The sequence below is a fragment of the Myodes glareolus genome, chromosome 4 (assembly GCF_982192425.1).
Source record: "Myodes glareolus chromosome 4, mMyoGla1.1, whole genome shotgun sequence".
Taxonomy (NCBI): domain Eukaryota; kingdom Metazoa; phylum Chordata; class Mammalia; order Rodentia; family Cricetidae; genus Myodes; species Myodes glareolus.
Genome location: NC_142029.1, coordinates 71,223,252 through 71,670,696, shown reverse-complemented (window position 1 = coordinate 71,670,696; position 447,445 = coordinate 71,223,252). Strand labels below are relative to the sequence as shown.

General features: G+C 48.1%; 2 protein-coding genes across 4 annotated transcripts; one reads left to right on the top strand and one right to left on the bottom strand.

The window, feature by feature from the left end:
- The first annotated feature begins 20,056 nt into the window (after positions 1-20,056).
- Grik4 (glutamate ionotropic receptor kainate type subunit 4) lies at positions 20,057-444,393 on the top strand. Of its 3 annotated transcripts, none has more exons than XM_087905543.1 (21): positions 20,061-20,244; positions 148,298-148,402; positions 159,675-159,806; positions 277,874-278,038; positions 290,227-290,324; positions 294,180-294,345; positions 304,329-304,507; positions 308,793-308,846; positions 338,387-338,548; positions 346,310-346,462; positions 347,210-347,314; positions 370,501-370,608; positions 376,692-376,895; positions 402,130-402,243; positions 417,193-417,302; positions 420,001-420,174; positions 423,411-423,576; positions 425,272-425,497; positions 429,366-429,494; positions 441,266-441,384; positions 443,619-444,393. In XM_087905543.1, exons 3-21 carry the CDS (start codon positions 159,725-159,727, stop codon positions 443,973-443,975), a joined length of 2,871 nt encoding a protein of 956 aa, XP_087761669.1. In that variant the 5' UTR covers positions 20,061-20,244; positions 148,298-148,402; positions 159,675-159,724; the 3' UTR covers positions 443,976-444,393. The 3 variants fall into 3 exon arrangements, with proteins under 3 accessions (XP_087761670.1, XP_087761669.1, XP_048273208.3); XM_048417251.3 differs by lacking the exon at positions 20,061-20,244 and adding an exon at positions 114,533-114,720; XM_087905544.1 differs by lacking the exon at positions 376,692-376,895 and having other exon boundaries at positions 20,057-20,244.
- LOC148122330 (uncharacterized) lies at positions 195,320-196,282 on the bottom strand (the record flags this gene model as incomplete). Its single annotated transcript, XM_087905106.1, has 1 exon — positions 195,320-196,282. A coding segment is annotated over one exon (963 nt), but the record flags the coding sequence as incomplete, so codon positions are not given.
- Positions 444,394-447,445: the final 3,052 nt, after the last annotated feature.

Below are 447,445 nucleotides of genomic sequence, written 5' to 3'. Positions count from 1 at the left end.
AAGTGCGAACCTCTGCAGCAGTGCAGGCAGCTGACATCCCCCTGGTAACGAGGCCTTGTCTATGGATTTTAAGCAGTGGTGGATTGGGCATGGCAACACATACTTTTGATACCACTTGGCACTTGGGAGGCAGAGGCAAGTACAACTATTGAGTTGAAAGGCAGCCTAGTCCGCATAGTGAGTTCTGGTCAGCCTGGGCTACACGGTGAGACCCTGTCTTTTTAAAAAAAACAAAAAAACCAAAAAAAACTCTTGGTATATTCCATTATTACTTTTTAAACAAACTTGGTATTGTACATATGAATTTTGCTGTTTTCATCATTTTTTGTTTGTTTTTTTGAGGCAGGATTTCTCTAGGTAGTCCTGGCTGTCCTGGAACTCATTCTGTAGTACAGGCTGGCCTCAAACTCACAGAGAACTACCTGCCTCTACCTTCCAAGTGCTGAGATTAAAGGTGTGTGCAGTTTTTTGCCTGGCAAAAACTGGCAGGTTTTTTTTTTTTTTTGCCATTTTTGAGTGATAAGGTTCTTGCGCCAGCTTTTTACTTAGAAAAGGTGACTTACTGTTGTCCTGTGTGAAAAGATATCTTCTGTCTCTCATGCCCAGTGCTGACTTCCTTAGGGGCAGCAGTTTTGATTGTTCAGAGGTGCCAACTGGCTTTTGCTGTTTTCTGTATTTTGAAGCATAGGTGTAATTTCACTTATTCATGGGAGAGTAGTTTCAAATATTCTAGGGTACAGCAGCTGAAAAGCCTATTAAGATGCTTAACAAAATATGATTAGTATTTTGAAGTATTTTTGGCTAAACCTTTTAGAAATTAGATCCTCCAAAGTGCACTATACTCTAAGCCCTGTTTGAAGTCGACGGCTGCAGAGATAGCTCAGTTTAAGATCATGTACTGCTTTTCCAGAGGCCTGGAGTTCAGTTCCTGGGAACTGTTCCCGCTCCAGGGATCTGACTCCCTCTTCTGGCCTTTGTGGGCACTAAACATGTGTTCATGTCAGAGCCTCCCACACACAGTAAAAATATTTAAAAAAAAAAAAAAAAGAAAAGAAATCCGTGCTCCTGTCTCCAGTGCAAACATGCATGCATCAGGACGTAACTTGCAAACATGCATGCATCAGGACGTAACTTGCAAACATGCATGCATCAGGACGTAACTTGCAAACATGCATGCATCAGGATGTAACTTGAACACCATTCCCACTTGCTCCCAAACAGCTTTTTCAAAATACAGAAAGTGAAGCAATTTTCATATAAACACTTAGGTGTGCTTTTTACATTTCTCTTCCATACCCTATGATTATTTCAGCAAATATTTAATATTGATATAAAAGGTAAGAGGTCTAGACTGGGGTGTTACTCGAGGCTCTGGGTTCAGTCCCTGTCATCACCTGCGTATGTGTAGGTGTGTGGGTGGTGATGCGTCAAGGATTGAGGCTTCATAAAGTGACAGGTTTTCAGCTGGTCATCCTGGGCATTCTTCAGGGAATCTAGCCTGCGCTGCAGGTGAGCAGCGGTGAGGAGCCACTGACTGTGGTTAGGTGCCCTTCCTTCCCTCACCAAGACTACCACTTGCCACTGCTTCTTGTCATCAGTGCAGATGTCAGCAGGGTGGAACAGGAAACGGTGTCCTAGTCGATATAGGAAAGTAATTGTTGACTCCTTGACATAATCAAGAGGTACACAGACCACACAGGATCAGGATCCAGTTCCACCCCATCTTCATCTTTGTCACATGGTCTTGACTGAGTAACCCTCAGGTTTCCTCTTTTCTCACATGGAACAACTGCCTATGTAATATTGAGTCAAAAAGCCAATTTATTATACATTCAAAGAAGATTGCCCTTACCAGATAAGGCAATACAAACTGTAAAAGTATTAAAATTTTCATACAGCTCTCTCCATATGAAAAATTAAAATCTACAATATTCCATTTCTGTGACCTCATGCAGGTTTTAAACTCAAGTCCAATAAACAATCAAAAAAACCTTAAAAGACAATAAACTAAGTATGCACAGTCAGTACACACACACAGTAAGATGGCTGGGGAGATGGTTTGGATTGAACAGTTGCTAGCCAAGTATGAAGGTCAAAGTTTGGCTTTTGAGGACCCACATAAGTGCCAGGTGGGCTAGCAGTCTGCTTGTGATTTCAGCCTTAGGCAGAGACAGTGTTCCTGAGCAAGCTGACTAGCAAGACCAGCCACGTCACAGCTCTGGGCTTGATTGAGAGCCCTTGCTGCAGTGAACAAGGTAGAGAAATGATTGGCAGTAATTCCACCGTCAGGCTCCATATGCATGCGCACATACTTGATCTATCAAGAAATTGGAAAAGGGAAACTACAGTGGCTTTCCAATCAACACATCTTGTGGCCTGCATACGTACGTATGTGATCATATGTGTGATGCATATGTATGTGGATGCCAGAGGACAGCTTTGGGTGTCATAAACTCTGGTCGTCTCCTTTGAGACATGTTCTACTGGAAAAGGTAGTTAGAGTTAAATACAAACCTACAGGGTAATTTTATTTTTAAAAATCTAGTTTATATCAGGTGTAGTGGCACACACCTTTAATCCCAGCATTAGGAGGGAGAGGTAGAGAGATAGATCTCTATAGGTTCAAGTCAGTCTGCTCTACGTAGTGAGCTGTAGGGCCTACATAGAGCTTGTTTCAAAATAACAAAAATAAAATCCAGTTTATTAGGATTGGCATGATAGCTCAGTAAATGACAATCTTACCAACATGAGGACCCAGGTGAATTCAGACTTGTGTGAAAGGCTGGCAGGTTAGCGGAGGAAGAGCTGACTGCTGGTTCCTGGGAGGATTGTCAAGCATTGTCTGAGGTGGGACAGTGAAGTCCTGTCTCCCTCTCAGCTCTGTCCTCAGCAGTGGCCTTTTTTGGAATGCAGAGGTTAAACTCTGAGTTCTCAGAATATGAGCTAGCTGGATTGATGAGTTGACCAGCTGATGCGCCACCATAATGATGGTTCTGGCCTGCAGAATAAGCCCCAGGGAACTCAGAAGACCACCATAGATTTACAAACTAATAGCTCGGGCAAAGAGAAAAGAGGAGGGATGACTTTTTTTTTTTTTTTTTTTTTTTTTATGTCCTGCTCCTGAAAGCAAAAGACTCAAGTCTTATGTTCCCAAGCCACCTTTTTAGAAACTTCTTTTGTGGATATGTTCTAACTCAGGCAGTCAGTGACATTCATTCAACTGTAATACATATGGAGTCTAATGTTTGCTCCCTGTGGGGGTATTTACTTTCTAATGGGATTATGTGGGGAAGGTTCAGGATCTTTAAACATGAGTTACGATTAACTTAATGCTCAACTTTTTTCCTTCATCTCTCTTCAAAAAGATACATTGAGCAATCAAGGCCCGGCAGACCTAGGAAATGGAAATAGGAATCTTGTTATCTGGAGCCAGAATAGCTGGGCAGCAGTGACTAAAGGGGCCATTGATTAATTGCCTGACTTATTCCTAGCTTTGTTCTTGAAAACAAGGGCTTGCTGAGTGTTTGATGATAGCTTGAAGAAGGTAAAAAAGAAAAGGAAAAAGAAACATGGGCTTCGGGATCCTTGTAGTGTTTGTTACCAGGCCCTATGATCTCTTTTTAACTGCCTGATGTTCCCGTTGCTATATTTCCAGTGTAGCCAGGTCATTTTGCCACACAGCTCCACATTAACATCTGCATAAATTGCTTCCCCCGCTCTCTAGTCTGCCACACATGCGACCATTTGACTGTCCCAAAGGCACAGCCTTTACCATGCCGCTTGCCTGCCCAGGAAACTACACAGACGCTGGTTACCACTCTAGTGAGACTGAATTCTGAATTACTCAGTCCCTGACAGGTTTCTAATTTACCGAGCCAGCTTTATTTTCTTCCACATCTCACTGTGACCTCTCCCGAGGAAATTTAGCCGCCTCCTGTCTCCCTGGCCTGACTTTTCAGGTCCTGCCTGCCTCCACTCCACACGTCCCAAAGTCTGAATGCACCACTTCCTTCCAGCTGTCAAGGTCCTGCTCACACCTTTGCTGTCACCACCAGTTACTGCCCTCTGTGCGTGAGTCTTCCTCGTGACCCTCCTGACCCCCTCTTCTAGTCAAAGTTAGTATTTTTGAGTGCTTATTCTGTGAAAGGTAACTAATCACATTTTCATAGAGGACTCAGACGCGAGAATGAAAAATGTCAGTTCTAACTTACTGAGTATAAAATGTTTCAGGTACTGTACATTTGACAGACACTACCTGTCATCTTTGTTGGGACCTGGAGGCAAGTGCCTGTCGCCTTTTTCATAGATAATGCCCCGGAAGCTAGTAGCGATTTTGATGCACACCCTAATGGAAGCAGGGTTCAGGACTTTGTCTTTATTACTGGCTGTGGAAATAGTTTCTTCCCTAAAAGAATGCACAGCCAGATAAACATTAGTGCACTAAGCCTATAATCTCAACTCTCCAAAGACTGAGACAGGAGAACCATGAGTGCGAGGCTAGCCTGAGCCAAACAGTGTCACCCAGCCTTTAAAAACAACTGAAGCGTTTGCAAATCGAATGTCCTGCAAGGCTGGGCAAGTGGCTGGGTGAGTGAAGTGCTTGTTTCTCAAGCATAAGGACCTGAATTCGGATTCCCCAACACCCATGTAGAAGCTAGACCTGGTAGCATGTGTAATCCTAGTGCTGGGGGTTATGGGGCAGGCAGACCCTAAAGTCTTGCTGGCTAGCCAGTTTAGCTAAAATGACAAGCCCCGGATTCACTGAGTCAACTTGTCTCCAAAAAAACAAAGTGAAGAGGCTTGGCTCAGCAGATAAATGTAGTCAGCCTGCTAAGTCTGGTGACCTCAGTTCAGTCCTTTACTGCACAGGGTGGTTTTCTGACTTTCACCAGTATTAGCACAACAAACACACAACAGTGAGAGTAAGAAACAGAAAAAAAAGAATGGAGATCAATAGAGGAGGATGCCATGTGCACAGAGGTACGTACACTAGCATACACAGGCATGTATGTCACACACACAGACTTGTATGCATGCATACACGCACATGCACACACACTTGCCATGTTCCATAAAGTTCACTACTTAGAAGTAGAAAATTCAATGCTCTTTGTATACTCTCATATTTCCAACTATAATTGCAATTCTAGGTCATTTCCTCACCACATCCCACTAGGCTCTTCTCTTCTCTCAGCCTCTAGCAACTGCTTTCTGCCCATGGACTTATCTATTTATATTTCACTCAGATGGGTCATATACTATGTGGCCTTTCATGACTAGCTTCCCAGCATGAAGTTATCAAGGTTCATATTTCATGTTATCAGTATGTCGCTCTCTTCAGCTAACTAATATCCCGTTGTATGGATACACCACATTTTGTTCCCCCTCATCTGCTGAGAGATTCTATACAGCTCTTGGAGCTGTGGGTTTCTGTGAATTCCAAGGCTCCTGGCGTAAGTCCAGCTAGACTGTGTGGACCAGAGTGCCACGTGGTTCTCTACCTGCTGCTATATTCTCAACTTCGTGATGGACATGCCTGAATTAATTCAGCACTGCTAACGGGACCTCAAGTTGACCATAGATGAACTGTATTTACCTTCAAGGCCTCCCCCCACCACTCTTCCCTCCTTAATGGCAAGCTCATCCTCTTGGGTTTTGAGTTAGTTTTAGCCCCTTCCTCTCCACTCTGCTATATCAGCCTCTGTGCCTATGTCCGGGAATTACCTGTTACTTTTCCTCACTCTGCCAAATTTAAAGTTCTGGTTTAGAGGCTACCATAACCATCCATGCATCTCCTCTTCACTCTCCTTTTCCGTTCTGCCCTACTCAGCAGGATCCAGCTGCTCAGTCAATCTTCCTAAAGTCTAGCTGTGCCCGTCCCAAGATCAGATGCTTGGGATGAAGTGGAAACTTCAGGATTTCTAATCAATTTCTGGTTAGATAGCAGTAAAAGAAGGAGGGAGGATGGCAGGGAAGTAATGTGGGTACTTGTAAGATTCGTGTGTGTGTATGTGTGTGTGTGTGCATGTGAATTAAGCTGGAGCTGGGTTCAGTGGAGTATGTCTGCAGGCTCAGCTACTCAGGAGGCTGAGACATAATTACCTGAGTAGAGTCTGGAAGTTTGAGACCAGCCTGGGCAGAATAAGGAGTTCAGCATAAGAAAACCAGCAGGAGAATAAACAACACGTTCTGAGGGACATTACTCAGTGGTAGAGGACCTGCTAATCGTGTACGAGAGCCCATGCTTAACTCCAGTATGAAGGGGAAAATCTGGAGGAAAAGAAAGTATTTTTCTGACCCAACCCAAGTGACGACTCAGTGTTCCACCCTTTATCTGTGACACTGGGGTTGCTGAACTATGCAAGGGCACTCACACGGCAAGCAATTCCGTTGTCTCAAGGCCTCCAGTTGTATAAAGATTCTAGGTTTTGGACACCAGACAGTCTTGACTTTGACACTTCTAACTTGTGTGACATGGGGTAGGGCAGTAACTTCACTGAGATGTAATTGTGTCATCTGCTCGGCAGGGAGATGGAACGGCAGCCACCTTGCCGGCTGTGTTCTGAAGCATCAGCGATGCACTGGAAGTGCGCGGAGCCGTGCACAGAGCACCTGCTTGACGAATGGCAGCAATTAGCATTCTATTATTTCTTACCTACTCCTCCCAGCACAAAATACCTTTTGAGAGCTCAATTATGCCCATTTTCTTAATTGCCAGAGAGCCTCAAAAGTCTATTGCACCAAGGTGAGGAGCACAGGTAACAATAAAATTGGAGTAAGCTATGAAAATGTGTGGCTTGTTTTGCTTTTTAAGGATCTCATTAAGATCTGCGGATGCAGTTACTTTCGGTCAGTTTGCCAGAGACTTTGTTTTTCCCTGTAAAAGGAAGGTGCACCTTGTGGCAAGAGATCCAAGGTACTCTTGGATGTGGACAGACTCATGCTAGCCAGCCAGGAGCCCTGGGAGCTTCCTATAGCCCCCACCCCCAACCAAGATCCAATGCTACTTAGGGAGTCAAGGGTAGTTTTGCTCAGCCTCAGGTAGCTGGGGTGAGCCTTCCAACCCGTCCCCACGGCCATTAGTAACTGGAAAGTACAACTAGAACCCAGTCTGTAAAGTGCGAAAATAGCAAGGGTCTGTTTCCGCCGACTGTCATCCTAGCCTCTAACATCTTTTCCTTGCTTGGACTACGACTAGACAAACACTATGAAATGATATGATAACAGAAGCCCAGACAGGAGACAATTTATTTAGGTTCAGTCATCTAGAAGATTCCATAACCTTTTATAAGCCATTTGTTATATTATGTGTCTATTGCAATCCTGGTGTTGACTGAAGATGTCTCTTGTATTGCTTCATAAAGCACTGTGATAAACCCATGGAAACCGCCCTCAGTAGCTTTGCACCAAGGGCCGCCCCTCCCTCCTTGAATTCCTGACTTCCCACTCCCCACCAGGCCTCACTCCCTGTGGGGCTGCCACAAATCAGCAGTGAAACTTCCATAGAAATCAGGCTCCATCTCCCAGCCTGCTCTGTCTTGCTCGTCTGTTTGCTTCCAGATGTCAGCTCGGTGAATTATTTCTCCTAATCAATGTTTTAACCTTCTCGTTGGTATTTATTCAACTCTGTTGAATATATTGTATTACACTGAGCTGCATGGAAGGGAGAGTAAATCTGAATTTTCCCTCTGTTCTCTGGAGACATCACAATATTTCCTATTAGCTGAGGTTATTGCTTTGCTAAGGTATTAATGAGTGGTTTCTCTACTGTAAACTACATTGCTTCCTTCGTTCTCCAGCCCCCAAACAAACAGTTCTGAATTAGCATGGAAACGGGGCTTAATTTCTGGACACATCTCTCATGTCCTGGAGTCTCTTGCTCATGTGCTGGTAATTTGGGGCTTTCATCTGTCTGTCCCTCTGATCCTGCCTCTGATAATGTGATTAGCACCCCCATCCTATGGCTTTTCATTTACTCTAAATTATTTCAGATCCCATGTGCTGTATTTTCGTTATTTAGATTCAAGCTGTAATTGAGGAAGAGGCTGAACAAAAGAGCTCTCTTCCCTGTTTCTCTCACCATGGTGCTGGTGAGACTCGCTATTTGGTGTCTCCATATCCGGTTAGAAATGGGAGCCATGTTTTTAATGACAGCCCAGAGGAAAGAACCTTCAGGTGGAGTGCAGAAGGGTGATGGCAGCTTGTTTACCCTACTTTGTGCTTAGTGAGACTTTAGTGAGACAGATACTGTGAGTTTGAAGCACTTCATCTCTTTTTATTATCTAGCATTTATTAAATGCCAACCATGTGCTCTATTAAACACAGCGTGGTTCCGTCTGGACTGAGTTTGAGTCCGTGAACAACTAGAAACAACATGGGTGGTGTGCATCACCCTGGAGATGATTTTCCAAATATTTTCTCTCAATTTATTAAGATGAGACCCTGCCCATAGGGCAGATGATTCTGAAACTAGGCACAAACATAAAATAAAGCGTCCATGATGAAAGATATAGCAGAATGTCCCCTGAACTTCTTACATAACGTTGATTTGACCTGTAGTTTTACCTCCAGTGTGGGGTTAGATTTTCCAGTTGTTTGGGTTTCACTATACTTTTCATGCCTCTAAGATGGTCTTGATCTTTTCATTTGGCACCAAGTGAGGCTGGAGACATGGCTCCATCTCCAGAAAGGGACCAGGAAACTTAAGAGCCAGAGCTGGGGTTTTAGGTCACTAAAAGCAGCGGTGCAGCTCGGTTCCACGTGGCACACTGCATTCTGGAGCTCGTGCATGCACCGGGTTGGCAACTCGCTGGTGGAATGAAACTGCGTTTCAAGCAGACCATTCTCATCTAAAGGCAGAAGATGCCGCTCCAAGACTCTCAATTGACTAAGTGAGGTACTTCCTACTGTGGCGATAGATGGGGACACATTTGGTGGTGAAAGGCCTTCGTAAACCGTGCAGTGCTATGGAGGTTAGATGTTAGAGTGTCCCAGTCAGGCAACGATGGCTGTGGGGAAACACCATGACCAAAAGCAAGCTGGGGAAGAAGGGGTTTACATGCCTTATGCTTCTACGCTGTAGTCTGACTGAGGGAAGTTAGGACAGGAACCCAAACAGGGCAGGCACCTGGAGGCAGGAGCTGATGCAGAGGCCACGGAGGGTGCTGCTTACTGACTTGCTCCTCATGGCCCAGTATTGATTGCTCAACCTGCTTTCTTACAGAACCCAGGACTGCCAGCCCAGGGATGGCACCACCTACAGTGGGCTGGGTCCTCCCCCATCAATCACTAATTAAGAGGATGCCCTACAGGCATGCCTACAGCCCAGTTTTATGAAGGCGTTTTCTTAATTGAGGTCCCCTCCTCTCAGATGACTTTAACATGTGTTAAGCTGACATAAAACCATCCATCACAGTGATGGAGCTGGGATGACACAAAGATAGCCAAAAAGTCCTTACCTGAGAACTCTTGCTGCTCCATCTGAACACTTGCCTGTGGGAGCCATATGGACTCAGTGCTGGGCATTGGATTTAGGGCCTGTCCCATGGTAAGGATATGCTCCCACTGGGTGACTCTGTCTTCTAGTCTGCTTTTATTAATGTTCTTATATTTTACGCCCTCATTACCCTCACTTGTTCCCTTCTCCCTGACCCATTTAGATCATTTCTTCTCTTCTCAGAGGTCTCTTCATGTGTGAAGGTATGTTTGCATATGTGTGAGACTGTGCACATGTGTATGAAGGGCAAAGGTTGATGTAGGGTGTCTTCTTTCATTTCTCTTCTCTCTTATTGGTAGGGTCTCTCCCTGAACCTGGAGATCAGCAATTTGTCTAGTCTAGACAGCTTGCTCCAGGGATCTTCCCTCCCTCTCCCCCCCCCCTCATGGAGTCTGGAATTATAGGAGGTCCACCACTGTATGAAGCAGCATCTACATGGGTGCTCAGGATCCCAACTCCAGTCCTAAAACTTGCACAACAAGCATTTCATTGTTGATTGTGTCTCCTGTCTCCTCAGTCTATTTTCACACATGCACACACACGCATACATGTACGCATGCACACACACACCACATACACACACGGATGCATGCACACATGTGCACAGCTAGGTTGTGCACCTGAGAGAAAATAGGCACTATTTGTCTTTTGAAGTTCTAGCCCTGCTCTTACTGAGTGAGACACAGGGCAGCGGCTGAGGATGGTAATTAGTGAGTTCCACTAAGGCAGTGCTCCTGCTTTTTATGCCACGTCAGGGTTCCTCAGGTGAGCCAACTTAGGTTATGGGGATAGCCTTGCAGGGGTAACCCCAGGATCAAGTATAGTGCTAGTCGCCTAGAAGCCCCTAATTGCCCACTGAGTTCAATTGCAGGATGACCTCCTTATGCAATAAATTCCCCTCTGTCCAGTCATTTCTTCCTCCAACTACACTATAAAACAAGGCTCGCCTCTCCCCTGGATAATAATTTTGTCTCTATGGCTTGGGAGAGCAGAAACTTCCTGTTTGGACTATTAAGTTTGTGTAGGTATTTCTGCCTTGGGTAGCTATTTTTGCTCTTATTTTGTAGGTCGCTTTCCACATCTAGTTTATAGAAAAGATTCATTTTATTTTAAATTATGTGTGAGTGTATCTATATGTGAGTATGTACACATGAGTGCAGGTGCCTGCACAAACCAGAAGAGGGCAGCAGATCTTCCTGGACCTGGCATCACCATGGTTGTGCACTGCTTGATGGGAGTCTGAGAATTGAACCTGGTCCTCTGCAAGAGCAGGGAGTGCTCTTAAGCTCTTAACAGCTGAACTATCTTCCTAGTCCCTAAGCCAAATATTTAAGACAATCACACAACGGATTTAGTCAGCATTTGAAAAGCAGTGTGTGCTATCAGAACTTGGAGGACAACTGGGATTCATGTTTTAAAGGAACAAGATATTATTGTGTGCACTGAGCTCCACTCAGTGCTTAACGCTCAAGGACTGGAGACCACTGTCCTTTTAGTGGGAGGCTTAGTCTGACTCGGGACCAAAGCAGTAGATAAAACATGTTGAGAGATCATGCTCATTTTTATCCCATCTGCTGTGTTCATTCCTCACTGTGTATTCATGAGTGTTTTGTAAGGGATCCTTTTATTCTGCATTCCTTCCTTCCTTCCTTCCTTCCTTCCTTCCTTCCTTCCTTGTGTGTATGTACATGTTTGTGTATGTGTGCATGTGTGTGCATATGTGCATGTGTATATGCATGCCTGCAAAGGTCAGAGCTCAGCCCTGGGTATCTGCCTCCATCACTGTCTACCTTATTTTTCTGAAACAGGTTCTCTCACTGAGTCTGGAGCTTGCTGATTTGGCTAGACCAGCTGACCAAAAAGCCCACGGACCTGACCACCTCCACCTTTCCGATGCCAATCACAACCCAAAATTTTATTTTTGGCATGGGTTCCAGGGATTTAACTCAGGCTCTCATTCTTACAGGACAAACACTTTACTGTGTGAACTATCTCCCCAGTCCTGTAAAGTGTCACTTTAAAAATGAACACTGGTCTTATTTTAGAACTGTCATCTCTTGTGGATATGTGATCTTTCTCAACAAGGCCATTAATGCTATTTTCCCGGTAACACTTGAGTTTGTCAATACTATTGCTTTGGTCAATAGAGCACTTAGGTAATTATTGTGTGCTCTAGTATTGAGCATCTTCACTGTACTTAAGGAAAAGTACCTATGTATCTCAAAACAAGGTCCAAACACACAAGTGAGTGGCTGCTGGTGGTGTTTTGGAGAGAGGGATGTTGGGAATATAAGCCAGGGCCATGTATGAGTTTTTTGTTGTTGTTTTTTGGATTTTTTTGTTTGCTTTTGACTTTCCACAAGAAGTGTCATATTCCTGAAAGATTCATATGCTTTTTAGTCTTGGGCTAAGGAGAAACTGGGAATCCAAGAGTTCAAGATGGAAGATGCTTCATGCAACTTCCTACTTCTCTGGAATGCCCTGTTCCTCAGACAGTCCTGGCAGATGGCCATCCATCTGCTTGTATACTCCCAGTGCTGGGGAGCTCATTATCTTCCTAGGCAACTCATAAATTCTTTCTTATTTGAGCTGAAATGAGTTCCTCTATGGCTTTGATTTATTGGTCCTGGTTTGGAGCACGGTAGGGAAGATCTTAAATATTCGAATGTGACTTTTGTCTTTCCAAATTTAGGTAATTAAATTCTTTGAAAATTGAGATTGTGTGTGTGTGTGTGTGTGTGTGTTTGTGTGTGTGTGTGTGTGTGTGTGTGTGTGTGTGTGTAGCTGGAATCTAAAAGAACAAGTGAAGGAATGATTGCATGTTAGACTCTATAACACTCAACATGAAGCTTTTGCTGCCAGGTCCAGCTGGTTGGTGAAGTATCTCTTAGCATGTCAAAGCTGGGCACTGCCCACTACTTAACAGCTCAGTGGTCCTCCCTTCAGCTGGGATGAACGGGTCTAGCCAGGGTAAAGAGAAGCCCTACTGTCCTTTCTCTTCTGCTGTTCTCAGTTCTCCGGGGTGTCGCACCCCATTACGTTTTCTGGAAGTAGAAAGCATGAGGCACACTTTTGCCTTCTGTCTTCTGTAGGTGCCTAACACCTTACCCAGCTCTCAGTGCAGCTGACAGAAAGGACTGGCTAGCATTCTGTTGACATATACAAACATGTAGGAAAATGTCCATGTGAAATGTAAGGAGATACATATATCCAATGCATACACATACACATATAAAAATACACATACAGACACTTTTTTATAAAAGCGATAAAGCCCCATGGCCTTGAACTCTGATCCTCCCTCATCTAGCAGCAAAGTGTTGAGGTTATAGCGAGAACCAGCATCCCTGATTTATGCAGTGATGGGGATCAAGTCCAGGCTTTGGTGCGTGTTAGACAGGCATTCCACCAAGTGAATCATATTCTCTAGCCCGGTATGCACACTTAAGCACTACAAACCTTCAAATAACTTCCTAACAGCCCCATGTCACTTCCAGGAAGACTTAATGCTACCACTCAGACAGAACTGTACCCTGCATAAATTCAAGATGCCAACTCCCTAGGGTAATAAAGGAACTGCCATCTTATTTTTGATATCCTGGGACAGGTCATTGAATAGGGATGACAGACCCTGGCCTCTGCTCGAGTGACAAGCTTTGCTGCTGCGTAGAACAAGCTGCCCAGCTCTTCACTGTCTTACCTCCTGGTCCTGGTCAAGTGTGTAGCCTCTCTTCTCACTCTGGAGGATGGAGAAAGAAGACAGCAGAGGCCAGGGAGATGGAGCTTCTTTAACCCTTGCTCACATTTTACTCCATCAGATCTAAGATCACCCACTTTTTCATTGTGACTATTGCCCAGCTCACTTCAGGCAGTGGTCTTTCTTCCTGGGCCAAAAATCACACAGTCCGAGTCTTAGACCAGTTCCGTCACTTCCTTTTTGGGTGGTTTATTTCTTTAACGGGGCAGAATCACTAGCCTAGTGGAACCAAATGAGGAGGGACATGGCATCAGGAGAGGTTGCTGTGACAGAGGCCCTTTGACGGTGATACTAGATGGACTAGCATCCCTTTCCCAGGCCAGCACAGTTGTACAGTAGACCTCCAGCCCCAGGGCAGAAGGGAATTCTGAGTTTTTAACCCCAGCGCCATATGCTAAGACCCCTCAGCCACAATGTTGAATTCCATAAATAGCATTCCCCTTCCCGGCTCTTGCCCAGCCTCCCAGCCTGGAGGCCCTGTGTCGTGTGACTTTTCTTCGGTAAATGTGAAAAAGTACCCACTCCAGATAGACTGAAGAAATGAGTCTCCCAAATCTAGTGAGTTTGTGAGGGTTACTTATGTGGTAGCACCCCATGAGTGTCACCCTGACTCACAAAACAGCATCCCTGGAGCGAGGTGAACAACGTGTAGCCCTTCAGAATCTCCTCCCCTCAGCAATTGCTACCCAATCCTGAGCAGAGAGGATGAAACGTGTGTATTTTGGGAACTTCCTTTTAAGGGTTGTGCGTTTCCTGAGCCTTTTAGATTCTGTTTGTTTTCTGAGTCTTTGCAAGGAAGTAGCCACCTGACATCATGCACCCAAGTTAGCTGTGCATGGGACACAGCACAGCAAACATCTGAAGCCAGAAAGGAGTGACGCTCCATCTACAGTACCCATGACCAACTTCATACTCCATAGGGCAATTTAGGGCTCTACCTTGGTTCTGCTTTACTTCCAATCCTGGCAAAAGATTAACTTTTTTGTTTGTTTGTTTTTGTTGTTTTATTTTGTTTTATGAGACCTGGTTGTCCTGGAACTCAATTTGTAGACCAGGCTGACCTTAGACTCAGAGATCCACCTGCCTCTACCTCCCAAGTGCTGTGATTAAAGGTGTCCACCACCACTGTCTGGCTAATTTAAAAAACTCTTTAAAATTACTGTTTTAAAAATGTTTGAATTATGTGTATATGTGTGCAAGTGCAGGTGCCTAAGGAGGCCAGAGGGGTCAGATTCCCCCGGAACTGTGGTTACCGGCAGTGTGAACTGCTCAATGTGAGCACTGGGAATCAAGCTGAGGTCCTCTGGAAGAGCAGGATGCCCTCTGAACTGCCAAGCAGCCCAAGGGCTTTCTTGAAGGGCTAATGGCCATGACAGTACCTCTCTTTGGCTGAGTAGAAGTAAAAAGTGAGACCTGTAATGGGGGTAAGTCAGGGCTTCATACTGGCGGCCAGAGCAGGGCCACGGAGCTGAGACACTTGGGCATCTCTGGAGGGCAATTTGGGTTTTCATTTTTATTTTAGTGTGAGCAGCAATCTTTATGCCCAGGCTAATGAAATGGAGATAAGAGGTGCTGGGGGAAGCGAGCTGCATTCTAATACAGCTGTCAAGTGTGGGGAGAATCTCTCTAGCACTCCATGGAGCCTCTGCAGCCAGCTGGGCTGAGCCAAGCGGTGGCATGAGGCGTGGGAACTACACGTCTCCACCTTACATGCCACATGCATTTGTTCTTGGCCAGTACTTGTCTTTAAAGCTTGAGCAAAAGTTAAAGAATATTTTTTTCTAACAGCAGTTCTGTTTACAAACTAGTTTTGTTAGACAGTATCTTTTACCAGTGAGCCATGCCCCCTTCCAACAGGTAGCAAGGCCACAGAACTTCTTTCGATCAGGGATTTGGGAGATAGGCTCTGATAGGGTCGATAGACTACACCACAATATGGGTGTGTAGCTGGGCTCTTGCTTGCTTCAACCTCGAGGTTCTTCAATGTGAACAACTTCAAACCTAGATTTTTGCAAAGACATCAAATATAGCAAGTGCCCATTACGCCATGGTTGCCGGGTAGATAGTTTTCATCTGACTCAGGGCCAGTCTAATATGCCAGAATTATGATCCCCCCCCCCCACTAACTCCTAGCCTATATAGCTTGTTCTCTTTTTGTGAACTTGTGACAAACCTCCACAGGAACCTTGGGGAAAGAAACTGCAGGTACATTTGATAGGTGGAGGAGCAGCTCCCAGCAAGGTTAGAAGCTTCACTGGGGCAGCTGGCAGCTCAAGCCTAAGGAACAAGGAGCAGAGAACAGTTGTGCTGAGCAACTCTCCAGAGATGGCTGACAATCAGAACCAGCAACAGACAGTGGCATCCATCCCTGGATGACCCCAGGCAAAGGTGGCAGCTGTCAGGTACACATGTGAAGATCCTCAGTAGCAAGGATCAGAATCAAGAGACCAGGTGCAAACTGTTCTGTTGTGAGCATCTGCCAGCCTAGACACAGTTTCCCGAAAGCCTGTGTGGAGAGAAAGGGGTCAGAGCCCCTGACTCAATTGGAAACTCTTCAGGTTTGGCTTTTACTCTGTCCTGTCCACCAGATCTGGCAGCTTCCTCCCCCCAATTGGTCCTTATTTTATGCCCCATTTGCATAGACACAACCAACCAATCAGAACCCACCTTAGTCGCTATAACTCAGGTTCATGAGCTGTCTATTGTCAAACTTCAGAAGGGAGAGAAAAGAGGAAACTGCTTTTGCCCTTAAGATCCACAGGAGACAGTCTACTTCAAGACTCCAGCTTTAGGGACTGATCTACTGTCTCCAAGACCCGTCACACCTGACACCTGCTTTCCACAGACTTGGCCTTCAGGGGACTGCTCTCGGCTGGCATCCAAGGCTTGCTGGAGCCTGGATCTGTAACTCCTCCTGGCAACCTCTTGGTTGGTACTTGGCTATCATCAAGAAGTCTGGACCTTGAATTCTGCTGTCACTCCTGTGTGGTAACCCTCTATCCTATTCCGACGGTTACCCCTATGTAAATAAATCCCCCCCGTGTTTGTTCACCCTTCACTGTCTACCAATGCCATTTTTGGACGGGGGCAAGACAAGAACCCAGTCAGAGGCAGGAGAAACCAATATCTCCCACTGAAGATAAAACATTCTGCTTCCTTCATGGGTATAGCTGAGGCAAGACACCAAGAGGGGAGAGAGGCGAGAATGTAAGTATGGGAGGACACGTTTACAGGCTGTTAGAGCAGACATGAAACAAAGAAGTGAGCACAAATTCTAATGAGTACAAGAGAAGACCAGATGAAACATTAGTTCTGCTGGGAAGGGATCAGACAGTGAGGTCGGAGGAGCCCCTGGCAGGACGATTCCTAGAAGATTTGAATGGTAAAAATGCACTTGTGGGGTGGGAAGATGGCAACTGCTTGCATGCGTACACACACACACACACACACACACACACACTCACCCCGTGTACTTGTGTGTCTATGGGGAATTCCAGGCAGATTTCAGGGTGCTAAGGCTAGGTGGCATAAAATAAGGTGTTGAACAGAGGGATCAGAACACTGTTGTCTTGTTTTGGGACAGGAATTCATGTAGCACAGAACTTGGACTCAAACTTAGCTGTGCCACCAAGAATAACTTTGGGACTGCTTCTCTCTCCTCTACTTACTTACTTTTCTCTACTTGTGGAATTACAGGCATGAGTCATCATACCCCATTTATGGGGTACTGGGGATTGAGGCAAGCCCTCTACCAATTGAGCAGTATCCCCAGCTTCAAATTACGTTTGAAGCATGCAGTGGGAAGATGTGGTAGCAGGGACCTTTGACCCATGCTAAGGCAGTTTGAACTCAATTTTACCTTATGGGTCATAAGGGGTCAGTGGCAGGAAAGGTGACCCATGTTAACACCATCCCTCTGGCGACTGATTGAGAAAACACTGAAGGGAGCCAGTCCCTCAGACCTGGAGCCAGTAGGAATGAGTGGCAGGTGATGTATGCACAAGTCACTTGGTGGCTGGGCATCTTGGTTGGCCCCAGTTTTGCAAGCAGGTTATCACCAACTTGCGCTGAATCTTCCCAGGTGATTTTGGAATAGATGCGGTGGGTGATGCAAAGCAAGCACTTCTTTTTGTGGCTGTACCTGCGGCCAATACAAAGCGAGGTGAGCTAAAAATAAACACAGGAGAGCAAACTTGTGCAGGCTCCAGCAACCAGAGAACTTGGATCCACCAGCTAATCATGATGGCCGGGCACACAGAGTCCTGCCTGTCTAGTCCAGCATGGGAGCTGGCTGCGAGAGATGCTTCAGGCAAGAGGGCCCCATTTCCAGTCTCCTCTGCGCTACCCTTTAAGATGGGAGGCTTGCTCTTGTCTTCTGATCTCTCCCAACTTCTAGAAGTTACCTTGTGTGGGGCTGAGTCTGCACAAGCGGCACTGGCGATGAGGGATATAGATGGAGTAGGAATATTGAGTATCTCACCTCCTCAGCTAACCCCGGGGGGTGGTGATGTCAGGAGGGTAGCCAAGGTAAAGGTAAGGGCAGGATTCTCCACACCAGTTTGCAGGGCTCCTTCCTTCTAGGGGAAGACTTAAAGAAGACAACCCACATTTGCAGGAAGTGAAGAGATCGGGGTTTTCACAAGGCAATAGCTACGGTTACGTCTAGCCACCAATAGCTGTGGAACTGTGCCAAAGATGCCCCCCCCCCCCATCACACCTTCCTTGGCTCATAAAATGAGCTTCCAAGGCCAAAGAATCTGAAGCAACATTTCTCATACCTAGTACTTTCCTTTCCTCATTCACAGTGTCTACTGTGCTGGTCTTGAGTTCTTCCAGTAGACCATGCATGTCACTCTGAAGTCACAGATGTCACCCAGTCAGCTTCTGGAAACCATGGGCTTGTCCTGGTCACAGGGATGCCCTTCACTATTGTCATCCCAGGGCAGGTACTGCACAGGTTACTGTCCTGTCACTCACGCAAACCAGTTCTAGCATTCCAAGGCAGGGAAAAGCGCTGGAGTTAAAGCTCAGGCCTTTGGAATCCATTCACCTCAGGATGGGAATGTCCCACAAGCCATTCATAAGATGGTGTTAGGGTCTGCTGGACAGCGGTGGTGTACACCTTTAATCCCAGCTCTTGGGAGGCAGAGGCAGATGGATCTCTATGAATTTAAGGTTAGCCTGGTTTACAGAGCAAGTTCCAGGACAGCCAAGGAAGCACAGAGAAACCTGTCTCGAAATTCTCTCCCTGAAAAAAAAAAAAGGAAAGAAAAGAAAAGAAAAAGAAAAAGAAAAAGAAAAAGAAAAAGAAAAAAAAAGAGATGGGGTTAGGTTCACCTTGACATCTACCTAACAAAGCTTATGTAAAAGCTTTTGGTTTTGGAAATGATACTTGAGTGGTGTAGTCTTGACATACAGTAAGTTTACTGGACTGGAGAAATAGAAGCCTATCCAACGTGGAAACTCTTGTCCAATATGGCGACTCTCAAGCCAAAAGAGCACACCTAAAGTCTGGTCTGGCAGTGGAGGAGGGAGAAACGGGATCTTGTAACCACATTTCTCTCAGCTAGCGGGTATCTCGGCGCGGATTCAGCCTTGCTGCTCTCCTAGCATAGGCAGTGTGTGTGTTGTGTGTTGCCCTAGAAGTCCCAAGAACCAGCCAAGTAGGTCGGTCACAGTGGTTCTCAACCTGTGGGTCTGCAACCCTTCGGGGAGTGGAGCAAGGGTCTTCCAAGACTTGGGAAAACACATATTTTTACATTGCAATCTATAACAGCAGCAAAATTACAGTTATGAAGTAGCAATGAAAATAATTTTAGGGTTGGGAGTCACCACAACATAAGGAAATCTTTTAAAGGGTCGCAGCATTAGCAAGGTTGAGAATCACTGCTCTAGAACGACCCCTTCACAAAGACTTTGGGGTATGCTAGTGGTTGGGTGTAAGAGCTGAGGGTAGAAGATGGGAAGACTGGCATGGATTAATTCTGGGTTTATCCAAGCTGAGACATCAGGTTTGAGGAAGTCACGTGATCCTAGGCCTTCTAGTCTCCTGTCCAAACCTTTTCTAGCCTCCTTTTGCAAGCAGCTGTGATGTAGTCAAATGGTCCCTGAACCTCTTGCCAAGATGCTTGGTTACCTCTTGGTCCTGCCCCCTGCTCCAGGTGAAGGTTGGGCCCTTCGCTTTTCCTAGTCGGGATTTCCTTATGTGAAGCATGAAGTGCCAACTCCTCCCAGGAGGTGTGTGTGCCTAAACCGGCGGTTTCAGGAGCTGTTGCCTCCTGAAATGCTGTGGTTTATTTGGTCTTTCTAAAGCAAAGCCTCCCTGGTCCGCGCCACCACCAAGGCCACCTTCTCCACACTTCGTCCCTCGTTCTGGTCCCTAAAACGCCACCAGGAGTCGCCCTTTGCCCGCGGAAGTAGGCCAGGCTAATAACTCCTCCGGGCCGGGGAGGGCTGCCCCTTGGCGCAGGGCTATGGAGTGTGTTCCAGTTCCCTTCTTGGGGTCTGTCCTCTGCAACGCCCACCCGGAGCCCCCCATCCTCGGCCGTCCGTCTCCTGCTCGACCCGACCAGGGCAGCTACAAGTTTGGCCCAGGCTGCTCGGGCTCCAGCGGCTCCGCTGCCCAGGTACCTAGGCCCCGGTCGCCAGCGAAAGCCCCCGCCAGCGAGCAGAAACACTGGCGACCGCAGCCCCGAAGGGACGCCCCCTCCCCGGCCCGTCGCTTGCGGGGCTGCAGCAGTTCCCTCGTTGCCCGCCGGGCGGCGCCCCAGTGCCTCTCCGCGCGCCTCCCGCGCTGCCCGCTCCCGGCTCGCTCGCAGCCGGACACAGACTCTGCCTTCGGCTGCTGGCGGATCGAGCTGGAGCCACCGCCGCTGCTGCGGAAGAAGGAAAAAAAAAAAAAAAAAAAAAAAAAAAAGGAAAACAACAGCCCGGCCGCGGGCCGAGCAGCGTCGGGTCCCCGGCTTGGCGCCCGGAGTGCGGAGCCGCCCAGGTAAGGGCAGCGGCCCCCCCGCCGCCCCCGGCCCGCGCCTTGCGCCGTCCCCAGCGCCCCCCGGGGCTGCGCCGCACCCCGACTTCTGACGTCTCCGCCGCTCGCTCCCTCCGGGCCGCGGCCCGCACCCTGCCTGGCCCCGCTCCCGCCTCCAGCTGCCCAGTCCCCTGCACTCCGATGCCTGCGTCCCCCCGATTCTCCACCTAGACCCCGCCACCCTGCCCCGTACTTCCTCTAGTCTGGCCGCTTCCCACCTGCTTCCCCCTGCGCAACCTCTCCTCCGTTCCGACCCTCCCGCTGTGATCCTCCCTCTTCCCAGTCCAACTACCAGCCCAGCCTCTGCCCCCTGCAGGGATGACGGCCCCTTCCCGACACTGGCGATTCTCCCCTGCCTCGTCACCCTCGGCTTCTCCTGCGGGCCGCTCTTCCCTGCCACAGTTCCCTCTCTGTGGACCAACCAGCTCGACTCTCGAGCCCCCTTTCCTCTTCCCCGTTTGCTATCTGTCTTGACCTCCCCTGCCGGGGCCCTGGACTCGGGCCACCACCACACCCCCAACCCTGAACGCCGTCTTGCTTTGGGCCAAGCCAACGTCCTATCAGAAATGACCCTCTTTCCTGCGACTAATGGGCCTCTTAGCCATCCCACCCTAGTTCACCCGAGTGGGAAGTGAGGGAGAAACTCTGGAGACCTGCATTGGGCGCTGGAGGGGGAAGGGGCTAGGTGGAGGGGGAGGGGAGCTCAGGAGATGTTCTTCAGTGAGGACCCGGCAGTGCCTGAGTGGCTCCGACCTGGCTGGGGGTGGAGGGCGCTCTGGTGACGGCTGGGACAGGGGGTTCGTCCAAGGCGCCAAGAGCACCTGTGCCTCCCTCCCCCGGTTCCCTGGAGCTGAGGAAAGTGAGGGAGGAGGTGGAGCCTGGGGAGAGTTGGCCCAGGGCTTTGGGGTGGAGGGAAGGCGCGACCAAGGGGATTTTAGAAAAGGCCCTCTAGCCAGGCTGCCTGGCAGTAGCCGGGCCATGCAGGCTGAGCTGGTCCCCGCCTGGACTTTGGGCTGTATGGTTCTTGGCATCTGTACTTGATGCTGCCATCTTCCTCCTGGTGCTGTTGTCTGGTGATGCCACGCGGTGCCACCTCCCTGCCTCCCTCCAGTGGCTCTTCTGGGCATGTCTCCCAGGGGCCTGGGTTGTCTGGAAACAGGAGGGGAACTCTGGCTGGGCCTGGTCACTGTTTCTGGCAAGTAGGCATCTCTTAAAGACCAGAATAGGAGGGCTAAGGATTGGCCAAGAGGGTTGAGTCCTGCCAGGGACAAAGAGAACTACCTTCTCTTTGGCTCCCACCAAGCCATCTGGTAGTAGTGACCCTTCCTGGAGCACCTGGCTAGCCTTGCATCCCCTGGGATGGAGCTGCAGGGGTGTGGCTTGGAAGGGAGCAACCCTGCCCTGCCTTAGTCCTGGAATGGCCTAGTGGTGGCAAGGGGCTGAAGAGGTCGGCTCTGTTCCAGCTCTGCCAGGGAAGGAAGCCCCTGGAATTCCACGGGGCATCCTCAGGCTGGCTTTATTTGCAGAAGCAGCGGCTCATGCCTCATCGTTAATCAGGTTTATTATTTTCCTCACTGGCTGGATGTGTTCCTCAAGGTCGTGACCCTTTAGAGAGTTAATCTAATACGCACACGTTACAGTGACTGGCTTTGTTTAATTTTCCAGATTATACTCATTTCTTGTGGCCTGGGCTTGCCCACCAGTTTTGCGCTTGTCTCTCCAGCTCCATCCCCCGTGTTTTCCTGAACCTGTCACTTGAGACCTAGAGGCAGGGCTAGTTCTGGGAGTGGAGAGAAAGCAGCAGATCTGATGGGGGGGGGGTGAGTTGTGTTTTTCCCACCCTCTCTATAGACATCTCAATCATTAACTGAAGCCTTTCTGGCTCTGAAAGTTTGTTCTAAAGCTCTTGCTTTGCAGTCTGGCTTCCTTTAGAATGCAGAGGGAACTTTTATATGCTACAGAGAAGTGGATTCTTCTCTCCAAGATGCAGGAGATCTTGGGGAGCTCAGCTGCTCCCTGGGGACCTGGGTGAAATGGAAAGCCCAGAAGGAGGCTAGAGTGGTTGGTGAGGAGGGTGGCTGTGTGCTGTGCCTGGGAAGAGAGCACTCTTGTGCTGCCTCAGAGAACTCATGCCTTCTGAGTGGCAGACTTCTGCAGGCCTCTGAGCGCGGTACACGGGGCCCACTTCAGCTTCAGCAGCGTTTGCGATCTCTGCCAACAGCCCCCGGAAAAGGCCTATGGATTGACCCACAGGAACAGAGGTGCGGAGATTTACATGTTTCCCAGACTCTGGTTTGCAGCACTGTGCTCTTGGGCAAGTTCCTGTTGCCTTGTTCTTAGCTACTCTGAAAGCCCCAGCATAAGCCCTTTCTGCTCACCCTTTTGTTAATACTCTCTCCGGCATCAGCATAGCTGACCACTTGGGCTTCCCACAGTGGGGTTCTTACAGATTGCTCCATCTCCAGAGCCCTTAGCACCCCAGAACTTTGCTTCAAACTGAAGGTCCTCTGTATATGGGTCCCAGCGTCTTGTCATGCCATGGCCTCTGGACTGAACTGCCTGCCTTTCACCACCTCATGTTCTCATTCATGTCCTTCCTCCTTTCTGCTTTGCACAACCTCCTGAGCAGCCTTCATGGAGCAGCTAGAACCTTCCATAGCAGGGAAGGGCAGATGCTCCGGCTGCTAGCCGGGAAACACCTGAGTTCCCATCCCCACATCATTTCCTGCGTGACCTTGGCTGAACCACCTCACCTCTCTAAGCCTGACTTTCCTCCCCTGTAAAAGCAGGATAGTCTCTGCTTCAGAGGCCTGACACCATGGGACATGAGGGCACGGCGGGGGGGGGGGGCGGGGAGGGGCGACTGTGATTTGTCATGAGCAAATGGCAGTTCAGGTGGGACTCTAGGGTGTATTCCCTGCACGGCCCGTCCTTCACTTTCTCTTGGTGGGTTGGGTCAGCTCCTGGCCCTGCCTGTATTGAAAGTGATCTGCCCTGTATGTGACCCCACCCAGACAGTGACTCCCTTGAGGGGCAAAGCCTTTGCCTGTTCCCGTTCTCCATCCTCCAGCAGAGCGGCCCTGCCTTGCCCTTCAGCCCCCGTTACCTGGCTCTGTTCATAGTGTGGACATAAGAATTGGATGTTACTTGATTATACTATTTTTCTATGTAAAACAGAGGACACCTAATGTTGAACAAATCCAACACGAAAAACAGGATTATACCACAGAACCAGGCTGGCTCAATTCTGGGAAGGAAGGAAGAAATCAATTTAATATTGTATTAGCTGAGAACTTGCTTGTTTCGCTCAATCACCCAGTTGCCCGGTGAGTTAGATCTGAGCGTTTTGGGTCTTTACAAATGAGGGCTGAGGTCCCAGGGGGCTTTACGATGTTCCATCCTCTGTCCTGTGACATGAACCAGTGACAGCTTCAGATGCCAGCTTCCTCCCTACACTTGAGCAACATTTGCTTCCCAAAGCAGGAGTAGCTGAACACTCCATTGACTTCCCTGCAGCCCCGGGTCCTAGAAGAGCCCCTCCATGCGGGGAGGGGCTCCATCCACCCTTCTTTCCACCCATATAGGATCTGGGCAGAAAGCATTCCAGGTACCGGTTCTGGCTGAAAATGACAGCTTGATTGTAAGTGTGTAGAAATGTGCGAAGCTGTGTGCAGATGAGGGCCTGCTGGAACCGACAGGGGGCTCAGGGATTGGAGGGCTTCACTGTGAGGGACTGAGCAGGAACCCTGCAGGCGGGCAAGGGGAGAGAGAACAGAGCCTGTGGACAGAGCTGGTGGAGAAGGTGTGGCTGCTCCAAAGGTTCTGTTGGAGGAGCTGTGGAGACTTTAACTGAATCCATGAAGTCCTTGAACGCTGGAGGGAAAAAGACTCAGGTGATTGCAGCAGGCCTGGGGGAGTTGTTGAAGATTCTTGGGCAGAGAGTGTTATGCCGAAAAGGGGGTTGAGGGCTAAGCGGGGGTGATGGCAACAGGAAAGGGGAACTTGAATGACATTTCCAAGGCGCAGCAGTACGTGCGGACAGATTGGTAACAGCAGATGAAGGAGCAGGAAGTGTTGGGATAACTTTGAGATTTCTAGCCCGGGAGCCCGGAGAGAAGGGTGATGCAGCTTTTAGAAATAAGAAAGCCAGAAGGGGACTGGCTTTGCCCAGACTGTGTGGAGCATTTGGGGACTGGGTTGGGTGCCCATGGAGTTCCTGGAGAGCTAGCATCTGAGCAGTCCAAGCCCTGAGCCTGTGTTGTCGGGGACTGTCAGTCACATAGCAGGGGACTGTCACATAGCAGGGGACTGTCACATAGCAGGGGACGACTGTCACATAGCAGGTTCGGTGCCGGGATCTCACCCTCCATCCTCCTGACAACTCTGCTGCTTCCCTTCATGACCCACGGACCCCGTGTCCTGCGCTAGCTCATCTCAGTATCTGTCACTTCCTGGAACCAAGTGGAGTTTCTGTCTGTGCAGGCGGGAGCCACTATATCTTTGCTCATTGAGATGTCCCTAAGTGTGACAGACCAGGTACAAGTAAATATTTGTCCTACTTAAGGGGCTTCAGCTCAGGCTGATTCAGTGTTTGCCACGAGAAAAAAGGTGCTGAGGCTTGAGGGGGCAGTCCTAGCTTCAATACTTGGGCCACACTTCCTGATTTTTGTGACTGCTCTTCGTATTTGTCACCAGTCAGAGGGTCTTGGTTTGTGCAGACAACAGCCCCAAGGACTGCCAGACCCCCAAGCTGGCAGCCCTCAGGTTCTTACTCCTGAGTTTGGGGCTGTATCTAATGGCTGGACTAGAAAGCCTGTGACAAGTCCACCCTGTCACTGTGAGCCCCGTAAGCCCTCCTCCTCTCTAGCTGGTCCCCTCCTCATCTGTCTCAGGAAGCAGTGTTCTCAGTGGGAGAAGGAAGACCAGACAGCCATGGTATTGTCCTCCAGGCTGTGTTTAGAATCCTGTGTGGTGTTTTGGCTATGGAGAGACTGATAAGGAAGTTAGGGTACCCCTAGGGTCAGCCAGAGCATCTAGGGGAAGGAGGATTGCTAGGGACTGGTAGAGGACCTCTCACAGCCCCACCCCAGCCCTTCATGTGGAGGAAGTAATGAGAAGCCCACCTCTCAGGACTGGGGAGCCTAGTGCTGGCCTGAGACTCGGTGGCTAGCAGTAAATACATGTTTAGAATAGGAGTTTAGGGGCTGGAGTTAAAGAGGAGGATTTAATAGAATGAGAAATCAATAGCCCAGAGGAGGTTAAGATGTGTAAGTGAGAGGCCGGCTGCAGGGCACACTTAATAAAAAAGAAAAGTTTCAGATGATGGGAAGATGGAGGAACAGCGGGGTGGAGAACTAGACTGAATGCCTACTCTTTCCTGGTGCCGAGGCATGGAGGCTCCAGTCCCGAGGTGAGGGGCAGCCCTCGGCTGGCTCTCTGGAGGTTAGGGACTCTGGAGGCCTCCCTTGCCCCATCAAGGCTTGGCAGTACAGTGGTTAGCAATGCAGCTGACAGTGTCTCACTGTCTTCCAGGTTCAGCAATGGGGTGCAGGGGACAGGGTCCGAATCAGCTCTGAAGTGGCCCCTGGAGCCTCAGCAGGTGAGGGAGGTGCCCAGCAGCGGCTGTGTTTGTCCCCATTAGCAGGGTGATCATATTTCCGTTTCAGAGCTTGCCACTCAAGACTGTAGGTACAGTGTCCCTAGCAAGGTTAACCGGAGGGTGGCCTGCGATGCTCTTTGGGAAGGTGATGGAGCTTGTCCATTTGTCCTTCCTTCCTCCCTTCCTTAATTTTTTAAACCGATAGAGTCTACATTGGATTTAGACTAGGAAAGACACTGAGAATGGAGGGCCCTGGGGTCCAAGGAGCCACCTGTTTAAGGTACACGCAAGACCCTGTCGACTGATCCAGAAGGAATCATGGGCTTAGATGGCAGCCATTACCCGGTGAGCATACCGTCATCTGAGCATAAGCTGGGTCAGGGTCAGGACTGCTGCCCTGGGTCTAGTCTCTGTCTGAGGATCAAGACGAAAGGCCACCTAACGTCTGCCCCAAGGGTGAGACAGTGGTCCTCAGGAGCACCTGCTCCTCGCAAAGCTGAGGATCTTGTGCAGAACAAAGCAGCATCTGCTTGTTTGATGGCCTGGAAACCCGAAAGTCAGGAGCTTAAACAAATCCCAGGATCTGGTTCCTGGAATGTCTTGAGGTTGTGCTCCTGTGGGTGACTATCCAGCCTCTGCCCGCTCCTCATTTTATGAGAACCGCCATCATCGAGTCCCCGCGCGTGTCTAGGGTGGTGCTGTGCGTGCACAGTGTGTCCTGAGCTGGCCTCCAGCTCCTGGGAAGTCGGTGCTGCTGTGCTCTTCCCTATGAGCAGACCCATAGGTACATCGCTTGCCCCAGATGGCACCCAGCAGTGATTCCAGCCAGAATATAAATTCGATGAAGCTTGGTCCATGCTCTTGGTCTTCCTGAGGCCAAAGTACCTTGCTGGGTGGTTGCAAATGTGGAAGATGTGACGGGTCCCTTCTCCAACTGCCTAGCATAAGGTGCGTGCTCAGTTAGTGCAAATGACTTCTAAATTTACTAGGTTTTACCTTATGCTCAACCAAGTCTTTGTGCTTTGGGTCCTTATTCCACCTCCCTCCATGGGAACCCACTGGGATGTGAAGATTCCCAATATGCAAGAAATGAAACCAACATTCTGTTTCATTCCACTTGGAATTCCAAGGCTTTTCCCCTTACACCCTGGCCAGGAAGGTGACAGCGGTTGTGGGGAACAGGAGGACTGAGACATACTGAAGGCGTATACTTATGTGATGGAGGCCATAGTTGCTTGATCCTTGCTCCCTCGGGGCTATGCCAAGGATGCCATGCGTCCATTTACAACCATAAGTTTATGGACACGCAGGAAGGTACATTCCAAGGCTGGGTCCTACAATTTGCTAGATCTTCAAGGTTCTTTATCGGGCCTAAAGTCCTGGGCAGAAGGACCGCCGCTCTGTGAGCTTCTTGTACTTAGGGGATGCTGCACACACCCCATCCAAGGGCCCCAGATTCAGATGACCCAAATCTAAGAGCACAGAATGGGACAACTAGGGCAGAAAGACCACCAGTCTATTCGAGCTAAAACAGCACCACCCATTTTTAGAAAAAGAAGAGACTGCCAGTGTCCAAGCATGTTGGCTGGGACACCTCTGCAGGTGGGGTGCATGGACAGAAACAAAACAATTGGGCCACCTGCAGGGCAGATCAACCAGTATGGTGATGGGCGTTCATCTCCCATCAGCTGTCCAGAGCTTGACCTCAGACATGAGGGATGGGTGTGGAGCTGACCTTTGACCTGTATACCAGGTCAGTGTTTTTCTTGTTCCCTACTTCTGTCCTGAAATGTTACCGTGAGCTCCCCACAACAGCTGCCCCACACTGTCACTGTTAGCCCTCCTTTGGGCCCTTGTACAAGGTCACGTAGCTGAACTGCACTGCCGCCCTATTTGCTCTACCTCTGTGTCACCACCCTGACCAGGCCCTCTCTGGAGAGCTGGGGGTGTGTATATTGGAGATGACAACCTCCCAGGAGGGCAAAGACTGAATTTCTGGATGTAGCCAGGAGGATGGTGGCAGGGGGATGCCAGGCAATGCTTGGATGCTTTGGGGGGGGGGTTCCTCAGATTATCTCTCAGCCCTGTAGATGTGGGGTGTACTCAGTGTCCTGCCACCTACAGTGAGGCCAGTGCCAGCAGGGGACAGGCGCTTAGTGTATGGTACTGTGAGTGAGCAGCTTCCTTGGGAGGCGCTTGTTGGTAGAAGCCATATCCTAGGACCCTTGACGGTCGGTGAGCCGGGGGGTCGCTCAGGTGACCTTCAGCACACAGGCGTGTGGGGTTGAAAATCCACTATGTAGATCTCCAAATGCCTTTCTCGTCTTGCATGGTGCTATCATTCTCAGGTTAGTTCAGCCCTAAGTGAGATAAACCAGTACGGGGGTGATCCTAGGTCTGCCTGGATCTTGACCCAACTGGTCCTGGCACCAGGGACTCAAGCGAGGTTAGGGAGGACAGAGGTGGCATCTGGGGTGTCAGCTGTGGTTATAGATCAAGATGAGGTCCACAGCTTCCAGGAGTCATGAGTCGGCTCTGGGGACAGAACCACATCTAGGGGTCTTAGTACAAGTGACTGGTGTAACACGGGCCTATGTGTACTCCTGTTAGTTAGGTAGAGCCTAGTTGGTTATATGAAGGTCATTGGCAGCATGGGGGCTGGGCATCAGAGGAGCAGAGTCCTAGGAGAAAGGCCCATCAGTACAGGAACACGAGGCACAGGGATCTAGGAAGTCTGGTGTCACCTTTTATGGTCTAGTTCTGAGCCCAGTGGGCCTGCACAGTGACTCTCCTTGTGGACAATGCCAATGCTCCTGGCACTACTCAAGGCTACAATTGGTTCCCCTCCTTTACCCATTTAGGCTGGTTGGCGTGGATGCCTGCAGGGCGGGGTTGAAGGAAGCCTGGGATCTAGTGTAGGCACCGTGGGTGAGCAAAGGTCACCTTCTGCTATCTGACCTGAGCCCAGAGTGCCATTCTTTGTTTCTCCTCTGAATGGGGAAACTGAGGCTCAGAGTGGGGAAGTAACTTGCCTTTTGGAGAATCAGGATTCCAACATTTCACCAGACTTATTCCCATATAACCTTTCATGAAAAAAGACAGGGCCTGAGACCCGCTACCCTGTTCCTGCCTGCCTGACTGCATTGTTTTCTCCCCACCAGAACCCAACTGCTAGCCAGCCTCTGAGAGGCATATGGAGAAGAGAGACTATAGGACATGTATAAATCCACCTAGACAACAGAAACACTCATCAGATCCGAGCCCAGCTTGGCTGTGCCGTCTGGGTTGGAATGGGCAGAGCAGGACTAGCTGATGTTCTCTTCTAGCCAATCCAAAGAAACTTCCAAAATCAAGCAGACCTATGGAAAGAGAGGACTTAGCTTCCTAAGGAGGGGCTGGCTTGATTTGTAGGAAGCTGTTTGGTACAAGCATAAGGAGACAGGAGAGGCCTGGACAGCCCACATGAGAGCCCTCTTTGCTTGCGTTGCAGCCTAGGATAAGCCGGTGGGCACATCCAAAGGGAGGGACAAAGACGACAAGGCTCCTTAAATCATAAAGTTCATTCAGAACATCAGGTATGATTTTATTCATATAAATGTCAAAGTATGGTAACAGAAGCCAGGGTAGCTGATACTCGTAGAGGGGCCCTCGGGATCTGCTGGAATGCTAGCCATGTTCGTTTTGTGATCTGAATATGACTAACACGGGCACTCATTAGCTGGCTTGACACTTAGGTGGGCTTTTCTGCCCCTGCCTTCTACTTCAGTTTCAAAAATTGAGACTTAAGTGCTTATAATTAATATAATGGCCAGGGCCTTATTGCTGAAGTATGGTCACTTGACAGAATACTCAAGAGGAGACATGATAATAAACTAATAAAGACACTAATAAAGACACTAGGTGGTATTTTTTGAGCACTTTATGCAGTGGGTCACATGCATTTTCTTATTCCATCCTGCAGCAACCCACATTGACAAGTGGGGAAACTGTGACTCAGGGAGTTTGCTGATAGTCACCTACCCAGCCGCTGGCAGAGATGTGGCTCAGGCTAGACCTGCCCTAGAGAGCTGGCATTCTCACCCCAGTGGAGTCTGCAGGCGGTCTGTCATATAGCATCGACTTGACCCCTTGCTTGGGTAACTGGGTGTTTGCCCCCACATCTGCGCCATCTTTGCAGTTCTGGCTCCAGGTCCTGTGCAGTTGCAGCTTTCCTGGAAAGTATGGGGTATCCTGAGTTCCTGCACTGTTCCCAATCCGGAGATACTTCTAGAATGGAATTATTGAGAAGCAGGAGCCAGGAGGGAGTGTGCACACTAAACCAGGTGTGGGGGTCTCTGGAGCTGGAAGAGGCTATAGGTGCCTAAGGATGCTCAACTGTAACCCTCAAGCCAGATCCTACCAGGCCAGGGAGGAAGACTTGTAGTTTTATCCCATGGGGGAGGGAAGGAAGATAAACTTGTAGTTTTATCCCAGGGAGGAAGCTGCTGCCTCCCTCTGGGTGTTCCCTCATAGTCTTTCAGAGCTTTGCTGGGGATTTACAGTTTACAGACACCTAGTGGTTCACCTGGAGAAGGTGGGGGCAGGGCTGGGGTTGGGAGGAGTATGCCACCTATCTTTCTCCTGCTCACACGGAAGGCACATTTGATGTGTGTCCTTGTCTGGCGAGAGGTGGTGGCAACGTTTCTTGTGTTCGTCTGCTACAGAGCAGGCAAGTGACGCTGCATTGTTATTCAAAATTCCTGGGCAGGTGGGAAAAGGTGTGTGTGTGTGGGGGGGGTGCTGGAGAAAAGTATCCCCTCCCCCACTAAGGCAGCATCACTTCACCTAGACTGAGAAGCCTGCCTCTCTTCACTCCTTCACTCTGGGAGTCTTGAACCCCAGCCCTCAGCAGGAACAGACAATGCTGTGTGATTAGCAATCTTGCTTGTGTATGGTGGTCTACGTTTTAGGCTTAAATTCAGTTTATTACTCTGGTCACTCCTGCTTGGCTGGAGGCTGGCTGACTACAGGCACTCCACACACTCTAAGGACCTCTCTTGTGACGGGGGCTCATCCATTGGGCAAGAACCCATAGCCGGGTGGTGGTGGTGGTGCACGCCTTTAATCCCAGCACTCTGGAGGCAGAGGCAGGTGGATCTCTGTGAGTTCGAGGCCAGTCTAGTCTACAGAGTGAGTTCCAGAACATTCAAGGCTGTTACACAGAGAAACTCTGTCTGGAGAAAACAAAAAACCAAAAAACATAAGAACCTATCTTCAGCGCTGACTCTGGCTCCCAATGTGGCTTTGGATTTCTGACTCAGAGTCCTTTTGACAGCTGGGAATCCCTCCTTCCATCTCCCCTCCTCCTCCATTCCAGTGACTTTACTTTCCTACGGCTCCTCCCCCATCCTTCTCTAATCCCTTTCCAGAAACATCCCTGGCCCTTTCCTCCTCGGACTGCTTGCCACATTGCTCTCCAGCTCCCTGCTCCCTATTGGGCATAAGCTTAGAGGCCAAGGCTATCCTTCCCGGCAGCTCAATGGCCTTCTTAGGAATCAGGGGACCCTAAGTGTGAGTCTCTAGAGCCTTCCATGCCTTATCCTTGCTAAGGCCCTAAGAGTCTGACCTTGAAGGAGCCGGTAGGCGCAGGTGGGGTGGGATGTCTGCCTTTGACAAATAGCTCTGTGGTCCCAGGACGAGCAGGCTAATTCAAGTGCAAACAGTGTATTAGTATTTATTACTCGTGCTCCACTGCGAATACAATTTGAGTTTTGAAAATAATGGCGAGTCAATGAATCGGTGGATAGCCTGTGGGGAGAGGAACCAGGGGAAGGAGGTTTCATGAACAGAGTGGCAGGGGACCTGGCTGTTGCAGAGTCTGCCATGGCTTCTTTGGGGGAGCAGCTCCCCTAAATGTCTAGAATGGGGAGTAGTTCATTGGCAGGGCAGAATTTGCTGGAAAGCATATTTGCCAATGGCGGCGGCGTATCTGCAGGCTGAGGAGGTGGCTGTTGTCTGGGTGAATAGCTCCCGAATATCTATTTCAGACATCTGTGCTTAAAATCCTTAATTCGGGAAGCCGTTTCCTCCGAAGTCTGTCCCTGCGCACCAGAAAGCTCCTTTGCTTTGCCATGACTGGCTTCTAGGGCAGACTGGGCTTTGCCACATAAGGTAGAGAATGCCATTCGGAGCCCTAGTAAGGGTCACAGAAAATCAAGAATGCTCTGTGGGTTCCATGATACAGGAAGATTGGAAGAACTGAGCCCATGCTGGAAGTGCAGGGGGCTGCAGGGTATGGGACTGAGGGGCACTGCTACACGCTTTTGCCTATAGCAGACAGCACTTTACCAGTTGGAGCATCGTGAACTGGGATGGATATCCATGTATATGGGACGAGGGTTGCTGGTGGGCACTTAGGTGGCACAGCCCTGGGTTCAGCCCCAGCATCCTGATCCTCAGTCATCAGGTATGGTGGTGCCTTGCCTGTAATCCTAGTACTTGAGAGGTGGAGGCAGGAGAATTAGAAATCTAAGGTCACCCTTATCTATATAGGAAGTTTGAGGCCAGCCTAGGATACATGAGACTCTGATTCAACAAACAAGAGAAGAGACCTGCTGCTGGGTAGCTGGGGGTGTCAATTCAGACCTTGGTGACTTGTAAACCGATGATGGTGAGAAAATGCCTGGTGCATTTCTAGATGAAGAGGTTGCACTGTCTGGCTTGATATCCTTCCAGATACCGGAAGACAGTGCCCATGCTACCCTCCAGCTTTAGCTTTGCTTAGCGCTTGGTGTTCAGATGGCACTGAGAGGAGGATTCTGTGGTGAAGGGACCTGCAGCATCCTTGAACATGTTCTGTTGTCAGGGCTGAACCGCCAAGCTATGGCTCCTGTGTGGTTTGTCTGTGGAAGGAAAAGGGAAGAAGGCAAGGCGTTCTCTCCTCTCCCTTGCACCTGCGCAGACCTCAGTCCTCCTGTGTGAGCACCAGGCTCTCTCTGAATGCCGGTGCCATCACATCTTACAGGAGCAAGGAGCAGGTCCATCCAAAGTCACTGTTAGAACCGAGTTCAGCTTAGCTTCTCGGGGTCCCTGCTAGCTGGTAGTTTTGGTCCCTGGATGCCACAGGAGGTTGGTTAGTCAGTAATTTTTGGGTGTCACTACTGATCAAGTGTCATGCCATCCTTCCCCTTTACTCCCAAGTGGAGACCATTCCCCATCTCCATCTCTGGATGCTTTCATGGATAATCTCAGACCACCCAGAAGGCACTTTACCTTCTATGAGCTGTTGAATGAAGGGAACAACACCTCCAAAACGTATGCTAGGGCATCAATGGCCACTGGAACCCCTGGGCTACTCATGCCAGAATGAGCGACTGTTCCTGATTGCGGCTTCTTTGAGTCCTCGGTGGCCCTCCCTGGTGACTCAGTCTGGTTGCCCTGGCCTTCCTTCCCATGCCCTGACTGAGCTTTTGTTAGGCACCCAGGTCTGTCCGGTGCCTGGCTCTGTACCTTCTGACTGCCTGAGTCCCTGGACCTCCCCTGGATCAGGGCACAGTTCCAATAGCTTTTCAGCATTAGCAAGGAGGGACTGTCCCAAAAGCTGGGAGGCATTGAATCAAGGTCTCCTCCAAGGAAGAAAGAGTATTGTTTAGACATTTTGTGTAAATTAGTAATATTGTGACTGTTAATTGGATGTCCATTGATCGTCTGTCAGAGGTTTGATTTACTCTGTCCTTCCCCTGGAGCCCAAGACACTGTGAAAAGCTTGCTGGCTTTGCCCTGTTTCTCTTCCAATGTGGACTCTGGCTTTGCACCTGTGAACCTCTGTTTCATTCCACCGGCTTTGTAATTAACGTCTTTTGTTTCCCTGCTCCAGCCTTGGCTTCCCTGCAGCCGCGGTCCCAAGTAGAGTCCCATGAGTTCTTCTTTAAACAGAGTTTTCTGAGGTCTTGGGGTACAAGGACAAAACCAGAGGTGGCCGCTGCCTTTCTTTGGGGGATGTTAGTGTTCTGAGTGTTTCTTGGAAGGGCATGGGAAGGGCAGTGGCCCAGAATGCATCAGGCTGTGCTCCCGATTTCATTAATTCATCTAGTCTGTGGATTTTTTTTTTTTTTGCCGGGGGGGGGGGGTAGGGTGGAGGGGAGGGCGAGCATTTCCCTGCCAGACTCTCTGTTCAGCATCAAGGAAAAATTCCTGAATTTAACCAAGAAGTAGATAGATGAAGCTGTGTGGCACAGTGCGAGGGACATGGGGACACGGAAGAGGGCATTCACCTCAGCACAGGCAACAGTACAGGCGGCATGGTGCCCTGGGAAGGCTTGGGTTAAGTCTGAGAGGAAAAGATGGAGCTGCCCCAGTAGAGGCACCTCCCTAGCAGAGATGAGGCTGCAGTTATGTGACCGACTCACCTCTGGAATGGGATGTGGTAGAGAATGCAATTCAACTAGCAGTGTTTATCAGAAGGACTGGATACTGCATGCTCACCCTTGCCAAACACAGGACTTTACACTAGGGGCTTTTCTTGTGTGGTCTGGTGTGCTCCTTGTCACATGTACGCTCTCTTGACAGAGCTCAGGAAGTCTCTTTGATGGAGGACTAGAGGTATGATCTCAGGCTATCGAGTTCACAGGTGCTGGCTCCCCCAGTCTCCCTTTCCACCACCATAGTTCTTGTGTGTCCCAAAGAAGTGAGGCCAAAGGTTATGTCCCATGTGTGTGCCAAATGTTTCAGCTTCATCCCGAAAGCAGCCACTGGGAGGCTTTAAGCAGAGCTAGCTTGACTGGATGTGTTGTGTGGAAGATGGACAAGACTAATGCAGGCTGGAGGCAGGGGCCGGGGCTCTGGTATGATCCTGCAGGGGAGGGGGTAAGCCTGGGTCGGGGCACAGCAGGAGTGTAGCTCTGGGAGTCAGGAAGGAGGGAGAATCTTCAAGACAGGGGCTCTATTAGGTGCTGCTGAGAGTGGTGGGTGTTAGGACAGCCTTAAATGATCCTCAGATTCTTCCTGTGAGCAACTGACGCCCGGTACCTGAGACAGGACAGCTGGGGGACCTAGGTAACAGCGGAGGGTGACAGATTTGGTGTTGATTAAGATTGGTTGAGTTTGATGCACCTGAGGAACATCCACCTGGAACTGAATTTATGCCACAGCCCAAGAAGCATACTCAGTGAGAAGGTGAATTCTAGAATAAGGGTAGATGGAGCTGGGATGCGGTGGAGTGAAGCTGGCTGTCAGAATTGGATGCTCACAGCGCTCTCCTATCCTCACACTCAGGGTCTGAGTTCGCTAGGGGCTGGACGAGCCATGCGTAGTGGCACATACCCATAACTCTAGCATTCAGGACGCTAAGGCTGAGGCAGGAGGATGGCAAGTTGGAGACCAGCCTGGGCTACATAGTGAGCCTGTCACGAAACCAAACAAAATCCAAAGATACCAGAAGTGGTAACTGGAGTAGGACAGCCAGGGGATGAAGGTACCACAGGAGCCCAGGGAAGAGGAGGATGGGGGAGGATGCGGGAGTTAAATCAGAGGGTGAGATGCTATGACAGGGCCTGGTAGATAGACTGAGACAGCATACTGTCTGTGAATTTGTTTACTAAGAGGCAATGGTTGTCTCTTACTCTTGAGTACAGGGATGTGTGGCTCTGTCAGCAATCAGTTGGTTCAAGGGTTCTTTTTGTTTTCCTGGATGTAAGTGGTAGACAGGCAAGAAAGCTATTCTCCGTGCTTCATTTCCCCCCAGGTTTGGCAGCAGCAAGCTGTCAGAGGCAGTGGACAGGCAGAAACAGAGGCAAGCGGTACTACCCAGTGTATCAGTCCTGTTCAGACCCTGAGTCCTTTGCGGTGGCCCTCAGTTTGGAATCTCAGACCTTTGGGTCCATGGACTTGACATGTCTTTGACTTCTAGGCTTTAAGGGTTCTTGTTTCTGTGTCTTTGAGGTCTTTCCCCTTCTTGAGTGAGTGTCCTGTCTTCCCTCCTGTGCTGCCCTGGCTGCTTTGGAATTGTTCAGCTGCTCTTTCTGGCTGTAACTGGCCTAAACAGAAGACCTTGTTTGATCCAAATCCTACCCTTTCTCAGGCTCCAACAGTCGGGTGCTCAGGCTCTTGCAGTGAGAATAGGCAGGAAGACACTCATCTGCACCACCAGCTCAGTGGATGCTAGGGACATGACTTGGTGGTGTCTGCCTCTCCTGGGGCTGAGTTTGGGAGCCTGGGTGGCCAGTGCCACTCAGGACACAATAGACCCTTTAGGAGCAAGGGCACCAGGCGTAGGTGGAAATCACACAGATGGGGCACCCAACAACAGGTGGGCAGCCTCACCTTCCACCACTGCATGGATTTAAGTCTACAGCTGCCTCTAGGAATGCTGGGAAGGCATGGGCCATGGGGGCTGCCAGGGGGCTTTTGCCACTGCCTCTTCAGCTGTCAGACTGTCATTCCCAGTAGACTGGGTCCCAAAGTCTTGGTTGAGATGTGAAAACTAGACACCAGGTGCCAGCCTGGTGTTAGGTATTAGATGCCAGGTGAGAGCCATTGGGACCTCTTCAAAGGCCCCTGGGACTTCTTCAGCAGTCAAGCCTCCACCACTGTTTTCTTTGTTGTGATGGCAGCCAATGCAGCTACTGAATTCTGAGCTTCCACTAAATCTGCTGCTGCGTTGTTATCAGGGTAGCCCGTGCAACTGAAGGTAGGCAAAGAAGAGCACCTGGGCTTTATCCCAGCTAATGCTGCAAGCCCAAGAGAGGTCCACAGGAGAGTGTCCCTGAACCTGAGTGAGAGATCAGCAGCTTGCTTAGATAGCTGGAGGAGGGATACCTGGGCCAATCACAGGCTTGCCTCTTAGCACCAAGCACTCCGAGCTTTGTGGTTTGGACCAATACTGCCTTGCCTTTTAGTTCCACCAATCCTACCACCAGGGGAAGCAATCCCCTTTGATCAAGATAGAAATGGTTGTAGAATTGTCTAGAGTTCATGGAAGCTTGTGACAGCCAGAGGCCTGGTGCAGAGTGTTTGAAATCACTCTGGCTGGAGCTGTGTGCTCAGGAGCCAGGGTGCTCAGCTTTGTCTTGTGTAGAGTTGTTTCAAGGTGTCAATGGAATGTTCAGTACTGCTGGTGCTGGCTTAAGGATAGCGGTTGGCTGTTTGACTGACAGTTTTTCTGCTTCAAGATGGCCTCAGCAGCGAGAGTAGGTCCAGCAGCCACTGACAAGTTAGATTGTCCCAGTCACAACACTTTGTTTAGTTGTAGGAAAATGTGAGGAGTGTTCACAAAGAAACACTTTAAAAAAAACATATTGTTAGCGCAGACAGAGTTTTTAAACAGATTTTAATAATGTTTGACACCAGCCTGGTGACCAGGGAAAGAAGACTGCCTCTTGTTTGTCTAACTGCAGCAGTAAGCGTGACAATGGCGGGAAGGCCTGAAGGGCACTTCAGGCAGATGGATGGGCTGGGTAGAGACTAGGAGAAGCCTGGGGGAGGGACATGCAGGTTCTGGGGGGTTATCTTGGCAGTGAGGGGGGAAGGAAAACAGTTTATAGAACAAGGGAATACTCAGAAGGGGTGAAGGGTGGGGTGAGTCCTCTTCCCGTTTGTCTGGGGCTGAGAGGCTTCAGATACAGGACTCTTGCTTGTTCTTGTGCTGAGCCAGGCTGACCCAAGGAAGAGCTGAGGCTAATCAGCCTAGGAGTGCAACCACGCTGTGTACAGTGTGGGTCTCACATAGGGTCTAGGTGTTTTCACTACAGTCGGCCTTCAGCCAACAATGTACCTCACTAAATGCAGAGCTAGAACGAGATTCGCCACCTGCTCTGAGCCCTGAGCCAGCTTGGCCAAGCCCTGCTGGACAGTTTGCGGTCAGAGCAGAGGGCTCACGTTAGGTGTACTGGAGGCAGGAGGGTTCCCTATGTGGAGAGCAGAGGGACAAGTGCATGGTGGACCAATGCAGACCATGCTGGGTGATAGGTGACATTGAGGACATGGTCATCCCATGGCGTTGATGATAAAAGGGATGGTGACTTGGGGGCTTATAGGGACGGTAAGGGAAGGGAGCAGGCTAGAACCTATTTCCAACCTTCAGGGATTATGGTCCCCATACTCTAAGGGTAGAGGTAGCCCTTGGCCTATGCAGGACTTTTTTTTTTTTTTTTTTTTTTTTTGCTTTGCAGGACAGCTCAGCCATTGGCTGTATACTTAAGACCTATGGGGAGGGAGCTGGATGCTCTCCTCAGTAGAGAGAGTAGAGTGGGTGGGACAGGAACTGAAGAGGAGGTAGGTACCAGGACCAGCAGGAGAGGCATGAGTCAGCTCTGGGAGGGAAGGACCAGGCTGGATCAGGTGCCAGGTTTGGAGCCTGAGCCCTCAGCTAAGTCTCCTGTGTTCTGAGCTCCGTTCTTGCTGAGAAAGCTAAGATGAGGACTTTCCCAGTTTCACTACAGGCTCCTGAGCTGCCCGGTGGAGCTAGTAGGCTTCCTCCAGGCTGCCTTGCTTTTCCACGCAGTGTTCTAAGTTCCTGGTGGATTAGGGCGGACTCAGACAAGACTCTTCACTAAGGAACCAGTTACAGGGGCTTAATGGAGGTCCACCTGTGGGTCCAGTGTCAAGCAGACTTAGCTGAGTCCTGGGCTCGCGATTAAAGCTCTGCAGGCTCCTGGTCAAGATGCAGAGCCTCGTCAAGCCGTAGGATTTTCATCCACAAAGTGGGAGAGTTAGATTAGATATAGATGGACAGCCTGTGGGAAGGGATGGGCACCATGCCATGTGCCCAGATGTGACCCAGTGACAGATGCTCATGAGTGCACTCTGGCTGTGGTCAGCCCGGTTGTGTCTACCTGTCCTCACGGCAGTGATGGACCTCACTCATTGCCACCATGGGGCAGCAGAATGACCCTGTGTGTTCTCTGAAGTCCTGGAAGTTCCTGGGGTGATAGGAGGATCCGGGCCATCATGGTTGGTACCTCATTGGGAACTGAGCCTAAGACTCAGAGTTCAGGATCTAATGTCAAAGCAAGTCTGGCCCTCTCCTCGGCTCTTGGCCTCTTTTGTTCCTTCCTAGAGCACGGATCACTTTCTGGTGCATCCTATTTTTCTTACGTGTTGCTTTTTCTCTATCTCCCCCGACAGGACATAGGCTCTGTGAGATTGTGTTCATTGACTCCTTTGTCCCCAGTGTCTAGGATGGTACCTGGTATAGAGTAGGCTTCAAATATTTTCATGATGAAATGAAAGGCTCTGCATACTTTTTTCTTGCTACTTTATGCCAGTTTCCTGGTCTCTTGATCCTTGTTCCAGAAACTTTTATTGTTTACAAAACTGATTCTAACCTAACAGTACAATTTGCTATAGGACCCAGAAGGGAGGGAACAGAGCGTTCTCCTTGACATAGGCATGGGTGTGCTTCATGAGGAAGGTAGCATTGACTAAGTTTTGAAATATGAGTAGGGAGTTTTCTGTGTGGACAAGAGGAAAAAGAATGTTCTAGGCAGAGCCAGTATCATGAACAGAGAGGTGCAGTGGTGTGAAAGTCCCTGGAACTTTTCAGAGAATATGGAGAAGGACAGGGCTGTGAAGAGAATGTAGGGTATGCTGGAGGGCTAGAAGGAGGGAGGGGGAAAGCTTGGGATGAAGTCCCGCTGTTGTGGGTAGGCACACCAGCGAAGACTCACTGTGACTTAGGGCATTTTTCTGTTGGTTGCAAACTAGGAGAATGGCAGTCCCTGCCACAAAGGACTCTAGTGAGGATTAGATAGGTTAAATATATGAAGCACTTACACCCGAGCGTGGCAGGTGACATAAACTCTATTATGATTACAGCCGCCACTTGCCGCCCACTGAACTTTTTATACCTCTGTGCATACACATTTGCACATTTACATAGCCACACACATTTCCGCCCAGCATCCACAGCAGAGCAGTCCTTACAGAAGGAAGGAGGGGGAGGAGAGGCAGGACCCTGCCTTCCGTTGATGGGCACGGTTTGAACTGAGTGTACTCAGATACTATGGCACGCTTGGCTGGCCCCTCCTGGCTACAGAGCTGTGTTCGGATCACAGTGGGCCAAAGCCAGGCCCACAGACCAAGACCAGGACAAACAAAGGTAAGTATGCAGGCATCCCCCCCGAGCAGCAGCAGCAGGTTATGAATGCAATTCTTCATGCATTGTGTGGACTGTTGAGAAGCCGTGGAGAAGGTGAGGCACACCAGAAAGCCGGAGGCAGGCAGATGTTGTTGCAATGAAGAAAAAGGTAGATTAAAAAATACTCTAAAGCGGCAAGTATGAGGCTGTTTTCTCCCAACGCCTCGCAAGAGAATTGGAAGCAGATGAGTTTGCATCACCTGCAAAACACAGCAGGGTACAGTAGGGCAGACAGCAGTTCCTAGAGGCCAGGTTGGGTCAACTCACTGACTCCTTTGTCCTTTGAAAGCCTGCTGTATCTAAGCATCTTCAAATCTGGCACCTCAGTTTTAGAGTCCCATATGAGCCATGCCATCTGTGAGGAAAGGAAGAAGAGCTATGACCACCCTGAGGTGGACAAACATCTGATCTAGGAGGACATAGAAAGGCAGAATTTCCTGCGGATCCACTCATCATTTGCATCTCCTTGTGGCAGACACTAACTAGATTCTTCCTGTAGGTCTTGGGAGCCACAAGGAGTCATCCTTGGGCACGTGATGTTTGACACATTTGTTGATGTCTTGGATGAGCTGACTATCCACTTCGCATGATGCCAGGCTGGCAAGACTGAAGGATGACATCATCAATATGTAGAGTAGACAGGCAGAATGAAGGGTCCCAACATACAAGATGGAATTAACTTCTAGCACGTAGAAAGCTTTGTATTTGAGTTTCAAAAATCAGCTGCAGGGGCCGATGGAGATTGTTTGCCGTACAATCAGGAAAACCAGGGTGGTGTTGTGCACTTGTATCCCAGTGCTGAAAAGATGAAGATGGTGGAGAATTCCTAGAACTTACTGGCCAACCAGTGTAGTTGAACTGGCAGGCTCCATTTAAGATAGAAGTGATTGAAGAAGACACACGATGCTAACCACTGTCATGCACGCACGCCAACACACCAACTGTATAAGCCCAGGATGGGAGGCCCTCACTCAGCTTCACTAAGGCAAGTGACTTGGAGGTTGGTGCTAGCTGAAAGAGACCCGAGGGTTTGTGCCACCGCATTTTGAGCATCTCATGCTTGAATATGTACTGTGTCCAGGGCTCAAGGTTCCATGCTGAGATCCGTGACAAAACCCACAGTTCTTGAGAGGAGAGCATTGGCAAGATGGTAGGGGAGCCTTGGTGACCTTCTCTACAGAAAAAGGGCTCTGGAGAACAGATCCGTACTTTTGAGGGCCAGGCGGCAGAGTAGTCTGTCCTGAATGACTGTCCTGCTTCTGCCCCATCAGTGCATATGCAGAACCCCTTTCTCTTCTCATTAGCCTTTTCTGGCTTGGTTCCCAAGTGAATAGTGGGCGACAGCAGGGGAAGCAGGGAAGTATGTGGGTGGTGGCTGAGACAGCTGGGCTAGAGATGTTTTGGTTCGGTGAAGTGCTGCAGCCATCCAGGAGGGTTAGAAGGGTGGGAATGTCTGGCTGCTTTTTTGCTGGATGTGAGGGGAAGGCAGGTGGATTTGACTGGGGTCTCTCCAGGTTGCATTGCCTAGGGAAGCCCTACAAAAAGCCATTCACCGTACACACTTCTTGGAAGCTCTCCCCAGGCCAGAGACAGAAGTAATCTTGTGTTTCTTTCCTCTCTAGTCACTTAGTCCCTGTCTCTATTAGCTCGCTCACCCATGTGCATTATAGATGGGCATTTTCAAAGTGTGCGCCTTCATCCCTGCTGTACCGGGGAGCTCCAGGGAGCTGTTCACAGTCTCAGCTTTGGCTCCGTACCACACACAAAATAGATGCTCAATAATGAATGAGTGCATCTGTTGTAGGATAAATACATACTCTTCCATGTTTGCTGGAACACACACTCACTTGTTCTTAAAAAAAAAATCACAAAGCAAGAAAGCTTCAAGTGAGTTTTCCCTGTTTGGATGGCAAACTCAGGGTAGAGAGCAAAGGTGTGTATCTGTGAACTGTGCAGCTGGAGGAAAGAGTGAGCCTGCGGTTGACAGTCAAGGCCAATGTTTAAATAAAGCGGCTACATTAACTAGCTTTAGTAAGCAAATGTGGGCTTTGGTGTCACAAACAAACTTCCATATAGAACACTAAAAACCCATCTACAGAGTCAGAAAGACACTGGACCCATGCTGCACCTTCTCATAAGAAGCAAGAAGCTGCCTCTTCCAACTGGAGAGGCCCATTCCCAGGGCAATGACGAAGGGTGGGTTTCTGAGCTAGCAGCTAAGGCGGTGCTTGCTTAGGAGAGTTGAAAATGTCCAGGCAGCTCTCACTCTTTTTCCAGGTGAGTGTTTGATACCCTGCCTGTAACTTCCTGGTAAAGAGCACAGCGTGGGATTCAACCATCCCATCTCCTCAGGACGGAGCATTCCAGCCAAATCTCCCTTTTCTTTTTCTGTGAGTTAGAATCAGTTTTCACATCAGTAATGAAATTGTGTGTATTGCATTAGCCATTCCTTCCTTGTGGCTTCGGGCTGCCTGGGCAGACTGCCTCTAACCCCTTCTCAGTCTCAAGTGCAGAGATGGGCCAGGGACTCAAATTCATTGCTTGTGTGAGACTTTGAAACAGGCAGTCCTTCTGATTAACTCTGCTCCTGTACCTAGAGAACGGGGAGGTCAGGAGGGAAAAAAGTTAGTTTTCTCGACTGGCCAAGTCAATGTTAAACATCATTGACCTGCAAATCGCGGACTATTTGAAATGCTGACACAACAACACAGGCTGGAAATTCTGCCCTGGATCATTGATGTGATGTAGCCAAACGCACATGATTATTAGAAATATTATATAAAATTCCCTGCCTGTGGGCTGTGTATGTAAGCTGTATACAAACTGTAACTAAATTTCACATGTAGACTTGGGTCATCTACCTCAAATATCTCATTGTGACAAGACAAATATAAAATCTGGAAAATCCAAAATCAGTCAGGTATTTTAGAGACAGGTTCTTTGGGATCATACATTAACAAGAAAGTTTGCAGGATAGTGTAGTATGAGTCAGCTTGGTAGTTCCTGGCTGCTCAGCCCCGAAATAACCACGCAGAAACTGTATTAATTAAATCACTGCTTGGCCAATCACTTAAATGTATTGCTAGCTAGCTCTTATATCTAGAATTAGCCCATTTCCAGTATTTTATATTTTACTACGAGGCTCATAGCCTACCAGCAAGGTTCCGGTGTGTCTATCTCTGGCAGTGGCTCCATGGCTTCTCTCTGACTCCACCTCCTTTCTCCCAGCATTCAGTTTAGTTTTCCCAGCCTAGCTCTACCCTGCCATATCAACAGGCCAAGGCAGTTTCTTTATCCACCAGTGGTATTCACAGCATACAGAGGGGAATCTCACATCACCTTGCCTTTTCTGTTTAAATAAAAAGGAAAATTTTAACTTTAACATAGTAAAATTACATATAACAAAACAGTTATCAAGAAAGAATTATAGTTACAATATTTATATCTATTTTGTCTTTTATCATAACTAAGGAAAAACTGTAACTATAAATTCTTCAACTCCATCAACGACTCCAGAAGGATATAATATTATCTAAGTAAACAAGAAGTACATTGTAAGCAACTTCCAAAACTCTAGATTTGGCAGAGATATTTTGCTGCCTGTATAGTCACCCAAAGTTCTTCTGTAATGTTGGAGCACTCATTTTCAGCCTATGGGCCCATAATATCCAGCAAACTTTTCCATGAATCAGGAAATTTCAAAAACAGTTCCACCTATATTAGCAATTTGTCAGTCACTTTCTCGTGTATCCTGCAGAATGTCTGGCAGTCTCTTTCATGAAGCAGGAACTCCGGAGAACCATCTCACCTTTAGGCAAGTTCAGCAGTCATTTCTCTGTGGGTCCTGCGTATCTGTGTGATTAGTTCGGGCGTCTGGGCAGCTGGGAAAACAAATAGGTGGCCTCCTACGACAGGATAGTTCTGCCATTGTCATCTGGAGGGGTGCAGATTCCTGCATGGATGGCCGTGATAGGATGGCCTCTCCCTAGGACCAATGTCCTCTCTGGGCCAGGGCATCTCTCCTCCATCTCTACATGGGGCAGTTTGACGCAAGGGAAGGTTGGGGCCCTGATGCCTGACATGGAAGCTCCTGAGTGAACCGTAGACCTTTCTCTTTCCAGAGCAGGTGAGGAACAGTTGTCAGGGAGACTCCAGAAGGCAGCCATGAAGGTTATAGAGGCAGTCTGAGGATTACTCCTGGTGATGGGAGCTCCTGGAGGACCAGCTCCCTCACACGCTGAAGCTGGGGGACCCTTTGGGGCTTGTGGTGTTCTTGTGGGCCTGCCATCTCATTTGGTCCCCTTTGTCCTGAACTACCTCTGAGTCAGAAGTATGTCAAAATCTAGGGCATCCTGAAGGCCAGCTGCAGCCAGTTTTCCTTGTCGAGGTTACGGTCCCTCACACTTGTGGCTACTCCGTAACAGGTCACAGAAAGGTGTGCTGTGTGTGGCAATGTGGCCTCACTCTGTGCTTCTAGCAACAGGGCAAGTGTTCTTTACTGTTCCTCTTTCCAGATGGACTCCCAGTCCTGTGGTCTTCCCAGGAACCCCAGCTGCCCCTTGTGGCCATCTGTTGCTAAGGAAACTGGCCAGGGAGTTAATTAGAAGTGTTTCAGGTTCAACGAGTCTCATTTGATCTGGACCTTAATTTGAGCTGCTATCAGCAAAGTTATCTTTACCATGGTATTTAAAATGATTAAATAGTTAAAACCACGTCAGCGTTTCTCAGCTGCACCGGGTTACCAAACACGTAAGCAAAATGCCCCTGCAGGAGCTGGATGGTGGACTTCTGTACAGGGGACGTGAACCTCATGTCCTGATGGGGCTCCTGAAGGAGAGAGGGAGGTCAGTTAAAGGGGATCCAGCAACTCTATCGGCTTGGTCCTCGGAGCCCTTCTCAGGTTGCGCACCAGCGGTACTTTCGAAGTGGCACTGGGGTAAAGGTTTGTCACAGGTAGAGGAGCTGTCTGGTGACAAGGGGGCCAAGTGGAAGATGAATGGGACAAGACTGACGAGGAAGATACTGACGAGGAAGATACCCATAGTGCCACCTGCAGGCCTTCAGGAGAGTTCCAGTACTCTAGAGAAGGGATCCCACACAGTGAGGGTTCACAGCACCGGAAAATGACTGACGTAGGGCCGGGTTGCTTAGATTTGAGAAAACATGTCGTAATATGTAGTGTGTAAGGGATTCAGAATCAAGGCCCCTGAGGACAGGGTCTGAGCCATCTGAAGAGTCTGGGAGAAGGAAGGAGTGGCGTTCCAGCTTTTTCCCTGAGGATGCTCAAGAAAATTTAGACCCGGGGTTAGTGATGGTGAGCGTAGAGGATGGAGCTCTGCATGGAATCATGATTATCTGTGTTCCGAGTACAAGGTCAACAGCGTTCTTCAGACTCTCCGAGAGGTCTGTGCTTTCACAGAGTTCACAGGACCTGGTTTGTGCCTGCTGTCTCACCCGTCTCTGCCGCATATTTCATGCCTCCCTCTCCACTGCCAGCCAGGGGCCTGCTTAACCTGTGTGAAGGAGATGCTGTGGGACCAGTTTTGGTGGCTGTGCTGCTTTTGTATTTGCCTTGCTTACTTCCTCCCGGTCCTCCATGACAGAGCGAGCTCCTCCAAGCTGCCCTCCCTTTTGCCAGCATCAAGCCTTGCACAGCCTTAACATGCATTTACCATGCCATGGTGAGGTTTTTCTCTGCGTCTGTCTGACCCACAGGAGCTGGTGCTTCTTGAAGGCAGGAAGTCCAGCTCATTTGCAAGCCAGCCCTCTGAGGAAAGCCTCAGGGGCGTTTGCTAAATTGACCTGAATAAACCGTTTTTCCCCAGGAGAGCCACAGCATGTGGGTACCAGGGAAAATGGTCTTTGGTTGGAAAATATATGGGACGGATGGATGTCTTGTGTTCGGAGAGTAGAAGAATTAGTGTTGTCCTAAAATTCGCAGACAGCCATAAAAGACTTCAGATGTAATCTTGAGTAGCAAGAACAAAGCTGGGGCGTCATCCTTCCTCGCTTTGAATCACATTACAAAGCTGTAGTGAGGAAAGCAGAATACCATTGACACTAAAAGCAGACATGCAAATGAATGGAACAGAACAGCGTCCAGAAATAAGAGCGAGCACACATGTGATGAATTAGTGATAACAAAGGTACTGAGGATAGACAGTGGGGAAAGGACCATCTCTTCAGGAGATGGTGTTGGGAAGATGTGAGTCAGCATACAGACAGCCAGGTGTGGCGGCTGACACCTGTAATCCCGGCACGCTGCAGCGTCTACACTGGCAGAGCTGGAAGCATGAGGTCAGCTTGGGCTACATAGAGAGTTCCAGGGTAACCTGGGCTACAGAGCGAGACCTTCTCTCAAACACCCAAGTCCTGTGAATGTAGCTTGGGGGTAGAGTGCTTGTCTATGTCATACAAGGCTGCAGACTGGATACCCAGCACCAGAAAGTGAAACAAAATGCATGCATGCAAAAGAAAAAGATGGAACAAGACCTGCATTTTATACCACACACAAAACCAAATGAAAATGCATTAAACAGAAAGACCCGAGACCATAACATTTCTATAAAAAAAAGCAAAAGAAATGCTCCTTGACATTGGGCCTGGCAGTGGTTTCAGGGTTATGCTGTTCAAAGCCTTGACAGCAAAGCAGAAGTGAACGAGGGGAATTCTGTCCAACTGGGTGGGCGAGGGTGCATCTGTGGGAGCGGGCGGGCCAGGAGACAATATGAGGAAGCCTTGATCCAGAATACATAAGGGACTCCCACAGTGCCATAGCAAAAACCAAATAATCAGATGGAGAGTAGGCAGCAGGGCTGAGGGGGCAGTTCTCCAGTGAAGACGTACAAATGGCTGACTAGTGTGTAAAGATGCCCAGAGACACTAATTAATTAATGCTCAGGAAATGCAAGTAAAACCACAGCGAGATACCGTTTCCTACCAGTAGGCATGCCAGAATAAAAAGGACAAAAGATGGCAAGTGTTGGCAAGGATGGGACCCTGGCACACAGAAGGTGGAGTTGTAAGCTGGTTCCTCTGACAGTTAGCATGGAATACCATGTGACCCCGGATCTCCTGAAGGAAAACGCATCCCAGATAGTCACTGAGGTGTTTGCACTCCCGTGTTCATGGCAGCATTGCTTGTAGTGGCCAAGATACTGCTTATTAGTGGATGAACAAGGTCAAAAGAATGTCACCTATACATGCAATGGCTACTACTCAGCCTTAAAGAACAACACCCTGAATCTGTGGTGACATGAGTGACTCTGGAGGCCGCTATGCTAGTGGAGTCTAACATAGCTCCCAAGAGCCAAGAGCAGAATGTTGGGTGGCATGGGTGGGGGAGGAGGAAGCAGCAAAGGGTCGGTCAGAGGGTGCAGAGTTTGAGCTATGTGTGTTCTGTTGAGCGATTGCGCTTCCTGCCCACACTGCTGGTGTTGGGCAGGGTTCTCTAGAGGAACAAACCCCAAACGATGGAACATTAAAACACTGATGAGGCAGAGAACACAGAAGTTACTCAGTCTGTGAGCTGGATGCTTCAGCAGTCCCAGACTGGCGCCAAAGACGGAGCTCATGGAAGTCACTTGCATTGAGTCTAGTTGGAAGGCTGACGAAACAGAGGCTAGATGGTGGCAAAGGGTGACAGCAACCAAGCCCTGCTTGCTCCGGAAGGGAGGAAAGGCAGGTAGGCAGGCAGGCAACTCCGCTCTTTTCCTGAGACATTTTGGAAAGGGCTGTACGCACTGAGGGCAGGTTTTTCCCACTCAAGTTAAAGCCTTTGAAATGCCCTTATAGACGTGGCCAGAGGTGTGTCTCTTAACTGATTCTAAATCACATCCATTGATAATCAAGACCAACCCCCCTCCAGAAATGTAAAGGAAGTCGCTCTTGCACTGCATGCTTACCTTCTAGATGATGAGGGGAGGTATTAAATGTGTCTACAGGCAGGTGCTGATTGAACCGTGTGTGTGAATCACAAGGCTTATAGTTTCATCCAACCACATGAACTAAATAAGCCCCTTGTTTTGAGTCAGAGTCTTGCCACGCGCAGTCCAGACTAGTTTTGAGTTTGTAATTCTCCTTTCTCAGCTTTGGAGTTCTAGGATTGCAGGCATGCGCCAAAGATGCACAGCTTTTTCTATGGCAATCAGACCTTGATAACATGGTTAGAAATACTCGTTTTAAACTTGGGGATTTCAGCACAACAGGAAGTAGGAGATCTGTCCTTACACATCTCCCATCTTGGGGGTATTTCTGTGGGGTTGGAGCAGGCTAAGTTCAGCTTAAACAAGAGAGTTGCCCTGTGGGGCATAAAAGCTTTGGTCCTGTCTTGGGAGTGAATGACCAGATAGGGAAACAAAAGACTGGAAGGAATCAATGGAGGTGTAGCCACCAAAGCAGTCCCTTTTTGCCAAGGGACTTATCAGAGGGGACTGGGGAGCCGGGGCAGAGAGGGACAAAGATTTATGAGCACAAATACAGTGTCTAGAATGGTGTTGGTCGGGGGCACTGCCACAACAGCCCTGTGCTGGTGGATTTTTGCTTCCTCTGGTTGGGGAATGGTGAAACGGAGGCAGACAAGATCTCAGATGGCTCCAGGTTCCTCAATTATTCAGAGTAAGACCGAGACCATGTGGCATGGTCTGCACTTGAAGTTGAGTTGTCATTATCTCAGTTACCCTTCCTGTGGCTCCTGGGCGTTTTCACAGAGCCTGAGAGCTGTAAACAAAGCCTGAGATGGTTCCGACCAATGGACCAGCTAGCTGCCTTTTGGTTCTCAGTAGGAGTTTAATGTTTAATTTTTGTTCTCTCTCTCTCTCTCTTTCTCTCTCTTCTCTTCTCTTCTTTTCTCTTCTCTTCTCTTTTCTCTCTCTCTCTCTCTCTCTCTCTCTCTCTCTCTCTCTCTCTCTCTCTGTGACATAGACTCATGTAGCCTAAATGGGTCTTGAAATCTGTGTAGCAGAGGGTAGTCTTGAACTTTGGGTCCTCTTATGTCTACCTCCTGAGTTCTGGGATCACAGCTGTGGGCCACAATGTCTGGGGATGAACAAGCATGCTAGGCAAGCACTTTACCGACTGCGCTGCAGGCCCCATCTTCTGAGCCACTGTCTCCAGCAGTTCTCTGTGTGTCTTCAAGAAGACTTTGCAGCAGAACCAGAAATGAAGGTCTGCTCATTCCGCACTACCTACTTTTTTGTCTTCTGAAGTTTCTTTGGCCTAAAGCTACATTAGATTAACTTATTCAAGGTTATTTTCTTAAGATAAAATTTTTCACTATTATACAATAATGTCATATGCCCTAAAATCCAGCAGGGCAAATGTAAGAGGATTAGAAATTGCTTACTCCCTAACACATAGAAAATTATCAATAATAACAGTAAGTACATGCACTGAGCAGTCGCCATGTAGCATGGTTCTAAGTGCTTTGAAATACTGTGGGTTGACTATGCCTTATCCATAGTTTTTATTTTTAAGACTTATTTCTTTATTTAACACATGTATGTGTGTCCCAGGATGTATGCAAGATGCCCTCAGATGCCAGAAGTGTCGGCTCCCTGGCACTCAAGTTGCAGATATCTGTGAGCTGCCATGGGGGTGCTGGGAGCTGAATCTAGGTCTTCCGCAAGAACATCAAGGGCTCTTAAAAACAGAACCATCTCTCTAGACAGGATTTTTTGATTTGTAAATTTTCACATATGTGTAATAAAGTATCTTGGGTATCAGACCTAAGCCTGAATATGAAATGTGTGTTGCATATACAACTCCTAGGCTTAAAATAACTTCATACCATTTTTTTAATACCCCCGTGTTCTCCTTGTTACCTGTCATGTGATCACGTGTGAAATTTTTTTGCTGGTAGCATCATATTGACACTCAAAACCTTTGGATTTTGGAACATTTTGGGTGTTCGGTTTAGAGATGCCGAACCTCAAACCGCTCTTCATGTGTGAGGAAAGCGGAGAAGCTGAGAGAATTGCAGCCGTACAAGACGGGATAGGATGAGATTTTAATGAGCTCTTTGACTCCAGGGCCCAGGCTCTTGGCCTCATTCATGTGTGAATTCTGACAGGGAGGAGTGGAGCCTGTTTCCTGAGTCTTATTTATTGTGAGCTCCGGGAATCTTGGTTGTAATTGTGAGTTACTGTCCACAACTTTCAAGAACTCCTGGATCACAGGTGGTCCCCTGAAGGCCTTGAACTCACGATTTGTGAAGGCTGAGAAAGATACTGAGACTCAAGGTGGGAGTTGAGGGTCTTCCTCAGTGTTACTTCAAGGCTGTGTCTCCTTGGGTGTCCCTGCTGCCAGGGACCAAGAGTTCTTGGACTCTGTGGTTGTCTCTCAGGCATAGTGGCTCCACTTCCTAGTAGGTGCCCTTTGGCCTGCATCCTATAGGGGACCCTTGTGTAGGGGAGTCGGGTCTCTTATCAGATCTTATAGTTTAGTCAGCCTTGGTCTGGCTTGAGCGATCTCAATCCCAGTCCTGTTTGTAGCTCTCAGCACACAGGAAAGGTGGGCTAAAACTAGATATGGTCACAGAAGTAAGGGGAGTATCGCTTAGTTTGGATGGCTCTTTCTGGAATGGAGCGTGCTGAGGGGACATACTTGACTTCACCTGTTAGGCTGGGGATGCAGATTCTGAGCCTGTGTTCCTGTCTCGTGGAGATTCACCCAGCATCTTAGTAAGAACTTTCTGAGTCACAGAACTTCTCGTGCACTGCCTCACTATGTCACCTCTCCACTATGTATCCTCTAGGATTAAGGACAGATTTAGTGGTAGTGATGGGACCTCAGGCTTCCAGGGACTACATTGGACACTTGAGAAGAGAAGGGCTAATTTTGTTAGAGGAACTGAGTATGGTTTTTGTTTGTTTGTTTGTTTTTGTTTTTTGGGACAGGGTTTCTCTGTAGCTTTGGAGCCTGTCCTGAAACTAGCTTTTATAGACCAGGCTGGCCTCAAACTCACAGAGATCCGCCTGCCTCTACCTCCCGAGTGCTGGGATTAAAGGCGTGCACCGCCACCGCCTAACCCAACTATGGTTTGATCCCTTTAATCCTGCCCACTTCTGGGCCTTGTGATTTAGAGCACAGAGATGTTGGGGTGGGTTGGGTTAGGTGCCACTAACTGTCCAGCTCAGTCTCTCACACGCAGGACCCTGGCACCTGCCCTGACACTCAGCGTTGACTGTGACCGAATTCCCTCTGTATGCTTGTCTGTACACGCCTCAGCCCCTTTGCACAGGCTGCCCCATCTACCTGAGTCACTTTCCTTCTCCCCTCCACCAATCTAGGGACCTAATCCTGTGCCCCACCTCACCTCCTCCACTTCCTCCTCGTTCTTCATATTCTTCTTCCTCTTTCTCTTCTTCCTCCTTCTTTTTTCGAGATGGGGTTTTTCTCTGTGACAACCCTGGCTGTCTGGAACTCACTCTGTAGACCAGGCTGGCTTTGAATTCACAGTGATCTGCCTGTTTTTCTCTTCAGTGTGCTGGGTTTAAAGGCATGCACCACCACGCCTGGCTCTATGCTCATCTTCTTAATAAAGTTTGGTTTAGAAAAAGTTTCTCTGCGAGACTCCAGCATGCTCCTCGTTCCTCTCTGTCTCCAGGATGTCCTGGGTTGCCTCTCTGTGGTCCTTAACATCTTCCTCGCCAGATCGTCCAGTCCCCAAGTACTTAGCCCTCACTCCAGGCCTTTGTATGTCTAGCTCCTGGCACATGGGCACTGTGACAAGTACCTGTTCAGGTGAGAGACTGCTGGGTGGACAAACAATACAGAGATATGCGTTGGAACTCAGTTAGAAGCTGGCTTGAGGGGATCGGGTGCCTATGTGGGCAAGAATTCTCAAACATGTTTGGGGAACTGATCAGACGAGAAACCAGAGTCCTTGCTGGGAGGCTGCAGTGGGTGGGCTAGACAAGGTAGGTCTCTTCTTGTTTGCAGCCATTCAGAAGTAGCTTTTGTCCTGACAAGAACTTATCTTTTTCCACAGCAGCATCTGACATGGGAAATCAGGAAAGAAAAAAAAAATTCTTTCTTAATGAGAGACCAGAAATTACAGGAGCTCCTCATTATTATTTTTTAATTAAATGACAGCAACTGCCTGGTGTTTGGTAAACCCAGGCCCCTCCCCATGGGTCTACTAATGTGCTAAAATCTGGCTTTAATGGACTGAATTTATGCTTTATACGAATCTGTTGCTGAACCTGCTTGGTGGAAAGGGCCTTGTTAGGGCTTTAAGAAATTTCTCATTAGTGGGATAAATGTACCCAGGGCTGCTGGGTGCCTGCCAGAGTAGGCGAGGCTCTGACTGAGTGATGATACACATAGGGGAAAGATTCTAGGGAAGCTCAAGCGTGGGACCTGGGTTCATGGTCACACAGGACTGGTTTTGGGAGGTAACTCAGCCTGAATCACAGAGCAGGCCTTCTGGACACTGAGGCCCATACTGCCTTGCTGAGCTCCCACTGTCTGAAGGCATTCACTGTGCCATGCCATGAGGGCTGGCTAGGGTAGGAGTGGAGGGGACCTGCACACTGTGAATGCCTACTGAAGGGCTTTCATTCTGAGTTGGGGTAGGTGTAGGGAGGATTCAGGGGCCATCTGAGCAGAGCTTTGATTGGTAAGCAGATTTTCCTAGATGGAGACACAAGCAGAAGGTGAGGATTTCTAAGACCAGCCACAGCTGCAGTGAAGGCACGCTGGCTTAAGAACAGAAAGGCAGAAGGTATAGGCTGGCATTCCCAGAGATGTCAGCCTTGCAGAGGGTTTTAGGAGAAAGAATGGCATAACCTTTTGATGTTTTTAACTGGGAAGGCGCGAAGAGAGAGCCTTACCATAGATATGAAAACTCCAGAATGAAACATCCCAGAGCAGAGGCTGGACATTGGAACCACCAGTACAAACAAGAGCCTTCATGGATCCCCTAGGCTAAGAGATTTATCAGAAGGCCCTGGAAGAGGTGGCCAGACATACAGGGGGAAGAGAGGGCCCTTGCATCAGAAGTAGCTTTGCTAGGGGCACATCTGTCTCAGAAACTGAAAGACCATATACTCCTCTTTGGGCACACGGGGCAGAGAGTGGGTAGTTCTCAGATTTGGCCCATGACACCTAGCCCAGGGTTTCCCTCTTTGCCCCTTCATCATCTCAGCCAACTATGGGACCTAGAGATATACTCCTGCATGTTTCTTATCAAAAGAAATATATTCCCTCTCCACTCAAACCACTGTGGGAGTTCTAAAAGTCACCGTGGATTGACCTCAATTGTAAAACCCACAGAGGGTCTGGAGCAACACCTGCTAGAGGTCACTGTCCTTGAAGAGAGCATGGGACAGCATTCGGGTGGCTTAGTCAGCGCGCCCACCCGAAGCACAGCTGCTTAGCTCCCAGGAGGAGCAAGGATAAGACTAGGAAGACTGAGGAGTCTGGCTTGCCAGCAGCTGGCAGATATCGGGTTGGAGGAGGCACTGGGAGAGGCAGCAGCTGCTGTAGTGAAGAGGGAATGAGGGACCCTGCTGAGCAGACAGAGATCCTGGAGGCTGAGCACTGTGAGCTGAGTACCAGGACTGCTGCTCGCTTAGTGACCTCTCAGAAAAAGGCCGGCTGGATGCTGAGGTGTGAAGATGTGATGTCGACCCCCTAGCCATTTCACTCTCGGAAAATTAGTTCTGATTGTCTAATGATATGCAGAAGCACCGAGACTTCCGGGGAAGAGGCAGAGCCTCAGCTCTGGATGCTAGGAGGAGCATGGGCCTGTAGACAAGATGGTTGAAGAACAGGCCCGAGAGAATACATGAATCAAAGGACAAGAGTTCCCTACTGGACAGGTGCTGATTCGAGGACTCAGTAGAAAGACAGAGGCAGCATTGGCTGTCAGTCTTTCTCAGACAGAAGTTCAAGGTGGGAGACAGAACCTGGGAGTCATCACTGACTAAGAGAAGGCAAGGATTGAAAAGAAGAGGACTGGGTATGGGGTCCTGACCTTTGCCAGGCATAGTGGGAGAGAGGCGGAGAGCCCAGCAATGGACGTGGGGGAAGGGTAGTTAAGTCCAGAGGTCTGTGCCCTGTGGGAGAAAGGAGAAGCCCATGGGGTTCTGGGTATGGAGGGGAGCACACAAAAGAAAAATGGTGAGCTCTGTCTCTGGGGTTTGACATCGTGGCAGGCATTCATGATCGCTGGTGGGGCTCGGGTGACTAGGGAGTGAGTGGGGAGAAGAGCGGGAGCTCAGCGGAGAGATCCTGAGGTGTGCGGCAATCAAGAATGGGTGGATGAAAAGCTGGCTACAGGGGATGTGAGGCCAGGCACCTGCTACTTGCTTATATACTATTACTTACTTAGTTCTTTTTGTGGTAGTAGGGTTGGACTCAAGCCTTTCATATTCTATGCAAGTGTTCTATTGCTGAGCTATGCCTCTCCCCATCCCCCCACCCCGCCAGCTCTTCATTAGTCTTTTGAGTCAGAGCCTTGTTAAATTGCTTAGGTTAGCCTTGAACTTGTGGCCCAGAATTATCGTGTCTCAACTTTCTGAGCAGCTGAGGTTACAGGCCTGTACCACCAGGCCTGACCAGAGCCTCCTGCAGAGGTAGCACAGCTAGAGTGTACGGGGATGTCAGAATCCAGCAGAGTGGGGAGAAATTTCTAGTTCAGTAGAGAGGAGGTGTGGGGGTGTAAGAAAATGAGGTGTTGGCTTCCAAGAACAGGAGGGTAGCCTTACATGGGAGCAACCCCGCTATGGATGGAGCAAGGCAGAGACTCCAAGGTCAATAGGAAGGAAGTCTGTGGAGGTGGCAGAAGTTCCTGTCTGCTTGTTTCCCTAACAGATTAAGAGCTGAGACACTGAGTTGAGTGTTGGGGAGACTGAAGGAAGGAGGCACAGCTAACATAGTTGTCGGAGGGACCTGGGTGATAGCTTTGCTGGGATCAGTGTGTGGGGTGTCACAGCATTATTGAGAGACCTATGGGGATGGCAGCTGTGTTAGAAGAGTAAGAAGCCAGCTTGGCTTTGTAATTTTCTGGAAACCTTCCATTGTTGGTGAAGGCGTGGCAGGTGGTGTCAGGTTGAGTTGGGGGTGTAGCCAAGGGATGCAAAGCAGGCAGGAAGAAGGGGCAGAGCGCTAGAGTTTATCTATAAAGTTTATCTATGGCACACCATCCTGGTGCACACCCAAGTCCCTCCCAGGAAGAAATGGCACTGGAAATAGTGTCTTGGCATCTGCCACAGAGAGGAAGGGGTGGGGAGTGTGAGTTACCCAGAGAAAGTGTACGCAGTAAGAACAACCACGGCCCATGGTCAAACTCCGAGGCTCAGTGTTTCCAGGACAGGAGTCTCCTGAACAGCCTGGGTGATACAGGATAGGTGATGTCATGGAGACGTGGAGGGGTGGCTACCGGCGAGGGGGGCTGCCCGTTGAAGGCTTCCAAGAAATCCTGAGAGGCTGCATTGGATAATTAGAGGCCCCTGGAGAGCTAGGTAAGAACACCATTGGAGAGCTGGTGCGGAGAGGCTGGAGATCGGAAGAGAGACCGCGGCCACAGTGAGGGAGTCAGGAGGGGGAGGTGTGAGGCCGCGATGAACCTGACCTGCTGGGAGAATGAGAAACTGGCTAATTTTCTAAGAGGCTGTAGGGAAGAGGAGGCCTGACCCCCACTCTGGGGTTATGTCCTGAACCGGTAAACAGCACACGGCTTCCCCCGAGCCTGGAGCACAAGTGAGGGAATGTGTGAGTCTGGAGAGGGAGGAAGTTAAAAGGGGTCAGCCAGGGAACAGGCTGGGAGTGAGGCCCGAGATGCGGCTGAGCCTCGCTCAGGCTGAGTAGCTGTAATTGCCTGCCTCGTGAGACTTCCCACCGCCCCGGAAAGTGGACTGTGTGCTCTGCATGCAGACGGAGTGCAGGAGGGGCAGGGCGGGCAGGGACCTAAAGGTCCAAGGCGCAAAGTCAAGCCTTGAAACATAAATGGATTTAGAGGTTGGCAGTTCCCATCATAGTAAAGGTTACACACACACACACACACACACACACACACACACACACACACACACGCACAGAGAGAGAGAGAGAGAGAGAGAGAGAGAGAGAGAGAGAGACATACAGACACACACAGAGAATATCTAGAATGTCCTTTGCTGTAGGCATCCATAAAGCTCTAAGAATGTAAAAAAAAAAAAAAAGGAGATGAATATAAACATACACGTTTAGAGAACTCGGGTCAGGGCCAAATGGGTCCACAGAAATATCATCTGACATCCTGTGCCCAGGATACCATTGGTAGGGCCTATTTACATTCTGAAATGGCCCTGGATGGTTGGTGGTGGCAGTGAATTATTCTTCCCAACCTCTCCCAGTATTAGAATTCTGCCATCTGAGCATCCTCAGGTCCATTCTCTGTGGCTGCAGTGTCACAGCCTCTGCCTGGGCTCCAACCTCCTTCTCTGGGTTCCTAGCCACACTCTCAGAACTGGTGCAGTGGAATGAGTTGGCCTCCCCTTCTGTCCAGTCTCAGGCTCCGTTGGTAAGCCCTTATGATCTTCCTTTCAAACCAGGAGTGTCTGTTCAGCGTGTGTGTGTGTGTGTGTGTGTGTGTGTGTGTGTGTGTGTGTGTGTGGTAGGCATGCTCACCTCGTGACTGTGCTGGAGGAAGTACAGGCAGTAAGAAAAACCAAGGCCAGTGGACAAACTCTGAAACTCCACACGCTGCTGCATGGACATCCCAGGCATGGACCTATGGGTCCACAGGCTCATAGACTGAAGGCAGTGAGGGAGATATGAGGAGGCTCCCCGAGCCACAGATGCTCTTCTCGTATCCTGCAGATGTGCAGGCTGCACTGTCTGCCTGTTTGCTCCACGACCTCATGCTATCTCCAACAAAGGGGACACGAAGCCCAGAAGGCCTGGTGTTCTGCTGTTGGGGCTCTAAGACAAAACTTCAGCAGGTGGCTTCTTGTTTATGCAATAGGCATGGGAGCTCTCATTATTGGTTGGTGACCCAGAAGTCATGGTGAGGCCACCAGGGCTGGATGAAAAGTGCAAAAAAAAAAAAGAAAAGAAAAAAGAAAAAACCCTGAGCGCTGATGCAGCAAGCGCAGGGCTATGCTACTCTTGGCGTCTCCAAGTCTGCTTTGCATCAACCTTGCCTGCTCTGGATTCACTGGGCCGATGCGCACGCTTCCCTCTCATCTCTTAGGAAAATCCATGCTGGGCCAGCACTGTTAGCAGATATACAGTTTGGAGCCTCTCCTCTCTGGCCCACCTGCCTTTCCTGACACACCACTTCTGGGGACTTTGGTATTTACTCACAGAGTTGATAAGCACCCAAGACCTGGGAAGCAAGATGGAAGGAGGGGGCCGGGTCTGCCTGCCCTTCCCCTGCTACCTGCCCCCGCTCCCTGCTCTCAGGGCAACTGTGCTTGACACACAGTGTGCAAAAGTTACCTTTACCTGTCACTGGGCGTGGCTTTGGGATGCTTCCCTTTGCCATATTTATCGATGCCACTGCTCGCTGGGGAATCAGGCCGTGTTGGACTATTTGTCTTGGAGACAATAAAAAAGTTGCTTTGCGTGGACTTGACTTAGGTAACAGTGACTGGCGTTGACTTCGCAGTTTCCAACTACGTAAAGGTCATATTTCTGTTTTTTTTAGGCCTTGGCTGTTTGAGACCAGTTCCCAGAGACAAACATTTTCAGGTCTTGTTGGGATTTCACACTAGCACAGAGAGCTGTTTCTCTTGAAGCTAGTGACTACAGAGTTAGAAGGGGAAGGGTCTAGGTCAAGGCCCAGTCATATTTAACCCATGGCCTAAGATGTCTATGACTACTGCATAACACAAATGACAAATGTAATTTAAACACTATGAAATAAATTATCTATCTATCTATCTATCTATCTATCTATCTATCTATCTATCTATCTATCTATCTATCAAGGCAGGGTCTCACTATGTAGTCCTGGCTGGCCTGGAACACATGGAAATCTGCCTGCTCTGCCTCCCGAGTGCTGGGATTAAAGAATTGTGCCGCTATTGTTCCCCTGATTTTCCTTTGTAACTCGATTGTGTGTTTCTCGAGCATTAATTTAAAAAGCACATTAATTTTTTTTATTTTCTGCTATGTTTATGGGTTTGTGCATGTGAATGCAGTGCCCTCAGAGGCCTGAAGAGGGAGCTGGAGTTACAGGCAGCTGCTAGTCTCCAGAAATGGGTGCTGAGAACCAAAGTCAGGTCCAGTGGAGGAGCAGCACCAGCTCTTAACCACCGAGCCATTTCTCTAGTGCCTTGCACATAGATTTTGTAGATGACCGCCTCATGGCACAGTGTCAAAGGTTTGGACTCGTTTGGAAGTAAGGAGAAGGTGGGTATGCCTGGAAACCTCCTTACCACCAGATCTTCAGAGTAACAACCCAGTCATGGGTACTAATGTCCCAGTTCACAATGCTCCCGCTGTAGCTCCCACTCACGTTCAGTTCCCCCAACAGCCGTGTTTGTTCTACCTTCAAAATACACCCGTTCTCTAATCACTCTTCCCCATCTGCTGGCATCCTTCCTGATCCAAGCCATCATGTTCTCTCTGTTTCCCTTCACTCATTACAAGACAGCCAGAGTGAACTCAGAACGCAAGCTGTATGAAGTCCTTTTGTGAGGGTAACACCAAGTACGTGTGAAGACTCAGGCTCCTTCACTCCAGCCAATTCCACTTAGCCCCATCAGTTCCCTAAAGAGCCTGAGACGATTTCCTGGGCATACTGGCTTGCTTTTTGATCCACTTGTTTATTCTTTGGCTCATCCTAATCTCTCTAAGTCTCTAGGCTTCTTGACATCCATTAGGGACACCTAATTTGTAAATGGGCATTACCTTACCTTTGCTTTAGGACTGGCTTGGTAAGATTTGCTGACTGGTGTAAGAGTAACACGAACCAACCACTTTCTGAGTTGATTCGAAGCCTGATCTTTCTGATGTGATTCAAAGCCTGATCCCTAAGCTGGAACACATATCGGGTACCATTTTCTGGTTTCCAAAAACACATGGCTGGTAGGTCATAGGCAGAACCAGTACTATTTACTATTCTGCTAAATGGACGTAGTAATAAACTACCTCCTAAGTTGTTATCTTTATGCCCAAGGCACACTGTCTGTGACTGTGTGCTCAAGACCTACACAATATCAAGCCATCTAGAATCCTGACACGGGTAGGGGAGGGGCTCATGGAGTCTGACCCTAAACTGAGGAGCTGTTGGTAATTGATGGCTGCTGGGGGAGGGAGAATCAGTTTTGTTTAGGGATGTAGGTCCTGAGAGGCTACCCTGGCTCCTGAGAGGTTACCCTGGTCCCAGTAGATGGTCCTATATCCACATACACACAAGCAGCATAAAAAAAAGTTGATAAGGAAAAGACAAAGTGGTTGGGGGATAGGAGAGAGGTTGGAAGGGAAGAGAAGGGGTGGGTGGGTTTGGTCAAAGTGTATTAGTTGCATGTATAAAATTTTTAAGCAAAATGTTCTTTTTAACATTTTTAATATAAAGTATTATATTCTCTCCTGTGGATACACAAGAGGAACACTTTTGTTTTAAACCACACTCCATGGGTTTGTAATTACAGTAATTCATTTCCTCTCCCTTCTTCGTTAATCGTGAATGGCAGTCGTGCCCCCACCTCCTGTGGCAGTTTAGTCAAGTCTGAGTGCTGGGCTGATTTTCCCCCTCAGCTACTCTTCCCATGTTCTATCTTATCCCTTACCCAGGCCCCGGCCTCCTGGCATTGGGCAGGGATTCACTGACCTAGCTGTTATTAGTGGACATTCCCCATGAGCTGATTGCCCAGCTCCTCATGCCCACAGGAGACACTAACTTGTAACTCGTCTGGAAAGCAGGCCTGGCTGAGGCTCACATTTCCCTGACTGGGATGGGCGGCTTCTCTCTGAGCATCCTCGATGACCAATCTGGGGACTTGCCTACTCTCTGAGCATCCTCGGTGACTGATCTGGGGACTTGGCTCCTCTCTGAGCATCCTCGATGACCAATCTGGGAACTCGGCTGCTGCTCTCTGAGCATCCTCGGTGACCAATCTGGGCACTCGGCTGCTCTCTGAACATCCTTGGTGACTGATCTGGGGATGGGCAGCTGATCTCCAAACATCCTCAATGACCAGTCTAGGGACTCAGCTGCTCTCTGAGCATCCTCGGTGACCAATCTGGGGACTTGGCTCCTCTCTCAGCATCCTCGATGACCAATCTGGGAACTCGGCTGCTGCTCTCTGAGCATCCTCGGTGACTAGTCTGGGGACTCAGCTGCTCTCTGAGCATCCTCGGTGACCGATCTGGGCATGGGTGACTGCCTTACATCTCTTTCATTGCATTCCATAGAATCAGGGGACTGCGAAGGCCCTGTGAGCTCCTCTTACCCCATTCTCCCATTTATTATCCCTTCCCTGTTGTGTATTCTTACATTCAGACTGGCGTCTTCTTCTTACAGGCTATGTTTCTGGCACGTCAGAGGCAAGAAAAAACAATGCTTGCTGATATCTCAGCATCCCATAGGGCTGTGCCTGTTTCTAGTGCCCGAGTCCTGCCCCTCGAAGTGCCTTTTTCTGACTCCTTGTGTATACTTTCCAGCTTGTGTGCTGTCTAGGTGACGGCAGTACCCAGCCAAGACAATCTGAATTAATTTTGCAAGTAAAATTTCATCAGGCGACCTATCAAGCGCTTCACTAAATCAAGATGTATTACATTTCACATGTGCCCTTAGCACATTCATCATGGGAGCCAGCCCTTGAAATAGCAGCTCGCATGAGGCCACGGTGAGGAACCTTCTCTTCTAGAGGCAGAAGGGTCTTCCTCCTCCTCCCCAGATCTGCCATCTGAGAGGCCTGGCTCACTTTCTCTGCTCTTTTGCTGGTGATGACTTCAAGAACGGCTGTGGTCCTTCGCATCAGAGCCAACAGGCCTCAAACAGAATCTGTTTCGACATTTACCAGCTGGGCAACTTTGAACAAGTTCCTTAGGCCTCTCTGAGCTTCAGTGTCCTTTATGTGTCTGAAGGAAATGACTTCCTTTAAGGGCTACTGGGAGGTTAAGCAAGGTAACCCTGTATGAGTATTCTGGTTCATTCTCCCCCGCCTCCCGCCATGTGAAGGGCACTAAGAACTCCACAGATATGTGCTACTCAGACAGCCATGCTGATGGAATGCCATTTGCACTGAACAGAAGTGCTAGAAGGTGAACAAGTGGGGTATGTGTATACGGTGCTGTGTTGTTCAACCACACAGAAGAAGTCATTTGCAGAAAAATGGATGGATCTGGAGAGCATCATATAATAAACCAGACTCAGAAAGACAAGTACCACCTTTCCCCTCATAGGTAGAATTGAGATAAACAACAGCAACATGAAAGTAGAAGTCTGGGGGCATCTGCAGCCAAGCCTGAGGATCTGAGTTCAATCTAGAGAACTCAACTCTTGCAAGGTGTCCTTGACCTCCTCCTTTTGTTGTGACATGTGCCTGTGTGTGCATGCGTGTGTGCATATACAATACACACTGTAAAAAATAATTTAAAAAGAAGAGGGATCTATTTGCAAAGAGGAAAAGGCCAGCAGGAGGTGAGAGAGGGGTAAGAGGGGATGATTTGGGGAGGGGCTATGATTAAAGTACATTGTATTTGTGTGTGAAAATGTCAAAACGAAACCAGTTGTATTACACAATTAATATCTGCTAACAAAGTTGAAGACTAATGTAGGCAGAAGGCTTCTAATTGATTCCCAGTCACCCAGACCCGAAATAATCACACAGAAGCTGTATTAATTAAAACACTGCTTGGCCAATCACTGAGGCATATTTTTAGCTAGCTCTTATATCTTAAATTAACCTATCTCTATTAATCTGTGCACTGCCATGTGGTCGTAGCCTACTGGTAAGATTCCATCCAGTGTCCTGCATCTGTCTCCTGCTATCTCCCTGACTCTGCCTTCTTTCCTCCTCTATCTTCTTTGAATTCCCACCTTGCCCTATTTTGTGCTGCAATAGTCCCAAAGCACCTTCTTTATTAACCAGTTGTATTCACAGCATACAGAGAGGAGTCTCACATCACCTTCCCTTTTCTGTCTAAATAAAAAGGAAGGTTTTAACTTTAACATAGCAAGATTACATACAACAAAACAGTTATCAAGCAAGAATTATAGTTACAATATTTATATCTATTTAATCTTTTATAATAACTAAGGAAAACTATAATTATAACTATTCTTCAACTCCATTAAAGACCCCAGAAGGATAAATATTACCTAAGTTAACATTGCATTATAAGCAACTTCCAAAACTCTAGAATTGACAGAGATATCTTGCTGTCTGGACAGTCACCCAAAGTTCTTCTGTAAAATTGGGGCATCCATCTTCAGTCTATAGGCCCAAAGTATCTGGCAGCCTTTTCCATGAAGCAGGAAATTTCAAAGACAGTTCTGCCTATATTGGCAGTTTGTCAGTCACTTTCTTGTGTGTCTGGTAGAAAGTCTGGAAGACTCTTTCATGAAGCAGGAACCCTGAAGAACCAAAGGCAATTTCACAGGCATTTTTTCTGTGGCTCTTGCATGTCTAGTTCATACACATAATATCAAGTAGTCCAGCCAAGAGCAGTTTCTTGCACAAATGGTTAAACTCCATGAGGAGTTTCTTTGATGCCCGTCATCCGCTTGAAATAGGTTTGTGCTACCAGGAGAAGATGTGTCTCATTGTCATGAAAAGTACTAAGTTTTTAAAACATTTTAAGTGCCATATTCTGTTAGTTAAAGAAGTTTAACTTCTTGGTTAAACTAAGAAGTTAGTTTAACTTCTTAAAGAAGAAGTTAAGTTTCTTCTTAAGGTTTGAAGAAGAACTATCCATCTGAAATATATCTCTGTACGTCTAGAAAACCTAACTAACATGATTACAAGCTTGACTATTATAGATGACTATCTATCAACCTGTATTTCTTAATTATATGTTACATTTTTAAATGATCTGCCACAAAAAATACCCTAATAAAGAACAGAAATAAATATAACAAAATTGACCTTAAATTTGTATTAATAAACCAAGATTCATACCAATGCAAAGTATCCATCTCTTTAGCATATCTCCCTTTAAATGTAAACAAACATTTATAAACAATATTTGGGAGTTTGGGCATAGTTCTCTCCAAACTGCTTTCTGCTTTTTGTTGGGCAAAATAATTTTGGGATTCTTGGAGATCTTTCAGGGGCTCTTGATCCATCAAACCACATTAGTCTGGAATGAATCCATAGGTTCTCATCTTCTGTAAAAACAAAAGTAGAACCTCTTTTCCAAAACAACATATCCTTAGACCCAAATTTTGAAGTCAAGATACTTTTAAAAACATATGAAACATATGTTGGTTTAGCTTAGCAGCCCGTACAATGAAATGTCTCTGTAGTTAGCTCATTCACAGTCAAAAATTTCAAAGAAAACACAATAATATACATAATCCAGACTCTGTGTATATTCCATTTTTATATGGCTTATTTTTCTTTACTCTTTTAATCTATGACTGTCTGTACTCTATCTCGTTAAAGACTTTTTTAAAAAAACAATTTACTTCTTTTTATAACTGTTTATACTCTTCTCTCTCCCAAGCCTATGTACATTTTTGAAACACTGTTTTGTTTAGAGGTCTTTTCTGTCTAAATTTGTCTTTTGTCTTTATTGCAGATTTATAATATTTTTCTGACCAGGCGTGGTTTTTTTTTTTAAATGCTAAATGTCAGTGGCTAGGACCAACTCTGTGGTCCTGCCTGTTGGCTCCACCCATTCCAACATGATGGAGGCTTGTTTGCTGCCTCTGAGAGCCATGCATGCTGCCCCAGCTTCAGGGTTGCAGCAGGTCTATGTCACCCTTAAGCGACTAGTAGCATGCTGCTCACAAACCCCATTTAAGTGCTTGGCCTCCTGAGAGAGCCAGAGATCATGCTGCCAGCACAAACCAGGAAGCCGCCATTTCTTATGCTGAGTCAGTAAACCTTCTATTAAAGGAGCTGTGGCACCCCTGCTCACCACCAGCAAACAACCTATCTGAAAAAAATGTGAGGGAATTGTGCTTGGCTCCCGTTTTTGTGGGTCTAGAAGCCCTCTTTATAAAAAAGGTCTTATGTGGATTCATGCCCCAGACAGTGGATGCTATTCTGTAGGTGGAGGCTGCTCGTTTATTCCTGGCCACCCATACCCAATATAATCACACAGAAACTGTATTAATTAAAACACTGCTTGGCCAATCACTTAGGTGTATTGCTGCTAGCTAGCTCTTCTATCTTAAATTAACCCATCTCTATTAATATGTGCTTTGCCATGTGCTCTTTGACGACGAGTAAGGTTCTGTCCAGTGTCCTGCATCTGTTCGCTGCGGTGGCTACATGGTGTCTCCCCACCGCTGCCATCTTCTTCCTCTATCTGCTTGGAATTCCCACCTTGCCCTATTCTGTGCTGCAATTGGCCCAAAGTAGCTTCTTTATTAACCAATGGTATTCACAGCATACAGAGGGGAGTCCCATATCAGACTAACATGATTTTACACACAGGTAGCATTGTATGTTTGTATTTAGTTGACACGGCTCAGGGGACCTTTGGAATGCACACAGGAACTGGGCAGAGATTCATCTTCTGGACACTGTGTGACTTTCCCAGGCCCTGTCTTCTTTGATGCTTCCCATCTTGCTCTTGTCCGTTCTCTGTGAGAGCTTGGCTTTGGAAACTAAAGTGAGGCTTTCCCTCTGGGATGCTAAGGGATCCTCATTTTTCTGCTGTTTTTTACTTTCCTGTCATTGTCCTAGACAGAAGCTAGCTAGAGCTATTTAGGACCAGGCAAGAGGACATGAGATACTTTGGATCTTATTAGCTGGGGCTGGCGGCTGTGTCTCCGGTGAGAATGCTTTCTGGACAAGTAGGGATGGGACCTGCTAATGGCATAGCCAAAGCTTCTTGGCTTGGTGATGGCAATTATCCCTACATTTGCCCTACTTGGAGCTGGAGAGATGAAGTTCTTATTACTAGAACTAGCCTTGGGGGCACCCAGATTCCCTAGCTCCCCTGCCTTCTTGACTGTGGATAAATGAGATATGAGGATGCTACAATATTCCATGTTGACCCAGTGATGGGTCCTCATATTGGGTATCTGTATTGACCCCAAACAATCTGTCCCTGTACTCCGACAACACCAGTAGGTGCTGACCAGCTAGGCTGCTTAATTGCATTTTAACTCATCTTTTATCTGCATTCCAAAAGCGTACGAAACACTAGAAATTAAAACAGATGTTTTGTCTACCTTAATGAATTGTGTTCGTTTAGATGGACAGGAGAAGCAAGCGACCACTAGGCACTCTTTAAACAGTAGACAGGAGCTCTTGATCATTTTTTCATCACTCAGGGCCACTAACCAGCATCCACTGCTCTCCTGTGCTCTAATCGGGGAGCTTCCCCAGGGCTAGGACGGGATTCTGTTTCTCCTGTACCAGATGCCTTAGGCTGCCGAGCCTTTTGAGTTCTTCATCCACTTTCCTCCATTTCCTCTTCCCTTCTCCTTAACAGTTGCCTCTTATCTCTACCAGAAAGCTTGCTCTGCCCTCTCCCGTGCTGAGAGCTGACCGTGTGTAAACAGAACCAGCTTTACACCAGTACAAGACTGAGATAGAGGCCCAAGAAGGTCTCCCTTGTTTGTTCAGAACTCTTGTTTCCTGTTTTTCTGGAGGCAGGGGAGCCCTTCAGTGACTGGTATAGCCTCTCTGCCTCCTCCATCGGCCCCACTCTTGCATATAAACCTCCATTTTCAAACAGGTTTGAAAATCTCTGGGCAGACAAGGGGCCTTTCATTTGCTATGCCAGGCACACAGCCATGCTACCTGTGTGGTAGGGTCACTTCGCAAGTGAATGTGTCAGTGAATCTGCTTAACAATGAAGTGTGGAATTAAACAGAGTTCCGCACAGTGGTTAGGAAGAGTGTTAGCATGGTGCAGGGGAAACTCCATGACAGCTGAAGAGTTAAAGTTGTCATGCTGGGGGTCTAATGTCAGCTCCAGCAGCCAGGTGATCTTTGCTGTCTCTGTGTCTTCGCTCCCTCACCCGCCTACACAATGGGATAGTTATAATGGTTATTTTCACGGGCTGTGAGGATTAAATTAAACCATGCCTATTAAAATTACTTACCACAAGCCTAGAGAGATGGCTCAGTCAGTCAGATCAGAATGCGGGGGCATCTGAATGTTGTAATCCCCCTGCTGGGGAGGCAGTAACTGGAGGGCCCCTGGGGTTTGCTGGGCACCTGGCTTAGCCAACTTTACTAGTTTCAAGCTAGTGAGGAACGTTGTTTCAAAAAATAAGGTGATGGTGGCCTAAGGAATGATACCACATACACAAAAACCTGTGTACACACACACACACACACACAAACACACACACACACAAATTGCTTAGTACAGCATATAATATATTAGGTACTTTTCTCCTGCTGTGGCAAAATCCTTAACAAAAGCGATGTATGGAGGGCAGGGCCTATTTTGGCTCATGGCTTAGGAAGGGGCGTGGCTCACTGTGGTGGTAATAGCATGAGGTGGCTGGACACCACGTTCTCCATCAGGAAAGCAGAGAGATGGAACAATGGTGCTCAGCTCACTTTCTCTGTTTTCTATAGTTCAGGGCCTCCCATGTCCACGGAACAGCTCTACCACGTCCACGGTGGATCTTGTCTCCTCAGTGAAAGCTTTCTGGAAACTCTCCACAGACACATCCAGAAGTGTAATTCCATGGTGATTCTTAATCCAGTCATGTTGTGCGTGAAGATGAATCACCACACGCAGCAAGCCGTTAGTTCTGTTAATGATGATAATAAGAGCATTCTTGTTTGATTTGAGGAAGAGGGCTGGGAATGGCCTGAATGCGGTGAGGATATTTCTATGGGCCTCTCCTCTGTCCACACCTTCGATCTCTCCCTTCCCCTTCCATGCTGCTGGGAAGAGCTTTACTGGGGCCGAGCCTGAGGTGATATTTAATATGGGAATGTTGGAGCTGGAGAGTTCCACGGCCTTTGAATAATAGACATTTGGAAAATTAAATATTTCTGTCGAGTGGGCCATAAATCTTGTCTGCTTAGAGGAATTAGACCTAAAGCTGCAAAATATCTGAGAGGGAGTGAGTCAGCCTGGCAGCCCCCTGCCGTGGTCCCCAGGTGGGGTGGGAGGTGGAGAGTGAGGGCCCCTGCCTGTGGTCCCCAGGTGGGATGGGAGGTGAAGGTCCTTGCCTGTGGTCCCAGGTGGGGTGGGAGGTGAGGGTCCCTGCCTGTGGTCCCCAAGTGGCGTGGGAGGTAGCTGGGTCCTAACTGTCCTCATGTTGGTCTCATGGAGTAGTTAAACATGGCAGGAGGATATTCCTTCTTGCCAGAACAGGCTGCTGTAAGAAGAGGGGACCTGGCTCTTCAACCCCCCCCCCCCCAGCTCCTTTGCTCTGCACCCAGGGTTCTGTGTGCTCATGTGTGCTCCTAACATACCATGCCACTGCTTCATTGAGAAGTAGCCAGAAGGATCTCATCGGAGACCAAGTGGTCCCTTTAGTCTTGCAACCAACACCTCCAATAATCACAGGACCAAACAAATCTTTTCCTTACACATTCATTGTTCCAGGTGAACAATGTAAAACGGATTAAGGCAAAGGGCAGACTCAGCCAAGGATGAGCAGCAAGGAAGCGGGAAGGGCTTCCTAGAGGAGGCAGCATACAAACTGAAAGGGTGTGCTAGAACAGGGGAAAGAGAGGGCTAGAGTATTGTGGAACTGGAGGAGATCTTCTTGAAAAGCCTGGAAGTGAAGGATGACTTGTGTTTAGGTCAGGCAAGGAGGCTAAATGAAGCCAGGGTGCAGGGGTGTGTGAGCAGGGAATAGCAACCAGTCACCAAGCATCCTGTGTATTAGGTTTCTGCAAGAGGGGACTGGCTAAGACCTGGTGGAGGTGGTAGGCTGGCCTAAGTTGACAGGAAGTAGAAGCTGCAGGTTTGCTGCCAACATCAATGAGCAATGTGTGTGGGTGCAGCTGTGGACTGAGCTGAGCGAGTTAGAAAGTCAATCCATAGGAGTGTGGGATGACTGGACATGGAGGGGATCGTGTGGGATGACTGGACATGGAGGGGATCGTGTGGGGAGAAGGGAAGACTCCCGGCTTGAGGTGGGGCAGAATGGGTAGCCAGCTGGTGAGTGTCAGTAGGTACTCTGTGTGCGTGCACTCTGACCAAGCAGGTGGGCACGAGGGAGACCCCTGAGATGTCGGGCAGGCACTCGGAGCTGGGTTGGTGGTGGCTTCTTCACGGCTTCCTCTCTAGGAAAGGGCCTCCTTTAGTCAGCTGTGAAGAGAATAAAGTCCTTCTGTTCTAGATGTACGAGCAATGCCGGTGTGGTCTAGGGTCTGCTGACTGGTGAATACTTCTGAGCACAGCTTCTCCAAGGTTAATAGATAAGGCCCTTCAGGAGGCAGACACCAGGAAGCCTTCAGCCTAGCTCCAGGCTAGCTTTAAGACAGGCACTCTGGGATTCTGGGTATATGCCTTTGTGTGTGTATGTATGTATGTGTGTGTGTGTGTGTGTGTGTGTGCGTGTGTGTGTGTGCGTGTGTGTTTGCAGACTCCTCCATAGTCCAGGTTCCCCGGATCCTAAAATACAACTTCTGGGATTTGGATACACTCCAATGCCCAACAGTGAACTTGTAAAAGGAGTTAAGAGGTCTCTGTATTTTGGTATCCCTGAGAGGAAATCAATGTGGAATGTAATTTTAATTTTTTGAGGGGGCGTGGAATATGAACTTGAAGTTTTTTTTTTTAATTACATTAGTTTATTTATGTGTGGGGGAGGGGAACACAATTTTCACAGTGAATGTGTGGAGGTCAGAGACAACTTACAGGAGTCTGTTCTCTCCTTCCACCATGTGGGGGTCCTGGTAACTGAACTCAGGCTATTGGGCTTGGCAACAGATGCTCTTATCTCTCCAGCTGTGTAATGTGAGGTCTGAACACTGAATCTTGGACCAAGCTAGGCTAAGGCTAGGGACAAAGCAGCTACTAGGGCATTGAAGTAACCGGCATGGTGAGTGTGCTTTGTTGACTATCCAGTGGGACCTGAGTTTCCCACTTCCCTTCCGGAAGACAGACTCGCCTCTTGTTCAAGTAGAGAATTGAACTCTACTGATTTTCCTTTTTCCTTTTTACCTTCCTGGGGTCACTTATAACCCCCCTGAATACAGTATGCAATCTGCTCCCTAGCTGGCCTGCAGGGACCTGGCACAAGATCTACCAGGGGTGTTCTGGGGATGTGTCTCATGCTTTGCATACAAGCCTATTTAAAGCTTGAGGTTGGTTCCGGGGATTGGGGGACAGCCTCTGGCTTAGGAAGACTGGGCTGGGAGAGAGATGCCTAAAAGGAATGACCCAGAAGGGCAGTGCAGGATCTGGGTGTGCTAGCACTAGGGGAGTTCTTGGAGCCTGGAGCCAGCTCTGTCTCCAGACCTTTGGTGTGCGGTAGGCCTTGGTTACTCTGGCAACCCGTCCTGCCCAGACAGCACCAGGCAGCTGAATCCAGCCCCTTGTTAAGGGGGAAAATGCTCCCATTGAAGCACCAGAGAGGAGCTTCTGCCTTTTATTGCAAGAGGCGCCAGCAGCTTCCATTTGTAAACTTATTAGTGTTCATGCACGGGGATTTGGCCCAGGAATCCCCGCGGCCAATCTGATTGTGGAGGGGGCCCCAGCTACCGCAAGATTACCAGGGGATCACTAGGCTTCTCCTTCCCCAGCACCAGGGGTTTGACCTTGTCCCTGCCTGCCCCAGTAGCTCAAGCGTCGCCCAGGAATGAGGCTCCGAGTACACAGTTGGGTACACAGAGGACATAGATGCCACCAATGAAGAAACTCTTTCCTCGTCCTAATGTTGGAGCTTCCCCTAGTCCTGGCATCCCAGTTGGCAGGGTGACGATGGCTCCGGATCGACCCAGATCGCCCAGGGAGCAGCTGCTGGGAATGCTAATGAATCAGCCCTGGTCCCTCTAAAGGGCAGTGGCCAGGGCTGTAGTGAGGCAATTAGTTGGGGCAGATGTACTCAACGCAGACGCGCCGCCCCCGCGCCTTGGGGCGCCTCGAGGCCCCCGAGTGGGTTGGAGAGTGGCGCGTGGGCCTTCCGGGAGCGGGCTGATTGGACCTGGCTCAGGACTTCGCACAAGGGCGGCTCTGTGCACAGCTTCGCTAGCCTCCCCTCCCCGCTTCCTTGGTACCCACTGCCTCCTCTTTCCGGTTATCCTTTCTGCCCGGGGGGCGGGGGTCCCGCCTCACTGCCCACCTCCCAGCTCCCGCCGCTTGCTCTTGCATTGGGAGACCCTTTGCCGGTGAGTCTGTCGCAAGCAAGTCAGGGCCGGCTGGGGCAGCGTGGGAGGACAGGCTGCGGAGTCCGCGTCATCCTGCCCCTAGGGACTGCTTGCGTCTGCCATCCCACCAGCGCGCCACGCGGGGCATGTCTGCCATGTCGCCACCAGCTGCCGACCTCATTAGGGCTCCAATCATGGAGGAGCGGGTGACTAAAGGACCATAGGACCCAGAGCTAAGTGACTGCGAAGATATTGACAGGTTCCCTGGAAACCCACTTTCCAATGAGCTGCGGCATGGCCTCCTCCTTTAATTAGCAGGAGGGGAGCCGGACAAGTTGTTACAACAGCAGGGAAACGATAAAAGATGACTTTGTGTTAGTGTGGCAAATTTTATTAAACCAAGAGAAAGGGTAACTGAAACATGACAGCCGTGTGTGTGTAGTGCCTCCTGAATTTGTAATAACCCAATCTTGTTCTGAATCATTCCTGCGTTGGCAAACGGAATATAAAGCATTTCACAGATCCAGGATAGTAAGAAGTACAATAGAGAGCCGCCAGTGGGGAGGGATGGTCGGGCGAGGCCTCCCAGGCAGGGCAGAGCAGCAGCAGTTAATGAGACCCAGCAGAAATGCAGGGGCTGGTTTAAGGCTCATCTCATTAATTACATCTGCCACCCTGGCTCCTTTCAACATCTCACTCTTTCCGCTTACAATTCAGAGGTAATATCTGGCCACATGAGAAAACTTAACTAATAGCGCATTAGTTGGTAGGGAGTGGACACAGCCGTCTTTTCCTAAAGGGATAGAAAAGCAAGACAAGAAACAGAGGAGTAAATTGAGACACCAAGGCTGGTCTTGCCTCCTTGCTTAAGCCGGATGGGGAAATGGCTGTGTTTACTTTGCCTCAGCTGTGTTGTTGCAAGGACATGTCATTTTGGTGATAAAGATCAGAGCCAGGGCACAGAGGTTAAATTTCCCATCAAGGTCTGGTCAATGGCTGCCTGGATTTGCAGCTCACTCCTTCAGACCCAGCTATTCTTTTCTCAGTACCCTAGGCCTCAGATTTTACTGCACAAATGAAAATGCCCAAGCCTCCTTCATTTGAGAGGCCATTTAGTGAGCAATTCTTGTTCTTAAGCTGCAGGGATTTCAAGAGATTCCCTGGTGGAGGTCAGCTTTTCTTGGGTTGGAGTGATAGCTCAGTTGGCAAATACTTGCTTTGCAAGCACAAGGAGACAAATTTGATCTCTCAGAGCCCTTGTTTGTTTGTTTTAAAGCCAGATGTAGTTGGGTACCCTTCTAATGAGATAGACGGGCAGATCCCCAAGGCTCCCAGGCCAGCTCACCTAGGCTGCTTGGTGAGTTCTAGACCATTGAGAAACCCTATGTAAAAGGAACAAACTAAGGTGGATGGTACTGGACAGAAGAATGGACAGCTGAAGTTGTCTTTGGGCATGCTCACATGTGCACACGCGAACACACACACACACACACACACACACCCTTTTCAGAAATTACTGGGGCCCAGCTACATCAAGCAGCTTGCCCAGGGGAGTCCGGATAGGAAGCAATTGTACCTGAGTAAGGAGTTTTGACCTTAAATTCCTTCCCACCTAGGAAAACCTAAAACCTTGCCTGAGTCCACAATGGTATTAAAGTGGGGGAGGGGCTCAATAAGTTTCCAAGGTCGCTTTATGACTAAGTTCCGTCAGTGTGTGCTGTTTGGACTCTGCAGAGTGGGAGGAGGACGGCACAGCGCATGCACCCTTAACTCTTCCTAGAGGCTAAGCTCCCTCGGACAGCAGACTCGCTTTTCTGAATGGGAGGTAGGATGATAGTTAATTGCTAATTGTTGATGTCAATGGAGAGGGTTTTCTAGGGACTCATCTGCATCCTTTTTTTTTTTTTAAAATATTTTACATCCCAGCTGCAGTTTCCCCTCTCTCCTCTCCTCCCAGCTCCCCTTTCTGTAGTTCATCATCTTGATCCTTACCTTGAAGGTTTTGAAGAGCTCACTGTTGGAACCAGGGCTCAGAAAGCTCCATTGTTGGACCTGCAGAGTATGGGGCTTTCTCTGTTAGAGTCAGCAGAGCCAAGGGTTCAGAACAGACAGGTCGACGGTTCTGAATGCCAGGACTAAAAGGGAGGCAGCCGGAAGGAATGGCTAGTACTTCCTGAACAGGGAAGAAAATGGGGAGATGGTGGCCTCCAGGGAAGAGAAAGGTGGCCCTGGCCACACTAGAGAGTCCATTTGTCCTACCAAGACTCTTGATTATGGACCCATATTGCAAGTGGGTTTCTGGAGGGATGTGACTCCTGGTCTTGGCTGTCTAGCAGGCATACTGTTGGACTTTTCACAGGGCTGCTGCCCCAGTTGTCCGCCTCAAGAACAGGGGTAGATGGGAAGCATCTCAAAAGGTAGGTATCTGGCCACTGGAAATTTCCAGCTAAGATGTATACTCTCTTTAGAGAGGCAGTCCTGTTGTCTTGTGGTGAGCCAATTTTGCCCGCTTGCCTGCCTCAGTTCTGTATCCTCACTGTCGGTCTTCAGGGAAGGTTGAGACAATTGTTTGTCTCCTTCCGGTCACCTTTTCTGGACCTGAAACCTGGGGGTGTGGGGTCTGTCTGCTCTCACCTAGTCCTTCCCAGGCTAGATGCCCCAAAGGGTTTCCCTCCCAACCCAGGAGAGAGTCACCAGTCTCCTTTCCCAGCACGAAGAGGAAGTAAGCAAAATATACTTCAGTTAAAAAAAGAGACAAAAATCTGGAACACAACCCCAGGCTCCAGTTTGGGTTTGCAAAGTAGAAAACAAAACAGAACCATTTTCCAGGTTACTTTTATGTTATTGCCTCTATAATGTGCCCCAAAATATTTTTCAAGTGATTCATCTACAATCCAATAAGAACAACGGCTGTTACCATTCGGATGAAGGGAGCTGAGGAGCATTAGCGAGCGATTTGGTTTTATGAAGGGAAGTGGCACAGGTGCTCAGAGCCATTTGCCTGAGGCATTGAGTGCGGTCTGTGCCCCGGGCGTCTGCTGTTCTGGGCGGGGCAGCTGGCACGGCTGCAGGTTGGATAATAGACCAACCTGCTGGAACCCAGTGGTTCACAGGGGCCACAAGGGTGACCGAGGTGCCAGCTTTTAATTTCAGCCCATGGGTCGCCAACTAGTCGGGAGATTCTCCTGTCACCTGCTCTCTTCCAAAGTGATTACGGCTGAGGTTGGGGAGACAGACAGCTAAGTGGATAAAGTACCAGCTGTGTAAGGATGGGGACCCGAGTTCAGATCCCCAGCACCCAAATGGAAAGAGGGGTGCAGTGGTAAATGCCTGTTACATCAGTATGGGCAGAGATGTAGCAGCAGGAGGATGCTGGGAGTTTGTTTGTCATTCAGTCTAGTCAAAACACCAGACTCCAGGTTTATTGAGAGACATTGCCTGTCTCAAAACATAGATAGAACGTGGCTGAGGGAGACCCCTGATCTTTTGGCCTCCACATTCACATGCAAGGGCAAGTGCATTTCACACACACACACATACACACACACACACACACACACACACACACACACACACCCTACACAGCTAATAATAATAGTAATGGTAGTAATACTACTTCATGTTTGAAGGGCTCTCCAGGTTATATAGCTGACTTGTTTTGAGAGCCCTTTGTGATTGGAACAGATGTGAATGTCCCATTTTACAGGTGAGAAAACTAAGACTTTGATAAGTTTAATACTTTACCCAAGGGTCAAGGTTTCCGTTCTCTCATTCTCTCAATTGTTCTGATTTTGTTTGGATGATATGGGGCATAGAACTCAGGCCTCAAACATGCTAGGTGTCTTAGTTACTGTTGTATTGCTCTGAAGAGACACCATGACCAAGGCAATGTATCAGAAGAAAGAAGAAGGTCTCTTGGGGCTTACAGTTTCAGAGGGGTCTATGACCATCATGGTGCAGTGCATAGCAGCAGGGAAGCAGGCATGGCCCTGGAGCAGTGGCTGCGAGCTTACATGTTGGATGCCACCAAGAGGCAGGGAAAGAGCCTAACCAAGAATACTGTGAGCTTGTTAAACTTTAAACTCAGTGACACACCTCCTCTAGCAACACCTCCTGGTCCTTCCCAAACAGTTCCACCTACTGTCCCAGCATTCAAACATATGAGCCAGTGGGGGCCATTCCTCATTCAAACTATCACATTGGGCAAATGCTGTGTGTGCTGAACCATACCACAGTCCTCATCCCCCTCCCCCTCCCCTGCTGCCTTTCAATGTTTGTAGCACAAATAATAGGAAAATCCAGAGACAGAAGTTGGAGTTCAACTCAAAAACCAGAAAAACAAAGCAGCCAAGCCACTAGAGAAGTCCTACTTCTACCAAGTCTGGGCGCTGATAAACTAAGTGGCCTAAGCATCTCTCTCCTCTCATTTTATATTCCTTCTAGTGCTGGGATTAAAGGTGTGACTCCCTAGTACTGGGATTAAACGTGTGAGCCACCGCCAACTAGATTTGTTTCTGCATTGATCTTGTGTAGCCCAGGTAGTTTTAAACTCACAGAGGTCCATCTGCCTCTGTCTCCCAAATCCTGGGATTAAAAGTGTGTGTCACCATTACCTGACTTTCACTTTGCTTCTGGTCTTCAGGAAAGATTTATTTATTAAAATACAAACAATATACCACTATAATTTTTTTCATTCTATAGCCCAGGCTGGCCTCAAACTCATGGCAATCCCCTTGCCTCAGCTTCAGCCTCTCTAGCTCTTGAATTGTAGTAGTTACCATGTCTTGTTTCATCTTCCTGTTTCTCTTGATGGGTATGCCCTAGGTAAAAAATAGCGATTTTTCATTGACTTCTGAGTTGGGGATAGTGAAGGGTAACTTCTCTTAAAGGCATGGTGTCAGTCATGGGGAAAAAGAAAAGCCATTAATGGGAAACAGGAGTGGCAAGGGGGATCCCAAGATGGCCAGGAAGAGGCTGTAGACCCTACTATTATACATTCAGACTTGAGGGAGGCTGGGTATAAACCACAGTGAAAACCCTAAATGGTGCACAGGAGCTGGGCAGCATGTACTGGGAAGGGAGGCATGGAGGGTCTAACACACCAGCAGAGTGAGGAGCTAGCTGAGGGAGTGTCCTCCTGTTCCTTCCTCACTGGTGTTCAGAGGAGGACGAAGACATCCCTTTCACAGTGTCTGCTCTCATTAGACACACTTCTTAGGACCCATTTCCATTGCAAAGCCTCATATGAAAGCAGAGTTGGCTGCTGGGGGGCCACCCTCTTGGTGGCAACAGTAATGAATGAGAGACCCTAGGGCAAGATGAAGTGCAGGTGAGCAGGGTCAAGGCAGAATTGCTGCTGCCCAGCTCATCATTTCACTGCCAACCACAGAGGGTCAGGCTTGGGGAATGTAAGAAAAATAATGGTCATTGCTTTTAGATTAGGAGAGAAATGTTTGAAAGGCTCCTAAGCGTGCTGTGGCGTGTCTCTGTTCCTGAGTCCCAGTCTCTCTTCTTAGAAACAATGGCCCACAACAGGTCTTAGAGCTTTCATTTCAGGCTTACGTGTCTCTTATTGTATGTGTGTGCTGCTCTATTTTAATGCATCGATTACATGAATTATTGAACTTTCTATTTATGGTGGTGAGGATTGAGTGTCTTAAACTACCGTCCCCCACCCCCGATTCTTGCCTTTAAACATTCATTAAGTCAATATTCAGAATTTACATTGTTATGTCGACTTGAATATTATTCACAACTGATTAATGCTTCGCAGTTGTTTCATGTGTGTTGTGTGTGTTATATGGCTGTGCGCATGCACAGGTGTGTGCAGGTGCACCTGCCCTTTAGTGTGTGTGAGGAGGTCAGAGGTTGACTTTGGGTATCCACGTCTACCAGTCTCCACTTTGTTTTTTGAGATCGTCTTTGGCTGAACGCGGGACTCACTATTTCAGCTGCCTTAGTTTCTTTTCTGTTGCTGTGATGAGACGCCATGGCCAAGGCGACTCACAGAGAAAGAGGTATGGGGGCTTACAATTTCAGAGCTAGCATCCATGATCATCATGGTAGACAGCATGGCAGCAGGAAGGCAGGCGTGGTGCTGAGACAGAAGCTGAGAGTTTATAACTTAAGACATAACCCACAAGACAGAGCACTAACTAGGAATGGTGTGGGCTTTTTAAACCTCAAAGCCTAGCCCCAGTGATACACCTCCTACCTATGGCCAGACCTTCTAATCCTTCACAAAGAGTTCCACCAACCGGAGACCAAATATTCAAATATACAAACCTATAGGGGCCTGTCTTAGTAACTTTTCTATTGCTTTGGAGAGCTACCATGACCAAATCAACTTATAGAAGAAAGAGTTTACTGGGGGCTGGCTTATAGTCCCAGAGGGTTGAAGTCTGTGACCATTGTGACTGGGAATCTGGTAGTAGATAGGCAGGCACGACACTGGCACAGTAGCTGAGAGGCCACATCTGACACAAACTCACGAAGCAGAGGAAGAATTGGGAATAGTATGGGTTTTTGAAACCCTCCAAGCCTGCCCTCAATGTCACACTTCCTCCAGCAAGACCATACCTCCTAATCCTCCCACAGAAGTTCCACCAACTAGGGACCAAATATTCAAATAGATGAGCCTATGGGGACCATTCTCATTTAAGCCACCACCTGCTGAACAGTAATCCTCAAGGTCCGAATGTCTCCAGCTTTTCTGTGGGTGTGGAGTCTTCCAGTTCAGGTTCTCATGCTTTTGCAGCAACATTTCACTGGTGAGCCAGCCTCCCCAGCCTTCTTTCTCTTCTCATCTCTGGTGTTGCCCTGAAGTTGGTGATGGCTTTGTTTATTCATGTTTGTTTTCTTTGTACTTATCTTTGGGAGTGATTTTCCTCCAGGTTGGTTTCTTTGGGTGATCATTCAATTCCAGCACAACTTTTGGAGACTTCACTTGAGATCTCTGTGCCCCTTGCTCCCCAGATATGTCCCATTGGTGCTTTCTAGGGATTGCCTTCTGTGCTCTGCCTTGAAACTGCCTCAGCCTTTCTGTGGTTTGCAGTCTCAGAGACAGAGATCTTATACCATCTTCTTTGTTGCTTTGCTACGTTGTTCTGCTGGGGCTATTCTCTAGGAGTTTCCTCAGGCTGAAGGCGTAAGCTGCTGACAACTTGGTCATGAGCATCGTCCTTGTGCCTGTGGTCTGCTTCGCTGTCTCAGACTCTGGTTGGCTATTTTTCTGTGCTTGGTGCAGAATGGGCCCTTCCCCACACTGGCTTTTCTATTTTCCATCTTGGTTTAGGATGCTTCCTCATCCTGTTGTTGGGTCTTGATATTAGGAAGGCTGATTGGAAAGGCCTTCATATGTGTCACACTTGTAAGTGGCAGAATTGCCCGGGCCCAGAACAGGTGGTTTTCCTCAGAACAGTGATCTGGACTCCTGATCCTACTGGCTGGACAGGGACAGCTCCTGCCCTGACCCTCGCCATAGACCACACACCTGGCCTCATGCACATGTTCTCATCTGCTGTCCCTTCCTCCCTGGCAGGCCTCTCTGTTGAAGCCTGTCTCCCCGACATCCTGCCCCTTTGCCTGGACCCTGTTTAGGATATGAGCTGCCAGAAAGGAACTCCAGGATCCAGTAGTGACCTGGCTGCTGTATACTCTTCTGGGTGACCGGGCCACTCGATGGTAGGATATGTGGTTTTATAGGAACCCTGACCATCACTGTGTTCTTCTTTGGGTGTCACATGACCCTGCTTATACTACTTTGAGGGCTTTATACTTTAGTCTGTAGGAGCTTTTGTAGCAAACTGCCGGTGGCTGGATAGCTTCAGCATCAAGCAGTCATCTCTCACCATACCAGAGCCCGAGAATTTCAAACACAAGGTACCGTCAGGTCTAGTTCCCTTTGCGGTTTGCAGACAGATATCCTTCTGTCTTGGTGGGGACCCGAGAGAGCAAGAGTAAACTCTGCTATCTCTTTCTAAGGGCACTGATCCTATTTGCAAGGGCCCCACACTCCTATCACCTCTCAAAGTTTCCACACTTAGCCTAGGGGTTCAGATTTCAAAACACGAATTTAGAGGGAACACAAACTTTTAGTGTCTTATCCCTTCAGTATAGTGCCTTGCAGCCCCGACCAGGGAAGTATAGATGTGGACCAGGCCCCTGAGGGAGGAGGACAGGTGGCATCCCCTGACCGCCATTGCAGTCGCGTTTGTGTGCCTGCATGCTGTGGTGGGGGGCAGGAAGGAGCCCTCCTTGGCAGGCTGCTGGGGGTTGGGGGTGATGGATGAATGGATGGACAGATGGACAGACAGACACCTAACCTGCCGAGCTTTGCGCCTCCCCCACCTCCTGCAGTCACTTCCTAAGCTTCATCTTTCTTGGGAAGTTTTCCAGGCAGAGTGGATGCCAGAAGTCATGCATAAATAAACCCACAAATAATTCCCAGACCCAGTGTTAGCCATTAGTCTCTATCGTTCCCATCCACTGAAGTCTCTCCCAGAGCCATTAAAGGGAACAACGCTGATTGATTTACAACATGCCCCTTCTCATTCTCTCGGCTCCCCCCCTCTTCTGATTGAGGTACAAATTAGCAATGAAATGACCCAAGTAAGGCCTTTAAATGTTCTGCAAGAAGAGGGAAAAGCAAGAGGCCTCAGCCATCCATAAATTCTATAATCAGGCCTGAAGCCATGGAGAAGATGTCCATGTTCCATGCCTTTTTCTTCTTCACTCACTCACTCAGTCTGACTGATCTGATAAAGCTTCAGGCATTGGCATTATAAAATCTGCGTCTTTCAGTTTGAAGCATTTACAGGGCATTGAAAGCTAATGACCTCTAGTGGCCCATAATGAAAGCCATGAAACCAGGCTGATTCTGTGCGTTCTGTAAGGCGTCCCGTGTGTTCTACTTCCTGGGTTGAAGGAAGAGCCGTTGTGGTGTGTGAGCAAGAGCCCTATGTTGTTGATGCTGCTGCTGCTTGATCAATAAAACTAATCCTTCCATTGTCGTCAGGATATGAATCTTCAGTTGTGCGTGAGAATTTCCCCTTGAACGTGATGCTAAGGACTCTAAATCAGACTCAGTAGTATTGCTAAGAGCCAGGGTGTGATGAAAAAGTCCTCTGTGGATTGATGCTGACAAGAAGCCAAATAGATAGCCAGGAGTTTCTTTGTTTTCTATGTCTGCCCACTATACCCAGGACCACCCATAACACCTAGGCGTCAGCTCAGTATTGGTTTGTGGGTCCTGGGAGGTCCAGCTCGAATCTTGCCTCCCTGTGTGGAGGAGGATATGGACACACAATGGAAAGTCAAGGTTGGAAGACTCAGGACTCGGACAGGTCCCTGATTACGTTGTTACCGTCAGAGGAGGATTTGAGGCTAGGAGTTGCGGTCCGGACTGGGATCAAGACTGCTGTAGACATTGTGTGGATGGAGCTACAGCTGGGCGGTGGTGGCTTGCACCTTTACTCCCGGCATTCAGGAGGCAGAGGCAGGTGGATCTTTGAATTTGAGGCCAGCCTGGTCTAGAGAGCGAGTTCCAGGACAGTTAGGACTGTTACACAGAGAGACCCTGTTTCAAAAATCAAACAAACAAACAAAAAACCCCAAAACCACCAACCAAACCAAACCAAACCAAACAAGCAAACAAACAAGCAAAAAAGAACCAGGAGGTCACAGAGGTCCAGAATTGGGGCTCAGGCGGCTTTCTTCTTTAGCATATGGAGGTGGTCCAGATGGACTCTAAGCCAGTAGTCTCCAGGGTTCTCCGCAGCCTTGAAGCCTGGCCAGAGCCGGCTGCAGTAAGCCAGTAGAAACAGTTGGCTTCTGTGAACTCGTCTCACAGACTTCCCTGCTTCTCTGCTAGGGCTTCAGAACCCTGAGACCACCCCTGAAAACTGTTGTCACCTGGTGTGGTGGTGGTGGGGCAGCCACAGTCCCTCAGACAGTATGGTAACTGGCGAACAAAAGGAAACCGTAGGAAGGCGGAGGGAAGTAGGCCCCGAGTCCCTCATTAGTTGCCTCCCAGGGCCAGTGTTACAAGGTGAGGCTTCAACAAGAAGGCTAGTCTTTGATCCGGTCCTGGGTAGTGGCCGCAGAGGCCTGGGAACCCAGACTCACGAGAATCACACAGCCCTCGTGAGAATACACTCAGTTTTAAAGAGTCTTTGCGGGGGTGTGGGGCTGGAGAGATGTTTCAGAGGGTAAGAAGAGCATTGATTGCTCTTCCAGAGGTCCTGAGTTCAAGTCCCAGCACACAATCATCTATAATGAGATTTGATGCCCTCTTCTGGTAGGTCGGCAAAACATGTAGACAGAACACTGTATATATGATTAAATAAATCTTTTTTGAAAAAAAAAAGTCTTTGTACATCTTTAACCTAGTCACCTCTTGGGCCCTGCCTTGAGGCGCTAGTCAGGGTGGCTGTCCATGGCCCTAGAGCTTTAAGTAAAGTTCCCCTTCATTGATCCCGAATTAACCCTTCATTGACCCTTTCACATTCTTGCCCGATCCCTTCCTTTCTGTCTTTATTCTCTCTTAATCCCTTTTGTTCTCCACCTTATGTGTTCTCTCCAGCCTCACATAAGCATCCGAAGAACGAGTAAGGCTCCCCTGCCCTGGTCAAGACATAAGGAAGCTCTCCACAGGGAGGATAGGAATGGTAGAGAACGTTAGTGAGTTGAGCAGTGGCTATGGCAGTATGGGCAGGAAACAGCACTGGGAGTGACTGGGCCAGGTCCACCCTCCTGTGAGGCCTTATCAGAAAGAGGGCCGTGTTGGAGAGGTGGTAATGACAGCAGGAACCCAAACAGCAGATCCTTCAACAACACTTGCCACTGAGCAGTGACCGGCCGTGTAGTGTCTCATCAATGTTTGTGAGGATACTTGGATTGCTCCCATTTTTACAGACGAGGAAGTAGAGGCTGTGGCTGACTCTGGGTTGTTGTTCAGGTCCCCATTGAAGATTTCTTTCTTTGGAAGGCTGTCACCCCCCCGCAACGCCATTTCCCATGATTGCTTTTCTCTTTCTTCCTGACCACTGTTGGCTAACTAACCCCCTGCTGAGCTAAGGCGCTCACGCATAGATGCTATGGACTTGGTGTTCAGTCAAGTACTTTTGAGTATGTAAACGCACATCCTGTTGTAGTTTGGATGGGGACCGGCCCCCAGAGGGGTCTGTGTTCCAATACTTGGTCCTAGCTAGTGACACTGTCTTAGAAGGTTATGGAGTCACTAGAAGGTAATCTTGCTTGAGGAAGTGGGGTTCCTGTGAGGTGGATCTTTAGAGTCTGACCCCACTTCTTATCTGTGCTTGTAAGTTTCTTTAATATTTATTTTTATTATTTATGTGTGTGTGCATGTGCACATGCGGTGTGCACTTGCACTGACTTGTCTGTATGTGCACCACATGTATACACATCCCCTCTGTATGTGCACCACATGTATACACATCCCCAAGGAGACCAGAAAAGAGAATCAGCTCTGGAGTTACAAGAGGTTGTGAGCTGCCAATGTGGATGTTGGGAAACAAAGCCTGGTCCTCTGGAAGAGCAACAGGTGCACTTAACTGCCAAGTCATGTTCTGTCGCTGTGCCCTTGACAGTACCCATTCTAGCTGTAAGCTAAATAGCTAAAACTTTGCTAAGTTATTTTCAGCAGGTGTTTGTTTGTTTGTTTGTCACAGCACTAAGAAAATTAACTAAGATACCTTCTCACACCAGTTAACCTCCCTGGAAGCATTCCTGGGATTCATCCACAGGAAGGAGGCTCTTGGCTCTGAGATTCCCAGCAGGGTATGCTGGGGAGAGAGGTGACCCAAAACTAAGCATCTCTGTTTAACTGCTATGTGCCCACATCTCCACTGAGTGACAAAGCAAGACACCTCTAGCCTTAGGGAACTTCTAACATCAACAGTATAGTGTCGGTGGATCACACGTTTACTTCACTGTCGTAAAGCTATGACATGCTTTAATCTCTGAAAACTAACTCCCAATTAGCTCTCAAGGTTTGAGAGGGATCAAGTGGGTGCCATTCTCCATAGCCTTCAAGTCTGAGGCGCCCACAAGGTCCCTGTTGCTCAGGAGGACTATCCGCACCCCACACGGTCCCCGTTGCTCAGGAGGACTATCCACACCCCACACGGTCCCGGTTGCTCAGGAGGACTATCCGCACCCCACACGGTCCCCGTTGCTCAGGAGGACTATCCGCACCCCACATGGTCCCCGTTGCTCAGGAGGACTCTCCGCACCCTACACGGTCCCCGTTGCTCAGGAGGACTCTCCGCACCCTACATGGTCCCCGTTGCTCAGGAGGACTCTCCACACCCTACATGGTCCCCGTTGCTCAGGAGGACTATCCGCACCCCACACGGTCCCCGTTGCTCAGGAGGATTATCCGCACCCCACACGGTCCCCGTTGCTCAGGAGGACTATCCGCACCCCACACGGTCCCTGTTGCTCAGGAGGACTATCCGCACCCTACACGGTCCCTGTTGCTCAGGAGGACTATCGGCAGTGGGTTCCTGACACAGCCTTTGGAGGACACGAGCATCTTGGCACTTTCTGCCGAGCGCACGCTTTCCGCTCAGCCTGTGGTGGCTGACAGCGACTGAGAGTGACTATCTTTCCATTTATCATCTGTCCCATGCCTCTCCTCCCTCTCTCTGCCCAGCCGCTGCCTCGTACCTGATTTAATTTTCACAGTGATTCAGTGCCTTCTCATGGACCTTGTCTGCTTCACTTTGCTTCTCTTTCCTTGGGCGTGAGGGCTCCACTGTTGTCAAAGCCCTCCTCCCCACTTGAAGCATGTTTTATAGGACACGCAAAGGGTTTTCTATCTGTTGCACATCTGGCTAGATGCATTACACCTGAGCATGAAGGTGTGCGAGTGAGGGCTTGGATAGGGGTCTTACACTCCTATCATGGTGCAAGTGGAGACAGAACTCTCGTCTCTTCCTCCACAGTTCTCTCTGAGACCACACGGAATCCACGATTACTGCTGGGTGTGGACTTGGGCAGGACTGAAGCTGGGTCAGCAGCCCCCTCTTTTGTCTTGCTTCTGAACCACACAGCAAACAGAGCCCTTGACTCAGAAGGGACTCTGAGGAGTGGCTTACAGACAATCCAGACAGCGCCCTGCTGCAGCTGGGCGATGCCACCCCTTTCATTTTCTGGGAGGCGACCAGAGGAAAACAAAGTATGAATGGCCATAATTTACTGGGCTTCTGGGTGAATTTGTATTTCATTCTGATTATTGAATGTGTCGCCTAATTGCAGCTATAAAAAGGAATAGTCCATCTTCCCCATGAAAGCCCAGTGCTGGCTGATTGTTGTTTAATTAGTTGATTCCAGTGGTCGAGGGGTGAGTTTGGAATTACAATTACAGCTCCTATTATTTCATGGAGACTGCTGAATTAATTAGCGGGACAATAGAATTCCTCATTGTTGACATCTTAAGACTCTGCAGCAGTAACTTTCAAATTGGTCGCAGTGATGGAAGTTGGTAATAGATTGATCTTCTCTGTTGGGTACGGCTGGACTTCTGAACACCTAGGACTTCCCTGCCTAGGGAGGGGTGGTGTGTGTGCAGAGGCAGCCGCCCTTGACTGGTGAGGCCTTTGATTGACAGGGAATCTGGCTGGGATTCAAATACCCCTGCTTTCTCTGAACCAAAGAAAGTGAGGTGGAAACCAAAGGTAATTGAGACGAGAGAATAAAGACAGGAATGAGGAGCCCAGCTGAGATCGTGTAAAGTTTAATTAGAGGTCAGGAAAGAGGAGCCCTGGTTAAACTCTGGTGGTCATGAACAGTAACCCTGGCATGGTGTGCCTCTAGGGAGGTCCCAAGGAGGCTGAAGGCATGCAAAGTCCCCTGGGAACCATGTAGGTTCTTGCGAATCCGTCCTCAGCGTCCCTCTGTGACCTCAGGACTGCGCAGGTCAGGGACTGGCTTTCTGGTTGCCATCTCCCCTGAGGGCTGGAGTCAGGTGGGGAGCTGCAGGAATTCTGGCTTCTATGCTTCGCCGCTCCTTCCCTTCTTTCATTTTTCCCCTCTCCCCAGGAGTCACCGGAATCCGTGCCTCCTCTGGATCTAAAAGAGAAATACTTCATAGTAGCGCTTGCCAGGGAGGTGATAATGAGGACTGAGGAGAAACTATTTATCCAGGTGGTTAATATTTGACTAATCCTGAAGGTCATGTGACAACTCTCTTCTCAAGGAAAATTTCTCCTCTGGTCTCTTTACACAGGTGAAATGGGACCTCCTGGTTCACTGTCATCCCAAGCTGTGCCTGTGGACTGAAGCCGGTGGCTGGGGCAGTCTAGAGACACCCACACCGAATAGCTAGAAGGAGTGAGAGAAGGGGAACAGACTGTGGCAAAGGGCAGAGTATCAAGAATGGGGTTCTTTGGGAAGAATAGACCAGGATGATAAGGACCTCTTGGTTTGGCTTCTGGTTCTGAAGGCATTTGTCCACTGAAAGATGGGTGACACTCCATCGCAGGACTGTACCTGTTCCCTCTTTCCCCCCTAACCCCTTGCTTTGATATTCCAGGGGTAAGTGTCATCCAAGGGATGAAGGGGCAGGGGCACTTCTCAGAAGGAAGATCATTAAGATTTAATGGAACATTTTTTTTTTTTTTTTTTTTTTTTTTTGCCAGACAAGGGAATTGTAAAACACAGCTAATTTAGAGAGCTAGGGGATCACAGAGTCATTTTGCTTGTCGACTTGGAAAGGCCAGACATGAAATTATGCCAGTCCATACTCCCCTGTCTCCTGCCTTCCCAGCCGCAAGTCTGGGCTGCCAAAGCATACAAGCCACTGTGCAGTCCACCCCCCCCCCCCCCCCGCCCCGCATCCCTTCAGCTTGGCCAGGGCTGCAGCCACAGCCCAGACCACCTTGGCATATTTGGATCCTTTGCAACTGGTTGCCAGAGTCATAATCCAGCAGGGACCCCTTGCTACAATGAGTTTAATAGTCAGAGGAAATGAATTGGTAAAGGGGTAGTGGCAGTGTGTGGGCACATGTGAGTGTGTGCATGTGTGAAACAGATGTAGAGTTAGCTAGAGGCAGCGGGAGGCAGAGATGGAGGTAGGGAGACATGGGGGTAGGGACAAGAGAAACAGGTCTAGAGAGGAGCAGGAGGACATGGTTGTCCTTACTTGTGGGGTTGGGCTAGTTGGGGGACGCTGATCTTAGCTGCATGTCTGCACCGCTGGTGCAGCAAGTAGGGCGATGGAGAGATAGAAGTGGGTACAGCCCAGAGATGTTAAAGGGAGGTGGAATGTGGGGCTCTGTTAGATGAAGGGAAGGTGTGACTCAGTTATGCCATAGACATAACCATGGATGTGTGTTCGGTAAAGTTTTACCACCTGAAGACGTGTTTGATCTCTGGATCACATAAAATGAGGACATTATTGCTGACTCTACGGGGTTAAATGGAGTAATGCAGCTAGAGCTTGGAACATTGTACATCCAACGAGTTGGTACCCTGCCTCCGCTTCCTTCAGAAATGGGAAATACGGTTGCTTGTCACAGTGCCAGACACATGCTAGCCATGCAGTACCACTTGGCAGAATTGGATCTCAAATCCTAACAGCCATTCAGCAATGTCCTTAGGCCTTTGAGAGTTGGGCAAGTCTGTGGACAAGCTGGGCAAGGGCTGAGGTCTTGACTGAGAGAGCCAGCTAATACGATTTACAGGCCTGCCTTGTCTGTCTGCCTTGTCCAGGCACCAGGTGAAGCTGAATTTGAGGGCAACTCTACTGCCACGCAAACTCGCCTGCTAATGCCAGTTCCAGGTTCACTGCCCAGCCACAGTGGGGCCAGGAAGGAGGGAGATTCCAGGAACAGCACCTTGAGTCCCTCTGTCTAAAAGGCAACGTCCTCAGAGAATTCTTGGGAAGGCTAGGTGACAGACTCTTACCTGAAGGTCCCAGCTGAGTTCAAGTGCCTGTTGAACGGCTACTATGTGCAGGCTTGGGCACCTGATGACTTAGCTAGGAACAAGGCTGATGATGGGCCAGGGCAAATCAGGAAGTGACAAGTGCCAGGACATCATGGAACCCCCAGGGCTCATGAGCTGTGGATGCTGGAGGGGGAAGTGTGTGAAGAATTGTGGGGTCCATTCTAGAGACGCAAATATCAGATCTATATGGAGGTCAGGGCAAAAGGAATGCAGTCCTTCCTTTGGGGACATGCTTGGTGTGTTTAAGAGAATGGGTGGGCGCCCGGCTGGTGGTCACAATGGGAGGCTGGGTGAAGATGGGAAGTCTGAGGTTTGAGGTCTGAGAAGCAGGCTCCGCTCTGCACACCGTGGAAGGATTTAGGCTTTTATTCTAAAATGCAGTAAGACATCGGAGGGATTAGGCGGAGAAGTGACAGTGTGTGATTTAGATTTGAAAAGAGTAATTTTGACAGCTTTTTAAGAATAAACTAGAGGGGAGGAGAAGTTAAGAAGTGCTGAGTTGCTGTAGGCTGGGTGAGAACTGGAAGCACTTTTGGGATGGGGTGGCCCTACAGGCGCTGAACCTAAGGAGGCAGCCTGGGCCTTGGACTTGCATATTGTTATGAAGTGTGTACCACACGCGCTGTGAGGCCCGCTCTGCCTGGGGTTTCCTGACTTCTGAGGGCCCCAAAGTTGTACAGCCAACACTGCAATCAAGATAAGGTACACTACCTCCTGGAGTCAGTCGCTTTCCCCGCCTCCGCCCTTGGCAGCTCCTGATGGCTTTCTTTTTCCTTCCTGTCCCCGGAGGCATACCTCTTTCAGAGTGTCATATAAATGGAATCAAGCAGGAGGTAGCTTTCTGGGTCTGGCTTCTTTCACTCAACATAATGCATCAGGGATTCATCTACAGGAGCATAGATGAATTTTCTCCTCCCTTTTACTGCTGGGCAGTACTCCATTGTATAGAAATCGCAGTTTCTCCCTTCGCCAGTGGAGGGGAGCGGGGCTGTTTTCAGTTCTCCAGTAGTTTTAAATTGGGCTGCTGTATGCACTGGAGTGCAGCTTTAGATGCAAACACAATCTGAGGAGCCTGGCTGTTCTCTGTCCTCAGTGCCGTATGCTGTACCCTGTAAATAAAAACCCAGACAATTCGGCTCCCCCTTCTGATAGGCGTAGACTGGTATATCACTGCAGGTTCAATTTGCATTTTCCTATGTGCTTATTTGTAAACTCTGTGTTCTTCGGTGAACGATCTGCCTGAGTCTTTTGAATGTCCCCCCCCCCATCCATTGTTACTTGCCTTATTGTTGAATCTTGAGACTTTAAAAAATATATCTGGGATATGAATCTTGTATACAATATGTGACTTGCAAAGACTTTCTGCTAGGCTGAGGCTTGTCCTCTTTTCTTCCCTCCCTCCCTCCTTCCCTCTCTCCTCCCCTCCCTCCCTCTCTCCCTTCCTCATTCTATCCTCCCCTCCCTCCCTTTCTTTCTTTTCTTTAAAGAAAAAGAGCAATTATAGTTATAAAAATGGAAAGGAGATTAAAATATGTAATTCTTTCTTCCCCCACAGACCTCCCTTTATTGTCGTCTAAGAAATGGCAGGAGAAAGAGATGCTCTCTGATAACCTTACCTGGGTGGCCCAGAGTTGGCAGTGTCTCCCTCCTTTGTCTTTTAATAGTATCAGGGTACATTTACCATAAAACTTACTGTAGTAACTGTTTTTAACTTTAGCTCCCCAGCACTGAATACGTGTACAAAGTCGCACAGTTAGTTTCCAGAACTCTTTATATCTTGCAGAATAAAAAAACGCCCTGTACCTAAGTGGCCACACCTCATTCTCTGCCGCTCCACTCTACTCCCTGTTTCAGTGGATTTGGCTATTTCTAGGTATTCCAAACAGCGGAATCATATCGTGCCAGTGCTTTTGGCTCAGCTTATTTCACCGGGAATAATGTCCTCAAGGCTTGCTAAAGCTTTTATCAGAATTCGCTTCATTCTAACGGTGAATAGTATTCCCTTGTAGAGGGAATGCTCTATTGTATTTATGCGATTCTGTCAGCACATGCAGGCTTGCCTCACTGCCTGGAGGCTCTGGTTATAATGCTTAGCGTGGTATAGGACACACTCTGTGGGCCCTGCGGGACTGTCATTCAGCCCTTTTGGTCTCTTTCCATTCTCTTAACAGGACCTTTTGGGAGCAGAGTTCTTAATTTCTATAAAGTTTAAGTCAGCAATTTTTCTTTATGAACTGCGCTTCTGGTGTTGTTTCTGAGAACTGATGGCCTTATCCAAGGTCACACGTGTCATTCCTAGATGTTTCATACTTTGTTTTTTTTTTATACTATGATTCATTTTCATATATAGTGAGAGGTAGAGACCAAGGCTCACTGTATTTTCTCCTTTTGAAAATCCATATCCAACAGTTTTAGCCCGACTTATTGAAGAGTCTGCACTCCCTCTGTCTCCTGGGTTTGAGATAGGACAGATGACCTTGGTTTGGGACTTGAATGTGAGGAGAAGGAAGAGTTGTTTTGGTTTGAGCAAACAGTTCAAAATGCTGTACTGAGTGGGAAAGTTTGGGGGTCGGAAGTTCAGAGCCATGTTTTGACTGGGCCCTCGTGTCATATACGTACTTGTTGGGGGCACAACTGACATAGGAGTCTGGAGTTTGGGACACAGATATGAACTTGCAATACCTATTTTTCAAGCTGCCGACATACACAAAGAAATAGGTGGGCATGGGAGCCCACATAAAGACCAGCATGCATTGCAAGCGGCGACAGGGTTGTGTACAAGGTGAGTGAGGTCTCTGGACTATGGGTGCAGGCAGGGGAAAGTTTTAGGGGAGGTCACCTGTGCAGGTCTTCAAGGACGTATGGAGATTTTCCCCAAGAGGGTCTGGGGAGTCCATCCAAGGCCCAGGTTCCGAGGTGTGCCGTGCAGAATGCCGAGGAGCAGCCAGTGTGGGGGTGTGGGGCTGTGAAGACAGGAGCTGAGGCTGGGAGAGAAGCAGGACTGGGTCACGTGGGGCCTTTACTTCAGGAAGGAATCTTAGAAGGCCCAAAGATAAACTTTCTGTCAAAGAGTGACCATAGCTTCCTTCCTCTCTATGCTGAGTGTTCCCAACAATCCACCTTGGCCTCATAGTGAGGCAGAGTCTTGAGACAGAGAGCAGGGGAGGCTCCTATCCAAGACCACGTGCCTCGTTTGTAGGTGCGGAAGTAGGGGCCACAGTAGTGTGTTCAGGATGAGAGCTAACCGGTCTAGTCACCCTGTCCCCACGCCTTAGTGTTTGGAGACAGGGCCTTCCTGTGTAGCCCAGGCTGGTTTGGAACTTGTAAACCCCCTGCGTCAGCCTCCTGGGCTTGGAGATTACAGGCATGCATCAGCAAGGAGTAGTTTCTCCCTACCCTCTGACCCCACGGCACGGGTCCTTCCTCCCGTGGAGAGGGTGTATCTATCCACATCCTCTCTGAGCTCCGACCTCTCGTGCCAATGGCCTGGTTGGAGAGCTACTTCTCCATCCTCTGCCCCAGAAGCAGCCAGGGGGTCCAGACCAAGTCATCAGTGGCCTGGCGTGGATCTGATCGTTCATTCATCAGCTTAATCAGACCCTGTCTGCCCTGACAGGAATACAGATTCGATGCTTCTTTCTCGGTCTGTCCGAAATTGCTTTGTAATAACAGTAGGAGTTAGAGAGGCATTTTTATTGATTAAACAATCGAGGCTATTTGTCTTTACAAAACCAAAAATATAGAGGTGTCTCTTTCTCTCACGATACACATTACACATGCTTATGCATTAGAAGCAATAGTCTCTGCTTGTAATCAAACTGCTGGTTTTGATGGGCTGTTTTATAATGCCAGGCTGTGATGGCGTAACGGGAATCAGACTGAAAAGAGGCTAATGTAATGGCACTGACAATCAGTGCTAAGAGGCCTCCTGGGCCATGACTGCAGGTGAGGCGTGCTTGCTGGGGGTTTTGGATACATACTGATTTGGAAAAGGTCTTGTGGAGAGACACATGAGCTTTGGATCGGAAGGCTTGGGGTTCGAATCCAGCTCTGTTCCTACTTGCAGAGAAGTTACTTAAGCCTTTGACATCCCACATAGGGATAACGACACCTAATAAGAAGGCAGGTGCGCAGTGGCCAGTGTCATGAGATTATTACGTCGTGATCCCTCCGAGTGGATGGGGTTTCAAGGAGCTATAGGTGCATTCAGGTGCTTGGACCAGTAACGTGACGTGCATAAGTCAGGAGCTCTTGGGAGTTGACTTTCAGGCCCATGTCATCCAGGTGAGACACCAGATGGGATGCATGTTTAATAGCGTGACATGAGGTCTGCTGGATGACCTTTGTAGGCACTTCTCAGATGCTGCTGGGGATTCTGTGGGGTAGCCCAGGTGCCAGGGAGCTGCCTTTTCAATCGTGTGGGTGGAGCAGAGCCTTCTCGGACAAGGGTGCTGCTGCTGGAGAAAGCGGCTGCATCATAAAGAGATCTTTCTAATTCTGTTCTGATCAGGGTAATTGTTCCCACCCAGCAGGGTTCAGTATGAAAACCGCTGTCAGTCACTTGGGTGCCGGGATTTGCCAAACTGTATTCATGAATTCCATTTGTCACCCAGACAGCAGGCTGCAGCGCAGACGCGGCTGGGAGGTGTGGGTGTGCATATTCAGGAGGATGGGCCTCCGTGGCAGGAGGCACGTGAGCTGCGGGCACCCAGCGCCTTCACCACTGCTGATGAACAGGCTTGGAAAGCTCTGGGGGACATCTGGAATCTAGGAGCGGGTGAAATAGCTCCCAGCCTTCAGGTTTTCAGGGTTTGAGGCCAGAGTCTGTTGGGGAAAGCCTTCCTAGAGTGTGATGTTCTTGGGGTTGGGGTGCTTAGAGAGGAGGTCAGCCTGACAGTCAGCCCCTGGCAGCCCACCACCAGAGTAGATCTGGTACCTAAGAACCACTATAAAGGAAGGTCACACAGGAAGTCCTGTAGGGACTTCTCGGGACAAAGTGAGTGCAAGCCTAGCCCAAGGTCTTGATCAGCTAGTGGCTAGCATATGACTTTCCAGGGGAATCTATTTCTCTCCATCCCAGGTAGACATGATTTCATGACATCTAGTTAGGTGAACCAGCGAGTTTATTGGGCATGGGTGAAGAGTTACTTATAGGAAGGGGTGTGGGTGACTCCGGCAGTGTCGCATTCCAACATGGCCGAACAACTCCCAAAAGTTACGCCATTAGAACCCTCTGCCCCTTCCATCTCTCATATGATTTAGTTGCTGCCTCCTCCCAAGTCCTTGTGCAACCAGGACAAGATTATAAACAGTTCAGGGCAGAACATGAGGGAGTGTCTGGAGCCTCAGGAGAGAATCCGATGAAGCAGATGTTGCAAGGGATTCCTTTGGGTACTCAGATTGCCTTGATTTTAAGAGGACAGCAGCCATGATGACAGAATTTCATGATGTCTGGTTGTCTTGAGGCACGTATCAGAGGACTGGCAGCTGCCTTGGTTGGGACTGCCTGGCCTTATGGGAGAGGGAGGATTCCATCAGGAGCCAGGCCTGCCAGGAAGTCAAGAGCATAAGTCAAGGATCAAGGTGTTGAGATGCTGGGTGGGAGAACCTGGCAGCGGAGGAGAGTGCAGGGCAGGGTTATTGATGTTTGGGCCAGACGATTCTTCTTGGGGGACTTGTTCATGTAGGGTGTTTGGCACTAGTTGGATCGCTTAAGCCCCTGACTGGAATAAAATAAATAATTTCTAGGCTTACCAGTTGCATCATAGATGGCAGGGGTCTTCCCAGTTGAGAGCTGGCAAAGGGATAGGAATAAAGTATTGGCTAGGTCAAGTCTGAGGGAGCCTTGAGCTCCAGTTAAGAGACCTGGAATCTCATTCTGGAAATGACGGGGACCGTTTATGAGCAAGCAGATGGGACAGAGTGGTAACGTCGGGGGAGCCTTCAGAAGGAAGGGATCAGATAGGTCAGATGCCCTCAGGTGTGGGAATCCACTGGAGGGCTTGTGGAAACACAGTATCCGGCCTCCAGACCTTCAGTTTCTAGGGGCTACGTTAGTCCTTCTCTCATTTGTATCACAAAATACTTAGCAGAGCAGCTTATGGGAAGGAAGGGAGTCATATGTGGCCCATAGTTTCAGTCCATCATGCTGGGGAAGACACGATAGTGGGAACAGCTCCATTCGTGGTGGCTGGAGTATGAGGCAGTGGCTTGCTCACGTGGCAGCCGTAGAAGGTTATTTCGAGCCCAGGGGGCAGGTACTACCCCCAAATGCCTTTCCTTAGTAACCTACTTCTGTCTGCTAGTCTTCATCTTAAAGGCCCCATACCCTTTGTACTGGCTACTCTTATGTCAACTTGACACAAGCTGAAGTCTTCTGCACGGTGTAGGGAATCTCTACTGAGAAAATGCCTCCCCATAAGAGCAGGCTGCAAGCAAAGCCTGAGAGACATTTTCTTAATGAGGGATTGATGGGAGAGGGCCACCAGCCTGTGGTGGGTGGTGCCATCCCTGGACTGGTTGATTGCCCTGGGTTTTATACAAAAACAAGCTCAGAAGGTCGTGGGGAAGCAAGCCAGTAAGCAGCTCCCCTCCATGTCCTCTGCATCAGCTCCTGCCTCCAGGACCCTGCCCTGTTCGAGTTCCTGTCTTGACTTCTTTCAATAAAGAACAGTGGTACGGAAGTGTAAGCCAAATAAACCCTTTCCTCCCCAACTTGCTTTTTGGTTATGGTGTCTCACCACACCTAAGACCTGCTTCAAAATGGTGCTTGAAGTTGGGGAACAAACATTCTAAATACAAACCTAAGAGGGATATTTCAGATTTGAGCCATAACAGGGTCCCCAACCTGGCGTCTTCACAGGTTCTCAGCTGATATTGATGCTGCCATCACTATCCTAGACACCACACTTTGAGAATCTTTGAACTGCTTGGTTTTAAGTCATTTCCAAAGCCAGATGAAATCCAGTTGGTAATCAGCAGCCTTTACATAGCAGAAGTCAGAGTCCTGCTTTGGCCTTCACCTAAATGGCAAAGCTTGCTTCAATAAGGGCACGGGAGATGGGAGACATATGCTCCTGGCTCAAGATCAAGGTCAGGGACTCTTGGCATCTCAGCCTCTGGGACCTTTGTGGTGTTTGCTACCTGTGTTTCACACAAGCACTGGAATTTCCTGTATTAGAAGCAAGTCCAGGAGCAGGCCAGGGCTCAGGAAACTAGGCAGAGGCACAGACATATTGAACCAGTGGCTCGGGAAGCGTTCCTTGTTTGCACTTCCAGCCCACCAGGGAGGAGTGTATAATTCAAACTGGAACCTTCCCCTGGGCCCTCTTGCCTGTGTAGCTACTGAACAATAGCTCTGTCCTGGGCAGGGAGCAGGCACCTTTTAATATATATTTAAAAGGTATTGATGGTCTGAAAGGCCAGAGGGACACAGAGGGTCCTGCTCGGGCTTGTGACATTTTCACATGTAAAGGCTCTTTGTGATTTCACTGTAAGAAGTCCAGAACAAAAGTCGGGTGACCACTCCCCTGAGCCCAAAGGTTAGAGTTTTGGGGTGATGCAATCAAAGAGGAGCAGGCAGGATTGGCAACCTGTGGTGCTTTAGTGACTGCATCCTGATAACTCCTGGATGCAGCTGTGACCAAGGTGAAGGTGAGCCGGGGGAGGGGCCTCTCAGTGCCGGTGTCATCTGTGAGGAGTGACAGAGCGTCTCCCCTCTGTTCTCATTCCGTGCTGCTGCTGGGGCTGGAGTCGGAGCCAGGGTCTCAGCAGCCCTAACAAGCCAGGCTTGATCACCCGTCCTCAATAGGACGTATGAGTGGAAGAAAGAAAGATTCATGCAGTCAGTGGGACAACACTGGGAAGAGGAACCAAGAGGGTCAGTGACTGCCTTCTCCCTCCCTCCCAGAGTTCATCTTTAGGGTCCTGACTTGATATTCCAGTTTAGGTTTAAATAGAGGGCGAGAAATACCATGATGAAGCAGTCCTGGTCCCGACGTGGACCTGCCAGTTCTCGTAATTTAGACTCTGGTTTCTCCTGTAAGGTGTTCTGACAAGTTGTCAGAAGAGTGTGGAATCTCTTGACAGGAGGCGAGCTTCCCCTCTGGCTGGCACAAGCTCCATTCAGCCTTTTCTTTTTCCCAGCATAAGATTCATGGGGAATTGCAAATTTCTTGGGAGGCCATTATTTCAATATTCTGATGGCCAAACAGAGGGGCATCAATGTCTCTTATGGTGTCTTTACTCTAGGCAGAATGGTTGTCTAAAAGATTTCTGTAACCCCCAAAAAGGTGTGGAGATTTCTCCAATAAGTTTGCGGTTGTTTCTCAGAGAACACAGCGAGGTGCAGCTTGGGATCCAAGTCAGTCTACTTGGCCACAGCTCGGCTCCCTGAAGGTAGGAAATGGGATCTCTTGGAAGTGGAAAGGACGTCTACAGAGAAGTGCCATTCCATGTGAGGTCTTAGAAGGCCACTGAAGTGGGTTTTCCACTTCAGAACACAGTACTGAGTGGAGCAGGGATCAATTAGGATGCTGGCACAGAACGAAACTTTGCTTCTGTTTCCGGAAGAAAAAAAGATCCATTTATGTAGGGGTCCCTGGCCTCCTAGGAGAGTAATCAGCTCTAAGAAGCATGTGCACGCGTGTTTGGGCATCCCCGCTGTGAACTCCCTGTGGACCTGCATGCAGTTTCCAGGATGTGACATCTTCATTTCTGAAGGGTCCATAATTGATGCCGAGTCTTAATGTGCTAGCATAAAAGTTTCCCAGTCCCTAAAGCCTCTCAGACAAGTACTTAATGACCTGTAAAATATTTAAATAAGATAAAAGGGTCCCAGCCTCGAGGAAGCAGGCAGCACGCCCTTCTGTCGGAGAAGGCTTTGCAGGCGAACAACATCCCCTAAGTTGGGCTGTTTCTAAAGAGATTCACCTGCATCCCTGGTGCTATGTGACCTGAGCAGGCACAGGTGGTTTGTCCTGACATTTTTTATTTCCTAGGACACTGATACACATCTGCTCAAATTAATTACTCTTCCTGGGTCTCTCTCCTGATGCATTTGGAGAGAACAGGAGCCCCTGGGCCGATGGGACTACCCCAAGAGGGGAAAGCGTGGTCATGCATTTGCATCTGTTTGTTCACTGAGATGGAAGCATCAGCCATATGTCTGGGAGCATCAATCTATGCAAGCACACGCCAGAACTGCATGGGACAAAGACAGGGAGAGGAGAAGGTGGGGCTCATCTATACTGATCGAGGAGACTCTCCAAAAGAGGTGGCAGCCATGGACGGTAGCTGGGGAACGCAGGGATGAATGCTCCACCATCCCACACACATTTAACTTAGATCCTGGCATGACTAATCGTGATTGCCACGGTGAGAATACACCAAGAGCAACAGTGGATGTGAGACTGAACTGCAGCCAGGCTTGGGAAGTAGGGTCAGAGGTCAATGTAAGAGCTGCAGGGGGAGATGAGTAAGGGGAACAGAGACTATAAATGTAGGCATTACTATACTTTTCTTCCATTTGTAGCAGTATTGCCTACAATGGTGATTTGCCTCAGTTTCTCCCTTCCGTCCAAGAAGAAGCAAGGTTGCCTGTGACTTAATCACTGAATATACTACCTCTTGGCCACGACCTTCACCAACTATTTCTCAAGTTCAAGGTCAATGAACTAAAGGAGGGAGGTAGCCAGGTTAGCTCACCCAAATAAGTCCTTTAAACTCTTAGCATCCTAGCCTATCCGTGATGCAGAGGATCGGCCATACATGGAAGGCCTTCGTGTAGTGTCAGGTATTTAGTAAGTATTTAGTAAAGGAAAGGTCAGATGGGGACCCTGTAATAGATGCAGCCTCCAAAGGACTGGAGGGCCTGATGACACAGGCCACTGAATCGAGCATGAGTCGTCATAGGTAAGCCTTAGATTCCCAAATCAGTAGAATGAGCAAAGTAGATAGGTTCAATTGATTACTCGCTCAGCAACTGAATTGAGCATCAGATACATTCCAAGGACCGTGCTCAGCCAGTAAATGCAGCAACGAGCAAGATGACATGCCAATGGCAGGTGGCACCTGCACGTCAAGGGTTACAGACCCAGATCACCAGGCAGAGTGCCCTTTGGAGACAGGTACCTTAGCAGAGCTACCTGGGAGAAATTCTACACTAGTTCCTTTGAAAGACAGAGCCTGAAGCTACGAGAACCCGTCAGGCCCAGGTTGAGACCTGCAGGAAGCTCTCCTCACCCTGGGACAAGCAGACAGGAAGCAGAGACAGGGATAAGTGAACCTCTGGGGTAGAGTTAGAATGCATAGAGTAGAGAAAGAAGCCAAAAAGAATTCCTTGTGGTATTACAAAATGTATCCTTGGACTGCCTCTCTATTTCCTGGCTTATATCACCTAAAATCTCAACTTCCACTATTAAGTGTTTTTCATATTGGTAATGAGTTACCTGATGGAGGCAACCCTTGCGTAGCCTCAGGGTGGGGGATTGTCATTTGAAATACCAGGGTAGATCTAGAGGGCATCTAACACTACCTCCACCCTCAGGAGGTTGCTATGATTTGAGTGTCTGCTGCCCATGCCCAGAGCTCATATTGAAATGTTGGCATTAAGAGGTAAGATATTTGCCACAAGGACATTGTCCTCATGAATAGATTAAGATCTATTATCATGGAGTCATTAGTGGTAAGCGACCTTTCTTTCCTTATTTCATATCTGTGCCCTCACAGTTTGTCACCTTCTGCTGCTGTGTTATGGTGCAGTAAGAAGTGTCATTCAGCAGATGTGGCCCTTTGGTCATGGACTCCCTGGAACACATTGTCCAACAAGCATCTATTGTTTCTAACTTACCTAGCCTCTGCTATCCTGTTCCAGCAGGAGAGAGTTGACCAGAACAGTGGCTTGAGGATGGTGCTTGCACTATGAAGGAGGCACTGTTTGCATTCTGATGATGGGCACTGGAAGGAACCGGTCCCTAAAGACTTGCCCCAGTTCCAAGCTCAACCACAGGATTCACAGCCTCCTCCACATGTGATAACCATGTCTTTATAGTTCCAGGCACTTTCTGGAAGGCTGTCTGCTGTTTGGAGCCAAAGACATTCATGCTGACGTCCTGCCTCTTGCCCATGGTGTCACTCTCTCTGGCTTCCCAACCTGTGGCTTGCCAGGATTTTCCTGTCTGGGTTGGGTTGGGTATTTGTGCACAGCACCGCCTGCTCAGATTTCCTACCCTGCTTTCCACTCTGCCTGTGCCCATCCATCCTTGAAGTCTCCGGCTATTCTCACACAAAGATTTTCCCGCCCCTTCATATCTTTATCTCTGCTGCTCCCGAGGTTCAGTCATGGCCTCAGTGCATTATGAAATTACTTTTTGTGTTTCCTTCTCTTTACCCCTCTGGACAGAAAGTTCTATAAAGGTTGAGCTCCTGCGTCTTGTTCAACAACTCCCTCCAGTCACGGGTAGAGGTGCACAGCATTGAGAGGCTCCCTACCACTGCCGGCTGCACTGCACAGAAAGAGGGGTAATCTGACCTGTGCTCACTCCACACTCTCTTCTCTGCCACTGAAGGGTCTCTTGTGCTTGATATCCCAGCCATACTGACCTAGGGTATTGTAACTTCTAGAACATTCCTTGGTCTTTCTCACTTCTGTTGTATATGCAGCTCAGTCTGCTCGAACAGTTCTTTACTCTCCCTAGAAACTCCCGACCCTGTCCATGAGTGTTCGTGGCCCTGTTCTTGTCCTCTGAGGCTCTTAGCAGGCGGTGCTGCAACCCTTCCCAGACTCAGAGCTCCTTGAGGTGTGCTCCCCTTATCATAGGATCAGGGAGTTTTGTCTTGGGCCCTACAAGTCTTTGCTACACCGGTTTCTTCACCTGATATTTTCAGATGCCTACTGCGTGTCAAACACTGTGTTAACCAGTGATTTGCAACCTTCCTCGTGCTACTATGATCCTTTAATACAGTTCCTCACGTCATGGTCACCCCAACCATAAAGTTATTTCGTTGCTACTTCATATCTGTAATTTTGCTGCTGCTATGAATTGTAATGTAAATATCTAATACACAACTCCCATAAGGGTCGCAACTTACAGGTTGAGAACTGCTGTAATGTTGGGGGTTGAAAGATAAGACATTGTCTCTAGTCCTCTGTTCTGGGCAGACAGGCTTGTTAACCAGAACATGCAAGAGAGTGGTGGCAGGGGTGGAGAAAAGGAAGCTGTGGGAACACAATGAACTCTGCTTGAGATGCAGACGGTGGGTGGAGGTACTACAGCAGCTTGAGGGGGGGAGGTTGTGGTCAGAGGAAAAGCAGCGTAGGCTCCAGCCAGTGAGGCCATTTCAGAGAGAAGAAGGAGTTGACCGGGGAGATGAGGCAGCGTGGGGGATGGGAGGGGAGGAGTGAGAAGGGGGCCCAGCAATTTGCTGCACATTCCAGCCTTCTCTTACTTTGAGGGGGTGTGGCTCAAGCCTACCTGATTTAGCAGCTCTCAGAGCTGGGGACTTTGCAGCCTCATGCCAGTCCAGCCCAGGTAGTTTTGCTGCCAGCCATGTCCCTTCAGGTTGACCTTCCATTCCTGGGTTCACATCTGGCTGTGCTCCTTCCCTGCCTGGTAAAGACGCTTCCCGTGGTCATGCTTCTGCCTTGGAGCTCCAGGGACCAGTGAGTGAGTGAGTGAGTGTTGTCTACCAGGTGCCCTGCACAGGCAGGGCTCCACGCTTGCCCATCCTCCGTCTTTTCCTGTCTTGGCTGCTCTCCCTAACAGGTGCCGTCCGCCCTGCGCTGTCCCTGGTTCTCTTTCCTTTCACTGAGCTCAGAGCAGGAGACAGCTGAGTCTCAGTATAATGTGAGGCAGTGTCTTTACTGCTTCCTTTCAAAAAGCAAAAATCAAATTGCTTCCCAGTCTTCCTTGGCGGCTGATGCGAGCATGTTTACATTAAGGCATCTGCGGGGGTCCCCCAGATTGTGGCTGCGTGTGTTTTCTGCTTATTTGTTGCGCTTCTCACTTTGTCTAATTTCCCAACACAGTGAAGTTTTGGAGTTCTTTTCCTTTTTTTTTCTCGAAAGGTGCGAGGGGGAAAGGGAGCCAGTGCCTGGATGAGCCCCTTAGCTAGGCTGTAGCCCAATTAGAACGCTGCTCAGCTTTGAGGAGCTGGAATGCCTGCCAGTGGAGGCTCCTGTTCGAGCCCTAATTACCACTTGATGGAATGAATAAAGACTGTTTTTTTTCCCTACATTTTACTTACAGAGTTGCTGATGCAGTGAACGCAGGAAAGAAATGTCTCTTTCCTTTGAGAGATTAAAAGCTAAGGGCCTCAGTGACCTAACCAAGCTGCTGTCTCAGAGGTGCTTTCTATCCTGCACTGGTCTAGCCGTTTGAGCTGGTCTAGAGACAGAAAGAAGGCTCCCGGGACCCCTTCTGTACTTCCTGCTTTCTCCGAGTCAGGGTAGGAAACCCCTTAACATCTTGACCACCTAGTCTGGCTGGTTAAGAAAGACACGAGCATTACTGAGCACTTGCTGTTATCGGATCTTCCTGTCTCCACACTGACATCCTCATAGCAATGTGGACATCGCTTGCCCAATAGTGCAGTGTGTCTGAGTGTGTGTGAGCAGTTTGAGCCCAGCCTTCTGCCGATCTTTTCACGGCAACCCCCGGGGACACCTTAGAGACCTGCTTGGTCTACCCAAGCTTGGAGGATGCAACCAGTTATTTGCCTTAGCAATTAATGGCAAGGAGAATATAGTCATTAGTGTCTGCTGCATAACAAGCCACCCAGGAACTTTGTAGTGTAAAAACACACTTGATGGTTTTTCATGATCCTGAGTTAGATGAATGGCTCTTGTTGTCTAGACAGAATTGGTTGGGGATGGCTACTTCAGGATGACCTCGTGTGCTTTCAGCTGGGCCTGTTATCCTCCAGGAGGCTGGCTGGTGCTTGGGCCTTATCTTCCACAAATCTCATATTGCGTACAGTTGTCTCTGTTCTTCACGAATGTGCCTCTGCTGGTTAAACTCTGCCTTGTTCTTCTGTCGTAAGAAATCCTCATCACTCGAAAGGAAGGCCAGCATCCTTTTATTGTATTAATGTTCTCATGCGTGTATATACATATTTTGGTCAAGCCTCCCCTTACCCTCCCCTTTTCTCCTTCTGCTTCCACTGATCTTCTCCTCCTGGCTAGTTCCTTTCTAGTTTTATGTCTTTTTGTTTGTTCATTTGGTTTTTTTTTTTTTTAAGACAGGGTTTCTCTGTGTAGCCTTGACTGTCTTGGAACTCACTCTGTAGACCCCGCTGGTCTCAAACTCACAGAAATCCTCCTGTCTCTGCCTCCCGAGTACTGGGATTAAAGGTGCATGCTACCACCACCTGGTGTTTTATGATTTTTTTTTAAAAAAATTGTGATCTCACGATTTTTTTAAAGAGATTTATTTATTTATGTTTTACATGTATGGTATTTTGTCTGTTTGTATAGATATGTGTACCTTGTCCATGCCTGGTACCTATGAGGAGAGAAGAGAATGTCAAATACTCTGGAATTAGGGTTGCAGAGAGTAGTGAACTGCCTGTGGAGCCTGGGTACTCAAGCCAGTGATCCAAATTAGGGTTACTTACAGGAGCATGGTGGGGGTTATCTCAGGAGCATGGTGGGGGTTATCTCAGGAGCATGGTGGGGGTTATCTCAGGAGCATGGTGGGGGTTATCTCAGGAGCATGGTGGGGGTTATCTCAGGAGCATGGTGGGGGTTATCTCAGGAGCATGGTGGGGGTTATCTCAGGAGCATGGTGGGGGTTATCTCAGGAGCATGGTGAGTGTTCTCTCAGGAGCATGATGAGTGTTCTCTCAGGAGCTTGGGGATACTATTAATCTTCCCATCTTTGAAAAACTATTACCCCAATGCAGAATTATATCTTTCCTCTTTTTCATGTCTGTGAATGTCTGAGAGGGAGCATCAAAGGAAGTGCCATTTCCAGATCCAAGGACGGGATGATAGACCTCTGCAGTTGGGGAAACAACTCCAAAGCTCCATAGCGCAGGCAGAAGCATACCTGTGTTGAAAGACTATTCCAGAGGGGAGGGCCTTCTCAGAAGTTCATTCATGACTTCTCGGTTTGTTGACTCAGGGCTGGCATATCTTCTGTCTGCACAGGAAGTAACTAAGCCTGGTCCAGATAGATGTCTCAAGTGATTTGAGTTTTTTACTGTTTGTTTGTTTTATAACACAGAGAGAATGAAAAAAATTCAAGTCTTCCTTTGACAATCTCTCCAAGTTCTCATGGACAGCCATTAGCCTTCATGAGTCTTCTTTCCCAGGACTGGCTGCTTTGGGTGCCTGGCAGAAGCTGTGTGGAGTTGGCGGTAGGGAAGGGCTCCGCTTCATTGAGAGGCTCAGGGGATAAGAAGGTGAAACTTGGACCGGTGACCCTGTATCCAGGACTCCAGTGCTCTAGAGTCTCTGCTTACACCTACTATGGTTCCCTCACAACCTAGGGAATATTTACCAAAGTTCTTCAGAATATTTACAGTTCTTCAGAAGCCCAGGCTAGTGATGGAGGCTGACCAGCTTGCCGGCTCCTGCTCAGCCTTCACCCTCCTCTTGTGTGACTGAAGCCCCAAGTAATAGATCTTTAAAGCAGTTAGTTACTCTTGGAATCAGGGTTTTGTGTCAGCCTGACCCAGGAAGCCTGCTGGAGGTTTTCTTAGGTTGTGGACCCTCAGGCCTCGAATCTAGGTGGCCCTGGATCCTCCCTCCTCCAAGAAGAGAAAATAGTAATAGGTGACTTAGATATCTGGGACCTCTGAGCCCCCTCACTCGCCTTGGACCCCTTAAGTGACGTTGGCAGATGGATGGGTGGTACCGGCAACTCTGGTTCAGATGTGAGTGGGAGACATGAGCCCCTCACTCTGAAGGCCCTAGAGCCTCTGTCGCTTGCCCCTTAGATAAATTAAGCTCTGCACTTTGCTCCTGCTCCCCAGTGGGAGCTGTGGTTCCTGCCCCCCTCCCCCGCTCCAAGTCAGTCTCTCAGCCTGGTGGACTCTGGCTACACTGCCCGTCTTTATAGGTCCCCTTACATCAAGAGGTAAAAAGAGCAAAAGGGCTTTATGAGGATTTTTCTTTCCTATTCTGTCTTAAACAATAAAGCGTTTCTTTTCCCCCCCGAAATTAAACAAATGTTACCCTCAGCTTTGTTGCCTGTGTGGCAGCCTTCTAGAAGGAGTGCCTCAGGCGAACCCAAGGCAACTGGGGTTTCCCAGTCCCAGGGCCACCTGGAGAGGCCACCTGCTTCACTCTGCTCCTTGATGAGAGGTGCTGGCCCTGGCTTTGCTCCTGGGTTCAGAGCTGCAGAATACAGATTCTCTTCAGGAGCGTGGAGCCAAGGTTTCGGGGCTGCCCCCACCCCAGAGACTCCAGGGACTCTGGACACTCAGATGGTTCCAAGTGGCAGGCAGAGTGTCGTCTAGACAGTGAAATGAAGGAGGCCGTGCCTTGTTTCTGAGCTTCAAAGACATCAGTGACCCTTACAAATCTAAGAGCCCTTGAGACCCAATCCAGCCCCCTCAATGTAGACAAAAGGCAAGTGAGCCCAGATGGGGGGAGTGACTTGAATCAAATCACACAATGTATTAGTGACTTATTGTTTAATGATAAAACCTCCATGTTCCAAGGGAGGGGCCAATAACAAGGAGGCCAATATTCTTCTGTTTACCAGTCGTTTGCCAGCAGCTTGACTCTTGACTGTAGCTGTATTTGTTCGTGTGTGTGTGTGTGTGTGTGTGTGTGTGTGTGTGTGTGTACGTGTATTTAGAGCTGGACTCACTCCCAGAAATGAAGGGACTGAGATGATGAGCAAAATAAACAAGGAATAGGCAGACTCAGTCTTGGGGTGTGGGGGGAGAGGGAGCTAGAAAGTAAAACCCTGCTGAGTTGGGGCTCAGAACCACCGGCTAGTGCAGTGAAGCCCTGACTCTATGTGTTCCGTGTCTGGTTTAATGAGCTAGGAGAAGTACAGCATTCACGCTAAAATGCTAGCCGGAGCAGACTGGTTTTGTTACCGGGTATCATGTGGCTTGGGGTTTGCCCTTCTCTTTGAACAGAGCGCTCGGGGGTTTGAAATGGAACCTTCATGGCTGGGCTGCTGAGTTTCCCCTCCATTTAGTTACTCACTTATTCATCCTTTCGTTTCTTCTGCAATGCTGGCTGGTGTGTTAACTACTTTTCTTATTGTTGTGACCAAATACATGACAAGAGGTGACCTAAGGAAAGAAGGAAGGAAGGGTTTATTTTGGGTTTTAGTTCAAGAGGATATTGTCTTCACGGGAAGGGCAGGAACATGGGGTGGCTGGTCACGTGGTCTCTCCAGTCAGGAAGTATGGTCAGGACTAGAAGTGAAGGCTAAGAAGCCATAGATTTTAGTGCCTGGGCTGGTGTCTGTTAGTCAATAAGCAGAAACTACAGTGGGATCTCACAGGCCAGTATCCGGTTCAGGATGTGCTGGGGCCTGTACGGAAATGGATGGCAATATGAGGACCCACTTGGAGAGGAAGATGCTGGCTTAGCATCTCATAGGTTTTCCCATAGGCCAGTCTCATTGTGGCCCTTTTGGATTGGGTGTTGGTTTGCACATCCATCTTTGCAGATCTGTGAACCAGCTCAGAGAAGTAAAAGAGCATGGGCAAGAGTGTTTGCTCAAGCATGAGAATCTAAGTTCAAATCCCTGGCATCTTCATGAAAAGCCAGGCAGGGCTGTGTGTGTGCAACCCCAGCCTTGTATGGTAAAAACAGGCAGATCCTGAGAGCTCAGAATCCAGTCAGTCTCGCCAAACAGTGGGCTCCTGGTTCAGTAAGAGACTCTGCCCTGAGGCAGTGAAGCAACGAGACAGAGACAGACAGCAATAGAGGAGACATGTTTGTATGTGTGTGTGTGTGTGTGTGTGTGTGTGTGTGTGTGTTTGCTTTTGTTTTTGTTTGTTTGTTTGTTTTTGAGACAGGGTTTCTCTGTAGCTTTGGAGCCTGTCCTGGAATTAGCTCTTGTAGACCAGGTTGGCCTCAAACTCACAGAGATTCGCCTGCCTCTGCCTCCCAAGTGCTGGGATTAAGGGCGTGCGCCACCACCACCCGGCTTTTTTGGTTTGTTTGTTTGTTTTTTTGTTTTTATTTTTTTGGTGGGGAGAGACATGTGATATCCTCCTCTGGCCTCCACATGGGTGGCATGGTGCCTGCAGTTGAATACTCAAATGCATGTAATGCATGTGCGCACATGCACACACACATGGGAGAGAGAATGAACAAGCTTTACGGTTGACAGAGAAGGTGGCGAACCAAGACTATCCAACTCAGAGCCCCCAGTCCTGCTTGAAGGCATGGTGACGTAGCAGTGTCATTGCCTTTCATAACCAACCACCTCACCGTTGGTATCTTAGACACTAAAATATATACACCCACTGTGTTTAACGCTGCCTCCTGCAAGTGAGGCCTGAAAATAGACAGGAGGGGCTTGAAGGCTGAGTCTAGCTTTTCCCATGGGGCGTCTGCAGGACTGAGATCACTGTCAGATAGGCTGAGGTCCACTGGCAGATGTGCCCCCTGCAGAAATGCTTTTTGTTTTTGCTCGGAAATGACTGAATGCCTGAAGACAGGGCAGGCGTTTCCAGCCATGCCAGAGATCCACTCTCCCCACCATCACAAACCGGTAGGTCCTGTTTATTCTCTAGCTCTCCGAGAGCATGATTCTGCCCATCCCTCCTCAATGCTGTGCACAGTGACATCACGTTGCTTGCTTGTAATTGACCATTTCGGTGTCTTCCCACCATGGAAATCAGTAGCTACTGCACATCCTGGCTCTTTATTTAATTTAGTTGGCTTATTTTTCGAGGTCTAGTTTACCTGCATACAGCTGCCTTTGGGCTTCCTTTCGGCTCTCCTAAAGGCCTCTTCAATTTGTCTGAGCCCTGTTCACTGAGACTGCTTTATTTAATTCAATTTCATTTACGTCTCATGACATTGACCTTGTCACGAAGATAAAGAAACTCGTGCTGATGGGTGGAACACAGAGTGTGGCTTCAGAGATGTGTCCTTTGCCTCGGAGCCCATTGCCTTTTGACGGATCAGCTCCTCGGTTTTCAGTTGGGCAAGAGTCACCCTTCAGGGCATATTAGCAAGATCTGAAGTTGTTTTTGTTTTTTTGCGTTTGTTTCTGTGTGTGTGTGTGTGTGTGTGTGTGTGTGTGTGTGTGTGTGTGTGTGTGTGTCAGGTGTTGTCACCATTTTTTGAGGGAGCCTCTCTGGCCTGGAACAAGCTGGGAGGTCAGGGACCCACTTGGTTCTACCTCCCAAGCAAGAGATTCCAAAACCTTGCTAACAGGCCTGGCTTTTGTTTTGTTTTGTTTTGTTTTTTAAATTAATTAACAGGAGTTCTAGAGATCAAACTCAAAAGTCTGTATGGCCAGGACTTTACTGCCGGAGGCATCTCCCCAGCCCCAGAAGACATTTCTTTGTCACAGTTGGCACTAAAGCAAAGGTCAGCCATGCTGCTGAGCTCTCTGCCTGCTCAGGACAGTCCTATAGAATCAGGCCCGAGGGGCAACAGTGTGGAAGCTGAGGGGCCCTGGCCTGCTACTGCTGCCCCAGAACACACAAGGGATGAAACTCAGGTGGCACCATTCGCCTGGAGTACGAAAGGCAAGTTGGTTGCTGAGGGGTTACACAGGTGAGTGGAATGGGCAACTTTCAGCACACACTAGACGTACACACAGTGCTAGAGACTATATTAAGACAGGGGTGTGACAGTCACCTCAAGCAGAGAGAACTGTGCTCTAAAGACAGAGGATTTAGGATGATTAATTTTTTTCTCTCCTCCTTCTCTCTATCCCTCCCTCCCCCCTTTTCCTCTTCCCTTCCCCCTTCTGCTCTCCTTTTCTCCTTCATTTCCTTCCTCCCTCTCTTCCTCCCTCCTTCCTTCCCTCTCTTCCTCCCCTCCTTCCTCCCTTCCTTCCTGCCCTCTATCCCTCCCTTTCTCCATCCCACCCTCTCTCTCTCTCTTTTCCTTCCTACTCTCCTTTCCTTCCTCCCTCCCTCCCTTCCTTCTTTCCTCCCTTCCTTCCATCCTTTACGGAAGGGTCTCGTATAGCCCAGATTGACCTCAAACTCAGTATATAGCTAGCCAGGGATAATCTTGAGCTTCCGATCCTCTGCCTCCATCTCCTGGGTTCTGTGATTACAGGACTGCACCACTCCGCCCGATGAAGAGCGTTTTGTAAGAAAAAGGAAGATATGGGGAGGTGATTAGCAGAAAGAGCCCCTCCCCCAGAGAGGGACCATGGGTGTCCACTATCTGCAAACCACAGCTAGAGAAAATACAGTCAGGATCTAGATCGAGTCAGCGTGGCGGTGCGTGCCTATAATCCCAGCACTTAGGAGGTGGAGGCTGGAGGTTTGGGAGTTTAGAGACAGCCTGAGCTGCATAGCCAGACCCCATTTCAAATAACCAACTAGCCTAGGTGAGGAGAGTGCAGCATCCGGGGGTGGAGTCTAGGTTTGTGTTATCATCAGAGTGACTGGGGGTGTTAACAATGAGAAACAGGTCTGTGAGCAAGTTCTGGGATAGCCAGGGCTACACAGAGAGACAGATATCAAACACACTAAACAGAAGTCAACATATGTGTGGTCAGACCTCTCCCCAAACTCAATTACAGTGTCTAGGACCCTGAAGGTGGAATTAGAATACATTTCCATCCAGGTGGTGGTGGCACAGGCCTTTAATCCCAGCCCTCAGGAGGAGGATCTCTGTGAGTTTAATGCCAACCTGGTCTACAGAGTGAGTTCCAGTATAGCCAAGGCTACATAGAGAAACCCTGTCTTGAAAAACCAAACTAAATAAAATAAAATAAGATAAACCATTTCTTAGTGATGCTGATGACCAGCCGAGTTTGGGGACCCCAGGAGTAGAGAAATATTCTTTTTGCTAGTGAGGGCTGCTGCTGACCTTGTATTGAGTACTGAAAAAGAGTTTGGGACTCAACACTCATTCATGGCACACAGTGGGAAGATCACATGCCTGTACAAGACTGGGCTCACAGCTGGGCTGGGGACAAGTGTCCTGCTCCCAGGCCACACAGAACAGAATTAGCTCCAGTGACAAAATCTCTCTGAGCCTCACTTCCTTCAGGCATTCAATAAGAGAAATGTTTGGGGTACAGAGTATTTTTGAGGGTTCCTGGGAGAGCAACATGCAAACCACAAAGTCCCTAACTTTGTATGGAACACCAGGGTTTACTGGGTATGAAATGGCCTGGAGCAACTGGATGCCTGCTCTCTGTGGACCTTGGTGAGGGAGGGCATGGTCCTAGGTAGGGAGAATGCCTACAGCCGTAATAGTTTGAACCCTTTGGGGTTCAAACAACCCTTTCACAAGGGTTGTGTATTAGATATCCTGTCTACCAGATATCTACATTGCGATTTATAACTGTAGCAAGATTGCAGTTATGAAGTACCAACGAAAATAATGTTATGGTTGGGGGTCATTACATTTAACTGTATTAAAGGGTTACAGCATTAGGAAGGTTGAGAACCACTGGCCTACAGTGTGTGCCAAGGGAGGCAGCAGGATTTCACAGGTTGAATGAAGCTCCCCAGGCGGGAAAGGCAGTAATGACTCCAGGAGGAAATGTATGAAGCATGGCGAGGGGATTGTGGGTTGGTAAAGTATGTATTTGGGGGTTACTATGTCCCCCTGGAGTCTCCAGGGCTGGATTCCTGTCAGAGCTCCTCCTCTTTCTTCCCCTTCCGGGGAAAGGCACACAGCAGGGCAGATGCTTGAAGGTTCATCTGCTTGGTGCTTGATTTATCCTTCAAACCTTCGGTAACTGATTTCCAGTCTCATAAAATATTAAATCCATCCATATATTGAATATCACATTTTGATACGTTTTCACGCCTCATTTGCTGCTGAAGTCAAGGACAGATTCACATTTTTCATGGCATGGGGCCCAGATTTGTCTGCGCACAATGTTTTATGGTATACCCTCACCCATCCCTCCACGCAGACCACATTCCTCAGTGTCTCACTTGAGCAGCCACGCTGACAGCACACTTGGCATGGACCATGGCAGGCTCAGGGCAGAAAGGCCACATACATCATCCTGGGCAAGTTATTTACATATCTCTGTAAACATTTGTGAAAGGACAAGGTCTCTGCCAGACAGTGACCGAGAAGGTAGCTGAGTTTGAAGGGAAAGGCTTGGTTTCCTGGAGGCCAGGGCGTCTCTTTCAACTCTTTCTGCTCCCATACCCTCGTGGTTTAATGAGCACCTATTAAAGGTCAGGTACCAAGCTAGGTACTGGGGACTTTAGGAGGAAGACTCATTGCCTCATCTGCCCCCCCCCCACACACACAAAGAGAAAGTAGGCCAAACCCCCAAATGTAGGGGTGAAGACTGACGGGTAGCTGAGAAGAGTCCACAGAAAGACCAGCTCTTCACGGAGCCAGGTGCTGTCTAGGTGTTCATGGGCAGAAGGTGTGGGGAAGCAGGGCAGCCACAGTGTGTGCTGCTGAGGGATGGCATGGGTGATTGGAGATGAGGATCTGTTTCTAGGCTGGAGATGGGTGGCATCCATCTAAGGGCTCAGGGAGGGTCCTGGAAAGAATCAGGCCAGGGCAGTAGGGAAGGGTCCGGCATGCTGTGTCCTAGAAGACACAGGATAAAGGAATTTTCTCTGTACCTCATAGATGTTGAGACAACATTGTACAGTGTGGCTGTGAGCACACAAGACAGAGGCAGGGGGCTATACGGCTGGCTCAGCAGCAGGATTTCAGTGGGAAATGGTAATCGATGGGATCTAGAATCCAGGAGAAGAGTGTGGGTGTGAGATGGGAGACTCACTTGGGTAGAGAAGCAGCCAAGACTGTGGGCTCAGATGACGACAATCACAGTCTCGTCAGAAGGGCGGAAAGCACGTGACAGGAAAAGAGATGGGAAACATAGGCATTTGTGGACCAAGCTAGGGAAGGAACCGGGAAGCCAACTGATGAATAAGTGAAGCGCTAGAGATAAAACAGCCAAGTACACGCACGGTCAGGGGCAGTCACGGGGAAGGAAGAGGTGGCGACAGATTCCAGGTGCTGAGAGGGGTGACAGAATGTCAGTGAGGACAGAGGTGTCTGCTTCACAGAGAGGTGGCCATAGAGGCTTTGAGGGGGCACATTCTCCTCCAATTGTTGGAGAAGGGGGTGGGGCTGAGACTCAGAGGCAGCTGTTGGAGATTTTGGAACATGGAGGGTCAAGGACAAAGTGTCATTGTAGGAGCTTCATCTGGAATGGATGTGCAAGGTCAGAGGAAGGAAGAAGTGAAGGATGGGGGAGCCGGAGAAGAAACCACTACAGCGTGCTGCCAGTCCGTAATGAGGTAGTGGGCTTAGCAAAGGAGACAGCTGGGGGGCAGGTTAAGGGAAGGCTAGTTACTGCTCAAAGCCACCAGGCTAAAGGGGCATATGACAGACCATTAAGGCCAGCTCTTCTGGCATACTTCAGGGAGCCTATAGACTGTGTGTATTCTGTGTATATGTGTTTGTGTGTGTCTCTCTCTGTGTTTGTATGTGTCTCTGTGTGTCTGTGTATGTGTGTTTTCCAGGATAAATGCTGTCCTAAGTCACACACTAACCTCTGCCCTTTCTATTGAGAGGTGACCTTGGTCATGACCCTCACTAAGACTCGAAGACTTCTTCCTTGTGGGGAAAGAAGGAAAAAGGAAGGAGCTACTTCATAAGGGATGGGAGTGCCAGGAAGTCCTGCACCAATGGTGATATACCTGGTGGGCTTTTGCCTGTGTACCTGATAGCCATCAAGGCCTATGCCTTCCAAGACCCAGGAGATGTTCACAGAAGCTGACCCTGCTGCCACTAGTCCTACCCTGAGTCTCTTGCCTTAGCCCCTTGAAAGCCACAATCTGTGCTGACCTTGAATGCTCCCATGCAAGGTTGGAGGGCCTGGCTGGAGGGCAGCCCATGGACAGGGAAGTGACCTGCCAGCAGGAGCCTCCTATTCTCTTTCCTCTTCCATTCCGGCCACTCTGCAACCCCCTGGCAGGGAGATGATTGGATCTGATTTGTTGAAGTACAATAGCAGATTGATTTTGTAGCCACAAGCGTCTGTGACAAATTCCTCGTGAAGTTTGGATGGCACAATTGTGAGGTAATGACATTTTAATTATGTGTCATATTTAGTCTGGCTGCATTTAGAGGCCTGGGGTGGAGGGCCAACCCTTGAGTGCTCTCTGCTTCTCCTGCTCCCTTCAGCCGGTCCTGTTTATCCCCTGTCTAGACTTGAGCAGTTCGGGGGACGTTCAAGGTAGCTCAGAGCTTACACAGGATCCAGATCTTTCTATCTTTCTGTCCCATCGTGTACCTGCCCTTGCCCCGTCCCCCTCTCCAGGTTCGCATTTTCTTGCTTGTACTTTAGCATTCTACTGCCCTCTGTTTAGTTTTCCTCTCTTTGCCACCTCCTCTGAACAGCTGTGTGATTGGGAGCAAGTCACCCTCCCTGAGCCACGGTCTCTTCCCAGTGAAGGAGGTAGACTCATTGGTTAGCATGAATGCTATACCGCCTTAAATCTGCTCCCTTTTCTTCCCACCAGCCTCTTCTCTCTCTCACCCTTGCCCTCCAGTTGTATTTTGACAACCAACCCTCGCTGGAGTCAGGTGTCAGCACTGAGTGCCCTAGCAGGTATTTCCCCTTGTATAGCAGTGGTGGTGGGCCAGGTTGCCTTTTATGATTCTGGAGTCTTCCAAAGGAGATGGGTATAGTGAGGAACCAACCTGCTCCCCTCCCCCAGAACAGCCAAGTAATTGAAGAAAACATGAATGTTAATGATGCATTTAGCATTTGGAAGTTAGAGCGGTGATTAATATGTTGTAAGTTGTATATTAACACCTTCACAGTGGCATAATGAAGACAAAATACACTCGCTTGGAGATGAGATTGTTTGTTCTTGTGTGCGGGTGCCTGTTTGCCACCCTCTTAAGCCAAGGAACAGGTGGTGGGGCTGTGTGTGTGTGGCAGGTAGAAGACAGTGGAGGAACAGTTTGCTGGCATTGTGGTCCCTGCTTGAGGAACATGCTGGTCCTCACCTCTCTATGTTAGATAGATGGAGAACTCAGTGGGGGCATATGTGATGTGCAGAAAAATCAGGAGTTGTGGGGCAGGGAGGGGGTAGAACATGGTCATCCAGGACCAGCATCATAGAGGATACTGTGGTATCCTCTCTGTGGTCTGTGGTTATGAGTCTCCATCTGTGACTGGGGTAGGAGAGTGTAAAGGGATGGAAGGACGGTGAGACAGGCGTACTGCAGGACTGTGGGCTTTGGGAGACTCTGGAGAGAGGCTCAGGATTTGCCTGTGGGCACTCGTCAGGTCTTCTCTCTGCCCTGGGTTTCCTTGAGATAAGCTGTGCTTTGATGTCCTAGGCCTGGGCCAAGCCAAGTACACTGATGCCAAGACACGTGCCCAGCTGGTTCCAGTTTCGTGTCCGTGTTCACTTAGGTCATTTAGGCTAGAACCTCAAGGTCACAGCCTGTCGCAGCAGGAAGAATCTGAAGAGAGCATCAGGTCCAAAACTCGTCGTTCTCTGTTGAAACTGAGGCCAGGAATGGAACAGACTGATTTGCTGACAGCCTGAAGTAAAGCCAGGAGTGGCTCACTCACATCTGTTGCTTCTCAGTACTCAGATTGGGGTGCTGGGACTTGGGGATCATGACTACTTGCTACTTTGTGACTTTCTGGGCTAAGGTGTCCAGGTTGCTGCAAAGGACTTTACCCCAAGAGTTTCAAAATGTGGAAGACCAGACAGGGTGTGGTCAGATTTCAATCCCAGTTATGACTCTTTAGGCTTTCCCAACTGCATGCACCATGCAGGACTAGAATCCGGTGTGTCACGTCATGCAGGCATAGCATCCGGTGTGTCACGTCATGTAGGCATAGCATCCGGTGTGTCACGTCATGTAGGCATAGCATCCGGTGTGTCACGTCATGTAGGCATAGCATCCGGTGTGTCACGTCATGCAGGAACAACATCCGGTGTATCATGTCATACAGGCATAGCATCCGGTGTGTCACGTCATGCAGGACTAGCATCTTGTGTGTCACGCCATGCAAGCATAGCATCCGTGTGTCACATCATGCAGGAATATCATCTGGTGTGTCACATCATTGTTTGGGCCACTTGCACCCTGACTGTACACACTAGATGTGTTTAGAAACAATGTGTGTGTAGACACCAAGTACAAGTCCCAGCACAGACCATGAGAGGCACTCAGAAGGTGGTGGTTCTAGCCTGGGCAGATGGCTCAGTGAAGAAGAGAGCTTGCTACCCAAACATGAGGACCTGAGTTAGGACCCCCAGCATCTATGCGCATGTCTATGAATACCTATAGCCCCAGAACTAGGAGAGGGTAGAGACAAGCAGATACTGCAAGCTACCTGGGCAGCCAGGCAGCCGAGCTGCCAAGGCGAGCTTCCAGTTTAGTGAGAGACCCTGTCTCAAGGCAATAAGGTAGAGAGGGAGAAAAGATGCCTGACATTTTCCTTTGGTCTCTGCATGCGCATAGATGCACACAACAATGTAATCATGTGCATAGACCACACCACATACAGCCACTCATACAACACACACGAGCACACATGCACACATATACATACATGCACATGCATGTACACATGCATACATGCATGCACAACAGATGATGGAATTAGGTGAATCTTGGATTGTTTAGGGAGCAGAGGGGTCTCCCAGTGATGTGCAGTGAACCAACTCATCTCCTTGAGGAATTGAAACTTGGGCTCTGTTGTTTAAGGAAAATTTCTGGTAACCCCTGTTGCTGCCCCGCTTCCATGGAACTAGAATCGTTCTTCTCCTAACTTGCTTGTCATATTGTATCTTGTCCTTTATCACTTGCTACTGTAACCTACTTCTTATAGGCTCTTGGATAGTATGTTTATATTGATCCTTAATGCATGGGTTGGCTAGTTTTATGTCAACTGAACATAAGCTATATCTTCAGAGAGGAGGGGACTTGATTGGGAAAATGTCTCTATAGGATCGGGTTATAGGCTTCCTGTAAAGCATTTTCTTAATGAGCAATTGATGGCAGAGGGCCTAGCCCACTGTGGACTGGTGGTCCTTGACTCTATAGCACACAGGCTGAGCAAGCCATAAGGAGCAAGCCAGTAAGCAGCTCTCCTCCATGGCCTCTGCATCACCTCCTGCCTCCCGGTTCCTGCTGTGTTTGGGTTCCTGTTCTGACTTCCTTCAGTGATGGACTACAGTGTGGAAGTGCAATCCAAATAAACCCTTTCCTCCCCAAGTTGTTTTTGGTCATGGTGTTTCCTCACAGCAATCGTAAACCTAACTAGGACACTGCACATCTTGTCTAACTGAATAACGTATAATGCTCTGTGTGCTTTCATAGAGCCCAAGTGGCTTTTTGTTGAATGGATTAATGGCTTATTATTATATTTTTACTATATTTGTAGTATAGAAATCTACTGGACTGGTTAGTGTTAGGCTGATTTTTTTTATTATTATGTTAGGTTCTACGAAAGCAAGGATTTTTATCAAGTATTTCTGGGTCCTCATGGTATTGGGAAAATAATATTTAATGGTTAATTAATTCCTGATTGAGCATCTAGGGTTTATTTTTTTTTAATCTTATTAAGACTTCTGAAAGAAAGAGCCCCAACTTATTAGTCTTATCAAGAGATGGCGATATTTGAAAGAGTTAACTGAGCCTGCTTCCCTGTGAAGAAATGCAGAGCATGTGGGGTTCCACAAGTGGATATCTTGTTTTTCTGAGCATTTCCTGACAGGCACTGATTACTTTAATGAAGGCAAAAGATCTCAGTTAAAGGGAATTATTAGACTTGACAATTGAAATTGTAAATGTAGCCCTCATTAACGACTTGATTAATTTTGAACTGCCTTATGGTGGACAGTAGATGGCTTTGGGGCTTTGTCTGTGACAGAAAGAGAGGGAGGTTTTTGCTTATTCTAGGACAGAATGAGGCACAGAGGAGCTCCAAGCTGTGAGGGTGTGGAGTCAGTCTTGTGCGGGGCAGGGAACACAACGAGAGAGAGAAGGGGATTGGGGGAAAGAGATGAGGCACGTGATGTGGACTGAAGTGTTCACATGAGAAAAACCATTTCTAGCCAACCGCCTTTCTGGTGAGAGACGATCCGTGTGTGAGTGGTGGGAGATGGGGGCCACTGGGGCTGGTCCCTGTTGTGGGATCACAGACTGGAAACACTGAAGTGCTGTCAGTGTGTGCATGGCACGGGATTGAGAGAGCTCAGTTCTGGAGTTAGAGGGACTTCAGGGTATCCCTGAACTCGCTCGCATGCTTGCTGACAGACTGACCGTGGGTAAGTAGCATTCACTCTGTGTCTTTTTCTTTCCTGTGGGATGTCACAGCCCTCACCTCTCTCTGTTCACGTCCAGGAAGACATGACTCTCAGATGGAACTAGAACACAGGTGTTGTGAATTCCACACCCTGCTGCTGCTGAGGGAAAGGGTACCATCCATGTAGTTTGCTGGTGTTGGTGAACTTATGGGGACACAAAGTTCCACATTGTGAAGCCCATTAATCCACGTAGGGCTGATGGGTGAATGTAATGTGCAAACCAAATAGGGTGGAGAAAACTTACCAGGAGTGTGGGTCAGCATGTACATGGTGTGTGTGCATACACGTGAGGTTTATGCTTACCTCAATGTGCAGGAATGCTTAGTACAATCTCTGAATCAGACAGCACATGGAGGAGATACCCTATAGGTTTCCACCCCAGAAATTACTGGATCCCTGTGTGAAGGTGCTTAGGTGCTGGGGCAGGAAGTTCCTGTGCTCCAAGGGGAGGGCTTTGCAGCCCTCGATCAGATGAGGTACCCTCTGCACTCTAACCTGCTCCTTGTCTCAGGGTGTCTGGAACACTGAAACTGGTCCTGATAATCTTTTCAGTCAGATTGCCAGCTGGCCACAGTTTTGGATGGGCGTGGGGGGGGGCTCTGTGAACCTGGAGACATTATGTTCTGTGCCATTCTATGGCATGTAGTCAGTCTGTTTTCTCCTTGGAGTTTGGCTGGAATCTTAAGCTGTCAATCACTTTCTCTTCCTGTCCCTGGCCCCTGTCAATGAACAGGCTCTTGTTTCTGTACCCCTAGGCTCTTGGTTATGCTTGGGAAAGGGCCCTGGTGTATCTGTTCTGCATCCTGTGTTAGTCATGAGCCCCTAATAGCACACCTGAGGTGAGGATGCTAGTGTATGCGATAAGTGATTGTCTGGGAGGCAGCCCTGGCGCCTAGCCTGGCAGGGCAGCCAAGAAGCGAAGGAGGTCAGGAAATAAAGGCAGAAGACAGTAATCAAAGCCACATGCAACCAGGGCCAATTCCACTAGGGTACGGTGGAGAGGCTGGAAGGCAGCTGAGATCAGGATAGCCCACTGGTCAGAGTTGCTTTGTGTGAGGTTGTCCTGTGTGTGAGTGCTGTGTGGAGGCCAGAGACCAGGAAGTTCCCAGGTGAGCCTTGGGGGTCCCCATCAGGACACCATCCATCACTGAGCTTGGGGGAGCACAGGAGAGCCTCGTCCTCTCTTGCCCACTCTGAGTCTACTTAGTCTACTTCCAGACCAGACCTGCTTGAGTTCCGAGTCCAGGTGTGGGCGCGTGTTTACAGTGATACGTTTTGCTTTTCTGGGGCAGAATCTGCAGTCTTCAATAAGACTCCAAATGGTCTTTTGGCCTCTTAAAAGGTTAAGATTAAGAGCCCCAGTTAGCACCGAGAACAGCTTGTGCCTTGTTCTTTTCTTGTGTTTCCAGTGCCCTGCTCAGTCCCTGGCGCTGAGTAGGTACTTCATAATGACTGTCAGTGAAAGGTGATTAAGACACTAACGATTCGTGGATGGGGCAGGTTCTTAATGAAGATGTGCATAGCCCTGCAGAAAACTTCTGGTTTAATTTCTTTGATAAATATCTATTGAATCCTCACTGCGTGCCAGAGAGCATGGTATCGTTATAGCATTTGCCACCTCTGCCGCTACCAGCTGCCGTTTATTGAATACACGTGACACATCAGACGTTGTTCAAGGCCTTTCACCATGAGATCTGGTTCAATCCCCACAATGATGTGCTGAAGATAACCTCAAGGCTTCTCCCCCCCCCCCCTGCAAGGCTCAGAGGGTTGCCATTTGCCCCACGATGAGGCAGCCAGAGTGGAGATACTTTCTTTCCACCCCACATCCTGCACCCTCAACGGTAGTTCATCTCCGGGGTTGGGTGGATCAGTACTGTGAGCGAGGCTTTACCTATGTCCTGCTCCCATAGGCAGGCTGTGTTCTCTGGCTGGGATGCAAACCTCACACCCGAAGCCCCTGTAGGATGGCAAAGGAACATGATCCAGGTCACTCTGGGTCATGCTGAGGATAGGAAGGTTCTGGAGGAAGACCTGGATCTGGAAGGTTGGGGGTCATCCCAACGGCCTTCCCTCAGGCTAAGTCTTTTCTGTGCTTCATCTTCTTGCCTGTGATCAGCCGAGTTCGTGGTGTTCTGCAGGGGATTGGGCATTTAGAGCTGTCAGGAAGAAATATTGGAATCATTTGAACAGGTAATCATAGAGTATGGTGAGACTGTTCATTGCGCAGAGTGCACACCCGCACAGAATACCCCTCCCTGGTAATCAGTGGGCTTGGTATTTAGGGATTTCCTAGGGGGCACACATAAGACACTTCCTGGTGGTGGGGTAAGGGTTAGGCTGTCAGGAGGCCGGTGGAATAGTGATCACAACCTCCACAGAGCAGGTGAGAGGCTGTGGGGAGTTGGAATTCCCTCTCCTTTGCCTTAGATCCAGAGCTTCACGACTGGGATCTAGTCCGATGTCGATGTCAGACATTTGTGATGCAAGCTTGCTGCAGTTTAGTTTTCTGCCGTTGTAACAATGTATCTAAGCTGACTGATTTATAAAAGCAGTAGAACTTTATCTCTGCAAGGTCGCTTGGTCTTTTGGCTGGGACTTGTTGAAGAGGAAGGAAAAGTGGCCAGGATCTCAAGATCCCCTTCAAAGGCATACTTCTGTGACTGAGAGACAGTCCCCTGGGACCCACCTCTTCAAGGTTTTAGCACCTCCCAATGGAGCCTTGGGCTGGGACTATGTCGTCAACACAGGGACCTTTGGGGAGCATTATCCAAACACAGCTCTTGGACAAGTCCTTAAGCATTGTTTCCTTTTTATAACAGGGACACATGATTGTGTGGTTTTAGTTGGTTCTGACATATGATAAGCGTCATGAGCGTGCTCAGTCAGACACAGAAGTGAACATGCTCTTGTCTTTCCACAATGTCGGAATTTATTGAATAACAATAAATTCGCAAGCTACGTGAGTTTTGATAGCAGCAATTTGCCAAGTCGCCCCGATTTCCTTGATAGCTGGCTGAGGCGGAACGGGCTCTTTTATTCCCGTTTTAACCACCAATGTCAACTCTCAGATCCCGCGTTACACATCACACAGTAAATCCATCTATCTGTACCTCCGTAGCTCACAGAATGGCAACGGAGCCTTAAAGAGGCTTCCGTGGGTCTGCCTCCTGGGTGGTGTGAACAGATGGTGGTGTCTATATGCTCAGTGAGGTACAGGCTCACCCTTCCACTGTGTTTACAGAGCAAATGGAGGCAAAGGATGCTTGTGAGGGCAAGGCATAGCCTGGAAATTCACCGTTTTATACAATATGGCATGACTCAGGGCAGAGCACAGCCTGGTATCTGCAGTCTATACAGGTTTTGCAGCAGGAGCGGTAAGACAAAGGGACACTGTAATTATTTACAGCGGTAGGGATGTAGCTGGGGCTGGTCTCTGCGTGTGTTTATGTCCCTCCTAATGATGCTCCCAGAGCTGCTGATGGCCACCGAGGCTACAGGATGCCAGCCAGTGTGGCAAGTGGATGACTTCATCCATCCCTCCCAGCAGCCCAGGGAGTCTGCGGCTATCATCACTCACACTGGTCATCGAAGTCAAGTGACAGAGAGGTGACCCGCTTCAGGTCACCATCTGTCATGGGGCAAATGAGATGATGCCTGTCTATGCAGGTTAACTCCAAGCTCCACGCCCTGAACTGCTGAGCCCACCCTTACATCGTTGTTGACCACGATTCAGCAGTGAATACAGTTCCAAGCTCATCCCAGGTTGCCCAGATAGTCTCCGCCTTGCAGATGGAATGCCACGTGTTCTGTGCTCTGAGCACATCTATTTTCCTCATTTTTGACTTTTCTTTCTCGTCATTATTCTATTAGCTTCATGTGGCTGCTGTAACAAATGACCACAGACTGAGTGGCTTAAAATAGCAGAAATTAATTCTCCCAGCATTCTGTGCATGAAAGTCTGAAATCAAGGCTCCTGCAGGGCCACGCTCTCAGTGAAGGCCCCAGTGAGAAGCAGTCTTGCACCTGCACCAGCTTCTTGTGGCTTTAGGCCATCTCTGGCTTGTGGCCTCGTCTCCAACTTTGGCATTTGTGGTCACACCGTCCCCTCTTCCTACCATAAGGACAAATGTAACTGCATTTGGGGCCCACCTGGTGGTCTAGGAAGAGCCCCCTCCTCCCAAGGTCCTTGACATAACCACATCTATGCTCACAGTTCTGAGGCTGAGGTTGCGGACCTGCCATTTAGAAGCTGCAACCATTTAGCGTTCTATAGTTACAGACTCACAAACCCCATAAGTCAGCTGTGTACTTAGTTCTGCCCATGATTCTTTCTGCAGCCCAAGTGGCCACATCACTGACCATCAGAAGCTTCCCGGAGCCAGTTCTTGTGATCCCAGGACAAGATCCCAGAGCCTGAGAGCAAATCTTCCAGACACAAAATAGCATTGGCCAGCTTTGTGGGTTCTTGCCTCTGATGTGGAGGAGATTCTTGCAGTCATCCTCATTTCTTTGGTGGTGGTGGCAGGGGTGGTGGGGGTGGGGAGGAGAGGCCGTTCTCTTATTTTTCATTCTTTCCTATTTCACTGAGAAAGAATGCTGATTATAATTGCAGTGGTTTATCTTTATTGTTAACTTTTTAGACCCCGAGTTACCTAGGAGATTTGTAAAGCACACTTGTGGGTGTGTCTGTGAGGGAGTTCCCATAGATGATTAGATCATGAGGGCGGTGACCGAATCAGTGATTTAATCTGCTGATGGATTAAGAGTGTGCATAGACTTCTAGGAGATGGTAGAACCATGGAGAAAAAGGCTGGCAGAAGTGAAGTACTAGAAGCAGGCATTGGAAGGGTACATCCTGACCCTGGTTGCTTCTTGTTACTCCTCTCTGGTTCTGTCCTCTATGAAGTGGCCAGCTCTCTGCCCACTCTCTTCTTCATGATATGTCTGCTTTGCTATGCTCCTCAGAACCGTAGTGTCGGGGAGCCATGGGCTGAACACTGCACCCGTGAGCCACAATAAATCCTTCTTCCTGTCAGCTGCTCTGTCCTGTGCTTGTCATAACAGAGAAAAAGCGGCTCAGACAATCATCTGCTGATTTGGTTTCGGTGACCCACAGTTGCAGAAGCATGGGACTGGAATATTTTGCTTTTCTTTGTCTTCTTCACAAGTTAGGAATCTCCTTTGCTCTAGAAAGCGTAGCTTCCCAAAGAGAAGACCAGCACCCATCTGCCGGCTAGCCCCTCGCCCAGGATGGAGTGTTCACATACTTTCACTCTTTCTGCTCCGCTGGTCATCCTTCCAGTACAAGCCCCCTCTCTCAGCCCCGGCTTCTCCTCCCTACCCCCTCCTTCCGCTCCTTGTCCTGCTTCGCTCCATCACAGCCTGGCTTCTGCTTTGCCATTCTAAGAGGCTAATGTGGAAATTGCTCGCAGATGGCACCAACAATATGGAAAAGAGCCTCTCTCTTCATTAGAACAACGGAAGACAGTGTTTTAAATGATTAAATTGTTATCACAATGATTACACTGAAATCTAAACATCTTCTCAAGGCTTTGCCTCAGCCTCTTGTCAAGGGCTTCTGTGGCTGGAGATGGAAGGGGCCAGCACCATCAGAGAGTCATGCACTTGTGGCCCTAGTCTTCCTATGACCTTCAATGTGGAGCGTGTGGGGTAGCCATTCAGGGGCAGGGTTTGCCTTCATTGCAGTTCCTCACCCACCACCAGATGCCAAGGTCCTGGTCCTGGCCACAGGCTGTAGTTGTTTATCTGTGGGACCTCCCCATGTGTTTTGGTCTCTTTCTTTGTCCATAAGTAGCCCACAGGTACTCCTCGAGGCTGGTCCTGCTCCAGATCAGTTTTCATAAGCCTTTGTTCTTTCAGCACCTCTGGCGTCAGCTGGCTCTGAGGGAGGAAGGCCACCTGGGTAAAGTTCTTTGTAGGACATTATGACAAGTAGATGCTTCCATCTTTTCCTCCCCGAACCTCATTTGCATTTTCCAGGGCACCTTGGGGACTGCTCTCTGTGTCTTTCTTTCTTTGAACCTGCTAGTCCTTTCCTACCGGGTGAGGAAACAGCTCCCAAGCGTGGCCAGCCTCCCTCCCCACCGGATGCCTCAGGAAAGAAATCACAGAAAGTTCACACAGTGTAGATAGGGTGTGTGTGGAGGGGTGAGGGAGTTATACAGCTAGGCTTATGTCTCTGGTCACATGAGGGCCCCATAGTGATGGGGACCAAAGAGAGAGCTAACATAGATGAAATGTGCCCATTATTAAAAGGTTAGCAATGCAAGATCTCATTGGAGATAAACAGAGTATGAATATAAAAATTTGTGTGGGTTTTCTGTTGTAATTAGCCAAGGCAACTGGGAGAGGGGAATTCTTTGGGTAGTGCTCGTGTTGGGTATGCAACCGAGCTACCTACTGACTGATCCTAGAAGGATAGAGAGGAAAGAAGACGGGTGGGGTGGGGTGGGCTGTGCTTGAGAAAGGACTGCCGGTTGTTGTAGGTGTGAATCCCATGTAACCAAGGGTGGCCATGAATTCCCTGGGTAGACAAAGCTAACTTTGAACTCCTGATTGTCCTTTGTGGGAATCGCAGACATGCACCACACCATGCCTGACTTAACCTGCGCTAACAAGGGTCATTGCTCTTATCACTGACATCCAAGTGGTAATTTGTCGGCACGTCTGCTGCACTTTCTCTCTGTAGATCTCTCTGTCCCTTTTTAATAGGGACAGCTCCATCTGCCCAGCACAGAGAACATTTTGATCTGGGTTTCGGTGGACAGAAGTCAGAGCTGGCTTGTGGATTTCTATCTTCTCCCCATTCCAAGAGGAGGGCCGGAGACATGGTAGAAGCTTCTCGTCTGGTGGGCTGGTGGGCAGCAGGATGGGTGAATCAGTCTTTCCAGGTGGAAGTGACATGTTGCCAAGTAGATTTGTGCTTTGGGTATGGAGACTGCCCGTGGGTGTGGGGAGGAATCCAGGATGGCGGTCCCGCCCGGGTTTGTCCCCCGTCCCCTTCTGCTCTGCTTCTTCTGCTGATGAAGGGTCCTGACACAATATTTGAAGAAATAGAAAAGGCCCAGTTCATCTGCTGGAATGGAATTACATTAAGGAGAATGAAATTAAAGGCTTTTCATGGAAAGAGATCTTCAGGATAATTTGATGGAAGACTTTAATTATTTCAAAGTGAACACACCCCCACCCCCAAAGATGTTTTAAAAAGATTTCATTTGGGTGACCACATAAAATTATATATGTGTATCTCTCTGAGTTCTTACAGCTGTTACGGATCCAGAGGGCCATCAGCAGCCCAGGAAAGGGGGGCTTCAACTCCCTGCCCACTCTCCCGTGTACTGGTGACAGATGAGGGAAAGCTGTGCCAGCCTGAGGAATCAGACTTTGGGAAGGAGGAAGCAAGCTTATGTTACTTAGATTAGACACCAGTGAGACCCTGAATTGTAACCTGCTCCCTCTTCCTTTCCTTGTGTGTGTGTGTGTGTGTGTGTGTGTGTGTGTGTGTGTGTGTGATGTACTAGTATGTGTGTGGAGGCTAGAGAGGATGTCAAATATCCTATACTATCATTGCTTGCCTTATTGTCTTGAAACAAGATTTTTCTGAAACAGAAACGAGTCTGGCAACTAACAGGCTGCAGCAATCCTTGTCTCCAACTCCCACAGGGTAGGGTTACAGGAGTGGATGGCCACACTTTTTTTTTTTCATGTGGGTGCTGGGGACTTGAACTCAGGTGCCTATGCCTGCACAGACAGGAAGTGCTCTTACTCAGTGAGCCATTCCTCTGGCTCTGTTACCTGTCTTAGTTGATGTAGTCCTGACACTTTCTTGGAAGGAAAAGGCTTTTCCTCACTCTTACAGGTGAAGGGGTATAAGACCACTGAGGACGTTGTGCTGCCCTAGGGCCACACTGTGGGTGACTGTAGGCTTTGTGGGTGTAATGTTGTTTTTCCTCCGACACAGTCCTTGCCACTAGGCCCCTCAGTTCTGCCCTTTTTCTTCCAGACTCTTCCCAGGGATCACTAGGACAGAGTTCTTTCTATCCATCTACTCATCGGGACCTTTTTGCTTCCTTCTATGAGACTGTTCATTCTTTGCTGTGAACACACATCATCCAGAAGTTCTCTTGCTAAACCTTCACACACACACACACACACACACACACACACACACACACACACACACATCCTCCTTTGAGGCTTTTCAAGAGAAGGATGGGAAGTTACATAGTCAGGACTTTTCTTGGCCAAATTGCGAAAAGTAGTAGTTATATGGTTTTCCTCGAAGAAACGTGGCTTGATGTGACCTGCAGTCAGCTAGCCCTAGTTGGGCAACACTAGACACTGGGCAGTGGTGCTTAAGGGACAGTAGGCAGCCAGTGAAGAGGACTGGCTTTGTCAGGGAAGCTCCTGGGCCATGCTTCTAAGCTTGCCCAGTTCTCCATCCCCCTGAGTCAGTAGTCTGCTGCATTTACTGCAAGTACCCAGGGCTTTGCACACAATAGGTATTACATTATACTGGCTGGGAAATCAATACTGTAATATTGAGAGTCCATGTTAACCTAGTCTTTGCTTCATCAGTGGGAACAACAGGCTTTGCCATCTCCCCAGACTGGTATGATATGGAAGCCCCTACCTGCTTGCTCTTTTCCAAAGAAGCTGCACAGGTAGGTGATGCAGGGAGAGTGAGACCAGAGCCCTAACCCAGGGTGTGGTTCCTGCTTTGTTGTGCTTGCTTCCCCAGGGTCCTCCTGTACTTCTCTAGAAGTGGGACCTGGGTGGTGTTCTGCTTCTCTGAATTTGCTTCCTGCTCTCCCTCTTCTCTCTAGTTCTCTACCTCTTGGTGGAAGTTGGGTGGGAGATGGAATGGGCTTCTCAAGACTCACACCTTCCAGGAATAGGGCCACCCGTCCAAGAGGCAGGTGGAGCTGAAAGGAAGGCCCCACACAGCTATTGCCATCGTGGCCTCAGGATTACATGTCCCCAGAGGCTGTCATGCAGGAGCTGTGCCCTCAGACACTCCTTCTCACCGGGAGTGGCTGAACTACAAGCAGAGACATTCTCCCCATTGGAGGACAGGATGCTCCTCTCTTCCAACATGAAATTATTTGTTGGTTTTTATTCATGAAATTAAAAAAGTATTTGTGCATATGAATGTTTTGCTTGCATATATGTCTTAAGCAGGATATGGTGATGCATACCTGTAATCCCAGAACTTGAGCAAGGTAGAAGAATCAGAAGTTCAAGGACCCCTCAGCCACACAGCAAACTAAAGACTAGCCTGGTGTACTGGCTAGTTTTATGTCGATTTTACAGGAGCTTGATAGTCATCTGCCCTGGAAATAAATTTGCAGTCCGTTGTACCAGGAGTACCCGAGCATCTTGGTTAGGGCTACTGTTGCTGTGATAAATACCATGACCAAGCAACTTGGAGAGGAAGGTTTATTTGACTTTCACTTCCACATCATAGCCCATCATTGCAGTAAGTCACAACAGGAACTCAAACAGGTCAGGGACCTGGAGGCAGGACTGATGCAGAGACTATGGAGGAGTGCTGCTTATTGGCTTGCTCCTCATGGTTTACTAAGCCTGCTTTCTTATAGAACCCAGGGCCACCAGCCCAAGGATGGGCTGGACCTTCCTCTATCAATCACTACTTAAGAAAATATCACCCTATGGGCTTGCCTATTACAGCTCGATCTTATGGAGGCATTTCTTGATTGAGGTTCTCTCCTCTCTGGTGACTATAGCTTACGTCAGTTGACATAAAATTAGCTGGCACCCCAGGAACCCCTCACCACTCATTGTCTCAAAAATCACCTTACTCTTATCTGAAATGAGAGATGCAGCTCGTGGCCTGCTCCGCTACCCTGGGTGAATAGAATACTGTGATTGGAGGTTGGAGGTCTTCTAAGGTCAGGGCCAGTCTCCCACGATTCATCCTGACATCAATGTCATAGGCAGAGAAGGGCTTGTAAAGTACAGGAATTACCATGACAACCACAGTTTGCTGTCTATATGTGGGGTGGAGGGAGTGGGGGTCATGCCCTGCTGTACTTCTCTGATGGGTTGAAGAAGCAGGGGACATCCGCTCCAAAGGGCCCAAGGAGGGCAAGTTCCTTGGCATCCTTGTTCCTGCAGGTTCAGCCCTGATGTGAGCTCTGAGTCAGATGGACCTCTCAAGCAATGGGAGAAACCCATCCGCAGTTCTTGCTGTTTTCCCCTGCACCATGAAAAATATATGGGAAGTAAAGAGCGTTCCAGGAAAGAACACCCTTCGTTCCTCCTGCTCTTCCTTTCTAAAATATTTATTGAGCAAGCAGGCTATGCCTTACGTTAGAGTGCCGAGAGTGGAGAGCGGTCACATTTCCTGCCCTCTGAGGGCCTGGCTGTCTAGTTGGGAAGGGGAAGTGCACAGCCCTGAGGCAGGAGTTGCAGCTCAGGTTTGGGTGAGCGTGATGAAGTCAGCCCGGCCCCCGAGGGCCTTCTGGAGGAAGTGGCTGGGAGTTGGGGGTCATTGGAGGGTGAGTAGTTGGCGAGGTAATGAAAGGAAGGGAAGCAATGTACCGAGAGACTGCTGACCTGGCCTTGAGTTCTCTCTGGACCACTGAAGACCCAGGTAGCTCTGGACAGATTGCCTTCCTATTTGTACTTCAAAAGATAGGGACAGGGACAGGATCCACTCCATAAAGTTGGTTGGTTGAGGGTTTAAATGAAATCAGTAAGAACCATGGGGGTGGGGCGGGCATGTGATTTGGAACATTGGCACACTCATGATATGGCACTGTGGTCCCACCTGCAGCTGGAGCTGTGATTCTGTCCCCCTGCTGCTGAGCCCTATGCCCTCTGTCCCTGTGCACCTGGCTATAGGCTCAAGCTTCTAGCCAATCCTTAGTTCCCAAGCTGAGCCAGCCTCAGCCCCTCGGGCAGGTGTGAATTAAACCCAGCTTCCCTCTGCTCCCTTCTGATTGTCTTCTGAGGCAGAAAGTGCCCCTGCCAGGCCTGCTGCTGTTTGTATTGACAGCTTCTGCCACCTTTTTCTTGAGGCTTTTCCCATGCTGGGAGGCCAGGGAGCTGGCCTTTTGCTAGGAGGAGTACCTTGGCCTCTGATGCACTGTCTGCCCACCCCCTCAGGAGCCTGACATTTTGTCTGCACCAGGGTGGAGGCCTTGGTGCTAATTGGGCTTGTCCTGACTGTCCCAACACTAATCCGATATTGAGCCTGCAGTTGGACCAGCAAAGCCAAAGTGCACAGGCCTCAGACCAGAGATGAGCATCACCTGGCCAGGGAGCCCCCAGTGAAGGTGGAGGCTGGATGTGGTTCCTGTGCTTTCCACCAGGCTGTGAGTTGCAGGGTCATAGCCGACCTGTACTTCGCAGGGCCTCAGCTTCCACTCGGAGTAAGGCAGGTGGTGCCCAAATCAGTGCTGGAACTAAAGCTCTTGGGAATAAAAGAACCAGACCTCCAGGGGCCCGCTCTATGGCTCTGACAGACCGCCTGTGTGGCCCCTTTGTGGGGGTGTTTCTGAGACAGGTTGAAACACTCCCACAGATTGGTTGAGCATCTCTCTGGGGATGAGGAGGTCTCCTGGTGGCCTTCTGGGAAGAAGAGGCATATGGGCAGGTGGAGCATGATCAGCGTTCTGCAGACAGTTTGGAGCAGGCAGCCCGCTCCAGTGACTTGCCCAGCCAAGAGGCGAAGTCTTAGGAAGCAGCCCCCATTCTTCTTCTCAGCACGCCAGGCTGTGCTCTGGGAATCTGCATCAGGAGCTATTAGGTAAGGAGAAACATGGTAGCACACAGATTCATATTGCTTGGAACAAGAACTGGGGAGGGGAGGGAGCTCCTGAGCCCCCACTCCTAGCTGAGGAGCTGTTGGCAGCTAATGGCCTTTGGGGCAAGCAGAGTCAGTTTTTGTTTTTGTTTGTTTTTTAAGGGTCTAGCACTTGGTAGGCCAACCACTCTCCAGTGGATAGCTCCACACCCTTGTCTATAAACGTAGTGCAAATTGAAGTCAGTGGGTTGTTTTTTTTAAAGTTAGGAGGGAGCTGGGAATCAATCCTAGAGGAGTTAGGAGGTAGAGTAGGGAGCGAATATGACCAAAACATATTGAATACATGTATAAAATTCTCAAAAATTAATAAAGTTTCTATATCAAAATGGGAAGACGTTTTAAAATCGTTTCCTTTGTTCCTTTGGGGTAAAGTTATTGGGCACTGGTGAAAGGCAACTTACTATACGGGGAAGTATGTGGACCCAGGTTTGGGGAGCCTGGCCTGGAGGTCTTGGGAAAGGTGTATTTCTTCATCTGCACTGTGAGATGTGTCTCAGACTCCTCTGTGCTCCTGGTGAAGCATTCCATCTGCCAGGGTAAGGCATGTGTGGACTGTGGCTCTGACAGCTCTGGTGCTGGGTTCCATCTCTGTCACTCACAGGCTAGGTAAAGCCTCTCCACCTCGGTTCTCAGACGCAGAATGAAACTGACCCTTGCCACTTGCCTGGGGCAACTGAGAGGTTTTATAGCAATGCTTCTAAAGCACGCGCCAGTCCAGTGGCCTCCTCAGAGACACACGGAAGGGCATGTTTGCCTCTGCTGGTTTTCTCGTTGCTGTTATTCCATTGTCCAGCCTGTTTCTGGCCTTGCTGGAGATTGCCTCCAGCTCTGATCTGTGTGTCCCAGTCCCTTAAGGATTCTCACTCTGCAGGGATTGGGGAGGGGCCTGAGGCTCCCAGTTTCTTTCTCGCAGCTATCTAGCCATGCGAGTGATATTTTCTTTAGGCTGCTTGTTGTTGACCAAGCTGTGGATTTGACTGTCAGGTGTTGGTCAATGCCCAGCTAGGTGGAGTGTCCTTTGGGGCCACTCCTCCAGGGTGGCGTGGGTATGGTATATATGTGGTAGGCTTGCTAAGTTCGGCAGCCCCCAGGAAGATGACACAAATGCTCACCTAAGGGAAGATAGGGCAGAGATGAGGGGCCTCTCAGAAGCGTCTTCCTGGCTGTGAGTCTGTCCTTGACTGGCATTATGATTGCTTCCTCAGTATGGCGTTTGTCTGTCAGATGTTACTGGAAACTCTTTGAGGCAAGGACCGCGTCGTATGCTGCATTTCACTGTGGAACTCCTCAGATAATGCTGGGCATGTCGCTAGTGCCCATTGGGTCCATGTGCCCAGATGATCCCCAGTCTTGGAGCTTGGTGGCATATGGGATGAGACCACGGACTTTGGGATCAAGTGGTCCTAGGCATGAAGTCCAGCACCGCCACGTCTTATTGTCAAGTCCCTAAAGTCTCTATGTGTCTCACCTAGAGAGATGAGAATGGCAGTGCCTGCTGCTGGGGACTGATGGGTGTGTCCCTTCAAAATCCACGTTCATATCCTGATTTCTAAGTGGAGGTGTTGGGAGGTGGGGACTTTGGGGGATGTGGCTATGGCACAAGTATATAGTCTGGTCACTCAAGTATGAGTCCTTAAGAAAAAGACCTAGAAGGTTTGCTTTCTCCCTTTCCTGTGTGGAGATGTGAGGAGACGGAGCCACCTGCAAGGGGAAGAGGCTCTTGGCTGAGCTCTTGGGTACGTGCTGCCCGTCTGTGGCACGTCGCTACGGCAGATGCCAGGAAGATACCCAATAGCATGAGTGTATAGGGCCTAATGGAGATCATGGAGTGAGGAGCCTGTCCAAAGCATGTACCTGAATGCTTCCTCCTCCCTCCATCCCTCTTTGCCTCCCACATTCGAACGAGAGCAGGCCATGTTGGAATGTAGACTCACTCAGAAGTCCGCCTTCATCTCTTAGGGCCTTGCTCTGCTGCTTGGTCCTGTATATCCTGGTTAGCTCAAGCTGTGGAAGGTGTTGACATTGTTCCAATCGTCCTCCGACACCCCCAACCCCTTTCGCCTTTTTTTTTTTTCTCCAAGTGTAGCACTCCGGTTGTAAGACCCAGTGTGTCCTGGGGTGGAAGAGCACCCCCTGAACTGAGAGATTAGAGTTTTGAGAATGCCTTGAGGCCTCCTGTCCCAGGTCCTCACCCAAGAGCTCACTGTGTTTGCATGAATCAACCTTCTCGGGGGCACCTGGCACACCTTTCCTGTTTGTGACCCAGGGAGTCAGAGTATGCCTGTCAGCTGCAGGGACACCTAGGTGCCACTCATTAATCCTGTTGGTGACGGTGCCTGTCTTTGTTGCTGCACCCAGTTTCCCTTGCACTGTCAGCAATGCCGTAAACTGGTGGCCACCCTCCCTATCATTGCTTTTCTACAGTCACAATCACATGTGGTACCCTGGGCATCAGACCCTAAATTCATTCTTTTGTGGGGGGAGGTAGCTTGTTCCCAAGGCCAGCGGCATAATGGGGGAAGATCAGAGTCAACCGAAAGTGCAGTGCGTGCAGAGCCAATGATGTCAGCATCTCCTTGGCTCCGAGTTTCATTTAAAATGAAGTGCCATCAGCCAGGTAATTATCATGATCACATATTTAAAGTACTTAAATATTTGAAGCCATGTCAAGCGGTTTGCAGCTCTCTAAATCAGAGACACAGCTAGACTGGGACTAGGCCTCATGAGAATGCTAGCCTTTGGGGACCCAAGCCTTTCTGCATGGGGAGTAGCAAGCTGGGCTCCTGCCTGGGGGAGGCTCCTTGTGGGCACTGTCTTCTTCCAGGTGTGCAGAGCCTTGCTGGTCATGCGAACTTGCACAGGCTCCATTGCATGCCCTTAGCTCTCTGGCTTAGATGTCTCCGGCTTGCAACTGTTTTCTGCAAGACTGCTGCACCTGTCACCAGTGCTGTTAGCGATCCCAGAAGCTCTTGACTATTACTGCTTATTAATAAAGATAAATCCTGACATTAAAGCTGCGCTGATTGGTCCCTTTAAAGTAAAGAAGGAAATGAGGTGACATATGGCCTCGGTGAAGAAGGCCCTGGTGCTGGCACGAGCAGGGAGGGGCTGAATGGCTGTTCTCTCCTCATTGACACCATGGCCGTTGGCTGGGGAGAAGTGGTTGTAGGCAGAAGGAAGGCATGTCTGGGCATGGAGGGGCGTTAAGAGAACGTGTGCCAGTGGGGCATCTAAAAGGCCACAGTGCCAACCTCTTTTGCTTTTGCTAATGGGAGAGCTGTGGGCATGGTGGGGCACCAGGGCGGGGATAGTTCATTGATCAGCTGTGCAGAACCTGGATGTGGCTGTGCCGTCAACTTTCTGTCTCTGTAAGAAAACTCTCAAGAAAAGCAACTTGAAGGTGCTGCTTTGATTCAGGGTCATGGCGTCGTGGGTGTGAACTTTTGTTCTGGGGCCTGTGAGGAGGCAGAACGGAGTAAAGAAAGCTGCTGTCCTCCTGGCAGTGGGGAAGGAGAGCAGCTAGTGTCCCAGGGTCCCCTTCCTGAGCACTGCTGTGCACCTTTCTCTGGAGAGACACAAACACGGGTCTATTTAACCCAGATCAGGCAGTGAGGATGGAAGGGAAACAATCCAACCCCAGCTTGGCCTCATGAAGTAGCAAGTTTGCTGGTATTGCTTCCCACACTGAAAAGCCTTCCTCGGCATGGGTGACAGCTCACGAAAGCTGCACCCCGGAACCCCCTGCTCAATCTGCAGACAGCCAGTCCTCTTTCCAGCAGTTGTTACTGTGAGGCTCTGTGAACCATGGACATTTCCAGAGCTTGCTGACCCCTGTGAGTTGCCGTAGCTTCCTGAGTCTGAGGGGGTTTCCTCCTCCCTCTAGGAGGGAATGTTTGGGCTTGGAGGGCGTGGCTATAGAACAGGAAGGTAGTCAATGACTTAACTTCTTCCCACTAGACTTCACCCCCCACCTCCCAGGTGGTCTACCACTTCACAAGAACACTACAGGATGGTGGGCAAGCCTGTAGTATGAGGACCTTTGAGGGGGGCATTCAAGATCTAAGTCATAATAGTGACCTAATGAACCTTGGTGTTTCCTTAAGCTGTGTAATGTTATGTAGTGGCTGCACCTCTCTGAACTTCATCTCACTGCTCTGCTCTGTGTGTGTGTGTGTGTGTGTGTATGTGTGTGTGTGTATGTGTGTGTCTGTGCGTGTGTATGTGTGTGAGAGAGAGACAGACAGAGACAGAGACACACACAGGGAGAGACTGGTGGAGAGCCAGAGGCATGGAGACACAGAGAGAGACAGACAGAGAGAGGAGTTTGGCATTGCCTGACATGTTGTAAGTCACTTAATAAATGACAGGAGGGGACACTGGTGTCTTGCATTTCGTAGCACTTTCTCTGTCTCCCTCGGCCATTGCTGGGATATTAGTCATCAGAGGTGGCAGCTAGTATATTTACTATCATGTGCCAGGCTTGACCCAAGGCTCCCCAACTGGTAGCAGATAAAGCTGGGGGCTCCATTCCGGGTCTTTCTACCCCACAGCCTTTCCTTCCCACTATGTTTTGTGCTGCTCAGTGAGTGTAGACAGAAACATCAAACGGCCTCCTCTCCCCTTAGCTCCCATCTTGGGGAGATCCTGCAAGCTCTGTCTGCAAGGCCTGACCTTGGCCTTTCTCGAAAGAGCACCCATAATCCTTTCTGTCAGATTCTCTATCCAGGAATGTTCCTGAGAGAGACCCTGCCTCTCTGGAGGCATACTTGAACTCGGGGACTCTTGGTGCTATGACTGGAAGCCAGCTATCTGCAGATGGGGATTTGGGGGACTGAAGGGACATGAATGAATTGGGCTACAAACACTGACAATATTTGTTTGGATGAGGCCCTGGCAGACTGGTGGGAGCTCCTCAACTTATCTCTTTATTCTATCTATTGATCTCTGTGCCCAGCACAAGCTACTAAACCAAGAGGGTGATCTTCCTGCTTAGGGAGGTGGCCAGCTTGAACAACCTTCCATGTCCTGCTGTTACGGAAGCAGGATTCCATTACCCACTCCTTAGTCCAGAAAGCTCTGCTTTGATGGTTGGGAGCAAGGGGAATGGTGACCAGGCAAGCCAGGGACCTGAGCATCCATGGATTGTTTTCCTGCCTCTTTATGACCTTCCAAGACAAGGGAGATGAGTGGGCACCAGAGAGGGAGCCGGCTGTGACTCAGGAGTCTCTACAAAGTTTTCCCGGTTCAGCCCCACCCACATGTTCTTCCTTGTTCTACCTTGATGGGTTCTAACGGGTGACCTGGCTGTGGTGTCTGCACTCAACCTCTGACAGTTGCTCAGAAGGGAAGGTTCATAGGGCTCTCGCTTTGAACGTAACAAGCTAGCGAGGATGCACTAAGTCATCTGGGTCAATTGATAGGCAGAGGTCAAAGGTCGCTTCCCTGGTGATGTAACCGGAGATATCTCGCCAAGCGTCCATACACAGCTCCCTTCTTCACTAGAACAGTTTCACGTTTATATTGTCACTTGAGGTCCACCCCAAGGCCTGCCTTCTGCCCCCAGAAACCAAACCCTCAGTGGCGCCAGCTGAGATGCCACTGTCCATACTCTTGGGAGGGAGTTAGCGGGTGGTGACAAATGTGACCTCCACAGCCTCAGGTGAATTGTGTGGTCTTACAGTTCTGTCTCACCTCTCTCCTACCTGCTTCTGTAGCCTCATAGTTATGAATTTTAAGTCATTAATTCTGCTTTATTAAAACAGAAACTACCTCGGGAGAGGGAAATCTTATTGAATTAGTCATGGACAGTTTAGTGTAAATGAATAAAGCTGATGTTTTCCTGTTATAGAGTGAGAGATGGTGGTGGGAAATTGGTGATGAGAGACTGAAAAGGGCATGAGGTATGTGGGTGTGATGGAGAGATGGTAAAGGGCTGGTACAAAGGGAACTCGGGACAAGTGTGACCCCCTGCTTTGCCAGGTTATCTCTGGTCTTCAAAATTGCTTTGTTGTAAGATTTTCCATAAAAGATTCCAGGAATATTATGCACGCGCGTGTGCGCGCGTGCACACACACACACACACACACACACACACATATAGGTGATAATGTACAACTTTTAATTTTTACCAGGTAAACATAGCCCGTATCTAGCACCCAGGTTGATAAACAGCCCCTAATCGCCCTGCTGAAATTTCCAATCAGTCACTATGAATCCCACGGGACTCACTGCTCTGATTTCTAATGCTGTAGACAGTGTGCCCTCGGGGCCTTCCTCTGCACATGCCCTTTGTGTCTGCCTTTCTTTTGTTTAACAGTTCTATTTGTGAGAACCATCATGGCAAGGCTTGCTCGTTTTCATAGCTGTGGAGTGTCCCACCATATGACTGCTACAGGTTACCTCTTCTGTGACTTACGGACATTTGGATGTGTAGGTATTGACTCTCAGGAGTAATGCTTTAAGTGTTTTGAACCATCTGATCCTCTTGTCTCAGGAGATGTTTTTCTCCTGAGAGCCCTCTCCTCTGCCTTCACCTTCAGGGTAGCATGAGTGTCCTGCTTGCCCCCCCCTTGGTGTCTGTCACCTACTAGATTGTAGCTCCAGGGTCAGTGTCTGGTGGGCGAGATGTCCCCAAGGGCTGGTTAGCTTAGTGACCATGCCATTGAATATAGAATACAACCTACTTTTTTAAAAATATATATTTTGCCCAGAGCTCATTTCATCATCTAAAAAAATGTAGTTATTGGGGACCTAGGAAGATGGCTCAGTGGGTATATTAGTTTGCTTTCTATTGCTGTGGTAGAACATGGTGACCCAAAGCAACTGGGGAGGAAAGGGTTTATTTGGCTTAGACATCCTAACATAGTTCATCAGCAGAGCAGGGGAAGTTAGGGCAGGAACCTGGAGGTAGAAGCTGAAGTAGATGCTGTGGAGGAACACTGCATACTGGCTTGCTGTCCATGGTTTGCTCAGCCTGCTTTCCTGCACAACTCAATCCATCTGCCTGGGGTGGTGGTGGTAGTAGCGCTAGTGGTGGTGGTAGCAGTGGTGGTGGCGTCCCCCACAGTGGGCTGGGCCCTCCCACGTCAATCAGCAATCAAGGCCAATCTGATGGGAGCTTTTTCTCAGTTGCAGCTGCCTCTTTCCAGATAACTCTAGTTTGTGTCAGGTTGACCAAAATCCAACCACCCCAGCAGGGAAAGTGTTTGCTGTGCAAGGACGAGGACTTGAGTTGGATCCTAAAAACCTGTTTCAAAAAGAAACCAAATGCATGCATGTAATCCTGGTTCTGTGGGGGTGTGGAGACAGGAGGATCCCTGAAGTCTGCTGATCAGCCAGTCTAGTGAATCAGTGAGCTCCAGGTTCAGTGAGAGACCTTGTCTCAGAAGGTAAGGTAGGGAGTGACTGAGGAAGACATTGAGCATTGACTTCTGGCTTTTACATGTATGTGCACACTCACCTGGTTGCATGCATGCATGCACATGGACACACACACACACACACACACACACACACACACACACACGATAGGGGAAGTAAAGGAAGCAGGCATTGGGAGCCTGAAGCATCAGTTAGAATCCATCCCTAAAGAGCTGTTTCTCTTTAGGCTCAAGGTTTACCCTGGTTCTGGGTCCTGAGAACAGGACTGGAGTGAGAGACTGCCTGTGGTTTGGTCTATTGGGACAGTCTTTCCTGGTTTGCTCCAGGATAGACCGATGATGCGCTGTCATTGCCCTGGATCTCTCCGGGCACACACATGGCAGTCAGTAGTGGGGGAAAATGGTGATGAATAAAGAAGGTGCAGGAGGGAAGGAAGAGGAGGCAGAAAAAGAAGGAACCTGTCTGCCAGCCATACCTGTATGTTCTGCTCTTCAGAAGCCAGTCACAGGCCAGGTAGGAAGCACAGCTCTCTCCAGAGATGCACAGGTCCTCTTGTCCCTGGTGGAGGCTGGATTGGTTCCATCAGTCAGGGACAGAGTGGAGAAGGAGCACAAACTGTTGAACATGGCATCAGGGTGTCCTTCAAGAGTAGGTGCTTTTTCCTGGTCCCTGGTAAACCCCATTCATTGGCAAAGCACGCACTTGCTGCTTTCCTGGCTGTGCTGTGAGTGCTGCTGTTTGCTCAGGCTAGACCATACTCACACCCCCTTTGCTGAGCTGCAGAGCAAGGACACCATGGATCCCCTGTGTAGAGAAAGCTTGACATATCAAGCAGGCCCACCTGCCCTCATTCAGAAGGTCTGGTTGCATACTGTGACATGAGTATGCTGATGTCAATGGCCTTGCTGTTCCAGAAACAAACGTGTCATTTAAGGGAAGTTGTGTTCCTGGGATTATTCTGTCCTGGATGATCTATGGCTACACTTGATTTCATCTGGTCCCTTGCCTCAGACCTGTGTTTTACCTTTGAGGTTATTTCAGAGCCTGCGAAACACTTGATTCTCTACGGTTTCTAGGCCTCAGAACAGTGACTCCTCAGCCCCCACTCCCACCAAAGATGGCACCTAACTCCTGCTTCATTAGCATTTGCTAATCTGTCAACTCTGGGGCAATTACAATGTACCAGGTGCTCTCCCCTATTCCAACAAATCCTGACTCATTTAACCTCCTCCAGCTTATAAAGGTGACCATTTAATATCCTTACTTCCCCGAACTGCTAACCAAGGCTCAGAGAGGTGAGGTAACTTAGGTGGGTCGCACAGCTAGTAGGCGGGTGCTGGAATTTGTCCTCAGAGTGTGACATTCTTCACGGAAAGGTCTGCGCTCTGCTGTTTCTCTGTCCGTGATGGCCTCTAAAGTGGTCTGGTAAGTCAGAGGCAATATTTGGGAGGGAGCAATTAAATTTTTTTGTGTGCCTTTCTTAACCTAATTTCTATCCAAAATGATCTGGAACCTCGGAAGAGCAGGGGACCAACTCCTGGGAGAATGGTCCTAGTGTGTTAAGCTCACAGAGGCTCCGGAGCTTGGGAAGCACCATGGACAGAGGATGATTGGGGCCCAGGGGGCTGGCTTGGACCAGCCTGGGCTGCTAATGGGAGCATTTAAGGCCCTGCTCTGTCTTTTGTCTCGCTTCCTGGCATCTCTCGGGTATTGTCCCTTCCTCTTGCTTTTATTTTCTTCTGTCCTCCTGGGCAGCCATTCCTTCCTCTACAGTCTGCCCTAGTGCTGCCTTAGGACAGGATCTGGGCACATGCCAGAAGCCTGGCTCCCACCTTTGTTTCCCATTTCTGCATCCAATCTCTAGCCCTCATCCATCCTAACTTCTGAAAATGCTTCAGACACTCCCTCTCCACCTCTGCTCCCTTACTCAGGCAAGCCCCATGTTTCTCCAGGATGTCAACACCCATCCAGCATAGACATGGTCTCTCGAAAATGATCCTCAGATTGCAACCAGAGTGGTCTTTCTGTAAGAAATCCTCACTGTGCCAACCCCCGTGTTTACACCTTTCCCTTGAAATACAGCTCAGACCTCTAGCTTGCTAAGGCTGATGCAGGCTCTGCTCTCTCAGGGCACTGACTGACTCACAGCCTTCAGATCGCAAAAGGTCGCTGCTTCCCTATCATTTGGGCCAGCTGTGGACTGGTCCCTCCTCTCACTCCTCCCCCTTTCCCTTTGGGTAAATACAAATCACCATGCAGGTCTCTGTTTAAATGTTCTTTCTTCTGAGGAGTCATTCCTGACCCCTCAAGCCTGACTTGAATACCCGCCCCCGGCGCCAGACTCACTGCTGCCATGGCAACCAGTGATAACACTATTCACTTTGGGTTTGATGGCTACCTGTCTGTTTTTCCCCAGCCCACGTTATCTCCCTTGCACACAGCTGTGTCCCCAACCTAGTTCAGGCCGGCTTGTAGAAGATAATTCTGAAGGTCTTAATGAGTGAGTGTTGTCATGAAAAGGCCTTGGTGGGGCAGTGTGGAGCCGGGGGCTTTAGAATCCATTCTGAAGCAAGATCTTGAGTTTGCTCAAGTCACTGTTCCTCTGAGTGTCACTTGGGTATCTGTGAAGAGAGTAGCTGGTGTGGGGCAGTCTTCAGGCAGCTTTGAAATACAAATTTATGGATCTGGTTCTTAAAGAAGGGTTCGCATTTGTGTTTGCTGATGTTCGCGTCTTAGTGACCGAATACCCAGGAAAACAGCTGAAAGGGAGCTGATAGTTGGGCCTTCCTCAGTCCCAACTTTGAAGAGCTTTTCTTACCAAGTTAGGAAGTTTTCAGATCTTGCTGTTCTGCTCCTTAGCTTGTAAGTCTCACTTGAAACATGAATGAAGGTAGCCGGTAAAATGCATGCTACATACCGCATGCTGGAGGGTTCTGAAACGTCCGCTGGGTTAACTAGGCCATTGGCTGAAGATTCAACTTCCCATCACGTCTCAGGGCACAGACAAACTGTAGACAGGTTCTCTGCAGAAAGTAACATGAACAGACTCTAGTCAAGCTCCGGGTAGAAGCCGATTTCCACCTGAGCCTCCTGAGCAGTCTTCACCCTCCACTTGTCCACCTGCCTCTGGTGTTCTAGACTCCCACAAGAAGTAGCCATCTAGCTTAGCATTCAGGGGCTTCTCCAGCTCAAGTTTCCAAATTCCCAATTCTTCCCAGAAATCAGTTCCAAGGGCATAAAAAACACATGGATAGGGAATCTCAGCAATGACGTGTGTGTGTGTGTGTGTGTGTGTGTGTGTGTGTGTTGGGACAATGTGCTTGAGAAAGCAACTTAAAGGTAGAAATGTTTATTCTGGCTCGCAGTTTTGGTAGTGGCATGATACTTTTGGGCTTCGGTGAGGTAGAGCTGAAGTGCACGGCGGTGCAAAATCTCCCACCTGATGGTGGCCAGGTAAGGGAGGAAAAAGAGGGACAGGAAGAGGTCCGGGAAAGGAACACCTGCATTGACTTACTTCTAGCCAGGCCCCACCTCCCGGAAATGCCAATCAACTTATGAATCCATTGCTGATGCACTGATGAAGTCTGAGAGCCCCTCCCCCCACCCCGCCCATGATCTGATCACTTCTCAGTGTTTGGAATCCCCTGCTAGGGATAAAGCCATCAACATGTGAGCTTTTAAGGGAATGCTTTATATACAGACTCTATCAGTTCCCCTAGGCTTTCTCAAGGGTCCACCTGCTCCCTCTCTCAGTCCCTTCCTTCCAGGATGTGCTGGCAGGCAGAACCTGGCATCCTGCCTCAGTTTCTCCTGAATCTAGGACAAAACCTTGAAACTCTGATCCTCACCTCATCTTGTTTGCTGTCAGAAACATTGCAACTAGGAAGTTTCCGATGTTGCCTTCTGCCCTGACCTGTCATCCTGATCAACAGGAAGGTGTTAATGCTAGGGGCTGCTGGGCCTGCCCCCTTTCCAGACAGAAGCAGTAAGCTCCAGGTAGCCCTGGGCTCTCCAGCACACAGGCCTTCGTTCTGCTCTGTGGATGCTCCCGTTGTATGCCGTTTCCACATGAGCCTCCAGGTCCAATCACGGGATACCTACTGCATGGTGGGCATTGTTCTAGGTGCTTTAGAGACATATGAAATAAAATAGACAAAACCTCTGCTCTGGAGGACCTTCCGTTGTGCCAAATGTGTATGGGAGAAACCCATATAAATAAGAATCGTAAGGAGGCTGATGGCATTAATGTTCTAGGTGAGATATGCAGGAGGTGGTAGGGTTTTGGTAGGAGAAGAAGGATGCTGTCCCGGTAGTCAGGGGAGAGTGTGCCGTTTGAGTCCAAGAGAAGCCCCTGAGGTGGAAGTATTGGCTGTGTTGTGGGAACCTCGAAGCCCCATGGTTGTGCTAGACTCTACACATCAGGCTCTCTCGAGGAACAACATCAAGGTGATGTTAAACCTCCACAGTGTTGCTAATGATTGAACTGAATGTTCTACAATTTGTCCACAAAGCCAGTTCAGTCTTGTGACAAGAGCTGCTAGGTCTACTCATTGCCTATGTAGGCCATTCTTTGAAGATCACTTACCTGCCTTGGGTTTTTGTCTTTCGGTCTTTGAAAAATAATTGAATAGATTAGATTTCTTTCCAAAAATGCATGGTGAGTGTGTAAGTGAACAAATGGGTAGATTCCATGCCCTTACTGTCTACTCCACCTGGCCTTCGGGAGCCATCATTACCTTCTGAGCACCCATGTTGTGTAGCTTAATGGAGGAGGCTGCTGCTAAGGCAGGAAGCTCCTAGCTGAGACTTAGAGCTTGGATATCCTTGGTGCCTGTGGTGTTTTGAATGAGAATGGCCCCAAAGGCTCATATATTTGAATGCTTGGTCCCTAGTTGGTGAGACTGTTTGGAAAGGATTAGGAGGTGTGGCCTTGTTAGGTGAAGTGTGTCATTGGGGTTAAGTTTCAAAAGCTCAAGCACCATTCCCAGTTCTCTCTCTCTCTCTCTCTCTGACTCATGCTTTTGGGGGAGCTCTTAGCCACTTTCCCATTACCATGTTGTCTGCTGCTATGCTCCAAACTCTGATGACCCTGGACTCTAACCCTCTGCAACCATGAACCCACCTTCAGTGCTTTCTTTCGCAAGTTGCTTTGGTCGTGGTACTTTGTTATGGCAATAGAAAAGTAACTCAGACAATGCCCAAGTTGACATTGGGACCACCGGCCTATATGCAGCTGGCCTGGGTCTTTGGCTGGACTGTAAGGCCAGCTGTGGTGGTCTAGAAGCTTCTTTCTTCTGTGATTCTGGAGAGTTCCCATCTGGTGCCTGCATTCTCTTGCCTGCTGGCTTCTCCTCAGGTCTCATAGAAAAAGGAAAGTGTTGGGAAGTTGTCCTTCCTGTGGTTAATGTGTTTCGTGCCCGCTGTGTCCCCCTGTGCTCTAGTTCCGGGCAATTACCCTCCTGCCGGGTTTTGTTGCTGAGCACAGCAGGTGGGCCTTGTTTGTAATTCACTTGCCCCATTAATGCTGGGTAGGCACCATAAGGGCGACTGATCCATTCAGTGCCCCTAACCCCAGATGTCATTTGATAACGGGGACATGAAGATGGCTTTGGGGGTCTGGCTGCTTCTGCAGTTTAAAGCGACGAGAAGCCTCATCCAATGCTCCTCACAATCATCTGCTCTGATGGAAAATTTGTATCCAAATATTTCCCCCTGACTGCGGTGCTCTGGCCCTGGGCAGTCCCAGCACCAATAACAGCAACAGCTGTCAAGTTCTGAGTGCTTGTTGCTCTCAGGCGCTACAAGACCACACAAGACTCCGAAAGCAACTTTTGGATGTCTGAGGTTTCCCCTAGCTATGGATGGGGAAACTGAGGTCTGTAGGGTTACTCACCCACATCAGGTCACATGTGTGAGCAGTTGAGTCTGGACTGATAACTATTGTCCTGCCCCGCCTCCTGCTGAGACAAATGGAGGCTGCTCAGTGAACAGGAGAGGGGGTGGGAGAATCTCCAGCTCAGCGTCCATGTTGTTATTATTATCCTCATCATTATTATTATTTACTAACATTACTATTGAGATGAGCCACCGAGTAGGGGGGAAGATGAATAGAATTGAGACATCTTTTTAAAAACATCTTTGTATGTGTGTACGTATGTATGATAGATGTATGTATATGATGTATGCATGCATACATGCATGGATGATGTGTGCATGTATGCATGTTCATGTGTCTGAGTGTGTTGGTGGTGGGTAGACATGGTGCATGTGTAGAGGTCAACCTTGAGTGTCAACCCTTGATTGCCACGTTGTTTAAGACAGTGACTCTTGTTGCTCACTGTCATTGAATATGGCGGGCTAGTTGACCCTTAAACTGCTGGGGGTTCTTCTGTCTCTGCCTTCCATTTCACCGTAGGCACACTGGGGTTACAGCCATGTACCACCACATCCAGCTTTACCTGTTTCCTAGGGATTTGAACTCAGGGCCTCATGTTTGGAAGAGAAGTTCTTTACCCACTGAGCAGTCTCCCCAGACTCCTAAATCTTGTTATGGGTTTACTTTTAATCAGCCATCCAGTCAATCAATCAATCAATCAATCAATCAATATCACTCAACCAATCAAGCAATCATACATTTACAGAGCTCCAACGAGGTGGAAAACATTATCCTAGGTGTCTTATAGAAAATAAAAAAAAACCAATTCATCCATGCAATGAATCTAAGAGAGGTAGGGAGCCAGAGGTAGGGAGTCTAGGACATGAGCTAGGGAGTGAAGTATTGGGCTGTCTGGAGGAGGAGGCTAAGAACTAACTGACCACAGAGATCACATTTAGGAAAAGCCTTCCTCAACTTGATCGCAAGCTGCTGCCATATTTCTCCCATGTGGCACCTTCTTCGGTCTTTGAATGAGTGATGCTGTGGTGTGGACCAGCCTGGAGTAGATCTGGATCACAGGAAAATGCTGAGAACTTTATTCACACGGGGAACAAGTGCAGAGCCAGTTTTGAGCTCTGCTTTCTGACTCCAAGGTCAGAGCCCTTTCCCTCAAAATCATGCAGCAGTCAAAGCTTCAGGTTTGGGGCTGGGCCCCATCCAGACCCAGCAGTGTGTCTGACATCCCATGTCTTGCGGAGTTGGCTCCAGAGTTGCCTGGGGCTCTGCCCCCCTCCCCCCGAGATCCACAGAGTATCTGCTCTTCCTCAATGCCTGGCTGCTCAGAAACCTTCTTTCCTAGTTTGAAAAAAAATCCCTGTACCCTGATTTTGAGTTGGATCACATCAGTTCCTTTCAGTTCCCATTCCTCTCTCACATTGCTGTTTGCCCATGGCTTCCCCAGCCCCCTCTCCTCCATGCACCCCACCCCCTGTGCACCCTGTCCTTGCTTGTTTCCTTGGTACTGCTCACTTTCTGCCTCTACCCACCACACTCACACACAGTGGCTCTTTATTGCCTAGGTGAGCAAGTTCAGCTTTCTACACCTCAGCCTTTGAGACCTTATAGCATCATGGCTCTTTCAGAAGCTCAGGCACACATTTCTGGCAGCACCTCATATACAATGAGTGTCTGTCAGTGCCAGTAATTTGCTCTCTGGATTAGTACTTTCCCTGTCACTGTGAGCAACTACTCAACTAGAAAAAAGTTAATGAAGGAAGTAGTTTATTTTGGCTCATGGCTGGAAGTGCATGGTGATGCATAAGGTTCACGGCTGTGGCGGTGGGAGCACGGGGTTGCTGGTTCACATGAAGGTAGGTCAGGAAGCAGGGAAAGCAGAATGCAGGCCCTCAGTTCACTTTCTCCTTTTCCCTTTTTTTTAATTCAGTATGGCTGCCCATGCCATGAACTGGTTCTGCTCACATTCAGGGAGGATCTTTACCCCTCAGTTACTCCTCTCTGGCAAAACTGTCACTGCCATAACTAAACCAAAGGTGCACCTTGTTGATATACTAGGTATTTCCAAATCCAATCAAATTGTAGTTCAAATTAACCATTACAGTCACTGTTTTGTGGTCGTCCCTTAATTTCCTTAGTGTGTCAACAGAAGGCTTGGCCCAAAGCTTCCATCTTTCAAGATTCTCACTCAGCAGCAATGGTCCAGGGATGCCTTTCTGTCTCTACTGTCTAGTCCTGTTTCCTGCTTAGTGGCAAAGTCTACACTAATAAATGAGAAAGTTGCATCTTCCATATGCTGTTTCCTGAATTCCGTGGGTCTTTATCTTTAAACAATGTCACTGGGCTTTTCCAGCAACTCCCTGAGGAAGGCAGTGCATCCCACCATCCTAACACCTGCTAGCATGAAGCAGGGCAGGGCAGGCATGCATAATTACCGGAGATTGGCTGTGGAGCTGCTCAGTCATGCATTTCCAACATGGCAGTCCCTTTTGGGTGTGAAACAGCATTTTTGGCCTTTCTTCCTGGTTCTGGCAGTCAGGGATAGGTTTTTAGGGGGTGTGTGTTTCTTCACCAGTGTTCTTGTGATGATGCCTGTGTTGGGGAGGATACTGGGCGCTTAGCTAAGGCCACTGTGACTAGGGAAGGGGTGGGTCAGAATTATTAGCTCCTGGACTCTTAGCCTGTAGAGAAGTTTGCTGTCTCAGACCAACAGTAAGCAAAAGAGACAGGACCCTGATGTGACTTCTTCTGTGTCCGGTGGCCTAGAGTTTCTTCCTGGAGTAGCTTCTGAAGAGGATGCCCTCTTCCCCCTGGAAACACAGCTGAATACAGTGACCCAAGGCTTCTTCTTCAACAGACTGCTCTCCTCTCATGGAGAGCCTGGGATGTAGCTAGTGAGAACAGAAGCTGCGGTCCCAGGAGTATCTGCTGGGACCATAGGTTGACTGAGGTGGGTGACAGCCATAGTGAGGGAAGGATGACCGGAAGGTTAGGAGGAGGAGACTCTGCTCCATTTCCCTAGGGGTAGCAAGAGCACCTATGCCAGGGATGAATGTTCCAGAAAGGTAGGCAGGCCCAGCATCCCTGAGTACTTGATCCTATTGACACAGGTGTGACCAGCCTCACTCTCCTGAACGGGGAACTCGGGCTCAGAGGTACAGAGTGCTTGCTGGTCTTGGAGCAAGCCAAGGAGAGAATCACAACACTTGGCTTTGAGACAGGGTTTCTCTGTGTAGTCCTGGCTGCCCTGGAGCTCACTCTGTAGACCAGGCTGGCCTTGAACTCAAGGAGATCCATCTGCCTCTGCCTCCCAAGTGTTGGGATTAAAGGTGTGTGCCACCACCACTGGGTGACACTTTTGCTTTTTAAATTGTTGACCAAGCTTTTAATTGAAAGAGGAAATCACCCTCTCTCTGTTAAAATGCAAACCGAGAACATTGAAGGATGAATCAGAAGGTACCCTCCTTCCTACCACTAACCTGGGTCCTCAAGCCTCCTCCAGAGGTAGCTGGCCAGAGCGACTTTGTACCCTCAGCCCCTCAGGGAGCCTGTGCTAGACTCTGCCCTAAGTGGATAATAATTAGTGCTGATTGAACTGCATAGAGGAAAGGGATAGGTTGGGCCATCCTTGTGTTTCTAGACAATTCCTAGTGGTTGGCCTGCAGAATAAGTAAGTCACCCTGAATTTTGAAAGGAATGCCAATTACTTTGTGTGAACTTTTATTATAGAAAATTTTGTTGTTATTGATATAGGTTTTCATGTAGCTCAGGCTGGCCTTATATTCACTATGTCCCCCAAAGATGGCTTTGGACTTCTGGTTCTTCTGCTTCTGCTTTCAACGAACTGGGATTACAGGTATAAGTCACTGCTTCCTTTTAAGCAGTGCTTGGGGTGGAACTCAGGGCTTTGTGCATGCTGGGAAAGTTCTCTACCAATGGAAGCACACTCCTAGCCTCTGGACCTGCATTTAGTTTAGCGTCTCTACTGCTGGGAGTGCAGAGGGGCCTGTCTAGAGTGGCTCTAAGGAGTGCTTGCCCAGACGACTGCTCTCTTTCCTGTGCTGCCTAGGATTTAAGATGAAGCAGGTAGGGCCCTGCTTTCTGAAATGGTGTCTAAGACATCAGAATTGCTTATGCTTGTGGCTACGGACAGGATGGATGTACCGAGGTGAGGTGTCCACTGGGTGATGTAACCAGGCCAAGGGTGCCCCAGCAGCTCCAGACCTTGGGACTTCTTCTTTATCACATTAGATTTCCATCCTTTTTTGACCTTGACCCTGGGCAGCAGCATCTGTGAGTCTAGAATAAACCTTCTCTTGCTTCTTGGGGTAACTAACACTTCACCGTGACTCAGGATATTGCCCCATTCCACTTCGTTCTAGGTTGAGTATCTCAGCTCCTCTCAGGCTATCCAACGGCCCAAGGTAAGAGTCTACAGAACACTTCTCAAAATATCAAGAAGTTTCCAAAAGAGAGAGGACATAGTTTTCTAGAGGTGATTAGGCCCTAAAACTGTTCTCCCTGCACCCCCAACCCCATCCTCTGTAGATATTCCTCAGCAAGGGCTCTTGCCTCTGAATGTGTTACAAAAACTCCAGCACTGAACTGGTTTCTTTCAAAACCGTGACACACATATTCTCTCCAAGGAACTCGCCTCCCAGAGCCCAACCCTCAGATAAATGCCAGGAACACTGCTACACTCTGAGCCAGTCCCACCCCTCCTGTCCAACTCTGGTCCTCTCTACAGCTACAGCTGCCAATCGTCTCTCCATCTTCTTATCTCCAGCCACTTGGTCAGAGACAGAGGATGTGGCAGCTGTACCCTGCAACGCTTATCTGAAGGGTGGTAGGTCCAGTGTGAGACCCATTGGGGGACATAGGCTTTAGGTGGCATGGCTTATCCTAGCCTCAGGAAAGCAAGGGGATGGGTAGAAGATTAGCTTTACACCGCAGAGCATCTCTGGGCTTTTCTGTAGCAGTGGGCACAGCCATTTCTAAAAGCATACTTAGGTCTTACCAGGGGCCATATGTACTCTTCTCTGAATTGCTCTCCCTCTGCCCATTGGTTCCTGTCTGTAACTCAATCCTAATAGGCCGTGCTATAATATTATCACCAGTGAGTTGTTCCTCCTTGTCACCCTTTAGAGCAGTGGTTCTCAACCTTTTTGGGGATTGAACAACCCCTTCACAGGGGTCACCTAAGACCATTGGAAAATACAGATATTTACATTACAATTCATAACAGTATAAAATTATAGTTATGAAGTAGCAATGAAAATAATTCTATGCTTGGGGCTCACCACAACATGAAGGACTGTTTTAAAGGGTCACAGCATTAGGAAGGCGGAGAACCACTGCGTTAGTAGCCACACTATAATCCACAAAAGTTCACAGTCAGGAACCTTACAATCAAATTACAAATGATAACAATAATCAAAAAAATCTCCTAATGACTTGAGTTTATAATTTTATATTGGATTACATTCATAGCGATCCTTAGTCACGTGTAGTCTGTGATCCTATGTTTTCCCTTCACTGTCTGTAATGGTGGCATCTGCTTCCTGAATGTCAGATTCATGTCACTTAACATCCCCATGCTTAGGTCCATGAAGGCAGAGATTCTCATCCAGGACTCGGAGAATTGTCTGCAGGTAGTAGGTTTGTGATGAAAGTTTTCACAGGATGGACAAAGTACAAGGGGGACTGACTGCTGCAGAGAGGGCTTCATGGAAGGCTTGCAGCCTTGCAGGGAGAGATTCTCTGACTGAAGGAAGAGTTTCTGGGGGCAAGATTGACTTGAAGCTTGCAGGTGTAAAGGCTCTGGGGTTATTTCAGTAAGCAAGCCTTAGAGATAGCCTTGTCAGGAGGTGTAACTACAGTCTAGGGCATCTTGTGCCCAGGAGCTGGAGGGAAAGGCTGGATGGGGCTGGAGAGATGAAAGGATGACCATGCTTATTGACTTCTGTATGTCTAAGATCCAGGCAACTGTCTTTCCAGCAAGGGCTGCAGTCTGCCTTAGTCTTCTTGTTCTGAAAACAAAGTCCAGAGACATTAAGCAAGCAGCTTAAGGACACACCGTGATAACTGGGATGGGGAGGCAGGTGTGTGCTCTGTCTTCTGGTGAGGGACTCTTGTTTATAGGTCCAGTAGGGGCTTCAGTCTGAAATCTATTTGAGAATGGTTCAGGTGTGTGTGTGTGTGTGTGTGTGTGTGTGTGTGTGTGTGTGTCAGGGATCGCAATATTTATGTTTAATAGTACTGGAGAATGCTGAGTGGTTGTATCTTACCCTGTGGTCCGGATACCAGGCACCTGCAGTTACAGTGAGCATGGGACACTCCACAGTCAGACTTGGGTTGGGCCATCTGTCCAGCCACCATTCTTCATTTTATTCTAATGAGCCAGTCCAGGATCAGCCCCTGCTGCCGATGTTCAGTGCCCCCTGTCGACTCTACTATCTTGTAACTCATTACAAACACCCAGGAGCAGCTCTTTATGGGAAACCCTAATGGTCAAGAATACAGAACTGTAGTTTTCCCAGAAGGCACTCCCAGACTCATTTCTCCTGACTCAGTAATATGTGCAGACGGCTGGAGGTCTACACCATGCCTGTTCTCCAGCATCCGTGTATAACGTTTTCATGTTTCCACCTGTCCTCACATACCTACTGCATGCTAAGTTCCCAGACACAGGGAGAAGGTGGGTAGAAAGAATGAGAGTAAGGACAGGGTCCTGGATATCATGGCTCTACTTCTGCCTTTGCTAGTCATGTGATCTTGACAAGCCACTCAACCCCTCTGTCCCTGGGCTCCTTATCTGCAGGTGAGGAGAACAAGTGGGTGTTTCTACTTCCCAAGACTCTTATGAAGACCAAATGAGTTGAAAATAGTGGGTTTTTTTGCACAGAGTAAACATCTATAAATATTCAATAAATGCTCTGTTATCATGGAATTCCATCCTTAGAAGTGCAGGGTTTCAGAGCTTGAAAGAGCCTTAGAGAACATGTTGCCTGTTTCCTTCATTTTGCAGCATCAGAAACCGATGCTCAAAGAGTTGGCTCGCAGAGCTGGTGTGCCCAGGCCCCTGACTCCCCAGGCAGTCTTGCATCCTGGTGCCACCGAACTCATTGCCAAGGACATGCCAAGCATTTACAGAGTGTTCCGTAACTGTGTCAGGGATCACGTTAAATTCTCCCTCAAGTGGCCAGAGAGTCTACAGGTGATGGCTTTTTGCTCTGTGGTGGCCTGCCACCAGCCCAGACCCTCTCTCTATCTGAGCAGCTTCCTTCCTGCTGGGGTGGGTGGAGGTGGAGTGAAAGAACCACAGGGAAGCAAACACCCATTTGTCTCCAGGAGCCTGGAGCGTCAGGAGAAGTAATCAAGATCTTGTTGCCCATGGCTGAGAGGAAACCTGTAATTAATCTGACTGCCCCTCTGATTTTCTCTGTCCCTTTCACCACCAAACACTGCCTGCTGGCTGTCAGCCTCTTCTCTGTCCCATCTGGGAAAAAAAATCACGATTAATGATGTGGCGGTCCCACGAGGACAGCAGAGGATAGTGCAGGGACTGCTGTGAGTGAGGAGAGTTGTCATTCAGTGCAGGTGGGCTGGGGGTCCAGACGGCCTGCCCAGCAGCACAGCACTGCCGTGGACTGTCCTGAGGATATGCCTGTCCACTGCATCAGTCGGCCACGAGCGTGGATCAGTGATAGTTTATTGAGCTTCTATGCAGAACAGGTCCAGTTGCATATGTGTTAGGTAGATGCATGCCTGGAAGAGATGTTCCCTGCCCTCCCTGGCGGTGTAAGTGTCAAGGGAAACATCTCCTTATCCATGCAGTTGTGGTTATTTCTGGGCGCTGCTTGTGAGCACTGTCCAAGGTGCTGGAGGTCCTGCTGCGCGTGAGAGGGAGAAAGCCCTTGCAAGGTGGGTCAGTCTTCAGCTCAAAGCAGAGACATAGAACAGGGGGTGAGGTGGAGGGGGTGGAGGGGTGTCAGAGATGATTAAGTCTGAGGCATGTTCAAGGAACACCTCTTCTGGCTTGGAGAAGCTGAATTACCTGACCATTGCGACAGAGTGCAGATTAGGTTCCCCTTCTGGAAAAAGTAAGGCTGGCAAAGTTTTAGTGTTAGGAGGATGTATTTGGAGCAGGTGCATGGGAAAGCATAGGCAGAGAGGCAAGAAGTGCCAGCTCCCACCACAGTGCCCCACAGTCTTGGGAGTGAGAGGCTGTCATAGGGCAGTGTGATAAATGTCACCTTTGAGCTAGGTCACAGAGGATGAAGGACCACAGACGGGGAGCTTGGGTTGGGGCAAAATTTATACTTAGGTTGTGAATTTGTATCCAGCATGTTAAATACCTGGCAGCGTGCACCATTTCTGAGCTTGTTCTCTGTATTCTTTCCTTATTTCAACAGGTACCGTGTGAGTACCTACTATGTGCCAGCCTGTGCCAGGCACTGGGGACACAGGTGGAAAAGTCCAAGTTGTTCCCTGCCTTTCTGATTCTCATCATCCCGGAGGTAGGCACTGATTTTCTTGGGTTTTCAGGGGATGAAAGCATAGAGTCTGATGGCTCTGGGTTGCACAGTGCCCATTTCTGAAGACCAGGGCCAGCTCCTGCCTCCTTTGAATGTGGCCCTCCCGCTGTACTTACGGTTGACACAACCAACCAGGATGTTCAGAAGAGGGCTCCCAATGACATTGAACAGGTCTGCTTCTGATCCCTTGGCCTTTCAAATTAGACTGTATCTCAAGTTCTAGAACAATGCTTGGCATATATTACAGCCTCCATAAATATTGTTGAATGGATAAATGAACTGTCAAAAAGGAAGGAACTGTAAAAATCCCGTTATACTGTATCAAAGCAATACTAAATACAGTCATTTACATCAAATGCCTTCCATTTATGCCTAATCAGCACCTGGCATGGTAATTATCATGTAGTCGGCTAAGTAGGTGTCAGATTAACCCTGTACATTTTATTTGATGACAGAATTACACTGAGTTCATGCAGGTGTGACTTTCGTTATGCCTAACTCCAAAGCCTGGCTGAAACCAGAGACTACCTTTCAGAACAGTGATTTCTGAGGTCCTGGGAGCCTTTAGCCCTGGACCCAATGGGGAGAGATCATCTCCCAGGCCTTACAGGAGTGAAAAGGGTCAAGGTCACACAGAGCAGGGCTGGCAGGCCTCTAACTCCTCCCGCTTCTCCATTTTAACAGTTGGCTTGGAGGAGCAGAAAAAGCTGGGACTTTCAGTTTCTCTGTAAACGCCACAAAAGATTGAGGTGTTGGCCTTACATTGGCGTGCAGATGGACCTAGACTTAAGAAGCTAGCAGCTAAATTAAAATATTTGAATATTTTAGGGACAGAGAATCTGGTATCCTAGCATTTATAATACGACCCCCCCTCCAAGAAATCAGGAACCTCCTCTCCTGCTAAGATTAAATGGGGCTCCTCAAAGCAGGCTGAGCATCCCCATCTCGAGTCCTAGGTGCACAGATACAGCTCTGCCTTAGGTGTGCTTGCACTTCAATGTGGAGAGAGTCAGTCAGTCACACACACACACACACACACACACACACACACACACAAAAACACACACACACACACAAAGGTCAGCATTGTCATAATTAGTAAGAGTGCCAGCCCAGGAAAGCCCCTCTGGGCAGCCCAGGACTCTGCCCCCCGCCTAGGCAGCAGAGTAGATCTGGCCCTGTTGGCAGAGGTGCAGGTGGCATAGCACTAAGAATGTGAGAGTGGAACAGCTGGCCACAGCCCCTCATCTGCCATGTGGTGGTGAGGGTGAGGGAAAGATGCCCTTCCTGCCCCTTTGACCTTGCCACCTGTTGGGGGAGGGAGCTGAGTCTCCCCTGCTTACCAGCTGCAGTACTAGGGAAAGAGCACTCTGCATCTTACCTGGGCAGCACAGTAGAGCTGACCCTGCTGGCTGAGGGGTGAGTGAGACAGCCCCCATGGTGTGAGCATGGGGGAGCTGTCCCATTACTCATCCACGCCTGAGGAAGAGCTGACCCTAAGGTCATAAGAGCAGGAGAGTTGCAGCAGCCCCTCCTCAGCTGCAGGACTCCTGAGAGTGGTCCCTACATCTCACCTGGGCAACACAGGAGAGCTGACCCTGAAGTTCTTGGTGTGGGAGAGCTGACCCTGTAGATGTGAAAGCTGGGTGGAGAACTGGACCCATCCCTTGCTCATCTCTGCTAGGGGTGAACTAGCCAGGGTGATGCTGGAGAGCTCACCCTGGTGGCGAGGAAAGGGGAGAGCTGGTGGACTGACCAACCCTGCAACTATCCAGGCCCAGAACCAGGGTTTTGTGTTGGCCTGCCCAACATTCACCCCCTCTGTGATCTGTTGGAGTTCAGGGTGGGAGTGGGAGGTCCTGTTCTGCAGACCCAAGGCTGCAGGATCTCCATAGCACAGGTCAGCAACAGGATGTCCAGGAAGAGTCCTGATCAGGTCCAAGCATCAGTGTTGTAGCAGAGATCAGGGCCCTTGAATCAGACTAATGATTCTTGTGATGAATACCTGCATGTAAAAATGTGTGGATTAAGGGTTTACTACATGACTCATTGAGTCACACTGCAACTTCCATGATGAGATTTTCCCTCCCCCAGTTTTCTCCTTTTCTCTTAAATTGGGGGGTGGGGGTGGGGGTGGGAGATGAGTGGGACTGGGAGACATAATGTGAAAGACACAAAGAACAAATAAAAAGAAAGTTTTAAAAAAAGAAAAAAGAGTGCCAGGCTTCCCTTGAGACCAGCTTGGCTTTAATCTGTCTCTGCATCAACCCCCAGTGCTGTGATCTGAATGCCAAATGTTTCCCACTGACTTGTGTGTTTGAGCATTTGGTACCTGGGTGGTGGTGCTGTTGAGGGAGGTTGTAGAACCTTCAGGAGGCGGAGCTTAGCTGGAGGAAGTGGGTCACTGGGGAGTGCAGCCCTGCTTTTAGCCTGAGTTCTCTGCTTCATCTCTGCTGGGACATGGGGCGTCCCAGCCACACACGCTCCTACATGAACTCTGCCAAGACTTCCCCTCTCAAAACAAATCATCCTTTGAAGTTACTTCTAGCAAGTATTTTGTCACAGCAGGGAGGAAAATCAAGAATGAAAGGACAGATTCTGTGCCTGGTTTGTTATCATCGAAGTTTCCTTTGCTCCTCTATTTCCTCCTGTATCTTTCTCCGCCTCCCTGTGGCATCATTCTCTGCCTCCCTGCAGCAGGGGGCTGTTTGAGGCCTGATGCTCAGTGAGCAAATAGGTACCATGCATCCACTGTTTATAAGGAGACTCTGGGGATACCGCTGAAAGCTGGGGACAGTCCTTGCTCTTAAGAGGCTCCCAGGGATCCCAGCTGGAGACTTACAATAGCATGAGCCAGAGAGGAAAGTGCTACCTCTGAGTCACTACAGGCTGCAGTGCCGGCTCATAGAGGAGGACATAATTCTGGGGATGTGCAGAGGGACACACACACACACACACACACACACACACACACACACCCCTCAGGAACGTGTGCAGGGGAAGCTGTAAGGTATGATGGGAAGAATAAGTGTGTGTTCAAATATAGCGTATCAAGAAACACGGAACTTCTAAAGCTTCATACATCTCAGGAAAAGTACACTAGGCCCTGACCTGTGTAACTAGCATCCACAGGAAGAAACAGATTGTCTGCTCTGCAGAAGTCCCTGGGTCAGTGTCTAACCTGAGCAGAGTTCTAAGTGGTTATTAATTTTATAAATGATGGGTTTCATACCTGTGCATAACCTTCTTGGAGCATAGTCCCCTCCTGTTATCCTTTCTTAATATCTCTCTCTTTCTCCTTTCCCTGATTCCATTTCTCTTTCCTCATAGTTCCCCCCCCCTCCCGACTTCCACATCGCCTTTTACTTCTCGATCATACATGTGACAGAAATCATGTTACTTGTGTGTCTCAGTCTGGCTTGTTTCTGTTAACACCATGCTCTTCAGCTTCATCCATTCTTTTTCAGATGACATGTTCTTTTTCTTTATTGATGACTAATACTATATTGCATGTATGTATGCCACATTTCCTTTATCTATTCATCTGCTGGGCTGGCAGGCACCTAGGCCAATTACCTAACTTGACTTCATTAGTCAGGGTTCTCTAGTGTCACAGAACATATGGAATGTATCTCTCCCTGTACATATAAAGGGGTTTTATTGGAATAACTTAAGAGCAGTCCAATTAATCCAACAATGGCTATCTGTGAATGGAAAGTCCGAGAATCCAGTCATTGCTCAGTCCTACCAGGCTGGTGTCTCATCTGGTCTTCTGTATATTCTGGGATCGCGAAGAAGTAGGCTACAATGTCAGCAGAGGAATATACTAGCAAAGCAAGGACAAGCAGGCAAAGAGCAAAGTCTTCCTTCTTGTCCTTAAAAAGACTTCTAGCAGAAGGTATGGCCCGTATAGAAGGTATGTCTTCCCACTTCAGGATCTGAATTAAAGACACATGTCTTCCGTCTTAATCTCCAGAACAAAGGCCCAATCTAGAAGTGCATTCACCCACTTCAAACCGAATAGAAAATCTCTCCACAGGTGTGTCCTCTATTTCTGAATTGTAGCTCATTTCAGATACAGTCAAGTTGACAACCAAAAATAGCCATCACATTGGTCATTGTCAATAGCGTAGCAATTATCCCAAATATGCAGTATCTCCTGTGTGTGCTAGCTCCATTTCCCTCAGGCATATACCCAGACGTCATATTGCTAGATGATATAATAAGGTTTTTTGGTTGTATATTTTTTAAGGTCCTCCATACTGATTTCCACACTCTATGTACTTACTAATTTACATTTACACCAACAGTACATAATGACTTCTCTTTCCCCTACATCTTTGCCATTATTTGTTGCTTTTTTTTCTTCTTGTTGACAACTATTCTGACTGGTGTAGATGGAATCTCAGTGTAGTTTTGAACTACATTTAATGGCTAAAAATGTTGAGCCTTTTCCCATGTATTTATTGACCATTTATACCTTTTAAGAAGTGGCTCCTCAGTTCAATTGCCCATTTATCGACTGCATTATGTGTTCTTTGAGCATTCATTCTTTTGGAGTTCTTTGTATACTCATTCTCTGTTGGGTGAATAAGTGGCAGAGATTTTTCTCCCATTTTGTTGGTTGTGCCTTTACTCTAGATTGTTTCTCTGCTGGATCCTCTTAGTTTGATGCAGTTCTGCTTATCAATTCTTGCTATAATTTCTTAAGCCATTGAAATTCTACTCAGAAAGCCCATCCTTACATTTTGAAGTGCTTTCTCTCTGTTCTCTAGTTCTTTGAGAGGTTCAGGTCTTCTGTTTAGGTTAATTTTGAGTTGATTTTGATTCAGGGTGAGAGATAGAGATCTAGTTTTTGGTGACTCTGAAGTTTTCTGAGGATCCTGTGTTAAGGAGGCTGTCTTTCTTCCAGCATTAGCCTTTGTCAACTTGGTCAAAGATCAATGACTATAGCTGCTTGTATTTATTTCTGGGTCTTCTATTCAATTATTTTATGTATCTTACAGACTTTAACAGTGAATTGTATGGTACTAGATTTTTCTTTGTCAGGATATCTTTTTATTAATGTATCAAACTCATTTCTTGTTATTATTGTACATAGGATTTTTATATCCTTTTGATTCAATTTTGGTAGGTCTTTTGTATCTGAAAATATACACGTATAGATTTTTCTAGATTTCTTGATTTATTGGGATATAACTTTTCAAATTAATTCCTAATTAACATTCAAGATTTCAGTGGTATATTTTGTTACTCATCCTTCATTATCTCTGAATCTATTAATTAATTAATCCATTAATCTTTCTCTTTCTTTTGCCATTTTCTCAACTTCAATATGTTTATAGTGCTTCTTTAGTTTCTCTTGCTGTGTGATATGATTTCATTTCATTATTATAAGAAAAAAACCACAAGATTTTTTTTTTCCTCTTTGGTGTTTGTCAAGACTTATTCTGCAACCTAAAATTTGATCTCTGTTGGAGAGAGTTGCATGAGATGCTGAAAGGAATGCATATTCTGCAGTTTGGGATATAACATTCTGTAGGAGTCTGTTAAGTTTATTTGGTTTTATAGTATAACTTAACTCTGAAGTTTTCTCAATGATTTTTTTGGGGGGGATTTCATGACATAGCTATTGATGAACATAGAGGTACTGAGGTCATTCACTATTATTATATTGGAGCTTTCCTGTCTGCTTGTGTTTGTCTTATAAAACAGGGGGTACTGATTCCTAGTGCACATATTTTTATAGTTATTACATCCTCTTGATATATTTATTCTTTCTATCAGTACGTAGCCTTTTGTTTTTGTTTGTTTTGATTTTGGTTTCCTTGAGTTTTAGAGGTAAGTATGTTTTGTTGTGTTTAAATATAACTTCGTCTGTTTGCTTCTGGATTCCATTTGCCTGGAATATCATTTGCCATCCTTTTGCTTTCAGTTTGTGTGTCTTTGCCAGTGAGGTGTGTTTCTTGCAGGCAGCAGGCAGTCGGGTCTTTAATTCTTACCTAATTAGCCAGTCCATGCCATTTAATGGGAGAGGTAAGACCATTTACATTGAAATCCAATAGAAGGGTATCAGTTAATTACCATCACTTTATTGTTTTTTTCTAATGTGGTATTCTTTTCTAATTCTCACTTGCTTATTTACTGTTCTGGAGATATATTCTTTCCTGTGCTTTTGGGGTTGTGTTTGTCTTTCTCTACTGTGTGAAGGATCCTCCTGGAATAGCCTCTGCAGTCCTGGTTTTGTGCCATGGTTTCCTTTAGATTTTGTTTCTCTTAGAGGGTCTTTATATTTCCTTTATTTCTGAATGTCAACTGTGGTAGATATCGTAGTCTAGACTGGTGGGATTTTCTTCCATGGTTGAAAGAAATCGTTCTATTCCCCCCCCCACACCCCGTCTTTAATGTTTCTGTTGAGAAATCCAAGTTATTCTAATAGGTTTACCTTTTGAATAAGTTAGCATTTCTATCTGATAAACTTTCAATATTATTTCTTTCTTCTGTACTCTTGGCTTTTTAACTGTAATATGTGGAGGTTCTCTCCTGATCTTGACTGTTTTGGCTTCTAAATGCTTCCTGTTCCTGTATGTCTGCATCTTCCCCCAAATTTTGGAAATATCTTGCTATCATTTCACTGAATAGGTTTTATGCTCTTAGTCTATACCTCAGCACCAACTTTTATATCAAGATTATATAAATTTGGTCTCTTAATTATGTCTCAAGAGTCTTGTATGTTCTGTTCATAATTTCTTACATCTTAAAAATTGTTGTTTCCTTAGTATTCTAATTTACCAATCTTGTCTCCAGCCCCTGAAAGTCTTACTTTTAATTGGAATAGTCTATTGTTCTGGCTTTCCACTGGGTTTTAAAATTTATCTTAATGGGATTTTCATATTCATGATTTCTGCTAATTCTTTTTAAAAAATCTTTGTCTTTTGAACTTCTGATTCATATTGTTTATTGCCTTTCTTAATTGGTCCAATTATTTTTTATGCATTTTCTTGGAAGTCATTGGTATTTAAAAAGTCTTTTTTGTAAAATTCTTCATTCTAGTATTTTATCTTATTCATTATCTTTGGAGTCATTTGCTATAAAATTATGAGCTTTGGTGGTAGTTTTGCTGTCTTAGTTTTATATATCTTTTATTTCTATGTTAAGATCTGAGTATATTTGGAAGGGATAGCTCTTACACATTTTATCTGAGACAGGGTTTCTCTGTATTACAGTCATAACTGTCCTGGAATTCACTCTATAGACAAGACTGGCCTCAAACTCACAGATATCCTTCAGCCTCTGCTTCTGTAGTGCTAGGATTAAGGGGATACACCACCACGCCTGACTAGCTATTATACTTTTATGCGAGAATCTCTTTAAGGAAAAATGATCTCTTGATGGTGTATCCCTTGGTATATTGTGAAATGGGTTTGAATTATAGCTAACCTGTTAGTTTTTTTGAGGGGGGAGGTTAGTCTGTTTTGACACAGTTCATATGCTGTCAAAGCCTTTAGGTTGAACTTTCTCTGGAGGTCTCACAAGAGTGGGGTACTTCTAGTCTATTATGGAGATGTATTGTAGACAGCAGAATATATGAGGTGTGTCCTCTGTCATTAGTCCTCTAATTGTGTCTTCATGTGCAGCCTGAAGGGATTCAGAATGACGTATACTGTCATCCTGCATAGATACACTATCCACACTTTGTTGTGTTGTTTATCTCTGATATTTTTATCTACTGCATCTGTGCCTACATGGATCCTGATCTTCAGAAGGACATTTTTATATCCCCTGTTTGTTGTATTGAAGTATCCACTGAAGTTAGACCAGGGTTGGGTTGACTTTAGAGCAAGGTTCCCGGACTCTTTAGCAGGGATGATTGTGTAGCTCGGCAGCAGAACATCTACTCCTATGCTTGACTCCCAACCTGTGAAGGAGGGGGAAGAAAAATAGCAGCAAGTAGCAATGAATTTACAAAAAAATGTAAAACTCAATACCCGCAACTCTCAACCTTGACAACAGCGACAGGAATAGTGGTGGTAAAAATAATACAAACAGAAAAGATTGAAGATGTGATACGAAAGGTATAATTAGGAGAAAAGCTGAAGGAAAGTGGAAGCAAAAAAGTTCAAGTATTCAAAGAGTGAAAGGAGAAAACATGTAAAAGGTGGAAAGTGAGAGTGAGTGAACTTGACTACTGGAAGGAGAGGAAGGGAATGAGCAGTGAATCCCTGTTCCAAATGATTGAAAATTCAAAGAGAAAGAGGAAAAGCAAGAGAAATGCATGTATATGAACAAGTCAGAAAAAAAAGAGTCCCAACACAAACACTGAAATGTATTGTCTCCGCTGGGACATTGATGTGGGCAAGGGTGGGTGAGAACCCATTGCTCAGCCAGTTTGCTCCTCATCCTGTGTCTATCCAGCTGTGCTTTCCTTGCAGAGAGCAGAGGCTGGGCTTAGCTACCCTCCCTTTTCCAGGGTGTTCCTCACTCTACGGGAGTGGTTTGGGACCAAGCTGGTGAGAAGAGTTTTGTTTCTTTGCTTGGTAGGACAAAGTAACATGGAAGCAAATTTCTTTCAGGTGAAGTTTCTCCTGAATAAATCATTGCAAAGTATTTCCAAGGACAGGTTGATGCCGTGCTCCATTTGGGGCCTGGGTCTCGGGCATCCTCATGAAGCCTCTGAGGAGGTCAGGACAACAAGCTGTATTGTGCTGAGGGGGTACAGTGGACCTCCCATTCTCCAAAGTCTGTGTTTTCTCAAGGCCCAGTGTCTACTTGCAATTGTGTGTACCTGCTTAGTTTTCCCGACTCTTAGGCTGCCTGCTGGGAGTCCCCAGAATTAAGGAAAAAGAAACTCTGTTAATTTTTGTGTTTCTGACCCCAGTCCTACTGTTTTTCAGTGAACTTGCTTCAGTAGCTTTCTACTTGGAACCACTCTGGGCTGCAGGGTAGATACTGGCTGGGAAGTATGGTAATAATTGCTATGAGAGAAAAGAATAATGTAGAAGTTTGGCTTCTCCAGGCAGGGACTTGCTTGGCTACAACATTTTCAATATGGCTTTCCATTTACTGCACCAGCCTTCTGTGTTGAAACAGACAGAGCATTGCTGAAGATCCAGCACACATGGCAACCACAAAAACAACTAAATCCAGACGGCCTTTCTTCCCCATCTATGTCTTCGTTGTGGTTCTCCTGTAATTTCTCTCTGGTGCAATGATCTCTGGGCTCAGTCTTCTCTTTCTGTCTCTTCTGTGTGCACGAGTGTTCATGAGTGTGAAGGTGCATGGAGGCAGGGCACAAGCTTAGATATTATTCCTTAGGTGTTGTCCACTTTGCATTTTGAGCCAGAGTCTCACTGTCCTGGTGCTTGCTGAGTAGACTAGACACACTAGCCAGCTGGCCTCAACGAACTGCCCATCTCTGCTTTCTCCATACTAGGATTACAAGTACACGCCTGTCTTTTATGTGTGGTTTCTGGTTATCAAATTCAGGTCCTCACAACAAACACTCAGTTGTCTGTCCAACCCATGACGTCTGCTTTTTCTTGCCCCAGCTTTGATAGCTATAGATTCTGGATCTCTCCCAGTTTCTGTCTGTCCAGCATTGAGCTCTAACGCGTCCCTTCATTACTCACCTCACTGAGAAGCTGTTTTCTGTCAGTGTTAATTTCAAACCTCAGATAAGCTTAAGAGTGTGCTTGCTTCTAACCCATTATTTTGGTGACATTTTTTCCACTGACTAACTTCTGAATGCAGAACACTTTTGTTTGTTTTTGCACTATAGAGTCATGCTGTATACAGTTTCCGGTCTGACATCTTTTTCTCAGTATTGCATTAATGGCAGTTCTTGTGCCGTGGCATGCAGTAGTTGGTTATTCATGTCCATGCCTTTGTCACACTGTGTCGTGTGATCATACAGTATATTCCTCCGTTCTGCTGCTGCACACTCGGGCAGCTTCCAGTTTGGAAAAATACAAAGGACGCCGCTGTGAACTTCTAGGACATGTTTTTGGTGAGCATCCATGCACTTCTGTTGGAGAAATATCAAGGAGTGGGGTCACTGGTTTGTGAGTATTTTTGGAAAGCTCTGGTAGACCAGTTCTCCGAAGCATTTGCATGATTTATGTCCTGTCGTGGTGTGTGAGAGACCGAGTTGCTTCATGTTCTTGCCAACACTTTGTAAATGCTCTGCCTTAAAATGTGCTTTCTTGATACCGGTGGATGTGAGCATCTTTTCAAAAGTGAATAGGCCACTAATTTTATTAGTTAGTGAAGTATCTGTCCAAGGCTTTTGACTAGTTTTCTGTTGACTTTCTATGGTGATGGAGGGGGAAACATTTTAATATTTTTTTCTTTTCTCGAGCACCCAGGATTAAATACGCAGGTGCTCAGGGCCCCCACTTTCATCTCAGTTGTGAGGCAGAACTGGCTTGGCATAGATGCCGAGTCTTAGAGTAATTGAGAGGTCATGGGAGGGTTAGTGGCTCTGCTGCCTTGAGGAGGAGCAGCCTCCTTGACAGTTCTGACTTTGATATGAGGTAGGTGAGGAGGTGGAGGGAGCATGTGAGAAGGGCTTAGCATCTGTAGATGAAGCAGGTGCCAAAACTGTATGTTGGGCTGGGGTGTGTACCTCTGCCATCTCTTTGCTGGGAGGAAATGTCTCCCAACCCAGCCATGGAGGAACTGGCATGCATGTACTCCTTCATCTAGGGCAAGCTTTACATAAGGTAGCTTTCCCTGTGTTATCTTGGTCCTCAGACCAGCTCCACCAAGAGGGAATTAACACCACTTATACAACCAAGGAAGCCACATTGAGACAAAGAGCAGCTTTGTGAAGACCACACAGGTGGCAGGTGGGAGAGCTGTACTTGGACCCATCCCGCGTGCTTCAGAATAACCCTCCTCATGCCTCCTCTTCTGCATATCCACGGCTTCTATACCTTAAGACAAAATGAAGGTCTTGATTCTCAACTAGAGATTTTGAAAGGAAAGAGAGGTACCATGGATCCTGCAGCCTGTTAGAGCAGCCTGCCTTATGTTCATCAGGGGCCTTCTTTGACCCCTGGTGAGTGTGGGAGAGTCAAAGGCCCCAGTTCCAGGGCTTTGCCTGCAGTTCCCTCATGGATGCTGCCAGAAGTTCTCCTGGGGGGACTGTCAGCTCTGAGGCCCTCGGGTGCTCTCCAGAGCCTCTGTCACTGGGATGGACCAGGTGGCTACCTAGCTTGTGTAGGACTGACAGGCTTCCTCTACTCCCCCACAGCGTTATGTCATGCCCAGACCAGCAGAGGGCTCCATGAGGAGTTATAGAAGATGCCCCGTGTCTCCGCGCCTTTGGTGCTGCTTCCCGCGTGGCTCGTGATGGTTGCCTGTAGCCCACACTCCCTGAGGATCGGTAAGTACAGTCTGGCTCTGGGTGACAGTCTCATTGATGCCCTAAGTGGACATAGAGGAAATATCTTTATACTTCACAGTATACTTCACAGGCCCTGTGGGGCGTTTCCCTCACCTCCTGAAGCGTGACTGTGACGGACGTGGAGGTGGTGGAGGCAGAGGTGGACACAGATGTGGATGTGGTAAGAACAGACTGGTGACTCCCATCTGTTCTTCCTGCCAGGCTCCATCAGTGTCTAGAATAAAATGCTGCTTACTCCCTGGTATAAATTATGACAGATTCAGTCTGTGTGTGAAGGGGCAGCTGTTAGTGATGAAGGAGATTGAAAATGACTCCAAGGATTCTAAATCCAGGGCTGGAGAGAGCAGTTGCCCCTTTCTTCTGATTGGTCAAAGAAGAATCTAGAAGATGGTGCTAAAATTGTCTTTGGCAGTTTGAATGAAGTCCAGTGTTTGCTTGGTGTTTTCTGCCCAGCCTGCTGGGATGGGTCTTGAGTTGTTATCTGTTGACCATAGCCTGGCTCTGAGAGGGATGACAGGGCCGCTTCAATCTCTTCTTTGTCCTTGGTGCTGTGGACAAGCAGGGTTGTGACTTACACCACTGGTACCTCTACTCTTGGCAGACAGGTCCTGGGAAACCTGATACCTCCTCCCCAGCAACAAGCAAGTAAACCTAGTCCAGTGGAAGCCAAGGCACCGTAGATCTTGGGACCTGGAGACACAGCCCTGCTGCGGGGGATGAGTGCACCATCTACTCCAGCAAGAAGCAGCACCACCATGAGACGGTCCCATGCAGGGGACCTGTGTAGTAGGAGGGAGGGTGGACGTCAGAGGTTAGGGATGTCCACAAGAGAATATGGGACATGGGTCAGTATGGAATGAGACATCCAAATTCTTGTGGCCTGAGGAAGACCCTCCTGAGAGCAAGTCCTCCATTTTTAGGTTAGATGATCATTTCCCAGGGCAGGTTATGCAGCCAGATAATCATGAATCCTTCATCCCAGACTGGAGGTGGGTGGAGCAGAGTGGTTGTTTTGCTCACAAAGGGGTCTTTTCTTTTTCTTTTCTTTTCTTTTCTTTTCTTTTCTTTTCTTTTCTTTTCTTTTCTTTTCTTTTCTTTTGAGACAATGTCTCACTATATAACCCTGTCAGGTCTGGAATTCACTAAGTGGACCAGGCTGGCCTTGAGCTTTCAGAGATCTGCCTGGTTCTGCCTCCCAAGTACTAAGATTAAAGGGGTGCACCACCATGCCCAACAGAACCTGGATCTTCAACGTGAAACTGAAAGGCTGGAGGCTGATATAGAATACAGGTGGCTTGATGCTTGGCAGGAGAGCCTTTCCCATCACAACAAGGACTGACCTTAAGCACACCCGAGTGAAGCTGGCTCTCTGGTGATGGTCAAGATGCCCAGGCATGGACAGAGGCAGGCCGATAGCTCAGACCACAGTCAGGTCAGGCTGAGCCTGTCAGAGGCTGAGCCTGCAGGTGCTCCAGCTGCTCTGTGCCACCTCATGGGCACACTTCTCCAAGCTAATGCAGCGGCTGCTGGGTGAGGTCTCAGATGTAGACAGGTGATCTAATTCTTTCCTCACCCTGCGCACAACTCCTTGTTCTGCTTGCTTTAAAAAAGACGTTAAAAGCAAGACCTTCCCCCCCTTCCTCATTCATTTCTATAGAAACTACAAAAGCTAATTTAATTCCGCTTAGTGACAATGCAAAAACGGTTCATATCCTTAAGATGCTTAATTTATAAGATGCCTACAGTTATCTAGTGTTTGCTGCAAGGTCCCCACCGCCACCATCACCAAATGAGCAGATAAAGCCGGAGCCCATCAATTTCCGTTTGTCACTAATGGGAAGCAGAAAGGAACTGAGCCAGAATTACGGCCCCCACCCCCACCTTGCCTCTCTGGGCATGGGTTCTTGGGGGAAGGAAGCAGACACCGGAGTCCACAGGTCTCTGTCTTGGTTGCTAGGTTAGTAAGAGGGCTTTGAGGGGTCCCTACAGGCTCCTCACCCACACTGAACAATGCTGGTCTGACTCTGTCGAGCCCCCAGTTTTGATTCATGGAAGTGTTCTTCTAGCTGATGTCTAGCCACAGATCCTACCATCCGTCAAGGTCAAAGTGGGCTTGCTCACAGAGAGAAATCAGGAAATACGAGAGAGAGAGAGAGAGAGAGAGAGAGAGAGAGAGAGAGAGAGAGAGAGAGAGAGAGAGAGACTGAGAGAGAATAGTGCCAGGGCAGGTTTTCTTGTCTCCTTGGTTATCTTGGAGCTAGAAGCCTTGTTAACGTCCCTGATGGTTTCCGGTGGCGAGGTGCTAATTACGCAGACCCGGAGGGGCAGCAGAAGGAGTAGGGCAGGACTGGGAGGAGAAGTAGGTCAAGAAAATATGAGTAGCTGTGCTTCATGCCAGGCAGCCTGGCACATGGCTGGGTTGGGGCAGTGCTGAGGTTACCAGGTCTCTGACGGGTTCACAGAAAGGGGAGGGGCCACTGTTCCCCTCACCTTCTCAGGGGTCACTGCTACCACCCAGTGAGCTTCTCTGGGTCTTTCCCCAGGGCCTTCCCCATCTCCTGTATCTTCAGAATAGATAGCTGTCAGAGCCGGACTGAATACAGGGACAGGGAATAAATTGTCCAGTCAGTTCCATCCTTAGCCCCACTTGTCGCTGGTGACAATATGGATGTTTGTAAAGAGGCGACCGAACCCATTACCCTGCCTCGTGATGGCTGTTTTTCATTCAAGTGAGGCACAGGGCGGAAGATACAGCCAAACTGTCTTTTAGGGTGTCTGCTGTTCGCCCCACCCCCACCTCCAAATGAAGTTCTGGGTAAGAGAAAGGGATTTTATTTATGGCTGTAAGGCTATCCGCATAAATTTCCCAAACTCTCACCTGTGTCTCAGACCCCTTCAGTCATCCATCTTCCGAAAATGTTTTTGATTTTACTTCTGTCCCTCTGGGTCCCCTGAGTGATGACTAGGGAATCACAAGTAAATAAATGCCCCCAAACTGCTCCTGTCCCTGCAGCTTAAGGGATCATGGCTGCTGGATCTTGCTATAAAGGATGATGAGGACCCATTATCCAACCTGCTCATTTTTGCCGATGAAGTGATGTGGCCAAGGTCACATGGTTGTATGTGGTTATTGGCCTGGCCTGAGAGTCTAGTGGTTTTGACTCTTTGTGTGTGTGTGTGTGTGTGTGTGTGTGTGTGTCTGTCTGTCTGTCTGTCTTTCTCTCTCTCTCTCTCTCTCTCTCTCTCTGTGTGTGTGTGTGTGTGTGTGTGAGACCTTTAGCCATGGACAGCATAGTCAACTTCAGTACCACGTGACATTTTCTCTTCATTTTCCCTGATGCTAGTTAATGTCCTTATCTCTGCTGTACCGGGTGCTAAGTTCTTGTTAACTGGTTAGTGCTAGCCTATCTTGGCTATTCCTTCCATGCTGCACTGTAGGCACACTGGGTGACCCACTACTGTCCAAGTGTGGGGGGAGACTTTCCATGTTCCACCTGTGCCCAGACCCTGTGGCTTGGAAAGCTTCTCCTCCTCTCCTGCTGCCTCCTCCTTTTGCTCCTCCTCCTGCTCCTTTGCCTCTTCCTTCGGTTGTTTCTCCTTCTCTTCCTCTTCTTCCTCGCCCTCCTCTATCATCTTTGACTGAAATATCACTTTATGTACAAATCCTTTCCTCGGGGATCATGCCATCTCCTGTACTCAGAGTGGTCCCAGCCAATGTATCGTGGTATTTCTGGTTTAAAAATATTGAAAGATGAGTAATTACGACTTGCATAGCCTCTTGCTTTGCATGGGCATTTTTACCCCCAGTGAGTTATCAAAGGCTGTCTGGCAGATGAGGAAACCAGTAGGGACTTCAGAGGTTCGGTCCTGATGCTGATGCAAGTCTCGCTCAGCATGGGTGGCATCGGATGCAGCACAGGTTAAGGCAGCAACCGAACCTCTATTTGTTTAAGGCTTCCCTACTCAGCAAAGCAGTGGAGCTCAGATTTATTTGACACGCAGCCTCACTAGGACCCCCAAGCACTTTACACCTACAATTTTTTACTTAGTTGATTTCCTCCAATGAGCTCCAATCCTTTGCAAAGAATGTCCAACCTAGAGCATTCAAATGCTATAAAGATGAAGCTAATAGGAGAATTGGGAGAGACAAGTGGGAAGAATAAAACTCCTGGTTTCTGATCTCAATGGCTGTGTATTAAATCCTTTGGATGCACTGAGACTCAAATCTACCGTTGATTTCTTAACCATGTAGAAGATTCACCATGGGGGTTTTTGAGTAGTGGGCTCCCCTTGTAATGTTATCACAGGATTTGATTTATGAAATTTTGATCAGTGTGCAGCATTCATCTTTATTCCAAATTGAATTAACTAGATAGATAATCAATTGCTCTTTCACAAGGGTGGCAGATAGAAATTGATGACCTTCCCCTCCACGTGTCACCTAGAGAAGGCATACAGGAACATCTCTGGGACACAATCTCTTCTCTGGCGAGCATCTCTGCGGGGTCTGCAACTATCTTACTCATACTTTTTCTCTCAAGGTCTAGCACGGTGCCTGGCCTACGGGACAAGATTCACCTTCCACCTGCTAAAGAATTATCTATGGCAAACTTTGAATTGTGAGCCAACCTTTCAGTTTTCCAAAGGTCCTCTTCCCAGGATGAGTCAGCGCTCAAGCATGACATCCATTTTGCTGGTCGCCTATATGACATGTAATTCAGAAAGTGTTGTAGTTTGAATGTGAAATGTCCCAAGAGTATTTTAACATTTGCTCCCCAACTGGTGATGCTGTTTGGGAAGGTTATGGCACCTTTAGGAAGTAGAGCCTCACTGGAGAATGGGGGAGGACCACTGAGTGAGGGCCTAGAGCTCTTTAAGCCAAGCCCCACTTCCTGTCCACTCTCGTTTCCTGACTGTGGATGCAGTGTGATCCACTCACTGCTTTATACTCTTGCTGCCGTGATGGACTGCATCCTCTTCAACTGGGAGCCAAAAGAAACCCTTTGTTCCTTAAGTTGCTTCCTACCATTTATGTGGTCACAGTAACAAGGCAAGTAGCTAATACAGAAAATGAATATTTTTGCCTCCAAAGTGCATATGTGTGTCCATAAATGCCTGTGCATTCAGCTGACTGACTCCCTGTGCTCCACTCTGGACCCATACATATTGGGGAGGATACGGGAGGCTGGCAGGAGTTGGAAAACTATTTAGGCCAGCATGGCCTGTGTGCTCAAAGATGACACAACTCCCAAACTCTTGGTGACATCAGTGCTGTGATGTGCAATGAATAGAATGTTCTGATGTGTTATCTTAGTTTCTATGAGACAGACAGAACGGAGTAATAGTATGAGGAAGAGCCCAGGGTTCTCAGGACTTGTGACTTGCCCAGGATTTTATTGAGGTAAGTAGTTAAAGCCAGCGGATGTGAACTGAGCAGAATCCGAGAGTGTCACGGTCTGGGATGGCCTGTTGGCAGCACATTCCCTGTGTTCGAGAACTGAAGCTTCCAGAGGCCAAGATGCTGTCATCTGGACCTCACCAAGGAGTAGGCGGCTCATGGAAGTGACTGTCAGTAGGTCTTCTCTGTTTGTTTTCAGCATCTGTGATGAGCCTTTGGTGGGGGTGGGTGTTGGCAAAGGTCACATTGCAAGGGCCCCAGAGGTGAGACAATAGGGCCCTGATTCTGTAACTGTGAGTTCTAGACGATGTGTGGCTGCCTGTGCACTAGAATGGCCTGGCTTCCTTGGGGTTCTTTTATTTCCCCCTCGGTGATGATATTCGCTCCTCAGTTGGATGTAGCAAGCAAGGTCCAGGCCTGCCTGATGAGGTGACCAGTGGGTTGAGCAGCGAGCGGCATGGCACTGAAAGAACGTCGTCAGAATTTCAAAGACCTGTCTCCAGTTCTATGGAATGAATGTCTAACCGAGTCCCAGGACGTGGAGTGAGTCGTTTGCACATTGTATTTGTGGGCAAGGGGGCCAGGTTGTCAAAACTATAGAGGGAATTTTGTTTCCGTATTTTGAGAAAATGTCTATCTGGCAGGTGGAATGACTTACCAGGTGACCATAGAGGGGCATGGCAGGGGTTTCAGCATCAAGCTGGGGATTGCACCTGTTACCTCTAGGACCTCTAGCCATGCAGGGTGTGACGGTTTAGTTAGCCTTTGGTTTCATATTCACATGGGAAGACACTTCTGTTTCATTAATAACCATTAACAAGAGCTTAAATTGAGACAGCCACCTGCCTAATTAAAGCCACGACCCTATTTGGCTCCAGTTGCTTGGGAAGGCATGACAGTCAGCAGATCTTTTGGTTTTGTGATATAGTCCGGCCTCTCTGGGCATGTCCAGTGTGGTGGGTGGTAGAAGCGGCTGCTGGACCTCAGCTGAGTGCTTGTGTGTGAGTCTGAGTGGGTGGGATGCACTGGTATACATCGGCAGAACCCGAGCATCCCACTCACAGCCTTGCGGCTCAGCTACAGGTAAGAGCACGGTCGCACTTAGCTCTCATTAGTCTGACTAAGCAGGCACGCATTCCCTGCAGGGCTTATGGGAGGTTCTGGAGAGCATGGGTCATCAGGATGCTGCAGACAAGCTAACAGGCTACCCAGCAGCCCCTCTTGTAGGTGTATGTTTCCTTCCACGTAGTGGCTCATCAGCTCCTAGTGGACTGAGCCAATGGCACCCTTTTAGCCCACCCTGATAATGAGGATTGCAGAGAGAACCCAGGCTAACCCAGGTTTGCCTTTGCAGGCACTGGTATGCACAGTTCTCTAGTCTGCAGACAGCAGTCCTCTGCTGGTTTCCGGAGGTGTCACGGAAGAGTCTAGTGTTCAGCCATGCTTGGAAAGGTCTGTCTGTATGACTGCTTCAAATGAGAGGTGCTTTGCCCTGGATAGCTATCTCAGGGTGGCAGGCATTGCCATAGCCTGTTACGTTCCTTTTCTCCTGTGTTTCAGGTGGTGACATCTTATCAGTCCTGGTCAGTTCTTTGGGGCAGTCACCCAAGGTCCCTCAGGTGCTTCCCTTTTCTCCGTCCCTTCCACCTGGATTTACTCAGGTGCCTTATATGGCAGTTCCACTGTGGTTGGTGCCTGGAGAACAAAGAGAAAAATGAAGTCAGTTGTGTTAGTGGTTAACTCTAAGATTGGCTTCTAGAGCTATCTGGCAGTGCAGAGCTTAGCTCAGAGCATGGGCTCTGGAACCAAGCTGCCTAGTTGTGACTCTGAGCCCTTTGCTTTTAGAGTTGTCTGATCTTGGACAAGCATGGAACCTCTTGGTGCCTCCCTATCTCCCTCCACAACATGGAATCCGAGACCCAGTTTCATGTGTTTGTGAGAATCTGGCAAGCTTCTCCTCAGCAAGCTCGTAGGACAACATCAGGGGCTTCAGGGGCTTGCAAGCGCTAAGAAAGTGGTTTCTCCTATTAATACCACCACTGGGGAGCTGGGCCCTGTCTCTTAGCCTTTCCCTGCCTGGAACACCCTTCTCCATTCCTCTCTCTTATCTCGTTCCAGCTTTTCATGCACTCTGTTCAGGGAGGTGAGACCCTCGCCCGGTTTGGGGAGCTCTCGCTTCTGGAATTCTCAGGGTGCCTTGAGCACGTGTTCACCTGCTCACACAGCATGTCACTGTCTTTCTTGGTACTTACCCACCTGCTTTATACGAATGTTTCCCACAATCTTATTTGAATTCTATCCACAGGAGGAGCCCAGGAGCATCCCGTGGAGATGGTCTCTGTCTTTTGCGCCCTCAAGTATCATTCACACCAGATGGCAAATCTTCCCTTGACTCCTGTCCCTCCTTAGCTATCCATGTCCCCTTGAGTTTTCCCCTTCCCTTCACAGGAGCACAGTGAAAAACTGCTTCTTCAAGCCCTTTCTGCTTTCTCTCCCCTCTTCCTACCGATAGTACTCACAATCAAACTCGGTTGTCAGACTTGATGACAAGCACCCTTACCTACTGAGTTATCTCAATGGCTCCCTCTCCCTTTTCTCTTGTCTTCTCCGAATATGGCTCTGTTCTCAGAGTTTTGACCTTGGGTGTCCTCTGTATCCACCGCACGGCCGTGATGATCTTATGTACTCCTATGTAGATAATCATCTAGCCTGGTCTCCAGCCCTGAGTGCATTCTGTAACTTATTTATGCAGCTATATGCTTGTTGTCTTCATATGGGTGACAACACAAACTCAGAAGAGGCATGTCTGCAGTTTAAATCTCGATTGTCACCTTCCGGCCTTCTGTTGCTATGGCGTCTCCACCCGTAAATGGTAATGTTAGGGATGACAAGGTGACTCTGAGTGCGTGCTGTGTACGCATGGGGCCTTGTTGAGCTCAGATTCTCAACATCCAGGTAAAAAGTCTGGCATGGTTACATGCCCCCAACTCCAGCCTTGTAGGACAGGTGGATCTTGGGAGATTGCCAAGCCAAAAAGCTGAGTTTCCGGTTCAGTGAGGGACCCTGTCTTAGGGCATAGGGTTGAGCAGTGATGGAAGAAGACCTCCAGTGTCCTCCTCTGATCTCCACAAAGTGTACTTGGATGCATGCACCTGAACGCCCATGCGTATATCACACACATAAAAAATATGTATACAAACCTCAGTCCCTTACTCTGTCGTATCTATTTGAACTTGGACTCCAAACCTTGGAGCCATCCTTCATCCCATCGGCCTCCAGCTCCATCACCTTGTCATCAAGTCCTGTTGGTTCTGCTTCCCAAGTTCAGCTCTTACACACTGATAACTCCTGTCAGCTCAGATGTCCCTTCCCTGTTCTGAGCCACACCGTCTCCTCCCCACGCTGCTGCAGAACCATCTCCCTTGCTTGCTGATTGTCCTTTAAGTAAACTATTGGCCTGAAAGACATGGCAGCAAGAGCAACTGTTTTAAAACAGAAGTTGGGTCCCTGCCCTTGCCCTCCACTGGCTTCTTGTCAGAGCAAATGACTAGTCCTCCCGATGACCACCTGAGGCTCTCCGGGGATTGCCGCTCTTCTGTTTATTTACATTTTCATTTCTGACAGCCTGCCTGCTGCTCACAGCACCCCAGCCCTGCCCCCCGAGCATCTTTCCTTTCCATACCCAACATGTTTCCACCTTACGATCTTTGTACTTGCTCTTCCCTCTGTGGAGGGCACTCTGGATAGCAGCCTACTTCATTCTTGCAGGGACAGCCACACCTGTCCATTCTCTAAGCCCTTTCCTGCCCCCAACATTTTCTATTCTTCTTTGCTTAACTTTTTCTAGAGCACATCTCATATCTGTTATTTTTTCTTCTTGTCTGAATCTTCCTGTGAAGGAAACTTCTTTGTTTTATTCTCTGATGCTTTCCTACCACTGAAGACAATAAATATATAGAGTATAGTAGATGCTCACAAAATATCTTCTGAATGAATAATGTAGATATAAGGGATACTCCAAAGGAGCTTCAGCATTGAGAGCCTTTGGGAGGTACAGACTTGAGGCCCCACTTAACAAGACCTCCTCCATCATCTAGAACAGTACACTGACACCATTGACTGACTCAATATCCCTGTTTCTTGTGCTCTGTAATCAACCACCAGGCCTTGGGGCTATGCTTGATCCTACTCTGAAGGAGCCTGAACCAGCATGTAAGTGACCTAGCATCAGTGTGAGCCTTTCCTTTGTCCCTCATATTCAAACACTAGGCTCTTAGTGTATAACCTACCCCGTCCAGTGTGGTCCCTGGAGTTCACACATCTCCATTGTGGCTGAGTTCCAGTGCTTGCCTTGGTATCCTGGCTATGCCAGACTCCTCAAGACTGCAACCAGGCCTTACTTATCTCAGTCTTTCAAGAACCTAGAGCCTGAACCCAGCTCTGGTGTCCCAGCTGTGACTATGTCACAGGCTTCCAGCCTTCTGCTGACACTGCTGCTGTTGGCCAGGTGCCTGCCTCCTGTTGGCCAGGAGCCCACACCAGTCATGGCTGCCTGCCTGTGCTTACGTTTACAAAATCTAAATGGTGGCAGGCACCCCAGTATAACCCACGAAGGCACTGATTAGTGATGACTGTTGGGTTTTCTTCCTGCTTCTCTGTGTCCACTCTTCTAGTCCTAATCCTTAGGGCTTTGCAGGACATCCTCCTCTTGGGGCTGGCACCTGTGAGAGCTGAGCTGATGTCACTGTCTCCAGCATCTCTTCTGCCCCTCAAAGTCATTCATCTCTAGGGCCTTTCTCACCACTGCTTGGACTCCACTCATCGTCCTGAGCACCCTCCGCCCAAAAGGTATTGTCTTCTCTTTCCTCCTTCCAGATTAGGATGTGACACCCCAAACCAGAGCTCTCTTCTTGTCTTCTTCTAATCTACCAGTTCCTTTTCCTGGTGTTTGGCTTAGTCCCACTCAGCCCTAGCTGCATAGTCTTGGGGTTAAGAAAGCCAAGTCAGAGCCGGGTGGTGGTGGCGCACGCCTTTCATCCCAGCACTCGGGAGGTAGAGGCAGGCGGATCTCTGTGAGTTTGAGTCCAGCCTGGTCTACAAGCGCTAGTTCCAGGACAGGCTCCAAAGCTACAGAGAAACCCCGTCTTGAAAAACCAAAACCAAAAGAAAATAAAAAAGAAAAGGAAGAAAGCAAGTTGAGTCAGAACTGTACCTGTACAGTGAACCTTGGCCTCTTTGGCTCCTGCCCAGCTGACTTTGCTCACAGCCACAGGCAGAGGCTGCTCTTTGACAGCAGGTTGCTCCTGGGTCTTGAGACATCATGGTTAGGGATCCAGATGTTGTAGGGTGGGGCATTCCTTATAGGAAGTCTGTGGCTACATCTCAGCTGTGAATTTCCATGTCTGGAACACGGGCTTTTGAGCACACAGTGACACAGAAAAGGGAGGGAGGGCCACTTTGCTTGCAGTGTTCATAAATTTCCCTCAGGGGCAGGGATCTAACTTCATGAGACTTTGAGCTTTCAGCTCAGATGAAATAACAGGGATTTTCCCAGAGATGACAGAAAAGGGACGTACACAGCCCCAGGGGCCTCTGTAAGAAGCCGCCGGTAGGGGCTGCTCCCAGGAGACGCCAGCCATCAGCTTGTGTTGCAGGAGGCTTGCAGTGGGTGTGCCCAGATCTCTGACGCAGCCACCCCAGAATCTAAGGCCCATAGCCCAGAGAAAAGGAAACTCGGAGGTAAGGCATTCTCTGTACTTCTTCACTTCGTGGAGGGGCTGGAAAGTGTAAAGGCCCCATCGTGTGGCAAGGGCAGGTGAATGCTAATTGGAACAGATGGGGAAGCTTAAGAGTTCTAAAGGAATTGAGGTTAAGTGGCAATCAGTGCCATTGGTGGAGATGAAGTAGGGTTTTGAAATGATCTCTGTGTTGCCACCTTCAGAGCATTCCTTTTATTTAATCAACCTCTCTCTTGTCTGTCACGGGGATGACCTTCCTGAAAACGAGGAGGCACCTGTGAGAGACCCGAGCAGAGTGAGGAGCCGGGGCCCACCTGCTCCTGGGGATTTAGTGTTCATGCTTGCTTCCTGCTGGGTTCCGAATCGGCATTCTTCTTGGCATGAAGCCACAAAGATGGTCCTGGGGGACAGCGTGGAGTTTACATTCAAGTTTTATGTTCCAGATATGGAACAAGTCTGACCTTAGAGTTTTGACTTCATGTTCCCGAATTCCATTCATATGTGCATTGAGGAAAAAGACGCCAACCTTTCTCACACTCAATTTCCCATCCTTAAGCTGGGAATAATAGTACTTATCACTAATTAATTAATTGGTATTAGCTCAGAGGAGCATTGTAATGTACCATGAGCAGCATATGGCATATCGTAATATTTAGTAAATATTAGTTCTGGCTCTTATGTTTCTTTCAAGGAATGACTTTTAGCTCTATAATTCTGGCAAGCAATTGCATGGCCCCTATAAGTCAGTCCCTTGACTGACACAGGGACCTGGAATTAAATTATAGTTTTGCATGTGACCTTGTGCAAATTGAATTATTTGGCCTCCGTTTGACTGCTATAAAAAGGGGATAATAAACTCACCTTGTGTGATTATTGTGCTTTACGTGAGAGATAACGTATGGAAAACAGCTCGCAGGATGCTTGACAATCGGTAGGAAGTCAATAAATAATAGCTGTTATCAGTAGTGCTTGCATTATTGCTATTACTATAGTTTCTCTATTGCTGCCATAACAAATTACCATGAATTTAGCAGCCTAAACAAGACAAATTTATTATCTCAGTCTGGAGTTCAGAAGTCTTACTGAGCTGAAGATAAGATGTTCCTTCCTGGGGGCTCTCGGAAACATCTGTTTCCTGCTCGTTTGGGTCACTGGTGGAATTCACTTCCTTGTGGATAGAGGACGGAGATCTCCCATTTTCTCCCTGGCCATCAGCTAAGAACCCTTTCTTGTTTGTAGTGTGCTGAGCACTTGGCTTTCTCGCTCCATGTCCAAAGCCAGCAACGGTGGGGTGAGCCATTCTCACCTCCAGGTCCACAGCTGCAGCTGGAAGTGTTGCCCAGGGTGATGGAGTTCTGAGATTCTCCTGAACTGGGGGTGTGACCCCAAGTCATCTCTCCACCTCAGGCTCAGTCCGCAAAGTCAACCTCCGTGGAATCTGAGGCCCCATTTTCTATGGAAAGAAACAGTCTTAGGAAGTCAGGGTATGGGCGTCTTCAGGGCCTCTATTCTGTCTACTGGCTATGTTAGCCTCTGAGGAAGAGGATTGGGTCAGAGAAAATTCTTCTTGTGAACAGTGTCCAATGCAGAAGACTCCTGGAAACTGTGTACAGCTCAGACTTTAGCCCGCTTTGTGGACTCCCAGTGACATTGTTCATTTTGCTTGAGAAGCAGGTATCCCAGCCCACCGGAGCCAAACTCTTTCCTCCATGATAGGAGTCAGCACATAAGTTGGTGGCATTACAGACACTGAGCCCATGCCAGCAGTCGAAAGACAGCCAGGAAGGTGCTGTGTAACAGGAAGTGCTTTATCACCGTGATTTAATCATCTCACCGCTTCTCACATGTCGGGGCACCGGCAGCGTAGTCTACAAGCTGAATGTTATCTGAGGCTGTCACGTGAACTTTGCCAGGCTCGGCACGGAGTGATGTGTTTATTTCCTGCTTCAGGGCCTGGAGAAAATAATATTCCCCAGAGTCCTGGCAGACACTTATTCCGCCTGTCATCCTTCCAGTGGGGGGACAGGGCCACTTGTGCTTTAGGAAGCAACTGCTGGGAGGGAGGCAGTAGGAGGCCTGGTGTCTGTGCCTGATCCAGCCTGTCTCTCTGTCCCCTGGAACTTTGTAAAACGACTGTGTCATGTTTGGGGCCAGGCGTTTCGGGAGATACAGGGAAACAGGGTATTATTTTGTGTTGGGTCATGTTCTAATTGTTAAAAGGGAAGGTTTTCAGACACACAGGACAGCAGGGTCATGAAAAACAAGGAAGAGAGCTAAGCGCTTAGACTGTGATGGCCACCGCAGTGGTCCAGGGATAGTGGGCCTGCTGGCACTGAGATTTTCTTGTCCTTCCCAGACCATTGCTACCCAGAGTGGATTGAATGATGAGCTGTGGGCGTGGCTTGGAAAGACGGTATTCAGGAGTTGGAGTTGGAGGTGTTCACAGTAGTTGAACACCTACTGTGCGCATCACTTCCTATAAATTCCATGACTCAGTGATTACGGCCTCTGTGAGTGGATTTGATAAGACCCGGTATTTGGGTATAGAAACTCTCCTATGGGGAGACCAAGAGCACCCACATAGAGGTAGGACTTGGAGGATTTAAACCAGATTTCTTGAGCCACAGCCCCGTGTTCTGTTCCCTACACTAAACTTCTCTCTGGTGTGTTCCTACATGGAGCCCTGAGGCTACCGACTGTGCCTCATGGACCAGGAGCTGGGGTGAAGGTAGACTGGACCATAGCGTGTCCCAGACCAGGGTGAAACTTTACGACAGAAACCGTATTGTCTCTGGGAGGGGGAAGGAAGGAGGGAGAGAGAGAAAGAGCGAGTGAGCGAGGCTTGGGAATTAACTCAACACTGAACTGTAGGAACGGCACGGAAGACACCTTATGCTAAAAATAAGAGCTGAGACCGCTGTGCTTGGAGGGGCCAAGTCTGCATGCTGACTTTATTTATAGTCGCTTATTTATTAGATTCCAAATGATGTTTAAGCAGGAATCATATGGCAGTGATCTTTGATTACTTATGTGGCTAATGGCTGAACGTATATTATTATTGCTGTTTATTTAGTACTGCTAAATGTACTGAGTACTTCTCTTTCATGAAGGAAAGGGCCAGGAGAATGGAGCAAGCAGGAGCTTGGTGGATGGTGCAGGAGGCCAAGCCAGGGAGACACTGTTACAAAGCTCCAGCCCTTGGCGATTGAGGGAGTGGGGTTAGGGTAGAGGGAATGCCCTTTAAAAAACAAAAAAAAAAATGTTTGAGGCCAGACTTTCAGCTCGTAGAACCAGAGCTGACTACACATTAATAGCAACATTTGTGGAATATTTGTTTTGTGCCTAGTGTGTTCAAGATTATTTAACCCCGCTACTTCTTCCATCGTTTTACAGAGGGCAAAGCTGAGGCCCAGAGATCTTGAGTAAGCTACTCAAGGATACACAGCGGGTAGGAGGTGGAGATCAGCCTTCCTCTCTGCCTGCTACCTCTGCTTAAGTCTAACGTTTTGAGTAAACATCTCAAGAACAGAGTGGAAGGAGAGCTTGTTGTTCTGGACCATGGAGTGGGTGTGAAGAGTGGAGCTGGTTCCCACTGTTCCGTCCTGCAGTGTTTACAACTCATTCGGACCCAGCTGTCCTCAGTCTCCCAGGCTTTCAGAGCCATCTGAAGTAAGCCCGGGAGGATCCCTGGGGTGGGACCAGGGATACCAGGCTTAGATGACAGTGGAAATTCCTCAGCCAACTGGAACTTGCTCTCCAGGTCCACGGAGCAGAAAAGGATGGGAGGTGGGGTTGTCTCGGGCACTGCTGGTTTAAGACATGTAGGTGCAAAGTGTCATGTCTCTACCCTCTGGGAGTCTGAGACGAATCCGGCTCTCCTCCCAGAGACAGCGTGACGTGCTAGACTTTCAGGCCAACGCCTGACACTGTCCTGGGCTCCCCCTCATTGATGCCCTCCTTGCTTTCCCAGCTCTGTCCTAACTCAGGCCTCTCTGGAATGAAGGTACTAAGAGAGGAAGGAACGGAAAGGCTGTTCTGTGTTTTAAGGTTTTCTTTGGGCCAGGGAATGTAGTTGCTATGGCTCACTCTGGAGAAGAGGGAAATCTTAGCTTCTATGGCCTACTTTGAGAGGTGGGATGGAATTCAGAAGGACCCGAGGAGGTGGAGAATCCTCCATCTGAACTTTTGAGTGTTCAGCTTGCCTAGGCGTCATGCTTGGTGTACCAGATTCTGAGTCATGACAGCAGTTACTAAGCATTGCTAAGTAATTCAGAGGACTCTCAGTCAAGCTGGGCTACTCTGGGATCTACATACCCACTGGCTTTGAAACTGGGGACACTGGGGGAACGGACAAGGCTGAAACAGGTTGTTACATAGTCGGCAATAGATCTGCAGAACGCCTGAATCATGCTGGCTGGGGGAGGAGGGAAACTTAACTGTGTGTCTGGCGCCTGAAGGAGGAAGAAAAGACCTGTCAGGGGACATGGGAAGGATGGGGGGGGTGGTCTCAGGGTTCCCTTCCTCCCTGCAACACTGATGTCTAGTGCTTGACCTTTCAGCTATGTGCAGCTTCATGCTGGGAGGCCTTTGACATTTAGAAGGAGGCCTCTGTGCACTTGGCCCAGCCTCATGAGCCCCCTGTCTGCTGGGCTTGCTTGTGAGCAGGGCCACCCTGTGGTGGGGTGACTTGGCCTTGGGCCTCTGTATGCTTTCAATGCTGTCCCCCTCAGAGCCACTGCCTTCATCTGAGACCCAGCCAGTGGCTGCCTGGGGCTTGGCTACATGAAAGGGGACTTGAAAAGAGGATCCTTGGATAGTAGAATAAAATCACTGAAAGGAAGCTGGGGAGAAGAAGAGGAGAGTGGGGGTGGAGGAAGGAGCCAGGGAGGGAACTGTGTGAGTGGAGCTCAGGGTACAGGCAAGAGTGCAGCAGGGAGAAAACTCAGATGTGTGAGCGGACGGGGGCAGGGGAGATGGACATGGATGGACGGATGGGACAGGTGGATGGGGACTTGACGGGCACAGCCCCCCTCAAGGCCTCAGTGTTTTCTGGCTGTGGTCTGCCAGATCGCTGTTGGGTCTCCTGTTCCCGTCTTCAGGCCTCAGCGGGTCTCCTGTCATCTGCCTCCCCGCCATCTCCTGTCCTGGGCTGCTGTGTTCCGTCCTCTCTCATTTCCCATGGCCCCTCTGTGTATTTACTGCCCACCTGGGTCTGAGCGATCCCCTGATGAAATGCTTTGTCGCTGTTGGCTTGTGCACTCAGTTTTATAGGCACATCCAGAGAGCTCAGAGGCCCCTGGTTTGTGCAAAGGAAAGTAATGAGGACAGAGAGCCGTGGCGGCCCACTTAGATTGGGTTTTAATCAAGTTTCCAGCTAACCTAAATCATCCTAGTCATTGGCAGCCCATAGCCTCTGAGAGTGGGGGTCAGCTCCAGGCTGTCTCCTCAGGTTGGGCATATGCAGACCTGGGTATGGAGGCTGCTGAGTAGAGAGGAGAGGAGCATCGGGTCCTCCTTGATGCTGAGGGTAGGACGACCAGAGCCTTGCTGGAGATGAAGGCTCTCAGAGGGGAAGCCCAATGCCTGCTCTGGCAGCAGCTGTTAATTAGTTGCAGATGATGAGATAATTCATAAAAATTAGCAATGATTTCCTTCATTGTGTTAATATCACCGGGCAATAAAACTGCTGTTAAGGATGACTTTTCTCTGCATCAAGGAGCAGGGTGTCAAGGAAGAAACAGCCCCTCCACAGGGCTGCGGGGAGGGAAGAAGGAAAACAGCGCTGGTGAGGGCAAGAGCAGGGAGTCATTTCAAAGCGTTGGCTGGAGCCATCTGAAAGAAGTCAAATTGGAATGCAAATCGTGGTGTCTCAGAGCCCTGGCAGGGGAGAAATGGTGTCACCTTGGTAGCCATAGACTGGGTGGAGGACGGATGGGTGGCCGGGAGGGCTTTCCTTGTTGCTCCTCAGACAGAAGATGGTGGCAACCAGAGGCCAAGGCTAATCTCTAGGGAGCAGGGAGCTGAGGGAGCCCATAGGAGACTCCCTGGAGAGCTGGCACGCTGGTGTGTTTAGCGTGTGGTTGCGCCTGGCCTTGACCTCTTCCATCTGCAGCTCTTGACGCCTTTTCTCTCCTCTCATCAAGTTCTGTCCTTGCTGACCTAATGTGAGTTTCTCAATATGCCGAGAGCCTTTCTGATTTAGGGGCTTAACCACACTGTCCTGTCTGTCTAGTCTGGACCATCATTTGCAACCTCCTTAAAACAAACCAAACCAAACCAAAACAAAACAAAACAAAAAACCAAATCTGACCAAAGCCAAGTGTGGTGGCCCATGCTTTTGGTCCCACATTTTTAATCTCTGTGAGTTCAAGGCCAGCCTAGTCTACCTAGTGAGTTTCAGGACGGCCAGGGCTACATAGAAACCCTATCTGAAACAAACAAACAAACAAACAAACAAATAAAACAAAATACAAAATCTGACCGACTTCTATTTTATCCCTTAGATAAACTGTCACTACTTACAGATAATCATGTTCCTTGAACCACGCTGGGTTGGATCCCCACACTGGACACTTGGCGTAAAGAGTAGGTAGTCTTTGCCACGCTGAAACCCTTTCTCGGGCCCACATCCCCTGCAGGGGTGTGTGGAGAGTGTTCTGCACAGTGCTGCCTCCAGTTCTCTAAACGTGCTGCATTAGCATATCACAGTCTTCATACTCAGAAGGTTGCATCCTGAGTGTCTGCCTGGTGGATCCCTGCAAGTTCTCTACCAACCCCTTTAATGTCAAGCACCCTGTGAGGTGTTCCCGGACAGGATTCACCAACTCTCGGCGCTCACAGCCTCTGCTTTATCAGCCCTGTGCATCTGTTTCTGGTAGCCGCTTTGCTTTGGTGTCTGAATCCACGGGGCTCATTCACAGCGCTCATTTGAGAGTATTGACTAAGGCAGAGTAGAAGCTCCCTAGGTTGCTGAATGGACCAATAAAAGAAAGCTCAACTATGATGTTAGAACTGTGTATTCATGGACTTGAGGGGTTTTTTTTTTTGTGAGTTATCATCATTGAGGTATATGCATGATACAGAGAGACTCCACACTGGAGGTCAGTTTTCTCCTTCTACCTGTACGTGTGTTCCACAGCAAACAGCTTTATCCACTGAGCCATTTTGCACAGTCCCTGCCCACTAGAACACCATTTAAAACCCAAGATAGAGATAACATTGGCTTAGCGGAGGGATAATGGAAAGCGAGAAGTAAGCAGATCTGGCTGGAGTCGAGCTGACTGGTCTTGGGAGTGAGACCACGTATGAAGGATGAAGAATTTAAGAAGGAGCAGCCAGGTAGCCACAGAGATTGTTTGTTGAGATGCAAAAAGGGGGTTGAGGGACAAGCTTACAGTTAAGGCAGAGAGATAAGAATTCCACTTGTAGAGTGTTGAATTAGAGTTGCTTGATAGATATCCAGTTAGAGATATCAGTCTCAAATGGAGATAGGAGTGGGGGAGTGTTGTTTATGCAAATGGCATTCAGAACCACAGGAATAGACAGCCTCCAAAGGGAAAGATGGGTGGAAATTAGAGCAGAGGACCTAGCACCAGGCAGCCTAAAAAAGAAAGTGATCTAAGGTTCTAGGGTCATTATTCAAAACAGATATAGTCTAGTGAATATGTAATAAAGTTCAGGGCCAAATTACATACCAAACACTATGAGACAAGACATCTTTTTTTTTTTAAAAAAAATTGGTTTTTATTGAGCTCTACATTTTTCTCCACTCCCCTCCCTGCCTCTCCCCTCCCCTTCAACCCTCTCCTAAGGTCTCCATGCTCCCAATTTACTCAGGAGAGCTTGTCTTTTTTTTTTTTTTTTTAACCGTGTATGTCTCTCTTAGGGTCCTCATTATTGTCTAGGTTCTCTGGGATTGTGATTTGTAGGCTGGCTTTTTTTTTTGCTTTATGTTTAAAAACTACTTATGAGTGAGTACATATAATTGTCTTTCTGGGTCTGGGTTACCTCACTCAAAATGATATTTTCTAGCTCCATCCATTTGCCTGCAAAATTCAAGCTGTCGTTATCTTTTTCTGCTGTGTAGTACTCCATTGCATAAATGTACCACATTTTCCTTATCCATTCTTCCGTTGGGGGGCATTTAGGTTGTTTCCAGGTTCTGGCTATGACAAACAATGCTGCTATGAACATAGTTGAGCACATGTCCTTGTGGCACGATTGAGCATCCTTTGGATATATACTCAAAAGTGGTATTGCTGGGTCTTGAGGAAGGTTGTTTCCTAATTTTCTGAGAAATTGTCACACTGATATCCAAAGGGGCTGTACCAGCTTGTACCAGCTTGCAATGTAGGAGTGTTCCCTTTGCTCCACAACCTCTCCAGCATAAGTTGTCATCAGTGTTTTTGATCTTGGTCATTCTTACAGGTGTAAGATGGAATCTCAAAGTTGTTTTGATTTACATTTCTCTGATGACTAAAGATGTTGAGCACTTCCTTAAGTGTCTTTCAACCATTTTAGATTTCTCTGTTTGGAGTTCTCTGTTTAGGTCTGTACTCCATTTTTTATTGGATTATTTGTTCTTTTGATGACCAATTTCTTGAGTTCTTTGTATATTTTGGAGATCATCTCTCTGTCTGATGTGAGGTTGGTGAAGATCTTTTCGCATTCTGTAGGCTGTTGTTTTATCTCATTGACCGTGTCTTTCGCTTTACAGAAGGTTTTCAGTTTCAGGAGGTCCCATTTATTAATTATTTCTCTCAGTGAGACAAGACATCTTAACCAGCAGAGAAAAGCAGAAAGCTGTGAATTTTGTGTCTGGGGGTCATATGGATCAACAATGACCAGATAGCCAAGAGAGCAGGCATGGTCTTAAGAGACAAGCTGTCTGCCATATCAGTGGGGCCTCTTACCATATTCTAGGTAAAGCAGACATGGGGTGTTCATCTATAAAGCTAGGCAGTTATCCCCTGTGTAGAGATGGAAGAGCCTCAAAGGAGAAGACAGGAACACGGACTTGTAAATTAGCACAGAACTTTTCCAGTCCATTAACACTTTCTGGCAAGCCTCCTTTGTTTCCCCCTTGGGAAGAAATCAAAGCGAAGCAAATGCAATACACATTTGATTTAATAATGGTTGATTGGTCCTCTTGCTTTCTCATATGCAATACCGCTATGCTAAATCACTGTCAGTTACGGTTAGGAAAAAATAATTAGGAAGTATAGCATTTGATCACCGATCTCTAAAAGTCCAAGGAGACATTATTAGTGCATATGAAAAGTTGAGTGACCATGCGGACAATCTAATAATTAGAGCGAGTGAAAATGGACTTAAAGACTCAAGGAATGGTGTTGACAGTGTAAGAGACAAGGGATGGATGGCAACTCTTCCTCTCTGCACCGCAGTGGTCAGGGAAGCTCTTCTGTGCCTGCCTGATGTGGTTTATCTCAGAGGAGTAAATAGAGTTCCAGTGAAGGGGAATGGCATCAGGTGGAATGGAGCTGATTCAGACTACACTTTGCTGGCAGACGACATTTAGATCTGCTGCCATCTGTCGGTGAGTTTGATAAGGAGCCCGAAGCACGGTCATAATGAACCAATAATGCCAAGAAGGACCAGGTTCCTTTTTCTTTTTTTCATCTTCCTCCGCTCCTTCCTCATGTCTCTTTATGATGACTCTCAATTGAAGGCAGGACCCAAGTTCTTCGCCCGTGCATCAGTGGAAGGATCTTGGCTACGTTAATTCTGTTTTGAGTCTCATTTTACCGTTGTAGTGAGAATTTTTGCATCTGCTTTGGAAGACTATTGGGGGACCACTGGGGACAATCTATATGAAGCACATGAAGCAAACGTATGTTAACTTTTTCAAAAAATTCTGTTTCTATGGCACCCATGTCAGAACCAACTCAATTCTTGTACCCATCCTGCAATTTTAGTTTTGTGTCTCTGCTCATATTCTTCCCTTTGTATGGGATCTGTAATTCTGTTCTCTCAAGACCAAACTCTGTTGCTACCTAAGCCCAGAAGGCTCTGATGAGCTCAGCTCTTATACAACTCCCCACATTGCTTTAACCACGTGTCTTGGATCACTTGCATCACTTTCTACCTTTCCTTATCATTATTTAAGCATTAATGACATCTTTCCTACAAGGCTGAGAACTTTGTGCCCGCTGGCTCATGACCTTGTTTCCCTTCCAGGCTAGGGCACTTCAGCTGAGAGGCTCTGCAGTGCCATCTTTGTAGGCACAAGCTAGTCTGTCACTCTCCGTCACAGGTGCTGATAGACGGAAGCAGTGGTGTGGAACAGCTCCAGCATTGCTGCTGTCGGCTTTGGAAGGCATTTTGGCATTCCTGCTTCAGAGTTACCTTGCCCATGACATCTTACCAGGCACATCTTCGTAAGAGTTTGTATCTCGTGGGTGTACACCGTCTGGGAAAGGAAGGGGTTGATCCAAATGTTTGCTAATCACTGGGAACATCTAGCTCGGGGGTTTTCAGCTGTCTAGGGATAACTCATAAAGCGAATTACCCAGCCCCAAATAGCAGAACTGACTGTCTTGTTATCAGTTCGTCTCTAAGCGGTCTATGGTGGGAAGCCTTTGTAACGATTCGTCAAGGACGCGCGACTACCTGTCTAGTGACGTGACGTGCTTCTGGTGATGGAGCCAGCATGCCGTGTTCTGAATTGTTGCCAGGCTATTACAGTAATGATACCTTACATTTGTGTAATGATTAGTAATTTGTAAAAAGCCTTTATATGTGTTATTAGTTTTATCTGCACGACGAAACTAAACAGAGTGTGTCTCATTGTTCTGTTTGAGAAATGGAGAAATCCAAGTTCAGGAAACCGAAATGAGCTCTCCAGGCTCTCTGTGCTACAGAGAGGCAGAGCTAGGGACGGCAACCGTGGCGCTATGCTCCTGAGTTCTAGGGGTTCCCACTTTGCCATACTTCTTTAATGAGCCTCTCGTTCTTTAAGATTTTATCCAGACTGACAGGAGAGCTCAGGGGGTAAGGTGTTTGCCTCCCATACATGAGAACCTGAGTTTCATCTTTAGAAGTCATGTAAAAACATGAAGCATGGTGTGAACTCTTGTAACCCCAGTGCTGGGGAGGCAGAGACATAAAGATCCCTGGAACTCACTGGCCACCCACCCTAGCCTAATTGGTGAACTCTAGGCCTATGAGAGACCTCAGGATGACACCTGAAGTTGTCCTATGGCCTTCACATGCATATACGTACATATGAATGTGTGTATAAGTACACACACCCACATAGACACATACATCTGAACATATGTGGATGCACACACTCATATTCTTTCTCACATTCACACTAAAATGAAGCGTGTTTGCTATGCACTTGTAGAATTTCCAGCAGATTCTTTCTTGTTCTCAACTGGCTGGTGAAATTTGTCATTTTCATCTAGTTTGCCTATGTTCTTGGATTTTTTTTTTTGAACAGAATGAACACATTAAAGCCTCTTCCTTCTATCACCGCTGCTCCCTGGATGACCCGGGGGCCTGTTTCTACTGTCTCAAGCTTCTGCTGCTCTGGAGTTGCTCATTGGGTTCTGTCTTTAGATATGCCTGGTGTTTCTGAAGAGCTGAATGCTGAGCATTGTACAAACTGTAGATGCTGCAGTCTTTCTCAGGAGAGACCAACTCTTTTGCCAGCTCTGTAGGAAAAAAAAATCTTAATCCAATTAAAGACTGAACCGTGTCCAACTTAGGTTTCATCTTGATAAAGCATTAGTTTAGGTTCTCCTCTTTCTAGCCAATACTCATTGAGAGCCCGGGAAGATTGCTGTATTCCTTCTATAGAAGACCCTGAATTCTAGTCCTCCCCCCCCCCATGAAAGACTACTTCAAAATCAGCAGCAGCAACAACAAAACCAGATAACTCACCCTCTCTGCTTTCCACTCTAAAAACCTTGTTTAATGTATTCATGTTTTTTTTTCTTTCTATAGACTTTCTGCTTGCGGTTATTTATTTTCACCTTCTGTGGCATTTAGCTCCACAGCTCTCTAAGTGACCTGAAGGAATAAGAGGGCCATAATTAGTGGACTTTCCAAGTCCACAGTTTTAACTCTGTCTGGTGTAAAGTCTACCAGGAACCCTATGACTTCCTTGTTGCCTTGCACCAATCCAGTGAGCAAAGTCCAAGTTCTTGGCCTCTCACCCTGTAGCTGGAGGTGACTGGCCCCAGATAAAAGGCCATTCTAGAACATCTGCACCTCTGCAGTGCATCTTTCCCGATTCTTTCTGCTTCGTCAGGTCCCCATACCTCGTAAAGTCGATTGTTGTTTTATCCGGTATTTCAATTGTTCTCAGTGGAAGTATTGATCCAGTATGAACTCTCCCATCCTACCTGGTCATCAGGCATTTATTGTTAACACAGAAGAGTCACAGGGTTACAAGGGCAGTTCTTAGCTGGGGGTCTTGGTGGGTGATGCGGCCAAGGAGCCAAACTGCTTAAGATTTTACTTAGTCTCTGGTCTGCCCAGCCAGGAAGGAAGCTGGGAAATGGATGGGAGTGGAACAAGAAGCTGGGAGGAAGGCATTCATTAGGCTGAGGAATGAGTGCTCCGCAAGCTCAGGAGGCCTCGCTATTCCATCAGGTTTCTAATGATTTTGTCAGAGTGTTAATCCCCTGGGTGAGCAGCAGCATTTTGATATCAGCAAACAGATTGTGTTTCAGCCCAGATCACCCAATATGGAGTCCTGCATGCGAGTCAAAAATAATTCATCACAATTAATGGGATGGAGAGGCCAGTCAAGGATGATTTACGTTGGAGATAAGGGGATAGGGCTCAGAGCAGGAGTGTGACATGGGGGACAGGCACCTATCTGTGCCCAAAAGGAGCGTGTTTATGTATGTGGATGTGAAAGGAAGACACTGTGTGCACAGTGTTCCAGGGACACGCTATGTCACCATGTCCCTCCTGCATGGCCAGTTTGGGCCAGGTTCTGGGAGTATTGAGATGGACAAAGAAGATGACAGTCCTCCCTTTCGGAAGCTCCCCTTTTGCTGGCGGAGCTGACAAGTTGGTCATATGATGAAGAACAGCGGTGTTGGGTGAAGGGAGGCTCCTGCTATAGTGGTGGCCGGAGGCAGAGACCAGGAAAGCTGGAACCCATCTCATCCGGATGGATGGGGCAGAGGGCTTCCCATGAAAAGGAATGGGTTAAGGAAATGAACTGCTGTGACATGCATATATGCACATCACACACACACACACACACACACACACACACACACACGCACGCACGCACGCGCATGCACATCACACACACACACACACACACACACACACACACACACACACGTCTGCAGAATACCAGTAGTTTGCACGGCCTGGTCTCTGCCTTCCTTTTGCCTCTCCAATAGCGAATCTATTCTACAGATGAGCTATGGCTTGAACATGGTTTGTTCCCTTTGAATTTCATGCGGGGGTTTAAGGCATTAGGCGAGGGACACAGTCTGGTGTTTAGGTAGGGATGGAGCCTTAGGGAGGTGGTTAGGGTAAGATAAAGGTAGTGTTCCCATGACTGACTCTGTGGCTTTGTCGGAAGAGTGAAGGAGGAAACACACGCTGGTTCCCTGTGTCACTCCAGGAGATGTCCACCTTAGGGACAGTATGAAGGCTGTCACCAGGTGAGACTCAACCTTGGATAGAACAGGGAGCACATATACCTCCTGTCTTTTTACAAAGTGCGCGGACTGACAGATCACTTTTCCCCTCATGTAGAATTTAGATTTAAATTTATGTGTGTAGATGTGTGCATGTGTGTATATGTATGTATGTATGTATATAAGTGTGTATAAGTGTGTATGTGTGGCATAAAACAGGAAGGGAACCATGAAAGAGAAAGACATTTTAAGCAGAGGAAGGGAGGAAAAGAGAGAAAAGGAATATACTGACAAGAAATCTGGAGTATTTTAAGGGGAAGAAGAGCAGCAAGGGAGGGGAGGGGGAGGAACATGGAGGAGGGGAATGAGTAACAGTAAGGTATAATGAGGTACATGTATGAAAATGCTGTAATGGAACTCATTACTTTTTATGCTAACTTAAAAAGTTAATAAAAACAAAATAAAACAAATGACCTGGACCACAGCATTATTAGCAACAGACTAAGAGCATATGGAACCCAGGTTTTCTCCCTGAGATTCAGACTCCATTGCTCACAGCCCAGGGAACTTAGAGTTTCTGCAGTTGGTGAGATGCCATGTAGACGGCTTAGTGTGCACAGTCAGACCACATCTGCTCTCCTTCCTCCCTCGTCTTCCTCTGCACCTCCTCAACCACATTTTGTACCTTGATTCCCTGACCTTATGCAGCTACTCACTGTTTCTGAGGACAGTCAGCGTTTTTCCTGCCTCATATTTTTGTTACTGGGGTCCCTTATACCCCACATGGCCTTCCGCTAGCCAGTCTGTCCTTTGCTCAAGATCCAGCTCATAATGAGACCTCCCTTCTAGAAACTTCTGTTGATGGAGGAGGGTTATCTGTCTATTGTGTTATTTTCATTGGTCAATAAAGAGACTGCCTTGGCCCTTTGATAGGACAGAAAATTAGGTAGGCGGAGTAAACAGAATAGAATGCTGGGAAGAGGGCAATGAGGCAGACACGATGGAGCCAGCCACCAGGTCAGACATGCTGAATCTTTTCCGGTAAACCACCACCTTGTGGTGCTACACAGATTATTAGAAATGGGTTAATATCAAGATATGAGAGTTAGTCAGTAACTAACTCTCTAGAGATAATGGGCCAGGCAGTGCTTAAATGAATACAATTTGTGTGTTGTTATTTCTGGGACTAAGCTAGCCGTGCGGGAGCCGGGTGAGGCGAAAAGCAGGCCTGCCCACAGCTCACTACATTCTGTGATGCCCCCAGACAGGGAGAATTATTTCCCCTCTGAAGTTCCTAATAACCCGCCCCTTGGTTAACGTGTGTCACGTGTCTACAGCAGTTTTCTGTGTCTGCAGGTGGTTGCCCTCCATGCACGCCAGAGCAGGCTCCTTCAAGGCAAGGGGGCATGTTCATGTCTCCATTGCAGCTCACAGGAAATTTGGTCATTTCTTTTACTCACTATGTATTTATTGATTAGATGAATAAATGAGTATCAAATCAGCTTTCCCAAAGTGACTTATGGAAGCGCGTAGGAGATCCGGGCAGACGGAGAACGGCCCGTGCAGTTTCTGCTGCTCTACCTAGATGCAGGTAGAGGTAGAGCTGCCCTCAGCAGCCCCGGTGCTCAGGCGGAGTTCTCCTGCCAGCACGTGAGTGGTGGCTGGTGTTCAAGGTCAGTCTTGGTATCCCTGCCGGATTGGCTTCTTCCCCGCCTAAGACAGCAGAATTCCTAGATGTTCAAGGAGTCTGTAGAAAATGATATGTATTTGCATATGACCTACACATGTCTTCTTGTGTACTTCAAGCCACCTCTAGATAATTTATAACTCTAATGTGATATGTGATGTAATGTAAATACCATGAAAATGCTATGTAGATAGATGTTACACCTCATTGTTTAGGGAATGATGATAAGAAAAAAGCTTGCACAGTTGAGTTTAGATGTAACTGTGCTCCATGGTTGGTCACGATTGTGGGGGGGGGCAGAACTTGCAGATACAGAGAGCAGATGCTAGATAAGAATGAGCCTGCCTGCGGCAGGAGAGGAGGCTCGGCAGTTAGAAACAGTGCTTTACAGGGAGCTAGAGTTTAGTTCCCAGAACCCATGCTGGGTAGCTCACAAATGCCTGAAACTCCAGCTCCAGGGGGATCTGATCCTTCTGGCCCCGTGGGCACTTACACATTCTCTCGCTCTCTCTCTCTCTCTCTCTCTCTCTCTCTCTCTCTCTCTCTCTCTCTCTCTCTCGCACACGCACACACGTTAGTTGGTGCTATCTACCTATAATGTTCTGCATCTCATATCTGAAAGCATCTTTTCGTTTGCACTTGCACCCAGTGGGGTTAGCTTTTCCATGGTCCGCCCACCCACATACTCTTGCTGCATGCCTCAGCCATGCCACACAAGGCTCAACCCTGCTACCCTGGCCCTCTGGTTTCAGGCTTCCATCACTAGAGTCGCCTGGATGTAACAGGAACGATCTACATCCATCTCACTGTTTCCAGAGTGAGGCTGAGCGTGAGCAGCATGGCAGTCAGAGCCCCTACTAATCATAAATTGAAGATTTGGAAGCAGCGGCTCCATGCGGAGAGTAAGGTGGGACCTGAGGGGAGCCGTAGCTCTCAAACAGGGACAGCAGCACGGAGAACCGTGGCTTTACTTTCGGGTGGCTTTGCACTGTCAGCTGTGTGCCTTGCCCCCTAACTACCTCACTGGTATAGTGTTCCCAAGGCCCAGATTTAACCTTCTCTTATTTTAGTTTCAGGCCATTTCTTTTTGTTATGGTGTCCCAAGCTGCCTGAAATAATTCTCGCCCTTCTTTTATGTGGCGCTGTCTCACATATTTATGGGAAGTTATCACATCCTCGCAGGTCCTGGTTCTCTAGTTTCTACATATTATGTTCCGTTAGCCCCCACTTATAGGTCAAGCCTTCTAATTCCTTTAATCATTTTTATTACATTTCTTCGTATTCAGTCTCTTTCTTTGGCTTCTTTTAGGATCAATAAGCCCCAAACTTCACAAGATTGACCCAACTTTGGGGCGATCAGGGACCGCCGCTATGGGAACTCTACCCATTGCTTTCCCTCTGATGACGTTCTTGTGAGATTTCCGTGTTACCCTGACCTCTGTTGTTCCTGGGTCAGCACCCTGAGCCTCCTCTTTGCATGGGTGGACTTTTTCTCTCCAATGGAGAAAGGCTTAGGAGACACTAAGGGCTCAAGAATAAAGACTTAGATGGCTCTGGGTGGAAGGAGGCACCAACATCTAGGATGTGTCAGACACCATCTGAGCCACTCAGGTCAGTGAATTATCTTCTCTCCTTTCAGTTAAGGAGGCCAGGCTTCAAAGGGTTAAATAACTTCCCCCAGCTCAGATAGCTAATAAGTGGCACGTGAGAGATTCAAACACATGCTCCAAGATGACCCCCAAACATCTTTTCTTTCCACTCTCTGTAGCCTCCTTTGAGGTGGGGAGGAGAATCCTTGGCAGGAGCAACCGAGCTCCACACAGTGGACAGGTGAGAGTTTTCATACTTCCTCCATCCCATTGAAGCCAGCACCAGGGAACTGACAGTTTTCTTCTTACATGGCCTGATCTAAAAGACAATTTCCCATGGCTTTGGTCTAAGCACTTTTCCCTTTAACCTGACTGAATCCAGCTTCTTTCCTGCCTTGTGAGTTGTGGGGCTTGTGTGTCTGCAAAGCCCATCAGTGGCCTGAAGGGCTATATTTCGGCTCCTGCTTCAATATCTGCTATTCCTGAGCAGGAGAGAACTTCTACTGTAGGCATTTCCCACCTGTTAGAGTGCCCCGACCCTTTCTTCCTCACTCTTCATGAGGGATAAAGTAAGGGGTACTTTCCTATGACACATGGTTGGCTTCAGGGGACAACACCTCCCATCTGGTCTCTTCCTGTGCAGGTGATGCAGTGTGGCACGGGGCCAGGATTTGATGGCTGACCCATCAAATCAATCAGAGTGGCTAGGTTTCAGTGGTAATGACTTGACAGCTGTCCTTTTTTGCTTCTCAGTGGGTTGGGAGGCACCTACCACTGTCCTGTTGTCTACTGTCCTACCCTGGCATACACCAAGGAATCCCCATCAGAAAATGCCAGGGGAGGACTTGGCTTGCCCACAAGCCAGGTGGCAGCATCTGATGTTCTGCAGGTGGACAGAGAATAGCTGGCCCGCCAGCTCTGGGAAGGGACTCCCGGCTTTGCTTCTCAGAATCGCCCTCCTTCCCTCCCAACTGTTGTCACTGAACTGGTCTTCATGCTGGGGACAAGAGCTATGTTTAAAGTGATTCCTGGGTAATCGTGATGGGACTTGCAGCATGGAACCCAGGGTACAGGCACCCAACAGCTGTACTGGAGATGGGAATGGTTTTTGAGAGAGATATAGTTGGTGCTGAGTTTAAGAACTGGCCACATGAACCAGGAGGCTGTTCCTTTTGGTTCTGAGGAAGGACATGCATCTAGAGGGGAAGACAGCCATAGTTCCTGTGTGCTGCAGTAGGAAACCTGAACTTCATTTTGAAACAACAGGGAGCTAGTTACTGAAGAGGGCCTTCAAGGAAAGAGCGTGTCTCAGCAATTTGTATTTTAGATGAATTAGTCAATGGTAGAATGGAGGGTCACATGTGAGGGGGAGGGTCACATGTGAGGGGGAGGGTCACATGTGAGGGGGATACGACTTTAAACAGAGATTAGTTAAGAAGCTTTTGGGATAACCCATCAGTCCACCTACCTACCCATTGATACATTCAATAAATATTTGTGGAGCTGAGCAGTAATGTGTATTGGGTACTTATACCTGGTCACAGAAATACACAGGAAAGCCTGTGACCTCCAACACTGACATAGGAGAGGTGAAGAAGTCCCATGGAGCAGGCAGAGGAAGGGAAATGAGCTGGAAGGTCTTTTGGCTCTCACAATAGCAGAATTTGGTCACTGTACTGACAGGAAGGTATTAGGCACAAAGGAAAAGGTGCTTAGAGGTCTCATTTTCCTGTTGGATGGTCCAGAGTCTTCGTCAGAAGGAGCTCCATCAGCATCTTTAGTATCACTATTGGATGTGCAAACTAAGGGCAAACGGTGTGCATTTGAGGCAGACAAATTAGCCAGTATCTTCCCCCATCTCTGCCCCAGTGCTTTCTCTGCCCTGCTGTAAAATCTCTGTCGCTGCCTCTCGCTGATGGAATAACTCTCCACCGAGGTGGTCGTTCAGCAGGTACCGATGTCACTGTGACGGCTGCTACAGCATCCCGTGGGCATCTCAGCAAGATAGCAGCAGGCGGCTGATGGAGAGGTCTGGAGCAGGAGGCAGGTTTGGGGCTGGAGGAGAGTTGGACATCATCAGCGACAGAAAACCTGAGCACGGACTAAATGAGTGGGGAACGAACAGGGGCTGGATGTCAAGCCACATGCTCCTTCCACTCTTCACACACTGCGACCTCCTGGGTTCCGTCTCCCCACTCTGAGCCTCAGTAGCCCTCATCTGTAAGTGAGAACAGACCCGATCAGTAGTAGTTAAGTGTTTTGTTAAATTAAAATCACGGGAAGAATTCTCAGTTTTAAAAAGCTGAGCATCTCTGGGGGAAGCAGAGCATCTCTGGTGATGTGGTGATTGATTGGGCTCTGTTCTTTACCTTACCTCTCTGCTCCCAGCTGTGGCGAGGTTTCGGGTACCAAAGGTGGAGATGGTACCTCAGGCTGCATGCAACTGAGGACAAGGGAGCCAGCACCGCCTTTAGACTGTTCCACTAAACCAAAGCCGTGCAACACTTTCATCTTTCAGGAGTCTAATTAAAATCCCAGCCCTTTAATTTGTTTTGCTTTCAAAAAGAAAAGACAGGACTAGCAGCATGGACCATAAAACATTGCAGCCCGTGGCTTGTCTCCATTAGCTCCTGCAGCCCTGGATCCTTCCAGGTTTTCATCCTCTGGCTTCATCATGGGAGCTCCATTATTGCCTTTATCCCCTTCAGAGCATTTAAGAAGATATTAAAAAAAAAAAAATCAGAGCCTTAACTGAAGCCGGGCTTGACGCTTTCTTACTCATTCTGAAGGTCGATGCGTCTGATGATCACACTCCAAAGGAAAGAACTGCAAGGTACTCCAGGCCTCAGTCCGGGAGCTCTGGGGCTGGAGAATGCGAGCCAAGTTAACACTCGTGAGCCAGGCTAGTTCCTATCTGTATCTGTAGCTTCTGGCTTCCCCGCATCCAGCCCTAGGCAGGGTGGTGTAAGTGGGCCAAGGGCTGTCAGCAGCTCCTAGCAGGTGTGCACATCCCGTTGACATTGCCATCTACAGAGTCTGCATTCCAGAGCTGAGTGATAGAGGTATGGGGAAAAAGTCTCATAGTATTTTAAGTAAGTGTTTAGCTTTGTTTAAGGCTACATTTGTAGCTATCCTTAGATGCATGTGGTCATGGCCCTCGGTGGCCTTACCTGTGAGAGCCAAACCGCCCCTGATTGTGACTCCTCGTGGAGTCATTCTGCCATCTTCATTCCGACCTTCTGTGCTGCCCATCTGTCTCCCACCCAGTTCCGACCCAGCCTCTGCCCCGTGTCACCTGATTCACTGCTTGAAGGGCTTTAGTGACTTGCTGGAGGGATTGTTTTGAAGACATACATCTGACCAGGTTCTGGGGGAGAGACTAGCTCTGGAATCCCTGAGGAGTCTGGGAGAAGCCTCTTTGCATACCTAGACATCTGCTTTCCAGCAGCAAGGGCACTTGCGGACGGCCATGCTTGTTAGAACTTTCATTTATGCAAAGGAAAGAGACGGGTCAATCTGTGGGGTCTGACCTCCCCACCGTCTCCCAGGCTGGAAAGCCGTCAAGGCAGGAGGCAGGGATGGCTCGGCTGTCTCAGCCTTGTTAGCCTGGCGGAAGGCCTGAGTTAAGCTGAAGCAAGCTGTAGGAGGCTGACACCCGTGTGACCGAGGTGAGCTGCGGTGTCTTTAGCGGGGTGACCTGGCTGGATTTTGATCAGCTTTGCAGAAGCCTGGCAGGTCAGTAAATGGAGCCACCACATGGATTCTATTTGGAGGTAATAGGATGAGTATGGGTTCCAGGAATCTCAAGGAACTCACAGAAATCTTTTTTGTGGACCAAAGGAAGCAGAGCGCAGGGCTTTCACAAGCCTCTCCTAAGGCCACGAGGCCTTTTCTCTTATGATGCTCTCCTTTCCTGGTAGAGGGATCCAGGCTGTCTGTCTTGGCAAAATGGGGCAGGGGCCTGGAAGTGCCCTGAGACTTGTCCTAGAAGTGACAATAGAGCTAACAAGCACTAATTGACTATTGATGCTGCAGGCTAATGAACCCTGGGAGCACAGAGAGAATGGAAAGATCTCTGCAGGGGCTGAGTCTGAACACATCTGTGCCAAGCATGTCTGCCCCCGTGGCAGCCAGAGTCTCTGCATCACGCACTCGCAGTCCTGCAGAATGGTGGGAACCCCGGAGTGTCAGGCTGTAGTGAAGCCCCAGCCTAGAGCTCCAGTCCGCTCACTTTACAGGGGGAAACTGAGGCCCAGGGAGGAAGGCAATGGGCTTGCTTAACTCCGCAAAGGTGGCTGATGTTTGAGTCAAGGTCAGACGTGTAGTTCAAGAAATCCAGTCCCTGGCTGGTGTGTGGTACCCTATGTGAAGGTGCATCCTGGTTTGGCATTCTTAGAACTTAGTGACAGGTAGCTTCAGAGTGTTGGAGTAAAAGTGACCAAAGAGGGACTTCTGTCCTGTGCCTGGACTCTCAGGGACAGCTGCTCAGGAGAGGTGGAGTCTGGTGACCTTCTGAGGAAGATTGTTCTAGAGAGAAGGGCCAGGGGAGATTCTGTGGTGGCGGAAGAAGCCTCAAAACTGAGCTTGCATGAGGCCCAAGGTCAGAAAGTGGAGGTTGGAGAGGTGACTTGGAGCCTGTGTCTGCCATGCAGCCCAGGCACAGTCTGGGGGAACGGTGGGAGTCATTGCAGAGGGAGACAGTGACTTCCTGACGTGTTCTTTGGAGAGAACAGAGGTGGCCCCGTGGCTGGAAAAGGCCTGGAGGAAGGCCTAGGGGATATCAGGGACCTCATCACTGTAGGGGTGACTGGTAAGGGCTGGCAGGAGAAAGCAGGGGCTGAGGACAGTCGCATTCCACAGTGCCAATACGGACTCTGCTTTTCAGACTGTCTTGCCATTCGCTTTCTCCACTCCTGCTTCTCAGAAGCATCTAGATACCTTGAGGTCTGGCTCCCATACTTTAAAGACCAAGGAAGGAAGTAGGGTTATGGTGAGATGGCCTCACATCAAGCACCCTGAGGCCAGATCCTCATCCAGGGTCCTCACCGCCATACCCCATCAATGTCCTCTTATCCTCCAAACTACTTTCCTTTCCCTCCCTGATTGGATAACGTTGCCGGACCCAGGGCCATCCACCTTGTGATCTAACATAGATCAAGAAATCAGTCTGCTCTTGAAGAAATGACTGTTTGAGCCCTGAAGTAGCTGTGTTGACTTTGGGGGTACAGCCTGAGTTGGTAGCTCATTCCTGATATTAATGCCCATAGCTGCTGTGTCTGAGCTAGGGAAGGGGATTCTTCCTTTTCAACCTCTGCACAGCAGGACCACAGAGCACTCAGCATCCTGGCTGGTGGGAAGGTGACAGTGGTACAGTCCCCAAATGTTGGTCTCTGCTCACTCTCTGGGTATGGTTTATATTGATCCTGTGTGTGGGTTTGAGGCTCTCCATCCTTTCTGAGAAGGGTAGGAATAGTTCAAAATGGTCTCTGCGGAGCGTCTCAGCCCCTCCCTGCCCCTTCTCATATCTGCCTGTGCTCCTCCCCCACCTCCCTCTTGTCTGAAGCCACAGTCTCTCCCTTTCATGTTCTGGGAACAAGGGTTGGAGTGGTTTGGTTCTGCCTGGTCTCCAGTGAAATCTAGTATCAGTCCGTAATGATCACCCTCCCAGCCACACAAAATGAGGAGCAGTCCTAGCCAGTTCCAGAAAGACTGCTTGACTGTGGGGCAACCCCAGACCCCTGCTGGGTCTCATACCTTAGATTTCCCGTTGCCATGGCATGAGCATGAAGCCAGCTGCTTCAGTCTGTTAGAGTTGCGTGTGACTCTCTGACCAGGTCCCTAGGCATGGCCAGCGTACTGTTCAGCAGTCAGGTACTGTGGGTGTGGGAAGAAAAAGTGGAAGGTCCCAGCACACAAACTCATCATCTTTTTTATCCCTTTAAGTCCTATCAGGGAAGTGTTTATAGAGCTGAGAAAATGGGGTATGAAGAGGCAGCATTGCTAGGGGGATAGAAATCAATGTTGGCCAGTAGGACTTTCTGTCATGGTGAAAATGCCTGCTTCAGGGCCACACACAGTCATCCAGCAATGAATGCAGGGGGCACAACCTGGCGGACCTCTCAACCATATTTTGACTTGACTTCAAAAGTCAGCTGTGCCCAGTGGCCATCTCCATGGACAGTGCAGTTGATTCTAAGTAGTCAGATCTGTATGTCAAGCCATGTCTGCCGAGTTGGAACCCGGATCTTCTAGCCATCCCTCTGCTCCTCAGGAAGGTTGTGGAATGTTCCAAAGGGAGCTGGGTTGACTGGAGATCATGAATCTTTGAAGATTAGAGTCAAAGGTGATGCTGTGTAGAACTCAGCGTCCCATCTCACATTCTGGTCCTTATTAGTTAATTTGCAAGCTCTCTGACAGGTTTGGTGCCTTCTCCCTCTACTGTCAGCCCAGTTCAGGCTGTGTGTTGGGTGGGGGGAGGCTGGGGAGGGTACCTAGAATATGTTTGTAGCAGCAGGCCGCTTGTTCGTCCTGACCACTTAGCTCCAAAATAATCACACAGAAACTGTATTAATTAAATCACTGCTTGGCCCATTCGCTCTAGTTTCTTATTGGCTAGCTCTTACATATTAATTTAACTAATTTCTATTAATCTGCATATCGCCACGTGGCTGTGACTTACTGGCTAAAGTTCCTGCGCCTGTCTCCAGCGGGGCTACATGGCGTCTCTCTGCCTTCACCTTCTTTCTCCCAGCATTCAGCCGAATTTTTCCCACCTAGTTCTGTTCTTCCTGGCTATAGGCTCAAAACAGTTCTTTATTAATCAGTGGTAATCACAGCATACAGAGGGAAATCCCACATCATATGTAACCATCTATAAATCCCACTACTTGTCTGTTTCCTTTGGGATGCTTTCCCTATACACTTCAAACCCTCTGAAATACTGTTGTTATAAACTTCCCATAGACTTGGAACATATCTTGTGTTATTGTCAGTATTTCAGTGATGCCCGTGTCCTGTCTCTTTCCTGCAGGTGAATGATGACACGTTCTATTTCTTATTCCTGGTGGGGATGGGAAGAGATGGCATGAAAGATTGTTCTTGTAACACCAGAGTCTGGAGTGATGCTCAGAAAACCGTGGGACTTCGATAAAAGGCTGTTTAATAACTGAATGGTGAAGTTAGAATCACATAGTCTTTGTTCAGGTTTCAGAGTTTCTGACCATACTAAGCCTATAATCAAGGGCCAAATGCGAAGCTGTTTGAAACCCAATTTGTTCATCTATCAAGTGTGATGACACTGGCTTTGTGTTCCCATGAGAACGGAACGAGATAATAGCTGTAAATGTCTTTGCACAGCCATGGACGCTCATCTCCTGATAGTGTTCCTTGTATTCCTTCTGTAGTAGTGCAGTGTACTCGGGACTGTGCTCCTGCCCTCCACGGTGCTTACTCCATGTCCTGACTATACCAGATTCTTGGGACTGTATTAGATTTATTGCTTGCTGGATACCTCTGGCCCCTGCTCAGGAGATGTGATGGAGTGAAGGCCAACAGGAAGCACTTGTGGGAGCCCAGGCTTAGAGGAGTCGTGGCCTCTAGCTCAGGTAGGAAGGCTGCTGGTAATTTGCAGAAAATCTCATTGCTCTTCCCAGGGGGCATCCACGTTCTTGAGATTGCAGAGCTGTCCTGTATCATCTTCCAGCTGGAAGAGAAGCCCTTTGCCTGTTTATTCACTGGTGTATCAGGGCAATTCCTTGTCTGGGGCAATGTGTGATATGGGGCAGGTGTGTGATATGGAGCAGGTGTGTGATACGGGGCAGGTGTGTGGTACGGGGCAGGTGTGTGATGTGGAGCAGGTGTGTGGTATGGAGCAGGTGTGTGATACGGGGCAGGTGTGTGGTACAGGGCAGGTGTGTGATGTGGAGCAGGTGTGTGGTATGAAGCAGGTGTGTGATACGGGGCAGGTGTGTGGTACGGGGCAGGTGTGTGATGTGGAGCAGGTGTGTGGTATGGGGCAGGTGTGCAATGTGGAGCAGGTGTGTGATGTGGAGCAGGTGTGTGGTATGGGGCAGGTGTGTGATGTGGAGCAGGTGTGTGGCATGGGGCAGGTGTGTGATGTGGAGCAGGTGTGTGGTACGGGGCAAGTGTGTGATGTGGAGCAGGTGTGTGGTACGGAGCAGGTGTGTGATATGGGGCAGGTGTGTGGTACGGGGCAGGTGTGTGATGTGGAGCAGGTGTGTGGCATGGGGCAGGTGTGCAATGTGGCACAGGTGTGTGATGTGGAGCAGGTGTGTGGTATGGGGCAGGTGTGTGGTATGGGGCAGGTGTGTGATGTGGAGCAGGTGTGTGGTATGGGGCAGGCACATGGTGTGGGGCAGATGTATGATATGGGGCAGGGGTGTGGTATTGAGTAGAATTTTTTGGATAGAAGAATGTTCACATATGAGCGTGTGAAGCAAGATTTTAGAACAGGAATCTGCAGCCTTGTTTTGGTAAATGACCCAAGAGTTGGTAGTTTCGCTCTGTGGGCCTCACTATCTCCATGGTGCCTACTCACCCTAGCCATGGCAGCTCAGAAAGAGCTATAGGTAACACACAAACTTCCCAGCAGAACTGTGTTCCAGCAAAGTGTAAGCACACCTTTCTTAGCTGCCCTGACACCACTGCTGAAGAGATCGTCCTTGTCACATTATTTTCAGTATCCCGGCATTCTCGTGAAATCACCTGACTATAGATCCTGGACTCTGAATTCTATACTGTTGATCTGCTCGTCAGCCTGTTGTCAGTGCCATACAGTTTTGTTAATGTAGCTTTGTGACTATTTTTTTAACAAAAAGATGTGTTGGCCAATTTTATTTTTTCTTTTTTACCTATTCAGGATCTCTTTCAATTCTATATGAACTGGAAAATCATATTTATTATTTCCTTTTAAAAATGGCAAGTTTTGTATGTGTGTGTGTGTGTGTGTGTGTGTGTGTGTGTGTGTGCATGTCTTTGTGAGGTGAGAGGTTCCTCGCTCAGTGTCTTCCTCAGTTGCTACCCATCATATTTTTTGAGACAGTTTCTCACTGAAGCTGGAGCCCACTGATTGTGTTAGACTATCTGGCTGGCAAGCCCCAGAGATCTTTTTGTCCCTCCATCCCCTGCTCTGGGGTTATAGGTGCATGCTGCTGTCATTTGGGTTTTTAAATGGGATCTAAACCCAGGTCCTCAAGCTTTTATGCCACCCACTTTAGTGACTGAGTCATCTTCTCAGCCCCACTATTGGACTTTAGTAGGGCCTGTGTTGAATCGCTTTGGAGAATATTGTCGTTAACAATATTAATTCTTCCAAGTGAAGAACCCGAGATTTCTCTGCATTTAATCAGATTTTATTTGTTTGTTTGCGACTGAATCTCATTCTGTAGCCCAGGACCACCTTTGCCTCATGATAATCTTACCTTGACCTCCCAAGTGCCAGGATTATAGATTTAAACCTCCACTCACAGCTTTTAACCATGTCTTTAATTCCTTTCAGCACTGTTTTCTGGTTTAATATGTGTTTTGCCTTTTTGGTTTAATTTTTTACCTAGATATTTTATTCTTTTTAAGATGACATGCTTTTATATAATATGCTATTACAAGTAGACATGCTTTCTTAATTTTCTTCTCAGATCATTCGCTGTCAGCATTAAATAAATCTAGAAAGCCAGCATTTGTGTATGTACATGTGTGTTTGCGTGTGTATGTGTGTGTATCTGTCATCAGCAACATAAGAAGGTTGGGCTTGTACCTCATGTTATTCTATATATAAAAATCAACTCAAAGTGGATTAGACAAATCCAACATAACATTTAAAACAGCTATGAGTAGAGATCATGGGTCATTTCCTCATGAAGATGGCTGTTGTGTTAGTCGATGTGTTCATGACTTTTCTTCTTGTGTGACAAAAACACCTGACAGATGCAGCTAAGAGGAGGAAGGGCCTCCTTGGGCTCAGGGTTTGCAGGGTTAGTCAGTTACAGAGGGTAAGGTGTGGCAGCCACAGGAGTCAGGCATGTATTGTGATCTCCAGTGGCTACATTGTGTCTCCAATGGTCATGTTGTATCTTCAGTGGTTACATTGTGATCTCAAGTGGTCACATTGTGTCTCCAGTGATCACATTGTGTCTCTATACAGTCACTTTGTGTCTCCAGCAGTCACATTGTGTCTCCAGTGGTTACATTGTGTCTCCAGCAGTCACATTGTGTCTCCAGCGGTTACATTGTGTCTCTAGCAGTCACATTGTGTCTCCAGTGGTTACATTGTGTCTCCAGCAGTCACATTGTGTCTCCAGTGGTTACATTGTGTCTCCAGTCACAAAGCAGTGACATGAAAGCTGATGCTCAACCGGCTCCCCTCTGTCCTTTTTATTCACCTTAGGATCCCAGTTCATGGCATGGTGCCATCTATATTCAGGGCGGGTCTTCCTTCTCTCTGGAAGCTCCGTCACAGACTTGCCCAGAGGTGTGTCTCCTAAGTGGTTCTGAACCTAGTCAAGTTCAGTGAAGGTGAACAGTGACTGTCAGCTTCTAGTAACTGTAATAAATACCTAAACTGTCACCTTATGAAGACAGGAGATTCACCTTGGTCCATAATATGAGGGGTTTCAACCCACATATCTGGAAGACCCATTGTTTTTAGATAACATCCTTTTGCAGGCACATGCTTGGTGACCTGAAGCCTACCCAGCCGGTACCAGTTCGTCAAATTCCTTTTACCTCTCAATAGCACCAAACAGGGATTATCCATTTAGCACACTGCAGATCAAACACACTAGTGAATTCTTAGATTTTTTTGGCCTAAAGCAAGGTCACCAAAGCAAAAGTCCAGAGATTGCCTGTTAACTTAAAACCTCTGTGTAGCAAAAGCCATTATCCAGGACGTGTGAAAAAAAAAACCCTACAGAATGGAAGGAAATACTTGCAACCATATATTTGATAGGGCTTTGAGAATCAGAATGTATAAAGAACCCATGCAACTCAACTACAGGAAGTTAAACACTCTGATTATAACAGAATGCAGATCTGAATAGACATTTTTCTAAAGAATATAGCCAAATGGCCAAGGAGCACCTGAGAAAATGTTCAGTTCCATTGATCCTTAAGGAAATGCAAATCAAACCTGTAATGAGATAACCACTTTATGCTCACCAGGATGATCACCTATGAAGAGTAAAGACTAAAATTAAAACTACCCAGAAAAATAGCAGGTGTTAGGAAGGGTGTGTGGAAGCGGGATTTTATTCTTTCACTGGTGGGAAGGTAAAATGATGCAGCCACTGGGAAAAGTGGCTTGCAACTCCTCCAAAAGCTAAACATGTAATTACCATATGGACCAGTGACTGCGTTCCTTATTCTCTAAGAGAAGCAAACCCAGCTGTCCACACAGACACTTATACAAGCATTTAAAGTAGCACTATCCAGAACAGCCAAAGCGGGGGGACATCCCAAATATCAGTCAACAGCTGAATGCATAAGCAATTGCAGTCAGTCCATAGAATAGAATATTATTTCAGTATAAAAAGGAATAAAAGCACTGATCGAAACTAGAGCCTGAGTGAACATTACACAAAGGAAATCACAGAGATAAGTCTAGATAAATCTAGATAAACCCGAGAGAGAGAGAGAGAGAGAGAGAGAGAGAGAGAGAGAGAGAGAGAGAGAACAGAACAGTGGTTGCCAGAGATAGAGGGTGGAGGGGATGGGGAACGATCTCTTAAAGGACATGGGCATGCCTCTGAGGTGCTGAAAAAGTTTGGAAGCTGCACAGAGATGGTGGTCATATAACATGGCATATACACAGCACTGCTGAATTCTGCACGAAAATGTAAACATGCACTACGGCCCTGCAAAATAATGTTTCAATTCAAACTAAGTCAGGTTTGACACAGCCATCATGAGATGACTCAGCAGGCAAAGGCGGCCAAACCCGACGACCAGAATTCCATCCTGGGACTCACATGGCAGTGGAGAACTGACAGCTGCAAGTTGTCCTCAGGCCTTGCCATGCTTGCCATGTTGTGATACTCCCCTCCTCTATGCATGTACACGCAGAAATCCATCAACCAACCAAGTAACCTATCAGACTCAGGCCAGGTAGATGATGCTTGTTATGAAAGCGTGAGGACCCGAGTACAGCACCCACATAGAAGGTGGGGGTAGTGATGTCCTCCTATTATCCCTACTCTGAGAAGGTGGAGAAGGATTGATCCTGGGAGCTTACTGACCAGCCAGTCTAGCTGAATCCATGACCTCCGTGTTCAGTGAAAGACTAAGGTCGAGAGTGATTGAGGACAATACCTGGTATCAACTTCTGGCCTCTACACGCATGCACACATACATATATGTACACACATGTGCACATACCCACATGGACACACCACACCTACAATACCCTTCCTCATCCATGTTGTGTCCCTCCTTCCTTCCCTCCCCCCACCCCCATCATCAAACAGACGACATGATTTGGCCTGTGGCCTGTAGTGCTTTGATTCTTTCTACTATATTGTTTTCAACCTGCAAGCCAAGACCCATTAGTGTTGTGGAAATCAGTTTAGGGTCACAACCAGCAATTTTAGGAAAGTGGGGGGAAGCAGAATTGAGCACGAGTGGAGTCTAAGTCAGGAAGGTGTTACCACTCGCAAAATGTTTGTTGGGATTATATATATATATATATATATATATATATATATATATATATATATATATACAGGAATGGGCGTCCTGTTTGATGATGTGACACATATGGCCATGTTTGGGCCATGGCCCTTGCAAACTTAGATACTTTAATAGTTCTGTGGCCTATTTTTTTCAGGGTTGAGGATGTTAAACTCAGTGCCAAAGCCTAAAGACAAGCTACATCTCCCACTCAGTTTTTACTGGAGCAGCCCAGACTTCTGCTTGCCTTCCATCTTTGCCGCAGTGACACCTGCAGGACATCCTCCTCTGGCAATCCCAGAGGACTTCTTCCCAATGTCCAGCCTGTCCTTAGCTTTCCGTTGGACACTCAGGAGCCACCCTAACAAGTTCACTTGGCATCTGCTCAGGGTAGACAGAAGAGCTTCTTCCACTGTCTGTAGGAGTCTTGTGGTCTGTTCTATAATCCAGAAAGCACCAAGCACTCTAGGCCAAGGTGTCCCATACATGGCCCATGGCTTACATGTGGCCCATGATTAGAATGACTGCAGCCCAACTTGAGATATTTTTTTCCGCTATTTTTAATAACTTGATTGTGTGATTGGTTCTAGAGACAAGGTCATGTTATAATGCCACACAAAATAAACATATATGTATGCATACATATATGCTCTTGCAACCTGCAGGACACCCCTGTTCTAGACTGACCTTGATTTCTACAGAGGCTTCTTAGTAACATGTTTTTACTACCAGTTATACTCCTGGCTGCCCTGTGTCCAGGCCATGTCCTCTCATGCCAGCATTTGTTCCTGGTTCTTATCTCCTGGCCAAATGGACCTCAGCATTGTGTCCGTCACTCTCACCACTTGCTCCCACTCTGCTTTCATAATGATGGATTAGTCGGCTTGCATGGGCTCGAGTGGGAATACATACCTGGGTGTAGACGTACAGGGTGGGAAACACTTCTCAGGCCTGCCCTTGGTCCATCCCTTTCTTCTGACCTGGAAGACTCACATGGAGCTTGTGGAGAAGCCGTGGGGCGGGGGAGTATACCGGACAGCTACACTGTTGATGTGTGTGTGGTATGCTCTGAGGCTTCCAACTGTACGACATCCCCAAAAGGTGCGTGGTCCGTTGACATCCCACAGAACACCCAAGCTACTATGGCCTTTGTCACATAGGACATATAGGCTACCTGTTCCATGCAGTGCCAGAGACCATGGGGAGTTGTGTCTAGGGGTGGCCAGTAGCCCCCACTTCCCTGTTCCCCACCCGCCCTGCCAGTGTCCCGATTTCAGGTCTCTGTTCTGTGGGCACATGCTCCTGGGTGGCCCCGTCTCCTCTCAGTAGTGTTCTTTGTTGTCATTATCATGTTGTACCAGGTGTTGACATCTGCGTCACAATGCTGTCATCTGACAGTGACAGGCCTCATGAAAGGAACCTGCGTCTACAGATCTGCTCTGACTCTGGCAAAGATCCTAGAGCACCGAAGTGCTCCTGGGATAACCCTGCGGGGCCTTCTGTCTCCATCAGCTCTGAGCCACCAGCTTGCGGTGAGAGAGCTCCCTTCCAGGAGAGGGCTCTCCGAAGGGGCCTGCAGAGTGAAGTCCACTTGCAGAGACCTAGAGACATGGGAGTGGACGGGGAAGAGACAAGATCCTAGGGAATGATGAGAAGGAAGGCTCTTGGTACGTGAGTTAGACTTCATGCCCTGGGAGGCAGAGTCACAGGGGAAATCTGAATCTGTCGCCGTCTGAGACCCACTGCTCTGGACAGCAGCCTGCAAGCCCAGCCATTCTGCTGGAGGGAAAGCTAGAGGAAGTACCTGCCACTGGGGCTGATTCCACGGGGATCTTTGTCCCCAGGGCAACCCACACCTTTTCCTTTCGCCATGGGACCATGTGACTCTGGCAGACTGATAAATGTAAGTGAGGGCGGCCCAGAGGCTTGGCTTCCAATGCATAACCAACTCAGTTGTCTATGACAGTGAATCAGTGCATCCCAAACCTTCAAGGCTTGGCACAGCAGCTGCTGGTGCTTTAGTTCACACATCTTCAGTTTGCCGAGGTTCAGTGGGGGAAGGTTCTAGGCACATCCGTGCTGCCTCCATTGAACCACCTGTTGGGATGTCTGGGGGAGCTCCTCCAAGACAGCTCACAGGTAGAGTTGGCAGAAGTGCTAACTGTGGGCTGGAATCTCTGCTGGAACCAGAGCCTGAGACCCTCTCCTTGTGGCTCTCTGGCAATTTCCAGGCTGAGCTGGAGAAACTCAAATGACCCATCAAGATGTGGCCTTGTCTCTTAGGACTGAGCTAGGAGAAGTCATTTAAGATCATCTAGAACAAAGATGGCCAATCTTATTTTTTATGTAATTAAATGATTTTATTATTTATATCTATGTGTACGTGTGTGTGTATGTTAGTGTGGGCAGGTACATGTGTGTCGCATGTATATGGAAGTCAGAGGACAGCCTCAAGCGTCATCCCCAAGGAAACCATTCATCTCCTTCCAGGCAGGGTCTCTCATGGGCCTGGAGCTCACCAATTAGGCTAGGCTGCCTGATTAGTGAGCCCCAGAGATCTCCGTCTCTACCTCCCTGCTGTTGAGATTATTAGCATATGGTGCATGTCCAACATTTTTATATGGCTTCTGGGAATTCAAAGTCAGGACCCTTTATTGGTTGAATTATCTCCCTGGCCCAATATATCCAACCTTTTGACAGGTTGGATACCACACTGCCGTCTACAAAGTTCATGGTTGAGTATTACTCAACCAGGCTACAAAATAAATCACATAATACTTTAAGTTAGTTCAAGACTGAATTTGGCAACATTTGTAGCGTCATCCTAGATTTAAAGGGAGCGGCAGACTCAGTCTGTTAATGACTGGTGCAGACTAGAGGCACACCATATGAAGACCACAAGGCTGAGAGATGGCACTGAGAGATGGACATTTGGAGAAAATATAGCTAATGCAGAAAAATGGCCATATTTGGATGTCACCAGGCACTGACCCCTAAGGGGATTTTTTTTTTTGAGTGGACACAGATACACTGATGAAGAAAGGATTTTCCTGCAGGCACAGGGAAGGCTCCAACCTGGGTTTCTTCACTTGCTCTGTGTACGGGAAGTAGGCCAAGCTTTTTACTTGCGACTTTGACGTATGCAAGGGAGTCTTTATGAGAGAAGTTCTGGATGGAGTTCTGTTTGCTGCATCTCCTCTTCCCACCCTTAGGTCAGTCCTGACACACATCCCAATGACAGAGAAGCCTCATGCAGGTGGGGAACAGAAAGACCTGCGCTGGGCAGCCTGGCAGAGACAGGATATGCACAGGGTCTTTGAAATGTTGGCATGGCAGCAGGTAGACTGGCTGGCGTGGATTTTTTTTTTCAATTTGAATCTCCAGGGCCACATCAGGAAGATGCCCTCAGCCCAGTGCTCCTGAAGGGAACACAAGCAGGCTCTGGAGGCAGCTGCTTGTTGTGGTAATGAAGCTGCCCTGCTAAAGGTTAATTGTCCTCAGCTGTGTGGGCTGAAAGCGGTTGCTGAGATCCAGCTCCACTGTCCTCATATTCCGTGGCAGCCTTTCTGCCGCTGAGACCTGCTGCTGGGGGTAGGGCTAAGACTGCCGTCCACAGATGGTTCTCTCCCAGCTGCCGTCCCACTGTGCATCTGTGGTACTCCTGCGAGCCAGCTGGCTCCTCGCTAATGGCCGAGAATCGGAGAAAACTCTAGGTTGTCACCTTTACCTTTTCTGGCCTGTGGAGATTTATAAAAACCACGAGATTGGGGATAGTCTCGGTGGGCAGGAGGTACAGAAATAGTCGTCTGGAGAGCCCGGCAGCTCAGGAATTCAATCTCTCCTAAGCCACCGTTTTCAAAGGGAGGCTCAAGGATCACCTATTCAGCATCTTACTCAGCCAGCTTATTAAACATATAGACTTCAGGCACCAATGTCCGAGTCAGTTCTCTGCATTTTAACAAGCACCCTGGAGTTGGAAGCTCAGGTCTCATCCCATGGTCCACGCTTCCTTTTGTCTCTCTGGAGCACCTCCTTTGTGATACTGATGGTATTTGATACCAGAGATGTGAGGATAAATAAGACAAGGTATCAGCCAGGGAGGAGATAATTGTTTCAGAAATTCTTGCACTAAACTGCATTTTCTGGACCAAAAGAAAAGAAAAGAAGGAAAAAGAAAAGAAAAGAAAAGTGTATGTGGGGGTGGAGGTGGGGGGATGAATCACTTCCACTAACTCTTCCTATCTTCCAGGATTCTCTGCAAATGCTGTCTAGCTTATAGAAAATGAAAGGTCATTTGGACAGGAGCCCTGGGGATGTGATGCCATCTGGATTGGCAGTGTGAGATTTTAATAACAACTACACTTTAGTTTCCTACGACCCCTCTGACTAGCCCTGCAAATAGACAGATCTAGGAGTATTTGCCGCCTGCACGGGATGCTTTGGACAGCTGTTCACCTATTTCCCGAAGCCCCTTCCTTTGCAGTTTTTTGATTATGCAAAGCAAGCCTCAGTTTTTCTTTACAAAGTAGAATACAGGCTGGGGAGACCACTCTGTTGCCAAAGCACTAGCTGTGCTAACGTGAAAGCCCCAAGTTCCACCCTGAGCTCGTGTGGAAAAGCTGGGCATGCCGTGCACACCCGTAATCCCAGAGCAGGGAGGTGGAGACCAGAGGATCCCTTGGGGTCCCTGACCAACATACCCTAATTGGTGAGCTGCAGGCCAGTGAGAGAGCCTGTCTCAAAAAATAAGGTAGACTGTGCCTGAGGAACCCAGCAGTGTAGAAGAAAGCATGTGATGTCAGAGTTCCGTCTCAGCTGTCTTTAAGACTCCATGTGTGTCCCTCTGACTCTCTCTTCCCGTCTGTCACATTAGCCGTCCCGCCATGTGCCTTATGAAATCTGACACCTAAGGCAGCTGAGGGTCCTCGGGAAGGGAGCTGCAACCCCAGGCATGCAAAGCATTATGGTTAATCACCAGAACTTGATACCCTGGCTTCTGAAGTGCTTCTGTGTCTCAGATGGAAGGAGAACAGGGAGAAGCTCAATGGAGTGATTGACCTCATGTCACATCTTTGGAGTCTCCAAATACAGATTTCCTGTATTCCAATTAGGCCTTATAAAAAGTTAGAGAAATAGGTAAGACAGATGTTATCACTTCAGTGAGGAGATTGGACTAGATAGTTTCTGGGGCCTCTTCCAGCTCTCAAATTGAATGATTCTGCTGTTTGCCAGATGAGAAAACGGAATTGGACTGAACGGAAGCCCTGGGAGGTAGGAGGAGGTGGCTGAGACCACAGGATCTCTAGGGACAAGAGTTGAGTGTATGTGGGTCCCCTGGCCTCACTGCATCCTCATCTGCTTTGCTTGTCATAAGGGCCGTCACCCCCCTCTGCGTCTTCTCTAGCTGTCTGACCTGTGTGGACAGATCGGTCCTTTTCTCCTCGGCGCTGTCACTCACAATAGAGTCTGGCTGCATAGATTTGGATATTTGGGGCAGTTGCTGTATACAAGGGCAAAGAGCTGGAGCTCTTTCTCCATGGAGGACAGGTCACCACCAGATTGTCCTCAGTGGCATGGAGGCTTAGCCATGGAGACTTGCCCACTCACGCCTGGCTCCTTCCTCTGCTTTCTTTACCAGTGGGGAAGGCAGAATGGGCGGTCGGTTCTGCTTTGCTACTTTAGGCATTAATGGTTTGCATTATTTAAAGTTGGTTTGTGTGCCGGGAGGCACAGAGTAAGGAAGTGGGTAAATATATAAGCCAGGAGCTGTGTGAGCACACCAGGACTGGTGTGCCCTGGAGGCCAGGGCAGAACGCAGGCACTCAGCATCCCTGCCTTCCTTAGCCTGCCTCTTCCAGGTGGGGAGGGAACATGAAGGGCCTTGCTCTCCATTCTGGGTCACACTGAGCTGCAGGAGGGCACCAAGCGTCGAGGCAGGCTCTGATTAATACTGCACCAGGACTTGGTGTGTCGGGAAAGCATGCCTTCCTCGAGAGACATTAAATATTAATAGCAGCAATACAGGCAGAGGGTAAACAAAGCGAGTTGTCAAATGTTCATTTTTAAGGGCAGCGGTGTTCCCTCTGTGACTGGGAGTAGAATGAGTCCTTCAAGAGAGGATCAGAGGCTATGAGCTCCTAGGGTCCTATTCCACTGGCTCAACGAGTCAGGGCCAGACTTCACGGTCACAGGAGGAGAAGCATCCGGGCCTGCGCCTGACTGCACGGCTGTGGGTCTTTTTGGAAGCAGTGCTGCGTCCTCGTCTGGCTGTCCTTTCTAGGGATGTCTGTCAGGATAGCCCCAGTTCAGGAGGACAGAGATTCCTGGGTGAGAAAGAGCCCCACAGAGTCATCTCTTCTGATCTCTTACCACCTGGCAAAATCGTATCAGACACTTAGATCCTCCAAGGTTTTCAGAAAGAACTTCGTCACTTGTGCATCGCAGGACCAGTCACTGGGGAGGCCTTTGTGGGGGAGGGGCTAGCCCCCCAGGATCCCGAGGGCAGGGCAGATAAACTTCAGCACTGGTCTGCAGGCCAGAGGCAGTAGTTGTGGTCTATAAGGGGTGGCGGGCTTGGTAGTTCCCCAGTGCTGGTGTCTGAGCCGCACATTTAGAAACCAACTCGTCCACAACTGAGCTCTACGTGTCTCCTTTCCATGTCACGGGTTGCACTGTGCTGTGCACTTTGCAAGTTCTTCAGGAGGCGAGCATGGGCGTAGCAGACAAAGTCTGCTGTCTCTACCCAGCCCAGGCTCAGCAGGGAAACCTAACAGATGGATCGTGAGCAGTAACTGTAAAGCGGGGGTAAGCACTCCATATTGAAAAGGTAAGGCGTTGAGGAAGACTGTTTTGTAGGGGTGGTAGAAGGGTGCTTCTCAGAAGAAACAATGGGGATGGCAGAGTGCCGGTGTCTAGCCATGTGGGATGCTTAGTAGAGGATGGGCAGCAAATGGGCAAAAAGGCAGGGAATGAGAGCAGAGGCAGGATTTAAGAGAGACAAGGGACCAGGCTTGCTGGCCCTACAAAGTGGAGTTTCTGAGCCAGGCAGCATGTGTCTGAGCCAAATGCAGCCAGGCAGTAGACCCTCCTCTGAATGCAGTGCTCTGGGCTGTGTGGGTGCCGAATCATGGAGACCAACGACCACCATTTTCATTCCTAACTTCACCCTCTGCTCATACCTTGCCAGAGTCAGAAAACTCACAGCAGCCTGGCTGTCCATCAGTTTTCCTTCTGTTGGCCTGGCTTGGCCAGCTTCTTGAGTCTGCAAAGTGATCTCTTACTCTTTCAGACACTCCCGCTATGCACTGAAAGTCAGCAGCCATGGGATGTGTGTTTCTCTTCCTAGGGTTGGGCATCTCCCACTTCTTCCTTCACTTCTCATATGGTTTGATTTCTCTGTGTCACCAGCTCAGATCTCTTGTGGATTTGTTTGTTTTGTTTGACTTTTTATTTTTTAAAGCTTGTCACAGTCTTTCTGCAAGGGTTAACTATCTAGTCATAGTGCTCTATGTTAGTCGGACTGGGGCTTTGTGTGTCCGTTTATGGTTTCTGTGTGTCTGGTGTATGTGTGTGTGTGTATGGTGTATGTATGTATATGGTATATGTGTGTATGGTATGTGTGTATGGTATGTGTATGTATATGGTGTGTGTGTATGTGTGTATATGCCACGTGTGTATGGTATATGTATGTTGTTTAGGTATAGTATGTGTGTGTGCTATGTGTGTGTTGTATATGTATGGTGTGCATGAGTGTGTGTGTGTGTGTACAGTATATGTATGGTGTGTATATGGTGTGTGTTTGCTATGTGTGTGTATGGTGTGTATGTATGGTGTGCATGAGTGTATGTGTATAGTGTATGTATGATTTGTGTGTACTGTGCAAGTGTGTGTGATATATTATGGTGTGTGTGTGTGTGCGCGTGTATGCATGCTTCATGACTAGAGGGCACATACAGATGTCAGAAGACAATCTGAAGTGTCCATCTTCCTCTGTGTTTTAGGCAGAAGTCTCTTGCTGGTACTGCTGTGTATACCTGGCTAGCTGACCTGTGAGCTCCTGGGGATTCTTCTGTCTCCACCTCCATCACACCGTGTCACACCACTGGGGTTAAAGGCACGCTGTCCGTGTCCAGCTTTATATGGGTTCTGAGGATCAGAACTTTGCTCCTCACACTTGGGCTACACGTGCTTTACCCACTGACATTCCCCACCTCATCACTTAACAAATGACAGTTTGCCACTTGACTCATATTAAGCTTATGGTCCCAAAAACACATGAATAAACACAGTCCGCTCATACATGTTCTTTCTCTGTTAATAACCATGTGCCCTCTGATTATAGGTCTGCTAGTGGTCTCTTGAATCCAAATGCAAGTCTTTACACTTTCCACATAATATTTCACTTGGATGCTCTGCCTAGAGAGAAGAAAAGTCTCTCGTCTGTGTCTCTTGCTCCCTGGAGGAAAGACGAGGGGACCTCAGACAGAAAGGACTGTATCTGTTTAGTATTCTGTTCAATCATTTATACTTTGCTAAGTGTTGTTGTGGCCCCTGCAGATCTGATCAGCGTGCTCTGGGTGGTGACACTGCTGATCTTGGCCCCAGACCCTGGCTGGTGAACTCCATCTGGGAGCAGGAGGAAGAAGGAAACCCTGGATGCATCCAAGCACAGGGCTATTCAATCATTGTCAGGTTGTAATTGGCAAATGCGAAAGCACAGGAGTGTTTTCCTGTTTTGTGATTAGAGCTCCTTACCAGCCTGGGTTTAATTGCAGCGGGATTTATGATCACTGTCCATAGGAGGGAATAGATATATCAGTGTCTCTTTCATCCTCTCCGGTCACAGAGGGGTCTTAAGGGAGGTAGAGAGACAAGAGTGACAGTGTCTAGAAATTGCAAGGTGGAGAAGTGGCTGAATGAGCTGCCTCCAGTCACTGAGGTTGCCCTAAGAGCTCCCAGCATGAGTATTCATAGCTTCCATGGCTTAGGTAGCTGCCTTCTGAACCTTATTTCTTTGCAGCAATCTAAGAAGATAGGGAAGCGAGGTCTCCATTCTCCATTTTACAGAAAGGGAAACTGAGTCAACAATGGATATGCTGGTCAGTCAGGGTCTCTGGGGGAAAGTCATGAACAGAACTGGGACAGAGTGGGCACATAGGTTCTGATGTCCCTGCAGAACAAATGCTGCTATGGTGTTAGTCATGGTGGTCCCATCTCTGCTGGTCCCATTCTCTCTCACATCATTATTAATGAGATAGTGTGTGAGAGACACATAGTGTACCCTGAAGCCTGAAATTCTCCTCACAGTTCCTGCCGTGCTGATCGAGGACACGCTGTGTGAATGATGCCATGCGAGGCACTAAGCAATGCAGGAGTGCACCTGGCTCTTTCCAACAGGAGCAGCGGTGACAGTGTGAGGAATCACGCTGCCTGGAGGCTCATCTTGATCACAGTCCTAGAAACAAGAAAACGCCGGAACATGGATCTGTTGTATTGTGGAGCCAAGGCAAGGGCCTTGTGAAAGGGCCTGTGAGTTACTTCCCTATCACAGTGACAAAACGCCTTACAGAAATCAGCTCTCAAGAGAGAGAAGTTTCAGCTCCTTGTAGCAGGAAGGCATGGTGCTGGGAGCTGGGCCAATGATGGTGGTGGTGGGGGGTGAGAGAGTATTTGCATAGTCCCATGGCACAGAGCAAGAAACAGAAGTCCCTTCCAGAACTGCACTTCAAAATAACATCCCAACCTGGGGGCTGGAGTGTTCAGAACATGGGCCTGTGGGGGTCATTTCAAATCCAGATCATGATAAGAACTAACCCTAATCTCCTACCATCTTTTAAAAAAAATTTCTTTCTTTCTTTCTTTCTTTCTTTCTTTCTTTCTTTCTTTCTTTCTTTCTTTCTTTCTTTCTTTCTTTCTGAATGGGCTTCCACTGTGTTGCATTGGCTGGCCTGTAACTCTCTGTAACTGTCTCTCAGGGTGTCTCCTCCTCTGCTTCTCCAGTGCTGGGATTGAAGGTGCACACCATGCCTGGTGTCCAGTCTTTCCTTCCTCCTCTCTCCTTCTAGTCTTCATATTTTCCGCTGGATCCATTATCAAGTGATAAATTTCTCTGTTTCTATGCAGAGTCCATGGGTTTGAAGGTCAGAGGTCAACCTTAGGTGTAATTCCTCAGAAACCATCCACTTTGCTTTTTGGCAAAACCTGAGGCTCACAGAGTAGGCTACATTGACTGACCAGTAAACCCCAATGAGCCAATTGTCTCCCCCTCCCCAGCACTGGGGTAAAAGTGTGCACCAGCATGCTTTGCCTCTCTCAGAAAGTAAAATGGCACAAGAAGAAGCTAGGAGCCCCTCCCAGTCTGATAGGTGAGCTCGGGGGGCGGTAAGTCCTCCCCACTTATATCCCTCCCTCTTCGCTCGTTGCTGGGTTTCCCTTTGCTAGACATCCATTTTCCCCACCAGTGCCTTCTGGTCAGGTCGGGAGAATGACATTTGCAAAGGGCTCAGCGATTTTCAAATCCCAGTGGTCCCAGGGAAAGAAAAGGTCACATGCTGATGGCTTTATTGCATAGCAGGGTGTGCATAGCAGGTACCTCCTCATCCCCCCTTATTGCATAGCAGGGTGTGCATAGCAGGTACCTCCTCATCCCCCCTGTGGAGGCCTGTAGACTCGGGGCGGAGGTCCTGATTTTGAGATAAAGCTAGGATAGAGAACAGAAAGTAAGGTGCGGATTCCTCTGGGTTCCTGCTTGAGCTTAATGTAGGTGATGAAACCATCTTTTCCCATCTCTTCTCTGCACAACACACCCAGGTCCAGGGTTCTGGGTGGCTCTGTTCCCCAAGCACAGGCACAGAGAAAGGAACATCCCATGTTCAGAAGGTACTTGGGTGTCACTAAATTGAGTGTGTGTGGAGTTGCCGTGATGGTAGGAGGCTGCATGGCAGGGCTGGAGTCTAGGATGGATGGCCCAAAATATTAAGAGGGTAAGGAAGATTGTTCTGTAGGCTGGAGGGCCAGGTCAAAGCTTTCGATTTATTTATTTGCTTTTGTTTTGTTTTGTTTTGTTGAGACGAGGTTTCTTTATGTAGCCCAGGATGACCTTGAACTCTTAATCCTCTTGCCCCAACCTCCAGAGTGCTGAGATTACAGGTGTACCAACCACACCTGACTGGCTGAAGTTTTTGAAATGGCAGTGACCATAGCTATGTGGCATGGAGGAAGTAGAGGCTGATTTGCCAATGCCCAAATTTCAATTCTGCATGGTGAAGCCCACGCGTTCATTCATTGCGAGCCGACTGACATCTATGTGCAGTGTCTGAGCTCTGATGCCAAGAGATGCAGAGATAACTACGACGTGTTCCCCATTTCAGAGAGCAGACAGCCTGGCCGAGGAAACAGGCTGTAATAAGATCAGACCCTCAGCACTCCCATCCGCCATTCACCCCTTCTTCACTGAGCCTTTTCCAGAGAAAGAACAACTTCCAGAAATTTTCTAGATCAGCAGTCAACCTTAGTTACTGGATCTCTAACCAGAGCTGGGCAGTAAGGCTGCTTCTGGGCAGGATCGTTCTCTGAACTTCATTTTGAGAATCTAGGTCCTATTGGAAAGCCTGCTTGCGCAGCCCTGGCATGAGATTTTAGCTCAGAACATTGGAGAGGGCATGGGCTGGGATTAGAAGGCAAATCCTCTAAATATTTGCTGCAAAGATCTCCTCACTCCCAAGAGGGGCAAAGATGCTGAAACAGGAACTTCTTGTCACTTTGACAGGCAGCTGGAGGTCTGGCTGGAAGATTTCTCTCACTGACCAAATAAATGATCTTGAAATGGGTCCATCTGCCCTGTGCTCATCACAGACCTGGCACCTTAGTGTAAGTGATAGCTAGAGCTCACCTAGCAGGTGGTGCAGAGTGAGAGACAGGAAGGATGGAGCATCCATAACAGCTGGGTGGTGGGTAATCCAGCTGACAGAGTCGGGTGGACCATAGGTGCCAGCGTGAATGCTTGCACTTCACTGTTGCAGCCAGCTCTCAGCCCTTGGTGCTTCTTCTGCAGACTGAGCTTGCTCTTAGGGGTAGTGAGCATGCTTAGGACTGAAGCTAATATACAAAGGGAGTGCTTTCCACTCTGACTTCCTGTTACTTCCCAATTTGCTTAGAAAAAGGATACAGACTCAGGAAATCCAAACCCTAAAACTTAAAAAAAGAGAAAGAGACACACCTCAGTTCTAGAAGTTGATTTGTGATGTTAGCTGTTTAGGCCCTTTGATCCCCATTTCCTGCTTCCCGTCTTACCAGATGATGTACAAAGCTCTCAAGAGTAAGCCAGGGAGAGAGAGAGAGAGAGAGAGAGAGAGAGAGAGAGAGAGAGAGAGAGAGAATGTGTGTGTGTGTGTGTGTGTGTGTGTGTGTGTGTGTGTTAGTGGATGAGGGTAGGGGAGCTAGCAAATCAGGAGAGTCTAGCCACTGACTGTGACCTGGTGTGCTAGTACTTGGCTTAGTGACTTGCTGGCCAAGCTGCTGGGGTTGATGCAGGCTTTACACTGCCTGACAGAGCCTTGCAGGGCGCACTTCTCAGTGGGCTTCTCCAGCATACCTCCCTAACTCTGCCGGGACTACAGCAATGGGGCTCTAGGAAGTGTCGGATGAATTAAACCAATGAGGCTTTTCTTCCTCATGTCTGTCTAGACACAACAGCTGACTCCAGGCAAGGAAGATCATAAGTTTAGGGTGCTGGAAGCCGACTTCTCCCTCCTGCCATCACTTAAGGCCTCCCTCCCTCCGTCCCTCCATCCCTCCATCCCTCCGTCCCTCCCTTTCTCACACAAAGGTACAACTCAGCCCTGAAGCATCAAGATGGCAGGTAGTGTGCTTGTCACTGGATTCCTCAGGAAGTCAGCTCAGTCCAGATGTGGATTTGTTCCCCGAGCTCCACCTCCTGACTACTTCTTCCTCCATCCCATTTTCACCTAGTCACTGTGCAAGAAGTAGAAAACCCCTTTCCCTTCTGGTAGACTGGAGAGTGCTGTGGTCCCCAGTCTAAGGACTAGAGCATCCATAGTTTGAAGAGGATGCTAAGGACAAGTCTAATGGCTAGAGCGCCAATAGTCAGAGGGGAATGCCAGCCAGCTTCCATTTTTCTCTGAGAACAGAGGAGAAATAAACTCAGATAGTAGCCAGCCATGTTTCAGCTGGGGTTAAAGAAAAGTTCTAAGACTGGGAAGAGTGATTTTCTTAATTCTTTCTCTTTGCCTTCTGTGTGGTCTAGCCTGGGACACTCTACCCACTGTCTCTGAGTATCCCTCACCAGGTGTGGTGTGACTTGTCTCTGAGATGAATGTGAACAGGGAGGTCCTTACATATATTGTTTGCATGCTGACGTCAGAGAGACCTTAGCATCTAGTGTCTGCCTTATCTCAGGTGGACAGGTGGTTGCCCTAGACAGGGGTCAACCTGGTCATTGTCCACTCTGCCCCATCCCAGGGTCTGCAGTATGGTTCAGGTCTTGCTTTCACATCCCTTCTTGGTAGGCCCTTCCGTAAGGCTGCTTGACGCTTTCCCCCTCTTCTTCATTCTGCCTGGCATCTAACCTAATACTTTGAACCATTTCACTTCTGATCAAGCTAGGGTTTGGACAATCATAGTTGCAGACCATGAGATTAATTTAGTAAGAAAGGTGGCTCCTTCTAGTCCTTTGGAGAAGTGAGACAAAAAGTTTGAGGGTTTTTTGTTTTGTATTGTATTATTTTGTGTTTTTTTTGTTTGTTTGATATACAGCGACTCTTTACTTTGGTAAGTTGCATGAAAGAGTTCATTTTTAAAGGGTAAAAATGAATATTGAAAATTTTGAGTACGTTAGAATTTAAAGAAATGGGCGCTCTCACATTCCTCTACAGGCATCTTTGAAATTGACTCACATTTGATGCATGATTGGATGAATCCTTAATTAAGAGCAGGTTTTTAAAATAACAGAGCAGCTAGGACAGTGCCAACAGGCACACAGGAACCCTGTCTTCCATCTGTTCCAGGTAGAGGCGGAGGTGTGGGTGAATAGCGGTTGACCAGATGGCTTCCTTCCGAAGACCCTGATAAAAGATGAAGGTTTTAAAGTAGGAAAGATATGAGTTGAAATCCCAGCTTGGACACTCACTGCCGCTGTGACTTTGGGCTGCCTGCCATCCCTCGTGGGTCTTGTGTGCTGTCATTTCTGGTAAATTCGGATGTGTGAGACTCCCTCTCTCCTGGTTGCTGTGAAGATATGCAGCAGGGCCCGAGTGAAGTCCATCTCCCAGAGGTGCCACCGCCGCTCCCCCATCCACTTCCCCTTTCCAGGTTGCAGGGTTGCTTGTATACATTCCTTCCCATACTAAAATAAATTTTCTACTTTAAAGGGTATTTAATCTGAAACAAAAGAATTGGATCAACTTTTCTCCCACCTGATATTTAAAACTAGAATTTTCAAAATAGGAGATTAGGCAACAGCTCGGATGTTGCAGAAGGCCTATCCTGTGCATGTGTACAGCTGCACTGTGTGTGCATGTGTGTACACATACATGTGGAGGCCAGAGGCCTTGGCTACTGTACCTCAGAAAGCTGTCTACTTAATTTGCACGTGCCTGTGTGTGTGTGTGTGTGTGTGTGTGTGTGTGTGTGTGTAAGTCTGTCACTAGTCTGGGGCTCCCAGAGTGAACTAGGCTGGTCAGGGAGCCTTGGGGAGATCCTGTCTCTACCTCACTAGTGCTAAGACTACAAACACATGCTACCATGCCCAGCTTATTTTATGTGGGTTCTGGGGATTGAACTCATGTCCTTGTGCTTGCAAGGCAAACACTTTACTGACTGAGCTATCTCTTCATCCTTGAGAAAATTATTCTTTTTGCCTAAAGATGTTTGCTAGGGCATTTCTACTCCAGAGCATTTTTTTCTCTATGTGAGATGCTGGTACCTTCAGTGACAGAGAGAGACCAGAAGCTGAAGGAGGGGCTTCAGGAACACGCTTCCCCTGAAGGTCGCCTGAGGAGGGCTTCTTCTTGCCTGTGGCTCTATTTTCTGCAGCCTCAGTTACTAGACTAGGCATAGAACAGAGCAGGGAGGCATGAGCAGTCACCCGTCCTTTATTACAGAATATCATTCCATTTGTCCCCTTGGCTACTGTCGCTTCCTGTGCCCGGTTTACACATGAAATTTTATTGTAAGTCTTTCTGTGCAAAATAACACAGTAGACCTTGGTCCAAGCTGCAGTTTTAAGAATCTACTGTGGGTCTTAGATGGATCCACTGCAGATCCTGGGGAGTTCCTGTTGTAAGGTTTTCTTTCTTTCTTTCTTTCTTTCTTTCTTTCTTTCTTTCTTTCTTCCTTCCTTCCTTCCTTCCTTCCTTCCTTCCTTCCTTCCTTTCTTTCTTTCTTTCTTTCTTTCTTTCTTTCTTTTTTAAGTGATGTGAAAAGTAAGATTTGAAAAACCCGAGAATCAGCTAGTAGAATTTCAGGTTGTTTCAGCAAGCAGTTTTTATATAAAGTGTATCTGGAAATAATGAGCCCTGCTCTTGTACCTAGAATATGCAGTGTAGTGTATACACACACACTCATACACACACATGCATGGGCACACACTCATACATACATCTATGCATACATACACTCATACACACATGCATGCACACACATACACACATGTGCACATACATGCAATTGCACTTACACAGGGGCAAACAGAGATGGGAGAAGCAGAGAGAAGGCAGGGAGGGGCGAGAGTGACAAGCGAAGGCTCATTGGCATGAGCAGTGTAACTATTTCTGGTCACAGTCACAGCACATTAAGGTCTTCTGAGGCAGAATTGGTCATGAAATCGATCAACACTGCATTTTGTGTTTGACTCTGGTTTATTGTAGACTGTTTTTTTTTTCCAGACATCCTGTGATGTGGCTTTGGCCATGAACTGACTGCTACAGTTTTTCCTGCACAATGCAGGTCTAAGATTGACTCCCTTACAGTCTGGTTTCTTGGAACCAGGGAGGCGTACTCTGGAGTGGTACCTTCCTCCACCCCCTGCCATCCCAGGACTAGATAATGTGGGAGGCCGAAGCTGAGGATGGGAAATGTGTCCTGCCTTGGTCAGAGTTAGCTCAGGACTGGGAAGGACACGGCTTTCAAGTTGGGGAGGTAGTGGGTCCTGATCACCTGGAGAAGAGACCGGTGGGAAAGGGGAGGTGGTAGGTTCAGCATAGGCACCCTTGAATTTTATTCTGAGAAGGCTGGGCTGAGGGGAGGGACAAGAAGTAGGACAGTTGAGAGATTTAGCTGCCTTTGAAGGAGTCAGGGTGCAGCGTAAGTTGGAGGAGAGACTGGAGTTAAAGAAATACATAAGAGGATGTGAAGATGTTGGTAGGTGGGGGGCAGTGACTGTGGGTAGTAGCCGGGGTGGGGAGTGCCTGGGGGCAGTGGCTCAGGCAGTGAAGTGCTTGCTACACAAACCTGAGGACTTGAATTCAGATCTTTAGCACCAGCCTAAGAAACTGGGAGCAGTATCATGCACCCACAGTCTCAGCACTGGGTAAGCAGAGGCAGGAGGATCTCAGGGGCTTGGCGACCCTAATTCAGTCTTGCTGAATTAGTAAACTTCAAGTTAAACAAGAGCTTCCATCCCTCAAATGACGTAGAGAGATAGCTCAGTGGCTAAGAGCACGTACTGTTTATGAAGAGGACCTGACTCCTAGAACCCACATAGAGTGGCTAACAACCATCTGTAACTCCAGCTCAGTGGGACTCTGATGCCCTCTTCTGGCTTCTTTGGTAACTCACAATTGCAAGCACATACACGGTCCCCACCTATAGACAAATTCATATAATTAAAAGAAATAAAAGTAAGTCTTTCAAATAGTGATCAAGGAGGGCACCCATTGCCAACCTTTTGCTTCCGTATGCATGTGCATGCGTGTGTACACTCCCTCACTCCCAGTGTGTGCATTTGTGCACATGTACACAAACACACACATGTCAGGTCATTGTTTTGGGCGATCATGTCTCGGTAAGGTTAGAGGGGGTAAACAGTATGGGAAGAAGGGAATGGAAAGAGAAAACGGGCAGAGGAGGGGGTTAGCGGTCGCCCCAGAATAAAAGCTCTGGACAAGTTTATTCTCCCACGGGCTGTGCATTCATTCTTTCAGTTAATGGTACCCAAGCAGCAGGGCAGGGCCAGGGCTCTGCAATCTGCAGGGAAAGGAATACATCCTGGGCAGAGTCTCTAAGGGAGGCTTAGGCCATTAGGGCCAGCAGAAGGGAAAGAAGGCCAGGACCTTGTGGAGCATGTCCTTTGGGGATCAGGTGGCCAGTCAGCAAAGTCAAATAGTGTAGTCAGGCCAAGGGAGTGAATAGCTGTGAATGATGCCATCTGGTTGGCAGCTAAGATATCACCAGTGTCCTTCACCAAGGCTCTTTCAGGAAAACCAAACTAGGGCATCAGTTAAAACAGTGCATCCAGAGCACATGCAGTCGCAGTGATGCCAGTCGAGCAGGGGCATGGCTGCCAGTGCCAAGAACTGGGCATTCACAGTCCCTCAGAGCAGAGGGCATGCCACCCCATAGAGCCACATGGAGTACCTTGGGGTGAGGGGGCAGGAGCAGAAAGAGGCATGGGGGAGCCTTTGTTCTGAATGTCGTGGGGGAAGTGCAGGCTTTTCCTGGCTGTTTAAATGACTTCAGTGGGTTCTGGGCCACGGGGCTCTGTCTAGCTGTCTTGACTCTGATACTGGGGTGGTTGGGGCCGGTGGCTAGTAGCCTCAAGAGCAAACTCTCCACAAAGAAAGCAGAGTTGGTGGAATTTGGATTGCAAAGCACCTTTGGAGGCCAGTTGCTTGCTTTTAGGGAACGGAAAACCTGGGGAAGGATGGTCTCTCCAGGGTCAGGGGACTCCAAGGCACCAAAGCATCAGAGTATAGGAAAGGAAGACATGGTGGGCACAGCAGTTACAGGAAGAACCTGGGAGAACTATGTGTCAGGTGCTCTTGATAATATATACATTTCCAGTGGCTTAATTGTCACAGGATCTTAGGAGCTCAGGAGCTGCTTGCATGTCGAGGAACTAAAGTTCAGAGAGACTCAGTTACCCCAGATCGATCCCACAGCAAACAGATAGCTTCCAGGTTAGCAGTTGTGTTACCCACTCTTCTGTGCTGCACCCAACATAGCAGAGAGCGGAGGTCGCTCACAACTGGCCAAGTATTTTAATTCAAGTGCAAGTTTCTTTATATTTCCAGGTGTGGTTTTCCTCTTTAAAACCTACAACCTTCGCCCTGATGGAGATGATGGCGTTTTGTGGTGGATTAGTTGAAGAGAGGGGGGTTTTTGAAGGCTTTTCTAAAGAGTCATCTTGACCAGCCTGCTCTGAACAGGACCCCAGGAGCTGGCATTTCTCGCTAGCCAATACCAGCATGCTCCCCCACCCTCCCAGACACGCTGGTCCTTCAGCTGCACGCACAGGAGCATCTCCAGGGTTCAAGGACCCTGCTGCAACTCCATGTGCCATTCCTTCTATAAAGAAGGGGAAGCAACTGTTTACGCTGGGTCCTGTGGAGCATGAGCAAGCCCAAATGAGATTTCCTCGGCAATTATGTTTTCCTTAACTCGGTTTAAAGGAGGTGGTAACTAACAGACTTTTCCTCAGACACTAGCCATTCTTCATAAGTAAACAGAGCTTCATGGCAGAACAAGATAGAGGCTGCTGAGGGGCCCTATTTGCCAAGGCAACAGAGGGGAGAGGGAGATTTGGGGTGCTGAGGTTTGGAGATTCTGACTGGCTTCCTATAGCTGTAGTGACTAAGGCTTCAGGGCATGTCACCAGCTTCATGTTCCTTTGACTTTTCTCAGAGGTACCGCTGGGGGTTCCTGGAGCCTGGGCTCATCTCCAACCTCCAGAAGTCTGCAGTAGGAAGCAGTATTTCACCCCTACAGGGTGACACAGTGTCTGCTATGCTCCTTGCTTTTCTAACGTATATTGGAAGTAGAATCACACAGCACACAGCATGCGTAGTCTTGTGTCTGAGTTCTTACACAGCACAGTGCATTGAGAATGGTGCTGTTGCCCTTATGAGATTTGCTCCTTTTCTCTACTGTCAAGTAGTTGTGAAAAAGAACTATGGTGTATAGGACCACTCGCCAAGGGAGGGACAGCGGGACTGTTTCCAATTGTTGCTGCTGGTGAATAAGTGTGGCATCTCATAATAATACAAGTGAAAAGGACATCTTGAAACTTCATTTATATCAGTGTTTGGTTTTTCAGTTCTTACAAGGCGTGTTTCTGGCATTTGAAGGGACAAGCCTCAGGCCATTGTTACCTTTCAGTGTCTGTAGGTACAATGAAAAATTTTCTGCTTCTTGAAGGCTTTATGTGTCCTGCCACACATTCATACAGGGCAATTCTGTTTACCAGTGTGGGAACCTAGAAGAATCTATATCTATTAGCACGTTTTGTTGTTGTTTTTCAAGACAGAGCTTCTCTGTGTAGCCCTGGCTGGCAGTTCAGGAACTCACTTTGTAGACCAGGCTGGTCTCCAACTCGCAGAGATCCACCCGCCTCTGCTTCCTGAGCACTGAGTTTAAAGGCATGTCCCCCCGCATCTGGCTATCTATTAGTACTTTTTAAAATATATTTTTATTAGGACATTTTATTTGTATGAATGTTTTACCTGCAGAACATCTGTGTACCTCATGTATGCAGTTCCTGAAAAGGGCGTAAGAATTTGTAGGACTGGAGTTATCAGTGGGCATGAGATTCCATGTTTTTTGCTGGGTTAGAATCTGGGTCCTCTTGGGAGCAACCAGTGCTCTTAACCTCTGACCCATCTCTCCAGCCTTCATAGTACTTTTTTTTCAAGACCTTGTATGTATTGAATTCTCCATTAATGCAATGACTAACTTAAGAGGACCACAATTTGCTTTGCTTCACGTTTTATCAACTGTTGCCTAGCATTTGGAGGGATCACATGAGTATTTATCATGCTTGCTGAGTTGGCTTATGGTGTTGGAGTTCCTAAGACAACCTGCTTTATCCTGAGTCCCCCATTACTGTGTTCATGGGATCCCACGGGACAGTGCAAACATCTGCCTGTTCCATTGTGCCTTCCAGGTTAGTCCTACATAAGCATTTGCATAATGAAATGCTTATTATTTTGTTATATATTTCTGCCTTTTTATTACTCCTTTTTATTATAGTTAGGAAATTATGTTAGGGTTTTCGGAAGTGATTAGGTATGCAGTTATATATAAATTTCATTCTCAAACCAAAAAAGAAGCATCACAGAATATGCGCCCTGGGAAGAGAGGGCTGAGAACTGCTGCTCTCTTCATGAGGTAGGTAACTGAGACTGCTCAGTGCCTTAGGCTGGGTTCTCATCCTGGGAAAAAGGTTGAGATTACAGATGATGATTTTGGGTAACCATCTGTGCTCCAAAGCTTGCTGTGGAGGAGGTCTTGGCTCTCTTGGTCATCAGAGGCACATGGAGGTATTGTTAGCTGGCACATACCTACAGAACACCTTTTATGTACCTCTAGTTCTCTGTCTGCAAGGAGAATTCTAGTGTGGATGGTCATGCTGGGATAAAATAAAACTACAAATAAGATTAAAAGCTATTTCCCAGGTTCTGATGAGTTCTGAGACAAAGATAAAATGGGCCACAAGTATAGTTGGCTTCTCTGAGTCTAACCAAATGGCAAAAAGGGGGCAGAGCTAGCTGCAAGAATCTAGGAGCAAAACATTTCCCCCACATGGACAGATACCCAGAGATGGGGGACTACTGGGGCATCTTTAGAGACAAGAAAGGAATGATTTGGTGTTGGTGATGTACTGAATGAAAACAGGGGGGTGGAGAGAGATTGAATCAGAGGGCACAGCGTGGTGCGAATTCTACAGGGGCTCGAGGCCATGGCTGGGGGTTCAAGGCCATGGCTAGGGACTAGGCTGTTGTTTGTGGTGAGAGCTTTCGGGACATGAGGAGCATGCTTCGAGAGATCAGCCTGGCTGAACTGTTTTGGAGCAGAGCATGAGAGACCAGCCAGACAGCTAGCTAGTCCTGAAGTCATCAGAGAAATGGAGCATACGGGAGACTTCAGCCCCGTGGAGCATGTAGTCTGGCTGGCATCTGCGCAGGATTGGTTTGGAAGATGTGGAGGAGGCTTGCTTCACATTTTTTGGCCTGCGCACCTGGGAGCATGTGCTGGGGAGATTAATGGAGATGATGTAAGTGGGATTTTTTTTCCTGCTTCAGGTTGAGATACCAGCTGGATACCCACAAGAAGATAGCAGCTTGTAGTTGGTGCTCCACCATCAGGTGAGAGGCGCAGCCACAGATAGAGGTTGGCAAGTATCAGTGGGGGAGATTTCCTACGATAGTGGTCATGGCGGCAGTGTAATTTTAGACCTTCTGTAAAGTCTACCTAAAGTGGAACAAAAAGATAGCAAAAGCCAACACACGATGTCTAACATAGGTAAAGGCAGAGATTCGGTATCCAGAATCATAAAATAAAAATAAAGCGAAAAATTCCCCCTAACCTTAAACCCACAGGCAATATTTACCATAAAATTAAATAGCAAGGTCTTCTCATGAGCTCCAAAATACAGTGATGGAGCGAGGGGCCATTGCACATCTGAGACTTGTCTGGTTTAGGTGTCCATGCGTAGAAAAGCAGAGGGAAGACAGACCCAGGACTGAGGGGCCTCAAGAGTTCTTCACTGATAAACATGAGCAGGTCAGATGGCTCCGGGGAGATGTGTGTTTGCGGCAGGAGCAGCTGAGTGCAGAGCCAGCCCAGCAGATGGACTTGTAGGCTCCCAAGAGCCAGGCCCTGCATCTTGTCAAGAGTGGCCATCAGGGCTTTCTTCCAGGGACCGTTGAGGACAAGCTGCAAGAAAAAGGATGAGATTAAACAGGGGTTGTATAAGAAAGGCAGTCTGGATAAGGCCAGGTGAGGGGATGGAGCCCCAAAACCCTAGAAAGCAAGCGGCCTTTTTTCTTTTTTTACCCCCTCCCCCCAACCACCATGAAACAATAGCAGGGTCAGCTCTGTGGAGTCTGAGCAAAGACTTTGTTTTACAGTGTAGGAAATGAACCTCAGACTGGGCATGGTGCTACATGTCCGTAATCCCAGCCCTTAGGACGCAGAAGCAGGAAGCCAACTAGAAGTGTGTCAGACTTTGTCTCAAAAAAAGAAAAATCCAAAAACCAAACCAAAACAAAATGTAAAAGCCAACTTATTTCACATAAAATGAAATGGCTGGATGCAAAATCTACAAAAATCACTGTAAAGAAGAGAGAGGGAGAGAGAGAGAAGAGAGGAGAGTAATGTCCGTTGAGACAATGAAAACACACCAGAAAGATATGTACCCCCCCTTTCCACACACACACAAAAAAAACAAAGGCGTGGAAACAAAGGAACTTGTGTTAGATTGTCTTGCTATGACAAGCTTCCTGAGACGACATCTCCAGCGGAGGAAAGGTTTATTTGGGCTCACGCTTTATGTTTCCACAGATGTCATGTCATTGTTGGGTGACTTCATTGTTTTGAGCTTGTGGTGAGACGAAGTATCACAGCCAGCACCTCCATAGCGTAAAGCTATTCCATAGTGGCCAGGGGGAAAGGAGAGAGATGAGAGCCTGGGGTTTCAGTACCCCCTTTCGAGGCTCACCATAAGCGCCTAATGTCCCTCCCCTAAGCTCCATAGGAAAGCTATATTACCTTCTAATAGTGCTGTGGGGTGGTGACCAGGCTTGGGAGAACACTCAAGACCCAAACTATGGACTGGGGAGATGGCTCAGTGAGGACCTGAATTCATATCTCCAGCACCCACATCAAAAGCTGGGAGTGGCCACACAAACGCCTGTCACCCCACTGCGGTGGAGGCCAGAGACAGGCCTTGCTGAGGCTTGCAGGTCAGATGGTCCAGCTGAAACTATGAGAGTATCAAGGAATAAGGCTGACAGGGGTGGAGCAGGACCCTTGACGCCATCCTCCGCACATGGCGCAGGCTTGAATACCTTCACACACAAATGTGCATACCCCACACACAAAATAGAAGAGGAAAAAGAATTTGAACTATAACTGAGCCCTGGAATAAAGCTCCTTAGATGGGCTATGACCCAGAATGGGTTGTGTAACTGAATGTGGGAGTCATAAAAAATTTGGCAATAGTGAAATGTTTGTGTGACTGAGCAGTGGTGGTGCACACCTTTAATCCCAGCACTCTGGAGGCAGAGGCAGGCAGATCTCTGTGAGTTCGAGGCCAACCTGGTCTACAGAGTGAGTTCCAGGACAGTCTCCAAAGCTATGAGAAACCATCTCTAAATAAACAAACAAAATGTTTGTGTGTGTGTTGGGGGGGGACGGACGTGTGTATGTGGCTATGTGTGTGTGTGCTCTTGTGTGCACTTACATGGCACACATTTGGATATATATTAGTAGGGCTCAAGGTTGACATTGCATATCTTCCTCGATGGCTATCTACCGGGTATACTGAGACAGGGTCCCTCATTTGGATCCCGAGCTCACTGACTTGTTAGCCAGCTTGCTCCAGGGATCCCCTTGCCTCCTACATGCTAGGATTGCAGGCAGGCCTCTATACTCACCTGGTGATTATGTGGGGGCTGGGAAGATAAGCTCCAGTTCTTACTCTGACTCAGCAGGCACATTTCCTGCAGCATAAGGTTTTGGAATACTCAGTGACCAAACATTCATGGCAGTATTTTCAGAGTTCTGCTCTTGTGGGAATATTATGGTATAATTATAGAAGATAAAGCCTTCATTACCTCAGGACGTAGATATCAGTTAACATATTTTTGAATTGTATTGTATTAGAATGTAGATCTTACTTTTATTTTTTCTCTTTATTTTATTTTTTATTTTTACTTATTTTATTTATTTTTTCTTTTATCAAAATCGCCTTTTCCTCATATAACATATCCCGACTATAGCTCCGCTCCCTCTACCCCTCCCAGTTCCTCTCCACCTCCCATGCCGTCTGAATCCACCCTGTTTCTGTTTCTCATTAGAAAACAAACAGGCTAAATGTTTGATTTTTAAAAATGCTGTTTGAATTGCTGACTTAGGTTTTATAAAACATCATTAAATGAATTTTGGCTTGAGATTGGGAGAGACTTTGCAGCCATTTCTGAAATGGCCCCAAACATACTTCTGCCACTTTGTACTAAGTATTTATACAAAATGCTGTTCTCAGCATTGATGATTATAAAATCAAAATATTGATCATCTCTGAAAAAGGTCTACATCTGCAGTATCGAATATTCAGCCAAGACTTAATGCTTTCTATAAAATAAACAAGTACATCCATCTTATTAGCATGTAAATTTGCTCTTTCTTTAATAAATGATAAAATTATGTGTACATGAAAGAATTATTTTAAGATAAATTTCTTTATGATTTATTATCAGTAATGTTTGATTTGCATATCTATTTTACATATATGAGGTCATGTTAATGTTTTTTGGGATGAGGCAGAAATACGCACTGGAAACATGCTGGAAAGTACTTAAGAATGACATAAAGCATAGGGGATTCCGTAAGTCAGGAGTAAAGCTGTAGAACAGGTGTGACAATAGCCAGGACTAGTGAAAAGTGGAAGACATTCACAATTTCATGAATGCAAACTAAGATGCAAGGAATAGAAGAAAAAGTAAACATTGTAAATATTTTTGAGAATTTTAGAAATCCAGGAGATGAAAATTCCTAGGGAGAAATTGGCAGTAGGCCCCTGTGGGGAGGCGACAGAAATGACAACTAGAAAACAGAGCAGCAACAGTTTCTAAGACCCCAGGAAATCACAGGTATACGGGCCGGAGATGTGGCTCATCTAGTGGAGTGTGTGCCTAACACGCATGAAACCCTGGGTTTCGTCCCAAGCACTGTAGAAAAATAAGCATGGGGGTGTAAACCTGTAATCCCGGCACTGGGCAGGTGAAAGCAGAAGGATCAATTCAAGGCTGTCCTTGGCTATACAGGAAGTTCAAGATTGACCTGGGATACGTGAGACCCGGTCTCAAAAAACAAACAAACGAAACAACCTCAAAAAACCAAAAAAGAAAAAAAAACCTGCTTAGAGCAGTATGTTGAAAATGCAAGCAGTATACTTGAGAATATTGATCTAGAAGGACCCAAATCCATTCTGTCAAAATCAGGTCTTAAAGAAACAGGAGGAGAAGCCATTGGGCAGCTAAGAAAAGAGAATAGGTGACTTATATGAGAAGGCAAATGGTGTTGCCATCAGAGTGTTCTGCAGCCATATGTTATGACAGAAGAAAATGAAATAACATATTAAAGGTACTCAAAAAAGAAAATGTGAACACGAGCCAAGGGTTTTTATGTTCAGCAAGATTGACCTTCGAGCATAAAGAGCACAAACTGTTAATAACGTGGCATGGAAGAGTGGAGACGCCACTGTTCCCACGAGCTCTTCTCCAGGAATCTGCGGAAGAGTGTGCTTCAGATAAGCAAGTGAGATGTCCAAGGCACAGACACCAAATCAGTGCTCAGCGCTGAACACCTGGTGACACGTGGGACCAATGCCAGGAGGGGACTGGGAGGACTGTGTTCTATTGCTGGGGGCAGGGTGATCTGAGGATGGAGATGAGGCATGGCACTGGAATGTTGGGGACTGAGTTCTGTGTGGAAGCCATTTTCAATGTTTTTATAATCGCAGTTTGCTTGTAGGGATGTTAGTATTGTTTTGTCATTCTGAGCTGCTGTGTGGGTAATGTGGGATGAAGTGAGGAAATGTCACAACGATGCTGTCATTTTTGTGTCCTTGAGAACCACGGTTCTCAGTTCACAGGAGTTAGCACAGAGTCGGGCACAAGAGGCAATGCCATGGAGCTGCTTTTTAAACACATGCCAATACACATACATACACACATGAATACAAAAACATATACACTCACAGACACACATGCACACATACATGTACACACATACACACACACTCATACATGTACATACCCACTCATATACACACATATACTCAAACACATAAATACATATTCATATACATACAAACATATACATTTACACACATAGATATACATAGACATACACACATGCATGCATGAATGCACACACACACACATGCATACTTTCAGCTAGGCCTGTTGTCCAAAGCCTGGAAACCATGCAGTAAATACAATGAACATCTTTTAGGCTTGATTATAGTTATGACACCATTTCTTTCCCATGGAAGAAAGCAGGGTTCCTGTGAGAAATGGCCAACCCCAGGCCCGGGTGATGACTATACAAGACGATGACCCCAGGACAGGTCATGTCAAAAGGATGTTGCAGCCAACTTAACAAGACTTAACAAGACAGCCATCAACCAAGGGTGACAATTCTGGTTCTAATACAAGTAGACATGCCATGAGTTGAAACCCATGTTTAAATGTGAGCTTTATATACTTTCACATTGGTGAGTTCATAGCGGCATATTAAAAATTAACTAATTGGTCATCTTCTGAGGATGACAAGGAACCGATTTATCTTGAAAGCTGTGTGAATAAAAAGGAAACAAGCCTTCGTCCTGTCAGTCCTATCTGAACTGTAGCCCTGGATAAGCAAATCATAGCCGAAGGGCATCCTCTGTGTGGCGGTCCTCAGCTGATTTGTGAAAACCAAAATGAGTTGTGAATTTGAGTTGATATTTTAGACAAGGCAGCACCAATGGCTGCTAATATCCCAAAGCACATCACCTTTAGAGTCATGTGACCGAGGTAGCAATAGAATCCAGGTGGAGGGAGGCTCCATAGGGCAGACGAACAGAGGGAAGAGGCGGGAGAGGACTGTAAATTTGAAGAGACATAGAAGAGAGTCTTAAAAGCCAAGCAAGACGTACTACCATGTCTAGTAGTGTACTTTGGTGATAAAATAAAAAAAGGATCATGCACAGGGAAGCGATTGCACTAAATGGGAAGTGGTTACTTTGCTGGTAGGAAGGGTTGTGGGTAATGGGACAGGGAGGGCCTTCTGGGTTCCCAGGACAGTTGTCTATCGTAACCGTGGGCTTCGTTGCTAAGCCACCATTTGTTTGGTGTGGTACTTTATCCTTGTGTTTCAGTTAACAATGAGCTGGTTAGAAAGGAAAACAAAGTAGAAGTAGAAAGTAAAGCTGTGCAGATTAGATGAGTTTATTTGGAAAGGGGAGGGATAGCTAGGTAGGGAAGATAGTCCAGGACTGAGCCTTGGGGACTCCCCAACATTTGAAAGCCTGGAAAGAAGGAAAGATTGAGGAGGGGCTGCCATTGCGGCGTACACGAGGCAGGCTAATTGCATAAAGAAAAGGTTTCTACAACGCACATGGTGGGACTGAAATTCTATGATCTGTTAGTCCTGCAGGTTTGGCCTTCAGTGAAGGCTCAGGGCAGATGACTTCAGAGTGACAAGATTGTGTGTGAGCAAGAGACCACACCTCCATCTAGGAAGGGAGACTGCTGGGTGGGGCTCTCTGGCTGACTCTTTTTTATAGTAATTCTTCTTCTTCTTCTTCTTCTTCTTCTTCTTCTTCTTCTTCTTCTTCTTCTTCTTCTTCTTCTTCTTCTTCTTCTTCTTCTTCTTCTTCTTCTTCTTCTCCTCCTCCTCCTCCTCCTCCTCCTCCTCCTTCTCCTTCTCCTCCTTCTCCTTCCTCTTCCTCCTCCTTCCTCATTTCTCCTCCTCCTCCTCCTCCTTCTTCTTCCTCCTCCTTCCTCCTCCCTTCTCCTCCTCCTCCTCCTCCTCCTTCTCTCAAAATTCCATGAGAGGAACTTTACTTAATCCTTTCTAGGGGAAGATGCCCAGTGATGCACAGACTTCCCAAGAGGCCCCACCACCACTCCCATTGTCAAACTAAAGACTGGCCCTCCAATGTGTAAACTTTTGGGACAAACAACGTCCAAGTCACGCAAGGCAGAACAACCCAGTACCACGCTGGATCAATAGATGAACTGACTGTTAGGGAAATGTAGAGAAAGAGCAAGCTGTTTACGGCATTGTCCTTCGGTGAGGGTAAGCTGTGAAATGGAGAACAGGAACATGAGCAGTCAGCCATTCTTGGAGAACTGTTCCCATCCCAGTACTAATGAGGTGGGCCCTACTTATCTTCTGAATCAGATGAGCTCAGTCCAATGACATGGAGGGAGGGTTACAGAATCTGCTCTGACGTCCTTCAGCCTCATCCTACCCGCTGCCTCAGCCAGTTGTGGGGTGCTGAAGCTGGGCCTGCAGCAAGGCAACCTGCCCACAGCAGGGCCTGAAGGATGGAAGGCTTCGTGCTTATGGATGGCAGCAACCAACTGTGGAGGGAGGGTGCCCGTCAGATTGGAGTTGTCACCTGGGGTGTCTGAGATCCTATGCTGGCTGCCTGTGCAATGCTGGAGGATCAGTTCTCCCTGCATCTTACCTTTGCCTTCCCTTAAGGACCAGCCAGGCACAGCTACTTGTCACCCTGGTGATGCAAGAGCGCCTTGCCCTGGAGATAAAGGCAGACCAGGGCTATTGGACCCAGCCAGTGGGATCTGATGGCCGCCACTCAGCGTGAAGGAGCATGGGTAGCCAGTGTTCACTGAAGGGTTAGAGTCAAGAAGCCGTGGCTGAGCCGGTTTTAGCAGGTCAACACAGCTTCAGAGCAGTCTGGCAGTTTCTAGGAGCATTTCCAGTCCTGGGTCTACATATCCGGAGTTCTCTTCTTTGGAGGTGTGTTTCCTCAGGTTCAGGACCACAACCTCCAGCTACCCATCCTGCCCAGGGTCAGAAGTCGTGTAGCAAGATGGCCCGGTGGTAAATAGTCAGGCTTGGGTTGGCTCACCTCTGGTTCCTGCCTCTTACAGTTTCAGTGGGAAATGACTCATTCTGCTTCAAAGCTCAGAACAGCACTAGCCACACAGTGGTGGGGCGTGGGCCGGGGGGCGGGGCAATCTTAGCCGGCCTGGTGATAAGCATCCTGGACGCTTTTCCTGCCTCACTGCCCTGTGCCAGGAACATAATGGTATTCCCCATTCTCTACCAGGCATGCTCCCTATATGCAGCTCCCACGGAGGTATAAGGGACCCCAGAGGCGATTTTCTGGGTGAGAAAACTGAAACCCGTGGGGACTAAGTCTTTCTATTACTAGACTTTTTTCTCTTGTTCTGTAGTCCTTTGCCTCAAAGTCGAAGTGTTACAGAGCTTTTATGTTGGTCTACACATATTAAAGATGCACCCTGGAAGGTTGGAGGCCTCAGAGGGTCTGGATGTGTGAGTGTCTGTCTTGTGGTCTTGGGAGGTGATGCTTGACATCTGTTATACCTGTGCAGTTGTTTCCTAGCGCATGCGATGAACTTTCGGGGAACGGCCCATGCTGCCTGACAGCTGGGGGTTGCCTAGGGAACAGGGGAGTTTCGAATCAACCCACAGATTCTATCGAACAAGGTCACAGACGGATTAAACCTGTTATACTGTCGAGGGACTATGCTCCAGCCAATTGACCTCAAATGCGTTCTAACCTTGTCCACCAGCACAGCCCATCTGGTAGCCAAAGCTTGCATCTGGGACACGCAGGTGGCTGGTTTGCATGACACAGAACAGCTTGGGAAACTGGACGGCATGGACAGTTGGCCGAACTTCTGCAGCAGTTCATGGGATGCCTGGCATCACATAGGGCCAGACCGTCCCATCTCCCCTTCTGAGCTCACTCCTAGCCTCCAGGGACCAGGGGAGGAGGCTTGAGCCTTACTTGGCTCCATAGCCCATCGCTGTTAGGCTGAAGCATTGAGTTGTAGCTAGGCAGCTGGAAAAATCGTATGCTTTCTAGGCATTAGTTTTTGGTTTGAAAAACAAAGAGACCCAGGACCATAGCGGCCAGCCTTTCATGGTAGCAGTAGATCTTAGACCTCACCTCCCCATCCCCAATATGAGGGGCAGAGTCTGTAGCTAGAGCAAGGATGGGGTGGAGCAGGAATCCTCGTGAAAAAGATACTGTCACCCATAGCATCCCTTGGCTCTGCCTTGCGGGGGTTCTGAGTAACTTGTCCCAAAATGCCCTTCACCCATTTAGAGGCCAATTTGGGAGAGGACAGTGAGCTTCCAGCTTCCTGGTGCCCTGGACCGGAATCTGAACACACTGACACCTCTACCCTCAGCTGTGCCAACTAGTTGGCAGTTTCTATTGTTCAGACATGCTACTTCAGGGTCTTAATTCATACCAAACAGACAGGACTAAAAGCGCCAGAGGGCTTTTTCTCTGGCTGGCAGAAGGCGCGTGGGTTGTAGGCAACACAACGGCAAGGATAAAGCCAGTCACCATCTTCTCTGTGCAGGGCACGGTCACTGATGGCCCCACTAGCGAACAGAGAGTCCACGTTCCTGGGAGGAGATGAGGAGGACGCAGGAGGAGGAGAGGGCGGAAGGGACGGGCCAGCAGAGCGGGAGCAGTGGCATTTGTATAAAAAGACTCCCGAAGAGATTTATGTGGAAGTTAGCGCTGGAGAAAGCCACGCTCTAAGTGGAATATTAATGGCCTCCATTTTCCTGCCGTCTCCTGCAGGAACACTTTGGAAGTGCAAGGGGGAAAAATGGCCTTGCAGTAATAACTGTTATTTATATAAGAGAGAAGCATTGGATCTATCAAAATGTGAGGTTTCAAGGTAATAACTGGACCCTCAGAATCATCATTATCTATTTAAAAGGCAATTTCTAGACTTGGAAGTTGATAGGAAAAGCATGGCCCAGTCCTACCATGGTGGTAAATAAATTTGCCTTTTTATTTTTATGATTTGATTTTGCTCTGACTCCAATGAGAACTGATGGATAAAGGGAACCTCAGAGGGCGTGACTGGCGGATGACCTTCCTAGCAGGCCTGCACAGAGGCTGGACCACGACTGTTGGGCACACCGCATTTCCTGCCTCTCCCTGGTCACAGCTGGAGAGGACACAGTAGGCACAGAGGAGGAGACTTCTGCCTGAGCCTGTGAAGCATTTTCACAGAGGCTTGCTCCCGGCCGCTGCATTCTTTCTCTCTCTCTCTCTCTCTCTCTCTCTCTCTCTCTCTCTCTCTCTCACCCGCTGAGTTAACAGCCAGCGAACACATTCCTGGAAATTTTTTTCTATTTATGTTACAACTCTACATTTTTTTTTCCTTTCAGAAAAAATCGGCACCATTTTATGCACACCGTATTGTGATCAACCTTTCCACTACCTTGTGAACAGCCTTCCATATTTGTTCATATAAATCTCTATTTTCTGGCTCTTAAATATCCTCCAAAGACCTGTGTGCTATTAAGAAATGATGAAGCATTCGTGGGTGCATGTATGCGTGTATGTGTGTGTGTGTACCATTGGGAATTGAACCTAGGGCCTCATTCATGTTAGACAAGTGCTTTACCACTGAACTACACTACCAGTCTGAGAAATGGTGGAATCTTTAGACTAAGGGGAGGCCACTGGGACCTCGCTGTTAAAGTGGGTAGTGGAAGTCACCTTTCTCTCTCTCCTTTCCCTGTGGAAACAATGCTGCTTCTACCACCATGCCTTGCCTTGCTGCAGGCCCAAAGGCAACAGAGTCATCCAGTCAGGAATTGAAGTCAAAACCGGGAACCAATATAAGCCAATATAAGCCTCTTCTCTCCATTAGAGGATTGACTCAGGTGAGGGAGAACTGACTGTGGCTGGCCAGATGGCTCAATGGGCAGAAGTGCTTGCTGTGGAGAGTTGATGATCTGAGTTCTCCTGGAACCTCTAATGGAAGAAGGACCTGACTCCCCGGAGTTGTCCTCTGACCTCCACATACAGGCATATGTATGCTCCCACTTAAACACACACACACACACACACACACACACACACACACCATCGTGATAATGAAGTGTGTTTTAAAAAGAAAATTGACCAGTGCACCTGCTTCTTTTCTTTCTTTTTTTTTGTTTTTTTTTTTTTGTTTTTTCGAAACAGGGTTTCTGTGTAGCATTGGAGCCTGTCCTGGAGCTAGCTCTTGTAGACTAAGCTGGCCTCGAACTCACAGAGATCTGCCTGCCTCTGCCTCCCGAGTGCTGGGATTAAATGCCTGCACCACCACCGCCCAGCTAGCACCTGCTTTCTTTTAAAGCCACATGCTCTTCAGGGTGAGACTGTCCCAGCACACAGTGCTTCCTCTCTGTCTGCGGGTTCTCGCCATCCTGTCCCTGACTCTGTTTCTGGAGTATTAGCTCCAAGTAAGAGAAGTGGGTGAAAGGGCGTGAACATTTTCAGTCAGAATCAGTTGAACATTTTTGACCTTGAGATGTGAAATCTGACACCCTCTGTCCTGTGGGTCAGTTGGAGTCTTGTGGCGTCAGACCATTGGTCACACAATAGAGCTACAAGGGATCCAAGTTTGTGGTCATTTCAGGGCCAGGATGGAGGTTGAGAAAGAGATGGGGATGCCTGAGGAATGTGAGGTGCTTAGCCTCACTCCATGGAAGATGGGGGTGTTAGGTAACCGTTGCTCCCTTGGCTGGTGACGGTGACGGTTGCCATCAAGCACTGAGACTGTAGAGACACTTGGAATATGCTTCGGACTCAGTGGAGCTCCTTGCTCTGCGAATGAGCTCAGGGTTCAGGTGCACATGTGCATTTAAGCTCCTTCCTGTGTGAAAGAGGGGCCATCATGGATACCTCACCGAGTGGCTGCCTGTGGGGGCTAAATGAGATAACCTTGTAATCCTGCTGTGTGAACTACGGAGCGCTACTTAAATGCTGGTTAAAAATTAATAACGGACATGAGGTTTATTTAGAGAACCTGTGTGTTTCTTCCTGCCTCACTACAGGACTTAGAGCCGTGTGGCCTAAAGGACAGATGTTTTGTATTGTCCTCTTTGCCCTTTGACCCTGGGAAAGGTATGTAATTTTCACAAGTCGGTTTCCATTTGAGAGAGGGTCAAGGATATGGGAGATCAGCAGCCTCCTTAGCCTTGCAGCCTGGCACACCTGAGCAGAGGAGCGTTACCACGGGCAAGAAGAGTGTGGGGTAGGTAGGCAGGTGGATGGAGGGGACAACAGACAGACAGACAGATAGACAGGCGGGTGGTACTTCACCTAGATAGGTCCTAGGAGCAGGACATGAAGAACACACTCTCCTTTCTCTAACCCCCTCTCCTGTCCCAGCCTAGTCAGCGCGCCCTGAGTTCACAGATCTCAGTGCTGACAAGGAGCGGACCCAGGAACTGTCCTGGAGAGCAGAAGGGGAGGAGCTTATACTCACCCAACAGTGGACTGAGGCTTCATTTCCATTCGATTCCACTCTAGAAGTCAGGAAATATCCATGAGTGGAGTCTACGGGATGGCAGGTCTCTCTGTGACTGTCAGGAGCTCCGGATCCTGCAACAGAGAGGCGGGCAGGGCACACCTTTTTCTTGCCTTCTCTTAGCATATTACACCTGGAATTTCAAACAGGCAATTGCTGTATTAATGAAGTTGTTCCTTTTAGAGACAGGAGTGGAAGATGGGGGCAGAGTCAATGTGGTTTAGGAGCTGAAGCTCATGGTAGAGCAGTTACTTAGCATACATAAGGTTGTAGGTTCAAATTTTAGCAACACACACATGCACACACACACACACACACACACACACACACACACAGAGAGAGAGAGAGAGAGAGAGAGAGAGAGAGAGAGAGAGAGAGAGAAGGGTGGGAAGAAAGCTTAAGGCCATGGAGTTGGAACCCTGACCCCACCACTGGCAAGCCGTATGACATTATAAGAGTCACTTAATCTTTCTGAGCCAGAGTTTCTCTATCACTGTAATGAGGACAATAGCGCCTTTCTTGGAGGCTGGCTATGAACATGAAATGAAACGAAGACACTGAGCACCGGAAGCACTTAGTGAAGTCTGTGAAGTAACAGCTGTATGTCGTTACCGAACTCTAACAAGTAATTAAAGGTCCAAGGCACTGGGCCTTCCCGGTATCAGCAGACGCTGCGTTGATGTGTTAACAGCCCCTAATGAGTGCCATGATCACCAGTTAAGTACAAGCATTAGGGATGAGTAGAAGGCTCTTTCCCAGTGCCTCCCATTCATCTGCTGGCCATTAGTTCACTTTAGTTACAAGCCGATTAGTGGCACATCCCAAGTCACTGTGCGCTTTCGGTTCTGGGGCAAACCTGCATGGCGCCCATCCCATCCCAACGTGCTGCATCCCCTCCACACACCCCCATTTCCCCCCACACTTCTCCTGGGGTTGTGATGAGCCAAGTCTGTGTTAAGAGCAGTGAAGATGACTGGACAAAAGCCAGAAAGTGATGGAGGAAGTCCAAAACGCCATAAATGGATTGCCCTAGATGTAAAGCCAGGAGGGTTGAGGTGTTTTGAGGCCAATGAAAAACTTAGACAAATAGCTAAGGCTCGGGGAATTTCATTAGAGGTCTTTGGAACAGCCTGAGAGGCAAGAGACCGAGGAGAGACGTGCAGGTTGCCGGCTTCCTGGTTTGGTTCAGCCTTCCTATTTGTGGTGGCTTTGTTTCCTGTTTATTTTGAATGCAAACCCTTCTTATTAATAGTTTTCGCATTGCACTCGATAGCATGGGTTTTATTTTTAGCTTTTCCCTATCTCCCTCCTTCCTTCCAACTTTTCTTTTCTGACAGGGCTTTATGTTGCTCAGGCTGGCCTCCAACTCTCTAGACTACGTCAGAGATAATAGGTGTTGCTACCATGCCTAGTTTCCGGGGTGCAGGGGTTCAAACAGAGAGCTTTGCGAATGTCAAGAAAGCACACTACCAATTGAGCGACACCCCAGGCCAGCCTGGTAAACATGGTTACCAGATAATTCTATCAGAATGTTATCTAGGTGTCTGGGAGTGGGCTCAGTGGCCTGGTGTAAAATCTGAGGGTGTGTGTGTGTGTGTGTGTGTGTGTGTGTGTACGCATGTGCACACGTGCCTGTACACCCTCCCTGTCAGGCTTTCACCTTCGTTCTCTCTAGATTTTCTTTCTAAGCAAGACCTAGGGTGAGGGCCACGAGAGTTGAAATCCTTAACAGGATGAGCAAACTTGAGCGTGTGTAACCCAAGCCTATGATCCAGTAACTAAGTGGTGTAATTATGCTTATCACTGCTACCCTGAGCCAGGCGCCTCTGTGGATTAATGCGGCTAATTCAATATCCTCTGTAAGCAGTGCTGTCAGCCAATGTGGCTGCTAAGGAGCAGCCCTGGATCTGTCCTCTCTGCCTCAAGGCCAACCAGGGCATTCATCCTGCCTTTGGAAGAGGGCTCTGGGAAGCTCACCGGCAGACTAATCCCACTGTCTCCTCATCAGCCTCCCTCCACCGCGCTTGCTTGCCTCTACTGTCCATCGGAAGCCTTTGGAGCCTCCCTTTCCTCCTCCCAGCTTCCTCCACCCCCTGCTGAACATTTTTAATTTGCTTTGAATAATTGATTCTGTCTTCTTCACACACCTCATTTTGCCTCACTTTTATTTATCTCCCTTGAATACTTCCTTGGCATTGGCAGCTGTGGAAAGAGCCGGGCAGCACCAGTTTCTCTTGTGCGGTGGGCATACAACCCTAGCACCACTGGCTCGGGAATCCTTATCGACCTTCACACATGAGTGACCTCATGGTTGCATCCTCAAGTCTAGAAGGTGCATGCCACGCAGGAGACTGACGGACAACTGTGGGTAGAGTGACAGCTGAGTCACGTTTTGTGTTTTCCTGCCCATGGGGTTGACTCTTCACCTATGACAAATGCCTCCCTTATACCTCACTCCCACTCACTGTTCCCAAGAGGTCATAAAACCCAAATCTCTGTCAGCATCATTAGCTCTTTGCATGAGAAAGATAAGGTTTCTGTTGAAACCCTAGAAAGTGAACTATCCCATGTCCTTTGGGAGTTGGGAGGAAGCAGAGAATGATATAGCCTTCTGCCTACTTGAGATTGCTATAGGAACCTGTTTTTCTTCCCTGGTAGTTCTTATACAAATTCATCTTTCTCAGAAAAGTGCTGGCACCCTTTTAACAAACTGAGTCTGTGCCACTGGTACCCGTGTTGGGAACAGAACAGGAAACCGAGAGGAAAAAGGCCTGACTAGCAACTCAGCCTTGGACATGTCTAAGCAACCCGCCATGCTGCACTCTGCCTTGAGTCTGTTGTTAAGGTATCTAAGCCCCTCTTCTTCCTTAGGATCTGTAAGAATTAGAAAATGACCAGGCAGTGGTGGTACATGCCTTTCATTCCAGCACTCAGGTGGCGGACTTAGATGGATCTTTGTGAGTTCAAGGCTATCCTGGTGTACAGAGCAGGTTCCAGGGTATTTAGGGCTACAGAGAAATCCTGTCTTGAAAAACAAACAAACAAACAAACAAACAAGGAAGGAAGAAAGAAAGAAAGAAAGAAAGAAAGAAGGAAAGGAAGGAAGGAAGAAAAAGAAAGAAAGGAAGGAAGGAAGGAAGAAAAAGAAAGGAAGGAAGGAAGGAAGGAAGGAAGGAAGGAAGGAAGGAAGGAAGGAAGGAAGGAAGGAAGAAAGTGGCCATGTTGGGAATGTGTAAGCATTGGTTTAGGGTTTCTTAGGCAGGACTGGATTTCTTCTTGGCTCTTTTGTTCTCTTCCAGCTTTTTCCTTCCTCTAAGGAAGTGTGGCTAGTACTCACCTTTCCCTCCACATCATCCCAGGGTTCTGCTGCTCTAAGACATAGAATGTTCCAGAACTCTTGGGTGGATGGCTTCTGGGCATTGGCAGGTCTGGTTATTGCTGGACCTGTGACATCCATTGTGAAAGTCACATGGCTGCTGGGGTCAGAGCAGTCTGCAGAGATCACCAAACAAAAAGGAAGGCACAAAGGACAGAGGGGAGCTCTCTAGGAGTCATTGAGACCCATGATTCCCGAGGAGAAGGCAGAGAGAACAGGACAGGTAGCAGTGAGGTGTCAAGAGCCATCAGACTTCACAGCAGGATGCTCACACCTAGGGAAGCTGTGGCAAGCCTAGGGACTGGCTTGATGGGGTGATGGGCATTTAGGATCATCATAAAATGTACTTTTATTCCATTATTATTGATGTTGTTCTCTGTAAGATTAGAGAGAAAATTCAGCCTGGTAATGGGTCCCCCATTTAGAGCCATTGTAGTTCTGTTCCAGAGCCATGTGTCAATAGGCTTTCTTAGCCATGCTCAGGGGAGGGAAACAGCAAGACCAGCACTGGAAAAGAGCCTTAGACAAATTGGTGCAATTGTGCAGAAACCACCACTGACCTTTGGGCCATAACAGTCTGTTTTGTAGCAGAATGGAGACCAGGACCCAGGATCTTGCTCCCAGGCTAATCATTCTATGAGAAGATGGGGGTAGGGAGTGGGAAGGTGGGGGGGGATGTAGCTCCTTTGATTAAGTGCTTGCCTCTAAAGCAGGATTATTGTCTTTGATCCCTAGAAACCAAGTTTGTAATTCAAGGGCTAGTGAAATGGATCCAGAAAGATCTCAGGGCATCATTGGCCAGCTAGTCTAGCCTAATTGATAAACTCCAGGCCAATTACAACCCCTGTCTAAAAAGGGATGGGTGACATTGCAGAGGATGACAATCACAAACACATGAACACACACACACACACACATACACACACACACACACACACACACACACACACACATTATAAAAGAGGAGAAAGGGCTGGGGAGACAGACCAGCAGTTATAAGCATTGACTACTCTCTACTTTCCAGAGGACCTGGGTTAGATTCCCAGAACCCACATGGCAGTTCACAATAGTCTGAAACTCCAGTTCCAGGGGATGCACACCCTCTTCTAGCTCCTGAGAGTGCCAGACACACACATGTGGCACATAGACATACATGCAGGTAAAACACCCATGCACATAAAACAAATCTTAAAAAAATTAAAAAAAAACAACAATAAGAAAAGAGACACAGGCTATGTGAATATCTCCCTTGAGCCTCTGTTTCTTACATGCTGGTTCACATACAGTATTCCTAAAGAAAATGCACTGGCCTGAGAAAAATGGTTATGACATGGTCTTGGCACAGCCCTGCCCCAGCCCTGGTGACAAACAGATCTTGGAACAATCTCTTCTCATTTTCTTTACACCCCACATCTAGACTGCACACTCCTTGAAGTGAGGCGCTCTCTTTCCTTTTGCTACAATAACAATAGTTCATGGATTAAGTCTTCTTCCATGGGCACTGTACCAAGTACTTTAGATAAATGATTTCTTGTCATCTTTTGAGTTGAGACGTAGATACTATTGTCCTTCCCACAGATGATGTCATCCTGGCATTATCATGGAAGCTCTGGAAGATTTCAGTCATTTCTTCAAATGACACAGCTGGACAGCAGTTGTGTTAGGATTTGAGCCCAGGTCTCTAGGCTTCCCCAAAGGACCCCTATTTCCTCGCAGCCGCAACCCTGTGCCAAACAGATCTGTGTGCAGAGGGCACAGGGTGAGAGGACTCCAATGTGAACCTCTTGGTGGAGAGGAAACAGTTCCTTCTACATTGGCAGCCCCCCCCCCCCCCAGGCTCATTCAGCACCCGAGCTCGCTCCTTCGAGTGCAATTAAGCATCTCTTCTCAGTAAACTCAAATCCCATGCCTGGCAGGATCCAGCAGAGCCCTGCCGGTGGCTGCCAGCAGGAAGCACGCAGCAAAGAAGCTTCTGAGCAGAGGGCAGAGGGGCAGGAGGAGGTGTCACAGCGCCCTTACAGTTCTCAAAAGGATGCAGCCAGAAAAAGCCACATAGGTTCTTGGCAGCTTCAAGCCCCAATTTGCATCTCATCTGGGAGTCATTTGCATGGGAAGTCCTATCTGTAGCTTTATGAAATAAAATAAATAAATTGAATGGGCGGGTGGAGTTGCTAAGCATGTCCTCATAAACTTGTGCTCCCTAAGAAGTTACTGCTTTGCTGGGAGTCTCCTGGAGTCCCCAAGAGCTGCTCACCGCAATGCTCTAGGTAGGTGGGGCAGAGTGGGGGAGGGGCAAGCTTCAGGATATCGGGTTCAGGTTCACTGTCTGAGGCTGCCTCCCGAACAAAGCCTAGGAAGCCCCGTAGTGCTACTAGGATGCAGTTTCTTCAATTCTTTGGTGCTCTAAGGTCTTTCTCCCTCCTCAGCCCTGCTGCGCTTCAGAGCTAGCCCTGTGCTAACATCCCCTCTCAATGTTGAGTGAGTGGGATAGTCCTGAGTATCATGCCCAGTGAAGGATCTTGGGTCCCACCAGAGAGATTACTGTAGGATATCAGAGGTTGAAACTCAAACATCTCTAGCCAGCAGCAGGGGTATTGGGGATCTACCCTCTGAGGAGCGTGCTCCCAGATGTGGGCAGCCAGAACTAGGAAGATGCCAAGGGTCTCCTGCAGGGTGACAGTTACATATTCATCCCAAACTGGGACCCTCGCCTGAGGTCACAGCATAGCCTCCCCCACAGTTTATGGCTGATGAGAGTCAACCGGCTCCCTAAGAGATTGAGGACTTGTGGGCCTGCAAGGATCTCCCCTAGGTCACTTAGCCAGTAAGTAGGAGAGTTGAATTTATAATCTAGTTCTTCACACTCTTGCTACATTTTTCCAGGAAGCAGGGAGATCGTCCCTGAGCCCAGCAGGTTGGTTCACTCACAGATGGTTTAATGGTGTTGGCCCAGCCACCCTTAAAGGACATCCAACTTAAGCTTTCTCTTTCTCGTAAGGGTCTCTTGCTCCCAATAATTGGTTTTCTCTTCTGTCTTCCAGGAACAGTCAGGAGCAAGAAAGCATGCATCCAGAGGGGCAGGGCGAGAGCCAGGGCTCCTGTCCCAAGTCTAGGGCTCTCTTTATGGGTCTTGGTTGTCACTGCTGCACAGCCAAGCTGCAAAGGACAGAGGCTATCGGGGAGCCACGTGGCCTTATGTCAGCTTACCCTCCTCCACAGTGAGGTCAGTGGTGTTCCCCTCTTCCCCCACCATAGTGAAATCAAGGAAGGTCCCCTCCACCCCTCTTCAATGAGGTCAGTATGGTCCCTTCCCCCAACCTCCACAATGAAGTCAGAGTGGTCCCCTCCAGACTCATCAGGGGCAGTCGCCTCCGTCTGGAGATGAAAGCAGGAAGCTGTGAGCCACTTCCTCTGCACTTTTTTCCCTCCACACTGAGGTGTCCTCTCCTCATTTCACTGTGCCTTTGTCAGGATGGCAGCTGTACACATGATGGGGAAGCCTGGAGAAGACAAGAGAGAAAGTGATGGGGTTTTGCCTAGGTTTCCCAAAGCAGAACCTAAGGACGCTATCTGACTTGAACCTCCTTGATGGGTCCAGGGAATGTCCTGGGGGTGGGAGAGACCTGGGAGAACTCCAAGACTTTGGCTTAATTGAGTCTGGATAGCAGTTATGTTACCAGACTATAATGGGTAGTGGGGAAGTGGGGAGGAAGAGATGCAGTAGACTAGGGTAGTTTTGCTCAAGAAAGAGAAAAACAAATAGGTCGGAAGGCACCCAGATATAATGCCATCACTGTTATCCACACCCGTGTGACCGCGGAAGAGTGACCTGATCTCATTGGTCTTCAGTTTCCTTTTCTATAAAATTCCAGTTGATCACAGTTAGGCAAGAGTGAGACAGATGGTCAGGTGTGGTGGCACATAACTGTAGCCCTAGAATTTGGGAGGCTGAGGCAGGAAGATGGAAAGTTCTAGGTCATCTCATGCTGCATAGCAAGGTCTAGATCAGCCCAAGATACATAGCAGGACTCGATCTCCATCCTCCTTCCCTGTTAAAGATCACAGTGCGGACCAAAATCCCGTCTAGGTATCAGGAGACAGTTTCTCTGATTGTACTGAATTTGTATGAGAGTCTATACACCCCGATTTTGTTTTGGGTCAAAATATTTATGATTTTCAATTCAAGAAATTGATTCTGGTTACCTGCTATCCAGCGCTGTTGGCGGCGCTGTGGGAAATACAATAGGCCTGTATGACTCAAGGTTTTGTGGGCTAAAATTAGAGGCCCAAGAAAATTGAAGAAATCAGAAACTGGTTTTCCTTCACTTCTCCTTTTAAAAATGTATTTATTATTTATATGTGTGTGTATGTGTATACACGCGTGCGTGCTCCCCAGTTCACATGTGGGGGTCAGAGGCCAACGTGGTAAGAAATCAGTTTTCTCCTTCTACCATCAGGTAAGTTCCAGGAATGGAACTTGGGTTCCCAGGCCTGTCCTGCAAGTGCCCTCGCCTGCTGGCACCTCATCTGTCATTTCAACTCATTTTTAGCACAGTTTTATCCAAATAAACTTATGTATCATACAAATCATGATGCAATTCAGTGGGTTTCAGCATATTTGTGCAACTGTGCAGACGTCACCCCCAACCAACCTCAGAATGTGACTGTCACTCTGAAAAAGCCCCGTCCCCCTTTGCCATCACGCCTTAGTTCCTGGACCTCTCACAGGCCCTGGACCGCCAGGTGTGCACTTGCTGTGTCTGCAAGCGTACCAACTTGGGGTCATTTCTTGGTTACTTTCACTGCCTCTGTGATTAAAAAATTCTCTGCCAAAACAAGTTGCTGAAGGAAAAAAAATGTTTAGTTATTTTCTTTCAAATCTTTTTTTTTTTTTTGAGAATTTTATGTACGAGTGCTTTGTTTACGTGGATGGAGGATGAAGGGTTGTTTTTACTCACAGTTAGCACAGCCCATTATCAAAGGGGATCAAGGGGGCAAGAGTGTAGCATGAGGGCGGGCTTCTTGGGGTTTCTGTCCCGCCTGGTACCCACAGCTGGCAAATCCCAAAGAGAAATCACACACAGGACTCCATAAGGTTATAAACTGATTGGCCCATTAGGTCAGGCTTCTTATTGGTTCTTATGACTTATCTTAACCCATTATTCTCATCTATGTTAGCCATATGGCTTGGTACCTTTTTCAGCTGTCAGCTTACATGTTGTCTCTTCAGTTGTCTGCGCAGGAATGACAGAGGAACCTCTCTGCTTCCCAGAATTTTCCTGTTCTCATTGCATTGCCTCTACTTCCTGCCTGATTTTCCTGCCTATACTGCCTGCCTGGCCAATCAGCGTATTATTAAAATATGATTGACAGAATACAGACAATTCTCCCGCATCACAAGAGCTTGAAACTCTCTTGAAAGCATCCATATTCAGGAGGAAGAGAGTAATGAGTGCTACTACTTAGCTCTCTCTCTCCTTCTTATCAGCCTCAGACCCAAGCCGGAGATTGGTGCCACCTCCGGTGATGGTGAGGCAACCGACCTTACCTAATCATGATGGTCTCTCACTGGCATGGATAGAGATTAACTTAGGGTAGATAATCTGGCTGCTTCCACCTGTGTGATATTTTCAGAGTTCATCCATGTTGAGCACTCCATCCCCTTCTATGGTAGAAGTATGTTCTAGTGTGTGGACATCCATATTTTATCCATCTATCAGTTCACAAGTATTTGGGTTTCTCTCCATCTTGAGCTATAATGAATGATCTTCGTGTAAAACCCTACATAAAGACGGGTTTTTAGGCAGACACCCCTTCCACATCCTCTTGGGCATAAGCCTAGGAGTCGAATTGCCCCATCCTGAGCTAAGTCTGTGTATGATTTGGAAAACTTCAGGTTGTTTGCCTGATACGGGAGAATTGTCTGTATTGCCAAAGTGGCTGTCCCGTTTTCTTTTCTTGTTCACATGTGAGCCTTCTAACTCTGCAATGGTCTTCTGTGGTTTTGATTAGTGTTCCCCTAGGCGTTAATGACAAGCACCCTTATGTGTGCTTATGGGCCATTTGTGGTCTTCTTTGAGGATAGTCTATTCAGATCTTCTGCCCATTTTTAATTGAGTTATCTCTCTCTCTCTTTATTAAGTTGTTAGAGCTCTTTATGTATTCTAGATAGTTCCTTGTTGGATACATAGTCAGCCTGTCTATTTTTTTTTGAGTTGTCCGTTGACTCACTTTCTTGATGGTGTCCTTTGAAGTGAGACATCTGAATGTGGATGGTAAAAAAAATTGTCAGTTTTAATTACACTGAAACCTCATTAATTTGGGCTCTAGCAAGTTTTGAATTGGTTAGGGCAGAGGGTCAAAGTCCTTTTTCTCAACAAATAGTTATTGAGACTGTATGTGGTCAGAGATTGTGACAGGCCCTGGGGACAGAGAGGTGACTAGGGCAGAGCCTGCACCGTTTACAGTCTGTAGTACGGAGCACACTGTCACCCCATCTCATATAATGGGCAGATCCCCATCTCATATAATGGGCAGATCCCCATCCCAGACAATGGGCAGATCCTCATCCCAGACAATGGGCAGATCTTCATTTCAGACAATGGGCAGTTCCCTATCCCAGACAATGGGCAGATTCCTATCCATACCAGAGCCTGCACTGTTTATAGTCTGTAGTACGGAGCACACTGTCACCCCATCTCATATAATGGGCAGGTCCCCATCCCAGACAATGGGCAGATCCCTATCCATACCAGATAATGGGCAGATCCCCCATCCCAGACAATGGGCAGATCTCTAGCAGTGCAGTACAGGGCTTGGGAGCTCTGAGGGAGGTCACCCAGCCTCATTAAAACAGGGTTTACATAACAAGTGAGAAGCAGAAATCATTTAGAAAAATAAGCTGCTTTTGAGGCCCTGGAGCCTCTCAGTTGGTGTTCCTGTCTGTGCTGCCAGAGGTGGGATTGTCTTTGTCCTTTGACCTTCCATGCAGAGCATGGATACCCCTTCCTGCCCCTTCATTTCCATCAGAAAACTGTAGCTTGGGGAAGTGAAGTGACTCCCTCAAGGCAACACAATTAATTGTTGCAACTGGCTTTAAGAGAGAGTGTCCATTGGCAGCATCATGCAACTCTCCAGCGATGTACACTTACTGTCTTCCCTAAGAGAGGAGGACCTACATTACCTGCCCTGGGGTGAGAGGTAGCCATATATGCTTACCCGTGCCGCTTAAGGTTAGTAGACAGTGTCCATTGGGGGCTTCTCCATGGCTCATGTTTGAATGGTAATCTCTCTCTCTCTCTCTCTCTCTCTCTCTCTCTCTCTCTCTCTATTTCTCTCTCTCTCTCTTTCTCTCTCCCCCTGTTTTTATGCATTTTGTTGAGATGGATCCAGGCTGGCCATGGACTTGTGACAATCCTTCTGCCTCAACCTCTCAAATGCTTCGATTATAGACACAAGCCACCACATTTTACATGAAGATGTATTTCCTTTCAAACCTCAGATGCCTTCTCTACACACTATGCCATCATCATCCAACACAATTGCCAAGCCTCTGTGCCCCTGCCTGTTCTCAACTCTCTGTCACTACTCACCCCTAAGGCCTCTGGGCTGTCCTGATGTGTACACGGCATCCCTGGCTCTCCGTGACAAAGCCTATAGGACATTGTTGAATATTTCATAGGCCTTAACTGAGAGGACAGTGAGGTCTTTGGGCCGTGCAAGACTTGGAATCATTTCTCTCGCTGCCAGTTCTTAAACCAAGCTTTTCATCACCGCTTCTTCTCTCGGGGACTTTCTTCTCAGGTCCCTCAGGCGTAGTTCTCAATCGTCCCTCCTGAACTCATTCCCAGGTTTACATTGGCAGCTCACATTCTGCTGTGGAGACTGCTTGTTGCTTTTCTTATTTACGAAGCAGGGAGTCTACATGTGACAGGTGCCCAGCCCCAAGGCTGAGACTGGCCTGGGAGCTTTTTTTTTGCAAGCTTTTTACAGCTTGGAAAACTCAACTTGCTTTGCACCTTCCCTTCTCATGGCGCCAGACTCCTGAAGGCAACAGCCAGACCTTCTCATCTTACCTCTTTCTGGAGGACTCGGTTTAGTAGAGATGAGTTTGCTGTTCTTAAAGCATTGCTGGGGCTGCCTCTACCTCAGGTAGAGTAAGAGATCCCCAGACTGCCCTCAAAAGACACTGGAAGCACATCTTTGCCTAGTGAACCACTGCTAGTCTTTCTCTCTCTTGAGACTCTGTCCACCCCCATAACTATAAATGGGAGCTGAGCTCTCAGGGTCAGATAGGAAGCAGTGAAATCTCAACCCACTAGACCTCACATTCTATTTTTTACCTTCCAAAATAGGGCCTGGGTTCTAGAAAAGAGAAGAGCTACATTTAAATGCTGGTTTCTTTCCTGGGCGTGTAGCCACCAGCCTTCCTGAATGATAGGAGGGCTGTTGGCAGGCCTCGTTGCCTGGGAGGAGGAGCTGGATCAGAGAATGTGGCTGCCGTGAGGTTCTTTCCCTCTGGACATCTTGGGCAGGTCCCTCCACCCCGCTTTGCAAAGATGGAGACGATGTGAAGCGAACAGGAAGCTCTTGCTCTCCCGTGGACACTCCTGGCAGGGTCTCTAAAGATTTTGCAAATTCCTTACAGGTTGTGGAATGACCACGTGGAGACTTGACATCAGTGACAACAGAGGGGAACTGTGCAGAGTAAGTGGCAGCCCGATGGCACATACCTCCCTGGAGGGACCAGCTCCATAGTTTAGGTACTGGCTTTAGCCAGGGAGTAGGCATGTGACCTGGGATGCCAGTGGAGGCTCCCTTGGCCTGTAGGTCCCTTTGTCATCCATTTTCTAGAGTATCCCGTACTGCTCAACTCCATCCCCTCTGTACCCCTCTTTGCCCCCAGCACATTAGGAGCAGGGGTAGCACATGGCTCGTGCAGTAGACAGGGTTCTGAGCCTCCTATCCACCCACCTCTTTGGATGTTTGCCTTGATTCTTCATCCTGAGAATCCAGGGCCCTGTGCCTAACATATGATTCCCAAGCTCATTAGTAAACTGGATGCTTGCTGTTGGATACTTTGGAAGACCTCTTAATGCATTGTGCCTGTGTTTGTCTTTTCCCAAAGGCCCTAAGCCAGGAAGTTTCACAGAAAAAATATTTATCTCTAGAGTCTAGTGAGACTTGGCTTAGAGAAAAAGGTGCCATCAGCAAATAAGTTTGAGGAGCACTGCACATCATGCCTCTTGTCTTCCGGGCTCCCAATCAGAGCCCTGGCACTGCCTACCTCCCCTCTCACCACTGCAGCGCGGTGTCAAGATCTCTGAGAAATCCCATAGTAGAAAGAGCAGCTTAGATTTGTTTCTCAAAAACAGCGTAAGTCTGAGACCTGGCATGCTTGGTAACCAGGGAGTGGTCCCTAGCGCACAGTCTGTCTTAGAGAGAAAGCACGTGGAGAGGGAAGAGAGTAAGATCCAAAGCTACCTACCTTTTCTTTATTGATCTAATAGACATAAGCAAGAGGGGAGATCTTGATGCCTGACCTAATGCTAGGTTGCGGGAACCAGCCTTCCAGGAAGTCTGGATGCTCTTTGGGAGACATTGTACTCAGTGGGTGGGCACTTCCTTTGACTCTTGGAAGTCAGGGCAGACTATGCCAAACATGGTGACACATAAGGACACTAGCAAGGGAGGCATGGGCAGGTGTAGAAGAGATAAATGATATGTGTGGCAAAAGGAAGAGAACTGTGGGTGGGGTGGTGTATAAAGCCTGGTCTAGGAGGTCACATGTGGCCTCTATGACACTGCAATTTCCATGTTACTTGGCAAGGGTTGGGAATGGGGAGCTTTCTGTGCAGAAGGAACAGGGCATGCAAACGACCTGAGTCAGGAAGTGCTCCTGGCTCCAAGCACGGACATTCAGGTGAAGGCAGCTTAAACAACAAGGAAGTGGACTGGGCTCCACAACCAGAGGCCTAGCTGTAAGTGCTGGCATTGCTAATTGTAGTGCGCAGTGGAAACAGGGACTCTGGTTCACCCTTGTGGCTTCAGCTCCATTGCCCAGAACATCAACTTCATCTTAAAGGTGACCTGCCCTTGAATCTCGGGCTGCTAGCAGTGAATTTTTCTCCAAGCCTAGCTGGGAAGTGAGAACCAGACAGTTTCCTCTTCCCTCAAGTCTTAATCAGCCAATTTGGATCACTAACCACCCTGAACCAATCATTGCCATTAGGGAGTGTCTAGCTCTGACTGACTTAGTCTGAGTTCTTAAGAAAACATCTAAAACCACTGGTGAGGCGAGTGAGACCTATGCTTGACTTAGACCATGACTTGGCCAACTTTTTCATAAAGGGTCAGGTCATAAATATTTTAGGCTTTCTGGGCCTAAAATATGGCCTCTGTTCTAACCTCCTAAGTGCTACTGTAGCACCAAAGCAGCCACAGAGCATACATAAATGAATGAGTGTGGCTATGTTCCAGCTGGTTTTTAGTAATAGATATTAATATTTTAATTTGATAAATTTTTTTGCAGCAAAATAATCTTCTTTTGATTTTTTTTTTTTTTTTGCAGCCATTAAGAAATGTAAGAAAAACGCAGCTAGGGTGATAGCCTAGTTGTTGAAGTGCTAACTGTGTAAGCTTTAAGAGTTGAATTTGGAGTTGAATTTGGGGGGCTGGAGAGATGGCTCAGTGGTTAAGAGCATTGACTGCTCTTCCAGAGGATCTGAATTCAATTTCCAGCACCCACGTGACAGCTCACAACTGTCTGTAACTCCAGTTTCAGGCGATCTGGCGTCCTCACACAGGCACACACACAGCCAAAACGTTAATGCACATAAAAATAAATAAATCCTAAAGAAAAAAAAGTTGAGTTTGGATCCGTGTAAAAAAACAGACTGAAGGGCTGGAGAGATGGCTCAGAGGTTAAGAGCACTGACTGCTCTTCCAGAGGTCCTGAGTTCAATTCCTAGCAACCACATGGTGGCTCACAGCCATCTATAATGAAATCTGATTCCTTCTTCTGGCATGCAAGCATACATGGAAGGAATATTGTACACATAATATGTAAACAAATCTAAAAAAAAACCCAGACTGAATACTGCATATGTCCAACCCAGTGTGGTTGGAGGTAGCTCTCTCAACTCATTGACTGGCCAGCCTTGTTGAACTGATGGAACTCCAGGTTCAGTGAGATACCCTACCTTAAAATTTTAAGTGGAAGAGTAATCAAAGAAGACATCCAATGTCAACCTCTGGCTTTCACATGCAGATATGCATACACACACACACACACACACGCACATGGGGGGGGAGATACATTACACAGATAAACATGTATAAACATGTACACTTGCATGCAACATAAACATAAATAAAGAAAATTGAAAAGCAAACTATAAAGTAAACATGGTGAACATTTTAAAAGAGAGACATAAGAAGCCTGTCTCAGCTCCTAGACAACACCCTCCTAGCTCACCCTCACACACTGACCAGGCTTGACTTGGCCCATGGACCATAGTTTGCTGACTCGCTGACTAGAATGGAATAGGTGGGAAGTCAAGCTCAGAGTTTTCCTTTGGGGGTCTGGTGCTAGCCGGGGTCTACAGAGGATTTCGTAGCAGGCAGCACAGCAGGCATCTGCTTATTGTCCGTGGACAGGGGCCACCAACCGTTCATAGACAGTGTTCTTCCTGGCTGAACAGGGCTGTGGCTCCCATCCAACTTGACCAGCATACCATCCAAGGCATGCATTCTTGAAAATGGTGGCAATGGTTGGGGGGATTTCCTTCTCTCGTCTAGGTTAACGTTAAGTCCTTGCATTTAAGCAGGGGCTTCCTGGTAAGGCAGCTCCCACTTTTCTTGCTAGACCCAAAGGAGTTCCTGCAATTAGTCAGCTAGTCAGTAAGTAGTCATTGAAACACCAATCAGGTTTGCAGCCCCCCTGGGTGCCATAGGGAACAGAAGGAGTAGAGCCAGCCCCCTTTAGAGGGAAGGCATGACATGCAAAACAAACACCTACAAATCTTCCCAAATCCTGCGGCGCTTCCAGGAGCTTCCCTGGGTGGCAGTGGCGTGATGGGAGGACCTTAGCTCCCAACGTCTGTCTATGCCACGTCGTCAAAGTTAACGAAGGCTGACCCCTCAGCAAAACTGGGAAGGCAACCAAAGTTCAGCCTCCGGCTACAGCCATCCCTTCAGAAGACACGTTCCATCTCTGAGTAGCAGACTATTTCTCAGGGTCGCTGTCAAGTCAATTTCTGTCTCCTGATCCACCTTGCTCTATCTATGACAAGGGTCTGCCATTGGCCTGAGCCACTAAGACTGGTTGACAGAGTTTACTTTCTTTGGAACGGATCTCAGCTGTAGTTTTTCGCATCCTCTGTGTGTGTTCCGCTGCCCTCCGTCTCCTTGCATCATTTCTACATTGAAAGGCTTTGTCTTCAGAGAATGGCTATCTATGATCTAAGTACCCGTCTCTTCAAAATGTGTATGCTGGAATCTAATCACCAGTGTGATGGCAGGAAGAAGTAGGGCCCTTGGAGAGCGACTAGCTCATGAGTTTGCCACATGGCGTAAGAAACCTTGTTAAAGAGGTGCAGAGAATGCCTTGACCCTTAGAGCATGTGAGGCCACAGCAAGAAGGAACCATTTAGGAACCTGAAAACAAAAGCCCCCCCCCCCAAATGCTAAGTCTGCTGTGCCTTCATCTAGGACTTCCAAACCTTATCTGTTCTTTGATACTTAGCTAATATGTAGTATTTTAAAGGGGGAAATATACTACACTGAAAGTTGATCTCTTACAAGATTATTTTTACATTGTGTGTACAGGTGTTTACCTACACTTATAGACACTCTGTATATGCCTGCAGAGGCCAGAAGAGGGCACTAGATCCCCTGGAACTGGAGTTCCAGGTGGCTGTGAGCTGCCATGTGGGTGCTGGGAATCGAATCTGGGTACATTACAAGAGGAAGAACTGCCCTTAGCTGCTGAGCCAATCAAAGCCCTGGAAATTCATTTTTAAAAAGGGAGACATTGCTCTTTAATAAATCCCCCCCCCCCCCGCTCCATACAGACGTAGTTTAGGGATTAAGTAATGAGAAAAAGCTAGAAGAGTTTTGAGGTGTGCGCTAGATAAAGCTTGAACTCCTGTGAAGAGGCCAGCAGTGCTGATCCTGGGGAGGGAAAAAACCGGAGGAGAACTACATAGAGAAGCTTCAGTCTTCTTAGCAGATAGCTCAGTGGTCCTGAGCAGAGGTCATAGAAATAGGGATAGTTGCGTCTGTCCTGCACTCGCGGGAGGGGGAAGGAAGATGCTATTGCCGGAAAGGCCATCCTTACTGGGAAGTGGCAGAGAACTTTGCTGAGTCAGGCTCACTTCCTTGTGCTATTTGGAAGCGAGAAGTAGTGAGCTGAGTAGTGGGTATTTGACCGAGGACATTTCTAAGCCAAGTGCTGAAATACAGCTTGGCTCTGTGTGTGTGTGTGTGTGTGTGTGTGTGTGTGTGCGCGCACGCTAATATGTGTGTATGTGTGAGTGTGTGTTGTGAGTATCTGTGTGTATGAGTGTCTCTGTGTATATATGTGTGAATGTGTGTGCATGTCTGTGTCTGTGAGTGTGCATATGTGAGTGTGTGAGTGTGTGTGTGTGTTTAGAAGATGTGAGAAAAGATAAGTGGCTTGCAGTTCTGCTTGTTAAAAATGGGAAGGAGAACTTGGATTTGGAAAGCTCAGCCTATGACATGGTGACGAATGTGAGCGCACATTGGAAATGAATGAAGGTGTAGATAGGTGCCATTGCCTAAGGAGACTGGGTGCTTCAGAAGTCTCAGGGACTCTGGCCCCATTGTTCAAGACAATCGAAGCATTCTTCTGGCTTCCTGGAGCTGTTCAGAGCTGTTCATCCTACACTGGCCCAGATTTCCAGGGCCTGAGGGACAGAATGATCCCAAAGAGGGAGGCGAGCACCTGTGTGAACTCGGTTCTCGGGATCTGGCGGCACCTCAAAGGTTTCTGCATGTTCATTGCTCCCCAACCACGGCTCTGATGAGCCATTCCACGGGGCCACAGACTGTTGGAGCCACTACTGTGCAACTCCAGACTAGCCTGTTCCTTCTGCGGCTTCTCTGCTGGCCAGCGGGGAGGCCTTGCTTCCAGAACCTGCTGTAAGGTGGAGAACCTGGACAGGAACTGTTGCCAGGCATTCAGGTTTCTGCCTTAGTTTCTCCGTATTCCAAAAACAATTAAGAGACAGTAATTGGGGGAAAAAGTGATTTTTCTTTACAGTTTGACCAAACAGGGGAGAGAAAGAATCAATTTCCTCTCTGCCGGGCCCATGACACCTTTTCAGTGTGGAGAAAATGGAGAGAGCGTCTGTGCTTTCCACCCTGAGCAAGCAGATCTCAGGCTTGGAAGCTAAGCAGGACCAGACCTGGTTAATACTCAGGTGGGAGAAGATCCTGAAACAGAGGCCAGAAGACATGCAAATTTGCCTAGGACACGGGGACTGGGGAAAGGTCACCTCAGTGGTCCATACTCTTATAGTTCTTATTCATATCCAGGGGTAAGGAAGATGGGGTTGACATTCTGTCTCAAAGATCCTCCAGTTTTGAAAGAGTGTCAAGGGTTTTACTGAATGGTGGGTGTAAGATGTCCCTTTGTGGCTGGCAGTGGTCTTGGAGCCTAAGTCCATCCTCTTGAGAGGTGCCCCTGGGGAGCTTTTGTATCTTTCCTTTGGAGACCAGCTTCAAGCCGGGACTCACACAGGCCTCTTAAACATACCCATTTTGTAGGTGAGGAAAGAAGATAGTCTGCTAAAGGAAGGAGGGACTGGGTCTCACCTTAGAGTTTAGAATAACCCCTCTGTCCCTCCTGGGCTCTGGGCCTTCCCAGCATGTGACCACAGCCCCAAATAATGACATAGGCCATCCAAGAGGGCCCTCCAAGCTGAGGGAAGGTGACAGACCTAACGGGGTCAAATCTACCCGAGAGGCTGGCTGAGGTCAGGGAGCATGAGTACTGAGGCTTGGCCAAGCTCGAGTCCTGAGTCTTCTCTTTCTCAACCCATGTGACATGGGTAAACTGAGGCCTGCTGTCCCCATCCTTCAGAGCTCCCAAGGCTCACACTTGCATCTAGTGACATGGTGACTTTGGAGGTGCTGTGTGGAGCATGAAACATAGCTGTCTTGACAGGTGCTGTCTGAGGTGCCTCCTACATACGTGGAACAGAGAGAAAGGGACGTCAAAGTGTCCTGGTAGGGAGGGTGGGGTTAATTCCTTCACACAGCATCCTGGCAGCACCGAGTGCCTGCGACATTCCCAAGCCATGCGGCCTCTTATTTACACCTGAAGACAATGTTGGTAAGAACTGTTTGTTCAGAGAAATGAAGCAACTTGCCCAGGGGCAAAACTAAATGATAGAGCTGGCATTGGAATTCAGCAATTTCTGGCTCCCAAGCCTGCTCCCCGACTCCCCACCCACCGTGCTGTTTCTCAGGGCATTTGCAAGGTACTTTTATTATCACTTGCTCAGCCTCTGCCCTCCTTTACCGCTGGTTTTCCTCAGAGACACTCCTGGCTGTGATGGCATGCGTGTTCAGGAGACATTCCGATGAAGGCGTCTCTCATTCTGACTGAGAACCTGGGTACCCAAGGCCCTCTTAAGAGTGTTAATAACATTTACTAAACGTGACAGAGAAAGGTCAGTCTCCGAGTACTGTGCCAGCAGGAGAGATAAACCTTTCCCAGAACATCTGCTCTCTGTTATTGTTGGTTGAGCAGACTCAGCAGCGTCTAAGTAGCCCATGGGTTCAGTTGGGCAGGAGGCAGTAAAACAGCTCAGGACATCAGCTCTACTGTACCTCTGGGACCGGGGCCACAGCAGGTGTGTGGGCGGAGCTGGAGGGACAGAGAACTGTGTCTTTCTCTCAGGCAGAAGTTGGACTCCAGATATTCTTCCTTTGAAGTGAAGAAGTTGGAGGACCCTATCTTTTCTCTCCCTCCCTCCCTCCCTCCCTCCCTCCCTCCCTCCCTCCCTCCCTCCCTCCCTCCCTCCCTCCCTCCCTCCCTTCGTCCCTCCCTTTCTTCCTTTCTGGCCAAACCTCACCAGGTTCGTCCGAGGAGTAGCCTTCAGGGTTGCTATAGTCCCTGTCTCTGCTCCCATCTGCTCCTCAGGCAGAAGTCACTACAGGCTCTTGTGGAAGGAGGAGGCTGACTTAGTGTTCTCTCACTGTGTAACAAAATTTCCCCAGACTGAACAGTCTAAAGTGACAACTGCATATTGTCTCCTTTAGTTTCTGATGGGTAGAATCTGGAGTTGTTTCTTGAACTCTTCCTGGCTCAGGGTGGATCTCAAGGCTACCGTTGAAGGTGGACAGAGGCTGTAGCCAATACAGACCCCACACCTAAGCTCTCTCTTGGTGATTTTGAACCCTGTTATCTCATTGGCTGTCTGCTGGAGGCCTCGGTGCCTGTCCTTGTGAGTCTTTCCATAGTGCACTCCTGGGTGAACTTGTTTTCCCCAGAGTCAGGTGCAGGACACCCTAAGACGGAAGCAGCAGTTTTAGAGGCTACATTACCCCCACTTCTGCTGCATGCCTTATCAGGGCAGCCCTTCCCAGATCAGAGTAAATGCAAAAGGGATGTGGGATCTAGGAGAAATAATCCCTGGGACCCTCTTGGGGACGGACTAGTTGGTACACAGGTCTATGAAGACCCTGTACTGAGAGCTGTGTGGGGAACTGGGATGTTCACTCGGAGGCCTTCTGTCCAGTCCCAGCCACGATGCTGTGTTTTTTCTCACCCAGGACCACGGCCATAGAGTCCAAATTCCCTTAAATACCTGCAGCCCCATTCCCTGCCCTTTTATCCAGTCACCTCACATTTCAGCTCCAAAGACCTCTGTGCCGTACACCTGCTGATTTCTGTCTCCAGCCAGTAGGTTTCTGTGTCACAGCCCAGTTTAGCGATCTCCTTTGTGAGTCTCTCTCAGCACCCCAGAGCACCGTAACTCTCGGCAGCCCCACTTCACGCCCCGCTCAGGCGGGATTCTCGAGCATGTCCTGGCTGTCATGCTCTGTGCTGGGCTGCAGGGACAGCAGTGGACAAAGGGCCCACATAGATGGACAGAAAAACAAACCCGAAAAGTGGGGTCTGGCTGCCGGTGGGAGCTGCTGACGAGGCTGAAGAGAGGCGGGATGAGGAGAGTGTCCCAACAGAGGGGAGGACCCTCCCTTACTAGACTTGTGGAGGCCTTGCTCCTGCAGAACATGGAACAGAGAACACAGAGATCGTGGAACAGAACTGGGGAGATCGTTTGAGTTCAGCAATGGTGTAATTACAGACATGTGTTACTTCATTCTGGAACATGCAAGGCTGGGTGATCATGTACTAACATCATAGAACACACACACACACACACACACACACACACACACACACACACACACACCTCCCTAGATTATTTCTTTACTCAGTTTTATATTGTCAGTGATCAGACCTAGGACCCTAGGCAGTTTTAGGTTGGTGCTCTAAAATTTGGCTGTACTCTAGCTACCCTTTTAAAATTTGTTATTGTTATCATTTTGTTTAAATTTGAGGCAGAATCTTATTATTTTCCTGGCACTCAGACTGGCACTGAACTTGCTGCCTTCCTGTCACAACCTCTCCAGTACTGGGCTTATTGGTGGGTATCAGCACACACAACTTATGCCATGTAGGTTATATATAAGTATGTGCAAACATACATATCCATTTGTAGACCATATGGTGTGTGCATATTACTAAGTAGTCTGTTGCTCCTAGGGCCATGATGAACAAAACAACATATGATTGAGTCAACCACAAAAGAAAATACTGCAGTCAGGAGACATGGTAAACTCCAAACGTATGGGTTGCTTCCAGTGCCACTTGGCACACTGCTTTACAGTAAACAAGTCTTTCCAGCGTGAGTAGATGCAAGCCCTGTAGAATAATTATACAACGTACAGTGAAGTAATTATATAAGCTAGCAACCCAGACATTCATTAGCACATCCTCTGCTGCACACATTGTATAGTTGTATGTGCTGTGCTTTCCCGTCTCTGGCAGGACACTAGGTCTGCCGGCACCAGCATCACCACACTCACGTATGGTGTGCCATGATGTCACAAGGGTAATGATGTCACTGGACAATGCCAATTTTTCTCTGCTTTCATAATATTATGCACTTCCCTTGGGTGGTGGTTTGTTGTGAATGTGAGGTCTTAACATGGTGCATGGCCCAAATCACTATCATTTCCATTTAAATCTGACAGCCCCCTGAGGGCAGGGACCATGAACAATCCTGCTGCCTAGAACAGCTTTGGCACGTGGCCGTGAAGGGTGAGTGTGCTTTTGACGTGCCGGAGTTGAGCTGTGTCTGGGCCCAGGCAGGTTTGAACACCCAGTGAACTTCCAGAGGCACTGAGACAGCTAAGGGGAAAAGAAATAAGGTTGGAGAAATTTGTTTTGAGGACTAAAGACTCACTCTGTATATATCCCTACATTTTATAGGCAGGGATGAAATGAAAGTGAATTTAAATAAAGACTTTATTCTGTATTTAATGGTGTCGTTATTAGGCTGCATTTGGCAATGCATCCCCTGACATAAAGTTCTAACATGGGTCTTTCTGAACACTAAATTACCTTTTGGATCTGCCAACTCTAATGATAAATAAAGAGAAAGTCGACCTCATTACCGTCAGATTCATGGAGTGGGTTAACATCTGGTAGACTTAACCATTTCCGGATGCTGAGAAATGACGGCCACTAAGTGACAGATTTCGATGGAGAATCGGGGGCTGGAGTCACATGTGCAGCCAAGTTCATTACACAGGGGTCGATGAGCCTCTGCTTTAAATCAGTGGGACCTCAGTTCCCTCTACATTCTTAAAGCAGAGGAGGCTGCAGATGCCTGTGTTGACTCAGGCAGCCACACTCACCAGACTCTGAGGATGCAGGGATGGAGAAATAAGTGATTGAGAAGAGGTGATTTAAGATGCCATATGACCAAAGAGTCACAAAGAAATGGGCTCCTTATAGACTCTGGAGTGTGTGCTACAATTCCAGTACCTTCTTGGGGGTGCCCTGGGGATCCTAGACAGTAGTCCTTTTGGAGGGGTCTGCCTTGAACTACGTGTGGCTCACCTTTACTCATGGGTAAGGCCAGGGAACGGGAAGTGCTGGGTTGGTGGAAGACATCCATCATGCCCTTAGTTGTGAGTTCTGAGATGAAGGAAGGGGAGGGTCTTGAGAAAGGAGTAATTGCCCTGATGGAGTTCTTTCCTGTCCCCATGAGACATCCCATGATGGTAAGGGCAGAGACCGAAAAGAGGGACAAAGTGGTGGTGTACAGGTCTCATGAGTCAGGGTACACAGGCCTCGTGAGTCAGGAGGTAGGGTAAAGGGAAAGGAAATCTACAGGCCACACCCCTCTCGCCCCAAAACCTCAGCCTGAGCCAGCTGGCCAGGCTTAGGCCAACCTGTAGCTGGGGTCTGAGTCCCTGGAGAGGAGAGCTTTGCAGCACAGCGCCCCCTTTCAGTTGCGTGTGTCCTGACAGGGACGATGGGAGTTAAGGGAGACAATGACCTGGGTGAGCAACCAATTGACTGGTAGCGTAGGCCAGGAGACTCAAAGGCCACGTGTTGACATTCATACCATTCCAGAGAAAAGGCTTGACGGCATCTCCCACCAGAAACCACACAGGTGGGGAGGGTTTTCTGTTTTTCGTTTTTGAAGGTAAAATTGGTTAGGTGACTGAAGGGGTCTATCCCCACCTGTAAAATAATGACACTCACCTTGAAAGGCAGACGTCATGAGGCGGGAATCCTCCAGTCATGTCATCACTGTCCCCGTCCCTTTTCTCTTCTGTCCTTTCTCCAGGCGGGCCAGGGAGCATCTTCCCTCGCACACGAAAGTGTCTGCTCTATAACCTCGTGATGTGATGGCCTGGGCTGAGTGTTGGTGCAGCGAGAGACCAGGCCTTTCTGTTTAGTCTGACCCTCGTCACTGTGTGTCTGTGAGTTCATTTAGTCCTTCTGGGTGTCTGAAAACTCCCCTGCAAACATTGTAATGATTCCATTTTACACTGTATTCCAGATTATGAAAAGATACAGGTGAGTGAAGACCTGTGAAAGTACTTTATAAACTATAAAGCAAGATCCCTTTTGCATCCAAAATTATGTTAAATTGTGATAAAAGATGTATAATATAAAATGTACTACTTTAATCATTTAATCATTTTTTGATGTTTTCATTTGTTTCTTGAAATTTTCATTCATTTAATTTTTTTGTGAATGAACTGTGCTTGAATGCATGTTCCTGTGTGTGTGTGTGTGTGTGTGTGTGTGTGTGTGTGTGTGTGTGTTTGTACAGGCCTGAGGATAGCCTCAGGTGCTATATTCAGGAACGCAATCCATCCTCTTTAGAGATAAGGTCTGTCATTAAACTGTAGCTCACCAAGTAAGCTAGGCTTCCTAGTCAGTGAACCCAGAGATCTGCCTGCTCTCTACCTCCCCATCATGGGGATTACAAATGTGAGCCACTATACCCGCTTTTTCTAACCCTGGATTTTAGGGGATTGAGTGCTGGTCCTCATGTTTGCAAAGCAAACATTTTACCACCTAAGCCATCCCCGTGGCCCTCCTCTCAATTATTTTGAAGTGTCCAGTTCAGCGGGGTCAGACACCTTCAGGCTTCTGTGCTGCCATCACCACTGCATGTTTCCTGAACCTATTTTATCTTGAAAAACTGAAAATATTTATGATTGCAGAGTAACTTCTCTGTGCCCCAGCCCCACGCCGCCACCGCCGAGCTTTCTACCTCCGGAATCTAACTGCTCTCCGCACTGCACCTAGAGGAACACACTGTACAGGTCATGTTGAGACTGGCTTGTTTTGCATAGCATCGTGATCTCAAGGGTCACCATTTTCTCAGCATATATCAGACTTTTCTTTGTTTGTAAGGCAGAGTAACATTTCCTTGTTTGATTATATTTTTATCCCTTCGGCTATGATGGATATGAGGGTTGATTCTTTCTCTGGCAGAGAGGGATGGCTAAACATGGGTGTACAAATACCAGTGTGAGACTCTGCTTTCCATCATTTTGGAAATAGACTCTAAAATATGCTGGGACACATGGTGCCTTAGTTTTATCTCATGTGGTTATGGTAAAATAACTCTGACAAAAGCAACTTACAGGAGAAAAGATTTATTCAGATTTTGGTTCAAGGGCACAGTCCTATAGTCTGTATGCCAGGGAATTCAGGGTGGCAGAAGATTAAATGGCTGGTCACAGCTGGGTGGTGGTGGTGCACGCCATTAATCCCAGTACTTGGGAGGTAGAGGCAGGCGGATCTCTGTGAGTGCGAACTACGGAGTGAGTTCCAGGTCAGCCACAGCTACCCAGGGAAACCTGGCCTCAAAAACAAACAAAACCATCAGTCACCCAACCAACAATAACAAGAAAAACTGCTGGTCACATCACACCCACAATCAGGAACCGAGAACAATGGTTAAATAATGCTGTTCAGCTCCCCTTTCCCAGTTTAGACAGCCCAGGATGTACAGGCTAGGGCATGGTGCCGCCCACAGTAGGCAGTCCTTCCCATCTTAATTTATGCAAACAAGCTAACCCCCTGCAAGCTTACCCAAAGGCCTACTGTCTCCCAGGAGATTCTCTCAAGTTGACAATGAACCCTAACCCTCAGATATGGCAATCGCATCTTGAATTATTTTGAGGCCATTAGATGTGTCTTACAGTACCTGCACCACTGCATGTTCTCCCAGCAGGGCACATGTGTTCTAATTTCTTCACCTCCTTGCTAACACTTCTTATTTTTCTAGTTAAAAAAGTGTGTGTATGTATGTATAGAGGAGATGCGTGTCTGCATCTGTGTGCATGTATGTAGTTCGGAGTTACTGTTGGCTGCTTTTCCCCCCAGTAACTTCACACCTTGTTTTTGGAGATGTTGGGGGTGGGGCCGTTACTGAACCTGGAGCTTGCTGATTCAACTAAATGGCTGACTAGCAGGCATCAGCGGTCTGCCTGTCAGGCGTGTGCTTTCATGCTTGACAATTTTTTTATACATGGCTTCTAGAGACTGAATGCAGGTTCGCATGTGCAGCGAACACTTTATTAACAAGTCATCTCCTCAGCCCTTTTCTGGCTTTTATTTGTTGGTTTTGATTAGTTCGTTTGGAGGGGGTTTTGTAGTCTATATCTGCGTGGGGATAAGACAGAGGTAGGATGTGCATCCTTCACTACAGGCAGATCATCATATTCAAAACAGAAAGGAGGTGTTCTAGGCAGATCTGTTAAGTGAGGGTAGGGTCCTAGATGTGTTGGTTTAGAGTCGCATTTGAGGCTCTCACCCAGGCACACATACAACAGGTCGGGAGATGGCCATGCCTTAGCGGTGCTAACTGATGTGATGTTCAAAGGGGAATGGGCCATGTACCTGAGGCATTGCTGGAGGGATGTGTTAGTCAGCTTTTGAGGCAGGACCGTGACAGGTGACTGGTATCTCAAAACTCAGGAGTGCAGAGGACAGGTGACTGGCATGGTGGCACTAGCATGATCGAGGACACAGCCAGTACTTAATCAGAGGGCTACTTCAGACATGTTCTGTGGATCAGCAGTGTCAGCGGTTCCTGAGAACTTGTGACAAATGGGTGCTGTTGGGTTCCACTCCCAGCCCTCCACTCAGTCAGCACATGGAGGTATGGACCGGGCCACCTGCGTCTTAACAGGTCTTCCGGGGACTTCTGGAACATTCCTAGAGAGGAGTACAAGCTGACTAAAATGAGCTAGTGAAGGACTAACGTGGATTCTACAATCAGGCCGGGGACTGGGGTTATATTTGGGATCCATAGTGGGCAAGTTGGCGCTCATGCCTTTAGTCCCAGCACTCAGGAGGGGAGACAGGCAGCTCTCTGTGAGTACAAGGTCAGCCTGGTCTAAACAGTGAATAGACTCTGTTTCGAAAACAAAATAAAACAAAACAAAAACAAAAAAACAAAAACAAATTCCAAACCCCTCAAAATCAATCGAACAAAAAGAACAGAAGCTCCGGCGGCCGATCATTGGATAATGTTAAGTGTCTTGCCACGCCATAAAACCATCAGCCCCGCCCGCCCCCCCCCCTACCCCCGCCCCCGTGTCTCACTGCTCACTCACTCTACAGTCTACTTCTCGGTCACTATACTCTAGATGCTGACCCCAGGCCCTCCCACAAAGCTCTTTCTTACTGTCTTCCTTCAGCGTCGCCGGTGTGTTTTGTCCCTATCCCTGGCTTCTTCATCTGTGTTATTCTTGTCCTGGCTCAGATGGAGCCTAGGTAGAGGCAATTTTCCCTGCCACTCCTCATAATTTGCTCAGACTTGCCCATTTCCTCCCTTTTCTAGTTCTCACTGCTGTCTGAAACCAGCCTGTGTCTTTTGCTTGTGCCTTTCGTGTCCTCCTCTCCTTGCATCTGGGTCTCTGTCCCATTTCTCGCTCTATTTCCAGTGCTCAGAACAAAGAGCGGTGCACAGTAGGTCGTTGGGATTATTATTTCTTTTCTCATTCTCTGGACACTGGAATTTTTTGAAGTCGTTCTGAAGAGTGGAGTGCCGCTATCAAAGATATGCCTTGCGGGGAAAGTCCTCCTGCGGGGTTGAATACGGGGTAGAGGGACAGCTGCTGAAGGCAAGAGGTAAGTTGTAAAACGGTAATGGTCCAAACCATTGCTTCTCCACTGGGGGAAGTGGCTGTCCCTTATCCAACCCAGGGGAACATTGGGCAATATCTGGAGATGTTTTCAGTTGTCATAGCAAGGGAGGCCACCGCGGCATCTAGTGGACAGGGACCAGCAGGGTTGTTAACCCTTCCAGGATGCTCAGAACAGCCCCCTACAGTGGAGGATTGATGGGACCCAAAACATTGGTGGTGCTGATGTCAATAAAGCAGGCTCTAAAGCATCATGTTGAATGGAATAACAGAAAGGAGCAAATTGAATGCTTTCTGGTCATTGGAAAAACCTTTGCCACAATCTGTGTCTACAGAGGTGGTCTTAAGTCCCTTTGACAGCAGAATCAGGGACCCCCCAAGTGGGCAGTTCCTCTGAGAACATCTGTTCTTTGTGGCGTTTCTCTGTCTTCCTCCCATTCTCTCTCTGGCTCCACTCTCAATCTCTGTATTGCTGCTCCTAGATTGTGTTGTCTCTCTTCCCCCTTCTTTCTCTTCCCTGTCTCTGTTGTCTCCCCCTTTCTTCTCTTCCTTATACTTTCTCTGTCTTTCCCACTTAACTTCCTATTATGAGCATTTGAAGTTTAGGGGGTTTATGGTCTCAGTCCTTAATTTTTAAGGTGGGTGATTGTGTGGTTTATACTAGATTAGATTTACTAGCTTTCTGCGTCAGTGGCATATGGCGTCTGTACGGAACTATCTTTTATCCCCTGCAGTTGGTGATCTTTCTTCCTTTATGCGTCTGTGCGTTTGGACTGTTCCGACAGCAGTCAGGTGAGCATCTCTTTCAGTCACAGCTCCTGCGGAAGCTTGCCTGGTCAGGTCAGGCAGCAAGTCTGTTTGCCCGCAGAAGTGTGATCCGTACCCTTCCTGTTCCCAGCCCACCTTTTCTCATCTTGAACTGACATCCTAGGCTCTCCCAGGAAAAAGGGGAGGCCGTTGCTCTTGGAGCTGGTCTCCTAGCTCCTCCTTACAGACGTGGTTCTTAACCAGGATAGCCCAAAGGTACCCATGGATACCAGCTTAACAGTGACTTAGTTTCAAGGAAAAATAGCATGCATAGTGAGGGATCTGGGGAAAGGACAGCCACAAAGGATGTGTGAGTGTCTGTAGTCCCCTAGGGAGGCATTGTGGTCCTGAAGCTTATCCTCACAGGGTCTGGAAGCAAAGAGACAAGCTTCCAACCTGCATGCTACATGTGGCCTCCAAGTCTATTCTGCCTGCCCCCTGGGAACATGGCAGTGACTATCACTCCGACCAGAAATCATAATTACAGTGTGAGCCACAAGTCTGACACATTTTGTTGATACAAATCTCTTCCCTTCCACTTTAGGAAAAGGGCAAGAGAGAGAAAAATGACAGATTATCTGTATATTTTTCGAATGAGTGAGCACATGAATATTCCATTCTTCTCCCACTGGGAGTACCTAGCTTAGACTCTAAACACCAGTGTCCTCCTTGATAAATAGCCCTTGCCCTGTTCTGGTTCTTTCCTTGGGGGATGTCAGCAATGAATAATAATAATAAAAAAGTTCATTACTGGTGCTTTGCTCTCCCAGGGAAGAGGCCAATCACACTGAGGTGGAAACAGCCAAAGGGATAGCTCTTCAGATTGTGTCCTCTACATTCCGCCAAGAACTTGGGAAGGCCCAAATCTGTTCCTTCTCTTGCTTATGCTCAATACCTTGGGAGATGGTATTGAGGGAGATGAACATCAACCCGACACATCAATCACCCAGTTTTCATTTCTGATCAGAGCTGACAGGGTCCTGTGTTGTCAACTCTAGTAGGCTTGACCCCCATTTGCTCAAAGCTCAGGGTAAAATGGGTGCTCTTGCATCTCTCTACCTGTTGAACGGGATACAATCTGATGGAGACTGCATTGGTGACTCATCTCACTGGTGTGACAAATTATCTGCTCGCAGCTTAAGGAAGAAAGGGCTTGGTTTTGGCTTACAGTTCAGGGAGGACACAGTCCATCGTGGTGGGGAAGGCGTGGTGGCAGGAACGGGGCTGCTGGTCACACCGCATTGGCAGTCAAGAAGCAGAGAGAGTGAACGGAGGTGAATCCAGGCTATAAAACTTCAAGGCCCGCTCTCCAGCTTCACTTCTAAAGGTTCTACAACATTCCACAGGGACTTCCAAACACGAGATGATGGGGGGCACTGCATACTCAAACCATGACAGACTCATGTGTGGGTCAAAATGACCTGAAGGGTGGTGCTCACTCAGAGGTGCATGGACTCATGGGAAAGCATCTCACAGCTGGCCATGTAGGCTCACCTTCCGAATCGGCTGATGCACGCTTTGTGGTCTCCTCTCATGTATCCTCCATCTCCATCTTCCCCACAATCCTGTGGTGAGTCTTGGAGAGCAGCAAACGGGGCTGATTCACATCTTCACATTTTGTGTTCTCAGCTGCATCCTCCCTGCCTGGTGCCTGGTGTAAGACTGGTGGCCCATAGCTGATCTCTAGATTGAATAACCAGTCTAGGAGGCCGGCCTTGGCTTACTTTCCTCTGCTGTTAAAAGGCCAACTTCATCTGGTCTCCTGGACACTCAAACCCTCCAAAGCTCCCAGCAGCCTCCACTGTTCCACATCCCTTCTGCCTTTCTTCCCACTCTGTGCCACAATTTGGCCAGAAGGTTGTCACCAGCAGTCATTAAATAATATGAATGGCAGCTCCAGCTCAGTATTCCTCTCCAGCCTGACTCTGTGTGCAGTGAGCCGAGAGTGTGGCCTCTCTGGCTCTGTGCTGCCACAAACTGAATTAGAGTTAGCCACAAGCTGCCCATGGCATTGCCCAGGCAGGGTGGGGAGGGGGCTTCCTCTGTGACAGTGACTAAGAAGAGCATGTTGGGGTGATGATAGTCCCCAGAAGAAAACTAGGAGGAAAGTGGCAAAAGCTAGGCAAGATAGGAGACCAGGTTAAGAAGATTAACTGGGAATATTAATCGGATATATACATAGACTGTGCAAAGTGACTATATTAATAAAGCACTAAGTGCAGATATAATTGTTGGATATGCCAGGGAATTCATTCATAAATTTTTTTCCGGGGGTCATGTCCTTTATTTAGCTATGGGTGTGTGGAAGATTAAAGGGAACCATGCTGTGAAGTCCGGCCATGCACTTGCATCAGAAAATCTGAAAGGCATCCATGCCTAACCTTTGTCCAGCTCAGTGCTGAGTTGACTGGGGCCAGAGACACGGGGAGGTGCTGGCTTCCCACACTCATTGTTTCCTGTTTAGATAGCAGACCATACATTAGGAAGCCAGGGTGCTAGTTTCATTCCCTAAGTGCTTCCTGCCTGCAGACTCAACTCCACTCCATTCCTGGGCTCTTGTCTAACTGAGTTGTTCTTGCGCCCTGACATCAGGCACATAGAGCCCCCATTGAGGTGTCTCATCCATCACACTCATTCCCTGCACCGCTCTTCCCATCTCCAGGGGCAGCTGCTGCCCGAGAGTGGCAGCTGCATGTTCCAACCTCCCCAATGTAATGCACCAGCCATCCTCCCTGTTGTTTTTGATAGAACTCCCCACTTAACTTGTGCCTGCCCTGCCATGTAGAGCTGGATCTCTGGATTTGCCATTCTCCTCTCATCTACCGTGCTCCATCCTCATCATCCTTAGCGACTGTGTACTCATCCATCGCTCTGGTGCCATTGCCTAAGAGATCACTGTGTTTTTCCCTTTCGCTGACTTCCTTCCCATTCCACACCACCATCACCGCTTCACTGAGGGCCGGGATGGATCCCGGCCCTCGGGTTTTCTTGAAAAGACTAGGGGACGTAGTGCATGCCAGATAATTTCTCTACCACTAGGCCACACCTCTAGATTCTTTCTCTGAAAACAGCCTCCTGCCATCTCCTTCGGCCCCCTCACTCCCACAATGTCTGAGTCTCTGCATGTCTGGGTATCCATCACACGAGCCACATATCCCCCACTCTCATAACTGCTGGGTCCAACCCTTGGGGATACACTCCTCTCTATTCTGTGGGAAGACCCCAAGCCATCACCTCTTCGTTGCTATGATACCCTCAGCCTCCTTAACGATGTGTTGCTCCTCTTGAGAGCTCTGACTTCCACCTGCCTTGCTCTGCACTCTGAGCCGCATCAGCATCTCCCCATTTCAAGGGCACTCGGAAAAGCATTTACAGAGCAGCTGCTCTCCGTTCTCACCTGTGGCCACCTACCCTGTCATTGCCATTCTGGTTTGCAGAAGATGAAGATGTTGCTTCTCCTCCAAGAAAATGGAAACTCCCCCCCCGCCCCACACGGTCTCTCGCAGCTTCCCCTCCCTCTAAATACTTAAGGTGCTGCAGTGTTTATTAGTCCTGGGTCTGAGCTATCTGCTTCTGCACTTGAAGTGGAGCCGGCCTGATTGGAGATGGGTAACACACACACTAGATATGAAAACAAGAATATAAAACATCTCAATGATTTTTGTATTGATTGGATGTTGGCATTATACTACTTGTGATTTAATTTCATAATCTCATACATTTCTTTTGACCTTTTACAAAGTGCCCACTAGAACATTAACAGAGAAGCGTGGCCTTTCTTGTTTTTTTTTTTTCTTTCTTTCTCCCTGTTGAATAGCACTGGGCTGGGATAGAGCCTGAGACACAGAAGGACTGAAATCCAAAGATGCAGTCACTCAAGTGTAGGTAGGGAGTATATGGTGGCTAAAGGATGTAGGTAGTGTGCAGTGTTGCTGTTATCAACCTTGCGGTTTGTGTATGATCCTCTGTCACCATAGCCTTCCATGCAAAAAAGAGAGAGATGAGGAGAGCAAGGGGTGATCTGTATGTCCTGCTCAATCATCTATCTCTGTGATCTCTAAATCAGCTCAGCTCTAACTAAGCTTGGGGCAGGCTGCATTGTATCGTCTGAACTGGGTAGCCATGCATCCAGCTGAAACTTGGAGTGGTGGGTTAGTAACAGGGAGAAGAGAAAGGCCCCGAGTTGGCACCATGCATTGCCATCTTGGAGGGGGAGCTGTCCCTTCTGCCATCCCAGGTGGGTCCCTTGTCTCTCTCCAGGATCTATCCGTCTGCCTTTTCACAGGGTTTATTTAGAAAAAGGCCCCTTTCTTCTGCTGTGACCAGCTTTTCTCCCAGTCACCTCCTCTTGTCACCTTGGCTTAAAAATCTCTTCCTTGTAAAGTATGTGTGCACAGCCCCCAAATGCCCTGCGACAGACGCTTTATTTTCTAGTCTCCCCTCTCTTTCTGTCCCACCTGCTACCGTGTAAGCATGACTCCTGTCACTCCACTAAAGTCCCCAGAGACCTCTAGGCTGCCAAGTCTCGTGGGAAATCATTGGTCCTTATTTCTTCTGACTCCTGGCCCCCTCAGGTCCTCGGGTCTGAACTTTGCTCTTCAATTTCCTTCAAACTCTCCCCAAGCATTTTCTTCTCTGAGGTCTCAAGCCTTGTTTCTCCTCCCATCATTCTCCATCCATGCTGAACCCAAATGGTCCTTGTAATCCTGTCCCTGGGGATGCCCTCGTCTAACTAGAAGAGAAGCCTAGACCTTGCTTCATTTCCTGTCACCTCTACAGACTCTTTCTGATTCCAGCTCATCCATGTCAGTTGAATCTGTCCCAACATTTCCAAGCCCAAAGTCAGTCCTCGCTCTCCTGAACTCGGGAGGCTAACCAATGTTTTTGTCTCTCCTAGCCTGACCCTCACTACTGGCCTCATTTCTCTCTGCCAGATTTTAAAATAGCACCCTGCCTGATCTTTTCAGATCATATTTCCACCCTCTCCAGTATACCTATAAGAGCAACTGCCCTGAAATCCAAACTTTGCCATGTCATGACCTGTTTAAAGTCCTTGGGCTGTTTCTCAGCATCGTGGGCACCATTTCCAGCCTCCTAGTGAGTCTCTATAACGGTTTGCATGCTGTGACATTCTTCATGTGCCCTCCTCCCAAACCTCTCTGACCAGGCACCCCAAACTTCCTTAAGCTTTGGAGAGTTCCATAGCTGGCACATTGCTTCTCTGCCTGTCTGAAACTCACTAGCCTCTTTCACAGCTGTCCGTTCTGGGAAGCCTGAGAGTAAGTAGCCACTTAAGTCGTCTTAGCCACAAGGATAGTCAGTAGCCACTTAGGTAGTCAGTAGCCACTTAGATTTTCTGGTACATGAATACCTGCTTCCTAGTTGGAGCCGGATATGTTTTTTTTTTCCTCACTTGTCTTGTTAGCTTGTGGCCATTTGCTTATGTAACTTTGTCTTCCTCTGGACACGTAGGAATGAGAAGCATCCCGTCCTCTGTATACATCACCCTGACTAAGAAAGTCGACGAACAGATTTTTGATGCAGGACTGAATGAATGCTTAACTTTCAGTATCACAAAGTTCATGGTGAAGTACTGAACGGACAATTCAGATCACAAATGCTTTGGGGGATCTGAGAAGTAGGGACTCCATTCAGCTGGAGCTCTTCATGACTCGCCGGGGTAAGGTGGGAAGCTGTGAGAGAGTAAGGTGCAGTTCTGTTGAGATGTGGATGCAGTCACAGAAAGGTCAAGGGCTTTCCAAAGGGAAGAGGGAGGTAACCTGGACCAAAACACACACACAAACAAACAGACAATAACAATAAAACTGCAAACACAAGACAAAATCACATGACCTGTTTCATGTTCAGTAAGGATGATCTAGAAGCAGCTAAGGGACCATAGAATTAAGAACATGACCCTGGAAAGGTACACTAGAACCAGACTACACAGGGCTTTAAGGCTTGGGGATCTGTGCTGGTATGAGGGAGACTGAGGCAGATTAGGAGAATTTGGAGGACAGAAAGAGGATTGACAGCAGGAACTGACAGCAGTGGGAAGCGGGTTCCCTCCTGACCTCAGTCATTGAACAGATGGTGAGGCCAAAGGGTGGGGAGAGTGCAGGCATCTCTGCCAAACATGTGCGTGTGAGCAACTGTGCTACTATTAATTGAGTCTGAGGAGCAAGAGTGCACCCCCAATTGTATATAAAGATAATGGGTACCATTTGGGGCACAGAATTTGCAATAAGCCCCAAGGGAATATTTGGTAATAGCAGCCAGAAACAAATGCCTACTGTGTGGTTGAGAACTTAAGTCTACATGGCAACCCAGGGGCTGAAAGTTGAGAACCGATTTGAGAATTAGTAAGCTATCTCTCCCTGTATGTATGCATGTCTGTGTGCACTCAGGGGTGTGCATGGACATGTGTGCCTGTGGAGGCCAGGCAACAACTTTGGATTTTTGTTCCTCAGGCCCCATCCACCTTGCTACTGAGACAGAATCTCTCACTGGTCTGAAATTCATTGAGTAAGGTAGGTAGGCTAGCTGAGCAGGGAGCCCCAGGGATGTGCCTGTCTCTACTTTCCTGGCATTGGGATTGCAAGCATGGACCACTATGTCCTGCTTCTTTACGTGTGTTCTGGGGATGTTCTTGGACCCCTGACTTGTAAGGCAAACATGTTCCCAACTGAGCTGTCTCCCCAATCCAGTAGGTTCTGTAGGGGAAATATATAGTGAAGAACAGGAAAACTGAAGATTGTACCCAGTCTTGGGTAACACAGCTAAGCTCATGGTGGGAGCTAGGGGAGATGGGCGAATGGAAATTTCAGTTTCTCTGTATCCTTACCAACACTTAGTATGGTCAAGCCTTTTAATTTCAGGCATTCAAAAACGTTTTCATTAGTAGCTCATTATGGTTTTAATTTGCATTTCCCTGGTCACTGTTAGCGCTGAGTATATGTTATACTCACCCATACCACTTCTCTGTGAAGGGTCTCTCAAATTCTTTTTATTTGGCTTAAAATTTGCGTAGCTTTATTATTACTGGAGTCTTGAAAGCCCTCATGTTTTCTGGATGCAAGTCCTCTGCCTAGGGTAGGTTCCGCACACCTTTTCTTCCAGGCCGCGGCTTGCCTCGTCTTTGTGTTCATGGCATCTTTGGAGCAACAGGCATGTACAACTTCAATGAAACCTAACTTACCGAGGTTTTACTTCATGGATTGTATCTAAGTCTTTATCTGACTTGGGATCATGTAGATTTTCTTAGAGACATTCACAGTCTCGGGGTTTACCTTTATGTCTACATCTCAGTTTGTGTTCATTTTGGCACATGGCAGTTTGAAGCTCTTATCTCCTTTTATTGTGTGAAGATCCCACTATTTTGACTCAACACAGTGTGGTACTATTCTTCACTGGGCCTTTGTCAAAAAACCATTTTTTCCCACAGATGTATGGAGCAGAGTGATGATCTTAATAAAAGCTGGCTTGGAATCTCCCCAGAGTCAAGGTTAATTTGGCTCAAATATTTATGAAGGGTATACCTTTGCCAGGCGAGGTACTACGTGCTGGGTTAGAGTGAGCTGATGAGTAGAAGTGAATGACGGAGGCCTTGGCTGAAATGCACTGCAAGAGGCATGGGTTTCTTGGGAAATACAGGGCTATGGTGCTTGGTTCATCTTGGCGTTCAGGGTAAGGCTTCCTGGAGGCGTTGTCCTAAGTGTACAGAACCAGCAAGCAAAGATAAGAGAACAGAGCAGGTGGGGGGAGGGCAAAGGAGTGCAGGCACATAGCAGCACCAAGTGTGTTTGCATGTTCATATTTGTGTTCATATATGCATGGGTAGTCACATGTATGCCTCTGGGTATGTGTGCATGTGCACATGCACCCATGATATGTTGTCAGCATTTCACTATATGCGCTAGAGTGGGATGGGTAGGGAAGCAGAGTCTAAGGGGCAGGTCTCATCTGCTGTGTCACGGAGCCCCACAGATGGAACCCAAGGTGGCGCATATGCCCGGCAAGTGTCATTTCACTAAAGTACACTCCAAGTCAGTTTTTACTTTTGTTTTCATCTTTATTTTGAGACTGGGTCTGGATAAGTGGCTCAGTCTGGCCTTGAACTTCTAATCCTCCTGTCTCGGCTTCCTGACTAGCTAGGATTGTAGGCACATAGCCCCAAGACCCAGTTGATCCAAAGCTCCACCCTCCCGGGTAGTTGAGAAGAAGCAGACAGTATCATTAGGAGAACCAACAAGAGAATGCTGAGGAGGCAGAAGCAGACGTGGTTGGGGTGGTTGTTTGGAGGGGAGGAAATGCAAGGGTGTGATATCTTGGAAGCTAATGTTGTCCTTTGCTAATCTCAAAGGGAGGAAATGGCTCAACTTAGTATCAGTGTGTGTGTGTGCGTGCGTGTGTGTGTATGTGTGTGTGTGTGTGTGTGTGTGTGTGTGTGTGTGTAGGTCAGAGGACACCTTTTTGGCATTGATTCTCACCTCCTACCTTTATGAGGTGTGGGGGTTTGAACAAGAATGGCCCTATACACTCATATGTTTGAAGATTTGGTGGTCAGTCAGTAGAACTGTTTGGGAAGGATTAGGAGGCATGGCCTTGATGGAGGAGGTGTGTCACTGGGAGTAGGTTTTGAGGTTTCAAAAGACCAGTGCCATTCCCAGTGTGTTCTCTGCCTTCTGCCTACGGATGAAGATGTAAGCTTTCAGCTGTCCCTCAAATCTTCCCGCTACCCTCACAAGCTCTAACCCCCTGGAACCATAAACCAATTAAACTCTTTTATAAATTGCCTTGGCCACGTGTCTTATCGCAGAAATAGGAACCTAACTAAGAAATGCGGGTTTGCTTATCAACCTCGGGTGATCAGGTCTGTGTGACAGGAGCTCTACCCACTGAGCCATCTTGCCAGACTCTTAGTTTGGGTCTTGATAAGTGTGAGATGTCCTTTAGACATTTGTCTGGAGGTGACAACTGACTGTTGTGCGTACATGTTGCGTCCCCAGGGAGGTGGCTGGAAACAAAAACCATCACTTCTGAAGCTCCTGTAAATAAGGCAGAAAAAGGGCTTTGCAGAGACCCTGGGGATCCATCCATATTAAAGGATGACAGGAACAGAGGCCACCTCCTGTAGCAATGGCCCGAGAATTAGTAGCATCCTTGGAGAGTCTCTTCCTAGGAACCAGTGAAGTTGAAGACCTCAATTGAGGAAAAATAGCAGCAGGGTTTGGCTGCCAAGAACCCTAGCTCAGGAGCAACCTGCAGCAAGGGTGCTGCCGCAAATGGACCCAGGGGCTGCGAGAAGCCATGCAATCTTGGGCAAGCTGCTTAACCTACCCCTTCTCACTTAACTTGCCTCTAAAACCAAATAATAAGCTGCGGGTTGCATGGGGACTAAATGAGATCGTACATTTGATGTTCTCAGAGTAGCACCTGGTGATCATCAACAATGACGCTGACTAGTGACGTAATTAGACAAGGAATCAGAAGTAACCACTAATTTTGCAGTGATGCTTGCTGGCCTTGGTGTTGGGTGCTTTCTGAGTGAGGCAGAGGACAGAAGGTGACTTGCAATGGGTGGGTGGGGGGACTTAGGGCTGAAGTCAACAGACTCTGAAGAATCACCCAATAAGCCAGGCTTACACTGCAGGTGGGTTCTCCCCTTTCTCAGGGGAGCTGTCAGTATTGTAGAAGTATTGGGGGGGGGGAGGGCTACACTCTCCTCTCTGCAGGCATTAGAAGTCCCCCTTCACTCCTTTGCATGTTGGCTGTGAGTTTTGGCTTTCCACTCACCAAACCGGGAGCCCATTGTGCTTGTTTACAGGGCCGGCGTGGCACAGGGCCCATCTGGTCTCAGGAAGTTCCATCTGTTTGGATGTTGTTACTGTCTGAGCACAGAGAGGCAGCCTGGTCTTCAAGACACTGAAGACAAGAGCAAAAGGGGTGTACAGGGCAGGCAGAGCGGGGTGTGGGGAGACCGGTCTGGGGATGAATTCTCTCCTGGAAGCGGCAATCTAGGTGAGGATAAAGGTCTGACAGCTCCCGTGGAGGGAGGGAGATTCTTTCAGTGGAGGAGATGAGTGGGCACAAGCGAATGGAAGGCACTATAAAGACAGACCTGATGAGAGATGAATGACGGGCTGTAGCCTTATCTGGGAAACGAGAACTGCAGGCCAGCAGCTGGGAAGCCAAGGTAACCAGTTCCCCAGGGCTCAGCCCATCTCTTTTTCTTGTTAGCACAGGGTCATAACAGGTTGGGCCAAAAGCCATTGGCAGTGTTATAGATATGGCCTATAAAGGTTCACCAGTAAAACTTCTTTATTCCCCCCTTAAAGAAAGGAGCTATTGGTGCCTAGAATCTTCTGTAGCAGGCCTTTGGTGGAGTTTTAGAGATTAAGGTAGCTGACATCCATACTTAAGGGGTCACTCCTGAGCTTCCAATAATGCATGAAGGGAAGGCAAGTCCTGCTCCAGTTCCCACAGGTGAACAGAGAGCAGGATGCTGCCATCCCTGGGCTGATGCTGCCATCCTTGGATGGATGCTGCTGAGTAGATGTAGCACTGGGTTCTCCACCATGCATCCCGATGCGCAGGAGTTGTCTTCAATCCTGGCGTCATCTGGTGTTGCCACATCACCAATATTTGCTGTAGTTGCTGCTGAGAATAAAGAGCCAGGTGGTCCTGCACTGCTTAGACACCGAATAGCCATTTGTTCCTGACCACTGTGTGTCCAGATTCACTCATTTACTAAGATGAATCAGGTCCAGCCAGCCGATACCCTCAAAGAGCTGACTGCCTAAGAGAAAAAGGAGAGGCCACAGATAGACAACAGGACAAATTCATAGAGCTCAAAGGAAGGGAGTAAGCTGGGGAAATCAGGCAGGCAGGAACAAGAATTATCTGGGTATTTAATGCACCAGCATCTGAGGGTACACACAGATACAGGAGGGTAAGCAAGTCTCTGCCAATGGGGTGGGGCTGGTGGGGTTCTCAGGAAATCTATGGAAGAGGATACTAGGACCTGGGAGTTGGAGGGACTTTCTGAAAGAGGTGAGCCTGGAGGGAGGAGATCCCAGATGTGGAAAGAGGGGTAAGGAACAGTGTCAACAAAGGCAGAGGTGACAACAGGTGGGTGATCATGCTCCAGTAGCAAGAGGATGCCTGACAATGATGGCCAAAGGCAATTCGCAATGCTTTGGGAGACCATTCATCCTTCAGGCTGTAATAAAAAACAAATCAGTAGCTGTACATCTACTTCTGCATAGGCCTGGTCACACTAGAGCTGAGCTAGCCAGTGCTTTAATGGGCTGGGCCACACCCATCAACCCAAAGAAATCCATCCTGTCCAAAGCAGTCACTCACTGGAGCGAGAGTGGGGAGGAGAACTTGGGATCAGGACACACACTGTCAACAGGCTGTCTTCCCATCGTCAGGGACCTCAGACCCAGATGGGGAGAGAGCTCAGCAGAGAACAGAATGCTTGGTATTTGAGGGAGAGGCTTTATGTGAATGCAAAGCGTTTCTTGACAAAAAGAAGGTTGGTGAATCCTGCTGGGCCAGAAGAAGCTAGGCATTGGATCGTCAAGGCTAGAGAAAGGTGAAGACCTTTAGCCCCTACGCATGCCTCTCCATTGCAACCCTGCCCTCACTGCAGCCCAGACATCTTAGCCTTACTGTGGCTACTAGTTGACTTCTGTGCAGAGCGGTCCCCAGGGCCACAGGATGTGCTGGCTCATACTGTTCCTCATTTGGCAGCAGCTGGGAACTCTAAACATTCTGGCCTAGCCTAGTAGCTGGGCCAGAGGGACCCAGTGTGGTCCAGGAGCATCCGCTGAACATTAAGTCTCGAGCACACTGCTCTCTTCCGCCCATCTGGCCCCTCTCCTGGGGCTTCTGAAGAACAAGTGTGCTGTTTGGTAACTGCCCTTCGGTGACATGTTCCTTCAGCATTCTGGGAGAGCCCGAGTCGCCACCTTGTCTTTGGCATCCATAACCCTAGAATTCGATTCCTATTTTCAAGCTAATTATCCTGGTTCCAATGTGTTTGATACAAACCAACCAACCACATCTTTAAGCCTCTTCCCTGTCAGAAATTAATCACCATCAAGAACCAAGATCTCAGTGACATGTGGTGCTCAGGATGGCGTGGGAGTGGGCATGGGGAACAGGATTTGACAAGTTCTTGTCCAATACCTCTGAGTGCCTCACAGGGAAGGAAAGAAGAGGGCCCAGCGTCAGATTCCGTATTCCTTCCTATTGTCTGCTATTCCTCTGACTCGGCACGTTAGATGATGCTCTGGATGTTGGATGGACAGCATGTGACGCAGTTGGGTAGGGGCTCGTACATCTGCATTTGTATTAACATACTGCCTTAATCAGTTTAGGATGCTATACAGTGAGGTTGCAAGCTAAGTGGCTTAAACAGATCTTTTATTTCTCAGTGTTCTCTGCAATGTCCAAGGCCATTCCTAGCAAGGCCTCCCTTCCTGGCCATCTTCTCACTGTGTCTTCTCATAGGAGAGAACAAGTGAGTGAACTCCCTGTTCTTTCTTCCGAGAGGGGCACTAACCGTGAGTTCAGGGCCCCATCCTGGCAACCTCATTTAACTTCAGTTAGCTTCCGAAGGCCCTCCTTCCAAATATTGTCACATCGGGAGTCTGTACTTTAAAAATATACTGGGAAGGGGGGCAGCAAAAGAGACGTAATGAAACCCACGGCACACACATTAGGGGTGTCTTTTTCGAAAAGACGTAGAGAGGAGAGGGGAGGGGAGGGGAAGGGAGGGGAGGGGAGAGGAGAGGAGAGGAGAGGAGAGGAGAGGAGAGGAGAGGAGAGGAGAGGAGAGGAGAGGAGAGGAGAGGAGAGGAGAGGATGAAAGCAGTCGGATCTGGAACAGACCCTTGGGTGTGTGTTGCCTCTTATAATACACTGCATTTGTGCCGTTTGCACACCGATGCAGCCATGGCAAAGCCAGGGAGGCTGTAACATAAGCACCCGTGGCAGATGGCCCTAAGTTCCCATGTTCACGAAGAATACAGATTTCGTGTTAGCTTTCTTCACTGTGACAAAATCCCTGAGGTCAATCAGCTTAAAGGAGGAAAGGTTTCTCGGGCTCGTGGCATCAGAGGTTTCAGAGCTTGATTACTTGGCTCTTTTGCTTTAGGGACCATGGTGAGGCTCTAGATCCTGGTAGAAGTATGTGACAAGAGAAAGCCACTCTGTTCAGGTGACCAGGAAGTGTGTGTGGTGGGGAGGCAGAATCATTACCATTCAGTGGTCTGACTTCCTTCACTATGGCCCACCCTTTGAAGTTCCAATAGCTCCTAGTTGACCCAGCCTCTAGGATATACTTCAGATCTAAACCCTACAGCATTTCCTAGGAGATTATTTTAGTGATTAATTTATTGCAAGTAATTTATAAAATATCTAGTCGAGTTAACAGTGAGACTCAAGAAACTAAGGATGGCTGCCTCTAGTTGGAAAATCTCATCAGGGTGTGAGTAGGTGATAGGTTCAGGAAAGCGTAAAGGTTACGTGGGTGGTTTTCAGAGGTCGAGAATCCAGTCTGTCACTCTTAGTATCTCAGCATTGATTTGCCTTGGTGACACTGCCTTTAAAGTGACCATAAGATGCAGGATCCTTCCCTGATACACCCTCTCTTGAGCCCAAGTCCTGAGAGGTCAGATTTGGTGTCTGAGGTCAGGTCAACCTAAGACCTTGTCCTCCTCTATCACTAGCCAGCTCTGAAAATGTGGGCGAGTCACTGGGCTCATCAGAAACCCCCTTCTCATCTCTGTGAAGTGACGACACTAATCCTACGGAGCTGAGAATGAGATGCTGCCATGTCTGCTAAACACACCATTGTTGCTGAGTACACAAACACAGACCTCTCTCGGATCCAGGGTCTCCTGCCGTGACCCTGCTGGACGGACTGCCAGTTCTGCTCTTCTAGATGTCATCCCTGTGCTCTAGGGCCAGCATAACGGCTGCCGCGTATTTTCAGCATAAAACATTTTACAGCATCAAATCTTACACAGGGCCTGATATCCGTAACCAACACATGTGAAGTTGTGGTGGTCACCACTGGCATGGGTCTGCTTTTAGAGGGCACATCATGTGTCCATCAAGGGACATCACTTGTGGATCCTTCCTCTCTATACCTGCATCCTTACGGTCTCAAGTTGTCATCCCAGTGTGACACAGTGTGACTCTCTCCATCTCTGCTTCCTGTAGAGCTGTTTCATTCTGAGTCTTGCTTCCTGAACCTGTGCAATGGGACCGTAACATGAACACTGACTGAAGCCAGAACATTCCCGAGTTGCCCCATTCACGAGGAATGTGGACATGTGTCACAGGTTACCTTGGCAGGGCTTTTAAGCCTTCTCAGTTACAGTTCTGCAGGTGACTGGGAATGTGTGCATTTCTAGTTAATGTGTCTACTTCATCGCCCAGGCGTTGGGACTTCACCTTCACAGGCCCCATGCTTGAGCCTACATTGTGAATGTGAAATTGAGTTTACATTGCTCACGGAGAGCATGCATATAAATAAATCCACCGTCAGGAAAAAATGCTTTATCGCATCCTGTGCTGTGTCTGGTATTTCCTTTGTGCGATGTTGATTGTATGTATATCAGTGAAGGAGGAAACGACAGCATGGAGCCTGGGCCATGAAGGCCTAGGGAGATTACCTCGGGGATCTTATCCCAGCAGAAAGCTAGCAGATACCAAGTCCATATTCATTTGTGGCAGAAGAATCTGTTGTGATAGGCCTTGTGTTTCCTTCAGCCTCTGAAAGATAAGCTTGATATTCTTTCCTTTTTTTTATAATTGCTTTAGTGAGGTAAAATTCATATCCTGCATAACTCACCCGCCTAGAATATACAGTTCTGTGACTTTTACTATAGTCGCTGTTGTTTCCTAACCCAAGGCAGCTGCTACTCTGAGCTCTGTCCCCACCGATTCACTTTGTCTAGACTTTCTTGTATTAATGGACCCATCCGAGAGGTTGTGTTTTGTGTCTGGCTTCTTTCACTTGGTGTAATGTTCTTAAGGCTCGTCCATGTTGTCACATGCGGAAATAACTTTATTCCTCTTATTTCCCAGCAACAATCCACTGCAATAGGAAAGCATCCTTCTCCTTGTCCCTCGGTTGATGGGCATATGGATTGTTTCCACCTTTTAGCCTTTGTGGATTATTACTCATAAATAACTGCCGTAAATGTTTACGACAAAATCTCTGTGTTGTGTGTCAGCATTTCGGTTCCCCTGGGAAGAGAACTCAGAATCTCAGCAGCCAGCACTGAGTGCCTGCTAGGTGTAAGGCTGCATCGAGTATGCCCCATCTCGTGTATTGAGCACAGTAGCCCAAAGAATAGCTTTCCTCCACTTCTTTCAAGTAAGAAAACAGATCCTTTAGTTCATATGGGTGGACCTGGCACTACAACCCAATTCCCTGTGTGTTCCTTCATATTACATCCAGAGGCAGGGCAGCTACTCATACCGTACCTTTCTCCAGGTCACCCACGCCAACTGTCACACTGGTTAAACCCAGAGGGTGGGTCACCGACCTCCGCTACCTCAGCTGAATCCCTATACCAACCAGTGGGTTTTCTTGACGATGCCAGTGTTGAGTAAAGAAAAGACTTCAGAGAAGTTGCATAGCTCGCCTTGGGGGACCTAGCTCATGGCACCAGAGACTGGCGTGCCAGCATTCTGCAGTACTGGCATCTGCTTCCCTGCCCCCACAGCTGCCCTACACAAATGCAGAGCCTTCTTTCCTGGGGGAGTCCCCCTGTGTACTTAGAATTCCATTTTCAAAAGGGTAGCACGCATATGCCTTTCTGTGTGTACTTGGATAAGTCTCTCAGGGTATTTTTGCACTGGGGCCCAGGGACCTCAGACAGGTAGGACCCCTGGTGGCTGGCTGTGGTATTGCATTGTCCCTCAGGCGCATCGCCCATTAGAATTCACTGCTATGCCATGACTGGGGACTAAAGCAAGCAGTGAACTTACTCTGGAGGGTTCTGCGGATGTCGAGGTAGAGAGGGATTTGGGAAGATGGCAGTTTGGGGAGGATGGAGATGGAAGAGGGGTAATGGTGGTGGGTGATGTACCAACTGTCTCCGTGTGGTTACCTACCCACAGCTGCTATCTTGGATGACCCCATGGAGTGCAGCAGAGGGGAACGGCTCTCCATCACCCTGGCCAAGAACCGCATCAACCGCGCACCAGAGAGACTGGGCAAGGCCAAGGTCGAAGTGGACATCTTTGAGCTTCTCAGAGACAGCGAGTACGAAACTGCAGAAACCAGTACGTGGAATGAACAGGCTGGCAGAGGCCGATGGTGGTGGGTGTGTGCCTAGTGCCAGGCCTCTTGACACAGATGTTTCCAGGGGAGGGAAAGAGTTATCTATGAGGAAGGTCTGTGGGAACCTCAGCCCAGATGATATTCCCAAGTTTTGTTGTGAATGAGTTAGCTAGGATATTAATTCACTAAGTAATTCATCCATCCATCCATCCATCCATCCACTCATTCATTCATTCACATGTTGATTCATTCATCTCCTGAACATTTTCTTTACAAATACTTGAAGAAAGTTTTGTGGATATTGCGAAAGAATGGTAGCTTATCCATTACCCTTCGGATTGCCTTCTTCCTTCCTTCCCCCCTCCTTCTCTCCTCCTTTCCTCCCTTCTCCTTCCCCCTACTTTCCCTAGTAGTGTTTCCTTCCCTAGTAGTGCTTCACTTTGAGATAGGCTCTCACTCTGCATCCCAGGCTGGTCTAGAACTCAGTAAGTAGTCCAGGCTAGCTTCAAACTCACAGCGATTCTCTTGCTTCGGTCTCCTGAGTACTGGCTCTGCCGTTGTAAGTCACTCCACCTGGCTCTGTCCTGTGTTCTTGTGCTGAGACAGAAATGCAGGAAGCTGCTGTGACTTGGAATGGAGCATGGACACTTTCTTCCACTAAGATATTTAGCCTACCTGTACCTCAGTTTCTTCATCAGTAAAATGGGGGTGCTAGGCTCTGCTTGGCAAGTCTCGCACATTGTTATGAGTCTCACATTAGTTAAAATTTAGGAGAATCCTCCGTGAATTGTAAGGTGACACTCAGCTTACTCCTAGCGCACGGGGTGGGTCCCGGGTGCTGGATGCTGCTAGTGTGAGATTTGCACACTATTTCTTCTCTTTCAGAACAGAAGGTGGTGCTCAGGGTGTGGGATAATTTCCCTGAGCACAGAGCTACCTGTGCAAATCCACTGCACCTCTCTTACGATCCTCTGTCTGGTGTTGCTCCCCTGAGTGAGCCCCTGTCTTGTAGCTAAGCTGGAAATGAACAGCTCCAGTATAGAAGGAAAGCAAAGAGCTGTTAGTCAACTCTCTGCTCTGTGAGAAAGTACTTGAGACACCAACTTAAAAAGAGAAAAACTGTTTGGCTGCACAGTTTCTGAGGTCTGAGTCCATGACTGGCCTGCCCCATTGTTGTGGGGTTTTGGACATACAGAGCGTCATGGTGGAGTCCTGTGTTAGAGTTACCCACTTCACAGTAGGCAGGAAGCAAGAGAAGATAGGAAGAGAGGGGATAAGGGTCCCAATACCCCTTTAAGGACTCATTCCCATTGACCTCACTCCCTTCCACTAGGCCCCACCTCCTAAAGTTTCCACTACATCCCAATAGCACCACCATGTGACAACCAGGCCTTCATCCTGAGTCCTTTGAATCCAAACTGTAGCAAGGGATGCTCATCTCAAACAGACGATTGACATTAGTTCCACAAGACTTTGGAGAGTCCCCTTTTCTTCTTTTCCCAAACCCAAACCCAAACCCAAACCCAAATAAATGAAAGAGAAGAACAAGTCGTGCAACTATTCATGTCTGTCAGAGGGTCTTTCCAATGAGGATGCAGTGACACTCTATTGCTCTAGCCTGGGATGTTAGGACTACAGAAAGGAAATAGTTTCTCATTAAAGTTAATGGGGGAGGCAGGCTGTGGCCCCCAAAACCACCAACATCTATCTCTCTCTCTCTCTCTCTCTCTCTCTCTCTCTCTCTCTCGCTCTCTCGCTCTCTCGCTCTCTCGCTCTCGCTCTCGCTTCCATTCTCTGTCTTTCCTCTCTCTCCCCCATCTTGTGTGTGTGTGTGTTTCTTTGTCTCTCTTCTGCTCTCATTACGTCTTTAACATCTTTGTACGGCTGGGCCCAGGCTCTTCCCTAGCTGGCTGGTTTTCCTAGATCATCCATCATGGACCTGTCTCATAATGGCTGTCCAGGATGATGCCCTCTGATTCTTCACTCTGGAGATTTTATCGAGTGTTTCCTCCTATGATTCAGGATGCTTTGCTTTGGAAGTAGTGTTGGAAACAAGATTGATGGGACCTCTGGAGTCATGGGACCTACAGTCCCTTCAGAGCACACAGTGTCAGCCTCCCCAATACTGTTTTTTAAATCTATTTATTATTTTTTTTTTGAGAATTTCACACAGACATACATTGTACTTTGATCATGCTCATCCCTGTAACCTTCTCCCTAAGTCTTTCTGTATCCATGGCACCCCACCTCTCCCAATTTCATGTCTTTTGCTCATAAATAACATACTGAATCCAGTATGTGCTGCTCCTATAGCAAGGATGTAAGGCTATTATCTGGAGCATGGCCAACCTATCAGGGACCACACTTCTGAAGAAAACTGACACTCCTTCCCTGAGCACTGTCAACTGCTGAAAGCACCCCCTCCCTCCATGCTGTTATGTTGGGTGACTTGTTCTTACACAAGTCTTATACAGTCGCTCACAGCAGTTGTGCATTCGTGGCTGCAGCTGTCTTGCCGTGTCCAAAGGATGCAGTTTTGCTCTGGTCCTTCCTGACTTCCGACGCTCATAGTCTTTCTGCTCCTTCTTTGATCGTGTCTCTGATTCTTGAGGGGAGGAATGTGAAATAGACATCCTACTTAGTATTTGTTTCTCTGGATTCCCAAAGTGGAAGATCTGATTAGGTCTGTTCCTCTTGCTTTGTGGCCAGTCTCACATGCTGCGGATATTTGCCAGACTACAAACAGATATTGACTACCCTTGGGGACAGTGTCCTCTCCTGGTCCACTAGATGTGAATGAGAGTTGTTTATACTCTACAGATAGAGCCATTGAGGCTAAAAGGAGCTACTGACACACGTTCCTCTAGAACAGGGTGTGGTAGATCCAGTATGAAAACATTCATTTATTCATTCAATTAGTAAATAAACATCTAACAAGAGCCTATTGCACCTGATTCTACCCAACAAGAATTTATCAGGGAGCAGAAAAAATGTCCAAGAAGACGTCAAGATTAATTTCTTGCATAATAAAAATCAGATAGATTGTTCAAGATCTTCCAAATAAAATAGAAATACCCAGAACAAATTCTTATAAGTTTTTTAATCTTATGAGTTTCTTCTCCCAGGACTCAGAAAAGGGTCTGGATTTCTTTATAGCTCTGCAGTCCGTTCTTTGAAAACCAACTCACCCCTCCTTCCCGTCAGTTCTTCGGGGCCTCCCCAGCAGGACTGAGTGCATATCTGCCCATTGTGGATGGCGTCATTGGCGGGAAGAAATTTCCTCTCCCAATGACCCACGCAGCTTGCCTTGGAAAAGTCAGTGCATCTAAAATATTAAGCCAGATGAATCAGGGAAGAAAGGAAATTGATATCTTTATTCTTCATTGCAGGGCTTTCAGCATCTTTTTAATGCCCCCTTTTTAGGCACCAAGTATTTTATTAGCAAGTGGCCTTCGGTTCAGCTTTTATATCTCAGTGTGTTTGAGGCATGCTTCAGATGCCTTCTGGATCTTTCTACCCCAAGTGTCTTTCATCTGAAGTCAGAGTATACCACCAGAGTAGGGTTTAAATGTCACCAGACAGTTCTTTGAAAGGCCCCAGCCTAATTTTTTCTATCCTCAGGTAAGGGAATAGGTGAATGGTGGGCTTGTGTGGTGGACTAAAGCAAAGTGAACAGGCTCACTGGTGGGTATCAGTGGCAGTGCTGGCAAAAGATAGGTAGAAGGAACACGATCCCTGGATGGGGAGGACTAGCCACACTGATCCCTACTTGGGAAGAGGTCTAAGTGATGTGGCAGTTGGATCGTGAATCTGAAAATTAGATTGTGGTGTGGAAAGGCTGTATAGCCATCCTTATGCCTCGGGTTTGCTTATTTGTCAAGTGCTAGTCATGTTGTCTCATCCAAGTGTTCCATGTCACAGCAGTGTAGGTGACACACGCCCCTTGGTGGGTGCGCACACTGCTCTTCCGCAAGTGACAGCTGTAGCTTTTGCTGTTGGGCTATTTTCCCTCCTGTCTTAGCGGAGCAGTTTTCCTCCAGCCTTCCCCATCGTCTCTTCTATCCTGCATTTCAAACCTCAGCTATCCCTGAGGGCTACATTCTTTCCCAGACTCTTCTCAAGTGACTGCTTAATGTCAGCATCCCTCATAATTGGGCATTCCCATTCTCCTTCCAGTTTTCTGCACTTGATGCTTCTGACAGCTTTGAGCCTTTGCAAGGGGCGACGGGTCACCTTATGCCAGCTGCTGCTCCATGCCACAGTCCGGGTTTTCCCTGGGCTACTGGTCTAGGTCTGATTTTCCTTGCTAATTTAAGACATTTGCATGGATCCAAGGCCTTGGGCAACTCTCCCTACCCCTCACCTATCACCCTGTGGCCAGGGACCGTGCTTCGAGGAGATTAAAGAGATTGCTGGTGATGTTTTTGGTTGTGCAAAGTCAAGGCTGTGATTGAAGTTGGGACTTCAGTGATCCAACAGGGCTGTTTCGTCTTACTGCGGTAATAGGAGCTTTTCAAAAAAGCACTGTACACACCACACTTAATGAATCACATTCAGGGTGGGTCAGCCAGTCCAGGGAAGCAGAGGTTATTTTGAGAATCAAAGATGAGGAAGTGTAACGGAGGTGAAGATGCTGGAATCTAGAGGTCGCCCCCTCATCTGTTCGCTGCACATGAGGCTTAGAGATGGAAACTATCACACAGAGCACTAATTAACAGCCAACCTGGAAACGGAGAGGATACGAGGAGAAAAATCAACCCCCATTCGGTCTGGTTCAAACAGGCAGATTTTCATACAGTGGGTTGAGTTAGAGTGAGGGTCACTTCCAAAGCTTCCTTCGGCACTCACGGGACTCCCCCCACCGCTGCCCTTTTACCACCCTCGCCTCAGGCTTCTAGATGTTTGATTTGCTAACTCCCCCTGCATGGTTCACAGATCTGAAGTGAGAGAAATGGACACGACCCATTAGGCCATTTCCCTCCCACTCTGCCCTTCCTCCTCTCTGCTCTGTCTTATCTCCATCACAGCCTTCCTTTTGCAAGGAGATTCTAAAACGTGTCAGGCGTCCATGTCCTCCGCTCCATAGATCACCCTGTCTCCTGTGGCGCATGCATTAGAGCTGAGCTAAGCACCACCCTTTACCACCCAAATACCCGTAGGCACCGTTCCTGCCGCTGCCAGAGCCAGTTTGAGGCTTAATTTACTGTAGAGCTCGAAGCAGGGGCCTCCCTGTCAACCCTTCACCTCTGCTTGTCTCTGTGAGGCCAAGCGTACCATCCGCCGTCCATACTGTCTCTTCTTTGAAACCCAGAAGGCACACCAGGGAACCAGGACCTCGGAAGGCTCCAGAGTACCTGGCATGGGGTTCTTTCTGTCCACTCTTTCTAGGCTTCTTGAAGGCTCTGGTGGTTATGATTTCCAGTGATTCAGGGAGGCTTCTGATAATTGAGGGCCAGCGTGCCCCAAGATCAGTTCAAAGAGCCTGAGGAGATGGTCCAGGAGGTAAAGCTCGCTATCCCTGTAAATCTCAGTGCTTTGGAGGTGAGAGAAGTAGATACCCTAGGCTCACTGGCCAGCTTAGACTACTTACTGAATTCTAGCCCAGTACGAGACATTGTCTCCAAACAAAGCAGAACAGGATGGATGGTGCCTGAGAAACAAGACCCAAGGTTGATGTCTGGCCTCCATAAGCATGTGTGGGCGCATGCATGCACGTGCGCGTGCGCACACACACACACACACACACACACACACACACACACACACACACCAGGGTAGGAAGAAGCTAGAAGAGAAAGGTATGATGCAAATGTGATGAGTCAGTCCTCAAACACACCTTGCTCTGCTGTCAGAGTTCACCACTTCGGGGTGCACAGCATGGACTCGGAAACACACCTAGTGTCAGTGCTCAGAAATGATCTGGTCCGGCCCTCTCGCTTCACAGATGAAGAAACTGAGGCTCCCGGTGTTCTCGGCGAAGAAGTGAAGGAACACACATTCTTTAAAAGTGACTTAAGTCTTGGGTTGTCCTGAAAGGTGTGTCAGAGAGTGAGTGGCTCAGACAGGGGTCATGTCGGGGTCGTATCAGGGTCAAGTGAAAGTCCAGGGAAAGCCTTAGACTGTCCTATAGGTGAACAGAGACTGAGATCCAGGTAGATGGCGCAATAGTCCAAGCACAGGCTTGCGCCTGACCATTGGGGGACAGTGGGGTGAAGCAGCTACTCAACATGTGTCTTTGAAAGAATTTACAGCAGGCATAGCTGATGGTCAGATATGAAGGTCACTAGACACCAGCACTCACACTCAGGGCCACCTGAATGCCCCGGGCTTCTAACCCTGGTTCTGCCACGTTTTGGGCTCATGCCCTATTCCTTCAAGTCTTCACGGGAGAATAATCAAAATTCTATGTAAATGGGTGTGCCTCGCAGTCTCCCTCCCGAAGGTTGGTGGGGAGTGTGTGAGAACGGGGGAGTTTAGCACACTCGGAGCAGCACATGACCTGGTGTGAACTCCCAGCAACTTTTCCCCGTTCTTGTGATCGTAGATTCACGCCTTGCTCTCAGTGGCAGTGTGCTCACCAGCTGGATGCCTAGCTCACGGGAGGCCCCGGGGAACAGTGTTGCTCCTTTCGAAGTGCTTTGTGACTATTAGGGAAGGGAGGGGTTCTGGAAGCAGGCTGTGGAGCACGATAGTGCCTAGAGCTGTACTCCTCATCCCTCAGAGACTTCCTTCCTGGGCTCACCTAGCAAGTCCTATTCATCCAGCCCGCCAAATCACCATGGAGACCTGAATGAGGGTATCCCTGAAAGTTTTGGTGCTGAAGGAGACTGTTTCAGAGTAAACAGAGGCAGCTGCTGTCTGATTGCAGGACAGGTGGGGCCTCTTGATGTGTTCCCAGAGTGGTGTGTGTATAGGAACAAGGAGACACCTCTGCTCTCCGGATTCACCTTGAAGCGAGCTTGTGCCAAGAATTGAGTCATCCCCGGATTTTTCTGCACAGTGGCTCCCCAGCCCTGTGAAACTGGGATGCTAGCACCTGAGTGGCTCATCTAGAGCTACCTGGCCAGGGACAAGGACCTGCGTTCAGTAGCACCTGGATTGACCCCTATGAACTACATGCCTCACAGCCAACCCTTCCCATCCTGCGCTGCTCCTGTCTGCTATGGACCCAGCTTCCCAGATGGGCTTGGGAGCCACAGAGAAGTTCTTCCATGGGCTTGTGACACCGCATCATGGTCTTTTATTCTCTTAGCTGCTCTAACAATTCCATCCTGAGTCCTCTGCTGGCTGCAAAACTGAATGCAATTGTCATAGCAGGATTACTTCTGTTTGTCTGTGTGTCTGTCTCCTTAGTCTTTTATTCCCCCGGAGGCAGAGTTAGGGCCGTCTGTTTCTCTTCATTGATGTTCCTCCTACCTGTTTCTCGGTGACTTCACTCTGGTGACTTTGGCCTGTGGATCAGGACCCAGAAGTTCTAGAGGTGAGGCCTTTTGTGGATGTTTCCCATTAATACTGAGCTGGGCATCCTTCATAAGGAATAAGAGCTCTGTCTGTCTCAGAAACTCCCCAGGCCGTACTGCTTGAGTGGAGGACCATTCCATTTCTCTGAACTCATCTTGGATCATCTCAGTTCAGTTGAGCAAGTGTGTGGTAAGCAATTCCTCTTTTGTCGGGGCTGAACAGATGCCCCTTTCCCATCCTCAAAAGTATAGGAGCCAGTGAGCCAATGGACAAATGGATGTGGGTGTGGGGAACTCAGAAAGTCATGCCCAGGACCCCAAGCTCCTGGGGCCCAATAGGTTTGGAAGTCAGAACTTTTGAGACTGCAAGAAGTACACATGGTACACAGGCCAGACACTAGAGAATGTGTCCAGTCATAACCCACGTGCAGACAAATGTATTTTTACAGTCATATATTGCACAGGTTGAATATCCCTTAAGTGAAATGCTTGGTACCTGATGTGTTTCCTGGCGGGGGTGGAGGTGGGGATTTGAACTGTTTGCGCAGACATTAGTAGTTGAGAATTCTTATTAATCAAAAGGCAGAAACCCCATATCTTAAGTGTTTTGAGCATCATGCCAGTGCTCAAAAAGTTTCTGATTTAGGATTTAGGATTTTTGGATTAGGGCTGCTTAGCTGGTAAATAGCCACACATCTGTCTACTTAGAGGAGATTTTACCTTCTATTTCGACAAAACGCATCCAAATTTGGGATTGTGACCTTCTATAAGAATTTATCTTTAGAAAAACATCCCTCTGCTGAGAACCATCATGAGTATGCTTGGGGCATAAGCTGGCTAGGCATTTAGAGAACAAGGGAATTGCCCTGTTTGTACAGGCAGCTGGGTCAGATGCAGGACCCAATGGTGCTTTCTTGCCTGGGGGCATGATCTGAACTGGGTGCCACAGGATCAATATGAGTTTCCTGGCCAGAAGAACAAGGGAGAGTCTAGACCATGGCAGGCAGAGAATGCTAAGGAACCCTGCCTTGGAGAAGTGTTTTAAATTGGATAAAATAGCTGACCATGGAAACCAATTATATAGAAAAGCAGCTAAAATATTTTAATAGTGACGTATTAATATCTGTGATTTATTAACGTATTCACAACCAAGCCCAGTATTGGGTCTAACCACTAGAACAAGGCTGAAGTAGTCATGAATATAAATGACACGCGTAATGTGATATGAAAACATCGGTGATTTCTCTTGGTGACAAAGGCATATGTACCACAAATATACTGTGCTTTGTTATATGCATTGAAAGCAAAGGAAATGTTACATTTCAACTAGGTTTACAGAGAAAAATGAACAACACACACACACACACACATGCTCCTTCTCACTCCTGACTCCCACAGAACACAGGCAGCTGGTCAGGTTGGAAACACCTGGTTTAGGTAGAACCAACTGCTCAGGAGCCTGGAGAAGGAAGACAGAGACAGGCTCAGTGTGGGAGGAGATGTGGGGGGGAATGGGAGGAGGCAGGGGTGGAGGGCGGGGCTGCGAATGCAGGGTGACAGTCAGATCAGACCTCTTAAGTTTTACTTGTCATCGGGAGATTTTTTTTTTATCACATTCCTTACAACATATTATAAAAAGAATACATGCTCATTACAGAGAGCGAAGAAATCAAAAAGGAAGAAAACCACAGAACATTCCCACGGCCAGGCAGTGTCATCGAACATTCCAGTTAATTGCCATTCTCTGTGGAAGGCTGTGGTTTAGGAGATGGTGCTGGGGCTAGGGGTCGAGCTGTCCAATCTGTATTCTGTTCCTTCATTTTCTGCTCTTGTTTTTGTGTCTGTAAAGAGAAGACGCAGTCGTTGTACCTGTTTCAGCAGGTTGCTTCAGAATTACATAAATCCGTTCCTAAGACGTGCTCTGAACAGGCCATAATTATCTCCCGGTAAATGTTGGCACTAATCATGTCTTCCTTGGATCATTCCTCAGTGCATAACTAGCCCCAGTATTCGCTTAGCTTGGGCTTTGTGTAGATGCACATATAATTTTATATTCTACTTAATTCTCCTAATATTATTGCATAAATAATTTTAATACTATTGTTAGCTGTTCGTATACATTTTAAATGCCTAAATAATTTGGGCATATGACCCACTCCTTATAACTGGACCCTGATGGTTATTTCTAGTTACCCATGAGAAGAGACAAGAAGGCTGTGGTATGGCTAGGATATGATGCCTTGGTGTGTTACTATAAGGGCTGGAGGGTGCCAGGATTACATAAGACAGACCAGAGCAACAGATTAATGTTTTATGATTATAATTGACACTACAGTGTGGAGAAAAGATTGGAAATGGGGTTTCCTGGAGACAGACCCCTTAGGAAGTCAGGTCCAATAGGCAGAGCCTAATCCCAGTGAGTGCGTACAGTTAAGAGGAATGGTATGGAAGAATCAAGAGTAACTGTGACCTTTGACCTTCAGGAGTCAAAGGAAGTGAACCATGGTGGTTAAGAACATGAGCTTTGGTGTCCATGGACCTCTAAGGTCAAGATCAGGTCAGCCATGTGTTACTTACGTGACACTGAATACGTTATGTACACACTACCCTCCATTTCCTCGCCTGTAAAGTGGGAATAAAATGAATCTTCCTCTGGGGAGGAAGGAGATCAGCAGGAGATGCTAGAGGAGGGTGGAGGAGCACAGTGTGAGAAGAGGGATGTGCAGGAACAAAGCACAACGATGTGTGTGTCTGACAACGGCATAACACCGGGTTCATCACTTGGCAGCTAACTTTAAAAATAAATGCATTTTGGGGTCTGGGTGATGACTCAGCAGGTCAGAGCCCTTGCTGCTCTTGCAGAGGATCTGAGTTTGATTCTTGACATGCATGCTAGATGGCTTACAACCATCTGTAATTCCAACTACAGGGAATCTGACAGCCTCTCAGGCGTAGGCAGTTTGGCAACAGAGTCCACGCTCATACTCGCAGACTCTGTCATGTTGAACAGGAGGTTCCAAAGGGTGGACACCATGGCTAAAGTGAGTCAGTGATTAGAACTTGATTTTGTACTCGACTTAAGCAATTGATAGGTTCATCTGGGCAAAGGCAGCAAGGATAAGTTTGTTCAGACAGAGGAAGACATAGGTAAAACCTGGATTAAGCAGATAAGGAAGCAGGAGTCATTAGCCAAGGGGGGGGGGGACTCTCAGAACGAGATGAGACGCAGCAGCAGTGTTAGGAAATATTTAAAAACAGCATGATCAAATGTTGGGAAAGAGAGTTGGGTGAGGACCATTGACAGGTAGGGGTGACCTTGGCCAAAAGTAGATGCGTTCGAACAAGGTGGGTTCAGAGAGAGCCCTCGAAAAGCACGGGGGCACTATAGTTGTGGGGGAGAGAACTAGGGGAGGGTCTGGTTGTAGAGAACCTTATTGTACACTGAATGGGTCCGGGCGCTTGAAGGCCAAAGCTGACTCTGACCTTGACTGGCCATGTAACCTAATGTGTGTCACAACATTAAGAGGGCGGACGCCTTCCAAAGACCATCTTGCTGGGATGACATGGGAAGCATCCAGCACCCAGGGGATCTCCACAGTCAGGCATGGAAAGGCTTGCATTCTGCTTGCTCTGCTCTTCCTAGGTCAGGCCTGGCCGTCAGGCTGTATGCCCTGGGGAATGGGTGCTTTCAGTACTGTTGGGTCTTCTGCAGCTCTGGGGTTCTGGAGGCCACAGATAAAGAGAGGATCTAGCAGATCTAAAGTACATACAGCACACCCACAACTCAGTGATTTGAACCTTGGGGACCTCTTCTGCTACCTGCGCCCGGTGCAGTTGATCCCATGGCTGTTTCGGCTTCTGGCTAGAAGTCTTTCCACAGGAAGGAGTGTCAGGCTTTAGGTGTGGCTTGGTGGCTTCCTTCACAGACCAGCAAGCATTCTTCCCTCATGTGCAGTTTCTGGGACGTGAGTTCATCATGAAAAAAAGGGAAATGTGTGTGACCCTGGGTTTTCAGTTAGGGGAACAGTGTCAAATTATGCAGTGGAGACCTCTGCATGCAGCCTGAGGATGATGTCTGGGCTCCGACGTCATTGGTGTGTGTAGTGGAAGCCTCTGTATGCAGCCTGAGGATGGGGCCCTGGAAAGCGACACCCCCCCACCTCCTTCTCTCTCGTCTCGCTCTCACCTGCCTCCTTTGACTTCACTGTCTGCCTTTACCTCTCTACTGGCATCTCTTGGCCACCTCTGTCCCCTCCCTGTCTGCTTTTCTTCCTCCTCCACTGTCTTTGCATCTGAGGTGTTAAGAGATTGAAGGCCGGACGCCACTCTGGTACCACCTGGATCTTGATTTGCAGCAGCTGCTTCCCCCAGCCCTGAGCAGACCAGACAGGGAGTGTGGGGGGCACCTTGGGTTCTCCATTACCTCTGTCCTTTGGTGATGGCCCAGACAATTTATACCCCCTTTTGGCTGGGGCCGTATGTTGTCATAACCTGGGTCATTTCCTCATTTAATACTATCCATAAACACCAATAAAACTGTCCGAGGCCTCCCAGGCCAGGGAGAGAAGGAGAGACTCGGGTATGGAAGGGGTGGAAAGGGGCCCTGGCGGAGCATGGGCAGATGGTGAGGGGATTGGATAATGACCTAAGGACTTAGTCAGGACAGAGTTTAGCTGCATCATCTGAATTCCATGTTTTCTTTCCCAATCCTGTTCCTACCCTGGCTGCAGTGTGTCAGATCCTCCCCAAGGGAGTGGTGGCTGTCCTGGGACCATCCTCGAGCCCAGCCTCCAGCTCTATCATCAGCAACATCTGTGGAGAGAAGGAGGTGAGTGTGGGGCTGGTCCAGCCTGTTGGCTGGAAGGACCCAAGGAGGCCATGCTATTAACACATCGATGCAAATGTGACATAGAGTGGCCACCGGTGGAACGTTTTCTTTTCCCAAGTGATGGAGAGATGAAAGGATATTTGCCTACAGGTTGTCCCAGCGAAGTTCAGTGTCTTAGGGTCCCATGGCAGGATAGTGCCTTCAGTGGCCTTTCTGTTATGCAGAGAGATGGGCGCCGGAGGTTTGGCATGAGGTGAAGGGGGCAGAGGTCTGAGCTCTACACTCTCGTAGGTACAGGCAGCTTATTGACGGTCTGTTCGCTGGGATTCTGGGGAAGAATGCCTTGGGGGAAGAAGCCACTGCTCCATTTTATCGTGAGAATAAAATGTAAAAGCCTCTGCTTGCTGAGTGCATGAGAAAAGAGATTTTATTTTGTTTTCCCTATTCACTAGTTCCTGCATTTGCTCTTCCAAGTGTGATGTTGGTCCACAGGTGTGACCTCTGGCTGGAGTCTTTGGGCCCAAAGTGTGGAGGCCATTCCCTCCGGCTCCAGTTCATAGGAGAAAAACATGCTGGAAGACAGGTTTCCTAGCAACTTGGACTTTAGAAACTCTGCCTATTGTAGGCATCTTTGTGGGCCTTTCTCTTGAAAAAACATCCCCAGAAGACAGTGAGCAAGAGAACCCCCACCACCACCACTACTCCTGATCCCCAGCCTTTCTGTGGCCCAAAGGCTTTCTGGATCTGTTTGTAGGAATTAGATGAAGTTCGGTCTCACGGAGGAGCATAGGGAGGCAGCACCATCTCCCACCTATGTTAGAGACCTGAGGCTTGACTCTGCAGCCCATTTTATAGTAGAAGCATCTGGCTCTGGGAAAGAGTTGGGTGCCCTTTCAGAGAAAGCCTAGCATCCCCACAGCCTCCCCACAGCAACCATCCTGACAAAGTGGGGAGTCACAGACAGGCTTCTACCTACCCATGCTTCCTAGAACTGACCTCTTGATCCTGCCATCAGGACTTTGTGGGTAGGCCCTGGTTCTCCGGCCCCTCTCAGAATTGTTACATTCAAGTATCTTATGGCCATAGCCTTACCTGTCCGAGGCTGAATTTGCTCCTCCCAGACCCCCAGAACCTCCTTCCCCCCTCTCAGCTATCCTGGAAGATGCATCTTAGGCCAGCTCAGACCACAAAGCCACTTCTGTCCTGCCACAATCCCTGCAGCATTTCACAGGCTCAGCCAGGAGCTGACGTTTAATCTAAATCCTCCTCGCCGTGCTTCAGGTAATAGTCAAGTGTGTTACGTGGCAGGTTATAACTCAAGCCTTGGCTCTGATCTTCACCCAGCGAGGCTGCCAACATTTGACTCCCAGGTTCTTTCTCGGACAGACTCCTTTTCCTTTCTTTTCTCTTCCTCATTCCCCACCACACTCTATCCACCGCCCTTGGCTATCTTTCCCCAGTCCCCACTTCAGAATGGCCCTGCCTTGGAGCTGGAGCTGTATCACATTGGTTTGCAAGTCCCTCCACACTGTGTGGCCTTTCAGGACAGAGATCATGGGAGCCACTGGTTTGCAGCAACCACCCCTCCATCCAACCAGAGAGCAGCCAGGCAGTTACCCCTCCTTCGTCTGGCCATATTCCTTCCAGAGCGACCTTGCCTGCCACTCAGATTATGCATTTTGGTTAATATTTTATGAAGCCCGGCTCCCTGGGAAAAGCCCTGGAGTCCTTGCTGTGGGTTCCAGCCCTCTAAATACAACTAATATTTCTGAGACCCCCATGGCTGGCTGCTTTCTGCCTCCTGCTCTCCCCTCAGCCCCACTGTGCTGACTTCTTGGGATAAATTTGCAATCACGAATCAATCATGGGTTGATTTTTCTCCAGGAGAGAGAAGAAACCAGCAGGGTGAGGCCTAGCTGCCCCTGCCCAGGCCACAGAGCCTGCCTTTCTAGCAGCCTCCCAGTTGGCTCCTGCTAGTGATTCACTACTTGCACCATTTTTGGGAAGACTCTTCCACCCTCTCCTTTGTGCGGCTAAAGGGGCTTCTGGAAACTTCTGCAATTGGAGTAGAGAGAAGCAGGGGGCCCGGGCATGGTCCAGGCACTGATTGGGGATGGGGGTTTGTGGTTGTTTTGTTCTTTGGACATAGAAGCCCATTCTCTCTTCCTGAATTCTCATAAGCAACTGAGGTCAGCTCTGTTTGGATGAAACTTAGCCAGGTTTAATGGTTTGCCCCCAAACCACACTGTAGAGCCCAAACACAAGCCAGTCTGTAGAATTCAAAAACCATGTGCCTTTCTCCTTCTTGAAGGATGCTGCCCCCTACTCCCAATTCAGAGCTGGAAGTTGTGACTTTATTGCAGCCTACAATCTCCAAGGGCTCCTCACCATGGGGAAACTAATGGGCGGAGCTTTTTTGGCTAGCTGCTGGTAGAACCCAGCAGGCTGACTGTCACCCAGGGAGGAGTCAAGTCACAGACCCCAGTGTCTGTATCTGAATCAGCCAGGCCACCTGAAGGGCTTTGCCCTTCATCCAGCTCATCTGTCACCTCTCTTGCCTTCAAGGTGTACATGGTACTCGTTTTAGATCGATTGTGCGGGGTACGAAATGCAAGCAGGAGGAAAGATCCTCGTGAAACGCACCGGGTCAGCTTTGATCTCCAGAGCCACCCTTCAAAGGCACTACCAGGCATTTGTCAATTCTGCATCAGGCAATCCCTGGTGGAAAAACAAAAAAACAAAACCAAAACTATGGTTGTGCCCTGTCCATGGTTCAGGGGCTAAGCTGAATTCAGTAATTTTCTCTTCGGGTTTTCCTAGCTCTTTGCTCTCCTCCCGTCTCAATTTCCCAAGAGCTCTGGTTTCCGGCAGGTTTCTCCCTAAATCATAAAAGGATAAGAAGGCGGAATCCCACAGAGACTATTCCAGCATTCTCCCAGACCCGTGGAGCACAGCCTCTGAGCAAAAGCCAGGCAGAGGAAACGTCTGTAATCGTGTCTGACTAATCCATTCTAGGAGCCAAGCCCCTCATCATCAGGAAAGTCTTCCTCCTGTCTACTTTCAATCTCACTTGCTTTTGCATCGGTACAAACTCACGCTTGGCTTCAGCTCTTGCAGCTCTGAGTACCAGGGATAAGAGTGTCTGAATAAAATCAAGGTGGATGGCAGCTTATTACGATTTAACTTTCCTATTACCTACCAAATAGCCTAAGCTGTCAATAAAGCCGCCACTGATGCCTCTTAATATCTCTTTCCCAGCAAAGAGAGGGAAGGCAGCACCTTCCAGAAACATCGCTGGTGCGTGCGGTAGGAAGCCAGCATTGCTCTGATGAATCCAGGACAGGCATTTGTCCGTCTGGCTCCATCCAGAGGCTCTGAATGCTCCTCAGGTTCTTTCCTATCGGCCTTCTACCCCTGGAATTTACCCAGAAAGCTTATTAGGAACCAGTGTACACCAGCTATGTAGGGTTGGACTGAAGGCCTCTTCTCTAACCTATAGGGAATGGTTTGCCTCTTCTTCCTATCTCTGCTCCAATTTATTAACCACAGATAATAAACTTTAAGGACCGTGCCTTCAGACAGCAATTGGACTCAGAAACTACAGAGGTCTCTAGCCAAAGGGTGGCCAGTAATGGGTCTTTCCAAAGGTGTTACCACACCACACTCCCATGGATTTGGAACCGGGTGGGGTCCTGCATACTTCTTTTCCTATGGTATGTGTCAAAGTTGTTAAGTGAAAGAAGGCATGGTGAACCACAGCCTGGGTCACCACCCATCCTGCTTGTCCTCTCCCACCTCCTCTGGATCCTCCTTGCTGTCATTTTTTTCTTTCTCTTTTTTCGTTCCTCCTGCCAGGTCCCCCATTTCAAAGTGGCCCCAGAGGAGTTTGTCAGGTTCCAGCTGCAGAGATTCACCACCCTGAACCTTCACCCCAGCAACACGGACATCAGCGTGGCTGTGGCTGGGATCCTGAACTTCTTCAACTGCACCACCGCCTGCCTCATCTGTGCCAAAGCAGAATGTACGTATTCCCAGGCTAGCAGCATGCCCAGACACACTGGTTTCATTCTTTTCTACTAGGCCGTGGGCTCCTGGGCTTTCAACAAGCAAGGAAGTGTTGGGGGAGTCCCTAGGATTCTGATCTGACAAAAAACAGGTACAATTCTCCTCTCTCTCTCTCTCTCTCTCTCTCTCTCTCTCTCTCTCTCTATATATATATATATATATATATATATATATATCTTCTATATATATATACATATATATATATATATATGTGTATGTATGTAAGAGAAACAGTGCCCATAAGCACCCTTCCCTGTACTACCTGGGCATGGAATTAGGTTGCAGGGAGATTGGCTAACTGCCAAGTCTTTTTGTACCTGCAAACTCAATTCCCACATTTTTAGCCTCATTGTTAAGAAGATACAAAGAGGCCTGGGGAGGGGTGGGGGAATACAAAATTGAATGTGTTTGTACTTGATGAGCTGAAGAGTATCTTCCTCCGGAGAGCAGGTTTTGCTGATGGAACAAGGTCCAAGGTCAATTCCTGATAAAGCATTTTCTTTTTTCTTTCTGCAAACACAGGTTTGGAGATACATATTTTCGTGTCTCTCCACATTGTGAGACATAAATTCAGTGTTTATGAGAGCTAGCTAATTCGAGCCAGCAACATATGCGCCCACGTATTCCAGGTGGCATCTGTGTCCCCGCTCATTGTCAGTCAGATGCCGGCCACTGCTGTGTCCTGGTGGCCAGTGCTTGACGCTAGCATGTCACCAGCACGGGGGAGCTGTACAGCTTGTTCTGAGCCTGCAGGTCACCATAGCTGTACTCATGGATGTGTGTTCTCTTCTGCCAGAAGCTCCGTCTTCGGCTTCTCAGAACTGCTCTGAGCAAGGCTCCCTCCGTCCTAGAATCCAAGTAATATCTAAAAGCAAAACCGCATGACAGGTCAGAGCCACCCCCGGCAGCAGACCTCCACACTTGACTGTCTCCAAGTGTGTTCTTCTGTATTATTCTCCAGCTTTCCTGCAGGTTTACTTGGAGCTACCCAGGAAGCATAGTCACTGAGCTTTGGACTTCTATGCTTTACCTAATTATATTTTTAATCTAACCCTAATTATTACAACCAGCCAGGGGTATGGAAGGCATGGCAACCCCCATTCCCAAGAGAGATAAAGACCGAGGGAGGAGAATGGAAAGCACAGGGACTGGTTCTGTGTCTGGAGAGGGGCTGGCTCCGTTAACAATGAATGTTGGTAGACGATGGAAAGAGACCTGTGGCTGACAGGTAAGGGAGTGCAGACTTGGGTCCTATGTTTATTGAGGGACCTTGAAGGTCAGACTCCTTCGGTACAGAAGAGGAAACAGCTCCAGAGGATATCTCCCCTTGCCTAGAGTCCCACAGCTATTAAGTGGTAGAGTTGAGACTTATATCCAGGTTCCCTGGAAAGTAGCTCCAGAAGGCACTGTCAGCAATACCCCTGTATTTGTCAAACTGGGTTCATCTGGATCTAAGCTGACCCATGCAATAGTCCCAGGTTGCTTATGAGTATTTAAATTTAAAATCTGAATTAAACAAAACTAAAATCTCAGTGCTGGGTGTGATGGTGCACATGTGTAACATGAGCGCCTGAGAAGCTGAGGCAGGAGGATTGTTGATTGAAGCCTTCGTAGGCTACAGAGAGAGACTGTTTTTTTTTTAAAAAAAAAACAATAAAATAAGGTTACATTAAAAATAAGCATTTACTCCCTCAGCCTCACTAGGCTCATTTCAGGTGTTCAATAGCCCTGTGTAGCCAGTTGTCATCGACTAACGAGTGCCGGGACCAAACATCGTAGCACCCCAGAAAGCTCTCTTGAGCAGCGTGGCTTTGATGCGAGTGTTGATGGACAAAGAGTTCTGTGGCAAAAAGCAAATAGGTGAACAGAGGCTAAACCTTCATCTTCTTTCCCCTTGTGGCAACTCAGAGTGTACCTTATAGCACAGACCTTCCGCCATGTCTGTGGTTCTCCATATGAGCCTCACAGAGAGGCCAGTTCATCAGTCCACAGGATGCTGCTGTTTGATGGAGTGTGCTGTATTTCTGCCCTCTGTATGTGGTACCCAGCATCAGTGAGTGATGTAACAGAATCAAGTTCCTCCCCGTCCCTGCCTCATTCTGGGAATTGATTGCCACCAGGCCACTCTAACAAGACTTACATGGCAGGGATTTTTAAATGAAGCAGCAGAAAGCTGCCCAGAATATCTGGAGGCAAAAGTTTCCTTGAAGTCTACCTCAGTGTTAGCTAACAATGTCTCACCCGCCCTTCAGGAAGTTCTTTCTTGTGTCTAAGCCATAATCCTTCTTGCTTATAAACTGAGCCCCATTTCTCTACTCCAGCTATTATAGGGTCTGGGGAAATCTGTGGCTCAGGTCTACTCAGCACTGGGTACTTGGCTGGGTACTGCTGCTTCCCAGCTCAGTACTCTTTCCATTAGAATCACAGCATTCCCTCCTCTCCTCAGTCACGCAGGAGTAGAGAAAACAGTGCTGGGGTTTTTAAGGTTCTTCAGGTCATGCTGCTAGGACTCTTCTTCAAGTCCTCTGACTCAGGCTGGGGCTTTCCTCTCTGTTCTGCACCCTCCCCAGATCTGTACTACAACCTCAGCTTTCGTGTGGGCTCTGCCTGTAGGAATAGAGACCTCTGGAGCGGAGGTCCCTACGTCCTTGAGCAGAGGGGCAGGGCAGTGACTCAATGCCATCCAGGCCCTAGAAGACACGAGAATGTCTGGCCACAGGCGCAGAGGCTCTTCAGCTACAGCGTGATGTTCTGCTCAGAGAAGTCACTAGATTGCTGCGACTTTTGTCCCCACCCTCCAGGCCAGGGGAGGAAGGTGGGGCAGTCAGGAGAAGTTCAAGGGCAGAGAAGATTAAAAATCTAATCAAAGGCTGAGGAAATGAGGGGCTGCAGGGAGATGTGGCTCAGAGCTCTGGATGAGACTGTCTTCCATCTTCCTTATTAACGCAGGGCCAAGAGACACTGAGGGTAGAATTAGGAACGGGAAGCTAATTCTATTTTCCAGCCTTCAGAATCACATAGCAGGGATCATTCCACGGGGAATCTACCACTTACGCTCCTGCTTCCCAGAAGGAGATTTTTTTAATAAGCCGGTTTGGGACTAAGCAGAGATACATAGTAGATCACAATATTTTTCTTTAATGAAAAAAAAAGTTGGAGCATCTGTAAGTCTTTTTCTGAAAAGGCCAAGAGTAGAGATGGGGTGAGTGGCCCTGCTCTGGCCCTTCTAGTCCTCCCACAGAACCCAAAGGAGTTGGATCCTTGAGGGCTCCCAAGGAGAGCTGTGGGTCCCCACGACAGCTGTGGGAACACACTTGGGGTGATCAGAGGAGGAAATGGTGTCTAAGACAGAGGCAGGACCCCTGTCTTAAGATGAAAGAGAACCATCCTGGGGATGAAGAAATGGCTGCTAAGAAGGTGTTTGCCATGCAAGCTGGAGGACTCAAGTCTGAATCCCCGCAGAGCCCTCCTAAAAAACCCGGCCTTCCGTGAACATCTGCAATTTCAATTCTAGAGGAGCAGAAATAGGGTACCCCCACCCCCGGACAACCAGGGTAGCCAAACTGTTGAGCTCTAGAGAGGCCCTGTATCAAAAAGTAAGGAGAGTGATTGAGGAGGGCATCCAAAATCAATCTACACACACACACACACACACACACACACACACACACACACACAGAGAGAGAGAGAGAGAGAGAGAGAGAGAGAGAGAGAGAGAGAGAGAGAGAGAACCATCGCACCATCTTTGGCTGTGGTAATCCAGAGGAGCCATTCATTGGCTGCTCAGCAGATCACCCCACCTTTCTGAGCCCTTCTTTCCTGTTGTTAGAGACACGAAAGCCCACTGAGGTAACTGGGCAGGAAAGCGCCTGTGCCCGGAGCACGGTGCCCACAGCACGGTGCCCACTTGGTTACTGTTGTCTCACCCTGCAACACTGGATGAAGCAGTGGGAACCGAGCAGGGACATTATGATTAATACCCAGGACCCTTTCGAAGACTAGCTGGGGCAGTCATGGGCCTTCTCTATGCCACTGCCTCGATCCTCTGTGAGAAGCCTCTTGCTTAAAACAAACTTACCCATGCGCCTGCAGGCTGATCTTGGGACCTCAGTGACACTCAGTGTGTGCTGAGAGTTTTTATATTATTCCATTTCAACTTTAAGTTCTTGGGTCCTGGCTTTGATCCCTGACATTACCCAAAAAGTTTAAATCCTCGCATTTAAACCAGAAAGCCGACTATAGCAGGGTCTATTATTGGTCTCATTATATGCATGAAGAAAGCAGAGGTGGCATCCAGTTTCAAGGTCGCATAGTTCCCACCTCCCTTGGCTTTGTTCACTCTTCTGATCCATGTGGGAGTGAGGACCCCATTTGTCTACATGTGGGGAGCACAGAGGCCTCCCATGAGAGTGGTGCAGTTGGAGGCCAGCCCTGGAGTTGAACAGTTGTGCTGGCTCCCCACCCTCTCAAACCTCTGGCTTTGTGGCCTTCTCCACCTTCCCTGCTCCTGGGAACAGCCTCAGGTGGGAGACAGGATCCGACAGGCAGGTGAAAGGCACTGTTCCCCCGCTTGAATCTGAAGCGTGTCCCCAACCATTATGTGACCAGTCACTCTGGACTCCCACCTTCTCAGCTAGGTAGGGCAGTGCTCAGGAAGTTGAAGGAGGAAGATATTGAGGTTGAAGCCTTCCTGGACTACAAAAATAGAAGACCTAGCATCTTACCTAACTGACCCCCTCCCTCTACAGAGAAAGAAAAGAGTTGGTGCCACAAAGGAAATTTGACAGCCATTCAACCATGAGTTTGACACTTGGCAAGGGAGGAAAACCGAGCATGTGGCAGATCAAGGGCACCAGGCACACATCACACTCGTTTAACTTACTCCATGCTCCCCAAGGTTCTTTGCTCGGCCAGTCCATCAGCATTAGCTGCCTCCCCCAGGACTTCACAGTGCTCCCCCCAACTGGGTACAGAACTTTTCCCACAGCCAAGTGCGGTAAGGAGGGAGACAGCTAGTGGAAAGAGACGGGAAGCGAGGCTGAGGGAACAGCTGAACTAGATATTGCTTTGTATTGTCTTCTTTGAGATGGGTTGCGTGTGTCGCAGGGTGGCCTCCAACTCACCATGTAGCCAACGATCACCTTGAACTCCTGATCCTCCTGTTGCTAACAACTAATTGCTTTGTGTGCGATCCCTTGCTCCATTTATATGGTGCTGGAGGGTGAAGCCAGGGCTTCCTGAATGCTGGGCAAGTGTTCTACTAACTGAGCTACTCCCCAGCATGCTGACATAGATATTTTCTTTATTGTATGTGTGTGTGTAGGTGGGGGGCGGGGGGTGGTAAGTATATGTGGGTGTGCTCTGGCGTGTGGAAGCCAGATGTTGATGTTAAGATGTCCTCCTCAGTCACTCTGCTTTATCTTTTCTTTGAATCTATTTATCCATTTATTTCTCTGTGTGTGTATATGTGTCTCTGTGTGAGACAGAGAGGGAGGGAGGGAGAGAGAGAGAGAGAGAGAGAGAGAGAGAGAGAGAGAGAGAGAGAGAATGTCAGAGAAGAACTTGTAGGAGCTGTTGTGGGTCCTAGGGATCAAGCTCAGTGCATAACTGGGCAACCAGCATCCTCACCTGATGAGTCATCTTGCCAGTCATCCATTTGATTTGATTATCTATCTATCTGTCTGTCTGTCTATCTGTCTGTCTGTCTGTCTGTCTGAGACTGAAACTGGCTGGCCATCAAGATGCCAGAATCCACCTTTCTGAGTACACTTCTATCTATCTATCTATCTATCTATCTATCTATCTATCTATCTATCTATCTATCTATCATCTGTCTGTCTGTCTGTCTGTCTGTCTGTCTGTCTGTCTAATTCAGACTGAAACTGGCTGGCCATCAAGACTCCAGAATCCCCCTGTCTCTCTGAGTACACCCTTCACCCAGCACTGAGTCACAAGCACTTGCCCCCACTCCTGGCTTTCCAGAGTACTGAAGATCAGAACTGGGTCTCTATGCCACAGCACTTTAACCCTGAGCCATCTCCCTAGCCGGTTTTGGATTTTGATATTGGATTCTCTTTGTCCCCTGCAGAGACATCACTCAAGCATCTCTCTCTATCCTTGTCCTGTGGCTGTAACCAATGCTGGCTGCACTTTCACAGCCTTGATATCCTCCCCCTGGCCCTGGGGCCTCTGCCTTCCGGTTCTGGAAACCAGCCTATGCCCTTCCTCCCAGAGCAGTTGCCTACTGGGCTCCACATTGATCCACTTTGATCCTGACCAAGACTAATGGGTTCCCCAGGCTCCTCAGCTCCGCTTTGGCAGACACGCCTGCCGCTGGGGTGGAGGTGGTGGAGGCCTGGAGACAGAGCAGAATTTAACCTCTGTGAAGGCAGCTGCGCTTGGTAAAGCCTTAGTTCTAGTACCTAGATGTGGAGAGAATGGCAGTGTGCACACAGCCAGCGGCACTGAGTGGAGCACCCTTTCTCTTCTGCAAGTACTGCCCAGAACCAAAAGTACCCACATAGGTTAAAGTGTTGCCACATAGCATGAAGACCCGTGTTTGGATTCCCAGTACCCACAAAAAAAACTTGGGAGTAGTGGTATGTGCTTTGCAATCTCAGTACTAGGGAGGTAAAAGCAGGAGAATCCCTGGGCTTGTCCGGCAGCAGCCTAGCTGAACCGGTAAGCTTCTGGCCCAGGGAAAGGCTCTGTCTCAACAACTAAGGCAGAAAGTGATTGAGAAAGACAGTGGCCATCAACACACACCCCACCTTACATACTTACTATACTTGAAATTTGTTTTGGATCCCTTCCCTGGCTAATGGTATTAGGTCCTATACTTTCTTGGGATGCTGGGCAGTGACAGTAAGTCATGTGATCACAAGGGGGAAACCCACCCCACTAGAATGTGCAGCGTGTGGTGTTGCTAAGCCACGGTGTTCCAGGGGCAATGTCTGCAGTGGGTTTTCCGATTACGGTAGTTCCCGCTGACAATGGCTTTATCAGGACAGAATTCCTTGGAACTTCAGGGGACTGTGTATGCTGACAGATATTTTATGTGATTGACTTTAGGGACTGGGTGGTTGTCCCTGGAAGTGTTGGGGAAGGGAGAAGATGGGTGAAGATAGAGGAAGGAGAGGTGTTCAGGAGGAGAGGCAGGAAATCACGGTGAGAGGCTAACAAGCTTTGCAGAGTCCTTCTGGGTGACTGACGCCTTGGTTTCCGGGCATGGTGGCGTAGTGAGCTGGGGACGTTGTCTCACTGACTCCCTTGTGACGTTTCCGCAAGCCTCAATCTTGTGCTCATTCTTACCGCTCCAGGCACCATCTAAGTGGGGGAAGGGATGACTTTCTGATGGGTGGTTGGGGGGCTCACTTTTTAGGGGTGCCCACTGCCTTCCTCTTTAGTCCCTCCTCTCAGCACACAGAATGTGGGGTGAGGTAGAGGAAATGTCCTGTTCTTGTGTGAAGGACAGCAGAGCAGCCTGTGAGTCAGTGGCCACGGACTGATTGTAGCCCAGTGTTCCTGCCAGGATGAAGGGATTGAAGGCCCCCTCAGCTGCCTTTGTCAGGCCTCACCATTCTGCCCACAGTCCTGCTGTCTCCTCTTGGATTTCCTGGCCTCACCCCATTGAATGGCGTTGCCCGTTTGATACATTCCGGGCTCAGGGGACAGTTAGCCTCTTTGTAGCCAGGTACCAGAGGTTAACAGACCAGGTCTGTGGGGTTCATTCAACTTCTGAGTTTTAATCCCTCTGGCATCAGTGATCAGCCCATGCCCGGGATCTGGCCAGGATTCTGGAGAGCTGTCCTGTGCTCTTTACCATGACTGCCTGGTGAAAATGGTGCCTTTGGGTCAGAAGTTCAAGTATTCGTCTGGTGGGGGTTTGCCTCTGACGTCACCTCAGAGGAAGACACAGTACCTTCTCTCTCCATCCTGCAGTCGGACCAAAGGAGGCTGTTCCCATAGAAATCCAAACCCATTCAGGCCACTAAGCAAAACAGGAATGTAACTCAATTCCACTCTCCACTTGACTTACTTAAGCCCCCGAGAGCAGGATCCAGCCTGCTGTTTGTGTACATAGATTCCCTTAGTAACACACCTCCTCCAATAAGGCCACACCTCTCAATCTTTCCAAAGCTGTTCCACTAACCAGGGAACAAGGATTCAAACGTATGAGCCTACATGGGTGACCCTTATTTGTGAAGCAAGTTATTCCAGCTCTCCCCATCTTTCACCAGGCAGTCCCCAGCTCCCAGAAGGACTTTATCCAGACGGGAACAGGAAAATGGGTGGCCTATGCCTTCCCAGGTTCCCTCCTCCGTCATCGAGACCCTCAAGCCCCCACTCTGGTTGGTTGCTTGTTTCAAAACAAAATGAAACAAAACAAAATCACTCTTTCTGGTTGTAAACAAACAAACAAACAAACACAAACACACTGAGTTCTGGCTTCACTCAAGGCCTGTCTCTGGTGTGCTGCGTGGACATAGTCCCTGCTGCCACTTGCTTTGTCCCAAGAGAAAACATGGTCTCGTTTGTAAAGGGTTGGGTAGAGATCAGAAACTGAGAAATCTAGTCCCAGCTGTGTCTCACCCATGAGTGACCAGGCAAATCACAGTATCTGCTTATGACAGGGAAAGTAGGTGGATGCCCTTCAGTGCCACCTCTGAATTCTGCCGATTGTCTTTGAACCTCAGGAGGGTACAGGAAAGACTCTGCACGGGTAGCAGTGAAGGCATCTCTGAACTGAGTGCTCTGTTAGCCAGCGCTGAGGCCGGCAGCACAGGCAACCTAGAGTGGTAGAAAACCTGCCTTCTCTTGCGGCCCCCAGCATGAGGTGTGTTCCTTACCTCCCTGCCTCCCATCCTCCTCGGAACTTGGGGATTTTTTAATACTTTATAGAATTGTTATGAAGACTTACATAAGATAAGCCATGTAAAAATTTTAGTACATTAACCGCAGCATAATAAGGTTTGATAAATGCTACGCCTGTCCTTTCTTTGTGAGCAAATGCCTGCAGGTATCTTTCCGACAGACTCAAGACTACTGGCTCGGGGAGATGGTTCTCCCGCCACACATCTGCCCTCCCCGTGGCCTGTCTTGGCAGGGGTAGACAGAATTAAACCCCTCTAATCTTAGTGATGTTGTTCTGGATTGTTTCTTCCCACCAAGACCTGTGGCATCAGCCATCTGGGCGTGGTGGAGAAAAGAATCCTTAGCTTGGAGTCCCTGTTTTCCATTTGTTTCTGAGCCCAGGTTTGCTGTTTTGTTTTGTTTTTTTTTTCTTTTATGATCATGATAATACCTTGTCCTAGAGCAGCCACAGGGTTCTGAGGAGTTAAAAGAGGTTTGCTTGGATTTTTTCCTGGGCCTCGGGGTCTTGAGGAAACTGTTTCTCCACTGTCACAAGGGAAACAAGGGCTTTTCTTGGTGGATTTGATGTATCTACACTTCTAGGTACTCCTGAGCACCTAAGAGTTTTAGGTGCATCATTTGACACTGCCCAGCCTGGGAGCTGCCTGCTCTTAGGATTTGTCCTTCTTAGAGAAGGACTGAGGTCTAGACAGCTGGCTACATGGGAAAATTCTGGAAGTTGGGGGAAAAGGCTCAGGACTGATGCTGTCTGATCAAGTTCTCAGCTAGTTGGTACAGTGTTTTGAGGGACGCACTGGGGGCTGTCTTACCTCACGCTGCATTCCTGAAAGGGCCACATGTCCTGAAAGTAGGGGACTCCTGGGAGCTGATGGGAGCTTCCGAGTGCTCCCTATAGTAGACGGCATGACCGAAGCCAACGAGGCAGAGAAACCTGCTTGGGATTTAAAGACCTCCCTAGCACTGGCTCTGAGCTGCCTCCAGCCTGTGTCACCTGTGCCTCTTTTTTTCCTGGAGCATCTGGGAGGTGGCTCTGCAGACTCTCAAGGGCTTCTTCCTCCTCCCCAGGCCTTTTAAACCTGGAGAAGCTGCTCCGGCAGTTCCTTATCTCCAAGGACACACTCTCAGTCCGGATGCTGGATGACACGCGGGACCCCACTCCGCTCCTCAAGGAGATCCGGGATGACAAGACAGCTACCATCATCATCCACGCCAACGCCTCCATGTCCCACACCATCCTCCTGAAGGTGGGAGCCTGGCTGGGTTGGGTGCTGGGAAGCATAGTGTATCCTTCCTCCCCTGTCTTTTCTGACTTGAGCTATGACAGTCCCTTGGTCCTGGGCTGGATCTGAATGCTGATCCCCTCTGTCTACTTCTGTTTCCATGGACACCAGTCGCTCCAAAGAGAAAGCAGGATGATGATGCCACTCAGAAACACTTAGCACCAGGTGGGGCTGAGAGACCAGTTGGACCTAGAGTCAGACTTAAGAGGCCCCGATGAAGGCCACTTGTCAGACAGTGTATACACAGCACCACTCACGTGTGGTGCCGAGTATCAGCCTGTCCTCAGTCCTGACAATGTTTCAACAGTTTGCAAAGTGTCTCTCTGTCATTTCACACCATAGTCCTCTCCAAGGTGATGCCAGATAGGTATGTCGTTGTCTCCACTGGGCAGGTGAAGAAGCTGAGGCCCTGGGAGGTTAGCAGCTGTCAGAGGCCAGCCTTGTGGACACCCGAGCTGAACACACCTAGCTTGCTCTCTCCCACAGGGCAGACATTTTCTATTAGGGCTCATGATGATGTAGAGTGATGGCTAAGCAGACATACGCATATGGACATGGAACTTTGTCAGAGGCAGATCCTAGAGAGAGAAGTCAGGTAACTAGGCTCACATGGACAGCTGGAAACAGCTGGGCAGCTGAGGTGCCACCTTGCCCCAGTTCCTGGGCTAAGCATGTGTTTCAGAGAGCAAGTCTTCCTCTAGGCTCTTCCTTAGCGCCCCAGCCGTCCCCATAACTGCTCAGGCACACTGACTTCTCTTAATGCTATTTTAATTGCACATTTAAGCACACCCTGCCATCTTCCACTGGGGTAGCCAGACTCCTCGTTAACCTCTGTCTGGCCGTGCTGAGCCTGAAAACACTCAATGTCTGTCTTTTCCTCCCTTTCTTTTCTGCCTCTTGCCTCCCTTCCTCCCCTGCCCAGCTTCCCCCCGCCCCCAAATCTGAGAGTTAATAAGAGATTTGAATGAGTTCTCCCAGTACCCAGGGCTGTCCCTTCAGCCTGTTGCTATAGTAATTTTCCACAGCACAAAATCACATCTGTCTATGAGCACTCAACTTACGAAAGAGCACTCAAACACACACACACACACACACACACACACACAAATGCACACAGACATACACACAGAGAAAAATATACAGAGTCACAAACATAGACACACATAGAGATACACACAGTCACACTCACATAGACACAGTCACACACAAGAAAGACGCAAACACACACACACACAAACATATAAACACTCACACATACACATTGTCACACACAGAGAGACATGAATACACACAGATACACAAATAGATGTACACACACACAGAGTCACACACATATGCACACACAAAGACACAGTTATACACACCTCTTTTTGTCCTTTTCTTCTTCCTTCTCACATCTAAGTTGTTATCAGTGAGGTCATTAAGAATGAAAAGGCTCCTGTAGGTTTTGGGGATGAGAGAAGCAGGCTGAGGGGTCATCTTTAGGGGTAAGAGCTTCAGTTGAGTAAACAGATGTCCCCCAGCATTCCATCAGAGAGCAGAGGCCGGGGATGGGGGATGGTTCTTTCCAAGAGTGTTCCATGACTCCTGACAGAGCAAATTGATTGTTTCCCAGCCCCCCACCCTACCGCCCTCCACTAACATTCTGAGTTCGTTGCTGAAATTTTCTGAAAAGTACAGGGAAGAAAATAAATGTCACTCACAACCCATCGCCGAGCCTTAACCTTTCCTAAAGTTTTAGTGCCTATTCTTCTTGCTTCAGACATCCCCCCAATTACCCACACACTGCTTAGAACTTTCTGTGAGCAGCTAGTCTCTTTGCTCAACTATGTTTCATGCATTTTTCCACGTCATTAAATAGTTCTCTACAAATATTTCAGTGGCTGTATCATTTCCTATCATGCCGATGTCCCATAATTTATTTAACCATCCCTTCATCCTTGTAAAAACAGGTTGTTTCCAGTCTTTTGCTATGATAAATAATGTGAGGGCACACATCCTCATACATAAATCTTTCTGCACGTGCATTCATGCATATTTCTTGAGCATATGCTTCTCAGAGTGGAATGCCAAGTTCAAGCAACACACGCTCTGAAGGAGAGGACTCGCCACTCTTAACCGTTTACACGCTCAGACGTGGCATACGGTGCACCTTTGCCAATGCTGGGAAGTTCCTTTAAACACACCTTGTGTTTTCCCATTTCCTAGGGCTTTTTTTTTTTTTTTGCAGGAGGAGGAAGCTCTGAGATGTGTGTGTGTATTTACTTATTGCATCATGCTTCTGAAGGCGACTGCCTATACTGGTCCTCATTAGCCGACAGCTGTTCTGGCTGCCCCGTGGCCATCCTTTCTAACCACCCCTTTCTACCTACGCTCCTGCATTTTCACTGCCAAACTGATCGATGAACAGGGTGCTTTGGGGAAACCTGTTTCCTTGCTTCCCTCCTGACATCCTGGTAGCCACAGGCAGGCAGTCTCTCCAGCAAGCCTGGCCTTTATCCTTGGGCTTCTGTAGGGCTCCATATTTCTCTCTCTGGGGGCTCCCCGGGGCTTTCTGGAGCCCCGCTGTGCACATGGGAGTCAGGCTCTGGTTGGCAGCTCTCGGCAGCTTCCTGATTTCAGGAGGCTTTGCACAGTAATCCCCTACTTTATTGAGTGGCTGTTCCAGCAACGAACTCCATGTTTACCCAGAATTCATCTCTTAAAAACCTAGGATCTCTTGTCTTTTATCTCTAGGACACAGGTTTCACAAAATGGATTTTAACTACGGACTATGCCCCTTAGCCTGCCCCTGGCTGAATGCCTGTCAACAGTAGCTTTTGTTGTGGGTCTAGGCAGTGTCTGAGGCAGTGGTCCTCTTACAGTAAAGACTGAGTGTGGGTGGTGGGGTGTGGATGAAGGGTGGCATCCTGCCTGTCTTGGGAGTGGGGAAGAAAGTGTTAAAGAGAGAAGGAGCCCTGCGGAAACCTTGTGCTCCACTGTAACCCCACAGGAGCTTAATCCTGACACCAAGTCCTGCTGCACTTCAGGCGTCCATTGGGACCAGGGTGATGTCAGTGTATCCTGAACCTCCAGCAGCTGGGGAGACACAAAGTGAAGAATGCTCGCAAAGTTATTTGAGTTCTAGGGAGAGAAAGAGGAAAATGCAATTATCCTGGTCTTGTTTCTCCCCTCCTCCGCCACAATAGTCATGACAAGAGCCATCTCCCAGTGGCCCGGGGCTGCAGGATATATTATGAAAATCTAACGGACTGTCAGGAGGGCTGAGGACCCTGGAGAGAGCCAGGCTCATTACTTACCTGATCTCCTTGTCGGCTCCTATAGCACCTGTCACACTCAAAGCCAGACACCCTGACAGGCAAGGTTGGTTAGGGGTGTTTATGATGGCGGCAGAGATCAGGCCAAAGGGAGGCTGTGTCAAAACCACGGTTCTCAGCTGTGGGATGACACCACACTCCTGTACGGAGATCAAGGGCGAGGCATGTCACCAGCAACTTGTTCCTTAGCAGGAATAAAGGAATATCAAGTTTGCAAATGATTCACTTGATCTCCACATGGCTGCAGACGCAGCCTGCTCAGGTCTCAGCTGCATTCCGATGAGGCAGGGTTCATCTGGGCACGCTCCATCATCCTACTCACAGTCCCGAAGAGTGCTGTGTGTGCACTTCCATCAAGTGTGTGGCCCTTGAGGAGCGTACAGTTTGATTAAAAGCTTTGGAATTCTGATATATGCCATCTCATACAAGTGACTTAGTTACTGTTGTGCCAGCTTCCTCTTCCAGAGGAAAGTGGAAGTCGAGGAAGGAAAATAGTGCTTGTCCCCTTCGGTGAGCCCATGTTGAAGGCTTTAGAGTACCTGACACAGACTGAACAGTAGGTAAACCTTAGCCATGTTGTTAGGAGTCACGGAGATTATGCTAGGATGTTTCCTTATTTGCATCATTTCCCTTAAATCCATTCTGGTTCCTGAAATGCTCAGTCTTATTTGTGGGAGTGTGTTGTACATTAGAACAGTAATCAGATATGGGCGAGTCACTCGGGGTGGAACGTGAGGTGAGGTGGAGAGAACATGCTCTAGAGGCTAATGATTCTGTCCTTCATCCTATAAGATCCGGAGTCACTTGAGAACCAGTCAAGACCCTCTGCACTGCCTGTGCTTAGTGGGCCAGATAAATAGTAGACTTGGTATCCTACTGCTCCTGCATTTGCAGGAGTGTCTCTCTCTAATTGTCTTCTCTTTGCATTGCAGGCAGCTGAGCTGGGGATGGTGTCAGCCTATTATACATACATCTTCACCAATCTGGTAAGACCCAGCCCTCCTCCTTAGCATAGTGTTGGCCAGGGTTAGTGAATATGATGGAACAATGTGGAAGAAGATGGTTTGTGAGGAAAGGGAGGCAAAAAGAGCCAAAACCAACCATCATGTCTGAGCATTGTGAAGAAACAGGATCCAGAAGCCCAGTGGGATCCTCACGCCAGCACCTTTAGCCCTTTGAGAACTGGAATCTGGAGGCTCTGATGCCCCCTCCAGTGTCGCTGGTTTTATAGCACAGATTCCTCAGGGCAGCTCTGTGATGGATAAGCTTCCTCAGTGGGTACAGTTTCTAGCCTGCAGTAGAATTCCCCCCAACCACCGTGATAACTCAGAAAGAGGAAAGTTAGGGCACAAGATGTTTGCATGTCTAATAGTGGTATAACTGCATGTCCCCCCAGGTCATCTTGGCTAAAGCCCTTATTTTACAGATGAGAAAACTGGAATTTTATTGAGTTTATTGATAAGTACTTAAGTACTAACTTTGCCAAGATAGTAGCCATGTGCTCTTCAAGAAGGCACTGAGCGGTATGTGGTGTGCTTATCTGTCGAATAGGGACCTGAATAGCTACATCACGGGGTTGTTATCAAGTTGTATGGCAATGTATGGGGAAGCATTATGAAATTGTAAGGCATTAAGAAATGTGAAAATTGTTGTGGTATATAGATAATATATGCATACGTGTATACACACACACGCAGGCAATTCAAGAGTAGTCAGAAAAAAATAAGAAGACAAGCATTAAAAAAATAGCTGGATTTGGAGAGATGGCTCAGAAGTTACAAACACATATTGGTTTTGCAGAGGTACAGGTTTGGTTTCCTGAACTCACATGGGCGGCTCACAACCACCTATGACTCCAGATCCGATCCAGGAGCTCTGACGCCCTCTTGCAGCCTCTGCAGGCATCTGTACCCACATGTCTACACTAACACACAAGCACATGTAATTAAAACATAAGTTCTTTGAAAATGTATAGCTTTTAACTTAGGGATAATGATGTGGTTTCTAAGAAGTTGCAAAGATAGCACATACATTTGCTTGCTGAGCAAGGCTTTCCTTAGGTCATTCCTCTATAGTCGCCTGCCATACCCCTCCCTACCATCTCTAATTCCCACAGCCAGGGACCCACGCTCTGTTTGTCTAACTTTATAGTTTGACGAAAGTGATACAGTGTGTGACCTTCTGTGACTGACATGTTCACTTGGTGGAGAGCCCTGGGGACCTACCCGGGTTGTTGCATCTTTCCTGTTGTGTAGGTTTCAGGGTTCAGTTGTACCACAGTTTGCTCAGTTAACTGTTCCCAGGCTGGGAGATGTTTTGGTTATCTTCAGTATGCTATTATAGATCATTCTTCGGAGAAGAAGTTTATTTTATGCATTGCTTGACTAGGGGTAGTCATGGTTTTTCTCACTGCTGTGATGGAGAAGCAGCAGCTTGACAGAGGAGGGGTTTATTGTGGTTCGCTGTTGGAGGGGACAAACCATGATGGTGGGTGGAGGAGGCGTGGTGTCTGGAACTCAGGCTGGAGAGGTAGAGCTTGCAACATAGCCTGTTTTCCCAAAGATCAATGAGCAGAGTGGGATCGTGCTGGAAGTGGGGTCAGTCTGTAATCCAAAGGGCCCACCCCTTAGTGAGACACTTCATCCAGCTAGATTCCCCATCTTCCAAGATCTGCACAACCTCCCCAGGCAGTACTGGCTGGGGACCAAGTGTTCAAACAGAAGAGCCTGTGAGGGATTGCTTATATACCAACAATGCCACTAGATACCTCTTCGTCCAGACGTGACCCCTTTTGAGTAGTTCTTGTAAACCATGTACTGGTCAGGCATGAGGGTTTGAAACTGGAATAAGAACCCAAGCCTGGGCCTGGAAGATGACTCAGTTGGTAAGGGCTCTTACTGCCAAGCCCTGTGACCTGAGGTTGATCATGTGGTAGAAGGAGAGAATTAACTCTACAAGGTGTGTGTGTGTGTGTGTGTGTGTGTGCATACACATGAGTCCTATAGTATGTGTGTGGAGGCTACACACCACGCAGACACACACACACACACACACACACACACACGCATACATGCGCACTAAGTAGAATGTTTTTTTTTTTTTAAAAAAAAGGAAAGACGAGCCTGCCTTGTAAAAAACCCTAAGTACCAGTTGCTCTGATAGTAGCAAGTGGAAAATTCTATTCCTAGATACGTTATAAACTGTACCAGCTCCCTAAGCAGGTACTGCTTGTTCAACCTGGGGCAATAGGGAACAGCTTCACTGAAGAAAGTTCTGGAAGAATAATAGAGTCCTTGTGTACATATAAGAAAAGGAAGAGTGCTCCCTGATAAGGAACTAACTGCACCTCAGGAACTTGGCTGTGAGGTGGCTCATAGCATGTCCAGGAAACAGCGAGGGCCCTAAACTCGCACATTTCCAAGGATATGAATGGACTTGCTTCTTATTCGCCATCTGTTGGTGTCCTTCTCTGAAAATGACCAGTGAGTCGACAAAGCCTTGCTAAGTTAAGGAACAGAATCCAGCCTCACAGCTTGGACTCTTCAGCCTTACTGAGAGGATAGTTGCTTGTTAGTAAGGACCTTCTTGCTGATAGAGTGTGCACAGGATGGTTTAGAAGGCCATGCAGTCTCTCTCCTGGAACCTAGGGGCCAGGCCATATTTAAGAGATGCTTGCCGACAGAGACAGGCCTGGATTCATGCAGGTACCATGGAGAGCCCTCTCTTGGGGCTTCTGGGAAGTCGTTAACCCTGATACATTGGTGGCCTGAGTTCCCAGAGTTGAAAGCCTATAAAGGAACGAAGCAATTCCTTCCTTCTGGCACAGGGTCTCCCTCCACTAGGGTTTGCCAGGAAGTTATTCCTCATGGCTTGAACTTGAGAGTACATGGCTGGCTCATTAAACCATCTGACTTACAGTTAACATTGGGGTTTGCTGTATCTCTTGTTACTTTCGTAGCACAAGCTGGCCTCAGAGCTCATAGTAATCCTCCTGTCGCAGCCTCCCGAGTGCTGGGATTACAGGTGTGTGCCACAACACTTAGCCCATGGGATTGCTTATCGAAGTGTGGGGTGCTTACAGAACACCATGAATATTCTATATGCACAGAGCAAAGAGCTGTCTCAAAGTGAGAACACCTGTGTAAGCAGCCTCTACACCCAGAAATAGAATATTTCCAACACCCCAGAAGCCCCCTCACTCCCCTCAAAATGTAAAATAGAACGAAATGAATTCCTTTGTTTGCCATGTTTTTTTTTCCCTTTTCTATCTAACACTGCAGCTGTAAATCAGAGAATTAACATGTAAAACGGAAGAGGAGGATTAGGTTATTCCCACAGCAATGCAAATGGGTTTGCTTAAGGTGAGGAGGCGTCTGGGGCAGCCTGGGCAAGTTGGCAGGAGAGGAAAGAGACTAAAGTACCCTTGTGCTTCTTTCTGAGAGCGGGGTGGGGGTGGGAGCAGAGAGGGGAGGGAAGAAAGGCAGGTGGATGGGGCTGAGGTTGCTTGCACTGTGCCAGCCTGCCAGGGAGGCACCTTGTACCAGGCAGAAACAGCAGCTAAGGATGGAGTTGGGCATCTCCATGTCTGGAACCACTCAGCAGACGGAATGAAGGAGTTCCCCCTGCAGTAGTCTGAAATAGATGGAGCTGATGACTTGGGTGCTTAGGGAGACAGCATTCGCATACTGTGTGTCATCCTTCGCTCTTCTTGAAGGGTGACAATGTTCTCCAGTGGGGAAAAATGCATTGTCAAGTCAGGAGCCACAGGCACCAAGTCCCCATTCTTTCTTGTCCTCTCAGGGTGACTTTAGGTGAGTCGCACGGACTCTCAGGCCCACATTTTCTCGTTTTGGAGATAACCAAACTTTCTGCTGTTGCTGTGAAGATACAACGAATTGTATGTGCAAAGCCTTCTGTGTCCCCAAGGAGCTGTATTGTTTTACACAGCAGGAAGTGCTTTTGCTGTTGGGAGCTTTCCTCCTTGTTGGTGGGCATGGGTCAAGAATAGGTCTGCACCTGGAATTAACAGGACTCACGCCTGACTCTGGGTTTTCAACGGGTAAGCAAAGATCTCACCGTTTGAGAAACAGTCAGGGAAACAAAAGCAGGAACACTTTTGTTCCTGCAGAAATCAATCAGTGAGGGAAGGTTCTGGAAGCTTCTCTTAGTGCCTTGGCTTTCCAACAGGAGTAGGAGCAAAACATTGTTATAGGCCAGCTATGCTGCCTGGAGCTTTCAGCGTTTGGAAGCGGAGCAGACGGACTTCGCAGCAGTGAAGCCATCTTCTGCATCCTCCAGCTCCATCCTCCAGCTCCATCCTCCACACCGATGCACCTGGCTTTCTTTCTTCCTCACCCCATCTCTCAGGCCCCCAGGGAATCCCATCTTCTCCCCGCACTCTGGTTTCTGCTGTAGCGATGTGAATTCTCAGCGCTTCCTCTTGCAAACCAGCGTGGAGAGCTGGAAAAGACCTAGACCTGGGCATTTGATAGACAGGCCTTTAACCTTCTAGTTGGAGTCGCTACCAGCTGTGCAGACTACTTAACCTCTCTGAGCTCTGGTGACCTCTTCTGTCAGTGGGTCCTGTACCTAGCTCAGGAGAGCAATTGGCTCACCATATGAGTTTAATAAAGGGAAGCTATTATGGTAGAGAGGCTTGGCTTTGCTTCTGGTAGGTTAAAAGGAACGGGAAACACATGTTTTGCTCCCCAAAGAATGATTCTTAAAATACCATTTTATTTATTTCCAGAGAATAAACGCAACCCAGTAGCTCAGCTGTTATGTGTGAGCATACTTGCCATCGCAGGATGTTTGTACGTGTGTCGGTAATTACTGAGCGTCGCTGTCCCTGCGCCTCAGTCCCATCCAGGTGTTAAGAACACTGATTGACGTAGGGCGTCTGTAATAGATGAGTTAAACTTACAGCTCTGGTTTCGATCTGTTGATTACCTATAGCAAGAGCTGGGACAAAATGACCACTCATAAATGAAACACTGGGCTGGAGAAATGGCTCAGCTGTTAAAGGCTGGGCTCACAACCAAAAATATAGCATACATCCATTCACAAAACTCTGTTCATGTTGCACAATGCATAGCTTCTTTCTCAGTTGAGGCCCGGCCATTGGGAGAGTGTGCGTACCAACCTTAAACTTTAAGTGACACAGGGAACTGATGTAAGAAGTGTTGCTGAGCCAGGGGGCAAAAAAGGAGGCTTCTCTCGGGTCCATCAGAGCAAGTCTGTAGTTTAGAAGCTGGGCTGGTGGGTCCAGGGGAAGCCTAGCTCAGTGACAGAAGGTGAAAGGTAATGAGACAGACGCTTCAGCAGGAGGAGATGCACCTGTGTTCGGGACAGTGCCCCTGCTCTGGCCAGAATAATAGCTTCATGACTGGAAGTATTCGGATGCTGTAGTGCTTGGCCACAGCACACAGCAAGGGGGCTTTCATTCTCTCATCTATTTCAAGATGGGTTTGGGGGTGCTTGGATTGATCGTTTGATTGATCAGTGAAGCAACTTCTTCACCCCGTTCATGGTTCTAATGGGCCAAGGATCAATTTCAGTGGTCTTTTGTTTGGTTGGTTTTGATTTTTTGAGACAGGGTTTCTCTGTAGCTTTGGAGCCTGTCCTGGAACTGGCTCTTGTAGACCAGGCTGACCTCAAACTCACAGAGATCTGTCTGCCTCTGCCTCCAGAGTGCTGGGATTCAAGGTGTGCGCCACCACCACCTGGCTTGAGTTGGTCTTTATTCAATAGGGACTGGCATGCGTATGATGGGGATCCCTGGGGCAGAGGGTTGGCTTATGTGACTCAAACCACAAAGTATGAGAAATCACAGAAGGCCAGGGGTGCACATGGTCAGTGATCAGGACCGTGGAAGGTGATGGGAGGAGCGAGGCTTGACCAGCAGGACAGGTTGGGGTAGGTTGAAGTGAGCATTCATGGACCAAGGAAGGGACAAAGCAGAGCAAACGAAATCACTGTGCAGAGTCATGAGACAACACAGGCACAGCCCAGAGAACTGGTGCCTGCCTGGGTTTAGAGGTCGCTCAGCCAACCTTCCTTCTCTCTCTTCTATGCCTCCTCCATACTTTCTACTTTTGACCTTTTTCCTTGTGGGAAAGTATATAACATCCAATTTCCCATTTTAAACATTCTTTTAAGTTTGAAATTAAGTGATATTGACATACTCGCCTATATAAATCATCACCACCATTTTTAAAACCCAAGGAAATCCAAAACTAATAGCTCCTGTTCCTTCTCCCGCGGTCCTGGAAACCTCTGTTTTTCTCTGCTCTCTGTGACTTCACTTCTCTTCAGTGACTCTCTTCAGAGAGTTTATCCCATGTTACTCAGTTCCTTCCTGACTTATGTCACTCAGTCTAATATTTTCTAGGCACATCCACATTGTGCCATGTATCGGAATTTCATTTATTTTGTTTTAACAAAGAAATCTTTTTATTGTGGTTAAAAAAAAAACCCATCCACAATTCAATTCACCGTTTTAGCTGTCTTCAGTGTATCTTTCAGCGGCAGGAGACATTTTTGCATTGTTGTGCCACCATAAGCATCCATTCTACACTGCTTTCCATCTTCCCAAACCAAAGCGCCACACTTAGTACACAGGTGCTCTGGTCCCTGCTTCCTCCCAGCCCGGCCCTGCCCCGAACCACACCTCTACAGCCTTTCTGTGAGCTCGACTATATGCTGCATGAAAATGAAATCATACAATATTTATCCTTTTCTGTTTGGCTTATTTTATGTAGATTAATATCTTTAAGCTTCACCCTTCTTCAAGCTAAATAATATACCATGGTGCATGTACAACCACATTTTGCATATTCATGAACCCATCAATGAGTACTTGAGTTGTTTGGCGTTGAGGCTCATAGCCCCATGAACATGGGTGTGCAGATATCTGTCCCAGTTTCTGTTTCTCCTCCTCCTGGGTATGTTTCTAAGGAGGGAACTCACCGAACTAGGCAGTCATCACATTTTAATTTATTGGGAAACTGCCAAACTGTTTTCCAGAATGACGGCACCATGTTTCATTCCCACCAGCCGTGTACAAGGGTTTGACTTTTCGCTACAACCTTGCCAATGCTTCTTATTTTTCATTTTTTAATAAGAGCCATTCTGGTGGGTGGGGAGCGTTACAAGCCTCTTCTCTCCAGTTAGAGTTTGCTGATTGGCAGAGTCAAGACCCCACAGGTGTAGTCGAGGGCCCTTCTAATGAAGAAGCTTAGTAGTAAGAGAAGGTAGCTGGTATTTAAGAGCCCAGCCCTGATGCACAGGTGAGAGACCCTTTTCAGGAGTTTCCAGTGACTTCTGTGGACCCAAAGGCTCTTGAGAGTTTGGTTTCTTCATCAGTTAAGATGTGAATAGTGGTAACGCCCGTCTTTAAAGACTCTTAGTAGGAATTTAAGAATAGCTGGCAGCGGCATGGTAGCCAGTAAGCTGTGCCAACTGCTCCAGCTAATTAACCCGCAAACCCCACAGCTTCACACAGTGGCAGGCACACAAGTCCCTTAGTACGGGGAGGGATGGGTTCTAGGACCCTTTGTGAATTAAAAAAAAGTGATGCAGATGCTCAAATCTCTCTTTTAAATGGTGTAGCATTTCTCCCCCACACTTTAAACCGTCTCTAGATGAATACTCACCGTAATGTAAATGCTAATAGTTATTATGTGGCATCATTTAGGGAACGGTGACAAGGAAAGTATCTGTGCCTGCTCAGCACAGACCTAATTGTCCCCTGACTATTTCCAGCCAGCTGTTGGATGGATCCATGGTGTTGAACCTGCAGATGTAGAAGGCAGATTGTACATTTCTTACTAAAGTTCCACAAGGGTGTCCCTGGTAGTAATGGCCTCAAATAAAGGATGCTTAGGGTTCCAGGCATCTTCTAGCTTATAAATGTGCTTCGTGGAGGCTGAGGATGGGGAAAAACATGGAGGCTCACCCACAGAGTAATTTATGGGTCAAGTCTTAAGGCAGTGCAGATTATTTCTTACAATTCTGTTAGCTAGGTCTCGCCATATGGCTGCTCATTCCTGCAGAGGAGTCTGGGAAATGTAGTTTAGCTGTGTGCCAAGGAAAAGGAGATATAGGTTTTGTCATTAGCAAGGAATCTCTGTCACATTACTGATTGCCGCTGCACATCTCTTTTGTGTATTCTGCAAGATCAATTGTTTTGTCTGTTTGACTCTCTAGCTACCAAAGTTTCTGGGGGCTTAGAGTGTGCCTGCCTGGATGGGGTGCACACAGACCAGTTGTGGATATAGCTTCATTTGGCTGCTGAGTGGAGTAGAATAGTCTCTGTCCTCCAACCTGCCTTTGGCTGTGGTTGGAGGAGCCTTTGTTTCACAAGACACTTGCAAGTTAGATACAGGACATGAAGAATTAAGACTCTGGGCAGAGTCCTGTCTGCTATTGTGGTGGATGTGTCTGAAAAGAAGAGGTGACGGAGGAAGCTAGATTTGACCTAATAAATCTGGAGGGGTTCTCTGGCTGCTAATGACCCCAGCAAGAGCTACGATCACTCCCTAATAGGAAAGATAAGATCACCCTAATCTACTGTCAGAGAGCTCAGACGGGCGAAGTGCCATGGGAGGGAGCTGCAGCCTCGGTGGGGAGAAGTGTGGAGATTTAGGGGTGAAGCCAAAAGTCTTGTGGGATTTTAATGAAAAGCAGGAAATCACGGATACCAGGACTACCTCCAGCCTCGCAGGCAGCCTGGGTCTCCGCTGCCGCCATTGTGAAGGGCACAGAATAGGCAATAGCACCCCAGACTTGTTCCCTGGGGAGAAATCTAGAGATACACTACAGAGGAATAGTTATGCCTGCAGAAGGGCTGAGGCTCTGGATTGGCAGTGAAGCCATGGGGCACCAGGCTAGTCCTGCCACTGATGCCAGGTAACAGTGATAGCTAGCGGTACTTGCTGTTTATTGAATGACTTCTCTGCGCCCGCTCTGTAAACACAACACCATGGTTATTTTCTAACGTAAGGCTCACATCAACTCCAGCACAAACAGCTATTTTGTTCCCATTTACAAGAGCCGAGGCTGGTAATGCCTTGGTCTCTGGCTTGTAGTGAAGCCAGATCATAAAGCCAGCCAGTTAGCTCTTAACCGCCTCCCTCAGTCATTCCTTTGTCTCCACAAGCCATTCCTTCTTGCCTAGCTCCCATTCTCCATCTGTACGTTAAGGGCTTGCATGAGGCGTGCTCTCGGAGGGTCTGGCTAAGCCTTGGACTTGTTCCTCTGTACATTGTTTGGGAGCAATCCCATTCACGATGTCCTCTGGATGGGCCTGTTTCCTATAAAGAGGGGAGAGCAACACATTGGACGGAGGCCCCACGTGACCCACAGAAGCAGCTTCTGTTTAGGTCTTTTCTGTTAGGAACTGTAGCCAGGTCCCAGCAAGTCTTGCAGTAATCACCCTCCTACGTCCCAGGCTCTACCTGTTTGAGCAGGGTAGATAGCTGGCCTTCCTCCTCTCAGCTTGTTTTATTGCCGAGCAGACCTGAGTTTGTATTTATTTTTCAAAGCTTTATCAGTGAGATTAGCCATAAGTAATTGCAATTGCTAAAATTATTACAGGAAGGGGAGCCAGGGCAGACACCCAGAGGGAGAAGGCAATTAATTTCAGGAGAAAGGGTGAATGCCATTATTCCAATCTTCTGCTCCTTTCTATGGCAAGTCAGACTGGCTCATCTTCCAGGTGTTATTTAAATGTCATTCTTTCACTGTGACATCTTGGCATATCACTAGCCTGCATGTGTTGTCACTTTCACAGTTGTGTGTGAGTGTGTGTGTGTGGTATGCACATGTGTACACGCAAGCACACACATATATTACATATATACGTACACATGTATGTATGTATGTGTGTGTGTATGTATGTGTGTATTCATGCACTCCTGTTCACATATGGAGGCCTGAAAAGGACATCAAATATCTTAGTCTATTGCTCTTCTTCTTATTCTCTCAAGGCAGGGTCTCCCTCATTGAACCTGGAGCTTGCAATTTCAGCTAGGCTGGCCGGCCAGCCAGCTCCCAGGATCTGTCTATCTCAACATCTGAACCCTGAGGTTCAGGCATATGTGACCTTGTTCAACGTATGCATGAATGCTAAATATTCAAACCCAGGTCCTCACACCCATTGAGCCATCTCCCCAGCCCAATTCACAGTTCTTTATCCCTCCTCTAGGTTCTAAACTTCATGAAGTTCAGACCAAGTCTGTCTTACCAGGACTATAACCCTAAAAGCTGACTGCTCAACCAGTGTCTATTGAGTGTATGAATGGGTTATTTCTTCACATTGTAGAGTTTTGGGCCTGAGAGTACTGGCTGGAGGGGAATAGCTCATTTCCATACACCCCAAATAAATTCAGTGCATCCCACAAAAGCCCTCTAGTTGAACCTAGGGGTTGGCTGCAGTCCAGCCTGGCAGTGCTGGGCTGTCTCCCTATCTCTAAGATGCCTCTGTGAATCTGTGGCCCACACAGTCACAGGTAACTGCTGAGTCTTGCTTGCCCTTCCTCTCATCCTTGCCTGGACAGATTTGGATTTAAGGGTATGAAGACCTGGCAGGGGTTGGAACTCTGTTGAGGGTGGGAGATGTCAGAACCTGAGGCTTGGGTTGGCCCCGAGAATGACCATGGCAGAAGGAAAATGCAATTAGAAGCTAGCCATGATCGATTGTGCTGAGTGGCTTCCATGCCATCAAGAGGTACTGATGGCCACATGGTGCCCTGGTTGATCTTGGGTCCTGTGGCTTCTTGAGGCCTATGCCTAGCTCCTGACTCATGGAGTGAGAACCCAAAGGTCTTCAGAACAAATCCTCTTCTTCAGATCTGAAGGGTCATCTTTCAGGAAACTCATTTCCCTTTTCCCATGCTGGCACAAGAGGCTGGAGCACCTCCTCTCTATGTCACGTGACACCAAGGATAGAAGGCCAGTTTCCTGGAAGCAGGCAGGGCCTGAGATCAGAGGGAACAGGAGTTTTTAACCTGTGCTCTGTTTTGCATAAGATGCTCATGTGGCTGCTACTTTACCTATCAGATTCTGCTTTAGTTACTAGTCTTATCACTATGACGAAACGCCTGAGGAATGTAACTTAGGAAGGAAGGGTTTATTTTGGTGATGTGTGACAAGATAGAGTCCACCATGGCAGGAAGACGTGGGGTCAGGAGCATAAAGGGCATTGTATTTATGACGAGGAAGCAGAGAGAGATGAACACTTGGACATCCGTGCCCCACTCCCGGTCTCCCTTTCGTGCAGCCCAGGGCCTGGTCCTGGGGATGCTGCTGTCCCCATTCAGAGTGGGTTGTCTCACCTCAGTTCAGGTTTCCCTGGAGTGCCCTCCCAGGCATGCCCCAGGGCTTGTCTCCTACATGATTCTCATTCCATCAAACTGACAGTCAAAATTAATCAGTGCAGACCCTTCGGCAAAGTGGGCTAATAATGCTTTGTGAGGTGCAGTGGAGGTTTCTAATCCTCACTTGTTGGCTGGTTATGTTCCTTCCCCCTATCCCCAACCCCTTCTTCCCAGCTGAATATCTCCACCCTGAGACCTTATTTTCCTGATGACTGCGTCTGGGTCTCCTCAACTCTGAAACTCTCATCAAAAAACAAAACAAAACAAAACAAAAAAACCTCAAAACTGACCTCACCTAGTTAGAGCAATAGTTTCTGGGATGTCTGATTTTTTTTTCCAGATTGTTCATTGAAAGAGTACCACACACACACACACACACACACACACACACACACACACACACACACAGAGCCAGCCAGCACCACAATCCATCAGTCGGGCAACTTTCTTGGTGACAGAGCAATTGATTCTAAAGTGTAGTTTATTGTAAAATTATTAAGAGTCCCCACATATTTCAGCTTTATTGAGCCCTTTAGGAGAGCCATTCTGCATATTCCAGTATGCTTTGGTGAATAAATAAGTATTTATTTCAACTCAGGGTAGAATAATGAAGCAAAAGCTCCCTGTGAGTCTGTCTGAGCTGTGAACATCTCCCCCCACCCCCACTCACCCTGCCAAATGCAAGCCTGAGAGGTGGCAGGTGCCTTGGTGACAGATGTCTGCTGGGCCCACACAGCCTCTTAAGGAGGGGCGCTGACTCCAGCATGGGGCACGGTGCTCTGCAAAGGACCTAATCTGTGTCTGAGTCACTGCTTGGAAAATGTGGGTGCGTCGTAAAGAGCAGGGCGAGTCAGAGGGGCTTCCAAAGGCATTAGCTAAGATTCTGTGTTTTGGTTTATTTTTGTGCTTTAATTTTTTTTTCTTGAGAATTGGAGTTTTGGATTTAGTTCAGTGGTAGAGTATTTGCCTAGCAAGTACAAGGCCCTGGGTTCAGCCCTCAGCTCCAGGAAAAACAAAACAAAACAACACCAGACAAAATTACAAAGAAAAAAAAAAAAAAACCTCCTCTCCAAGGTAATTGGCTCACACAGTCTTTGCTGGGCATTGTGTCGCACACCTTTAATCCCAGTGCTTGGGAGGCAGGGGCAGGCAGATCTCTTAGAGTTCAAGGCCTGCCTGGTCTGCATAGTGAGTTCCAGGACAGCCAGAACTAGGTAGAGAGATCCTGTCTCATAATGGTTAATAGAATATAGTTCTTGTGCTTGTTAGTTTTAACTGATACCTTAACACAACCTAAAATAACCTGGGAAGAAGGTCTTAATGAGGAATTATTGATCACATTGGCCTGTGGGGATTGTCTTCATTATTCATTGGTGTAGGATGACCCAGCCCATTGTGGATGGCACCATTCCCCAGGCAGGGGTTCCTGAACAGCGTAAGAAAGGAGAAACCTAACTAAGAGCAAACAAGCAAAGACATGTGCGTTCGTGTCTTCCTGCTTTTGACAATGGGCCTGCTTCTACTTCCTGCCTTGACTTCCCCCCAATGATAGACTGTAACCTTCCTTCCCCAAGTTGCTCATTGTCAGGGCATTTGATCACAGCGACAGAAATGAAACTAGAACACAGCTATGCTTATTCAGCTGATGTCTACTCTGTGCCCCCTGTCTGGTCAGAAACACAAGGGCCAGTTTGGTGTGGCCCAGTGAGCTGTGTCTCACCAAGATCTTAGTCTAGTAATGTAAGGTATGGGCATCCAGAAGTCCAGAGAAGGGACTCCCCCTACTCCCTCTCGTCCTCCCTCTCCATCCCTAAGAGCAGTCAGGGTTTCCTGCCCTGTGGGAAGTTCAAGTTCCTCCCCCCTCCCTCCAATAGGTTTTCTCTGTGTAGCCTTGGCTGTCCTGGAACTCACTCTGTAGACCAGGCTGGCCTTGAAGTAGGAGATCTACTTACTTCTGCCTCCCAAGTTCTGGAATGAAGGGCCTGTGTCACCACTGCCTGGCTGACCTCTCACTTCTTCAGTGTCATTGACTTTATGAATTTGGATGTCGATACCACATGGGTCTGGATTAATTTCCCCAGCCAGCCCATTTTTCACCAAAGCAAGTGACTTTCCTGACCAGGGTCTCCCACTGTCCTCGTCTGGTTTGCTTGACCTTCAACTGACCAGACTCCCCAGGTTGGGAAACACTGTCTTGATCTCTCCCATTGCGTTGCTCAGAAATTCCTGTCCTGTGTTTCTCAGAGTCCTTCAAATCCATCTCAGGCAGACGTGACGATGGTTATGACAGCACTGAGTTTCTTTGGTCACCAAGAGCATCTAACTAAGCCTCGTCATTGTGAAGTTAAGTAAACAATTAGAGAGCCAAAGTGACTTGCCTAAGGTCTCACAGAGATCTAGAGTCGCAAGAGGCTTTCTTCCTGGTGGGTCACGTTTGTCTAGGTCAACTTTAACAGAGCACTGACTGCCCTGTTGATGTTTGACAAACAGGGTGACAGCAAAGGGGGCATGACCATGAATAAAGGCTTGATCCCTGAGGAGGCCACACTGGAGAGGGAGAGGAATCCAGGTAGATGATTGTAAATCAGTGGGGCTTCGTAAATGATAAATACAGCCCAGGGTGGTGTGGGGCGATTAGAGAAGAGCCCCGGGCTCTTTGCAGAATGTTTGGCATATTTACAGAATGCTTTATCTGGGGAGATGTCACCCTGTGGGCCTTGAAGAATCATCAGGAGTGAGCCAGGCAGAAGAGAAGGCGAGCCATGTTCTAGCTGGAATGTACCTGTAGTTAACGTCTCGCTTGTTCAGACAGCTTTGCATTTTGAACAAAGTCATAAGAGTATAGGACACCGCACTCATGAAGATGGTGCTTGGGAGTGGGAAGGACCTTTCCAAGCCTTTGCACACTTTCACAAGGCGGGACAATGGAAAAAGCATGAGTCCCCAGTGGACCTAAGTCAGCACCTAAGTCACAAGTATCTGTCCCAGGCCACAAGCACAGGCCTGAAGATTATCAATTGAATAATGGTTGAACAATTTTCCTCATTCAAAGAGATGAGTATCACTGCCTAAAAAGAGACCAAAATCTTGAGGGCACAAGCAGGGGGAATTTGACTCATCTCAAAGCTGGTGCGGTCTGCTCAGAATGCTGCTCAGAAATATCCCATAGGAGAACTCTGGTCCAGGGGTCTGCCCTCGTCCCCAACCATGGGAGCTTCTAACTCTGAAACATGAAGAAGAAGGAAGCACACTGTTAAGGAGTTGTGGCAGCCTTTGGGAGCAGAAGAGGCCAGTGGGCACATGTATGACCTGTCTCTACGATGCCGCGTGTGGTGGACTTACTTCATTTGAAATCCTGCTGGGGGGATCCAGAGCTACAGCTGCCTACTTTTCATACCCCTAGCTTTCTAGATGGCGGCTGCCTCCTCACGGCATCTAGGCTTTGCAGTGTAGAACCTGATGCACACCCTGGACTGGGGGACATTGGAATAAAGAAACTGCTTCACCTGGCTGGCAGGAATGTGGCTGCTCACAGGTCTTTCTCAGGAGAGATGAAGACCTCAGAGATGGGACCCTTGCCTTGAAGGGCACAGGTAGCAGTTGCCTCAAGTTGCATGGAAGGTTAAGAATTGTTGTCTTTGAGACAGTCTGCTTAGTCCCTTTGATTGCTTTCTCCCCATGGTGAGAGTTGGGGTCCTCGAGGACCAATCCATCAGAATGTCAGGTGAATAGGGGGATGAGGGATGGGTGAATTACCCCTCCCCCCAAAAAATCTGCCCCCAACCCAGGACTACAGAATTATTTATTTAAAATGGATAAGAGTGAGTTAGGCCTTTATTGTTCTCAGAGTTGGAGTGTAAGGGGAGCCTGCCTTGGGGCCTCTCAGTGTCCCCACCACACATCTGAGCATCACCGTGCCATCTGGTTACCAGAGTGAGGCAGGAGTGTCTGCAGGAGTCAGGGGGTTCCTAAGCAGGTGAGGCAGGGATGTGTGTGTCTGGGGTTGCAACTGGCATAGCTTCTCAGAGGTGCTCTGACTCTGGGTGACAGCCGTGGTGGTTCAGAGCAGCCAATTGTCAAACACCTTTGTCGATGTTTGACACACAGGGTGACAGCGAAGATCAGTCTCTCCGGGATCCCAGATTCCAGTTAGAGATGCTTGTGTTTCATCCATTTAATAAAAGTTGGGACTCATGCCTTGTCTTTGCTTTCAACTCCAAGGCACACACTTTTGAGTGTTTCCTGAGCCCAGGTGAGCTTATTCCTGGGTGCATCCGGCCGCTCATAGGAGATAAATCACATTGAAATAAGAACCAGGCTCTGGGGACGTCTCTGACTTAGCATCTCAGAAACATAATAGAAACACCCCCTCGGAGTGCCCAAGCCTTCTGTCTGATAGGACTTTGGGGAAAAGACAGGGGTTTTGACCCCTGTCACACAGTTCTTAAACAATCAGAATTCCCATTAATTCAGGGAGAGACACATAACCATCTCTGCTGTCTGTTATAGCAATCTCGAGGTGTCCACTCTCAAGAAGATCTACAAATAAAAATCTACCCATTCTCACAAGCTGGAGTAGTAGCAATAATTGTCACTGGTTCTGAGTGTAGCAGAGTATTATATGTCACTCCAAGCACTTTGTATGAAGATCTTTGTATGTAAGGGGGTGAAAGTATGTATGTAAGGGGTAAACATATGTATGTGTGTGGAGACCCAAGGTCATCCTTTGGTGTTGTTCCCAGGCATCATATTGTTTTCTGAGATGATCTTCCTGACCTGGAGCTTACCAAGTAGGCACTGCTAGCTACCATCAATCTCCAGAGATCCACTCATCTCCCCTTTCCTAGTGCCATGATGATGAGGGCATGCCACCATGCCCAGGTGTTTTGTGTAGGTCCTAGAGATCGAACTCGGATCTTCACGATGGTATGGCAAGCACTTTACTGACTGAACTATCTCCCCAGACCCTATATTTAAGTTCTTTAAACAGTGACTCTGCAAGGTAGAGGTTGTGGTTCTTTATAATAGGAAAGTGAGACTCAGAGAAGGTTGAATCTTATCTAAGTTTCTCCAACCACATGGTATGTGGAAGAATTTCCCATTTCCCTCCCAGTCAACCTCTTGCCTTTGTCACTCTGGTTATAGCACTGATTCCCTGCATTAGTTTTCTATCACGGTGTAACAGATTACCACAAAGTTAGCCACCTATGTAGGTCATCACTTTGGCTTACCATGATGGGGCTCTGCTCAGCAGGCTGGCTGGAGCCCAAACCCTCATACCAATTCATACCAATTCCACTGGTGGAATTCCCCCTCATTGAGGCTAGAGGACTGACATTTCTATTTCTAGCTGACTCTTGGTTCGGGTGAGCACTGGGCATCTGAAGCAGGTCTTCAGCCTTCGTCTAGGACCCGCTCCATCTCATCAGAGGAGACTTCACTCAAGCCCCGCCCCTTACCCTTTAGATCTTTTTGACTTTCTGTCCCACAACCAGCCTGGGCAAACTCTGCTTTTAAAGCACCTGTGGGTGAGTTGGATGAAGTTTATAAATTGGTGTATACTAGTCACAGAAATCAAGCTCACCATAGGCCCAGCTGCAAGGATGGTGTGTGTGCGCGCGTGCATACACATGTGCCAGGAGGTGGGGAGTCCTAAGTGTCACTTAGGATTGTACCTACAGTGTACACTGACCGTGTAAATTAGCTAATTCCTTCTACTTTCCCCATTACCACTAGTGAGGGTCAGACAAGGCAGAAGGAAGGAGCCAGGGAACAAGGAAGTCATTGGGAACAGTTGTGGCGGGAAATCAGTCCACTGCCTGACCCTGTGGCGAGTAACACCTGGCTCCGGGCAGAGCACATATCGGGGCCTCAGACGATGCTATGTAAAGAGGGATGACAGAGAGCAGAGCAAACGGGGAAACTGAGGCCCTCTGAGACTTCTGACGCTTTCAGGAGTGCTTTCTACCCTGAGGAATTCTGGTCCTGCTGAGAGGAGCGTTTGGGATTAATCACTGTTTGGGCAGCACAAGGAGAATGAGATGAAAACACACCATGGCAAATCATATTATTATTATTATTACATTCTAAGTGCTATTGTATTACAAGCACCATTAGGAGTAGCGAGTGCTGTTATTATTAAGCAATCCAGCTTCTCCATCCTCCACTCAGTGTCAAAGGCATCCACAGCTCAATTAATCACCATTGGAGGCATCCTGCATGCTGGTTCTGTGGCGCTGGCGCCTTTTCCTCACAGCCCAAGGGTAACAGGGCACCTGTCATCTTGTCAGAAACATCACCTTGTGACACCTCTTGTAAATTCCAAAGACCTGCTTTTTATCTTAGCTGGAAAGCTGAAGTCTTCCTCAACCCTTCCTGATCTTCTTGCTCTTTGGGGGCTTTCCATTACCCTAGAGTAAAGCTCAAACTCCTGAGGCCACTTACAAACTTGCCCCTTGTCTTGCTCCTCACCGCTCCCCACCTCTGGGTCATCTGCTGCGGATGCTTCTGGCTGTTGTTAAAACCCCTCAGAGAACCTCATGGCCTGGAACACATCACAGCCAGCAAGCTGACGCCTCTCGTGGAACCTGGTGCAGAGGTGGAACCACTGGAGTCAGTACAGAGGCAGCAACCACTGATTGGCAGCATCACTCATCTTCCCAGACAACTGTTGCCATGGTGAGAAGGGAGGCGTCTGAGGTGTATGTATGTCTATGTACCCGAAGGCAATGCACTGGGACCTAGGAAAGGTGACACTGACCTTCTGCTATGAAGAGGAGAGGTCTCACTAGGGCTCCTGGATGTAGAGGACCTCAGATGCAAGGACTTGGTGCCTGATAAAGGAAGCAAACTTACATAAAAGCGGCAGCTCTCCTTAGCCAATTGGCAGGAACACAAGGTGGCCACCATTTCTCATGTCAGCTTCACTCTTGGAAGTTTAAGCTGCCCAGCTCACGACGTAGTTAACAACTGCCAATTTAGCACCCAGAGACAGAACCGTCTTCTCAGGACGTCCCAAAACCGTCCCAGCTGCTGCAGCGGAGGAAGGAGGACTTAGCACCTGGCCTCTGTCTCCTTCTTTGTGGGAGCAAATGATGGACGTCTTTGTAAAGGTGGTTACACTCCAAGAGTGTGTTTCCAGGAGAACATTAATTCATTTAATGAATACCTTGAACACTCGCTGAGCACAGGCACGGGATGCAGGGCGGGGGACAGAGCAATGAGTAAGACAGACTGTGCTCTGCCTGTGAAGTCCTGTTTGCAGGCTCGCCCTGGGAAGGCAAAGCAGAAAAGGGACACGGTTCCTGGGAAGAATAGATAGGTATGTTCGGGTCATGGGAGCAAATGACTAGGAAACATGCAGGGAGAAGAATTCAGGGGAGCTGGGAGCTGGGAGGTTTGGGGCCAAATCTTCCATTAAACAGGACTCACTGACAGGTATGAATTAGCCTCCCAGCTGCCACCGCCTTCAAAGACCTATTACACAGAAAGCAATCTTCCAGCTTGCAGCGGGCACAGGCTTTGATGCAGATAAATGGACTGGCAGGTACCACAGTTAGGTGGCCTCTGGAAGGAGGAGGGAAGGAGGGAGAGGAGAGGATGCCAAGGTGCCCTGGAGATCCCGAACTTCCGCTACTTGTAGGGCCTTGCTAAGAAAGGCTAAGGTGGGGTTTGTGAGACAGAGGTCAGGGGCCTGGCCTCCGCCGTGCGTCAGGTCCTGAGGAGAAGTGAAGAAATTATGGGTATAGAGAAGAGTTTCGGGAAGTCTCGAGACCCCGACTGCCCAAGTGAGACAGCAGGTGTGTGCTGACTGCTTTCAGTGTGGGATCCACCCGAGTGGATGTAGTGCAAAAGTGCTTCAAGCAGCAGCCAGGCCTGGGGGTGGTGGCTTTTTACAGACTTTTGTGATAAGAAGCTCTCATACGACCCTAGGGGTGCTGTGGTGCACACTGCATGTCATGGAGAAGGTCAAAGTGAAGACTGTGGAAAAGGCGGGCAGGAATCATCCAAGGACTTGTGTGTCTAACTGCGTCTTGCGTGCCGCTGGGGACAGTGGGAGTGTTATTCACAGTCCAATGTATGTTCCAGAAACCTCCCTCCAGCAAGAGCATGGCTAAGGAAGTTGGTGAATTGTAAGACCAGAGGAAGGGGAGGCCCAGGCTGGTGAGGCCCAGAAGCAAGGCAGAAATGGTGGGGGATGGGAGCGGGGCAGAATCAAGAGGTAGAAAAGAAGTCAAAATGGTCTCAAGCAGAAGCCAGGGAATGCACACAGACTTGCAGAGGCAGGTGTGGCTGGCGGGAGAATGAGGGAAGTGCAGGGTGACTTCCAAACTCTAGCTTGAAAGATTGGTGGGTAATGGCGACATTCACAGAGAGGGCACCAAGGGAGAGGAGCCAAGTGGGGTGGGAAGACACAGAGTTCAAGTTGAGGGGGTGACATGATCTCAGGACTCCTTCCATCATCTCCGCTTCGTAATAGCAGGTTGGGAAATTGGAGTCTTTGGTGTTCGTGGGACTCCCAGGGTGACAGCATTTTAAGTTGTCAGTCATTAACAGCCTCAGCAAGGAGGCGTGCGTGACTGCATCTCCTAGTGGCCTTGCCCGATGCTGAGTGTGCAGTAAGAATAAAAGAGGCTCTGAGCTTGTATGCAGCAGGATTCTCTCCCATTTCTGTCTTTTGGGGAAAAAATATTCACCTCCGGGCACTTGGCTTCTTTGTTCTCTAAGTGGGAATGTGTAGAAACCCCATCCTGTGTTAGTGTATGGAGCGAACCCAAAGTTACACCAGCCCTGTAGAGCCACAGCAGCGGAAGCAGGTACGAGCATATTGCAAACACATGGATGTTTAGTAAACCCCTTGTGGTTGAGTTGACACAGGCTGCAGCATGCTCCCCCAGGCAGTTTAGGGGCCGAGGCTGAATGTGGAACAGTGGGGGCCAAAGGAAGGATTTTCTGGAAGCAGCAGAAAATCCTACCGAGAAGGGGGTTGACTCTTTAAGAAATGTGACATGTTCTGGAATGAAGAAACCATAAGGAGAGTCACGACCCGGTCGGGTCCAGGTGGCTAAACTGAGAAGGGCCCCAGAGGCTATAGTGGTGCTAAGATCATTCCCTTTATAGGGTCTGGGGCCCTGGCAAGAAGAGAGACACACAGGGGATGAGTTGACTCAGCAGATAGATGGAGACTCTTGCTGTCAAGCCTGGCATGAGTTTGATCCCCAAAACCCACACTGTAGAAGGAGTGAACTGACTCCTGCAAGTTGTCTTCCAACTTCCACACACATACTGTGACACATATGTAACACACACACACACACACACACACACACACAATAAATAGATAAATGTTGAAAAAGGAGCCAAGTGTGGCACTGCACATTCCACTACTCAAGAGGCAGAAGCGGATGAATTGCTTTAAGTTCAAGGTCATCCTGTTCCACATAGCAAATTCTAGGTCTGCCAGAGCTACATAGTGGGACCCTATCTCAATTAAAATAAGATTAAAAAGAGCCAGTAAGGTTCAAGAGCCAAAGGGAAGCCTCCTGCCTTATGCAAATGGCCACCTTTGCAGCAGGCACAGGATACGCTTCAGGAAGGCTCCCTGGCCTCCCTGTCTTCCTTGATGCCTACTAATAACACTTGAAAGCACATGATAGACAGACATGCCAATAATTCAAGGAGCCTGCATCCTATTCTCAGAGCACACATAACTTTCCTATACACTGACTCTCCTGAACCTCAACAACAGCTCTGAACTATCATAGCTATGATCTCAGAGTGAGGAAGCATGTCTAGTTAAAAGGAAAAAAGATTTTTAAAAAAGGAAAGAAGAGGAAAAAAGAATTTAAAAAATAATTGAATTCTGGTGTTGGGTTTCAGAGAGGAAAATCTAGGACCCAGTAGTAATGGAGAACACCAGGTTTCAAAGTTCTTACTCCAGAACCATGCCTCCTCTCCTGTGCAAGCTTTGTATTATTGCTCACCAGGCCAAAGTGACAGTGTATGTTTATGTGCATATGCTTGTATGTGCACATCTGTGTATGTGTGTATGTTGAGGCCAGAGGTCAACTTCAGCTGTTTTCCCTCAGGAGCCTTCTACCTTGTCTTTGAGATGAACCCCCTCCTTGGGCAGAAGCTCACAGATTAGGCTTAGGAGGGCTGGCCAGTGAGCCCTGGGATCCTCCAGTCTTTGCTCCACTCCATACCCCCAATCCTGGGATTATAAGTGTACACCTGATTTTTTTAAAGAAGTGACTTCTAGACATTGATTTCAGGTCCTTCTGCTGTGTGGTAAATACTTTACTGACTGTGGGATATCTCCACAGTTCACCCCGCACTCCATCACCCAAAGGAGGTAGTTTTTATTTTCAACAGTCTCCTTGTGGTGCCAGGGATACAGAAGAGAACATGCCAACCCTAAGCAACAGGAGCTCATGGGCCAGGAGGGCTCATGGTTGCCAGAAAATGGCCCCTCAATAGTGTGCCAGTGAAGGCCTACTAGTGCCTTATGCAAAAACAGAGAGGTCGCCTTTGCAGCAGGCTGACCCCGTAAGCTTCAGGAAATTTCCTTGTCCAAACCGCCTTCCTCATTGCTACTCAATGACACGTGAAAACACATGACAAATGGCTTCCAAATAGTGGCCCCCAGAGGGGCTTTACTGGGTGGCTCCTGCCCAGCTCTCTGCAGAAGCTGGAAAGTTCACGTAGCCCAGCCAAACACATCCTGTGCTGTACCATCCTAGCCACACGTGTCTCCAATTTCCTGGCATCCTTTCCAAATGCTGAGCATAAGATGAAGAACAGCCACAGCTTTCCCAAGTCCCTACGATCCATTGCCATCCAGGTGCTCAGTCTGGAGCCAAGACAGAGCTCCAGGCCCCTTTGTAAGAAAACTCCCTCTCAGGAAGAAACTTAGCCAATGCTTCATGGTCCCTTCCTCACTCGCACCATTTGGTTTGTAGTTGCCATCTGTGTGGGACGAGATTAACTTTGACTTGGTTTCCTTGGTTATCTTATAACCTGGCCACAGTGAAATCATAATACTTCTGTCTTTATGATGCATCATGCCCTGGCACAGTGCTGGTTCTAAGGTCAGCAGGACCTGGGTTTGAATTCACAACTGCCTTTCACCAGCCGCGTGGCCTTGGGAAAGGCACTTTGGTGCTCAGGGTTTCAGAAGCCATGAGATGCCATGATTAACTCCCACAGCACAAGGCTTGCTCTAAGGATAAATAGAGATCACGGGTGAAATCTACTTAGTTCTGACTGGCACACAGTTGGTGGCCAGTAGATTGTAGCGATACTACAATCGTTACTTTATTAATGCTATTTAGGGTTGAAAAAGTCCAGAACTCGAACTCCAGCCTTCCTCTTTGGACACAAATATCCTCACCAAGCAATTAACACCTTATGACAACCTGGCTAAGTGTTCTCATTTGACAAGGAGCTAAGAATAGCTTCTTGCAGAGGGATGTAGAAGAGGGGGTGTGGAGAAAACCTCAGACCGGATATTTCCTCTGGGGCAGGGCCCAGATGCAGCTCAGGGTAGCCAGACAGTGGAAAGAAGAAGACTGTTCAGACCCTCTTTGTTTAAAGTCACAGTGCAGAGAAGAGAACTCACACGTCTGGGGTTCCTATGTGCTGGGTGCTGTTCTACAGGGGGCTTCTGTTTCCATCTACTGTAGGTAAAGGAATCAACACTGCAGAGACCACCGTGGACTGTCTGGCTAGGATCTGTGCAAATGAGCATCAAACCCCAAACCTGCCCCTTCTAACACACATTTTTTTCAATGAGATTGTTACATTGCACAATGACAGCAGGCCCCATTTGTACTGTCATCAGAAAAAAAATATAGTGTTGTACAGTAGAGTGGTCTTGTCCCCCCAGATCAGTTGTATGATCTTCATTAAATACGCTGCCGTCACAAAAGAGAGGTGATGAGGGCCTACACTGATGGGCTTGGGAAGGAAGGGATAAATTCGAGGGAGATTTAGGGGGCAGGCTTGACAGAATCATCAATGAACTGGGCATGGAGTTTCTAAAAGAGGGAACTGAGGCTACCACCTCTAGCGTAGGTACCAGAGACTAGGATGTGCCTATGGCCGAAGACTGTGGAGGAGAAGGCATGCTTGGGCTCTGAGATGGTCTTGACGTGGCTTCTTGCTTTTCTCCTTAAAGCCAGACACAGGCAAACTCAGTCATTAGGAGCTCTTATTCTTGCAGCTGCGTTTGACAAAACTTGGCCTGTCCCTGGGTTGACTAATGGACTTGGCTGGTTAATGTAGGCACAGGGTCCTCCGAGAGGACACCTTCCCCTCCCATGGCTCTATCCACAAGCACAGATCTGTTTTCCACCCACTGTCCTAAACCCCTGGCACCCAAGTTGTTTCTTGATATTTGGACCCTGAATAGGACGAAGCATGTGGCTAGCAAATCTTTTCTCATTAGAAAAATAGCCCAGAATGATTTCTTGCAGTGGGAGGGAAAAAAGGAGGGCAGAGCAGTAGTAATCTCAATCCTCCTGCCCTTCTCCCCCCTCTTCTCCCTTGAACTTCTCCCCTTCCCTTGGCTCTGTCCCCCAATCTGTGCTCTCCTCATAGCCTGCCCTTGCTCCCTGGCCTAGGTGATTCCTGCAGTCCAGGGGGCTTCGTGCCATCAATCCACGAATGGATGACTATATGTAAACCAAGACCTGGGGAATGTCATATCTTCTAGGGAAGTGTGGAGACTCCGTTGAGCTCTACCATCTATGGTGACCATTCCACACAGCCCTCACCCATGGGGCATTCACCTTCAACTCTAGTTACTTGGATTTTACATACCATAGCATACACAAACATGTACACACACTTGGAGGGAGGGGGAACATACAAACATTTTATAGTTTATTTTAATTTTAAAGTTTATTTTAATGACAAAACCCAATGACAAGAAAGCAAACAGTAAGGGGCTGGCACAATCTGTGTGCATGTTCTTATGTCTTCCATGGGAATAAGATTGTGCTTGGTGGCAGAGAGGCAACAATGAGGGCCTCAAGGTCTTGAGATGCCTTCAATCACCATTCCTTCCACCAACATTAGCCAATCAGATTCTAGGAACTAGACATTCTTCTAGGTGCAGGGAGTGAGGGTCACAACGAGGGTTGCTTATCTTTGCTCTGTGGGGGCATACATCCCTTTAGAGAGGGTCAATGTGACTGTGTGACATTGTGCAAAGGGCTGTCACACAGTCACGCCCGTGACGAGGCATGGACAGCTGTGTTTTGATCTCTGTTTCCTGATGTGGTCTTACCACTGGGCATTTGCCCTTACTGGGAGTTTCACATATCCCAGTTCTGCCTGGATCTGACATGAAAACCGATCCACTCCCAGGACCACCCCTAGCCCTGTCTGTCATTTTATAAAAGTGTGCATCAGCCGGGAAGGGTAGATGAGTGAAGACAGGAAGGGTACAGAAACCTGAATGGACCATGTTTGCAGTCACAGTTAAAGCTGGAGATGGTGGGCACGGGGAGGGGTGAGGGGTCAGATGCGCCTTTCTCATTTACAAGCTCAGCATCTCTTCCACCTGATTTGGAGTTTATAATGTTTCTCTGAATGTATTTAAGGTAGCAGTACCCAAATTGTGTTCTGCAGAACACTACTGTGAAGCACAGATTTGAAGGGGGAAATATATATTCCGTAGTTAATGTGTTTGAAAAATTCGAGATTAAACAAAATTAAGCCAGCCGCTTCACTGCAGGACTGCTTTCAACCTTCAGCATGCAGGGTGTGCCGTGAATCTTAAAGAGGCAGATAGAATAAGTGGCCATTTCTAATATTATCTGAACATAGAACCTTGTTTTTAGTGGAATTTCTGTCTGCTTCTTCTGGGAAGCTAAAGTCCACAGGAACAGACTTAGGGAAATACTGCCTTAGAAGGTTTTTTATTGTATGCAAATGGGTAGCTGTCAGCGGTTTCCCGAACTCTCAGAAAGTTTGCTTCAGAAACACACACACACACACACACACACACACACACACACACACACACACACACGTGTTCAGATACTGGCAGAGTAAAATCCTGGCGTGTCCCGGGAAATTGCTGTAAAAGGACCTGCCATCTCTCTCTGGTCCTTCGGCAAGCTCTCCAATGAGTTGTCATAAATAGCACGAATCACCAAGGAAGCCTCTGAAATCGTTTCATCTTAAGAGGCCTTTGAAACTAGGAAATAGAATAGAGTCAAGGGACAAGGAGGTAGGGATTGAAAGGCAGGAAGACAGACTGGCTGACTTTTGGGGAGACTGTCTCTGAGTGTCTGCAATTAACCCATTCATTCTGACTCTGCCAAGAGCATGCTGAAGGAGGTTCTTCCTCCCTCCGGCTTCCAAGTGGGACTAAGGATGGAGAGGGCCAGATGCTACTCAGATCTCGCGGGAGTACTTCGGTAACCCTTATCCACTGAGTACTTCTCCCTTGCCAGATGACAATGATAAGCCTGCCTTACACGTGACTTGTTTCTTCTTTTCTTCACTCATTTATTTGACAGTGTGCAGGGGAATGAATGGGTGGGTAGGGGAGTGTGCCTCATATTGTGAATATGCCACAGTGTTTCTATAGAGGGATCAGAGAACAACCTGACTCGAGTTGGTTTTCTCCTGCCACATGTGGGGGTCCAGGGGGTTGAACTCTAATCCTCGGGCTTTGTGGCAAGCACCTTTTACCCATTGGTGGGCCATTTCTCAGGAACCTTGATTGTTTCTTGGAACAACATAGGAGGTTTCTTTCTTATTATTGCTTATTTGTGACTGGAGACTGCATTTTCATTTCCCGGTTGCTCAGACCCGAATAATCACACAAAAGCTATATTAATTAAACAGTGTTTGACCAATGGCTCAGGTGTATTTCTAGCTAGTTCTTACATCTTAAATGAACCCATTTCTGTTGATCTGTGTATCACCACAGGCTGTGGCCTACCAGTATCCTTCGGCAACTACAGGGTGTCTGCCTGACTCTGCTTTCTTTCAGCCTGTGTTAAGTTTAGTTTAGTTTTCCTACCTACCTGTATTCTGCCAATGCCATAGGCCAAAGCAGCTTTTTTATTAACCAATGTAATAAAACATATTCACAGCACATAGAGGGCAACCCCACATTAATCACTTTTATTGAAAATGAATTCTTCTCTCACACAATAATCCTGAACAAAACTTCCACTCCCTCCACTCCCCCAGTTCCCCACCTCTGTTCTCCCCCTGATTCACACCCAATCTGTTACCTCTTCAGAAAAAAAGGAGGCCACTAAGAGAGGACAGCCAAACAGGACAAAACAAGATACAGCAAGACAAGACAGAAGCCCTAATATTGAGGCTGGACAAGGCAACCAATAGGAGGAAAAGAGTCTCAAGAGAAGGCAAAAGATACACCAGTTCCCGCTCTTAGGAGTCATGCAAAAGCACCAAGCTTCCAGCCATAGCATGTGCACAGAGAGGATTGGTGCAGACCCATGCAGGCCTGTGCATGCTGTGCCAGTCTCTGCGAGCCCCTGTGGGCCCTGCATTGTTGATTTGGTGGGCCATGTTCTCATAGGAGGTTCCCAGTAGCATCCATTCTACTTTACAAAGTGTGGCTGCAAAGACCAGAAAAGTCGAAGTCCTTGTTCAAGGTCAGACATCCAGTGTGGTGAGGAAGCAGGGTTTGACCCGGAAGCCATTGCCTACTCTGCACTGCCTGGTGCCATTGTGAATATGGGCATCCGTGATATCAGGACTTCCTTGAAATGGGCCTCCGTTTATCAGGTTACATATGGATAGGCACAGAGGTGTGGTAGGCTGTCTGCCCACATTGATGAGGAAGCCAGAACGATAGGATAGCCCTTAGCTTCTCCATCCACGGTCAGCAAAGCCCCTCGGCTTCCCAACAGCAGCCTGGCTCTGTTCCTTAGTCACCTCACTCTTGCCAAATACATCTTTTCTCATTAGCCATCTGCCCTCTCCTGCCTGCTGATAGCCCACAGTGGCTGGGCAGCTGCCCTGGTAGAGAGACAGGACATAATACCAGCTTATGAATCAGTACATTCTCTGGCACGTCTGTGGTCCCCTAATGGGAGGGTGGCAGAGTCCAAAACACACTTCATCCTCATCCAAGTCCACTCTGCTGGGGTTGGTGGCTGCAAAGGAGTCTTTGTAACTCCAGTATGTAAGCCAAAGCAGACAAGGTTGGAATCTGGGCAGGTAAGCTCAGAGCTTAAGGTCTTAGCAGCTGCTGTAGGTGGGGGCAAGATAAGAGTGGGAGTTACCAGGGGCTAAGAGAGCAAAGTCATCAAAACAGGAGACCACCTAAAAGAAAGCAGTTTTTCCACCTGGCCAGGAAGCAAGCCTCAGGCCCCTGCCATCTGCCACATCACACTGAGTGACTGATGGGTCATTTCTAGTGTCTGTAAATACTATGTGCCCATGGATCAGGGAGCTGTGTGTGAGGCACTCAGGATGAGCATGCGATGGATACAGCTTCAGTGTGAGAGGATGGCCTGCCCCGCATCTGAAGGCACTTTTACAGGAACAGATCGGTGAGCAGAATATGCTACATACTTTCCCCTGGTTTTTTGTTTGGGGCCAAAGGAGGTCCAGGGAAAAGACTGGGTGATGGGGTAAAGGCCATTTGTCTTAGTTACCTAGCACATTGTTGGGATAAAATACCAGGCCGAATCAAATAAAAGGAGACAGAGTTCATCTGGGCTCATAGTTGAAAGTCACAATCCATCCGAACTGGGAAGTGAGTAATGGACACAGGAGTTTAAAATGGCTGCTCACGTCGTATCAGCAATCAAGAAGCTAAGAGCCATGAATGTTTGCGCTCAGCCATCCCTCGCTTCTTGGTGCAGTCCAGAGCCACCTACTTTTAGTGTGTGTCTTCCTGCACGGATTCGGCTAATCAAGATATCCTTCCCAGGTGTGTCCAGAGCCTGCTATAATTCCTCACAGATGCACCTAGAGACTTATCTCTTAGGTGATCTGAGATCCTGTCAAACTGACAGCCGTTGCTGACTATCACAGCATGGATGATTGGGTGAAAACCCTTGAACTTCTAGATGTCACTTCCCCCCGATACCCCAGTTCTCTGACTGCAGCAGCCCCTGCTCCCACATTCATAACTGTCTGAAGTGATAATGCATTCAGCTCCTTGCTCTCTGTCTCTTCGACTCCTGTAAGGCCCTTGAGTACAGCAAGGATGTTCCCCTATGCATGTCCTCTCTGCCTAGAACAGTGTCTAGCATGCGAGAATTGCTTGCATATATATGAAATGAACGAAAACCATAATGACACATGGAGATCCAACCTTGTCTGCACACCTTCAGGTTGACATTTTTAGAAAGCAAGCATGACTTTGACACTCCACTAACACTCCCCCCACCACATACACACACTCACTCACAGGACTGACTAGTCTGGGATGCTCCCTAGCATTTAGGCCTGTGAACTCTGACCCCAGTAGACCTCTCCATCCTCCCCAGGATGTGTGTGTGTGTGTGTGTGTGTGTGTGTGTGTGTGTGTGTGTGTGTGTGCTGTATGTTCATCCAGTGCTTCTGGAACTTTGGTGTGCATGACACTTAGGGACCTAGTGACTCAGCTCCAGACGTACAGACTCAGTTAGCATGGTGGTGGTCTATTTTGAGAAAGACCGCTGGGGTGATTCTGATGGTAGAACCGTCCTTCAAGGAGGAGCTCATGTCTTCATTGAAGTGCTGTGGGCAACACAGTGGAGGGCCATATCCTTACTCCCTCAGAGCCTGTGTATGATGACTTCTGGAGAGAATAACCTTTGTCTACCCACATTCTCGGCATTCTCTGTGTAGAAATTGCCTTCAGGCCTGGCCCCAGCGATGACCAGCCGAGGATGTGAACTTCCTTCCACCAGCCACACATATTCTTTGTGTCTCTCTTCACCTGTCACATCTTGTATTTCCCTGGCTTAGGGGCTAATCTACTGATTTCTCTTTTCCTCCCTGAACCCCAGAAGAACCACTCTTCGTTATTCTGTATGCTGAGCACTCAGGGAGCACCTCGTGTGTCCTGAGCTGGCCACAGCCCCAGCGTGCTCCCTCGTGTTCCTTCTTCTTCTCCCCCATTCTAACCGTGCTCTCTCTTTCTGATTGCCCCATCTTCCCAGGAATTCTCCCTCCAGAGAATGGACAGTCTTGTGGACGACAGAGTCAATATCTTAGGATTTTCCATTTTCAACCAATCCCATGCTTTCTTCCAAGAGTTCTCCCAGAGCCTCAACCAGTCCTGGCAGGAGAACTGTGACCATGTGCCCTTCACTGGCCCTGCGGTAAGTGTCCTCCAGATGCCCTTGAGCTCTAACACTCTGTGGTCTACCGCATGTTCCATACAATGAGGCAGGGCCAAAGTTATTGATCTCCACGATGCACCAAGAACATGAACCACACTGCATCTGGAAGAATGGCTTCTGGAGGCCCAGTGATGCTGCCGAAGAACAGAGAGGAGGGCTGCAGAGGTCAGAGAAGGCCTCCTAGAAGGTGGGAGGCAAGCCCAGTCAGGAACTGAACCACAATGATGTGGTCAACTGAGGACCGCAAGCAAGCGGTGATTCCCTGTGAACGTTTCTCCTGGGACTTCATGGTCATTGTAGTTTGTGTAACTGTATTCTGTGATATTTACACGGTGATGCTGTGACGAATCATATACTCCTTGGGGTATCCCTGATATTAATTGATGTGAGACTTGCCATTTGTTCTTTATGTATGGGGCCAAGGGTCTGGTTCCCCTGGGTGGAGAAGGAGCATATTCTGTCTCATTCTTAAGACCTGAAGAGGCAGGTCTGCCCCGTGGAATCACCTACAGCTGGTGTTTCCATGGGTCACCTTCCTAGCCAGTTTCAGAGTCTTCTTCTCCCCAGGAATGCTGGAAGGGGTCTGGGTAGCAGACAGTGTTCTGCTGGAGTGCAAACAAGCTGAGCCTTGAACTTAGGTCAGTCTCCGTGTGTCCTCACAGGTCCTGCTCCTCCTCAAGTCTATTTTCCCCTCCTGGTCCCCTTGGCCTTCTTGCCTGCATGAAGAGTGCCTGTTCTTACTCGGACTTACCTCTGCCTAGGCACTGTAACACATCCCATAATATTACCTGCCTTGGCCTTTTTCGTTTCTCATGGCATCAACAACAGTTCAAAGATGGCCGTCCCCTTCTGACAAAGAGAAAACAGGCCCAGGAGAGCAGGGTGGCAGGTGGGGTCTCCTAGGGCCTCGTTTTAATATAGCCGGGGCTGGCACCTAGATTGACTTCTCCCCATAGGAAACTTTGCAGCCACCCTCTCTCTGCAATGGCCTCTGAGCTGAAAGTGGTGACGATAGTGCAGTTCCTCCAAGCCTTCTCACTTCTATCGCTCACCTGTCTGAGGGCTGCCTCTTCTGCTTCTCTGGAGGCCGAGAACTTCTCCCCACAAACAGCCAAGCTCCTCATGGCAGAGAGCCAGAGGCTGAGGGAGTAGGTTCTAGGGAACCACAGCCTGGGTTCCCTCCTGTGCTGACTTACAGAAAGGCTGCACAGGCTCCCACCTCTGTGGGGATGTCTATTCCCTTCCTCCTCTCTCTCAGACTTCTCTTCCTCTCTCTCTCTCTAGTTTTCCCCTCCCCCTCTCTCTTTCACTCTCTTTCTGCTTCCGTCTCTTTCCCCTATAGACGTGGGAATCTCCACTCTTGATTCCCCTCTGTCTTCTTTAGGCTAGTAAGAGAGACTGCCCCGCTTCCCTGCCTTCTCACAATTGCAGGTGGGGCTCCCCAAATGGGGAGTCTGGTTCGTAGGGTTTCAAAGGAAGGACCGGGCCAAAGATATCCAGGAGAAAGCTTGGTGTGCGTTAGCCTGGCCAAGAAGCTTCCAGGTGGCCAATGGTACGCCACAGATGCGCTTCCTGCCTGAGACAAAGCCAGCGCAGAGGGAGTGGTGGGAAGGGACACGCACACCCACTAGCTTCATATGCCATTTCCATTAATCATGCTGCAAAGAACAAAAATCATGGAAAATCATTAAAATTACAGATGGCTAGATTAAGTAATTAGAATTTAGGCTAAAGCAGATGTTTGTAATTAAGTGTTTATTTTGTTGAATAAAATCCAGATTGTAAGAACTAGTCCATGGGATCTTGATGGGCCCTGCCCTTATATTATTTTGTGGGGCAGAATCAAAGCTTCCAGAGGTTCATGAGCAAGTGGGCCTTTAGGAGGAGACTGTGAATCCAGTCCTTTCTGCTTTGGGGATGATGGGGGTTACAGGTGTGTGTCTAGAAGATATTCTTGTTTTCATTTCAGGGAGGCAAGGGAACCCAGCCGCAACTCCCTGAGTCAGAATTGATTCGTCTTAATTTATACAGAGTCTTTCATCCCCCGAAACAATTTGCAAAACAGCTCAAAAGAAAATAACAGTGAAGAACCAAATGAAAATATAAAAACAAGAGAATAGAGGGTTCCTTGCCAAACAGCTTCTTGGTGCCAAGAAAGAAGAGAGGATTTTAAATGAGGATTGAGCCAGTTAGGGGATCTACAATTTGGAAGAGACAGGGACAACAGGGGATAGCAAGGGACAGCAGAAGCAGAGACAAAGCCAAGAGGCAGGCTTGCACCCACACAGATGGGCAACAGGGGCATCAGAAAGATGGAGGGGTCGATATGGGAGGAAGAAGAAATGGAAAGGAAGGAGAAGGGACAGCAGAAATGTCTCCCTTCCCTTCCCAATGGACTCAGAAGTAGAGACAGGGACAAAGCCTTTTATGACACAAGCCTCTTTTCACTGACTGTGGCCCAAATGCTTTCCAGAATGGAATTAGTCGATAATAACAGAGGGAGAAGGCAATTAGGGCACTGAAGAGATGGCTTGGAATGGACAAACCACGAGGGCACTGATGGACTGGCAGGGATGGCAGAGTCTTACTCCCTGACAGCTGGGATCTCAAAAAGAGAATTGAAAAATGGAAAGAGATTAGCAACTGGGGCAGACTAGCTAGAGGAGTGAAGGGGTGGGAAGTAAATCCTCAGGAGGGAGGAAGACGAGATGAGTGGTCCCAGGTAGATGGACAGGAACCGATAAAAGAAGGGCATCTGGTGAGGGATGAAGGACCCCGAGGAGATTGTCCTGAGGGTAGTGTATGTTCCCGTATACAGGGTACTAACTTGAGTTAGTCCAAGCTCAACTTCAGACGAGACCTAGGAAGTACAGAGTCCTTGGGGACACTTTACCCACGTCACTCTCTGAAGGCCATGTGTGTGTCGAGATGAGATAGGAACCTTGATCATTCTCTACCCACTTGTTCCCTCCCCCAATGTCCTCAGCTTGAAGTGTAATTACAAGAAATAGCTGAAGGATCAAGAAGATCCTGGAGTTAGAGATGACAAAGGACATTGGGAACAGGCACACACCGACCGCTCAGTAGTACATTTGGATGATGTACTACTAAGAACATCAGCTGGGGCTAGGGAGATGGATGTGTGGGCAAAGTGCTTGCCGTGCAAGCACATGGTCCCAAGTTTCAATCCTTAGCACCCACATAAAAGCTAGGCTGGCATTGCTCACCAGTGACCCCAGTACTGGGGGGAGGGCGTAGGGAGGCAAGAGGAGTCCTAGAGCTTGCTGGACAGCTAGCGTAAGCAACTGGTGAGTCAGAGGCTCAGTGAGAGACCCCATCTCAAAAAACAAGGAAGAGAGGGAGAGAGGAAGACACACTTAAAAACACAGGTGTGCATGTACTCACATACACAGTTTTGCATAGATGTATACATATGAACACATGCACTGTGTACAACACACACACGGACAGATAGAGAAAGGTAGGTAGGCAGACAGACAGACAGACAGAGATGGAGATCGTCAGCCAAAAAAAAGTCATCCTATTCGGAGTGGGACCAGCAACAACCATGTGCTAGGAAGGGAGGCAGTGGTGTGACCAGCATCCTCAGAAATCATGCATTGTGCCTCAGGAACCAATGCACAGCTTCTAAAGAAGAAAGGGACCTCAAGAGGAAACGGGTTACAGGCTTGTCTTGGGACCTTGAGCAACATTACCTCAAGAGATGGGGAACTCTCTGGGTCCTCTATAACGATTTAGGATGCTCTCGGTTGCTAGTAGCAGGAACCCAATTAAAATGCAATGTGGTGTCACATAGCATAGTGAGACCTGAGGGAGAGGTAACCGGAGGCCCAGACCCTCTCGTTCTCTCTTCAGTCACTCTCGTTCTCTCTTCAGTCACATCTGGTGTCACCTCTACTCTCAGCCTGGAGCTAAGCTGACTGTGGTGGGTCCAGGCATTACATCCAGAAGCAGTACAGCAGGGTGACTCAGCCGGTGCAGGCACAGCTGGACCAGAAGCCGACAGTAACATGAAAGGACAGAGGACACAGAGTGGGAGGAAGCAGGAGAACAGGGTCTAGGCAGGCAACGCTGGCTAATGGCTCACATCTTAACTGACACAAGGATAGCCACCCAATGAAGCCACGAGGTAAACTGAGGGGTGTTCCAGACCCTGGACATCCAATTTATAACAATAGCAACATTACAATTATGAAGTAGCAACAAAATAGTTTTATGATCTAGATGCTGAACGCAACAAGCTCGCATCTGTGATCTACTCCCGGGCAGATGCTGGTCAGAGCTGGAGAGGGCGTCTAGAGCATCGTCATTTCCATACATCCTTTCAGTGAGGAACTGTAGGCAGCCATTAGTGGGAGAGCCGCATGTGCTGGGGGCGGGGGCAGTGATGAGGTACAAGGAAAAGGACAGCTGTAAGCTGGTGGAGGAGCGACAGGTGCTAAGCAGACGATGACCTCGCCTCCCTTAGAGGAACTAGATGAGTAGGACAACGGCAGTGGGTAGAGGAGAGGAGGAAGCAGTGGCTGGTAGAGGAACTCAGAGCAGTGAGGTTGCTCAGTCAGTTCAGCAGGGCTGTATAGTTTTCCGCTCTTATTGAGACCAGGGGTTGGGGTTTGGATACCTTTGTCTGTTCAGACTTCAGGTCACACATGGCCCCAAGGCAAGGCACAGTAAGGAAGTCAGGTGGAGTTGGAAAGGCAGGAGACTGGATGGAGTCAGCAGGGACTTGAGGACTTTTCTGACGGTATCTGAATAGACGGGGGAAGATGTCATTATTCCCAGATAGGACCTGCTAAATGACAGGGTCTGAAGGAGATTAGAAAGATGCAGCAAGGAAAGGAGGGGAGGGATGGAGGGTGGAAGGGAAGAGGGGAAGGCAGAGGGGTTACACTGGCTAGGTGGCTTTGCAATGCAGGTGAATTTTGATTGTGGGCTGCTCTCCCCTGCGGTTGTGTTTGGAAAGGTTATCAGAGGTCAACACTCTTGGTCCCTATTAGAGACCACATCGTGCATCTGTCCAGCCTGCTTTCCTCCCCCTCCTGTTTCCAGAGCACCACTAACTCCTTGGATGTGAGATTATACAGCTGCATCTGTTATGCTCACCGCTGTACCCGATGACCTGTACAGGCTTGTGAGGCCAGGATGCTGCTTCTTTTATGGATAAGAGCAGTCCCTTCTTGATGTTCAGCGAGATGTCTAAGGTCACTTAGCAACTATGGAGGACCTGGAGTCAAGCCGTGCTCCCCAGTTCTTCCCTCTACACCTTGCTAGCTCATGCTCTGTGTCCTCTGACTAGAGGACTGTGTCCTCCCTCCCTCTAGCCTTGCAGGGGCCAGCATCCTAGAGCCTGATCAGACAGAAGGTAGGAGTAAGCACTCTACCACACAGGGTATGGTCTCCAGATCCTTTCAAAGGGGTCTTCGGATGAGCAAGATGGCTGGTCAGGGAAAGAACTGGTTGCCAAGGGTGGACATCATGCTACCAATGGAGGAGCTGGCCCCTTAGCACCTCAGTGTCATTCCTGCATGGAATTTTTCCTGCCTTTCTTGGCCGTCCCCAGCCAAGTCATTTTCCTCATCACCTCCTCCAGGCACGCTCCTCAATTCCACCTCCTGGCGTGTGCTCCTGCGGTTTCTTCCTCTTGAACTGTCTTCCAACTGCCTCTGAGCAGTGCTGACCACAGAGATATCTCTACTGACCAGGACTTTGTCTTGATAAGGCCTTGTACATTTACAGCTGCCCCCCCCCGGATGGTACATCCCCCAGGCACAAGAGTCAGTTGTGTTTCTACTCTCTCCAGCCACCCAGTCCCCTCGGCATTCCCCACTATCAAGCCTGCCGAGATTTATTAGCGTCACTCATCAGGCAGATGTCAGTCAAGACTTAATTCAAACCAAGATACGGCTTGAAGGCTGGAGAGCGGGCCTAGCGGTGAAGAGCACTGGTTGCTCTTTCTAGAGGACTGAGATGAGAGTCCCAGCACCCACATGGTGGCCCATAACTATCGGTACTTCCTGTTCCAAGGGTTCTGAGCACTCTTCTGACTTTCTTGGGCACTGTACACACAGGGCACACAGACATGCATGCAGCCAAAATACCCATCCACATAAAATAAAATCTTTTTAAAAATTTAAGAGGAGACATGCCTTTGGGAGCCAACCACAGGGAAGACCTCATGCCGGGTGCCAGTGGCACATGGACACCAATGTCTTTTGCCTTAAGGAAGCTGATTAACAGGAAAGATAAAAACACAGAATGGCTACACTGCCCTCCTCCCTTTGTTTCCATAGTGGTGAGGATCAGAGTCTGGGCCCTGGCAGCCCTAACAAACTAGGTCCTGCCACCCACCCTCAACAGACCAGTTAAGCTTACGAGAAAAGGGAAGAGTAGAGGAAAGATGTACCCTATGTGACTGCACTGGGAAGAGGGACACAAAGCCAAAAACTGCCTTCGAGTCCATGCAGGGGTCCATGTAGGGGTCACAAGCAGCCTTGGTCACAGTGTGTGTGTGTGGTCCACCCACCTTCATTGTCCGGGCTCCAGTCCCTCCCGCATGGCGATAGTCTGACAAGCTGTCAAACTGTGTGAAATCTCTTCCTAGGAGACACGTTCCTCTACTGGCTGGCACCAGGCTTCTTCTTCCAGCGGGAGATTCTTGGGGAAACTCCAATATCTTAGAGGACGTTGTTTCAATGATCTGATCGCCAAAGGGAGAGGCACACATCTGTTTAGGTCTGTCTGTTCCTGCTGGGACAGGCGTACAGTTGAGGCCCACGGTACAGCTGAGCATGGCCCCTGCCTGTTCTGCAGAGTCACTGTCCCCCCACGCCCTCCAGGCATGCTCCTTATTTGCTGTCTCCGAGCCTTTGCTCCTGCGCCCCCATCCTCTCTGACCTGCCTATCTCCTCCTCACTCCCCAGCCCCTGCGTCCGATGCCACATCTACTCAGATCCAATGTTCTTGGTTCCAGTGTGTCTTCTTCCCCGAGATACTTTCTTTGTCACCCGACTAGACAGCTCTCCCTTTAGACCCCCACTGACTATTGTAGCTTCAGATCTTCCCACCTCCTGGTACCCTGCTTGCTGTCTTGCTCCTACCTTTGTACCCACCCATCATCTGCCATGGGAGTGGAATTTTACTAAAATTTAGACTTTAAACTTATCATACATTTCATATATATATATATATATGTATATATATATATATATTTCACATAGAATGGTACAGCTAGGTTGTAGTCCTAGGTACGTGTATTATAAAGGGACAGTTTCATGGGTGACTTTGGGTAGGAAGTAATCTGTACCTGAGCCTGGTAAAGTGACCAAGTTCCTTCCGTCTTCCTGAGATTAGCAGCCTTGCCTACTGTCCTGTGGGCTTACTCCTGGCAGCAATGGAAGTCACTATTTCCTAGAGAGAGAGAGAGAGAGAGAGAGAGAGAGAGGGAAATAATTTGGAGTCCAAAGGTGTGTCTTGCTGCTTCAACCCAGAGAGGTCTTTGTCAGTAGGATGTGGATTGCAAAGCTCCTGAAAGCTGACCTGGACCACTGGCAGACAGCAGACGTGGGTGGGGTCAGAGGAAGGGGTGGGCGAAGGCAGTGAACGTGCCCCCTCCTCCACACGCCTTTGGGTGTGTTCCCTCTTGGTCCTCCATGTCCTCTCTTCCCTCCCCCATTTCTTCCTTTCTCTACTCCCTACACCTGCTCTCTCTGCTGCTCCCAGCTGTCCTCCGCCCTGCTGTTTGACGCTGTTTATGCTGTGGTGACGGCGGTGCAGGAACTGAACCGGAGCCAGGAGATTGGTGTGAAGCCCCTGTCCTGTGGCTCAGCCCAGATCTGGCAGCATGGCACCAGCCTCATGAACTACCTGCGCATGGTGAGGAGCGGCTGAAGGCCTGGTTGTGCCCCGCCTCAGGGATGGGGTGCTTGGTCCAAGGCTTTCCTGGTGGGTTACAGCCCTGGCTAAAACACCTGAACTGAGCGGGTCATGGGTCCCATTTGCTCCCCAGGTCTTACCACTCTTGGCAAGAATCCATGGCCAGCTTATTCCCAAGACAATAGTCCTTAGATTTTAAACTAGAAAGGGGTTCCAAATTCCAGGCTTGCAACCTGGCCCCTGCCCAGTGGTAGCCCCTGCACAACTCTGAGGACCATGCTGCTGGAACCTACGGTCCCTCAGGGGACTCAGCCTGCAGATTTCTAGCTGGTGCTTGTTTTCCCCAGAGTTCTCTCCAGCAGTGTTTTACTCCCATGAAAAAGACATCTCTCATTAGAGAGAGAAGGCATATGTGTGGGGGTCTTAGACTTTTGCAACGAGTCAGGAGTATCCTGACTTCCTGCAGGCTCAGGATCAGCAGATTCCCCAAAGGGAAAAATGCTGGTTACAGTTCCTCCCATGGCTAGGGAACAGGGAGAGCTGAATCTAAGACAGCATGGTCAGCTTGCACAGTTGGCTTGGGGGTTACTCGATATGGGCCCCTCTTCCTCCATTCAGATTCCTTGGCTTCAGAACGGAAAGAACAGGGGTTTCCCACATGGTGAAATAGCGTGTAAGAGGGATGCTTGCTTGGGGCCAGATATGGTGGAGCCTGTTTGGTGCTGTAACTCACTCTCTCTTGGACAGGTAGAATTGGAAGGTCTCACCGGCCACATTGAATTCAACAGCAAAGGCCAGAGGTCCAACTATGCCTTGAAAATATTACAGTTCACCAGGAATGGTTTTCGGCAGGTAAGCCTACCTGTGCTGCCAAGGTGATGGGTGCCTCCTCTTTGTCCTTTTTCCCCATCCCTAGTTCCAGTGGCCTCCAGCTGTCAAGTGTCACCCCAGACAGCATGCCCTGTGAAGGGAGGAGACAAGGGGTGTCACTTAGAAAGGAATTCCAGTTCCTTTCCACTATTGGATTATTCTTTTTTCTGGGGGCAATGGAAAGCATCAGGGATTTCTCCCAACCCCGGATTTCCACTGGACTTCAGGGGCACAACTGATGAGGAAAAGGGTGGATCCCATGTGGGCAAGGATGTCTTTGTGTTGGGGTAGATTGCCCCTCCGTCCTGCTTTTCTCCCCTCCTCTGCTCTCCCGTCTGCCGCTGTCTCCATCACCTCAGGGATGCCATGCCCTTCAGAGCACTTTGGTTCTCTGTATGGGTCTTCCTTCTCCATTAAGCCCTCTTGTTCCCTTCTCTCTCGTCCTCTATCAGAGGAAACAGACTTTGACAACCACTTCAAGTGTCTCTCTAAAAGTCTTTATCTCCGCCATCCCCTAATAATCAGCTTCCTTTATTTAGAGGCTTCTCCGAGTCAGGAAAGACTGGAAAGATCAAGTCAGACACTAATTGCAGCAGGAAGCAGGCATATTAAAGATCTAACTGTCATTGTGGTTGGATGCGGGAATGTCCTACTGTAGAGCTCAAATAGCCATGCTCATAGCAAATTAGAAAGAACTGTTGTCTTCACCAAGACCACCACCACCACCATGGTGGCTACTCTCATATGTTGAACACTGACCATAAGCTTTGTGCCATGTTAAGTGTAGCATCTTTTTGTATACAAAGCAGATGGTTTCATTTATCTTATGCTCTAAAAACATAGATACTTTGTGTGAGGTGTATGTGTTCATGTATATGTGCATAGGTGTGCTCATATGTCTACACATATATGTTCACACATGTGAAGGCCAGAAGTTGGTGTTGAATATCTATTTCTAAAGTTCCCTTCTTATATTTTGAAATAGGGTCTCCTATTGAGCCAGGACACACTAGTTCAGCTCAACTAGATGGCCAGCGAGACCTGAGGATGCTCTGTTTGCACCTCCCTTGTGCTAGGATTGCAGCCACACACCACTGCACACTCTTTATGTGAGTGCTGGGCTTCTGAACTCAGGTTCTCATGTCTGTAGGGGAAACATTTTACTGATTCATCCCTCTGTCTAGCTTATAAATAGGTACTTTTTAATCAATGTCCTCACTTGGGAGGTTTATGGCTGATTTGTCCTTGAACTACTAAGTCATGGCAGAATTGGTTTGGAATCTTTGTATGCTCTGCTTAAAGCCCAATCCCTTATCTATTATGATAACTTATGTGTAAAACTCACTTTGGTAATTTTTAAAAGTCCCATTTTAGAGTCTATCCCATGAGAGTCTGGGAAGGGAGGCCCAGGACAGGACCCAGGAACAGATCTGGTCAATAGGTATCCAGGGTGATCCTCATGGAACCCTACAATAGCCCATCACATCTGCCTTTGCCACATCATCCCTGCATCCAAGAGGGACCTCCCTGACCTTTACATGGGTCTCAGAGAGCTAGATCTTTCTAGGTGATCAGTGACTCTTTTGGAGGGTCACTCTTCTTAGGAAAGAACAGAGAGGAAGAAAGGCATCCCAGGAAAAGGGAGGTGGGCTGGGACTGAATGGCAGCAGCACTTCCAGCTCTGGATGGGAGCTGCAAGGGATGGTGGTACTTCCCACATCGTCTCAGACAGGCACAAGGTCAGGTGGGTAGCTGGTACCATGGTGGCGCCTTCGTTCATTTAGCGGGCCTTTCACTGAGCATCTGCTATGTGTCAGACATCACGCGGGGCCTGGGGAACACAGACATGTAGCCCTTACACGGAGAGAGCTCACAGTCTGGTGAGAGTAAGTGATGTCGGGAAAAAAAAATAAAAAGTGGATGAGAGCTGCAATTTAGGACTATTAAGCTCAAATCATGCCCCGTGGCTCATCATCCCCGAATGAGTAGGCTGCCAGGCTCTAGGAAAATTGTCAGGGAGACTTTTCCCTGAGCCCCAATCTTCTTGGGGGATTTGGAGTAGAGAGTCATTCACTCAAGCTGATACCTGTTGAGCGGCTCCTACTGCTGTCTCCCTTCTAGGTATAGGCTTAAGAAGAGAGAGATCTGCTTCTGTGCAGCATATGCTCTAGCAGGGGACAGATGACAGGCAAAAAATACATATGGAGCATTATGCCAGCCGGCTAAGTTCCCTGAGGAAAAATACAACTGGGTAAGGAATATGAGGGGGACGAGCGTAGCGCTGAAGGAGTAGTTAGAGCAAACTGTTCAGGCAGCCCCAGACCTACTCCCGAGAGCCCAGCCCCGCCTTTGCCAGCCTCCACCTGGACCCCAGTCCCTCCCTAGAGTGATCCAAGAAGGAACCCACTTCCTGGGCCTCCTTCATGGCACCTCCTTTCCCCTCTCCACCCTCCAGTTGACAGAGAGCTGATGGGGTTCACTACCTCCCTCCGCCTTCATTTTGCTTCTATCTTAGCTGCCACTCAAACTGGCCTTTGGGAGGAGCTGGGGGAAGGAGGGTGAACACAATCACACCACACTGTATGAATTCCTCAAAGAACTAATAAAATATATTTTTAAAAACTGGCAGAAATCAATATTAAAACTATATGAAGGGAGGGAAGCTGAGGTCAGTGGCTTTTTTTGCTTGATTCCCAGTATCACAGACCAACACAATAGGGCTGCATGGACCTTGGTCCTAAACAAGCATACTGATCAAATAACCATTACGCACAGATAAAAGCAATACATACTTATTAACTTTATTGGTGAAAGCCCCTTTAAGATGTTTTCAGAAATGCATTGAAAAGGTAAATGGACTTGAAATATTGTATCTTTTTAGAGATTGTAAAAAGCAAAGATGGTAACTAGAGCAAGTTCACGTGAGCCTCAGAGATGGAGATAGCATCTATTCTACAATGAAAAATAAGGGAGATGAGTTTAATAAAGATTTTGTGTGTTTGTTTGTTTTTGTGGTTCCAGGGATCAGTCCCATATATAGTAGATACTAGGCAAGCAATCTACCACTCAGCTATAGTCCTGACCTATGAAGGATTTTTTTTTCCTGTTAAAATGTTTATCCGTAATGAACTTTAAAAATACACAGTTTATAATGGACATGGAAAGGAATCAACATCATCAGTCCTGCCCCCAAGGTATCAATTGCAGATGAACCAAGCCAGAACCCAGGAGTCTGCCCTGGGGCTTTCTTCGTAGTCGTGGCCGCGTCTGCATCAACAGCACCCACTAGTGGTGAACAGTAGGCTTCCCAAACGCAGGTGCATCCCGGGACTCCATAGCTATGCAGTTTCGTTCAGTACAGCAGTGTGCTCTAGAAATCTGTTAGCTTAATTAGCACCTACATGGGTTATTAGAATGGTGGGCTCACCACAGGCTACCCTTAAGCAAATACTGTGCTAATAGAATGTTGTGCATTCTAAGAATAGAGTTCTTTTGTTTGTTTGACCTCTGTGTACACTAGCCGTTGTTTTGAGCTAACATCGCATGGAATCTGCCACACAAGTGACCATTAAGTGACCTTCGGCTTCCCTAAGGGACACTCGGTCTTGCCTGGACTTAGAAAGTGGATGGCGAGAATCTTCCTAAAGACCTCAGCTTTTTAACAAGTCTGGCGACTGTCCTGCTGCTGTCTGCTTTAGGTGCTATGAGCACCAACTGGAAGCCATGTGTGACGTGTCGCACGCACAGATGCAGCTTCCCCGCGCCAGTCCCCAGGTCCCATCCCAATCACCGCCCAATCTTTGCCTCTTGACGGGTGTCCTTCCATGCTTATTGCAGGATGAAGAAATGGTTTTTTGGGGGGAATAACTAATTAGACTTCTCTCCTAGGAAGGGAGGAATGTCAGTGCCTCTGCTCTGATATCCTCCCAGTTCCATCCAAGGTGATGTGGGTGCAGGAAGGGAAGTGACAAGAGGCAGAAGACCGATCTCCAGGAATCTTTTGTGTAGCAGACTGCATATAGTGCTTCGCGTGGGTCTGTCCTCATCTTGAGGACAGCCCTCTAGGATACTCCAGCTCATCCAAAAGAAACTGCAGCTCAGTGGGAAAGAGCACTGGCTCTGCTCTGTGAGCATGAGGACCCAAGGACCTGAGGTCAAATCTATAGTACCCCCCCCAAAAAATCTGGGTGTGTCCGTGCAAGACTATAATTCCCAGCACTGGGGGACAGAGGCAAGTAAGGCATTAGAGTTTCCCTGACTGGTCAGTCTGGCTGTAATATGCAAGGGACTTCAGACTCTGTGAGTGACCCTATCTCAAGGCAGTGAAGCAGAGATCCATAGAGAAAGACACTGATGTGTGCATGAAATATGTGCATAGGGGTGCACATAGCTGTATTCACATGCATGCAACACACACACACACGCACGCACGCACGCACAGACGCACAATCCAAATCTTACTGTCTCCAAGAACTTGGGAAGATTTGATTTCATACTCAAGTTTGTTTAACTCCAAAACTCGTGTTCTGGGCTCCTCTTCTAGTTTTCGCTTCCTGCTCTTGGGTACCTGACATTCCCCAGACAGACTTTTGGTCTGTTGCTCTGCTGCCATCTGCCACCATTCGAAATGGCGCTAGGTTCTAACACCCCGCTGGGATGGGTTTTCTTTAGTAATGGCATCTTCTCACTTGGATTCGGTCCTGTTCTTTCTCTTCTGTCTGGGTGAACTACTATTAAGAGCTAGTTTTGATTATTTAGAAAGCTCCACGCAGGGACCCAGTGGGCTATAATTGGTAAAATGTCTGAACAAAATACCACATTTCCTGCCGGTGGCTGATTAAAGGATTTTTTACTATTTTAAAAATAGCCTTTCAGAATTCAGAGTTCGTTTTTTACCATTTAAAAAAATTACTATTTTGATTCTGCACGGGGAGTGTTTGCCATCTTGGTAACTTCCACTACGGTGCATTTGGAGGAGTGTGCCTCCTATGTTGTCCTGTAGGGGGCATTCTCAACCATCTCTCCATTATTTATAGGCATAGGAGTCAATAGCGCTGCCTGAATCCATCCTTGAGTGCCTCAAACCTTACTGTTATTTCTTATTGCCCCTCCCCCCAAAGATATGCTGGGGAGTGTTACAATAGCATTGTCTCCCTTCCTGTCTGGGAACCCCACCCACCTTGAAAGAAGCTAGAAGGAAGGAAAGGACTTCTTTAGAAGACCCATAATTTCTTTCATTTAACTTAGTCTAAAGATCAGAGGCTGTGCGCCTCCCCTGAGCAACGTTGTTAGCGTTATAATAAGATGAGCACACCTTTCATCTGAGGATCGGAAATGGCTTAACAGGTCTAATTAAGCCTTTGGGGTTTGACATCCCTAAGTAAAGATGCAGACCCGCCTTTCCACCATTGCTTTGCTGTGTATCCCAAGCGGAGTGGGCTCTGTTTCCTTTCTGTGTGCAGTGATGATGGTAACCCCTCATATTTGGTCTCACAAGATCCAAAGATGATTGAAAATAGCTCTGCCTGGCACTGGGTTTGACTGGCTATACTTATGTGCAAAGCTGGCTCTCCTGACATCATAATAATAGCTAACATTTATTGTCGCCTACATGATGTACTGTGCTGGGTGGTGTACATATATATTTAAATTTTTACATCCTTTTATCAGCCTGGCATGAAAGCTGTTCTCTCATCCTGTAGGAGGAAACACTAAGGCAGAGAGATAAAGAAATGTGTCCTTCGCCTCAGTGGGAAGTGGCAGGCTGGAGAGCCCAGTTCGGGCCGACCTTCCTCAAAATGCCATTTTTATCCATTATGCCATTTTCACTGGGAACGTGGGACAGAGAACACCCTTCACCTTCTTAGTTAGTCTTCTAATCCAGTGCAAGAGCAGTTTGCGCTGGGATAGGAAGGAGATACCTGCAGCCTTTAGGTGAGCCCATCCCGGCCTGGAGAATTAGCCAGAGATACATACAGTTCAGATTCCTCTAGGTACTGGGTACTCTGCCTCCTAACTCTGCCCTATGGAACATTCCGGAATAGTCTGCCTTCTCTCCCTTGCCAGCTCTTTGGATATGGAAAAGCAGATTGCTTTTACTTCACTTGTTCATTTTTCCATTCCCGAATTAGCCTAAAATTTTCTTTTAAGATCTACTCTTTGTCATAGGCCGGGGATGCAGGATAAAAGAGCCACGCTCCATTTAAGAGCTGGTGATCTTAGGGGGGTGAAATTGCAGCCCGCAATTGCCTTAGAGTACTCTGATTACACACCACTTATTTTACCCTTCGCTGAGCAGTGGGCTGTACCTGTTCCCCGCAGAATATGGCTTACCACTCTCACCAACAAGGCACTGGGGGCTGTCAGCTCTCTACAAACGCACAAGACTACAGACAGGATGCATTGAGACCATGGGGACTATCTGTCACCTCCCACTGACTGAATCCTGAGTTCTCATTTACATTAGCCTACTTACTGGAATTTATTTTTCAATGTCCCTTTCCTTCTGAACTCTGGGCCTTGGGGTCATTTAGTTACTCTGTTTGCTGTCTTCCTTAGCAATTTGCTCAGCTCTCTGTGTGGACACTTTTCATAGAAGCTAGACCCAAGCTAGCCTTCCCTGAGACAGCTGATCCATTTGGCTCTGTTTCTATAGAAATGGAGAAACCGACAGGGCTGGCCTGGAGAAGGCCAAGAAAGTAGTGCTGTGGGCTGATAGCCTTATTTTCCCAAGCAGAGACAAGCTCAGAATTCAAAGAGCTTGTTTCAGAGATGATGTCAACACTTTTTCTAAACATAGGCAGGAGGATGGATAAGATGGTTTATCCAAGGCACGCTTGCAAGCAGGGTCACTCAGGTTCTTTAGAAGAAAACCCAGAGCCAACTTCCTAAAGATCCTGCAAGTCGCCACTCACTGCCTCAAAGGTCAGGCCCCCTCCATGTCTTCTGTCTAGCTGCCGTCTTTCCTGAGAGCAGCCCATGCAGAGACAGGTCCGTCCCTTTCCTGGGACATTGGGGATTCTCCCTGCTGGTTCTGTAGTACCCATGAGGGGTGCAGAAGCAGTAGAATTCCTTATTACAGCCATCAACAGCAAAGGAGATTAGAAAGTGGTTTTTGTTCCTCTGAGAGGACCTGGTGGGGTTCGCAACCTTCCCCACCTCCTGACCCCATCCATCCCCCACTCCGCTCTCACTGCCAGTATGTGGCAGCTGAGGGACAATTTGGAGGGTGTCCTGGCCTCATAGAGAGGTCCTGTCCAGGTCCGCGCCCTTGTCCCCATCCCCTCTAACTCTGAGGAGCCTCTGTGACAGCGCCAGTCCTTTCTGTCCTCAAGTGAACAGCCGTCGCTCAGCCGGCTTGCCGGTGGGTGAGGCAGCTCTGAGAATCCTGTGATTGTCACTGATACATTTTCAATTTGAGGAAGGAGTTTACCATAAATATGCAGATCCTTTGAAGCTGTCATTGCTGAGACCTGGCTCAGGGCGCTGGAGCCGGGTTTGATTGCTGGAAATCAGCAGCCCTGACTGCCAGCTCCCCAGCAAGGGGGGCAGACCTGGGAGAGCAGGCCAGCTGGGGAGCTCGCAGGGTCTGCCATCCCCCAGAGCCAGCTCTGCTTTTGATGAGAAAACTCAGGCTACAGCTCCTCATAAAGGGGAGGTGGCTTGGGGATGCTTTGAAGGTGACTGAGAAGTCACCCATTTCTTCTTTTTAATGAAGGAGCCAGGAGAGGGGGATTGGCAGGGAGTTTGAAGCAGTCGGCACCACCGTCTCTTAGAGCAGTCTCAGTTCTCTGAGCTGCAGGGCACTTAGGCCAGCTCTCCAGAAGGCAGTGATGTATGAGAGCTTCACTGGGCCTGAAAGCCCTTAGTGACCCCATTTGCATGGAGAGTGACAGGTGTGGTCCTTCCAGTGCGCCATGTGTCCTGTACTTTCCTACTCTACTTTCTGCCGCTGGTAGTCATGGGGGATGTAGGCCTTGGACATGCAGGGTGCCTCGGGATCATGCTAAGTCATTTCTGACTTGGTCCCTCCTACTCCTGTCTCCGACACTGAGCTCAGAAGGCTAGCCCTACCACCACTGCCCTGTCCGTGTTCTCTGTCATGGCATCTTCTCACCACACCATCCGTCTAGGACTGTGGGCTTGGGAGCCTGGCCCAGCCAGCCTAGCAGAGAGTGGATGTGGCAATAGATGAGACTCGGTACTCACAGGGGTATAGAGAGGTGGCTGTGCAGGGGCCACACGAGTGTGCCTTCCAGGTTTCAGGGTGCTGAGTGTCAGCAAGGCCATCAGAGCCCCAGGACGTGGAGGTAGAGTCCTGAGGGCCTTCGAAAGTCAAAAGTCACTTGCTTTCTTTTTCCTTCAAGAGAGATTCCATGTGCCAAACCGCTTCTAGGCAGCAGCATTTCCGTTTTTGATTTGAAAGGTCCCCAGAACCACTGCTTCATCTCTTTTACCCTTTTCGTTCCCCTCCACTCAGTGCAGGTCCCTGTACTGAAAAGGCTCTATAATGCCTTCTCCCAGGAGAGATTCTCCGGTTGTTCCCCGGCCAGCCCCAAGGAGACAAGTTCAAGGAGCAGATGAGCTGGCTTTGAGGGCTGTATCCTAAAAGGCCTGTTATCTTTTGCAGTCTTTCTGGTCCCCCCAACATCTGATTCTTTCCTCCAAAGCATAGGAACTCCTGTTTCTCGGCTATGCTGAAAAATTCAGCGGCTGCAGAGGCTCATTCACACATCAGCCGGCAAACAAATTAAGAGGTCCTTACATTTTTGAACAAGGGGCTGATTTGGGGCAGAGGAGTGGGATTTTCAAGTGTTGCATTTGAAATCTATTTCTTGTCATGTGCCCCATCACGCTTTTGCCTGAGATCAGCCCGGGGAAGTCTGCCAGCTCCTGCCGACACTTCCCGCACCCCTTCAGCCAGCTCATGCAGAGGGGAGCTAGAAGAGGGGGAGCTGCTAATTCAGTGCCATGAAACAGCCTGCAGCAGCCAGCTCCTCAAAATGAAAAGCAAGCCGGAGCCAGAGGCATGGGTACAGGCAGACTATCCAGGAGAAAGAAGCAAGGTGGATTGTGGAGGGTTAGGGGAGTTTACCCGATGGGGCAGGTGCTGTGGCCTAAGAAAAAGAGTCAGCGCTGAGCCCACAATCACAGTTCCTAACGTCCATTTAGGAACAGTTCCACAGTTCCATTTTCCTCAGTGAAATAAGGATCATTATGATTTCTGTTTCTTGGGTACCATAAAATTATTGAGAATAAGATGAACTGTTGTTTACAGCTGTATTTTGAAGGTTCTACTATACTGTGCAATTTTTAATTCTGTTGTCTCACATAGCAATGTCTCTATCCCTATCTGTAGTGATAGTCCCTTTAATCCCCTGAAAATTCTGGCCATGTTCAGGACAGAGAGAAGGACACAACCATGGGAAGGGAAGAGTCAACATGTGGGGTTGTTCCTGCAGGAGCCACCCAACCCCAGAAGAGGGCATATGAATACTGGCCCATGCTAGACAGGCAGCCAACTGGTTCATGCCCACTTCTCTTCTGTCTCTAAGTTTGTAATTTTCTATCTCTGCCTTTGACCCACTCTCCGACCTTCAGCCCTACTTTGTGGTGGCTATGGATGGCTGTTAAGACAAGAGAACCTGAGTTATGGCTACTTCTAGGAGAAGCCATAATATACTGAGGGCCCAGCGCACATAGCCCTGATAAGGCAAGAGCAACAGACACTCCCACATTCAAAATCCCTCCTCTTCCATACGTGCAGCAGCCACAGGTGTAAGCCCTTTCCTGCTCTTAAGACCACACCCAGCTAGGGACAGGTCATTCCCAGTCATGGGCTGAGAGCTCAGAAGTCACAGCGCTGTCCTGATTTCAACATCAGGATGGAGAGTGAGCAGCTTGCTCCAGTCCAGATGCTTTATTGAAAGCATCCATTCAGTTGGCATCTGGGACTCAGAGCTCAGAGTCAAGGTGGAGCCTTCCCAAGACACATCTTACCTGGTAAGCTGAATAAATGAAGCTGGCTTGGCCTGGCTGTCATGTTCTTTGGCTATAATTTTCTTAGATGAAAAGTTTTGAGCATGCTTGAGCTCTCCAGCTGATTTCTCAGCGGTTCGTGTTGAAATATCTCCAGTCTTCTGGGAGGCCGAGAGGGAAGAACAAGGGAGTATTCCTATTTGCTGACTCTGCCATGTCCTTGTCATGTATCAGTATGAGAACGGCCAATGGGGTCATCCCTAAAGTACTTGGAAGAGAGCCTGGAAGGTTTTCAATTATATTAGAAAGGGAAGCCAGGTACGGTGGCTTATACTTACAGTTGTAACACTTGGGAAGTAAGCCTGGAGGACCACGGCCTTGAAGTTAGCCTGAGCTACAAAGCAAGTTCAAGGTTAGCCTGGGCTACAGGGCAAGGCCTTGTCTCAGAAAAACAGAAAAAGGGGTGTTTGGGAATATAGTTCAATTGCCAGAGTGATGCCTAACATGCATAAAAGCCCTGGGTTTCTTGTCAGTTCGCAGAAATAGGCATAGTGGTGCATGCCTGTGATACTAGCATGTGGGGAGGTAGAGGCAGGAGAATCAGAAGTTCAAACTCATCATTTGGGGAGTTTGGAGTCAACCTAGGCTAGTGATCCTGTCTCAAAAAAGAAAAAAAATACAGGGAGCTGAGATACAGGCAGAAGAATCTTTTAAGTTTGTTTTGTTCTGCCCAAACAAATAGGCGACCTGGGCATCCCTCTGACCCTTCGATGGGAAGTTGTACTACTGAGGCCCTGAGAGATGGGAGTCCTTTAAATCTGTGAGAGCATCATTGGGGTGCCACCTGCAGTCAGAGCCAGCACAGGGGGCATGAGCACCACTACTGCTTTGGGTGCCGTATTTATCTGTCACAACTTTCTTCAAGAACAGCCGAGGTTGAGAACCTTTGGCAGTAAGGATGGTGACCAAATCCTGTGTCACATCCTAGAGGCTGGAGATCAGGACTGGAAATCTGAGTACCGCTTGTTAAACACCAAATAGTCCAGCATAGACAGGTGTAATTGATTCTCATTATTCATGAGATCTGTATTTGCAAGTTTGATTGCTTGATGAAATCTTTTTTTTTTTTTTTTTGCAAACCCCAAATCAATATTCAACAATTTTATAGGCATGTGGAGAGGCAAAAAAATGACTCACTCAGTGTGCACATTCCCAGCTGATCTTGAACTTGGGGATGTTCTGCTGTGTTGTTTCACTGCTAATATTTCCAACAAGTGTCTTTTTCACAGACGATTGAGTGCTATAGTGTGTGTGTGTGTGTGTGTGTGTGTGTGTGTGTGTTTCCCCTAGTAATTTTTCTGTTTAAACTAACTCCCACAATGCAGTGCTGACATGCTGTCCCATGTTCCTATGTACAAGAAAGACTGTGCCATGCCCTACAGAATCAATCTATGTTCGATAGCTTCCCATGAACCTGACCTATGGTCTGCTATGCTTGTGAGTGAATCAGTAATATGAATTAGATGGAACATTGGTAAGCAGAGATTCACATAAATTAATAAGGTTACATATTGGTGCATTGATAAGAATACTCTGATCAGAAGCTCACAGGAACCTAACCCTGTGTGTCTCCTGGGAGCAAAGGTTTGCTATTCCCTACTTTAACGTGTGTGGCAGTTTTATATAGGTCAGAGGAACAACAAAGAATTAGAATCAACTGTAGAGAGACTCAGTCAGGAGAGAAGATCAGGAATGAGCCCGTGGGAATATCTGAATGTTCCTATAGGGCCTTTCTTTGCTCAATAGTCCTGATCCTTACCATGTCCAAGGCCCCTCCAGGCCTTGCCTTCCTCTCAGCTACTCTGATATAGAGATAAAACCTATGTCCTTGTGTGGGATTAATGACATAATAAAAGCCTTGTAGACCAATGTTCAAAGTAGCTTCTTGGGTTACTGCAAACATAAGGAAGAATACTGACTAAATGTCTCATGTCAGAGAACACACTACCTGCGGGACAGCACATTCCATTTTGGGAAGGTTCTTTCTGTCGCCACATGTGTTAAATGTTCACCTGATTTACCTTTGTGCCCAGGAAGCTGTGCTCCCAGTGGCCCCATTGCCTCGCTCAGACCCATCTCTCTCCCAGGTTCAGTTTCAAGGCACTGGGAAAATCTGTGCATTACAACTCTTTGACTTGGAAGAGGCTAGCCCACATTATTCTTTTGAGGCGTGATCACTGAAGACTAAATGCACTAACTTGCCTCGGTGAATTTACTGAGCATCCATGGTAAACCAGACACCAGCGTTGGAGCTGAAACGACAAAAGGAGAACTAATCCACATAGACAAAACTTTAGCAAGTGCTGATTCCACGCTAGGTGCTGGGGTTAGAGCTCTTGTCTATCAAGGAGTGAAATGGGGAAAGTGGACCCGACATAAATGGTGGTATAAGAGTTGTGTGATTCCAAGTGTGAGGAGTTTTCTCAATGGATGAATGAGAAATCCCATGGTCCAGTCAGGAACGGGCAGCCCTTTCTAAGGCAGTAACAGGTGACTTGTAGCTATAAGGATCCATGTTCAAACAAAGGAGTTTATAGCAAGGCCAGGTAAAGAAGCCAAACCTTCTGCTCCCTAACTTCTCAACCGTAGCCTGGTCTCACTTTCCGGGAGTGTTGTTTAGATAGTCTTTTCTACATACTTAAATCAGAATCAAAAGCAGGGAAACCAAGGGATGTGGGCTCTCACGTAGGAACGCTTATGGCAAATACTGCTGGATAAACTAATAATTCAGATAGTTGCCAAATGATTAGTTATATATCCACAGCCTGGAAAATTATAATATCCTGGGCTAGTGGTGGTCCTGTCTGCATTTGAATCCTCTCAAATCCTAGTTTTTTTATATGTAAATTGGGGATGGTAGCAAAATCTCCCTGCAGTATGGTTGGAAAGATCAAATGAGATAATAAAATGTTCAGTCCAGAGCTTTGGCATGGAAGGGATGCCCAAAAGTACGGATTAACAAAACTTTCTAATCGTTAGCCCTTAGTTCCAGTGAGTAACCGATACTAGGAGTTCATAGGTGTCAGCAGTGTACTCATTAAACATGACTTATTGTCCAAAGACTATGCTAGGTACTGAAAATAGAGTAGTGGACAGGTACACTACCCAAACCCCTGATGGTGTGCATTTTCATATTCTGAATGTAATTTGCATGGATGATGCGGTTCAGAACGCATGAATACCCACCGATGCATACGCCAAACCCAAACTTATGCAGTATTCAGTATCCCTGCTCATGGACTGCACCTGTGTCCACCCTACAGGCGATCTCACTTTTTAAATGCAAGTGCTGGTCCACTCAATTGGTTTCATAACTCACAGATGGATTGTAGCCAATGTTTAATAAGACGCTGTACTAGACAAAACGAGTGGAAGGCGTGAAATAAGTCCTGGCAGAGTGCATTGTCGTGGATCTTCCTGGCTCTCCCTGCACTGGTTTTTGATCTCTTACTTTCATCGGGCACTGCTGCTGTCCTGGAATTTTTGCAGCATTAAGCACTTAAGTGCTCCAGTGAGTATCTGTGTGTCTTCTGTGGCTAAGCAGATAAGGCCTTTGCTCGATTTCAGCAACTCTCTCTATTCCCCAAGTGACTCCAGTTTTCTCATGACCCCAAACTGCTCTTGTGTTTATAAGCTGTTCTATGAATAGACATATTGCGGCTTAAGCTAATGAGCATTACTCCCATATACCAGATACTTATCATGGAGGCTGATGTTACTAATATTTTGAGCTAATATTTTGTGTGTGTGTGTGTGTGTGTGTGTGTGTGTGTGTGTGTTGGGGGTGTACAAACATGTATGCATGGGAGTCAGAGGTCAACCTCAGATATTCTTCAGGTAATCTTGTCCTTGGGGTATGAGATAGGGTTTCTCACCGTGACTTGAGGATCACTGGTTAGGCTACCGAACCAGCAAACCCTAAGGGTCTGCCTGCCTCTGTTCCCCTGGCGCGGCCCTATTACAAGCATGGGCCGCCACACTGGGATTCTTTTACATGCCTGCTGTGGTTGAGAACTCACAGCCTCCTGCTTGCTGAGCTGCCTCCCCAGCCCCTTAAGCTGATCTCTGTCAAGTTATGTAGCTGTACCACCAAGGCTGTGGGAACCGTAACCTATCTCAGGTCATCCCTAGCATCTCCTTCTTAATGTCTCACACCTGAGTGACACCTCACCATCCCATATGGAGACACTCTAGGCACGCACGATGTGCATATTGTATCATAAGCATCCTTCAGAATAAGAACTCCAGACTTAGAACTCAGAACTGGAATCTAAAAATGATTATGGTTCCAAACCTTGGGTCACCCTGGAAGGAAAGAACTAGACTATGCAGAACTTGCATTTGATTGGCCTTGACTTTGCTACAGCTGTGATCACCTCAAGTGATCCCCATAAGTGGATAAGGGTGGGAGGATTAGGCTGATTTCAGGTGTCAAAATCGATTTCCTCGGGCCACATAGTAAAGGACCGACAAGGTAGAACCTGACCCCAGACAGCTTGACATCTGATCTCTTCGGATCTGTCCTACTACAGATACAGTCATATGCTGTCTACCTCTGCAGGGCTTATGGCTCAGCAAAGGTCATTAGCTCCTTATCAGGAACACTGCATGATGTTATGCCAGCCAGCCTGCAGTGACTATCATTCACACCTGGGCCAGTCGACTTCTAAAGAGAAAAGGGTCACTGGGGCTCACAGTCTTGAAGGGTTCAGTCCATGGTTGATGGACCATCAACCACTGCTACGTGGGGCCTGGGCAGAGAAGGTAGGGTGAGTGAAGTCCTTTACTTCATGGCAATGGTCAAAAGCTCAAGAGTAAGGGGGAGCTGGACTTTCAACTTGGCTTAGATGGCTTAAAATTTCCACTGCTTCCCAACAGCACCAGCTAAGATGCACAGGACCTTGGGGATCATTCTGGATGCAAGCTATAGCATGTCTAGCTGTCATTTGTGTTCATCTCACAGATGAGTGAGCAAAGTTCAGAGACTGGTGCCTGGGCAGGAGGAAGGAAAACGTGGCCACTCTGATGCCTCTACAGTTCCCCAGGGCCACTGAGCAAATAGCTTGGGCTCGTGCCCACCTCACTCATGTAGGTCCTTTCTGTTAACTCCGTTCAGGACTGGAGTCAATGAACAAGCTCACACTGATCAGAGAAGCACGGGAGAAGGTCCGGGCTTCAAGGTTAATACAGCCTACACCTATCCTAAGCCAATTAGTAGAGCAAGAAATAGGACCTGAGTTCCAATCCTACTTCAATGCTCATCAGCTGTGTGATACTCAGAGAGTTACTTGACATTTCTGAGTCTCAGTTTTGTTAATTTATTTGGCAAAAACTCACATGATTGTACCGAATTCAGGCATTTTTTACTGCTTCAAACATACCAATGAGCATGCAAGTCTCAGGGGGGAATAATGACAGGGCTGCTACATGGAAGCAGGAGCATTTATGAAAGGAAACCACATGGGTCAGGGCCCAGGAAACAAAGATCAATAAGTATTTGAAACCTCTGACTTTGGAGCAGGGCTTAGGGTTTCATCAGCTGCCGCAGAAGAAGCTGGGTCCCAGTGGTGCCAAATACAAAGAGCAACTGTCTAAATGTGCATAAACTGTTAAGTGGTACAGTGTTGTGTGCACATCCGTGGACGTGGGAAGCAAGTCCCTTGGGGTTGAAAAACCAATCCCTTTTTAGTTACTTAAGGAAGAACAAAGTGGCCAAAAGACACCCCTGAGCATCAGGCAGCAGGGAACTAGCTCCAGGGTCCTCAGGGCTCCCAGCAGCAGCGAGGGATGCTAGTTAGAAGGCTGGTAATTTTGCAAGTGCCAACACTCCAGAGAAGGTCCTGAGGGCTCCTGTTTGACAGTTGAGAAGGAAACCATTGGATGCAAGTAGGGGTGGGGGTGGGGACTTGGTAAAGTTTACGCAGGCTCTGCCAACAGGCCAGGCCTTGTGCTAAACCCGTTCCCATGGATACGGTCTTGACCCTTTCTAACCAGATAACACAGTGGTTAGGAGCATGTGCTCTGGTGATTGAGAAAATCTGTTTGAATCTCCACTGTGGTGCTTATCAGAGTGTGACCGTGGAGACTTTAATTACCCAACCTTGCTGGTATTCAGGACTTTAAAAATCTTTAAAATGAGTATAAAATGGTCTACCCCTTGTAGATTTGCTGAGGATTAAATAAGATAAAGTTTCTGTGCATTTGTTCAGTTACATTTAATTGAGCATCTATGAGATGTGAGGCATTGCGCCAAACCCTAGAGAAAAGAGGCAGGCTACCCAAGCTGTTATCTTTACCCCCATGAGGCTTATGACATAGTGAGACAGACAGTCAGTCAGCAGTATCCCATGTTCAGACGGTAAGAAGGATGACGGAAGAGAAGACCTGCTTCCTGAAAGAAGCAGTCTTCAGGCAGAGGCCTAAAGGAAGCAGGTGAAAAGTAGATATGGGTGAGCAAACATTTTCCGTGACATCTAGATGGTGAGTGCTCAGTCTTTGCAGGCGCCTTAGCAGTACGCTGCAGCTCTGCCCTTCTGAATGAAAGACAATGCAGAAGTGAATGGGTCAAGCTCTGTGCCAATAAAACTTTATTTGTAGAAACAGACAGTGGGCCAATTACAAGCCATGTTCTACCATCCCCTGAACTAGCTAAAAGAGAGTTGGAGTCAGAAGGTCATGTGGCAGGCACAATTCTAGACAAGAAATGGCACATTCAATGACCCTGGCAGGGTATGACTGGAGAAAATCACGGGGAGCAGGCATATGGGGCCTTGTGGGTCTGACAGGCTGCAGGATGGCTTCTTGTGTCTGTCTTTAAACCAAATGGGAAAGAACTGTAGGGTGTCTAAGCAGAGGCTGCTGTGACTGTAGGGGTCAGTTCTAGGGACACGACTGACTGCTGCCTTGTGAGGACCAGAATAGAGATGCTCAGAATGTCTTCCAGTCCTCCAAAGGTTCGTCAGGAGTGTGGAGACACACAGGGCCCTGTGATCGCAGCACTAGGTGCCAGCATAATCAGGTCTCCTGACTCCATTTTGTCAGTTCTGAGAAGTGAGGCACTGAACAAGGCCCTTGGATGAGTGCATAGCAAGGGCAGGAAGCCTCCACAGGTACCTGTGGTCAGGCCCCGGACAACTACTTCCTATAGTAACCAGCTTCCTCATGATGACTGAGGGCCACGCGGAAGGCCAAATCCAAGTACCTGCTGTGCATTCAACTACAGTAATGGCTTCTCAAAGGACTATGGAGCGCTCCTAATCAAGCCACGGAGCCCATCCTCTAAAGCCCTTATAGACTTATCCCTTGCCTAATTTTTCCTCCCACCGGTTCTCTGGCTGCTTCCCCCAGAAGTGTTAAGTGTAGTTCAGCTCCAGGAGGACAGGGCCTCAGAATCAGTTGTCCTGCTAGAAGCAGAAGCCATAGCCCACCATGAGGAAAGAGACATACACCTGGAGTATTAACTGGTTCTCTTTACAATGATGGAGAAATACAGCAAGTGGCCAGTACACTGCAGTAATCCTGGGGCAGCAGTGGACCAACATCATGGTTTCTACTCAGCTTCCTAATGACCATGCCTCACTTTAAGGTAAAGCCCACTCAGGTGAGACAACAGAAGAGCCTGTAGCTCCCTTAGGAAGGAAGCCATATTTTTGAATGCATAATGGAGCCCTGCAAAATTCAGTGCCTAAAGGAACAAGAAAATTATTAATTTATATTGATCTGTATCCCTAGGGAATTTGTGGGTAAATGATACTTCCTACGCATGGGTAATTCTGCCCTGTGTTAGCTGTGTTTGGCTACATTTCCATGTTTGACTAAGCATCTCCGTCAGAAAGTGTTTCTTTCAATAGCCTTTGAGACAGTGTTTAGAAAGACTATACAGTTTTATTTATCTATTTATTCTAAATTTGAGGTGGAGGTTTCACTACATAGCCCAGACTGGCCTTGAACTTACTATGTAGTCCAGAATAGTCCTTGAACTCTCAGTGATTCTCCTGCCTCAGCCACCTGAGTGCTGGGAGTGTGTGTCACATACCTGACTACACATTGGTTCTCACAATTATGATCACAGTCAAGCACTGCCCGGGTCTTATTTAGCATCCTAAATTTTCTGCTTTTCTATTCTGCGACCTGGATACATTGACTTACCAGGACTTGAATTGTTTTCTAATTGAGTGAACTATACACCAGAGTGCCCTATCTGGTGCCTGGTGGCAGAGTCGGCACCTGTTGTGTGGTAAAACCAGCTTGCTTTAGCTGTGGAGAGGCCATTGCACGTGTCTCCCTGACTCTGTGCTCTCTATGAGCTAAGACATTGGTTGGGAATGCTTATGCCATAGAAATTGGCAGCGACTAGGAATTGGGATCTCTTTTTCCAGAAGAAACAGTTTTGAAACACCTCCTCCTGTCGTGGTGTGCCCTCATCTCTGTGAACCTCTGGACCCTGGTCATTCCCTGGCTCCTGATGGTCAGGCAGCTGTTCCTTGTGTTCTGCAGTGATCCAGCCAAGGGTCAGAACAACTTACACTACTGCTGTAGCCCAGACTCTTGGTCCTATCCCTTGACTTCCTGACTAAGTCTCTTATGGTGGCACTGCTGTCTGAAAACCAGAGTTGGTGGCACAGGCCTAATCTGTCTAATAAGCTAAGATCCCAGTGTGGCACTCTTTGGAGGACACAGAAGAGACCCTGCCTCCCATCCCCAGCAAGGACACTCGAATGGGTACTGACTAACACAGTACTTGAACTAATCTAAAACCCCTTCAAGGCAGCAGATGCTATATAAATCCCCATCTTATGGATGGGGAAATAGACTCCAAGGGATAAGCAATTGACACAAGGTCATAACGTTCATAACTAGAGAAGCCAGGTGGAAAGAGAGTCCCCCCAACCCTGGGGCCATGGCCTGGATGGTGCAGATGGTGCTATGCTCCAGGGCCAGAAGAGACTGAAATCCAGCATTAGCTCTGCATGCTCAGCTGTGCACAGGCTGGACCCCATCTGCCCAGGTGACGGAGGGTTTCTTCCCTGAGTTAAGATACTATAAAATAGGGGCTATCTGTGTTCTCGGCCAGATGCTTGCCTTCTCTCCTGCCCTTCACTGCAACCTCTCGAGCCTCTAAAATGGTGAAAAAGCAGAGCAAATAGAGAAAAAAAAACAAGAGTGGGGGTGTGATCTGAAGTGAACTGATCCCGTGGTTTGCTCTGGGCATGTGGGCAAACCAGCTGTGCTTGCAGAAGGCTTGATGTGGAGGGGGGGACAGGTGTCAGTGAGGTGGAGCAAGGGCATTTGGCTGCAGCTAAAGGCTCAAATCCTGTGAGAAGAGAGTGACATCTCCTGCCCACCCCTGCCCATGTGTGGCATAGATGGTACCCAGTAGGTGGGGCAATTAGCCTGTATCCCAGGGCACCTGGTTCCACCATGGCTCCCCTTCCCACTGTCTATCTGCAATTAGATGGCTCCGGCTAATGGCTGCCAAAGCACTTTGTTGGCCCTGATGGCTCTATTAATTTCTCGAGGCTGATAGGAGAGTGGGTGGGAGCCTCATTTCTTGACTGGAGCTCAGGGGCTAATTAGTCTATTTGCCTGGTCTCCAGAGGTGAAGACTTGGGGGTGCATAGCTAGGCTGTCAGATCTGGCTATGGAAAACTCTCTTCTGCCCATGACTGTTGTAGGAGCCTAGTTTGTTGCTTGAGTGAGGCCGAGGAGCCTGGGCTGCCCCGAGCAGGTGGTCTTGCTGGTGTGAAATGTAAGTCCGAGAATATAATACAATGCTGAAGAGTTTGGTCTTGTCCCAAACATCCAAATGCTGGCATCCAGCCTGCTTGGTTTTATGTTCCTCCTGCCTGAGTGGAGTTCTTCTAGGCCTAGCTGACCATGGGGAGCCAATTCTATACATTTTGAAGGCAGGAAAGCAGCCCCTGGGAGGAGAGAGATTCCTGCTGGATTTATGGAGTGTCAGGACCAGGGAGAAGAAAATTATGGTACTAAAGCTCATACTGGGTTACTGAGGGATCTAGAGGCCACCCTGGCTAGTCTGGTTTGCTCAGATTACACACACACACACACACACACACACACACACACACACACACACACACACACACACACACACTCACACACAGTGTCCTCGCCCTAAAAAACAACAGAGTCAGGAAAGATCAAAGATTTCGGACCCCGCTCTGGATTCGAACCTATACCACGGCTACCAGCTGTGACCCCAGGAGACAAGCCATTAAACCCGTCTGAGCATGTTTCTTCATTAATAAGTAGAAACACCACGATGCCTCCAAAGTAGGCATGGGAGGATTCAAAGCGATAGACCGGGGGTCTATGACACCACAGGTGTCCTGTAATTACTACCCACCCCACTCTGTTTGGAAATCTCACGGCAGAGCTTTCATTCTCTCACCCTTGTTCCTGTAGAGAGAAGGGGAAGAGGGGGGAGGACCAGGCAATGATGTCCCAGCAGGTCCCTCGGAGAGGCAATAGGAGCTCCAGAAGCCAGCAGCCAGCTCGTCAGTGTTCTGCCCGCGCTGGGCCAGCAAGAGCAAAGTGCCCATAGGAGACAGTGACTTTCTCTGCTTCTATGGCCAGCAGCAAGGTGCTGAGGTTTGAGCATATACAAGGTTGTTGCGGGGTCGGGGGGGGGGGGAACACCGGGATGTCAAAATGCGCCTACAGTGTTCAGAAAGCAGAGCTCTGCAGGCTTCTGTGGGAAGATTCATCTAGGGTTTAGAAATGCAGGGCTTACGGTTCAGGTCTCTCAGCTGATGGGCTGTGGGCTCTCAGGCAAGCTGGGTAGGAGCTCTTATTGTATATAAAACAAAGCATAGCATACGTAGAACTGTTGTGCCATTGCACAGATGAAGAAAATTGTCTTTCTGTTGGTATCCTTCCAGAGGTGTGGAGAGGAACTTTTGCTTATCTACTCTTTGCCACCTGTAAAGCCCACCGTGGATTCATGCATGGTCCTGGAGGCCCAGCAGAGCTCCCAGCTGGTGGTCTAGGGAGGTCCTGGTGGGGCCTGCCCTCTGCATGCCTCACCTTCTCCAAAGCATAAAGGCAAGCTGCGGGCATCTCTGCATTGTGACTCTGAGCCCTTTTGTTCCATGAAGTAAGGATGGGGTCATAGGGGAAACTAAGTCTTCCTTGTTGTTGGAGCGTCTGAAAGCCTAGCTCCAGGGGACAGAACAATAGGGCAACTGCAGGGACTCATGGGAATTTTCCAGGAAAGCTGCTTCTGGTGCCTAGGAGACATGGCTCTGTGCATCTCTGGGCATGCAGGCAACCATCAGCTATTTTTTATGGGTGCCAACCCAGTTACTCGGCAACAGGAGTGACTTGCCTGGGGTCTAGCCAGCAGAATTATATTGGGATCAAAAATGTGTGTATTATATATGTATGCATTATTTATAGATGTTATGTAATATAAGGTCATTTACAGAGGTGGTCCATTGGACCCCCTGGAGATTGTCAGGGTGATGGAATAGCCCGCAGTAATATACGGTATCCTCAACCGTTGGTTAAGAGAGCATGATGACCCATGTCAGTTCTTGCAAAGTCAAGGCAGGAAGATTGCCACAAGTTTGAAGTCCGCCAAACTTGATTAAGAGGGCATATCTTATTTGTGCATATATGTATGTAATGTATGCATGTGTATGTTAGTGTGTATGCTTATGTGTGTCTCTCTGTGTGTGTACACCTGCGTGTGGGGGTATGTGAACACATGGAGGCCAGATTCACCTCATTGTTTGTTACAGGTTCTCTCATTGAACCTGGAACTTTCCAATTTGCCTTGACTGACTGGCCAGCTAGACTCTGCGATCCTCCTACCTCAGCCTTCCTAGGGTTATGGTTAAGGGTGCACACCACTGTTTCTGGCTTTTTCTATCTTAACATGAATGCTGGGGATTCAGACTCAGAGCTTCATGCACAGCCAAAGATTTAGTAATAAAGCCATTTCTGCAGCCCTGTATATAAATGATCTTTTTAACTACATTAGATAAAAACAAAACAAAAGACAATTTTAAAACACAGTAGAGGAATGGAATGAAAAATAACACTTGTGGGGTGCCAGGTTAAACCCATCCTCACCATGGACACCAGGGTGTCTGTTGTTATTCCCATTTGACACAGAAGGAAACATGCTTGGGGGCTCAGAAACATCACTGAGGTTGCACTGTTAGTTTATCCTCCTGGTTAGAGTGGGGTTTGTAGTGTCAACCTGGTACCTACAAGATCTGTCCACTCTGAAAGGGAGTGGAACATTCCCATTTCCAATCAAGGACTCAGGACACTGATTGAGCCTCACGGTGAGCTAGTGGATTAAGGAGACCAGGGTTTGACTCTCCCTCTTCTGACTTATTCACTCAGCCATATGTTTAGTCATTCAATAAACATATAGATTTCTGTTCCTTTAGTAATGCGATTTCATATGGGCTTTTCAGTACCAAGGATTGAAACCAGGGCGTCTTTCATGCCAGGAGAGAACTCCACCACTGAGCTACATTCCGAGCCCTCGGCAAGCACTCATTAAAGGCCTAGCACATGCTAGTTTCTTCTCATCTTCTATCTATTCTCCCAATTGCGTGTTTGTTTGCTTGTTTGTTTGTTAAGATAGGGTCTCACTATGTAACCCAGGCTATCCCTGAACTCACCAGGTAGCCCCAGGTAACTGCAAACTTATAGCAATCCTCCTGCCTTGACCTTGCAAGTGCAGGCATGAGCCACAATGCTCCCTTAGCCAATTTGGAAGGCAGACCAAAGCAAAAGAGCCTTGTGTCTTTGCCCTGCTTGGAAATAGCATCCTTCCCCGTTTCCCCTCCGCTTCTGCTGCCAGAACTCTGCACCGTGCTAAAGCCCTAACTCTTTTCTCCATTCCCCCTCATCTCTTCCAAGGCTTGGATTCTTTCTTTCCTCGCTCTGACATCCTTCTTTCCTCAAGACTCTCAGCCTGTATCGTGTGCCCCAGTTCTGGTCTAGCCTGTTGCTCCTGCATACCCCCACCCTTCCCTCCTGGTGTTTACCCACAGCAGAGCACTGTCCTCTGCCATTCTCAAGTCCAGTAACCTGCAGCCCAGGCTGTCCCTTCCCCAAGTCTTCCCATCCTCTCCCCTTGGTCTCCTCAGATCGGCCAGTGGCACGTGGCAGAGGGCCTCAGCATGGACAGCCGCCTCTACGCCTCCAACATCTCCGACAGTCTTTTCAACACCACGTTGGTCGTCACCACCATCCTGGTAAGCGGGGTTTCTCGGGCCTCCAGCTGCAGCTCCCGAGGGTGCCTCCTCCCCAAGCTCTTGCCCTTAGGCTTCCCAGGGCACAGAAGATGGGAATGCTGATCACAGCACAGAGGCCAATTTATGGCAGTGTAATTGCACTCCAGTTACTGTTTCCCATGGAAATGCTGTCTGCTGAGCTGCTGAGCATCTGGGGCAGAGGGAGAGCGGCGGCCGCAGTGTGTGGATGCCTCGCCTGGTGATGGGGTGGCTGTTTAGAAACCCTAGAAATGGGGCCTTCTGACACGGGTGGGACTAGCTGGATCCAGACTCTTGAGATGACCCCCCACCACGTTCCCAACTTTGCTTGGTATAAAACCACCCCACTCTAGTCACACCCTCCAGCGGACACCCTAATGTCTGGGTTGCTATGGCCCTTTCCTTCATTGTGATAAGAGAGGTCTTGATGAGCCCCTCAGCCAAGAGATCATCTGCCTTTCTACTTGATTCATTTCTATTCAGTAATTACCAGTCTGCCTCCCACCCCTGCCCCCTGATGTCTGTCTGGCACTGTGCTCACTCACAAAATCTCCAAAGCTGAGTACGGCTTGGTTTGTACTTTCAAAGAAGTTATCCTTGAGCAGACAGGCCAAGTCAAGTGCCCACAGCCAAGGTGTGCCATCACCACTAGCCCTGAATACTTGCTTTAAAAGTCTGTCAATTAAACCAACTAAAGGTTAAGCAACAATTACTTTGTTCCTCCCCACTCTGATTTTAACTAACCAAAGGGATATTTCCCCACCCCACACAGCGTCTCACCAGAGGGAGGTAACTAGCACAGCCACACTGGTATTCCTTCAACCCAGAGCAGAGGTGGTGTCTAGGCTAGCTGCGTACAGTCTAACCTCTGCTAGAAAGATGTGCAGGTCTGCAAACATACCTATTTCTCTTGGGCTTTTTTGATAAAAACAGAAGAGCCTATAGACCTCCATTATGACCTTCAGGAACTCCCAAAGGTCAGGAAGCCTGGGCTGGGATTGTTGATCTATTACAAACAGAATGGGCAAAAAGTCAAGAGAACAGTGGGAAGCTAACTGCCCTAAGGTGCAGAGGAAAGAGACAGGGGTGGGGGCTTGGTATAGGAAAAAGCAGCAAAGCCTGAAAAAGCCACATTTGCCATGGACCCTGAAAAACAGAAAACAGTTACAGAGAACCGGAAAAGAAAATGAAGGACAGCATTGTTAATGCTTAGAAAATGCTGGAAAACATGGGCATTCCTAAAAACGGGCATTGGTTGGGAAGCGGAGAGCATAATCCAGGATCATGTGTCCACAGTGCTTAGATTCTAGGCTGATTCTCCTCTTTCTTTGGAGATGGGACACTGAATGTTTGCATTTGTTCATCCAAGGGATATTTATTGACACTGCCATATGCTTGGAGCTGCTCAAGGGACTCAGGAAACATCAATGAACCAAACACAAAGATCTCTCTGCCTTTCAGGAGCTTCTGTTTCAGTATGGAATATAAGACAGTACTAAAATGTCAGTGAAGACTGAGTCTCCCTTATCGATGCTTCAGACCCAACGTATTTCAATTTAAGATATTTTTCAGGTTTGGGAATATTTTCACATTGCTAGTTGAACAACCCTAATGAGAAATTCTAGACCCTGAAATACCTGGTAGTGTCCTGTCAGCAATCAAAACGTTTCAGATTCTGAAGTAGCTCAGGTGTGCCATTTGGGTTAGGACTGCTTAACCTCTAGTCAAAGCACGTGCATGTGTGTGCGTGCGTGCATACGTGTGTGTGTGTGTGTGTGTGTGTGTGTGTGTGTGTTTTAGAAGGATGGTTGGAAGCAACGAGCCAGGATCAGTTCCCAGGTGGTCAGGCATGGCCTCCTTTTAAGAAGGTGGAGTTGGAGAGAAGGCGTGACCCAGGGGAGGGTCTACCTACCGTTGCCTGGAAACAGCTGGAGTGAAGGGTAGGAACTGCAGATCCAGGCTCCCAGGTTTCAAGATCTCCTGCTCCCAGCTCCTACTCTGCTCACCTGAGCCACGTAGAATACCAGGAAGACTAGAGGGCGGTGGTGTCCCCCATCCAGCTGAGAACTGGGGACAGCCTGACTAAGCTGTGTTGGTGAAGGGATGTAGCGCAGGACGTGACTGTGGGGCCCTCTACCCTGCTGTCTTTTCTACCCTTTAGTATCTCCCCTCCTATCAGTCTAGTGCCCTTGCCTTCGTCCAGAGTTCAACCCCCTCCTGTGCCTCTTTGTCATGTGTGGAGTGCTCCCAGGCCCCCTTCCCACTTGCTGTGTCTATCTCCCTACTACACTCAAAATTGTCTTGTCATTTCCTTCCTGCCATCCCTTAGTTCCTTTATTTGGGTTCTAAACCCTTCACACACGGGAATAACCAAGTACCCCTCCATGTAGTCTTGGGGGCCCAGGATTCACTGCCCATACCTCCATAATGGAATGTTCTTCCCTCTGGGTGCCTTTCCCCAGATCAAAGGTCTCTGGAGTTTCCTCTTGGTTGAATTCTGCCTTTTCTGTCCCCGGCTCTTTCCATACCCCTCTGACCAGATTCATTTTCTTGTAGTTATTTGACTCCCCACATCCCCTTTGTGAATGGGAATGCTTCAAGTATCGTGGTGCCTGACACAAAGAGGAACTTAATAGTTAGAGTCTGAATGTGGGACTACCTTTGAGAAATTCTTGAAAAGCTAAGAAAAGTTGGGGCAGGAGACAGGGAACCTGCTAGGCTGTGTTTCTTGCTTCCCCATATCCGGAATCTACTTTGCTAGAGGCTTCTGTGATACTGAAGCTATAAGGTCATGTTGTCAGATGGGGAAGATGCTCTGGTATGTGTGTGTGTGTGCGCACGCGCGCGTGTGTGTGTGTGATTATGTATGTGTGTGCTTGTGTATTTGTATATGTGTGTGCCTATGTGTGCCTGTGTATTTGTATGTATGTTTGTGTATGCATGTGCCTGTGTACGTGTGTCCATATCAACACAGGAGTTCTTGAGAAGCTGGGTTCTGGCAGGATACTCTTGTATGAGGCTAGTTCAAAGGAAACCAAAGTCAACATTGGTTTATTTCCTGTGTAGATGTGGCTGAGGTGGCCTATCCAAACCAGATCCTCTTTCTGGGAACAAAGGTCCTAGCTCAAGCCCTCTCTGACTGTTCATAAGTTCTCCCTACAAATGGTGGTCCTGAGCGACTTACCTGTTAAGTTTGGGATGTATCCACCTTGTCTCACTTCTGCCAGGGACACTTGGGATGAGCCACAGCTCCCATCTTCAGAAAACATTTTCTGTGCTGGGTCCTGAGTTAAAGACATAGCTGTATTGTCACCCCAGGTTCTCCCAGCACCCCTGCTGAGGACAAGCCAGCATTCAGCCTCCCTCCTTTTCCAAAGTGCCCATGAGCCCCAGGCCTGCTGATACTTTGATTGTCCAACACTTCTCTTCCCTCTGAGAGCAGCCTTTTGTGAATATTTACTTTGAGCATGACAGTGGATCTCAAAGGAACTTGAGAGTAGAGTATAAGAAAAGGAGAATTTCAGCTGGGCAGTGGTAGTGCACACCTTTAATCCCAGCACTCGGGAGGCAGAGGCAGGCAGGTCTCTGTGAGTTCGAGGCCAGTCTGGTCTACAAGAGCTAGTTCCAGTATAGGCTCTGAAGCTACAGAGAAACCCGGTCTCAAAAAACCAAAACCAACCCACCACACAAACAAACAAAAACCTCTGGCCCTTCTCACTCTTTCAATCAGCAGATATGGGGGTGACAATGAGGAGAAGGAATGGCCTCAGGCCCCACTCACACCACCCTGGGGCTGCACAGCCTCACAGTCTCATCATCACCATCATCATCGAGTGTGAGGAGGAAGCCTCTCTATCTGCCTCTTCCAATTGCAGGAATTCCTTCTCACCTGTCTGTTATCCCACGCACAGTGTCCCTACCTCAAAAGGAGGCCATCATCACACTGCCTAGTACCACTATCGTCCAATTTTACAGATGACACACTCTTGGGGACCCTGCCACCCTGTTCTTTGTGAAGGAGAACTGCAGCTGGGAGGGTCGGTGTGACTTTGAAGTCCAGAGGCCCTTTGTGAGGCTACCCCATTGTCTCCAACCCCCCTGCTTCTTCAGTTGGTCCATACACTCCTCTAAACATGTATGCCCAAATTGTTGCGGTTCCACAAACCTTCCATGCCTGCTTGGAAAAGTCTTGTGACCATGACCTACAACCCTGTTCCGTCTCTGACTGGGAATGGGCCATATTCTCCTTCTTCAGGCTCCTCCCCCCAGTCTTTCAGACCCCTGCATTCCTCATTTTCAACCTTTGGTTGCCAGTGCTATTTAAGCTACATAGTTGCTCTTTCCAGTCATTCTAAGATTAGGTTCCCTCCAGAGTGGGGTCCTCCATCACTCTTGGCCTGCATCACTTCCTCCCCGTGGTACCTGTATTCTTCATGCCTCCAAGCCACTGTCTGACCTTGCCCTCACCAGCATGTTTAATCTCCAATAGTTTTTTCCCCACCCCCTGGAAAGACTGTCACTATCTCAAACCTAGTATGTCCTAGGTCTTCTTTCCTGCCCCTGTGGCATGGCCAATGTGACACCATCACTGATCGTCTATCCAGACGTCAAGGATCTTAGGACCCCCTGCTCTTTGCAGCTGACACACAGCCAGGTATCACACCAACCTTCCTGTGACTTTGTATTCTTTCATCTCTCTCCAGTCTAGCCTGAGCCACACGTGCTCGGAATCTTGTCACCTATCAAGAGAGAACCTGTCCCTGCCCCGAGTGTTCCTTGTCAGCACTTAGTATTCTTTACTGAGTTTTATGCCTCCTGCATTACGTCTCATCTGACATGCAATACCCTCATCCCAGCATCCACACCCACATTTAGCCTCTCTCATCTATTTCTCTTCTTAACCCTTTCAGCACAGCCCATGTGCCTACTACACTGGAGACGCCCAGTGGGCCACGCCCCTTCTCTCATGAACTGAGTCTGAACATGCCTTTCCCAGCCCATAATGGCCCAATCCCCACCTTTATGTCTACCAGTGTTTCCACATCTCTCTGTCAAGAGCCAAGTGCGGATCTCACTCCTCTGTGGCACTTTCTTTAGACATCTCACCAGAGTGGCCTGCCTGCTTCCCAGTGCTCTCTCCTTGGGGTACAGTTGTTTATGTGTGTGCATGATCTTTGCAAACTTTTAATCGGGGTCTCTCTATGTAGACCAGGTGGACCTTAGCCTCATGGAGACCTGCCTGCCCCTGCCTCCTGAGTGCTAGAGGCATGGGCAGGACACCTGGTTTTCCTTTTAAAACAATATATACTTTTGTATGACTTTATTTTGCTAAGTTTTAGGTACTTGGGAGTGTTTTATTATAATTATTACTGTATATTGGTTGCATATACTAATGTGTTATATTCTTATAACCATGCATGCATATATCATGCTTGATCAAGCCCCTCTCCTACCTTCCCTGTGCTCCTTTTTCCTCGCTGCCCTGGTTGATATTCTTTTTTATTTATCATTTTCCAGTTTTGACAAAGCAACAAAAACAAAACATGTGATCCATTTCTTTCTGAATCGGAGTTATTTCTTAAAACAATAACCTCAAGTTCCAGCTTTTTTTTTTCATTTTATAAATGACGTGAATTCATTCTGCTTTATGGCTAAGTAATACTCTTGTGTGTGCATCATTTTTTTGAAAAACCTATTCGCCATGTCTATATTCTTACTTATCCTGCTATCTTAGAAGTATTTTTGTATCCCTTAGCCATCGGTCTGTGGAGAGAAGGCAAAACGAGAGGGGAGCCCAGACGATGACTTGCAGTAGTGTAAAGGGATTTCACCTTGACCTTCTAGTCAGTGGGACTCATGTGCTTTCCTGATAAGAGAATGCTCTTGAGGGAACACTTCGGGGAGTAGGGAGAGGAGACAGCTAATCTCTACTCTAAGACAGCCTGGTACCCATCCCTCCTCCTTTTCCCTCAAGTCCCTGACCTTCTGTGCCCAGCCCTCCCCATCCCGCATGACTGCAATGCCAGGGCTAAGATGAGAATGACAGCTGCCCAGTTTTGCTGCAGGAAAACCCGTACTTAATGCTGAAGGGGAACCACCAGGAGATGGAAGGCAATGACCGCTACGAGGGCTTCTGTGTGGACATGCTCAAGGAGTTGGCTGAGATCCTACGGTTCAACTACAAGATCCGCCTTGTCGGGGATGGTGTATATGGCGTGCCTGAGGCCAACGGCACCTGGACAGGCATGGTGGGGGAGCTGATTGCTCGGGTAAGCAGTCCGGTGGTCTGTATTCATGTGGGGGTGGGAGGGTGATGGAGGCATGGTATGTTTCCCTTGCCTCACTTCCTTGGTCCATCATTCTTAGATCTGTCTATCAGTTCCCAGAAGCTTTAGTGGGCTGGCATGCAGCCAGGCACTGGTGTGTGCTTTAATGACCCCCACTGCTGTGATTCCTGCTCCAGGGTTCTCCCCACTCTGCCCTGGAGCAAGTTAGATTTCGACTTTGGGTTCCATTTTTAGATAATTCCTGTGCTTTGTTTGCTGTGATGGTTTGGTTGCCCATTGACACTCCCTTGTCAGAGACTGGACAGGCCCTGGGAGAGCAGAGGACACCTACACCGGCTGACTTTGGAGTGTGGGAGATGGACAGGGGAATGAGGTAATAGCAGGAGCTAGGGCAGAAGTGTCAGAGGTGGGGGTCGCAGTGATGGCTTATTTGTTATTTCTTGTGTTATTTCCCCATCATTAATGTCTGTTTACAGACCAAGAGCTGAGGTGCACCTGCATGTGTTGTTGGTTTTCAGGGTAAATGGGTGACTTGATTAGAATTCAGGTGAGCATCGTAGAATGCCAGTCTTCTGTCGGGTTATAGCCGGGTCATGGAAAGTTCTTCTGGGGAGTAAAAGTCTAATTTCCCTTGTATACACTATCAACAACTGTAAAAATTAATGAAATCGACGCTAACTCACTGTCTGCATTTCTACAGTTGAATTTTAATGGCCAGGACAGGCGAAGAGGCCTGAATGCAGAGAGCACAGGTCTTGGTCCTTAGGTGGACTTGAATCCTCGGTTCCCCTCTGTTCCTCTCTGCTCTTTCCTCCTGCAGCCTCAGCATGCACTAATGGTGCAGGGGCTCTCCGTGGAGCCTCTCTGGTCTCCTGGGAGTAGTTCTCTCCACTCCTTGCTGTTCCCACTTAACAGAAGAGCAGTCTGAAGCTGTGAGAGCTTAATGGCTTTGTTAAAACTTACACTGTATTAGTCAGTGCTGGGATTCAAGCCCAGATCCCTTTCTCCATTGAATGGTAATAATGTGCTACCCAGAGGCGTTTCCATCTTTAATGATGGCCCATGAGGTTACATTGCCTGGTGATGTCATAGGTGGTGTTTGCACACAGCAGACATGGGTTATGATGGTGGTCTCATAAGATTATGTTGACCAGTGATATCATAGGTATCTTTGTGTACTTTATGATGTTTACGCCATGACAAAAATCACCTAACAACTCATTTCTCAGAACAACGATCTCCAAGGTAATTCCTGTATGACTATAATAAGACTTTAATCCTTTCCTTGTTCCAAACTTAGAATATAAGATAACATTTTTTTAATCCCTGTCTTTGAGACTATAAATACTGCTTAGACTGTTGAAGTAGTAGTTCCTGTCAGTGACTGCACAGAGTTCTGTGTAAGTGAGAGCTACAGAAGAGGTGGTTAAGAGCTAATGAGGGAAACTGCTGAGGGCCAGGCAAGGAAGTGTAGACAGTGTCTTCAGTGCCCTGGCACCATAAACCCCAAGCAAGGAATTGCGAGCCACCCAGAGGCCCTGGGGTTCAGAGCAAACCTGTTCAAAGGTAAGGTCTTGCTCACAGATTAAGGCTGGGGATGGAAGGCCAACAGAAGCTTCAGCAAGGTCCTAGGACTTGATGGTTTGAATCAGAATGCCCACTGGGTTGGGGGTTGAGGTTTCAAATGCCCACACCATTCCCAATCAACTCTCTTTGTGTCCCATGTTTGTGGATCAGATGTGAGGTCTCAGCTATTGCCCCCGGTGCCATGCCTGCCTGCCAGCTGACATGTTCCCCACCATGGTGGTTATGGACTCTAACCCTCTAAAGGGGGCAACCATGAGCCCCCTTTAAACCCTTCCTTCTAAAAGTTGCCTAGGTCATGGTGTCAATAGAAAAATAACTAAGACATCAGGATCTTCAAGGTACGGAGCCACCCTGTGTGGATGCAGAAAGGCAAGTGATGTGTTCCCCTGATGTGTTCCCCTATAGTCCCAGAACACTCATTTTGGGACATCCCCATGAAGGCTCGACTTTGGAGTTAGCCCACGGCAGTCTGAAATGTCGAACCTTTTCTTTGCCTCTCAATGTCCTTGGTCACCTTGAGCCCAGCTCTTTAGCCCCCACAGGCTGCCTCGTGTCTGGCAGGAAGACTTCAGGGATGGAGGAGCCACCTTACAGCCATCTCCTTATTAGCCCCCTAATGAGCTGTGACATGGGCTGGCAGAGAGGGAGAAGATCCTGGGACTCAAGGACATGCATCTACATACTGAGTAACTTGGACAATCAGGCAGGGATCTTAAAATCCATCCTAGCTTCTCTTCCAACAAAAACAGTGCTGGGTCGATCTCATCAAAACTTGGGGACATTCTATTATGTAACTTGTCCATTAACTCAATGACCATTTATGTAATTCTCTAGGCACTGGAGATAACAGGAAACAACAAAAGCATGGACACTGACCGCATAACTAGGGAGTGAGGCAGAAAGTCATGGCGAATCATATTTGTGTATAATTGTGAACTACAATAAGCTCAAGGGAGTCAGAGTACATGGAATTATAGAGAACATCGAAAGAGAGTAGGTCTGGTCTAGGGAGGCGGGGACCCTGATTAGTGTTAGCTCCCCTGGAGAGATGTCTGGACTACCCTCTGGGGAATAAGTAGTTTCTCCTGGGTAAGAAGAAAAGAGCCTTTCATGTGAAAAGGTGTCTGGATGTCACTGGTACTGACCCTGGGCAAGCCCAAGCTTCTACTAAGATGCTTCCCAAAGATACAGAAGAGGTAGGCCCAGGTCCGTTCTCAAAGAACTTTGTCCCAAGCAGTACCAAAACAGAGGCTGGTGCAACCATGGCCCCCACGACACTACTGGGGCTTCAGAGTGTCCGCACTGGAGGTAATCAGATCAAATCTGTCCTTAGAGGTAATCAGATCTAATCTGTCCCTGTCACAGATGAGGCAGTACAGGGTCAAGAAAGTCAGGTTAAGTGGTACAGGTAGTAAGTGCACAGCCTGGGCTGTCTAATTTCAGTGCTCATGATCTCGGAGAGTGCAGGTCTTGGTGTCGTCTGGGTGTAAACAAAAATTTCAGCATCCACTTGCTAGCTATGTGCACTGTAGTGAGTTATTCTGCCCTTTCCCCTTGCTGTTTCACTGCACCAGTATTTACCTGAAAGGAACTTTTTGTGAAATGTTGCGCATGCACACACACACACACACACACACACACACACACACACACACTACTTATATTGGACATACAGGAAGTATCTGCATTGCCTTGTGCCAGCCACTCCAGAGAACAGAGGCTAAAGCCAAGGCCGGAGCTTGCATGCTGATTTCAAAGAGAGTAATTCCAAGAAAGCATGAGGAAGGGGTAAGGACTGTCTGGCAGGAAAGGAACAATATGACAGGGCGTGTTAGAGTGACAGCCGCCCATGGCTCTGTACAACAGTAGGTGCTTCTGATGAAACTGTTCCTCAGCAAACAGTACACAGTTGGGAGAGGGACAGGGCATCTGGTGACTCCAGCTCTCACTCCTGGGACTCATATCACAGGACCTCACTTCTTCCGCTCTTTGGTCTCTGCACAAATACCCGAGGTACCATTAAAGGAGTCGGATCCCCCAGGCACCAATGGCAGAACTGGAGAGTAGAACCATCTAGGGCACTGATATGGTGAATGGTGTGGGCCTGTGCCATGCATCCTCACTGTCTTTAAGCCTGCCTGAAATGGATGAACCCTGAAGGTTTGGACACAAAGCGGCCCTGCTTGTCCACATATCTCAGCAGCCTTAGGAAACCTCAGCACTAGAACCCAAGGCACAGAGTATAAAGAGTGAGGGTCAGCAAGAGCAGGCACCAGGTAGTCGAGAACACCATGGTGACATGGCCCCATCCACCAAGTCAGTGGGAGGCCCTGCTGAGCTCCCTCCAGGGGGAAGGGAGTGGTCTTTTGTTAGTGGCTGTAAGGCAGCCGCTATGGAGTCACCTTTCAGGAGGGATGTCAGAAATGGTGACAGGGATTCGTCAGGACCAAACAATCTCAAGAATAAGCAGAAGCTGGTTTGGTTCAGGAAGGTGTTCTGGGGCCATTTGGGCACATCAGGCTGAAAAGATGGGTGTTGAGTGTCTGTGGACAGGGCCGGCTTCCACATAGTCCCAGGCAAAAAGCTCGGGTCAAGGCAGCTGACACTTCAACAACACCGGAAATAGCATGACATTCAAGGACCCTCCCAAGGGACTCGGGACTCACTGCAGGATCTCAAAGCTTATATAGTGAAGAACAGAGCAGCTACCTGCCCAGTTGAATGAGATAGAGAGGCAGGGTTAGCTCCGGTGATGGCGTTAGAGCCTTGCCCTGTTATTTCTTCTTGCCAGGGCATATGGTGCATTCGTTGTAGGAGGGCATTTAAACGCAATTCCTGTACATGTGTGAAAATTGTCCCAGCATGACCTTCATGTAGACACCACTGGCGTTGGGAGTATTGTCGTGAATGAAAGCACAGGAAGTCACAGAAGCAGGGCCTGAGGCTCCGCACCCAGGCAGGATGGAGTCTGAGGACAGGCGGTGAGAGTGGCTGTTTGGAGAACTCTGAGTTTGCATTTGTTTTGCCCTAGTCAGCCATTCTCTGGCCCTGCTTGGGGAAAGGTAGGCACAGTCATCAGAGGGAGCACCCCCATCTAACTTGATGGTTCAGAACAAAGTACCCCGTTGGCATGCGGCCCCATGTTGGTCGAATGGCACATTTAGGTTCAAAGAGAAAAGAGCTTTGCAAGACTTAGATTCAAGGCTCATAAGCCTGGGACACCGAATAGCTCTCACCAATGACATTTTGACGAATTAAGTGTAAATGAAGCTGAAAAGCCTCGCTCCGTCTCCCCTCCTGAGAGGGGACTTTGCCAGAGACCCAGAGAGGTGCCTGTCCGTGGCCTCAATCCACTGGGAAGATTGGCCGGAGATGTTTTGCTGAACTGAAAGAAAATTCAAATAGTCCCTTGAGATCACTTTCCACCTTGAAGTCAGAGACGATTTTAACTGCAAATAGGTTATAGAATTGTACTCAGCATTCTTTAACAGAAAGAAATCGATCCAGGCCCCCAGATGCATGCGCCACTCACTCTTTACCCCCCTGTGGCAGCCATGATGCGGTAGGGGGGACATTGTGCTTAGCTCTCCCCGTGAAGGTTTGCTCCCACCATTGACTTGAATCGGGTAGAGGTGGCCTTGAATTATAACTCCACACTTCACTCATTCATCAAAATGCCTACTTTCTGTCAAGAACTGCTTAAATATGAGGAATTACCTGTGAAGGGTTTGGAATCCATTCAAAGAGGCAGACAAGAAAAGTAAGAATTACTGTAGAGTGTGACATATGATATATTGATAATAGCTGTAAGACGGTGTCATAAAGATAATGAAGGCCAACACATGACATGTTTCCGACGGAGTTGGGGACGAAACTCGTGCTTGATAGACACACACTCTACCACTGAATGACACCCTCAGTCCGCTAACATGAACTTTATCCTTTTGGGTATATGGTGGTGGTGGTATGTGTGTGTGTATGCGTACACGCCAACAACTGTGTGAGTATGGATATGAGAGGTAAGTTCAAGTGTCAGCCTTTACCTAACACTCTGCTTGAGACAGATTCTCTGTTATTCACTGTGGCAGGCCCAAAGCTTGTTTGTCTGTGAGCTTTTGGGTTCTCTCCTCTCCCCCATCTCTCATCTCACTGTAGGGGTGCACTAGGGTTATAGATTCACATGCTGCTGCTATGCCTGACTTTTCCCTTGCCTGTGTCAACCAAATCCCCATAGTAACTCAATGTTCCTATGAGGAAACTGTGTCACTAAACAGCTGAGGCGCTAAAGCAAACTCACACGGAGACCGATGGGTCTGGGAGAGTATGGACGAGGCATGGTGGTGGGTCAGAGAAGAGTACACCAAGGCAGTGACAACCGAGCAGAGGAGAAGGGAGCCTGTGCTCATCTGATTTCACTTGCTGTGGTTTCGGATACCCATCGTAAACCATGGGTCTGAAAATACAAAATGCTAGAAATAAGTCGTTCACAAATCTTAGCTTGCATGTCATTACAGATAACGTGATAAAATCTCATCTCGTGTGTCCTTGTTGGCTAGGAGATGAGTCATCTTTGTGCTTTGCATATCCACACTGTATATGCTACCCCCCCTTAGTCACTAACAGTCATCTGGATTATGAACTGTGTATAATTCTGGCATTCCTGTTGCCTTTAGCTCCTTCTTTTACTTAACAATGTCCCCAAAGCACAACAGTGGTGAGAGTGGTAATTCAAATGTGTCAAAGATAGGCCTTTTCATAAAATACTCCCTATAGGTGAGTGGGAAAAACTCTCAACTTAATAAGGAAAAAATATTGCATTCTGTGGTGGCTAAGATCTATGGGAAGAGTGAACCCCTTGTCTTTGTGACTACGAAGGAGGAAAGAAAATGAAGGCTAGTTTGGTTCTTGTACCTCAAGCTGCAAAAGTTACAGCCTCAGTCTGTGATGGATGCTTAGTGGAGATGAGAAAACACTGTGGGGCTCGGGATTCTGCTCTCCTTCAGGCACCTGATGCATGTCTAGGAATGTGCTGCTCTCAGCTAAGTGGCAGGTAGTGAAGGACTCAAGAAGGATCATCTTGGTAGAAAGGACGTCCTCGGTTTAGTGGATGCCGAGGTTCATTTAGTACCACGTTCTTGGCTCTGGACAACCATTATCTGGCTAAGAAGAGACATAAAGGAATAGGTTATATTCAGAAGCCAGTTGTGATAGGATTCCTTATGTTTGGGTACGTAAACTACATTCAGACAGCTGGTGGAAGCTACTGACTGAAGAGTGAGCATTGTCTCAGTTAGGGTTTCTATTGCTGCGACAGGACGCCATGACCAGAAGGCCAGTTGGGAGGGAAAGAATTTATTTGGCTTATCCTTCAGCATTGCCATTGTTTATCACCGAAGGAAGTCAGGGCAGGAACTCAAACAGGCAGGATCCTGGGGGCAGGAGCTGATGCAGAGGCCATGGAGGGGAGATGCTTACTGGCTTGCTTCCCATGGCTTGTTCAGCCTGCTTTCTTATAGAACCCAGGACCAGCAGCCCAGAGATGGCGCCGCTTGCCTTGAACTGGGCCTTCCCCCACTGATCACTAAATGAGAAAATGCCTTACAGCTGGATTTCAAGGAGGCTTTTTCTCTCATGACTCAACCTTGTATCAAGTTGACACGCAAAGTCACCTAGGACAGGCAGTGAGTTTGTTGTACTTAGAGAGGAATGACAACTTGACTTTGGTCCAGAGGTTACATGGCAGGGGAGAGGATGGAAACCATGTCCACATCCTTTCATTAGACAGACACTCAGCACTTCAGGAAGATGACACAGACCTGAATGAAGCAATGCCAAAGATGCCCTAGAATCACGGAGTGGAGAGATTTCAACCTTTTGGTCTAAAACCTAGTAAACGGGGATGCTTCCATTTCATGTCATGAGTTAAGGTTGTCCTGCCTCTCAAGGAGAAGAGAAATGAGTTGGGTGGCCCAGAAAGCACTTTCTGGCTTTCTGGAATGCTTTCTTATTGTGTGTGCCAAATGTGTCCCCGCTTGCAAACCATGAGGACCTGGGAAGGGAGGCAATCCATTTTCCTTTTGCTTGATTTATTATCCACAGACAGTTGGACTAGGGAATTAAAGGGCCAGGGGCATGAACTACATCTAGGGCCACACATACCTTCCACTTCCCTCCCCCACCCAGGCTTCCCTGAATGGCACTGTCTCATTTGAATTCTCCAGAGGCTGTTTTAGGGTATTCAAGTCCTTTCAGGTGTACTTGATTAAAAGCCAATTAAAACCGTTGTGCCTGCTTCACCTCTCTGCTTCTTCTGAATGGCAGTGTAGTTGCTGGCGTGCACATGGCTTTCTCAACTTTCCCATAATCAGAAGTGAGGGCTTCATTCTGCCGAAGACCACAGCAGGAGCCCCCAGAGTCCCTGGTTTTGGTGGAAGTTCATTCATGAGCTTTCAGAACTTTTTCCCCACTCTACTTCCTTTGGCACAGTCACAGAATAGAGTGGAGTTACCTCTACCCAGACATTTGGTCACCTCTCTTCCTAGCCCAAATCTGAACAACAAAGGGGGAGAGGAGGGAGAGGGACTGGCATCTTCTGACAGGGTCAAATGCAGCTCTTGACAAGGTCAAATAAGAGTTCTAGGCTCCCTGTTGCAATTATCCGTATGTGGCTAGGATGCAGGGATTATTACCCTGTTCCACAAATGGGGACATGGAAACTTGGGGAGTTCCATAATGAACCCACATCTGGGCAGACATCATGTGGTCAGAGCTCAGATCCATACCTTCTTCATCCCCTAGTCTCATGTCCTTCCCATTGTACCCTGGGAACGTGAGAACTGGTGACCATGACACAGAATGACTCGAGTAGTGATTTCCTATCCTCTGCATCTGCTTGCTGGGATGGAGAGGAAGGAATGGGCTGGTCCAGGACCATCAGCAAGGCAGCTCTCAGGGATCTGAGAGTAACATTTGATTGACACGTGTGCCTGTAACCCTGTATCTAGAAAGTAGGGTACTGTGGTTTGAATGTAAAATGCCCCCTGACACACAGGCTGGGCTGTTGTAACTCTTGATCCCCACCTGGTAATGCTGTCCTTGGAGGTTGTAGGACCTGGGGATGTGGAGTCTAAGTGGAAGAAGTATATCCTTAGTGGTGGCCTTTGAAGATGATATCCAGACTTTGTAGGTTTTTTTTCTCTGATTCCTGGCTAGTTAGGATGTGAGAAGCAACAACCTGAGTTCCTGCCACTAAGTGTTCCAAACCATGATGGACTCTACTCTCTGAAACCATGAGCGGAAATAAACCTCCTTCCCTTAAGTGGCCTCTGTCAGGGATTTTGTCACAGTAATGAGAAAGCAAGCAGCCTGGGTGGTTCTGTCATGAGCCACCACCCTCACAGACAGACAGAGGAAATAGAGCCCTGAATGACTAATGGCTGGAAATAGATACCTTTTCTCTGGGAATTTTCCAACTGGAAGGGCAGACCAACCCCTGCTTTAATACAAGGCCCTATGGGGTAAGCGATGTAGAGAAGGACCGAAGTATACCATAGCAGAATAGAAGACTAGGAGCAGGAAGCTGTGTGACTAGGGACTGCCGTCTGGCAGGTCCTGGAGGGCAGGCATGGTCCCCCGTGCATGTTGATCACCTTACGTGAACATGAAACACAATCAAAGCACCACTAGGTTGGCAAGACAAGGTGGCAGGTGTCACGGGACAAGTCCTTCCTCAGCATTCTAGGGAGAACTTTCACTGGCAGGTTTAGAGCTACCAGGCTGTCAGGCCAAGGGTCTGACAAGAAAGCATTCTGGGGATCAGTAAACAGACTAACTGGCCGCCTAGTTTGCATCTGTCACTGTAGTAGGGCCTTGAAGAAAAGGTGAGGGTCCTGCCTCTGGAAACTCACAGGGAGGAGAACTATCCATCACGTAGACAAAAATCCATACAGGTGTGAGTACTTGTCAGAAAAGCCCAAACTGGACAAGGCTGAGTAGATATTGTTATGCCTCCTGAGGATACGCACAACTTGAACCTTCATCTCCCAGAAAATGGGCAGGACCTAACCCTTTCTCAAACTGTGGAGATTGAGGCCTAGGAAGGCAGGCAGGTTTGAGGGAAGGCCTTGAGGTCAGGCCTGTGGGCCTTCAGAACCCTGTGGGCGCTCATTTCCCATTGAACGTGTTGATAGGAGAAATCGGAAGAGGCTTGCATTTTGCTTAGGTTGGGAGCTACCTCAGCTGTTTGAGACTGGGAACTTCTCCAAATCCCAGGGGGCCTGGAGGCAGCCTGGGAAATGTATCAGAGAGTTTCTTCACTAGGATTATGTCTGCCTTCCCCACTGAGTGCCAACTCTTAAGAGGATAGAAGGGTCTGTAGAAGAAATGAGAATGTATTAATTAAGGCCCCCAAAGCCTTGTAATGGGTAACTCACTGCTTACCAGAGGAGACGGGCAGTGGGGGGTTGATCTTGGGCCAGGAGCAAGAAAGGGAGGTGAGACAGTAGTGTCTTGGTCTCCTCTAAGAATACCCTTGTCCCAGTCCCCTACCCATGGCAGAGGTGGATGTGTCACCTGAATACAGAATCCCCTGTGTACTAGGTAGAGCCTGATGTTATATATGTTTCTGAGGCAGCTCTGTTCAGGAAACAGGGACTTAGACTCTGCCTTGGTCCCCAAAGCACTTTCTCATTCACCAACCAGCTTTACAAATTCCACTTCTGGTTGCTCCTTCAGTCTGTCTCGGGGGGAGGGGGGAAGACGGGGATACTAACCATGGTCCTTGTACTCTTCCTTCCCAAGAGTCAAATGTGGTCCCTGAAACTCTGTCCTTACAGGGTCTGCTTATGAACTTCCACCCTGGGTCAATCAATACTACCTGTCCCTAGATATAGTGACACAATCCTGGTTGTGGCTTAAGTCTGAATTTCACATAGTTCACATTCTACAAACATAGAACCTTGAAGCACCGCGATGCCAGTTATATGTTGTCCAAGGAGTGAATATGGTCCCCCACCCAGCCAATGCTCTCGGTTCATTCATCACGTCCTCTGGTGTGGAGCTGTATCTATCTGTAGTAGATCTTCTTCCCTTGAAAGTGCCTGAAGCTTGTGAAGCCTCATTCCCAAAAATCTACTGGGAACGTCCACTTTTTAATATTCATATTATTACCCTTATCCCATGGGGAGTTGGGCCCAGTATATAATATGAAGCCATAGCATGAGATATATGCAAAGTGGGATCGTGTACCAAATTTACGGGAGCAGAGAAGAAAGCAAGCCATTAAGCTGGAGGGAGCCAGGCAAGGTTTTAGAGCAGAGCTAATGAAAATCAGAGCTATTGTTTATTGAACACCTAGTACCCGCAGGTATTTTTAATGAATCATTTCCTCTCTACACAATGATCTTGCAATGTAAATATTATTACTCATATTTTATAACAGAGAAGTTGAGGTTAATTTCAGTTTACCAGAGAGTCTACCTCCAAGTCACACAGCTAACAGAGTGATTGATCTTGACTTCAAAGCCGAGTCTCACAGATGCCAAAGTCATCCTCACACACTAGGATGCTTCCAAGGGAGGTGATTGTCTGCTTGGACCTTGATGGACACGTAAGGATTTGACAAGCAAAAGAGGGAATGAGCTGCAAGCAAGGAAACTGGGCAGGGTCTGAAATATGGAACATATTAGGGGTCATGGTCATCAAGAGTGCAGTGTGTCCCCATCATGGGTTGAGGGGACATCAGTAGCTTGGGGTGGTGCTGAAGACAAAGCCAGGGAAGGTCCCTAAATGACCACTAAAAGGAACCAGGACCATGTTCTGAGGAAAGTGGAGAGCCACTGGAGCTTGTTGATCTAGGAGTAGCAGGACTTGGTGTGGAAATCAACCCTAGTGCAGAGGTTCTCACACTGTGGCCCTTGCACTAGAAGCGTCAACTCCCCCTTGTCCTTGCTGGACATCCAAATTCTCATGCCCTATCCAGACTTTCTGAGTGAGAGACGTGGAGCAAGGACATCAGCCTATGAGTTAACAGCCCCACTCCGTGAGTGTGTTGCACGCTCTAGCTGGAGAACTGCTGGTCCTCAGTCCAGCTGAGCCCAACCCATCCATCCAATTGACGGTCCTGGGCACGAGATGGTCTCAAACTCAGCTGGACCATGGCAGCAATGTTTTCCAAAGTTAAAATGAACTGTGTTTGTTTTTTGCTGTTTTGTTTTGGATTTTTTTTGTTGTATTTTGCTTTGTTTTGTTTTTCAAGACAGGGTTTCTCTGTGTAACCACCCTGGCTGTCCTGGAATTAGCTCTCTAAACCAGGCTGGCACTGAACTCACCTGATCCGCCTGCCTCTGCCTCCCAAATGCAGGAATTAAAGTAAAGGCAGCAACTCTCACCCCCAGTTCAGTGCTCAGTTATTGAATGTGTTAAGAACAGGGAGGTGGGGGTGGAGTGAAGAGTCCAGGCTTCCTCCTGGTCTCTATTTTGGACGGCAGATGGGTGGGAGATCCTGTCGGAGTGTGCGGTAAAGAGATGCTGTAGATCAGTGGTGAGTCGATGCCGTGGGTACAGCAGCCAGCAAGGAGGGCAAGGAAGGCAGCGAACAAGCAGCGCAAGCTCCCGTTCTGAAGCTGTCATCAAGAGGAGGTGGCGGAGCACTGGGAAGACTGTGTTCATAGCCCCTCCCGTCACCCCTCCCCTGCTGGCCTCCAGTGGACGTGGATAAGTCGCTGCACTCGTTCCTTTCCTCGGTGCCGTTCAAAATAACTGGCCTAAGGATCCGCTGTAGTTTACGGCGATGGGGAAAGGATGGTGAACTGGCTGCACAGTGGCAGGAGAATGGGGAGAAGCCTCTCACACCCGGGCAGTTCAGAAAGCAGAGAACTTGGGTCAGGACTAGAGGCAGATATAAAACCTCCCAGGCCAGCCCCCCGTGGCCCAGTTCTGAGGGCTGTCAGAAATGCTCAAATATCCCAGCTTTCCCTTGCCCAGTGGGAGGGACCTCAGCCATTAAATCTGCTATGGTGGCTCCCTGCTCTGTCCAGAAGACCACTCCTGCCCATCCCTCACTTCCCTGTGAATCCCAAATGTACCCCTTCCTCTGTCCTTGCCATTGCTGTTGGTTCTTTGCTTGCTTTTTGCTGTGGCTTGGTTTCCCTGGCCCACAGGTTCCAAAGAGAATCATGACGTGCTCTAGGAGCCTGATTCACATATGGTATTTCTTGCTGTTCTATGGTTGTCAGGAGCACCCAATCTCTCTCTCTCTCTCTCTCTCTCTCTCTCACACACACACACACACACACACACGCATGCGCATCAACATGTAGTCGGACTTGGATTGGTGGTACCGGTGGTAATTTTGTCACCTACAAAATTACAAAGGAGCAGCCATCCCCCAAATCCCACAGGACTAGGAATCTTTCCTTGTCTTTCAGAGCCCTCACCTAGGTCCCCAGCTCCCTGTCAAGCCTCTGCCTATACCTGCATATGCATTTGCTATCCAGGCAGGGGGAAGAAATAAGGCTGAGTCCCTTGAGAGAGCAGCATGCGGCTGGGTCAGTGGATTTGAGCTGCTAGGGAAAGCGCTATTGGCTTTTGGCAGGCAAGTTCCTACTCAGATCCAGGAGACATACCGAGCAACCTGCTGTGTCCCAGATGGCAGTGGAATGTGGCTGCCAGAGAGGTGAGAGAGCAAGACCAGGGGTCAGCAGGAGCAGTAGGCATGCATGCGCCCAAGGTCAGTCTGGCCAGTGATCAAAATGGGAAGCGTAGAAGGAAATAAAGATGCAAGACTTGGCCCTGGAAACCCCCACAGGAGTGGTCCACAGAGAGACCACGTTCCCAGGAATGGATACTCACAGGAATGGACAGAGGAAAGAAGCAGGGTTTCAAGATTGAAACCTACATCTGAATAAGAGCAATGGAGTTTATGAAGCACTTATCCAGGCTGGACCTTGTCTATTCCCTTGTTGGATCTTCATGGCAAACTCAGAAACTAGAAAAGGATTATCATTCATTATTTACTTATGGAGACACATGTCAATGAGGCTAAGTGACTCGCCCCAGGGACCCTGACAGCTCTCCGGCCTATTGTCAGGTAGGACCAGGGAGCAGTTCATAAATGCTGCTGGGAGCAACACTTGTCTTCTCTGGTTCTGAGAAGACTCCACTAGGTTGGGGACAGTGAGTCCTGGGGGTGGGGGGGTGACTGCAGGTCCTAGAGAAGAGACCAGACTCCCCTGGGGCCTTGCTGGATGCTCACAGCAGGCAGCGTTGGCTCCTTTTGGTTTTGCACAGACTGTTCAACTGTTTAGACCAGATGCGGCATCTGGACCGTCTCCAGTTAAGATTCCAGTTGTTCACTTTGCCTCTTCTTTAGAAGTCACCAGATGTTGAGCAGAAACACATCACACCTGCATTTCCCACTCCCTACCCATGCGAAGTCAACAGGGGAGGGCGTGGCACAATGAGCAACACCCCACAGTCCTCTTTCATCTCACTAGCATTTACTTTATAGAGCCAGCAGTGTCCCATGTCACATATGTCTCTGTTGTACTTGGGTAACCCTGCCAATTTTAAAGAGAAAAAAATGGGGCTGCAGAGTCATCTCAGCGGGTAAGAGTGCCTACTGCCCCTGTCGTGAAGACCAGAATGCAGATCTCAGCACCTAGGAAACAAAAGTTCCATAAGTGCCTATACATGGGGTACCTTCAGGTGGGCCAGAGACAGTAGAAATGAGAGCTTGTTTTCCCATGAGTGAATAGTGAGTAGCGTAGTAGCGTGTTGGTTTCCCAAGCTCAGGGAGACAGACACAGACTCTGCCTCAAAGGAACAGGGGGTGCGGTAGCAGAGGACACCCAGTGCTCTTTTCTGGATGCATATGTGCCCAGGTGTGCACACCTGCACACACATATGCATACACAAAGAGACATTCACACACACACACACACACACACACACAAAATATACAAATATTTACAATTTTGTTGATTTAGATTTACAGAAAGCTGTCCAGGCTATGGATCAGCTTGAGGAACTTTGACAAGGGTATGTCTAGGTAACCACTGTCGTTATCAACACCTCAAAGGTTCCCTCCGGTTCCTTGCCCTTTTCTTCTGCTCTCCACTCTCCATATCCTTGCTCTTCAGGCTGCCACTGTCCCAACTTCACAGCACATAGCCACACACGGGAAGCCTCCTTCTCCTTGATTCTAATTAGTACGTTACCAATGTAGTATAGGTAGAGGTATAAAAGTAGTCACAGGGCTCAAGTACAACCTGAGCATGACAGCTCTGGATGTGGACTTCTTTGTCAGAAAGGCGCGGCATCTCTCTGAAGGAGACCAAGCCCACTTGCTCATCCAGAAAGAGAGACAAGGATTTCCCACAATGTCCCAGTGTTCTTCCAAAGTCTGCGGGGGCTCTTGGGAGATGCCTGCTGCCTTTGTTCATGCATGGACCAATTTGAAATGAACCCTGGGGGACATTCTTCATTTGAGCAGATTGTCCATGCCAGTTGCTCCCTCCTGGTGGCTCAGTTGCCTATCTCTGAGGCAAGCCATTGGAAGGAAAGAAGGGCTCCCGGGGGCCCCCACAGTCTTTGGGGGGCAGGGAGATCTCTGGGTGGTTTCTGTGGTGCTTACAACAGTGGGTGATAGTTCATTTCACCTAATGAAAGCAGTCCTGTATCAAGGCCGTGAATCACAGCCCTCCTAATTACAGGCCTGACAGTAAGAAGGACTGTGAAAGCTGCTACCCTGAGCTGCCGGGCCTGCCAGAGCCCCAGAGCCCCGGAAGCTGCCTGCAGGAGCTCGTCTGAGCACGCTTTCCTCAGGCCCTGGGTAGGCCTGGATCCTGTGTGACAGGGTGACAGAAGAGGGCAGACACAGTTAGCTCGTGAATGGCTCTGCTCACGGTTAGGGCTGCCGTCCTGAGCACTGATGACAGCCCCCCTTCCCCGCCCCCTGCCTCCCAGACCTTCACCAACAGGGCTGGGACACCAACAAAAGGAGAGGGCCCACAGCCGGGAATTTAGTGTCTCTAAGCACATAGCCTGATTGGAGATACCATCTCCATGTGGATTGGACAGAGCATCAGCAAGGGGGCACTTAGATGTGCTGGGCCGGCTCAGATGGTAGAGTGCCTGCCTAGCACGCAGGAGCCCCTGAGTTCTTTCGCAAACCCTACAGAAACCAAGTGCAATGCCACACGCTTGGTGCTTGGGAGGCAGAGCAGGAGGCTCAGAATTGAAAGTTACCCTTGGCTGCATATTGAGTTTAAGGGTAGGTTGGGTTACCTGAGATCCTGTCTGGAAAGAAAGCAGGGTGGGGGAAGACAAACAAGTGTGTTATCCTGAAAACTCAAAGTTAGTCCATGAGCTGTGTGAATTAGGGCCGTTCTTCAGAGCGCCAGGTGTGGTAACAGCGGCCTTGGTGACTGTGTGAGAAAGTCACCGCCAATGAGGCCCAAACTCGGGCCGCTGTTTCTTTTCCACACCGCTATGACATAAACAATGTGCAGCGTATATAATGCATATTGATTTTCCAATCATGAGATTTCTTTGCCTTCTTCAAAATTTACATTGGATTTTCTAAAGCAATCACTTTAATAAATGAAATGAAAGCTAAGCCTTTAAGCTACAGTCAAGTCATAGCAACTCTCTCTTCTGTGGTGTTGAATCCTATTCAGGCACTGTTCTGGCTGCTTTCTGTACATTCGTTCATTTAACCTTTACGATATATTTGTGGACTATATAATATCTCTGTTCCTGGTTTCCACATGGGGAAACTGAGGCATAGAGATTCCAAGTAACTGGCATATAATTACATGGCCAGTAGGATCTAGTTACACTGCCCCTAGAGGTTCTATCCAGAGCCTCTATGCTTATGTTGCCCTTGCTGAGAGCTGAGGTGAGAAACTCAGTGCTTGAACTCTTCCTTCAGGCGTCCACCCATCTGTACCGTGATCACAGCCATTCAGCAAGTACTTCCAGAGTGTTGATCCCAGGCACATCTGTAGACACAACCAAGGTTGCGGATGACACACAGGGATCCCTTGCCTCCTGGAACGCTCACTCTTCATGAGCATCAGGCGGCTTGATAACTTAGCAAGGAGATTTTAGATCATGGTTCTCACACGAAGAATAAGAAACAGGGTAATTAGTCCAAAGGGCTGGGAGTGCCCTTGTTCAGTGGGCATCCAGAGACGGCTGTAGAGTGGTAAATTGCTTGCCATGCAAGCCTGAGGACCTGAGTGTAACCCCTTAAGACCCACATAAAGTCAGGCATGCTAGGATGCATCTGTCACCCCAGCACTCCTATGCTGGCCTGGGAGGCAGAGACTGGAGAATCCTGGAAGCCTGAAAGCCAGCTAGCCCAGCATCCATAGCATCAAACAACAAAGAGACCTTTCCAGTTAACTTCCTGTTGCCATGATAAACACCACGACAGAGAAACAACCTAATGAGGGAAGTGTTTATGTCCACTTACCACTCCCAGGTTACAGTCCAGCACTGGGGGTAATCAGAGCAGGAACTCAAAGCAGGAGCCTAGAGGCAGGAACTGAAGCAGAGGCCAAGAAGGAACGCTGCTCACTGGCTCACTTCCTGGCTTTTGTCCAACTAACTTTGGTGTTACAGCCCAGAACCACCTGCCAAGCGATGATACCACTGCAGTGGACTGGGCCCTCTTACAACATCAATCAAGAATCAAGACTGCCATAGGCCAATCTGATGGAGGCAATACCTGATGTTCCTTCTACTCAGGTTTGTCTAGGCTTATGTCAACTTGGTAAAATCTAACCAGCACAGAGACCCTACCTCACAATTTGGAAGGCAAGACTGTGGTCCCCAAGGTTGTCCTCTGCCCTCCACACACTTGCCCACACTCACACACATAAATGCACACACACACATGTACCTCATATTAGAGATAGTGTGTGTGTGTGTGTGTGTGTGTGTGTGTGTGTGTATGTGTTCAGAGGAAGCAGACGTGTAGTCTGAGGCAGAGTGCAAAGCAATGGCAGGGCTTTCAGGCATATGTCTATCTGACTACAGAGGGCAGGGGCTTAGTGAACAATACTCTGTAGGGAGACATCAAAAGTTAACACTGTCTTCTCAGCCTCCTGACCCGGCTCAGACCCCTGTGCCCTATGGCTTCACCCTCAGATGATGAGCTGGTCCCTTCTCCCCACAGCTCACAATCTTTCTTCCGATCTGTCCTCTCAGGCCAGTAACAGAGTCCTGTGCCCAGCCAAGTAAATATTTCATGGAGATTTTAATTTAACTCTCAGGGAATCCATCCAACCCTGAGACTAGACTGTCACCTCAAAAAATAGCACCAGGGATGACTTAGACCTAGAGATGACATTGCCACCCCCTCCCCATGAATGCTAATGTGCCTCTGGCTATCACTGTGACACGTGAAGCCCAGTGAACAGGCTTGCAAGAATGGCCAGGGCTTTCTCTGAGCAGAGGCTCAGGAGTACGGGCTTGGGGTGGAGGGAAAATACCTGTACAGGTGCCAAACTGGACACCGTGTGTATGTGTGTGTGTGCATGCACGCACACGCACACCTACACAAGTGACCAAAACTGGACCCAATTATATTCCCTTATCCTTCACCTCATGTGTTCATTCTGAAAGAAAGGAAGCACCTTGTCTATCTAGTAGGCAAAGACACCAACCATTTTACAGGTGCCATGTGACTGCTGAGCGTTCTCTCTGACCACCATTGGTAGATGGAGTGGGCAGCCAGTCTGATCATGCACGCAGGAGAACAGCACATGAGTGTCACTATGGCGCTTACGTGGTGACATCCCCAGGAACTTAAGAGTCAGCAGGGGCATGAGTCCCTGACTCCTTCAGAGCTCTTGCCTCCCTGCTCTGAGACTCCAGTTCCCTGGGCATCTGCATAGATGGGAGTGGAAGGGGAAAGGCGTGTAGCAGGTAAATCAATTGAAAGACTGGAGTGTGTGATTCTCATCTGGATTGGGATGAGACGCTTTATCAATGTACCTGCCTGAGCCGCAGAGGACTTGGAGCGAAAAGACTTGGGGAGCTCTGCTTAACCGCAGAGCAGGCCCTGTGGCTGGCCTCCAGATCAGCCCAGGCCTGCCTACTCTGTCCCTTCCAGAAGTGTAATTAGCACCCTGCTGACAATTGCTTGAGCCAATATGATGCTTTGGCTCCCTGCTAATGCTGTCCTGGGTGTTAAGGGGCTCCTGATTAGGGGCGGGTTAGGAAAAGATGTGCGCCCTCTAGTGGGGAAACTGGGCCTTCAAGTCCCTTGGCCTGATGAGCTAAGACATGTCTCAGTCAGGCCAGAGTCCAGCATGGAGCCTCCTGAAAAAATAAAAGTCCCATTTGCCAGAAATCAACCTGGTTCCACGATCAGCAAGAAAGGGCTTTAGCATAAACTGTGTTTAGGGGGCTCTCCACCTGCCCCTGAACTGTCCTCGCTGTCCTTAGGACTTGATGTGTACCTACTTGTGGATACAAAGATGAATCTTTCTAGAAAAGTATTGTTAATGAGCATTTGTTAAGCCATAGCATATGCTAGGCATTGTGTAAATGCTAGGCATTTACAGGGTGTACAATCTCTTAGCTTCCTAAGGACCCCAGATTGAACATTGTTATCTCATGTTAGAGTGAGAAGTAGGCGTGGGGAAGCCATGAGGACTTCCCATGGTCGCAGAGATGAACGTGAACTCAGTTCAGTGTGGTGCCAGTGACACAGGCTTATGGTCACCGCAGGGGGATGAGAGGACTGGCCTCAAAGTCCCTTCCCTTCTAGATGTCACAAAGAATGCCAACCCCTCTTCAGAGCCTCAGCCCGGCCTTGATTGGAACTCTTTGTGCTCTTCAGAGGTAATCTACCCCAGAGTGAGGGCTTCTGGGATGCTCAGCACCATCTTATTCTGGGCAGCGCTTTCAGAGCCTTCCAGAGTTAAGTGAGGCAATTAGAGAGTTGAGTGAAGAACCGCCAAGAAAGAAAGGCAGTCCGCATGAGAAGCAGGTGCAGGCTGGACTCAAAGAGGCATGGGGAGCTGAGGTGCAGGGGCAAATAGCTTCCTCGGGGCAAAAGCTGAGGCTCATGTAAAATGGTTAGAGGGAAGAAAGCTCTAGAAGCTGATTATAGGCAGCACAGTGGAGTTGAGAGAATTTGTAAGGTGCTGGGGGCAGGGCACACAATCGACTCTCCCCGAGAGGTCACAGAGACTCTGGGGAATGCCTGTTTGGCAACTGGCTTCTGTTTCTCCCGGAGGTTTCCAGAGAATGGAGTGATGTGAGGCCTGGGAGGGTCCCCAAATGTACAGAAAAGCACAAAGTCATTTGTAAAAGACCTGAGGGGCTGAGTAGCCAGCTACTAGCATGCCTGGCATTCACCATGGACGCCGGAAGGAAACGCCATGTGTTTCCAGAAGGCCTTTGAGACGCTGCTGACCAAAAAAGTTCAGCGGCAGCTACATCACCACTACCACCCCAACTTCAGAAGTGGACCAGGCCGTGCTTGTAACCCAACAGCAGAAGTAGACCAAGCCGTGCTTGTAACCCAACAGCAGAAGTGGACCAGGCCGTGCTTGTAACCCAACAGCAGAAGTGGACCAGGCCGTGCTTGTAACCCAACAGCAGAAGTGGACCAGGCCGTGCTTGTAACCCAACAGCAGAAGTGGACCAGGCCGTGCTTGTAACCCAACAGCAGAAGTGGACCAGGCCGTGCTTGTAACCCAACAGCAGAAGTGGACCAGGCCGTGCTTGTAACTTACCAGCTCACCCTCCCACTACTGCAGAACCTGGGCTTCATTACCCTCATTGACAGACAAGCACACTGAGGCCAAGAGAGGTGGAAAGACTTGTCCAAGGTCACACGGCAAGAGAGTTGACTGAGTCCAGCAGGTCTGCCCCCACGGAAGGCTATCAGCCCACACACTCTCCAGTTTGTCTCGGGCTCCTCCATGCAACCATCTCTCTCGACTCACGCAGTCTCCTTAGGCCGACGATGAACCATTACATAGTCTGGGAGAACACAGGTCAGTCACCCGTGAGAGTCAGGGGCAGCCTGCTGACTGCTCCCTCCTCCAGGGGAAACCACAGGTGGAGGAGGCAACCCAGAACACTAGGAGACCCTGCTGGGTGCAACAGAGGTTTTTTTTTTTTGTTTTGTTTTTTTGTTGTTTTTTTTTTTTTTCCAAAGTAGGGAGGGCAGTGGCTATCTTAAAATGGCAGCCAAGGTAACTGTGCAAACTTTGTCCACTTGAGGGGGACAAGGCTATATGGCTACCAATGAATGTCCTCAGCATTCTCAGGGAAACTCAGAGAAGACCATGGGCTCAGGCAATCTGAGCAGACCCAATCCCTACTGTGAGCATGCTTTTCCTCCCAGCCCAGGTTTAGATCTCCAGAGAAGTATGAGCCAGTCTGGGGCTTGGGGCTTTGATAGCAATGTGGCCACTGCATGATCCCCGTTAACTTCCAATGAGGCAAAGGGGGGGTATGTTTTCGAAGTCACCTCCAGGCCAGCTCCTGCCTGGCCCAGCCTTGTAAATTCTACCAACATTCAGGAGATAAAAGGAGGGGCGTCCCTCAGAGGCAGCATGCAAAGACCTTCAAAGAACTCTTTCAATCGTAACTAAGCAAAGGAGTGGGGCCTGGCGCTCAGGGGGAATACATTTAAACACCCTTGTGTGTGTGTGTGTGTGTGTTACCTCCACCACACAGCAGACGTGTGCTCTCTTTTCTTGTCTCTGATCTCAGCCTGACTCTTGGTCTGGTCTGCTTTCCCAGCCCTAGGATGTCAAGTTCAGGCCTGAGCCGCACAGTTTCCTCCCTGACCTTCCCAGATGCAAGGTCCCTGCAGTTGCTGCCCCCGAGCCTGGGGAGCAGGTTCCGCCTTCAGCTTCTTACCCTCATCCATTCCTCACCATTCCAAGCTTTCATCACCTTTTAGGGCAGAATGGGGGCCATGTAAAAGAAGTCACGTGATCTCGAGCAGGGCAGAAATGCCTGGGACTGATGGCTGGAAAACCAGGGAGCCCCTTTCCCTTCACAGTTAAGGAGCCCGTTCCTGTCAAACAAAAACAAGGAGGTTGGGGCCCAGCTGTGACAAGATCCAGATCGTCAGGTTTCCCATCCACTGCTCTCTCCCATGGAGAGCATAGTCTTCTGCCCCACCATAAGGCTTCAGAAAGGCTGCCATGTGCCTGTGTTCCCCTCAGCCTCCCGCCTTAGCCATTGTAGTGTCGGTGCGGTCCCAACCCCCTTGCTTGTTAGTGTGTCTTCATGGCACATTATCTCCTCGTCTGAAGGCTGCTTTATAGCATAATGTCTTTTTAACTAAGGTAAAAGAAAATGAACACACATCTTTTGGAATAATCTGATCCCACGTGATCACGGCTGGCACCCCGGGGTGCGCTGAAGCCAAGGTAGATAATTACTCTTCTATACCGAGTCAATTAAATATAAAAAACAGCCACCACCAACCCTCTTGCCGGTTTCTGTAGCTTGTGACTGCCTCTTCGGTTTCCCTGCCCCCAACCTCTTCCAGCCTGGGGAGAAAGGAAAGAGAGGGCGAGAGCACAGAATCAGCTTTGCCAGCCAGAGGCAGTTTTCTATGTGTGGTCCAATTTGGAGAAGTTTGTAACACTACAGAAATGGCCTGGCTGTGCCGGGGCATACTGTCTCCACCTCCACAGGTGGAGGGAGGAGAGATGTAGCCTATTTCCAGTTCTCTGCCCATATGGACATATGGATTGTTCTGGCATTCATAATGTCTTTGTTGGCCAACATGAATAAACTTGCAGAATGATTTCCAAATTATTGTCCAAAGTTTGCCCCCTTTAGAGAAAAGCTGAGTGTAGGCAAAGGAAATCTGGGGTGGTTGCGATTTCCATCGGGCGGTCGATTTGGAGTTCTGAAAAGAGAAATCACCAGAGAAAGGAACAGAGGCTGCGTTTACCCCTTGCTCATTTTGTCATCTTAGTCTTTTTAAAAGGTTTAATTAGTGGTGTGTGTGTGTGTGTGTGCGTGTGCATACACATATATGCGAGTGTGCACACACGTGTGTATATGCTGTATTCATGAGTATGCAGCTGCATGTTATAGTGTGTGCACATGTGAAGGGCCAAAAGAGGACACTGTCATCTTCTTGTATCATTCTCCCCTTATTGCCTTGAGAAAGGCTCTCTCTCTCTCTGAACAGGAAGCTTGCTGTTTGGGTGCAGTGAGCTCCTGGAATCTATATGTCTCCACCCCTATCAATGTTAGGATCATAAGAATGCCTGTCTTCCTATGTGGGTCCTATGGATTTAAACCGATGTCCTCATGCTTGCACGGAACAGCAACACTCTTACGACTGAGCCACTTGCCCAGCTCCAGTCAATCTTCCTGTGTGTGTGTGTGTGTGTGTGTAGAAGGCAACTTTAAGCATTATTTCTTGCAAACTATTCACCTTGGTATTCTGGGGCAGGGTTGCTAAGTAGTCTAGGACAATGATCTGTAAGTTTTCCCCTTAAATAAATAACCCTTTCATTAATCATAATTCCAAACTGGTGTGGGATTGTTTTGTGACTTACATCTACAAGTTTGGAACTTACCAGTGAGGCTAAGCCGCCCAGGTAGTGAGCCCCAGACACATGCCAGGGCATGGCTGCAGGTGCACTGAGCTCACAAGCGTGCACCACCAGCACCAGATTTTTAAGCATGGGTATAGGGTACACTCAGATCCCCACACTTGCACGGAGACACTTTGTTGGCTGAGCGTGTCCCCCCCCCCCCCAGTCCCCTGTCTTCACGCTTACTTCACTCCAATTGTTTGAACTCTTGCCCTCCCCTGCCTGGCTCTCAGGCAGGTCTGTGCTCTTGTTCTACAGTACACATGCCCTCAGGCATAGCCTTGCACCTGCAGGCCTTTGAGGCTGTCTTCCTGGCTTTGCGTTCAGCTCACAAGCTGAGTTCAAGCCGGTGCCACTGTCCCTGAGGGCTGTGGGGCTGAAAGGCCCAAGAAAAAGCCTCTAAAGAGTCCCCCAAATGAAGATGCTGACAATCTTCTAATCAAACCCCACTCTGTCACCCAAGGGCTGATTCACTGGGTAGCAGTCATCAACACTCTCACAGAAATATGGAATGAGCCACTCACATCTCCCCTTCTTCATTAAAATCCCCTCTCATCTGCACTCCAGTTTCTCTGAAGGGTGGCTCTGCTTGATTAGGGTCTAAGTTTGCTAACCTGGGCTGGGGCATGAATTGAGAATGGAAGGCTGGCACGAAACTATTGAAAGTGAAACTTGATGATAGATTTACCCTTCCCAAGCACAAGTCCCATCAGCGTCTAAGTGAGGTACGATCCTCATTGCTGCAACTAAACACCCTCCCACCCCACCCCACCCCACCCCCACCCCCGGCCGCCGACAGCAGCAACCTGCAGGAGCAGAGGTTCATTTTGGTTCATGGTTTGGAGGAAACAATCCATCATGGAGAGGAAAGCATGGTAGAAGGCGCCTCTGTCCATGGCTGCACGATTGTTGCAGTGTGACTTTCCCTCGCGTCTCTGTGATTCAGAAGGTGAGAGAGAGACTGTCCCAGGCTGCCAAACTATAACCTCAAAATTCCATCATTCTGGCTTTATCTTCGATCTAGTCCCCAAAGGTTCCAAAATGTTCTTTAACCTCCCTAAACCACCAGAGACTATATGTTCAAACACGGAGCCCGTGTTCTCACATCCAAAGCATTACAGCATCCTACTTTCTTGCAATCGTATGGCAGTTGTTGAGTGTGTGTGCGCACACATGCATACTCTATGTGCCCACATACACTCAGGACGAATGGACTTGTGGACACTCACTTTTCTTCCTGCTTTTAAGGAAATATATAAAATATAAATATATTGCCTGTGTGTTGAACATAGCTCTTAACTATTCACTCTTAAATATTAAAATATAGATTATTATCACTTGCTATAAATACGGAATCTTATGTAAGACCACAAAGAATCTGACCCTGGGGTCTAGAAAGAGACTCAGGAGTTCACATTTTAATTGGTCCACTGAATGCTGCAGGTACTACAGGTAGATATAAGTGACCTCATACGCTGTGTTTTGAATGTTATGTTAGAGAATTGCTGTGATGAACAGAACACTCTCCTCCCTGTATGTCCTTGCTTTGTGGATGAGGCTGTGGAATTCTAGACAAGCTTGATCAATTCTTTAGTTAGGCAGAGTGTGGGCTAGAACTGAGTCCTGTCTCTGGGCTTTCCCACAGCCCCAGGTATTGGGTTGTAGACAACAGGAAAAGGCGTCTTTTCTACAAAATGGATTTAAATTAGATCCAAGGAAGAATTTCTGACAGGGAGGAACACCAAGAAAGCTTGCCCAGAGGTCTCCTCTTCTGGAATGTTTGGAAATTGATTCTGAGCGGCCTGACTGTGGTCCCTCTTGTTTGTAAATTACCTTTGTAGTCTGAGGGGGTCTAACAGTAATTAGACATGAATCACGGCTTCAATCTGGGTCCTTCTGAGAGTGATGGTTTAGGTCTGGACTGAGCCAAGAAGCCTGACCAGAATAACATCTCCTCAGCAGGCACAGCCTGTGGTCACTGGTCCCCTGTGTCCTGCCTCCTCTGATAGTCTGTCTCTGTGTCCTTTCAGAAAGCTGATCTGGCTGTGGCAGGCCTCACCATCACAGCTGAACGCGAGAAGGTGATTGACTTCTCGAAGCCATTCATGACGCTGGGAATTAGTATTCTTTACAGAGTTCATATGGTAAGAGACTTATTTTATAAGCATTTATGCCATTAAAGTTATTTGCATGCAAACACTGAGTTATATGGTAATAATGAATGACTCACAGAAATATTTGGATTTCGAGACTTAAATGCAAATGCACTGGGCTATTTTTTCCTCCATCAGCTGCAGGATCTTACAAACAGGAGAAATGGGAAATTCACACTTGGGAGCTTTCCAGCAAAGATGGCTTCTGTCTCTAAATAGGGATGGCTGAGAGGGCCATTTGAGACACTGGATGTGAGTGACTGGCCTCAGGACGCAGGGACCAAATCTTAGATGCTCAGGGCTCCTCTGCCTCCAGGGTTCACTTTGTTCCCTCTGGGCATTGTAAGACTGTGGGGCTGCAGGCTTCGTCCTCTCTTGCTTTTCGGTCCTGTTTTTTTGGTTCTTGTTTTTCAGAGATCTATTCTTGCCAATACTGGCCACCTACATTCCTTGTTTGTTTTCTTTTATTTTTTAAAGGATTTTTTTTTCTGGCTATGATAGCATCAAAATGAATACATAGGAACACACCAGTAGTCAGCCAAAGATGGACATGCCATCTGAATGTCTTGCCTGCTGGAAAGAGCAGGAGTCACTCTGGTTGTGTGTCATCAATCAAACGGATCATCACTCTGTGGCCAGCCAATAATGGAAACTTCCTTGCTTCCATTATTAGGCCAGAAGATTCTTCCTCTCCTCCTTCATCGAAACTACCTCCAGGTGTACAGCTGTCACATTCTTCCCCTGTATTCTAGTCCCTTTCAGTCGCCATAATTTAACTGTCACACATGCCCCAGGATGTAACCTGACATCACGAGGCACGGTGACAACGGCTCTCATTTATTGAGTACCTTTGTGTCCCAGACACTACCAGATGACTTTGAGGTGGATTCTAGTTCGGGAGTGAATTAGGTCCCTATAAAATACACGCTGAAGTCCTAAGCCCCAGGATCTGAACATGCAGGCTTTCTTGGAAACAGTCCTTTCCAATGCTATGGAGAGCTAAGATAAAGTCTAGCAGGAGAGACAACCAGAGGCCGCCCACACGCCCTCCGAGTTTGGCTCTCTGCAGAGGAGACCCCGTGTTTTTGCAACTGCAGTCTGGCTTACAGAGACACTGTCTTTGAAAGAAAAAACAACAGTTTGCCAGTGGGCATATCCGCCCTATATGCAAATCTGAATCTCCCTGGGAGTCAAGGAGGGCCTGTGTTTGGAGCTGTGGCTGGGTTCCTACAGGACAGAAATCACTGTGTTGTGGAGACCATCCAGAAGGCTTGATTTATCAGAGTTACACTGTTTTCTGCTGAGCTACATGGTTGAAAAAGATGGCTAGAGCGTATAGAAGAAGAGATTAGAGTCAAAATGTTAAGCTCTACTGACAGACACAGGGGCAGTGAGGAGTTTGTTACAGTTGGTGACACTGTGCCTTGTGGAGTAAGGAGGCTGTGACCCTCTGACCCCATGTCCTTCCTTGTCCTGTTGTGATGAAAGTTTCCATTTACTGAGAGTCTCTATGTTCCAGACACTTGTGGTTTAGCTGTGTGGTGTGCTCTAGCTTTCTATTGAATTGTGTCCTCTTCAAAGTGCATGTTGAAGTCCTAATTCTGGAGACCCATGTACATGACCTTGTTGGGAAATAGATTTCTTGCCAGTGTTATAAAGAGGTAAAAGAGAGTCATGCTGGATTCAGATAGGTCCATATCCAATGACTAGCCAGCATCCTTGCAAAAAGAGGAGGGTTTGACTGGATGAAGTGGTGCATGTTTTAATTCCAGCAGTGGGAGAGGCAGAGACCTCTGTGAGTTCAAGCCTGGTTCTCTCTACCTAGCAAACTCCAGGCCAGTCAAACTTACATAGTGAGATCTTGTCTCAAAAACAATTTATTTAAAGGGAGCAGGCGATTTGGACACAGATGCACAGGGGAGAAAACCATGTGGAATCAAGCACAGAAACTGCAGGCATCTCCATGCCAACAGGCTTCAGTGATCTCCAGCAACCACACACGTTAGGAGAAATGAGAACCCTCTCCAGGAGGTCTCTGAGAGAGCTAGACTCTGTCGTCGCATCAATTGGCCTCCCATCCTCAAAATAACTGGGGGACGACACAATATGCCGGTTGTGGACTCTGTCTCAGCCACCCTAAAAAACGAACATGGTTGTGCTGTGCTAATTTTAGAAATGAGAACATGAGTATGGTCAGTTTTAAAAGTAGGTCAAGGGCACAGGCTAATAGCTCACACATGCTAAGCACATGTTAAAAAGCCAAAGAGCAAGATCTGATTTCAGCCTGTGTATAACCAGCCTGTGTGGGCTTTGGTGACTTGTCCTGTAGACTGCACTCTCTCTTTCTCAATGGGTCCTCTGGATTGGTCTCTAAGGAAAAGCAGGTGGGTACTAACATCTCATCATACTGAGCAGGAGACCAAACTCACACACGAAGCTATCTCAGGGAGAAAGGCATTTCAGATTGAGGTTCTTGACTTCCAGCAAGTCCCATGTCTCCAGCTTCCTCTCTCCTTTCTCTCTAGAGCCCCAAAAGGGCTTCCAGAAGGAATGGAGGCATACAACTTTTCTCCGTACTACCTGCTCTGGCAAGCTATAGAAACATAGTCAGGCTGTGGCCTTGATTTCCCAATCAATGCTAAGGAAACTAGAACCCTGGTGGTGACCTGCTGATCTATCGGCAGCCCTGTGACTGGAAGCACCCAAGCCCAGGTGTTTGCACCCTCTGGTACTCAGGGTTGAGTTGCCCAGCGTGGGGAACGGCAGTATTGAGCAGTAACTCTGTCCAGCACTGCCCCCTAGACATCAGCCCTGTGGGCTTTCTAAATGAGACTGTCAACCAAATATTTATTATACCTACCTCAGAAATCTATGGCTGTGTTTGTCCCATGAATTACCTCCTGGGACATTAAGTTTCATGTGTCAACTTGCAAGGCTATAGCTTCTCCGTATGTGTGGTTCACCATTAGTCCAGGAGTTTCTGGAAAGGGATTTTGGAGCTGTGGTGATATGTAATTAATCGACTAGAGTTCTCTGGCACTCCACCTTTGCCTTTGAATCCATCCAGCCTCGCCCCATGTGTCTGTGTCCAAATTCCCCCTTTTGTAAGGATGCTCATCATTGGGACAGGCCTCATGCGAATCAGTACAATTTTATCTTAACTCTCCATAACATAGACAAGGACTCTATTTTTCAAATAAGGTTGCACAATCATACATACAAGTCATGGGAGTTAGGACTTCAACATGTTTTGAGGGGGTCAGTGGCAAGAATGTAAGTGAGGCTCTCTTAATTAGTTTAATGCTACACGAGCAAGGAGGGGCTTTCTAAAGAAGGAATTCGCTCCAGACCAGAGCAGAGAGCTGCCTAAGATTCTAACCTGACCTTTTGGACTTACAAACTTCTACAGTTACATAGTTAAATGCATGAGTCAACAACTTATTACCAATCTAAATATGATAGATAGGCAGTTAAAAGGATAGATAGATGATTGTAGATAGATGATATATAATAGGTAGATAGATACATTCATATATATGCATGATAGATAGATGGACGATAGATAGATAGATAGATAGATAGATAGATAGATAGATAGATAGATGGGAAGGAGCTGAGAGTTCTATATATGAACCAGCAGGTAGCAGAAAGAGAGTGAGATACTGGTCCTGGCTTGATCATTTGAAACCTCAAAGCCCACCCCTAGTGACACATTTCCCCCAACAAGACCACACCCACTCCAACAAGACCACAACTCCTAATCCCTGTCAAGTAGTGCCACTCCATAATGGCCAAGCATTCAAATATATGAGCCTATGGGGGCCATTCTCATTCAAAATACCACATAGATATACAGAAAATTGATAGATGATAGATAGGTAGACAGACAGACAGATAGATCATTGATAGATGATATTATGATACAGTATGACTATAGAAATATATAAGTATGGATATACCTGTGTCTTCCATCGTTACTGTTTCCCTGGAGAAGCCTGACTGACCAGTACAGTCTCCCCTGCTAGGCCAGAATCTCTCCTCTCTCCAGCCCCACGGGGAGGGACCAGTGTGCCACCCAGCTGCTCAGAACTAATTTATATTGGGGCTGAACTCAGTGAAAAATGAGTTCTGGCATGAACAACTTACACTGAGCAGACCTGACAGTTTATGCATTTATTCAACAAATATTTACCAAGCGCATTCTGTGTGTGAGGCGCTATGCTTAGAAAGTATGAGAAACTCGAAGGGTGAGAGAACGTTCCTGAATTGGCTGAAGCAGAGGAGACCTGGTAAGCGTGTGTGTGCAGTGAGCACAGCTGTATGAGGGCTGCGCAGGCAGAGTCTGTCCCCAGAACCCCATATAAACCTGCACAGGGAAGCCTTGTCTTCACAATGAAAGTACCAATGGAGCGAGATTAAAGATAAATAATTGGTGTTTACTGATTTGTGAATTTTCTCTGATTGATGGTTATCTTTGAACAAAAATATGGCTAGTCTGTTCTCATTTATAATCTATAAGGACCTAAAATCTCTTCTTTGTCATGTTTATAAGGTCACCTGACTAATGAGTAATTGTTACCAAAAGGTGAGCATCTGGCAGCAATCAAATCTGCGTGTGTGAAAGTAGGAGTAATTAACTCAGCGCAAAGGCCTAATCAAGAATTGTTTTTATTCATTTGTTTATTTTTAATACAAAAGCATTAATTTTGTATGTATCCATGGGCTATCATGTAATGCCTCGTTACATGTATCCATTGTATAGTGTAATCCCAGTTAAGCACAATTGCAGAAGCCTCCAGAGAGTGGGCAAAATGGCTCAGTGAGTACTGTGCTTGGAGTGAAAGCCTTAGGGCCCGAGTTCAGATCCCCCCCAAACTCATGTAAAAAGCAGGTGCAATGGTGCCATCTCTGGGGCTTTGAATAAGAATGCTCCCCATAGGCTTGTATATTTGAATGCTTAGTCACCAGGGAGTGGGACTGTTTGAGAAAGATTAGGTGGTGTGTCCTTGCTGGAAGAGGTGTGTCACTGGGCTTCGAGTGTCTCTTCACAGCAATAGAACAGTGTCTGGATGGCATCTTAATCCCAGCGCCATGGAGGTGGACACAGGTAGACTCTGGGCACATTATCTAGCTGGTCTAGTTGACACAACGAGCTCCAGGGCCAATGAGAGACTCTATCCCCAAAGCAAAGTGCAGTGTGATTAAAGCAAGCACCCACCAGCAGCATCTGGCCTCCATGTATGCATTTGTGGATGACACATGCACACACACACACACACACACACACACACTACACATTATACACACACATTACACACACATTGCACATACATATCCACACATACATACTACACACACATACACACATTACATATACGTATTCACACACATATTATACCACATGCTACACACACACATTGCACACACGCTACACCTATACACACAGCCTACAGAATGATTAGTTGCAGATAGCATGTTTCTGAACCTTAAAGATGATCAGAAACGATTTGTGAATTTCCAAAACTTTTCTAATTGTTTTGAATATAGGTTATTAAATATCAATTATGGGTTATTTTCCTTATTCCTAATAACACAGCATAATCTGTTTCTGCTCAGCTATCTCTAAGATCAGAATAAGAGGACGCCCTGCTAATTGACAAGCCAGCTAAGGAGTCTGGCTTTGGCAAGCTTACTGTTGGCACACTGAACCCCTTGAAACTCTTCATTCCTAGCACCCACGTCACCATTGGCCTCTAAAGTCTCTGGGGCCTCTCCATCTCCTTGACGAAAACCTCTGTCTACGTCCCCTCCCTACATCCTTGCATTATTCCCTAGATAATGCCACTCTCGCCCTGGACCCCCCTTATCTCCAGCCCATGGATCTCACACATGGCTACCCTCCTTCACCTGGATGCCTAATAGGTAACCCAAACAGCATCACAAACTGTTCTGGACAAGAAAGGGCTGCCTTTCACTAGAATGGACTTCAGTTGGATTTCAGGAAGAACTTCCTGGCAGAGAAGAACACTGAGGAAGCCTGCCCCGAGGGTCTGCACCTCTGGGGTATTTGAAGACTGTATTGGAATAGTCTGATTCAGCAAACTGGTTCCTCTTCCTCTGTCCCATCTCAGATAATAGCGCCTCCATTCAGTGACTGGAGATGACCCTCTCTGCTTGCCCCTAAACAGTTCCCAGACTCCAGTAACCTCCGTCTCTTCTGCTTCTTTCTAACCTCAGTTGCTGTCACTACTGTGGATTAACTTCTTCTCAGTGGGTGGGAAAGTGTCTCTTATTCTCTGACTGTCCCCAGCCAAGAACCGCGATCAGCACCGGCATTCCCTAAGAAGTGATGCTGAAAATCGTGCACTCAAGCTTGGTTGCCTGCAGCTGAAGCTGAATCTGACAGTTAATAGCTGCATGTCACACACACACACACACACACACACACACACACACACACACACACCCCTCAGTGTCTTTCTCTGTAGGAATGAGTTGTTGTGCAGATTAAATGAGAACACATGTGCAGCGCCCTTAGTGCCCTGCCTGCCACATGTGCAAGGAAGTGGTCACTGTTCTGTGTAGCAAATGCAGGGGAATTGCCTCTCAATGCATTCCAGTCCTCATTCTACAGCCGGAGAGTTGCTTGCTTGATTGTTTTACTAATTTAATCAGATCCACTTTCTAGCATGGTCTACTGTTCCAGTAGTCTCCTCACCTCCTTATCTAGGTTCATCCTTATCCTGGCCTCAACCACCGAACTTCTAGATCCAGCACAAATGTCAGACTGTCTCCCCTACCCTCCTCTCCTTCTCTCGGCTGCCGCCATCTATTAGATACTTTCATGTTGCTTCAGGTATTCTTTCCTGTCTCTTCTTAATCAGACCCCTGTACAGATCACGTTAAAGGAAAGCTTCTGTGTTTGCCAGACTAGAATTTTAGGATATGACTTTTGATTTCTAAAATGTGATTGTTCTAAATACATAGTACTACTTGATAGTCATGAAAAGAAAAACGGGGAGGAGAGAGGGAAGAATGAAGGCCATATCCAGTGACCCTGTGGTCAGTGAGTATCATCTTCTCAGGAGGAAAACACTGAGCCCCAGAAACCCCCAATCTATGCTATGGAGGGTCAGTATGCCAGACAAAAGAATGCACAACCTACTAGACTTATTTTTATTTCTGTTTTATTTTTAAATCCCAATTGGCCTTAAGAGTAGAAATGAAGTAAAGGCAGATATATTTCATGCAGCCCGGATACATCAACCACCCAGGCAGAGCTGTACCTGCCATCTGAATTTATTGTTCTCTCCCCTAGTGTCCACACACCCTACGCACAACACAGCATCTGTATTAGTTACTTTTCCTCCTGCTGTGACCAAGTCCCTGACACAGCAATTAAGGATGGAAAGACAGGCTTCTTCTGGGTTATATTGGGCATACAGTCCATAACAGCAGGGAGGGCCTGCCGGCAGAATTGCGAGGCCACTCATCACATTGCCCCCACCGGCACGAAGCAGGGAGATGGGCTGGTAGCCTTCCTTTTGGTGTGGCTTTCATGAAGTCGAAGACTCCAGCCCATGAGCTAGTGCTGCCCATATTCAGGGTAGGGCTTTCCCCTCAGCTAACCTTCTCCAGAAAGGCCTCACCTGCAGAAAGCACCTGCAGAGTTGTATTGCCAACGGGGATTCCAAATCCAGCCCAGTTGCTGATGGAGAGTCACAGTCACTGTCGCCATCACCACGTCCACCTAAGAAAGTGTCAGGACCCTTGCCCAGGACCAGATGTGATGCTAAGCCATGAACGCATGGCTGGGCTGTTAGAATCTGAGGTGGCCCCAATGCTTCGAAGATGGTAGTCAAGTGATAGGATCTGGATGGAGTTAAAGGCTTGTGAGTCCCCTGGCAAATTAGCTCATTTCTTTTTAATGAGAAGTTCAATGTTTAGTCTAGCAGTCTATCTCCAAGGGGATGGTGTTTTCAAGAGTTCTGAGGCATTCCTGTGCACTGTGAGTTCCCAACTATATGTGAAGAGAGGAGAGAAAGCCTGGGGAAGAAAAGCATTTCTGACAGAGTATATCTTGTGGTGGCTCTCTATCTGTTTCCTCCTGCTGCAACGATTTGCCTCATGATGCTTTTGCTTAGACTAATATTAAAGTAAGTGTGTATTCCTTGAGCACTCCCTGTCTGTTGTAGCTAGGTATTATTGGAATGTGCCAGAACCCAACCTGGGATTCAACATTTGGCCCGTTTAACCCCCAAATGGGTAAATCTCATTTAAGTAATTTCATGTTGGCTTCTTTGGGGAGCTTGGATTGATGTCTGAGGTATAGCATGTTGACGCACAGCTCTTGGTTTGTGAGACACTTCTGCACAGGCTCTGGTGGAGCGCAGCAGTGCCAGGGAGTAGGTGGGGTGATGCTCACTGCACGGAGCAGGAGGGGGAAGCCTGAAGTCTGGACGCGGGTGCTGTAGCAGGCACTGAAGCCAGCTTTCCCGTCTCCAGCTTCCAAATACTTTCAATTACTTGTCTCACGCTATAGTCTGGATATTCCTCCCACTGTCAAGGAAATGCATTAATTAGAGGATTGTTTAAAGTCTTTTCCTATCTGTGAAATCCACAATGACACAGAAGGTCTCCAGACAGCCCTTGTGCCTAAGATGCCCTAGAACATGTGACCATTCCCTCTCTCCTGCTGTCTTCCGCCTTACAGGAACAAATAGGGAAGTACATGGTCTGTTCTTTTTCCTTCTTTTGCTCTCAGCTAGAATATTTTCTTTCAATAAAACTTATATATATATATATATATACACACATATATATACATATATATATATATATATATATATATATATATATATATGAAAGAGAGAGAGAGGTAATCAGGTGGTGATTTGAATGAGAATGCTTATATGTTTAAATGCATGGGTCCTCAGATAGTAGAACTGTTTGGGAAGGATTAGTGGCTGTGGCCTTGTTGGAGGAGATGTGTCACCTGAGGTGGACCATTAGGTTTCAAAAGACCACAACAGGTATAGTCTCTCTCTCTCTCTCTCTCTCTCTCTCTCTCTCTCTCTCTCTCTCTCTCTCTCTCTGCCTGCTGCTTATGGATCAGGATATAAAGTTCATAGCTACTGTTCCAGCCCCGTGGCTTACCAAATGCCACCAAGCTCCTCGCCATCATGGACTTAGAAGCTGTATTCAAGTCCCCAGCTAGACCCTTTCTTTTAGAAGAGTTCCCTTGGTTGTGGTGTCTCTTAACAGCAGTAGAACAGTAACTAAGACAGACAGTCATTCAAAAGCGAGAGAGAAATGAATGCCAACAACAAGCTAATGCCTGGCACTTGCTGGGTGTGTTATCTATTTTTTAGGATGGTTCATTTCATCTCAGAAAGGCTGTCCAGGAACCTGGAAAAGACTGCTAAGCCAGTTAGTGAGTCACCTGTAACGTAATAGTCTGTTCTCCAGAGGTCAAAAAATGAATCGTGTTCCAGTCCCTATAGCTAAGTTACTTGAAAGCATAGCCCATTAATAGAAACATGGACACCTGGAGAGATAGCCATCTAGGCACTGGATAGATATCGAGTGCCTCTCCCTCGAGCAGCTCAGGTGGCATATCAGCACTGTTTTACTAATGGTCGCATTCATCCTTCATGTGGATCATGGTGCTTTGCTTTTATAGAAGAAAAAAAACAAAAACACCTAGAGATGGTGAGTGGCTTGCCTAGGACTGACCACTCAGTAAGTCAAGGTTAATGCTAGGATGGAAAGTTGGGTGTCCCCAGGGCAGTGAAGTCTCCAAGGAGCAATGTAAGAATAGATATGCTAGTGTGTGGGATGCATCAACAACCAACGTTCAAGGTGTTTTGTGTGGAATGGAGGTGCTGCTTGCTTGCTGACTTTTTCCTCCTGGGCTCACTAGCTAAACTAAACTTGCAAGATACAGATCAAAGATGTGAGCTTTTGCAATCATATAACTTCCTCTGCCTCTCCCAGGCTGAGTAATTTTTTTTCCCCTTCTCAACCCTAGAGGATGTGTTACTGATCACTGACCATTCCTGGCTGTCTAACAAGAAACGGCTCTGTAAGCTGGCATTTAGTTCCGTAGACACTCAAAAGTACAGAGACGTGACAACCCTTTGGTGACATGTTGGAAGGATGGGACACAGGGAAGGAGGAGAGTTGTTGTCACTGGTGTGATGTGTATGGCAATGGTGGCGGGGCACACTGCCCTTCCACAGATCCAAGAGCAGCTTCCACGTGTCTGCTTCATTCTTCAGTACACTCCTCTGGGAAAGCTGAGGTGGAACAGAATTCTCAGAATTTTCCAGGCATAATGTCACATGGCTGGAATCCTAGCACTCAAGAGGCAGAGACCAGAGGGTCTTAAGTTTGAAGTCAGCCTAAGCAACACAGTGAGTCCAAGTCCAGCTTGGGCTGCTTGTCACAGCAAAACAAACAACCACCACAACAAAGAGATCCACTGGTTTCAAAGATGCCTCCTTTTAGGGTGAAGGCTGAGGGCTACCCTAGCTGCTTCCCTGGAGAGCCCTTCTGATTCTTGTGCTATAACCCTCAGGAACTTGAAGAATTAGGAAAAGTAGCTGAGGTTCTTCTCCCTCAAACACCTTCATCCTGTGTCATCATGGACCAGAAAGTAGTATTTCTGCTCTACTAGGGGAAGGGGACAGTGTCGGTGTAAAAGGTAGTCCCCTCCTCTGTCACACACTATCCTTCCTTTCATTCCTGTCTGCCATTAGATAGAGAGAAGTGTATGTGAACACACACACACACACACACACACACACACACACACACACACACACTCCTTACCATATCTTCAGCCCTCACGAAAACCCCACAAAGACAAATTTATTGTTACCTCCAAGTTCTAAGAAGTAAGCAGAAACCCAGAGGTTCAGCAGCTTGCCCAACATTGTTGAACTTGTAACTAGGTAGGGCATCAGTGTAAACCCTGCGCTCTGGTTCCAGAATGGGCACTTTTGTTTACCTCTCATCCTGCATTACCAGGCTCTGGTGTCCCCTGCATTTGGCTCCAGACTTTGGGAAGGAGTTTGGTTCCTTTCTATAATATCATTTCCCAACACATAGAAATCTTAGTAAATTAACAGATGTTTAAAAACAAATGACTGCCTCCTCTTCCAAAAATCATGAGTTCAATTCCCAGCAACCATGTGGTGGCTCACAGCCATCTGTAATGAGATCTGGTGCCCTCTTGAGGAAGAGACCTGGTCAGTCATCCTCATCAACTTAGACCACTAAACCCAATATGGGAAAGCTCAACAGAAACTCCATATACGGGATGCTCATGCATCTTTCAACATTGCCAGGCCATAAATTTCAAAATTCAGAAAATTGACCTATTTCACATGGGACAATCCATTGCCATAATGCAATTCAAACCAGGATCATGGGATAGTTTGTGACCAGTCTTTTAGGGCTTTCTCATCACCAAAGAGCAACAAGCATGCAAACTCAGATTGAAGTATGGGCCAAAAGCCAAGACAACTACTTCTCGTTTTCAGTTCCATCTGTAGAACTTGGCCTGTCCTTGACCTCTGAGACATAGATCTATGCCTATGTCTATACAGAGAGATAGATACATAAAGCACCACTTACCTACATTCAGAAGGGATGCATTCACCAAAAGAAACCAGCCTCACTTGCAGTCAGCAGTTATATTGATTGTATAAATCAATCGAAATGCCCATAAAACAACAGAGTCACAATAAATGATGATGGGAATAGATAAATAACATTTATGAGTATTTTAAATGGGTAGGACCGAGTAAATCGGAATTCTCTTGGCATTGGGTAGAAAGCCTGGGATTAATTAGGGAGTTTATTGGAGCAAGTTGCAAAAATTAAAGAGTCGAGCAAGACTTGGTACAGCTGCCTTGAGAGTGGAGTGGTCCAGCATGCCCGTGGCACAGATCGATGAGTGAGTACCAGGGAAATTGAAGCCATCACCAGTGATTTGAGTGAGGCTCTTAGCTTCCCTGGGTCTCAGTTCTTCCATCTGTCAGCGTGGAAAGCGGGGTACTGAAATCAAGAGAACACAGCGAGGCATCGAGTGTTTCAGAAGAAGAGTTGTCCCCATCACGCATCCTTTGGGTTTAGGAAAAGCTAGTAGTCAGAAGAAATGCCTATGGTGTGTGACCACAATTTGTTCCAAGTCCCAGTAACTAGGGTGTTCCTTGGGAAGGAAGCAATCTCACACATGCACACAGGGGAAGCGGCTGGCATTTGGAATCTTGCAAGGAACATGCTTCTTTTGCTGCCATTTCAGCGAAGTGGCTCAGTCTAAACCCAGACCCAGATCTCAAATGATGGCCCAGGCCTTGCTTTTCTGGTTGGTGTCAGTCAGTCACCTGGTGGAGTCAGATGTTGCCTTGCCAGGGTGATTGAGAGCTTTCTGGTGAGGCCATGTTTACAGCTTGTTTCGTGTTTGTGTGCTATCCTACGCCTTGTAACCCAAGTCTCCGGCAGTGTTTCTCACGGCCCTGCATCATTTCTTATCACCCCTAACCAAATATGGCAGCTCCAAATAGTGCTGCCGCCTTCCTCAGGATCGCTCCTTGTGATAGAATCAGGTATAGATTTCTAACATGGAGCATCTACGGGGTTTCAGAAAGCAGTAATAAAAGATTTTTCCCCATCACCTGGCTGTCTCTCTTTTGAAAGACACAGAGCGACACCATCCTGACATGTCCCATAGAATTCACATACGTTTATTCAGAGGCAATCTGGAATCAAGAGGGACCCTGAGTGTAGACCGAGCTAGTGATTGCTGCAGTAGAAGCATAGGCAAGCTGGTCCCCTCTGAGTCCTTCATCATCTGTGTGACGTCTTCACGTTCCATGTCTTTCTGTGTCTGCCACTGGCTGCTCGGGCGGGGAATGAGTCAGTCACTGGAATGAGCAAGCAGGGACCCAGACTCCGCTGCCCTGGAACCCTTGTTTCTCGAAAGAGGATTTATGTAATGATGGGATCAAACACTCTCACATGCTCTTCCTCCTGTTGCTGCCTTCCCTCAGTCACTGGCTCATTTTCCCAATCAGCCTGATCAAGTGTGTATATCAGCATTTGTGTGCCGGTAGGTGGTGAGCCATTGCCACCCCCTCTGTATCCCCTCTGAGATGTAGTTCCCCAGGGAAAAGGAAAATTCCTTCCCTGGGGAATTGAGGCCGTCCCTCCTGGTTCTCTGGGAGGGAACGGGAAGTCACCCAGAAAAACTGGTGTCACCAGGGAATAGGGCTATGCAGGCACCATGGAATCATTCACAACTGCCTCTCTTGCTGCCACACAGAAGGCTGTGGGGACAGACACTGTTACTGGGAGCTGTTCAGGTCCTTTTAGCTTCCTGTGACTAGTACCCACTGAGACCTGGCTGAGTTGAGTCAGTACTGGCATAGGTGGTTTTCATTTGTTTTCCTGGGAACTCCCCCCAAGTAAATATGACACACCTGGATGCTGGATGCAGCTAGTCGCTGGCGTTCTCACTGATACACCCTTAAGTGTGAAGGCAGAACTTTTCACCGAACGGCTGAAGGTAATACTGACTTCTAGTTCCATCCACAGACTTCCTTGATTGCCGAGATCGTAAAATCACAGCATCTCTGTTGTGAATGGCCTTCAGACAGTGGCTTTGTAATCAATAGAAGAAGCAAAGCTGACCTGGGAGCGGGGTTGGAGAGAGCGCACTTCATCGGCAGCAGCCGCCACTGCTCAGCTCCCGAGCTGTCAGATCATCTGAAGCAGCGGTTCTCGGTCTTCCTAACGCTGCGACCCTTTAATACACTTTTTTATGTGGCAGTGACCCCGAGCGTAAAATTATTTTCATTGCCACATCATAACTTTAATTTTGCTACTGTCGTGAATTGTAATGTAAATATCTGTGTTTTCCGGTGGCCTCAGGTGACCCCTGTGAAAGAGGGTCAGTCCTCAGAAGGGTCGTGACCCATAGGTTGAGAACCACTGATCTAGGGCGTTCATTTCCTTTAGAAAGCTAGAAATGTAGATGTGTTTGTGAAATCTGTTTGCCCTTTAGTACTGACAGCTAGTGGAGAATGAGAGCCTACAGGGCAATGAAGCGAGCCTGTGGTTTCATGTGGTTCATGGGCCTTTGGGGAGTGGATTTGATCTGGCTCAGCTCCAACGGAGGAGCTGGAAGAGTCAGGAACTTGCCCAGGGCACAGAGCTGAAAATGCAGCAGACACCATGACACTGTCTTTCACGTTCTGTTCTGCTTTCCTGTGAGACGTGGTGGGAACTTGGCATCCAGTTCCCTTCCTGGCTCCAATCTCTGGAGCCAATCTTATACGTGGTATAAGGGGATGACGGGACGGCGACTTTGAGTCAGAAGACACGTCTCTAAGTCTTCCATTTACTGCCGTGTGACTTCGGGTGCATCTCCGGGGCTTTGAATTCTTCACTCGTTAAATGAACCCGCAGGACTATTTCAAAATTTACACGCATGTTCCCATTGACCGTGAGAACACTGTGCGGAGCAGAAAGCCAAGGGAGCCTGCTGCGTTAACAGTCTCGGGAGAAAAGATACAGACGTTAAAGCGACGTGCTGAGGCCAGGCCCTGGCACAGCAGCGACAGCTCCTCAGCTCATCGCTACCACCCCAAGAATGCAAGGCAGTGGGGCACAGCCATTAAGGGCTGGCAGGTTTGTTCAGTACGAAGCCCCCCTCATCCCAGGAAGAGACACGACCACACCACTCTTTAGTATCATCTGTGAGACCCGGTGTTCAAGGATAGCCCCTGCTCCACCTTCATCTCTGGTGTCCTTAGAATCACCCGGAGTCTGAAGAAACAAAAGAGTGTCGGGCCAGACCAGAGCTCATGCCCTGCCCTGGCCAGTGCCCTTTTGACTATGTATAGTGAATCTTGTTTGTGTTTCCATTTCCAGGGACGCAGACCGGGCTATTTCTCCTTTCTGGACCCCTTCTCTCCAGGAGTCTGGCTCTTCATGCTTCTAGCTTATCTGGCTGTCAGCTGTGTCCTCTTCCTGGTGGCTCGGTAAGCTTCCTTTCCCTTCCCTGTCCTCACACCGCCACCTCGTGTCCACTCTGGGAACTGCATGAGGCGGGAGTTGGGGGAGGAGAGGATGATTTAGAAGACTTTGGTGCCAAACAGAGCCCAGAGAGGGACTGGGGGCCTGAAATGCTCTCTGCCCAGCTGTCAACCTCACACTACCCATCCATCTGTCCATGCGTGTGTCCCCTGCCATGCACAGTGCAGACAGGTTTGCTTGTCTGGATTTGCGTCTGTATTCTGGCCTCCTGCATCCTCCTCGCCAACCCCCCAATTTGGGTGGGAGCCTTGGGAAAGAGAGGAGAGCGAGGGGGTGACAGGAAGATGACTCTAATTAAGCGCAGTGCATTTGGCTACCCTGACATCTATCTTTGCCAGGATCTGCCATAAAGTGCTGAAAGACAAGAAATGGAGCGGGCAAATCCAGACAGAGGGGGTGAGGAAAGGGGGGACCAGGGGCCGCAGTGACACAGGCCAGGGAGAATGTTGCCTCTGCAGAGGCTGGCTCTGCTTCTGAAAACACAGCTGTCTCATTGAACAAGAACCACAGAGGGGAGCAGGCATCCAGAGGGAGCATTTGTGTGCAGTATTGGGTTGGGAGAGATGGTCGGGATCGGGGCTAGGGAGAATTAGCTTTCCCTTGTCCCCAGAAGCCAGGCACTGTTTCTAGCCATATGGAAGAATTTTAGGGTGTCTCTAGGCTGTAAATTCCCAAAAACATACATAGAGGGGGCTGTTTTTCCCTGAACTAAGGTAGCTTGGACTTCAGGACAGTCCGCCTCCCACCCACTCAAGTCCCTACCACCTGCTCAACCCTCCGTTCACCATAGACTGTTGTGCAGGGCTGGAGAACAGCTCAGACTAGAAGCCTGACTGAGACCTTGTTGCGAGCAACTTCTCTTTGTCTCCAGGCCACAACATTGGGGGCAGATAATCCTTTGGCCCACACTCTGTTTCTATGAGGCGGACTTCCCACGGTTGTGTTCCTTTTATGCATTGGGGAACCCATGCTCTTCCCGCTTAGGAGAAGTAACAGAAGTGTATTGAGGCTCATGGGTCCCCAGTGTGCCTCTTCTCAGAGTGATCAAAGACAAAACCAAGAAACCCACCCAGGACCCACGAGATCCATCCCAACAGTAGCAAATGGCCTTCGTAACCACCTAGTAGTCTTCAAAGACACCGAGTTTGCTACTTGTTTGCCACCCACCCACCCCTCTTGGCCCCATAGGCATTGCCACTGTCAAGGATCTGTTGTCAGTGACAGCTGGCGAGGTGTGGGAGCTCGCATACTGTCTGACACTTCCGCTCTCCACTTCGCAGTGCTGTCTGCTGCGGTGTTTAGGAAGCTGCTGCGAGATCCAGGCTCCGCTGCTCTGAGCTTCTCTTTGGCCCCCTGTGGCTGAGTGTGTGTGTGTGTGTGTGTGTGTGTGTGTGTGTGTGTGTGTGGACAGTTGGTTCTTGTAGAGTCTGCACAACTTCCAAGTCGCCTCAAAGGCTCTGAAAAGGGTCTTAGGGCTTTGTTGATGTATAAACACACAAGCCTGACTCACCTAAAGCTGCACCCTCCTCTATGGTCGCCACACCCATACACTGTCCCAAATCTGGCATTAGTAAAAACAATAACACAAGCGGATGTGTTAGTCTATCATGGTAAGAGGCTGAGGCAGAAGGAATGCCATGTGTTTGAGGCTAAACCTGAGCTATATAAATGAGTTCTGGGCCAGCCTGGGCTAGAGTGAGAACCTATCTCAAAGAATAAAAATAGAAAAGATATTACAGGGATAATCATAAGACTGTGTATTTGTGTGCTATACAAACCTGGGCTATTGTGCTCTAAGACAGTGGTTTGCAAATGGATTCCTGGGAGCTGTCAGACACACGGGAGCATTGAGCACTCTGAAGCCCCAAGGCCTGGTCATTCAGACCGGTTGTACTTTTTTCTCTCAGATACTGTCTTCTGGGTGAGATTTTGGAACAGAAAAAGAATGAAACTCCAGGCAGCCATTCCCATGCCAGCTCATGATCAAAGCTACCTCACAGCAGGAGGAGCTAATATTTGAATCTTTTGGTTCTTGTCCCTCTGCATCTCTAAGACTGGGAGCTAGAAGCGGGGATGAGAAGCAGGAATCCGTGGCTGTCACTATGGATGCTGAACTGGTGCCATCCACATCTCTCAGGACTTTACAGCGTCTAAGCCCTCATACAATTCACAAGCTTATTGGACAGGTCCCTTTATAACAAGTCTACCTGGCATTTCTGATGTAGCGTAGGATCTGAGAACTATAGAACTAGGGTAAGGAATTTTTAAATCATGGCCCTATGGGACCCTGGAATCTTTCCTTGGTCTCTTCAGGGATTCATCAGGGAAGAGCAAGGACTCTTCCAGGGTGCCCACCCCTGATGCTCCCAACTTGCCGTCTGTCAAAGGCACCATTTTTAGTCATTTTGAATACTGGAGTTGAGCATCTGAGGCTACTTACGAGAGAAAAATATTTATCTGAAGGGTTAAGTAGAAAGAGTTGGAGAAGCACCATCCTTGTCCAGTCCCACTCCCCCAACCCTCGCCCCATGGAGAAAGAAATGCAAGAATGCAAGAAAAGCAAAGGGAAGTCGCTGACCCCATCACATGGGTACAGCCATGTCTACCTTCCTCACCTCTGGAATGTGGTCTTCTCTCCTGCAGGTTAACTCCCTATGAGTGGTACAGTCCACATCCTTGCGCGCAGGGCCGGTGTAACCTTCTGGTCAACCAGTACTCCTTAGGCAACAGCCTCTGGTTTCCAGTCGGAGGCTTCATGCAGCAAGGCTCTACCATTGCCCCTCGCGCCTTGTCCACCCGCTGCGTCAGTGGTGTCTGGTAAGGCCCGGCCGCAGACCCAGGCCTAGGGGATTGGACTAAATGGAGATGGCAGATGGGTTCCAAACAGAGCAGCCCTTTCTGATGGCAAGGAGAGCAACCAGAAAAAAAAAAATCTGCCTTGCTAGACAGACTCTAACAAGGAGCCAGGTGCTGGGCAATGTGGGTGTGGGAGGTGGGGTAAGAGGGCATGAAGACCCAGTGTGGTTTACTCTCTCCTAGCATCTAGCCCTGCCTCTGGGGTCTCTGGGGTCTGCATATAGAGGAGCCAAGACTAGAAAGGAAACAGCTTTGATGGTACACAGAAAAAAAAAAAAAAAAACAAAACCAACCTCTTGACCCGACAAATGACTGGGATTGAGTAACTGGGCCAAGAGGAAGCATATGCAGATTTATGCAAATAGGACCCTGCAGTGCCGTTCCTGAAGGAGAAGGCCCCTTCTTGATTCTCCACTGTCTCTTTTCTCCTGCTCCTGACTCTGCATGGGTGGCCTGTCTGTCTCAAGAGATAAGGGAATGGGCAAACCTTTAGACTCTCAGAGGGGCAAATGATTCAACATTAGGAGAGCTCTTTGAAAACTTGCAGCATCTGTGTCTAAACCAATCATGTGTATTAGATTCTTGTGGGGGATGAAGAAAGCTTGCAGCCTTAAGAGGCAAGTGGGCCAGACACAAGTATTGGGTCCTCCCTTAGCAAGCTCTAATAGGTTTGACTGCTGCAGCTTCTGGAACCTCCAGCCTTGGTCCTTCTGCTTCCTCCTTGGCCTCTTTAAGGAAAAGGAGATGAGGTATTTCCATCGCTGATTACCAATGCCTAGGTCACACAGTTGGTCTAGACACAGGTACCAGAGTTGCTTCTAGAGCTGGGGTTAGTAGCTATGACACCATAGCTATCTAGAGTTTTATGACCCCTTTCTATCTATGAGAGTTTTCATTGCCTCTAATTAGTACTAAATACGACTGATTTAAACCACTTGGGCAAGATGTTTGCCTATTCTCAGGCATTGCATAGAAGTCACGAGTAGATCTACATGTAGAATTGGGCTTTGTGTCCCCAAGGAGAAGAGATTTTCTCAGCAGAGGCATTCCCAGCTCTCCCTTGAAGTTTAGAGAACCTAGGCAGAAACCCTGGAAGACGAATACCCCAGGGTGTTAATTTCATTTCTGTGGGTTTTTCCTTCCAAAGGATTTTTTTTTTTTTTTTTTGCCACTGGTGTATCTTGGCCATTGTTCTTTGCCATTGGCTCCCCTACAGCACCCAAGGAAAGCCTTCCTCCAGAGAGTTTTAGAAGCCCACATCCTACAGGGTGTTTCTCTAAATAGCAAGCCCCAGATGACTGAGTCACCGTGTCCCGTAGCATGCTAGGTAAGGAACTCTGCGATAGTTTCCCTAGCCCATTGTCCACAAGTATCAGCATGTCTCTCTGCCTCTTAAGTTCTTAGATATCAAAATCAAGGTTTAGTTAGTCCCCCAGGAGAGTGGGAGACCAGAAGGCATGACCACCATGACCTGGTTTGGCCTCCCAGCCAGAGCAAGTGACAGGACATGTCCCATTGCTCAGAAGAGTGCCATCTTTACAACTAATTGCTAATGCCCTTCTATACAAGGGCACAGTCCCAAGAGCTCCTTGAGAGAGGTCGGCCTGCATTGGGTCATTTGAGCTGACTGACTCTTTGCCCTTATGACCATGACCCTAAATGCCACATGCCGGCCAGGAAAGAGTAGGCGCCAGAGCGTGGCTATGAGCCCGAGAGAAGCTCCAGACAGCTCTGGGGCCATGTCTACATTCAGGGTACATTAGCCCTGCTTCTCATCAGGCTGCGGCCGAATTCAGGCTTTCCACTAGTGATGGTCACAGAAGACAGCCTCCAACTGTGGAAAGAGCTGAAGGAGGGTGCCGAGAGCATGTCACTGAGGGGTCACCACTTGAGAAAGCAACAGGGAGGTGACCAGATGATTTTTCTCCCCTAACCAGCCGCAGGCCTCTCTACATCTCTCTGATGCTCATATTCGTCTAGTTCTTTCTAGACTGCTGATCACGAATCACACAGTGCCTCATTTGCTGTCACCAGTCCCCAGACAGAGCAGGTGTCCTTATCCATTCATTAGATAAAGAAGCCCTGAAAAGACCAGGACTTTCCTTGCTATCTCACTGGTGGTCTGTGATCAGAATAACAATAACCAAACGAACAAATGAACAGCCCACCTCCCTGGTGGTCAAACATATAAAAGCCCATTGAGTTGGAGGATGACCCTATTGTGTGTCTCTAGGAAGGCATCCAAGCTAGAGTTCTTGGTAACCTTACAAAAGAGACAATGGGATTTCTTGGTTTCAAAAATCCACCTGGCAGCTACCAGCTGCCGAGTCCCATGACAAACACTATGCCTTAGCGCAGCACTGTCTGCATACTGGGTAAAGCCTTGTGCATTCAGACGCCACGGCTTCGGAATTGGTGATTCTCCAGCCCGATCCGATCCGTGCTGAGATCTCTGACTGCACCCCAAACACACGCGACAGTACTGCTGTAGATCCAGGCTAATGAGCAGATGGGAAGATCTTGCTTAACCTACCAGAGTGAACACGCTGCTGTTTGGCGTCTATGCTGCCTGCATTGCAGAATTATTCAAATTTCAAGTGAATTCTAGCGAGTCAATAGAACACGCTTTAAAGCCTGAAGCAGCTTGCCCATTGATGGGGTATTTCCAGTTTCAACTTTCAGCAGTCCAAAGATGCTTTTCACAAGTTTGTCTTCGTTAAAGACTTTCTGTGGTTGCAGTCGTAGAACTGACTCTGTATGACCGTGTCAGTATTTACCAAACTCCTTCCCAGAGCCCCTCTTTGCTTTCCTGCAGCAGTTGGAGAGTGGGTTCGTCTCCTTGAGTTGTAGGAATTAGCGGAGGCAGTGGATGTCACTCATGTTAGCACATGGCACTGTGCACAAAGCCCACACCTCATTCACTAGTTCATCTCCTGTAGTCCTCAAACCCTGTGCATGGAATATGCATCTTTCGAATAACAACAAATAATTATCTTGCAGAAACAAGGGGGGGGAACCCCACAACCAATTGTCATCTACCAGGCAACGCCCACAAACTCGGTTCATGTCTCTTGACATCATACGTCCTACCTCACTTCCCTCCCTACACAGAGCTGAGATCTCTTTCAAAGAAAGACGCTTGCTTTCTCCCGGGGAGTGCCCTGGCCGTGATGCCTTCCTGGTCTCTTCCTGCGTAGGTGGGCGTTCACCCTCATCATCATCTCCTCGTACACGGCCAACCTGGCCGCCTTCCTGACTGTGCAGCGAATGGAAGTGCCCATTGAGTCAGTGGACGACCTGGCTGACCAGACCACCATCGAGTATGGCACGATTCATGGAGGCTCCAGCATGACTTTCTTCCAAGTAAGCACCGGGTGGCGGCTCACCCACGTGGAGGGTGGGGGTGGGGGAGGGCAGGAGGCAGTGGTGAAACTTGTGCGCTCAGGATCCAGATGTCTGTACTCACCTCGTCCTCTCTTTTGGACCTGAGAGGTCTACCTGAGAGGTCTACCTGAGAGGTCTACCTGAGAGGTCTTCGTGGGGCTCAGTTTTCTCCTGTTCCACCAAATTTCCCCAGAATGAGGTCTCGGGGGGGATTGAGTATGACTATCAACCTAACCCAAATGGTCGTGCTGAGCAGCTGTTAGTGCTTAAGATGATTTTAGAACTAATGTGATGGAACCTTCTAAATTTGTAATAGTTTCATGTTTGTTTTATGCGCATTATAGGCTGTGAATCAAGCGTGTAGCCTTATTTACATTACTGCATAGGATGGCGCTGTTATGCCCATTTAAATTTTAAAAAGTGACTTGGGTTTTCTAGTTAGTACTCAGACAGAGCAGGATTAAAATAATATGGGGGCCTGGGTGGCTCGCTGGGTGAACTGCTGGCTCTGCCAAGCCTGAAAACCTGGGTTTGGATCCCTGCGGCCCATGTAAAAAGCTGGGTGTGGTCGTGCACATCTGTAACCCAGTGCTGAGGCTGGGGTCGAGGCAGAGACAAACAGTAGCCAGAGCTTACTAGCCAGGAGCATAGCCCATCAGGGAGCCCCAGACCAATCGAAGAGATTCCTGCCTTTAAAGCACAAGGTGGAAGACACCTCAAATCCACCTGTACACTCACACGTATATACACAGGCACATGCTCACACTAACGAAAGTAATGTGCACATGACGGACACCTAAGGGACACTAGATGAAGATGCAGCCATTTCTCCTAGGCTGACAGGTTCCCAGCTGCAGACACTCTTGGGTTCTTTAGGCCATTGCCTTGTGAGACTCGGGAGAAGGCCCTGCCACAGACTAGTGTTCACTGACAGCCAAGCTGATTGATCACCAAGGCTGACAGAAGCAGGCCACAAGGAATAGCAGTTTTCATATGCTCCGGGAGCTCCAGGGAAGCAGATTTCCCCTGGGGCTCATGGCTGTCTAACCAACCCAATGCCCAAGAAGCTCATTTTCACACAAGATAAGCCCAAGACCTTTGGTCTGTTTCCAGTCGGCATTTCGGTGCCTGTTGGCATGGGGACAGGGGAAGGCTTTGTACAAATAGAGTTTGGATCGACCCCCAGCTTTGTGTCATGTTATTATTCGTAAAACAGAAGCTAAACTTGGGTTGTGTAGTGGATACATTGGCTTAGGATGGGTAGAGATAGCGGCACTGCTTCTTCAAGGGGTATCGATTAGTCTTGAATGAACCTGAGGACACTGTCCAAAACTGAGGGTAATGAAGGGGCATGGCCAGCATTTCAGTTCTGCCAGTATAAGGAAGTCAGTGCTGGAGGAACTCTGGAGGTTGATGAGAACCAGTGACCAAGCCAGGAAGCAGAATTCACTTCAGATCCCTTCCTCATCTCCTATTAAAGATGCCAGTCTCTCCTCCATTATGCAGTGGCATTGACCTTCTTGAGTTGAGACAGCAGGAAGAAAATGGTGGTTGGTTGTGATGTGAGGTACAGCCACAGAAAGGCCCACATAGTGAGACTTGGATTCCCTCCCTCTTGAAGCCAACATTTCCTTTCTCGTTTCCCAACCCTGCTTCTTTCTGATCTTTCCCCAGAATTCCCGTTACCAGACCTACCAACGCATGTGGAATTATATGTATTCCAAGCAGCCAAGTGTGTTTGTGAAGAGCACGGAGGAGGGAATTGCCAGGGTGTTGAATTCCAACTACGCCTTCCTGCTGGAGTCCACCATGAATGAGTACTATCGGCAGCGAAACTGCAACCTCACTCAGATTGGGGGCCTGCTGGACACCAAGGGCTATGGGATTGGCATGCCAGTCGGTATGCAGGAGAGGAACAGCCTTTGGGTATAGCTTTCTCCAGGCAGGGTCAGGGTAGCCCAAACCACCAAATACAGTCTGGAACCCATTAACCCCTGTTTTTAGAACCAGCAGGGTTGAGGGTGACTTTAGGTAGGCTTTCTTACGGTAAGGAAAAAAACAAAAACAAACGTGTACTTCTAAGTAGGAGTGTGCATGTGTTTGTGTGTGTGTGTATATGTGTGTGTGTATGTGCTTGCACGTGTGTGTGTATGTACATGTACACATATGGAGGCCAAAGGCTGACATTGGATGTCTTCCTCAATTGCTCTCTATTTTCATTTTTGAAATGGGATTGCTCACTGAATCTGATGCTCACTGTTTTGGCTAGACTAATCCTAGCAATCCCCCTGTCTCTGCCTCCTCATCACCAGGATTCCAGGTGTGCACCACCATGCCTTGCTTTCACTTGGCTGCTAAAGATCTGAATGCAGATCCTTGTGTTTGCACAAGTCCTTTACTGACTCGGCCATCTCTCCAGCTCCCTAACCAGTAATTAAAGAACTAATTGGCTGGTTATGTCATCCCCTCACCGTTGGAGATCAGTCCTCATTATTGGACAGTATTGATGTCCTAGCAGACTCTTCAGGCCTTGTTCTCGTCTCTTGGATTTCGGCACATTGGCCATTTCTCTGTTGATCAGCGTCTATTAACAGTGGGACAAAGGAAGAGCTCGAAGCACTGAGATAAACACATCTTGTTGTTCGTAGTTTCTTGACAAGATTGCACGAGGTGGCTTTCAAATTCTTTGTAGATTTCACTGCTCTGTCTACTCCCACTTGGTGTGGGTCATTGAGAGTGGGCACTAGTGTGCAATGCATTTATTGGGTGCCATCTGGTTTTGTTATAGGAGAGTAAGTTGTTTGGCTTCTAAAACGGTGCCGCAGCTGTGCTTTTTAAAGGCCATTCGCTTTGCTGATAGCTCCTCTACCAGAAAATAAGGAGATGCGTTAAACTGCTGTGTTTGTGAGGGATCTCAACACATCCTCTGAGTGGTTTGTTGTGGGCCATTGACCATAGCACTGTGTCGAGCTGTCCTGGTGTAAGGGTGCTCCTGAAAAAGGCGGCAGGCAGAAGAATCACGAAGCAGGGGCATGAGACCTTGTGAGAGCTCTGACCTTTGGCATGCAGACCGCGTTAGTCACATTTCACATCCTTGGATTGGTCTTTCCCTGATTGGAAGTGTTATCAATTGCAGAATTCATTTATAGCAGGAATATAATGAACATAGTTTTGGAGTCAGGGAGACCTGGCCATGGTACCTTAGATAGGTGCTTTAACCTCTCCCAGCCTTAGTTAGCCAAGTAATAGAATTAAGTTTCCCATATTTACAGGAGTCCCTGTGAGGGTTAGACCTGTAGTTGGTCAGGTGCCTTCTCTAGGTGTCTCGTACTTAGTCTTCTTTGGGAAATATTAGTGTCCTTCTCGTTTTTCCTATAGTTTCCAGTATTGTTTGGTAAAAGCAAGTTACTTCTTAAAACATTGATTTAAAAACAACCAGATGTGCATGGGCAATGATAAGAGTCATCCCTGAACACAGTAGTTCTAACACCAGCAGTGTGTAAGGTGAAAGCTCTTTTCTGTGTACTGGCAGGCCTTCATAGGCTCTGTCTACAGCCATAGTTTATCAGTGCACACTAATAGGACAGATTATGGGCCTCTTCGGGAAGTGTATTAGCTGACATTTTCTTTCAAGATGGTAGGGTAGATCATGAAATGAACTGGGGGTGCACCTTGGTAATACTCCAGTGGTCCAATAAATTTAACCTAAATGTCAAATACTTCCTTTTCCTGGGAACTTGACCACACAGAGTTGAGGTGAAAGAGACCAGCCAGTTTTAGAAAGTTCCATTGATAACCAAGGGAAAAAAGATGGAGAGGAAGGCTTTCATCTTCCACCTGCCATGATACTGTCTTAGGTGTATTCTCTCATTTCACTGTGCTATGTGAGAAGTAGATTTGGTTATGCCCATTCTGCAGAGAATAGAACTGAGATTTAGAGCAGTAAGGCTTCTTGTCCAACCTCATAAACTAGAAAAAGAAGCCTTTTTGAACCTTGGATGCTTATCTCCAGATGCAGTCAGTCCTTTCCAGAACAGACCTCAGCTAGACAGGACAGAATAGATGGGTATAGGGGGACTGTGGAGAGGCCTGTGTTCTTAAGTGAGGCTGGGAAGAACATTGTGTAACCCACCAATGAGGCAAGATTTAGATCCCCTGAGGTAAGAGGGAGAGAATCACTACAGAATGAGTGATGTGGTTGGGCCCAGGAAAAAGAAGAGAAACAGTAAGGAAAGATGGAAACCAAATCAGATGGCTCTGGAGCTGAGAAAGCCAGCAGGGAGCAAACAAAAGAGCCTCCAGTACAGTCCCAAGCACATTGAGTTTGGGTAGAAGTGCCTTGTTGCAGTGAAACACTGTCTCTAAATCTCGATGGCATTAGCCTAATATCTGTCCACATTTGCATCCTGTTTATGTACTCATTCACTAAAGTGTGCACTGCACTCCCGTTCTACAAATGATGGAGCATGGACAGCCATGACAAAAACACATTCAAGGCTGCAAACTCATCATGCAGTCACTCGGTCTAGTTGTACCTAAAGAAGGGGGGACACTGTTGTACAGCTGGACAGTCTATGGCCCAGCACCCTGGGTATTGCCTTAGAACTTGCCAGAAATGCAGAATCTCAGGTCCTGCCCCAAACCCACTAAATCGGAATATCTATTTAACAAAATCTCCAGGTGATTCCTATTCACATTAAATGTGAAAAGCCCCATTGATTTGTTCAGGCTTCCTCCTGTATCCAACGTCATAGGTGTTCTCCAAGGCACCCGACCACACAGGAACTTTGTAATGCTTGGGAAAGCAAACTGGGCAACTAAATTGTTTTCCAAGTCTCTTGGCTGTTTTTTCTTAATGACCACAGGTTTTCACCTGCTGTAGGACTTTGAGCTTTCCCCAATTTCATTTAATCCTGTTTGTGTGATTAAACCTGAAATCTTGAACCAATCAAAGCTCCTTGAGCGTATTCTATTGGAAAAGTTATTAAAAGAATTGAACTCAACAGAAAAAAAGCCTTCCGTTTGATGGAGGGACACAGGGTGATGGACAGGGAAGTAGGCTCTGGTTAACTCAGTTATGAGAGTTGTGGGTGCCTGGTGACTGGCTTCTGTATGTGGACACCTGGTGACTGTCTTCTGTATGTGGACACCTGGTGACTGCCTTCTGTATGTGGATGCTCTGGTTGGCTCTTTTCCCAGTGGTTGGTGGCTGGTTATGGCAAATGATAGTCAAGTGTAATGTAGCAACAGTTACAAGCACCCAAGAAACGAATACATGTGAAGTAGAAGTCGGACAACCAACTGAGAACTTTGTGTCATAGGGAGCACACATGGTAGCTTCCGAGAAGCTAATAGGTGAATCTACACCCAATTGCCTGAGTGTCGTGGTGCAGGTCATTGAATTCCCATAGGCCCCTTTTAAATTAGAAAGTGAGGGTGCCAGTCAGGGAGACGGGCGGCACACAAATGTCTGGGAAGCCATTATTTGGCCTGAACTGGGGTCTTTGGTCCTAGGATGACCGTGTTAGACATGTGGCAGGAAGAGAAGTGAAAGAACTGAGCAGTCCGTTAAGCCAGAAGGCCCTTCTTTCAGCAGAGAAGATGGAGTTAGAAGACAATACTGCCTTGGGGATAAGTGCCACATGCTCTATCTGTGCCCCTCCCGGGGTTTAAGTGAACAGAAAGACCAGGATGTATGCTGGGACAGGGAGCTCAGTGTGTCTAGTGGGACACTGACATCCTGCCCGGGCTTCCCTTTGACCCTGTAGGCTCAGTGTTCCGGGATGAGTTCGACCTGGCCATTCTCCAGCTACAGGAGAACAACCGCCTGGAGATTCTGAAGCGAAAGTGGTGGGAAGGGGGGAAGTGCCCCAAGGAGGAAGATCACAGAGCCAAAGGTAAGCACACTTGGGGCTTCCCTCCTGCTTTACAAGACCGGCATGGCCTGATTCTCCTGCCCAAAGTCTAAACAGTGGCTTGGAGGCTACTTGGACACCAAAGCCTAGATGGGGCTGCCAGGAGACCAGTCCCATCCTAGAGTCTTTTCTGCTGTAGGCGCCAGTGTCCCCTCCCCCACAGATCCTAGAGCAGGATCCTAGCAGCAGTGTTACCTGAATTTTCCTCTCACATTCCAGTGCCACTGTCTACCCTGGTCCTCAGCTACACTGTGTTAGCTACTTGTCTATTGCTATGATAAAAGACCACATGAAGGCATGGTGTCAGGAGCAGAAATTGAGGGCTCACATCTTGAATGGCAAACTGGGAATGACCCGCGATGTTGAAACGTCAAGGCCCATGCTCCAGTGACATACTTCTTCCTGTAAGGCCACGTTTCCTTAACCTCCCCAATGAGCATCACCAACTAGGGATGAAGTATTCAAATGCTAGCCTTTCTGGGGGACATTCTCATTCAAACCGACACATCCATCCTCTTGCTTCCCTCCTGTGGGGTTGCAATAGTCTGATCTCCTTTTTCCCCATTCTTGTGATTTGACAGTGGCCAGAGTGACTCATGTTTAAAATGCAAATGAAACCACAGATTTCCTCTGCACAAGCCCTCTAGCAACTCCCTCTCTCACTCAGAATAAATTTCAGGTTCCCTGGACCCTCAAGGCCCAGTGTGATCTATTGTCCTAGACTCTCTCTTTTATTTCTGCTCCCCAAGCCTCCCCATCTTGCATCTTGCGTCCATCCTGGAGTCAGAGCACCTGCTCCCTCCCCTGTGATGCTCTATCTCCAGGCTCCCGTAGAGGGGACTCCTTCCTCTCCCATCTGAACCTATTTTATTTTATTTTTTCTAGGCTGCACCACTGCCTTAGAGTATTGCTTATGTGTTTGTTCTCTTCCCACCTTTATGGGAGTGAAGATTTCATAAGAGCGTGGTTTGTCTTCCCAGCGCCAGCACAGGGTATTTTCTTGAATCAAAGAATGATGGATAAAGGAATGGCACTGCATTGGGTTGAGTGGGAAACAACCACAGGCTGTGTGGGCAGTAAGGGGTGCAGAGTGTCCCTGACCACCCAGGATTTCTTGTAGGGAGACCCACTAATGCCTGTTAGCTATTTTCAGATGACTAATATTCTCAACATGTCCCGACTTGGACGATAAATCATAGGTCACCCTTGCAATCTACTTGCAGCCTCGATAAAATATGCAACAGATTTGCCTGCTCGTGTTCTCCCTTTAGAAGGAGTAGAATGAAGGAGAGCAAGCACTTGCCTTTGTTTTGGCATGAATGATTGCCCCCACAAGATGTTGAGAGCCACTGTGTTTCTGAGTGTTTGTATGTGGACTTCCATATGGCAAGGCCAGGTCTCTGGAATATGGCTCTAGGGGGCAGAATGTACATAATGTAAAAGAAATACTGCCTTCCTCGGAAGCCACCGACACCACACACTCCTTGGGATATTTCTTTCCCAAGGGCCAGAGCCACCCATGGGAATGACTATTAGTGGATATGGGGCATTGGCTCCATTTGAATCCCTCATTTGATTCAATTTGAATCCCTCATTTGAATCCCATCTCCACCCACTGCTAATCTGTGAACATAGGTATCTGGTTAATGCTGCCTAGCTCGCTCCTGTGTATGTGATGAATACAGAAACCAGCATGCCATAGAGTTGCGGGGAAGGTGAATCTGAGACTAGAAAGCATAGGGCTCTGTTGGTAGGAAAGGCCAGGGCATCTCAACTATTATTAATCTACACTGGAATGTGTGTTGTGCTACTCTCAGAATTCCAGAATGGTCTGTTCTGTTCTGTTGTCTGTCTGCATTTAATTTCCAACTCTAGCCAGTCAGTCATCCAATCAACCAGCGATACTGAGGGACAATGGGCGATCCTGTTCCTGGGAATAAGACAGTCTCAGAGACCATTAAGGGTCTTAAAGTTTCGGGGAAGATCATCAAACAACCCCGGTATTTGCCAGACTACAGTGGAAGGCTGAGGGTGAGTGCAGAGGGGACTGTTATTTTCTGGAAGAAAACCATGAGGGAAATACAGAGGAAAAGATCAGGACATGAATGCAGATTGGATATAATAAACTAGATTTTGGAATTGCCCAGATCCTGAGCAGGCAAAGACAGTGTGAAGAGGGCATTGCAGGCAAATAAGCACCACAGGGAAGAACATGGGGGTCAGAATCTAAAGAGAAGGGAACACGAGGGGCTCCTATGGGATGGGTGAAGCCTTGGTTCAACATATGGACCGATTTGAGAAAGCTGGCTGAAGGTGTCAGAGGTTCTAGAGTAAGCTACTGTGGAAGCACAAAAGCTGGTCCTGTGTGTGATCTCAGAGGTCATTTGGAGAGCATCTCTGGTCCCAAAAGACGGCTATTGCCTTGCGAGAAGCACAGTCCAAACAAGTTCCTCATACTCAGAGCAGACATGATGCTGTTGGAGGGTGAGAGTCTGGGTCGCTAGAGAACTATTTTGGAATGTAGACATTTTCTTACTGCACACCGAAGGAACGTGATCCTAAAGCTGATGGCAGAAGTTAAAGAGTAAACAAAACAAAAGGTTAAGACCCAAAGTCACCAAGACTGCAAAGCAGTTAAAAGGGTGGTCCAACCAAGGCATGCTGGGGTGTGGCCCGTCCCTGCCAAGGAGTCTGCCCTCATGCTGACATCTCCAGCTGCTGTCCCTCCCAGAAGGAACTGAGGATCACAAGAGTTACAAGGAGATATTTTTGCCACTTTTAGAGTTTGGGCAATCCCAGAATTAAATGACACACCACAACAGAACAGCAGCAGGGAAGACCCGTGGAGACTGAGGACAGAGAAAACGGAAGGCCTGAAGTTTCCCCCAAGCTTCAGATGAGAATATTGGAAATCTTGAGTGTAGCGAATGGAAGATGAAATGCCCACACATTTTCTATGAAACACTGTGGTCCCTTCCCATCCTAAGATCAGAGTCTACCCAGTGAACAAGGAGAAGAAGTAGAGGAGAATTTTACCTGAATTTAAGCCGAACTTTACCAAGAAGTGTGCATTTGGCACTGGAGTGAAAATTTAAGGTTGAGTTAGAAGTTAGGTTTATTTGCAGGAAAATAACGGAATCCTTTTTACAGTTGTTGGAAAGGCTTGCAGCTTGGAAAGTCCTCCCCATTCCCCAGGGGTTTATAGAGGCTGATTAGACAGTGGAGTTTGAGGTGGTGGGGAGAGGAGTCAGGAACAGGGAAAGATGAAGTGATGTGAACGGGAGCCCTCTCCATGTTATACACAGGGACCACGTGTTCCCTGGCATAGAGGACAGAACTGAACAGATGAGAAGGAAATTATCAAAGGAGTCACCCTGCCCGGGTTACTGTGCCTCAGAAGACGCCTGGGTCCTACCAGTCTGCCAACACTAGCTTGCGTTTGCAATGTTCTTTGGAACACAACAGCAAGCATTACAGTGAGAGCCAAGGTGCTGGAGCAGGGCTGTGGGGAGGATGCTGTGCACATTCCCACAAGCACAGTGTTGGCTACCCGCCGTAGCAACCAGGGCCAGCTTCATGCGGTGGCCCCACTTCTGCCCTGGCTGAAATACAGACACAAATTATCCAGAGATGCGCAAAACCTTCTTGGCCAAGCAAAATCCCCATGTGGCTTCTTACAGGCCATGCTGGAAGCTCTGGCCCAAGACTGGAGGTGCCTTAGCTTCATTTCTTTCTGGCAAATTAGCCATTGCACTTACTACAGCATCTAACTCACTGATCAGAGGACTCAGACACGAAGGAGCAGCATGACCCAAAAGATCTCTTCCTTGAAGTCTTTAAATGGCCACCAGGAGTCAAGCCATGGGAGCTTTTCCTGTTGTGTCTCAAATAGCAGGAGCCTTAATTTGCTTTCCCCAGCAGCTCCTGGGTCATCTTTCTTTTTCTAATTTGCACCAGTTGGCTTTCACGTGTGCCTAAGGGGATGAGAGGACTATGGAAGAAGCAGGGAGATGGGGGTGAAGCGAAATAGGAGGGTGGTCTTTTTTTTCCTCAGAGACCTCTGAAACTGACAGTAACTGCTGGCACTTCGGTTTCAATTAAAATGTACCAGACAACATGCCGGGGCCTAAGGTAATCCTTTTCTGCTTTGTTATTCTATTAAAATGCACAAAATTTCAAAGAAAAGGAACTGAAGCTTACTCCACTTTAATCCAGAATTACAGCGTGACACCAAGGCCAAGACGAGTTCTAACACTGACGGAACGCCTCCTGTCTCAAGCCTTCTCAACAGGCCGTACTTGGCTCTTGTGTATGCAATAACATTCCCCCTTCCCTTTATAACCTCTTCTCTCTGTTCCCACCCGGATCTTGGTGACCACCTACCTTCCTGCAAACACTGAGAAATAAGATGGCAGATTTGGTAAAAGACTGGCGACTACCCCCCACCTCCCGCCACCAAAAAGAAGACGAGGCTCCATTTCAAGCTGTTTTCATTTTCTTCGGTTTTCTTTTTTCAAAAAAACATGTATTTTATTTGTTTATTTTCTCACTCAGCTCCTATGAAAGGAAACCTTGCTAGCCGCTGGAAGATGCCAGCATCCCCATGCAAGGGGATTGGATTACCAAAGGCTTCACAGAACAATTGCTAGACAAAAGGTGATGGGTGAACTCCAAGGAAATTAAATACCTTTATCTTGAAAAACAGGAGCTCATAATCAGGGCTTCAAAGGAAGACAAATGCTCCACCAGGCTGTGAAAATCGGGGTCCCCTTTCAAGAATGGCAAAAGGGCAGTGCTGTCGACTTTCAGAACCCTTGGATAATAGGAAGTTTGCTGTCTGGCACAGTAGGAATAAAAACATGAGACATCGTAGTAAGAGATGGGTAGGTGGGGGGGGGGACTCTGGGGATGCTTCCCTCCCTCTTTCTTCTCAGAGGCCCAGTGTGGTTACCTGGCTCTCTGGTTTCTTTGGAAAGATCTGAAAATAGAAACCTGACTTTGGGAGTTTGACAGCAGCTCAGAGAAATACTTCCAGGAAGACCATTCTTAAGTAAGTCATACTGAGTACTGGGAGGCAGAGACACTCCAGAGGGTGATCAGAAAACAGAGCACGAATGGAAACAGGTAAATGGTGACCCAACCATCTGGCAACCAAGGAAGGTAGCCGTTCTGAAGACTATACTCACCTCTCTCTGGAAACTGAACTGTTAAGCCAACACATCGATTCAAACATCTGATGTCAAGTTCTACAGAGAGAAAGCGTTCCTGATATGAGCTTGTAGCCTGTTTGTAGAATCCCTCATCCTTATCACCTTGGATGTTCTGGGCAATAGAACCAATTTTCAGGATGCCAGTTGAGTTCTGTAAGCATGTAGTATGGTTGGAGTGATCACAGAGCAATGCCAGAGTTGGTGTGGGGTGAAGGCTGAGGACTCTGCTTTCAACCTGGATTTGGGTGTGGAACCTCAGGCAAGGACCTGAATTCTACACTTTTGTTTCCTTGCCAGGAAAATGGAGTCACAAGTTGTTAAGGGCAACTACAAAGTCAGAGTTAAAATAGTTGTCAAGGGCAGAGTTGAAATCATTAGCACTGAACTTTGCTTGTTCTAGAACTAGTAAACACTCGTAAAGAATGGCTTTTTAGTTCCAGAGAACATAGCTTTGCCAGTAGATTTATTTAGAAATTCTGTTAGCTAAGGAAAGTTGCACAAACCAAGCTGTCTTTTTATGTCCTTATTATACAGTGGGAAGAGTCAGTCTCCTTTCTAGCCAGTGTAATAATTGAAGGAGATTGCAAGTGGTTTGGAAAGTGAGAGGCCTCAGCTTGCATCATGGGACATTATGAAGTACCTCTCCCAGAATGTATTTTAATACATAGCAACATTTCTCAAATGTTTCTTTTGTCGTATGCCCTTTTTTCCCCTTATTTTTCTCTAACCACCCTTTCCAGACTCTACTAGAACTCGGTGAAAGATGTCAGAGTGGGGGCAAGCAGACATAGCAGGCTTTCTGCCTCAGAGTGTGGAGCCACGCAGATTTAATGAATCGTTGGGAAGGTCGTGTAGGTTAGTCTATACATGCTAGAGGAGGAGCTGCTGTTTACAACAAAGAATCCCGTGGAGACAGCCCCATCTGATATAGCCACATGGCTGTAGGAGGATGTGCCTCCAAAACGGTTGAGAGCCATATGGATCACAGAATCTATGTTTGTATCAGATGTTGATGCTGTCTGGAGCTTTGGACCTAGCATGGTGGCCAGCTCCTGGAAAATGCACCATAAAGATCTGTTGATCAGCATCGAAGAGAACATAGGATGTCACTTGTTGAGATTAGGACACTCGTCTCTGTCCTCTCTATGTACCTGTCACCGTGTAGTTACCCCGCACCCACCTACAAACCATGGTTCCAAAAGAGAACAACATGTCTCGCATGCAGAGAGATGCACTGTTGCTTGGAACTCAGTGAGGGTTTTGACGGCTAGGAGCTAAGTCTACCTGAATCTATATCTGAGGAGTGATTCTTAGCTAGGTAGAAAGGAGGGAGGGGCAGGTGGATGGGTGAGATCCAAGACTCTTCACTGCAGTATCTCCTGATGATGTCTGTTCCTAGTTCCAGAGACAACGGAAATAATGCATTTGCATTTGGGAGCCAGTATTTGGATCTGGGCAGTCCGTGAGTGACACCCGAGTTAGTATTTCCTTGGCCAGGGATTTGTGAGAAGAGTCTGAGACTGTTTCAGCTAGTGCGCACTGATTGCTGAAGCACAGTCGAGGCCCAGGCTCAGAGTGTCAGGAGGAAAGCCCAGTTTTAAAGCCGTCTGTCTGGGTGGCTTATACACCATCCCACCCACAGAAGGCGAGGGAGGCAGTGACTAGAGGGCTTCCTGGTCCCTCTTGCAGGTGCTGAGGCATCTGTAAGGGCGGCAAGGTCCTTGCAGGCTGGGGCATAGGCATGCTGAGCCCCTGCAGATGGATGGCTGTGTGCTGCACAAGGCATTAGAATTCTAGGGGGGTGACTAGTGGCTGTGTTAAACAGAACGAGTCTCGCTCTCTGAAGGCGCCCCTCCCCCTCCCTCCTTCATCTATTTCTCAGTTCTCCCTCTACCAGCATTCTATTCTTGCTTCAACTTTCCAATAACTTCCTAAAGGCATGGCTGATATACAAGCCTCGCTCTGCAGAGGAGGAAGAGGCCACTCAGCCTGGGGTTGGCCTGTAAGAGCCAACACCCATGATTAACAGGTGGGCCTCGAACATCGAGACTCTGGGAAAGAAAGACTGGGACTGTTATGGTGGCTCGGGGCCTCTACCAGCATCCTCTGAAAGCCTCAGCTCCTTCTGAAGCTTGTCCAGACCAAACCAGAGTCCCAGTCATCCCAGCACAGACCGCGTGGTCTTTTCTTCCCCGGCCCCCACCCCATCCAACATGGGAGGTCTATGTCATGGAGTAAGCCAGGTTAGTGCTCTGCCCCTACAGAAGCTCTGGACCACCTACCCGGAGCCTTCGCGGAGAGCTGCCACAGTTTACAGTCACCACATACAGCGTTTGATGAGGAGCTGGCTATGGATCACAGTGTGAATCCAGGGTTTTGTGCAACGTAGGCCTCTATGGGGCTGTCTGTCTTCCTTCCTTCTAGCCATTTGTTTCTCTTCATCTTGTGTGTAGGTCTATATGGTGTGCATGTGTGTGCATGTGTGTGTTTGCAGGAGTGTAGGTGCATGAGTGCCTGCATGTGTATGTATGTGAAGGCTGATCTCTAGAATCTTCCTTGATCATTTTTCTACTTTCTTTTTCTTGAGGCTGGGTCTCTTAATCCCAAAGCTCACAAATACTGCCAGTCTGGCTAGCCAGTTTTTCATTCCAAGGCTGGGATTACAGGCAAGCAGTTATACTCACCTGGCACAGTTATGTGATTCTTAGGATCTGAACTCTGGTCCTCTTGCTTGCATGGGGCAAGGGTTTTAACTGCTCAACCACCTTCCAGTCCTTACTGGTCACTTTTTAAATTGAGCATCTCTTATGTGCTACATCCCATGATTGTGAGGTAGAGAGTTCTTCCTAGTGAACTTGGTCTAATGGGAAATCTAGATACATAAACTTAAACCCGTGATTATTGTGTACACATAATTAGAATGAATTAGAATAACACACAATGTGTTACTAGTAAGGCATAAAAGCTATAGACCTGACAGAGTTGTGTATGATTGGAAAAACCACCAAAATAAAGTGGCCCTGAAGTTCAGTAATAAAAGGTCAAGCTAGCTCGGTGTGTGTGTATGCGCGCGCATGCACACTGGACTAGTTATTTTTGCAGTGCTTTACCAGATAACCTGACAGAAGCATCTTTAGGGAGCAGGGTTTTAATTTGATTCAGTTTCCAGGGGATTCCAAACTGTGATGGGAACACAAAGGCCTTCTGTATACTGGTGCTTTAAAATGTTTGAAGTGGTACACATCTACATGGCAGCCAGATGGGAAGCATCGAGAGGCCCGTGAGAACCAGAGGGGCTTCACCAGCTAGTGACCCATTTCTGCCCGCTGAGCCCCACATCCCAAAGGTTCCATAGCCTTCTGCAAATGGCGCCACCAGCTTGAGGCCAAGTGTTCAAATCCATGAGCCCATGAGTAATATTCAGACACAAAGCCACAGAAGTGCTTGAGAGAAATCAAAGAATACCATTGGCACATGGAGGGCATTCTGGGAAATGCAAATAGTTCTGCATTGCTAGAGAGGATGTCACAGGTTTTCCATTTCAGAAAGATGGGTTTTATGGAGGGTAGAGTTGAACAGGAAATGGCTGCATGCGGGGACATTATTTTGAAACTGATGCAGTAGTTCAGGCAAGAATTGGGGCACACCTGAAGGTGGTGGGATGGATTAGGAGATTGCTTAGGATAAACTTGGTAATAGCCAGTGTTTGGAGGAGAGGCAAGAGACCAAGACCAAGTCACTCACCCAGGTGGCTGGTGAGGCTGGGAGAGAGCGTTGAGCTGTGGTTTTTATACAGAGCCATGAAAGGGAGCATGATTGACAGTCACTGCTCAGAGAGGTTGTGTAAGATAGGAGATTTCCAGGAGCTGAAAAACAAAATGTGGGGAGTGATTTCAGAGGGGCAAGACAACGTCACGTTCGAGAGAGCTGGTTAACTAGGACTAGCAGAAGTAAATCCAGATTGGTGAATTCATTTTCTCCCTCAGGTATAGTATCTAGGGTCTAAAAGCTTCTCAGGTGTTCAAAATTATGTTTGAGGGATGAAAATAAAATATTGGTTTCCCAATGCACAAAGAAAACTTGCAAAAATTAAATTAAGACATGTTTAATTAAATATCTCCAAAGTGGAACATTGTTCCAACTTCATTAATTTTTAAATTTAATATTCATAAAGTTGCATCACATTTAGACACAATTTGTGGGTTAGATTTTCTCATTTTGCAAACATTCCCTTGTATGCACAGTGATGGCTGAGAAGTCACAGCCAATTGGAAATTTCTCCTCCATAAAACCAAAAAAAAAAAAAAAGACAAGTTTAAGTGCATTTAGTTGTAAGATGTTGGGTGGATTTTCTTCTACCTGCTTTTGTGTGGGACAGAGTCTACAAATGTGTTTTAAGAACTTTTAAAGTGACCCAGAATAACGCGAGAACAGACAGCTCTCTTCAGAAGGTTCACGGTGATAGAGAAGCAGGAGAACTGGAACAGTTGGGATCTGAGAAGGGAAGGACGTGAGCTGGAAAGAGCCAATGGTGAAGGGAAGTGGGATGGGTCAGGAGGTGACTGAGAGGGGGGTTGGGAATGCAGCCACAGGGCACAGGTGATAGAGTGAGGCCCAGACCCTTGGACAGACCGATTCTTCCTTAAGAACCCCCTTACATTCCATCCCCTCCATATGGATACATTCCATACATACATTCCATATGGATCCTGATATTTTTATAATGCTTTCTGTCTCTGGTGGCCCAGGTGAGAGAGTCTGGTATTCAAATGAACCCTAACGACTTTCCTCCCTGTGTTTAAGCTCCTCTGTCTTGGATTCATAAAGATAGAAGCCCCTGTATCGACTGGCGCAGATTCGGAAGGGCTGACTATGGGAATCTGTAGACCAGAGTGCATGGTCTGTATGATGTATGCTTATGTGAGGCCTTGGACCCACTGGAAGTGGACTGTCAGCTAGGTAGAGAATGCCACTGTGCTGTGTTGTTAAAACAACAACAACCAAAAAAACAAACAAAAAGAAATCAGACACCCACCTGGGTCTTTGTGGTGGGAAACCAGAGGCATCTTGAAATGGCCAGGCAGGGATATCGTGCCAGCTTTCTGAGCTGCATCCGATTCCTGGTCCTTTCTGTGAAGCATCTTAGGTAGTGCAAAACTGACTCTCCCTGACAGCTTAACTAGAGACCAGACACAGAATAACCCCCAAGAGTACAGGACATAAACCCCCCAGTCGCCAGTTTCTTAGATAAAGAAGCTTTCTGATCCCTGATCATGCTGCCCCTTCCGTCAAACATCCCATGTGCCCATCTGACACTTCTATGAGTTTGGTTTCTCCACAGCCAAAGAAAGCATTGAGTTGTGGGGCTAAACCCATCATCAGTGCTGCAAACTGAAATGGCCATAATCATTCTGCAAATAAGTATCAGGATATCTTCAGCTAGCTTGCTAGGCAATGAGGGTACGGTACAACTGTAAAGAACATAAAAGTGCATACATGATTCCAAAGAAAACAATTCCAAACTCGTCGTAGGCCTGGCTGGCTGGGGGAAAGTTTCCCTGGGAAGCTTGCTCCTAATACAGAGTCAGTACAGTTAATGGCCCGGCAGGTGAGGGTGCTTGCTGCCAAGCCTGACGGCCTGCGTTTGACTCCCAGGGCCTAACGTGGTAGAGGGAGAGGGTTGCTCCTCAACGTCCAGATGTGCTTGCTGGCACATATGATGGGAGTATGAGCACACACATTGACACGCAAATAAGTAGGTATAAAAAATAACAAAACACAGAGTCTGCTTCAGATATGCTGATTTCTTAGGTCTTGAGAAAGGGCTGGCGATCTCTATGTCGGGTTTCCCAGGAGTTTCTGATAACAGCCAAGTTGGGGATGCATTAGTCCAGTAGAGGAAAAAGTCTCACTTTCCAAAATAAGTTAATGTTTTAGTCCCTTCTCCCAAATATCCAGGTCCAGGATTATTTCAGAGCTTGGAGACTTGGGATTTTGGAAGACTGGCTGACTGAGCATCCCCTATTCTGAAAATCTAACAATGTTCCCTGAAATCTAAATTGGACCATTGTTCTTTATCTGGTCAAAAGCTTCAAGTTTCAGAGTTTTGGATTAAGAATGACCAACCGGTAATAATCTGACTCTGGCAAGCACGGTTCTTTCTATATCCTTATATACCAAAACACACTGTGAGGAAGATAAGCCAGAAGTTTTAGAATTTAAGGTATTTTGGTGTCGTGTCACTATGAACTAAATCAGATTGGGCCAGCACTTTCCCCTCAGACAGTCCTCAGCTCCCAGCCTAGTGCAGTCTTGTGGTTTTTCCAGCCCCCTTCATTCACAGCTGTGTCTCCTTGCCCTGCTTTACTGCAACCACCCTGTTTTTTTTTTCTCAAATGATGAATTAAATCTTTTCCAGGAATGAATGGATCTGAGAGCCCATCTCCAAGACTCCATTCCGATTGTTGAAGTAACTTCTGCGTTGCTGCGGTGGGTCGTCCCACTCTTTCTAAGTAACTTGTGCTTCTTATCACTCTCTTCCAGGCCTGGGGATGGAGAATATTGGTGGAATCTTTGTGGTTCTTATTTGTGGCTTAATAGTGGCCATTTTCATGGCTATGCTGGAGTTTTTATGGACTCTCAGACACTCAGAAGCATCCGAGGTAAGCTTCCAATGGCTTCCAAAGACATGCACCAACAGCAGTGTGAGACTCACTGGCTTCTGCGTGTACTTTAGACAAAACCTGCAGCACACACCCAGAGGGCACACAAGCCAGGACAGTGGGAACAATTTTAGTCTCCAGAGTAAAAGATCTGAGTGGACACTGTTGTAGACCAGGCTGGCCCCAAACTCTCAGAGATTCGACCGCCTCTGCCTAGAGGCAGAGTGCTGGAATTAAAGACGTGCGCCATCACCGCCCAGTGACATTTGATATCAATATTAATTTCCGTTTCCTTCCTCCCTCCCGACTCTTGACGCCATTCCAACGGCTTCTCCCTGCCCCTATGAAGGGCCCCTGCCCATTGTCTGAACCCATCATTCACAGACTCTTTTGTCCTTTTCCTTGTTCAACATCAGATCTCTACGGTTCCCTGGTATTTCTGCTTCCAGTTCTATTCCCCTCCCCTCTGCCCATTCCTTAAAATGCTGCTAGCATTTATATATTCCACATGAGTCTGATCAAGTAAGCCTTTCATTCCCCAGTGAAACATTCCCTATTTCTTCTCCTGCCTTTTACTCTGGGCCAGCAGTCCACCATCCATCAGCCACCTCAGTACCGCTGTCACACTGACACAAAGTGCTTACATGCCAGGCTGCGACAGCTATAGACATGGAGCTACTTGAACGTGAGGGCTGCCTGTTATCTCTATATTTCCACGGCAGATCACAATGCTTGACCCACAGTAGATGGTAAATGCATGTTGTTATATGCTTGTCACATGTAATGGATTAAGCAGGTGGCAGGGGTTTTGTTGTCATAGTAATTATTAGAAGCGCAGAGGGGTTTAGTGATTTGCCAAGAGTCTTCTGCTATTTCGTGACAATGATGAGTGTAGAATCAGGTCTGAGAGCCTAAGTTGGGCCATATTGTAGGTACAGTTACTTCCATGGCCTGTTTCTCCCAAGAGCTCCGGCAGGATCTGTGTTTACACTGAAATTCAATGAGTCTCAGACTACTCCAGTAGCTGAAACAAAGAGGAAGCTGTATTGGCTGTGCGGCTCTGGTGCAATATTTGCCTCACTGATAGAACATGAGGAGAAGGAGGCGTCTTCTGCCATCATGCGCCAGGGGTGTCCTTCTGGCCTCAGAGATGAGACTCAACCGAGTATGCTTGGACTTTGGAGTTAGACAGGATTAAGTTCTAATTCTCAACGGGATACTCATTAGTCAGTTCTTCACAAACTACACAATATTTCCTGAGTTCCTACGTATACATCTTCTAAATGGATATTGTAACAAGTTCACAAGTCTTTATCCACTGGTCCTCAGACTGCCCCCCCAAAAAAACTAGGGATGGTCCAAGACTTTCATAAGTGCTATGCATATGTATTCCTCCACAAAGTCTGATCAATGTTCCCCATCTTCATTGCATTCTGTGTGAACACACAAGCATTTTGCTGTAGAAACGGCAAAGTGTTTGAATATAGAATTTGTCCCAGACCCACTGGGTACTAAACATAACATGGTGTTCATGCATTGTCATGCCTTTCTAAACTCCGGAATATCCTGAGTTTTGAAGAACAGCTGGAGCCAAGTGTTTGACGTGAGGAGACTGTGGTCCTACAGATGTGGCGGTTGTTTACTCCAGTGATCTTCAGGATGCATCACCTCCAACCACTGGCGACCTAGCTCAGGACATCTAAAAGGAAGTCAAGGCTGTGTTGGCTTTTGGCAGTGGTAGACATGTCATTTTGATGAAACTGAAAGAGAGACTAGGGAAGAACAGGCAGCTACTTCCTCCTCTATAGTATTTCTGGAACGTTCTTTTACAGCCAGGACAACTCAACTGGTCATGATGATTAAAAAGACATGGGAATGGTTGGGCTGAAGACAAAATGAACACATGATGACTTTTTCAAATACCAGGGAGATTGATATAGAAGAGAATGTTTGTTTTAAGTAGGTTTCAAGATCCACCTTTACCTGAGGTCAAGGTAAAAAATTCTCAGGGGTAGAAACTAAGCAGAGTAGAAGAAAGCAGGCATCACTGCTAATGTGCCCAAATGGTACCCTCTCTTTTCAAGATGCTTTTGAGCCTTAAACACGGGTGGGAATGAGACCTTCATTTAACCGTCACACCTGAGATGACAGGCTGTCCCAACACCCTCTGCCTACAGACCCCAGGAGACTAATGAGGCACTCTGAGTATCTGTGACTTCCGCTGTCTCCCTTAGGTGTCTGTGTGTCAGGAGATGGTGACGGAGCTGCGCAGCATCATCCTGTGCCAGGACAGTATTCACCCCAGGCGGCGGCGCTCTGGAGGCCTGCCACCTCAACCCCCGGTCCTGGAGGAGCGCCGGCCTCGGGGCACGGCGACTCTCAGCAATGGCAAGCTGTGTGGCGCCGGGGAGCCCGACCAACTGGCGCAGAGACTGGCACAAGAGGCTGCCCTCGTGGCTCGCGGTTGCACGCACATTCGCGTGTGCCCGGAGTGCCGCCGCTTCCAGGGCCTGCGGGCGCGACCATCGCCAGCTCGCAGCGAGGAGAGCCTGGAGTGGGACAAGACCACCAATAGCAGCGAGCCCGAGTAATGGTGCGAAGGACCGCGGAGCCAGGCGGGGAGGCGGGAGGGCTGACTTTGCAACATCTTTCTCTCCAAATTCAAGACTTAATCACTTTACAAAGAGCATCAGAGCCTGATGCTCCAGAAGGAGGAGAATACCGCCCTGTGGGAGAGCAGGTCTATCTGGACGTTGCATCCGTTGCATCCACGTGGCAGAGATGCTGGCCCTTGTGGGCACAAGGACCCATCTCCTCCAAGAGGGCCTTTCTTTCAAACCCAAATAACATGGAGTCTGGGTAATGGGGCCCCGGGCGGGGACGTTCAAGAAATTGATGGCATCATCAGTTGAATTCCCCCCTAGGAAGGGGCCATTGTACCCTGGGTCTAGTTCTTAACAGGAAAAAAAATTAAACCCAACAGGGAAGTTTTTCTTTTCTGAATTTGTATATTTTTGTTAATGTCCTTTTCTTTCCTGTTTTTCTTTTGTCTCTTCTGGTTTCAAGGTCTAAGGTTCAGTTGTCTTGTGCTTTGGGATGGGGAGTGTGGGTTGGGGGGTGGAGGTCTGACCCCTTCTCTCTCTCTCTCCTCTATCTATCTATCTATCTATCTATCTATCTATCTATCTATCTATCTATCTATCTATCTGATTTTGGAGTTGCTGGTGCACAGGGTTTTAGGTGCTGACCCAACCCCCCTCATGTCATGTAGTGTTTGGTGGTCTCCCTAAGTGTAGAGGGCCTTGGGTGAAAGTCTATCAAGCCAACTTGTTAAATGCCAGAAAACAGCAGTTAGCCTGTGGTCTACCAGAAGACACCGTGAAATGCCCGGATTTCTGAGAGTTAATCTGACTCTTCTTTTTTCTTTCCCTATTTTCATCTCTGAAAAGAGAAGGAACACAGAATATGCAAAGCATGCTGGGCACTATGTAAGGAGTAAGAAGAGGGTATATGATTTTTCCATTCTGTGGTCCTGGCTTTTACTGTAAGATCCTACTCAGAGAGGAGAGAGGACGGGGCCGCTCCACTGATACGACAGACCCTTTACAACGGCATCTCTTTTCCCCCAAGGCTCTTATGGATTGGGTGATTTTGGGGGATACTAGACATAAAACCTGGATGCAAGTATGTGTGTGTTTGTGTATGTGTGTTCATGCTCCCATACGTGTGTGTACGCAAGCATACATTCCTATATTTATGAATCAGAAAGACCTTCCTTAAGTAGTCAACAATTCACCTAGTTCCTGGGAGAGAGCAGAGTCTTTTAGCCTATCACTGACTGAGGAGCTACACATAAATCCAGATCCAGTGTGGGTAGTAGCATTCCTTGTGTGACCAAGGATGAAGTATCTGACTTTTCTACTGTAGACTGGGAGTCAGCAATACTTCCCTAGGTGACCAGGGACTGCTCTGCCTGGAGGTTTGCCAGGTCCAGACTGCTCTTCTGATGGGAGGGCCACGACTTCTGCGGAGCTGACCGACGTTCATGTCATCACTCCAGAATTTCACGGAGAATCGTCATTTTCTGATGGCAAACAACCTCTATGCAATTCCCAACTGTAAACTTCGACAGTTTCAAGAGCAGGCTGGACAGTGGCCAGCAACTCCACCTTCACCACTGTCACCTGGAGTCGAGCTGATTTCACATGGCTCTTGATCTGAATGTACTAAAATAAAGACGTTTTTGAAGATGCCGAGCTGAATCCCCTGGTTCTGCCTTCTGGATAGGTTGGCATCCTCTCTGTGCTGGGACTGCTTCTTAGAGCTGCTACCCCGGGGACAAGCTCTAACCTCGATTCTTCTCAGTCATCTGAGAGGTGCCCTGTCAGCCCGAAGCAGACCTCTTGCTGGTGACCCCGGATCCTTTTTCATTTTTCTCTTTAACTATCCAATGGCAGCAAGCTGTGTGCGACACTTTTTTTTTGTTTTGTTTTGTTGTTTTTGTTTTCATTTTTGTTTTTGCCATACTTTGTGGAGAAACACAGACTTCATGGGAAGGGCACTTGACGTCTGACGGCCAGCAGACCCCAGTGGTGTCACAACTGCTCCAGCCCCCAGCCCTTTCCCAGGCTTCTCACTCCGGGATCCCTCTGCCAGATCACATCTTGGACAGGAAGGGTTGTTTTTTAAAAAAAAAAAAAACAATAAAACCAACCTCGTTTTTATGAGCGGGATATCTTGACCAACAGATATTTTTTTTTAAAATGGATTAGTGAAGTCAACGTTCCCAAGCATCACGTGTAGCGTCTTTTTCCTTCCCTTCGTGGGGTAACGATGAGATTGACAGCGCTAGGCAGCCTTCCTTAACTCCATCGCTGTGGCTTCCTCCGGTTGCTGCTGTGTGCATCTGCTCCCAGCTGTTTCTGGTCCTTGGTTTGTCTCCTCCACGTTTGATCCATTGCTCATTAGCTTTCTTTCCCATCTTGTGTTTTCTATCTGAATCTGTGTACCATATAAAGTAGCTTTTTCTTGTCTGTTTATCTTTCTTCGACTGGAATATTTATAATAAAACAAACCCTGAAATGTTAGTGATGCGTGAGAGCTGTTTGGATTTGGGAAGTGTGATCCCTGTGCCCCCCCCTCCCCGCCTAGGTGAAAGACTCTAAAAGAGAATAAAGCTGGGGCCCCCCTTTAAATCTTATCCTTCACCTACCTCTTCATTTCTTTTTCTCTGACCCTTTCTTCTCTCTCCTCATCTCCTCCCCCTCCTTCTCTCTACCTCCTTTTTCACTCCCCACCCGTTCTACTCTTTGTTCGGATCCCAATAAAGTCTAGGTAACTTCTTTCAGTTTTCAGTTCTGGGACTCTGAGCCAACTCCACCCTCCACACACACACACCCGCCTCAGAACGGATATACCTGTAAATGGAGTTCTGGTTTGTGGGTTTTTTTGTCTTCCTAAATGCACTTTCACAGAATAGTCATTTACTGACACCCAGGGTAACTCTAGTCAGATGTCACCCCAGATTCCACTGGGAGCCTGAAGATTACATCAATTAAAATATAATACTTTGCTTTATTTCTTTTAATTGCTCTGCAGGGCCCCAACTGTCACAAGATCTCTACTTCAGAACCCAGGTGGGGTGTAAGTTGAGCATGTAGATGTTGGAAAATCTTTTGGCTTCCTCTCGTCCAGTGCTCATATGAGAATATTCATGCTGGGAACTTGCCAAACGGCCCTCTTATTGGTTAGGTGAGACCTAAATATCACGATAGCCAATCCATCTGGGACTGCTCTGTGAAAGTTCATTAGTTTGGGATTCTAAGGAGTTTAATTTTCTTTTGGAATCCAAGGAGGACTTCCCCTTGGTGTGCAGGGCCAGGATGGAGCTGGAGTGCAGCTCAAGAGAGCGGCCCTCCCATCCTCCCGGTGTTCGCAGCAAGGCAAAGTAGTCTGGGAATGATAAGAAAGGTCTAATTCCCTGGCGGGCTGTCAGCGTTCAGGTCGTAACAATGAGGCCTGTTTGGAGAATGCATAGAAGGTATCCTTTCAGAAGGATATG

Coding starts and splice junctions, on each gene's coding strand:
- Grik4 (XM_087905543.1), top strand. CDS start 159,725: ATGCCCCGTGTCTCCGCGCCTTTGGTGCTGCTTCCCGCGTGGCTCGTG. Junction 294,346..304,328: donor CATCTGTGCCAAAGCAGAAT/GTACGTATTCCC, acceptor CCTCCTCCCCAG/GCCTTTTAAACCTGGAGAAG. Junction 346,463..347,209: donor TCATGAACTACCTGCGCATG/GTGAGGAGCGGC, acceptor TCTCTTGGACAG/GTAGAATTGGAAGGTCTCAC.